The sequence below is a fragment of the Urocitellus parryii genome, chromosome 11 (genome assembly GCF_045843805.1).
Source record: "Urocitellus parryii isolate mUroPar1 chromosome 11, mUroPar1.hap1, whole genome shotgun sequence".
In the NCBI taxonomy this organism is placed as follows: Eukaryota; Metazoa; Chordata; class Mammalia; order Rodentia; family Sciuridae; genus Urocitellus; species Urocitellus parryii.
The window spans coordinates 28548127-29096770 of record NC_135541.1 but is presented as its reverse complement, the minus strand read 5'-3'; the positions used below and the strand labels follow the sequence as shown (position 1 = coordinate 29096770).

The 548644-nt window shown below is 44.6% G+C and overlaps 9 protein-coding genes, 1 long non-coding RNA gene, 6 other non-coding genes and 1 pseudogene across 31 annotated transcripts; 5 read left to right on the top strand and 12 right to left on the bottom strand.

Moving 5' to 3' along the window:
* Window positions 1–10498: 10498 nt before the first annotated feature.
* Best4 (bestrophin 4) lies at window positions 10499–14035 on the top strand. Its single transcript, XM_026397804.2, has 9 exons — window positions 10499–10650; window positions 10738–10832; window positions 11366–11599; window positions 11845–11999; window positions 12397–12474; window positions 12941–13132; window positions 13246–13326; window positions 13448–13602; window positions 13762–14035. The coding sequence occupies exons 1-9, from the start codon at window positions 10499–10501 to the stop codon at window positions 14033–14035; spliced, it is 1416 nt and encodes a 471-aa protein (XP_026253589.1).
* Window positions 14036–18735: 4700 nt separating this feature from the next.
* Rps8 (ribosomal protein S8) lies at window positions 18736–21333 on the bottom strand. Its single transcript, XM_026397762.2, has 6 exons — window positions 21256–21333; window positions 20749–20855; window positions 20180–20279; window positions 19637–19812; window positions 19316–19445; window positions 18736–18896 (listed from the first exon to the last, which is right to left on the bottom strand). Exons 1-6 carry the CDS (start codon window positions 21257–21259, stop codon window positions 18787–18789), a joined length of 627 nt encoding a protein of 208 aa, XP_026253547.1. The 5' UTR covers window positions 21260–21333; the 3' UTR covers window positions 18736–18786.
* Window positions 19011–19079, bottom strand: LOC113189168 (small nucleolar RNA SNORD38). The gene has a single exon (XR_003301615.1). It is a non-coding gene; the product is annotated as a small nucleolar RNA SNORD38 (small nucleolar RNA).
* Window positions 19514–19584, bottom strand: LOC113189169 (small nucleolar RNA SNORD38). Its single transcript, XR_003301616.1, has one exon. It is a non-coding gene; the product is annotated as a small nucleolar RNA SNORD38 (small nucleolar RNA).
* LOC113189170 (small nucleolar RNA SNORD46) lies at window positions 20361–20465 on the bottom strand. Its single transcript, XR_003301617.1, has one exon. It is a non-coding gene; the product is annotated as a small nucleolar RNA SNORD46 (small nucleolar RNA).
* LOC113189167 (small nucleolar RNA SNORD55/SNORD39) lies at window positions 20944–21023 on the bottom strand. The gene has a single exon (XR_003301614.1). It is a non-coding gene; the product is annotated as a small nucleolar RNA SNORD55/SNORD39 (small nucleolar RNA).
* Window positions 21334–27842: 6509 nt separating the features above from the next.
* Window positions 27843–50300, bottom strand: Kif2c (kinesin family member 2C). Of its 2 annotated transcripts, XM_026397764.1 has the most exons (21): window positions 50231–50300; window positions 49191–49285; window positions 46169–46270; window positions 45951–45999; window positions 41792–41911; window positions 39613–39735; window positions 39031–39131; window positions 38237–38332; window positions 37644–37698; window positions 37398–37560; window positions 35361–35451; window positions 35038–35101; window positions 34869–34960; window positions 34003–34145; window positions 32967–33171; window positions 32748–32858; window positions 30695–30762; window positions 30301–30409; window positions 30085–30198; window positions 28126–28249; window positions 27843–27982 (listed from the first exon to the last, which is right to left on the bottom strand). In XM_026397764.1, the coding sequence occupies exons 1-21, from the start codon at window positions 50298–50300 to the stop codon at window positions 27900–27902; spliced, it is 2178 nt and encodes a 725-aa protein (XP_026253549.1). In that variant the 3' UTR covers window positions 27843–27899. The 2 variants fall into 2 exon arrangements, with proteins under 2 accessions (XP_026253549.1, XP_026253550.1); XM_026397765.1 differs by lacking the exon at window positions 39613–39735.
* Window positions 50301–60469: 10169 nt separating this feature from the next.
* LOC113189092 (calponin-2 pseudogene) lies at window positions 60470–61145 on the bottom strand (annotated as a pseudogene).
* Window positions 61146–63369: 2224 nt separating this feature from the next.
* On the top strand, window positions 63370–63485 carry LOC113189172 (U5 spliceosomal RNA). Its single transcript, XR_003301619.2, has one exon. It is a non-coding gene; the product is annotated as a U5 spliceosomal RNA (small nuclear RNA).
* A 2797-nt stretch (window positions 63486–66282) lies between these two features.
* On the bottom strand, window positions 66283–97710 carry Armh1 (armadillo like helical domain containing 1). The gene is made up of 11 exons (XM_026397726.2): window positions 97505–97710; window positions 91277–91345; window positions 89916–90082; window positions 87569–87765; window positions 85496–85580; window positions 67382–67504; window positions 67236–67308; window positions 66993–67122; window positions 66816–66893; window positions 66494–66575; window positions 66283–66419 (listed from the first exon to the last, which is right to left on the bottom strand). The coding sequence occupies exons 1-11, from the start codon at window positions 97708–97710 to the stop codon at window positions 66283–66285; spliced, it is 1347 nt and encodes a 448-aa protein (XP_026253511.1).
* Window positions 97711–112807: 15097 nt separating this feature from the next.
* Tmem53 (transmembrane protein 53) lies at window positions 112808–132205 on the top strand. Of its 2 annotated transcripts, XM_026397783.2 has the most exons (3): window positions 112808–112951; window positions 126575–126696; window positions 130543–132198. In XM_026397783.2, the coding sequence occupies exons 1-3, from the start codon at window positions 112891–112893 to the stop codon at window positions 131221–131223; spliced, it is 864 nt and encodes a 287-aa protein (XP_026253568.1). In that variant the 5' UTR covers window positions 112808–112890; the 3' UTR covers window positions 131224–132198. The 2 variants fall into 2 exon arrangements, with proteins under 2 accessions (XP_026253568.1, XP_026253569.1); XM_026397784.2 differs by lacking the exon at window positions 126575–126696 and having other exon boundaries at window positions 112864–112951; window positions 130543–132205.
* A 1773-nt stretch (window positions 132206–133978) lies between these two features.
* LOC113189117 (E3 ubiquitin-protein ligase RNF220) lies at window positions 133979–153177 on the bottom strand. Of its 3 annotated transcripts, none has more exons than XM_026397754.2 (11): window positions 152973–153177; window positions 152777–152819; window positions 149372–149493; window positions 148882–149014; window positions 140663–140759; window positions 140378–140464; window positions 140185–140240; window positions 139974–140052; window positions 135948–136056; window positions 135732–135806; window positions 133979–134977 (listed from the first exon to the last, which is right to left on the bottom strand). In XM_026397754.2, the coding sequence occupies exons 1-11, from the start codon at window positions 153024–153026 to the stop codon at window positions 134906–134908; spliced, it is 927 nt and encodes a 308-aa protein (XP_026253539.1). In that variant the 5' UTR covers window positions 153027–153177; the 3' UTR covers window positions 133979–134905. The 3 variants fall into 3 exon arrangements, with proteins under 3 accessions (XP_026253539.1, XP_026253541.1, XP_026253540.1); XM_026397756.2 differs by having other exon boundaries at window positions 152969–153175; XM_026397755.2 differs by having other exon boundaries at window positions 149450–149493; window positions 152973–153175.
* On the bottom strand, window positions 153043–346849 carry LOC113189118 (E3 ubiquitin-protein ligase RNF220-like). Its single transcript, XM_077791543.1, has 6 exons — window positions 346114–346849; window positions 171016–171148; window positions 161983–162028; window positions 158559–158660; window positions 158467–158470; window positions 153043–153239 (listed from the first exon to the last, which is right to left on the bottom strand). The coding sequence occupies exons 1-6, from the start codon at window positions 346736–346738 to the stop codon at window positions 153043–153045; spliced, it is 1107 nt and encodes a 368-aa protein (XP_077647669.1). The 5' UTR covers window positions 346739–346849.
* On the bottom strand, window positions 202682–202754 carry Trnav-uac (transfer RNA valine (anticodon UAC)). The gene has a single exon. It is a non-coding gene; the product is annotated as a tRNA-Val (tRNA).
* A 49513-nt stretch (window positions 346850–396362) lies between the features above and the next one.
* Window positions 396363–529442, top strand: Eri3 (ERI1 exoribonuclease family member 3). 11 transcript variants are annotated; one of them, XM_026397710.2, is made up of 9 exons: window positions 396363–396380; window positions 398971–399046; window positions 411580–411857; window positions 430308–430424; window positions 436735–436794; window positions 441009–441100; window positions 468351–468423; window positions 504460–504592; window positions 528910–529442. In XM_026397710.2, exons 3-9 carry the CDS (start codon window positions 411603–411605, stop codon window positions 528990–528992), a joined length of 813 nt encoding a protein of 270 aa, XP_026253495.1. In that variant the 5' UTR covers window positions 396363–396380; window positions 398971–399046; window positions 411580–411602; the 3' UTR covers window positions 528993–529442. The 11 variants fall into 11 exon arrangements, with proteins under 11 accessions (XP_026253495.1, XP_077647164.1, XP_026253494.1 ...); XM_026397709.2 differs by lacking the exon at window positions 396363–396380 and adding an exon at window positions 396399–396748 and having other exon boundaries at window positions 411586–411857; window positions 504460–504559; XM_026397706.1 differs by lacking the exon at window positions 396363–396380 and adding an exon at window positions 396399–396748 and having other exon boundaries at window positions 411586–411857.
* Window positions 529443–529519: 77 nt separating this feature from the next.
* Dmap1 (DNA methyltransferase 1 associated protein 1) lies at window positions 529520–539464 on the bottom strand. 2 transcript variants are annotated; one of them, XM_026397703.2, is made up of 11 exons: window positions 539392–539458; window positions 539075–539184; window positions 538464–538555; window positions 538021–538216; window positions 531911–532069; window positions 531652–531819; window positions 531208–531393; window positions 530975–531046; window positions 530612–530684; window positions 530196–530491; window positions 529520–530060 (listed from the first exon to the last, which is right to left on the bottom strand). In XM_026397703.2, exons 2-11 carry the CDS (start codon window positions 539177–539179, stop codon window positions 529941–529943), a joined length of 1467 nt encoding a protein of 488 aa, XP_026253488.1. In that variant the 5' UTR covers window positions 539180–539184; window positions 539392–539458; the 3' UTR covers window positions 529520–529940. The 2 variants fall into 2 exon arrangements, with proteins under 2 accessions (XP_026253488.1, XP_026253489.1); XM_026397704.2 differs by having other exon boundaries at window positions 529520–530000; window positions 539075–539464.
* Window positions 539465–541634: 2170 nt separating this feature from the next.
* On the top strand, window positions 541635–547178 carry LOC113189078 (uncharacterized). Its single transcript, XR_003301609.2, has 4 exons — window positions 541635–541801; window positions 542124–542224; window positions 542838–542989; window positions 546684–547178. It is a non-coding gene; the product is annotated as an uncharacterized LOC113189078 (long non-coding RNA).
* Window positions 547179–548644: the final 1466 nt, after the last annotated feature.

Below are 548644 nucleotides of genomic sequence, written 5' to 3'. Positions count from 1 at the left end.
TCAGGCACTTGACCAGACCCGATAGACCCAGCCCAGTGCTGCCCCCTTTGGGGACTGAAGAATAGCCCACTTTGGAGCCTGGCTTGCCTAGTTTGGGGACTGCCATGATAGTTTCTGGGGTCAAAACAGCCCGGTGCTAGTCGGGCGTGTGGTGGCACACCCCTGTAATCCCAGCTACTGGGGAAGCTGAGGCAGGAGGATCGCAAATTCAAAGCTAGCGCTTGCAACTTAGCAAGGCCCTAAGGAACTTAGCGAGACCCTGTCTCAAAATAAGAAATTTAAAAAGGGCTGGGAATGTGGCTCAGTGGTTAAGCGCCCCTGGATTCAATCCCTGGTACCCAATAAATAAATAAATAAATGCAAAACGGGCTTGGCAGGGCTAGGGTTGTGGCTCAGTGGTAGAGCACTTGCCTAGCACGTGTGAGGCACTGGGTTGGATCCTCAGCACCACATTAAAATAAATAAGTAAAATAAAGGTATTGTGTCCATCAACAACTAAAAACAATATTTTAAACAAAGAGGGAAGGCTTGGCAATGTAGCTCAGTGGTAAATCGCTCCTATGTTAGATTCCTGGTTAAACAAAAACAAAACAAACAAACAAACAAAAAAAAAACCCAGCCTGGTATTGAAGGCTTATGTTCCAGGCCCCATCTTCCACTACCCACTTATAACCTCTGGAGTGATGGATCTTGAGTCCTGTATTTCCTTCTCCTGAAAATATTCACTACCCTGGGTCAGCATCCAGAAGGCCAGAAAGTGAAGAATAGGTACTGGATATTCTCAAGTGCTGGGGATGGGAATTAGGCAGCTTTTCTGGGGCCATCTGGAACCCTAGATTCCTCTTTAATCCCCACCCTTCAATGCCCAGGTCCAGAGGTTGAAGTGTGATCTTAACACCTCTGGAATGTTGGTCCCAGGATCACAAACTTCCTGGCCTTGTGGTCGTTCTCAACTCTTTTCATTCTGGATGATCCTATCAATTACTGAACCAAACTTCAGATTTATTGTCTCAAATAAGATTGATAAAGGTTTGCAGCCCTCATTTAGTTTGCTTGATTCTGTTTCATGGAAACACAATAGATAAATACATAAACAAAGTAATTGCAGGCTGTGAAAAGTGCTATGAAGGAAATAAACAAGAGTAAACCAATAGCTTACTTTAGAAAGAGTAACCTGGAAAATCAACAATTCCTGCCAAGATTGTCTCCCAAATATCTCTGATATATATGTATCATTTTGGATCCATCTTGCCCTCATACTCTGGTCTGGGTCACAGTTTCTCTTGTCTGATTGCTGCCACAGCAGCTTGCTGGTCTCCCGGCTTTTGGTGTTACCTTCATTTTATGGCACCAGCATATGCTGTCAGAGAGATCTCAGTCCTTCATCAGGCCCAAAAGGACCTACTTCAAGCACAATTGTCCTTCATGGCCACTGAAGGGAGACCCAAACCAGTCAGAGATGAATGAGGGGAAGGGGAAATGGGCAGGAAGCCTTGAGTACCACTCAGAAGTTGGCCTTCATTCTCACAGGTTAGCAATTTTCCAGGGGGAGATGATAGTGACCACAAAGGATGAATCCCCAGGGTAAATGGGCCTGAGGCATGTACAGCTTTAAAAGGCATATTCAATACTGCAATTTTATATTTGGAAAACGAAGTAAAATGTCTCTGTATTAGTTTGCTACAGTTGCCATAGCAAAATACCACAGACTGGATGCCTTAAGTGACACAATTGTTTTCACAGTTCTAGAGGCTGGAAGTCCAAGAGATGGACATGTCAGCATGCTTGATTCTTTGGAGGCTTCCCTCTTTAGCATGTAGATGGTCTTTTTTTTCCTTCTGACTTCACATACATGATCTGTTTTTCTTTTTTCTTTCTCATACATGATCTGTTTTTCTCTCTATATTTTTTTCTTTGTTTTTTTTTTTTTCTTTTTTTTTTTCAGGGTCAAGGACCAAACCTGGGCCCTTGGACATGCTAAGCAAGTGCTTTGCCACTAGGCTGCTAAATCCCCAAATCATACCCAGCCACACTTTTTTGTTCAAGTACTGAGGATTGAACCCAGGAGTGCTATACTAGTGAACAACACACTCAGTCCACTTTTTTTTTTTTTTCCCAAATGTATAGCCCTGTAGGTCTTCCCTTGAAAAGTTAACAAGTTGTTGTTGTTGGTGGTGGTGGTTTCTTTCTTTCTTTCTTTCTTTCTTTCTTTCTTTCTTTCTTTCTTTTCTTTTCTTTTTTTTTTTTTTTTGGAACAGGAGAATGAACCTAGGGGTGTTCAAGTCCTGAGCCACATCCCCAGACCTATTTTATATTTTATTTAGAGACAGGGTCTCACTGAGTTACTTAATGCCTTGCTTTTGCTGAGGCTTTGAATTTGCGATCCTCCTCCTGCCTCAGCCTCCCAAGCCACTGGGATTACAAGTGTGCACTACCATAGCTGGCCTTCACAACTGGTTCTTGATATCCAGGAGCTGGGATATCAGGAGATCCTCCTGACTACAGTTTTGTTTTGTTTTGTGGTTCTTGGGGATCAAACCAAGGGCTTCAACTGAGCATGGTGGCACACACCTATAATCCCTGGTAATTGGGAGGCTGAGGCAGGATGATTATAATTTGTAGCCTAATTTGAGAAACTAAACAAGACCCAGTCTCAAAATTTAAAAATTAAAAAAAGGAGGTGGCTGGGGTTGTGGCTCAGTGGTAGAGCACTCGCCTAGCACCGGCAAGGCCCTGGGTTCGATCCCTAACACCACATAAAAATAAATAAATAAAGATATTGTGTCCAACTACAACTAAAAAATAAATATTAAAAAAAAAAAAAAGGCCAGGAGATGTAGCTCAGAAGTAGTGCAGCTGTCAAGAATGTGCAAGTCTCTGAGGTCAATTCCCAGTACCAAAAACAACAACAACAACAATAAAGCAAACCAGGGGCTGGGGATGTGGCTCAAGCGGTAGCGCGCTCCCCTGGCATGCGTGCGGCCCGGGTTCGATCCTCAGCACCACATACCAACAAAGATGTTGTGCCCAGGAAAATTAAAAAATAAATATTAAAAAGTTCTCTCTCTCTCTCTTTATTTATTTATTTAAAGAGAGAGGGGAGACGGGAGGGGGGGGAGAGAGAGAGAGAGAGAGAGAGAATTTTCAATATTTATTTTCTAGTTCTCAGCGGACACAACATCTTTGTTGGTATGTGGTGCTGAGGATCGAACCCGGGCCGCACGCATGCCAGGCGAGCGCGCTACCGCTTGAGCCACATCCCCAGCCCCCCCCTTTAAAATAAAAAAAAAAAAAACAATAAAGCAAACCAAACCAAAGCAAAGCAAAACCATACCAAGAGCCTCACACATGTTAAGTAAGTGCTGCACCACTGAGTAACACTCCTTTCTCTGTGTAACCTCCTCCCCTTTCACACATTTCTTTATACAGTCCAGGGGTCTTTTTAAAATTATTTTTCTCGTATCTATCATGCCATAAGTTCTTGGGGAACAGGTTGCAGCAGCAGCTCAGACTTCTTTCCATTGGAAAGAAGAGCACCAACAAAGTGCTCCTCTGAAATTGGGCGCAATGGGGCATGTCTGTAATCCTGGCAGCTGGGTGGCCGAGTGCCCCTGAGATCAATCCTGGGTACCAAAAAAAAAAAAAAAAAGAAGAGGAAGAAGAAGATAAAAACCCACAACAAAGTTCTCTTCTCTGGGCGGAGCAGGCTGGTGCTTCAGCTGAACCCAGGTACCTTTCTCTTTGGCTTCCTTCTTTTCTAATCGTTTTCCTTCACACATTTCAGGAAACTGCCTTGGCTCTGACAGTGCTAATATTCTCAATATGCACCTTAAGTCTCCTGCCAAGAATCTTGCCCTTAAAAACAAAAATATCTTGCCCTTAACTTGCTTATTTACAGTACCAACAGCATGCTGGGTACATTGCCAACTCTTCCAGTTCTGCCATGGTAACATATGTGGGAAATTCTTTTTTTTCTTTTTTTTGTACTGGAGATTGAACCCACTAAGCTATATCTCTGATCCTTTTTATTTTATTTTTGGGGGTGCAGGGATGGAACTCAGGGGCACTTGACCACTGAGCCACATCCCCAGCCCTATTTTGTATTTTATTTAGAGACAGACTCTCACTGAGTTGCTTAGTGCCTTGCTTTTGCTGAGGCTGGCTTTGAACTCATGATCCTCCTCCCTCAGTCTCCTGAGCCACTGCGATTACAGGCCTGCACCACAGCATCCAGCCCCTTTTTATTTTTTGAGACAGAGTCTTGCTAAATTGCTGGAACTGGCCTTGAATTTGTGATCCTTTCACCTCAGCTTTCTGAGTTGCTGGAATTATAGGGGAGATCCACTGTTGCCCCTATAATTCTTTTTTTTTTAATATTTATTTTTTAGTTGTAGTTGGACACAACACCTTTATTTCACTTTTTTTTTTTTTTTAATGTGGTGCTGAGGATCGAACCCAGGGTCTTGCACTTGTGAGGCGAGTGCTCTACCGCTGAGCCACAACCCCAGCCCCCTTTTAATTCTTGTATATGCTCATATCTGTGAGCAAGAGTGGCTCCATGCTTTCTAAAGGAGAAACCCAGAGCAACATGCATGGGGGGTCTCTCTTCTTTCCAGAGAATTCCTGGAAGATAGCTAAAAGGCACCATTTGTGGAATGGTATTTATCTTATTTATTTATTGCTCACTGTAAATTTATGGGAGATTTCATAAACAGTTTTCCCAAGGTCATCTATAGCTTCCCAAGGGCAGAAATAAGTTCTGAACCCAAGTCTGTCTGACTCCACTATTCAGTTACCTTTTTTTCTGGAGTCACTCATTCCCTCTCCTCCACCCTCACTGTCCATGTTCCTCTTGCTAGTACTCTTTCTCCTCCCCCAAGATTCTCATAACCTAAGGATGTGTCAAAACTGACAGGTTTGTTTGTTTTTCACTGATGGGGGCTGAACTCAAACTCAGGACCTTGTTCTTGCTAGGAAAGGACTCTACCACTGAGCTACTTCCCTAGCCCCCAAACTGACCTTTTCCTAAGCTCTGGGTGTCTCCTGTCAGGCCTGCTGCCCTGCTGGGCACATGTCCTACACTCCCTGTCCCCTTGGTCACTTAGAGTCTCTTGATATTGTTAGGTCAGAGGTCAAGAAAGGACAGTCTTCCAAGAATGAAAGATACCAAGTGAAATTAGGACTCCAGAGGGACAACTGGATTCAATAATAAGGAGATTTCAGGAGTCCTTGGAGAGTGCTGCAGTCCACCAGAAATAAAGCCTGTGCTGATAGCCAGAGTACACTTCGTGCTTACCTTGAGCTATTCTGAGCAGTTTATACAATTAACTCACTTAATATTCACAACAACTCTATGAGATAACTCTATATTATCATGCCTATTTCACCACAGAAATTCAGTGGCTCACTCAATGTCATGATGTTTGGTAACCTTGGTGACCATGGTGAAACCTGGCTGCAGACACTGCGGTGTTCTGTGCTATGGCATACATCCAACTCAGCTGTGAGGAAGGGGGTGCGCTGGAGGGCAGGAACCTAGGAAGGAGACAGACTGAAGGAAGACAAGCAGGGTGGGGCAAAGTGATTTACAGGTTAAATGGTTCTCTCTCCTGGACCATAAACCAGAGGAAGGGGACCTGGGCAGTGGGAAGGGAGATAAGTGATTCAGGAGGGAGGGGCAGGGTAGGTCTGGAGACAGCCCCTTCCTGGGGCAGAGGCTTCAGGTCATGCACCTTCATCCTAGTTCTGTGGGAAATTCACAGACCAGAGTGCAGAAGTGTGAGGGCCAAGGATGGGGGCAGGTGTTGTCTTGGGGAAAGCTGTCAGGGAGACCCAATACTTGGCCTCCCAAGTATTAGAACTTCTTTGAGTGGTGAGCAGTCCAGAATGCTTGCTTTCTTATGTGACTTCTCTCTCTTTTCTTTTCCCTTCCTTCCTTCCTTCCTTCCTTTTTTTTTTTTTTTTTTTTTATGCTGGATGGAGATCAACCCACAGCCTCGCACATGCTAGGCAAGCACTCTACAACTGAGCTCTATCCCTATATCCCTAGCCTATGGGGAAGCCACAGATCAGAGCTTGGGAATGGGGTCCGTGGCCGTGATGGATGAGATCCTGGTCTTTCATCTGGAACTGTTTTTTACTCAGTGACTTCTCACCTAGCACCTGGAGGGAGGGCACAACTCCAGTCAGGCTATGAGCAGGTTTTCAGACCTTGGCTCACCTGAGAAATCTCACCAAAAAAAAAAAAAAAAAAAAGGGAAGGGCTGGGAATTAGATCTGTTGGTTGATTGCTTATCAAAAGCTTCGGCTTTGTCCCTGATGCCAATCCAATAAATAGGACATGGTTTTGAGAAAAAGGAAGCAGTTTTACTGCTTTGCTAGCAAAGGAAAAGCACAGGGGATTCCTCTCCCAGAGGATATGATTCTGCCCATTAAGGAGTAAAGGGGGGTTTTATTTTTTTATTATTTATTTATTTATTTTGGTACAAGGGATTGAACCCAGGGGTGCTTAACCACTGAGCTACATCCCCAGCACTTTTTATTTTTTGAGACAGGGTTTCACTGTTGCTGAGGCTGGCTTTTTTTTTTTTTAATTTAATTTTTTTTAAGAGAGAGAGAGAGAGAGAATTTTAATACTTATTTTTTAGTTTTCAGCAGACACAACATCTTTGTTTGTATGTGGTGCTGAGGATCGAACCTGGGCCGCACGCATGCCAGGCGAGCACGCTACCGCTTGAGCCTCATCCCCAGCCCCTGAGGCTGGCTTTTAACTTGTGATCCTCCTGTCTCAGCCTCCCCAGCCACTGGAATTACAGATCAGTGTCACTGCCTATGAATAGGGAGTTTTTAAAAAGTTGATTCAAAGGTTACATTCCAGGTATTCTCTGTCCAGACTTGTAATTCACTTGTTAATTTAGGAGATAGTCAATTTTTTAGATCTCCTTTTTAATTTTTTTTTTTTGTATTTGTAGATGAACAGAATGCCTTTGTTTATTTTTATGTGGTGCTAAGGATTGAACCCAGCACCTCACATGTGCTAGACCAGCACTCTGCCACTGAGCTACAGCCCCAGCCCTTCTGGTGCCATCTTGAAGTCAGAATTACTTCATTCTTGTGATGGGTGTGTGCCAAGGACCAATAACTCTGCCTAGAATGGGGAAGAGAGGTAATCCTGTTGCCCCCTAGATTAGTGAGGGGGAGGGAAAGAGAAAGAAACATGTCCATTAAAAAAATAAATCACCCCTGGGCCTGGTGGTGCATGCCTGTGATCCCAGCAATTCAGGAGGCTGAGACAGGAGGATTGCAAGTTCAAGGTCAGCCTCAGCAATTTAGCAAGGTCTTGTCTCAAAAAATTAAAAGGGCTGGGAATGTGACTCAGTGATTAGCACCACTGGGTTTAATCCCTGCTACTAAAAAAAAAAAAAAAAAAATCAGTGCATTATTTAAAGCATGAAGCAGACCACTGCTACAAAGGGAGAAAAGAAAAAGAAAAAGAATCCTGTTGGGCTTCACCTCTTCCCTACCTTTCTGAGATGAAGCACATCCAATCCTGTCTGTAGGCCCTGGAGGGAAGTTGACATAAACTAGCGTGATTGCTGCAAGAGGGGAAACCTAGAGGGCTTTGAGAAGTGACCCGGGAGAAGAGCAAGGCTGGTTTTCCAGAGCCTTCTTAGAACTGGATCTTTTTCATTTGGTTTTATTGAAAGCAAAGGTAACACTGAGAAACCAGAGGTGTCTGAGCTGCAAGTATCTCAAGGCCTGGATCTTTTATTTATCTTTATTTTATTTTTGTTTTTATGTTTTTGCAGTGCCAAGGACTGAACCCAGGGGTGCTCTACTTCTGAGCTCTATCCTCAGCCCTTTTTGTTTGTTTGTTTTTCTGGTGCTGGGGATTGAATCCAGGGCCTTGTGCATGTGAGGCAAGCACTCTACCAACTGATTTATATCCCCAGCCCTCCTCAGCCTTTTTTTTTTTTTTTTTTTTTGAGAAAATTTTCACTAAATTGCTAAGGCTGACCTCAAACTTGTGATCTTCCTGCCTCAGCCTGCTGAACAGCTAGGATTAGGGCATGTATCACCACGCCTGGCAGTATAATGTTTAAATAGTAAATTAACAGCTGGGCATGGTGACACACCTGTAATCCCAGTGGCTCAGAGGCTGAGGTCGGAGGATTTCAAGTTCAAGACCAGCCTCAGCAGTTTAGCAAGGCCCTAAGCAATTTAGTTGAGACCTTGTCTATAAATAAAATATAAAACAGGGCTGGGAATGTGGCTTAGTGGTTACGTGCCCTTGGGTTCAATGCCCAGTACCCATCATCATCATCATCATCATCGTCGTCATCTTAGAAGAACAGCTCAGAAGACAACATGTACTTAAAATGTGTAGAACAACTCAGAAAAGTATAGTGAATGGATGGAATCTGTGATTTAAAATGCTATAAATACCCATTTAGTTGCCTTCAATAAGATGATGATAATGGGGATGACAATGATGATGATTTTTGTGGTACTGGGGATTAAATCCAGGGATGCTGTACCACTGAGCTGCATCCCTAGTCCTTCTCTTCATTTTGAGGGTGTTGCTAAGTTAGTTGCTCAGGTTGGCCTCAAGCTTACTATCCTGCCTTAGCCTCCCTAGTAGCTGAGATTATAGGGATGCATGGGGCAATAAATTTGGTTTTTAAAAATCTAAATGCTGGCTGGGCACAGTGGTGCCCATCTGTAATCCCAGCTACTCAGGAGTCTGAGACAGGGGGATTGCAAGTTTGAGCCTTCCTGGGCAATTTAGCAACACCCTGTCTCAAAATATAAAAAGGGGGGAAATGAAGAATAGGAGTTCAGTGAATTAGACAAAGAAGAATGAAGGGAAGAGAGGGGGATGAGAATGGGAAAGACAGTGGAATTAATCTAATATGACTTTCCTATGTACATCTATGAATATAACAGTGAATCTCACCATGTGTACATCCACAAGATTGAGATCCTAATTGGAATGATATTCCAAGCTTGTATAAATATGTCAAAATGGTTTCTACTGTCGTGTATAACATGAAAATGAAAAATAAAAATAAATAAATAAAAGGATTGTGGATGGACCTTAGTGATAGAGCACCTCTGGGTTCAACTCCCAATTCTGAAAAAAAAAATCATATGAAAATAGGAAAATTACCAACTGGATAGGTCTCTTTGCCTCTTGCAAAGCACCAATAGCTGTGCTCTAGAAGTGGTCACTCAAGATCCTGGATATCCCTAGGAGTCAAGATGTGGGATACAGGACTTAAGGGGGTCTGCATTCTTGGACTGAGTTCTTAGGTTTGTGACCTTGTCAGCTCTGTGGCATCAGAATAGGGAAAGTCCTGGCCAGGACCCTCAGAACCCTAGCAGAGGACACTAGTTTGGAGTTTAAGTCCTTGTCTAGGCCCAGTTAGGCTACTTCTAGTCTTTGAAGTCCATCAGTTCTAGCTTTGAATTCTGTCTTCATCATAAGCTTGCTGTTGAACATGGACAAGTCATTTACCTCTCTGACCTCCTCTATGAAATGGGGATGGTTCCTACCTTGTTTGTAGGGTTGTGATGAGAGTTCCATGAGAGGATGACATGGTAGTGTGCCCTTGGCATTAAGTACCTGTCCCTTAGTCAGTGCTCCACGATTAGCAGTTGGTATTATAATAGTTTATTCTGCTCCTGTCTTCTCACCTGAAGCATGGGACAGTGATCCCTGTCATCCTGGCATGAAGGACATGGTGTCATTTTTGTGAGCTGTGGGGTCAGTGCAAATGGTACTTCTGCTTCTCAAAGGCGAGCCCAGCCCTGCAGAGGTAGGGAGATTTACCCAGTTCCCAGGACTAGGGGAAGCTAGATGACAGCTTCAATCCATCAATGATAGCCTCAGTGCAGCCTAACTTTATGGACCTAGCAGGTACTTAAGTTTGGGCAGAGTGAAAGCTGGCCATTCTTCCTCAACATAGGCTGCTGCTCAGAGCAGGTAGGCAGGTATGTGTTGGGGTGAAGTGCCCTGGGCCTTGGGAGACCAGATAATGAAAATTCATAGCAAAAGTGGTGGTTCTGGGTTGGAGTTGGAGATTTTGTCTTCAGAAGCCCAAAATCCGGTTACCAAGCTTTGCAGGTAAAAGAAGAGCTTGGAAAAGGGCTGGGGATGTAACTCAGAGGTTGAGCACTTGCCCAGCACATTCCAAGCCCTGGGTTCAATTTCCAGAACCTAAAAAAAAGGAGCTTAGGAAAGCCTCATGCACAAGGGGGCGCAGAGATCAGCCCTGCTTTGCTCTATCCCATTCTGGCTTCCCCTACGTACTATAGGTTCTGCAGAGCATGGGTTGTTGTGCTTTGTGCTTTGTCTGCTCTGTGGCTTTCCGGCTAGAGGCCTAGGTGTGTATGACCAGAGGTGAGGGGAGTTTCCTCCAGTACTAAAGCTTATTGATGGAAATGCAAGTTAAGGAGAGGGACACCTCTGTGACCTCCTGCCTCAGGCCCCAGCACCATGACGGTTTCATACACCCTCAAAGTGGCAGAGGCGCGCTTTGGTGGCTTCTCCAGCCTGCTCCTTCGCTGGAGGGGAAGCATCTACAAGCTCCTCTACAAGGAGTTCCTACTCTTCATCGCTCTCTATGCTATGCTCAGCATGGCCTACAGGTGAGGATGGGTCTCAGGGCTGGCCTATGGGGGTGGAGGCTGTCTGTCCACCTCCCTCCATCCCAGGCCTACACTTGACCATCCCAGGTTGCTGCTGACCCAGGAGCAGAGGCATGTATATGCACAGGTGGCCCGATACTGCAACCGCTCTGCAGATCTCATCCCTTTGTCCTTTGTACTGGGTGAGGCCCCATTAGTTTTCCCTGGCTGTGTTCCCTAACCTTGGGTTGAGCTGACAGCTCTGAGTAGCACAGCTTAGAGTCAGCCTGAGCAGGTACAAGCTAGGTGCTGAGGGCTGGGTCCAGGGTTTCTCCAGAGCAAGGCCCTGCCTATCACCTGCTGAACCCTCACTCCTCAAAGGCACAAGACACCTGTTGCCTCACAACTCCACTCTTGGTACTGGAAGGGAGCTGGAGAGAGGTGACAGCCCTTTCCCCACCCTCATGGGAAGCAGGTCTTGGAGTCTGGTCTTAAACTCCCACTTCCCCAATTCCTTGGAAGTTTGCATTTCTTCTTTCTCCGGGCCTGGCCTGGCCTGGCCCAGCCCGGTGGTGGGACCAGAGGAAGAGGCAGGGCTCACTGTCCTAGCCTGCCTGCCCCAGCCAGGCTGTGGTTCAGAGCCTGCTGGGAGCCCTCTGGCTTGGGAGGGAGGGCTCTGTGACTCCCAGCCCCTCCATGTTCCCTCTTTTCCCCACTACTCATGGTGGCCCACCAGGTTTCTACGTGACTCTGGTGGTGAACCGCTGGTGGTCCCAGTACACAAGCATTCCTCTGCCGGACCAGCTGATGTGCGTCATTTCAGCCAGTGTGCATGGCGTGGACCAGCGCGGCCGGCTGCTCCGCCGCACTCTTATACGTTATGCCAACCTGGCATCTGTTCTGGTGCTGCGCTCAGTGAGCACGCGCGTGCTCAAGCGCTTCCCCACTATGGAGCATGTGGTGGATGCAGGTGCGTGGTCTGTGGACCTCTGTGTGGGCCTGGCGCACGGGCTGGTTGCAGGTGTCAGGCTCGGGGACTCTCAGGTCAGGGCTTTCCCAAGAAGGCGAGATCTGATCTTCAGAAGGTGCTTCAGGATGCTGGTTTGGCCGAGTTGAAATCGCTGGGTACACAAGGGAGGGCAGCCACATAGTGGAACAGTAGCCTCCCCTGGCGGTCGAGAATGTGTCTTGCACCCACCCACTTCATCTCCACAGGTTTCATGTCCCAGGAAGAGAGGAAAAAGTTTGAGAGTCTGAAATCTGACTTCAACAAGTATTGGATCCCTTGCGTCTGGTTCACCAACCTGGCAGCCCAGGCCCGCAGGGATGGGCGAATCCATGATGACATTGCTTTCTGTCTCCTTCTGGAAGTGAGTTAGCCTAGGTCCAGGTCCCTTGGCCCTCCTCTAATTTTGGTACTTAACACTTAAATGTCTCCAACTAAGTACCACATGCTTTTGGAAGCACATACCTAGTAGCTCATTTAGCCTCATTCACAAATCAGGGAACAGATACTAAGTGGAAAAGCTCAAATCTCGCAGCTAGTTAGCATAAGTGGAATTCATTCTAAGACCTTTTACCTTCAGGGCCTGTGGTTTCCAGGACTTTGAAAGATTGCTTTCCATCATAGGCACCCCAGCCAAATAACACTAGAGAGTAGGTCCAGTCTCAGGCCTATTCAGGCCTGCTTTGTTCTGGGTTCCCCTATTCTCTTCCTAGTTTTTCTCCTTCTCCTCTGCTGACCTCCTCTTCCTGCTTTTCCACCAGGAGCTGAACAAATACCGTGCCAAGTGCAGCATGCTGTTTCATTATGACTGGATCAGCATCCCCCTCGTCTACACCCAAGTAACTGCCTTTCACCTCCCCAGTCCCAGTGCCTATTGCATGTTCTGTGCTGGGTGTGAGATACTGAAGAAAATTAAGAGATGGTCCTTGCCTGGGCCAATTCTGTTCAGTGAAGCTCTGAATAGCCAAGAGCTCATCTTCAAAGCCTCCTTCCAACCTACCAAGATGACCTTATCCTGCTGGTGCTGCTACCCCATTGCATGTTTAATTACTTATCAGACTCCTCCTAGATTCTCAGGGGCAGGGATGGCATTTCTTTTCCTCTTCTTCTTCTTCTTTTATATATATATATTCTTTTAGTTGTAGATGGACACAATATCTTTATTTATTTTTATGTGGTGCTGAGGATCGAACCCAGCACCTCACATGTGCGAGGCAGGGGCCACAGAGCCACAGCCACAGCCCAGGGATGGCATTTCTCTGTGTGCCACTGCACCATACTCGGCCTGGATTTTCCCTTCTCCAGGTGGTGACCATAGCTGTATACTCCTTCTTTGCCCTCTCCCTGGTTGGTCGCCAGTTTGTGGAGCCAGAGGCAGGGGCTGCCAAAGAGCCTCTGGAGCCAGGCCAGAAGCCAGCACCAGCACTGGGAGACCTGGACATGTATGTGCCTCTCACCACACTGCTGCAGTTCTTCTTCTATGCTGGCTGGCTCAAGGTGGGCACTACAGATGGTCATACCAGTCTGTCATACCAGCCCTGGGTCTACTTCAATGTTGGGGGTAGAGTGGGGGCTCTAACTCCAAAAAACACTATCTCTGTATCCTACAGGTGGCTGAACAGATCATCAACCCCTTTGGTGAAGATGATGATGATTTTGAGACCAACCAGCTCATAGACCGAAACTTGCAGGTGAGGTGGGAGTAGATCCAGGGGTCAGTTCTTTGACTTCCTCTCCTAGTCAGCTCTCAGCCTGGATGTGGAGAGGAGAGGAAGGTCCTTGTGACCTGCTGCCACCCTTCTTCTGGTCCAGGTGTCCCTGCTATCCGTGGATGATATGTACCAAAACCTGCCCCCTATGGAGAAGGATCCATACTGGGATGAGGAGCAGCCACAGCCACCCTATACTGTGGCCACAGCGGCAGAGACGCTGAGACCTTCTTTCCTGGGTTCCACCTTCAATCTTCGGTGAGTGGCAGCTGCTGGTCAAGGCTGGACTTGCTTGACCTAGCAGGCTGGTGCCAGGTCCGTGGTCACCCTCTGGGGCACTAATATATCCCAGCCTTCGACTCTGCCCCTGACCTAGTCTGGCCTCAAGTTTCACCCGGTTCACCTTCATGTCCACAGTATGAGCGATGACCCTGAACAGAGCCTGCAGGTGGAAGCATCCCCGGGGTCAGCCCGGCCAGCGCCCGCAGCACAAACGCCGCTGCTCAGTCGCTTCCTGGGAGCAGGAGCGCCCTCCCCAGCCATAAGTCTCCGGAACTTTGGCAGGGTGCGTGGCGCCCCGAGGACCCCACATCTGCTGCGCGTCCGGACCGAGGAGGGAGCAGACCCAGAAGCCGCTGGCTGCATTGAAGAGGAGGCCATGGAGTCTGGGGAAGAGGCCCTGGGGCACTGAGACCTTTCGGCCTGTCCCGCCCCCACCTCCAGCCACTCTCACCTTCCATAGTGCAGGCTGCAGCCGCGCCCCGCCCCCTCCCCCACTTAGAGCAATTTTTCCTGTGGTCCTTGAGCAGAATTCAGGCGCCATCTTTGAGAAATGATGGTGGGAAGCGCCAGGTGTGGAGAACTAGAGCCCAGGTGCAAAGATTAGATTCCTCCTTGCCTGGCAATGGACCTAAGCCAGTGGTCTTTAAGTCAAGCATCACCATCACTGTCTTGTGAGACTGTTAGGCACCGCACCTACCTCTTTAGATACATTGGATTTGGTATGGGGCTCAAAAAGTGACACAAGTCGGTAATCTCAGCACCTGGGGAGACTGAAGTAGGAGGACCCCAAGTTCAAACCCAGCCTCAGTGATTTAGGGAGGTCATAACAACTTAGTGATAGTCTCAAAAATAAACTGCTGGTAATGTAGCTCAATGGTAAAGCCCCACTGAGTTTAATCCCCTAGTAGCCTCCTCCCACCCCCACCCCCCAAAAAATAAGGAGGGCATTTCTAACAAGTTTTTAGATGATGCTGTGCTGCTGGTCTGGGGGTGACAGTGAATCATGCATGAAAGAATGTTTGGAAAGATTATAACTTCCTCACCCTGACAACCTAACTCATTGGGAAGGGGTGGTCAGTATGTGTGCCAGGGAATTTTGCTCTAACTGTAAAGTTGTTAAAAATGAGAATATATTAATTACTTGTGCAGATTGAATTGGTATGTGCACAGTAGATGTAGTTCATGAAATGAGTTTGGGAGGGCTGAGGATATAGCTCAGGTGGTAGAGTGCTTGCCTTGCATGCACAAAGGCCCTGGGTTAGATACCCAGCACCCCCCCCAAAAAAGGGTTTGGGAATATGCCCTGGAGACTGATTGAAACAGCCATATGCCACCCACCCCCAGACCTTTTTTTTTAATCAAATGACTTTTTTTTTCTTTTTTTTGAGAAAGAGTTTTTTTTTTTTTTTTTAAAGAGAGAATTTTTTTGAGGATTGAACCTGGGCCGCACGCATGCTAGGTGAGTGTGCTACCACTTGAGCCACATCCCCAGCTAGGCAGGCACAACATCTTTGTTTTTATGTAGTGCTGAGGATCAGGGCCGGCTGCCAGCATGCCAGGCAAGCATGCTACCGCTTGAGCCACATCCCCAGCCCAACCACCCCCAGACCTTAAGCTCCCTGTGGTATTCCCAACCAAACAGGAGAGAACCCTTCTAAAGGGTAGAATCATGAGACCATCTCCATGGTGTGCCTGCAATGCTGGGAGTATTCAGTTGAGGGGAACATAAAGGCCTTGTGGAAAAGGCCCATAGAGGTTGTAATTATAAAATGGGGCTCCTTCTAAGCTCTAGTCACTACATAAAGAATATAGTGAAGGGGCTGGGGATGTGGCTCAAGCGGTAGTGAGCTCGCCTGGCATGCGCGGGACACTGGGTTAGATCCTCAGCACCACATACAAAAAAAGTCGTGTCCCCCGAAAACTAAAGAATATTAAAAAAAAAATTCTCTTAAAAAAAAAAAAACATAGTGAACAACAAAACTGTTATGTTATGGCTTTAGAATTACTACCAGAAAGCTGGGAATATAGCTCAGTTGGTAGAGTGCTTGCCTCGCATGCACAAGGTCATGGGGTTCAATCCCCAGCACCACCAAAACAAAAGGGAAGATGATTACTGAATGCATTTTCTCTTTTTTGAGGCTCTAGAGATTGAACCCTGGAGAGCTCCGCCACTGAGTTATATCCCCAACCATTTTTTGAGACAATGTCTTGCTAATTTGCCCAGGCTGCTCTTGAACTTGCCAGCCTCCTGTCTCAGCCTCCCTAATGGTCAGAACTATAGATGTGTGCTGAGGGCCATTACCAAGTAGGTATGACGCATCATAATCCTTGCCAGTGTACCCCATGTTAAATGGACTTGCCTTGGAAATTTGCTGCGACCTTGCTTGTGTGCTTTAGTAAGATGACCCTGCTCAAGGTGATCGAGGGTGGATCCAGGTTTGAGGAAGTATCCTGCAGGTTTGAGGAAGTATCCCGGTCTTTGGGTTTAAGGCGTTTCCCGGTTTAAGAATATGGGTTTTAGGGAAGTTGAGGTTGAAGATTATTGCTGCTGGGATTAGGGTGTTCCTGCGGCTTGTTGAGTTCTCGTGAGATTAAAATGGGATTTGGAAAAAGCCTCGTGGAGTAGGATTTGGGATCGGACATATTGGGATTGCCCCTGAACATGTGTGGAGGCTGGTGTGAGATCGGGAATAAAGAATTGCTGTTTGAACCTACAAAGCTGTGGTGCCTCCTGATTCTGGTGCCCCCCAAGACATCGGCAGATGTGTGCCATTAGGCTTTGCAATACTGAACACCTGTTTCCAAATCCATTTTTTAAATTTTTAGGCGTTGAGGTTGGACCCAGAGTCTCTTTACAAGCCTAGTTCTTTTCCTTTTTATAAGACAAGGTTTCTCTAAATTGCTGAGGCTGGCATTAAAACTTGTGATTCTCTCACCTTGGCTTCAGATTACAAGCATGTTTTCCAAATCTATAATGTGGAGACATAAAGAACATATTTGTTCAGAAGGCATTTAAGGTTTTTGCAGGTTTCATGGAGGGAGATATTCTTGCTCCACGGTGACAATCATCATCATGGAGGACATAGAGATGGTGAGCAGGTACATTCAAGACCCATCAAAAGAACATAGTGATATTTTTGTTGGATTATAGATAGAAGAGGGGAGGAGTAAGTTGAATACTGGCTACTTGGGAGGCCGATAGAATTCCAAATTCCAGGGCAGCCTGGGCACTTTAGCTAGATAGTCTCAAAGCAGGTCTGGGAATACTGATCAGGAGAGGGTTTGCCTAATGTGTGGGAGGACCTGTGTTAAATCTCCACTACCCTGCAAAAGGAAAAAGGCGCGGGAAATGCTGAATGTTCCTTTGCTATGCTTGAAACACAACTCAGTAAACTTTAGTTAATATTAAGGTAGTGAATTAAGATGAAATATTAGGTGGGAAAGCAGGGCCTTGTTTCACCAGAGCCAATAGTAAGGTTTTAAACAGTTCTTAGGTTTTTGTTTAGACCTCAAGAGCAGTTTTTGTGCCCAGAAGAGGTTTTTCTCCTGATCCACCTTCCAATCATCTTTCTTGGATTTTACGCTTCTTTATCTATTAAAATATGTACTTTAGGGGACTGGGGTTGTGGCTCAGTGGCAGAGCGCTCCCTTAGCTCATTTGAGGCCCTGGGTTCGATCCTCAGCACCACACAAAAATAAAGGTATTTTGTCAAACAACTAAAAAATAAACATTGAAGAAAAAAATATGTATTTTAGCCAGGTGTGGTGACACACGCACACCTGGAATTCCAGTGGCTTGGAAGACTGAGAAGGAGAATCACAAGTTCAAGGCCAGCCTCAGCCAACTCATCAAGACCTTGTCTCAAAAAATAAATAGGGGGCTTGGGTTTGTGGCTCAGTGGTAGAACGCTTGCCTAGCCATGTGTGAAGCACTAGGTTTGATTCTCAGCACAGCATATAAATAAATATAAGGGCTGGGGATGTGGCTCAGTGGTTGAGCACCCCTGGATTCACTCCCCGGTACCAAAAATAAATTAATTTTAAGGAGGGAGGGGCAGCTGGGTTGGGGATATAGCTCAGGGGCTAAACACCACTGGGTTAGATCCCAGAACCAAAATAAGTCTTTTAGCTGGTGCCTATAATCTCCACAAAGGGATGCAGAGGCAGGAGGATCACAGGGTTTGAGACCCTCTCTCAAAATAAATGGTTTCAGGGGCTGGGATTGTGGCTCAGCGGTAAAGCGCTAGCTTAGCATGTGCAGGGCCCTGAATTCGATCCTCAGCACCACATAAACGGAACAGAATAAAGGTATTGTGTCCAACTACAACTAAAAAAAAAAGTTTCAACTTATGACCCCGCCTTAGCTTTCTGAGTTCCAGGAATGTTCCACCATGCTGAGCAAAATGCTAACATGGTAGGCTGAGGAGAAAGAAATCTCCAGCAATGCAGAAATTACATGGAATCAAAATCTTAAAATTTTGCAAAGGGGGTAAGCGATTATTACAGTTCAAAAGATGACAGACATATTAACTGATTATATGTATTTCTGAAATTTTTTAGTTGTTAATGGACTTTTGTTTATATGTGGTGCTGAGAATTGAACCCAGTGCCTCACACGTTAGGCAAGTGCTCTACCACTGAGCCACAACCCCAGCCCACTAACCTATTCTTATATAATCTGCTCCCAGAAACCTCTATGAATACAACTTTAAGGTTTCTAGATCATCCATTTGTCCAAGTTGTAAACCTGGCTGTAAGTAAACTCAGCATGCATAAGGGACTAACTATGATCCTCAGCATGATCATAATCAAACCCTTACAACACAGGTCCAAACAGGAAAGGGTACAGTATCTTTAAAATTCCCCAACACAGCTTCCATTGGGCCTGCACATGATATCTCTATGTCCACTGAGACCCAGTAAGAAACAATAGCCCTACTATAGAAATGTACAGTCCACACAGCTTAATAGGCTGGGCCTTCAGGGAGATATGAGGCCAAAGGGAACTCCACAGTGGAATGAACCTGGGTCAGGATAGAAGGTGAGATGAGGGGCTCCACATTATCAATAGGAAAAAAGCCAAATTTCAGACAACATGAACACAGGACATAGAACAATAAACACCTTTATTACACCAGCTAAGACAGAAGGGAGAAGGACTTATTTGCCCTTCCGAGCTTTGATTTTCCTCAGATAGAACTCCAACTCCTTGCCTTCTAGAACATAGCCATCTGCTCGGCCACACTGTCCTGGTCTTGATGCAATGCAAGCTGTAAGAGATTATGTGGCCCTTAGTGAATGACAAGAAGCCCCACCCACCTACATATATCCTCTGAAAAGATCCACGTTGTCTGGAATCCTGGGGGCAGGCATGAAGCCCACTGTCTCTTCAGATACATTTTATCATCACTTCAAGTCAGTAGCAGAACTGGACAAAGTTTTCATCACTGAGACAGCCCCCTCAATGCCTGGGCTTCCCAAAATACTCCTGAAACTAGAAGCCAAGCTGCAAGGATATGTGGATATACCCTTCCTACCCACAATTTTACATTTCACCTTCACACTAAGGTCCAATTATCATTAAACTCCCCTGATGAACCTTTCAGATAAACATGCCTGGCAGTCAAATCAACAGAGGGCACAATGCATCTTTGTGACTCCCATTTCCCCAATACAACAGCCATCTCACCAAGAAGCTTGCCCTGCTGGAACTGCTCCTCAAGAAGAGTGCTGATTTTTGCATTCTTCTTCCTTTCATCATACTTCTTTTGAATTTTCTTAGACCGCTTTTTGTTTAATATTTCTTCCTCCTCAGGAGTCTGAATAAAAGGACACATATGGATTAGCTCAGGAAAGTCATCAGAACCTTCTTCAGCCCAATACCTGCCCTCCTCAGCATTAAAGGCATTCATCTCTTTCCCTTCAGCAGCAGAACTGGACAGAGTTTTCATCACAAGAAGGCTCAAGTCAGGCAGCCCTCCCCCTAACCCACACAGGGAGTGGCACGTACCAGCTTGGCCCCCTTCTTGCGGCCCAGGGGCAATGCATAGTGGGACTCGTACCACTGTCGGTATGGTGTGCTATCAATGAGCACAATGCAGTTCTTCACCAGGGTCTTGGTGCGGACTAGCTCATTATTGGATGCATTGTAGACAACATCAATGATCCTTGTTTTCCGAGTACAACCTGCTCACAAGAGAAATTCAGAATCAAGCCATATAAACCAAGGGCCAATTGGCCTTCCCTTCCCAAGTAGGCACAGAAGGAGGGAACTCTACTTCACTCAGCCATGTTCATCAGCTCCTTTTCCACAATCCCATCTTTTCCTAGAGATGTTTGACAACCACCCTCTAAAGATCAGCTCCAATCCCTCAGGATATAGGCAGAATAATCGAGATAGAAAAAACTCTCTTGCTACCTCAAGGTCTTTCAGCAAAGAGGAACTTCCAAGTGCTTTGCTCCAGAGTATGCAGTTCTCTTCTAAAAACACTTACAAAAGCTTAGCCAGGCTTAGGTGTTAAGTTTCCACCCACTTCTGAAGGGCCCCACTCACACTCAGAGCCCCAGGAGAAGTTCCCCACATCCAGCCTCAAAGCACGATACTTCTTGTTGCCTCCTCGAACTCTGACAGTGTGTATCCGACGCGGTCCAATCTGCAGAATACAAGGAGACAAGAACTAGGTTATCAAGGAAAGCAAGACAAGCAAGGGAGGGGAACCTGGGCTCAAAGGAGGTAACTGTCAGTGTAACTATGACAAGTCCTTCCACTGGCAAGTGGCACACAGGTGACCAATACGGCCACAACCACGCCTAAGGATACTTTTTTCATCATTCTAGTTACCTCCTAAGAAAAAAACCTGAGACCCAACAACACAAGAAATGCCCACCCTTCCCGGAACTGATCAAGTCGCTGCAGGCAACTGTCTCTATCAGACAGTAAACTCGGGGGACCAAGTCCATAGACCATGCGTTAATTTAGCATTTATTCAACATATAAAGGTAGGGAGGCCGCGCAGTCCCTAACATCAGAACCCAAGAAAACCCACCACCACACAGACCCGAGTACATAACACAGTAGAGAGAAGCGACCTTTCAGGCAATAAGGCCCAAGCACGCACCTACCTTAGTGTTGGCAGCAGGGCGTCCCAACTCATACTTCCGCTTCTTGTGGTAGGGCTTTCTCTTGCCCCCAGTCTTGCGGCGCTTGTGCCAGTTATCCCGAGAGATGCCTGTATGTGGAAACGGGGACGGAAGCTTGAACGGCTGGGGCTCGGTGCCGGTGACTCGCACGCTCCAGACCTCCCGCGCCCGGCGGGCCGCACGCTCAGCTCTCCAAGGTTGGCTTCCCCACTGCTTAGTCGGCAATATGCAGCATTACCAAAGTGTCATCATACACGTGCGGCCCAGCCATTGCTCTTTCCCGCGGCAGCCATTTGATGCCGCTTGTACTCTGGCTCCTCCGTAGTACCCCCACCAAGCCCCCGGGACTCTAAAACCAACAGGCCACCCCCTTCACGGCTGATTGTGACCGGAGATTGGGGCGCCTCCAGTTCCAAACTCGCCGTGGGGCAGGATGGCGCTGGATTGAGATCACCCCGGTCCTCAGCCCCAACTCAGAGAAACACTCACCCATGGCTCGGCGCCGGCTGGAAAGAGGAAACGCAAAGCTTCACGGTCCAGTTTGTGAGACCCTGCCCCGCCTCCTTTACGTCGCTTCCGGGCGACGTGACTTACGCCTGTGCGAGTCTAGCCAATGCCTTAACTCCGTCGACCCAGTGCTCTTGGCCGCCTGTAGGCAGACTCGGGGAACGTTCCCCGGGCAGTTTCGGTAGATATGGAGGAGTTTAGGGCACTACTGAGCATGATTCTAATTCTGTTTTATTTTCTTTGGTGCCAGGGATTTAATTTAGAACCACTGAACCACTCCTCAGCCCTTTTCACATTTTATTTTTAAAAACGTAAGACAGATCGTTAAGTTGCTTAGGGCCTAGCTCAGTTGCTGAGGCTGATGGCTTTGAACTCGCGATCCCCCTGCCTTAGCTTTCCGAGCCGCTGGGATTACAGGCGGACGCTGTATTTACGTTTTTGAAAGATTAGTTTCAGAAGGTACTCCAGTGGTCTAGAATGGATGGTACTGATGAGGCGGCGTTGGAAAAGGCTGGAAGGCAGTGGAGACGGTAGACTTCGGTTTTGTTTCCAAGGGTTTGGTGATAGGTACATGGGGGTGAAGGAGAGGGAGTCAGCAAAAAATTCTTTTAGTATCTCTTTTGTTCAATTTGATGAATATTGGTGTCATTTAACAACACAGGGTAGGCTAAGTTAGCTGTTCTGGACGTGTTCATTTTTGAGATCTGAATGAATCATAAATGGCAATGACAGGTAAGCTGAATATTCATGTCTGGTCATCCTTATAGAAGAGATATAGATAGAAGGTGTTATTTCTGGTGCCACTTAATTACACTAAAATTCTAAATCACCAATTGAATCTAATCTGACCTCCAGAGACATAGGAAGATAGATAATAGCCAAGTTTCCCTAACAGGCCAGTTTCAAATAGGCCCAGTGAAGTTCCCTTTGGTTTAATCCTTACCAAAAAATAACCTGGTGTTAACCAATCAATTATTTTTCTATGATTCTGTCAGTCCTTTTCTGCCTATAGCACCAACTTCTTCTGCTCAGCTCATTGGAACACATTCTATTTTAGAGAATGAAGTGTTGCTCAATTCTAGAACTTCAAATAGAGCTAATTAAGGTCTTTACATTTGCTATTATTTTGTCTTTTGACACATGAAATACTGTGCTTTTGGGTTTTTTTTTTTTTTTGAAACGTTTAAAAATATAAAAGCCATTCTTAGCTCATGGGCCTTGTCAATGAAAAGTGGTTTGCCAACCCCTAGCATTAAGAAATTGACAGCTTGGGCTGGGGATGTGGCTCAAGCGGTAGTGCGCTCGCCTGGCATGCGTGCGGCCCGGGTTCGATCCTCAGCACCACATACCAACAAAGATGTTGTGTCCGCCGAGAACTAAAAAATAAATATTAAAAATTCTCTCTCTCTCTCTCTCTCTCTCTCTCTCTCTCTCTCTCTCTCTCCTCTCTCACTAAAAAAAAAAAAAAAAAAAATTGACAGCTGGGTATGGTGGCACACACCTGTAATCCCAGGACTCAGGAGGCTGAGCCAGAAGAATCATAAGTTTCAAGCCAGCCTCAGCATTTTAGTAAATCCCTAAGTAATTTGGCAAGACAAAGATGTGGTGTCTGCTGAGAACTAAAAAATAAATATTAAAAAAAAATTTTAAAAAAGAAAAAGGGTTTGAGATTGAACCCAGTGGTCAAGTGCCCTGGGTTTAATCCCCAATACTGAAAGAAAAAAAAAAAAAGGTGACTGCCAGGCACAGAGGCTCTCACCTGTAATCCCAGCTATTCAGGAGGCTGAGTCAGGAGGATCAAAAGTTTGAGGACAGCTGGACAACATAGCAAAACTCTGTCTCAAACTTAAAAAGGTCTTGGGGTCGGGGATGTAGCTCAGTAGTAGAGAAGTGCCTCATGCGTGCTGGACAAGCACTCTGCCACGGAGTTGCAGCTCTAGCCCCTTGATTGATTTTTATCAAAAACTATAAAGAGAATGGGAAGTTGAGAAATAAACAGTATGTAGACAATTATTTGAGAAGAATAACTTCAGAGGGGAAGATAAATTATATAGTGACTACAGAGGAAGAATGCAGAGGGGACGTTTATTTTTTATTTTATTTTTTTTTAGTTGTTGATGGACCTTTATTTGCTTATTTATATGTGGTGCTGGGAATTGAACACATTGCCTCACATTTACAAGACAAGCATTCTACCACTGAGCTACAACTCCAGCTGCAGAGGGGAAGTTTTTTAAGGGAGTAAACTGATGTATAGGTCCAACTACACTAAACTCCAGATTCTATCTCATTCCTCGGCAAGCACTCTACCACTGAGCCACATCCCCAGCCCTATCTCTCTCTTTTGGAAGAGATTCAACATTATCCCTTCTTTATCTTCAGTTTCCACTAGGTTTACAGTATATTCAGAATAAGATCAATATTTCTTACCATGGCCTAGAAAACTCTGGGAGTATCAGGCCTCTGCTTATCTCTTCAACTGGTCATTTCCTACCATTCCTCTTACTCCAGGCATACTTACCTTGCTGCTCCTGTTTTCAGGCCTTAATGCTCTGACAGGAAAAGCTCTTCTCCCAAAGGAGGAATTTCTTTCTTTCTTTCTTTCTTTTTTAAAGAGAGAGAATTTTATTTATTTATTTATTTATTTATTTATAGTTCTCGACGGACACAACATCTTTGTATGTGGTGCTGAGGATTGAACCTGGGCCGCATGCATGCCAGGCGAGCGCGCTACATTCCCAGCCCGAGAGAGAATTTTTTAATATTTATTTTTTAGTTTTCGGTGGACACAACGTCCTTATTTTACTTTTATGTGGTGCTTAGGATCGAACCTGGCGCCCTGCGCATGCCAGAGGAGTGCGCTACCGCTTCAGCCACATCCCCAGCCCCCTGGGAGGAATTTCTGAGCCTGCTTCCCCCTCCTTAGTACTGGGGATTGAACCCAGGGGACTCTACCATAGAGCTACATCTTTTATTTATTTATTAATTAATTTATTAATAATTTCCATTATTTAAGTTTTTTTCACAATACCTTTATTCTATTTATTTTATTTTTATGTGGTGCTGAGGATCAAACCCAGGGCCTCACACGTGCTATGCAAGCACTCTACCACTGAGCTATAGCCCCAGCCTTCCTTTTATTTTTTGAGACAGGGTCTTGCTAAACTGTTGAGGTTGGCCTTGAACTCGCAGTCTTCCTGCCTTAGCCTCTCAGGAAGCTGAGATTACAGGTGTGCATCAACCTGCATTCCTGTGACTGGCCTGAGTCTGATTCCAAAAGTAGCAACACTCATCTTTCTCTACCCATTTAATACTGCCTCTAACATTTTTCATGCTTATTATCTGTCTTCACCAAAATACACATGAGGGTAGAAACTAAATTCTAAAACATAGAATAGTGTCTATCATTTAGTAAACACTCAATATTAATATCTAAATGACACAAATATTTGAGCAATCTGTTGTTCTACTTACACTGTGTTCACCCAGTTTTCCTATTAGATTTTGAAATACACCTTATTAATGCAATAAGTGGAAAAAACAATCACTTTGAAACAGAAAAAACACTTAACAAAATCCAGTACACTGCTGGGTGCAGTGGTTTATCCCTATAATCCCAGTAGTTCAGAAGAAAGGTGGGAAAATTGCAAGTTATAGGCCAGCCTTGGGATTTTAATGAGACCCTGTCTTAAATTAAAAAAGGGTGGTGGTGGCTGGAAATGTAGTTCAGCAGCAAAGCATCACTGGGTCCAATCCACAGTACTGCCAAAAAAAGAAAAAGAAATGCAATATGCTTTAGTTATAAAAACATTCAATAAACTAGAAATAGAAATTTTGGATGGGGCAAAGGGGAGGGGGATAGGAAAGATTGTGAAATGAGATGGATATCATACCTAGGTACATGTATGATTGCATGAATGGTGTGACCCTACTTTGGGTGCAACCAGAGAAGTAAAAAATTGTGCTCCATTTGTGTTCAATGAATAGAAGAGTATTCTGCTTTTATGTATAACTAATTAGAATAAACAAAAAAAGGGAAAAAAAGACATAGTGTATTATTTTGGTTAGGAAATAAAGTATTGAAAACAATGTAAAAACAACTAGAAATAGAATTGAACTTCCTTGACCTGATAGACTGTCTACAGGTGGGTGTGGTGGTGCACGCCTGTAATCCTAGTACCCTAGGAGGTTGAGGCAGGAGGATCATGAGTTCAAAGCTAATCTCAGCAACCTAATGAGACCTTGTCTCAAAATAAAAAGGTCTGGGATTGTGGCTCAGTGGTTAAAGTGTCCCTGGGTTCAATCCCTGGTACCCCTGGCCCCAAAAAAGTATATAGTGATTCCCCAACTCTCAATACTAAAAACTACTGAATTGTACATTTTACATATTATGGTATATAAATTGTATCACAATAAAGTCATTTCTTTCACCCAGGATTCAACCCAGGAGCATTTTTACCAAACTAAGTTGCCAGCCCTTTTAATAGTTTGAGACAAGGTCTTGCTAAAATTGCTGATGCTGGCCATGCACTTGTGATTTTCCTGCCATGGCCTCCCAAGTCATTGGATTACAGGTGTGTGCCACAGCATCTGGCTAGCTTTTTTCAAGGCCACAGAGTGCCATTTCTGTTAAGCTTGTGATTAGCCAAATTTTTAAATCCAGAAAGCCAGAATGTGACACTTCAAATGTATAGGATTCTCTTACTACAAAGTAGAAAATGCCCCTATTTTTCAATCAAAGGGAGGGATTGAGAATACAGCTTAGTGGTAGAGTACTTGTCTTGCAACATGAAGCTCTGGGTTGGATCCTTGGCACTGCAAAAACAAACAAAAAACCCAGGTTGAGGGCTAAGACCAGGTCCAGCCAACCTTATCATTCTCTGCTTTTTGTAGCAGCCTGCATAGCAATTGCTGCTTGCCATTCTCATACTGAGAGAATCCTAACCACATAAATGTGGTTCCTGGGTTTAAAACCCTTCTTTGTGGATACCTCATTATTATTTAGTTAGTTCATACTCCATGACACAGAATCTGGTCCTTCATTTTGCAAACTACTCATGGCCTATGCTTGGACTCTCAGTCCAACTTCTCAATTTTCCAGGACCAAACTGGTGTTGCCTTTCAGATCTTTTTCTGTCTAGTAAGTTTTTTTTTTTTTTTTTTTTTTTTTTTAACCAGGGATTGAACCAGAGGCTCTTAATCCCTGAGCCCTTTTTCAAACAGGGTATTGCTAAATTGTTATGGCTTTAACATGTTGTTGAATGGCTTTGAACTTGCAGTCCTCCTGCATCAGCTTCCCAGAGCTGCTGGGATTATAGGTGTGCATCACTATGCCAAGCTCAAGTGTTTTCTTGTGAGGGTTCCCAGACTCTTAAAGTGACTTGAGCAGACCATAGCAGAATACTATCTCCTGGGCTGGGGATGTGGCTCAAGCGGTAGCGCGCTCGCCAGGCATGCGTGCGGCCCGGGTTCGATCCTCAGCACCACATACCAACAAAGATGTTGTGTCCGCCGAGAACTAAAAAATAAATATTAAAAATTCTCTTTCTCTCTCTCCTCTCTCTTTAAAAAAAAAAAAAAAAAAAAAGAATACTATCTCCTTTCTACTTATAATTCCTGTCCCTTATAGTATACTGGAGCCTACTATAAATAGGCTACAAATAAGGTAGAGGTTGGAATCTTCCACATGTTACTGATACTAGATGTGGATTGACCTTTTTTTTGGGTACCAAGGATTGAACTCAGTGGCACTCGACCACTGAGCCCCATCCCCAGCCCTATTTTTATTTTGTATTTTATTTAGAGACAGGATCTCACTGAGTTGCTTAGCGATTCGCTTTTTGTTGAGGGTGGCTTTGAATTCATGATACTCCTCCTGCCTCAGCCTCCTGAGCCACTGGGATTACAAGCGTGTGCCACCACGCCTGGCTGGGTTGACCTCTTAAGAAAAGTACAGAATCAGCACTACCCAGAAGCCAAAGTTTGTGTGAAGTACTTGTTCCCAGAAGGCTCAGACATATCCCAGTCTTTTCCCACAAACTACTCAAGAGGCTGATTTAATTTCTTTTGCTTTATTTGCTTTATTGTTAGACACGATGTACAAACATAAAACAGAAAGAACAGCGATACTCTTGGGCCTAAAAAACTGCAAGGAAAGCAGAGATCCCTCCCAGAAACTTTTCTTAAAGTACAAGACATTTAAGTGCTCGGGCCAAGGGTGTGGAAGGCAGGCCAGAGCCAAGAAAGAAATGGACTAAGGCTCCTTTTCTCTCTCCTCAGAGCCAGAACAACCATGGGAAGCCTCCACCGGCAGCCAGTCCATGCAAGCAGGATGCTACCTCAGGAAAAACTACCAAGAAAGCACTTGATCTTGAGGGAGAGAAGGGCAATTTTACATGGTAACTAAAAGCACCTTTCTCCTGCTCCCAAATGAGGAAAAAGGAAAGTATAGTGCTTCCCACCCCAGCTGCCCTGGGCTGAATGCCCTCACACTTGGCATTGACCAAAACCTGCCCCAGCTCAGATCCTGACCAATTCACCAGGTGCTCAAAGTTGACTGGGGAGGGACAGGGAGGGGCAGAGTGGAGGCTGGGTGTGAAGACCAAACAGATCTTTATTTGCAGTTGTCACTGGGGCCGTTTCTTGCTGTTCATTTGTTTGCTAGCCTGCTCTTCCAGCTGCATGGCCAGGCGCAAAGCCTTGATGACATCTGGAAGGAAGGGGCAGTGGTGTATGAGGAATTAATGAGAATCTAAGAGGCCCCCATTCACTCAGGGCAGAGTTGACATCCCCTGCATTGCCCAGAAGCCAGCAGGTCACCACTGCCCAATGCACAGAAGGAGCTACACCCACCTTGAAAGGCTGAGAGGTGCTTGGCTTGCTGGGCCACAGCATATTCTGCTTTGTTCACAAAGGTCTCCAGATCATAGTCTGGTTGCTCAGATATCTCAGAGAGCTCAAGCCAGCCTGGTCCTTGCTGTAAAAACACAGGGAAGACCTTGTAGATTCAATAATGACCAAATACTTCAGCAAATTATTCCTGGGCCCCAAACATCTGCAATGCAGATGCCTGTGTAAGATGCCATACCTCTATCCATGGTCTATACACTGTCTCCTGACCCTTTTCCCTGGGAAAACCTTTCTTTAATAATAATTATATATATATATATATTTAGTTGTAGATGGGGACAATACCCTTATTTATTTACTTATTTATTTATGGTGCTAAGGATCAAACCCAGTGCCTCACACATGTTAGGCATGTGTTCTACTATTGAGCCAAACCCCAGCCCTGGAAAACCTTTTTTGAAGGAAGAGTGTGGAGGATTTGACCTAGAGGTGTTTTACCATTAAGCTACATCCCTCTGACCCTTTTTATTTTGAGACAGGGTCTAAATTGCTTAGGGCGTTGCTAAGTTGCTGAGGCTGGCTTTGAACTTGTGATTCTCCTGACTCAGCCTCCTGAATCACTGGGATTACAGGCATGTGCCAATAATACTCAGCCTTTAAAAAAAAACAAAAAAAAAACAGTCTTGGGATGAACCCAAGGCCTTGCACATGCTAGGCAAGCGCTATACCCTTGGCCACAGTGATATATCGAGAACTCTATGAGCAGCTAGATGTGGTGATACATGCCTATAATCCCAGTAATTTGGGAGGCTAATGGCAGGAGGATCACAAGTTTGAGGCCAGCCTGGGCAACTTAGTAAGACCCCCATCTCAGAATTTTAAAAAAAGTGTTGGGTATGTAGTTCAGTGGCAAAGCATCCTGGGTTCAATTCCTAATACCATATAAAATAGAGCAAAACTCTAGGACCACATCACCACTCTATTTAAATCCCTTCTAAAACCTCCACTGCCTTCATAATGAAGTACATGCCCAGGGTCCTGCTCACCTGTTCATAGCCTCAATCTCCCTCTATCATTTTTATTTTTTTAAGAGAGAGAATTTTTTAAAATATTTATTTTTTAGTTTTCAGTGGACACAACATCTTTATTTTATTTTTTTGTGGTGCTGAGGATCGAACCCATTGCCCTGCGCAAGCGTGCTACCACTTGAGCCACATCCCCAGCCCCCTCTATCATGTTTTGTTCTGACCACATTATTGTTAAAAGTGCTATGTCCTTTCAAACCTCAGTACCCCTGAACACTCTAGGAAGGTAGGACCTGCCTAAACCTTATCTTTCACAGTCCAGCCTCACAAGTGCTTCAAATTCTTGTTTCCACTCTGTATTCCTCAGAGAGACCCACTGTTAAGATACACTTTTGTGCCTTTCCCCAATAGCAGGGATCAGAACAGCAGTATCATCTGCCAGTTAACTCAATTCAATGTTAGGCACTATGCTGATGCCTTATAAGCATGTCACATAATCCTTAATGACACCATCCTGTCTTATCCATTTTAGGAATGAAGAAACTGAGGCTCAAGTAAGCAAGTGAGGCTAAATGACTTTCACAAAGAAATATCACTTTAGGGCATACTACCTGTATCTGATGTTTTAGGTCATGGTTTTAGTATAGGAACTGGAACATTCACTGAATAAGTAAGATCTCTGCATAAATGACTCTTTAAACCCTCATTCAGGAACATGGAGGAAGGAGACTAGCTGCAGCTAGGATAATGCAGGAAATTCTATAGTGTCAGGCTGGAAAAGAGGGTGGTGTGGTAATTAGCTACCCCAGGAGAACACTAGATAGGTAGAGATTTAGGAATGCCTCTTATAATCCCAACCTAAATTCCTGTGGGAACAGAACTCCAGTCACATTCCAGATGGATATGCGGTCTCTTCCTGTTCAGGGCCTGTTCCCACCTGAATAATCTCCTTGAGCTCTTCCATGGCCCTCTCCTCCAGCTCCCTGATCTGTGTCATGGCTTCATTAAAGCTGGACATCTGGGAAGATAGTTCCTCCTCTTCTTTGGAGAACTAATGAACCAAAATGAGAGAGACAACAGTATGCAGAGTGTGGCCAGTTTCCACTTCAGCAAGTCATGCTTCCCTCTTGCCTGGTCCCACCAGCCCCCTTACATTATTGCCTGTGATCAGCGGCCCATTAGAGCTGGCTTCCATCTCTTCTGTTTCCATTTGAGTTGGCTGCTCTCCACTGGGCCCACTGTGGGGACTCAGCTCCTTGACTCTGAGGAAATAAGAAGGTCTCAAATCCCATGGCAGTCCCTTACACTCATCACAGGAGTGCAGCACCACTTAGGCTGCAAACTGCCTTCAGTCAAGAAGAGGTGGCATAATCTGAAGCTGGACTGGACAAGACTCACACACTGCAGGGGATTGGGATGGATCTAGCACCTCCCACCTCCCACTAAGTCAGAGACAGGTATAGAGTAGACACTGGGAGCCCCCAGTCTCCTCCTTTCTCATCAATGTTATTCCTTTCCCCATCCCACCTGGCTGTAGGTCCTCATACCTGTCAGCATATCTTAGTGTATTTAAAGTATATTCACAGGAGCTTATGCCTGGTGAGATCATAGCAATCTACAAAAGAGGAAAGGGTGGTTTAGAGATTCAGAATCACAGGGTGAAGGTGCAAGACAGCTTACTCCTGGAGTAAATGCCAGGAGACCTACGTGGTAAGGTAGGAGGACTCATTTAGCATCCATGCTGTGCTAGGCAACTTGCCCCATTGGGCAAGTTAAACACTTGCAAATTAAGTTGCTTTAAAAATTGGTACCTGAGGGCTGGGGTTGTGGCTCAGTGATAGACTGCTTGCCTAGCATGTGTGAGGCACTGGGTTCGATTCTCAGCACCACATACAAATAAATGAATAAAATAAAGGTTCAACATCTTAAAAAAAAAAAAATGGCACCCTGCCTTTTTTTTTTTTGGTAGCAGGGATTGAACCCAGTGCGCTTAACCACTGAGCCACATCCCTAGCCTTTTTACTTTTTATTTTGAGACAGGGCCTCATAGAGTTGCTTAGGACCTTGCTAAATTGCTGAGGCTAGATTTGAACTCGGAATCTTCCTGCCTCAGCCTCCATAGCCGCTGGGATTACAGATGTGTGCCACTCTGCCCAGGTCCAGGCTGGATCCTTTTGGGCTCAAGTGATTCTTGGCCACACTAGTAGCTGAGTAGCTGTGACTATAGGTTATTACCATGCTTGGCTTGGTTCTCTACTTTTAAAGGCACACCTAATTATCTTTTTTTTTTTTTGGTACCAGGGATTAAACCCAGGGTTGCTTAACCACTGAGTCACATTCCCAACCCTTTTTATTTTGAGACAGGGTCTTGCTAAATTGCTGAGGCTGGCTTTCAACTTGTGATCCTCCTGTCTCAGTCTCTTTAAGAGTTGCTGGAATTACAGACATGTACCACCACACCCAACTAACTATCTTTTGCTTTATTTATCCCCTCTACCAAGGTTACATTCCAAAGTGCTGTAGCTCCTATTGGAAATTTCAGCTCACCCAGGTTGTGGGATAATGCCTCAGGGAAGAGAGTTTAGAGCTTAGTCAAAGGGGTTGAGGGGTGGGTCAGTGATAGGCATGCTTGCCTAGCATGTCCAAGGCACTGGGGTATTGGGGGTTAAAAAAAAAGAGCTTAGTCAAAAAAGCCCTCCTTCCTCATGAAAAGGCAGGAGTGAGGATATTCCTTGGAGAGGAGAGATGACAGGCCTCACTTAGAAGGACTTGGGAGATAAAATAGGGAAGGGGATAACAAGTTAATAGAGACAATAGCTTCATGCTCCAGTCTATTTCCTAGACTGGGAGTCAATAAACTTGAAGGAAGCCCAGAAAGAGATGAGGGCTTCCCTCTCGTGCTTCCCCTTTAGTCTATCTTCTGAATTCTGGGCCTCTTTTCTCACTAGGTAAGGTAGGAATGACCTCTCCCAAAATCAAGACCTGTGTCTTTACACAGTAAAGGGAGTAGATCCTTTCTTCTCTGCCTGGGTGGGCAGTGAAGCTGTTGCTGAAAAGCAGGGTGTAGAAGCCCAGTGAAGAACATAGTGATGATCTGGGTTCAGAGGCACATATGTATTCAGGAGGTGGAGGCAGTATTGCAAATATGAGAATGGTCTCTCCTCAACTCAGTGATGACCTGCCTCAGATAAAAAAATAAACAAAATAAAGGCACTGAGTCCATCTACAACTAAAAATATTAAAAATAATAACAACAATAAAAATAAGGGGGGCTCAGTTGGTAGAGTGCTTGCCTTGCATGCATAAGGCCCTGGGTTCAATCCCCAGCACTGCAAAAAAAAAAAAAAAAAAAAATTTAAAAATAAAAAAAATAAAAAAATAAAAATAAGGGCTGGGGATATAGATCACTGGTGGAACATTTGCTTAGAATGTGAGGCCCTGGGTGGTTCAATTGCCAGCACCACACTTGAACACAAACACAAAGGGCCTAGGAACACAGGCAGCCTGAGGTGCTGAGTAGGAAGCTCAGGGACAGTATTAAATGTTTCCTTGGAAAGCAACTGTCCTCTGCACCATCATGTCCAAAGTGGCATTACTCACCATGCAAGTCCTTGAATTCTCCCCGATAAAGGAGTCCCTCAGGACCTGTGTCAGCTTGCTCTCACGGAATGGGGTATGAGCCTTATTTTGTCCCAGGGCTCTGATGCACTCCTGTGGGACAGCAGGAACAACTGAGGCTCCTTCTTTCCTTTTGTGCTGCCCATTCCCTCCCATCCCAGCTGCACACCAGGTGAACCCCCTCTAGCTAGCCTCTGCTACCTTCAGGGCCAGGAGACTCTTGTTGATTTCAGCGCCTTCCATGCGGGTCTGCCGGTCAGCACTGGAAGTGTCTGCACCTCGCTCGTTTCCTGCCAGATCCACCAAAGAGAATTTGCCATGCACTCTCCCTTTGGCTCGAAGAATAATCTGGAAGCAGGCATGGGAGCGGGAGGAGTTGGAGTTGGCAAATGTCTGCCCAGAAGTCCTGTGGCAGAGGAGGGCAAAGAAAGGACATGAGCTTCTAGGGTCACAAGCTCCCAGGGCACCCCAGTCCACAACAGGAGAGATTCTAAGAAGTCCTGTGTCTGCCTGTTCTATACTTCCATTCTGCCCTCCCTAGACAGTAGTTCTCTCTCCATCTCTGAACCTGGGGATAAGAACCCAGGGAAGAATGAGCTGCCTCTGCTACAGGGCACACAAAGTGATGTCATGAACTACTTGTCTGAACTTGAGGGCCCTGCATAGGGCAACCCCTCCTTGGCCCTCCATAGCTACCCAGCAACCACTGCACCATGCCAGCACTTCTTTCCTTTTTGGGTATTGGGGCCTGAACAGGCACATTACCTCTGAGCTCCATCCTGTTTTTATTTTTTATTTTGAGACAAGGTCTCAATGAACTGCCCAGGCTGGCCTCAAACTTGCAATCCTCCCACCTCATTCTCATCCTCCGGAGTTGGTGGGATTACAGGATACAACACCACACCTAGCAGTGCTTCTCTATTTCTGTATGGAGGAGCTATGGGCCTTATTACTTCTAGCCCATAATAGATCCAGAGCTCCTTCCTGACTTCCACCAGAAAGGAAGGGAAAACAAGAATTTCATAGACGCCAGGAAGCTTGACTTGATTAAATTTAAGTTGTTTTGAACTGTTTTTGCTGAGTCTGTGGCCCTAAGTCATTTGTCCCATGGAGATCCTTTAAAATAGAGGCCTTCACAGCCCTTATCATGCTGGGGGAAAAAGTGCTATATGTGCTAAATGGCCTCACTCGAATCAGGCTTCAGAAGGTGGCCCTCTCCCCTTTCCAGAACTCTAACCTGCAGGCACTGCCTATGTCGATCATCTTGATAACATCTTCGGCTGAGTTAACCAGGTGCTCCTGTAGCCCCACCACCTGCACCTGTTGCTTGCCATCTTCCAGCACACGCAGCTTGGCCTTCTTATTGAGCAGGTCGAACAGCTGTGCCAGGCAGGGGAAATAAGGGTAAAGTCACAGGCACCAAATGCCCTGCCCAACTCTTTCCTAAAGTGTCTGCTCCAGCTTAGACAAGGGTTGGCAGCAGGAAAGGCAGAGAGCATACTAGCTGATAGGGTATCAGGCCAGCAGAGGGTAGTATGCTTGAGATCTGAACCAGTGTGCCTCAGTTTAATCCAACTCTGCTACTTTAGTAGCTGCATGAGGCTGGGCAAGTTAATGAATCATTCTACTGTCTCTACAGATGGAAGACAAGCTAGAGTGCATAGAATAGTGCTTAGCACATAATATCCTGTTAATGGTAAATAATAGCTATGTTTATTATCTAGGCACTGCTCTAGGGAAGGAAACTCTGCAAAAACAGGGGATGTAGAGAGGCAGAAAGAGATACATAGGGAGTGGGGAAATGAACATAAAAATGCAGTCAGGGGAAAAGGTTATAAAGGAAGTGTGTCAAGGGAAGAAAGGGCATATATAAGGCAAACCTTCCATCTAGAGGGAGCCCTGAGGAGTATTTCTGCTATAATTGTTGAGCTTGGCTACTATCTCATGATCAAATGAAACTTCCTACACAAGTCAAGCCAGAATGGCCCAAAGATATGACAGTTAACTAGTTTGTTTGTTGGCTTCTACCACTTCTAGCCAACTTCAAGGTTTTAGAAAATCAGGGACCCCAGCAGCATAAAAAGAGGGCTCCCTGCCAGCTACCTTCCCATTGTAGATCTCGAAGAATGTCACATAGACTTCCAGGCCCAGGTTCCGGTAGCGGGACTGATTCTTCAGGAGGAAGACGTCCCGGGCTGAGGGAGAGAGCCTGGATAAGTGAGCAACTTGCCTTTCTATACCCAACCCCGATGCAGCAGAACACACTACTTACAGGCCATGGCGTAGATCCCCTTGGATGCATTCTGAGCTTTACCAGACAGGTCTCCACCCATAGTCTGCAAAAAGAAGAGGTAGATGACTATGGTAAAGGCCTTTGGCCTTGGCCAGAGCAATACTGGCTCTATTGCCAAAAGAGGCCACACCAAAAACAGGAACTGGACCTGCTAAGGTACTACCTATATCTGGAATGGTGTGTGTGTGGTGCAGTGAGCATCTGCACTGAGGGGACTTTCTGCAAGAAACTAATTGTTTTCGTTTTCAGAGACTCAGTGCTGTACCATAGGAAGGCTCTCCCTTCTAGACCTGAATACTCACATGAGTCTTGCCACTTCCTGTCTGCCCATATGCAAAACAAGTTGCTTTTCCTCCTTCAAAAATTGTCTGTACCAGTGGCCTTGCTGTGAACCTAGGAGAAAGTATGGAGTAGAGGGAAGTGTTTGTATAATCACCTTGGTATCCAAGGGGGACTGGTTCCAAGACCTCCCTGCACCCACACAAATCAGCAGATACAAGTCCCTTACATAAAAATGATAGCATTTGCTTATAACTTACACACACCTTATGCTATACTTTAAATCATCTGTAGATTACTTATAATACCTAATATAAGGTTTTTTTTTTTTAAAGAGAGAGTGAGAGAGGGAGAGCGAGAGAGAGAATTTTAATATTCATTTTTTTAGTTATTGGCGGACACAACATCTTTGTTTTGTATGTGGTGCTGAGGATTGAACCCGGGCCGCATGCATGTCAGGCAAGCGCGCTACCGCTTGAGCCACATCCCCAGCCCCTAATATAAGGTTTTTACTACATCGTTTAGGAAAGAATGACAAGAAAAAATTCTGTCTAGTAAAGACAATTTTGTTTCTCTAATATTTTCAATCTATAGTTGATTAAATCCACAGATGCAGAAACCAAGGTTATAGAGGGTTCTCAAAATGTGCTCTCTAAAAAAAAAAAAAATCAGACAACAAACAAAAAAAATGTGCTCCCTAGAATACAGTCCTTCTTGTGCTCCCTAGAATACAGTCCTTCTACTGCAGAGCTCTGGGGTTCCTCAATTGCTTCTAAGCATTGTACTTCTCTCTTGCTTCAGTGGTCCAACCTGATCTCAATGCTACTACCAAATCTGTAATACTACCAACTAACTGGGAGGATAGGGTGACTATTAGACTGACCTGCCAGGAGCAAGCTGATGGCCCAACTCTAAGCCATCCAGCCTCTCCTATGACTCTAGACACCTAAGATAAAAACATGAGCTTAGCTGACAACCTGCAGCAAAAGACATAATACAAAGAGGAGAACACAGTGCATGTTTATAATCCCAGCTTCTCTGGAGGCTGAGACAGGAGGATCACAAATTCGAAGCCAGCAACTTAGCAAGACCCTGTCTCAAAATAAGCTGGGTGCAGTGGCACATGCCTGTAACCTCAGCAGCTCAGGAGGCTGGGACAGGAGGACTGAGGCCAATCTTGGAATTTAGTGAGGCCCCAAGCAACTTAGGAAGACTCTGTCTCAAAATAAAAAATATAAAGGATGTGGCTCAGTGGTTAAGTGTCTCTGGTACCTGGGTTTTGGTACCAAAAACAACCACAAAATAAAATAAAAAGGAGGCTGGAGCTATAGCTAAGTGGTAGAATGCATGCACGAGGCCCTATTTCAATCCTCAGTACTACCTCAATCCTCAGTACAACCCCCCAAAAAAAGTAAATAAATAAATAGGGCTTTGTGGTAGAGCACCCCTGGGGTCAATCTCCAGTACCCTCCCCAAAAAGGTGGAGTCATTAGTCAGATTTAGCCTATGGAACAAATGATTACTCTTTGCTCTAGAATGGTGCTGTCTCCAATGGAACTTCCTGTAATGATGGATATGTTCCCTATTTGTGCCATATAGCCTCTGCCACATGTGGCTACTGATCACATGAAATATGGATAGTGTAATTATACAACTAAATTTCTTATTTGGCTTTCATTAGATTTAATTGAGGCTACTGGATGTGTACTATACAGAGAATATCTGGAGTTATCTGAATCTGCTAAGCCCAGTGGGTAAAAAAGCAGCAGCCCTGGAGCCTGCCCAACCTAACCCCATTGTGTAATGGGTAATATCCCACTCATGATCTACTCAAGAATGGGCCACTCAAGTTGCAAAAGGGGATGTGGCAGACCCAAAATAGGGCCTTCCTATTGCCAGGAACCAGAGTTTGGAGGGCTGAACCAAAGAAAATACAGGAGGCCAGGTAGGGTCTCAGAAGTAACATGTCTGTGAGCATGTTACCACAATGTCCCACATCAAAAAGATTAAGTGGTGGGGGAAGAAGGGGTATAAGGATAAAAAAAGAGGCAAGGACTAACCTGTAGACAACTTCATTTGAAGCTGTTTCATCAAATGCAAAATCAAAGCAAAATGCTTGGTTCTCTAGATATTTTGTTAAGTCCACTTTTAATTTGGGTTCATGTACCAGGAGGAGACACTTGCTAGGAACGGAAATCACATCAATTTCTTTCTTGGCCAATTCTGTGGAAGGAAGAATATTTCAGGGGATAATCCCTGGATGCAAGAGACCCTCAGTCATTGAATCCTCTGACTTAGTAGTTTACCTTGTTTATTCAGAGGGCGTTTCCTCACACACACACAAATCCTGTGCTCTTCAATCTACAAGAAGATGAGGAGACAACCAAAGGGAAAAGGATCAGAGCAATATCAAAAGAAAGCTTGTCTACACTCTCTCCCCAGGTCCCAGCAGTAGACAATATCTAACATTAGGACATTAGCCTCTCCCATTAACCACTCTAGAGCACAAGGAGGTTGCACTGAATTTTATCAGTTTTCTTACTCTGCTGCCTGAAACAGGAGATTTCAACATTACTTTCATGAATGTTAGTAAGAGTCTAGCTATCTACAGTGTGGGGGTTGTGGCATAGTTTGTAAGATCAGGACCTCCCACCTAGGCCCCATTCCTCCAACATACCAAAGGGCATTTAAAAAACCAAAATGGGTTGGGGGTATGACACAGAGGTAGATTTTGTGCTTAGCATATGAGGCCTTGGGTATAATCCTTTGCATCAACAACAAAGAATAAAGGGTGAGTGAAGACTCCAGCATACTTTCAATTCTATAAAATCAAGTTTTCTGTCCCTTAATTGTATATCTACTCAGGAAAGAGAGGTAGGAGCTCTTTTGATTAACTTACAGGATCAGTCACATTAAGTGGATTACATTCCATAGTAGTCCGAAATTCTTTAATCATCCGGGCAAATTCCCAGTTTGGAAAGCTGTTGTCATACTCCTGTTTGAGATGAGGGTAAAAACAGATTGTTTTTTTTTTCCCCTCGCCCGCCCTCCCTCCCTCCCTCTGGCCCGCACTGCGTGCTGCGCGCTCCGTGCTTTGAAAAAACAGATTGTTAAGTGCTCTCAAACGTGGTCCTAAGGGGCAGCAACAATGGCTCTCTGTATCAACTTCACAGTTGGCAAAGACCCACCCTGGCTCTAAGCTGAGAAGTCAGGTACAGATGAATTAAGCAGAAATTGGCAGGGGAGCCTAGACCCATACCACCCTAGGAAGTAGGACAACGGCCACTATTCCACATCTTGGGAGACACAGCAGCAGATTAGGCTTCCCCAGAGCAATTAACCCAACTAAAGGGAATCCACTGCAGTCGTTCCCGCCTTGCAATACATTAAATTAGGGGGAGTGAAAAAAAGCCAGCAACTGTGCCCAGACACAACACCGCACTGGGTGAGCATTTCATGTGTTTCCCTATGGACAACTAGCATCAAGCACTGCTCATCTGAGAGCCTGAAGATAAACTTCTGAATTATGTATTTGTTCTCTGAATCCTGACGAGAAATCAATTAGATTCCTATGTATCAGGATTGGAGTTCATGAAACGTTGGAGCCACTCACTCTCTCTCTCTCTCGTCTATAGGGCTTCAGTAAAGGGTGCCTGTCCCAAAATTTGCCCAAGCCTCCCAAAAGAAAGGTACCTGGGCTCGCCTTATTCTCATTTCAGTGTTCTGCGCTCTCTTCTCTTCTCGCTTGTTCTTCATTTTTTCCATTTCCTTCACAAGACATGATTTTCTCCGAACTAGAGGGAGAAAAGGAACCCAATCTTTTACCTGTGTGGTCAGTCTGCTGAGACTTGTATCTTTCCCAGAAACAGGCCTTCTCTAGATCCTCACCCTTAAATCACTATATGCAAGAAGCAGTAACGGGTCTGACTCCTGAGATACAGAGCAGTGATAATAGCACTCAGTCTGATCCAAGCTCTCTCTATGACTCTGGTTATTTTCTCAACAATTAAAGAGGTAAGACAGCTCTGATTGGTCTTGAGTCACTCGGAGTGTTCAGGTTTTGGTCAACACCTTAGCTGTTAACACATCAATTACATCAGAAGGCTGCTGCCCAATCTTTCACCTCTAGTGAAAGAGTTCATAGCCACAGAAAAACATGCTTTCAAGATGACAAAAGGGTTTGAACTCAGGTGTCCAGGTAGGCCAGATTTGGGATAGATATTAATGATTTGTTCCACAATAGGAACAGAAGAGCAGACAGCTTAGCGTGTCTACCTGAGTTCACAGGGTTTGTAGAAGAGCTGCCTCGGATGGAGTGAACTTGCTCTTCCACCTCCTCGCTGACCATCGTCAATGGTATTTCCGCCACTGCAGGGCAGGAGGGCCTAGGGGGGCCCGCTGTGGGGGAACAAGAGTCACTGGAGAAGTAAGCAGGTACATGAAAGCTGTCTTCATTTGGACCCTAGTGGGTCATAGGCCAGGAGGAAGGATACTATACTGCCTGCCAGGTCAGCAAGGGCCCAAGCCTTTCCAGCATAAGCAGAACTTGGGCTTTTCCCTTCACCTTAGCTAACACCCTTATCCCAAGTCCCCTTTCTGCAGGGGCAGGACTCCGAGATCAAAATACCCTGAGGGTGCTGGGGATGTGGCTCAAGCAGTAGCGCGCTCACCTGCCATGCGTGCGGCCCGAGTTTGATCCTCAGCACCACATACCAACAAAGATATTGTATCCGCCAAAAACTAAAAAATAAATATTAAAAATTCTCTCTTAAAAAAAAAAAAATACCCTGAGGTATACGGACTTTCCCATGAAGGGAAATACCTGGAGGCATGAACTCTGTAGACTTGCCCTAAGCATGTCTTCTCAGGCCAGGTTTTTCTACCCATTTGGGGTAGCAGGGAACTTGGGCAACAACTAAACACATGGATTCAATAAGGAAGGTTCAATCCATAATGCCCCATTACCTCCCCATATGTGGTCATGACCCTTTCACTTACCTTTATCCTATTAGCTAACTTCGATACATGTCAAGTGTAAGGATTATGTAGTTTAGAAAATCTGCATCTACTTTGCTTATCTATTAAAGGTTGATAAATACTTCACTTAAAAAATTATTTTAAAAATTCCACTTATGGGGGCTGGGATTGTGGCTCAGTGGTAAAGCGCTTGCCTAGCTTGGGCGGGACCCGGGTTCGATCCTCAGCACCACATAAAAATAAAAGGCATTGTGTTGTGTCCATCTACACCTAAAAAAAAATAAATATTAAAAAAAATTCCACTTATATAAAGTAAAAAAAAGAGAAAAGCTAATTTATGCTATTAGAAGTCAGGACTGTAGGTATCTGGGGGTTAGGAATTGAAGTCTGAAGATTTTTGGAGGGCTAGTAAATGCTCTGGTCTGGTGTTGAGTATGTTCAGTTTGAGAAAATTCATTGAAAATATATATATATATATACACACACACACACACACACCATACTTTATACACTGCATTGTGTGTACATACATATATATTTGTGCTTATGTATATGTATAGAAACACACACACACACACACACACACACATATTTTTTTTGTGTTGTTTTAACCGAGTTTTTTGTTTGTACTGGGGATTAAGCCCAGGGATGCCGAGTCATATTTCTAGCCCTTCTTAGTTTTTATTTTGAGACAGTATCTTGCTAAATTGCTTAGGGCCTTTCTAAATTGCTGAGTCTAACCTCAAACTTGCGATCCTCTTGCCTCATCCCCCTGATCCCCTAGGATTATAGGTGTGCGTCACCATGCCTGGCTTAACTGCATTTTTGTTTGTTTAGTATTTTTTGTGTTGTTGTCAATGGACTTTATTTTATTTATTCATATGTAGTGCTAAGAATCAAACACAGTGTCTCACACATGCTAGGCAAGTGCTCTACCACTGAGCCACAACCCCAGCCCTTAACTGTGTTTTTTAAAAAAGAGGTCATGCCAGGTATGGTGGCACATGCCTGTAGTCCCAGCAGCTTGGGAGGCTGAGGCAGGAGGATTGCAAGTTCAAAGCCAGCCTCGGCAACTTAGTGAGACCCTGCTCTAAATAAAAAATAAAAAGGGCTGGAGATGGGCTGGGGCTGGGGCTCAGCAGTAGAGCGCTTGCCTAGCACATGCGAGGTGCTGGGTTCAATCCTCAGCATCATATAAAAATAAATAAAATAAAGATACTGTGTTCCACTACAACTAAAAAAAGGGGGGGGGGCTGGGGATTCGACTCAGTGGTTAAGTACACCTGGGTTTAATCCCTAGTACCAAAAATAAAAAATAAAAGGGATCATGTCCAGATAAGGAAACAGTGTTAGTAAGGCTGAGGCAGAAGAGTACTGAATCCAGAATGGAAGAATTCTAGGATCTTCTAGCACAGGCACAATGTGTGCAGTCTGCTTCAGGGGTTCAAATGGGGATTTTTCTTTTTTTTTTACTCACTGGGAACTGAAAACTTGCGGGAGTTGGTAGATGCAGGTAGTTCAATCTCCATATCATTCTCCTGAGCGGTGATTCGAACCTCTGAGACAGTGGACATACGAGTAGAGTGGCTTCGAAGACCTAAAGACCCCAAGGTAACAGCCAATCAGTTCTGCAAGATCCAGAGGGCCAAAGGGGGCAAGAAGAGAGCAGATGGGCAAAGCTCCAAGATTCTACACTGGTGAGCTAAAACATACCTAGCAGAAAAGAAGCCCAGCTATTTCATATTCCTTCAACCCAAAGAAAGGAAATGTTAGATCAAAGTACCAGTGACCCCAAAACTTTACATTCTTGAAAATCTTGTAGTTCTGGAAGGCAAAAATCTCTTTCTTTTTTTTCTTTTTTTTTAAAGAGAGAGTGAGAGAGAGAGGGGGACAGAGAGAGAGAGAGAGGGAGAGAATTTTAATATTTATTTATTTTTTCTTAGTTCTTGGTGGACACAACATCTTTGTTTGTATGTGGTGCTGAGGATCGAACCCAGGCCTCACGCATGCTAGGCGAGCACGCTACCTTGAGCCACATCCCCAGCCCCCAAAAATCTCTTTCATAAGAGCATCTACCTTGGGTAAATGGATGAACTTATAGCAAATCTGAAATCATTCTGAAGAGACAGACCTTTTTCAATTCTTGAGAAAAAGGCAGACCTTTTTCAATTCTTATTAATTTTAGCAGCAGCAGTACCTACCAGTGTTCAATTTTCCTATATCTTCTAATATTCTCACATTATAAGTTAAGGCTGGGATACAGCTCAAGGCACAGTGTCTGTTTAGCATGCACAGGCCCTGGGTTCAATCCCCAACACCAACACCATGACTACAAAACACTATAAGGTAAATATTAAGATATCCATATCATGGGAGAGAATATTCAGGTTTAGAGACATTAAGTAACTTATAAACAAATCCATATAGTTCCCTCTGTAAGAAATACTTTATTACCTACAAAATTTATCAGGTTTGTCATAAATATAGTCATAAATTTGGAAAAAGAACACATGGGCTCATGTAAAAACTTATACTGAATTTCTGAGTGTCACAGGTTTAGACTGAAGGCTTTATGTATAAATGATTCCCAACTTATGATATTTGTTTTTGTTTTGTTTTGTTTTTGATTTTTTTGGTACTGGGGACTGAACCCAGGGGCGCTAAGCCACTGAGACATGTTCACAGACTTTTCTTATAGAGGGATTACAAGGCATGTGCTACTGCATCTGGCACAGATGTTGTTCTGAAATAATTTTTCAACTTTATAATGGTGTGAAAGTGATATACATTCATTAGAAACTGACTTTGAGGGGCTGGGGATGTGGCTCAAGCGGTAGCGCGCTCGCCTGGCATGCGTGCGGCCCGGGTTCGATCCTCAGCACCACATACAAAACAAAGATGTTGTGTCCGCCGAAGATTAAAGAATAAATATTAAAGTTTCTCTCTCTCTCTCTCTCTCTAAAAAAAAAAAAAGAAACTGACTTTGAGCCAGGCTGGTGCTCACACCTGTAATCCCAGGGACCTTGAAGGCTGAGGCAAGAAGATCCCAAGTTCAAGGTCAGCCTCAGCAGTTTAACAATACCCTAAGCAATTTAGTGAGACCCTATCTCAAAATTTGAAAGGGCTTGGGAATATAGCTAAGTGGTAAAGCACCCCTTGGTTCAATCTCCAATACAAAAAAAAAAAAAAAAAAAATTAAAAAAACTTTGAATTTTGATCTTTTCCCATGCTAGCCAAATTCTGTAAAATATGCTTTCCAGCAACAAGATGCTGATCCAAAGTAGCCATGAGATCACGAAGGCAATGTACTATATTCTACAATGTACTATGCTGCCAAGCTATGATGTTCTGTAGGTTAAGTGAATTAAATGCAATTTTTTTTTTCAATACTAGGGGTTGAACCCAGAGCCTAGTGCATCCTAGGCAAGCAACTGACCTCTGAGCTATCTCCCTATCCCTTATTTTTAAGACAGAGTCTTGTGAAATCGCCCAGGCTGTTTAATCTTCCTGCCTCAGCTTCCTGAGTAGCTGGATCACGCTCAGTTTAAATACATATTTGTCTTAACTATAATATTATAAATATATAGCTAGGGATTGAACTCAGGGTCTCACATATGCTAAGACAAGCACCCCACAGCTGAGTACTTACAATATTTTCAGTTTACAATGGATGTATTAGGACATAACTCATTATATAAGTTTGTAAGTCAAGGAACATCTATACCCCATTTCTTTCAAAAAGAGCATGAACTATTAAAAGTTCCCTATTTCATAAATAATTTCCTTTTTCTTTTTTTCTTTCTTTATATTTTGGTACCAGGGATAGAACCTATAGACGCTTAACCACTGAGCAACATCTCTAGCTCTTTTTTATTTTTTGAGATAGGGCCTTGCTAAGTTGCTGAGGCTCACTTTGAACTTGTGATCCTCCTTCCTCACCCTCCTGAACCACCAGGATTACAAGTGCGTGCCACCATGTCTGGTCTCACAAATGATTTCTAATCTTATGTTTAATTTCTACTATTGACTAACATGCCTATTTATAAAGCTCTTAGTTTGTTTTTAAAGGAGGTGTGGGGTTGGAGGCATGTAGCTCAGTGGTAAAAAATATGTGCTTAGCATCTATAAAGTTCTGGGTTCAGCACCAAAACAAAAAAGGAGCTGTGCCAATAGCACTTGAGGACACACACATGGAATAGGACCACTGATTGCCATTCTCATCTCCCCTGCAGGCCCTATGGTACAATAGCAAGAGGGCCAGCACCATTGGATCCAGGCCCTGTCCAAAATTACAATGGCATCATCTTCCATTTTGGCCCTCATGCATCTGAAGCTTCAGCCAAGCATTCTCTGGGTCTTAAGATAGTTGGGGGGGCTGGGGTTGTGGCTCAGTGGTAGAACACTCGCCTAGCATGCATGAGGCACTAGATTCGGTCCTCAGAACCATATAAATATAAAGACATTGTGCCAACCTAAAACTAAAAAATAAATACTTAAAAAATAAAATGATAGTTGGATCATATCAGGGCAGTGATAATCTCTGTAGGACAGTTGTGCAGGTTCAATGACCTGCAAGGTACAGCTGGCTCTGAGTTAATGAGCTATATTTCTTAGGCAACTTGTGCCTAGATCAATCCCCTATAATCAGTTTACTGTTGCCAAAGTAGGGTTATGCTGACTATTTCTACAGAGAAAGTCCAACCTTTTCCAAAAATATGAGGCATTGCTATTTTCCCTTCTGGCCCCAATCTCTCATCTCCATAGCACTTTTTTTGTTTTTGGTACTAGGGATTGAACCATGGGGCACTTTATCACTTAGTTATATCCCTGACCTTTGCCTGACTCCATAGCACTGTTTCCTTTACCCCTCACCCACCCCCAGGCACAGTAAGAATTTATTCCTATCTCCTCCATAGCATTATTGACTGCACTTCCTTTTTTTCTTCTTCAGTACTGGGGCCCCTCATATGCTAGGCAAGCAGAATCACATCCTTAGCCTTTTTATTTTTTAATTTATTTATTATTATCATCACTTTTTTACAGTACTAGAGATTAAATCCAGGGCCATGAATGCACTAGGCAAGTGCTCTATTGAGCTATATCCTCAGCCCTTTTATTTTGAGACAGGTCTTGCTAAGTTGCCAAGGCTGACTTGGAACTTGCAGTTTCCTGAGTAGCTGGAATTATAGATGTGAGCCACTATATCTGGCTTAACTGCACTTCCAAACAACCCAGACCTTTTCTCAGAGCCTCATTCCAAGACACACTATTCCCCAGAGGAAGATGAGCCCTAACCCTAACCTTAACCCTTCCAGTGGCTGATTCCTACCATCCCCAGCACCAGGCTCTGGATTCTACAGAAAAGATATCTAAGCCAGTAAGTCTCGCCAGTTACCTGCACTGACGAGATGAACAAGTAAGTAAATTTTTCAGTTGCACCAGTCATTTACGGTTGGCTATAGATGGAAATCTTCCTCACTGAGAAAGACGTATGAAACACAGGGCAGGACTCAGCCTACACATAAAGCCATCTGCTAAACTAAAGCAATGAATCTACTTTACAATTTCTACTAGTCTGTGCCCCAGGCACATTAATCTTAACACAAATTCCATTAAAATATTAGAAATCAATTTACCTTCTTTTGGAGCAGGAATTTTGGAGTTGACTGATCTGCGTTTTTGTTTCTGAAAAACAAATGACCACAATATATTGCTTTTAACAATTCTCAAGGACATATCCTGGGCCCACATGCTGTTGAAGTCCCAGGCAGTCCTAGAAAACAAATGAGCCAAGAGCTACTAAATGAAGTGACTTCTCTATGACATTAGCTACAGTAAGATGATAGGCACCTACCTGGACTGTTACATTTTCCTGCAAGGGCAGGTTGTCCTTTAGGTGTAAGGGGAAAAGCTGTAAGAGTTCTGGGTTTATTGCAGCCACATCATCAAAATCAATCTGAAAGGAATAAGAAAGAGTTTCAGTAAAACAACATAATGTTCAATCCAAATACATCTTTGGGGGTTGGAGTTGTGTCTCAGTAGTAGAGCACTTGCCTAGCATGGGTGAGGCGCTGGGTTCAATTCTCAGCAAAACATAAAAATAAATAAATAAAATAAAGATATTGTGTCCATCTACAACTAAAAATATTAAAAAAAAATACATCTCTGCAACCAAATTACCCCTAGATTTAGATTTTTACCAACCTTAAGTTCCACTAAGTACTTATAGCTATAAAACAAATATTTATTCCTTAATAATGGTTTACCATCTAGATGGATATGGGTTTCTGATTTCCAAGCCAATGATATATATCAGTGATGTGAGGTGAGGAGGAAGGCAGATAGGCAGGCATACAGGTAGTCCACAGTAGACCTAGCCTACTTGACTCCCCTATTGTTCTGCTGGGCAGTGAGGTCCCATTGGACACTGTCCCCTAAGCACCTCTTGCTAGCTGACACAGAGGAAGAAACAAGTTTGAACTGTCTGGTGATAGTTAAAATGAAGGGCCCTTCAGGATCTCATTGGCAGGAACAAGTTTCTGACAGCTACAACCTAACCCTAAGTCTACCTACATTTTCTACTGAGCCCAGAAACTTCTTTCCTAGTCACAGCTTCCTGCTCATGCCTCCCCTAGTACCTGCTCATGCCTGCAATGAGGTCACAATTCTAGGTTTACATCAGGGTCCTGCAACACTTTAGAAACAACTCAAACTTTACCAGCATAATTTCACAGCAGATTCAAACACACAAGATTGGGCTGGGGGTGTAGCTCGATGGTAGAGTGTTTGCCTAGCATTTACAAGGCCCTGGGTGCAATCCCTAGCATCATAAAAGAAGAAAAAAGAAGTCTGGACTTTATTCTAATGGCAACATTTGAGCTGGAGTGAGATCCAACAAGAGATATATTCCTAAATGAACAAGAGACCACAAGGAACTTCTTATCACTGATTAAAAGGTATTTTAGGAGCCGGGAGTGGTGGTCACACCTGTAATCCCAGTGACTTGGGAGGCTGAGGCAGGAGGATCTCAAGATGGAGGCCAGCCTCAGCAACTTAGCAAGACCCTCAGCAACTTAATGTGGTGATACATGCTTGTAATCCCAACGACTCAGGAGGCTGAAGCAGGAGGATAGCAAGTTCGAGGCCAACCTTGGCAATTTAGCAAGACCCTGTCTCAAAATAAAAAGTAAAAAAGACAGGGGATATAGCTCAGTGGTAGAGCACCCCTGGGTTCGATCTCCAGGATTATTAAAAAAAAAAAAAAAAGAAGAAAGAAAGAAAGAAAGGAATTTTAGGACCCTTTTGCTCCCTTAGATATAGATACTAGGAATCCTTGTTCTCAAATAGACCAACTAAATATCTGCATACCTAGTGCATACCTATGCACTATTGCAAGCAAGCCTTTTCATTAAGCTCCACGAGCAATAGCCCAGAGATGTCTTATTTGTTTCTGTATTCCCAGCAACCAACACATGGTCTAGAATTTTGGAACTAGTCCAAAAGCATTTGCTTTATAAGTCCTCACAAGAACTCTGAAATACTCTCACTGCCTGCATTTTATGGATAAGGAAATTAAATTCCTTTTTTGGGGGGGATACTAGGGATTGAACTCAGGGATGCTCTACCACTAAGCTACATCCCCAGACATTTTTTTTTTTTGAGACAGGTCTTGCTAAAATGCTGAGGTTGGCCTTGAACTTGCAATCCTCATGCTTCAGCCTACTAAGTCACTTGGATTACAGTTGTGTGCCACCATGCCCAGAAGGAAATTAAATTTCTAAGAAAGACAGAAATATGCTTGAGAACACACAAAGCAGAGGCAGATTAGAATCCAGGTTTTTTATATTCACAGTCCAGTGAGCTTTTTACAGCACCAAATGCCTCTAGAGCATAAATGCCCAAGGTATATCTCTTTTCTCAAAATCATTTCAAGGCTTCTTGCTGCCTGCAGAATACCTAAACATCTTAGGTCCCAAAGATAAAGACCCTCCAGTCTCTCTAGCATTTTTTGCCGCTACCAAAGCATCCCTCAGCCCTACACTGTCTGTGACCAACTTTTCACTAAACCCTATGTGTGCTGCCTGGCTATTTTAGCTAAGCCTCATGCTCCACTCAAGCCAGCCCATTCTCAAGAGTCTCTACCTAAGCTGCTCCAGCACTACCAGCCTGTGCTAGGCATTAAAGTTGCCTTGTTAGTTAACATTTCAGAAACATACTTTTGTTTCTTTAAGATGGTTTTTCACCCAAACCAATACTATAGGTAGTGTGTACTCAGAACCTGGCTTAGGTTAGTTAGCAAGGTTTGGGATTAGCTATAGTTTGATTTCTACAAACACAACCCATGCTGTGGATTTCTTCAATTGAGAACATGTTTGACTAAATAAAATTCCAATTTGATGGGCACAGTAGTGCATGCTGGCCAGCCCAGGCAACTGAGTGAGACCCTGTCTCAAAATAAAAAGGCTGAGGATGTAGCTCAGTGGTATAATGCTTACCTGGCATGCATACATCCCTGGGTTTGATACCCAGTACTAGAACACCTTTTTATATCCCAATGCATCCCAAGAGGGATTTTTTTTTTTTTTTTTTTTTTTAAAGAGTGAGGAGGATGGGGCTGGGGATGTGGCTCAAGCGGTAGCGCGCTCGCCTGGCATGCATGCGGCCCGGGTTCGATCCTCAGCACCACATACCAACAAAGATGTTGTGTCCGCCGAGAACTAAAAAAAAATAAATGTTAAAAAAAAATTCTCTAAAAAAAAGAGTGAGGAGGATAGCACAACACCAGAAACTAGGGTCTCACGGGTCCCATTTCCACACTGATCCTTTGCATATAAAGGTATTAAATGTGGTAGAAGAACCTACCACATAGAACCTACCTCTTTGCCTTTTGTGGTACTTCCTTCTGTCCATTCCACTGAAACACAGGATTTCTCCAGGTTCACAGTCCTTACTGTGGCACTGTGAATTAAGCCTACAGTATGAAAAGACCAGAGTTACTTGTCTTCTGAGAACTTCATTTTTCGGCTCCCACAGAGACTCCTAGTGTGGAGTTTACCTGGTAAAAGCAGATGAGTTTTTTTTTCTTTTTTAAAACCAGACACTAAGAGAGACACTATGGGGCTTCACCCTTAGAACATTCCACAGTGTGGTGAGCAGAGAATAGATCTTAAATCCAGCTGTGGGGCTGAGCCCTAGGTTTGATTACCAGCACCACAAAACAAACAAAACAAAACAAATAAAAACACTCCAGCTGAATGGGATAAGGATTCACACCTACGCCAAAAATTAAAAAGAGCCTGCGATGGAATGAAGGTATGTTTAAGTAAGAGTCATATAGTCCTTAGTTGCGCTGTTCTTAATCACAACACTGAGAATCTGGAACTTGGAGGTGTCCATAACTCATTTCTGACGATCACGTCTGGCCATTCTCCTAACATTAGTGTTAGATCTGCCAGAGCTGTAGTACCTGCTTAACCAAAACAAAGGAACGGATTACCAGCTCCTCAAGAGCAGGGATCTTGTCTCGTTTACCTTGAATCACATACTGCAACTACACAATATTTATTGAAAAATCGGAGGGGCTAGGAAGCAGAGGTTCCCACAAAGGCAGGGCAGTTTCATAAGAGAATTTTGGAAGGGAAGTTATTCTAGCAGCCCTAACTTCCCTGGGAGGTCCGAAGACCACTAAGAAACTCCGCCCACTCTCAGAAAGAAGGAAAGGGTTCCACAACCAGTGTAGAAGCTCTATCCCTGGATAGGAACGGCCGACTGGCAGCCTGGGGATACGGACTGTGGGTGTAGCGGGTCTAAGGATCACCGGCCGAGTCTGGGATCTGTCGTTTGGGGGCGGGGCAGTAACCTCAGCCCTCACATCGCTCACTGGTCCCTTTAGCCTCCGCACCCCCCACCCCCTTACCATTGCTGCGTTGGATATTGATGGAAAGACCGGGAAACAAGCGGCCCTGATATGATGAGTCCATGGGCATTCGGAGGTCGGCGGCGAAGAAAAAGCAGATTCCCAAAAGTACACAACTCTGCGACGTAAACCGCCGCAGTTTAAATCCCGCGCGCCAGCGTCCCTGGTAACGTCATCACGCTGTCGCCGTTCTCGCTTCCGCCAATAAGCGGCGCCCTGTGGAGTAGCCTTGTGGAATAGTCGGACGCACAGGACCGCCCATTCGTCTGGCCACACCCCGCGCGCTGTGCCTGCTGGGAACTTCGCCAGGCCAGCGAATTGGAAGCTCTGTGTTCCCGGTTTAATTCCGGGTTCCGTTCTTCGTTGTTAGGGTTCCCCAAACGGGGAAACTTCTGTATGTGTTTGACTGAGGGTTCTGGGGTTTTACAGACCTGGGTTCAAATCTTAGTTTCTTCAGTTACAAGTTCGGTGATCCGAGAAGTTAGAAGTTTGACTCTTGACTTCCTGTTTTGCACAAGGGGCATGTATGCTTTCCCCAGTGGAGAAGTTAGATGTAAATTTTCGAAAACAATGACTTACATATTTATTGAGTGCCTACCATGTGGTATGCTTGATTCTAGACTAGAGATAGTAGTAGTGAACAAGGTACATAGTTCCTATCCTTGATCTAATGATTTTGATAAGAACGGAGGGCAGAAAGAAGTAACAAGTGTTAAATAAAATTAATAAGAATCCTTTGGTTTGGACTGAGCTCTAGCACCGGCCCCGCTGGCCAAACTAAAATTCCCTGGGGTGTTAGGGTGGTAAAACGCTGGCCTAGCTTGTCTGAGGCCTTAGGTTCAGTCCCCAGCAACACACACAATCTCTTGGAGAAATCAGAAGTGAGAGATAATAGCAAAATTCTCAAACAAGCGAGTTTTAGCGGAAGGAGTTTCCTTCTCTTTAACCTTTACAAGGGAAAGTGAGATTGAAACAATGCAATTCTTGTTCTTTCTGATTTCCTCAGTTTTCTCTGCCTAGCCCCTCTACTTAGCTCAAACATATTACGGGGTGAGGTGTTGCTTGACTCTAGAATAAAAAGTAAAAGCCAATTAAGATTAGTTTTGTTTAATTACTTTTGAGTCTGGATCTTACCTATGTTTTGCCCAGGCAGGTCTCTGTCCTCTAACTTAAGCCCAAATAACTGGGATCATAGGTGTGCCACACTGCACCCAGCCCAAGTAATATCTTTAAATTAAATCTTTTTTTCTTTCTTGTGTGTGTGTGTGTGTGTGTGTGTGTTTGGTGTGAGTGTGACAGAGAGAGAGAGACAGAGAGAGAGAGAGATACTGGGGATTGGATTTAGGCCTGATTACTTGGGAGACTGAGGCAGGAGAATCACAAGTTGTAGGCCAGCTGGGCAACTTAGAATCTGTCTCAAAATAAAGGATTGGGGGGGCTGGGGATGTGGCTCAAGCGGTAGTGCGCTCGCCTGGCATGCATGCGGCCGGGTTCAATCCTCAGCACCACATATAAACAAAGATGTTGTGTCCGCCGAAAATTAAAAAATAAATATTAAAAAAAAATTAAGGATTGGTGATATAACTCAGTGGTATCTTTCTTGGATAGCATGCAGGAGACCCTGGGTTCAATTCCTAGTGCCTCACACAAATTTTTGCAGTGATATTTAACCTAAGCCTAGAGACACCCATGCCAAAATGGACAGGAAGGAATAGAGAGCCCTCCAGGCTAAGAACTGAGAATAAATAATATATGCAAAATCGGGCTGGGGATGTGGCTCAAGAGGTAGCGCGCTCGCCTGGCATGCGTGCGACCCGGGTTCGATCCTCAGCACCACATACCAACAAAGATGTTGTGTCCGCCGAGAACTAAAAAAATAAATAAATAAATTTCTCTCTCTCTCTCTCTCTCTCTCTCCTCTCTCACTCTCTCTTTTAAAAAAAAATATATGCAAAATCCATGAAATATGAAAGAACTTGGTGTTTGAAGAATTAAAATAAGCCAGTGTGGCTGGAAGGTAATGGGTAAAGGAGGAAGGAGCATGAGATGAAGTCTAAGGGGTGAGTTGGGTGAGACCATTTAGCATCTTGTAACTTAATATAATAATTTTGGCTTTTATTCTAAAGAGAAATTATTAAGGAATTTTAGACAGGAAAGTGACAAGATCTCTGACTTCCCAAATTGACTTCCATTAAGATTTATCTCCCAAGTCAGATTTTACTGTATGTCGATCAGGCTTGCTGCTGTGTGGGTAGCAGATTTGAAGGAAACAAGACTGGAAGTGAGAAGACCATTTTGTAGGCAAGAGATTATGTTGGCTTAGCCTAGGTCAGTGACAATGGCAATGTAGCTACAAGGATGGATGGATTCAAGGTGCATTTTTGTGAGTTGGGCACAGTGGCACATGCCTATAATCCTAAATACTTGGGAGTTTAACTTCTGAGGGGCAGGAGAATTGCAAATTCAAGGGCCAGCCTGGGCAATTTATTTATTATAACTTTTCTTTTTTTGGTACTGGAGATTGAACCCAGAGGCACTTTGCCAGTGACCTACATACCCAGCCATTTTTAATTTTAACTTTGATACTTGATACTTTCTAGTTGCTGAGGCGCCATCCTCTTGCCTCAGTCTCCTGAGCCACTGGGATTATAGACATGTGCCACCATACCCAGCTCAGCCTGGGTAATTTAGTGAGACCCTATTTCAAAATAAAAACTAAAAAGGGCTGGGGATGTAACTCACCACTACCAGAACAAAGAAATTGGGTATTTGGGAGGTGGAGTGATGAGTCTTGTGTTGGATGTGACGAATGAGGAATAGAGCTGGGGTTGTGGCTCAGTGATAGAGCACTTGTGGAGCATGTGGGAGGCACTGGGTTGATCCTGGTACCACATGAAAACAAACAAAGGTATTTTGTCCATCTACAACTAAAAAATAATTAAGAAAAAAAAAGAATGACGGATAATCATGACTTCTGGTTTCTGGCTAGAGAAACTGTGTGGATGATGAGCCATTTATGAAATAGTGGAGTGGGGTTATAAAAGAAAGAAGTAAATCAAGGGTTTTATTTTGTACATGTTAAGTCTGTGATGTCTGAGTCATTTGAGTGGAGGACTCAAGTCAGCAATTGAATATACAAACTAGAAGCCCAGGGAGAGGTTAGAGACAGATTTGGCAGTCAGCATTTTGTAGATGTTGGAGTCATTAAACTGAATGAGATCTCTTAGGAAGAGGGTTTAGATAGAGATGAGAAGAACAAAATTGAACCATGGGACATGTTGACATTTTGAGATAGGACAAGGGAGGAGAAGCCAGCAAAGGAGATTAGATTAGGGTGGTTTAAAGGAATGAGGAAAATCAGGGGGTGGGGGATCTTGGAAGCCAATGGGGGGAATAAAGGAGGAAGCAACTGTAGAGCTGCTCTGAAGTCAACTTAGAAGAGGACACAAAAGTGTCCTTTGAATTTGCTAGCATCTGAGTCAATGGTGACTTTGAACAGCCCTGGTGAAGTGTTGAAGATGAGAGCCAGATGACAGAGAAAAATTAATGGATAATTATGTAATAAAGGAATAAAGATATGTGTAAACATTTAAGATTCAGGAGTTAGACTTAGTGTCATATGCCTATAATCCTAGCAATTTAGGAGGCTAAGGCAAGAGGATCACAAGTTCAAGACCCGCCTCAACAATTTGCTGAGCCCCTCAGCAACTTAACAAGACCCTGTCTCAAAAAAAAAAAAAGTGTGGGGGAGGGGCTGCTGGGGATATAAATCAATGGTTCAAAAGATTCAGAAGAGTGGTTGACTTTTGGCAGATAGGTTAGTGTGATCGGAAAGGAGAATTCTGACTAATAGATATTTTAATTTATTTTTAGTGCTTTAACCAAGAACCTCATGCATGCTAAGCACATACTCTAGTACTAAGCTACACCCCGAGCCCTGATATTTTGTTTTATTTTTGTAGTGTTAAAGAACAGACCCAGCCGGGCATGGTGACAGTCACCTGTAATCCCAGTGGCTCAGGAGGCTGAGGCAGGAGGATCGTAAATTCAAAGCCAGCCTTAGCAACTTAGAGAATCCCTAAGCAACTGAGTGAGACCCTATCTCTATGTAAAATACAAAATAGGGCTGGGGATGTGGCTCAATGTGAGTTCAATCCCTGGTACCCAAAAAAAACCAAACCAAAACAAAACAAAAAAAACCTCAGGGCCTCACACATGCTAGACAAGCACTGTACCATTCAGCTACATCCCCAGTCCTCAAACTAAATTCCACTCAGCTCATTGGAATACTTATTCTATTTTATGAAGTGATATGTTGTCCAATTCCAGAATTATAACTGACATCATTTTTTAAAAATTTTTTTTGTAGTTGGACACAATACCTATTTTTTATTCATTTATTATTAAGTGGTACTGAGGATTGAACCCCAGGGCCTCACATGTGCTAGGCGAGCACTCTAATGCTGAGCCACAACCCAAGCATCCAGTTGACATCTTTTCTTCCTGAGTTTCAGCAATCCCCCTGCCTCAGCCCCAAGTATCTGGAACTGCAGGCATGGGCCATGATGTCTGGCTTGCAATTGACTTTTTTTTTATACAATAGATATTTTATTTTTTATTAAATTATTTAATTATTCTTATTTGCTATACATGATGGCAGAATGCAGTTCATTTCATGTTACACATATAAAGCACCATTTTTCAAGTCACTGATTGTACACAAAATATTTTCACACCTTTTGTGTCTTCCTTCATGTACTCAGGGTATTGATGTATAACTCATTTCACCATCATTCCTACCCACTTACCCCCTATCTTCCCCTCCCTCCCCTTTTCCCTATCTAAAGTTCCTTCATTCCTCCCATGCTCCCCCTCCATCACCATTATGAGTCAGCATCCTCATATCAAAGAAAAATTTGGCCTTTGGTTTTGGGGGATTGGCTTGCTTCACTTAGCATTATATTCTCCATCTCCATCCATTTACCTGCAAATGCCATGATTTTATTCTCTTTTAATGCTGAGTAATGTTCCATTGTGTATATATAACGAATTTTCCCTATCCATTCATCTACTGAAGGGTATCTAGGTTGGTTCCACAGTTTAGCTATTGTGAATTGTGCTGCTATAAACATTGATATAGCTGTGTCCCTGTAGCATGCCATTTTTAAGTCCTTTGGATATAAACCAAGGAGTGGGATAGATGGGTAAAATGGTGGTTCCATTCCAAGTTTTCCAAGGAATTTCCATACTGCTTTCCATATTGACTGCACCAATTTGCAGTCCCATCAGCAATGTGTGAGTGTGCCTTTTCCCCCACATCCTCGCCAACACTTATTTGTGTTTGTATTTTTGATGGCTGCCATTCTGACTGGAATGAGATGAAATCTTAGAGAGTGGTTTTGATTTGCATTTCTCTAATTGCTAGTGATACTGAACTTTTATTCATGTTTATTGATTAATTGTGTATCCTCTTCTGAGAAGTGTCTGTTCAGTACCCCATTTATTGATTGGCTTTGTGTGTGTGTGTGTGTGTTAAGGTTTTTGAGTGCTTTATATACCTTAGAGATTAGTGCTCTGTCTGATGTGCTTGTGGTAACGATTTGCTTCCATTCTGTAGGCTCTCTATTCACCTCACAGATTCATTTGCTGAGAAGCTTTAGTTTGAATCCATCCCATTTATTGATTCTTTGTTTTAATTCTTGTGCTATAGGAGTCTTATTAAGAAATTTGGGGACTAATCTGACATGATGGAGATTTGGGCCTACTTTTTCTTCCATTAGGTGCAAGGTCTCTGGTTTAATTCCTAGGTCCTTGATCACTTTGAGTTTTGTGCATGGTGATAGATAGAGGTTTAATTTCATTTTGTTATATGTGGATTTCCAGTTATCACAGCACTATTTGTTGAAGAGGCTATCACCAACGTACATTTTTGGCACCTTTGTCTAATATAACTGTAGTTATGTGGGTTAGACTTTGTTTCCTCTATTCTGTACCATTGTTCTACAGGTCTATTTTGGTGCCAATACCATGCTGTTTTGTTACTGTTGCTTGGTAGTATAGTTTAAGGTCTGGAATAGTAATGGCACCAGCTTCATTCTTCTTGCTAAAGATTGCTTTGGCTATTCTGGGTCTCTTATTTTTCCAGATGAATTTCATGATTGCTTTTTCTGTTCTATAAGGAATGTCATTGGAACTTTGATTGGGATTGCATTGAATCTGTATAGTGCTTTTGGTAGTATGGTCACTTAGACAATACTAATTCTGCCTATCTAAGAACAAGGGAGATCTTTCCATCTTCTAAGGTCTTCTTTAATTTCTTTCTTTAGTGTGTTGCAGATTTCATTGTAGAGGTCTTTCATCTCTTTCATTAAGTTTATTCCGAATTTTTTTTTGAGGCTCTTGTAAATGGGGTAGTTTTCCTAGTTTCTCTTTTAGTGGATTTGTCACTGATGTATAGAAATGCCTTTGGTTTATGGATGTTGATTTTATATCCAGCTATTTTGCTGAATTCATTTATTAGTTCTGGGAGATTTCTGGTGGAATGTTTTGGGTCTTCTAGGTATAGAATCATATTGTCTGCAAATAGTGATAATTTGAGTTCTTCTTTTCCTATCCATATCCCTTTAATTTCTTTCGTCTGATTGCTCTGGCTATTGTTTCAAGAACTATGTTAAATAGAAGTGGTGAAAGAGGACATGCCTGTCTTGTTCCAGTTTTTAGAGGGAATGCTTTCAGTTTTTCTCCATTTAGAATGATATTGGCCTGGGGCTTAGCATAGATAGCCTTTACAATGTTGAGGTATATTCTTTTTTATCACTAGTTTTTCTAATGTTTTGAACATGAAGGGATGTTGTATTTTATCAAGAGCTTTCTCAGCATCTATTGAGAGGATCATGTGATTTTTATCTTTGAGTCTATTGATGTGATGAATTACATTTAATGATTGAACTAACCTTGTATCCCTGCAATTGACTTTTTTTAAAAAAAATTTATGGTGCTAGGTGTAGAGAACCCAGGGACTCACACATTAGGTAGGCACTTCACCACCGAGCTACATCCTCAGCCACAATTGACATCTTTAAAACTAAATTTGTACCAATTTTGACTTTGACAATCATTACCTGCCCTATTACCACAGTAGGGCAGAAAAACAGCAGCACCATCCCAGTACCATAGCCTGGCCAGGTAGAGCCAGACCAGTGGACCTTAAACTTTACTTCTTCATCTCCTGCATGCATACCTTAGGGTCTGGGCTTTACCTTTCCACTGCAACTTCACTGACATATCTGAGGTTATATAAACTTAAAGGGGAACATTTACAACAATGGGAAAACAACACACTGAGAAACTAATATTAGATGAGGTAGAATTAATAGATCTGGGCTGGGGATATATCTCAGTTGGTAGAGTGCTTGCCTCACATGCATAAGGTCATGTGTTCCATCCCCAGCACACACACAAAAAAATAGATCTGACAGAATTTTAAATAAGCATAACAAATTTCTTCAAAAGACAAGGGAAGATATATTATTATTTTGGGGGGTACAGGGGATTGAACTCAGGGGCACTAGACCACTGAGCTACATCCTCAGCCCTATTTTGTATTTTATTTAGAGACAGGGTCTCACTGAGTTGCTTAGTGCCTCATTTTTTGCTGAGGATGGCTTTGAAATCACAATCCTCCTGCCTCAGCCTCCCAAGCCACTGGGATTACAGGCATGAACCACTATGCCTGGCCAAGGAAGGATATTGTTAATATAAGGCAGGAACAAACAAGAACCAAAAAAAAAAAAAATAGAATTGGAATTGGAATTGCTGGGTTTGAAAATTTCAATTGTTGAAATCCATACATGGATTGAATTACAGAATGGATACAGCCCAAATGAAATTGTGAGCAAAGAGATCAGGGTGAAGATTCATCCAAAAGGCATCAGGATGAAGATTCCTTCCAAAAGGAAGATAGAAAACAAATGATCCAATTGTTTGTGACACATGGTTGGTGGCTAACCCAGCAAGCCATTCCCAACTTCCCTTCCTTCCTTTTTCATCTTCAGATTAGGCACAGAGAAGGCTTTATACTTGCTTTCCCAGAATCCTGTGCAATTAGAATTGGACACATGACACACTTCTGGTCAATGAGATGGAAGCAGGAGTGTTCTGGGGGTTTGTGGGCAAGAGGTTTTTCTCTAATAGAAGGGAATGACATAGAGGTATCTTTACTTGTGTCATCCTTTTATTCTTGCCTTGGATATGGAATGGATGTTCTTTCTGGAGTTGTGACACCCAACTCGTCATCATGAGGCAAGAGTCATCAGGTTAAAAAGTCCACACACTCAGGACAGCAAATCAGAAAGGTCCCAGGAGGGTTCTTGATGATTGAGCAATAGAACCAATGCTAGCAACCACCTAAATCCATACTTAAAAAAAATTTTTTTTCCCTAAGGGGACACTCCCCAATCCCACTGTTCTTTTTTTTTTTTTTAAATATTTATTTATTAGTTATTGGCAGACACAACATCTTTGTTGGTATGTGGTGCTGGAGGATCGAACCCGGGCCGCATGCATGCCAGGCGAGCGCTCTACCGCTTGAGCCACATCCCCAGCCCCATTTAAAAATTTTTTTTCAACATTTTTACTTCTTGTGTGAAAACCAAAACAAAAACCTGGTGTAGCAAAACAAATATTCACCTATTTCTTCTCTGTTTGTGGGGCTGGGGATTGAATCCAGGGCCTTAGGCATGCAAGACAAGCACTCTACCAACTGAGCTATATCCCCAGCCCACAAGAATCCACCTATTTTTTTTTTTTTGAGAGAGAATTTTTAATATTTATTTTTTAGTTCTCGGCGGACACAACATCTTTGTTGGTATGTGGTGCTGAGGATCGAACCCGGGCCGCACGCATGCCAGGCGAGCGCGCTACCGCTTGAGCCACATCCCCAGCCCCCACCTATTTCTTTAAGTTACATTTTTTCATGTTTTTCTTTAGTTGAAAACATTTCTAGCTGATACTCTTCATAATTTGGGAAAGAGCTACAAATTGAGATTCTAATAAAAAGGAAAGGGGGGGGGGAAATAAAGAAAGGCATCATTGAGAGATTTTAAAGACTTTAAAAAGAGTTTTGAGGTGGAGAGCGGTGGTGCAGGCTCGGGAGGCTGAGGCATGAGGATAGCAAGTTCAAAGCCAGCCTCAGCAAAAGCTGGGCTAGGGTTGTGGTTCAGTGGCAGAACCCTTGCCTCGCACATGTGGGGCGCTGGGTTTGATCCTCAGCACCACATAAAAATAAATAAACAAAAATATTGTGTCCATGTATAACTAAAAAAAGCTTTAAAAAAAGTGAGGCATTAAACAACTCAGTGAGACCCTGTCTCTAAATAAAATGCAAAATAGGGCTGGGGAGGTGGCTCAATGGTCTAGTGCCCCTGAGTTCAATCCTTGGTACCAAAAAAAAAAAAGAAAAAAAAAAAAAAAAAAAGGAGTTTGAGCCAGGCATGCCAAAACAAAAATCCACTGAGAGCCCTGAAGTGGAGAGGCGGGTAGTATAAGGAAGGGGCCTAAGTTTACCTCAACTACTGGAAAATCCATTGTCTTGCCTGGGTCTCAGTTTCCCCATTGGGCCCCAGAAGGAGTCAGGATTGTCTGTCTGAGGATCCTGGGGAAATTCAGTCCTAAAACATTTTATGATTGTGGCCTGGCTCTCTCTCAAGGATTGATGTTCCAGCATCCCCACTCCATTATCACCCCATTTCTCTGAAAAATGAAGTTTATTTTTTCCTTTGTTAAGCTTGCCTATAATTTCTGTGGGTTCAGAAACCACAACCTGATTGCAAGGAAAGGAAACTGAAAACCATTTGGGACCAGTTGTCTCCCTATTCCACTCTCCCCAACACAGCTGGGAAATTCAGTGCTTACATGTGCCCTGATAGGGCTCCCACTCCTTATATACCTAGATATGGCCTTCCCCCATTATTTTCAGCCTGGCTCAGTCCTGTGAAGGAACCAAGACAGGATTGGGGAGAAATATCCCCTATTGGCCTGATCCCACACAGCTGTCATAGACTCTCTGTGTGCAGCACTGAAAATGTGAAAAAAAAACAAAAACCAGCCACAGACCCTCCCCCCACACCCAGCCCCAAATCCACACAGGGCAACGATGTAAAGAGACAGCAGATAGCACACCCATGTACCTCAATAGAGCAGGGGAGTTACTCTGGAGTCTCCCTTAGGCTCCGGTAATTGCTAATGCCCAATGGAGCCCAGATGCTGTTGGCCTTGTGGGCAGTACTTGGAGTAATATATGGGCTACCCCAAGCCAAAGATCTGGCCACTTTGACCATCATTATGTACAAATGTAATGCACCAATTCTAAAAAAAATATGTGGGGGGAAAAAGATCTTGCCACTCTGGTTGGCACATGAGTGTCTAGCCCATCTGCAGGGACATGAGGAGTTGCCACACTTGTGGTAGATGAGCTTCTTGGTCCCCAAAGTCATCATACCTACCTGGCTAGCACATTTTTGTGTTCATCTGATGGTGGAGATGATGGTGGAGTGGTCTGTGGGTGGCAGGATACACTTTTTGGGGTTGTAGAGATGCCTCCTGTACCATATGCCATCATGCCCAACTGGTTGACCCACTTGTTGGGGGCCATCTGCAGCCCTATGACACTAACCAGCCTTTGTGATGACATCATTGAAGTTCCACTCCTGCTTCTCTGAGAACTTGACACCAATGTCCATGCCTCCTCTGTAACCCCTCTGTCTTGGTTTTCCCTGACAGCTCAAGAAGAGACACCTGTAAGTGCATCATGTTCTCACTCTCAAGTAGATCACTGGCCTCAAACAGGTAAACAAGGTTCATGCTGAACACAGTCTTGATGAAATTAGAGGTTTTCTAGCTAGTGCCAATTCTGCATGAAAGTAGTTGTTCTTGAGAACTGATCAACTACTACAACTTGGCTATAATGTCTTCATGAATATGTATAAAACAGTCCTTCAGCCCCTTATAGAAGTGGGGGCTGTCAGAGAGGCCCTTGAATCCCTGGATTTAGATACAGAGCTCTGGGGCTGGGGATGTGGCTCAAGCGGTAGCGCGCTTGCCTGGCATGCGTGCGGCCCGGGTTCGATCCTCAGCACCACATACAAACAAAGATGTTGTGTCCACCGAGAACTAAAAAATAAATAATAAAAATTCTCTCTCTCTCTCTCCTCTCTCACTCTCTCTTTAAAAAAAATAAATAAAAATAAAAAAAAAAAAGATACAGAGCTCAGCCTCCTTCTGAGGATCTTATTTGGACAATAAGATCCTTAATAGAAAGAGCCCCTATTGAGCTGCTGGTGGGAATGGCTGGCAGGAATGGCTGGTGTAGCTAGCAGACCCAAAGAGCCAGTAGTTGTTTAAAAGAATTAATCAGTTAGATGCTGAGCTCACACCTGTAAATCCTAGCACCTCAGGAAGCTAAGACAGGAGGATTGCAAGTTTGAGGCCAGCCTGGGCAATTTAGCAAGATCCTGTCACAAAATTAAAAAATAAAATAAATGCTAGGATAGTGGTTCAGTGGTTGAGCACTTGCCTAATATGTGTGAGGCACTGGGTTTGATCCTTAGCACCTTTAAAAATCAATAAACAAAATAAAGTTATTGTGTCCATCTACAATTTTTAAAATAATATTTAAAAAATAAATAAAAAAAAGCAGAGGATGTAGTTCAGTGGTAGAGTGCCCCTGGGTTCAATCCCCAGACCCTGTCTCAAATTAAAAATTAAAAATGTAGTTTAGTAGCCACACACACAAGATTGTGGTTCCTGGATGGGTAAGGTGTCACATATCTCCTGTACTATATGCCATCATGCCCAACTGGTTGACCCACTTGTTGTAAACCCAGCTACAGGGGGAGGCACACGGAGGCAGGAGGATCATAAATTTAAGGCCATCTTGGGCAATTTACCAAGACCCTGCCTAAACAACCAACCAACCAAAAACACTAGGTCCCTGTCATTTAGCCACTTGCCTTCCCATAACTGGGTTCACACTGTTTTGGTTCCTTTCTGCTAAGAATGTCCTCCCAACTTTACTTTCTTTGGATCCTGTGTCTTTGAATTGTCTGTTAATCCTCATCATGTTATCAAAAGCTCAGTCCCTGTCCCTGATGCTAATCCAATAACCAGGGCATGGTTTTGAGAAAAAGAAAAAAGAAGTTTTACTTTTTGCTAGCAAAGGAGATACACTGGAGACTCCTGTCCAAGAGGCTGTGATTTTGCCCATAAGGAAAAATCATAGGGCTTTCAAAGAAGCTATTAAAAGGCTACACTCCAGGTGTGCCTTGATGGTGTGTTGAAAATTCACTTGCTAATTTAGGAGACAGTCACTTCCTAATTCTTCTGGTGATATCTCCTTCCTGTGGAGAACAGATAACTCAAGGTAATCTTGTTACCTGTCCCCAAGTTTTTTTTTTTTTTTTTTTTGGGGGGGGGGGCGGTGAGAGGGAGAAGTGCAAAAGAAAAAAATATATATCCTTTAAAAATAAGCAGCAAGGGCTAATTCAAAAGGTAAAGTGGACCACCATTACAATCACAGATACCTGTCTCCTAGGGCAAGCACAGCTAGTGCTCAATACATTTTTGTTAAATGAATGTACAATCATTTTTGAGCTTTAAATTTTTTATTATTTTTTATTTTTTGCGGTGCCATAAATCGATTCCAGAGTCTCCCCAGTGCTAGGCAAACACCCTATCATTGAACTACACCTCCAGAATTTTTACTTCGAGTGTTAATTATAAAAGTCAGACTTTAGTTGGACAGAGGGGGTCTACATTACCATAAATCTGGCTACTGCTCTGCCCCCTGATGGTGGCCCAACACCTAGCAAGACAACTTATCAACTACGGTGTTTCCAGAAACCAGAGGTTGGCGACTCAATCATTTACATACCCACAATGCTTTGCACATAGGACATTTCCTAAATTAAAACGGGGAGACTTTTCTTTTTCTATTTCTTTATTTCCTCTCTTGTAAATACGTTTTTTTTCTCCAGAATTGTCCAAGATAACAACAGAAATCATCAGCTCTCTTGTGTAGATAGTTACCATTGCTGTTCTAGTAGTTACAGTTACTGGAGGACTGTACGCCGGAGAATAGAGGTATACTCTGGTTTCTCTTCAGATCGTATAAATCTTTCGCCTTTTACTAAAGATTTCCGTGGAGAGGAACAATTCTGAGTCTTAACCCAATTTTTTGAGGCCCTGCACTTGTAGGGCTAATAATTGTCTATAAAGATAGACTTCAACAGTTGCAGAAAGGTTTTGTTGGTTTTCAGCTAAACACAAGCCATCCAACAAACCTCTTACCCTATTGAATGTCTAGTTAGCCCCTTCACTTCCCAGGTATGCTTTACTTGAGTTCTGAGACTCTTTAAGTTAGATAGTAATACGTTTGTTAGTATAATTTTTGTCGTTTTCTCAATTTGCTGACGATCCAATCCAGTGCTTCACGCATGGTAAGGGAGAGCACCAGCACGGCGCCACAACCCCAGCCCCAGTTTTTTTGTTTTCTGAGACAGGGTTTTCTTTAATTGTTCATGTTGTCCTTGAATTTGAGATCCTCAGCATCCCAGCATCCCAGCATTGGATACTATTTTTTAAAAAGGGCCTTCTGCACTTCTTAACGCTTTGTCAGAGAAGTGTTTGCACACCTCACACAAGCCCATAGACACCTCTTGGAATCCGGCTCTCAGTGTTACACTCCTGTGAATTAGATTCCTTAAATGACCCCTGCAGCCGTGCTTGGTGGCGTAGGGCAGCTCAGGAGGATCACGAGTACAAAGCCAGCCTCAGCAAAAATGTGGCACTAAGCAACTCAGTGAGACCCTGTCTCTAAATAAAATACAAAAATAGGCTGGGGATGTAGTTCAGTGGTCCAGTGCCCCCGAGTTCAATCCCTCAGTATCCCCCTGCCAGTAATCATGATGATGATGATGATACCCCTGCCCCCTTTAGAGTATAATTGATTGCTTTGTGTGTGACATACATTTATATAGGCAAGTACTTTACTGTTATACATGTAATGTACATACATACACACACATGCATCAATAGGCAAGTTCTCTAGACTAAGCTGCATCCCCAGAATGACACTTTAAAATAGGAAACCCATTTAGCTTGATGGAAAACGCAACTGTATTTTAACTTTTCTCTCCTCCGTATTTAGGTCCAGATGGAGAAAAGCTGGGCTGCTTTAGATCAACAATATCAGCCCCTATGATGCCCTCTCGTGGCAACCTGTAAAATTACTGCTATCTAACTTCATTTCCTTTGACTTGGAAGGACAATTGCTTCAAATACTTTGATTATTCATTCATGCATACCAAGCATTGTCCTAATGTTTGGGATGTATGAGTAAACAAAACAAATATCCCTGTCCGAATGGAGCTTACAGTCCGGTGATGAGATAGAGAATAAGCCAACAATGATGCTTCAAAAATAGAGCAATAGGGGCTGTGAATATAGAGTGTAGTAGGGTACATTGTAATTTTTTTTTTTAAAGAGAGAGAGAGAGGGAGAGAGAGAATTTTTTTAGTATTATTTTTTAGTTATCGGCGGACACAACATCTTTGTATGAGGTGCTGAGAATCGAACCCTGCCGCACGCATGCCAGGCGAGCGCGCTACCGCTTGAGCCACATCCCCAGCCCAGGTACATTGTAATTAAAAAAAAAAAAGACTAGCCCTAGGTGTGGTGGCACATGCCTGTAATCATGCTGTTTGGGAGGCTAAGGCAGGAAGATCTCGAGTTCAAAGCCAGTCTCAGCAATTTAAAAGCTCCAAGCAACTCAGTGAGACCCTATCTATAAATAATATATAAAAAAGGGTTGGGGATGTGGTTCAGTGGGAAATGCTCCTGGGTTCAATCCCTGGTACAAAAAAAATTGAGGCCAGCCTGTTACCATGTGGGGGTCTGAGGAGGTCTAGAGGATACCTGTATTTCAAACTTTCAGGTCTTTGACTTCATTGCGGAAAAGATGTTAAAGATGAGTCTGGTTTTAGTAAAAAGAGAAAGGGTTATTATATTAGAAAGTAAATGGTGAAGATACACTCTCAAGAGCAGGATACAGGCAATCTTGAGTGTGAGATGTACTGCCAGCTTGAGGCCAAGCTTTTATTAGGGTACATAATTAGGTGGGATATGTATGATCCAAAGGGACTGTTTCCCCATTAGGGGTCTGGTTAGTATGTAGGTTTCAGCTCACATCAACATCTCTAGCTGTGGTCTATTTGGTGATTGAGCCAAAGAGTCATGGTCCAATTGAATGTTAGCCCACAAAATTAGACTCATGGAGTTAATGATCTCTTCTATTGAAGTCTTGTTGCTTCAGAAACTTATAGGAAACTGGAAAGTTAAAAAGTAATTGATGAAATGTTCAGTGTATCCTTATATTTTGGCCCCTTTTCTCTCTCTTAGGCTCCTTTGTCTGGCTTATGAGTTGCTTACCAATTTTTTGTTCTATATTTTTTAACAGGGATATTTTTCCTTTAGAGGCTCAATTTCTATCTCAAGCCTAAGCAATTAAGTGAGACTCTGCCTTAAAATAAAATAATAAGGGCTGGGTGGGGGTGCAGGTACATATGATGTCTTGGAGGAGGGCGTAGGACTCTATTCAGGCTAGGCCCTTAACTTTTCAGGCTGTTGGTGGCCCTTCTCTCATGGACCTACTATTTGGAATCCTCCTGCATCAGCCTCCTGACTGAGATTACAGGCCTAAGTGGAGTTACCTAACAGGGACCTGATTTTTAACTAGGTAAGCAGAGGTGCTCCAAGCCATCACCATAGCTCTTGCTGATCTCCTCCCCCTTCCACAAGCACACAGAACAGGCAGATATCAAGACTTTTTATTAGACCCTTTCCAGCCAGCAACCTTCCTTCTTTCCCACTGCATGCATAAACCCCAGCCTCCTCTGGAGCCAAGTAGAGTCACCCTGCACTTGACCCCAGATTCCTGCCATCTGTCAGGCTTCCCTGCCACACAACCTTGGCCTTCCTGGTTTGCCACAGCGGGTTTGTTACTCCTTTGATTCCGCCTCCTCATCCTCCTGTGCCTTTGCCTCCGTGAAGTGTGTGATGTAAGTCATCTGATTCAGATCACCAGGGTCAAGTACAACGCTCGAGCTGCTGTTGGGGACTCCATAAAGTTCTAACACTGTGGGCAGCAAAGGTGAGCATGAGCTTGGGTGCCGGCTGTGCCTGCACTCCAGGTCCCTGGCTGTTGCTCACCTTTGGCAACATTGACTTCATTGGCTGTCAAGATGTCTGCCTGAATGCTATCTATTTTCATGTACAAATCCTCACGGTGGATCTGAGGACAGCAATGAGATGGACACAGCTACCTTACCAGGGCAGAGTGTTCTTGAATTGGGCTTGAGCAGAGTGGTGCTGCAGGTGGGGTCAGCTCCCAGCCGGACTGGAAGGGTACTAGGGGAAGGGGAGAAGAGGAAGGAGAGCCCAACCGGAGGCAACCTAGCCCACTCTGTGTGGGGGGCTGGTCGGGGTACCATCACATTCCTACCAACCTGCCAGGCAGGATGGGAGCACTTACAAGGAAGAGCTGGTAGAGTTCCTCCCCCATGGACTTGCGCACGTGCTCCTCCACCACCGGGAACGTCTGCACGAAGAACTGCAGCCGGCGGGTGGGAGGGGCGGCGTGACCGTGACCTTGACCGTGACCGCCAGCGCCCGCACCTCCGCCCCGCAGTCCCCACCGCCGCGGGCTCACCTCCAGCGTGAGGCTGGCCAGCCTCTGGCTGTTGCTGTGGTCCGTGTTGCCCATGGCGGCCATCAGGCTGTGCACCACGCGCATGTGCAGCATCTCCTCAGCCGTGCTCAGGTCTCTGCGCGCCAGAACCCTGGGCAGGGTTATCAGGTTGCTCCGCGAGGCTCTGACTCTCAGGTGCCGCCAGGCATGCAGGTCATCCGCAGCGACCCTTGCTACAGCCACCCCCACCCACTGCCCGCTTACCCAATGGTCTTGGCGGCCGCGGCCTGCTGCAAGAACACTGGCAGGTGGGTGGTGAGCTGGAGAATCGGGGAGACTGGGAGAGCAAGGGGCTGTGAGGAAGGAGCCCCCCTCCCTCCACCAGGCAGCCTCTTCCGAGGGGGTCCTACCAGTGAGGATCTTGGGCTGCAGTTTGGACATCTCCTTGACTGATGGTATTAGCAGTGCCACGAGGCCCCTGAGCAGCGACTGGCGTACGTCGTAGTTGACCAGGTCCTTTATCAGCTCAATGGCTGGGGAAGGGCAGAAACAATGGAGAGGCAGGAGGCTACACCCCATCAAAGAGGCTGAGTCCTTTGAATCATCTCACTTCCCTTTACCCTGTCCTCTCTGTCAACACTTTCTAGTGCCTTTTACTGCCCAGCACGTCCAGACCTCTGGGGAGCCAGAAAGGTGCCACCTCATTCCTGTCCTCCTGGTTAAAGAGGGGGTTGGGGAGGTCTCACAACTCACAGAGCAACCCAAGGAGGTTGCAAGGATTAGATAGTGAGCTCACTCAGCAAGGAGGCCATAGAGGCTGAGGTTCCACAAAACTGAGCTGCCTTAGGCTTGGAGGAATCCATGGGAAGAGGGCCTGGGTTTTTTTGTTTATTTTTGAGGAACTGGAGCTTGAACCCTGGGGAACTATGCTACTGAGCTATATCCCCAACCCTTTTTAGTTTTTGTTAAGTTGCCCAGGCTGATCTGGAATTAATCCTCCTGTTTTAGCTTCCCAAGTCTGCCTCCAGAATAGCTAGGACTACAGGTAAGTACCATGCAGCCTGGCTGTGCTGGGTAACAGGACAAGGGGTGAGAGAGAGCAAACAAATGTGTATGGGTGTGAGGCATCAAAAGAGAAGGGGGAGGAATCAAGATAGACAGCATGTAGAGACTCTCATCATGAGCCCTTTGCCTGGCTCATGCCATACAGCATTCCACTGATAGACACCATAATCACTTACCACCATGACTATCATCTCCATTTTACATTTAAGGAAAAAAGGCATAGAGAGGTAAAGCACTTTGCCTAAGTGCACAAAGAGAGATGGAAGCAAATGGAACAAAAAATTTGGTTAGAAAGAAGGAGGGGACTAGAATTTATTGAGGGGAATTTCCTGCCAGCCTTTTCTGGAGACTTCCTAGTCATTCACTCTTTCCAGCACTCGCTTGGCCTTTGACACAACTGCATCTGCACGCCTGTCCTGGCAGGAGCTGCACAAGAGTGAATTCGTTTACTCAACCAACCTTCCTTGAGCCTGTACAGGCAAGCCGTTAACAGTATGGTGACAAATGCTATAAAAGGGGTCAGCAGAGGGCTATGGGAACATCTGGGAAGATGGGAGAAGACTGAATATTTTTGTAAGGAAGAGAAAGGAGCCATAATGAAGCAGAGCTTCTTTTGGTACCAGGGTGCTTAACCCCTTAGGCACATCCCCAGCTCTTTTTATTTTTAATTTTTTATCTTGAGACAAGGCCTCAGTAAGTTGCTGAGGCAGACTTTGAACTTGAGATCCTTCTGCCTCAGTCTCCTGAACCACTGGATGACAGGCATGTGCCACCATGCCTGACTTTGCCTATTCATGTGGCTTCATTTCTTTCTTTTTTTTTAAAAAAAATATTTATTTATGTATGTATGTATGTATGTATGTTCTTGGCGGACACAACATCTTTGTTGGTATGTAGTGTTGAGGATCGAACCCGGGCCGCACGCATGCCAGGCGAGCACGCTACCGCTTGAGCCACATCCCCAGCCCAATGGCTTCATTTCTCTGAATCAGCAAATAGCCTCATTTTGTGTGTGTGTGTTTGCGCGCGCGCGCGCGTTCGCGCTTATTTACATTATTTACATATTTATCTTTTATAATTTTTAAATTTAAATGTCTTTTTTATTTCAGTGCTATAGATTGAACCTCAGGCCTTGCACATGCTAGGCAAGTGCTCTATCCCAGAGGTACACCCCAGCCCAAGGGCCAATTTTAAGAGAGCTCTTTAAAGTCGGGACCTCATACTTCTTTGCCAGCTGAGAAATAAACAACACTCTATGAACACTCGCTTTCTATGAGCCAGGCACAACAGAAAGGTGAAGGGATATGACCCTCCCTCCACAGTGGAAGGCACAAGGCACCTGGTGAAGTGACCAGTGAAAGGGACTGCATAGATTGGGTCTCCAAAAGAACTGCTTTCAGCACTCGGTGACTTTATTTGCTTAACTCAAACAAACATATGGTGCCTAATAATGAACATGTGCTGGCAATTTATCACTGTGTCAGGACACCATTATTGCCTGTTATTATCAAAGCAGTGGTCGCTGAGATGGAGGCTCTGAGACTGAGGCAGTCAACAACCCCATCCTGTGATTTGCGCTCTGCACACTCAACTCTCCTATGTGGCTGCTGAACACTTGACAGCAGCAAATGTCACAAGAGGGGAAGCCTCCTGGTAGACTCTGGCGGGAAGGAGGAGCCACTTTGGACTGCAGCATGCGGCTAAGGAAAGTCACAGAAATGCTGCCAATAGAACCAGCCTGCTTCCACAAACCTGCCCTTGTGACGGACCCTGGGAGCCCCCATCCATCCTCAGGCCCCAGAGCTGTGGGGTACACCAGCTCAATTCCTGAAGCCCCACACAAAGCCCATCTTTTTTTTTGTCCTCCCAGGTGGAAAATTCACTCCCAGGTGGAAAATCCTCAAGGATATCCTGTACTACTCCTTCCAGTGTTTGGGGATAATCTGGGAAAGAGTTTTCCGGGGCAGCCCCTTCTCTCTGTGGACTTCCTTGATTCAGAAACAGCTGCTTCATTCAGAAACACTTCTATGTCCTTCCTGCCACTGCTCAGGGCTGCCCCTTTCATCTAGGCCTTCCAGGGTAGCCCCTGCAATCCCAGGTACTCATCTGGTTGCTCAGATATGGTTATAATTTGGAATCACAGATCCAGCAACATTGATGAGGAAAAGGGACCAGCCCTGGGAAGGTACAAAGCACACCTAACCTCCCTGGCTTTCCCCAAATGATCTCTCCTCTGGACAGAACTGCAGCCTGGCTGCTTGGTGGCCCCAGCTTGTACTGGCTGGTGCTTGAAACTTCCAGATCCTTCTCATTAGTTTTGCTGTAGTTTGGTTACAAAATCTTGTCTTTCCTCTTGAATTAGTGCAGCTCATATTTTGGGTTGGTTTCTCCTTGTATTTGAATATACTTGATTGTCATCTGCAGTATATCTCTCATTAGCAGCTGGGCTCTATCCAGGCAAAGCTGGTAGCACCTTGTGCCAGGGCACCCTGGGAAAAATGTCTGCTTGTGCTTAATAGAGATCTTCCTGCAGCAAGAAATGACTTGGTGGACATTCAGGGTAGAAATGAATGGATGAGCCAGGCAAGGTGGCACATGCCTGTAATTCCAGGGACTCAGGAGGCTGAGGCAGGATGATCACAAGTTCAAGGACAGCCTTGCCAACTTAATGAGATCCTCAGCAACTTAGCAAGACCCTGTCTCAAAACAAAAAATAAAAAAGGCTAGGGATGTAGCTCAGTGGTAAGCTTCCCCTGGGTTCAACCTTTGGTGCCAGGGGGAAAAAAAAGAAAGAAAAAAGAATGGATGAGAGGGCTGGGCATGTAGCTCAGTGGTAAAGCACTTTTTTAGCATATGTGAGGCCCTGGGTCTGATCTCCAGTACCACAAAAGAAAAAAGAAAAAGATCTAGAAATGAATGGACAAAGATATTTTTATGGAATTTCCTTGTTCACAAAGCATTTTCTGGCCACGCAGGCCCAAGTACTTCAGAAGACAAATATCTACTTCTGCCTATTCAGTTTATACTATGTACCATTTGGAGCTCCTTGGAAAAAATGAAGATTTACTCACTGAATCATTTCTGATTGAGTTTTTAAATTCACAGCTGTCACAGTTTACCCCCACAGTGAAAGTGCTAGTCCCTGTCCAATGCTCTACAAGAACCACAGTCATGGGGCTGGGGATGTGGCTCAAGCGGTAGTGCGCTTGCCTGGCATGCGTGCGGCCCAGGTTCGATCCTTAGCACCACATACAAACAAAGATGTTGTGTCCACTAAAAAATAAATATTGAAATTCTCTCTCTCTCTTAAAAAAAAAAAAAGAACCACAGTCATTATAACTCTTCAGATGTGCTAGTGGCTAAGCATAGCAGATTCATTCAGAAAGCAAGGGTACAAAAGACTACCATCTTTGAGAGGTTTGCTTAAAGCCTATGGTGCTGATTATACCCAACTGTCCTAAACTTAAGTTGTCACTGACTTATTCATTGATTCATTCATTTAACCACTGAAATACTTATTGAGGATCTCCTCTATGCTAGGGATGTGAAGAAGACCAAGATACAATCCCTGCTCTTAGGGCATCTCATAGTAATTTGGGTACCAGTAAGGAAACTGACATTTGTGATACAGTGTTATAAGAAGCCCGGTTGGTTGGTAGGGATGTGGGGAGGGGAGTGGAGAATCAGGAGGTTTTCTTGTAGAAGGTGATGCTTGAGTTGAGAAAGTCATGAGGAGAAGGGAGGGGATGGAATGTGGTAAGTACATGTGGGATAGTTTGTCACATTTGTGACCAGGCAAGGAAGGGAGGTCTGGCTGGGATACAAGGTGTCCAGTCATGGGATAAGAGTTAAGCCCGTGGAGGTAGGCCAGCCCCAGCTTCTGAAGGGCTTTGCATGTGCCAATAACTCTATAGGGCAGACATTTTTTTTTCCATTTAAAAGGAAACAAAAAGTTGAACAGCTTGCCACATCAAACAGCTAAGTAGCTCAATGATAGAGCACTTACCTAGCATGCACGAGGCCCTGGGTGTAATCCTCAGCATCACAAACACACACACACACACACACACACACACACACACACACAAACCAGATTCTGATTCTAAAGTCCATATTTACCACCACTATTATGCTCTACTGGTCTACTGTGTTGGTAGACTAGGAGTAGACTGTGTGTGGGAACCATGCTGGAAAGATGGTCATCAGGTTAGAGGCCAGTGCAGGTGAGCAATGCAAAGATCTGAATTGCAGCAGTAGAGACCGAACGGACAGGAGGACCAGATTTGAATGACCCTGAGTTGACAGGTGCTGCTGGGCAGTGGTGGTGCGCACCTTTAAGCCCAGCAACTCAGGAAGTGAGGCAGGAGGATTGCAAGTTCCAGGCCACCCTCAGCAATTTAGTGAGGCCTGGTCTCAAAATAATAAAAAGATGTGGATGTAGTTGGACACTGGTAATGTCCCTGATACCAGTACCACAAAAAAAAAAAAAAAAAAAAATCGACTGGTGCTATGGTTTGAACATGGTTTGTTTCTACTAAAACTCACATGGAGATTTAATTTCTCAAAGTAACAGTACTGAAAGGTGCTGGTATTTTTTTTTTTGGTACAGAGGATTGAACTGGGGTGCTTAACTACTGAGCCATCCCCAGCCCTTTTATATTTTATTTAGAGACAGGGTCTCACTGAGTTGCTGAGGGCCTCTCTAAGTTGCTGAGGCTGGCCTGGAACTTGCAATCCCTCTGCGTCAGCCTCCTGAGCCACTGGGATTTTTAAGGGGTGGTGCCTAAGTGGGAGGTGACTGGGTTGTTATGGAATTAATGCTGTGGTCTCATGGAGTGGTTTAGTCCCCACAAGAGCAGTTGTTATGAATGAGTGAGCCTGGCTTCTGTCAGCATTTTTGCTTCCTTTCTCCATGTGACATCTCTCTCTCACACACTCTCCCACCACATGATGCTATCTGCTATGAGGTGTTTATCAGAAGCTGACGTTGACACCATGCTGCTCTTGGACCTCCAAAACTGTGAGTTAAACAGACCACTTTTTCTTTAGAAATTACCCATCCTCAGTATTTTGTTACAGCAACATGAAATGAACTAAGACAACTAACTGATCTTGTTAGAAGTTGGTTGAAGGTGAGAAGCAGGAAGAGATGGCAATTATACACATCTTAAGCCTGGGTGGCTTAAAATCTCAGTGCTTTGCACTGAGATTGGGACCTTGAGGGAAAGGAATGCTTTGGAGCTGGAATATCAGGAGTCAGGTTCGAAATATGGTTGGTGACATCCAAGGGCAGATAATCAGAAGGCAAGTGGCAACATAGGTATGGAATTTTGTAGAGTAGTCTGACATGCAGAGAAGTCATTCAGTCACTGTGTTCTTTGTCCACAAAATGAGTAAAAATGAGAGTCAACAAGCTATGTGATCAGCTTGCTTTGAGGATTAAATGAGTAAGGAGCAAGAACAATACCTAGCACATAATGCACAGTTTATAAATGCTGGCTACCATTGTTTCTATCATTATAGGTGGTAATAAAACTGTGGGCATGAAGAAGAGGTCATAGATAGCAAACAAAGAGAAGGAAGGACCTGGGATTGAAAGCTGAGAGAGAAAAAATATCGACACCTAAGGAGCTGGTAGAGAGATAGGAATGTAAAGACTGAGAAGCAGTTTCCAGATGTAGGAGGAAGCCAGGAGAGTGCAGTGCTGTGAAGGAAGAGATGACAGTTTTTGAGGAGGAGAGTGTGATCAGAAGGGTTTGAGCATTTGAGAGTTCATGTCTGGTGAAGCTAAGAATTCATTCACCAACACTGATTGAGAATGTGCTGGTACAGTGCTAGTGCCGAGGAAGCAGTGGTTCACAATCCAGATGCAGGGCACTTGCCACTCATACTCCATGGAAACTTGAGTGCAAGAGGAAAAACTTATTGCTTCAATTCAAAGAGGGACTATGGAGTCCATTGTCTGTCAGCACCAGAAGAAACTTCGATGCTCACCGTGCAATCCCTCAGTGAATAGATGAAGAAATCAACAAATGACTTGCTCAGAGGATCACAGTGAACAGGAGACAGAGCTGTATTAGCTGGCTTAGTATTCCTTTGGCAGAGGGGCCTTAAAATGGCACAGCATCTGGGGACTATGGGTATTCCTTTTGTTTTGGATTGAACCCAAGGTCACTTAACCACTGAGCCACATTTCCAGCCCTTTTTTACTTAGATGTTGAGACACAATCTTGCTAAGTTGCTAAGTCTGGCCTCAAACTGCCTCAGCCTCCGGAACTGCTGGACCAGTGCCACAAGACCCAGCACTTGATACCTCTCTTTTTGATTATGAAAGATATTTTCACAAGAAAAAGAGGTTGGAAGTCTGACACCTGGTCAGACAGAAAACATCACAGGTGGCTCTTGCCTGGGGGACTTTTTCTGCATAAACAGAAAACCCTTGCTTTCTATCTGCCTCCTCCCTTCAATGTTCCATAACTTGCTATCATTCCCTTCCCCTCATAGCCATGGGCCACGCCACTCTTCCTTTCTTTAGTTCTATATAAGGTTCAGCCATCTTGTGCATGGCTCCGGTGTTTAGGCATTTAATAAGATTCATGGGTTTTCCCTGTTAATCTGTGTATTGTCATTTCATTTTATAAACTGAGATTATTGAACATCTAGAGAGAAAGGAGTAAATTGAGAAGTTGGCTACACATGCAGCCATTTCCAAGATGCTCCCAGTGCTGTTGAGATTTGTTCTATACTAATTCTTTTCTACTAGAGCCTTGGAAAACTAGTGTCCTGTTTCTTACTGTGCATTTCCAGACAAGACTGTCACCTACTGGTGACATGTGAGAAGTGCACCTCCACAGAGGTTTGCCTTCTTTTCTAGCAGGACACCAGTAAGAATGTTTGGTATGTTGCACTTCCAGACCAACTATATTCTATATCTGATTCCTGTGTGTTCTGCTTTGTCTTTCACCACATCCTGTCTAGAGCCCAATCTTGAAACATGAAAAGTATTTTTTAAAGCTAGGGTGGTGGTATGTGCTTGTATTTCTGGTTACTCTGGAGGCTGAGGCAAGTTCAAAGCCAGCCTCAGTAACTTAGCAAGACCCTCAGCAACTTATCAGGACCTTGTCTCAACATACAAAAAATAAAATTAAATTAAAATGGGATGGGGATTGAACACCCCTGGGTTCAATGCCCAGTATTTAAATCAGCAAATAAACAAATATTAAAAATTTTTAAAACTCTCTGTTGGTGTTATAGCTTTGTGACTGTGATTCAGTGGAGTTACACAGGATAGGTGGCCTCTTACATAGCAGGAAGGGATGAAACTGCTGTCATGTCAGCTCAGAGGAGCAAAGCAAAGGTCCAAGGTTCTTTGAGGCCAAAGCTCCTATGGTTCATGCTTAATCCGAGAAAGGCACAAAGCAAGAAACATAATTGTTAAAAAATGTTTTACTGTAATATTAATGCAGTTGTCTGTCCTTAGGATTTTTTTTATTTTTTATTTTTGCAGTGCTGGGGATTGAACTTAGGGCATGCTAGGCAAGCACTCTGCCACTGAGCTACTTCCCCGGCTATCTTTAGGTTTTGTCTGCTTCTCAAAATTGGTAAAAATGAAGAAAGCCCTGTTCTGCTAACACTGGAGGGGAAGGATGCTGTGGTGGTAAGGAGGTGGCCCAGGAGCCAGATTGCCTGGGTGTGACTTACAACTCATACACTTATAGTTTTGAGACTTTGGACAGGCCATTTAATTGCTCTGTGCTTCAGTTTCCTCATCTGTAAATTGGGGATGAAAACAGTACCTACTTCATTCAGTTGTTCTGAGGATTGTATGAGATGATTAAAGAGCTTAGAACAGTGCTTGGCCTATGGTCATCTGGGTCATCTTATTGGCAATTACTAATTATGACTATTATTTCTAACGTATCAAATCTCCATGAGAGAAGGGGCCATGTTTCCTTTGTTACTAGACATTTCAGTGCTCATCTTTGCGTCAACTCCTGTGGAATAGATAAATGAATATATGAGAAACTTAAATCATTCAAAAACCAACCAGTGGAGTACGTTATCAAGTCAGTGAAAAAATGGGGCTGGGGTGTGGCTCAGTGGGAGGGCACTTGCCAAGCATGTGTGAAGCCCCAGGTTCAATCCTGGAAAAAAACCCTGCAAAGTCAACTTGCATAATGAGAGGAACCATATATTTGTTAAGTAACTCTCACAACTCAACAACAAAAGGACAAACAACCCAATTTCAAAAAATCGAAAAGGGACTTGACTAGACATTTCTCTAAAGAAGAAATTCAAAAAGAAGAAAACAGGCAGATGAAAAGATGTTCAGCATTCCTATTCATAAGGGAAATGCAATTTTTATCAACTAGGATGCTATAATTTAAAAATCCCCAGATAATAACAAGCATTAGTGAGGATATGGAGAAAGGGGAACCCTCAGGTACCTGTAGTCCCAGCTACTCAGGAGGCAAAGGCAAGAGGATCTCCTGAACCCAGGAATTTGGGGCCAGCCTGAGCAACATAGGAAGACTTTGTCTCAAACAACAACAAACAAATTGGCATCCTCATATATTGCTGGTTGGAATACAAAATGGTTCAGCCATTGTGGAAAATGGTTTGGCAGATTCCTCAACAAGTTAAAATTTCTGTATTAGCCAGAAATTATACTCATAGGTATACACCCAGAAGGAAAATAGGTATTCAAATACATATACATGCATGTTCATAGCAGCATTATTTACAATAGCTAGAAGGTGAAAAGAGCCCAATTTTCATCATGAATGAAGGAATAAACCAAGTGTGGTATAGCCGTACAGTGGAATATTATTCAACCACAGAAAGGAATGAGGTACTGACAGGAGCTAAAATGTGGAAGTACTTGGAAAACATGCTTAGTGAAAGAAGCCAGACACAAAGTCATGTATTATATGATTCCATTTATATGAAATGTCCAGAATAGATAAACCCATTGACACAGAACAAAGATTGGTGATTCCCAGGGGATGAGTAGAGGAGAAGGAGAGTAACTACTTAATGGGTACAGGGTTTCCTTTTGGGGGAATGAAAATGTTTTTGAACTAGATAGAATTTGTAGTTGTACAACATTGTGATTGTACTAAATACCACTTAATTTTTCATTTTAAAATGGTTAATATATATTTTTTTGTACTGGAGATTGAGCCCAGGGGTGCTTTACCATTGAGCTACATCCTTAGCCCCACCTTTTTTTAACCTTTATTTTATTTTTATGTGGCGCCAAGGATCAAAACCAGTGCCTCGCAAGTGCTAGGAAAGCACTCTACCACTGAACCACAACCCCAGCACCCTCAGCCATTTTATTTTTATTTTGAGATAGGCTTGCTAAGCTGCTGAGGCTGGCCTTGAACTTGCAATCCTCCTGCCTCAGCCTTCTGAGTTGCTGGGATTATAGTGTGCACCACCATACTCAGCTAAAATGATTAATTTTATGTTATGTGAATCTCACCTCAATTTTAAGGGTGCTTTTATGAAGAGGTAAACCAAATCTGTGGTTAATTTCAGAACCAAAGCAACTTCCAAAACCAATAACCTAAGGAAAATGAATAATGGGTTTTTTGTCTATTGCCAGAGTTTCCCCAGGCCTTTAAAGGGCAGGAGAATGACATGTCACACATTCTTGCCCATATCTGTCCTGTTTGGTCACCGACGTCTCTAGAGGGTTCTACTATGTGAATGCAGTAGCTTGCTTAGCCATTGACCCCACTGCTGTACTTTGGGGTTGATGTATAAAACATAATCATTTCATTAGTAAGTCAAATGAATTCCAAGTTCTAGGTCAATTAGACAAATTTAAAATTCTCTAAATGATCATTTTCCAATTTCACAAACAGTTCCTTTTTACCACAAACTTATTTCTTATACATAGTTGTTAAACTTTTAGCAAATTTTATTAGATGGTATGATGGTTTTCAAATGTGTCCAAGTTTTTCGTATGATTCCTTTTAAGAAGTGGAGTCTAATTTTCCTGGACTAGGAGCTGGATTTAGTGACTATCTTCTGGTTGACAGAATACAACATAAGTGACAGTGTGCAACTTCTTTCTATTTTTAATTAATGATTTCTTTTTGTACCAGGGATTGAACCCAGGGGTGCTTAACCACTGAGCTACATCCCCAGCCTTTTTTAATTTTTGTTTTAAAATAAGGGAGACGAGAGGCCAACAAAGTGCAAAGAGCGGGTGCTAGGGCCAGAGGAGTCTGAAGCCCCTAAGAATCCTGAAAATCTGGCTTCTCCCAGATCTTTTTTTTTTTTTTTTTTTTTTTTTAAGAGAGAGTGAGAGAGGAGAGAGAGAATTTTTAATATTTATTTTTTAGTTATCGGCGGACAACATCTTTGTTGGTATGTGGTGCTGAGGATCGAACCCGGGTCGCACGCATGCCAGGCGAGCGCGCTACCGCTTGAGCCACATCCCCAGCCCCATTTTTTTTTTTTTTTAAAGAGAGAGGAGAGAGAGAGAGAGAGAGGAGAGAGAGAGAGATTTTTCAATATTTATTTTCTAGTTCTCGGCAGACACAACATTCTTGTTGGTATGTGGTGCTGAGGATCGAACCCGGGCCGCACGCATGGCAGGCGAGCGCGCTATCGCTTGAGCCACATCCCCAGCCCTCTCCCAGATCTTTTAGGACCCATTAGACAACCAATACAGGCTGCAATAAACTTTATAAATATTTAAAGAAGACTTTATCTTCAGTAATTTGGTAAATTGGCCACTCAGCAAATTGATCATTTGGCCAACTGATTTTTGGTAAGTATGCATTTGGCAAACTAATTTACAGTAAATTATTCTGCTTCTAATTAAGTCATACATAGTAATTTTTATGTTCCTTAGGTAATAATTGATTTGTAAAAGATATCAATAGATTTACACACACACACACACACACACACACACACACACACACACGCGCTTACTTTAAATTCCCAAAATAATTCACTAATTTCTTTTTCCAAAATACTTTCAATGCATGAAATTTCTCTTCTCTAGACAGGGAGGCCAATGAATGGTGACTTCTGCTGTTTGGGCTGCTAGTTCTGATTAAGTCCCCACCCACCACTAATTCCTGAAACAGAAATTCTCCTTGAGAGCATTTTTCACTTTAAAACCATTACAAAATGGAGATAAATTCTAGACAGGACTGCTTTGGAGAAGTCTACCCTTATTTTTGATTTTGGCTCACTTTATGTTCAATGGGATCATTATTAAAAGAATTTCTAAAATTTTAATACTATGCTTAGACATCAGGTGATGTGGGAGCCAGCACACTTTCCCTAGTTATTTCCACTTCAAAGTGAAGAATATGACAAGAATGACAATCAGAATCCTCTGCAGGGAGACCGGAGAGCAGGGTGCCTCTCCTGGATGTGACCCAGTGCTTCTTTCCCTGCCCTTTCTCCTACACAGGTGTGATGGAGATCTCATTTTTAAGAACCTTGCTCTAGCAAACAAAAATGTTTCAGGAAATTGCATTAAGATATTGAGAAGGGGAAGGAAAAGGAAGCGAGAGAAGCCTACCGCAGGGACAGACATACAGCCATCACCACATGTCTCTCTCAGGTCTGACGTATCCTACCACAGTGGTTTTAAAACTTGGCCACAAAATTATTTAACCTTCTTCCCATTGAAGTGTTGAGTCTACCTGTTTCCCTAGAATCTGAGCCGGAAGTGATGCTATGGGACTGAGAAGCTAGGTCAAAAAAGGCCCCCTAGGAGCTGGGTTGTGGCTCAGTGGTAGAGCGCTCGCCTAGCACGTGCGAGGCCCTGGGTTTGATCCTCAGCACCACATAAAAATGAATATATAAAATAAAGGCATTGTGTTCATCTACACCTAAAAAATAAATATTAAAAAAAGGCCTCCCAGCTTCACACTAGAACATCTTGGTTGCTCCCTTTTCAAATTTAGCCACCAAGCTATGAGAAGCCAAGGCTACTGAAAGAGGCCACATGCAGGTGCTACCTCCAAGCCCCCAAATGATTCCAGTCTCCTTATACTACCCAAGGCCAGGATTTACCTTAGTTGCAGAATTTGGGGCAGGGGGTGCAAAAAGTCAGAAATCAAAATAAATTATATAATAATAAGGTCCTCATAAAAATAAAAAATTGATGAACAACATCTCCTAATGTGAAGTGAAGGTAGGATCAGTACGAGTGTGATGTGCAGCCATATTGAATCCTGAGACAAAAGGGAAAATCAATGATCCTGATCTTGCTAGCCTCACTCTAGTCCCAGCTATGGCCCCTGCTATCTTCTGAGATGAGGCTCCACACACTGAGGAGGGGAGACATTCCATCTCTGCTGTACCCTGTACAAATCCCTGAATTACAGAATATGTAAGTGTAATAAAATAGTGGTAGTTTTATTGCACTAAATTTGGAGTGGTTTGCTATAAGCAATAGGTCACCAGAAGACCCATCCTCTGCTATAGAGGAATTACCATCTCCTTCCTTCTTCCAAGAAACTTTTCCTTCTTCTCCATGTCTTCTTCCTTAGCACTAAGAACTCTTCAGAAATGAAGGGCTGCGTTCAAATCCCCAACATCACAAAAAAGAAATGCAGAGTCACTTTAGACATACAGTCTTCCCTTAACTACTAGCACTGGGCTGAAAAAACTGGGTAAATAATGTTACATGCTGGAGACACCGAGGTGGGGGGTAAGAGGAAAAGGGAAACTTTAGAGAGAGATGTCAGGGAAAGCCTGTCTCAAAGGTGACATCTGAGCTTATATTTGTCCATCAGTCTAAGGTCTTAGAGAAGAATCTTCCTTGCCAGGGCCCTACACATGTGAAGCATGCACTATCCCACTGATTGTTATCCCCAGTCCCTAATTTGTATCTTTAAAATAGTCATTCTGGTTGCAGAAGGAGATCAGATTATAGGGGTCAGAAGTGAGTGGAACCAGGAAGATTGATTAAGAGAGAGGATGGTGGCTTAGATGAAGGCAATCACAGTGGGGAAAGAGAAACAAAGTGGAAATACTGCCTATAAGACTTGGTAAGGATGGCCTGGGGTGGGAGGTAAGAGAAAGAAGGTGATTTGGTAGTAGTCTTAAAGTTTTTACCTGAGCAATTGGGTTGATGGGTACTGTTTAATGAGATAGAGAATAATAGGAAGAAGAACAGGTTGAGGGAAGAAAATTAATAGCCATTAATTTGAGATCTCTATTAGAGATATATGGAGACTTCAGGCCAGAGATACAGATCTATATTGTTATTTTTGTGGTATTTATTGGCATTTATATACTATTCAAAGCCCTTACATTAGACAAAATCACTCAGGGAGCAAGATAAAAAAAATGTAGATAAAGAGCCAGGCATGATGGTGCATGCCTATAATCCCAGCTACTTGGAAGTCTGAAGTAGGAGCATCACAAGTTCAAGGTCAGCCTGGGCAATTTATCAAGAGCCTGTCTTAAAATAAAAAGTGCTGGGCCAGGCACAGTGGCACACATCTATAATCCCAGTGGCTCAGGAGGCTGAGTCAGGAAGATGGCGAGTCCAAAGTCAGTTTAGCAAGGCCCTAAGCAACTCAGTGAGACCCTGTCTCAAAATAAAAAATAAAAAGGGCTGAAAATGTGTCTCAGTGGTTAAGCATACTGGGTTCAATCCCTGCTACCAAAAATAAATAAACAGATAGATAGATAGATGAATACAAATAAAAATAAAATGCTGGGGATATAGCTCAGTGGTAGAGCACTTTCTTAACAAGTGTGAGGCCCTGAGGGTGGTGGGTGGGGAGTGTAGATAGAGAGATGATAAGTAGGTTGACCCAACAGTCTGGTGGAGAAGTAGGAGAAACTAGTGGGCAGGAGGAAAACAGGGAGAGAGAGCACCACAGAAGCCAACAAGTGGCCAAAAGTGTCTATTAGATCAAGGAGAAAGAAAATGGAAAAATGAAGAGCGGGAGGGGAGGCTGGGGTCAAGGAAGGGTGTACATCTTCAAACACTATAATTGTGCCTGTCTTGGGACCTATGTTTTAAATATTCCTTAGTCCACAGGTTCCCAAGGAGGACTTTGGATCAGCCCCAGGGGTTCTTTTTTAAGATGGGGGATGCAGATCACATTTGCACACCAGCGGAGTGCTCTGCCAGAGGAAAAGGGGGAGCTAATGACAGGAGGGAAAGTCCTGGAGGAAATGGGCTTCAAGAGTCTAAGCAAAAGAGGTAGCTGCAAGAGCAACAGGGAAGACACAGGAGCGGGTCAGGGAGGTTGGTAGACCTGGGGGTGGGAAGATGGAGTTCTTGATGCACAGGGGGCGAGGCCATCGGCTGGCCCCTCCATGGCTGACATGCACTGAAGGGTTAACAGACCAGGCCCCTCAGCCTTCCCACCACCTGTTTTCACCTCCACCCTTCCCTGGGGATTAATTCTACTTTCTGTTGCATTCTCAGAGGCAGCAGGCCTCCCCCATGCCCTTCCAGCATAGGAGGTAGAATGGACACCCTCCTTCTGTCATCCTTCTAAACCAGTTATTTTTTTCCTTCTCAAAAGAAACACAAACAAAACCCCAGTGCCTGGCAGTCTTTGGCACACCACGGATATTTAATATGTTATTTAGTCAAAAACCAAAACAAACCCTACCTTACCCTTTTAAGGCCAGTCCACTCACCTATACCATCCACTGCCTTCTCATCACTGCCATCCAGACTCTTCTTGGTCACAGGTTTCTCCTCTACTCTGTTACCATCATCCTGGGGACTTCCCCAAGGTTTTGAAATTTGGTGTCCTGAGAAATTCACCTCGGCTTCTCTCACCCTCTGTTAGAACCACATCTAAGGCCTGTCAGACCCTCCTTCCCTGCCTTTGAAGGAAACGACCTGGTCTCTCCCTAACTTCAGCTCTCACTGATGGGGTGAAATAGTTCCCCCTGGTGGACAGTGACTACACACACATTCTCTATATTTGGGTTAAACTATTTTGAAGTATTTGATTAAAAAAAAAAAAGATTAACTCATTCAATCAGCAGACATTTTTTTCTTTTCTGGCGCCCAGGGCTCTTTAACCACTGAGCCACATCCCCAGAACTTTTTTTTTTTTTTTTTGGAGACAGGGTCTAAGTTGCTTAGAATCTTGCTAAGTTGCTGAAACTGGTGATCCTCCCACTTCAGCCTCTGAGGCCCTGGGATTACAGGCATGTGCCACTGCACCCAGCTCAACCAACATTTCTTTATTTTATTTTTTTATATTTATTTTTTAGTTTTAGGTGGACACAATATCTTTATTTTTATTTTTATGCGGTGTTGAGGATCGAACCCAGCGCCCTGCATGTGCCAGGCGAGCACGCTAACACTTGAGCCACATCCCCAGCCCCTTTACCTTTTTTTAAGGTTTTTAATCTCATCTTTTATACTTTTATTTATTTATTTATTTTTATGTGGTGCTGAGGATCAACTCCAGTGCCTCACATGTGCTAGGCAAGTGCTCTACCACTGAACTACAACCCCAGCCCCTCAACTGACATTTCTTGAGCACCTGTTATGAGTCTGGGAACATGAAATTATTTTGAGGTGCACAGTTTCACTGTTATCACATGAGGTGACATTCAATCCAAAAGGAAGTGACGAAGCTTCATGCTTCTACTGCTTCTATATTTGGGTTATATATACAGTGTTAGTACTTACTGAATAAATGCAGAGGGGCTCTAAACTGAGCCAATAGTTGAAGAGGTCAGAGCCAGTTCCAAATCTGGAGGAGTTCATCAGCATAACTGAAGTTAGACCATTTCTTCATAAATTTATTTAACAAACCTCTACTTGAGTACCCACTGTGTTCTAGACCTTAGCTGAAAAAGAGATGCATTGGTCCTCATTTTTACCCGGAAGTTGCTCAGAGGTCTGGTCAGAAGGGTACTCAGCAGGGAGCACTAATGCAGTGTGGACGTGCAGCATTCCCTCACCTGCTCAACAAGTATGGGATGGAGGCCAAACACATGCTTGGATGCAAAGATAAAAACCATGGCAGTCCCACTGAAATTGTGCATATCTATGTAAAGGGCAGTTACGGTTTTGGAGATAACTGCTCCAATAGAGGGAGGAACTACTGGTGAGGCTAGGGTGGCAGAGTGGTTTGAAGGGAGGAGTGGGGGTAAAAGGCAGGGTCCAGGAAGGACTTAGAGAAGAAAATGCTTCCCCTGGGAAATAATGGGATGGCTGTGTTGCCAGGTGGAGGTGGTGTGGTAAGCTCTCAGTGCCACCCAGTCTTGTCTTCTTGGGTTTGTTGGATTAAGCTTCCTAACGTGATTCCACTGCCAGGTCACCCTTGGGCTCTAGTGCCAGCAACTCTGCCTCCTGCTGGCTCTGACCTTTACTTAGGTCCCTCTACCACTCTACCCGCTCACTGGCAGCTTCTAGGGTGCTCTGCTCCAGTTGGTTATCAGTGAATTTTGACACAGCATTACTTCTCAGCATACAAGGCCTACACCCATACATAGCTGCAGTGGTCAAACACACACAAAATGGATAACACGACTGAAAGGAAAATGACTGACATTCAATTTCAACACTGCCTCTAAAAAAATACTCCAAGTGGGATGTCATTCCCTAACCACATCTTGCACTTCCCTGTTTTTATGCCTTTATTTCTACCATTCCCCTTCCCAGAATGCCCTGCTCTGCTCCTTTCTACCTTCCAAAATCCTTTCCGATCTTCAAGGCTTAGTCTAAACACCACCTTCTCAGTGAACTCTTCCTTGACCCTTCTTGTTAAAAACAGAATCCCTTCTCTGAACCATGACAGGAAAAGGAAAGGAAATGAGATTCTTTGAATGCCTTGCATGAATTCTGTGTCAAAAGCATAAGCTTTAGGGTCAGATGGATCTAGTCTGAATCCAGATCTGTGTAATCTTGGGACGCATACTTTACCTCTCTGTGCTTGTATGTGTTATTTTGGAAAACATACAATTATTGATTGATTCAAACATTTGAAAAACTGTTTCATATCAGGCTTTGTATTCTTATGGTTATTTTAAGAATTCAATGAAATGATGTATGGAAAGTGGCTGGAACATAGAGGCATTCAATACATGAAAACTTATTAATACCATCATTAGTCAATGTAGTTTCTTAGAAGAAGGACATTCCCCAGGTGATTTCTTTTTTTCTTTTTGTGTTGCTGGGGATGGAGGCTCTATACCTCCAGTCCAGGGAAACTTCTGTTCAGAGGGGAAATGCCACATGAGACTGGGAACAAAGGCCAACTCTGGACCCAGGCACATTAAGGCACCATATGGCTGATTTGAAGCATGGAGTACGACTATCATTTTCTAGGTAACTTGCTGATTGGTACTCAACCAGGGTCTTCCATCTGTCAAGGCTATCCAGGATGCTCAGCAACAAGGCTCTTTGTGACTAAGAGATATTGTTCCAGAGGTATTTTACCTAGCTCTCATGCCCACCTTGGGCCACCCAGAGGAGTCCTCCTTACCTTCATACTGGACTTCCAGGTGCATCGTGCCTAGCACCTTCAGCACACAGTCCACGATGCTGGGGTGTGTGGTTCCAATGATGGACTGACAAGACAGACAACAGGAAAGTGCGTATATGTTAGGTCTTATACACCCAGAAGAAACAAAACTCAGACTTCCTTATAGGCAGGTACCTGGGTGAAAGGGGCGGCAAGGGAGACAGCAGTGGTGAATCACTGGGCCTAGGCCCTCCTAGGAGCATAGAGAAGAGAGGCAGAGATGGGCAGCCAGGAACATACTGAGGATCTGCCCGGGTTACCTTTGAACCCTCAAGCTCAGGATGCATGAAGTCGAAGATAGCTGGCCACCTGATAGAGGTGTAGGAACAAGGTCTGTGCTCTTGACTGGGGAAGGGAGGACACAAGGGAGAGTGGGACTCAACCACGATCTTCTCTTTTACAGGAACCTCACCCATTACATAATATGAGCAGAATTAATAAATTGCTTCTTTTCTACCTTTTAAAACTTGTCCCATGTTGCCTCTATCAGTTACTGTGAAGACTGAAAGAGACATGGTAAATCAGCTCCTAAAAGTACCTGGTGTGTAGGAGGCACTTATTGGGAGCTGGGAATACTAATGACAACCAGAGACATGTTGCTGCCTCTCCCCCCTCAGCTCATCTTAAGTCTTGGGGATTGGTGTCCCTTCTGTTCTCTTTTGACTTGGTACATTCTGCCTGGGGATCTTATTTACATCTGTTTCAGTTATCACTTCTCTGCTCATGAAATTTAAACTGACATCTTCATCTTGGGTCTTGCTCTGGAGCTTCAGACCGTTATTTTTCACTGTCCGGTGGGTATTTCTCCCAGCTGTTCTGGGCAGTGATTCTTCAATTGAGCTAGGAATCAGAATCACTTGGGGCATTTAAGAGGAAGAAGCATTACACCAAGGGTCACCTGAGAGCTGTCAAATTCTGTGGGAGAGAGGCTGTGGTTCAGTATTCTTTGAAAAAGTGACCCAATTCTGTCTTCTGCAGCCAGCTTGGCCTGCTCCTCAAATGGGGCACTTGGAAACTACCAAGCCCATCAAATTTATTGGGTCAAAACCTAATTCTTCCAAGTCAAACTGATCTCTCCTTTTCACTCCAGCTCTCTTGGGGCTGTAGAACTCACTCTGCTGTCTTAGCTCAAAGCCAGGAGTCATTTTTTATTAAACTGGTGATTGAGCTCAGAGGCTCTTTACCTCTGAGCTACATCCCCAGCCCTTTTTGGTTTGAGACTGGGTCTCGATAAGTTGCTTAGGGCGTCACTAAGTTGCTGAGGCTGGCCACGAACACACAATCCTCCTGCCTCAGTCTCCCGAGTCACTGGGATTACAGGCATGCACCACTGCACCTAGCTGGGAGTCATCTTTGACTCCTTTTCTTTTCACTGCCCTTAGTCCCACACCCTCTACCTCAGAAATGTCTATCCAACCTGGTCATCTCTATTCCCACTGCCACTGCCACCATTCAGGCCCTGTTTTCTCTGCCATTGCTCCTTTTGTTTCTCTGCCTCCAACCCATCATCTGAAGCAGTTTTGACAGCTTTTGATGACTCAAATCAAAACCATGTCCCCCTCCCTACTAGGCACAGTGTCTTCCCACGGTCACCATGCCCTACATAGGACTTCACTTGCATTCTAGGGCACTGAGGGAGGGGCAGAAGTCATAAGAAAGGAGCTTTTCCAAACAGTGGAGATCTGGCCTCTTCACTTACATGCTTTCTACAAATGCACCATGATTCTCTCCCTATCAAATCGACGCCTTTAATCTTTTCTCCAGTCCTTTCATCATCCTTGTTGCTTGTCTCAACCATTTTTAAGTCTGCCAGCATCTTTCTGATCCTTAAGTAAACAGGACAAATCACTCTGCTGGGAGACATGAACTCTCTGCCCTGGCTTGGCCTTTTGGAAGTGATGCTGATTGAACAGCAGACATGCTGTGGGAGGCTGAGCTCTGTTTCTCATGCCCATGGGAAGTGCAACTGCGGAAGGTAATTATAAGACCACTGCATTTGAATCAGAACCACAGGAGCGTGCAGCTTTGGCTCACCTGGGCAGTCTTGAGTGTCTGCAGGGACAGCTGCTGAGCTTTAGGGGACGCACAGGGCAGCAAAGCTATTAGACCTTTATACACTTGATTCTGGTACTTGGGATTACCATGGACCAAAGAATCCAACAGAACTTGCACTTCCTCCTGGGTCTCTTCTGACTTAGATATTGCCAAAAATTCTGCTATGGATCGTACACCTGGGCAAAGAAGAGAAAATGCTAAATTGTAAGGGTCTATGACAACAATCTCTGTTCAAGATTATATAATATGAGCAGAATTAAGACTTTTTCAACCAAGCCTGTTCAATCAAATCAAAATGGAGACTGGTTTTTCATGTTGAATCACTCTTTTGTTTACCTCTAGCTGTGTGGGGGCAGAGGATTTGTTTCAGCATAGGTGTATTAAAATCTGTGTTTTATGGCAAGGCACAGTGGTGCACACCTATAATCCCAGGGAAGCTGAGACAGGAGGATCATAAGTTCAAAGTCAGCCTCAGCAACTTATCAAAGCTCTAAGCAATTCAGTGAGATCCTGTCTCTAAATAAAAATACACAAAACAGCTGGGGATGTGGCTCAGTGGTTAAGCACCACTGGGTTCAATCCCTGGTACAAAAAAAAAAATCTGTTTTATTTTGTTTTTGAGATGAGGTCTTAATATGTTACCCGGGCTGGTCTCCAATCTTGGGCTCAAGTGATCCTCCTGCCTCAGCCTCCCAAATGCAGGGACTATAGGTGTGTAGCACCACCACACTCAGCTAAAATTCATGTTTTAACTTTTAATATGGCTATATTCCCAGAAACTTGGGAGACTAAAGAAGGAGGATCACAAGTTCAAGGCTGGTCTCAGCACCTTAGAAAGGCCCTAAGCAACTTAGTGAGACCCTGTCACAAAATAAAAAATAATAAAAAGGGCTGGGGATGTGGCTCTGTGGCAAGGGTTCATTCCCTAGTACCAAAAACTAAACCAAACAAAAACCCAATGAGACAAATAAAAACAGCAAAAAACCCAAATAAACCAAATAAATCAGTAAATAAGCACATATTTTTACAGCTAGATGATAACACTTGTAGACTGCTCAACAGTTTGCAACATATTTTGACTACTTCATTTAACTCCAGAAACTACAGTGAGAGTAATCCCATTTTTTAATATTTATTTTTTAGTTATAGGTGGACACAATATCTTTTATTTTTATGTGATGCTGAGGATTGAACACAGTGCCTCAACGTGCTAGGCGAGCGCTCTACCTCTGAGCCACAACCTCAGCCCCAAGAGAGTAATCCCAGTTTATAGGTGAAGACACTGAGGCACAGAAAGGCCATGGAGGAGACCGAGAAAAGAACCCTGATGAGAGCACAGGGTGGGAAGTGCTTTGAAACAGGGATGTGTGGGTGATGGCATCCTCTTTACATTTCTCAAACATGGTACTTGATAGATCATTGGAATTACTGAATGGTTACCTTTCTCACCAGACTGCTCTTTAAGGATGGAGACTGTATTTTGTTCATCTTTATATCCCCAGCACCCTTGTATGTCTCTGGCACATAATAATCTTTTAATCTTTTGATAATTTAATTTTATTTCTAAAGTCATTCATAATTCAATTTCAACAGGATTTTAGGCAGTGGCTAATAAGTCTTTGGTGAATGAATGTGTGAAAGATGTAGAATTTGTTTTGATTTTTTTTTCTTTATTTAGTACTGGGGATTGAATCCAAGGGACACTTTGCCACTGAGCTACACCCTCAACCCTTCTTCTTCTTCTTTTTCTTTTCTTTTTTTTTTTTTTTTTGAGTCAGGGTCTTACTAAATTGTTGAAACTGGTCTTGAACTATCTATCCTTCTGCCTCAGCCTCCTGAGATACTAGGATTACAGGTGTGTGCCATTGGTGAAAGGGGGTATATTTAAAATTACCATTAAATTTTTGAGTAAATAACAAATATATATTTTTTTAAGTATCAGGGATTGAATCCAGGAGGCACTCACCCATGGAGCTCTATCCCCAGCCTGTGTTTTGTATTTTTATTTATAGACAGGATCTCACTGAATTTCTTAGGGCCTTGGTAAGTTGCTGAGGCTGGCATTGAACTCATGATTCTCCTGTCTCAGCCTCCCGAGTCCCTGGGATGGTAGGCATGCACCACCAAGCCCAGCCAGAAAAAAATCTTTAGTCTGGCCTTCTGATGGTGATATGGATAGAAACTAATTGAACCACTGTATGAGATGTTTGCTTGTGCGTCAGTTCTATGATGAATCTGTCCCATAGCAGTTGTGAGTACTGCCACCATTTCACCCAGGGTCCCAGGGAGCGCTGGGAATCAGCATTGCATCACACACAGTACCCACCATAGCTTTCACAAATGAGCTCCTTGTACTTCCTGCCAGAGTTTGCAATAAGCTGAAGTAGCTTGATGGATTCCTTCTTGTCCTCTTCTTTAATTTTCTCCAGTCCAAGTATTTCCAAGAGTGTTAGGACACCTCCGACCTCCAGAAATTCTATCAGGTATCGATTACTGTTCAGGGAATAGAAGAGTTGATATAAAACACTTGACAAGTTTCTTGACACTGATCCAAGGGATTCTAAGGTCCTTTCCTCACATATTTTGCCTCCTATCTAGGAAATGTCCACAGGTAAAGTGGTATAATAGTTTGGAAATTCTTCCTCCTAGCAGGAAATGCTGGGATTAAACAAAGTGGACATTTCCTATTTGGTACTTTCCAGCCTCTGTTTCCCCTTCTTCTTGTAAAGACAGCTTAATTGTCCCTTTGGGAATTGTGCCTATTCCATTCATGAGTCATGTGATTTTGGTGAGGTAAACAGGTGACAGGTACGTCATCCTCCTGAATGCAGAAATTAGTTTGAGGCCAGGCATGTGAACTAAGCCAATCCAATGAGGGTCAAAAGTCAAAATGTTCTTGGGACTCCATGGGAAAGATTGGTTTCTTGTTGGTGTAGCTGAGCTATAAGGATGCAAGTCTGAGTTGGGACATGCGCATGTCTGAGCTGAGCATGTCTGTAATCCCAGCAGCTTGGGAGGCTGAGGCAGGAGGATTGTGAGTTCAAAGCTAGCCTCAGCAACTTGGCGTGGCACTAAGCAACTCAGTGAGACTCTGTCTCTAATAAAATGTAAAAAAGGGCTGAGGATGTGGCTTGGGGGTTAAGTGCCCATGAATTTGACCCTAGTACCAAAAAAAAAAAAAAAAAGAAAGAAAAAAGAAAGGTTGCCTATCTGGAGCTCCTGGGAACCCCAGCACACAGAGGCCTCTGAATACAGAGAACAAATGGAGACACTGAGGGGAGAGAGGGAGGGAGGGAGGAACCAAATACTGATGACAGTGTTTGAACCCCTAGGTCCAATCAGGCCTGAAATATGTACTTTTACCTCTGGGCTCTTCAGTTAAACAAGCCAATAAATCCTCTTTATGAATTAGTTCCCCATAATTCTCAATCAAAAGGGTACTGACAGGCTGGGGATATAGCTCAGTTGGTAGAGTGCTTGCCTCGCATGCACAGGGCCCAGGGTTCAATCCCCAGCACCAATTAAAAAAAAAAGTTACTGACTAATAAAGTGCTAATGGGGAACATGGGATGAAGGAGCAATTGGAGCAGACTGCAGGGGGACATGACCTCTGGGCCCACCCTGAAGGTTATGGGGCACCTACAGATACCTAGAATCCCAGGTGGTGTGAATGCCAAGGGTACTCACCTGCCCACAGCTGATAAGAAGATGCCAATGGACTTCAGAAGCTTTTCTAAACATGAGCCAGTCATATAGCTGGACAACAAGTCAAAGAGTGCATTTCAGGATGGTTTTTCCTAGATCCTGTGCCTCATCCTGGGTAGAGAGGTCCAGGAAAACCAAGCAGTTGGAGTGCACCCTTTAGCCTGAGAGGAACCACTAGCTGAAAGGGAAGGGGCAACACACAGAGGATGGGTGCTGTGTTGTTCCTTGTTCTCCAGGAAGTTCCTCCAGGGTAGTTTAGCCACCTTGGCTCTGACAGGCTCTCTAGGGAGCAAGGATGCTTGTATAAATCAAAGGTGCATAGAGAAAAAGCTGAGGGTCAGTTTCCCAAATCTCTTTAAGCCATGATCCTTGCACTGTTGTATCTCAGTATAGTTCACTATTTGGGCCCCATTCCTAGACTTCTCTAAAAACAATCAGCTTCATCATTAATTCTCAATTGTATACTTGCTCAAAGTTTTACACTGGAGGTCACTATCCTTATGAAGAATTGCATAGCTTTCTAATAAGAATAACAGGAAATGGAAGAAAAATTAAACTCTGATTTAAAACTACCTCAGTATTTAATGTTATTTTTTAATGTGAGTCTTTGCAAAAAGCCTCATTGTAATAAAGCACCCAGAGCACGAATCAGCTCGGATACAAGGTATGAAATCAAGCCACAACAGAAAGGGAACCAGTCAACAATTACTAGGCTCATAACACATCACAGGCTCTTAGAACACTTAAGAAATTAGCTGAAATTATTGCAGCTCATGGAGGATGACTGAGAGCTTCCAAGACTGATAAAGGCTAATGTAATGGGTTGGAGGTAATGGTGCTTTGTTGGGGGGAGGGTGGGGGCATGAGGCAAATTATCTCTGCTGCACCCTGGTTCCCAGGATGCCAATAGAAGTAGAGACAGATTGGCTCATTAGGAAAGGCTCTTTACTGCAAAAACAGTGTTTGCTCTGGAGCCAGGCTCTCCTGCCTGTTGCCGCCATAGCTGGGGGCCAGGATATCGGCCACATGGCAGTCTCTTTATTCCTACATTATCCCCTCCCTGTTCCCCCATTCTCTACCCTGTTACTAACTCAGTGGATTCTCCTCCTTTTTTTCAGTAACCAACAAAGCTGACCAACTTTTGTCACCATCTTTTCTCTTTGTCCCAGGCTAGTCTTATTTTCATAGTTACTTGCTATACATATTTCTGGTCTATTATTTCCATGATTTAATTCTAGAAGGTTGCCACATTATCAGCAGTAGCTGATAACTAGTACATTATCAGCAGTAGCTGATAACTAGTACCAGGTACTGTGCTGACTGCATTGCTTGCATTGTCTCATACAATCCTCACTACAGCCCTCCAGTGGGCACTATCAGTATTTCCATTTAGTCCATAAGTAACATGAAGTAATCAAAGGGAACTGATGGAAATGGGATTTGAACCTCAGAAGGCTGATTGAGAGCCTGAGCTCTTCCTGCCCTGCCTTTGTGCCTGTAGACACAGGGAGTGGGGTAGGGCTGCTGGTGTGGGTGATCTCCCTGTATGGTGTTGCAGGTAGAGCTCTGGGTCTGTACCATCCACCAAGTGGGAGATCCTTTGGGCCAGACAGACCCGTTCTAAGCCTAGTCTCTGCCATTTACTAGTAAATTACTCAATCTTTTCAAGGTCATTTTTTTTCTTATCTATAATAACTGTCACCTACTAGGATGATGTTATGTTCAAATGAGATAATATTTGTATTCAGTGTCTAGAAAATGAAAAAAGACTCAATAAATGGTAACTAATAATTTTGCCATTATTATAATTTTTGGCAGTACCATGGATTGAACTCAATGGTTCTTTACCACTGAGATACACCACTAGTCCTTTTTATTTATTTATTTATCTCCTTAAGTTGCTGAGAGTCTAACTAAGTTGCTGAACTGGGCTTGAATTTTGGATTCTCTTGCCTCAGCCTCCTGAGTTGTTAAGATTATAGGCATATGCCATTATGCCCAGCTTAATTTTGTTATTATAATATATAAATCCGTAGTTGTAGCTGATCTATTCTGGAAGTTTGAGATTATCAAAAAAGGTTTAGGCTTATGTGGTAGTCAGTTTTACAAAAAGATAATGATTCTATATTCATTTGTTTTTCTCCAAAATGTACTATAACTGCAGGGTTGGGGAGGAGACATGGGATCTCTAATTTTCAAAATGCTTTAATCATTTCAGCTGGTCTATTCTTTCTGTTATATTACAGGATCACAAATGTTAGGAAATTATGAGTTGGGCATAGTGACTTATGTATGTAATCCCAGAAGCCTGGGAGGTTGAGGCAGGAGGATTACAAGTTCAAAGCCAGCTTCAGCAACTTAGGAGGCCTTAAGCAACTTAGTGAGACCCTGTCTAAAAATAATAAATAAATAATAAAGTAGTTAAACACCTCCAGGTTCAATCCCCAGTACCCCCTCCCAAAAAAGTTAGGAAATTATAAATAATTCTAGGTATAGAAACTGAATTTACATCTGTACATTTAAATGATGGTTCCTCCAGTCATTCCACAAGCATTAGCTGAATGTCCACTAAATGTTAGGCACTGTGACTGGCACCTGAGATGTGAAGAATGACAATGCCTAGCCCAGGTGCAATGACTGAGTAAGAAAGGAAGTAGGCTGAACCCAGAATCTTTGGAAATACTAACATTTAAGAAGTGGGAGGAAATTCTGCAGCTGAGACGAAGAAACAGCAATAGAAGAAGGACAAGGAGAAGAGAGTTTAAAAGGGGGCAGTGGCAGATCAGGCTAGACTAGGTGAGGTGAGGGAGGCCCAGCGCTTACTTTGGATCTCAAATTTAAGGGGGCATAAAAGTTGGGTGCAGTGGCACACACCTATAATCCTAGAAACTCGGGCAGTTGAGGCTGGAGAACTGTAAAATTGAGGCCAACTTTGGCATCTTAGCAAGATTCTGTCTCAAAATAAAAAAAATAACAAGGGATGGGAATATAGTTCGGTGTTAAATCATCCCTGGGTTCAATCCCCAGTAACCCCCCACCAAGGAACCAAAAATAAACAAAAACCTCAGTAATAAAATCATATTTCAATGCAACATTTAAAATAGTCAAATTAATATAAAATTCATAATGAATCAAATATCAACGTTTTACATAAAAACAAGATCTGACCCTGCACCTGAGATCCTGCCTCACTCACCTCACCCTGTGGTCAAATGGAAAATGTTAAGTAATGGGCTGGGGATGTGGCTCAAGTGGTAACTTGCTTGCCTAGCATGCGTGAGGCACAGGTTCAATTCTCAGTACCACATAAAAATAAAATAAAGATATTGTGCCCACCTAAAACTAAAAAATACTAAAAAAAAAAAAAGAAAATGTTAAGACAAGGAAGGAAAATTAGAAGTCTGGATTTGGCTGCACAGAGGTTGCTGATAACCATGGTGAGGTGTTATGACTTGTGGGTTGAGAAGCCAGATTATAGGTACTGACCTTTCTCAAGGCATGATATATAAACCATAGCATCAGAGTCACTCAGGGCACTTGTTAGAAATAAAGGTCAGAGGACTAGGGTTGTAGCTCAGCGGTAGAGTGCTTGCCTAGCATGTGCAAGGCCCTGGATTTGATCTTCAGCACCACATATAAATAAATAAAATTAAGATATTGTGTTCAACTACAACTAAAAAAATAAAAATTAAAAAAAGAAAGAAATAAAGGTCAGGGTCCTATACTTAATATGTTAAGTCAGAACCCTGGAGTAGGGAGGTAGCCTAGTAAATTTGTATTTGTTATTATTTTTAATTTTTTGCTGGGCTGACTGTGGAACCCAGTCATGATATTAGATTAGCACTCTATCACTGATCTATGTTCCCAGCCTTAATTTTTGTTTTAAACCTCTTTTATGCACACCAAAATGAGGACATGAGAGTCAACTTAGAGACATATTCAGAGGTATTCCTTTTGGTCTGTGTTCTAGGCCTGAATCTGATTAATAATTAAAAAGTAAACAAACCAAGCTAGGTGTATTTTCTCACTGAGTTATATCCCCAGTCCTTTTTACTTTTTTAAAAAAGTTTATTTTGGTGAAGCTGAGTGTCAAATTCAGGGCCTTATGCAATGATAAGCAAGCATTCTACCACTGAGTTACATCCCTAGCCCTACTTTTATTTTGAGACAAGATCTTGTTAAGTTGGCCAGGTGGCCTTGAACTTGTGATCCTCCTGCCTTGGCATACCTGTAGCTGGGATTACAGGTGTGTGCTACCATGTTAGGCTGACTAATAATTTTATCAGTGACTTAAATGTAAGAAAAAGACAGCTGCATTGAATTAAGCCTTCAGTTCTGCCTAGCTGCAGGCTCTCTGATTCATTCATTCCTTTATTCAGCAGACATGTGCCAGCTGTCCTAGATAACAGATATGCAGAGATGAGTAGATGAAGAAGATAGATGTGACTCCTTTCTCATAGAGCTTACAGTCCAGTGGGGGCAAAAGAGATATTTAGCAAGTAATAACAATCAAATGCTATGACCATCAGACCAGAGGGAGTGCTGTGAATACTTGTAAGGGGAACCTCCAGTTCTCAGGTAGTCTGGGGCTCAGCAAAGGGCTTTCTAAAAAGTGACGTTTAAATTGGGGTCTGAATAAGGGAGGAGGACTTAGTCAAATAAGGAGGGGGTGTTCAGAAGGGGAAAGGGTTCAGGCAAGGAAAAAAATATATAGTAAAAGGGTCTGAGGGCTGGGGTTGTGACTCAGCGGTAGAGCGCTCACCTAGCATTTATGAAGCCCTGGGTTCAATCCTCAACACCTCATATAAATAAATAAAATAAAGGTATTGTGTCCACCTACAACTAAAAAACAAATTTAAAAAAGGAAGGGGTTTGGGTTGGGTGTAGTGGTATACACCTGTAAACCCAGTTACTTGAGAGACTGAGGCAGGAGGATTACGAGTTTGAGGGCCAGCCTGGGCAATTTAGTGAGACCCTATCTCAAAATAAAAAATAAAAAGGACTTGGGTTATATTTCAGTAGTACAGTCTTGCTGGGTTCAATCCCTGGTCCTTCCAAACCAAACCAAACAAAACAAACAAAATGGTCTGAGATGAATCCACAGGCAGACAGAAGAAAAATATTCTCAGATCCTCCCATAATGCAAACAGTCACCTCAGTGATGTCCAAATCTGCTTTCAGTCCTGATATGCCTCCAGGGCTCCTGAACACAATAACCTCAAACTCAGCATGACCCAAACCAAACTAAACTACACCCAAACTTGCTCCTCTTTGATATTCTCTTCCTATAAATCTAGTTTCCCAAGCGAGAAATATGAGAGTCATCCTGAGGCATGAGTGGAGGTGGTAGCTGGACATATAAATATGGAGCCCAGATTCCAGAGGGAAATTATCATGAAAATGGAGGAGACCACTCAGGGAGAATTTGACAGTGTGAGCAGAGAAGAGGGATGTAGACAGAGTCTCAAGGAACAACAACATTTAAGAGAAGGTGTTCCCTTAAAGAAGAAAGAAGGGAAGAAAGAAACCAAGAGAAGAGTGTTTTTGAGAAGTGGGAAAGATTGGTTGAAAAATGCCACGCAGAGGTCATGTATAAGGAATGAGGATGTATAATTACTGGGCTCTGTAATTAGAAAACCATTGGTAACCTTGACAAGACCTGAGTCAGTGAGGTCGGGGGAATAGAGTCAGACTGTAGTAGGCACAGGAGTAACCAGGAGAGGATGTGGAGACAGGGAGAGTGAACAGCCTTTTCAACAAGCTTCACCAGGAGGGGCAGGATCTGGGTGCAACTTATGTTTGAGGCAGGGGTTGAATTTTATTTTTAAGGCAAAAGAGATTCCAGCATATAAAATACTGATGAAAAAAGCTGATAATGAGGCAAAGGGGTAAACTACAGGAAAGAAAAAATTAAAGTCCCTAAGGAGCTGGGAAGGGAATGTTGAACAAATGCAAATTAGCCCTAGACAGAAGGAATATCTGCTTCAACTCTGATGGGAGAAAAAAGGGATAGAGGTGAGAATGGAGACACACTTACAGGTTGGGAAGATAGGAAGTTAATGGAGTTCTTGACTTTGGGGATATTTTTATCACCAAATGTCCTGTTCTAAAATATTAGAGAAAATCAAGAGAAAAGCTCCCTTAATAATCCTCTCTCTCTCTTTCCTCTTTTGAAATTTCCTATTGTTTCCCCAGTTCAGTAAAGGATACGTGATTCTAAGGCAGGTGATCAAGCGTACAAGGAACAAGCTGGCTCCTTGGGAAAACTCCTGCTCCAATTCAGGGGAAGTCTTGCCTTGGTTGGTTTGAATGAAATTGTTGAGGATGTGATTCCTTGCAACTTTGCCAGCATTGTCCCACTCTTGTAAAAAGCTTAAGAGCCTGCTAATTGCTGCCTGTTCTTTTATAGAAGTCATGATCAATCAGTTCTGAGGTTGGCTACAAAGGGAAGGAAAACAGACAGGTTATCAGAATGTTGAGAACCATGCAAATCTATAACCTTGTGGGTTTTGCTTTTCCTTTGCCTGCTGAGTCTGAGAGTAACAACATGGGTATTGTTACATGCAAAATCCACTCTAGAACTGGTCATCTGCCCCTTGAACAGGATTAAGAATATCAAGGTAGTAAGCATCAGTTCTTTAAGAGCTAAAGGCTCCCTGTCAGGCACATAATCCCATCAACTCAGGAGGCTGAGGCAGGATAATTGCAAGCTTGAACCTTAGCAATTTAAACAACTTATCCAGACCTGTCTCAAAATAAAAACTAAAAATGGCTGTGAATGTAGCTCAATGGCAAAGTGACCCTGGGTTCAATCCCCAGTACCAAAGCTAAAGACTTCCCTGCTGCTGATGCCCATAACCGAAAGAGCACAGGATGCCACATAAATGAAAGCACTTGCTAAAAACTTGGGCCTCTCTCCTGGCTGACTTCACACAGGGTCAGAGATGTGGGGTATTTAGAGATGCAGCTCCCCCTCTTATGCCAAGTGGCTAAGGTAAAGTGCTCTTTAACCTTGTACCTAGGACTTTTATATTAACTCTTCAAAACAACTTTTAAAAAAGTTAGTGGGAAGAAAAAGTTCCTATCCCATAGTTGGATTAATGAGCTGTGGTTTGTAGGAGTCTGTGTCCTTGGGAGAGTGTTTTCAGTGGGGGAGGGAGGGTTTAAAATAAACCCGTTTTCCAAAAATAGTTGTGATTGAAAGTGTTATTATCCATAACAAATGTTAGTGCTGATGGGAGAGAGGCATGTGCGATTCTTTTGTCTAACAGACAAGTGAAAGTCATATTTCACATTATCATGGGGTTTTCTGTGATTTACAGAATATTTGTGAAACATTACGTGCAGAGGCCATGATTGATATGGAGAGAACAGCTTGTGTGTAGGGGAGATGTGTATTTCACAAAGACTGTTCAACATGAAATTTACAGTCCCATAAAGTGCTTCTACATCTTCGCCAGAGATCTAGTTAAAAGGACTTTACAGTCTGAAACATCCTAAAATTGATTCTAAATTAACGTTTCCTCACATGTATTTGAGATATTGATGGAGCCCAGCTATCAGAATTTTATTAGCAAGCAATAACCTGAGGCATGCTGAGACAGACATACATACATACCAACCTCCACTACCCCCAGAGGACACTGGATGTGTGTTCATGTTGGGAGGGTTGTCTATGTAGCCTAGGCGAGGAAGACCACCAGATAGACAACTGTGGATTAGTCTAAACACAAAAATGACCAAAACCTCTCAGATGATGCCATCATCATTGTGAATGCCAATACAGTCTCAAGCCTGAGAATAACTTTCAGAGGCTGTCACCACCTTCAACAGCCACAATGGCTTCAAGAAAATGGGTATGAGTGGCTCTTCTAGACCCCAGGCAGGAGGGTTAAACACCAGCATTAGCTTTCTCAGGATGACTCTCCCTGCAATCAAAGCTCCACGTGCTAACAGAGATGCATCCAGAAATTCCAGGACACAGGGCAGGACACTCTAGGCAGGATGCTACACATTATGGCCCTTCAAGGATTGTCTGGATCTCAGTCTTCCTCCATCATGTGTGTGTGCGCGCGCGTGTGTATGATGTATATATTATATGTGTGTGTATATATGTATATAAATATATATGTATAATACACATATAATATGTACAATAATACACATGCACTATATATATGTGTGTGTATTTTATATATATATATATATATATATTTTGTGTGTGTGTGTGTGTGTGTGTGTGTACTGAGGATTGAACCCAGGGATGTTCTATTACTGAGCTATGTTCCCAGACCTTTCCATTTTTCAAAAATTTTGAGTCAGATATGGTGGCACACACCCTTAATCCCAGCAGGCTTGGGAGGCTGAGGCAGGAAGATCACAAGTTCAAAGTCAGCCTCAGCAATTTAGTGAGATCTTGTCTTAAAATTAAAAAAATAAAAAAATTAAAAAGGCTGTGGATGTGGCTCAGGGGTTAAGTGCCCCTACATACAATTCCTGGTACAAAAAAAAATTGAGACAGACTAAATTGCTGAGGTGGACTTGAATTTTCAATCCTCCTGCACCAACCTCCCAGGTAGCTGGGATTATAGGTGTGCGCCACCATACCTGGCTGGAGACAAGGTTTTTAAAGAGGTGATGAAGGTAAAAAATACTAGTGTCCTTAAGAAGAGATTAGAATACAGATACACACTGAGGGAAGACTATGTGAAGACAAGGTAAAAGATGGCCATCTAGCTGGGCACAATGGTGCATACCTGTAATCCCAGTGGTTTAGGAGGCTGAGGCAGGAGGATCTCGTGTTCAAAGCCAGCCTCAGCAAAAGCAAGGCATTTAGCAACTCAGTGAGACTCTGTATCTAAACAAAATACAAAATAGAGCTGGGGATATGGCTCACTGGTCAAGTGCCCCTGAGTTTAATCCTCAATATCCCTCCACAACAAAAAAGAGGGCCATCTACCAGCCAATGAAGCTTCAGATGCAATCAGCCTGGCAATGCCTGAGGTCAGCCTTTCAGCCTCCAGAACTAGGAGAAAAAAAGTTTCTGCTGTAGAAGTCAACCAGTCTGTAGTACATTGTTATGGCAGCTTTAGTAAATGAATATGCTGTACTTGATTTAGATAATACATATTTACTTATCTTCTGGCAGTTGAGGAATTCATTTTTTTTGTATCACTCTAACCCCCATCTTCACTCCCCCATCCTCACAATATAGTTTCTAACAATTTACAGTTAAATCAATGGTGTTTACATTATTGACCAAGTAAATAAACTCTTCACTCAATTAGTAAACTATATTGCATTCTCTTCTTACAACTTGGTTTTACTTGGAGTTAATCATTGTTGTGGTTGGTTTTTAATCATTTAGTTCTAAGAACCTAGAGCTTTTTTTTTCTAAATGTTTAAAACATTAGCAGTAATTATTCCAAATGTTCAATCTGTTACTGACCAGTTCCATCTTTTCCCTAGAGACCTCTGACCTCAGACCTGTCTTTCTCCTTTAGTGTACCAGGCTGCTCAATAAGCCTAGTACACAAATGCCTAAACTTTCCTTTTGCAATTCTTCTCTGTTACATCCACACCTTCCTCCTTGGTTTAACTCCCTTGTTTTGTTGAAGTACTGTTTCTAGTAGCTTCAGGGTTGTGTGTGTGTTTGTATGTGTGTGTATGTGTGTGTGTGTGTGTGTGTGTGTGTGTGTGTGTATCCCAGAAGGTCTAAAAATATCTTTTTTTTACTTCAAGCTGGACTGGCTAATGTATAACTCTATGTGAGAAATAAACTTGCCTTAGATTGAGTCTGCTAGCTGCTTTTGATGATGAAAAGTCTGATGTCATCTGATTCCTGTACCTTTATGGCCTTTCACTCCAAATGATTTTAAAACCTTTTTTGAAATTGTGTGATGGTATACCTTGGGGAAGGTCTTTTTTCATTTACTACACTAGGCACTTGCTGGGCTATCTATCTATTTATTTAGTTTTTGGTACCAGGTATTGAACCCAGGGGTGCTTTAATGAGGATCTCACCAATGACTTTGACATATATCTTCCTGTTATCCCAAGATTTGCTAGTATAGTCAATTGTGAGGTAGCATGGTCTCTGGCATATGATGCATCCTCAGTAAACATTAACAAACTGACATATGACATACTGGGCTCATAATGAGCACTTTAATTTCCTTGACTCTACACATTAATTAAACAGATGTTCTGGGTGCCAACTCTGAGCCAGGCATTGAAATTGGTACTGGTTAACATAGAAGCATAGATCTTACCTTAAACGTGCTTACAGACTGGCAGGCAGAGAGGCAAGCAACCAGAGGATTATACTGAAAAGGGAAAAGCCCTCTGAGGAGATATATCTCAGGTTCTGCTGAAACACAGAGGAGAGGTATGAATCCAGATTCGAGTTCCAACCCAGCATTCATACTCAGGAGCTAAATCCTAAATTCTGGCAGGGCATGGTGGCCCATGCCCATAATCCCAGTGGCTCAGGAGGCTGAAGCAGGAGGATTGCAAAATCAAAGTCAAATTCAAAGCCAGCCTTAGCAACTTAGTGAGGCCTTAAGCAACTCAGCAAGACCCTGTCTCTAAATAAAATACAAAATAAATTTTAAAAAAAGGGTAGGGATATGGCTCAGTGGTTAAGTGCCCCTGGGTTCAATCCCTGGCACAAAAAACAACACAAAACAAAAAATCCTAAATTCTGTGACTAGATAGAAACAATCCCCCTGCCATGTCTATAGTTTTAAGCTCTTCACCCTTCCCACCTGCTCCTCTATCTGTTCTCAGAAGATCTAGTTTTGGGTGGGGCATGATAGTGCACACAAGTAATCCCAGTAGCTCATGAGGCTGAGGCAGGAGGATCACAAGTTCAAGGCTAGATTCAGCAATTTAGCAAGAGACCATCAGCAATATAGCAAGACCCTGGGGATGTAGCTCAGTGGTAAAGTGCCCCTAGGTTCAATAACCAGTATAAAAAAAAAAAAGACTACTCTTGGGCTTAGTAAAAGAAAACTTATAGGCCATTAGGCAAGAATGTCCTCATTTTCCTCTTCCTGCTTCCTATATTATCACCATCCATATCTATTCTTCTACCCTCCACACCTCAGGGACCTTTCTCCTCTCTTTTCTCCTCAATCATTCCATTTATTTAGGCATATTTTTCTTGTTAGCCTACTCAATGTTTGCTTATCTTTAAACAAAAATAAGCAAAAGTCAATACAAAAACCTCAATCCTACATCTCAGATTATTTTTACTTTACAGCAAAGCTTCTGAAAAACATTCTACACACTGTTTTCCCATTGACCTACAGGGCTGGAGGGTGTAACTCAATGGTAAGAACTTTGCCTAGTATGCTTGAGGCCTGGGGTTCCATTCCTGCACTAAAAAACAAAACAACCTTGCCCTCAAGGGATACAAAATTTGAAGAAAAGGTGGCATAGAACCTTGTAAAAAAGTGATTTCAGCCGGTCTTGGTGGTGCATGCCTGTAATTCCAGCAGCTCAGGAAGCTGAGGCAGGAGAATCTCCAGTTTGAGACCAGCCTCAGCAGTTTAGTGAGGCCCTAAACAAAGTAGTGAGACTCTGTCTCAAGATAAAAAATAGGGCTGGGGTTGTGGCTCAGTGGTAGAGTACTTGCCTAGTATGTGTGAGGCACTGGGTTCAATTCTCAGAACCATATATAAATAAAATAAAGGTTTATCAACAATTAAAAGAAAATTTTAAAAGACAAAAAATAAAAAAGGTTGGAATATGACTCAGCACCCCTGGGGTTAATCCCCAGCACCAAAAGAAGAAAAAAAAAAGTGATTTCAATTCCAGTAGTGTGATAAGGGCTATGATGGGGTGAGTACAGGACACTCTGGGAAGGAGAGAGGGGGACACCTAACCTGGCCTTGGCTTGGATGCTGACTCTTATGGAAGGTTTTTCAGAGAAGATGCCTTCTAGGCAGTCTGTAGCCAGGAGAGAGGCCAAGAAATGTGTTCTAGGTGGAGGGCATAAAAGATGCAATGGCTCAGAGGTGAGAGAGTACAGCTATAAAGAATTCCAAGTGGAAGACAGTAAAATACAATGGTTAGGGCCATGGACTCTGGAATTGATCTTCCACTTCCCTGCTGTATGATCTTAGGCAAGTTACTTAACCTCTCAAGGTTCCCTTACCTGTGAAAAGGGGATAATAAAATCCCATAAGGCTCAATGAACTACCTAACAGAAAACCCTCAATAGTGCTTACTCTACGTTTATTGGGGAGATTGTTCTGAGAGGCTGGAGCACAGTATGAGAATGAGGAGGTGAGGGATGAGGCAGGAAGAACAGGTGGAGCCAGAGAATGAAGCACTGCTCTGCTGCAGAGTTCCCACTCTCTCCTGAGAGCAAGGTGAGGGCATTGAAGGGTTTTAAATAGTGACAAGAAACAATTTTTAGAAATCCCCCTATTGCAGCATAGAAAGAGAACTGGAAGAGGGCAAGATGAGGTGGGACACCAATTAGAAAGCCAACTGAAATCCTAATAAAAGATGCTGAAGTTACCAGGGGTAGAGAGAAATAGAAAAGCCACATAGGTAGATGCAACAGGATATGGTACCTGATCTTCTGTGGTAGATGAAAGAAGAGGAGGAATCATGCAGTATACATGGATAACCTTGTTTCCTACTTGGGTCTCTCAAGGAGGACCCCCTCTTGTACCCTCCGTTTTTTATTTTTCAGTGCTGGGGATTGCACCTAGGGCCTCCTTCCACAAGCTAGTTCAAGCACTTTACCACTGAGTTACATCTCTAGCCCATCTTTTCTTTCTTTGCTTTTTTTTGGAGACAGGGTCTCACTATGTTTCCCAGGCTGGTTTTGAATTCCTTGATTTAAGCCATCCTCCAGCCTCACCCTCCCAAGTAACTTGGACTATAGGCATGCACCTCTGTACCTCTTGATATTGGGGATTGAACCTAGAGCCTCATGCATCTGACCATTGAGGCTACATCTCCAAACCTTCCCTTCCATTCTTAACATTACCATAATGGCACTGGATTCTACCCTTCCATCTTCAGTCTTTCCATCTCCTCTAACTTTTTCACTCTTTCTTTTTTTTTTTTTTTTTTTTTGGTGAGGGGAGGGAGAAGGTTGTGCAGGGTTTGAACCCAGGGATGCTTAACCACTGAGCTATATCCCCAACCCTTTTTGAGACAAAGTCTCGTTAAGGCTCCTGCCTCAGCCTCCAGAGCTGCTGGGATCACAGGCATGTACCACCATTCTCTCAAATCCACGCTTAATCCCCACTAACCCAAATATATTTGGAAACAAAGTCTTTTCTTGACTATTCACTCCCCAAATTTCTACACCTCCTCTCTTCTTCACCTCCAGATTTCTCCAATAGCTCTCTGTGGTCTACACAATAAAGTCTATACTAAATATGGCATTTAAGGCCCCTCAAAATTTGGTGGCAACCTACCCTCATCTCCAGTCACTTCTGCATTAGAACTGACCTCAACTGCTCACCATTCCCAGCTGTCTGTATCTCAAGGCTGCTCTGCCATGAGGAATGGCCAGCTCTTCCTTGCCCTTTGGCAAATTCCCTGAGAAAGCTAGACTCTCATTTCCGTGGTCCCATCTATATAACCTCTTCCTTTAATATGCTCTACAGTTTAACCTTCCTTCCCACTAGAGTGTGAGTTCCTCAAGGGCAGGGGTTGATCTTCCCTATCTCTGTGTCCCCAGGCCTGGCATAAAAGAGATGTTTAATAAATGCCCACAGAGTGAATGAGTAAAGAAACCAGCCAGCTCCTGTTTACATGGTTATATCCGAATGTCCATGATATGTAGTTCCATAAAACTACCAACTTCCCAAAGCTGCCATGTGCAGAGTGGTGGAATCTTCATCCAAGAAGGCCAGAGCAAAGTCTATGAGGCATTTTACAGCTTTAACAGGAAATAGCAATGTCAGCAGTGGTGTCATCTTTGGACACTGAGGACAGGGATTCAGTGCCATGAATGGTCAGTTAAATTGTAATTGGAGTGAACTGTTCTTCTGCAAACCATAATGTTCTTTAGCTGCAGCCAAATGGCATTCAAGAAGGGGAGAAAATTTTTTGAAATGTCAAGGAAATTATTTCCAATTTGGTGCTCATGACCAGAGACTCTAATGATCAGTGGAAATGAGAAGCAAACAAATTAGCACTAATGGAAAATGGCTTTTGGAAAAGAGGGTTTAATTTATAGTCAACTGATCATGGCATGCAGCATGCAGTAAAAGTCAGCTTCACCAGCTTGATCATAAGAACTGGAGCACACATGGAATGCCAGAGAAAAATGTACGGATGCCATCGTGCTTATTGGAATCTCTCTGTAAGTGGCAGCCAATTAAAATAGTCATTATTTTACCTTGGAGAGAAAATGGTGTGAAAAATCAAAGCACATGAAATTAAAATTCAGATTAGAAACCTTGGTCCAAATTGGTTGTTTGTGGCCTTTGACCTTGGCAAGGTCTTCTGCAAGGACGACCAACCTACATTGTCTTTAGCCCAGAGTGGACTCCCTGTTTTTAATTTCCTCTCCATCTTCAGAGGTGATTAATAAATCTGGACCCATCCATAAATCATTTCTATAGCAACCAAATGGCTCTTCTTTATGAAGGGAAACTAAAATCACAAAATCTCTAAAAACCCCAGCTCTCATGCTAAGTCAAAGGTCCTTAGCAACAAGTGAGGGGAGGTATTAAAAATCAAGAAATCAAGCTGGGCACAGTGATGCATGCTTGTAATCCCAGCTATTCGGGAAGTTGAGACAGGAGGATCACATGTTCAAGGCCAGCTTCAGTAACTTAGGGAGGCCCTTAAGCAACTTAGCAAGATCTTGTCTCAAAATAAAATGTTAGAACAGGGATGTAGCTCGGTGGTAAAATGCCCCTGGGTTCAATCCCCAGTACAACAAAACAAAAAACAAAACAAAACCAAGAGGCCAATGGGTCTTGTTTTTAAATAAAATTTCCCAAAGGACGCCCCCAGCCCAAATTAAAAAAAAAAAAAAAAGAAGCACATTTAGGGCTGGGGATGTGGCTCAAGCGGTAGCGCGCTCGCCTGGCATGCGTGCGGCCCGGGTTCGATCCTCAGCATCACATACAAACAAAGATGTTGTGTCCGCCAATAACTAAAAAATAAATAAAATAAAAATATTAAAATTCAAAAAAAAGCACATTTGTAAATACAAGAAGCCTCCAAAGCATGGGTTGTCAGTCTGAATCCTGTCCCCAGATGGCCTCAAAGACAAGAAAGCAAACTCATCTCCTGTTCCTGAAGGTTTCACATGCAGAATGAGGTAGAGGCCTTCTCCTTCAGTTCCATTTCTGATTCCTCATTCTCAATTTTCATTCATGGACAGACAGATGCAATCACCACCTCCAGTCCAGCCCCTGATATAGCCCTTCTGTAAATACAGGACTCTCGGCCCAAGTCAGGGCTGCTTTTCTTTCTCAACAGCCCACATTCTCCCTTGCATGTTTATCTCCTTCCTAAATAAACCTGTTTATGTCTTTGGGGAAAAAAGTGACTTAAAGATAGAGATCTGCTTTGAGAAATCCATCATTAGACACTTATGTCACTGTGTGGACATCATAGAGGAAACTTATGTAAACCTAGCAGGTCTAGTTTCTTGCATGCCGGGGTTATATGATGCAGCCTACTACTCCTAGGCTACAAGCCTACACAGCATGCTACTGTATTGAATACTGTAGGCAACTGCAACTCAATGGCAAGTATCATACTTAAATACAGAATAGGCATAGTAAAAAATAATGGCACAGGGGCATAGCTCAGTGGTAGAGGGCTTACCTTGGCATGCATGTGGCCCTGGGTTTGATCCCTAATGCTATTTAAAAAAAGGTATGAGATTAAAAAAAATGATATACCTGTATAGGGCACTTATCATGAGTGGAGCTTGTAGGACTGGAATTTGCTTTGTGTGAGTCAGGGAGTGAGTGGTGAAGGAACATGAAGGCTTTGGACATTATAGTACTATAAAACTAGGCCACACTAAACTAAACACATTTTTCTTTCTTTAGTAATAAATTAACCTTAGTGCTAGGGTTTGGATAAGTGACCCTCAAAGATCCATGTATTAAAGACTTAGTCTACGTACTCTACTCCTGACAGCCTGTGCTGCTATTAGGAGATGGGGCTTAATGAAGTTAGGTCTTTGAGGGAGTGATCTTGAAAGGGATATTGGGATACTGGTTCCTTCCTCTCTCTCCTCTCTCTCTGTTTCCCAGCTTCCAATGAGGTGAGCAGCTTTTATACCACTTGCCACAGGCCCTAAAGCAATGGGGCCTACCAACCATGGGGCCTACCAACTATGGAATAATGAGCCAAAATAAACTTTTAAGTTGATTATCTCAAGTATTTAAAAAAAATGTTTTTTTAATTGTTGATGGACCTTTATTTTATTCATTTATTTACATGCAATGCTAAGAATTGAACCCAGTGCCTCACACATGTGAGGCAAGTGCTCTACCACTGAGCCACAAACCCAGCCACTATCTCAGGTATTTTGTGAAGGAAAGTAGGCTAACACACTTTGCCTACTCTTTCCTTTATAAACTTTTTAATTTTAAAACACTTTTAACTCTTATAGTGACACTTAGCTTAAGACACAATATACAGCTGGACATTCTCTCTTTATAGCCTTATCCTATAAGCTTTTCCTACTTAAAAACTTTAAATTTTTTGCTTTTTAAAGTTTGTTGCTGTTTTTAAAAACTAAGACATGAACATACACATTAGCCTTGCCCACACAGGGGCAGGATCAGTATCACTGTATCATTGTCTCTACTTCTACATCTTGTCCCACTGGAAGGTCTTCAGGGCAATAACATGCACAGAGCTGTCACCTCTTCTGATAACAATGCTTTCTTCTGAAATCCCTCCTGAAGGACCTGTCTGAGGCTTTGCTTGAGCAGTCCATGGTGGTTTGCTTGGTTTGTTTTTCTTTTCTTTTCCTTTCCCCTCCCTCCCTCCCTTCTTTTTTTTTTTTTTGGTACAGGGGATTGAACTCAAGGGCACTCAACCACTAAGCTACATTCCCAAGCCCCATTTTGTATTTTATTCAGAGACAGGGTCTTCTCACTGACTTGCTTAGCACCTTGCTTTTGCTGAGGCTGGTTTTGAACTCGTGATCCTCCTGCCTCAGCCTCCTGAGCTACTGGGATTACAGGCATGTGCCACTGCACCCAGTGCTTGTTTTTTTTTTTTTCTTTTTCTTTTTTAATTATAGATTTGCTTGTAAGCAGATGATGCACCATGAACATTTCCTCTTAATTAACGAAAACCTTATGTGTTGGGGTCCATGTTTTCAAATCTTTATTTTTTTGTGGTGCTGGGGACTGAACCCAGGATTTCACCCATTTTAAGCAAGTGCTCTGCTACTGAATAACATCCTCAGACCTTCTCTGTTCTTGTTAACCTAGCACACTATATCCAATCATACTCTCGCTGGCTGATAAGTCTCTATTTCACAGAGAAAATAGAACAGGAATTCCTTCACTGAGCCTACCAATGTACTCATCTCAACACACATGCTTCCCTTTTGACACACTGCAGGTGTCCTTCCAAATTTTATACTTTTATTTTATTTTATATGTGGTGCTGAGAATCGAACACAGGAGAGCGCTCTACTGCTAAGCCACAACCCCAGCCCATCCTTCCACGTTTTATTTTTTTTTAATATTTTAGTTGTTGACAGACATTTATTTATTTATATGTGGTGCTTAGAATCAAACCTAGTGCTTATACATGCCAGGCAAGTGTGCTACTCCTGAGCCCCAGCCCAGCCCATCCTTCCACATTTTAAAGTGAACTTCTCCACCAATCCTTTGGAATCTTTCTTATTCTTTTTTTTTTTTTTTTTCAGAATCATTTTCTTGGTTATCTTCTTTCTTCTATAATTTTATCTTTTTCCTCTTTGCTGAAACTGTGTCAACAGCATCTCACCCATCTGAATAAAAACTCATGTCTCTTAGCAACTGCTTTCTCTATTTCCTACTCAGCATGGCCAAATTTCTTTTATTTTTATTTTTTGCAGTACTAAGGATTGAACCTAGGGGTGCTTTACCACTGAACTATATCCCCAATCCTTTTTATTTTTTATGTATTATTATGATGATTATTTGGTACCAGGGATTGAACGTACAAGTGCTTTACTGAGCTTCATCCAGTTCCTTTTTGAGACAGGTCTCATTAAATTGCAGAGCCCAGCCTCCAACTTATGATCTTCCTGTCTCAGCCTCCTAAATTGCTGGGATTACAGGCAACTATGACCCACTAAATGGCCAAATTTTTTGCATGCTAGGTGAGTGCTCTACCACTGGGATACCTCAGCCCAAACTTCTTGAAAAAATGCTACAAATGCAATCTTCACTTCCTCATCATCCTGTCTACTTCTCAAGTCATTGTTGTTTGACCTCTGTTCTCATCATTCCACAGAAACTGCACTTGCAAAGATCACCAACTTCCCTGTTTCTAAATCCAGTGGATTCTTTCCAACCTTATTTTGCTTGATTCATTACTACTGGCCTTCGAGATTTTTCTTCCATGGATTCTGAGACACCAGATTCTATTATTGTTATGGTCTGGATGTGAGGTGTCCCCAAGTAGCTCATGTGTGAGACAATGCAAGAAGGTTCAGAGAAGAAATGTTTGGGTTGTGAGAGTCTTAACCCAATCAGTGATTAATCTCCTGACAGGGACTGAGTAGTAACTAAAGTGGTAGGGTATGGATAGAGGAGATGGGAATTGGGGACATGGCCTTGGGGTATATATTTGTATCTGGCAAGTGGAGACCTCTCTCTCTGCTTCCTGATCGTCATATGAGCTGCTTCCCTCCACCACATTCTTCTGCCATGATGTCCTGCCTTACCTGGAGACTTGAGGGATAGAGCCTGTTGTCTATGGAAACCATGAGCTCTCAAATAAATTCTACAATTGTGCTGGTTGGGTCTTTTAGTCACAGCAGTGAAAAATGCTGACTACAATTATCCTTTATATGTTTACCATTTTGAACACTTCATCTCAATGACCTGTGCAGGTTTATCCTTCTTTGCCAGACCTTCAATTTTAGGTTCTTCTCAGAATTTTGTCCTAGGCCTTCTTCTTTTCTTACTCCACATATACCTCCTGGGCAAGCTCAACAAATCTACTGTTGTGGCTGCCATGTACAAGGTCCTACCTACCTTTGCATTCCTACTTCCAGTTTATACTTATCTTGTGAATTCCAGTCAGGAATGTTTAGCTGCCTCCTAGATGTTCCACTGGCACCTTAAACTCACAGTGCCCAGAATGAACTCCCTCCTAAAAGCCTTGTTTCCTCTACTTCATGTTTTCCCAGACTAGGGATTCAGAAGTCATCCATTATTTCTCCTACTTCCCCACACCCAAGTATTCACCAAGCCCTGGTCCTTCTGGCTATAAATGTCTAAGGAATCCATCCCCTTCTCTCCATGCTTCATGCCACCATAATCCCCACCATTCAAACAACTCTTAACTGATCTCTTCCTTATCCCAATCCTCAATCCATTCTCTGCACAGTTCTAAAACACATACTATTTATGTTAATACACAGCCAGTGTAACTCCATATCATGTACAACCACAAGAATGGGAAGTTAGCTGGGCATGGTGGCACGTGCCTGTAATCCCAGTGGCTCCAGAGGCTAAGGCAGAAGGATCAGAAGTTCAAAGCCGGCCTCATCAAAAGCGAAGCACTAAGCAACTCAGTGAGACCCTGTCTCTAAATAAAATACAAAATGGGGCTGGGGATGTGGCTCAGTGGTCGAGTGCCCTTGAGTTCAATCCCCAGTACCCCCCAAAAAACAAAACAAAACATGGGAATAGTCCAGGTATGTATGTCAAAATATTCTCTATTAAAAAATACACTCTAGGGCTGGGGATGTGGCTCAAGCGGTAGCGCGCTCCCCTGGCATGCGTGTGGCCCGGGTTCGATCCTCAGCACCACATACCAACAAAGATGTTGTGTCCACCGAGAACTAAAAAAAAAATATTAAAAATTCTCTCTCTCTCTCTTTCTTCTCTCTCACTCTCTCTTAAAAAAAACAAAACTAAAAAATACACTCTATTATCACATATAACTAAAATGAATAAAAAATTAAAAAATAAATAAAACACACACTGGATCATTACCCCACAGCTTAAAGCCCTACAATGACTCCCTACTGCCCTCATGATAAATCTAAGCCTTTGCACTCTTAGATATTAAATTCATAGGAAAATTTTTACCATCAACAAGATCTACTTAAAGTTCACACTGATCTTGGCATCAAATCCGGGGCCTGTTCTTCCAAAGTTTCTCTCACATTAGTCTCTCTTCTGGCCTGAAGATGCTTCATGGAATTTCTGGCACTCACCTAGCACTTTCCCTTCTTTGAGCTTCTCCAAGGAGGCCTTTCCCCTCTTCATCTCCATGGGTCTTTCAAAACCCATCTTAAGAACCATTTCCACTGCCATAAATGCCCCCTTTCTGGCTCTGAACTTATAAAAATCTGACTCTTCTGTAGTATTTATCCCCTGCATAGAATTAGAGTTGGTTCATAAGTGGTTTCTCTCCCTCTCTCGATAAGAATTATATAAATTTTGGAGTCAGGAGCAGTGGTTCAATCCTGTAATCTTAGCTACTTGGGGGACTGAGGCAGGAGGATAGAAGCCAGCCCGGGTAATTTGGGGAGACCCTGTCTCAAAATATATAAATTAAAAGGGGAGGTTGATCAGTGATAAAGTGCTTGCTTAGCATGTGCAAGGCCCTGGAGATTCAATCCCAGTACTGCAAACAAAACAAAACAAACAAAAGATTTATGTAAGTTAAAACCTCGGTCCTCATTAGGGCCCAAGGAACCTTATAGCCCAGTCTCTGGCACATATTAAGTGTTCAGTAAATATTTGGTAAATGCGTGGATAAATCCAAGAAAGCTAGTCCCTCGGTGTTCCCCACCAACAGGACATTTTCTCAAGTCATTAACTTTAAACCGCCTCTCACCCACCCAGCCAGACGCAATTCCCCTCGACCCCACTGCATGGAGAATGGGTTAGCACGCGCCGCCAAGGCGGTTTTGTAGGGTTTTCTACCTCCAGCCCCGGAGCTGTGGCTGGTAGTGGATAGTGGAGGTAGCCAGACGATGAAAATCAAAGGGCACTGTCTTCGCCGAATACTGACAGACGCTATCGGGAGAGGAGAAACCCTGGAGGTTCGCAGACTACGACTCTCCTGCGGCTTCTTACCTACTAGGCGGCGAGAGGTGGGGGGGACTTTTCCTGACCGGCGTCCTGACTGACCAATACCTGGAACAGATCAAGAGAGTCAGCCAATGGATGAGGGCCAGAGAAAGGGAGGGGTGGGGCATGGTTGCTACAGGGGTGAGGCGCGAGACTCCGAGTGACTCGGGGGTTGCTAGGGAGGGAGGTCACAGAGCGCGGCTCAGGGATTGGGCAGTGTCGGGGGAGGAGGTGGAGACTGGGCGGTGCCCAGGAGGCGCCCCGGCGAGGCGCGGGTGCGCGGGTGCGCGCCAGAGGTCCGGCTGTAGGCCCGTGCTGAGGGCCGGCACCTTCATCATGGCCTGGGCTGACCTGGACTACACCATCGAGATCCCGGATCAGCCCTGCTGGAGCCAGAGTATGGATCGAGGGTTGGGTCCTGTCGTGGGGAGGTGACCTAACAAGTCTGAGGGTCGCGAGCGCAGCTGTAGCTCTGCCGGTCTCGCGGCCCCGCCCTCTCGCGTCCCGCCCCCTTGCAGGGTCCTGCAGGTCCTCGACTTTGTGGGGCGCAGAGAGCCCCGCCCTTTTGTGGGCCCCACCCAGAACGCTCCTCCTCCCAGAGCGTCGCCCCTTCCTGCGTCAGCGTCTGCTGTATCGGGGTCTCTTTTTCTGCTTTTGTAATCCGTAGTTCTCCGGCCCGTGCCATTTTTGTTCTCGTAGTAGTTGGAGAATGCCTGGGGTAGGGTTCCTTCTGATTCCTTTGTTTGGGATCGTGCTTCCCTCTTCTCGCCTCTTCTCCACTTGTGGCTAGGGGCCCTAGTGTTCCCGAAGGAACAGGGTTCCAGGGGTCTCTGGTCCTCGAAGAAGCCAGGAATGCAGAAGGGCTAGTCTTCCCTCTCCCCTTTTCTTGGCAGTGGTTAATAAACTAGGTAGAACTCTGTTGAAATCCTTGACTCCTCCTTTTTAGTAATTGGATGATTTTTGGTAAGCTACCCACTATGAACTTCAGTTTATTCCTCCTCAAAATGAAGGTAACTGTAGCAAACACCCCCACTGAGTTGTTGGTCACACAATTAGGATTATTTGTGTGACAAGCCTGGCATAGGGCCTTGCCTGCAATGAATTTAAAAATTGGCATTTAGGATTGGCATTATCTCCTCCTTCTCCAGTCATAATATTGAAGAAAGATGTGTGGGAGACTCCACAAAATTGATAGTTTTTAAAACTGTCCTGAGTCCATGGCAGTGTATGTTGGGTGGCCTGTAGAATGGAAGGAAAGTTGTCCCTGCTGGGAATTATGGTAGTGGAGTCTCGGTGTACAGGTCAGCCTGGGCCCAGCCTATCTGGCCTGCATTTCTCCAGCATTGCATTCAGGCCTCCAGTCTCACTGCCAGCAGCTCAACCTCTTATATTGCTACCACAGTGATCTTCCAAATGCAAAGGTTTGAGCTCATCACCACTTTTCATAAAACCCTTCGGTGGCTCCTTATTGCCCTTGGAATAAATCAAGTCTAGATTCCTTAGTATGGCATTCAAAGTCCTTCATAATTTAGCAGCCCTTGCTTACCTCTTTGATCACTGTCCTTCCATTGTTTAGTAGGAATTTTATGTTCTGGCAACACCAAATGGCTGTGATTCTCCACTCATTTCTTGCTTCTCTGCCTTTGCTTCTGCTCTTTCTTCTGTCTGGAATGCCCTTTCCCCTCTGCTGGCCTGCTCTGCCTCCACTTGCATCCAGCTCACCATGTAAGGCTTAGCTCAGATGTTGCCTCCTTCAGGAGAGTCTTCCCAGACCCCTCCTGTAGAATTTTGTTGTTGTTGTTGATCTCTCTTTTTTATTGTGGCATACATCCTATGGCATCTTGTGTTCTTTGGTTAAAGTCTGAGAGGTCAGCTCCTAGACTTTCAAAGGTAACATGGCTCTGACTACCTGTTTTTCCCTAGAACTCAATCTGTTGGTTTAGGGCTGTTGAGCTTATAGATGTAAAAATACTTTTGAAAAGTTAAGTCAGTTAATAGTTTTATCCTTCGAAAGCCTTCAGCTACAAAGGCTCTGGATCTGCCTTCTGTGTGGTGAGGAGGACAGAAATTCTCTTTCTCCCCAGGTGGGCAGCCAGACAATCTTGTTTCTCATTTCTGCTTTACCTCTTACTAGCTCTATGGCTTTGGCAAACTATTGGACCTCTCTGAGCTTCAGATTCCTCCTTAATAATAAGGACTATTAGGGCAGTGACTGAATATATGTGCCTGGCATAGTGCAAGTGCCGAGTGCATTTCCTCTCTTAGGCCTCCCCTTATGGCCTCCAGAGACTCAAGCTTAGAATTTTGTCCTGTACCCCTTTGCCAGCATGAGTGCATTCTGTTGCTAGCAGCCCCGCTTCCCCCCCCCCAAACATCCTGGTCTGTTGGAGGCAACTGGGATTATTAGAAAGCACTTCCCTTTCTGGAACCACAATAGGCCTTCCTGTCATTTCCATTCTCAATTCAGCATTTGCTGTGTCCTGGCCTTTGGTTAGTTGGTGCCACCTCAGAAATGATTCATAGACAGGCAGCCTTCAGGAAGCTGTGGTTTTGGGGAGGGAATGAAGATTCTTAAGCAGGTGGTTTCAAAATGATATGGTCACTATAGGGCTAGAGATTGTTGTGGTGGTAACAACACAGAGCAAGAAATACATATTCCTCTTTTCAAGAGACAGTGTCTCTTGAAGAAATACCTCCAGAGCTTTTGGTTGTTCCTCCACCACCTGATTGTGCTGACCTACTGCTTTATTTCTTCCTGTCCTTCCCTCTCACAGTGCATGTCCCACAACTGAGCCTTAGATTGCAGAACCCCTCAGACGGATATCAGGACACTGTGATCCCCTGGAATCTATTTGTTCCCTCTGCAGAATGTTCCCCTCCAGGCCGACATGGCTGCACAGAATGACAGTCTTCAGGGACCCTAGAGATTATTTCTCTTCTGCCGTGGTGAAGTGTGCAGGATGGTCATATTTAGTTTTGGAATTGCTTTCCCCCAATATTTGAAACCCAAACTCCAGAGCCGGCACTGCTGTTAGTTGACAGAGAGGTGAGCAGCTGATGCTGGCTCATCCCTTAACTGGAAGGCAGCTGCAGATTGGAGTCATTCGGAGCCCTGGGTTTTGTGGGCCAGGTTGGGCAGCAGAGGATCCTCCGCTGGGAATTTCACCAGCCAGTATGTGTGGTTGCCTGTGCCCAGGATAGTCCACCTGGCCTTTGATCTGGAATCTGTCCTTCCTTTCATTTTCTTGGGCCAGGGACCCCCTTGTTCTCCTAATCCCCAGCTCCCTTTCATTTCTTTGGGTGAAGATTGTGTCCTGGGGGGCTCCCACAGCACTGTATTGCCATATGTAGTGCCTTTGACAGTTTTACTCATTGTTGCCAGGGCCTGGCAGTGATGAGATGCCAAGCTAGCTGATTGGAGTCACTTGGAAGCACTGTGGGTCCAAGTCAGAGCTGCTCTGACATCCCAGCTGGGCTGTGCCACCCCTCCTCCCATTTCCCATCAGAGAATGATCAGCTGAGTCCCACTCAGGTCCCCTCTTTTTTTTTAGGGTTGAGGTTGGAACCCAGGCCCTCTCACATGCTAGGCAAATGTTCTACCACTGAGCTACAACCGAGCTCATGCTGCCTTCTTCTTTTTTTTTTTAAATATTTATTTGTGTTTTTTAGTTGTAGTTAGACACAGTACCTTTATTTTATTTTTATGTGGTGCTGAGGATCAAACCCAAGGATTTGCACGTGCCAGGCGAGCGCTCTACCACTCTACCCCACCCCCATGCAGCTTTCTTAAAGGCACTTTGTGCTACTTTCATGTTCAATGAACATTTAAAAAAAGTTATTTATTTATAGATTTAATAGGGCTGGGGTCCTGGGCTGGAGACAGTGGTCTTGCTCTTAAACAGAGGCCTCAAGGAGATCACAGAGAAGGGAGGTGAGGGGCTTTAGATCCCTAGACTTTATTATGAATCTGCTCTTTTTTAGTCACTGGCCATGGTCAAAGAGCTGTACCATCTTTTTAACCCTCAGAGGAAGCTTTCACTGGTGCCAGGGAAACTGCTGAGGACCACTGTGGGGGTCATTGTGGGAGATGAAGCTTGGGGAGACTGATTGACCTGTGGTGAGCAGAGAAAGTATAGAAGGGCTCTGAGGGAGGACTTGGAGTGAAGTGGCTGGAGGGGGGCAGGCCCTGGCAGGAGGCTGAGGTGTACTTTGGGTAGAGGAAGGTGAGTGGAAACCCTCAAGAGCTGTTAGGTCTAAAAGATCCAGGAGAAGACTCGGTCCTCATCTTGTCTTTGGATCTTCAAAGGCTGTTGCAGCCTCCTTCTTCTCCCTCTTCCAGAGGAGTTTCATTTTTTTTTTTTTTTAATCCTAATGCCTTTTCTTTCAACCATTAATAAAAGACCCTTTCCAAGTGCCCACTCTATGCCAGGTGCTATATTAGGCCCTGCATTCGAGGTCCAAGCTGATGTACCCTTTGCAGGCCTTTTTCTCTGCCGGTTGTACTGACACGATTGACTGTGCCCATGCCCTATCCACATGCTGACCTGCCTTTCATTATTTTATTAATCCTCACAACCATCTTGTGAAGTAGGGGTTCTCTTAATTCCAGTTTACAATGAGGAACAGATGAATGGGGGAGGTGAAGTATTTTGTCCAAAGTAATTCCAGATTTCAGCTTAAGAGCCTTACTCTACATCTTGTGCATGCAGATTTCAGCTGCCATTTGAAAGAGCTGCCTGAGTACAATGCCATTTCTAGGAAACAGTAAGAGGCATGCACAAAGAAAGGGGTGTCTATTCAAGTATTTTTTATTACAGCCCCAGATTGGAAACAACATCATGTCTAATAATAGGAGATTGGTCCCCATAAATTATGAAACATTCTATAGCTGCTCTGCAGCCACTAAAAATAATGGTGTAGAAATATATAAACTGACAGGGAAAGATGTTCACAATATATTGCTAAACAGAAGAAAGCAGATTACAAACAGTATGATTCCAATTTTATTAGGCATTCATTTTCTGCTTTTTCTATAGTGAACATGCATTACTGGTGAAGTAATAATAATTTTGACTTATTGAACTCTTTCTTTGTGCCCGGTACCTTGCTAAGCCCTCCATAGTCATATCTTATTGAATTCTTTGTATTATTGTCCCCATTTCACAGATATGGAAATTAAAACTTAGAGAATTTGCTAAAGGTCTCTTGCATAGTTATCAGATGGCAGAGCCAGAGATTGGAATCCAGGTATAGTTTTGTGTGGTATGTACTCTTAGATGCTACACTATTCTCTTACGCTGTTATTTTGAAAATTAAATGTAAAATAATTTGGTTTAAATATAGGAGCAGCAAGACTTTGGAAAGTTTTCTGGGGAGTAGAAAAAATTAAGGATCCTTTTATTCTTCTTTTTTGATCCTTTTATTCTTTACATTTAAAAATTACATAGATATAGATTCTTTGTATTTTGCATCTGGCTTACAAATAAAAAGCATATATTGTACCACTGACCCTTATGCCTTGTCAGGCCTCTCCTTTGTCATCCCCACTTGCCCCTGGGACATCCACAATCTAATTCATGCCTTAGTTTTATGACTGCAATTGTTGTACAGTATACTTAGTTATAATTCTTGTATTCTTTTTTATTTATTTATTTATTTTTAAAGAGAGAGTGAGAGAGGAGAGAGAGAGAGAGAGAGAGAGAGAGAATTTTTAATATTTATTTTTTAGTTCTCGGCGGACACAACATCTTTGTTGGTATGTGGTGCTGAGGATCGAACCCGGGCCGCACGCATGCCAGGCGAGCGCGCTACCGCTTGAGCCACATCCCCAACCCCATAATTCTTGTATTCTTGGTGTCAGTGCTATTTGTTGAGAAATTCTAGATGACAGGGATCCTGGGAGAATAAATTGTTATGTGGAGTGCTGAAGAAGTGCCAGGGAAGAGCTGGGTGTGGTGGTGCATGCCTGTAATCCCAGCAAATTGGGAGGCTGAGGTAGGAAAATCCAAGTTTGAGATCAGCCTTTCCAATTTAGTGAGACCCTTTCTTAAAAATTAAAAAAAAAAAAAAAAAAAAAGGGGCTGGGGATGTGGCTCAAGCAGTAGCGCGCTCACCTGGCATGCGTGCGGCCCGGGTTCTATCCTCAGCACCACATACCAACAAAGATGTTGTGTCCGCCGAGAACTAAAAATTAAATATTAAAAATTCTCTCTCTCTCTCTCTCCTCTCTCTCTCTCTCTTTAAGAAAAAAAAGAAACTCAAAAAAAAAAATTAAAAAAAAAAAATAAAAAGGTCTAGGGATGTGGAGCACCCCTGGGTTCAATAATGAGTACCACCATCAAAAAAAAAAAAAAAAGAAAAGAAAAAAAAGAAGAAGAGTTCCAGGATAGAAAAGAAAGTTCCCCATTGCCAAGGGGCTTCTGGGTATCCTTGACCTCTTTGGACTTGAACTGCTTTGATTAGACCACCTCCCCTATTGTTGTTTTGAAATAACATTTTGACTCTCATTGCAAAAGTGATACATATTGACTTTAAATCTTTTTTTTTTTTTGGCAGTGCTGGGATCAAACCCAGAACTCCACCACTGAGCTACATTCATAGCCTCAATATTTATTTTAGAAAATGGGCTTAAAATAAAGTCATGAAAAATAATTTTTTTCTGATCTCAGAAATACTTGCTATTTATATTTTCAATGCATAACTTGTGTGTGTATTTTTTTTTTAGAGAGAGAGAGAGAGAGAGAGAGAGAGAGAGAATTTTTTAGTATTTATTTTTTAGTTTTCGGTGGACACAACATCTTTGTTTGTATGTGGTGCTGAGGATCGAACCTGGGCCACACGTATGCCAGGCGAGTGTGCTACCACTTGAGCCACATCCCCAGCCCCATGTGTGTATGTTTTAAAGGGATATTCTGTAGTGATTCTACTTTGAAATTTGCTTTTTCACTTAATGTATTACTATTTAAAAATAATAACACAGATATAATTCACATGACACAAAATTTACCCTTTTAACAAATCCAGTTTAGACTGTGGATATAACTCAATGGTAGAAGACTTGCCTAGCATGCGTAAAGCCATGGGTTCAATTCCCAGTAATACACACACACACACACACACACACACACTCAAAAAAAAAAAGGGCATGCTGGTACACACCTGTAATCCCAGTGACTCAGGAGGCTGTGGGAAAAGAATCACAAGTTTGAAGCCAGCCTCAGCAATTTAGTGAGGCCCCAAGCAACTTAGTGAGACCCTGTTTCAAAATACAAATTAAAAAAGGGATGGGGATGTGACTCAGTTGTTAAGACTTCTGGGTTCAATCCTAGTTCAAAAAAAAAAAAAAGTGCAGTCCATTAGCTTTTAGTATATTCTCAGAATTGTGAGACCATCACCACTATCTAATTCCAGAACACTTTCATCACAGAAAAAGAAATCTCATACCCATTAGTAGTCACTCCCCATTCCCTCGTCTAGCTACTTTCTGTTTCTATGAATTTGCCTATTCTGGATTTCTCCCTTCCCTCAGTACTGGGAATTAATCTATCACTGAGCTATACCCCTAACCCTTCTTATTCTCTCTTGCTAAATTGCAGAGGCTGACCTTAAATTTGTGATTCTTCTCCCAGCCTCTGTCATTGGGATTATAGCCATGTGCCACTGTGCCCAGCTCAGCTTGAATATTTTATATAAATGGAACCATATGATATGTGGCTCTTATTTAGCATAATGTTTTCAAGGTTCATTCATGTTGGAGCATGGGTAGTACTTTATTCCTTTTTATGACTGAATAGTATTCCATTGAATGGATATATCACATTTTGTTTTATCCATTCACAGGTGATGAGATTGTTTCTACTTTGTGACTGTTATCAAGTGCTACAATGAAAATTCATGTACAGGTTTTTTTATTTTTAGTTATACATGACAGTAGAGTGTATTTTGGCAGAATATACATACATAAAGTATAACTTATTCTATTAGGTTCCCAGTCTTGTAGTCATACATGATGTGGAGTTACCCTGGTTGTGTATACAAATACAAAGCTAGGAAAGTTATGACTAATATGTACAAGTTTTTTGTGTGGACATGTTGTTTTCAGTTCTGTTAGGTACATATCTAGGAGTGGAATTGCTGGGTCATATAGTAACTCTATTTAATTTTTTTGAGGAACTGCCAAACTATTTTCCAAAGTGGCTCTATTTTACATTCCCACCAACAGTTTATGAAAGTTTTTATTTCTCCACATCCTCGTTACTTACTATTATCTGACTTTTTACAGCCATGCTAATGGGCACAAAGTGATACCTCATTGTGGGTTAGACTTTAATTTCTCTAATCTTTTCATGTACTTATTGGCCACTTGTATATCTTCTTTGGAGAAATGTCTATTCAAATCATTTGCTCATTTTAAAGTTGGGTTATTCATTGTAAGAGATTTTTTAAAAAATATATCCTGGGCACAAGCCCCATATTATGCATATGATTTGCAAATATTTTATCCACATTTTTTCACTCTTTAAATGGTGCCCTTTTAAGTGCAAAATCTAATTTTGTTGAAATCCCAATTTATCTATTTTGTTTGTTGTTCTAGAAACTATTGCCTAATTCCAGTGGACAAGTATTTAGCCCAGTGCTTTTTCTATGAGACTTATAATTTTAGATCTTCCATTTTTGTCTATGATCTGCTTAACATATTACTGAATATTTCTGTATTATTCAACATTTTTCTTAGAAGTGGAATTACCAAGTCAGAAGTTGCATATTTTAGAGACTTTTGATAATATGTCTTAAAATTGTTGTGACTCTGGCTTCTCCCTATCAGTTGCCTGCCCTTCCTTCCTGTCTCCCCATTGCTCTCCTTCTGGCTTCACATTCTCTCCCTCTATTCTCTTTTTAAATTTCTTTTTTTGTAGTTGTAGATGGACAGCATGCCTTTATTTTATTTGTTTATTTTTATATGGTGCTAAGGGTTGAACTCAGTGCCTCACACGTGCTAGGCAAGCGCTCTGCCACCAAGCAACAGCCCTGGCCTCCTTCACCATTTCTTGCTACTAGCTTCCTCCCTTTCCTAAGGAACACCGTCAAGGCAGTGTGCTAAGAGGAGTGCTGTGGTGTTGGTGGGTGCTGGGACTGTTCAGAGAAGGAGTAACCTAATCTACCCTGATAACGGGAGAGGGCATTGAGGAGGACTTCTGGAAATGAAAAGCAAGCTGATTTTGTAAGTGGAAAGGGCATTCCAAAGTTGGGGTTTTTTTTTTTTTAATCTTTATTTTATTTATTTATTTTTATGTGGTGTTGAGGATTGAAACCAATGCCTCACACGTGCTAGGCAAGTGCTCTACTGCTGAGCCACAACCCCAGCCCACATTCGCAAAGTATTACACGAAGCATTTGTATCCTGGGCTGGGAATAAAAGGCATGTGCAAGGTCCTGGAGGTAGTGTCAGTATAATATGGTGGTAAGAGAGTGGACGTTGTCTCTGTCACTTCCTGGCTGTATGTTCTTGAAGGGAAAAGGACTTACCCTCTCTATTAGTTTTCTCATCTGCAAAATGGAAATAGTAGCTAACACCTAGGGTGGTTGCAGGAAACAGCATATGTTGACATTCTGGCCAAGTGGCCAGTCCCCTAAGGGGGAGCAAGTGGATGAGGACATGTTGGATCTTTTGATATATAGGAGGCATCTTTGTGTACAGTTTTGGAGCTGAAGCAGTCTAGACCATCTAGGATAGTGAGTACAAGCTGATCTTTACAGATTCCAGTTTTATTTTTATTTTTTTTTAAAGAGAGAGAGAGGAGAGAGAGAGAGAGAGAGAGAGAGAGAGAGAGAGAGAGAATTTTTTAATTTTTTTTTTTTTTTTTTTTTTAGTTTTTCGGCGGACACAACATCTTTGTTTGCATGTGGTGCTGAGGATCGAACCCAGGCCGCACGCGTGCCAGGCGAACGTGCGCTACCGCTTGAGCCACATCCCCAGCCCCAAGATTCCAGTTTTAGTACTTATTAATTATGTAACCTTGAGTGTGTAATTTACCATTTCTGTGTCTCAGGTTTTCATTTGCAAAAGGAGAATAACAGTTCCTTGTTTCTAGGGTTGTCATGATTAAACAGTTAAATGTTGATGATTAAATGAATTGATAAGTACAAATGCCAAATTCGTAGAATAGCACCTGGTGCATAATATTCTCTGTGTTAGCTCTTTTCATTGAGAGAGTTTTGTGATGATTTTGGCACAAAGTGGACTTGTACTTGATTGCTTGTGCAAAGTCATGGAAAGTCTTTGAATAAAGTAGGAGACCAAGCCAGAGACCAAAGTCTTTAGTCCTTACAGATTAGTTGCCAGAGATCAGGAGAGTCTGTAGCAAGAGGGGAAAAGAGTGATATGACTGTGGGGTGAGCAGGAGAGGAGTAGGGGATGGCATGAGAGGGTGGAGGAGTGGTGGTCTGGGTGTGGCAATAAACAACAATAGCTGTAACAGTTATTTTTATTACTCTGGAAAGGACAATGGGGAACGAGAATGCCAGCTCTTTCTACTGGGATCCATCCTTCGATTTGCACCCATGTGTTCATTCACTCAGCACTTAACTTTTGAGTTATGGGCCAGCCACCATGCTGACCATTGGGAGCATGGCCATAAAGAGTTTCCTGCCTCCATAGAACCTACTGGTTAAGGGCAGAGAGAGACAGACATTAAACAACATTAGTTTTGGGCTGGGGATGTGGCTCAAGCGGTAGCGCGCTTGCCTGGCATGCGTGCGACCCGGGTTCGATCCTCAGCACCACATACCAACAAAGATGTTGTGTCCGCCGAGAACTAAAAAATAAATATTAAAAAAAAATTATCTCTCTCTCTCTCTCCTCTCTCACTCTCTCTTTAAAAAAAAAAAAAACAACAACATTAGTTTTGTAAGTCTTAATTCATACAGATTGGGTCATACCACTTTCCCCATTTCATAATCTTTTATTTGCTCTCCACTGCTGTGGAGACAACCCTGGCTCCTATGCAGGATCAGGCCCCAGTCCTGTTCTTGGCAGCTCTTACAATTACTGCTACTCCCTCCCCTGGGATTCTAGCGCCCCAGGACTACATACTGTGCCATAGGTGACCTATAATATCTCCACAACTCCCTGGCTCTGCTCATGTCCCCTGTCCACCCAGCACATTCCTACTGGGCCTTCAAGGCTACTGTAGCAAATGGGTCTTCCTTTGGGAGACCTTTACTGGTCACCATCACTCTCCCAGACATGTTTCCAAGGCATATTTTTGGATTTTCTGAGACTGTAACACCTTATTTATAGAATCAGAAGGGGCAAATGTGGCTCCAGCAGGGAGAAGGTCATGACAAGCCTTTGAGTCGGGAATGGGCATGGAGAGCATGTGTCAGGGAGCAGGAGCTGTCCCTGGTAGGATGAGCCCCTTAGGACAATCCCCAGGGCCTGGTTCCACCCCTTTAAGAACATCAGGGAAATCTTTGGATATGGAAATAGTCAGAATGTCCAGGATGCCAGTTTCTTGAGGGAGAGAGTCATTCTTGCCAAGGGTGCCAGGAAAACCTGCACTGGAGCAAAGCAAAGTTACACATCTCAGAATGGGAAGGGGCAGGCCCAGCAGAACCTGCTCAAACCTTCTCTGAATGTAGAATGCCCCTCTCTGCTTATGGGGGCTGGCCCTATCTTCCTTTAGCCACCAGTGAATGTGACCTCCCTTAGCTGCCTTCTCTGTTCTTGAGATGAATCTCAAAGCCCTTTGCTGGTATCTTGGGGGAACTTCTATAGGCTGAGGAAGGGGAGACTATTCTGAGGCGGCTACACAGAGAGGTAAGTGAGCCTCTCAAGGCAGGCTCTCGGAAATCTAGTAGTGTGGCCTCGGAGATTCAGCAGTTCCAAACAGTAGCTGTTGATTACTATTCAGGAGGCCACCTCAGTCTGAGCTTCATGGCCCCACTTTACGTATCTCCACCAGAAAGGCCAGGGCAGGCGAAGGGCTGTCCTGGCAAAAGACAGGGGAACGTCAGGCTGAGAAAGGCAGTGAGAATATTTAGATAGTTAGAGCAGGGCCAAGGCCAATGTTGGTGGCGGCTGGGAGGGTTGGCAGGTGTCAGCAGTGGACTGAGACACTGGCAATTTCTGCTCCAGCCTGAATTGCAATGGGCCCAGGATCCCTGTGGGTGCGGGCAGTTAATCTCCGAAGGCCAGAGTCACCACTACTAGAGAGCAGGAACATTGAACTTTTCAATCACATTAATTTCCACAGGAAATTGTTGTCTTCCTTTTGTCTAAAGGTTAGTGATTTATATTTACCATCCTCTTAACTAGCCTTGAAATTTACTGTTGCCAGGTCACCACCAGCATCCATAAATTTCAGGATGGCAGCTGAGCATAGCCAAGTGACTTGGTCCTTGCAAAAGTACATCCCACCCTTTCAGGGGGTGACTATCTAGCTACAGACAGTCCTTGCACAGATGTCCTTCTGGGGGGTGGGCATTCACTTTGCAAGGAAATGAGGTGAGTTCTGTTAGACAAAGTTGCAGGAGGCCCTTCAGCAGCCATCAGAGACAGCTGGCTCATGCCTGCCAGCACATCACCCAAGGAAGGTCTAGCTATGGGCAGTGGCACAAGAGCTGTTCTAGGAGTTCAGTAGGAGCCAGATGCCTAGCTCTATGCTCCCTGTGACACAGGCAAGACACTTAATCTCATTCTGCTTTTATGTTAGAATATAGGTGTGTGTTTTCCTGGCCGGACAGGGTGGGAGGTTTGCTAAAACCTGGAGTCATTCTGCCTCATGTTCCTGTTTACACTGTCCTATCCATTGCTCCTCTTAAGACCTTGGAATTAGAGCAGAGACTGAGGCTGGCAAACTTTTTTTTTTTTTTTGGTACCAGAGATTGAACTCGGGCACTCAACCATATCCCCAGTCCAATTTTGTATTTTATTAGAAGAAGGGTCTCACTTTTTGCTGAGGCTAGCTTTGAACTTGTGATCCTCCTGTCTCAGCCTCCTGAGGCACTGTAATTACAGGTGTGCGCCACTGCATCCAGCTTGGCAAACTTTAAAGTTTATTTAAAATTTTAAATATTTTATTTAAAATTAAAATTTATTTAAAATTAAAAATTTATTTAATTTTTTAGTTGTAGATGAACACAGTATCATTATTTTATGTGTATATACATATTAAATATATATATTTTGTGGTGCTAGGGATTGAATCCATGGCCTTATGCGTGCAAAGCAAGCACTATGCCAACTGAGCTATATTCCCAGCCCCTGGCAAACATTTTCTGTGAAGGCCATTAATATTTTAGACTCTGTGAGCCATACACTCTCTGTTGTAATTACGTTTTAGTATGAAAGTAGCCATAGAGAGTAAAATAAATTGGATGATATGGCTATATTCCTATTAAAGTTTATATGTGGACACACAAATTTAAATTTTTTAAAAAATATTTTTTAGTCATTGATGGACCTTTATTTTATTCATTTATTCATATGTGGTGCTGAGAATTGAACCTAGGGCCTCACACGTGCCAGGCACACACTCTACCGCTGAGCCACCACCCCAGGCCCACACAAATTTAAATTTTATATAATTGTCATATGTCACAAAAATATTATTATTTTGATTTTTTAACCATTTAAAAATTTAAAAGTCATTTTAGCTTATAGACTGTACAAAGGTGGTGGGTCTGATTGGGCTAATGTTTGCTGATCGCTGGTTGGAAAGGGAAGTTACCTGGAGAAGGTGTTCACTTTCCCCTCCTGGGCTGTCTTTGAATCACTAAAGAAAGGTGCCCTCAAGAGAGCTTTCTAGTGATGTCACAGTTCTTCCTGAGAGATCTGTAGAAAGGCAGTCAGGGCAGGACTGGGGCAGGAGCCCCATGGGAGCCTGAAGCAGAGAGGCTGGTGGGATGCCTGGGCCTGGCACCTGTTGATTTCCTGCCTTCAGCCACAGTGGTGTTGGCTTTGGGTCAGTCAGAACCCCCATCCTACCTCCCGTGTTGACAGTCCACATCTGTGTTTCAGAGAACAACGCCAGACAAGGTGGGAAGGAGGCAGGGCCACGACTGCCTGTGGTGATTCTCTTGGGCTGGGGTGGCTGCAGGGACAAGAACCTTGCCAAGTACAGCGCCATCTACCATGAAAGGGTGAGTACTGCAGGCATGTGGATACTCAGATGTTGGGATTCTGCCACCTCTGGGTACTCTATGGGGAACTCCAAGCCTCTGGCTGCCTCACCTCTGGGCTGCAGTGAAAGCTGACCCGTTCTGTGACAGGCCTAGGAATAGTGTTAAGAACAGCCTGTGAGGAAGATGATGGGGTCATGGGGACTTTGGCAGGATTATCCCCCGCTTTGCTGTCAGCTTTGTGTCCTAGTCTAGCTCCTTCAGTCCCCTGACCTGCTTCTCTCCTTGAATCCTGCGGTGGGCAGCCTTAATGTTGTCCACACTGATGGAATCAGCCCAGGCCTTAACTCCTGTTGACTGGTGTGCCAGGCATAGTTCCTGCTCCCAGGACTTTCTCCTTTTTTGCCCATAGTACCTTTTCACATTCCCAGAGTCACAGGGCCTCTTGGAGGAGTCATGAGACTTCTCAGGATGCACTAAGAGTTGACTGTAGAGGTGGTAACTGGAGAGGGCCCTAGGAGAGCCTGGTTATATTTTGGAAGCCCTTTAAAAAAAAAATTAGTTGTAGATGGACTCAATACCTTTCTTTTTTTATTATTTATTTTATTGGTGCTGAGAATCGAACTCAGTGCCTCATATGTCCTAGGCAAGCACTCTACTACTTAGCCACAACCCTGGCCCTGGAAGCCCTTTTATGTCTTTGGTCTCTGACTCTTCTCTGCCCTCCTCAGGGCAGGTCTCCCCAAAGCAACCTTTGGCAGGGGTATTGGTTTAGACAGCTCCAGATGCCAGCTGGAAGGCCCAGGCAAAGAAGTAGGAGTCACCTGGGAGAAGGGCCAGCTGGTGCCCCTTTTCTTGGTTTCCTTCCACTGACCAACGTCTATGCCATGCCTGAGCAGCATGGAAGCCCTGGAACAGGAGAAGGATTGGGGGAGAAAAGTAGTTTTGAGTTTGAAGCCTCCTCTCAGCCAATAAGCCTGGCCCACCTTTTGCAGGCTGCCTCACTCCTCAGGTTATCTTAGCTCCTGAGCTCCACTCACTGGCTAGGCTTGGTCTAGCTTCTTCATTAGAATAAGAACTTTGAGGGCGGCTGGGGTTGTGGCTCAGTGGTAGAGTACTTGTCTAGCATGCATAAGGCACTGGGTTTGATCCTCAGCACCACATAAGAAACTAAATAAACAAAATAAAGGTATTGTGTCCACCTACAACTAAAAATATTTAAAAAATAAAAAAAAAAAGATCCTTGAGGGCAGGCAGAAGAATAGGAATGATTGAGTGTGCTCAGTACAGAGAATGAAAGTGCAAATGTCTACAGGTGAGGCTTGGTCGGGGGAGGGTTTTCAAGGTGATTTAAACAGGGGCACAATGTTAGATTTGCCATTCAGAAAGCACCTAACTGCAGAGTAGGGGAAAGATTGGAGGTGCTGGGGCTAGAAGCCAGGAGAAACTTTGGAAAGGGTGCAGTGACCCAGGACAGGGTGGTCAGGATCTTAGGGCTAGTGGTGTAGGTAGAAGGAAGGTGATGGGTGGAGGAGCTTGTCACGAGATAGGAAGGTAGCTCATAAGAGATTAGGAGTGGGCACAGGGATGGAGAGGAGGGAGCATGTTCTGGGTAGAGGGAGGTGTGTTTTTGAGACAGGAACACTAGAAGAGAATCCACAGTTTCTGGGGTAGACGAGATCCCTCAGGAGTGTAGAGAGGGAAAGAAGAGGGCTGGGATAGCCCTAAGGAAACCAGACTTAAAGAAGTAGAAGATGAAGAGAATTCTATGAGGAAAGGAGGAATGGAGCCAAGGGAGGACAAGAAAGCCCAGGAGGACATGACAGAATCAACAGAGAAACAGACCATTGTAGGTGAGGGAAGGAAGATGTTATGTGGGCAGAAAGTGTGAGGGAGAAAGTGTGAGGCAAGATTCCAGGACAGGCAGAGGGGCTGAAGGTACAAGGCTGGTGGAGTGGCAGCCTTGACAAGGAGGGGACTGACTTTATTCCCTGGTAGGAGGAGAACAGGATGGGTGCCGAGAAAAACTTCTCCAATCCCAAACTCCAATATTTAATTTCTTTTTAAAGACACAGACAAAGGTTTACTATGGAAAGCAGAGGAACATTCAAGGGAGAATGCAGGGCCATCTCCAGAGGGAGACAACCTTCATTATTTAAAAGAAAATAAAAACATCATATTCCACCGCCTGGAGATGACCTCGGTTTATACCATAGGGTAGCTCTTTCCAGGTTTTTTCTGGATCTTCTCTTTGCCTGGATGAGATCTATCAAGTGTACCATTTTGAAGGCTGCTTTTTAAAGATCATGCTTTCCACCTTCTCATGTTAATTAATTTTCATCACTTCTAGTTTCCAATCCATGTTCAGATGCCCAAATTGTCTTCAAAGTGTTCTTTACAACTGATTTGCCCAAACCAAGATTCAATCCAGGATTACACATTGTATATAGTTTGTTGTTGTTGTTGTTGTGTTCCTTAGGCCTCTATATCCAGACCAGCCCCTTTTTTCATGATTAAAAATGTTCCTTTTTTTTTTTTTAACCAACTGAAGGGACTGGGTTGCAAGGAAATATTTCTAGGAGTGTGTAATCCTCAGGTGCTGCCAGGAGAAAAGTGTGATGAGGATGGACAGGCCTCTATTAGATTTGACCATTTGGGAGTATGGGTGGCCTTAAGTAACTCCCCAAGCCCTAGAGTGTTGGGAGCCTCCAGACCTAGCAGGTCTGGGTGATAGGAGGCAACCTGGCTGACCATCCATTTGGCTGTGGGTCCACATAATTTTCTCCTGGTTATTGTAATGATCACTGATGATTGTTACAGCTGTTGGTTGAGAGTTTACTGTGTGCCATGTGTTGTTTTGGTCACTTAACATACTTTTTTTTCTCATTTAATTTCCATCATAACCTTAGGAGATGGGTGTTATCCCAATAATAGATGGGGACACAGACACAGAAAGAAGTAAATTGTTCTTTATTCATACTGTTGTTAAGTGCTAGGACCAGGAATTAAATTCAGACCTGTCTGACCCCAGAGCCTGCCTAACTCAGATCCCCATGACAAAGGGTACTTTGTCTCTAGAATAGGTTTAGGAGGGGGATTAGGTCCCAGGCAGGGCCTTTTTCAACAGGCCTAGAAGGGGACCTGTCTGGAGGTTTTGAGGTACACTTGGCTCAGGCAGTGAGGTGTCCAGAAGCCTAAAGGGAGTTTGGGCCCAGATTTTAGAATTTGAGGAATAGTATTTACTGTATTTGGAATTTCAGGGGGAGTCTGAGGAGTGATCCTAGGCTTGGGAACCAGACAGATTTGGGGGTCAGGCTCCTGAAACCAGACAGTATGGATTTTGTTTTCCGGTCCTTGGTGTGGGAAGAGGGAGATGACAGTGACTAGAGATGGATGCCATGAGGGTCTGGCTCAGAAGTGGCCTCTGGTAGTCGAGGCTGGGGGCTTGTAGGCTGTCTTAGGTGTTGTGTCTGGGAGGTAGGGAGAATGGAGAGAAGTCGCTGCAACAAAATATAGGCAAGCAGTGAGACTTTAAATGTACAAGGTCTGGGGTAGGCTTGCGGTATGAGAAGAGATGTTCTGGTCACTTTCAAAACGTTCTCATCTCCAGGCCTCATATACCATCCCAGAGGCGTAGTCACCATGAAGCCATGAGTCCAAAAATGGACCTTGAGTATACTTTCCACTCCTGCAAAGTACCTGTGTCTGTGAGTAGTGAGCTGGTGCTCAGGCTGAAGCAGGGCCTAGAGCTTTGCTGGATTCCATGGCTCTATGGAAGTTGGGGTTACTGGGCCTTTCGGATGTATCTTGTGCTCACCACCCCCACTGCATCCCTGGGGATTGATCAGGCTTCTCTTCTCTCCCCAGGGCTGCATCGTGATCCGATACACAGCCCCATGGCACATGGTCTTCTTCTCCGAGTCCCTGGGCATCCCTTCACTTCGTTTGTTGGCCCAGAAGCTGCTTGAGCTACTCTTTGATTATGAGATTGAGAGGGAGCCCCTGCTCTTCCACGTCTTCAGCAATGCTGGCGTCATGCTTTACCGCTATGTGTTGGAGCTCCTGCAAACCCATCGGCGCTTCTGCCACCTGCGTGTGGTGGGCACCATTTTTGACAGTGGTCCTGGTGATAACAACTTGGTAGGGGCCCTGCGGGCCCTGGCAGTAATCCTAGAACATCAGCATGCTTTGATGCGCCTATTGCTCCTGGTGGCTTTTACCCTGGTGGCAGTCCTGTTCCATATCCTGCTTGCTCCACTCACTGGCCTCTTCCACACCCGCTTCTATGATAAGCTACGGAATGCAGAATCCCACTGGCCTGAGCTCTACCTCTACTCGAAGGCAGATGAGATTGTCCTGGCCAGGGATGTGGAACGCATGGTGGAGGCACGCCTGGCCCACCGGGTCCTGGTACGCTCTGTGGACTTTGTGTCATCTGCACATGTCAGCCACCTACGAGACTACCCTACTTACTACACAAGCCTTTGTGTTGACTTCATGCGCAGTTGTGTCCAGTACTCAGGTCCTACTCCAGAAATAAATGCCTGACCTCCCACAACCTATGTCTGTCCTGGGGGACTTCTAGTGGTCCTAGCGGGCAGGAATGCCTGGGTAGGTTTCTGTGGAACCTTGTAGTTGATTATTCAAACAAGTGCACCAGTCAGGCAGCTGATTCCTGTGGCATTCAGCATGTAAAGGGTTAAAAAAGCAGGGGAGGAGGGGGTTGAGGATGAACCTCAGAGTTGATTTAAAAAAAAAAGTTGTGGGGCTGGGGAGTGGCTCAAGTGGTAGCGTGCTCGCCTAGCATGCGTGAGGCACTGGGATCGATTCTCAACACCACATAAAAATAAAATAAATGTGTCCACCTAAAACTAAAAAATAAATATTTAAAAAAAATTGTGATAAGAACCCTTAACATGGGATCTACTCTCTTAATATAAAGTTCCAAGTATATGTAATACACTTATTAATAACACCTATTGTTAATTATAGGTGCAGTGTTATATAGATCTCTAGAACTTAATCACCTTGCACAATGGAAACTTTATACTTGTTGCCAGAGTTGAGTTGATTTTCTGACAGGAAGGTGAGCTTTATTGGGGAGGTGCCAGAGGGTAGGGTCAGACTATGAAGGCGGCCCCTTTGATCTCTGCTCCAGAAGGGCAAAGTCCCACAACATAAAGCATGAATCCCACTTGCCCATTCATTCAGAGAAGCTTCTCTGACCTCATAGCCCAGGAGTCTGAGGTAGATGCCGGATTAGCTGAGGATACAGGGGTGTGTGCTGCCCAGCTCCTCCACATTTTGCTAGGAAGCCACTGCGTCTGGGAAAGTTGTGAGCTGTCTGTAAGGGGCAGCTGGAGTGGGAAGCAGTGAGACAGCAGTGCTACAGTAGGAGCTGTGGCAAGTTAACTCTGGAGTCCTAAAAACCAGAACCAGGGTAAAGGGAGTTTTGGCTAAAATGATACCATCTCCTTGAAAGGAGACTCATTTGATACTCCTTTCAAGGAGATGGTATCATTGCAGCCTGCAAGGTGAAGTGCCTTCAGCCTTACAATTCTGTTCCATCTATCATTCTGAGAGTCACTGCTACACAGTGCTGGCACATAGGTATTCAATAAATATTAGTTGATCGAATGAATTTGTTGTGATAATCAAGAGGCCTGGGGGTCAGGGATAGGCTTTCAAAGTTTAGCAGGCAGTGAAGCAATGGCTGGAAAACTCTGGGTTGGAGCTGATCCCTGATATTCTTAGGGGTGATGGATTCCCTCTCCCTGGGGCCAAGTTCTGCCTGCAGGACATCAGTCCTCTGGGAGTCCCTACTACTGTTGCTGATTCCTAGGCTGTGTGGCTGCATTCCTAGCCATGGCCAACAGGTGGCAGTGCCGCCTGTGCCATGAGACAGCTCGAAGATCCAACAGCATGGCTGGCTTCAGCAGAATGCCCTTCCCGTGGGTTAATGTGCCTATTAGAGAGCACATGGCCTCTAGGGTGGGGGTAACCAGCTATCATGGACCTACTGAGTCCCAGGTAGAGGAGAGAGGGAATAGAGATAGAAAAGAAGTTAGCCTGACTGGAATCTGTTCTTGCCATCACCCTTACCTCCAGAAGGTAGCCACTCTTTCAAGCCTGCTTCTTTTACAGACCCTCAGCCATCAGTGGGGCTGCTCCACTTCCCGGGGGACTATATACATTCCCTGTGACCTTGGGCCCAGGATCTATGTTCAGGATATTTGGAGCCAACAAGCAGGCATGGGGCAGTGAGGCCTTTGATGGGCTCCAACCAAGGGTGGCCTGTCATCCGCATTTCCTCTGGGTGTAGGAGGAGGCAAGAGCTGCCAAGACCTGATGATTCTCTGTGGGCATTCTAGAGGTGGGTGTCTAATGGGATTTGGGGAGATGGGAGGTAGGCCTGGCTGTAAGAATGTGTCAAGGAGTTTAGAGTCATGGAAAGACTCTGGGCCCTTGAATTTTAACAGAATTTATCAATTTATTTTTTTAATTACAATGACTATGACTATTTTTTAAAATACCTTCATTTATTTGTTTTTATGTAGTACTGAGGATCAAACCCAGTGCCTCCCATGTGCCATGCAAGCACTCTACCACAGCCCCTGCTCCCAGAATCTACTTTTCTTAAGACATCTTTCTGTTGTGGGCAAGGACTGGTCTGCACTTGCCTGAGAGGCATCCAGGATGCTGGTCTACCTAAGCAGCAGTGGGGAGTTGAGGGAGTGACCAACAAAGTGCTCTGTAGCCAGTGCTAGAGGCCTAGCTCTAGTTCCTTAAGAGTCCATCTTGGATAGCAGGAGTTTCTACTGTTTAATTTGGGGCTCTAGGCAGTTACCTACACCAGGCTTGTGGGCACTAGGATGAATAGTATAAAAGCCCAGAAGCCCTGAGATTGTGAGCCTGGGGGCACCTTTCAGGGGACTAGAAAGGAACAGAAACCTGGGGCTTGGGTTTTTAACCCAAGCCTGCAGTTGCTCCTGCCCTAGGTTGGGGGATAGAGCTTGCATCCCCTCTGTACCCCCAAGCTCTGACCTCTTCTATGATTAATGAGCTGACGATTCTGCATCAATAAGGAATTAACCTAGAGCCCCTACCCATCAATAGCCAGGAGCCCAGATCTCTAGCCCCACCCCCACTCATGCTGGAATGCTCCAGGGCCCCTCAGCAGACCAACACTGTATGGCTCTACACACACCTACATCTAAGTCCTCTCCCCAATACTGCTGCCTAGAATTAACCCCTGAACTGCCTCAGTCCAACCCCTAGTATCAACTTCCTATCCCCCATACATATACACAGGCAACAGCTGTTTATATTGGTTTAATCCATGTCAAATGTAGTTTACAAAGGGAAAGGACAAGTACCTTTGTATAGAATATACAGACACAGCATCACACCATGGGGCCCACAGGAGGGGCAAGGAGACAACTTTTCCCTGGGAACAGCATCTCTACTCCCAGGAATGGTTCTTAGCAGAAGGCTGTGCAGCCAGGGGCGCCTTCAGTCAGCCCCAACCTCAGCTTCTGCTTCAGCTCGGGACCTACTTCCTGCCCCACCCTCAACTCCTTATGAAGAGCCCTATGAGCTAAGACTAAGGAGAGGGTCATGTCCCTCAGGGCATGTACCCCATGTCTGGGAGAAGAAATATACACCACTGAACACCGAGCACATGGGAGAGGAAAGGGACGCCACGGGAGAGGGAGAGGCAGATACCCTAAGAGGTGGTTGGGCCGAGCCCCCAGCCAGCCCTGAAGGAGGCACTGCTTCCAGAGTTCTTAAAAAAACAGAAGAAAATAATACAACCAAAGGTGGGGGCATGGAGGGCAAAGGAGTTGTCCCATTTATACACAACATTGTAAACATACATGGTCTATATTACATGTGCTTCAGTCTGGTGTTTGCATGTCTGTCTGTCCATCTGGGAGCTGTATCTCAGGAGCCTTGCCCCTCTACTCCCCACCCCTACCTCCCTGCTCCACCCTGGGAACAGAGGCCCGGATGGGTATGGTTCTCAGGCTTGGTGGGAGCCAGCAGGCAAGTCCTGGGCCTCAGCCTCCACTCTGGCTCCAGAGTCCTGTGTGTGTGTATGCTTGTGTGCGCATGTGAATATATGTACACGGGGAACCTGTGTGCAAGTATGTACAAGGGGAGAGGGTCACTGTCACAGAGGCTGGGGGCAGATGAGGCTGCTCGAGGCAAGGCCTGCTGGGTGGCTAGCTCACAAGTAGATCCTCCGAAGGTCTCCAGGCGCTGTGATGGTGTTGCACTGAGGGCAGAGCTTCTTGGCACCCTGCAGGGGGAAGAGGGCTATGATCAGACACGTGCCACATTTATCCATGTGAGCACTTGGGCCTACAGCCACATCTCTCTGCACTAGTGTGTGCTGGGATTCTGGTTGTGTCAGCCAGGCTGGGGATGCACGGACGGCCTCTGAGCAGGCAGGCACGCTCCTGTGTTGGGGGGACGCCAGGATCAAACCGCCTGGCCAGCCCCGCAGCGGGAGCCCCGGTAATGAGAACAAGGCTGGGTCCAGCTGTGGCTGCCGCGGCCCTAACGAGATTACATGCGGCCTTTGATCAGGACACAGAGCCCACGTCCGGGCCTTTTATTGCTGTCTCCGGGCGACATTTTAATGGCTGCTCCTGAGCGAAGAACAGGGCCAGGAGCAGAAGGAGCTTAGTAATGGGAGGGGGAGGGGCTGAGGCCCTGGTCCTGCTTACCCACCACAAGCCTCCTCCTGACCTGGGGTCTCACCAATATGTATGATGTGGTGGGCCTTCTAGGGGCGTGGGTGGTGGAAAGGAGAATGTAGTGAGCTCATGGAGGGGAGAATTTAATAAACCTGGGGGGGGGGGGGCAAAGAATACAGTGATTTTTGGGGTGGAGGGTACGGTAGATATGCTGGCCCTGGCTCTGTTCTATGCTCCTGTTCTTCCTTATCCCTCACTGCCCACCTCCCCTAAGCAGGTACAAGCAAAGGCATGAACACCCGGGCAGTGCCCCCCCAAACAGCACCCCACTCCCCAACTTCCACACCACCTCACCAGGGTCCGCAGCCAGCATTCCTCGCAGTGCACATGCCAACACTGGATTGACGTTAGGGGCATTGAATATGAGTCCTAGGGAAAAGGTGGGCAGAGAAGGAATCACTGAGGCAGGAACACCCTTCAAAGAGCCTAGATCATAGTTGCAGTGACCCTTTCCAACACTCCAGAGCACTAAAGCCTGACCAAGGGCACCCCAAATTCCCTCTTACTTACCATGCAGATGAGGCATTTGTATCGGTCCCCCCGAGATAGCTGCCGTTCAAGCTCCCTAACCCGAGCCTTCAGGGCCTCAAATGTGGTCACAGCTGAATCTTCAGTGATTCTATAAAGAAGATGTACAGTTGGGTAGTAGGCTGATATCCCCAATCTGAACCTCCAGCCTGAACCTCCCTTAATCTAGAACCACATGTGTTTCCTAGACATCCCACATGCTCTTTCTCCAATGCCCCACAGCTGCAAACCCCACTTCAAAACTAAACCCACTCTTTGTTCCTCCATCTCCACCTGATGAATTTCCGAACCAGATACCTGAGAACCATTCTCAATCATTCTGAGTCATTTTCAACTTCAAAAATCTCTCACTTCTCTCCTAATACCTCTGGAATCACTCCCTTCCTTCCACCTTTACCATTTCTGGTTGGGCCTCCTGGACTATTCTATGGATAACTCCACTAACCTGAGCAGCAAATAACTTCCCAGCTCTAGTCCTTTATCTCCATACCACCCTTCCAGCACCTAGAACTTACATAGTGAAAGCAAATCTGACCATTTTTACTCCAACATTTCAATGTCTCTCAGACTAAAGCTCTAAAACATTTCTTCTCACTCTGGCCCTGTCAGCCTATACTCCTCATCACCCTGCCTATCCACACAAACTGGGCAGTGTCTCCAAGTGTACCACCCTTTCCCAGTCTCTTGGCCTCTTTGCACTTTGTTTCCTCTGGGTTCTCCCAACCCCCTCGCCCAAACTCACCGTTCTGCTTCATCACCAGTACCACTACTGGGGAATTTCGGGGCATCCTTTATCCAACTCGACCCCAACAGTCTAACTGCAAAGATCTTTGTGTCCTCCACTAGACTGAGTTCCCTGAGGGCAGGCTACTCACTTGGCCAGTATTTACTCTGGACATAAGCCCCACTTCTGGCATCTGAGCATGAGTAAACATTTGCAAAATGAAGAGCTAGTCCAACCTCTAGGGAAAGAGAGATGTGGGGCTGGACAGATCCCATATAATCTAGGTCCCTTTGCCATAAGCCTGGCTTCCCTCGAGGGCTCCTTGTTTTTTCTTCCTAGGCCCATTTGATACCCTGGTAAGCCTCAGCCTGTTGTCCAAGCCCTGTACCACAAGGTCCCTATGACTTTTCCAAGACCGGTCATACTGCTGAACAGGGAATAGTTAGGACTCTTCAAGGATCCCTCCTGCCCCTCCTAAAACACTAGTGAATAGGGGGGCTACTCACAGAGGGAGAAAAATACCTGCTGGAAGAGTAGAAAAACTGTACTGGGGATGGCCTTAGGGAATAAGTATGATGATAATACAAAGAAAATAGCTAAAATTTATTAAGCACTTACTAAATGCCAGGGATTATACTGAGGAACTATAATTATTATCCTATTTACACCTCATAAAAACCTTGTAAGAAGGTTCTAATATTCCCATTTCTATACATGAAGAAACTAAAGCACTGAAAAATTAAATAGCAACCCAATGTTCACAAAGATTTGGGGAGATGGGATTCCAAGGTGGCAGACTGATCCTGTGGTCAACTGTGTGACTGTTACTCTATACTGGTTTATAAGGAGATGGACCTTCAGGCTAAGGGAACAGTAGAAATAAAGACCAAGAGGCCCAAGAGTTCAGTTGGGCTGGAAGGCTCACTTGTAGGTAGGCAAAAGTTGCTAAAGTGACAGAGCACACTTGTCTGGCAACTCAATTCCACAGTCAGAAACTGAACTATCTCATGGGTGATGGGAATTGTGAGGATATTAGAAGAAGGGTGTGATAAAACAGCTAAGGTTCCACAGGCATTTAATAAGAATGGGAAAAGTAGGACTGAACAGTAGGGAGGCCACAGGTAGAAACACAGTGAAGTGTGGCGTGGGCATGGACAATATCCTGGGGGTGCCTGTTCTGCCAGCTTGGGCGAGACAATGGTCCAGAAAGCTTGAAGTGGCTTATTACTGTTAGATACAAGTAGTCCTGGGGGATGTAAGAAGGGAAGTGGAAACATTTGATGGGCAACAACAAACTTCAATCTCTGATTTTTTTCTTTTAGGGTGCTAGAAGCAACACAGACTATAACTCCCTAGTGGTCTATGTTCCTGCACTGGGAGTGCTCTAGATCCACCAGCTCATGGATCCATGATTCTTTAGGCCTTGCTTCTCCAGGGATGCTGGGAAAGGCTGTCTCCAGCATACTGATTCCCACTCAGTCTCCTGGCTCTGGAAAGTCTTCACCCCACCCTCACAAGTACCTGCATAGCTGGCTCCTTCCCTGGCATTCTGCCTGATGCCATATGTACCATCTCCATCTCGATTGCTGTTAATAAACTCCTGATAAGGATGGGGAGTTGTGCTCCCTTCTCCTCCAAGACCCATGCTAGGAATTTCAAAGATGGGAAACAAATGCCTAAGAATTCCAAGGCCACATCATAGGCCAAGATACAGCTCCAAAGCCCACCTGTCCTAGATTTGCTCAGCACACACCTGGCCTCTTAATCTTTGCTCTGGTGAAATACCCAGTCCTCCAGCCCCGGACCCAGCTTGGTTGTGAGCTATTCCTGAACCCCTCCAGGACATGAGGAGGTCAGATTCCCAGAGGAAGCCATAGCATCCTGCCTTTCCCCTTCCCTGGAACATGAAACAGATCTAGGGCAGGATTCCATACTTTGTGGATGAGGAAGACAGAAGTCATGGGGACGGAAGGGCTCTAATCTTGGCTAATCCAGACCTCCTGGTGATCTTTGCACAGGAGCAAGCCAATCCCCAACTCATCCCGAGAGCCCTACCTACTGGAGCCTGTGCTCACACAGGTGGGACTTTCCCCAGCCTTGGGTGGGTAGCACCTTCATGGATGGCCACTGGCTCTGGCCCCCCATCTCCCCCTCAAGCGCCATCCCTGATTAATGATCTTGTCTTTCTGATTTATGAGCAGCCCCTCCAGACGAGGGTGGGTGCCCCTTACAGCCCCGCCCGCCCTGCTCAGCTGGAGTAGGAGAGAATTATTAAATAAACATCCATACGTCATTCCTCCCCCCCAAAGCTGGTTGCGCCGAACCTGTACGGCCCGCTCCGGCGCTGACACGGAGCAGCTGCAGTGATTCATGGGCAGCCGGGCCCTGCGCTGCGGCCCATACATCATGCCAGCAGCACTCGCGGCCCCGGCCGAGATAAACTGATCAACCACAACGGGCTGGAATGAATTTATGACAACACAAAATGGAGGGAAACAAATGGGAGGTGACCCTGGGCCACCGACCCAGCCCTGCACTGGCCTGCAATCCACTCTCCTGGCAGGAGGCAAGATGGAACACTGGTCCTAGAATCAAGAGGCTGCCTTTTAACCCCAGGGAACCTACCCTGCAACTGGAGGGAGTGGGGTGGGTGCAGGGAGATAAGCAACGGCCAATGGCTGCAGCTCTAGGCAGCCCATACTGGACAATACCACCTCCTAGGGCCAGAACTGGTGTTGCTTGGGCTTCTGGAAAGGCAGTGAGATGCCCAGCTGATATCAAATCCTTGTGGCTCCCAGGGATAGAGGCCAGAGAGGCTGCCCAGCCCTAGGTAAAGTACTAATGATTCTCTTTTTCCTCTGCTAGAAAATCCTGGCCAAAAATTCCTACCAGAAGTGATGAGACCCAATGCTCCTGCCTAAAACCCACTGCGAGCGCCACCCGGGACAAGAAAAATGAAACCAATTTAGCTCCCGATTAAGAAACAGAAACTGGAGATGAATCAAGTGCGCCGGCTGGGCTGGGCGGCCATACATCACATTCCCCGGGCGGAGGCCGGCGCAGCGGGCAGGCAAGCAGGCGGACTGCACCTCCCTCCACCAAGGCTCCCAGGGATGTGGCCCAGCAATCAATTCACAGAGTCACGCTTAGCACCAGCTGGGCTCCAATGCCGGCCGTGTGCCCAGGGCAGCAGGACTCAGCTACACTTGGGAGGGCCAGAAGCCCTGGCAGCAGCCTTCCTTCCAGCAACCCCCGCCACCCTGCTCCTGCACAGCCGCACTCACTTCTCGATGTCACTGTTCTTGCAAGTCTTCTGCATGGCCTCCTGCTTGCTGCTTTCACCATTGCTGGTGGATGGCATCTCTGCAGGGACACAGGGACAACTCATACTTTGGACAGAATGGATAGCACAGGTGAGGGCTTGGGCTTGAGTCAGTCACCACTATCTAGGAATCCCTCTCATACCCATTACTGCTAACCTGGGTCAGGACTTACCATCACTGGCCCATTTAGAGAACTCAGGTGTGATGCGGGTGCTGGGAGGGCCACCACTAGAGAAGAAGAAGAAAAAAGAACACAGTGAGGCCTGAAGGAATACAGACAACCCTGCAGGTGGGTACTGGGTTGAGCCCTGCCTTGGGCTTTCTATCCCATCACCCCATCATGCTACGCCTGTGCCCACACTTGCTTTAGGACTGCGCCCCGCAGTGCCTCTCTCTCCTTGGCTTCACCAGGTTCCTCGCCTGTGCAGGGGATGACGTCAGCCTCCGTGTATCTGGCATGGTGGTCAAGGACAATGGATCCTAGTTTTGTTGTAAGCCACGAGGGCAAAATGCTCAGGATTCCCCGCGGCCAAAGTTGAGCCTCTGACCCTGGAGGTGGTGTGGGCAAGTACCAGAGGTACTAGCTACTTTTCCTATTCCCAACGGCCTTCTGTGCCAGCCCCACCTTGCCCATAGACACCCAAGGATACTGTGGCTTCCCATACTCCAGAGTGTCATCCCCATCCACATCCAAGTCAGCATCACTGTCCGGGTTCTCTTTGCCGCTGCACATGACGAAGCCAGAGCCTGTGGGAAGCAGGGTATGAGGAGGGCCATGGACCAAAAAGACTAGGCCAAGTGTGCTTTATATGCTGCCTCTAAGTAGGGATCAGGTAGGAGGGCGAGATGAGGCACAAATAGAAACTTGGGCTTGGGATATATCGAATCAGATACTTAAATGCTCCTGACTGATATTTCAGTCCTTTTACAATGCATACCTCTTTCTCTTTGTGGTCTCTGTTCATAAATTGGCCCATTCATATGCTATGTCAAGTCCTCAGGCAACACCCTGCCCTAGGCCTGTTATCCATCTGCCTTCCAGTTCCAGGAAGAGCAAAAAGAAAGTAGGGAAATCCAAGTGCAAAAGATCGGCCCAGCCCCAACCAGGACCTGGGCTTCCTTATGTCCCATTGTCCAGTGTGACAAGTCCATCAAAGAGAACAGGCTGATTAAGGCCAATCAGAGCCATAGAGCGGGACCCCAAGCCAACATCCTGATTTTGGCCGCTAGGTCCTTGCCAGCAAAAACTCCAGGCAGCTGTTCAAATATTTGGTGTCTGAAGCGCCTGACATTAATTATTCATCTCTACCTCACGCAGCCCAGATTCCTGGACAAGTGTAGTTATAAAGGGATTAGGAATGGACAGACAAGGGAGAACAGGCATGCACACCTGCCTCTCAAAGCAGTCTATGAAGGCAACCAGACTCGGCTGGGGCAGGCCAAGGGCCAGGATGAACCCCAAGCGGCTGACCACTTGAGGTTCATTTGACAAAGCCACAGGCAGACTCTTGGCTAATGGGGAAGGGTGAGTTAATGAGACCATACCAAGCCAGTTCACCTGCTGGATGGTGTCCGACTCCCAGAACCACCCTTCTTGAAAGCCCATGGTCAGGGACCATAGAGCTGCCCCCCAGCCATTGCCCTACTTCTCTATGGGTCTCAGACCATAGCTACTAGCCAGCATGGCAGCTCTGCCAGGGATGGTGGGGTGGGGGGGACGGGACTCTATGGTTAGTAGGATCTGTAAATAAATCTTTAAAGAAGCAAGGAAGCCTTTAGAACTCTGCCCAATGATCTCAGAAATGTCTTGTCCATTCTTAGGTGCCTACACTCTCATCAGAGAAATAGGTAATAGTCCTGTAATAGGTCCTTAAGCCTCTTGTGTATTCCTTCATCCTGCCTACCTTTTAGTTTTAATCCTTTGTTTTCCTTATCCAAAACCATGTATGACTCAGTCAAGTTCAGACTCGTCAATTAAACCTGTGAAGATCTATATGCATCTACTTCTCTACACTCAATCTCTTCTCATTTCACTGCAGAAGCCCTGTGCACATGGACATGGAGACTGCTTGCTGTGTTCCAGCCATACATCGAGACCTTTGTTTATGCTATTTATTCCATCTGGAATATTCTCCTTCTACCAAGCCCTGAAAAGCACTTTCTTCCTGATCCTCCTCCAGTCTGTTCTCAAAGATTCTATTCATCCCAGAGGTAAGCAGCACAGAGAAAGAAAGAAAGAGGCTGGGCATTCCCTAGGCTCCACCCTCACTGACAGTCCTCATTTGCCCTCGACCTGGAGGCACTGACACACTTGAATAGCAGGCAGGTCAGCAGCGGGGCCATTAAGCTGAGAAAACACCAAGTTACAGCTCTGTCTCCTGTTCAGGGCCAGGTGTCCTGACAAGCAATTCCCGCCTTGTGGGTGAGTGGCACCTCTATAAACCCTCTGACAGTTTGGGAGACAAACTCCGCCATCAATCAGAATGTAGCTATCAGGTTCACTTATAGCCTGTGCCCCCCGAGCCTGCCAACCCCCCTCTTCCAAGTACACGCAGCTCAGCAGCCAGCCTCATATCCTCTGCTCAGTCTCTCCCTGCCTTGTGGGTGGGCAAAAAAGCAGAGAACCCTGGCACTACTCCCAAGCCCACTATGGCTCCCTTGGCAAATCAGGAAAGACAGGGTGCCCATACCTGTCAGAAGTCCCAGCATATAAAGCAGTCCTGTGGCTTGAAGTCCTTTCCTCTGTAGTATAACTGCCTGCCCTGCTTAGACCAGGACCCATCCTCCATGGGAACAGAGATACTGTGGTCTCCCAAATCCTATATGCTTTACGCTTCATGTCTGGGTACTTCCTATCCCATGTGCCTATAACTTTCTTCCTACGGGTCTACAAAACAAATACCTACTCAGTTGGCAAGTCTGACTTAGCTCAACCTTCTATCATTGACTGGTAGTGCCTACAAAGAGTAGTTGCAGAAGGAAGGACTTTCCACCTCTAATATTCTTTCAATCTTTATGGAGCACATCCTGTCTGGCTCAGTGTGGAGAATACACAAGATATGGCTCCCCAACCTCCAGGTACTCAGTGGGGGATGTGACTTGCTCAGGTACTTATACATCTTACATGAATGTGTCCCTTCCTTGCTGTCCACCCAAACTACTGCGTTACTCACCTTTATTACCATGTATTGTCATTCTCCCTCCCCAGACCAAAAAGTGCAAGGGTCTCAAGTGTGACTCACTGCTGTGATCTCTGCATTGTCCAGCAGGACTGGCTAGGCCCAGAGCAGGTGCCATATAACATACCAGAGCAGTACTGGCAACACTGCTCTATGAGGCACTGGGGCCCTGTGCCAGAAGTAAGGCTGGGCCTAGAAAAACCTTATGACACAGCCTTCCCTATTCTATTGCAGCTCCCAGCCAGGTGGCAACCTTCTGTTCCTCTGACCAGTGAGACAGGAGGGAAAGTGTGACATCTTATTTGCCAAGGAAAAGTCCTCTCTGCCTTTGGTCTGAGTAGTCTTCTCTGACCCTTACTCCATGCCCCAGCTGAGACAGATGTTGGGAACCTCTCCCTACCCCCACAGGTGTTCAGAACAGGCTGCCACTGCGAATTTCACTCTGGTGTTGCCCTAGTCTGCTCCATCCTCCTTCCCAGCACATTAAACTTTATTTTCTTAATGAAATGTCACTTGCTGACTTCTGGCAGAATCATAATAAAAAGAAACGGCCATAAAGCCGTTTTATGCAGACAGCACCCCCGCCAGTTTACCCCCTCCTGCTTAGAGAGGAAGGCTCCACAGTCGTTTTATGTTCTCAGCTGCTGGAATATCCCAAGCCAGTACTCAGAGGCAAGATGGCACAGATAGCTCCTTTCCAAGTCTCTGGCTCCTCTTCCCTGAAGCTCAGGGGATACTAGGCAAGCTGCCACTTTTTCTTTTCTTTTCTTTTTTTTTTTTAGTACCAGGGATTGAACCCAGGAATGCTCAACACCACTGAGCCACATCCCCAGGCCTTTTCATATTTTATTTTGAGACAGGGAATCGCTAAGTTGCTAAGGCTGGCTTTGAACTTGTGATCCTCCTGCCTCAGCTTCCTGAGCTGCTGGCATGAGGCATGTGCCACTGGTGCAAGTTGCTCCTTCTGGTGCTGCTTTCCAGGGAAGGAACTTGGTCCCTAGGACTTCCAAAATGACTCAGAGTATCCCTCAATCACTAGGAGGGGCCCCTTACTAGGGTTCTACCCCACCTGAAAGCAGCAAAAAAAGGCTAGAAAGCAAACTAAGTCTAATGGTGAGCAATGCCCAGTAGAGTGGGAGCCAGGCTTGCCCGGTCCTGGGCAGCTGGGCAGTACAAAAATCCCTCTTCCCAGTGAACACTCAGCAATACAGAGGGAGAGGGTTAAGTGCAAACTGATATATAAGTCTAAATTTTATAAAAACAACCCTTTTCCCATAAACTCATTTCTTCCTGGGTCATTGAGAAGGGAGAGAAAAAAAATCAGTGTTAATTTAATCAATTGATCAAATGATCGATTGAGAAACTGGAGATGCCTGTTTACTGGGGGTAGTTACGTCCTGAAACCTGAAACCACAAAAAAGGAGCCATCGATTTCCTCACCTGCTACTCTCAACCAAACCAGAACCCAGAGAGAAAGAAGTCTGGGGGTCCTCTAGAGCCTAATGTTCACCTAAGGGGAGGGCAGGGACAGCGCTTCCGGGGAGTTTTACACTGGAATTAGTTACAGATGCAGTTACGGTGTCTTGTGTAAACGCCATCGATTGGGGAGCTGACAGTCTGGGGAGCTGCGATGCGGGACAATCAATCGGCCTGCAGTGTCACCTGCCACCTCGCTGAACAGTTGACAATGCAATTATCCAGTGTGGAGGCAGGGAGTTGGCGTGTGTCAAACGCACTTAGCCACTTTCCGGGCCTCCTCGATAACGCGTTTCACTGCCTCACGTCAGGAAAGACGCTCAGAGACAGACGCCGTTTAAAACCATTGATACTTACTCCTTCTGCCTGGATTCCCTCTGTCCCAGCTTAACAATTGTGTTCCAAAAGGTGATTAAATCCCATCCGTTGCCACAGGGGACAGAAAGTGCCTTGCTCCTTGCCACCTCTCCTAACCCCTCCCAACAGGCGACAGTCATAACTAAAGGTGGTGGGGAGTTAGAAGCCTCTCTGCATTTCCAGCCAGCCTCCAGTTGTGTGCTGTTTCAACACCTGCCAGTGACTAGACCAAGCAGAACAGCTGTAGTTGGAGACATTTTTAGTATTCAAGACCCATTTGCCCGTGCCCTTGGATTCACAACACCTCTCAGCCCTTTGTCCCATAATCTGATGCTGAAGTTTTAGTAACAAATGGTTGAAAGAACTGCACCAAAGCTACCTTGCCTGTAGTTCTCTCTCTGATTTCTCATTCCAGGCTGCTTGAAACCAGTCTACATCTAAGACAGGAACTCAAGAAAAATGTAAGCTATAACCAGAATCTGGCAGGGCAGAAACGATGAATATCAAAATGTTTTATTCCCTCTCCCTACTCCACCTGTTTGATTCAAATGAGCTTCCTGCTCAATGCTTTCACCTAGGGCTCAATGACACAGCTGGAGACACCTTCCATTTCTTGTGTAGCCTCCTGGGAAATTCCTCCATCCCAACACACTTATTTGAAACCAATCATTCCCATGTCCTTTCTTTTGCCTGTCTCTTCCAGATGTGAGGGACTATAGGTTCCCCAAATCCAAACAGGTGAACTCACTGGCAACTCACTCACTACCACCATAGGTCTCTTCTCTAGGACCTAAGAGTAGCTGGAGTTAGGAAACAAGAAGAAAGGGGTACCATGACTAATCTGTCACATACCTCTTTTGACTAAGGGTAAGGGCAGGTTTGTCTGTAGGGCTATATAATTAGCTTATTTTCTACGGTTTGCATCTCTTTCATAGAAGGCCCCTGTTTTGCACAGGTTTTGTAGGGTACCCCAGAAAAGCATCTTTTTCTAACTACTTATCTCTTATAGGAGAAGCATTGGGCTTTGTGTGTGGCTCTCTATAAAAACAGCACCAGCAGGTTTGAAAACCTCAGGCTCTAAGACAGTAAGCAGCAGCTGAGCAGTCTGAGGACCTCCTTTAGAACTGCAAAGGTTAGAGTATTTCCTAGATACCAAAAATTTCTTCTGACTTCCTCTCTTGAAGTTTTTACCTATTTTCTTGGGTCTTTTAAACAGCTGTTTCCAGCTGGGCCTATCTTGATGCTCTTCTATTCTGTCTGGTTCTTCATTCTCTCCTAAAATACCAATTTCAAGCACTCCCAGGCCTCAAACATCTGGGCCTTCCCCTTAGAAACCAAAGGGGTCCCATCCTGAAGACCATTCCCTCTAGCAAGCATTTCCTCCAAAACTCTTGTCTGCTGCGTCCCACAGATGATTTCACTCAAGGTAACTGATCTGACCCATCAGCCCAATTACTGGTGGGCCTGGTGGGAAGGTTTGCTGAGAATGACGAGGAAGCCCTAGTCTGGGAGGAGGGACAGGGGATGATCGGATACGGAAACTTATCTGCAATTCTTCAATTCTTTCATATCTAACAAGGACAGCAATCTCTGTTCTGTCAGCACGCACAGCACAGCTTAAATGGGCCTCGCTGCTCGCCTGCTCATCCTGCCTCTGCCTCCCTCTCTCTGAAGTCGGCTGGGCAGCTTCTTCAGCTGGCGTTATCACTCCCTCTAACCGGTCTTGGCAGGCAATCTAATTCCTCCTGAAAAGGTCACCGCCATTTTAACTGCCTTTCAATCACATTAAGCACGCGCTGCCCGGCTTGCGGCCCAGCCCGCCCGGCGGGCGATCAATGTGCTGCACTGACACCAGCCCGCCTGGCGGGGCCACACCCAACCCCCCAAGAATTGGGCCTATTGGTTCTGGCCAGGAAGGGCAGGCTGACAGATGGCCAGCTTTTGCAGACAGGGTTCAGGAGCAGAGGCAGTCAGATCAGCCAGGGCCTCCCTTTGATAGCTCCCCCCACGGAGGAGGCCCAGCCTCCTCCGCTCTGCTCTCTCTGCCTCATGGCCCCCGTTGATCTCCCTGTAAAACAGCCTTTCAAGTCGGCCTGTCTTTTGACTGCACTAAGCTGTTTAAGAGGCAGCAGCAGCTTCTATCAGGAAAGCTGGAGCAATTCTCTGCAGATAAAGGCACCTCTGGCCGTTCCCTCTTCAAGTCTCACTCTCATTCTCGCTCTCCAAATCGCTCAAAGAAAAGCCCCCTTTGAACTCTCCTCAGGAATTCTTGAAAGAAACAACCACGCAGTGTAAACACTTAGGGAAAACTGATACCCACCCAGGGTCTGAGAGCCCCTCACACTGCTTGGCAAGTATGTCCCAGCACTGGGGAAAGACTTCACAGAAACAGCAAGCCCTGTGCAGCTTTACCCCCCGCAAACCCTGAGTGCCCAGGAGCCATCAGGTCCAGTTTTGTGCCAAGAAACCTAAGAAGCTGCCACAGTAATGGAAGATATGAATAGTTACAGCTGCCAACAAAGCTAACCCAGAGCATTCTGGAACTGACTCTGTACAGACTGCCACTACATACCTGTCTGCACAATTTCTGGGCTCATAGGCTCTGCTATTCATTTTTTCAGGGCCTGAGACACACCAGAGATCCAACATAAGACCAGAATGCAATGGCAACTAATGCAACCAGCTCAGGCTCAGGGAAATAGTTTGGTCTAACCCTCCTGATTTATGTTTTGGCTTGTCTCAGACACATGGGTAATGTAAGAGAAGCCCACAGGCATAATGTCCCATCTGGGCTCTCAGCCTCTTCACACAGCCAGTCTATGATGCATGGCACTGGAGGTTTCTTAGCGTGAGCCCAGGTAGCATGGCCCCAAGGAGGCATGACCTTCTTCCCAGATGCTGTAAGATTCCCCATGGACCATATGCAGTAGTACTCCCAAGGATGTTTCCAGAAAATAGGAAGCAGACGGGAAGCAGACTGGCTCCCTTTATGATCTCAAGCTGCAATGCCAGCTGTGCTTGTGCAGAGAAAGAGAGAAGAGCTGGAGGCCAGGAGGCAGGCAGCTCCCTTTTTCCCCTGCCCAAGATGGGAGTTTGACAAGGACAATGACTTTGGCCACCCCACCAATTCTGCTGTCTGAACTGATATTCGGGGGTCCTACAAGTCATGTCCCTCCAAGTAGTTAGGAGGACATGGAGATGGGTAGGGCCCTGCAGACTCCTCTGCAGCAACTGGGGAGAGCCCAAGGGAAACAGGGAGCAGCTGGGCCCAGGCCCCTCTTGCTTCAGGGCAGAGGGCGCCCAGGGAGAAGGGATAGGATCAGAGTTAAAATTAGATTCACCAATGAAGCTCATGGGAGGTCAAATTTTGCCATAACTCACTCTCTCCTCTGTAACTGATTTCCCTGACACAGGGCTGAGGAGGAGGAGGAAAATCCAATGTGTTTGCCTGGAAGCCCTCAGGGCCCCCAGTGCTGGAGGTGTACAGCAGGTTGCTGGATTCTCATTTATCAGCCTTAAGAGGGATGGAGTGATAAATGCATAACCGTCCCTTTAATATTTTATGCAGGTGCTAACGCGGCTTGGCTGTCACCTTCAATGCATCACCCGAGGCTGAGAGCCCCCCTCGTCACTCCTAGCTTGCAGTCTCACAATTCCATTTCCCCACCCAAATACATCCATTTTAATATGCACATCACAGGCAAGCAGCACGGTCACAAAGGAGCCCCGCCAGAAGCAGTTCCCACGTGGTGGAATGGATGACCAGCCACCAGCCCTGGCCTTGCAATTCCCAACAGATGGATACCCAGCAGAGGCCTGTCTACCAGTGTCAATGCCTATGTGTCAGCTGCTTGTACCTCGGAAGCCACCTTCCAGGAGAGTGGTGGCCCGTATCCGCTTCTGCCCACACCACTCATACTCCTCAAAGCGGTTGCTGTTTTCATGCTCGATGTCCACGGCATCATCCTCAGCCATGCAGGAGCCTTCCCTCTGTGAAGAGCAGAGCAGGATCATGCAGGGTCCAAGCCATCTCCCCCTGCTCCCCAGGGCTTGCAAGGAAGGCACAGCCCAAGCCCCTGCTTATATACCATATAGGCTCCAGCTCTAGGGCTCCTCTGAATTAAAACCAATTTAGAGGTCAAAGACCTGGACCTCTTCCCAATAACTTTCCATGGGAGCCCAAGTGGGGAGTGAGAAAGAGTGAAAGCAAAGGGAAAGAGCAAACGAAAGGGAAAAGCTATTAAGATCACATGAAGACCCCAAGAGCCCACAGATTTGGGGGCAGTCAGCAGCTAGTGTCAAGGGCAGGGAGGGGAGAATGAAGGTGGGTGGTGACGGTCCCTCTACCTTAGAAAGGCAATGCTCCACATGCCTACTCATCTCCTGTTCCGATCCTGCCAGGGGGCGGTTGCACAGGGGACATACCTGCCCTTCATCTTGCTTCCTCCGTTTCATTTTCCCAATCCGAGCTGCATGGAGAAATCAGAAACAAGGCACAGAATAAGCAATCACTATAACTAGAGTCCCAGTGGAGCTAACACATTCTGACCTGCTGTCAGCCATTAGCCCTTTAGTTCAGTGCCTGATCTGGCCCTCATTTTACAATGCTTCCTCCTGCTCCTTTGGGGAAGAGAACTTCCCAAGAGCACCAGAGAGGAGATGGGTGCTAGGCCAGGAAGTGTCCACTCTTTGGCTATAGTTGGCTCAAGCTCAACGGATACCTTTCTATCTGCTGTCTTCAATGAGTCCAGTGGGCAAAGACACTCCAATTATTGCTAGATATCTCTTCAGAAGGTCAAGACCACAGGCTCTTTGGTGTCAGGAAATACAACTTTAGAGAACATTTCTTGGTTAGAACTCAAGGTCACCCCAGGGGCCAGATTTGGCATACTGTTTTCTCATCAATTAAACTACCCTTTTATTCCAGGGCTAAGAGCCCTGAAGTACAATCCCTGGAGTCCTACCTAGAATTATCCTAGGAGGAATTGGAATTTCTCTGATATCCACTGGTCCCATTTTATAGGAAAGGAAACTGAGGCCCAGTTATAAATAGAGAGTATCTGGGTCAGACCATGGATGGCCAGGTCAGGGTACCCAAGATACCTTGAAATGGAAACCCTTGATGTGCCTACCCCAAACCTGTTCCATCATTTCTAATCAGTACAGAGGGGCTAGCAGGCCCCAGAGTCAGAGGACCGCCTGCCATGCTATCCCGCAGGGGGCTCAGTTCCAAAGTGCACACTGCAAGCCCACAGCACTGCTAATTAATGCTGAGAGATGCAATCATTTCTAATTAGCTCACTAATCCCTCTCTGCAGTCCTCCTGTCACTGAAGCAGGGAGGGGTCAAAACAAGGGACTCTGTTCTCTCTAGTCCCTCCTAGGATACAATAGAAGGATCAGAGATGACCACTATAATACCAGACACTGAAAGGAGAGAAGGAGAGGTGCCTGTCAAGGAGAGGAAGATTCTCCACTGCAGAGCCAGGAAGAACAACTTACATACTATTTTGCTTTCTTTTTCTTTTCTTTCTTTCTTTCTTTTTTTTTTTTTTTTTGGTAGTACAAGGCATTAAATCAGGGTGCACTACCACTGAGCTACATCCCCAGCCCTTTTTATTATTTTGAGACAGGTCTCACTAAGTTGTTAGAGCTGGTCTCAAACTTGTGATCCTCCTGCCTCAGTCTCCCGAGTTGCTTGGATTACAAACATGTACCATCATACCAGGCCAGGAAGAACTTTCTTATGTATGCTGACTCTGATGGGAAGCTTATGAATGCAATAAAGGAAGGAACACAGATGACAGTTATGGTGTAAATCAGAACTTCTACTCTTAAGTCAGGCTCAATGTCAGGCACCTTCACAATGAGGCTCATCTACATCTATAATGAAGCTAAGGTTGTTTTCCCCCAAGCGCTTAATGATCAATGCGCTTGCCCAAGAGGCTGACATGTGGCAAAGGTAACATAAGAAACCAGGCCTGACTCTGTGGTTAGAATGCTCTCCTGTCCCAATGGTTCCCCATACTTAGCATTATCAACAAAATTGATCCTAGAGTGTGTGCTAGGCTCCAGCTCCTGCCCGTTGAAGGTTTAAGGAGAAAGCTTCTTCAACTGCAGAGCAGTCTGACCCTAGATAAAGACCCAAACCAAAGGGAAAATCACTGGCCCACCAAACTGAGCATGGAGTTTGAGAAACCTTGGTCTACAGCCCAGCCCATCTCAATTACCTGTGTTTCCACTATAGAGATGTGACTATGTTCTGGAGCTCCTGGGACTTTGTGGACAAAGATCCAGATCACATTGCTTTGGCTTACTTAACTAGAATCTCAAATTCAGGCAACCTTGACATTCCACGGCTGGGATGGAGAAGGGATGTAATACATCAGAAAGGCATTGAGCAAAGGCCCCCTGAGAATTCTAGAAGTCTAGTCTGAAGCAGTGTGCCAACACAAAAGGTCCTCACCGTCCAATGACTGAATAAAGAAATGAATCTCAGAACCACCAAAGAGGGCATGATACTGGATGCTCTCCTTGTCCAGGACACCCTAGGAGAGCAGATGATGCCTTATAGTCTCAGAAAGCTATGACAATGTACTGGGCTTCTTTTTAAAATCCTCAGGTAAGCAAGGCAGACTTAGTTTTCCCCTGCTATTCATCTTCTAAGACCTGAACTAACTTACCACAGTGTTGTACAGAGTCTTGTTCTCTACATGAGGCTACCTCTGAGTTAGAGGAGCCAAAGTATTTGCCAAGGAGTAACATGGTATGGTAGAAGCTCAGACTTTGGAAATAAACAAACTTCAGTTCCATAGTGGCTCAGTTACATCCCAGCCTGTGTGATTTTAAACAAATCACTTTCATGTCTCAGAGCCTCAGCTTCCTTATTTACCAAACGTGTGTAACATTTTCCTCTCAGAAGTGTTTTAAGAATGGTGCTTAACATGGTGCTAGCCCATAATGAATGCTCTCCCTTTTTCAGACAAGAGAGCCTGGCAATAGCAAACAAGTGATAAGAGCTGGGGATCTTGAACGTCCATGGCCTCACTCACTTACTCCAGAGACCCTAAGCAGCTTATAGCCAACCCACATATACACCACACCCCAGTCAGCACAAAAAGCGAGGATCATTCAATTGTGTTCCCAAACAAGAATGCTCCAGAGGTTTGAATCCAAAAGGGGGGCCGCCAGGTAGTGCATACATGGCCTGCTTTCAGAGAAGGCCTCTAAGAGCTGTCGAGCCCACGCTGATCACTTTTGTGAAATGTGGGCCGACTGATAACTCAAAGAGCCCTGGGATGAGTTAGTTCCTGTTGCCGTGGGAACTCCAGATCTCACTGCATTGTCAAGTCTCAGCAGAGAGGCTGTATTCACACTACTGGGCACTGATTAAAAACTGGAAGAAAAACATTCTCAGCGCCCTGCCGGCTTGTATAGTGAGGTCCCAGCAGTTTGCAAATTCAAAGCTGAGCTCCCGAGTGGAATTATGTAGCTTGTTCCTCATTCTCCGGCACTTATTGCCCCCCAGGGTTCTTCAGGGCCTTTAGAGAGAAATGGGCAAGAGCTGGGAACCATAACCTCCATTAGACGGACGGGGAAACTGAGGGCGGCAGCGGTGGTTTGGTAATACTCATGCGCTGTGACTGTGAAGTGAGTGGGCCCCAAAGTGGAAGAGACCCAAGCAAGCCAGGAGCAGCGGGCAGTGAAGGAGGTGGCCGGGGGTGGGGCGGAGGGAGGGGCCGGCAGGACTCACCATTCAGTCGGGTCTGCCTGTTGGCTCGCACTCGCAGGAAGGTCTGGGAGAGGATCCCGGACAGATGCAAAAAAAAAAAAAAAAAAAAAAAAAAGAGGACAGAGCGTCAGACACAACCTGGAGTCCTGGCCCCCGCCCCAGCCCCCGACCCCAGTCCAGGCCTGCCCCGCCCCAAACAACCCGTAAACAAACCTACTTCCTCCCTCCCGCCGGCCCCCCTGCTTCGCCGGCCGCTCCGGGCCCTCGGCATAGCCGCCGGGGCTGCTCTAACGGGACCCCGTGGCCGCCACGCGGTGCCGCCCCAGCCCCGGCGTCCGGTGCTCCGGGCCCCGCAGCCGCCCGGCTGGCGAGGGCGGCGATGCGGGCGGATTCCCCCCGGCTGCCCGGCGGCGGCGGCACCTCAGCTCCCAGCAGCGGCGGCGGCCATGTTGGCCATGATCACGTGACCCTCCGCCGTAGCGCGCTGGGGGTGAAAGTTCACAATGGGGGGGCGGCCGGACTGGGACCAGGAAATAGCCGCTCAGAACTCTGGTAGCCACTAGCTGGGGCCGCCCGCAGGGTCCCTCCCACTGCCCCTAGAGCCTGCCAGCCCCAGCTTTAGTGCCTGCAAGGTCCTTGCCCCCGCCCCACGGCCCCTCCCTGTGCGAGGGTTCCTTCCTCCCCAGAGCCTGGCCCCAACTCGCTCCTCCCGCACGGCCTCCCTAGGGCATCCGCTCTAAAGAGGCGCGTTGCTGCGGAGGAGGCGTCGGAATTGATCGTCCGCTGGCCATCCCATCGCAAGCTCCCAACATTTTCCTACTTAGCCCAATGCATCCCGTTCCTGCTAGTAGAAGATTTCCCATATTTCACTGTTGCTGGACATCCCCTGAAGCTCCTCAAGAGGACCTCATGGCCAACACTGAGCTCAGCATTCCCCAAACAGGCACTTGCTTCCTGGGTTCTCAGTTCATAAGGGAATGCCGCCATCACTCAGGTGTGCCCACAGTTAATTTGAGAGTCGCTCTTGCCCCCACATTCTTCACCCCTCAATCATTCCTGTAGAATCCATCCTGAGAATCTCCCTTTAAAGATTTCTTGAATTTTCTCATCTCCACCTCCTGTGTTATCTCCTACTCATCCTTCCAGGCCTAATCGAAAAAGCTTTCCCTCCCTCCCTTCCATCTCTGTATCCTCATTATAGTTAGTACAAGTTTTTATCAGTGAGCTGACGACTCCAGGTTGAGGCCATGTATGAGTCATTTGGGTGAACCCAGAGCCCAGCATGGTGCTTGGCATAGGCAAGACATCCCTGAGAGTTTCTTTAATGGCTCTACCTACTTTGGTTGTTACTGCTCTAGTTCATAATCTTATTAGCTTTCTCAATTTGCACCTGTCTCTCAGCTCATCTTTTAGTCTCCAGTTTGTCTTCTTGCAACCCCTCCTCCACACAATTCACTCAGTATGATCTCTCTTTTGTTCAAAATTAACCCTATTTCCCCTTCTTTAAATCCTTCAGTAGATTTCCACCTAGAAGATCTACACAGTGACAGAGGCCTGCCCTGCTCTACCCTATCTCTAGACATTTCTTCCATACCTAATCCCTCCTTTTGCCCTCCTGACACTGTAGCTTTTTGAGCATCCATGCTCTGCACTCAGGGATAGATACTCCATGCCCCATGTCCCCCAGTTCCCTTCTTTAACTTGTTAAGGACTGGCAAGCCTTCATTTTTCCTTCCAAGTCATTCTTCCTCCCCATCTCCTAGAGTCTTGAGTTTGTTGCCTCCTCTGAGTTTTCAATAGTTCACTGGCTTCCCTCTGATCACATGTATTTTTATTGTTTGGTGAGGCATCTCTATTCAGTCACCCAGCATAAGGAAATACCAGTAAAGGAGAAGGACATTGTGAGGGAAGCCTTAAGCCCAGTACAGGGTTGGGAAACTTCTATAGTTTGGATCTGGAATGCCCCCCAGAGGCCCAGGTGTTAGTCTTGGTGTTATTGGGAGGTGGTAGAATCTTTAGAAATTGAGGCCTAGTGGGAGATCCTCCATCACTGGGGGTGTGCCCTGAAGGGGATTTGGGGACTCCAGTCTATCTTTTTTTCTTTTTTCTTTGGCTTTTTGGGCATGAAGTGAACTGGTGAACTCCTCCTTCTCCCATACTCCTCCTCCTTCTCCACCCCACCCCCCGCCCTTTTGTGTGTGTGTGTGTGTGTGTTGCTGGGGATTTAAACCAGAGGTGATCTACCACTAAGCTACATCTCCAGTTCTTATTATTTATGTTATTATTTTGTTTTTTATTTTGAGACAGGGTCATGCTACTTACTGACCTTGAACTTAAAGCCCTCTTGCCTTATCCTCACAAGTAGCTGGGATTGTAGGCATGCCCTACCATAAACAAATTATGTTTGTCATAATTTGTATGTTCTCAGAAAAGTCACTTCCATTCTCTACACCTGTTTCCTTAATAATAAATTGGGGGCAATGAGTCCTAGTTTATGAGGTTGCCAGGAGGGTTAAGGGGGGTAATGGTTAAGAGGGTTAGGCACCTAGCAGGAGCTAAGTAAATGGGAATCCAAATTGGAAACCAGTACCCCCTGCTTTTAAGGACTAGTTCAACAATTTTTTAAAACTTTATTTTTGGTACTGGGGATCTAGGGATGCTGAACTACATCCTCCATCCTTTTTTATTTTGAATTTTGAGACAGGATCTTGCTAAATTGCTGAGGCTGGCCTTGAACCTGCATGCCTCCTGGCTCAGCCTCTGGAGTCACTGGGATTACAGGCATGCACCACCATGCCTGGCTCACTTTAACAATTTTTAAAATCTAGCAAAACTGTAACTACTACTTGCCAGGCATTGTATAAAGAGTAGGGGATGCCTAGCTAGTTCCTGGGTTACTTTCTGCTTCATTTCCTACCAGTTCCCCTTTCCAACAGCACATCCAGGGCGTAGTTAGTATTCAGTTAGCATTGTACTTTCTAAAAATAAATAAATAAATAAATAAAAGAACTACTTACAGGTCCTCGGACATATCATTCTGTGTTGTACTTCTCTGTCTTTCCTACATAGTACTGCATACCCTGCATAGTACTGAATACCCTTTCTTCCTTGTTCATCAAGTGAAATTTGCTGTTTTTCCTTCCTTTCACTGTGTTATTTTAAAAATTTATTTATACCCATGTCATAGCACTGGGCCATAATTATCTATTTGCAAGTCTAACCCCTTGAAGGCAAGGACACTGGGCTGAATATGAGTGGTACTAGATAAACCTTTGAGTAAAGGAAGGATAAGACAAGGTCTTTGCCTTGGAGGAACTCCAAGTGGAGTGAAGAGTCAGATTCATGATAGATTAAAAGTGGCCACAGTCCTTTGTAGCTTTTCCTCTTGAGAGCTGGATTTCCTCATCCCTTGATTAAGGGCTAGCTTTGTGACTTGCCTAATAGAAACTGGTGGAAATCATGTTGTGTGAGTTCCAGATCTAGCTTTGGACTTGCAACTTTGGCCTTTACCCTCTTGGTGGGACATTTCCAGGAGGCTGCTAAGAAGCCAAGAGGCTACCCGGAAGAGGACCAGGGCACTCCAATTTCCCAGACATGTCATGGGACCATTTTGGACCTTCTAGCCCAGCCAGTCCTTAGCTGAATGAGCTGCATAAGTGAGGAAATGCCCAGTAAACCCACAGAACATAAGAAATAATAAGTGGCCAATGGGTTTTGGGATAGTTTGTTAGGCGTCAATAGATAAAACATACCTAAACAGTTGATCACAACATAGGGTGACAGGGGCAATAACAAGGACACAGGGGTCATGAGAAAAGACCACCAAGTCTTTTGGAGATGGTATTTGGGCAGGATGTTGAAGGATAATTAGAAATTTGATATGGTGGGGTAAAATAGCACTGTTAGAAGAAGCAGCTGTGTAAAGATAAGGAGGCAAGAAAGGAAAGGCACAGGGTGGGTGGGTAGCATTGATTCAATGAACATAGGCCACGGGACTCATGGAGGGGAGTAGCAGAAATGGAAGCTGGAAATACAGGTTGAATTTAAATCACTGAAGGTCTTGTTATGCAGAGGATCTTGAACTTTATCTTATAGGAAGTCACTTAATTTGATTTGCCCTTTAAGAGGTAAACTTAGACAGGGTCTTGGGTTTTAACCTGAGAAGCATCCAGATAGGCTCTAGAGGTTTCCTCACTTCCTGAGTTACTTGCATGTACAATGCTGTGTATGAATGTGTGTGTGATCATATATGTATTTTTTAGGCAAGAAACTTTTCTCATATTCTGTTGAGAATAAAAGAAACACCAACATTTTGGGGGTAGGAACAGGGTGTGTGTGTCAAGGAATTGAGGTGATTTTTGCCTGATGGCTATTCTTTTCCTAGTTCAGCAGGTGGTGAGACTGATGCTGTGAGAGAAGTAGGGCCTCTAAAAGCAGGGGTTCTGCTTAGCCTTTGCAGTGAAACTCTCCAGGACAGAGCCTCGTCTTCCTCTCAGACAAGGATGCCCAAGAGGTCATTTCTCTACCTCACATCAGGGTTTTCTGGATCAGGGCAACATCTCCTTGGGGGCTGACTGGGCTGCTGCTCTCAAATCAGGATTCATGAGGGTGGGGCTTCCTCTCCAGCACTGGCACTTTGGGCTACTCAGTTCAAGCTCTACACAAAGGCATTTATTGGAGGAGGTGCCGGTGGAGGCTGGTGTCAAGCCCACACTTGGCACTCCACTCTCCAAGCTCTGCACCCTGATTCCACACTGTGTCAGCTGGGAGGACAGAGTGCCTGAGAGGACATGTTTCTCTAGTTCCCACCAAGGCTTGGTGTGAGCCAGCAGGGACCCTGGCTCTCCACTGCAGCTTATCACTCCCTACTGTTTTGCCTCTCCACCAAGGCAGGGCTGTGTTTCCCTGTTCTTATTGGGGATCCCTCAGATGCTCTCCTGCCATTTAGATAAATTTCCTGGAGCAGGCCTTGTTTTCTTCTTTCTGACAGGGGTGCCCAAAGGCAGGGCTCTACCTCTTAGGTAAAAACTTCTGAGGGAAGTTCTTTCTCCTTCCTACACAAAGAAGTGTCATCTATAGCTAAGCTGTTATCCTTAGGCTCCCTTCGCTTTTTGCTCTGATCTTTTAGGACTGTGTGATGACTCCCTTCCTGTTTGCCCACAGGCAATATCTACCTTTTTCTCTACATGGGCCTGATACCAAGTTTTGGCAGGATTGACTGTTGATTTGCTGAAGAGTTCCCCACCCCCACTCCCCCAGCAGGGATTGAACCACTGAACCCAAATCCCCAGCCTTTTTAATTTTTATTATTACTTTTTATTTTGAGACAGCATCTTGCTAAGTTACTTAGGGCCTCACTAAGTTAGTGTGGCTGGTCTTAAATTTGTGATCCTCCTTCCTCAGCCTCTGGAGTTGTTTGGATTATAGGTGTGTGCCTCCATGCCTGGCTACACATCTTGCTTTCGAATACTAAAGTCTTCAGTGATTCTAGCCTATGTCTCTGGCTTTCTTATAAAGCAAAACTCCCTAGGATACTTCCTGGTGGATAGGACACTTAAGAGGTACTCTGAGCCCAGCAGAGCCCAGGGGACCTTGGCATCTTTCCTTAAGAACCATCCATCTTTAAGATCCATCCATCAGTGGCACCTGGGCCTTCTGAGTTTACTTAGACACAAGAGGGAACCAAACACAGTTCAGTCCTCTTCTCAGACCTCCCTAGGAGGGGAAAAGCTAGCAACAAGCCTGGTCTTGAAGCTCTCACCTAGATGAGCTAATCTCTCTCATGGCCACCTGCCCTCCTCACCTGGTATCTGTCTGAGTGGTGCAGATCATCAGTGGCAGATGAATGTGGTGATGCTGTTGGAGATTCTCCTTCCCTCTTGATGGAAGCAGACAACAGGAGGGACTGGAAGAAGAAAAAGGACAAGTGGCCTCAGACCAAATGGGACCTGTAGTCAGTCCCCTGGAGTTACCAGTCCTGTAGAGCTTTTGGGAGTGAAGCAGAAAGAAGTAGGGCAGAAGGTGACAGAAGGCCACCTTTGAGATTCTGAAGACATATGGTCAGGCACAGGAGTATGGTTATGGGAGAGAATGGTTGATTTTAGGTCTAGGTATAGACTCCCTCCCACCCCAGAGCATCCAAACCTCCATCCCTGCTGCAGTTAATCTCTGCCCCAGGGAACTGACACTCTCAGTCCACTCTCTGTGGGCTGAACAGTGGGCAGAACCTGCTTTATTATCCCTTAGAGAGCAGACACTCTGAAACCCCCATGAAAGGTTGGGGGTAAAACCACATATCCACCACCCTGCCTGCCCCTAATACAGGCTGATGGCAGCCCTCTATGGAGACAGTAAATTAAATAGTATGTATGAGTTTCCTGCGTGCAGCTAGGGATGTACGCTGGGTCCATTTATCCCTGTGCTGTGGCGATGACCCCAGCAAAAACCCCAGCAAAACTAATCCCCCCATGTCAATCCTGCACGGCCTCTTCTACATACGCCTGCAGTTTAGATTAATAAACTGTCTACTTTAAATTGTTTGCGAGCACCACAATTCTAAATACCACATGGCACATTCAGCCTGAGAGCCAGCTCTTGCCAAGGCCTGTTCAGCTGCAAACTGGGGGCCCAGAGGCCTAAAAGCAATCCATACTTCCTCCCCCCACCTTCTCCAGCCTGCACAGCTCTGAGCAGGAAGCACACAATTCCCTAGGAGTCCTCCCCAGCCTAGAAAGCCATGCCAAATCGCCAGTGACAGCCCAAAGAAAGCAATTTGGGAAAGATGGAGCAACCATTTATCCTTCATCTCCGACTGAGCCTTAGGATGTGACCCGCATGCGGTGGCCATGTTGCACATCCTCAGGCAAGGGCTCTGGGAAGGGAAGGGGCAGCTGCTGATCTGGCAGGGATCCCTGACTCGCCCACAGCCCAGAGAGGAGGCTGCAGAGAGCCTGGAGTGGGATTCCCTGCAACTGGCAGCTCCTTTTTCACCCACCCAAGCCCCAAAAGAGGCCTGTGGGCAACTCAGCCCCAGATCAGATAGAAGGTGATGTCAGGCAATGCCCTTCTCCTCTGGTCCCAACGCTGAGGAGGGTGAACAATGTGGGTCCCCCACCATGAAAAACTCATGCTTGTGTGCACTTTCTCTCTCTCCCTCCCTTCCTTCCTCTCTCTTTTTCTCTGGGTTAGAAGCCCTGAGAGGCCTCAGCATTACACCTGGGGCAAGCAGAATAAAAAAAGGTCACTGGTGCTTTTTAAACATGGACCAAAAAGCAGTAAAATGTGTTTTGAAAAAAAAATCTCAGCATTAAATCATGACTTTTTGCCTGGCTCTTCGCCTCATTAAAAGTGGCCTTTTGGAAGGTAAAATTATCATTGTAAGCGATAAGATCTTTAAGAAAATAATTCACGGCTTCTTCACCCTTTAATATGATAGCCGCCACCGGCTAATTTTTTTCTTAATGGCAACGAGGCCATCAATCTTGTCTAAGGCCTCCTCGCCCTCTCCTCCTCCTCCCTCCCGCCTTCTCCCTATCTTCCTAGTCTCTTGCTTCAACCTTCTGCCTCCTACCTCTTTCCCCCATGACCTGCTTCCCTAAAGCTGAGGTCAAGGCCAAGGATAGGTCAGGAACTGTTCAGCTGTGAGGATTAAGCGTATATCTGGAAGTGGGTGAGCAAGTGTCTCTTATCTCATCTGGTGGCCACTCTTCCTGTGTATGTGGTTGTGGGAATGTGCCCAAGTTTAAGACTTCCTGTGTGTGTATTCTGACCAGGCTTTGTGTATGGGTCTGCATATGTGGGAGGTAGGAATGGATGCAGATTTTTAGGATTTGGCCTTAGAATATTTGGCCTTTCTGGTGTCCAAGTTCCCAAAACTGCCAGCCATACTCAGATGTCAGATGTCACTGGTGTATTGGCCAATGTGCAAGTTTTGTCATGACCTTCCTTAACCACACCATTCAATGCTGCAGGCTGGGATGAGTTTGGCCAGTGTGGCTCCCTACCTCTGTGAGTCGCAGTTGCCTGGCTTTCCCACCTTTCTCTTTGGGGCTGGCAGGCCTTTGCCTCCTTGGCCAGGGCCTGCACCAGTCCAAAGCTGGGCTCAGTTCTCTGCTTCTCCTCTTCCAGCTGACTGCAGCTGAGAGACTTCTAAAATGAAGGTGCCAAGTTCACCTTTATCCTTTGTAAAGGCCTGCAGAATAGTGAGGCCAACCCTGCAGAAGTGATACCTATCACTTTGGCTCCTTTTCCCAAAACGACCCTCTCAGAGGTCACCAATGACTTTAAGTCTTCCAAATACAGTGGGTCCCTCACCAGCCTTTCCCTTTTGCATTGCTGAGTACCCATACATTCCAAAACATTTTTTTTCCTTAAGATCTCAGATACTATGTTATCCAGTGGTCCTCCTAACACACTAACTGTCCCTCCTCTGTCTCCTTCCCAGCCTTCTGGACCTCACCTTGACTGGAAGTGCAGGATTCCTGAGATTCCCTGAGCTTCAACACCCATGCCTCACTCCCTATAATATACACTAAGAGGGGGTTATTTTGAAAACTTATAAGAAGGGCAACCTTATGCTTTGGGTGGAGCAGGGGATACTTATCGGTAAGGGCTTAGTGTTCCTCTCCATGTCCTTATCCCTTCCAAATCATCATCTTTGGAGAAGAAGTACCATCTTCCTCTGTAGGGAGTTCTCAGCATAAATTATGTTATTATACTAAGTTTCTCTGGCCCCTCCTTTGAGACAGATACTCGCCCTTCATGTTTCCTTTCTCCATCTGATGCTTTCAAGGTTCTCTTCCATAATGTGTGTTTAGAGGGGCAGACTGTCTCCTTCGATCACCAACATCCTCTCTGGTTCCTTACTGCATTGCACATACACCCAATGGTCTGGCTTCTAAGGCCCTGCACTGTCTTGAACTCAATTTCTATATTTTTCTTCACCTGCTACAGCTCATCTTCCTCCTTTTAGTCTCCCAGCCTTAGTGTTTGGGTTGCCCATATCCCCAAGCCACTCTTGACTCTGATCCCTCTCCTTCCTCCTAGGAGGAAGTCAGATGAAACACCCCCACCCCCACCCCACACACACAGTAGCTCTAGGCCTTAGGTTGATGTTCAAACCCAGGAGACATTGGGTATCCAGGAGGAGCTCCTTTCTTTCAGGAAGAACCAGATCTGGGTAGAATTAGGTCAGGATGGACAGGAGGAAAACATAATTGACCACCTACCTTGGGGGTGCCTGGAGCCATGGCATCCTTCAGAAGGGAATTCTTGCTGCCAAGAAAAAAGAAAACAGGGTTGATCGTTATACCTGCTGCCCAGGGTATGTAAAACTAAAGTACCAAGAAGAACCTAAGAGAGATGGTATAGCCAGCCTTACCCAGCCAGCTTAGCCAAGTACCACGCAACCTATTCTACACAGTGGCCTGGCCTACCTTATCAGCCTTTATCCGGGGCCAAGGGCCATGCTGATCACTGGTAGAGAGATACGCATACAAGGCATGGGAGACTCCTCAGTGGATCTGAGGAAAGGAACTTTACCTGACTCCTGGGATTAGCCCTAAACATTCTGCCTGCCTAGGAGGCTTCCTTTCTTTCCCAACGCCCTGTCCCCAGCCTGTTCTTATCTCCTATGGGATTGGGGTGATGAAGCTGACATGGCTCTTGTCAATTCTCCCTCCAACACGCTGCAAACTGTGTTAGGCCAGGAATGATCTCCCCCTGATTCAATTTGTCAGCCCCAGGCCCTCCGGCATCGGGCGCGGCAGGCGGGCGGGAGCTGGGCCCTGAAATATGGTGGGCAGCTCAGAGAAGGCGGGGGCCGGGGCGGGAGGTGATGGATGGGCTGTGGGGGAGGCGAGGACTGTGTTTAATAACAAAATTGGTATGCAAGGCCACATCCCGCGCTAAGCATGAGTGATCCAGAGCCACAAAGTATTACAAATCCCCGCTAAACAGATGCTGACAATGGAACAAGACGTATCAAATCAGATCCACTTCAGAAACATTAATATCCCTGTTCCTGTCCCTCCCTGCCTGCTGCCCTCGCTATGCTCACCACATCTGTGCTCACACATTTGCTTGAGTGCACACACACACACACACACACAAATACATGTATACAGAGGTGCTGGCCAATACATGTACAAAGGCAGATGCAGCCCATTTTTATAGGGTCTCCACATATACATACATGTAGAGCACATCCATGGAAACATTCAGAAGGCGCAAAAGATATACACACATCCAATGCAGAATATGTGAGATGTATATGAATATACTAAGTCTGTTTACCTAGGGAATACCCACAAGAGCTTGGCTAGTATGCACAAGGCCCTGGGTTCAATCCCCAATACCCCAGGATGGCTTAAAGAACCCCAAAAAACAAAAAAACAAAAAAAATAGGACACTCCAACAGATGTGCTTAGACATCCACAGGGTCAGACTTAGACACACCCAATGTGCAAGTAAAACACAAGCAGATTTGGATAAAGTAGTGACTTCAATGGTGAGGAGGGCTGTTTGCCAGTCCAGGGAGTATTTCTGTGTGTTTGTGTATTGCAGTGCTGGGCATAAAATCTAGAGTCTTACATATGCCAGGCAAATGCTCTACTATTGAATTAAATCCCCAGTTCCTGGAGATAGTTTTGATTGTTGAAACTTGGGCGGGGAGGGGGGATTACTACTGGCATCTAGTGGGTAGAAGAAGCTAAACATCCTACAGTATCATGGACAGCTCCTCACGAATCAGACTTATCTGACCCAAAATGTCAATAGTGCTGAGGTTGGGACACACATATCCATAGACTATAATGCTGCCAATAGGCACATATACAAATGCAGTTACACCTAGAGAGTGCATACAACACAGGGTTGCAGGGTCATAATTCCAGAGATGTGGCCATAAAGACAAATTCAATGCGAGGAAAATCTGCTCATGCACACAGGTCCACATAAACTGCACAGGTAAGACATCCACAGGCACTGACACAAACCAAGATGCACAGTCATCTCCAGAGGTACACACATATGGGCATACATACAAACACACATACACCACAGTGCAGAGGCCCTTGGCTCAGCAATAGGGTAAAACCAAGGTCTGAGTGTAAGAAAGAGCTATTACCAGTCAGATCACACAGAAGGGGCATCGTAGACTAAGAAGGACAGACAGAAAAGGTCCCATTCAATTACCTTTCATTCCCATCCATTTTAGGCCTTGATCTAGGCATCGGAGATACAGAGGGGAAACTGAGCTACTCTCGAGGAGCAACTTGTTGGTGAGTTCATGACTTTTATCATTACTATACTCTTCAATTCACTCAGTAAGCAAGTACTAATATCACCTTTCTGCCTACATAGTAAGGCATCTAATGTATACAGTGTGTTTACCAGGCCCTATCCCCAACTGGGATATAAGTAGTATCTAGTTGGATCAAGTAAGAACAGAAAAGGAAAGAATGAACAATTATTGTACACCCACTATATATCATAGTTACAGGCTTTCCTGCACCTCCACAGATACTGGGGATTGAACTCAGGAGTGCTTTACCCCAGAGCTACATCACTCCTTTTTTGAGACAAGGCCTCACTAAGTTACCCAGACTGGCCTCAAACTTGTGGTCTTCCTACTTCAGTCTCCTGAGTTGCTGGATTTCAGGTGTGCAACACTGTGCCTGCCTAAGACACAGGCTTTAAATGTCTTATCTCACTGAATCTTCACAAAAACTTTACAAAGTTGACTAATGAGTTATGTGACAACTTTGTGTTCACAGTCTGTGAAGGGTTTGGGATTTGAGTTTGTATCTGACCAAATCTGAAGTGTTGGTTTTTATTTTATTTATTTTTTGAGACAGGGAAGGAGGAGTCTTGTTACATTGCCTAGGCTGGCCCTGAGTTCCTGAGCTCCTGAGATCCTGCTGCCTCAGCCTTCCAAGTAGCTGGGACTGTAGCCTCCATGCTCACACAAAGTAATCATTTATATATATTTAGTTGTTGATGGATCTTTATTATTATTTTTAAATTTGTTCACTTATATGCAGTGCTGAGAATCAAACCCAATGTCTCACACATGCTAGGCAAGTGCTCTACCACTGAGCTACAACCCTGGCCCAGAGTGCTTATATATATATATATATATATATATATATTAGTTGTAGTTGGACTCAATACCTTTATTTTATTTATTCATTTATTTTTATGTGGTGCTGAGGACCGAACGTAGTGCCTCTTGCGTCTAGGCGGGCGCTCTACTGCTGAGCCACAACCCCAGCACCCAGAGTGCTCATTTTTAAATTGCCCACATCATCTTTCTAAGGATATGCAGGGCTCAGGCTTATTTGCAGAACTCTGAGTTTTTTTCTCCTCTGCTTGCTGTGTCACTTTGGGGATGGTCTTACTGACCCTGGGCTTCACTTTGCTGATAAATAGATTTGGGCCATTCAGGGTCAGGATGTCCAGCCTCTTACTTGGTCAAGTTCATGTTCTGGATCTTTTCCTAGCAATGCTCTTTCCTTTCCTTGCATGGAGCTGATACCAGCTCCTATTCTTTCCCTTGCTCTGAGCAAGGGCCCCTCCCTACCTTTCCTCCATCAACCCCATCACCTCCAAGTTTGTTTGGTCTCCCAGAGACTGAGGAGTCTGGTGAGGGGCCTGCCTTGGAAAGAGAGGTCTGTGCTCTGGGAGCTGTTGGCAGCCCAGCTCCCGCCCAGTCCATCAGCTCTGCCTTCTGTCCCTCCCTGTTTCCACAGCCCGCCCTCAACGATTTCCTCCCTTGCTCAGCCACTCGCTGCCTAGTGATCCATGGGTTTTAAATTATAACTGGGACCCAGGAAATGCGTTCCTAAGTACAATATTCATGGGCTGGGCTGACACTTTTAATTAAGGTGATTTACACTGAATTATCCTTGGAAATAAAGAAATGGTGCACTGCCTGGGAATAAACCATCATCACCAGCCGCCTTTGTAAGTTACACTTCGTTTTAATCTATTTGGGGAATTGTTTATCTAGTTCATTACCCAACCAAACACCGAGGCCGGCCTTAAATAAGGCTTAAGTGGGGGTGAGGGCACTGCCATCTCTTTAGCCCGCCTCTCCTCCAGAGTCACCCAGCCTCCATTGGCTTATTTCAGTTCTCTTACAGCTCTGCCCAAAGAGGTAGTTCTCCAGCCCAGAGGCCAGCTCTCACAGTGATTCTAGAGGCCTCTGAGAGAAGATCTCTGAGCTCAGGCCCCAAGAAGCCAACCTGCACCTTCAGCTTGGTGCAATCTTGTCATGACTAAGGCTGTTTCTTTCCTCTGGGTGGAAACTCCTGCCTGAGGGCCACAGAGAGGTCTGGGACCTGCTCGTCCATCTTCAGCTCCCATCTATGTTCCCTGCTTGTCTCTGTACACATGCAGTTCCTACCCTATCACCACCCCAGAGGTGTCTTAAGCTCAGCTTGCCCAGAACCCTGCCTGTTGCTTCCTCCTCTCTTCAGTCACTTGTTTCTCTGCTACCACCACCCTCTCAATCAACCAGGTCAGAAAGTTTTCTCCAAGTAAGTACCCCAGTTAAGTCTTCTGACTTCTTCGTCCTCCAGGTGTCTCACCATCCCTTCTCCTGCATCCCCACCGCTACTGCCATTGTCCTAGGGCAGGCTCATCAAGCATCCTCTGCACCTGGCCCAACCTCCTCATTTGCCTCCCTGCTTCTGCCCCCAGTCCATACATGCCACTGGCTTCCAGAGCATTTCTTCTGCAGCCCATCTTGCTCTGAGAGAGCTTCCTCCTGGCTCACAAATATTCTCATTACTGCTACTACGTTTAGACTCCTTCCAGCATGGAATCTGTCCTCAACCTAACATTGCCCTTGTTCTGTCTGCTAAATCCTGGGGTCTAAAGGAGCCCTTGTGCAGGACTGAGGAAAGACGGGTGAGGACGGTGTGTGAGCATTGTCTCTGATCTCAGATGTGAAAATGTTTTGAAAAGTCTATGTGCTGTGCCAAAGGAAGTTCTGATTACTTTTTCTGGGAGGGTCTGGCTGGCCATGTACCCATGGGAATGTGCATCTTTGGGAAGGTGGTTCTTTCAAGGTTGTGTGAGCACACTTATGTATGTGGAAATGAGATTTATGTGCACACCTATGTGTTGTGCCTGTGTTTGTGAAGGGTAAGTTCCCTGATTTTCCTGTGGGCCCCTGGGTATGACCACAATAGCATCTGGTTGCCAAAGAAGCCTGCTTTGTGCTGTTGGGTTGACAGAACTGATGGCAGAACAGACCCACCTGGAGAGCCACTCAAGCAGAGCCACGTGGGAGAGAGGCACTCACCCAGGTTGATGCAGGGCACCCTGGCAGCAGCATCCAAAGATTCAGGAGTGGGCCAGTCTAAGGAAAGTTCCCAGAGGCAAAGGAGACAAGGCAGGGTGAGACAGGGAAGGGGTCAGTTGGAAAGCAGAAGGCAAGGGCTATCAGGGGTAAGAAGAGAGAGGAGCAGCTGGGAGAGGGAACAAGGGGAAAAACAAGAGAGAATTGGAGAGCTGGGGAGGAGGCCTTGGTCACAGGCTGTAGATGGCGAATGCCCGCGGTTGGGCTCTGCCCTCTTATGGGACTCAGTTTCTCCATCTGTGAAATGGCCACTCTAAGGTCCCTCTCTGCCAGATGCTGATGTTGGGAAGAAGAAAGGAGGGCACATGTGTCAGAGGCCTTGGTGTCTCATCTTTTCCCAGCCTCCTTTGCTCTCCTTCTGTCCTCTGGAGAGCTGGCAGGGGCGGGGCAAGGACAGCAGAGGCTGGGGCTCCCTCCGCACCACCCGCCCCGCCCCGCGCACGCACGCGGCCGGCCCGTCAGCCCGGAGGGAGCTGACACGCTCCTTGGGAATTTATCACGCACCCAATTACAATGTTAATTGGCAAGTTCCTGAAATCAATTAATTCGCAAATTTTTTCCAATTAAAAATCCAGATAAATCACGAGGGCGGCGGCGGGCCGGTCCAGCCTGCAGTCCAGTGGGCGCAGCGGCCGCAGGGAGGGGAGCGCGGGCGAGGAGAGGGGAGGGGGCGGCGGGCGCGGCTGCCCTTGAACGCCTTTGCCGGCCGGTCCGACTGTCAGCACGCCGGGCGCGGCGGGGCCGAGACAGATAAAACCATCGACCCGTCGCCGCCAGCGCTTCGGCTTTATCGATCCGACGGGAATTTCACTTGCTGTGCAGATCCCGCTGTCCGGCTGTCAGACACCCGCTGGTGGGGAGGGGGGCGTGCCGGGGGCACAGGGCGTGCACGTGTGGAGGGCGGCGTGGGCGAAGGGGGTGCTGGGCAAGACCCGGACGTGAGGGGACAGATGCTGGGGACGCAAGACACAGCCAGAGGGGCAGGAAGCAGATGCGGGGTGGGGTAAGGTATAGGGGTTAAGGGTGTGCAGAAAGGGGATGCTCCTGGGAAGACGTGGGGGATGAGGGATTGTGCAAGGTCCTGGATGGAAGTCGAACAAGGAAGGCTTTGGGCATTAAGGGATGGCCTGGGCAGTACAGGTGTGTGTGTGTGTGGGGTGTTCCCAATGAGGAGGCAGAAAGAGAGTTCCCATTCTCCAGACCCTCAAGGGTACACTGCCTTTACCAGACTCTGCAGGTCCCTCCATCTCTGCCTCTGTTTTCAGTTTCCTGAGACATCCTCCATTGGGAGCAAATTACACACAACTCTTCCTGGACATCGAGGTATGGCACTCAGCAGCAGGATGTTTCTTTCACTTTCTACCCCTGGCAGGTCAGTCTTGGATGTGTAAGTGTTTGGGGGAGGTGGCATTAAGAGCAGGGGCACAGGAGTCAGATTTCTTGAGTTTGAATTCTATCTTTACCACTTATTAACTGTGCAATGTTAGTGAAGTCACTTAACCTTTCTGTTTCCTCATCTGTAAAATGGGTAATAATTAGAGTTATGTACCACATAATGATGTTTTGGTCAATGACCCACTGCATGTGTGGCAGTGATCACATATTATGTCACCTAGTGATATTGTAGCCATCTTAGTCCTGTAAGTGCATTTTATGATGTTTGCATGACAAAAATAGCATAAGGACACATTTCTTAGAACATAGCCCTGTCATTAAGTAACATACAACTGTACCACTTACCCCAAAGGGTTGCTGTGAAGATTAAATAAATTAAGGCAATGTAAAGTAGTTGGCACATAGTGAATGTTCAATAAGGATTATTATTAGTAGTAGTCTTCTTTGGGGGTTTTAAAGTATGCCCACAAACTCTTTTGATACTCCTCCTTTCAAGAAGCAGAGCTTATAGAGCTTAATTTTCCTCCCTTGAGGGACTGGGCTTGGTGACCTGCTTCTATTGAATAGAATAGCATATAGGGGAAGCGATAGTGTGTGAATTCCTAGACTATGAAAGGCATTGTGGCTTCCCTTGGATCACATGTTTGTGGGAATTCAACTGCCATGTCAGAGGGAAACTCAAGCATCCCTCAGAGAGACCTACATGTCAAGGAACTGAGGTGTCCTGCCAACAACCATGTGAGTCCGCCATGTTAGAAACAGATCCTACCATCCCAGTCAGATTTTCAGATGACCACAGCCTTGATTAACATCTTGAGACTGTAGCCTCATGAGACACCTCATGAAACCAGTAGCCACAACTACCCACAACCACTCAGCTAAGCTGCACTAGAATTGATGATCTACAGAAACTGAGATTATAAATGTTTTAAGCCACTAGATTTGGGGATAATTTGTAACATAGAAATTGACAACTACTACTTCTTCCTTCAGTGTTCTTCCCTCAGAGCTGGGCACAGTGGCACATGCTTGTAATCCCAGCTACTAGGGAGACTCAGGCAAAAGGATTACAAGTTTGAGGCCAGCAAGGGTAACTTAGTGGGAGCTTGTCTCAATATAAAAAGGGCTGGGGATGTACTTCAGTGGTAGAACACCTCTGGATTCAATCCTTTGTACCTACACACACACACACACACACACACACACACACACACACAGCCTCCTCCTTCAGGAAGCCTCCTTTACTTTGTGCTGGGTTCGGTGCCTCCATGATACCCCCACAACTCCAGCTTTTCCCATATAGCAGCTTCTTTGCCTTGGGGTTTGTAGTGCCTGACTCTGTATTCTCATATTCTGAGCTTCCCAGGACAGGGACCATTTTGGATCTTTTGCACCCTGCATGGGAGGTTAGGTGGGAGAGTAGAAGGAAAGCAGATCATTCAGGTTTGATGACTTGAACTAAACAAAAAGTGGTGGGATAGGGAGAACCCCCTGTTCTCTTCTACGATATGACCTTGCCACTCCTCCCATCAAAAGGGGCACTTTTCCTTTTTCCTTGCATCTGGGTGGGCTAATACTGCCTTCATCAATAGAGTACAGTGGAAGTGACATTAAATGACTTCTGAGGCTAGGTTATAAAAGGTGATTTAGCTTCCATCTCATTGGCTGGGACATTTGCTTTTGGAGTCCTAAAAATCTACCTATCCCAAGGTTATTAAGCTGAGAAAGGCCAGGCCACATGGGAAAGTCATGTGCAGGTGCTTTGGTCCCAGTGCCATTTGAGGTCCCACCTGATAGCCAGCATCAACCTCCAGATGATCCCAGCTCCCAGCCACTGAATCTTTCCCAAGACCTCTGGAGCAGACACTATCCCTTCTGTGCCCTGTCTGAATTCCTGACTTCACAGATTACACAAGCATAATGGAATAGCTGCTTTATATTGCTAAGATTTGAGATAAGTTTTTATACCTCTCCTCTGCTCCCCTCAGGGTCCAGCTCCTCCTCAGGGTCCTTGAGGAGGTTCAGCCTCCTGTCTGTGGAGTGGGAACACACCTGAGCACATTCTCAAGATTGTTACCTCTCAGTCCTTGAGATTGATGGAGATGGTACTGCTCACTCGCCTGGAAGGCAGAACCAGGCTGAACTTCTGATGGGGCTGCCAGGTCTCATACCAGCTTCTTTATTCTGCCCCGAAGCCTTACATGGCAATAGTAAGCCTGGGGCAGTAACTATGGCAGTACTAGGCCTAGGGCAGTGACTCACTCCTTTCCAACTCCTCTTCTTATCTTTGAGGTTGGGGCCCAAGGGGTCACTCTCCTCCTACTCTCCAGTACCATTCTGCTGGAGGATCTGAGGATTGAAAGCTGAGTGGTGGAGAATGACAGCAGGATCCTGGCTTCTCCCTAGAGGCTGGGGTGTGGCCAGGTGGCTGCTCCTGAAACCTGGTAGCTGGAGCTTCAGTGAAATCCTCCATTGTGCAGGCCCCCCACAGGGGACTTACCTGGTGGGCAGCTGGGCCAGCTGCTCCAGTTCTTGTTCCATATGTTCTTGTAACTCGCTGGGCCTCAGCAGGACCTGGCAGATGGGGCAGATCGGGGCCTGGCTGTCAAACAATGCTGCTGCTTTCTTCTTACCTGGCAGGGGAAGGATAGACATGCATTAGCTGTTCCAGTCCCTGTAGGAAAACTCAGCCATATTGGCTAACACCCCCTAGGGCTTCTTCTTCTTCTTCTTTTTAAAGTATTTTTTATTAGTTATTGATGGATCTTTGCTTATTTATTTGCTTATATGTTGTGGTGCTACAAATCGAACCCAGTGCCTCACACATGCTAGACAAGCGCTGTACCACCGAGCCACAACCCCAGCTCCTCCTAGGCTTCTTGATCTAGAAGAATGGTGAGTCGGAGGGTCTGAGAGCCCACAAACATCACTCATTTTGGGGTTCCAGATGCTGTGGCCATAAATGGTGCCTCCTCAGCTAGCTGCCCCTCTTGGAAGTCTATTGGGACACAATGCTCTGTGCAATCAAACTTGATCACTCCATTTCACACATGTTTAATCATACCATCACCCAGAATATCTAGAGGTTCCCTGACTTTCTCCTTTCCTCATTGATTTCACAGTTATCAGATCTGGAGAAGAAAGACAAGAGAGGGAGAAAGGAGAATGGTTTCTGCAGTCATTCAACAACTATTCCCTCATACTCACTCCAAAATACACATGTGCAGAACAGTGTCATCCTAGAATGGAATCAGATCTAGTCCCTGCTCTTGAGGACCTTGCAGTCAAGTGGGAAAGACCAACAGAGTCTAGGTGATTTCCAGAGCAGCATTCTCTCATCTTTTTTTTTTACTTTTCCCCAAGATTCTGTCCTTAACTTCTGCTCTCCTCATTCTGCGTGCTGAATGATATAGTTTATTCTATAGCTATAATTCCTACCCATGTCCTATTGACTGCAGATTCTGTATTTCTACCCCAGATCCCTCCAGACCCCTATATCCAAATATATAATGAACATTAATGCCTGAATGTTCCAGAAATATCTGAAACTCAACAATTCAAATTGAGTTCTTCAACTTCTTAATTCCTTGCAAACCTACTCCTCCTTTAGCAGAGCCCATCACCGTAAATGATACCTTCATTAATCTACTCACCCAAGCCAGTAATAGCCTCACCATCCATTTCTTCTCTTGCCTTTCCACCTCTTGCACACTTAACTACCAAGTCCTGACCATTCTACTTTAATATTCCTGGAATCTATAGTCTCCCCATTCAGGTCTCACTATTTCTTCCTTGGACAACTTCATTGGCCTCTGTAGGTCTCACTGATTCTGAGTTTTCGTCTCCAAAATATCCTTTAAGTTGTGTATATCCCCAGTATAAGAGTATATTGGGAGCTACCTGGGAGCCTGAACTCTATTCCTGCTTGGTTACTAACGATATCCAGAATAAACTAAGCTAGGAAAGAGCCCTCTGTTTGCTTAGTTTACCCCTCTTGGGATGTCTTAACCCATCCAGTGTTTTCTCAGCCTCTGCTTACAAGCATGAGGATTGAGGAGCTAGAAACATCTCTAGCTATCCATGGATAGCTGTAGGAAGGACTTTTTTTTTCCCCTTTTAACATTGGGGAAGACACTCAGAGCCTTGTACATGCCAGGCAAGTATACTACCACTGAGCTACCTCCCCAGCCCTTTATTTTGAGACAGGGTCTTGATAATTTGCCTGGAATTTGTGATTCGCTTGCCTTAGCCTCTCAAGTAGCTGGGATTACAGGTACATATCACCTTGCCCAGTTTTAGAAGGATTTCTTTAGCTTGACCCCAGTTCTTCCTCCTTGCTGCTTCTTCCTATTGGTACCTGGAGAGGTTCAAAATCAGTTTGGGAAGATAAAAATCAAGCCAGTGATGACCAAGATGGTCACCTGGGTAGGGTTGGCAGGTTAAATACAGGATGCCCAGTGAAATTTGACTTCATATAAGCAACAAATGATTTTGTAGTATGAGGATGTCCCAAATATTGCATGGGACATATTTATACTAAAAACTATTTCTTGTTTTTCTAAAATCAAATGTACCTCTAGATTTCTTTCCAATATTTTTATTTGCAAAATCTAGCAATCTTATACTTGAGTATAAGTTCAGACTAAGTGCAAGAACCTACCTCCCTTTGACGCACTCTGAGCAGGATTATAACTTCTCTGGAGGCCCAGGGAGAGTCATATGAGGGCTCAAAGGAAGGAGCAATTCATTCTGAGTGTGTTTCGGGGAGTGGAAACAGAGAGAAGGCTTAACCAAAGAAATGAAATTTAAGTTGCAGCTTAGAAGTATACCAGGCAGGGAATGGGAGCAAATGAATGAATAAATAAGTAAGTTGTAATTTCCTTGTAGACAGGAACCATTTCATATCCATTTGTATACTTACAGACAATTTATAGCAGGCCATGCATAAACTAGATGTTCAGTGATGAAGCAAAAGAAAGGAAGAGGAAGGGAAGGAATAACCATCAGAGTGTCCTAGAAGTTAGATAATGTTTGCAGAGCTAGGATGTTAGCTGTGGAGGCTTTATGTATGTCAGGGTGGTATAGGTGTGGCCCAGCTTGCATGGCTAGGTCTCTGAGGAGGGGAACAGATCCTACTGTGCTGTGCTTTGGTGGCTGAGCCTCAAGTGTTCAGGGGACAGCTGGAGTGCAGCTCTGAGTAAAGGAAGTAGGTGGGCCCCGGTGAGAGGTGGGAAATGAGGATTCTAGTCTCAGTTCTGTTCCTTGTTTCATTCAGTCAGAGACTCTCAGAGATGAGTGAAGCCCTAGGAATTCTCTCAACTATTATCTTTATTCTACAGATGGGGAAATTGAGGCTTAGAACTGGACAGGGACTGCTGAACTTGGCTTTTGATTCCATGGCTTCATTTATTTATTAATTCAGCAAATGTTTATAAAATAACCATTTTATGTCAGGCATTGGGGAGACTGGAGTTCAGAGATAAGTAAAACACATTCTTAGCCTCTAGGAGATCACCTATTAGTGGGAAAGCAGGAACGATGAGGGATGCTGTGGAAGGGCAGGTGGGTTGGTAGGAATGAAGGCAAAGGTGATGCTTAAGGGGTGGCTTGAAGGATAAGTAAGGGAAAGTTGACCAGGTTGTTGGAACAGCTCATTGCAGCAGGGTCTGAGGTTTAAAAGGAGAAATGATGAGAGAGAAGGATGGTAAAAGGAGGATCCAGGATATATGGTCTGAGCTGAGGTGGAAACTTCAGGGGTTCAGGCCCTTTTTTCCTAGATACCAAGTTTGACTCTTAGGGCTTCCTGGGGCTCAGATTCCTCTTCCCATGTTTGGAGGCCAGGCATCAGCATTCCCAAATACCTGTTCTCATTTCATTTGCTTTGCTATCACTAGACAGTCTGCTTTTCTGAGCTTGGCCTCAGTTTTCCTATGGGGACAATGGGCCTTCTTGGCTTCCAGCTTCAGGAATAATACTGACAGGGATCAGCGGAAGAGTCCTATAGTCTGTGCCCTCCATCCCACCTCCATTTTCTCAGGGGTTAGAGTGGCAGGTGTCAGCATGGCCACGGCCCCCTGCTTCCCCTCCCCCGCTGTGTTCCCTATAATTTTATATTGAGACCTGTGGTCATGACGTGGATTTTACTGCATTAACGACATGGCCTGCCCAGGTTTAATGACAAAATCCATACTCTGGCCCTGGGCCTGCTCCTCGTTTGCATAATTCCCAGAATACAGCTCCCTGAAGCTTTTGACCTGGGCCATTACAGTGGCCATAAAATGGGCCATAAAACCGCTGGGGATGGCCAAGAGGAGGGGGCTGTGGTCTTGCTGGGGTGGGAATGAAGCCCTCAACCCTCTACTCTTCATAGGCTTGGGTGGAGGCATCCTCTGGCTCTTCCTTTCCACAGTTCCCAGAATCTGGAAGTCCATCGCAGACCAAAGATACACCCAGAAATCCTTAGTCCAGCTACCCACCCTGTCCAGAAATCCCTTCTCCAACTCTTTTGTCAGTATCACAGGTAGCTGCCAGAGCCTACAGGAGGCAGACTGTCAGCAAGCATCCTGTCCTTGAACATTCCTGGTGCTGCCCTTGACAACTCCCCCAACTGTTGGGCAAGGCCTTTTGCCACAGGTGGGTCTAGTTCACATAAGCCTAGGTTGAATCTTGTCTCTCTCCAGGAGGCCTAGTTCCCTGGAGAGGTCAGGAGCCAGGCTGAGCCGCACAGTAGGGAGCCGCGGAGGGGATGGGGACAGGGACTGGGTCGGGCTGTCAGTGCTAAAGATGATGAATGGGGGAGGTGAGGCGGGAGGCCCAGTGTTATCGGCGGTGGATGGCGGGCGCGGGCGCTTGCCGCTCCTGCTAATCCCCGGGCGCTGCCTCAGCCCTTGCACTGATAACGAGGAAATGGGACTGACAACAATTTTTAGCTGAGAGATTCTTCACCAAAATGCCAGGCGGCCGGAGGTCTGACAGCGCCTGATTGAGTGTGTGAGTGTGTGGGGGGAACGCCCGCAGCCCCCTCCCCTCCCATGCAAAGATGGATCGCTCATTCCGCCTCCCGTCCACATTCATTACCGCGCCTCCCTCCCACCACCCCTGCCGCTGTAGGGCCTGCCACCTCCACTTCCCTGCCGGCCTGCCTAGGTATCTCCAAAGCAGGAGGAGGGCGGGGAGGAGTCTGACCCTGTCCTCAGCCTTACACAGGGCACTGTCTCAGAGAGCAGGGAGGGAGCTCGGCCAGGGTGTCAGGACAGTCAGGTCCTGGTTGATGGCTCCCTAGTCAGAGTGACCTCCAGGGGAGGCTTGCGGAGCTGCTAGACTACCTATCCCACCAGGTCCCAATAAGGCTCCAACAGGAATCGGCTGTCAGTAAAAGGTGAAGGGGGACTGACTGAGTAGAGAGAAGAAGACAAGCCAGGGCAGCCCTCTAGCAGCCTGGGCCAGGCTCCAGTCTATCCATCTGTCCAAGTTTTGCAACAAGGCCTCAGGTATGTGGGGGTCTAGATTAGCCCTCTGCTGCCCCCCTCTGTTGGGAATTGCTGACCATTGGGAACAGGTAACTGGGCCCCACACATGCTGCTCCTTCCCTGCCATCTTCTTCAGTGAGTCCTGGACACCTGGAGGGTGAAGGTCTCATTCAAAGAAAAGCCTTCTCCTCCTAGATCAATCAATAACCCACATCCGGCCTTGCAGCTCCCCACCATGTGATTGCCTCTCTGGCTTGGCCTTTTGCTTTTGTCCCACTTCTGTTGCCTGGTGGTTCTATTCTTATGTCTCTGCTTGTCTAAGCAGTAATTTCCATCTCTACTATCTCTTCTCTGCAGGCCACAAAGGGCATGACTTGACTGCCTGGTGTCTGACTAGGTATGGGGACCATTAAAATGAAGGTGAATGTAATCCTAATGTTAGATGGCAATGGAGGCTAGGACTTTTAAGAGTATGCATATAGGTAGGTATATGTGCATCTTTGTGTGTATACATGTGTAGGTCCTGCCCTTCCCCTCCCTACCTCTAGTAGAAGGACTTTCATTTTTTAGTGACAAGTCAAAACAGAACTTCAAGCAGAATTCAACAGAGTTTCAGTAGCACAGATTTGTGGTTTATGCCTGCATCTGTCCCATCCTGACACCTGGCTGTGTCCTGTATCCAGCCTTCTTCCTGGCTATACTCAGGCTATAAATATATCTATATATAGATATATGGTAGATATATCTACCATTCAATAGATACTCTGGTCCTGGCTCCCTGGCCTCTGTGGAATTCCTTCTCGTATGCACTCATACCCATGAATCTGTTTATTGGTTTGTGAGTCCATGTATCCATCTGTACATTCACCCATCTATTTATATGTTTTTTGTTAAATAAAAATAATACTACTGAGTATCATTATATGTTAAGCTATAGTTTGGTACTGCACATACTTTATCTCATTTAAACCTCATGGCAGTCCTGTGAAGTAGGAATTATTATCTCACTAATAAGGAAATGGGGCTCAGAATAATACAGTAACAAAGGGAACTGCAGAGATTTAAATCTAGGTCTGTCTGATCCAAACCTGAGCAATACCCAACTACCTTCCTACCTATGGACCCATTCACCTAGCTCATGATTCAGTACTTTTCTATAGGTGTCTGCTCATACCCACTATGGGCCTGATCTAGTACAGATATCAGATAATAAGATAACCACAATAACTGTCTTCAGAGAATTTGGGACCTAACTTTGGATAGAGACAGTAAATGATTGTCCCAAGAGTGGTCTTAGGAAAAGGAAAATGCATGGAGCTAATGAGAGCATATCATCTGGTCTGAGAGATGAGGGAAGTTATATTTAAGCAAAGGCCTGAAGGATGAGTTGGAACCAGTCATGCACTACACTAGGAAAAGTAATGTTCTAGATAGAAATCAGCATGTTTGAAGGTATAGAGGAGGGAGATTCCAAGTAAGGAGTTTGGCTGGAGCAGAGTGAGTGACATATGATGATAGTGAGGCCACAACTTGAAGATTGTTTTTTTCTTTTTTTTGTGGTGTTGGGGATTGAACCCAGGGCCTTGCACATGCTAAACAAGTACTCTATCACTGAGTTACATCCCCAGACCTCTGGAGGACTTTTTATTTACATTAATGATTTTGGCTACTACTATTTTTTAATGTATAACCAGAAGCCTTTGTGAGAGTTTTAACAGGGGATCAACATATCAGACTTACATTTTATTTTTATTTTTTAAATGCTTTTATTAATGCATTATAGTTATACAAAATAGCTGGGTTCATTATGACGCAATCATACATGTATAGGATTTAATTTGCTCCCTTTCAGTCCCCAGTGCCTCCTTTTCCCCCTTTCCTGTTCCTTCCCCTTGTTGCCCTTCCTCTATTCAACTGGTCAGACTTGTATTTTAAAAGGATTATTCTAATTGCAAAGTAGTTGATTGTCTAAGGGGCAAAAGCAAACTCAGGAGGGTATTTCATTCACTCAGGTGAGAAATGATGGTGACATTGCTCTAGAGTGACGATGATGGGGACGGGCAGAAGCAGGTGGATTGGATGTTGGGGGTTAAAGGACAGAAAGTGGTTAAGGATGGCTGGGCACGGTGATACACAGCTTTAGTACCAGAGATTCAAGAGGCTGAAGTAGGAGGATTGCAAGTTTGAGGCCAACTTAGCAACTTAGTGAGACCATGTCTCAAAATGAAAAATAAAAAGGGCTGGAGATGCATGCAGTTTAGTGATAGAGCTTCCCTGGTCTTAATCCCCAGCACCAGAAAAGAAAAAAGAAAAGTTAAGGATGATTCTGACTGGAGGGACTACTAAGTGGTAGACCATTAACTGACTTATGAAACAAGAGAAGAAGCAGCAGGGTTAGTAAGGAAGAAAATGAGTTCAGTTTGGGGTCTGTTTCGTTTGAGGAACTATTAAGATATCTATGTGAAAATGCTGAGGTATGATTATGTGAGACAGAGCCAGATTATAGACTTGGGAGATACTTACATACATATAAGAACTAAAGTTTACCACTGTATCCTTTGTGATTAGAACAAGGTCTGACATATGGTAAATACTCAAGAAATATTTATTGAATGAGTAAATGAGTGAAGTTAAGAGAAGGTGAGATCAACTAGGGAAAGAGTATAGAGTAAGAAGAATCTGGAGCAGAACCTTGATTAACAGATGAAGGAAGTTTAAGTCACCAAGGACTAAGAAGGAACAGTCAAGGGGCAGATGATTACAAGGAAACAGTGATGTCACTGAAGCCAAGAAAGGAAGAGTTTCAAGGAGGCAGGGTTGGGGGGGTAATTGTCACCAAGAGTCAAATGCTGCTAAGAGGTCAACAACATCAGACATGAAAAGTGTCCGGTCCACTCATCCTATCTATAGTACAACCCTTCTACCCTTCACTTCATCCATCCATCATCCATCCAAACCACCTAATTACTCATCCATTCTCCCCTCTTACTCATTCCCTTCCTTCTCCTTTACTACCTAGAAAACCATGATTGGTGCCTCTGTTGAATATGGGGCAGGAAGAGTTAACATGCTGACAGACGGCATTTTTTACCTTCAGTCAATATGAACAAGGCCCCAAGACTATGATTCCAAACATCTGGATTTCATCAATATGTGATCTGTCATCGTATATTGGCATTCCCCAGTCCCCGCGCCAGAGCAATGCGGCTGGTTTTATTAATACGTCAAATACATTATCCGTGTAATACACTTGTCTGGCTGGGGCCTCCCGCTGGGGCGGGGCGGCGGATTTGAATGTATGATGAATCAGTTTGCATTACATGTTCGTAAGTCATCATTTGTCAGGATTAATAGGCATCCCTGGTCGAGGAGGTGGGGGTAGGGCAGGCAGGAGAGAGATGTGTATTTAGCTGTGGCCCATACTTATCTGCTGGTGCCCAGGCACACCCTGAAAGCAGCTGTGCTCCCTCTTGCCCACACCCAGGATGGCAGCTGGCATTCAAGGGACAGAGGTGACATTTTCATCAGTTCTAGAGGTCAACAATATCAAGCATGAAAAGTGTCCCATCCATTCGTCCTATTCATAGTACAAACAAATAGGCTTATTGGTTTCTGCTTTGGGCTTGCCAAACAACCAGAAAGGATAGACAGAGGCCCTTGTCACAAACTGGCTAACTCTTACTCATCCTTTAGGACTCAACCTAGAATTCCTTCTTCTAGCGAGCCTTCCTTGACTCCCCTTGACTTGGCACATAAGTGTTATTATTGCCTGTGTGTGTCTATTATCTTCTTTAAGATAGTAAATTTCTTGAGGGCAAAAATTAACTTGATCATGGCTGTAGCCTTGGCATCTAGCAGGGGACATAGCTCAAAGTAAGAGAAAAGTAATGGTAATAACATAAATCAATAAATATTCCTTGAGTTAATGAATTGTTAATGAATTGTTGACTTACTGAAACCCCAACAATGCCAACATTGCCTTGCTGACCAGGGGCTTTCTCTGATTCCTTGCCCCCACCCTGACTCTGGCCTAATCTGGTTGCATAGACCCCTTCACACAGCATCAGGTCCTTTATATGTGACATACATATCCAGATCCCATACACAGGAGTGACAGTTCATGCCCATAAGCCCTTGCCATTTTCCCTCTCCCTCCTCTCTGCCTACAGAAACTCAGATTGGTGCTGCCCATTCCACATGGCTTCCTCTCAGCTTCAGGTACAAGAGTCTGGCTGGTGCTCTGACTCCTACTTGGATGGATGCTTTTTTTTTTTTGTCTTTGGCAATAGAGGGGGCCAGACATGGTTCTTGGGTGGCCACTGGCAAACATCTGCAGGTCAGCCTCTGGGCAGGTTTAGACTCAGACTTAGGCTCAAGCTGAGGCCAAAGGTGCTGGACCAAAGCACAATCAAGCTCACTGAATCCTGGTCATGGAACCTAAATCCTTGGCTCCATGAGCCTTTGCTGCAGCCAAGTGCACCAGCCAACTGGTTCAGAGGCTGGTGGGGCTTCGGGACACAGTTGTTTCACACCCCTGACCTTGGCTCTCCTAAACATAACTACAGCTTCTCTTCTCTTGTGGAGCTACAATTTGTTCCCCTCCTCCTAGAGCTAATAACTTCCAGACAGTTCCTGGGCTGGGCGGGCCAGTGTTGGGTGGGGTAGGTGGGGCCTCCCAGCGTTTCCTGGGATTAGGCTTTACAAACTGCAATAAAGGGCTCCCTTCAGGAAAATATCCACATATGGACATGCACGGTTGTCATCCTAAATGTCTGGACGCACAGGTGCTCACGAAAGAGTGGGCGGCTTTTCACATCTACTGGTACACACCTGAGCTCCTATGCATATACTAATGTGAGGCCTGAGTATATGCCTACATATTCTCCCCAGCATGCTACCCACTTCCCTCTCCCCATCCCTTCCTCGCCATGGAGCCAAAAGGCTAAGACTGTACTGTTTAAAGTAAAGTAACTTCAAGTGTGCTTTACCCCCTGCTGGCTCTGACTATGGGCTTATAAAAATGAAGTGGGAACCTCTACAGCTGTGGGCAATAAATCCTGAATGGCCGAGGAGGGCAGGGTTACCTGCTTTCTAGGCAGATGGGTGGAGCCCGGGCACTGACAAGTGCCTGTGGGACTGGACTGGCAGTGGGCCAGCTGTCGAGCCTCAGGCACTGCCTGCTGGCCCAGCCCAGCTGCCTCCCACAGACCTGTGCAGTCAAAAGAGCCAGAGCTCTAGGGAAGGAGCAAGGACTGAGAGCGCAGTAGAGGGAGGTAGAGGAAGAGAAGGGCCGGGGTGGGGAGAGTGAGCAAGACAGCCACGTGCTGCTAAGGCTGAGGGGAGCCCTCGCATCTGGAGATCAATTAGCATCAATTACTGACTTCATTTAATTGTCGTCCAAGATGAATTTGTCATTTTTAGCTGGGAATTAATGGGAGACCTTCACCTCTCCCTGGCAGCAGCAGCAGAGCCAACAACGGTCACCTCAGCCTCCTAGGAGCTCTGCATCCTGCTTGGGGCAGGGGCAGGAAGCTAGTGGGGCTTCTGCTCCCTGGGCAAGCTCTGGCCTGGCCCTCTGGAGCCCAGGGCCAAGGTGGAGGCCGTGGGTCCTGGGTAGCAGTCCTTTACTGCCTCTGGCTTCAGTCAGAAATTAATTTGCTGGGCTGAGCATGTTTACCTTTTCCCAGCAAAGGCGAGACGGTAAACAGCGGCCCGGCGGCTGAAATTGAATTGATAACTGCATCAACGTGCCAGATAACGCCTAAAATAATACGCCGATAAGGAAATTCGATTTGATTTGCTGCTGCGCATCAGATTGGCCCCATCTGTAGCTGCCTGTAATCATTTTCAATTGCGTTGGGAAACCTTATTTGTCCTTAAATATTTCTGTCATTTTTCATTGCCGGCGACAGATCCTTGGGCAGGTGGCAGGGGTGCGCTGCCTCTGTGGGCGCGGGGCGGCGGCCCGAGGAGGAGGGGTGGTGCAGACTCTGAGGGAAGGAGGCAGGGAGCAGGCAGCCGGGCGGTGACAGCTGTTCCTCCAATCAATCACGCTGTCGACAGGGAGGGACGACTGGCTGGCAGAAATTGAGTTTGCCTCACAGGGGACGATTGAGCAAATTAATAGCCCATTAGCCAAGCAGTGACCTGAGAAATGAAGGTGCAGGGGTTCCTGCTCACTCAGGCCGGCTGGGGTGGGGCAGGGCAGGGGAAGGGTCCAGGGAGGGACAACTAGGGAGGGAGTGTGGGAGGAGGAGGGATGGATGGATGTATTAGATGGGGAATGTGCATATGGGGTGGAGTGGGGAGTAGCAGGAGAGACATCAAGTCAGGGAAGGAAGGCTAGAGATGTAGACAGTCCCCAGAGTGATGTTGTTGACATGAGGATTGGAGGTGGCTCCAGCTGATGTCTCTCTACCACCTTTCCATGAGTACCACGCCAGTAACCTCCTCTTCATCCTCAGTTCTGGAGACTCCCTTTACTTCCTCTCTTCATATTCCTTGAACCCTGACTTATCCCTGGAGATACCACTTCTTTCCTGTCCTTGGAGTTTTCTCCCAACTCCATGCTCTTCACACCAGGAAGTGAGGCCAGTATCTTGCAGTCTGTTGCTTCTCCACTCAGTGGTCTCTTGGAGGTCTCCACCCTGAATTCCATCTCTGTTTTCCACCTTTCTCTGCATTCCACAAGGACTTTGACACTCACCTTTCTCAGTCCTGTCATTTCCCGACCTTCTTAGCTCCTCCTATTTTCTCCTGCACTCTCCTTATTCCTGGAGGATCTTGTCAACAACCTAACTTGCTCTGTGGTAGAACTCCCTCTCTCCCCCAGCCCTCTCCCGGCTTTGTACTCTGTGCCCATTATATTTGTTCCTCCCTCTACCTGCCTCTCAACTCCCAAGCCTCCGTTTACTCATGGACGCCAGACTGGACCCCGCAGCACATCATTCCAACACCCTCTCATCAACACACTCAACCTTTTTTCTTCCTTTGGCTTTGCCATGCTCCAGCTATTCTTTTTGTCTCAGACACACAGGCGGCTAAGCGCAGCTGGGGAAAATCACAAAATCACGCAGATATATGCCAATAAAAAGTCACAGTTTCCAATCTCAGCACTACTAAGCAATCCCTTTACATGTTCTTAGTCGCCTCTGACTTTCCTTTCCCACAGAGACAATTCAACAATATTTTACCATCTTGGGGCACCTCCCCACCTTCTGTCCCCCTCTCTTTCTAGGTGGCCCTGCTTCTTATTTCACTCAGAAATGGTGAGTCCTTAAGCATGAGTTCCTCATCTCTCCTCAGCTCATCTCCTTCTCACTCCAGTCTCTGTGAAAGAGGTATTTGTATTTCTGTTTTAACCTACTTGCTTCTCCTGGGCTTAGAGTACCATTCCTGCCTGTGTTCCCTGGGGAAAATGTTGGTTCCCCCTCTCTGTTGCGTTCTCCCCTTTCTGCTTCTTGCTTCCCTCCATGAGTGCATAAACTCTGAGTCTCTCCCATAGTTCAGCCGTGTCAGCAAGCTTTCCATCCCTTCTGTAACAAACATCTTTTCCTTCTCATCTACGATGCTCCAAAGACTCTTTCTTGCTCTTCATGCTCTTTTATCTCCTAGCCTCTCCTTAACTCACTGCAGACTGATTTCCATCTCCACCATTCTATGGAAACTGCTCCCAATCAGGTCCTTGACGATCATCACTTGCTAACTATAATGGATACTCCAGTTAATCCATTATCTATTAATTCCATACATACGTGTTGCATGTCACTCGTGTTAAGCTCTATACCAGCCTCTAGGGAGATAACCAAATCTACATCCTAGTGGTGCTTCCAGTCTAGTGAGGGAACTGCAATAAAATACTTATACAAACAATTGTAAAATAGCAGTTGTGTTAAACAGTGCTAAAGAGGCCCATAATATGGAGATTTGCCCTGGTCAGGAAAATCCAGACAGACTTCCCCAAAGAAGAGACACAGGCTGAACTGATGGGTGGGTAGGAATTGAAGAGACACTGATCTCATGCTTACTCTATGACAAGCACTGCATTATTTATCTGCATTTTATAAATGTGGAAACAGGCATAGGGAAGTCCTATAACTTGCCCATGGTTATGCAGTGAGAGGATGTGTTGGACTTTCAACCCAGATAACCTAACATTAGCCTTCATGCTGTCAGCCACTCTGCTACTTCTGATGGTCACTATTATCCTTGCCATCCTTCACATCTCTGCACACTCTATATGGGATGTCTACTCAGGCTTCATTCCCTCAGTTCTTACCTCCAATGCTGACCCACATATGACACCTTGAGAAGATTCTCCACTTGGATGTCCCATGGGCTTTTCAAGCTCAACCTGTCTGAAATGGGACTTACCTTGTCCTCTCCTTGCTTTTCTGTTTTAGTGAGTGGCACCACCATCCACAGTCTTCCCTAAATCAACAATCTTGGCTCCTAACTCTTTACTCAGGCCCCTAAATTCAGTAAATCATCTTAGCTGTTTTTACCTCCTAGGTACCCATGGGAACTACTTTTCTCCATCACCCTGGTTCATCATCACTTTCAATCTTTACTGTTAAGTCTGCTAGCACATCTCTCTCCCCTCCAATCTATTTCCATCTCTACAGATAAAAAGTGCTTCCTAAAACACAAATCAGATCCTATCATTCAGCAACTAAGACCCTTCCCTGGCCCCCGAAGCCCAAAGTGTAAATCCTTATCTCCCAAGCCCCTCTTCAGTCTCACATGCCCTTCAAGAATACTGTGTGCTCTGGCTGGACAAGACCTAGATTCTCAGTGCCAATAATGCCCATGACATCTGTCTCCCATGGGTAACTTGTAACTACTCTTATTTATTCTTTAAGTCTATCATCAGACAATGCTTCCTCTTTGAAGCCTTCCCTGATAGTTATTATTCTCTGTTCTATATATGTCTGTACCTCTGGTATTACACACATATAATACTGCAATTATGTGTCTACTTTCCTGCTCTGAGCTCCTTGAGGGCAGGGAAATTACCTGATTCACCCTGGGATCTGGCAGAGAACTGGATGTTGTGTTAGTAACTGTTGAGTGATTCAGTGACCACGTGTTAATGGGACAAGGACTTGAAAGGCCTATAGGAGAATGTCTGGAAAGAGAGTGGGAGATTGGGGAGGGAGAGTGTCGGGGTGAGAGAGGCAGGAATAGGTGACAGAAGGCAATGGAGATAATGCTGAAAATCCCTTTTGCTTAAATGAAGACTTGCTCATGGTCAGTAAGAGTGAGATGTCCCAAGAGTTTCAAAAGATGGAAGCTCTCAAAAGAGAGAAGCTCCTTAATGGTTCCTCCCTGAAATAGCAAGGGTTCATTGACCTGGTGGAAAATGGGTGAGCAGTGACCACAGGAACATAGCCAGATAATAAATTCCATGCCTAAAAATATGGACAAACAGATGTATGCATCAAGACAGGCAGATGCCCACATGCTCTTAGAGGGGCCCTGGAAACCTCCCCCTTCAGAGAGACTTCTGCAGGCCTCCACCCTGGCCCACCACCAGACCCGGAACCCCTGGGCTGCACGCGCTCCCTCTCAGCAATTTCCCTACCCAAGAAAGCTCTAAGGGTTTCAATTACCGGCGCGTGGGATTTAGTGCCCTGGGCTTCTCTGACTGGAGGAGATTTATTTGAAGGTTTAGTGTCGTGGAGAATTCACGTCTTCACTCCCAGGAGCCCAGCTTCCGTCCCGAGCCCCTAAATCAGGAACCAAGATGGGCTATTGTCACTTACCGCATTAGCCTCGTTAGTGGACCAGGAGGGGTGATTAATAGCAAAGCACACACAGCCATCCTGCTCCTGCTGCTCCCGCTGCTGCTCCTGACCTGGGGAGGGGGTGGGGAGCGGCTGAGCCTGCTCCAGGATGACTGAGGACTCTGAGCTCAGCCCCCTCCCTAGTATCCTCTCCCCAGTTTCAGGCAGGGAAGTCCACTCAGCCCTTTGAGATTAGGGGGAGAGTTTAAAGGTTAGCAAGTCCAACTAGAGAGTGCACAGTGGAGGCCTCTGGGGCCTGCCTGACTCCTGGGGGAGGGGCAAGAAACAGGGATGCAGGACTGAGGATATAGCTCAGTTGGTAGAGTGCTTGCCTCCCATGCACAAGGCCCTGGGTTCAATCCCCAGCACCACAAAAAAAAAAAAAAAAAAAAAAAAGAAGAAGAAAACAAAACAAAAAAACACAGGGGTGCAGGAGGGCTGATTTTGAGAAAGGCCCAGAGTGCACACCTGTGTGTGGTGGTATGGGATGGAGTGTGGAAGGGAGAGGGTGGTCTGGGTTGGAGGTGGAGAGGTGTGTTTCCCTCATGTCCCAAACACTCTTTGAGCACTCTGGGCTGGTGATATTCTAAGAACTACAGGTACAGCACTGAGGGAGACAGACCAGGGCCCTGGAGAGGGCAGGTGTGTATGTGAGGGAGAGGGACACATCAGGATGTGAGAGAGAAGGAAGTGTGTTTCAGAGGGAGGTGGGTGTGTGAGTGTGAAAGGGAGAGGTGACTGAGTGTGAGTGGGAGGGAGGCAGGCTGGTGCAGGGGAGCCTGTGAGAGATGATTGTATGGGGGAGGGGGCAAGAACAAGGCTGTGTATGATAGGGATGCATTGTGTGTGAAGTGTGAGACACGTGGTGGGGGCAGGGCACACCACCAGGGAGGTGTGATGGAGGTTCCTGTGTGTATGAGGGGGTACAGTAGGAGAGAGAGGTGGGTTTGTGTGAGGAAAAGGGAGGGAGAGGAAAAGAGAGAGCGAGGGGTATGTGAGAGAGAGAGAAAAGAGAGGTGAGAAAGGGAGGAAGAGGGAAGGATATGTGTGTGAGAGAGACAGAGGTGTGTGTGAGGGAAAGAAAAACGTGTGTAAGAGAGAGAAGTGTGTGTGTGTGTGTGTATGAGAGAGAGAGAGAAAAGTACGATGAGTCTGAGAAGGGTATATGAGGCATGCCGCCCCATTCTCCTCTCCCTACCCATTAGGGTTAACCTGGGTTTGAATTTTGGTTCTGGCTATTTCATTCATTTATTTATCTATTCATTCAACAAATTGTTATTGAGCATCTAGTAGCTTTTATCTTCCCATACCTCATTTTTCTTAGCTATAGAATGAAGATAATAATAATATTGCCTAACAGGGTAGTTGTGATAACTCAATGATGTAATTTATGTAAAATGTCTTACAAAAAAGCACAGGATTCAGAGCTAGATGCACCCTGGTATTGTATTACTAGATGTGGGTCTAAAAATGGTAGCTACACAGCAAGGGCCCCTTGGTTAACCCTGTTTCTCTTTCAGTTTCATATTCCTCTCTCTCTCTCTCTCTCTCTCTCTCTCTCTCTCTCTCTCTCTCTCTCTCTCCTCCCCGCCTTCCTCCCTCCCTCCCTCCCTCTCTCAATCACCATTGAGCCATAGTATTAATTATTAGAACCAATTGACTGTTTAGACTCTGATGTTTTAACTAATCACCACTAATGGCAGGCACTGGTGGGCAATCACATTCATTTAGTTCTCAGGCAAACCCTTCTCACTGCTGAGAGCAGACTAGGGGGAGAGCATCCAGAAATAAATGGGATCCAGAATGATGCATGGTAGTGGGGGTGCAGATCACTACTGCACAGAAAGAAGCCTTTTTCTCCTCCTCACTGGTAGCCCTGGGCAAACCAGGTCCCTTGGGAGTCCATCAGCTGAGCCTTGCCCTGGAAGTGGATTGGCTTCCTTCCCTATCTTTTTACTACTCTTTGGATTCAGTCTTCACTTTTGACTTATAATTCAGTCATGAGAGTCTCTATCAACCACTGACCTATATCAGAAATATCCTACCTCCTACCCTCTTCTCTTCCCCGAGGTGCTTTTTAATGGTCCCTCCTAAAAATCCACTTAGAGGAAGAGGCATTAGGACATAGGTCCAAACCACACCCCCAAGGGGCCTCAGCCTGACGCTGGTTGGGATGGGAAGCCAGCTGTTCATCTGGCTGAGGGTTAAGTGAAAAGAGCAGACAAACATGTTCCCAGTGTTACTGAGTCTGGAGGAAAGGCCAGGGCTTGGGATGTGTCCCGAGCATTGTGCACTTGTGAAACACCTCCTTATTTCTCCTGCCTTTTTCCCACGGAGGCCTCAGGCTCCAGTCTGCACATCCCTGCTCCACACTGCGCCTGCTCTTCCTGTGCCTGCTCCAGTCCAGATGGGGAAGCCAGATCCCCAGAACTCAGGAATGTCTGCTTCAATTCAGGTTGCAGGCCAGGCAGGGCTGTACCATAGGGCCCAGATGTCCTAGAGGAAGTGGTCTAGGTGCCCATGGCCAGTAGGTGTCACTGTGGCTCCAGCACTGGGAGGGGGGTGTTAGGCAGGGGCCCTGGAGCAGGCTAAGGTACTGGGTGTCTCTTGGCTTCCTGTCAAGAAAGCCTTCACAGGGTTCCTCAAACTTTATGTGTACACGGAACACTTGGGGTTTCACATTTAGGTGTGGATTCTAAGTCAGCCATTCTGGAGTGGATCCCAAGACTGCGTTTCTTCCAAGCTCCTAGGTGGTACCCATGCTATCCTTTGAGTAGCAAGTTCCTAATGAAGCAGCTCTCCAGTGCAGGACACCAACTCTACTTTCTTTCAAAATCAACCCTCACCCTCTTTTCTATTTCTTTCAATAAACTTCAAAATTAGAGGTCAAGGGTTATTATGACAGATCCCCTCTTTTGGAGACAGACTTAGCTAGACCACATGAAGCATGTAGTTTCTAGAGAAGCTCTGAACCAAAATATAAACCCAGTTCCCTGAGCCTACCCAGCTCTGCCTCCTAGCCCAAGTCCTAAAATTAAATCTAAACCCCAATCCAATTCTAGTTCCCCAAATTAGCCCCAGTTCCCAAAGAGCCATCCATCGCATCAGTCCAAGACCGAAAGCCCCCTTGGCCTCTCTGATAATTCTTGGTCCTCTGCCATGTTTTCCTTTGGATGCCAGGTTTGGGCCAGGATGGTGAGGCAATAGGGTCTGGGCACAGATGCCTGGACAAAGTTCCTCCTGGACTCAGCTCTGAGGGCAGCCTCATGGAGAACAGGCATGTTCCAGGCCTCTAAGGTCCTTCACTGTTGTGAACAGAGAGCCTTGTCCTTGCCCAATCCTATGCTGTTCTGCTCTGTCCTAAGGGCTCCATTTCCCAGGACTTGGGGAAGGCAGAGAGGAAGTGTGACCATCAGCCCAGCCCTGACTGCAGGTTAGGAGGGAGGAGGTATGGCTCTGTGGGAGTTGGTAGGCAAGGCACTCTCCAGGGCTTTTCTTTCTGAGGGACCATCTTCCTTTCTATTCCCGCTACTGTCTGGCTCTTCTGGGCAGCAAAGAAAGAGATTCCTGCAGGGGCAATAGGTTATATGATTTGGTCTGTGAGAGTTTACCTTTTCCAAGTCTGACAGTCTGTGATTTTTAAGTCCAAGTCTGACAGTCTGTGATTTTTAAGTAGGAATGCAATTTTAGTAACAACAACAAATAAAATAAAATAAAATTTCAATGCTGGGGATCCAACCCGGGCCTCACACACACTAAGCATGCCACTCTACTACTGAGTCACACCCCAGCCCAGGAATGCAATTTATATTAAGAAGCAATTTGCCCTTGCCCTGGAGGGTAGTTCACTGTGACCCACTCCTCAGGTGTGGAGTGTCGGAGTCAGGGAAGAGCCATCTCTCACACTGTGAGGCACCACATAATTAAAAATACCTCTGCATGTACCAAACACTGCTGCCTTTCAGAAGCATGCACCTCCTGCCCGTTTATAAACACCTCTATAGGGAAAACTACCTCTGCATTTATAAAGTAACTCCACACTTACAAAATGTCTCTACAATTTTACACTTTCTCATCAACCATTGAAATAAAAAGATCCTTTTGAATACCTTGGAAAAGTTGTTTGACTTCCCTGTACCTCATCTATAAAATGGAAAGAATAAGTGTACCTGCTTTACAAGATTATGTATAAAGTCACTGGAATAGTGTTGGCACATATAAGCCCTTTATTTTAGGTGTTTGCTATTATTATTACTACTACTCCTACTCCTACTCCTACCAGTACTACTACTACTACTACTACTACTACTACTACTACTACTACTGCCCTGGGATATTTAGCACTTTAGGCAGGGAAAGTTTCTTGAGATAGTGAAAAGTGAAAACCATTGCCAAAGCCATGTTTTAACTTAAGAATAAAACTTTGAGCGAACTTTTTCTTATGCTGTGTCTCTCTACTACAGTGAAAACACCTCATCAGGAAGGAAAGGCCAACTGTGCAGGAGTCTAATCTTCCTCTGCCTTCTGCTGGGTCTAGGTCATGGGAGGAGGAAGGGAAGGGAGCCTTACCTTCCTATTGAATCCAAGCAAGTGCCAGGTCCCCATGGGCTGGCCTCAGCTTCCATGACCAAGAAAGAGTTGGAGAGAAACTATGGCAGCGCTGAGTCCAAGTCCTCACCAAATATGTTCTCCTCCTCCTTCCAGCTTGTATCTTCTTAAGTCTCTCCACATTGGCATTCCCTACTACTACTGGTCCCTGCTGCGCCCTGTCCCTGAATCTACACTGGTATCTCAGTCACAGGCAGAATCCCAGGGCCAGGATGGGGCTGAAGCAGGAAACAGGAGTGAGGCAAGGAGGCTGGGAGGATGGAACATGGGTTTTAGAGTCAGACGGACCTGGTGTTGAAACCAGCTTCAGCATTGCTAGCCATGGATGTCTGGGTCAGTGCCGTCCTCTACCCCAGTCTTCTTTTCTTATAGACACTGAAGATAGCACTGGCCTCCCTGTCACTTTAATAAATGAATGAGATGGGTGTGTGTCACCTGAAGTAGAGGGACTTGCATAGAGTGGGTCTTAGTGTGTCTTTGTATGTGCATGGTGGGGGCAGGGTGGTCATGGAGCTGCTATGAGCCTGGAAGTGCAAGAGGTTGGGGCTGACAACCTGGGGGCCTGGGGACTTTGCCCATGGCTCTCAAGATCCTCCTCCCATGGAGTCCTGGCCCTTCCTCAGTCATAGTCGTCAGTGATCAACACAGGCCTGTGTCATGAGGAGGCAGCTGTGTAGGGGGTTGGGCTGGAGTTTGTTGTAAAGAGGGCTTGAGACAGAGGGGCAGCTAGGAGGCCTGGCCAGGCACAGCCTGTTACCAGCTGCGCAATGAACCTCGCAGTCAGCAGCAGCTCCCCTGGCTGTGAAGTCCCAGCTCCAGGCTCCCTTGCTCTCCTAGTTCTTAGCTGTCATCACAGAGCAGGACTGTGAGAAGGAACCATGACTCAGGTTGGGGCCGCTCACAGGAAGGACTGCTCTCCTCCCTCTGCCTCTGTCTGTTGTTCTGTCTGTTCTCTCCTTTCATTTTTATCATAACTTGTTTTAAACTTAGAACTGGAACACCCTCAAAGTTTGGGAGCCAATTCTCTGGTGGTGTGGAGGAATGAGAGCCAGGCTCAGAAGCCAGGCCGGGCCCAATAAGATACCACTGCAAGGCTGATGAGAGAAGAATGAGGCCAAGGCTCCGGGAGAGGGCTTCCTGGAGGAGGCAGTGGCAGAAATCCAGAGGGTAGGGTGGCAAGAAAAGTAAGGGTTGGGGCTGGGGATATGGCTAAGTTGGTAGAGTGCTTGCCTCGCATTCACAAGGCCCTGGGTTCAATCCCCAGCACCACAAAAAAAAAAAAAAAAAAAAAAAAGAAAAGAAAAAAAAGTAAGAAAAGCAAAGGTGGAGCAATAACCAAGATAAAGGCTGAGAGGTGGCGAGTGGGGCCAGTGAGGTTGGAGTCGGGAATGTAGGAGTGAGGAGTCCCTGCCATAAGGGTCATTGGGCCTCCCCTGGGCCTTTGTTCTGCAGGCATTTTAGAGCTGGTGGGACATATGGACCATGTTATTGAACCCCCTCAGTATTTAGAGAGCGGGAATTAAGGCTTGTGACTGGAATTGCCCTTTTCAGAAGACATGCCCTGGCCCTGTTTCTAACCCTACCTAATAAGCCAGGCACTGGCCCAGCATGAAGCAGTTCAACACTTGGCGCAGGTACCGAGGTTGTCATGCCCGTTTGACTCAGAAGTCAAGTGAGACTCCCTAAGTCCCACCACCAGCACATACGCAGCTCGGACTGGAAAGGGCCTGAGTCCTTTAGCAAGTCCTGAGGGGCATTTAGTGTGGACTGTTGCTGAGCTGGACAGCCTCGGCCCTTACTGCTTCTCAGCCTGCTCACCACAGTTCTGGTGCCATTGATTTCTTTCAGTTTCTCTAATGGGCCATTTTCTCTCACTGTTGGGCTCCTAAACACACTGTTTCCTCAGCCTGGACAACTCTTTCGAGCTCAGCTTCCAGGTTTACTCTTGCAGAAGCAGTTTGTCTGAGCCTTTCAGGTCCACCACATGCCCTCTAACCCGGGCCTTCTCTGATTATAATTACATATTTACTTGCTCTTTCTTCAGCAGGGCTGGGCACAGCCAGTGATGTCATGTGAATGAGTGAGTGGAGGGACGAAGGAATGCCCTCCTATCCACACCTTTCTAGGCACCAGCTCTGGTGTCAGTGGTCTTGGAAGGGGGCAGTAGACAAAGCAGACACTCAATCAAGTTTAGATAAAGCCCGGGACTAAATCAGGAAGTATTCAAGGCCCCTGTTGGGCTTTGAGAGTTTGGAAGAAGAATGAGGTTTCTAAAGGCCAGGAAAGCACTTCCCTTGGAGACAGGAAATGCTGTTTCATGGAGAGTAGAAGATTATAAATTTGGGAGCAGGGGTATATAGTAATGGCAAAGATGGACCAAGAAAGGAACTCAGGCCCTTCTTGCACAGCAGGGCCTGGGCCTATAGGCTCCCTGTGGGCAACTGCCTGGTTCTGTGAGGAACATACCTATTCCAGCACCCCCATTGTCCCAGACCCAGAGTTACACACATAAGCCCCAGTGTGCCCTCCCAATCCCTGGCAGTGCTTCTGTTCTCATAGCTGGATTTGCCTTGAATTCATGACCTTTACCCAATTCTCCTACAACATTTTTCATTCTAGTTTGCACCAGGTCTCAGAGCCTTCTTGTTTCTCCTATGTAGCCTTAACTTAAACTAGTTTATGATGTGCATCCCTTTCCTCCCTTGTGCTCCTCCAGACCAAGAGAACCCTGCATACAGTGTGCTGGTCTTAGAATTATCTTATTTCCAGTGAGATGTTCCCTAGGTAGTCCCCAGCTTAGATGCTTATATATTAAATTTAACTTTAGAGAAAGAGAGAGAGACAGAGAGAAGACACAAGAATATCGGTTTTGCCTTCCCGAAGTCCAAGTTTTTACATGTAACATGAAGACAATGATTCTTGGCCTTGGACTCTTGTGATGTGAAAGATAAGATTGATGCTACTGCATCTTTAAAAGGTGGATATTCTTGTTATTCTTATTTTACAGAAAAGGACACTGGGGTTTGAGGAAGCTTGGGTATTTGCCTAAGGTCACATAGCATGGAAGTGGGATTCAAAGGAATGCTCCCTGAACTGTACCACTCTGCAGCTCCCTGGGGGAAGTGAAGTTGTGGGAAGGTGTAAACCTGCCCTGGAGATAGATAAGGCTTCTTCTCTGACTAAATGGGTTTAGAGGGGCTGGGGATGTGGCTCAAGCGGTAGCGCGCTCGCCTGGCATGCGTGTGGCCCGGGTTCGATCCTCAGCACCACATACAAAGATCTTGTGTCCGCTGAAAACTAAAAAATAAATATTGAAAAATTCTCTCTCTCTCTCTCTCTCTCTCTCTCTCCCCTCTCTCACTCTCTCTTTAAAAAAAAAATCTTGCCTATGATACACAACATAATTTGTATTAAAAAAAAATGGGTTTAGAGCTCAACCTGAGCTATACGGTGGAGTGGTGCAAGTTAGGAAGAACAGTGGGAGGAGGTGTGTCCAAAGCCAGGGGGCTCCTTAGGGAGAAGACACAACCTTGTCTTGGGAAGTTGGGTAAGTTCTGGGGAGGAGGCAGGCCTCCAACATTGGAAAGACAGCGCAAGCGCTGGTATAGAAGTGATTGCTGGGGACCATAGGGCCTGAAGGTAGGAGAGCCACGGGAGACTGACAGCAGGAAGGAGTTCACCCAGCCCCAATAGTGAGTAGTCCCATCCTGGTCACCCAGGTGGGGGTGGGGTTGGCCACCTGCCTCACACCTGGGCTTGGGCCCTGCTCATAGGCAGCCCTGGCTCTAGCCACCTCTGCCCCCTGGCCCAGCAGCAGGCCCAGCTGGCTCACCTTCTCAATCAATACTGTGCTCTTAATGGGCCCAGCCACCAGCACCAACCAGGGGCATTAAATGTTAATTATATCTATTTGGATTTGAAAAATTTTATTACTCAAGTTAATTATGGCTGGAGTCATAAAAAGGTTTCAGAGTGAAAGGGCTGCCTTATTGGGGCCACTTTCCCCAAGACAGATTGGAAAAGCAAGAAGAAATAAAAGCACTGGGCTTGGAGGGCAGCCGCTCCACATCCACCAGGCTGTGCGCTCTAGGCTCAGGACCCACATCCTTCAAGAGAAAGGCCTGAAGCACACAGCTCACCCACTGGTTGTGCTGGTGCCCTAGAGCACGGAGAGGCCTGTCAAGGCAGGGCCACAATTTCCAGGAGATGGGGATGGCAGGTTACACCCAGGGCTCCTCTCCAAGTGGTGGGAATCCCGGGGCCTCCTCCCACCCAGCTCCACCCAGCCCTGCCTGATTGCTTCCTGCCAGCCCCACTTATGATTCATGGGCCTGACCTTGGGCTATAAAGTGCTCACTCTAGCGGGCATAGAGGCAGGATTTACAGCTCTGGGGTCAGCTGTAGGCAATGACACACACAATAGCTGACTCACAGGGTGCCCCATCCCCAGCTCACACATAACTCTCTTGCACACACAGGTACAGACACAGACACACACACACACATCTTGAAAGACATAAGTGTACATTCATGCCCAGGAGCCATCCTCACGCACCCAGTAATGAGCGTTCCATTTGTGGGGCAAGTGCTGTGGATAAGGGGCTTTACAAGCATTTGTCTAATCCTTCACATAATCCTGAGGGCATTCTAAGTTAGTGTTACTTATTTTATAGAAGAGGAAGCGAACCAAGGCTAAGGCATTTTAAGTTGTTTGAACACATGTGCCCTTCAGGATGACCAGCTCTGCAGAGAACCCTGATGCTCCAGATGCTGGCTAAGGAAGGTTCCAGAGGCAGATCCCCCACACATGGAGAGAAGGGGTAATAAAAGGAGAGAAATAACCTTAAACCAGATATCAGATTAGAATTTCTGATATCTGTGCAAATCAGAAGTAACCAGAAGTGGAGGGGGGGTGGGATCTGCCTATTTTGTTAAGGGATCAACTACCCATCCAAGGAAAGGTATTTGACCAGGTGTAGAGATTGGAGGGGGAAAACAGTTCAGATTTGCATCTCCCAAACTGAGCTACCAAATAAACTTTTTATTGTCATTGTTGATATTTTTATTCTGTTACTGAGAATAACAGGCAAGTCCTCTCTTCAGTTCAGACACAGACTAGTTCCTTCCATTCTCAGTTTTCAGAATTTCTGCCTTTTCACCTAATCTAGTGCCTACTGTCTCCTAGGGCCATTTCCCTTGCTCCCTGGCAGGGACCTCATACTTGTTATTATTGCTCTCTTTCTTCCGTCTTCCAAGTTAAGTGTAAATTCTTTCTCTTTCCCTTTTTTTTTTTTTTTTTTTTTGGTGCTGGGGATTGAACCCAGGGCCTTGTGCACGCTAGATGAGTGCTCTACCACTGAGCTATACCCCCCTAACCTTGCTACTTCATGAACCCTTTACCCTACTTTTCTTCTGTCCTTTAATCTGCCTCCTGGAACAAGAGCCTGAGCTTGTTGTCCCATCTCCTGATTTTCTGGGATGCAGCTTTTGTCCTTTTGTTGTCATTCTCATGGTGTCATCCTCAGCAGCTCATGAAACCTGTGGAAACTGTGGCCTCCCTTATCACAGTGTCTGCTTCTCACTGGTGCTCCTGCATTTCCGTTTCACACCACGGTCTGCCCTCGCTCCTTTGCTCCTCCTCGGCTGTCCTGAAGTCAGCACTATCTCCATGTCCCAGTTCCTCTGACTCAAGGTCTACTCCTGAGCTCTTTGCTTTCAGAGAACATATTTTCTTCCCTCTTTAGCTATCAACTTTCCACAACTCTTCCCATGACTCCCAAACCTTCTTCCAACTGGTGTCTCTCCAGCACGTGCATCCTGATTTGTCCTCTGCCCAAAGGCCATAACCATTTGGATGTTTTATTGTTTCCCAAATGAAACAAGCTGAAATCAGATATAATTATCTTCTCTTCAAAATAGCTTTCTTTTCTCTGCCTCACTTCTATCCATGAGATAACTATTGTTCTTGATGCCTAGCTACCCCAAACACAGAGCCACTGATTAAATTAATATGTTGAACAAACACATTCCAGGTGATTACCACTGGGAAAGCCCAAAGAGTCCAGGACAGTGGGGTGGAGGTGAGAGGCAGAAAGAACAGGGAGTTAGCACAATGCCACTAGAGGGCGACAGTTTGGAGCAGGTAGATTTGGGGTTATAGCTGGGCCCTGCTCCTTGCCAGCTGTGTGATATTAGGCAGAGCACTTACTAGGCACCATGTACTGACTTAAAGACTTGGCCTTGATGATTTATTTCAACATCTCAGCAATCTAAACAATACTATGATTATCCCATTTAAAAGACAAACATGGTGAGACTCTTGCTCAAGGTCACAGAACTTAGTAAGCAGCAGAGTCAAGGTGAGCACCTAGGTGGGCCAGCATAGTCTGAGCCTATGAACTGTTGCTTATAACAGTTCAGCTTACGAAATGTCTCAGTTCTCTTCTGTTTTTCTTACTATTGTCACCAGCATCTAGGAACCCCTGAACATCCGTTGAGCAGAACACAGATAAATGACTAAAAATGCTGTTGCTGGATTTGGTACTTTGCAGCAGTTGTTGACCTTGGCAAAAGTAGGTCAAGGGAGAGGTGGGGATGTAGGTAAAGCTGCAGTGGCTTAAGGAGGGAGGGAGGGAGGGGTGTGGGCAGATGTCAAATGTGGACAGCCTATCCTAGAATGTGAAGGGAGGAGAGAGAGGCTTGAGTTTGCTGGGAGGGCACCGGGTCTGGAGGATGACTCTAGGGGTCTTGTGTGTCAGATATGGAAGAGAGCTGGAGCTCCAGGAGAGAGGATCACTGCTAGAGCCAGGCCTCAGACAGGACAGGAGGAAATGGATCCCAAGCCCAGGAGAGGGACAGTTCCTGGCCTCTGTTGAAGAGAGACAGGTCACATAGACAATGATAGCCTTCCTAGGATAAACCTCAGGGGCTGGGGGAGCAAGAAGGAAGGGTGATGCCATCTTGAGACCATTTTTGACAGGAGAGCCAGGTGAGCTGGAGGGCAGACCTTAGAGCCCCTCTCCTCTGCTTCTCCCCAGCATGCCCAGCTCCAGATCCAGAGACAGAAGCTCAGCCGCTGGTTTGGAAATGCTACTTCTGGCTGTGCCAACACAAGCCAGGGGGAGAAATTCTCAGGCTACGTAGACCTGGGCCCCAAGCCCTAGTCCTGCCTGTAATGCTACTAGGGGACAGCCAGCTGGGATTTCCCCAGCATCCAGACAAGCTTTGGGAGAGCCAACCTCTGTTTCCAGAGCTGGGGCCAGCTAGGCTTTCCTTGAGTGAAGCAATAAAAGGGGAAAATCAACATCCCAATGATCTTGTTTATGGTGCTAAGTAAGCTGTACAGCTTAATCCCTACGAGGTTAATGAATTTACGACTTGCTTTGGAATTTGACAAGGGCTGTAAAAGAGGAATGAACCACTCTCAGTTCCTTCCCTGGCGGTTGCTCCAGTTGGACAAGCCTGCTTAGGCTGCCCTGGTGAAGGAGGGGAGATTTAAGTGGTGGATTCATGGCCAATTGTCTGGGTTCTGCGTTGATTGGATCAAAAAGAAGGACAACCCAGGGGCCAAAGGACTCTTCTGGCTAGGTCAGAGTGAATAACCCTGGATTGGTGGAGCTGGAGCTTCTGACTTCAGGACCTCTGGAACTTTTGTTTTTGTGTCTTGGGCAAGTGACTTAACCTCTCTGGGCCTCTGTCTTCTCATCTGCAAGGTGATGCTCTCTACTTCCTAGAGGAGTGGTGTGAGAGATGTGAGATGACAAGTAGAGAAATTAGCATCAAGTTTTATACATAGTAAGTCCTCGATAAATGTTAGTGATGATAATTGTCATTTCATTTGGTCTTAAATCATAATTTGCTGTTTGCTTGTCTATGTCGCCCACCATTTATCCATCCATTCAGAAATCCAATAAATCTTTATTGAGAAATTAGAGTGCATGCCAGCCCCCTCATCAGACGCTATTTGGAGTGAGGCACGCACTTACAACACATTAAAAATAAAGGGAGATGAGTGCTGGGAAGGAGGGACGGACAAGTTACCCTGAAAGCACACAGAAAGGAGTGGCCACGCTGCCTCTTTAATCTAGATTAGTTTTGAATAATGACTTGTACTGATAGAGCACCTGCAGGTCACAGAAGACTTTTACGTGCACTGCTCCTAGCAATGACCACATTTTCTAGATCAAAAATTAGAATCCAGGGGCTGGGGTTGTAGTTCAGTGGTAGAGCACTTGCCTAGCATGTGTGAAGCACTGGGTTCAATTCTCAGCACCATATATAAAGAAATGAAGTAAAGATCCATTGACAACTAAAAAAAAATAAATTAAAAAAATATATATATATATTAAATTAGAACCCAGCATGACCACCTCATGGTATGATAATAGTTCAGAACATTTGGAACTGGCACAGTAAATTTGGGACATTTCTAAGTTCTGTAAACAGGGCAGAGTTTTCTAATAATGCTCTCTGAACAGTTAAGAAAATGAAGTTCAAGTCATGGGAGAACTAGGCTTATCTCATTTATCACTTTGCAAGATGCCAAGGGCAAGGACCAGGCTGCTTACTTCAGATACACAGTGCCTGGTGCAGAGATCCTCATGGAGATTAGGGCCTCAACAAGTGTTTCTCAAACAAATAAATGAATCTTTGTATAAATGTATGTATCTGCTCTTGGGAGCAACATGCCACAAGAGACATCAATACTCAGCATTTTCTCTTCTTTCCTTCCTATCCTCTCTTGAAAGTGCTCTTGTCAGGCTTGCCAATGGCTCCTATTTTTGCCAGTTCCAAAGGGTCAGTCTCAGAAATCCTCATCTTTTGCTACTGGCAGCAACTTTAGCACAATGGGCAGTTCTCTCCTTTGAAGCCTTATTTTACCTGGTTTCTGCTTCTGACACATCACACTCTCCTGCTTCTGCTTATTCTTATTATTTATTTACTTACTTATGTATTTATGTTTTTTTTTTTTTTTTTTTTTTTTTTTTGGTATAGGGGATTGACCCCAAGAGCACTCAATCACTGAGCCAGCCCTTTTTTTTTTTTTTTTTTTTGAGACAGGGTCTAAGTTGCTTAGGGTCTCAATAAGTAGCTGAGGCTGGCTTTGAACTCATGATCCTCCTGTCTCAGCCTCCCAAGTGGCTAGGATTACAGGCATGCACCACTGCGCTCAGCGCTCCTGCCTCTTTTGGTCTCACTGGATACTTCTTCTCCTTGCTAGAGACCCCTCCTTTTCCCATTGCAAGAACAGTCAAGTAAGACAGGTTGTGTGAGTGTGTGAGTAGATGGGCACCATAGCTCAGGAACTAGGCTGCACACATGGGCTTCTTACTTCTGAGGCTTTGTCTTAGGGTGTGTGTCTTCCCTGTTCCCCTCATCTGAGTGAACCTACTACCTTCCTTGTCTCCAGCTCTAGTTATTTATTTATTTATTTTTGTGTGTGGGGAATCCTAGAGATTGAATACATGAACATTCTACCTCTGAGCTGTACATCCCCAACCCTCTTTATATTATTTTATTTTGAGACAGGATCTTACTAAATTGCCCAGGCTGACCTTGAACTTGTGATCCTCCTGCCTCAGTCTCCTGAGTTGCTGAGATTACAAGTGTGCACCACCATGCCTGGCCTCATGTCTAATCTTTCCAGAGACTTTCCTTGCACTCTGACTATCCTCATTCTTGTTTTCTGAAACCAGAGTTCTTTTGTGACCTATTGGTGATTCTCATCTAACAAGCCAAGAGCAAATGATCTGTAGAAGCCACTCCTATTTAGCTGTTAAGGAGGTAACTTCCCAAGCTGGTAAGCTGGGCTTTTCACAGAGATGCCAATGCCAGCACAGGCCGACAAGTAAAATGTAGAAGGCGTGGATGTTGGTGTTGGATGGCCCATCCCTTGGTCATACCACCATCAACATTGACAGATAATGCCTGTTCCCAGGGGCCTGGGTGGAGGACATACCCACTTCATACCTAGAGATGAAATCCAAGCACATAAAGAACATAAGAGAGGAGCCAGAAGACCAGACATGGGTCCTAGCTTTGAAAGAAGAATGAACAGAATATAAGGAGAATGCAGGTTCTAGTCAGGTCCCTAAAGGCAGCCCAGGATCCTGCCACAATGGCCTCCCAGGCCTCTGTCTTCCCCATGTCCTTGATTTTCTCATAGAATCCACCCTAGTCATTCAATTCTCACTTCAAAGTCCCAGGTCTCCTATTCTCTGCCCAAAGTATGATACTCAGGAAACAGACTGAGGCTCTGTTTCTATCTTTCTTCTTCCTGTACCCCAGACCTCAAAATCATGATTGCCTGGTCAGGGGCTTCATTTTCTCTGGATACCATCCTTCCTTATTCCCCAGGCATGTTAGAGAAGGAGCTTGGCCAAAGTAAAGGCTCCCTGGTCATCACTCGGGGGAGGCCCTTTGCTCTCCAGGGAGGGTCCCTGTGGGCTCCACCTGTCCAGCTGCCCCCACTATAGGGGACAGGCAGCTGGGACCCGTCCTGCAGGCGTAGAGGCTGAAACAGGCTAATGAATCCTGATGGGAGAAGTGACCTTTTCCAAATGCCACATGTCATTGGATTTTATATCACACAAGGACAATGTGCCATGGGTATTAAAATCGTTTTTCCAATAGTTATATATGTGTGTGAGTGTGGTGCACCGTCCGAATGATGAGAGGAAAATCCTAATGAAGTTGTCATCAAATGAACCTTCGTGCTTCAGCACCAGACAGGTACTCACTCCTTCCGGATATTTCCTCCCTCACCCGGGGCTCATCCCTAGACTTCAGCTTGCCTTTCTCCCACAAAGTTCCCCTGGCCCAGACTCCATATCCTGCCCTAGGAAGGTCCACCTAACCTCAAGGGAAAAGTAAGACCTGGAGAAGGCCACCCAGCAACACAGGCCCCAGATATGCAGGTCTTCTCTCCTCAGCCTCCTGGGGAGGCTAGAGGACACTTTGGGAAGGAAGGACACAATCAGATAGAGCAGGCCAAGTCACAGGTGTGATGCTCAGAGACTTCCAGAGTTCTGAAGGCTGGGAGAGGCTGGCCTTGGAGCCTCAAACCCCAAACTACCCTGTTGAAAGTCTGCAAAGGTCTCGTGATTCGGCCCATCTCCACAATCTTCCAGGAAAGTGGCCTGACAAGTGTTTGCCTAAATTGCCCCATGGCCAGGAGGCTCCAGACATTCCTGAGCATTTCTGCTCAGGAGAGATTTGGCTATTTAGAAAACTCGCACACAGCTTCAGCTGTCTATTTCTCTGGAAGTTCCACCCCCTGGTCTGTGTTTAATCCCTTGGGCTCAAACAAAAAAGGTGTTCTCTCAATCCCACACAATAGCCTTTTGGGAATATGAAATCAGAGTGGTCCCTAGAGTCTCCTTTTCTCTTTGTTGACTATTTCTTTTCTTTTTTTTTTCTTAATTTTTTAGTTGTAGTTGGACACAATATCCTTATTTATTTTTATGTGGTACTGAGGATTGAACCCAGTGCCTCACATGTGCGAGGCAGGCGCTCTACCACTGAGCTACAGCCCCAGCCCCTTTGTTGACTATTTCTAGTCCATTCAGTGATTCCTAGTATGACCTGATTTTTAAGTATCCTGACCCCCAGGGACCCAGTTCTGTTCCACTGAGATGATGCCCATTTTCCGTTGTTGTGGTAGAAAAAAGGAGAAAAAAACCACAGCCTTCTTCAGTCAAAAGCCTAAGGTTCAGAATCCTAGCTGTGTAAAGAATTTAAATAATTTACTTCACCTTTTTGAGATTTATTTTCTTTATCTCAACACTAAATGAAGGAACAATTTTCTCCTTGGTATAACTTCAGATGTGATCCAAGGCCAGGCCAAGTAGAGACCTGCCTTTTGTTTTTGATGCTGGGAAATGAATTTAGGGCCTCATACATGATAGGCAAATGTTCTACCACTGAGCTACATCTTGAGCTTAGGGGAGACCTACTTAAGCGAGGAGGTCAGAAGAAGAAAGAAGCAGATAGAGTAAATGAAATCCCTAAATAGTGGGGTTCAGAGGTACACGCCTGTAATACCATTGGCTCAGGAGGCAGAGGCAGGAGCATCTTGAGTTCAAAACCAGCCTCAGAAATTTAGCAAGGCCCAAAGTAACTTAGCGAGATCCTGTTTCAAATAAAAAGGGCTGAGGATGTGTCTCAGTACTTAAGTACTACCGGGTTCAATACCAATTCTCCCTCCCCTCCACACATACAAAAGAAATCCATAAATAGTTGGTTGTCTGATGAGTGTCTAGAACCAACTAAAATATGCACATAGTTTGTCCCTATTCTTTTTTTTTGGTAGTGCTGGGGATTGAACCCAGGGCCTTGTACGTGTAAGGCAAGCACTCTACCAACTGAGCTATACCCCCAGCTTGTTCCCATTCTTGCCTTTACGTCCCAACAAATAAGCCCACATGTAAAAGGCTACCTCTCTCTTTTTATGCCTTATGGCACCAGAAGTCAAGCATTTAAGCCTAGCAGTCTCTTCAAGTCTAGAGTTGGATTAAGATCCAGCCTAACAGTACTTCCTGAAGCAACTAGTGCAGAGTCCTGTAGAGTCTCCATATCTGTTGCTTGCTTAGACTCCTCTGTAGCCCAGGGTCTGAATCTTGGTTCTACAGTTCAATAATTTTATTTAAGTTACTTAAGGTCCTGCACCTGTTTTTTTTTTTTTTTTTTTTTTAAACATTACTTTCGGCTTTAAGGCCATCCACTGCCTTTTTTTTTTTTAACTTAATTTTATTTATTTATTTTTTATGTGATGCTGAGGATTGAACCCAGTGCCTCATTTGTGCTTGGTAAGTTCTGTACCACTGAGCTACAGCCCCAGCCCCGCTGTTTTTTTTATTTGAAATATGCAGATAATTTACCTACCTCCAGGTTATTATGAGGATTATGTTATTTTATATATAGAGAACAAGGAAGTTGGGCACATAGTAAGCACTCAATAAATATTAGCTATTATTATTAGACCACCCCAAGGACATCTGTGAAGGTCATGGAAGCTAAGCGATAGGAATATGCCATTTTTGGCAAACTATTGAGGTCCATGTTTTATGGGAATGATTAGAGTTGTTGACCAGTGCCTTTCTCCCAAACAGGACATAGTCCTATAGGTGGACTGATCAGTAGTCTGACCAGTAGAGGATGGAGCAGAATTGTTTATCTCCTCAATCACTTGGGATCCAAATGATACCGGATATATAGGGGTGGCTATGGCACTTGCTGACTTCTCAATTTATGGTCAAATAATCCCCAGAGCTTTTCTTTAGCTTAGTTTCCCTCCCCTCTGCAGGCACTCAGATTCAAGCATTAATACCATTTGCCTGCATCTGGTTGGAAGATTCTACCCATTGTTTGAGCCAATCAAGACCATCTGACATTCTGTTTTGGTCCTTTTTCTTGCTAGCAGATGTCTTCTTTAGATCTCATCAACAAGATTGTAAGTTGTTTGTAAAAATTCTCTACTTCTGAGTCAGTAGACAGAAAACAAACCCTCTGCCTGGCAGCCAGCTCTCTCCGTCTTCTTTGTTCATCTGGCAAACTTATTTTCATCCTTCAAGACCTAATTCCAATGTCAATCTTCTTTGAGAGCTACTGGTTAATATTTTTAAAAAAATATTTTTTTAGGGCTAGGGATGTGGCTCAAGTGGTAGCACGCTCACCTGGCATGTGTGCGGCCCCGGTTCGATCCTCAGCACCACATACAAACAAAGATGTTGAGTCGGCTGAAAACTAAAAAAATAAATATTAAAAAAAAAACAAACGTTTTTTTAGTTGTAGATGGACAAAATACCTTTATTTATTTATTTATTTTTAAATGGTGCTGAGCATCGAACCCAGTGCCTCACACTTGCAGGGCAAGTGCTCTACCACTGAGCTGCACCCCCATCCCCTAATAATTAGTTTTTAAAAATTTGTCAAGACACTTCCTATCAACTAGGATGGCTATAATAAAAAAGACAATAACAAATGTTGGTGAGGATGTAGATAAACTGGAACCCCCATTGTTTTCTGGTGGGAATGTACAATGGTGCAGCCACTTTGGAAAACAGTTTGGACATTATTACAAATATTAAATATAGTTATTATATGACCTGAAATTGGATATATATTTAGATACATATCCAAGAGAACTGAAAACATACAGCCACACAGAAACCTTTGTGAATGCTCAGGGCAGCAACAGTCAGCAGAGCCACAAAGTGGAAACAACCCAAATGCCCTTTACCTAAGGAATGAATAACAATGTGGTAATCCATACAATGGAATATTCTTTGGTTATAAAAAGGAATTGTATTAATACATAATACATATTATGTAGTGATATATAATAAAGCATGGGCTGAGGAGGGAAAGGATGAGATTGACTGTTAATGGGCTTCTTTTAGGGGGACAAAAATGTTCTAAAATTAGAACATGGCAGTGACTATATAGCTGTGAGAATATACTTTAAAAAAATTAAGTTGTACAGTTTAAATTGTTTGGTGAATTGAATTGTTTGTGAATGACATCTCAATAATGCTATTATATTGTTTATATAAGCATTTACTACATGCTAGACCTTGGTAGCTGTGGGGTAGGGGTCTGGGGAAAAGATCAGGAAAGGTGGTAAGGGAATGTTCCCTGAGCTTAGTCTTTCTGAATGAGTAAAGATAAAGGATGAAATAGAAGAGCAAAATCATGAGCACCAGAGTCAGATGCCAAAATCTGATTCCAAACTCAACCATTTATTAGCTGTGTGCTGTGGAAAGTTACTTAGCCTCTCTGTGCCTCAGTTTCTTCATTTGTAAAATAGGAATAATTATGGAATAATATGTTTAGCATAGTATGTTATAGAATAGTGTTCCTTAATATGGGCTGTGTTTCTCATGAAATAAATTAATGCATGTGAAGTACTTAAAATAGAGAGATACATAATAAGGTCTCAATCAATGTTAGCTATGTTGGCTATTCGATACAGCCCGTGCTTTGGTGTTCATAAAGGTTAAGACACAGAATAAGGAGAGATGAGGGTGGAAAGACAGAGAGATCAAATTGTATGGGACATAAATGCTGGCAGAGAAGTTTAGCTCTGAACAAGAGGAGGTGACCTTCAGGAAAGAGAACAGGAAAAGAAAGGGTTCAAATGGAGTTGAAGGGAAGGTGCTCAGAATGGAGGGATGCCATATATCCTGGCCTTCTAGATGAGATAGGAAGTGAGAGTGAATGGATAGAAGAAGAAAACTCTGAGACCAGGTGAACAGGCATCTGCTGTGGGATTGGTCTGCAGAGTATTGCGATTTTGTTCAACAGCTCTCTGCCGTGGGCATTGAAGTGTGTTGTAGCAATGCTACAGAGTTAGGGCTTTGCTCAGTGTGAACAGGTACAGAGGAGGTGAGGAGTACTGATGAGAAAATAGTTCGTAAGATTGGTCCTGGCGGGGTTGGGGTTGTGACTCAGCAGTAAAGTGCTTGCCTGGTATGTGCAAGGTGCTGGGTTCAACCCTCAGTACCACATATAAATACATAAATAAAATAAAGGTATTGTGTCCAACTACAACTAAAAAAATATTTTAAAAAATAAAAAAGAATGGTCATGGGTTGAGTCTGGGTGAAGAAATGAGCAGGGTGATGTATATATGCTGGGGAAAATGTTAGAACTGGGCCCTGGAGGTCCTGATGAGGTCAAAGAGGAGGAGTAAACTATATATGAATTGATTTGATTATTCAATTCCCATGAAAACATATTGGAAACCAACCATTGTGAAACCTAACACATGCTGTCTTGCCCCTCTGCTGGCAGGGGACCTGGGTATGAGAGAGGAGTAAAAAATTTCAGGGGTAAGGCAGTTTCATCCAATGACTTAAAAAAACTTCTAAATCGCTTCCCATTGTACTTAGACTACATCTACACTTGTAGCCACTGGCTGTAAAGCCTTACAATCTCCTGGCTTTTCCCCTCCTTTCTGACTTCATCTTATGCCACCTTCCCCTTACTGAACTCTAATTACTCTGGCCTCCTTCCTTCTCAAGTTCTTCTTCTTTTTTGTTAAGTACTAGTGTTAAACCCAGGTGCATTCTACCACTGAGCTACATCTCTAGCCCTTTTTATTTTTTATTTTGAGACAGGTCTTGCTAAGTTGCTGAGGCTGGCCTTGAATTTGTGATCCTCCTGCCTAAGCCTCCTGAGTAGGCTTATCAGATTCTTTTTCACTCCCCAGTTTTTCCTGTTTAAGCACCTTTCTTTGTACGTTCGAGTCCATCTCATCTATGAGTTCTCCACTCAAATATGTCAGAGAGATTTTTTCCCTGATCATCCTGTATAGAGCAGTCCCTCCCTCCAGGACTCTCTATATCTTATTGTACTATTCCCTTCAAGTTCTTGTCATTTGGTTAGAACATTCATTTATCACTTCCTGTCTTTGTCATATTCTAGCTTCTTTGTTGTTCTCCAATGTGAATACCTGTATCAGATTTTCTACCCCTTTTTCTTCCATTTTCTTAGCAGATTTCAAGGCCCATGAGATGGAGATCCATCTTGACTCTTGACTATTTTATCCACTGTATCACACTTGCCCTATGTTCTCACAGCACCTTGGGTGTGTTTCTGTGTATGCTCAGAAGCTAGGCAAATGCCAAGGACCCAGTACTAACATTTTCTCCCAGTGCATCGGGACACCCTGGTCATTTATTTCTTTTCTTTTATATAAATTATATATATATATATATGTTGTAGATGGACACAATACCTTTATTTTGTTTATTTATTTTTATGTGGTGCTGAGGATGCAACCCAGGGCCTCACACATGCTAGGTGAACACCCTACAACTGAGCCACAAGCCCAGTCCATCATTTCTTCCTTTACCCAGAATCAACCCCATGATTGTCACCCTCCCCCACCAGCTCCTGAAGCCTGTCCTTACTTGTCAGCAGCCCCCACCTTGGCTCCTTCCCAGAGGGAGCCTAGAGTAGAGGTGAGGTGAGAAAAGGGGAGGTGGGGTAAGGAAGATCCTTGAGACTCCAGCCCCTCGGGTTTGACCAAGCTAGCCTTGCCCAGCCCAATGCAGCCCCACAGTCCGCCAGGCAAGTGTCCGGCTGAAATAACAAATCAGAGACTAAAATATTGGCCGTCCCTTTTGTTTACTCAGCTTTCCCCCCCTTTTTCTTTGGACAATGCCCTGCTGGGCTGGGGCTATCCTGCTGGGTTGTTGCTGGGGCTCCCCTGCCAAGATGGAGCCCAGCTGCTCAGCTGTTTACAAGGTGAATCCGGTTTACACTGGGGCCCATCCTGTCCTGGATGGGCTAGGGAGCTCCAGTCAGTCTCCAGCCAGTGGCCTCTCCTGGCCTAGGGTTCCCTAATCTTAGGCTGGGGCCATAAGGGTGGGAGGGTTCCAACATGTTCAAACGACAGGGAAATCACAAGTCTCAAGATGGAGTGAAAATGGTTTGAGACCTAGACCCAGGGCCAAATCTCCGCCCTTAGAAACCCCAGAGAAAGGAGAGCTGCTGGAATCCCATGGCTTCCATTTCTGCTTTTTTCAAGTGGTGAACTTGTGGTAACAAAGATGGTAGCCTCCCCACCCCCATTCTTCCTGGTAGCTAAGGTCTGGGAACTAATTTCTGCTTGATCTACCATCCCCCTCAAAACCACTAGGAAGATCAAAGGAAATTATGTATCTGTGAAGACTTAAAAAGCATTTGTTACTGTGTCAAAGTGATCTCTGGTAATATACTGAAGCCAAACAGCTGATCTCCAGGGATGAAGATCAGGTTCTTAGTATGGTCGTTGCTTATGAGCTGTGCCCATGTCAACTTGGTGGCCACAGGGCTCACCATAGAGCATGACACACAGTGGGGCACAATTATCTCATTTATTAAACAAGCATTTCTCCAGAAGCTTGCAGACTAGTGGCAAAGTGGGTAATAAAAACAGAGCAATGATCCTAGCAGGGGTCATCACTGGAGACCACAGCACAGGGGAGGCACCTCACCTCTCTCTCCAGGGGTGAAGGAGGGCTTCTTGGAGGCAGTTGCCATCTAAGATACAGCAAATGATACTCTTGTTCAAAGAAGGAAGTATAAATAAATGTGCAGAATCCCAATGTCAGTGCACGAGCAGTCTGACCTGGGGCTCTCTTATTCTCTTGTTCCCCATAGTACTGAAGGATCAGGCCTTTGACTCTTGAGCATGAGGGCCAGTGGACCATCCGGGTCCTGCTTCCCTAGTAAATGTAATAAGGAATTTTGGTGAAGCCCTGGGAGCTTTTTTCTATGCTTCTCAGCCTGTTAAATGGGAGCATGAAGAGGTGTGAGGGGATATACAAACATGTTGTAAGAAGTGCATCTTAGGGCTGGGGGATACAGCTCAGTTGGTAGAGTGCTTGCCTCATATGCACAAAGCTCTAGGTTCAATCCCAGGGGAAAAAGAAAAAAGAAAAAAAAAAGAAGTGCATTTCAGTAGTAAGCAAGTTAAAGTTTGATTTTTAAAATGTGACAGAGCTGGTGATATAGCTTAGTTGGTAGAGTGCTTACCTTGCATGCACAAGGCTGTGGGTTCAATCCCCAGCACCAATAAAATAAAATAAAATAAAATAAATATGACATGAAGGAGAGGTCAGCATCTGCTAAGTGAAGTGGGGCAGATTGGGTTCTAAATAAAAAGCAAAGACCTGCAGGAGGAAGAACATGGCCCAGCTGGGGAATCCAAGTATTACAGTAGAACCACAGTGGGGAGCAGTCAGAAGGGACACTGAAATGATTCTAGAGAGGTAAGCAAGGGTTAGATGATGAAGAGCTCAGGAAGCCCAGCTCTTTGTCTTGAATGGGAACACTTCCCCATGGAATCGACCATTGATTCTAGATTTTCTATCTTTACCATTGAACTCTCTTGGGAGTATCAGACCCTCATATACACTTTCAGTGGATGTAAACTCTTTAAACTCAAACTATCTAGTATGAACTCTCCAGACTTGCTCCTGATTCTGGTGCAGTTCAGCTTTTCATGATGTTCACCTTTAGCTTCCTTCTATGAATTCTGGTCTCTTCTCTTCCCTAGTCTGGTTTATCCATGGTCTGATAGCTCAGTAATGACCCCTCAGTTGTCCTGAGGCTGATACCTTTCTCTTCTGGGTGAAGTATTCCATGTGCAAACTTTAGGCAAATCTGACCATGCAGCTGTCCCCATTCCAAGTCTTAAGTGAATCCCGCTGAAAATGATGTTCAAATTCCTAGCTCCTGGGCTGGGGACATAGCTCAGTTGCCTTGCATGCACACCCTGGGTTCAATCCCCAGCATCACCACCACACACACACACACACACACACACACACAAAATTCCTAGCTCCTAACTCCTAGGATTCTAGTGTAGGGTAAATAAAACAATGCATGTAAAGCACTTGGAATGTTGCCTGGGCCATTTTAGGCATAGTGGTTATTATTACATATTGTAATAATTATTTGTATCATATCATATATTCCATTATATACTACCCCCATGCTGGAATCGGGTGTCTGCCTTTTTCCTCAGTCTTTGATCATGCCTTCTCTTATGTGCTTTCTTCCTCGAGAGTCTAGAGAATCCCGCCCCCCAACCCTATGTGTGTGTGGTGTGTGTATGGTCCTGGGGATTGAACCCAGAGCCTTGTGCATGCCAGGCAAGTGCTCTACCACTGAGCCACAACGTCAGCTCATGAACTCCCCTTTCAAGTCTTCATGTCCTTGTCTACTTCATCCAACATGATTTCCACCTGTAGATCCTTCCCTTCACGTCCCTTCTCTTGGGCATCTCTTCCCAAGCAGAGTGAAAGAGCAAGATTCTTTAGAGAAACATTTCTGTTAGAGAGCAATGTACTCGGTATTGAAGAGAAGGGTGGTGACTCAAATCCTTAGTGACAGTAGCTGATGGCAGAGATAGAAAGCTACCCTTGAAGCAGTGAGTCACAGACACCAAGAGAGTTGAGAAGTGGCTGGACCAGAGATCTGCCTGGGAGAGTGGCTGGTCTTGCTGACAGGTCAGCAGGAAGAAGGACCAGTGAATAGAATGCTGTAATATACCAGTGAGAGATTGAGTTTGTCACTTAACCGACATTACAGAGCACCTACTTTGTGCTAATGACGTAGCTGTGAAAGAGGGGCTCATCGTTTAGTTGGACAAACAGGAATCATAGCACAATATCAATAATAATCTAATAGCAGTGACGGGGTGCCAGTGAGCAGGGCTTTCAAAAACAGCCCCTTCCTTACTGTATGAATTTCAGGGTGAATAACATACAACAAACATTCATGAGCACCTGCTCTGTGCCAGGCACTGTGCTGGGTGTGGAGGACACAGAGGATGCAAAGATGAATGAGATGATTTCTGCCACCTAGTGGGAGGAGACAGCTATGTTTTAAAAAAATGCCACAAAAGGCAGTCAAATGTCACATGTCCCCAGACTGCCTCCTCTTCCATTTAATGTGGTAGGAGTCATTATCATCTAATTCCTCAAGCTAGAAGCTGGGATATTATCTCTGACTCCAAGATTTATGTTTTAGACAAACCATAAAACATCCTGAGGAAAAGGAGACTGGAGGCAGGGAGACCAGCTGGAGGCTGGGACAGTAATTTGGTGAGACATGATGACGGTGGCCTGGATTAGGTAGGAGCCTTGGAAGTGGATGGAAGTGGATTGATCTGAGAGCTATATAGGGTAGAATTAACAGAGTTTAGAGATTGATTAGATGTAGGGATGAGAAAGAAAGAGGAGTCAAAAATAATCCCAGCTTCTGGATTGGGCATCTAAGATTGCTATGCTGCCATTTAGTGAAATAGGAACCTAATTCAGTTTCCACTTTGGATGTTTTGCACTTTAGATTTCTTCATGGGGAGGTTCCAATAGGTGGTCCCAAAGTGGTTGGAAACTTAGGAACTTGATTTGGATTGAAGTTGAGATTTGTAAACCATTGGCATACTGAGGTACCATTTACCTGGGAGAGGATGAGATCACACAGATGCAGCATGTGCAGAGAAAAGCAGAGCAAAAATTAATCCATTCACTCAATACATTTATTGAGCACCTACTATGTTCCTGGTACTATTCCAGGTGCTGGAAATATCAGTGAATGTGGTACTACCTTCTACTTCTGGAGTCAGATAACCAACAGATAAAAGTTCTGTTGGATGTCATATAGGGACAAATGCAATGAAGAAAATTAAGCAGGGCAAGGAGATGCCATGAGGGACACCATCTGGTCAGGGAAATACTCCCTGAAGAGGTGACATTTGAGCAAATAGCTGAATGAAGTGAGGAAGAGGATGAAGGGAGAGTGTTCCAGGCACAGGAAACATGTTCAATGACCCTGTAGTCAAGAAGCAGCGAGGCTGATGAGGTCGCAGTGGAGTGGCAATAAATGGGGTCAGGGGGTAAGAAGTCAGGGGCCAGATCAGGGGTCCTGTAGGCCAAGATAAGGATACTGGATTTTATTCTAAGTGTAATAGGAAGGCCTTGAAAAGTTTGGAGCAAGGGGGGGTCATAGAGTCTGTTTTATGTTTTAAAGGATTATTCTGGCTGCTGGTTGGAGAACAGATTATAGGAGGGCAGAAAGAAAGTGGGGAGATTGTTGCAATGTAAATGTGAGGGATGCTGTCGCCTGCTTTACCATTGGCAATGAAGGTGTCGAGGAGTCTGAGTGCCTTCCCATCTGTTGACATATTGGGTCAGGAAGGCAAAAAGAGATGCTCAGACTCGGGATCAGTTAGAAAGCAGCTTTAGTCTCCATTCTGTATAACTCCACGGTTTCAGGCACATTGTCTGACCACTCTGTCCACTTCCACTGATCCAGATAATATATCTAGATTGCCTACCATCCTATTCAAGATGTTGGGCAACTATTTATCATTGAGTGGGACTGACAGAAAGCATCTATTCTAATAGAGGGGAACAGGCATTTTTTTTTTTTTTTGTGGTGCTGGGGATCGAACCCAGTGCCTTAAATAGGCAAGTGCTCTACCACAGCCACAACCCCAGCCCCTGAAACAGGCATTGTTAAGAAGTGATAAATGTTACAAAAAATCAAGCAGGGTACTGTCATAGAGAGTGACAAGAGGAGGAGATATCGCTAAGTGGGTATATAAGAAAAGGTGACATTTGAGGTGAGTCAGGATTAGGTCTACATCCTCGCTAGGTCTGCCCCAGGTTGCTGATGGAACAGTGCCTAGACTAAAACAGCGACAAATGACTGACTGTCTTAACTTTGCTCCACTGTCCTTCCCGCTACCCAGAACATATCCCGTCATTTTCCATTAAGATGTGGAAAAAATAGTAACTCTTTTTGTGCTAGGAAGGCCCATGGGGTACCACCTTTTCCAGTGCCTGTCTCTAGGGGTTCCACAGGATCTTCCATAGGATCCAGGTCTTCCAGGAGCTCTCAGTATCTAGAACCAATGCTGAGGCGAATTGCACAAACCATCATGGGTCTGCTGCCCCTTTTAGCTATGAATCCCCCCCGGGGCCCAGGACAATGCAGGCAGAAGGAGGCAACTGAAGTAAGTGAGGGCCAAAGAAGTAGTCTAGAAAGGAAAACACTTTTCTCTCCTTTTCTCATCTCCTCCTGGCCTTCCTTCTGCCTCTCAGCTGCTCCACACACCTTCCCAGGAGTCACAAACACCTTGTCAGGTAGCACAAAGATCCTGGGCCTGTGAGGTGGGCGCCAGGCCGGCCAGGGCCTAAGGCAGCAAGCTTCACCCACAGCCCCACCCCGACAGGCGGTGCCTCTGGCAGCAAAGTCATGGCCCTGAATCCTCTGTCTCCACGTTTAAGAACATCTCTAACTGCTCCTTGGATAGCTCAATTAGTAAAGTGAATATATTATATAAAGTCTAAAAGATTAAACTATCATCGTCAGCCCATAATTTCATGAAGAAGTCAGGGGACCGTATCCCTCTTATTAACTCTATAACAAATGTGATGAAAATGTTCAAATAGAATGTTAATGCAATGTTACGTGTAATTTTCCCAGGCGATTTTCTGCTGAAATATTTCTTTATTAATAGTAATTGAGGGTATAAATTATGAATGAGGCGATTTTCTCCTTTCAGTAGGAAAGACGTACTAATGGCAATAATTCTTTATAATAATTTTTGGGGATCGTGGGGCGGGGAGACAAGCTAGTCTAAAAACAGACAAAAGCCCCTTTCCGGAGCGTCCCAGGGGGAGACGATGCCTTTGCCATAACCAACCTCTCTTTAGCTCCACACACCTCAGACTGCCCGCAAATGAAGTCTTTGTTCTTCATCCATTTTCCTGAAGCCTCAAGGTCTGTGTAGAGGGCTAAGAGGAAGTTTCTGCCTCTAGTTCATAGACCAAGTTCTGAAGCCAAACTTTTCTGCCTAGAAACTGTGCTGCCAACAAGACCAAAGCCAGGCTCCTCTGCTGAGCTTCCAAACTCAGGCAATCTGGACCTAAGGAGTCTCTGTAGCACCCTAGAATATTCAAGTAGGAATGGTCCCCAGAAATCTTCCCATCTAACCTCTTATTTCTTAAAAAAAAAAAAAAAGGCAAAAGGTGATGAGTTATTCAGAGCCACATAGTGTGTCTGTGGGAGAGCTGGGGCACTGCCAGGTGGCCTTCTGCATGCCTCCAAGTTGGACTGCCTCCAGGCCTTTCCTCGACAGGCCACTGCTGTCCTGCCTTTACAACCCCATCCTTCCTGGCCCCACTCTGGGTATCCTCCTCATTTTTCAAACACAGCTCAAATGCTTGGGCATCTACAAGTGATGATCACCTTCTTCATTGGCCTTGGGCACACGGCCTTGGCTCCTTTCTGTCTAGGCTTGTCATAGGTCTGGACAGTGTTTTCGGAGGGCAATGGCTCCAGAAGAACACTTCTAAATCCTGCATGGGGGTTGGACTAGTGCGTTTCTCCAGGCAGGACACCTCTTTGGTATTTTCTCATTCATTTATTCACAAGACATTAAATAAAAATCCATCCACCTTGTGCCAGGCACTGTGCTAGGCACTGGGGTTACGAAGATTAATATATCTGACAAGAATGAAGGTAAATTCAGTATTCCTAAGACCACAAGTGGGAGGACAAGAACAGGTGCACAAACATCTACATTAAATAATAACAATGTATCTTTATCTCATAGTCTATGTTTGAGGAAATGCCAGGTGGCCAGTGTGGCTGGAGTAGAGTGAGGATGGGACAGGGATGGTGCATGTAAGAGCAGAGAGGGCCAGGCGCAGTGGCGCACATCTGTAATCCCAGTGACTCAGGAGGCTGAGGCAAGAGGATGGCAAATTCAAAGCCAGCCTCAGCAACTTTGTGAGGCTCTGTCTCAAAATAAAAAAAAAATAAAAATAAAAAGGGCTCAGAAGTAAAGTGCCTCTGGATTCAATCCTTGATAATATTAAAAAAAAAAAAAAGTAGAGAGGACAAAAGAAGGTGGTCCTACAGACTCTGTGGCCACTATAAAGAATTTTACCCTGGTGGAGAGGAATGATCAGTGGAGGATTCTCGGCAGAGGTGTAGAATGGTGTTGCCACCTATGTTGTTCAAAGGGACACTGATGGATCACTAGTGGGATGTGGGGGTTGAGGATGAACTGGAATTCTGGCTCTGATGACAGTGCCAGTTCTTAGTGGTGCCATTCACTGAGTTGGGGACACTGAAGGGGGAACAAACTTAGAGGTATGATGACAAAGTTGAGATGTGGACAGGTGGGATTTGTGGAGTTTGAGGATCAGACAAGTGGAAACGCCCAGAAGTGCAGGTGGATCCCGGGATCAGGGTGGGATTGAGTGCCTCATGCTAGTTTTCAGCAGTGACCTCTGGGTGCCTCACACTCTGGGTTTTGTCATCTCTTCAGAAAATTATTTCTCCCTCCCAGAGGTGAGCCCCTTGAGGGTGGGAACTGGACCTGGATATGCTCCCAGCTTCATTCACCAGCACCAGGCAGATTACACAGAGGATTATCCGACTGAAGGGAGAAATGAATGAAAGGAGGGAGGAAGGGTAGGGCAACTGCTCATGCTCTGTGAAGCTAGCCCTGGGTATTGGTGGCTGCCCCAGAGTCTCTCAGGATTGCTTCTAAACAAAAACTATTCCCCTCAAGTCACCCAGCCCAGAAAGGGTAGGTTCTCTTCAGGTCTCCTGAAAGATCACTTAAGAATTGATGACCTTAACAATCTCCATGGTGTTAGACATTCCTGATGTCATTCACAGGGCTTCTGTCATTGCTTAGACTCTTCCCTAGAGCAGGAGAAAAGGTCCCGGTCAGTTCCAAAACTCTGAGTAGGGCTATACGGCCAGCTCTTGTCCCTGCTCCCGGATCCCATACCTGGGAATCTCACCTTTTGATTTTCCCTTTACCCTCTTGTGAATTACCAAAGCTGGCCAGACATGGGGTCACTGTAATATAAAAATCTTGCTTTGTTCAAAATAACACTCTTCCGCGCCTTCTATTTGAACTTTTCCTGGCTCCCAACCAGAATCCACAAGCAGGAATATCTCACCTCCTGCATCCCAATAAAAAACACCACCCACTCACTAAATCCATTCCCAAGAACCCAGATTTCAGGAAAGAAGCCTGACAAGTGCTCTAAGGACACGCTCAAGGAATAATTCTCTATCAGCTCTTCTCTGCCCTCTCCATCTCTGTTTTTTCCTTCTCTTTAGATACAAGAACCTTAGTGGAATATTCTAGGAGTCTTTGGCAGGGGCAAGGGCCTAGGTCTATGTCACTGGGCTGGCTCAGCTCTCTGCCCTCTGAAAACAAAGGGGGAATGAGACAGGAAATAGAGCTATGTTAGCAATGATCTCTGAGTGACCATAGTGACCTCTTAACCAGAGGTCACTGGGGTGACCTCCAAGGGCATCTCCATGTCTCCCCAAGCAGGGCCCAACCTCCAGAGGCCTTTTGTCCATCCCTCAAGGGAATCTATCCATTAGTAGCTGCCCTCCAAATTAGGGTAATGTACTGGCTCCTGCATCAGATGCCCTATGTATAACAGCTGGCCCTGAGACTTGTCCAGCTTCTGTTTCAGATCCACACTGTTGTCTACAGGAATCCCATCCCAGTCTCCGACTCCTATCCCCCATTCAATACTAGGTCATTTGTAAAAAAGGAAAACTCAAGGCTAGCCCAAGGTCGCCCTCGTGGGGTAGGGGAGATGGACTCTGACAGCCAGGATAGAGATCCTCAACTCCAGAGCCTATCTCACAGTCCCTTCCATGCTCCTTAGGCTGGTGCCTTGGAAACAGGCAGGCTTAGCCAGAGAGGGTCTGAGGACTTCAGCCACCCCCTCCCTCCACACTTAGTGTTGGCTCCCCTGGGCACGCGCCTTCCACCTCACCCCTTCCTTGTTGAGCCAACAGCTCGATCCTGATCTCTTGAACTGGAAGGTCACTCCAGAGGGGCCTCCTCTGAAAGCCAATGCTAATCCAGTTAGAGGCTGTCCTGGCGCTGCACGCCCTCTGTAGGACCAAGTGCAAGTGAAAAAATGCCAATTACCAGATGACAAAAAGGGTCCCTGCCCCTGGGGAAGGGCAAGCTAGGGGGAGGGATGGGAGGGGGAGAGTAACTGAACACCTTGCCGGAAATAGCTCCTATCAGTCCACTTAGGGAGCCATCAGCTCCGGCAGATTTATGGGCAGCGTGCGCCCCTCTGATAGATCGGACTATTTAAAGGCAGCCTGAGCCTCCATTTATATCAATGTGGAGCAGAGAGGGAGGGGGAGAGGCTGTGAGGTGGGGAGTGAGAAGCAGCACTGGGGGCCAGCCCCAGGTGGAATGCCACACTAGCAAATTGGCCTCAGAGAAGAGGTAAGGCTGTTGGCCAGGTGAATGGGGTCACAGGGTGGGGAGGAGACTGTCTCAGATCTAGTCCCATTGGCATCCAGGAGGGCAGGGCACCGGGTTTCACAGAACTCCCAGCAGCATCTTTCCTGGCCCCAGCTCAGACTCTTTGCAAGCCCCTCCAGCTAAAATGGGGAGCTCAGGCTAATACCAAAGTGGATCTCCTCATTGGATTTCTAGCCGGGTCCCCACCTCCCGAGCTGCGGGGCATGCTTGCCCTCCATGCAACCTCCCCCTTGCCTGGGCTGAGGGAGAAGGAAGGGGTAATTGTGTTAGGCTGGGGGCATTAGCCGCTGAGGAATGGGCCTGCTGCCTCCTGCCTGCTTGTCCCCAGCCTGCACTTCCTGGGGGCAGAATAAGCAGCTCCCATTGCTCTCTCCAGTTCTGCCTGGGCCTTCCTCCCTAACTCCATTACTCCTGGGCTGAGGTGCTTGCCCGACCCATGGTGGTCCCTCTGATAATTCACCTCTCAGGAAACTCTGCCTTTCTGACCTCTCTCTGCCTCCTTTCTTGCTCCTCTCCTCCTGCCCTCCCTCCGTCCCTGCTTTCTCCCCAGGTTTCTAGATCTGTACCCAACTGGCCTTATTCTCTTGGTTCCATGGCAAACTGCTATAATCTACCAACATATGCCTCGGCACAGAACCAACATCTGCCAGTTTGTGGGTTACTGGTTGGTCGGTTTGTTCACTGGTTCATTCATTCATGGAATGCTGACTGAGCACTTTTTACAGGCCAGGCTTTATGCTAAGTGCTGGGGACACAATCAATTCCCAGAAGTTCTTGTTCTGGAGGAACCTATAATCCAAGGGGCTGGTAAGCAAGGGAACAACACAACTATCTTGTGTAAGGCTCACCCTGGCCACAGGTGGTGTACAGATCTGACAAGTGGGGATGGGAACAGAGACGGAAAGACGGAATAGAGGTTCTCAACCTTGGTCACACAATAGGGAGCTTTAGAAATGCCGATGTCCAGCCCGCATTGAGGTCAATTAAATCAGAATCCCTGGTCAGAGGTCAAGACATTAGGTTTTCTGGAAAGTCCTGCCCAACTAGGGGAGTTCAATGATTAGCCGCAGTTGAAACCCTGAGTGAGCTGCTATTGCAATAGTCCAGGCAAGAGATGATGGGAGCAGAACTAATAGAAAGAAGAGAGGAATTTGAGAAATATTCCTCATATTGCTATCTTTAATAGTTACCACTCTGGTCCCCCACTCATCCCCTATTCCCCAAAGTCCTCAGCAGATGACCTCAATTCTAACTTCACAGAATAAACAGGCCAGTGGGTAAAACTCTACGAGATGACAAGTCCCCAAAGAACAGGTACAAGTTCCGAATTCACAGGGCCCAGTGGAGCCCCACAGGATGAGAATCTAATAAATGCTGAACTAGACTGAACTAGTTCATTCTGTGGATGAGGGTTTCCAACCCAGGAAAGATGTTTCAGGGATATCAGCTCTAGGGACATTGAGGAGCTCCTGGAAGAAAAAGAGCCCTGTAAGGAACGACCAGAGGGGCTAGGGAGGTGGAGGTGGAGGAGGAAGTGAACTAAAGTAATTGGCTTCACATCAAGGCTGTCCCCACACTGCCCAGCTGTTTCATTTGGGCTGCATAACAACTTTCTGCAGTGGTTACTATTATTTCTGTTTTTTAGATGGAGAAATAGGTTCAGAGACTGAAACTTGCTTGAGGTATCATCAAGGGATTAAAATTTAGAAGCTCTGATTGGAAACCATGTCTGCTGAAGGCGAAGGTGTCTTGGCATTATGTCATCCTACAGGAAACAACTGTGCCAGAGAATTTCAAGAATGAGGGAGGAGTTAATAGTGTTGAATACAGCAGCCCCCCTCTTCCTGTTCTCCTGGCTCCAATTCCCTAGTGAACTTGAAACAGGAACCATTGGGAGAGGAAATAACAGCACCCCAAGTCCTCTGCTGTCTACCAGAATCACAGTGCCACTGCAGCCTGCTCTTGCAGCTAGGGCCCAATGTCTTGGGGGGCCCTACCTCAACCTCAGCCCAGCCTAGTTAGAGGAAACTCAACTTGCACAAGCCCACTTCCATCTTGCTTTTGAGGACATAGGACTTTGCCAGAAAAGAATGGGCTGCCTTTCTTCCATCCCAGCTCATAAAGGTTCTTATTCAACAAGATTCAGGCCTCTGTCTCCTTGGAGAAAGTCATCCAGCTTCTCCCTGTCCCCAGGCTCAAGAATGCTTCACTTGGTCCGCACCACAGCGCTTTGTGTATGCCTATGAGAACTTCCATCTCAGTGTGTTTTGGTCACTTGGTGGGTGTCTGTTGTTCTCAGTCCCATTCAGGTCACCAGCTCCCCAAGGACAGGGAGCAAGTAGGAATCTTCATTTGTGATGGCCCTGGATAAATACACACTGATCAAATGAATGAGAAAAGCAACTCTAGGACAAGGATGGAAGAGAACAGGTAGGGTGGAGGCAGGCAGGGAGGGAAAGACAGGAGAAATGAGGCCTCCTTTGATTTATAATGGCCCAGGCAGTGAAGCCGGTTCCAGGCTTCCCAGGGACAATTGCCAAAAAGCCCTTGGGGGCATACATGGGCTCTGCCAGCTTGTACTTTTTTGAGCTAAGCTGTTCCAGTCTCCTCTGGGTACCCTCCACTTAGCCCCTGTAGTTGTCTGGGACCTGCTAAGGCTGAAGTCGAGACTGACAGTGGCAGCAGCAACATGGCTGGGAGAGACTGAAGGCGCTCCTATATCTTTGCTCAGGAAATAGCCTCATAAAAGTGACAGGGAGACGCACCTATGGATGCTTGTTAAATTTTTATTACTAATCACCTCCAAAGTCAGCAAGGCAGAGGGAGGGGGCTGGGAAATGGAGTCATCAAGGCCTGGGAGCAGGTGTCAGCAGCCCCAGCATCAGAGGCAGGGACTGTCAACGTGGGTTTAAGCAGCCACAGTTTCCTACAGTGCCAAGGATCCCCACACAGCTCTGGTCCAGGGAGATGATATTCCTGTGCCCTCTCCCCCACTTGTAAAACGGATAGCTCCTTGTTTATTTCCTGTGGCTATCAGATCACCAAGCCATGTTCAGACCTCCTGCTGAGCCACCTGATCCATTCCTACTTTCTTCTCCCCAGCGTCACTGATCTAGTCAGATGGCTCCATCTTACTTAGACTGTTGTATTAGTTCACTTTCTGTTACTGAAACAAAATACCTCAGCTAGGTGCTTGGCTCATGATTCCTGTAATTAGAAGGTTGGAACAGCATGGCATTGACCCCCGGGCTATGTCACAACATGGTAGAGAAAGAGAAAGAGAAATGGCCATGTGCAGAAGGGGGCAAGTGCATGGGGTTGGTAGCTGAATAACAACTTGCTTTGGTTACAACTAATTCCACAAGACCAGAATTAATCCCTTCCTACTGGGATGCCCCAGTGAACTAGGCCCTACTTCTTAAACATTTCACTACTTCTTAATTTGCTACCTTGGGGAACCAAGCTTCTAGCACATGGGGACAAACTACATCCAAACCATAGCAGCCGCTGAGCTGGCCCCCAATTGAGTCAAGCATTTGGTCAGCCCATCTAGATAACTCCTCTTCTACACTGCTGCGAGGTCTTTCTCCTTCAGTGACCTCCAGTTGCCTTCAGGATGGGAATAACGCCTTAACATGCATGGAAATATCTTCAGGATTTGGGCCCTGCCTAACTCTTACACTCTTTTCCCCCATTCTCTTTCCAAGGCTGAACTATTTGAATTTCCCCTCAAATCTGTATCTCTCTGCCTAGAAATTCCTTCTCCCTGAATGCTGGATGAACACATGTTCTTTTTTAAAGACCCACTGGAACACCTTAGGGAAGGCTTCCCTCCCTCTAGGGTTGGGTAAGCTCAGTGCATTGATCACACTGTTCTACAATCTTCTCTTTCCTTGTACATGTACCTCATAGACTGTAAACTCCTCTAGGGCAGGATTCATGTCTGATTCATTTCTCCATCCCCAGGAGTCCAGTTTGGCATCATTGTTTGCTGAACAAAAGAATTAATGAAGAATTGTTATGATGTTTACATTCCACGAGGCTACAGCTACACAAGAGTAGGAATGGGGCAGTTCCTTTACCAGGGTGACCTGTGCTTGTACAGTGCCTGATAGGTAACAGGAGCCCAACCACTGAGATCACTGGGTGTGAAACAATCTGAAACCCTAAAGATAGGATCTTTATTGTTCTGTTCACACATGTTTCTCAAGCACTCTCTTTTTCCTTATCTATTTAGTCACCAGCACCTCTACCCTCCAGGAGCCAAATCAATGAAGCAGGAAAGAATCTGAAGATATTGGAAAATCTTGAGGCTGTTTTTCCTGTTTGAGAAACAGGACCTGCCCCTCCAGTCACATTATGATTCATCTGCCTTCCAACATCTGAATGCAGAGAGGGGAGAATCTTCATCCATTCAATCAGCAAGCAATTAAACCTCAGATAGAAGAGGTCCATTTTGGGGGGCTGGGTCCTGATAGTTCTGGGGACATGGGATGATTTAGCGCAAGTTCCTGCTCACTAGGAGTTCTCACCATCTCTCAGGAGGTGACATTGTCAAGTGGCTACAGCCTTTTTAAAGCACCCCCTCCCTGAAGCTCTGAGCTTTGCTGGGGCACATGGATAGGTGCTGAGAAGGTCAGAAGCCAGGGAGCCAGGAGGGTGCTGAAGGAGCCAGTCTCTGCCTGGGCCGAGGGGGACCCTCGGCAAGACTCAACTCCCAGCCCAGGAAATGCCCTCCCTGGAGGGTGCTCTGAGCTCATGGAGCTGGAGGTAGGGGATGGGGGCTGTGTCAGAGATGACTCCTCCAGAGAAGAAGTTGTGGGTGGCTTCATGATGCTTCTTTGTACAGGCCCTTTTTTCCTGGCAGATCACAGGTCACCCTCCTGCTTTCAAAGTGGACAAATGAACTGGGTCACAAAACTTCAGAAGTTATGTTCCTGGTATAAAGAGAACTACACTGACGCAGAGAAGTGGGTCTGCTCTAAAGGAGACCAGGATGCCCTGACCCCTTAGGGCCAAAGTCCTCCCCACCCACGGTCCCATGAAGCTGACAGCTTCTTCAACAAATCTCCCTTGAGGTCAGGCCAACCTCCTTCCTTTGGCTCCCCTTCCCACGAGTCAGAGCTGTGGCCCCTTCCCCACAGGCATTACCCACCTGCCCGGGTGGCACCCTTCCTCCTAGGCTAGTTTGAAATCTCCCCGGAGATGCCCCCTGCCTCGCCCGCTGGCGCTTGCCTGCTGGATCCTTGGTGCTGCCTGCCCTCCCTCCCTCCTTCTCATCTCTATATATCTGTCTAATGAACATTTCAATAAGCCGAGCACAGCTTTTTCCACTTAATAAGCAGAGTGCTGACTTCATTGCGGGTTTGCTCTTCACTTATCTGTTCAGGGCCTTAAATCATTCCCAGGAAAAAGCTTAGCAAAGGGAAACCTGGTATCCTAGTTATCGGCTGCTCCTGTCAGCACCTGCCCTGCTGGGACTAAGGGGAAGCCCTGCTTCCACAAAACAGCATGGAAGTGTGAATAAAACTCCCAGAATAGCCAAGAGTCTGGAAAGCTGACTCATGAAAGGAGGCGAGGGGATGTTGTCACTGAAGGAAGTGCTGGAGGCAAGGTGGAAGAGGCAGAGGAGGTTGGCCTGGGGTGTCCTGCTTCAAGGAGGGGAGTAGGGGAGGGATAAGGGAGACATCCTGAGAAAGACAGGTTTAATGAGCACATATGATATGTTAGCACTGGGCAAGGCACTAGGGACAAAACAAGGAACAAAAGTGTCACAGTCCCTGCCCTCATGAACTTTCTTTCTGGCAAGACAGGAAAACATTACATAAACAATTGCCTAGACAATGGCTGCAGGGGACAAGGACAGGTGTTATGGGAATGAGTGATGGGGACTAGGAAAAGTTTCCTTTAGAAGATGAGGTTTAAGCTAAGGTATGAAAAGATTAGGCTGTTACAAGTAACAGGTAACTCAGGAGAGACCAGAATAGTCCAATAACAAATCACTTTCACCAGGTTTATTACCTGTTGTTCTTTGTTGAGGCCATGTCATGTAGTGGTACAGGACACACAGGCTCTGGAGCAAGACATACTTGGGTCTGAATTCTAGCTCTTGAACTTACTGGCTGTGAGATCTTGGGGGAGGTTATTTAAACTGTGCCTTCACATCTTTATCTATAAAATGGGGTTAAATTACTTACCTTGCAGGGTCATTGTAGAGATTTAACTTGATACTCAGTATAAAGAATGTATGTCAAGTACCTGGCATATAGGACATGTTCAATAAATAGCAGACCTTACCACAAATAGTACCAAAATTGTGTGTCTGTTTTTGCCTCGAGCCTATTATGAGGTCCTTGAAGACTTTGACAAAGTCTTACACATTCTGATTAGACAGGGAGAATTGAAGAGGCTCTGATATTTCACAAGGTGTCAAAGAAAAACCCCAGGCACCCAACCCAAGGTATGGCCCTTGGCGGGCAGACATCTATGTGGCGGAGGATGGGCTGGGAAGGCTCTTCTCCAGCTTCCTTCTGGATTTAGTTGGCAGGAAGATTTCAGGGCAAAAGGCTACAGACTCAATTAAATGTGGACAAGTGCAAGGCAATGCCTTTTGTGATAAACACATCAAAATCCCCTCCCCAGTGCTCAACTCTGCATGGTCAGCCTCGGTTCTGGCAAAGGACCTGGAAATCCTTCTTCATTTAGACAGTTTCCCGAGGCTGTTGGCCAAGAGGCAAAGAGAATTGTGAATAAGATATCAAAGAAGAAGGAGCACATATTTCTCCAAGTGTCCAGCTAGACAGTCCTACCTGCAGGACTAAGATGTGTCATTGTGCCCTATCCTGGAGAAGATCCAGGGGGTGCAAAAACTCCTTAGCAGAAAAGACAGAATGACTCACTCTCAAGTCTAGACATGGGAAGGCTGCTGGGGGACAGAAAGAAAGTCCCAAAGGGTGTAGAGAAGGTGACTAGAGGTTCATTCACAAAATCCTGAAACTGTAGGCAAAGTGGGTTTGCTTTGAAATTTGAGCACATTTAAGATGGATAAAGGGGGTTGCTATTTTGTACAGTGGCCAGTGAAGTTAAAAATTTCATTATCCCAAGCAGAAAACATGAATGAATTGAAATGTATTTGGGGAAATCTCTGGAAGACAAAGTCATATGTATTCCTGAATCAGGGTTTGTTCAGTGAATGAATAAATGAATATGGATGATTCTGGTTTTCAAGGTATTTCAATCCAATCTAATAAATATTCATGGAGTGCCTACTGTGTGCAAAGCATTGTGCAGGATGTAAAGCTGAACAGTTTCTGTCTAGAAGCTTACACTTTTATAAGGGGATTAGAAAGGACACGGTCAACACAGGGTGGGCACAGAGAGTGCTGTAAGAAAAATGCAGGTGACTATAGGAACAATTCTGTGAGGTATGGAGAAGATGATGTTGGAAACCAGCCTTAAAGAATGAGATGGGTTTTAGCAGGTAAAAAAGGAAAGAAAGGCATCCTAGAAAGAGAGAATAAGTCCTAAGATTTGGGGGTGTGGGTGAAAAAAATGAAGGACATATTTGGGTATGGATAAGAGTACAGTGAGAGATTGTGTGAGAGAGAGAGAGAACAAAAGATACCCAAAGATTACAGAAGAGTGGCACTTGAGTGGCACAGGGAAATCTGGTCTACTCTATAGGGCAGACCAATATTCCCAAGGCAAATCCTCACAATCCAATGACAAGCAAGTCCTGAGAGGCAATGGAGCAGACAGTTTCTAGTAGCTCTCAAATTTAAGACACAAAGTAACTGGTAGATTCCAGAGCTAAGCAGAAAGCTCATTCAGCTCAGTCCCTAGGGAGATGCAGAATGAGCTGCTATGGATCCCCAAGAATACATGGATTGTGTTTGCCATTTCTGGCCTCCTGGGGTCTCAGTGGGCAAGTGCATTCAGCCCAGTCATGTGAACTCCTTGGGTATCTCCTCCAGGGATGTGTCATTTGAGCTTTTCTTAGAAGATGAACAGGAATTCAACAGGTGGATAAAGAGACTATGGACCCTCTAAGCAAAGGGAAGCAATTCAGGCAAAGGCACTGAGGTAAACATGGATGGGCACCTTCAAAGGAAGGAGTTCAGGATAGCTGGAAGTGAGGGTATGCAATGAGGAGACTTAGGGGCTGAGACTGGGGAGGTCCGTGAAGTCAGGTTATAAAGGACTTTGAATACTATACCAAGGAGTCCACGTTTGATCCTATAGACAAAAGAATAAAAAAGCCATTGAGAGAGGTAAGGAAGGTGTGAGACATGATTTGCTTTGCAGTTTAGAAGTATCACTCTCCAAACAGTGTAGAGGAGGAATTAATGAATTTAAATTGTTGCAGGGAGATTAGCTAAGAATGCTATTTTCAAAATCTAAAAGACAGGTCTGTGATAGAACAATGGAAACAGATATGATAAAGAGGAAGAGACCAAAAGGGAATGTGAACTTGGAAGGCCATTGCCATCTACCTGCTTGCTATGCAATTCCATCTGAGACCCAGACTGACTTCCCACCTGGCTGACTGCATACTCTGTCGCCAGAGCTTTGCCTGGGGAAAGGTAGATCTTCCTGCCTCTTTATTCTCTTCTCAGTTGATTTCAAGCCCTAGATCAATGGGGACCCCTTCAGCCCAACTGTTTCCTGTTCTTGGGTCTGACATTGGAGCTTTTTGCTCTATATACACCAAAGAAGCTATTGGCAGATTTTTGGGACAGACAGCTTTGTTGAGTATGAATAGATCAGAAAGTGTAATCTTCAAATACCTGCCAGGATTCCTCCTCTGACTTTGTTTGGGGATTGACACTAAGTTAGAAGAATGAGATAGCAAAGGATTAAGGGTAGGTGAGAAGAACACCCCTAAGCAGTTGCTTCAATTTTTGCCCAAGTCCCTCCTCGATGCTCACTGGGGTGCTAGCTCTCCACATTCTGGGCTTCGTTCTTCAGAGGCTCTTGCTCTTTGACCTGGGTGAAGCTCAAGTGGAGGAGTCCCAGCCCTTCTCATCTCCATCCTTCCTCTATTCTTAAAGGTAGGGGATGATTGAATGCCTCTCTTTGCCCTTCAACATCCACACATCACCTTCTCTGTCCTGCTTTGTGCCTTGGGAGCTAACTTCTGTGGACTGCCTCGATCAAGTTCCTTGCTTTTTTACCAACAGAAGCAATTGCCCCTCTGGTGCCAGGAAGGTGCCATCAAGCTTAGACAGCAGGTTATTGCTGAAGCAGGAATTATGGAGGGCTCATGGTTGCCTTGCCTTCAGGATTCTTGTTAGGTTTGACACATGGAAGACATTAGACAATAACTGGGGTAAATATTACCCTGGCTCCTTCTCTGCCAGCCATGGGTCAGCACTCCTTTACCCAAGGTCATAGCTCTGACTCGTCATGATCATATCCCTGTCCTTCCTGGCATCTGGTACATGTTCCTACAGCCCTATAGGGGGTGACATCCCCTGCTGTTGCGAGCCCTGGGATGTTTCACCTTCTCTCTGTAGTTTTTTATTTTTTGGAGTGGGGGGTACCAGGGATTGAACCCAAGGGCACTCCACTACTGAGCCACATCCCCAGCTCTATTTTGTATTTTACTTAGAGACTTCTCCAAGCCTAAATGAAGCCAGTTACATAACTGGTGTTCCTGCGTTCATGAGTTCTGAGCCTGCTACTGAAGCTCCTTTCTCTGAGCACCCTAGATAATCTGAGATGAGCTTTATCAGAACCAGCCATGCACTCTCCACTCTTCCTATCTCAGTAGACTCCTGTCTATGCTTGGATGGCACCTCCCCAGCACCACAGGGGCAATGGCTTCCACTGGCCCATTGATCAGATCAGTTCCGGTTCTGAGTCAGGCCCTGAAGGTAGGGTGGCTGCCAACCTCATCTCCCATGAACAGGTTAAAATAGAGTTATAGGTTAGGAGGAGGCACATATGAGGCTTGGCTTATTGGAATGTCAACCTGAGAAAATCTAGTTTGCCCCAAGCAAGTAGGGGAGCAGAAAAATAACATGGTAAAACTGGAATCTTAGGATGTATAACCTGGTGGCAAAGTGAATTGGAGGTAGGGAGGCCAATAGGGAGGTTGCTGTAATAATGCAGAAAGTTTTTTTTTTTTTTTTTTTGCTAATCACATTAGTAAAGATTTAAAAATAGATAATGTGGATGATGTTTTAGAAAATGGGCATAATCATTCACTGCTGATGAGACTGTGAATTGGTATAACCTCTCTGGAAGGCTATCAATATGTATCAACAGCTTTTGAAAAGTTCATACTTCTTGATTCAATCCTTTCCTTTCCGGGACTATAACCTCAAGAAATCCTCAAAAATATGCATGTTCAGAAATGTTCAACTGTGTGTTATTAATAAGAGCAAAAAAAGGAGAAAGAGAAAAATAAACCATCTCTATTGTCATCCAAGAAAGAATGGTTAAACATTTTAAAATACACATAGAAAAATGCTTTAACATCATTAGAAAATGGGTTTTGGAAGCCTATTTAATGGAATTAGAAAGTGCTCACAATAAAATGATAAATGGAAAAAAACAATACAAATGGATTATAGTATCCTGGGTTGGATTCTGAAAGAGAAAAATGGCATTAGTGGAAAAACTGAGGAAATATAAATATAGTCTACAGTTTAGTGAATAGTAGTTTAGTAAAATATTAACATGTCCTAATATTAATTTCCTTGTTTTGATGGAAGTGTTATAGTGACAAGATGCTCACAGTAGGGGAAGCTGTATGAGAGACAAGAGAATCTCTCTGTATGGCCTTCATAACTTCTGTAAATCTGTAGATAACATTTCTTGAGCCTTGCTACACATCAGGCATGGTGCTAAGCATCTTCCTTACCATAACCCCTGAATCCTTACTGCTGTCCCATGAAGTAGATTTTATGCCACCCCACTTCACAGATGAAAGAAAGAAGCTCAAAGTGATATAACTTGCAAGCAGGAGACCCAGAATTCAAATTCAAGTACTCCTGACATTAAGCCTTGTGGTTTTTTCAATTTTTGCATTGCAAAAAGAAATGCAGTTAAAAGGGTTAACTTAGGGAGGTAGGATCAAGGTTGATTCTCCCTGCCCCCGTGTGGGTAATTTTGAGAGGGTTTTCCCCTTTGATAGGGGAAAGAATGGATAGGACTTGCAACCTGATTATGAATGGGTGATAGATAAAGGCAAGAACTGAAGGTGACAATAAGTTTGGTTGTCACTTTCAAAAGCACAGAGGGTAGGAGAAGGAGCCAATTTTGGTGAGGGTTTTAGTTTCTGCTCTGCTGTGATGGGAATATCCACATGTCCTCAGTGACCTGAGTGATGTATCTGGGCTCTGGAGGGAGAGACCTCTTCAGAGTCTCCATGGCTTTGAGGACCATAGCTCAAGTGATACTAGGAAAGCTCACACATGGGGAGAAGGTACTGGAGGGGCAAAGATGAGATGAGCAGGGGTCCAGCCAGACCTCAGAGAAGCACAGCTTAAAGCAGCACAGGCCTCAGTACTCTGACTCACCACTGGAACCATCTATGGGCTTAGATCTAAGGCGGTAGGATGAGCCTGTCGTTCTTTACCTGGCTTTGTGAGACTTTGGTATACCTCTTAGGTCCCAACCTTAGGGTTGACACAAAGTACTGTATGAATCTGCAGTAAGTCCTGGGCTGCCAGGATGTTGTTGTCCGGGAAGATTCTTTCTCCTCTGGATGAATGGAATGCAAACTTTCTGCATTTCTTTGGAATATCCTGTTCTCCTGGTTTACCCATTTCTTACTCTCCCATCAGCCTGTTACTGATAAAAAAAAAAAAAAAAAAAAAAAAAAAAAAAAAACACCCTAAAAGTCTTCTATGCAGGGGAGGAGTTTTATCCTGTTATCTTCCAGAACTGTGCAAAACCATGGTCAACTGCATGGCACTCAATAACTTTCCAGCTAACATGCACCCAGAGAGACTGGAACACAGTGGGTTCCTCCAAGGGGCTGATTCCATGACCCCAACATCTCCACTCAATATCTGCCTCTTTTGGTGCAATAGGAGAATCAAGCCTGAGACCCCTGGGCTCCTCTGGAGCATGCTTGGTCTTTCCAAGACCTCCTAGATCTTTTGGCCTTGCCACGGGAACTGTGGAGGGACACCTGGCAGGAGTCAGGAGGGCTCAGGCCTGTGCCTGTGCTCTCCTCCTGGTCTATTTATTCTCCGTCTATCTCTGGACAATTGAACCATGTGGCCTGAGATTTTTACCCCACAGGGGATAAAATCCAAACTTAGCTTGGTTCCAGGTCCTTATACAGCTGCAGGCTGAGGACAGGACTCCTGTGGTGGTGGGGAGCCCTGACTACTTCTCTCTTTGGAGGTTGTACAGATGGTACCCAGGCACAGGATAAATAAACCAATGGAATCTGAAAAAACAACATCCCATCACTTCTCTTTGGGGCCACTGCCCACCCCCTCCTCAGGGCAAGAGGGGTCTGTCTGCCAGCTATAAGGCTGGGGTGAGGATTCTTCCCTCCCCCTCCTCAGGCACCCCTGCGGCTTGGCATGTTTGCCTAACGTGGGGAACACATGCTCTCTCTAGAGCATCACTGTTTTCCCTCTGAGGCCCTTCAGCCACACTGAGGAAGGATGGAACACTACAGTGGGGAGGCAGAACTTGGAGACAGGGAGTTCCACGACTTGAGGAAGGTGTAGCTGGTGAAAATCTCATACAACTCGAAACACTGGGACTCACCCTAGGAACAGTGAGGCAAGACAGAATCTACCCTTTTTGAGAGCCTCAGAAAAGGTGGAGAAAGAATCCCACTTGTAGAGAGGAAAGTTCCTTGTGTGTGTTGTACCTCCTTCACTTAAAAGTGATCTTCATTGAACAACTGTTCAGAGCCTCCTACCTGCAAGGCCCTGTGTTAGGTGTTGGGGACATGGAAGCCCCAAAACGTTGGGGAACATGCAGCGACATCCTATCTGTTCTGAAGTGGTATGAACAAATTTGGGAGAGGTTTAGTGGAATGAAGGGCTCACTTATGCCTGGAGGGGTTGGGAAGAACAAATTTGGGAGAGGTTTAGTGGAATGAAGGGCTCACTTATGCCTGGAGGGGTTGGGAAGAACATCATAGAGAATAGGATCGTTGAGTCTTAAAGAATAGGACCTTGGGTATTAAAGAATGATTGAAACTAGGTGCAGTGGCGCACACCAGTGATCCCAGCTACTGGGGAGGCTGAGGCAGGAGGGTTATAAGTTCAAGGCCAACCCAGGCAACTTAGCAAGATTCTGTCTCAAAATAAAAAGTAAAAAGTCTAGCTAGGACTGTAGCTCAGTCTAGTGCTCCCTGGGCTCAGTCCCTTGAACCAAAAAAAAAAAAAAAAAAAAAAAAAATCAGAGAATATCAAATGGAGGTGGATAAAGGGGTTAGGATGGAAGGTTTGAGGGGAGTAGAGCATTCCAGGTAAAGGGAATAGCATGTGCAAATGCTAAGAGGTAGTGGAGAGGCTTGGTTATCACGGTGGAAGCAGTGAGGAGCCATTGGAGGATTAAGCAGGTTTTAGAGTGGCATTTTAGCAAGATCATGCTAATAGCAGGATGAAGGATGAATGGAAAGGAGAGACCGGACGGTGAACACCAACTGGGAGGACTTTTAGACAACATAAGTGAGATAAACTGTATTGAGGACTCAAAGTAAGTACCAGGCACTGGAGACAGAGGGCCATAAATAAAGGATGATAATGAACCCATAGGATTTAGTGACTGATGGGACATGGGGATAGGAGGCCAAGAGAGAAGACTGAGGATGCTTAGGTTTTTGGCTTAGGTTCCTGGGAGGATAGTGGACCTCTTCATGCTAGCAAGGAAATAAAGGAAAGAGAACAAATTGTGTGTTCATGTGTGTGTGCTGGGGGTACTAATGGCTGTGTTAAGAGCTATTCAGTATGCAGTAGGTACGTGGGTCTAGGGCATCTATACCAAAGACCACTTCAAGATTTCATGATTGAGTAATTGAGAGAATGATAATGTCATCAACAGAAATAAGGCCTATTGAAGGTGCATTATCATGAGGGTGGGGGTGAGAGGATAGATTCAATTTTGAAATGTCTATGGGACATAGCACTGAGGACATTCACCAAGCAGTTGGAAAAATGGGAGCAGAGCAATAAGAGGTCAGATTTGGAGTTTTATATGCAGGAGTCCTCTAAATAAAGATGATAGCTGAGCGTAGGAACAGATGAGCTCATCAGATTAAAGTGCACACTGAGGGAGGAGGGTCAAAGACAGAACACTGGGAAACACCTCCTGTTATTTAGGATGGGAGGAGGGTGAAGAGTGAGAAGGAACTGTCAGCAAGGAGAACCAGGAGCGTGGTACAAGAGACACTGGGAGAGAAAAGGGTTTCAGGAAGGTGACCAGCAGGGTCAGAGATGCTGAGGGGTGAGGTCTAACATGGACTTGGGGATTCAGATTAATGACCTTCAAAAGAACAGATTCAATAAAGGGGAAGGGTGATGGCAGAAATGAGCCGGGGGGTGAGAAGTGGAGCTGGTTAAATATAAATAAACCTTTGAGCAATGAGGCAGTGAAGGGGATAGAAGCTCAAGGAGTGTGAGGGTTTAAAGGATGTGCTTTTTAACATAGGAAAACTTGGTCTGATTGCATTTTGTGGTACACACAAGAACATCTCCGCTTCGGCTCTCGAGGGGTATTGGTTATGCTATCCCCTGTCCTGGGACCTCTTGAGTCCACAGATTACAGCCTCTTATGACAGTGGGTCTAGAGGATTTCAGGAAGGTGACCAGCAGGGTCAGAGATGCTGAGGGGTGAGGTCTAACATGGATTTGGGGATTCAGATTAATGACCTTCAAAAGAACAGATTCAATAAAGGGGAAGGGTGATGGCAGAAATGTCTCAACCAGTGACACTCATGAACACCTCAGTTCCTTATTCCTTTCTTTCTACCTTGTCTCCTTCTTTTCCTTTGTTTATTGAACACCTGCTATATGTCATGTGCCCTGCGGGGTATGATGCAGGGCATAGGGCAGGTGAGAAAAGGCTGCAGGTAGGAGCAGAGCAGTGACTGCAGCGACGTCGATGTTGTAGTTTGAACTACAACAGCAGCAGGTGGGATGGGCAGGAGAGTGGACTTGGGAGAATTCGAGATGGTATCCCCAGGGTTTTTAGACTAACTGCAAGGGAATGGGAAATGGAGGGGCAGAGGTTGGTTCAGAAGTCCAAGCTTTGGGGTGTCAGGGAGGGGTCAGGTGTGATTTCTGAAGTCCCTCCTGCCTGCCCAGAGCCAGAGCTTGGTGCATGACGACTGTGAAGCAAGCACTCCATCTCAGGGTAACATGATCCTGTAACGCAGGGCTCCTCTGATGTGGGCTGCTTGCCTTTTACAGCATTAGGGGAGCAACATTTCATGGAAAATTCAATAAATCCCCCTGTACAGCCAGACGTCTGTAAACAATGGCTTCCAAATTCAATCAGGCTGGGGACCCGCAGCAGCATTTATGAGCTCTAACGTGGAATATTATATAGGGGAGTGAGTAGCAGGGGCTGGGGGAAGGGACTTCCTGGAAGAAGAAAGCTGTGTGGCTCCTGCTCAGATCCTTATGGTACAGGTGATTCTCCAGGTAGAAGCCCTGGCCATGGGAACTCTAGGCTGGACCTGGGCGCCACAGTCAAGTCTTTGGACTTGCTTGGGGAGGGTAGGATTTGGCTTTTTGGTACTAGCCATAAGGAGGCTGAATGGTCAGAGCAACCAAGGCTGAGAGTGACTCCCCAATTCCTTCCACAACCTGCCCCAGATGCCCAACCGGCGGTGAATGCAATTCCTCTTTGTCTCATGTGAAAGTCCTACACCTTTCAAACCTTTCTCTAAACCTTCCACCCCTTTGGTTCTAGGGTCTGGCGAGGCTCTTCAGAGGACTAGTTCCTGTCTGTCTCAGGTTCAGGTAGCCCCTCACTTCCTACAGTGGGATTTGCCACAAAGTAGGGGCCATAATGGAGCGTTCTAATGAAGAAGTGGCAGTATGCTGGTGTAGCAACCCTCCCTCGGCCTGATTTCTCTTCTCCTTTGCCCTTTAGACACTTCTTGCTCTGGCTAGCTCTCCCAGCGCCTGCCTCCTCTTTGAGCCCTCTGGCAGCCTCTCTCCAGCAAACCAGTATGGGGGATTATACGTGAAAGAACAAAGGCTCTGGATTCAAATCCAATTTCTGACATTTCCCAGCTAAAGAGCTTGGGTGAGTCCCTTCCTCCTCTGAATCTTAGTGTCCGGGGGGATAATATGAACTGCCTTGCAGAGTGCCTGCAAGGGTGAAATTAGACAACCTACGTAAAGTGCCTGGCAGTTCTGACATGGAATATGCATGAAATATATGGTGGCTTCATTCTGCACATTCCTCTTCCTCTCAAACTTCCCCCAGTGATGCTTCCAGGAATTATCAGCAGCTGCCCTCCCTCCCTAAGGTACCTATGCTGTGCAGGACAAGAGAAAGTTCTCCTCTCTTGTCCTGCACATCTTTCAGGTCCCCTCTCCTGGGAAGCCTGATTTGAATCCAACAGGAAGAGTAACAAAGAACATATGAGACCATCGACACGCTGAGGAGCCCATGGAAGGATGGAGACAACTCTGAGGGATCCATTTGCTGTCTTGGAGATCTGCAGTGTGAGCTCCTTGAGGGCAGGGGGTTTTCACCTGCTTTGTTTATGGCTCTATTCCCAAGACAGAGAGCTGTGTTGATATTTGGTACATGTTCAATAAGCATTTCTTAGATGAATTAATTAACTCAGCTTTTTCTCACTATTTTCCTGTGGTTTTTCTCTGGTCCCAGAGGGAGAATGGAGAGTTTGTTTTCAAGATGAACACTCAAACAAATGCTCTTGAAAGTCAGGAATCTTTTCTTCCCTCTGAACACCTTTGGTAATCTGGCCAGGCTTCCCTCATGGAGTGGGCATAAGGCAGAATCATTGCCAGCAAGGCTTCTCCTTGCAGCCACTGTCTTGGAAAGAGGAATGGAAGGAGGTGGTTCTTCCAGGCAGGGTTCCATGAGGGCTGTGGACTAATCCACGCTTTGCCTGGAGATGGTGGAGATGTAACTTCTATGAATTGAACTGACTGTGTGCTTCCCTCCCACGCCACAAGACAGTTCCATAGGGTCCTCCCATCAGTATTAAAGCACAAGGCAACATGGAGGAGGAAAAGGCTGGCTAACCCCAGAGCAGTACTAAGTGGCATTTATAAAGGATCTATCATACGCTGCACTCAGCACTCACATGCATTAACTCATTTAAACCTCACAGTGGCCTAGGTGGAAGGTATAGTATTATCCCATTTTACCTAAAGGAAACTGAGGCTTAGAGAGATTAAATAGCATGTCACAACTGGGGGGTCAAGAGGAACAGGATTCCATCTCAGGCCTATTGACTCCAGGCCACAAGCTATTGGCTGCCATAGTTTGCTGCCTTGGCAGAACACAATGGCCATTTGCCCTCGGCTTAACAGCTGCAGTTCCAGGTGCAGGTCCCTGGCAGAGATGAGCAGTCTCCCATCCCTCCTGTTTCCCACCTGAATTCAACTTGCAGTGGGCAACAGAGACCACTGTTCTGGAGGGGTTACTTCCTCTGCTCTTCCAGGCCTCTTGCTGGGAACTGCCTAAAGAAGAGAAAGGTGGTCCAGGGTCAGGGGAGAGCTGCTTCCTGACCCCAGCTACAGAGACAAGTGGGAGGTGCTGTTGTCCAGCCTGGACCAGTTCCAGTCAACTGAACCTGGTGCAAGAGACAGCCTCCTAATCAGGCTTGAGCGAGGCTGCTTGCTCCACCACCCACCTGGAGGGAAGGGATTCTTTAGAACTGGTGTCCACCTTTTGGTTTTGCATTTGGCAGAAGAGGTAAGGCATCCATGGTGACAGCTCCCGGGGCATCTCCCCCTACAGCCAGATATCCAGCTGCCAAGGCTCTGGGATTTACTCCGGAGGTAGCTTGTTTTGCTTTGTTTTTTTTTTTTTTTTAAGGTCCAAAATGTTGCCATGTTCCCTGTACACCCCAGTCACTCAGTCACGTATACAAGGCTTCAATGTGGACTTCTGTGATGAGCCTGTTCGTGCTCAGGCTCGCTTTCTCTCTAACTGCCATCTCTCTCTCTCTCTCTCTCTCTCTCTCTCTCTCTCTCTCTCTCTCTCCCTCCCTCCCTCCCTCCCTCCCTCCCTCTCTCTCTCTCTCTCCCTCCCTCCCTCCCTCCCTCCCTCCCTCCCTCTCTCTCTCTCTCATTCTCCCTGCTAGCTGCTGTAAGGATCAGTCCCCAAAGAAAAATGCCCAATTTGTCATGTCATGTCCAGCTGTTAACCTCCCGTTGGTAAGCCATGGGGAAGACTTACTTTCTCCTATTTATTTATTTGCCACTTGGACAATAGAAGGCCCCAGGCCTGCTGAGTTCTCCATAATAAAGCCACCAACGATCTCCCCCATCACCCCCTCCCCTCCCCCCACCCTCATGTCAACAACACTAGCCAACCTGCAGGTGTCACTGGGCATTAACCCCGGGCTTAACTCTGGCTCTGCTGAACTGGAGGGAAGGGGGAGGGGGCAGCCAGCGAAGGTGGGGGGTCTGATGGGGAGGTCTCTGCACAAAGAGGAAGGCCTGGGGATGGGCTGGCTCATAACCATCCCTCCGGAAAGCTCACTGTGCTGAGGCTGGGGGAGGGAGGGAGGGATCAACCAAATAATGCAGCTCCTTCTTCCCAGCCTCCCCAATGGTCTCCAGGCAGAGCCTTGGCCAGCCGGTGGCAGGCACCCGGCTCACCGCACCTAGCAACCCTGCCGAGAGACAGGCCCTCCAGGAATGAGGCCTAGTGGGCTGGCCCTGGAGCCCGCCTGGGAGGGGCTGAGGCAGGGTTGGGAGGCTTAGCCTCTCCAGGCTCCATGCCCACTCAGGGTGCCCACTCAGGGTGCCCACTCCTTTCTCCAGCTCTCCTTTGCTCCTCCTCCAGGTTCTTTGACCCAGCCCAATTTGCCAAAATTCTCAGGGGTTCAGGGGGAAATGCTGGCAATGTCCCAAGGCCGAGCTCCCAGTTGTCCTGTGAATTAAATTCAGGGTGGGGGGGTAGGGAGGATGGGCTGCTCCTTCCTCAGCTGCCCTTCCTTCTGTTCAGATGTCAAAGTGAGTTACGGGTCACAAAGAGGTACAGCCCCCATGGCCTGCATAAGGACCTCACCCCTTGTTGTCAGTAACACCATCCTCTCTTCCTGGGACCCTAGCTTCCCCTGGGGAAAAGCCGCAGAGAAGAAAGTGCAGATTAGGAATAGCTGGGATTGTGCCATGATTCCCAGGTCACCTCTGTCATAGTTTCCTGTTTCCTGGTGGCCATTCCGCTCAAGACACCTTCCCTCTCCCATAGGGCCACCTAAAGTACAGAGGCATTAGCAGGATGTTTTCTAAGGCTAGTCACTTGAGGCTCAGTTTGTAACTCTCCACTGATGTCCCCAGGAAGGCTATAACCTTGGAATTGTGGCACCTGTCTACATATGGAAGACCTGGTTAGCTCCTGTCACTGAGATGTCTTGTGTATCTTTATTAACTGTCTGATTAACAGTAGGAACCCACTGATGAATCAGAAGAGAAACAGGAACATGAAAAATGGTGGTTACTGTACACTGGGGCCTGCACTGGTGCCCACTCTGTTCCTGGCCAGTGCTGGCATCATAAGTATGAGAAGAAACTGGAGAGACTAGAGAGCCGAGAGGACAAGAGTATGGGGACAGAGGTCCATGACCACAGAGGCTGGATGGACAGGCCCAACCACAGTTTGCTGGGTAAAGCCCAGAACCCCTGTAGAGTGGGTCCTGATTATCACAGTGAGGATAGCAAGGGAAACATTCCTCCTGGGGGACTTCAGAAGTTAAATTTTTTTTCTCAAGAGAATCTCTAAGGGTTTGAGTTTATGAGCAAGGAGTGGTAGCACATGCCCGCAATCCCAGCAACTCTGGAGGCTGAGGCAAGAGGATTTCAAGTTCCAGGCCAGCCTTAGCAACTTAGTGAGACTCTGTCCCAAAATAAAATAAAAAATAAAAAGGTTTGATTTTATAAAATTAACTATACCCAGGAGATGCAAGGTAAGAGGGATGTACATAGCTTCAATGTTTCAGGGCAAGACAACTGGAATACAAATGCACCTGGCCAACCGGGAGATACCCAGATGTCATAAGGATCCCCAGGGCCCTCAGCTGCCTTGAGAAGCAGCACCTCCCATCAAAGATTTGATGATGACCTGTCCAGAAAATGGGACTATGAAATAGGTCTGACAAGTTTCGATTCTAGAGACATCATGCTCCAACTTGGGAGATGATTCAGAACACAGTAGAACATGAAAATATACACAGTTGTGTATTTATTATATCTGTGTGACTCTGGATAAGCTTCTTGACTTTTCTGAGGTTCAGTTTCCTCTTCTATAAAATGAACACAAGGATGCCTAACTCCTAGTTGTTAGGAAGACTAAGTGAAATAATTTAAGGGAAACACCTAATGTTTGCCATTTTGCAAACAACATGATAAGTGGTAATTTCCATCTCCTTTCCTTGTCTGAAACTTACTCCGTTCAATCTGTGGGTCTAGCCCCCACCCAAGGGCGATGTGTAGTCAGTGCTCCTGATCATGGCACCTGACGCGCCTTCTCCATAAGCTTGGTCTTTCTCTTCTCTTCCTTCTTCATCACCCTCAGTTCTAGACGGAGACACTGAATGGCTGGCTTGTGTGGGAGGCATATACACATTTCTTGTCTGGCCTGAATAGCAGGCATTAAAATGCATTTTGGTTCACCCAGGACAATAAAGAAAAAAAAGGAAGCTTTAAGTCACTAATAAAAATCAAATGTAGGCAGTTTGCAGGAGTGATCAGCCCAGAGCTTTGCTGTTCTCTTGTTAAGGGTCTGGAGCCATAAATAACTTCCCCATAAGAAGGCAGAGGCGAGGGGGAGTGAGTGAGAGGGAACGCAACCACACAAAATTTTTCATTTTTCTCCATAAATCATTTCAGCGTGCGATAATATTTGTTTTTTCTAATGAGTCTCTTGTGATCCATTCCAGGAGCTAACATCAGGGCCTGTCAGGGGGTGATGTGTGGTACAGTTCAACGCTTTACAAAAACTGCCTGCTACACAGATTTTTTTTCCCCCTCTCTTCCTTATGCTAAGTATTCATGAAGCCCATTATTCTGTGCTCATGCTTTACAGATTCTTCCTTTCTGATCTTCTCCTTTGGACAACAGCTGTCCTGTTCTCTGCTTATGCTGTGGGGCCTTGTTGCAGCCTGTGGTAGAGATGTGGGCAGTGGGAGAGGAAGACTGCTCAGAGCTGTATGGGAGGCCATCAGGTATGACTTTGAGCTCATATGGGTAAGAGGAGCGTTGTTCAAAGTTCAAGTGCAGCCAGTGTGGGAGAATGCCTTCTGTATGCTGGATTCCTCAAGGCCAACGGATAGACCCTATTACGGGGCACAAGACCACCTGCCAAGCATAGAGACAAACTGGCCAGAGGTCAGATTAGTAAAACAGATTGCATATCATGCTCCAGAGTTGGGAGTTCATCCAATAGGCAAAAGGAACCATCAAGAATTTTACAAAGAATCAGATTTGTACTTGTGGAAAGACTTCTGTATGCTCAGTGTGGAGAATAGTTTGGGAAGGGAAAAAGCAAGGAGGGAAATGAGAATGAGAAAATTTCAGAAGAATGTTGCAGTAATAGGAGATTTTTTGAGAAAGTTTAGTAAATTCCTACTCATCCTTTAAGGCTTTTTTTTTTTCCTTAGTGGATTACATCCCTACCCTTTTAAAATTTTCTTTGAAACTGGGTCTTGCGTAAGTTGCCTAGGCTGGCCTTGAACTTGCAATCCTGCCTCAGCCTCCTGGGTTGCTGGGATTACAGGTGTGCACCACTGCTGCCAGTTTAAGACTAATTTTAGTGTTATCCAAATCTTTCCACTCTCTGTAGGTGGCTCAGTCATTCCTCTTGGCTCCTTTAGCATCTTTTCCATACCTCTCCTCCCTTCAGAGGTGGAAGCTCTTACCAATTGTACTGTGACCTTTAGCCTGAACTTCTGAACATATGGGACTATGCTACATATCTACATAGATGGTATCTTACCATCTAATATTATTTGCATCTAATATAAGTAATAGAGTTGCTCAGTGTCACTTATTTTGAATAAGCAAACATGCAAATGAATGAATAAAAAGAAGGAAGATAGGACTACAGGTGGAAAGCTGAGGACTTTAGGGGCAGGTGCAAGAACAGGAGCCACCTAAAGAGACTGAGTAGGAATGCTCAGAGTTAGGAAAGATCTAGAAGAGTCACCTCCTGGGATTATGATATATCATGGGAATAGAGCTTTTACGGAAGGCGATGATGTCTGCTAAATGCAGAAATGAAATTAAATAAGACAAAGACAGAGAAGAATCCACAGATTTGGCAATTCTGAGGTTGTTACTGATGTTTGTGAGAACAGTTTTGTTGAAGGAGCCAAGGCAGAAGCCAGACTATCCAGTTCACTTTTGGATGATATGTGAGAATGTGCAGACTAGACTCTCAAGAAATGCAGCAAAGAAGCAAATGAGAAAATGGGGAAATACAGTATCAAGGGGAGATTCGAAAAAGGGTAAATAGAGTAAACTAGACCCAAAATAAAGGAGAGAGAAAGGTAGATCATGGCTGGATAACCAGTATTGGAAAGAGGTCTCCAGTGACATATGATGGGATTTTGTCCTTTCCACCGCTCAGCACTTTTTATCAACAACTTGAAGCCATAAACAATAGGGCAGACAAATTTACAGTGAGACAAGACTAGGGAGTACAGAACCAAGATTCAAAAATCACTTCTACTTGTTGGAATACAAGTGAAATTTAACAAAGAAAGTAACTGTTTTTATATGTTAGCTGAAAAACAAATTCTGCCAGTGTAGGTTGGATGCCTGGAGAAGAATTCATAGAAAATTCTGGGTGAATTTATATCAACCAGAAGAGTTCTGAAGACTTTGGCCACATTAGCAAAGGTACAGTGTGCAGAACAAAGGAGAATTGGTTACACTGTAAACATAGCGGGGACATTCTGCTCTACTTTGGACTTCCTATTGTTTAGGGGACAATGATAATAGGACAGATTTGGTCAAGATAGAAATATATCTTGAAACCATGACTTGTGATCATAGATAGAGGAATTTGGGGAAAGAATAATTTGGGAAGTGTGATGGGAATTCCTAAGTACTTACTTGTGCCAATGGTTAAGTGAATAGACTTTCTCTGAAGGAATTCAAAGGACAGAATTATAATCCCAGGGTATAAGAATTTTGGCTCAAAAAGGGGTAAGGAGTCTATGGCTCTCCTTCTATACATGAACACAGGATCCCCAAAACTGAACATAAATAACTGTGTACATGTAACTATGTAGGTTATTTTGATGAAGGGGGTTTATGATTTTCAACAAAGTGTTAAAGAGTCGTGGAACACACACTAGCACACATGCTCACACGTGTATACACACAAGAAGAACCACAGAAGAAGAATTTTCTTTCAGTTGTGGCGAGTAGAATGGAACCATGGCTTCCGGAAGGAGCAGGTGTCCCACCGCTGGAGATGCTCAGCTAGAAGGAGGAACCACCATCTAGTTTGGAGGTCTGATGCAGGAAGGGCTTGGTTGTAGCCCACGCAAAGGAAGAAGGTGTGTGTGAGTGTGTGTGCAGAGTCGTAGAGGGGGAGAGAGATAAAGGAGAAGGCAAGACAGAGGTAGTGAGATAAACACTGTCATGGGCCGTTTCCATCATGTACTCACAAGAGCATAATAAAGCCCTTGTAATATACTAGAACTTGTGTGGTCCCGGGGCCTAATTTGCATACTAATTACTGAGTGCAAATGGGACCGAGGGGTAGGGAGGGAGGGTGGGGGAGGCATGCAGGGAGCGAGGGGCCTGGACTGTTTGCTCTGCCATTTCATATCATGCTAACAAGCTAATCCGGCGTGCAGTTAGCTCCTGATATATAACTGCTCATTAGTATTATAATAAAGTACATGAAACAACCATAAAACGTTATATACTGCACAAGTGTTGTTTTCTTGCCAATTATCTGCAGGCGGATTTATCACCACAGTTGTTTCGAATTCCCCTTGGTGAGGTTTGGGCGGAATAAAGAAAGGTGTTGGTGGCGGCAGCAGCAGAGGGGGGCCTTTTCGAGGGGCAGACCATGTGTTTTCTTAAGTAGCACTTACTGATGCGCCATTTCATGAGAGTGAAGCAAGGAGCTCCATCCTTCCCCATCTCCGCAGCTCAGGAGGAAAGCAGGAGGGGACTGTGGAGGCAGGCTGCAGGCCCAACCCGGTTCACAGGCCTTGGGGACACAGGGCCGGCCCATGGGGTCTCCGGGGCAGCCCAGACCCCTAGTATAGAAGTCTGTGTCTATCCCAAGGGCGGTTGAGTGAAGTCCTGCAAATCTGTACCACTTGCTCCAACCTTCCCAGGTCTCTCCTCCAGGAACTTCATTCAAAGCAACCTTCACCCAAGGCCTCATCTTCAAAGGGATTCTTCCTGAGTGATTGCTAGGAAAGGCAGCCTGGCTCCAGTATCTCCTGCAGAGACTTGGTTTCTGCCTCTGAGCCCTCAGATTGTTCTTAGAATTCACCCACTCACTTGGAGCTTGGGAGAAGCTACCAGCAAGTGAGGGAAACCCTGGCTTTCCTGGCCAGTCTTTTGGACCCATACTGCACCTCCTAAGATCACCCTATTCCATGGTCACCAGTGGATACAGGACAGGTTGTGAGATGGGAAACAGAGAAGGCCCCTCTTGGTTTTTTGTGTTAGGCTCTAAGAGCGCCTCCCAGGTGGCAATGAATCAGGAAGAGGCTTCAGGGCTCTTCACACTCCTCCTCCCTGTCCCCCTCCTCCTGAAGAGAACTTGCAGAGTGCCCCTGCTCTCCTAGGAAGGCCTGTTTCCAGCTCACATCACCGCTCCTCACAGCCTTGCTGCCAGGAACGGGCAACAGGCTCCGAGAAGCCCATTTTAAAGAGGGAGCTCTCTGGCCAGAAGCCTCACCTGTGCCCCAAGGGTCCCCCCACACCTGTTGGTGGACATCCACTTTAGTAGTCCCCCAGCAGCGGCTGCAGGATGGTGTCAGTTCTACCTTGCTCTGTGCCCTGCTGGTGGACCCAGGATGCATCAGGAAATGAAGGTCAACTTTAAAGGCATAGGGCTGCATCTTACACAGGCTTTGGTGATCCAGACAGGATCTGCTAATTCAGAAATTAAACTTTGAATCCACCAATCCTGGATGGATTAGGGCTCCTTCCAAAGAACCCTAATGGCAAAGAGGGACAGACAACCCCAATAGAAGTTCCTACAAGCTTCCCACAGGAAGGTACATCTTAAGTGGGGGATGTACCGGAAGCCCCTCTTCACGTGGAAGGAAAGGTGACTAAACTGTTCCTCCATAACACCGCCTCCCCCAGGGGCCCGAAAGCACCACTCCTGACAGGAGAGGCAGGAACCGCCCCCTAGTCATGTACAATCTGGACAATCCAGTAGCTCACCTTTTTACCCCTTTGAATAACATCTTCCCTTGAAGAGTTTAAACATATTTGATGCAATTCTGTCCCTTATATGTTTTTTGTTTTGTTTTGTGTTTTTTTTTTGGTACCAGAGAATGAACCCAGGGGTGCTTACCCACTGAGTACCCACTTTTTTTTTTAATATTTCATTAGAGACAGGGTCCCACTAAATTGCTTAGGGCCTTGCTAAGTTGCTGAGGCTGGATTTGAACTCAAGATCCTCCTGCCTCAGCCTCCTGAGTCACTGGGATTACAAGCGTGTGCCACCACCCCAGGCAGGTATGTTCTTTGTTGTCTTAGTTCTCTACACCTTTTAAACGTCTGTCCATATCAGACAACAAATGGCCAGGGGGATGACCATGGGGCTGTTTTCTGATGCGGGGAGCATGATTTGATGGGCCACAGACTTGAGGCCAGCAATTGCATTTCTCTCCCACGTGCAATTCCACGCTTTACGATTAGGCTCTGGTGGTGGCACCAGGTGGTGGTAGCAGTGATGATGAAGGAATGACACTTCACTCTGACACTTGATGGTCCACAAATCTAAGGATAGGATAGTAGGCGGACGGTGGTTCACGTTTCTCAACCAGACTAGATACCAATGCTCTGGCTGAGTCCAACAGTGAACAGATGACAAACTCTTCGGCAGGCCTGCAGTGGGTCTTCCAGGGCCTGGCACCCCTTCCCTCTTCAGGGCCCTGGGTCCTGTCCCCCACTCTCTGCCCCTGTGATCCTGAATTGGGTCTAGTTCCCCTCACACGGATGCTCCTATGGCCCTCCACTTTTGCTCATTCCCATCCCTCTGTCTGGAGTGCCCCTCCACTTTTTCCACGGTCAGCTCTTAACCTGGCTCAGGCATCATCTCCTGTGGAGGCCTTTTCCACTACTCCTCCCCTAGGGGACCCTTTTTGTGCCCAAAGAACCCTGTACTTACCTCTATCTCAGCATCAATCAGTAGCTTTTGAACCTCTTCAGGGCAGGTGTCTTATTCTTTGTAGTCTTAGCTGCTCACAGAGAGCCTGACCCGGAGCAAGCACCAAATCATGTTTTTGCTTATTGCACAGTTTGGGGCAATCAACCTGGACTGAGGCTTTAAACTCACACCATTACGCTGACCTAGATCCTTCAGTGGACTTTAGTGTTCTCTTCTGATTAGGCGCTGCTATAGTTTGGACCTGAAATGTCCCCCAATGCTCATGTGTAAAATGTTTAGTCCCCAACTTGACATTATTAGAAGATGATGGAAACTCTTAAGAGGTGGACCTGGTAGGAGTTCTTGTAGGGTGTACCAGAGGGGGACTGTGGGACCCAGCCCTTTCTTCTTCTCTCTTTCTCCCTGATCATGCATTGAGTGGCTTTGCTCTGTCATGTATTCCCTTTGCCACAGGACAAAATGCAACTGGGCCAAACAGGTCATGGATTGAAACCTTTCAAATTATGAGCCAAAATAAACCTTTTTTTCTCGATAAGTTGATTATCTCAGGTGTTTGTTACAGTAACAGAAAGCTGCCTAACACAGGCCCCCTGCAGACGCTCAAAGCCTGGTAGTCCTCTCTAAGACCAAAAAGAAGGGGCAACCCCCAAGAGTGTGATATTAAAAGCCCTCTATTTTACTGTCATCTATTTTCCTCTTCTTTTTAGTATATCATGTGGAGGAGTAAGTAGAGATCAGGCTCAGGACTGCCAGCCATGGCCTGGTTTGACAGAGTCAGCAGCTGCACTCCTAACCCTCCAGGAAGCCGAGTTCTGCTCCTGCTCCCTTCTGCTCCCGAGGTCTTCTCGGGCCAGTCAGCAGAAAGTCTCAGTAGCCCTTTAGCTCTGGGTTATTCCCATCTGCAGGAGCCCTAGGTGGAGAGCAAGAAGTTTACTGATGGCTTTTAAAGGACTGTTAAGGGGAAGAACTGGGATAATGAGTGCAATGCTCCTCACACAGCCTCAGTCACACAACAAGCACTCAGTCAGACTCTTTTATTTCTTCTTCCCCTCTGAAAGGCACATTGTTATAATTAAAAAAAAAAAAAAAAAAGAACAAAAGAAAAAACACAGGCTTTGAAGTCAGAAAACAATTTGCTTCTTATAAGCTATTTAACTTCAGGAAAATTGCTTACTGTTTTTTAGCTTTGGCTTCCCTACCCATAAAATAAAAATAATAATGCCCACCCATAGTTTTAACAAGGAAGGAAATGGGTGATGAAAGATATCAGTATATACATACACCTGTGTCTACCTCCAGTCCATAGGAGGACTCCTCAAATATGAGTAGAGGAGAATAGCAGCAGATGCCTGAATTTGGATGTAAAAACCCAACAGCATAAGAAGGAGATGAAAGAGACATGTCTTCAGCTCCCTGGGAGTCAGCAGCTCAGGCCATGTTCAGCGACATTAGTGAAGCAAGGGCAGGCTCTCCCTGCTCTTCCCTGGGGTGGCCATCTGGAAAAGGTTAGATCTAGGCATCCTTCTTTGAGACTCCAAAATAATAATAATCCAAAATAATCATCTTTTTCCCCAAAGTGCTGGGAATCAAACCCAGGACCTCATGCATGCCAGGCAAGTGCTCTATAAGCTACACACTCAGATGGTCTTTAAAAGCCCTTCTGATGCTGAAATGTCACAGCTGTTGGGATTTTTTTTTCTCTCTCCTGTTCTCAGTCATCATGTGGGAAGGGAAGAGTCCGAAATCCTCAATTTCATCACTCATTAAACATGTTCATTAAACATCTGCTGCATGCCAGGCATTGGGCTAGATGCTGAGCAAATATGAGGAAAAGAGGAAGAGACTTTGGTTTCTGAGTTCGCACAGTCCAACAGGTTAACGACCATGATAGAGGTCTGCTTTGGGCCACATCGGAAAAAAAACTAAGTACTGACAACAGGGTGAGTCTCACAAGGGAAAGGACACTAGAGCTGAGTTTTGAAGAAATCATCCTACTAGACCAACGGGGAGGTCAAAGTACAACAGGTGGAAGGAAGGGATAAGATGGCAAAGCCCTGGAGTCATGGGGAAGCAGGGGAGGCTCAGGGGAGGTTTGGGGCTGGATTGTGAAGCACTTAGTGCAATTGATTGAGGACCCTGAATTTACCTTGAGGATTACAGGAAGCATGGGAGGAATCCAAGAAGAGGAGGGACATGGGCACATTTGTCTTTTCTTTTAAATATTTATTTATTTATTTAGTTTTCGGTGGACACAACATCTTTATTTTATTTTTATGTGGTGCTGAGGATCAAACCCAGCGCCCTGCACAGGCCAGGCAAGCATACTACTGCCTGAGCCACATCCCCAGCCCCACGTTTGTCTTTTCAACAGATCACTGGTGGGGAGTGTAAGAAAGGACTGGAGTGGAAAGAAACTAAGGAAAGCACAGCATAGAAGGATGAATGGGGACTCCATGATAAGTCTGTTTTTCTAAATAATACTTTCTTTTCTGATTTTAAAAGCAATACATACACATTGTAGATTATTTAGAAAATCAAGGACACTAAAGAAGGAAAATAACTGACTATAAATAATCCTAGTACCTACTGTTAATATATGAATGCAATTTATTTTCTTTTTGTCTTTTTCTTTTCTTTCTTTCTTTCTTTTTTTTTTTTTGTAGCTGTAGGTATAGTTTTATCTTAACATTGCTTTAGGATCTCTGCTAAAATATTCTTCAAAAGCATGATTTTTAACAGCCACACGGCATTTCACCATTTACTCATAATTTATTTAGCCATCCCCTTGTTGTTGAACATTTAGGCTGTTTTCAGATTTCCCCACTATAAATAATACAGCAATGATTATTCTTATGAAAAAAATTTGACCACATTTTTGATTATTTTTTAAAGAATATATTCCAAGAACGCAATTACTAAAATAAAGAACATGAATATTTTAAACCTTTTGCTACATATTACAAAATTGTTTCTAGAAAGGTTATACTAAATGCTTTTACCAATAGTACATAAGAATGCCTAACTCTATCCTAATTGGCACTGAAGTTTATAATTTTTAAGGTTGCCTATTGATAGAGACAAAAATATTATCTCATTTATGTAATTTGTTAGCTATATTGATTTGAAGATTTTTGTATTTCTTTTATGAACTGCTCGTTTATTACTTGGTCTATTTTATATTGCTATTAGTGATTTTAATTGATTTATAAGAGCTCTTTACATATTAAGGATCACAAATGTTCTACCATTTTGTTACAAATTTTTGTTTCTCAGGTGTCATTTGCCTTTCATTTTTGTTTATTTTAAGGCTTTCATTGTGGTTATATAGTAATTTAAAAATTCTGGTGACTTTTTTCATTGTGTTTATGCTTAGAAAAATCATTCCCCAACCAGATACTTAATAAGGATCTGGCTATGACTTTATCATTTACATTTAACTTTTTCATTCATCTAAAACTTATTTTTATATAAGTACAAGACAAGGGATGTTCTCTTCCCCCATATTCTAAGACTTTATATTGTTTTGTTTTATTTAGGTGAAAAAGTACAGACAAAGGGGAACAATCTAGACTGAATCCTGATACTGCTTATGCATTTGGTTGGATGATGTCTAGGGATCCTTTAAGATGAAGGCTTGGAAAAATACATTGGTATCAGTTTTGAATATGTTGAGTCTGAGATGCTTTGCAAGGACTCTAGCAAAGACAGTTGAAATATGGACATGAATCTCAGGTGACAGGTTGGGGCTCAAGCTATAGACATGACAGCCATCAGAATTTAGACGTCAAGTGGAACCACAGGCATGGATGGACGAGCTCACCTCTGGCAGAAGCACCAAAGGGAAATCAGGTTCTCTGGGCATTAGCAACATTGAAGGGAAAGTTAGGGAATGGGAATGGGAAGGGGAAAAGAAGAGGCAAAGAAATGAGTGGGAGAAGTTAAGGAAAAAAGAATCTGGAGAGAGGATCAAAATGTCAGGGGAGTGAGACGGAACCTGGTTGAGCCCGGCTGAGTGGATGGGAGGTGGGAGAGTGGAGGCAATCAGAGCACAATTGCTTTTGAACAGTTTATTAGTAAGAAGAAAGAAGATGGGGCAGTAATGGGCTTGCAAGTTGAGATTAAAAGAAGGTTTACAGGGGAGATCTGAGGGTATTTGAAGACAGAAGGAAAGACATCAGTGGGAGGAGGGAAATTTAAAACACAGGAGAAGAGATGATAGCACAAGTTCACAAGGAGTGGCAGGTACAGGTGGAAGGGTCAGGACTGTGCAGATCAGGAAGGAGCAAGGATGGCCACCACCAGAGTCAAGAGAGTAAGGTGAGGAGGGGGAATACGTTGAGCCTGCTGCCCTCTATTTACTGAAATATGCTAAATGAAATTGTCCTTGGACAATGAGATAAATAGAGACAGGAGAGAATTTTTTTTTTTTTTTTTTTTTGTACAGGGGATTGAGCCCAGGGGCGCTTAACCACTTAGCCACATTCCCAGCCCTTTTTTATAATTTATTTAGAGACAGGATTGCTTAGGGCTTTGTTAAATTACTGAGGCTGGCTTTGAACTTGAGATCCTCCTGCCTCAGCCCCCCAAGTCGCTGGGAACACAGGTGTGTATCACTGTGTCCAGCTAGGAAAAAAGAGTGTTTTTTTTTTTTTTTTTTTAAGAGAGGGAAAGATTTGAAACAGCTGTTATAGGAAATTATATAGAGAGTAGATTATGGGTCAACTGAAAAGCCTGGTAAGAAAGTCAGGACCTGGCTAGTGGTGACACCAGTTGGAGGGTCAATGTGATTTTCTCAGTCACAGGTCAGAGTAGAGGAGAAAGCAAATGTTTTCATGGGATTTGGGATCCCAGGCAGGCAAATAGGTGGGACAGAGGGCAAGAGGATAAGGAACTTGCATGAAGAAAGTCTTTAAAGAGATTGATCAGAGGGTCAGGTTTGGGTAGGAAAGAAAGTGAAGCTAGGAGGGGAATGATGGGCTTGTCAAGTTAGGAATGGTCCAGAGATTGAAGGTCAAAGAGCAGATTTGGTGGGAGTGAGGAAGCAGGACGAGTGAGGACCGAGGACTCTGATTAGACATTGAGGTTCTGAGTTCCTGAATTCCAAGCTGAAGAACTTCTGGGAGATGGTCAGTCCACGCTGGGGGCTGGGATGTGTTCCCAGGTGCTGGAGGAGGGGATCCCAGGATGCGAATGGCCCCTGTGGGTGTTGACTTTCCCAGGATGAAGGCAGGAACAGGGCTGGACAGAGAGATACGGAATCAAGTGCCAATGTCCAGTTGGTGCTGAGTGAACAGAGGGGAGATGTCATCAACAGAAGACAATGACAAGAACGTGAGAGGATCACATAGCCTCAGAAGGGCAGGGATGCTTGTGTGAGGATGAAGGGCACCTGTGAAGACAGAGAGGCGTGGGCAAGGGCAACTTCCTAAGACCCAGTGGGGTAAAAGGGTATGGGGTACACTGAGGCCAGCCAAAGTGTGGCAGAGGCCTTGAGACTGTTCATTTTTTCGTTTGTTTGTGGGTTGGTTCAATCAACCATTCATTCAAAGAGAATTGGATGAGATGCGAGTGCCCTGGGCGAGATGTGCAGGTTGCTGCCTTCCAGAGGAATGCACCGCTCTCTGCAGCCTCTCCCCCTTTTGCCAAAGGTGGCCCCACTCCCTCTCAGCAAGCCCCCTACACCAAAGTCCTGGCACCAAAGCCAGGCAGGCCCTGACACGGCTGATGACCAGTAGGGGATCTTCTTGTTACAGCTTTTTCCCCAGAGATAAATAGGCCACAGTCAAAAAGATTGCTACATCCTTTCAATAAAGATTTTTTTTTTTTTCTTTTCCAGACAGCTTGAGAAATGTTTTAAAAGCTTCTCACATTTCCAGTGAAACCCACAGAGAAGAATTTTGCTTGTTATCAGCCCTGGAAGCCTCTGATAGACGGGTGACATTTTTTTTTTCCCTTTTTCTTTCTCTTTTTCTCTTTTCCTTTTTTTCCCCAGCTGAAGAGAGAGTCACAGTGTGTTTTATAACTGGCTCTCTGCATTTCAAAAGCTCAACGAGGGCTCTCTGCTAACCCCGATAAGCCTTGGGCTCTTAGCGTCTTAAATACCTCTGACAAGCTATACATTACAGCGCTAATAATTTGCCAAATTTGCGCCCATAATATGATATCTGTAAAACGTCAAGGGCAGTAATGCGATTAGCGGTCTCAAATGAAATATCGAACATTCAGCGTTTAGGTCCTGAATAGGGGGAGAAAGGAAAGGAAATCAATTTCAAAAGCAGGAGGGAAAAAGGCGATAAGCGTGTAATAAAAATAGAGAGAGACAGAGGAGAGATGCGGAGGGAGAGACGCAGAGCAAGACGCGGGGAGAGATACGGCCGACCCGCATTCATTTTTTTTTTTTTTTTTTTAAGGCAGGTAAGAGATGTAAAAAAAACTTTTGCAAATGAGTCCGAATCCGAAGCTGGGGAAATAACATTCGGTCACCACAGCAACCGAGGTTGGGTGGCAGGAGATGGGGGGGGGTGCCACTGGGAGCTAAGGAAGGGGCTGGCTCAGCCTAGGGACCGGCCTTTCACTCTCTGCCCCCAACAGCCTGCTTCCATAAAACACAGGAAGTTGAATTACAAGGAGACTGAGGGTGGGCTCTCACCCTGCCCCCACCCACCCGAGGTGGGAGAGTCGTAATGGACTAATTATCTGGCCAGCAGAGGCAGCGGTGGCGGCAGTTCGCAGGAGAGAGGGCCCGGGTTGTCACATACCAGGCTCTAGACTAAATAACAACATCTCACACCTGCAGCTTTACGAGCCCTTGCCGTGAGCAGCCAGTGCAAGCCCTCCCCCCCCCCACCTCTCCACTTCTCCCCCATGCACTTTTGGGCCCCTGTTCTAGCCAGGCTGCTGCTGGGGCACCAGACCAGGGGGCTCTCACCCTCGCTGAAGTCACGGCCCAAGGCTCAGTCCTTACAACCTCCAAGTGTGTCCGCATGCAGTGCACCTTCTCCTGGGCCTCCCAGGTAATTCTCCAGGGCTGAGAGCAAGGTGAGGGGACAGTGCCATTAAAGTACCCCCTGCTAGAGTGCAATGGTGACAGGTTTGTCGGCACCTGCAGTTAACGAACTCAGGCTCAGGCTCAAGGACTGTCTAGGATGGGGTTACACAGGATTGTGAGGGCAGAAATTATGAGTGGCTCCTCTTGGACCTTGAGGGACACAGCAGTGGCAGAGCCCTGGACGTGTCTCTCTGCTTTCTCTTTCCACATCTCTCCAATATCATGCTTCATAGAGTAAAGCAGTTCTCTTGAAACGTGCTGTGTCTGCCCTTTCTGCACCACTTGGTCTTGGAAGTGACCCCATAACCCTGAGTCTCCTTCTTTTGCAAAGACATGAGACAGAGCTGCATGAGAAGAAGAAAGAAGAGTGGTGGACCCAGGAGCCAGGGCCTTGGGGTGGGGGGGTGGGGGGGGTGGGGATTACAGGCAGGAAGAACAGGGCCAGGTTTCTTCCCCATTCTGAACGCCAGCGCCCCCTAGTCCCATGACCTCCCCCCCTGCTGGAGTCTCCCAAACCCACAAGCCACTCACCTAGGCAAAGAGGGGTGAAAGGTGGTGCATGGCCTCAGGTGGGGGGAAAAGCAAACAGGCTGTCTGGGGCCTGTCCCAGACCCTTCCCCAGGGCAGCCTGGAATGGCCATTACAGGGCCACTTCTTGCGGCACCACGAGCCATTAAAGCAGGAGAGCTGAGGGAGCCATCAGACCAGCACAGATGACTTCCCCAGATGTGGCAGTGGGCAGGATGTGGAAGCCCCCAGCCCCAACTGTACAGACAAAACATTCCCGCACTAACCATCCTCGGAAACCCCACAGCCCAGAGCCCCTCTTACAGATGCTTTCTAGACCATTTAGCAGGAGGCAGTGTTTATTTTTGAACATGTGTTCTTCCCCATCGCCGGCCTTCCTGGTCCTTCCATACCCAAGGCTACCTTCTGGATGGGCCGCTATGGTTGTTAGTGCCAAGTTGCAAGGCCAGTGTGGGTAGCATGCTTTGTTTGGGCTTTGCTGAGTGCTTAAGTGTGTAATGCATGCATGTGCATGTATACACACACACACACACACACACTCCTACTTGCTCAAACTTCCATTAGTGGAGTGCATGTACACAAGCTTCCAAAGTGCTAGCTCTCAGAACTTACCTGTTTGGGAGCAAATTCCAAACTAAGCTGCAGGTGCCCTACTTTCCAAAAGGATTCACTAGTCAAGGATGGTTCCCAAACATTATATTTCTCTTGAAAATGTGTGATCAAGCATAGAAGGTCCCTGGAACTGGGACCAGGCTCTGCCTGCTTCTTTCTATCTATGCACAGAACCCAACACAGTGCTAAGATCAGTTAGTGCCCACCCTGCTCAATGAGGGCCTCTCTTTTCTTCAATAAAATAGAATTCCCAGGTGTCCCAGTGACCAGCTCAAATTTTACCTGCTTCAACAAGACTTCTGTAGCTCAAATAGCCCAGAGTTTTATGTTTTAAATAGATGTGGGGCCCACATTTACTGGGTTCCTATAGTGTACCTGGCACAATGTGAAGCATTTTGTATATTATTTCATTTAGCTTTTCTTTTTTTTTTTTTTTTTTTTAAAGAGAGAGTGAGAGAGGAGAGAGAGAGAGAGAGAGAGAGAATTTTTTTTTTAATATTTATTCTTTAGTTCTCGGCAGACACAACATCTTTGTTGGTATGTGGTGCTGAGGATCGAACCCGGGCCGCACGCAAGCCAGGCGAGCGCGCTACCGCTGAGCCACATCCCCAGCCCTTTTCTTTTTTTTTATATATATTTATTTTTTTTTTTAGTTTTTGGTGGACACAACATCTTTGTATGTGGTGCTGAGGATCGAACCTGGGCCGCACGAATGCCAGGCGATCGTGCTACCGCTTGAGCCACATTCCCAGTCCTAGCTTTTCAAACTCTGGATATTATTATTGTTTGTATTTTCTGAACAGGAAAAGTGGCTCTGACAAGTTAAGTGATTTGCCCAATTCAGTTACAAGTGGTAGAGCTGGAACTCCTGACTTAGATAAACTCATGTGTGACTCAGAAATCCCATGATCTTTCCATTAGGTGGTAGAGTTTCCCACATAGAAGTGTTCACCAACATTTGTCACAGTCCTTTCTAAAGCATGGGCCCTAGAAAAGAAGAAAAATACCTAGAATTATCTGGCCAGAGCAGGGGAAAGACAAAATTTTTCATAATAAAGCCTCAGGTCTCAGGCTTTGTTCTTTCATATATATCTGGTGGTCAACCAAATAGCCAGATTTTCTCAGACACTACATCTCCCCCTCACGGTGTTCCCAGACATATATGTCTTTGGTGCTTATTCTCACTATCTGGAATGTCCACCCCCTCATTCATTCACTTGCTAATTCATTCATTTATCCTTTCTTCTATTCAGTAGACATAAGTTGACGTAACAACATAAGTTGTTCTATGCCAGGTACTCACTAGGGACTGGGGATACACTGCTGAACAGACAGATGTCTTCCCTGTGCATGCAGTCTAGTTGGGGCAATGGGTACCAATCAACTAACAGCAGAAATAAACATGAATGTACCACACAACAGAATTCTGCAAAAGTAATCCAAGTTGCTACAGGAGGAGATGTGACCTCCTCAGGAAAGTCAAGGAAGGCTTATCTAGGAAACAATGACAGAACTGAGACTTGCTGCAGATACATCTCCCACCTCAATCTCTACCCTGACCCTTGACTTTGCTAGAAAACTCCAGCATTCTTCAGGTCTACTTATGTACCACTTCCTCTTCCTCAATGGTGCAGACCAGATTAGGTCTCCATTGTACTCTCTATTTTTCTCTGGAACATTTCCCTTTCATTTGGTTTCTTCTTAAAGTCTGTCATCCCAGTAGATTGTGAGTTCCACAAGGGCAAAGAATGTCTCTCCTTAGTTTCCTGCTTTATGTATCATGTGGAGAAGTGCCCGGCATGTGCTTAATACTCAAGAGATACTTTCTGAGAGGCTGGGGTTCTGGCTCAGTGGTAGAGGGCTCACCTAGCATGAGTAAGGCACTGGGTTCGATCCTTGGCACCACATAAAAATGAAATAAAGGTATTGTGTCCACCTACAACTAAAAAATAAATATTGGAAAATATATATATATATATATAAAGAGATATTTGCTGAATGGATCATCTTGATTTCCTTTGCTATACTGTTGCAGCCAAAGTTGTGGATCCAAGTGCAGGAATTTACATTTATTAAATTTCCCATCATTACATCATCCCAGTTTATTAGTTTTCTAAAAACTTCCAATCTATCTATTATCATTGAGAACCTACTGTTTACCATGTTAGCATAGTTGGCCATACCAAGAAACTTGTACAATATTAGATCTTGAGGAATATGGAGTCTAGTTTGGGAGTAGATGGACAAAATAGTAATCTAATGTAACTGTTATGTCCCAAGTGACCTGATAGCCCAGAGAACAGAACTGTTAAATCTGGGTGTAGCTCAATGGAAGAGCACTTGCCTAGCATGTGTGAGGCACTGGGTTTGATTCTCAGCACAGTGTATAAATAAATAAAATAAAGGTCCATTGACAACTAAAAAGTATTTTTTAAAAAAAATCATCTGGGTGAAGGAGTAGAACAGGCTTGAATTTAAAGTTTTACCTTAAGATAGGAAAGAGGCAGGAGGACTTTTTAATGTGTCAGGGCAAAGAAGCATGCAATCTTGAGGTAGGTGTTCAGCTGGCCCATGAAGGTCAGAATTGAGTCCTATGTAATAGTTTCTTAGACACACACACACACACACACAGTGTTAGGCTTTGGTATTTTCTGACTTTTCTCCAATCTGAAGTATACCCTCTCAGAAAACACGGTAGCCCCTGGTCATGTGCCCATAGTTCACCCTGACCATGAGTTATGTTTAATATATGGATCTGATCTTGTTACCACCAATTAAAACCTTCAGTGCTTACCAATCGCCCCCAGAAGTCGTACTCTATTCTGGTAAACAAGGTTCCTAACAAGTGGGCCCCAGGTTAGGATTCCACCTCCACTCTCTCCTCCCTTTCCTCTCTCCTCACTGCACACCTTTTGGGAGCCGCAGTGACTCGATGACCCCTGGTCTCTCTGGATGGAAAGACAGAGGGGAAGGGATGTCAAGGAGTTTCTCCACTTGGGTCTCTCACTACTGTCCCTGGAGCACCCTGTTCTCAACACTCTCTCTCCTGCCATGCTGATCTATTTATAGTTCTTTGAACACTTTACTTTCTTTTCCTGCTGGGATTTTGCACACATTCCTTCCTCTGCTTGGAAAGCTCTTTCTCTGACTTTTAGTCAGAGTAGCACCGACTTCCTCCATTCTGCAGGTTGTGATTGAGGTGTTGCTTACTCCAGGAAGCCCTGCTGCTCCTCTCCTAAAGCCCCACAATACCCTAGGCCTACTTTGATAATGGCACCAACCACTCTGCATTTTAATATCTGTTTTCTTATCCATTTCCCCTTCTTGCCTTTGTCTGATTTGTTTTCATATGCTCAGCGCCTAGCATAGTGTTTGACATATACTAAGCTTCAAATAGCTATTTGTTGATTAAATTAATGATTAAATAAATAAATGACTGAATGAACAGACTGCTCATTGTTTTCAAAACACAGCAGGCTTATTGATGACTGTGCCTTTCTCTGCATGTCATTCCCAAACTAAATCTTGCTTCATTTCTCCCACCCCTCCCCACACTGCCAACAAATCTGTTCTTCCTCTCCGCTATCCACCTCAGTAACTGGTGTCTTTGCCCATTGGCTTGCATTAGCAAGCCGAGAGTTTCTCATAGTTCATTTGTGCATTCATTCATTATTTATTGAGCACCTACCCTGTGCCAGGCACTTTACTAAACAATGAGGACATGGCCCCTAGCTTCAAAGAGTTCACTTTCTAAGCAGGATTAAGTTTTTTGAAGGCTCTTTATCCCTTCTCTGAAACAAACTGCAGGAAAACTGCAGGCTGCCTGGTGGCCTGGGGTTGATTTTACCCACTGGAAGTATTGTGGTGAAGAGGAAAGAACATGGGTTCTGACATTGGAAAGAAGTGGGTTTAAATCCAAACTCTTCTTTGTCTTGAAAGGTTTGTGAAATACTCCTTTTTAACAAAAGGTATATAATATACCAAAATATAACCTATGAATGTCTACACGATGCTTGGTGCTGTGCAAGGTGTTGGTGATTCAAGAGGGAACAAGAACCATATAGTAGTCCCTTGGTATCCTCAGGGGACAGGCTCCAAGATTCCCTGAAGATATAAAAATCCTCAGATGCTCAAGTTCTTTATACAAATGGCATAGGATTTGCATATAACCTACACACATCCTCCCATATACTTTAAATCATCTCTAGATTACTTATAATACAATGTAAATGCTATGTAAATAGTTGTTATACTTTATTGTTTAGGAATCATGACAAGGAAAAAAGTCTGTACATATTCAGAACAAATGCAATGTCTTCCCAAATATTTTTAGATGTGAGGTTGGTTGACTGTGCAGATGTGGATCCCAGAAAACTGGAGGGCTGACTATAGTACCGCCCTCACAGAGCTGAAGCTTAGCAGAGGGCACAGACGTTAAAAAAGGAAACATAAAAATAAATGTTCACTGCAATTTGTCATACATACTTTAAAGATAAAAGATAAGACGTAGGAAAACAGGTGAAATCTTTTTTAGACTTGCAAGAACTCTCTGAGGAAATGGCATTTAAGCTAAGATCTGCAGAATGAGAAGAAACCAATCATGTGAGGAGGCAGGGGAGCATGAGGGGACAGGATACAAAGACCCCGAGGTGAGGTGAGGCTCAGGGTAGAGAGGGAGCAAGATTAAGGATTATGGGTTTGCTCCAGAGGTCACACATCTTCTGCCAGGGGAAGAGTCTGGAATGGGAGGTGGTGAGAGCAGAAGAGAGAAAACAAATAGACTATTCTAGCGGCGATGGATGATGGGCAGATGATGATGTCTTCATTTTAGATGATGCCACAGAAATTGGGCAGAAGCGAATGCATATGAGATATACTGTGCTGCACTGAGTATGGGGCTAAGGAAGGAGGAAAGGCCAAAGACTGATTCCCAGCTTTCTGTCTGGAGCAAGTGGATGGAGAAGTGCCATGGAAAAGTGGAGAACAAGCAAGTTAAGTTGGGCAGGGCAAATTCACAACAGCATTTGAACTGTTAAGTCAGAAAATCTGTTGGCCATCCGAGGGGTGGTGGGAAATAAGCATTGGTGGCTTCAAAGAGATAGATATAGATAGGTAGAGTTAGAGTGGGAATGGAGGACAGGAGGAAAAGGTGAAGGGAGAGTGAAGAAACCCACTCATCTCTCTGAACCACATTTTCTTAATTCATAAAATGGAAATAATATCATTAAATAAGATCACTTGTCACATAATAGACCCCCAATAAATATTGGTGTCCTTTCCTTTCTATTCTTACTTTCCTGTATTTTCTTCCTATCTTCTTTTTTCTTAAGGGCTCCTCAATCCCCTCTTTTTTTTTTTGGGGGGGGGAGTGAAAGTAGGTATTGAATTCAGGGGCACTCAACCACTGAGACACATCCCCACCCCTATTTTGTATTTTATTTAGAGACAGGGTCTCACTGAGTTGCTTAGCGCCTCACTTTGAGGCTGGCTTTGAATTCACAATCTTCCTGCCTCAGTCTCCTGAGCTGCTGGAATTACAAGCATGTGCCACCATACCCAGCTCCTTAATCCCCTCTTTTTTTTTTCACTATCCTGTGCACAGTTGTCACAAAAGTGACAACACTTTTTTCAAAGCTGCTAAACATATTAAGGAACAAAGTGCTAGGATCAGTTGACTTAAAATCCATGCATTCAACAATCATGAGGTGCCTTTTGCTTGGAAGACCCTTCCCTGTGTTCTTTGGCTGGGTAGCAAACTTGTCCCTAAGGATTCTTTTTAAGCTTTCCCAGTAATGTGAATTTTTCCCTGAGGCCTCCAGCTGATTGAGAGGTATGCTTCTTTTCGGAAATGCTGTATCTAGGTCTGTCTTAGCACTTACCATAGTATATGAAATCATCCCTTTGGCTGGCCCATCTTCTCAGTGGATTATGAATTCCTTTACTGCAGGAACTGTTTTTAAACCTATGTATCTCCAGCACTTAGACAAAGCAGTCTATTGAAAAATATACCACATCACCTGTAAGGCTCTGAGATTCCATAATTTTAAGCAAAAAGTTTAGATTCTATAATTTTAAACAAACACCACTCATGGCTCTTTTGCTATCCTTTCAGGAAAGGTATGTGGAACAGCTAAGATGACATCCCAGGAAGGCAGTCCTGAGGGTTTTAGCATCTCATCAACATTGACTGGCAAGCTAAGTGATTGATACCCAGAGGCACCTGCAGCCAAGTCGTTATTTCAGATCACAGCAAAAGGATTGTATTTTAGGAAAATGCATGTAATTTACCATTTTAATATTCCCACACAGAGGTAATATATGAGGACAAGGTTACCATCAGTATGCCAAAGGAGGAAAATTCTGTAAGCTGCAGCTATTTCCCTAGACTCTTGGAGCATCTGGAGAGCTGGGAGAACCCTGAGGTGCCAAGAGAGCATTCTCATCTTATGTGATTTTCATGGATGGAATGTCAGCCACGTTCTTTTCTTTAGTCACACTTTCAACTCAGCATACAAAGGAAAAATAAAAGGGAAGTGTCTCAAATGGAATATTAGGTCTGAAGGGTCTTGACCCCAGAAGATACCTGGAGTAGAATAGGTGTTCCCTAAATGTTGGCACCAATAAATGGTTCCCAAACCCCAAATGCCATGGTTTTTCTTTAAGAACATGTATTCTGATGATAAGTGATGATTTCTTCCTCTCCACTCATAGAGTATGTCAGTCCTATAAATCACTTACAACTTTGTCTGCTATTACTGTATCTAACATGGTACTTAGAACATGAGCTATACTTGTATTATTCAAGAACCACCTACTGAGATGTATTGACCTTACCATCAGTTGATCTTAACAATTCCCACATTTCCAAGAGCATCATTTCCATATGATTCTAGATACCACTGTGCCTCTCTCATCCCCAGAATTATCCACTCAGTGTTCTGGACTCCATTAGTGGTCTTAGAACCACCTGGTTTGGCTTCGCTGAGCGTTTCTTCAAATACTGGCAAAATGGGAAGGACATAGATTGTTGGCTTGACCCACTGCTGGCTTCTGTGCATTCCCATTCATTGTACCAACCCGACGGATTTGCCTTTCGGAATTTCTTTCTGTGTTTCCCACAACTGACCCAGTTCCCAGTCCTTCATTTCTTGACTTTAAGCTCCACCTCTCTTGCTGGACCACTAATCTATGAAACTAGGGAGTGAGAGGTTATTGTAGAGGTTATGCATGCAGCTAGTACAGGATGGGCTTCAAACCTGCAACACTACTCCACAGTCTGAGTTTCTGTGACTCTGCTACTTCACCTTGGGCTCATGTAAAGAAAGCATTCAATTTAGTTTCATTTATGAGTCTTGTTATTATGTTAGTCAAAGAATATTCTTTTTTTAAAATCTGAAAAGTAGACTAATAGTTGGATAGTTCTCAGCTTAGTCCATTCATGATGCTAAAACCCTAGGTAGGAGAGGGAATGGCAGTACCTCTGGTGGATCCCCAGTGGAAATGATTGCTCCTTTTCATTATCATTGAAAAGATAATTGGGATGGTCCCTAGGGCCCCTAGTGACATTCACTATGGGAAAAGTATTCACCCCTCCCAACCAGGAGGAACCTCCAATATAGCTTCTCTACCACCTCTGAGACACACTTATCAGGTGACATTCCAGTAAGCTATGAAGAAATATTTATCTGGACAGACACAGTAGCACACACTTTTAATCTCAGCTACTTGGGAGGGTGAGGCAGAAGGATCAAAATTCATGGCCAACCTGAGCAACTTAGAGATATTCTGTCTCAAAATTTTAAGTGTTGGAAGTGTAACTTAGGGATAAAGTGAGGCCCTGGGTTGAACCCCCAACATCCACTACCCACAAGAGTCAATTATTTGAATATTCTAGTATCCCAGCATTTTATCCTCAGGAAGCCATGACCTTCTAACACAGCTGCTTTCCCAACATAACTCCTTATTTTGGGTCACTCATTTAACAAACATGGAGAGCATGCTGAGTGCTAGATCCTACCCGGCTAGGGGCTGGGATTATGGCGTGAGCAAGACGAACAGGGTCCTGCACTCAGTGGGCTCCAAGGCTGGAGAGGGAGTCAAGACACTAAGCAAATATAACTACCTAATCTGTTGCTTGTTCTATTTAGGACTAAGTGCTGCAAGGATAAATACACAACGCCATGCAGCTCACACTGAGTCCCAACAAGCTGCGCTGGGTCAAACTATGAAAGGTGGCCTAATATTGGACTCTGATGGTTCTTTATCTCCTCCTTCCACTAGGCTCTTTCTACTAAAGAGAGACTTGGGAAGCTAACCAGTGCCTCTATTTGAGGGAGGGAGAAAGTAGAAAGCATTCAAAGTGCAGGTGTAGAATGTACCTTGCAGACAGATGCATGGGGTGGGTGCATACACACGTACACAAACACACGCACGCACACACAAGCACACACACACACACACACACACAGAGCGTAAGATGACCCATGAAACATGCCCTAGGGGGAAGAAGAGGAAGAAAAAAAATGAAATCCAAACAGTCTTTTTCACCCCGAAAACATATAATTTTGTGTAAATTTTTACTTTAAACATCTCTCTTTTCCTGAGCTGTGATATGGGCCCTGTCAAAACCGGGGCCAATTACTGCCATTAGGTTCCCATCATGTCACCGCTTCTCCCCCCGTCTGGAAGGCCCTCGCCTCACAGGCCTATAATCTGCACTCACTTTCACTCCATCACTTTCAGAAGGAACAAAATTGTTTTGTGTGTTTTTTTTAAAAGGGCCTTTATTTGGCCCCTGTCAACTCTGAAAAGAAGAGAGAGAAAAAGAGAGAGGGGGAGAGAGAAAAGAGGAGAAAGAAAGATTGTTTAAGTGTTTAACCGTGAGATTGCCAAGAGGAAGTAGGAGGCAGACAGTCCAGCTCGCCCAAGGGACCAGGCTTGGGGACCATTGGGACACCAAACCCTGGGGCCTTGCCACTTGCTCCTTTTGGGGGGAAGTTCTTTCTGCTCCTAGCAGAGTTCTTGCAGATTCAGATCTCACAGCCTCGAAGGAATCTATCTGAAGACTTCATCAAAGAGCAGCCCGGCTGTGAACTGCCAAGCCAGCTACTGAGAATACCATAGGCCAAAAAGTGGGGTAACCTTTTTAGACTCCAAACTCCCTAAGGCACTGGCTGTGCTGGGGGCAGTGGGTCAGAGAAGACCTTCAGGAACACTGAAGATGCTATTAGCAGCAGAAGAAAGCTGGCCTGTAGGGACAGAGTCAGGTGGGTTGTATGGCCTGGCTAGGTCCCTCCCTGGGCTCAGCTAGGATATCCCCAGCCCTCACTTCTCCTCCTCAGCACCTGTCTGCTCCCTGAGCACCCTGCTGGGAAACTCTCCTGTTGTCTTGTCTTCCCACTGCTGAAGGCTGGGGCTCCTTGTACCAACTGAGACAGACAGGGCTCTTCCTGCTCTGTAGTCACACCTTTCTGAAATCTGCAGACACTTATCACACCCCTGGCTCAGCCAGGCAGGCCCAGCATGCCTCTCCACTCCCGTCGCCTCCATCGTCACTTAGCCAAGCTAAACAGATTTAGCTCCTTTAATCTTTCCTCATTAGCTGGCAATCTGGAAAGGAAACAAATGCTCACCCCATACAGGTTCAAGCTGTTGCTTTAACCTTGTAAAAGTGTGTAGGGTGCTGGGGCTGTGGAGCCAGCTAGGATTGTTACCATGAGAAGCCACTCACTCTGGGCAAGCCCCCTTAGGGTCCTTCCCCACACTTTTTGAAACCACTTCAGTATGTCACCTCCCTTCTAGCCCCAAAGACTCTGTACCTAAATTTTGTGCATGCAGCCCCCACACCAAGGCAGCTTCCAGGGCCTTCCCACAGCTCCCTCCAATGTGCAGGAGGGAAATCCCACTCCCTAAATATGTTTCTCTGTTCCAGCTCCCCCATCCCCCCCATAATTAGGTGCTTAGGTCTGTGACTTCTTTGGGTTCCTGTATTATTCCTTGGCCACACCTACCCATCAACTTCTTCAGTTACAAACTGTTCTCTCCTCATCCAAAAGGAGCCCTCGTTAAACATTTATCAGGAGGGCATCCCTCTCCCTGAATAGATTCCCTGCTATCGATTTTTCCTTTCTGTGCAGTTTTCATTTACATACCTACACCACGGTGAAAACCTGAACCTGTTTTAACAACAGCCACTTGTGGCACGCCCATTACAACACATCTGTTTTTCTGTTTCCAATTTGATCACTTAGTGTTATTCTGTTTGGTGTGGTTTGGCCCTTAGGCATACTTACACACACACATACACACACACACACACACACACACAGACTCACACACGGCTTGCAATTTTATTTTCCTCTCGGAGATGACAGACTGTCTCCCCCTTTCATTGTTATTTAGTTCCACACTGACTGGGTGAGGATTTTTAGGACTTTGTACCATTTTTTAGAAGACAGGCGTCACATCCGTTTCACTTCCCCAGGCTCCTGATGGCCCCTTTTACTTTCTATGATTTTCCAGACATAATTATAAGTGGTTCAATCAGCGCCCCGCTTAGCATGTTCCCAGAACACTAGCCTTAATACCTCATGATGGATGTCATCCTGGCTTGCTGATTTGTGAAACCTTTACATTTTCTCAGTATTCTCCTACCTGCTTTCTATCAGTAACGATTTTTGCACACTCTGCATTTACTTCCTAATTATCCAAATTCCTTTTTGTCATTTTTCTTCTTAAAGACTGATCTAAAAAATGAGCTGAGTATCTCTGCCCTGTAGGAGGCAAGATGAATCTCCCTGTGCTCGTCATTTATCAGTGGTCTCTATGCTCACTGGTCTTCCCCACCTTTTCCTTCATGTTACGTTCAAATCTATTGCTAAACATGTTTATTCCCATTAACTCTTCACAAGTTAAAAGTTTCTCTCCATTTCCTCTGGTTCTTCCTCTTGTCCACAAGCCCCAGCATCTACCCTGTCCTGGCTCCTAAAGTCTATCCTTTTTTTTTTTTTTTTTTTTTTTGCAGAAAACTAGGGTGTCCCAACTCAAAGCTATTCCAACAGGAAAGCCTTTTCTTTCCTCTTATCTTCATCAGAACTGTCTGTAGTTCTGAACATATTTCCTTTAGCCCTCTCCTTCTCATACAGCTTCTAAATGGACTGGCTTCTTTGCAATACAAGGATAAAGCTGAAGTTGGCTGCCACACTGAGAGGACCTCAACCATCACACTCTCTCATCCCCCAACCCTAAAAGTGTTCTCTGCACCATTCAAGCCTACTGACTTCCATTCTGGGGTCTAAAAGAAATTTCCTAGATGGCAAAGCAATAGCCAATCATCACCGTTACTTCTAGGAACTCTTGGTTTCCAGTTTGCTTTTTTTTTTTTTTTTTTAAATTTGGTGGTGAACCCAGGGGGTGCTCTCCATTGAGTTGCATCCCAGCCCTTTTTATTGTTTAAATTTTGAAACAGGATCTCTCTAAGCTGCCCAGGCTGGCCTTAAACTTGCCATTCTCCCACCTCAGCCTTCCCAGTAAGCTGGCATCACTGTGCCCGGTTGTTTTGCTCATTTTCTAGGTGAGTTGCTACTTTTTTCCTCTTCAGTTATTCTTTCAATTATTTATTTAGCAGGAGTTAAATCCCTGCGTGAATTCCAGAAGCACAGGGGACAGAAGAGTGAACCAAATAGCAAGATACCTGTCCTTGCGATGCTTAGGCCTAGCAGAGGAGAAACTTTTGCTCACAATTCTCCCAACTACAAGTGTTGTTACATTACATCAGGCAAGTAAGAGTGCTATGAGAAAGAATAACAGGAGAGGATTTACAGTGGGAGGTCAGAAAGGCTCTTTAAGCAGAACAACTTACAGAGACAGGAGGCTGGGGAAGAGGTGGATGAAGTATGTACAAAGGTCCTGAAAACCAAAGCTTGACATTTGATGAATGGAAGGAGAAATTTGGCTGACATGGCCAGGGAGGAGAGAGAGCCCCAGCTGAGGCTACAGCAGTGTCATTATGTGAGGATGAAACGGAAGACAAGGAGCAAGTTGGGAAGGAAGGGCATGTGCCACTGTGCCCTGGGGCAGCTGAGGAAGCAACTTGTTTCCATGAGTATTTTCTAATCCTCCCGGTTGCTTTAAGGAAACCAGGGAGGATTAGAAATACCTGGGCTGGTGAAAAATCAAATGACACTATTGGATTTATTTCCTCTTTTGCCTTAGTTGACTAGAGTGGCCTTCCTGATTTTCTCACCCATGAATGGATCAGTTTGTACTTAGCTAAAGGAAACTGCAAGATACCATTTCATGAAAGAGCCTTGCTCTGGGGTGAAAGTAGGAGTAAGAAGGGTGAGAACTGTGGAATCTCTGAGTAGGGATGGACAATTTGAAAAAGTCCCATAGGTGATGCTGATGGCCATTTGGTGGAGGCTCCATTTTGCAGAACCCAATTTCTTATAAAAGTGGGATTAATCCTCTCCATCTGTCCCCATGATTAAAAGAAGACTCAGAACTGTTCTAAAACTACAGAGAGTTCTTCAGGTTAGAGAAGTCTTCTACCACGGAGGATCTAGGAAGAGGCCAAGGCCCTGTAGTTGCTGTGTGGCATGAAGAAGAGACTGGAGAGGCATGAGGAAGGCCTGTCCCAGGCCCAGGGAAGGGGAGAAGGCCATGGGACACAACACTGGGGATATGAGAAGGGAACAAACTGGGCTCTTGGATTCTGATGTCCGGCCATGTTCTAGTCCATTTTATTCTACATTGCCAATGCAACAGAATTGGAAAGGCCTTTACAGTCAGCCCAGGTGGGTCAAGCACCACCTAAAACAGAATCCCTTTTACATGTGTTCAGCCATCTTTGGGGCACCCAGTCTAAGAGGGGAAACTAAAAAGCTGAATTTCTGGAGAAAAAAGAAGATGTGTAGGCAAAAATGGGTTGCCATTCAAGGGAGGGTAAAAACATTCTTACTGTTCAGCACTGAATCTTCACCCACCTGCCAACACCAAGCAACTCCACCGTCTCTCTCCTGTGGCAAACACTCTGGAGATGCAGGCACAGACCCAAGGGCTCCCCAGATGGCACCTAAGCTCAGGACACCAAGGAATATTCACCAGGAGAGGGTCCCCTGTCTAGCTCCAGGAAACAATTCCACTGTTCCCCACCCCCCACCCAGCCCTGCCTCAGGAAAGAAAGGTCATTCCCTCCTCCTCCTCTCCAAGGCAGCTTTTCAAAGGTTAAATTCAACCAGCCCGCCCCCCCACGCCCACCCCCAAACAAGAGAGGAAAAGTTAATTGAAAATGCTGTTTAATTTTTCAGCTCCAGTGGATCCTACCCCAGCACAGATGGCTCCCCCAGGACTGTCTGTCCCCAGCCCATCTCCACCACTCCATTGCCCCCCCCACCCCCAAGCATGAGGGCAGAGGCACAGCCAGCAGTGGCTCAAAGGGAGAAAAAAAGAAGGGGAATGGGTGTGGGGGGGCCACCTCCACACAAAAGAGCATTCTGAGCCCTTGGTTCCCTGGCCCAGAGAACAATGCTCCCGACTTGATCCTTTCATAAAGAGAGTTTCTGGTGTCAGGAGACAGCCGCCCAGCGCCCAAGCCGCCCACACCGGCCACTTCACTGCCCACCACCAACTGCTGCCTGGCTGGGCTTCATTCCGCGCCCCCCTCTGCGTCCAGCTGGAAGTGAGTGCAGTACCAGCCCCCACCCACTCCAAGCCTGCCCGCTACTTGTTGCCCCCTAAAGGCTCTGACAGGGCCCCAGAGAGGCCAGCCAGCTGAGATGAAAGGCTAGGACTCTAACTGGATTACCCCGACCAGCCCCAGGACTAAAGAGGCCAAGAAGCCCTAATTAAAGCCATCCCCCTTTCCCCCCATGCCCCACCCCAATCACCACCGCATTTCTGCTTTCATCCCAGGTTCTCCACTTTGTTCAAATTTCCGCTATTGATGAGTTACTAGGCTCTGGAGAGGTGGGGTAAGTGGAGACATACAAATCCTCAGGCTCCTAGAGCTTAGAGCCACTCCTTGTCAACTTGCTTGGACACTGTTGTCTCCTCTGTTGTAGCCAAGAGGGAAAAGCCCCTAGAGGAGGAAGGAAAGAAGTGGGGGAGAGAAGGGAGAAGAGAAAAGAGAACCAAGAAGAAGGAACGAGGCGGAGGGTAAGAGGAGGTCCTGCCCCGTGCCTACCTCCATGGAGAAGGGCAACGGGGACTCCCTTCCCAGAGAGCTGAGGGGGGCTGGTGCACCCCTGCCTCCCTCTTCTCCTTCTCCTTGTGCCATCCCAACTCTCCTCCCCACTCCCACCTTCTTTTACCTGGAAATAGCCACTTGCCTTTGGCTGGAGAGCATGATGGGACAGTGACTCTACCAGAAACCAACTACATTTGGTTCTGGAGTTTGTGTTCTCCCATTATCTCCTTTTGATGATCATAAAAGTCCCACAAGTCAGGTATTTTTGCCTTACCTTACAGATGAAACCAAGACGGAAAGTTTCCAAGAAACTTTTTTTCTACCATTTTACTATGTGGGGAAAGTTGAGGGAGAACAAAGACAAGAGCCTAGGGTTCCTGAGTCCTACCTCAGTGTTCTCATCTGGGCCAGCCTCCTGGAATGTCCAAGAACCCAGGTGATCCAGAGCACCTTTTCTGTGGGAAGGAACAGATTTCCTTTTCCTTGAATCATTTAGCCAGAGGGTACTGCTGGAGTCTGAAAGTGAGGGTCAGGGTGGGGGATAAGAGAAAGCCAGGAGAATCCACTTCTGGGAAAGCAATAAGCCCATGCATGCTGAGGGCGACCTTTGAGGACAGCCATCTTCCCTTGAGAAGGAAAAGTTGGGTATGGCACATGGTGGCCAGTGCCAGTGGTCTCCCACCTTGGTGTGATGGCACATAGAAAAGAGGAAGAGAGTTCCAGCCAGCGCTGGAGACCACTGCCCTCTCCCAGCATCAGGCAGGAGCCACAGACCAGGTCCTCCTCCACAACCAGCCCTTCCTGACCACAAAGAGGACTGTCAGGCTGTGTCCTAGCTGGTGCCAAGACACAGCCTCCTTGTGAGAAATGAAAGGGACCATAACCTCTGGACTGGGATGCCTGGGTCTTTTATGTGATTATTCTTTTGTTTTGTCTTGTTTGCTGCCCAGAGAAGAGGTAAGGAAAAGGAGTGCTCTATTAACCTAATTTTCAAAATAAGGGGGTAAGATGGGAAACCTTGGTGAGGTGTCAGGGTTGGGGGGAATGATTCTGCCAACCAGAGAGGGGGGAAGACTGGGGCAGGGCATGGGGGGAGGGGAGCGGAGAGGATTGGAGGGAGGTCAAGGGAGAAACGAAGAAAGAAGAAAAAAGAAAAACCCAGCAGTGCGCCATGTCGCATTGTTCATGCTCAGCCCTTCAATTTGCTCTCTGCATTCTCCTGCCGTGGGGAGAATGTTACGCTGGCTTAAGGGACAAATCAGACACAAAATAAAGACCAACACTCAGCAGTAAAGCAATTATCGCAACATTTTATGCCAGGACTGTTCCTTTTGAAGGCAGCCTGGTGCTACCCGCATGTACCTTAACCCGTTCCTAATAACCATAAAGTTACCATTATTTACGGTACAAGACATTAAATAAATAATGCAAACTCAGGCAAGCGAGCAGTCCCTGCAGAGCTAGGCAAGAAGGCTTCCCTGCTGTGGGCCAGCCGCAGGGGTTAACACTGGATGGAAGGGACACTCACAGCAACCTGTCCAGAGCCCTTGTGGCCTCCCTCTGCCCTTTCCCCTGGGAGCCTGTGCAGAGCCAGAAGGTGGGCAGTCCGGCTGTCTGGGAGAATTCAGGTAAGGCCTGACAGGGCAAGTGGAGGGGGAGTCCAGCCAGGACTGGTTAAGCCCATGAACTTGGCCAGAAGCCTGTTTCCTTGGGGTTGGCTGGGAAGAAGCCAGGACCTAGAGGAACTCTCCTGAGGCATAAGAAGGAACAAACATGTGCTCTGAAGTTGCTCAGATCTAGGTTCAAATCCTGCTGCCTATTTAAAAGCCATGCGAGTATGTGTGGTGCCAAACTCTCCCAACTCCAATTTCTTTATTGATATAGTGGGAGACATAACTGTGTGGGGCTGCCAGGAGGATGAAGGAGATGAATTATGTAAAGCAGCAAATACAGTGATTGACACTTAATACTTACTTAATATTAATTTTTCTTCCTCTCTGAAAGGAATTCTTAGCCTTACTTTTATAGCTCAAAACTAATAATTTGGTTACATCAATCTGAAACATCCTGCAGGATACCTGAAGTTTCTAGCTCAAGGTGAAAGGGAAAACTGGGAGGGATAGAGAGGTCAAAGAGACACATTTGGAAAAAAGATAGATGCCAACTTCTTGAGACATAAATGGTCACATGGCTTTGGCCAAGAGATTTTTGCAGAGAAACTCTCAATGCATGCCAAGAAAGACACAGGCACCAGGTATCCCTTGGGCCTTGTCCCCACAGTATCAGATATGGAAGAAGGGACTTTGCTCTCTCCCTCTTTGTCTTTCACAATTCTAATAAACTACTCATAATATGTGACCATCCAGAAATTCCAGAGAACCAGATCACGATCTGTGTTCTACAAGCCCAAATTCTTAAGAGGAATCTCAAACAGACAAGTTACACCAGATGTCACCTTGCATTTCCATTGGCTTCTCCACAGCTGGGGCCTTATTCTCCTCATGTGACCGCAGGGGGCAAGTGGAGATCAGAAGGTTCTAGGAAGCCCAAATAATAGGGGCACTAAAAGCTTCTGAGCATCATCCATTTGTGTGCACATTCCCAGGCAGATTGGCCCAAGAACTAGCCAAACACTTAGGTGCTGGGCTGGACTGTCTCCACTGGCCTGCCTTCTATCCAGAGCAAATTATTTCTGAGGAACATCAGGATCATCTAAGAATTGCAAGACTGATCTGGAACTTTAGGAAGCATCAAAATCACCTGGAGAGTTGGTTAAAACTCAGATTGCTGAGCCCACCTGGAGTTTTTGGTTCAGTAGCCTGGGTGGGACCTGAGGATTTATATTTCTAAATTCCCAGGTGATGCTTATGCTCTTGGTCCAGGGACCAGGCTTAGGAAACACCGGGCTAGGAATTTTTTTGCCATATTCTCTCTCCACCTAAGATCTGGCCCTGAAAGATAAACAGAAAGGCCTCGGGAGGAGGTGGAAGTGGTGGTGGAGTCTGGGATTATTTTTGGGCTACGAATCAGATGGAGAATACAATCAGCAGCATATTTTCAGGGTGACATTGGATGAAGGAAGCACAGTCATGGACATCTTCTAGCACGCTGACTCCTGAGCATGCAAAAATGGACACATGTCTCTTTTTTCCCTTATCCTGGATTTGGAATCCAAGCCCTTCTTGCTTGGTGAGACAAGTTTTCACCTCTACAAACAGACTCAGTAAACACTTCAAATGCATTAAGTTCTAAAGACAAAAACATGAATGTAATCTTATATTTTGGTAAGAAAATGTTTGTAGCCAAAAAAATATTCCCAGACCCACCACCAAATGAAGTCAGATGTGATGTATGTTAGGGTGTATTTTATGTCCTGGCAATAATATTATTATTATCGCACTGGATTATGCTGATTTGTGTTCTGTTTGTCTTTCTGATTTAGAATGAGCTCCTTGTGGTCAGGGACAGTTTTTATGCCTCCTATGTCTCCTAAGACCTGGCACAGTGTGTAAAATGCCTAACAAGGGCTGGGGTTGTGGCTCAGTGGTAGAGCTCTTGCCTAGCATGTGTGAAGCACTGGGTTTGATACTCAGCACCACATAAAAATAAATAAATAAAGATTGTGTCCATATACAACTAAAAAAAAAGAAAAAGAAAAAATAAATGCCTAACAAATATTTAATGAGCAATGGGTCTGGGGTGTGGCTTAGTGGTAGAGTACTTGCCTAGCAAGTACAAAGCCCTGGGTACATGAGGTACATCCTTAGTATCACCCCCCCCCCAAAAAAATTAATGAATGAAAATTTGCTCCATGGAGATGGGACCTAACATTGCATAGATGTTTATTAAATATAAAAATAAGAATAATTCCATGTTTCTCTCCAGGCAGAAGTTCAGAGATTGGTCCTAGAATTCTCATAGGCAGGTCCATAGTCTGTACATAGAATGATGCCATTTAGAGAACTGAAAACCCCAAAAGACTAGTTTTTTGTTTTATTTTGTTTTTTGGTACTGGGAATTGGACCCAGGGGTTTTAACCACTGAACCACATCCCCAGCCCTTTTTATCTTTTGAATTTTGAGACAGGGTCTCACTAGGTTGCTTACAGCCTCTCTAAGTTGCTGAGGCTGGCCTTGAACCTGCAATCCTCCCACCTTAGCCTCCTGAGCCTTTGAGATAACAGGTGTGTGCCACCAGGCCCAGAGCCCCTAATAGACTTCTTTACCAAGACTCCTAGGACACTGGGTCATGCTGCAGCCTCAGCCAGAAGCCAGATGAAGTGTGTATGTTTGTGTTTGTGACACATTCAGGAGAAGGAAAGAATCAAACATTTTGTAGAGCTGTGAGGCGACCTGAACTGGAGAATGCCAGGTCCCCACTCCTGGACTTGGAATTGCAGGTCTCTGGCCTGTTGCATGACTATGACCCCCTCCCCAACGCTCAAGAAAGGAATGTGTTGCCTGTTCCAAAAACTCCACGTTTTTCTGTTGTCTTTCTGGAGGAGGTAGGGGGCATGGAGTCAGGGGGCAGGGGGCGGGAGGGCAGTGTCAGCAGAAGTCAGAGCAGGGAAGACAGCTGATTCCTGAACACTGAGAGGTCCCAAGCCGCCCTAGCCTTCCTCATTTCCCTACAGTCCTCACCTACACTTGTCACAAAGTCAGTCCTGGCCAATGCCCTGCTGCTGTGATTGGGTGGATTACAGAGGAGGGGACAAGGGGAGGGAACTTCATTCTTTCCTGGCTTAAAAAGTCAAAGGCTCTGTAAGACATGCAACAGGAAGAAAGAAACTGCCTTGCTCCTGCCCATATGGCCTCTCCTTCCTCACTACTTTCCCTGCTCACTCCCAGGGACTCTGAATTTCTCTAACGGGTGCTCCTCAGCCTGGCCCTGTGCAGGGAGATAGGACCCCACTGCTCCTCTGCTCTCCCATCCCCAGACTTTCTGCCAGCCTGGGTGTCCCACAGCTGACCGCCTGCAAACAGGACTCTATCTCCAGAAGCCACCCCCTCCCCCTCAACGTTAGCATTAACCTTTCTCTTTCTTTCAACAAAAGCCAAACTCTTTCAAAGCCAACCTGATTGAAATTCAAAAACTTTCCAGGGCCTCTGCATCACTCTCTACTCCTCCCCATATTGACAGCCGCTTACCACCCCCCCCCACCACCCTCCAACCCCCCACCCTCCAGCAATGTATAAAATAGCGGGACAAAGGCCTCTGCCCACCCCCCTTCCCGGGAGCACAAGACTCTCCCTTTGTATCATTGTATCACTTCAGGCTGGTGCAAAAGGAGCGCTGGCTCCGAGCTGCCCATTGTCCCTGCCACCCCCACCCCCTGCCTTCTGCAGACGGGAGGCTGGTTGCTGGATCCTGCTAAGTTGGTCAAATCAAGAGAAGTTGGGGCCTCTGGGCCCATCCTCTGACAACAGAATTGAGAAGAGTCAAGAGCCAGTCTACTCGAAGGGTGCCAGGCCCCAAGGCTCCCTAACCTCCTCATATTGTGGACTCAAGGATGCAGGAGAACAGCAGACCCCAGGCTGCTCCCTTACCTTCCTGGACACCAGATGGAGCTCCTCCCTCCCTCCTCTCTCTCTTTAGAGACCAACTCCCTCCCTCTGCAGCAGGAGCAATTAGAAAGGTCTGGCAGGCTCTGGGGAGGGGAGGGGCCCAGGTGGTGACCAGGAGGCTATTAGAAAAATAGAGAGAGGCAGTTCGGGGGACATCTCCCCATACAGGGCTGCAGCCACTGGGGAGGGAAGACTGAAACACTTTTCAATTAACGGATTAATTCAACAAGTATTTATTGAGCATCTATCATATGCTCATTGGGAAAACAGTGGGGAATAAAATAAAGTCATCCTCATGGAGATCATATTCTAATGGTCAAAACTGAACCAACACATAAAACTTCAGGTGAAAGTCTATACAGCAAGAAATGGGCTAGAAAGAGCCAATGAGAGGTGTGTTAGATGGGGGTGGAGGTCACAGGAGGCCTCCAAAACAGTTGGAAACCCAGGGTGGGCCTGAGGGAACAGCAAAGGCCCGAGCAAGACAAAGAGACCCCCTTTGCCTTTATAAAGGGTTTAGAGTACTCTGTATGAGGAACAGGACAGAGGAATCACAGAATTTGATGAACATATTGAAAGATTGCAGAAAGAGAGTAGAAATGGGAAGAACTTAAGAGACTGTTGCAATTATTTAGGTGAGAAATAATGATGACTTGGACCAGGGTAATGCAATAGAGATGGAGAGAAGGGGTCAGATTTGGGGAATACTCTGATAGCAGAACATACAGGATTTGTAAATAAGTGGTATGGATGGTGTGAGAGAAAGGAGTCAAGGATGACTTCTTGTTTGGGGCCTAATCCAAAGGGAAGCCTGAAATAGCCATTTACTGATATGTCATTGATAAAGGAGTCACTGTTTGGGCCTGCTCAGTTAGAAGAACCAGGAGTTTGGTTTTGAACTTACAAATATGAGTTGTCAACTGGAGATGTCCAGTAAGCCACTGGGTTCATGAGTTTGAAGTTTGGGGAGAACTTTCTATCTCCTAGGTTGGAGATACAAGTTTGGAAGTCACCAGCATAGAGCTGGTGTTGAAGGCACAGGAGTGGATGAGATCACCTGGGAAGGGAGTGCAGACAGAGGAGAGAGGAATCTGAGGACCAAGTGCCAGGGCACTCTGAACTTAGAGATCAAAGGGAGCAAGCAGTGAGGTAGGGGAACCAGGAGGGTAAGCAACATCGCAGAAGCCAAGCGAAGAAAGTTTTTCTATATGGAGGGAATGACAGGTTGGGTCTGAAGAATGGCTACTGGATTTGGCAATGGGAAAATCACTAGTGACCTTGACAAAAAGTGATTTCCAGAGAAAGATGGGAAAAAAAAATCTGGCCAGTGAGGGTTCAAGTGAGAATGAGGAGAGGAGGGTGACAAAGTACAACAGAGAAATGGAGAAGTAGCAGGGGAAGTAAGACCCACAGAAGATTGTTTTAAAAGATGGTAAATATTATTATATGTTTGTGTGCAGACAGGAATGAACCAATAGGAAGAATTAATGATGAGATCAGAAGGAGATAATTCGTGGAACAGTGTCCTTAAGGAAGTGAGAGAGAATGAGATCCAGAGTGTCCAATCGCCCACAGGAAAGAAAGCCAAACAATGGTGGACAAAAATGGGTTGGCCCAGGAAATGGGGGCAGCAGGCAGAAGTGAACGAATACTCACTAAATTAAATGAGACACAAGATGCATGTGGTGGACTTAACTAGGGTTAGAGTTTTGTCAGGAGATTATAACAAAAGAAAAAGAGGCCAGAGAATTGGTTGAGGGTATCTGAGGGAACCAAATAATACTGGGCCATGGAACCTAAGCTGGGCTAAGAGAAAGAGAATGATGGGGCTGGGGGGGAACAGTGAAAAGCAGGTAGATCTAGTACAGAGGAGTCCCATTGAGCTTGGAATTGGGCAATACAAGGAATGAGGTAGAAATTGGAGGGCAGGATGCTTAACATGGATATTACAGAAGGGTATAATTATTATTTTTTTTTTAAAGAGAGAGTGAGAGAGGGAGGGAGGGAGGGAGGGAGAGAGAGAGAGAGAGAGAGAGAGAGAGAGAGAATCTTTTAATATTTATTTTTTAGTTCTCAGCGGACACAACATCTTTGTTTGTATGTGGTGCTGAGGATGGAACCCGGGCCGCACGCATGCCAGGCGAGCGTGCTACCACTTGAGCCACATCCCCAGCCCAGGTATAATTATTGGTAATGACAAGGCTTGGGGGATGAGCATCAGAATCCATAATGTTGGTAGAGGGACAAGTTCACTGAAGAAAGGAAGGCAAGGAGCAGACAGAGCAGGATATTGGAACTGATTCTCCACGTGTGGTCCTTGTTTGGACCAGCAGCATCAGTAATACATGAGAATTTGCTAGAAATGCAAATCCTCAAGGACACTCCAGACCTACAGAATCAAAAGCCCTGGGGGTCGGGGCCCAGTAAACTGTGTTTTAACAAGCCCTCTTGAATGATTTGATGATATTTAAGTTTGAGATTCACTAATGTAGGGGATTTTGATTGGACTGTTGGAGTTGAGGAGGTGGGAGAGATAGGGCCAGATCATAGTGGTGGTTCTCCATTGTGGTCACCCAACATCAGAATCAGAAGAACTTTTTGGATGTGACAATGTGGATCTTTGGGGCTATTACTTCACATCTGCCAGTGGACCTTTTTCTTCTAGGAAGGCAGTGTGGGGGGGAGTACTTTGGAAGGATGGATCCATCAATGGAAGAAACGGATATTTTCCACCCACCAAATATATTTCATGGTAAATATTGACATACATCTGGCATGCCTGGTTCTAGAGGAACAGTAACTGTCAGAGCCAAGTTAGGGCCAGGCCACTGCTGATCTCCTGCTCCCAGGTAGCACATTCCCTGGCCAGGCTGGGCTTTCCCCCAGCTCCTTTCTGTTTCACATGGAAGCACAAGCAGCTTTCCATGTTTCACACAGCTTGGCCTTAAAGGCCAGTCTAGACCCCTTGGCAGTACAGATAAGAAGGAACATCATTAACTTCATAGCAATATTTATATGAAGAATTTGGGAAGCGACTTCTAACAGAAAGAAGGGGGACATGAGAAAGGGATGTCCTAAGAGCAGGATGGTTCATGCTTAATAAATGTGGATAATAAATGAACCTAGTATTGAGGGGACTTATTGAATGTGGGGAAATAGAGTACTTATCTTGTACTAAGGAAAGAGAGTATAGAATCATAAACACATAAGGTCTGGCCTTTATGCAGGAAGACTTGATTGAGGAAGATTATTTCATATAATAAAATAATACTAAGGCCAATAACAAGGATCACCACATGGTGCTGATGAGAATATAATGGATTGTCACACACAAATTGTTATAGTTTGGATCTGGAGTGTCCCCTAAAAGCCCATGCACTGAGGGCTTGGTTCAGCAATGTCCAGAGGTGGGGCTTTTAGGAAGTGATTGGATCATGAGGGCTCTGACCTCTCAGTGGATGAATCCATTTGATAGATTAATAATTTGAGGGACTGGGGATATAGCTCAGTTGGTAGAGTGCTTGCCTTGCATGTGCAAGGGCTTGGGTTCAATCCTCAGCACCAAAACAAACAAACAAACAAATTTGGAGGTGGTGAAACTGCAGGCAGGTAGAGCATGGTTGGAGGAATTGGGTCAGTGGGGGGTGTACCCTGGGGACTATATCTTATCCCTAGCCCCTTCCTCACTCTATCCCCCTCCACCTGCTACTCTGCTTCATCAATATCATGAGCTGAGCAGCTTTCTTCCCTTCCACCCTTCCTCCATGATGTTCTGCCTCATCTCAGGCCCAAAGCAATTGAGATTGCCAACCATGAACTAAAACTGCTGAAACCGTGAGCCAAAATAAAATCTTCCTCCTTTAAATTATTTATGTTAGGTATTATGGTCAGAGGGACAAAAAGCTGGCTAACACACAGGTAGATAATAGAAATAGCTGTACACTAGAGTAAGATTACATTCTGAAAAGACCTGGTATTCACTCAAAACTGTAGGAGATGACTCCACATGAGTGATTAGGATCCGAGAGTATACAGGATATTTTTTTATATATAAGAGGAAGTTGGTCTCTAAGCATAGGTTGGAATACTTAGGTGTGTTGGTGGGGGATTAACATATTCATATGTGATCACTAATTTCAACCAGGAACCTACAAGACCCTTAAGAAAGAACCTAGACCATGAGTAGAATTGCAAAGGCTAAGATAGACACATCACATATGGCTGTGGTCACAGCACTGGGTGTTTGTGGTGCTGGATATTGAACCCAGGGCCTCATGCATGCCAGGCAAGTGCTCTACCACTGAACTACACCTCCAGCCCAACGGCTTTGTTTCAGTGGAAACTCCAGAGATGCCATAGGGATTTAGGGCTATTACTCCTAAGATTTATTTGAAAGGTGACACTATAACAATCTTTGCTCTTGCTTCCTGGGAAAAGGGCAATACTGGCCGGAAGAGAAATTGTCCCAGAGGTTCTGTCTCATCCTCAGGCCAATGTCACAGAGGAGACATTACCGGCCTGGACTCTTCGCCTTTGAGGCAGTAGCCAGGCTGGCAGGAGGCAGGCCCCACTGTCTTTCTGTCTATTGGGAGTTTGGAGGGGGACCACAGGAAAGTGGAGGCACCTCCTGCGGCTCTCATGCTGTAATTGTCTGCCCCAGCAGTTCCCTGCTCTCTGGGGCGGGCTGCAAAATTATTCAGCATCCCCAAGTGAACATGCTTGATTAAGTTTTAATTTTAGCAACTTGCTAGGTGAACGGTGTGTGTGAGGGGGGGTTCATTGCTGGGGGGAAGGGAAAGCACTAGAATAAGAGCTGTGCTCTGGACCATCACCCACATCACACAAATCTATTACCCAGCAGCACCACACTGGACCGGAAAGCCATGCTACTGTGGAGGTGGCAAAGGGCAGGGGTAAAAAGTAGTGGCGTGGGAAGTCACCCTTGCCTACCCAGGCACATAGCTTTCTTCCCTCAAGCTCAGCTCTGCAGTGAGGGATGGGGAGGAACACTGCTTGGTTACTTCAAGCCTTCCCTTTCCCCTCAGCATCCATCATCCCGCAGGTTTCTAACTAAAGCTATTTGGAGCAGCTTTTGCATTTCATCCATTCATTCATTCTCCTGCTCGTGCATCTCTCTTACAGAAATCTCTCATTTACTCCCATAGCTTCAGCAACCATATGAATAACACTGACCAAATCTCTATCACCATTTCCAACCCCTCTTCTGATTTTCATCCTGCTAGAATTGCCTGTATCCTAACTTCTTCACCAGGATTTCCCAAGGGCACCTAAAAATTCAATATGCTAAAAACAACTAATTCTTTCTCCCCTTCACATTGATTTGTTCTACCACGTCAGTGGATGGTCCCCTGACCAGGCTATTCCAGAGCTCCCTGTTCTCCACTTTGCAGCCTTCCTGCTCCTTGTAAAAGACAAACCTGACAATGTTCCTTCCCCTCTTTGATGGCTTCCCATTGCCATTAGGATTCAGCCCAAGCTTTTTAGCAAGACTTACAAAAGTCCCACATGAACCAATCCTTGCCTGCCTCTCTGCCATCATCTTTTGCCACTCTTCATTTGTTCATTTGTTCCTTTCTTCCTTCTTTCCCTCCAACCATCCATCTATCTTTCCACCCAATAAGCCCATCTGGTGCTTACTATATGCTTGATATACATATATCTATATATATGCTATATCTCAGCCTCTTTTTTTCATTTGTAAATGCATTGGTTTTGGTATTATTAAGAGAGCCTCATCTCTTACCACAGTGAATTTTAGGAGGTTTTCATCATTCCCTCTTCCCCAAATCCATACCTTTAAGCGGTAACCCCCAATTCTCATCTCCACAGCCTTAGACAACTACTAATCTAGTTTCAGTCTCTGTACATTTGTATATCCTGGATATTTCATATAAATGGAATGACATAATACTTGACCTTTCGTGTCTGATTTCTTTCTTTTTGCCAGTACTGGAGATTGAGCATAGGGTCTGCCCTATGATAGGCAAGGGCTGTACCCCTGAGCTATACCCTCAACCTTTTTTTGTTTTCATTTTGAGAAAGGGTCTCAATAAGTTGCCCAGGCTGGCCTTGAACTTGTGATCCTCCTGTCTCAGCCTTCCCCATAGCTGGGATTACAGGTATGTACCCTCACACCGGGTCAGTGGTTCCTCTTTATTTGGAGCTTTGCTTTTCCATTTCAGTTACCTCCATTAACAGGCATTGTCACGGCTCCGTGATCCTCCTTCTCAGGTCGGTAGTAGCCTAGAGCTATATCACCAGGCTGCCATCATGCACTTTACTTCATCTCATCCTGTAGGCACTGTCTCAGCTCGTGTTCACAAGAAGAAGGATTCTTACAGGACAATAAGATATTTTGAGAGAGAGTGAACACATTCACATAACTTTTATTATTGTTATGATTGTTCTGTTTGATTATGAACTATTGTTGTTAATCTCTTACTGTACCTAATTCACAAGTTAAACTTTATCATAGGTATATATGTACAGGAAAAAACATCATATATATAAACTCTCCCCACAGCTCCTAGCATTCACTAGGAGCCTTGGGATATATTCCCTATAAATTAGGGGAAACCACTGTACCCAAGAGTAATATTGTTCAAATGGTAACTATTTTTTTTGGGGGGGGTACTTGAGGTTGAACCCAGAGGCACTTGACCACTGAGTCACATCCCTAGCCCTTTTTATTTTTTATTTTGAGACATGTTCTTATTAAGTTGTTTAGGGACTCACTAAATTGCCCATGCTGGCTTTGAACTTTTGATCCTCCTTCCTTAGCCTCCTGAGTTGCTAGGATTACAGGCATGTGCCACAGTGCCCAGCTTTAAATGGTAACACTTTTTAACTTTCTGAGTCTTTTCCAACTTGGATGCACCTTTTACATTCCCACCAGCAGGATGTTAGTATTACAATTTCCTCGAATCCTTACCAATACTTTTATTATCTGGCTTTTTGATTATATCCATCCTTGTGAATGTAAAGTAGAATCTCACTGTGAATTTGATTTGCATTTCCCTGATGACTAATGATGTTGAGAAGCTCTTCATGTGCTTATTGAGCACTCATATATCTTCTTTAGAAAAACATCTATTCCGATCCTTTGCCATTTTAAAATTGGGTTATTTTTTTATTATTGAGTTTTCTTCTTTCTTTCCTAGCTGATGCCTTTTATTTCATTTCCTTACTTAATTACTTAAACCTCCAGTACAATGTTGAATAGAAATGGTAAGAATGGAAATCCTTGTCTTGTTCCTAATCTGAAAGGGAAAGCACCCAGTCTCTCACCATTAAGGAAGTCCCATTTTAGCTGAGCATCGTGGCACATGCCTGTAATCTCAGTATCATGGGAAGCTGAGGCAGGAGGATCACAAGTTGGAGGCCAGCCTTAGAAACTTAATGAGATCCTGTCTCAAAGTAAATAATAATAATAATAATGGCTTGGGGACATGGCTCAGTGCCACTGGGTTCAATTCATGGTACCAAAAAAAAAATATCTATATCTATATCTATATCTATATCTATCTATCTATCTATCTCCTTCTTCTTTTAAAATACAGGTGTTTATTTTAAAAATATGTTAGGCATACACAATGGAACTTTATTTAGCCATAAAGAAGAATGAAATTATGTCATTTGCAGGAAAATGGATGGAACTTGAGACCATTATGTTAAGTGAAATAAGCCAAACTCAGAAAGTCTTGGTAGTATGTTTGCTTTCCTATGTGGAATCTAGAGAGGAAAAAGGGAAAGAAAGTTGAGGAAGACCTCAAAAAATCATCGGGAGAACACTAGAGTAGAGGAAAGGCACCATGGTGTCGGGGGAGAGGGGGCAAATACTGGGGAGTGATATTGGCCAAATTATATTGTTGTATGTAAGAAGAAATCCCACCATTATTCACAACTATAATGCACAATAAAAATATGGAAAAAATAAAACTCAGGTGTTTATAGCCATAAATTTCCCTCAGAGCACTGCTTTAGCTACATCTCATAAGTTATGGTATAATGTTTTTATTTTTTATTCATTTAAAATTTCCCTAGTGATTTCATCTTTGATTCCTCATTTCTTCTGATTTTAAATATCCTTAGGAAACATATCCAGTATCTCCATTTCTAGTTGATAACACATTTTGTTGTACAATTAGTCTTATAAAGAATAGTCTTAGGGGCTGGGGATGTGGCTCAAGCGGTAGCGCGCTCGCCTGGCATGCGTGCGGCCTGGGTTCGATCCTCAGCACCACATACAAACAAAGATGTTGTGTTTAATATTGTTTTTTAAATATTAAAAAAATTCTCTCTCTCTCTCTCTCTCTCTCTTAAAAAAAAAAAAAAAGAAAGAAAAGAAAAGAATAGTTTAGCTTGGCACAGTGGCACATGCATGTAATCCCAGCTACTTGGGAGGCTGAGGCAGAACTGTTAAATTTGAAGCCAGCCTGGGCAATTTAAAGAGACCCCTGCCTCAAAATAAAAAATAAAAAAGTCCTGAGTGTGTCAGTGGTAGACTGCCCCTTGGTTCAATCCTCAGTACTAGGGGAAGAAAAGAGAATAGTTTAATAAACATTTGTTGAGTGCCTAATATGTTCAAACTTAAGTGCTGGAAATAAATATAAGACAATGTGTCTACTGTAGTAATTCACAGTACATTGGGGAAAGATAACCCAGACACAAGGAAATTGAAAGTATAGAATGATATATTCAAGCATACATTGTTTACATTCAAACACACAAATATACTGAATGCAAAGGTTGATGTATTAAAAGATTGATTTATGTTTAGAGTACAGAAGAAGACAGAAAAGGCCAGGCACAATGGCTTATGCCTGTAATCCCAGTGGCTCAGGAGGCTGAGGCAGAAGGATCACAAGTTTGAAGCCAGCCTCAGCAAATTAGCACAACCCTAAGCAAATTAGGGAAACCCTGTCTCAAAGTAAAAGATTTAAAAAGGCCAGGCATGTGGCTCAGTGGTTAAGTGCCCCTGGGTTTAAGCCCTGGTACAAAAAAAGAAAGAAAGAGAAAAGAAAGAATGAAAAAGAAAAGAAAGTCATTAGTTCTAATGCAGTAGATTTCACAATGGAGATCATTACTGAGCAAGATTTCTAAGGACAAATAAAAAAATAAAACCTATTGGTTAAGAAAAGTGATAAAAGACCACTTCCTGATCAGTGGAAACAGCATGTATAAAGACTTAAGAGATGTGAAACAAAATGGGTTATTCAAGACCACTCTTTCCCCGGTTCTCAGTCTATGAGATTCTGGTGAAGCAGACTGTACCCTTCACTCTAGGGTAATGGACGGGACACAGACATAAGACAATTAGAGCATTATGTTTCCCTGTCCTCCATGATTGGTTCAGAAATGGTCACAAATCAAAGCTAAAGGGATGCAGTGGGCCTTTGACTGGGATTTTAAGAAAAAGACTTGCTTTTTCATGCTGGAAAATGCCCAACAGGCAGATGAAAATCCAACTAATTTTCATGTAGTTGAAACCAAGGAGATGGATGAGAGCCAAGGACGAGTGCCTGGTACATAGTGGGAATTCAATAAATATTCATTGAGTAAATGAAAGAACGAACAATGTGCAGAACAGAATCCTGAGGAATACCAGGAGCTTCCAGCTGAACACCATCTCGCCTCATTCTGAACTCCCAGGACAACTGATCAGAATTCTTTTTATGGTGTTCACCACCTTCTATATTATGGTAGAGTCATCTATAATCTGCATTACCTTTTCTTTTAGTGTCTACTGCTTGTTTGATTCTACTTATTTGTATTATATGTAAAATTTTATATCAGTTGGCCCTTGCCAACCTCTTCAACATCAACTTTTATGGTGCCAGCAGTATTTGAGCACTCCCGTGCCCTGACCATGCCATGCTCACTTGTTCCTTTCTGTAGGCCATCCTCTCCTCCAGAAGATCAGAATACTTCCACTCAATTCACAGGCACTTAGGGAGAACTAACCAAGAGCCAATCAGTTGTGTCCATGGACTTCCTTCCCCATATCGCCTAAATCTTAAGACTTTGTCCCCAAATCCTAAACTGTGAGAAGGGTCACAAATCAGGTGATAGTCCTTATTTCTGTTGCAGCAACCATATTTAAAAAAAATATTTATTTAGTTGTAGATGAATACACAGTATCTTTATTTATTTTTATGTGGTGCTGAGGATCGAACCCATTGCCTCACATATGTGAGGCAAGTACTTTACCACTGAGCTACAGCCCCAGCCCAGCAACCACACTTTTTAAAACCCTCTTTTCAAGCCAGACCCACAGCCATTTGCTGCTGCTAATTACATTACTTATAATGATAACATTTATCTAGCACATGCTGTTTGCCAGGCATTGTTCTAAGCTCTTTATATGGCTCATCCTATTTATTCCTTATACTAACCCTAGAGGTAGGTAATATTATTGCCAGTTTTATTTTATAGATAGCAAAAACAGAAACAAGGAGATATTGACTTAACTTGTCCAAGACCACATGACGAGCAGGTGGTGGAGCTAAGATTTGAACCTAAGCAACCCATACTCTGTTAACCATAAATCCCTGTGGCTCCCAAGCTGGGCTTTACTGCTGAACAGACACATATCTGTCTCATGGACAGCTCTTTTGGAATGGCCCTGAGTAGCTGTCACTGAAGTTGTACTGTGGTTTCTCTTTCTTAATCAGTCCTTTTCCCTTGTTTTTCCAGTGCTAGAGAATGAACCTAGGGCCTTGTGCATGCTAGGCAAGTGCTGTACACTGAGCTACCACCCCAGCCTCTAACCATCCATTTTTGATCAAAACCAGCCTGATTTAGTTGGTACTCTGTAGTTTAATATTGATCTGCGTGTTGGTTGAAACTCTCACTAGTTCCCTTGGAGAGAGAAAAAGAAGAAGGAAAATCAGGCCAAGATTCATTTCCATTTTTTAAAGTTATTTTTAAAAAGAGAGATGATGGGGGCAGAGAGCATATGTCTGTCTCTTGAAAGGAATGATCCTCTGTCTCTTGCTCATGATTTTCTCTGACTTTGAAGCTCTGGCCCCCGCCGGAGCCTCTGAGCTCTCTCAGCCTATGTGCTCCTGTTGAAGGTGATGAGGACAAAATTGGGACAGGTCGCCCAGAAGACCCCTCTTGCTTTGTTCTGAGCAAAGGCTCTCTCTTTCTGAAAATCCTCAGCTTTAGCTAAGCAAGAGAAAGGGCAGCCCCTATTTCATAAGAAAGGGAGAGGGTCCGGGAGGCTGTTCTTTCCCCAAGTATTCAGGGAGTTGCTGAATAATAGGGAGAGAAGAGTCAGTGAAAGGACAAAAAAATAAAAAGAATAAAAAGAAATAAAAAATAAAATGACACAGCACAGCTCTAAGCTCCTCTCCTATCAGGTTTTACAGAGGGGCAATAGATTTTCTTCATTGCCAGTCCTGACTTACCACAGCCTTGTTTTTAATGAGGTATAATAAGGGGAACATTTTGTAACAACACGGTTCCCCTATTTTATCCCGCAAACAGCTGTGTCATGCTTGTGGCTGGAAGAATGAATCATATCTCTGCCTGCATATGCTAACTCCCATGTAATTACCCCAGCATCTTAAATAAAGCAGGCCCTAAACCTGTCGCTCACATTACAAGCAAACGGTGCAGACCTCATAACTGGGGCCTCTATCATTACAATTAATTTATCACAGAAGCGACTGAGATTAGAGGCTAGAATTAAAACCCAGAGCATGGCGAGTCACTGCGGTGACACTGAAAAACAGGCTCTTGAGAGGTGGCTGGCTCCAGCAGCTGCCTGACTAATGCCTTTCCTGGGGAAAGCAGCCCGAGTTAGATTTTGTTTTCTTTACATTTTTCCCACTCAAAGATTTTACTAAAGTGATTTCACTGCCTCTCTTGATTCAAAATGATGTTGGAAAAATTCTACCTGATCCTTAACCAGAACTCTGAGCAGGAGTCACCATTTTCTCATTCTTACAAGACCACTGTCTCTCCATAGGAACAATCCCCTGAGACCTCCCATTTGTTTTTGTTATTAGAAAGGAATTTGTCATGACATCAGTTTGCTTCCTTTCAGGGGACAAGAGACTGGGGGGAGGGAGAAAACAGTCCAGAGCATTTGCCTCAAATGCACGATGCAATTTGCCTCTTTTCGGTGTTTCTCAGCCAGGGTTCCCAAACTGGACCACAAAGAAAAATGACTCAAGTAACTGTTTTCTTTGCTTTCCCAAGGATAGTACAATTAGATGGTGCATTCAAGGTACATAGGAGAGAACTTAATTCCTTACATTTGAGAATGCCTTGGAACATTTGTGCTGTAAGGTTAAAAAAGGCTGAAGAGAGACAATCAGATTGACTTAGCCACAGCAATACTAAGGAAGGACCCCAGAGAGCCCTCCTGCAGGTACCAGTCAGCTCCTCTCCTATGCAAAGGGTTCTCACCCATCCACTCAGGCATGGATTCCTTCCATTTATAGAGTAGACAGTGCCTCTCCCAGCCACTCTCCCTAAAACTCTAAGTAGAATATGCTAGATCTCCAGATTTGAATCCTGGGGATCCTGTTGTAGTACTCTACACTCTCAGCTAATGCCACCTACTGTGTGGCAGAGTCTCTGTGTGCTCATTGAAACCTACCTCCTCTTCTTCCTGGGAACACAACTAGTCTGAATTTCCCAGCCTACCTTGCTGATAAATAGACATGACTGAAGTCTGGTCACTGGATTAAAGATTCTGAATTCTAGAGGATGGCTAAACTTGAATTCTAAAACTAGCACTAGAAACACTTTCAAAGATTGTTTTTGTTGTTGTTGTTTGTTTGTTTTTGATAGAGTAACTAGCCTGCTTGGACTAAACCTTGAAAGTGAGAGGACCCAATACCAGAAGGACAACCCAGAGCCCAAGGCTGGGAAACAGTTATTGTTCCCAGATCTTGAAGCCATTTCACTGCTTGCAGAGGATGAGCAAAGGTTAGGGGCTTGGGAGAGCCATGGCTAGCTGTTGGCTCAGACTCATGGAAAAGGTCCTCATAGCTTTGAGGACTTCCTCATAAACCTGGACAAGTTTCACTCTGATGGGCTTTGGAAGTCTCAAGGCAGAAAAGGTAATAAGGGAAAGTCTATGAACATCTGACCCAAACAAAACAACAAATGTGTATGTGAAAGCAAACCAAAAATCATAATCTCAAAACAGACCATGTAGCACGACTGCCTACATTCTTTGGCCACTTCTGATCTGGTCCCTTCTCTACCCTGCCACCGCTGTGTTCTCATGGCTTCTTGGACACATCTACATTTTCAGGATAGAACCGTCTGCTGGCTCACTAGCTCTGGAGTTCTTCAATATCAGAAGAGCCTCATGTATCTCTAAACCCCTTCAGTCACCTCAGGACCTGGAACCCCACACCAGCTCAATATCCACTAAGTGACTGAGCACAAAGCATTGTTATGTGCTAGTATAACAGGTGTATTTATTTATTTATTTATTTTGGTTTGACTGGGGATTGAGCTCAGTGGTGCTTTACTACTGAGTTATATCCCCAACCCTTTTTAATTTTTATTTTGAAACAGGGTCTTTGCTAAGTTGTCCAGGCTGGACTCAAACTTGTGATCCTCCTGCCTTAGCCACCCAAGGTGGGATTACAGGCCTGTATCAGCACGCCCAACAATGTGTTTCCCAGGGTGTTCTACCACTAAGCTACATCTCCAGCCTTTTCGGGTTTTTTTGTTTGTTTGTTTGTTTGTTTTTTTAATTTTGAGACAGGGTCTCATTAAGTTTCTTAGGGCCTAGCTAAATTACTAAGGTTAGCCTTGAACTTTTGATCCTCCTGCCTCAACCTCCTGAGTCACTGGCATTATAGGCATGCACCACCACACCTGGCTCCAACAGTATATTTTCTGGTATGGGCACAATACCCTGCCTCTTCTTCCTCTACGGGTTGAGATTCTTTCTAAAATAGTGCTGTGGAGGATAGTTCCTCCACAGGTTTCCATTTAGACTTTTTTTTTCCCTGATCAAGAGCAGGTATTTGGAAGCTGGCTTTCTGGCAGGGAGCAGGGCAGAGTGAAGCCAACTGGCCACAAGGAGATGGAACTCATCCCCTAGAAAGGGGTGCATTTAACACTTTGCTTGAATCAGCCATAGGCTATGCCCATGGCAAATGCGAAGAATCCCATTTCAGATCCCTAGAACTCAAATACCTCATGACAATCAGAAAATAGCTCCTTTTCTTCCTGTAGAAAGATTTCTAGCTCCATTTAAGCTATTCATTACTCACTGAGAGAAGAACTGCAAAAATGCTTTGAAAAATATGCAGCACCATATATTAAAGGGGAACAGGTCAGTATTAGTATTAATCTTATTTTTCTCCCTCCTTTCACTATCATTACTGTAGCCCTCTCTCCCCACTCCTCCTAACCCAGTCCTGGCCAGCATGCACTGTATTCTTAGTTTTGTCTTTTATGGGGAAGGGGTGGGTATTCCTCCTCTATAGAGAAAGGAGTTGGGTTATTTTGGAATAGAAGTTAAAAGTATGGATTCAGGGTCTGACAGGTGGGGCTTAAATCCCAGTTCTGATCCTTATAAGTTGAGAAAACTTAGGAAAATTACTTAAACTCTTGAAGCCTCTGTTTTCTTATCTGTAAAACGGGGATAAAATAAAACCAAACTCAGAGGGCTGAAGTATTGAATGCAGAGTATTTGGGACAATGCTTGATACACAGTAGGCACCCTGGAGTGTTAGCTATCATTGTTTAGGTTTTCCTATCTCTCAATTAACATCCATCTTCTCTTTGTTCTTTCCTGTTAACAACTGAGAAAATGACCTTCTTGCTGTTGAAGTCTTACCCTCCATGTGTGTTCTGGATCCTACCTCTTCTTGTCTTTTAAAACCTGCTTCTTTAATCACTGTCTCTCTCTTTTGCTACAATCAGTCTTTCTCTCTGTCTGAATTGCTTCTGTCAGTGCACACACACACACCCTAGGGTCTTCCATTTAAAAAGAAAAAATCGGGCTGGGGATGTGGCTCAAGCAGTAGCGCGCCCACCTGGCATGCATGCGGCCCGGGTTCCATCCTCAGCACCACATACAAACAAAGATGTTGTGTCTGCCGAGAACTAAAGAATAAATATTAAAAATTCTCTCTCTCTCTCTCTCTCTCTCTCTCAAAAAAAAATCTCTCACTTGACTCCACTTCCTTTCCACCTGCCATCCAATTTTTTTTCTCTCCTTTTTTTTTTAAAGAGAGATTTTTAATATTTATTTTTTTAGTTTTCGGTGGACACAACGTCTTTATTTTATTTGTATGTGGTGCTGAGGATTGAACCCAGCACCCTGTGCATGTCAGGCCAGTGCGCTACTGCTTGAGCCACATCCCCAGCCCTTCTTCTCTCCTTATAGCCAAAACATCTCCAAGCCTTTGCCTATATTTGCTTTTTACCCTTTTCTCATTTTCCATTAAATTTTCGATTCATGAGAATTTGAATTTGCCCTGTCATTCCACTAAAATGGCTCTCAAGGTTATCAGTCCAGATAACCTCCAGATTATCTAACATCCTGAAGACCCTTCCCTGTCCTTTGTCTTCAATACCACTGGACGTGGTTCATCATTTGTTCTTTCTTAAAACACTCTTCTCTTCTGCTCTTTTTTTTCTTTTAAACCATCTGTCTTGTTGGACTCCTTTCTTCTTGTCCTCTACTAGATCTTAAATTTTAGAGTTCTCCAGGGCTTGGCTCTGTGCCCTTATAGTTTCTCTTTTTTATACAATCACCTTGGTGATTTCATCATTTGCAATCACTTTAAGTAGTGAGGTTCTGTTAAAACAAAAACAACACCTAAACTATGTGACATTGGCTTTGTGACTAGGCAGTGGGCAGGAAGGAAGCTGGCATAAAAGACTAGAATAATTGCAAACTGTATTATTTAGTGATACATTATTTGTTTAAGCTAGAATAATCTGGAAGGTGGTCAATGTACCTTATGAACTACTAGAGTTGGAGATCTAAAACTAAATAATGAAAGCACAAACTGGCTGCTTTTAGCTGTGTTTGATGTGGCACTAATAAGAAAGAGACGAACTTAGAAAAGAACTGGCTAGTTTGCAAGCAGGATTAGTGGGAATACAGAAGTCAGAATTTGCTGGGTTGAAAAATAACTTTTTCATTCCAGTAAAAGATTTTCAAATTAAGCTTGATCCTGGGGCTAAAGATCAAAAGCTGCCAGAAAGACATGGTAGTTTTAGGGTAACACAAGTCTTTGTGTTCTGAATGAAGAAGATGGAATCATCTTTCAGCTGGAGAAGTTCCTAAAAAGCTTAAGAGCATGGCTTTACAGAAGCCTGACATGCCCAGAGTATCAGGAGTTAAGTCTAGGTGGATCCTATCTTGTAAAATATTGTGGATATAGCTTGTGACACATAGAATCGATTAGTATTGATGCATGAAAACCCACAATGTTTGTAAGAGAGCTGTATTGGCAAAAGCACTGCCAGTTCTAACTAAAAGAGATTGAGACCATTCAAGATGTAAAAGGATTTCTGGGTCCCCAAATTTCTACAAGCAGATAGTGGGTTGAAAAACCTGCTCAACTACAGAAAGGTGAGTTATCTAATGTCCTCTTCAGAAGTGGCTATGGAGGATGAAAAAGGAAGGACTCCCAGAGAACTGAACCAAGAGCATCAGAATAATGATGGATATCCACTCCCCAGAAGCGGAAGCAGAATCAGAGCTTAATCGGAGATTATTCCTACCACCTAGGTGAAACCTGTCAACATTCCCACCCTTAGAATGGTGGGCCCTGTCAACCTTTGCTCTGCGGAATTTTAAAATTTCTATGGATTGGATGATTCCATGTGCCACCAATTCTTCCTCCATTTGAATGGAGTAGTTTATTGCTGTTATCCTGTACCTATTCCATCACTGTATGTTGAGGGAGGTACACAACGATTTTTTTTTTTAAGTTCTTAGGTCTTCAGATCAAGAGAAACCACACCAAGATCCACACAGAGATTATAAGACCTTGGGCTTTAAATGGGTACCATGGTTGGATAATATCTGAAGGAGTCTTGGGATTGTGGGTGAGTATATTTTACAGGTAGGAGGAATATGTGTATTCAGGAAGAAGAGGTGGACAGTGACAGATTAATTATTGTCCAAAAATATTTATTTCTCAGGCTACTTTCATGGAAAAGTGTACACCCCTTGACTTTTAGCTCAATTATATCATTATTGTGGTCAATGGTACATTAGCATATGTGACCCAACCATGGCCTTGAAATGTGCTTGTGTGGCAGGCCCTCCTGGAGAAAAGAGCTCTCCCTAGGCAGCTCAAGCTGCAGAATGAATTTGCATGGATCAGACTTGAGCTCAACCTATTACAAGGACAGAGATGCCTGGCCAAGCTAGACTAAGAACAGTCCGCTTACAGAGATGTGCGAGAAGTAAAGCCACTGTTATATGCAATGTAGATTTATGTGTTTGTTACGTAGCAATATCTGGCAGTTGTTTTTTTCTTATTCTTCAAATGCAATAAGCACTTTATTGTCTTGGGCTTGTTAAAATAACCTGCTCCTTCTTTTTGAACATTCCCTTGTTCATTGCAGGTTTTAACCTCAGATTTTAATTTAAATGAATTTCTTCAGAGACCACCTTATTATTCTAGATAGTTGTGCCATTTATTTCATAGCACTGGTCCCCATTTGCAACAGTAAATAGTTTTTGTTGACTTGTTTTCCCAATTGAACTAAACCTTGTAAGAAAAGGACCATGTTCATTTATTCACCAATGCATTCCTAAAATCTAGGTTTAAGACTAATGCATAGTAGATGGTCAGTAAATATTTGCTGAATAGAGGAATTTTAAAGTGAGCGAATAAGCCGAGATATTGGGCAATACTTGCTTATGCCATGCCTGGTTGCATCTGGACCAACATATGACTGGGTCAAAGATGCAGCTCAGGTCATTCGCCAAGGCCAGAGCAAACTTCTTAATGAAGTTGGTTGGCATATTCTATCTACCCCCAAAACACAAGCATACTCACAAAACACATGCATACACACAGAGCTTGAATCAAGGCTATGGCAGAAACGTGAGGCCCAATGATATCATCAACCTGTTGGTTCCAAGCCCATAGACATCTTTTTCAAGTTACACCTAGCTTCCTTCCTGGAGCATTTGCAGCTACAAGGTCCCAGTGTCAGACTTTGCAATGTGTCTGAAGCCTCAAATTAAACACTGTGAGGAAAAGGGGGATTCAAGGGCATGGCGATCCTCTCATAGGTGAAGGGTAGAAAGAAAAACCAGGGCATGGATCCTGGAACAAGCCACCAAGCTCACCTACTTGTTTCGGGAGATTTGGCTTTTCCCAGCCCCCAGCAAGTTTCTTTAAATTAAGATCTTTGACTTTAAACTCTATACTTTGCTATTTTATTTCCTTCTTCAAGACATTAAGCTTTTATTAAATGTTATATTTGAGTTACAGAAAGTTATGAAGCATAGAAAAGAGATGGACTTTTGTGAACCACCATCCAACTTAAGAACCAGAACAGGACCCACTCACAGTTGGCACTTCTTAGGTCCTCCTTCTAGATCTGGGAACCTGAGCTTCCCACCCCACGCACCTAACCATTGTCTCAGACTCTTCCCCCAGGACCTTTCTTTCCTCCATAACTCGCCCAATTTGTATGTCCTTCCACAATATGTTGCTTAGTTTTGCTTCTTTTGGAACTTTATAAATGTATATATCTAAGTCTGTAGGTATTCTTCTGCAACTGGCTTTTTTCATTCAACATTATATTTCTAAGAGGATTTTTTGCGTATATGGTTATAGTGCTTTCATTTTCACTGCCTTAAAGTATTCAATTATATTACTATGCTGCCATCTCTTTATCCATCCCCCGTTAGTGGAACTTTGGATCATCTACATGCTTTGTTTTATTGCCATGATGAACAACACTGATGGGAACATTCGTGTATACTCATACCTTGGAGTACATGACCAAGAAATCCTTTAGGGGATATTTGTAAGGATGGAACTGCTAAGTCATAGAATATATACATGATCAGGTTACAAGAAGGTAAGCTACGATGCATGAGGCCAGAGAGTTTTATCTATCTTGTTCATTGCTTTATCCCCAGAGTAGATGACCTGATAGTTAATTGGTTGAATAAATGAAGATAATGCTACATTTCCCCAAAGTGATGATATCAATTTATAGTCTCAGTAGCCCTATCAGGTCCTACTTATTATAACTTTTCATATCAAACATAAATACCTCTTCCCCTATATCATTTGCTCATGTATACCACATTAAGCTTTTCCTTTTTCTGGGATGGCCATAGTGTCTGTGTGAACTAGGACAACTAAGCCTCAATCTCCTTACTTGTAAAATGGGGATAGCAATACTTTTTTTTTCCATAAAGATTTAATACATTTAATAATGACACCCAATAAATGATAAATCCTATTACAGAGAAACCATATTGTTCAATGAATTGGTTAGTTAATCCGAAAAGTCCCATAAAGAAGAATATCATTAAAAAGAGATATATACTTACCTTGAACATTTTATTTTAACTTAAAATACATGAATATAGATTCATTCTCCAGCTTTTTGATGTAAAGCCAAGGCATGTGTCTGCTGACTGGCTTTCCAGATCTTTCCTGCATAAATCACACCCATAATACATTGTCTAGAATTTTAGTTTTTAGTGGGGCAAGAACTTAAAGCAATCGCACTTAGATTCCTAAATTGTCCTGATATTTTCTCCTCCATCAGTCTTACAGTTCTTCCAAGTAGTGTTTAGACATTCACTCTTAATTTTCAACTTGGCTTTCACAGGAAAAAAAAATCTTTACAATTTTATATTGCTGAAGTTATAAAATATGTAATGAAATTAAACAATTACAACAATTACTCCTGACATAATGAGGCTTAGAAACAAGTATGGTCAAGTTCTGGTGCACATTCAAGATACCTGGTGAGGGTAGCTGCGAGAGGCCATTCTGTATAACAGGAAAATCGAGAGCCAAGAGTACATTGTGGGCATCGGTTGACACGTTTTACACAGGACAGAGGGAGTGTTAGTTAACCTGGCAAATAAGCTAAGTGGAAGTTGGTTAAGATAACCATGACATCATCATTCTCCATTGACATAGTCCCAGGGGTCACACTCTCTGCTAATCTCCCTGAAAGAAATTATCTTCCAGGTGGGCTTGATTCATTGTTTTAAGTTTGCCCCTGGCCAGTAACAGACAGAGGAAGATAAAAACTCCCCAAGAAACAAAGTTGGAAGAGATTCTAAAATGTTTATCTATTTAAGGGTTTCTCTTGATTTCTGAGAGCGGCTTGTCCCTGATAAGCTGAGACAGGAACGCAAACGGGGAGGAAAGTTCCACCTTAGACACTGTCCTCTGATGGGGCATAGCACTATGGAGAGGAAGAAGGTCTGACTTTAATTAGTCAGCCCATCACCCTCCTAAACTCCACTGCAACCAAAACAAACCAGGCAGTCCCATATGTCATAAGAATTAAAGGCATGGTTCCCACTTCCTAACGATGCTTTTACAGAAACCGTTCCACTGTAAAACTTTATGATTTGAATCTTTATAGCCGCCAGCAGAGCACATGTTCACTGCCTTAAATTATAACTTAATCACAATAGAAGCTGACTTTTCAGCCCTTTGCCGTCAAGAAGGGAGAGGGAAGGGGCCCAAGAGCAAACTGCCTCTATCCCTCCACCCTCTGGCCTCCTCCCCGGTTGGAAGCTCTGCCTACTGTAGTCCCAGGAGAGCGAAGGGGACAGGAGCCAGCACAAGGCTCACAGCCAGGAAGCCTAAAAGCAAGTGCTTTTCAGTAAGATCTGGAGCCATGAACACAGACCTGTTCAGGCCTGATGAGTGACACTTAGGATAGCGTGAATGCTGCCGAGAAGCAAGGCAAGAAAGACCAGAGAAAGGAAGAGCAGAAGGCATTTGAAGCCCGCTCATCACTCCATTGGTCGAATGACGCATTTCCCTAACTTGGGTTGAGCATCCTCTATGGTTGGAGCCTGGGGTGACAAAAAGGGAACAAAAGGAAAACCGCCTACTCCCCTCAGTTCAAAAATGACAAACGCATAGAAGGTAGGGAGCGGAGTGACAGAAGATGTCAAACAGGAGTGCTGAGACCAGATCCCCAAGTGCCTCCTGTGTCACACTAGGACATTAAAAAAAAATTATATATATATATATATATAATATATTATATATATATATATATATAATTATATGATTATATATATATATAGCTGGACACAATACCTTTATTTATTAATTTATTTTTATGTGGTGCTGAGGATCAAACCCAGCGCCTCGCACGTACTCGGCCAGCACTCTACCACTGAGTCACAACCCCAGCCACACACTAAGACATGTTTATTTTATTACTTAGGAAATAGGGTAAACTTTTGAGCACCGGAACAACATGAGAAGATAGTTTTTTAAAGACTCTGCATCCAAAGAAGATACACAAATGGTGAAAAATTGAAAGGACTCTCAACATCAATAGTCCCCAGGGAATGGAAATCAAAACCACAATGAGGGGCTGGGGCAATAGCTCAGTGGTAGAGTGCTTGCCTAGCACATGTGAGGCCCTGGGTTCGATCCTCAGCACCACATACAAATGAATTAATAGAATAAAGGTATTTTTAAAAATTCCTTCCTTAAAAAAAAAACCCACAAGGAGATGCCACTTTGTATTTACTAGAATGGCTACATAAAAAAACAAAACAAAAACAGGAAAAACAAGAATGTGGGGAAATTGGAACCTCGTACATGGCTTATGGGAATGAAAAATAATTTGACTACTCCTCTTCAAAATATTAAATTTAGTTTCAATATGACCTAGCAACTCACTTCTAGGTGTACCCAAGAGACTTGAAAACATAAGTCCACACAAAGACTTGTACAGTTATGTGAACAGCAGCATTATTCATAATAGTTGAAAAGTGGAAACAACTATTTATCAACTGATGAATGGATAAAGAAAGTGTGGTATATTTGTATAATGGAATATTATTTAGCTATAAAAAAGAAAGTACTAAAACATGCTTCAATAGTGGTAAAACTTAAAAACATGCCAAGTGAAAGAAAGACGATTTATTTGTATGCAATAATCAGAATAGGCAAATCCATGAAGAGGGGTTGCCAGGCAATGGGGATGCAGGGAGAATTCAGAAATATAGGGTTTGTTTCTGGGTGGGGGGTGTGGAAACATTCTGGAATTAGAGAATTGAGAGGGCTGAACCATAAGCATTGTAAATATACTAAAAAAAATCAGTGATATGTACACTTCAAAATGATTGAAATGGTGAATTGAATGGGGTTTTTGCAAATACATATATATGATCTCTAACAAGAGAGGAGCAAGATTAACGGTCAGGGAGATGAGTTTAGAAACCTACTGAAATGATCAAGGCAAGCTATAATAAAAATGAGAAAGGGAAATCCAACAAATATCTGGTAAGTGCCTGAATTAAAATAGTAGTAGAGGAGACAATGAGGAAGAGAAAGATTCAAACATATTTAAGGAAAAAAAATCATATCTGGATGTTTGACATGGGTGATCAGATAGGCGATGTAACCATTAATCAGAACAGGGAACAGAAAATGAGAAGTGGGCTAGAAGAAAAGCAGGACAAGTCTTTGGGGGCCATGATAACTGTAAGGTGCTTGTAGAATTTTCACTCATTTGTTCAACAAATAATCAAGGAATCAATACCTACTATGTGCCTGGTAGAAATGTTCAGCAGGCAGTTGGAAACACATTTTTGGAGTTTGGTAGAGAGTTCTAAGCAGGACATAGATAATTAGAGATTCACAACATAGAGAGAGGATGGGGTTGTTTAGGAAAATGGGTAGAGGAATAAAGAAAGCTGACCACGATCCTCGAGGATGATGGTCCTTTGAAAAAAAAATAAGAGAAAGTAGATGTAATGACAGAAAAAAAAAAGCATAATTCAAGGAAATATAGAGTTTGAAAAGGAAGAAATAGGCAAACAATGTGAGCAATATTGAAGAGAGATTTGGTGAGATAGCTGAGATTTGATAATTAGAAGCCAGGCAGCTGGCCTCAGGTGAAGTGGGGGAGGTCAACCTGGGCTGCACTGGGTCCGGGGATTCATGGGAGATAAGGAAGTGGAAGTGTTATTCTGTCAACTAATATTACTGAGTGTCTGCTGTGTGTTAGATCATGATAGGGAGGAAATCCTTCCAGAGGGGTCTGGAAATAATGAAAGAACTAGAAGAGTAAACAGGAGGATACAAGCCATGGCAGGAGTTGGAAGGATACGAAGGCACAGCCAAAAGGTGAAAAGTTTGAGGTTAATGTGTTTTTAGTGAGAAGGTACATGACGTGGTCATGGGACAGGCTGGTGGAGTGGCAATAAAGTTTCTAGAAATTAATAGGCCAAGTGACTATAAATGGAAAGTATGGGATCATCCCATCGACCCAACAAGAGATGGAATCAGAAAATAGATAAATGAATGGTGGGACAGTAAGAGCCTCAAAGAGGGGGAATTGTGTTTATCTTTGTTTATTTTCTTTTTCTTTTTTGCCAATAAATACGCCTATATATTCCCCTGCCAGTGGTATAGTAGACGCTCCATAAATAAACACTGCCAACTGACTGATGTTCTCAAAAGCATCTCAGATCTGGCATGTTGTAAACTGTACTCTGCTATTTCCTTCCAAATTTAGTTCTCTTGCACTGTTACCTGACTTGGTGAACGGTACCATCATCTACCCAGCTGTGCACGCCAAAAGCTTAAGACACGTTATTGACATATTCCTTCTTCTCTTGTCACTGGGGGTCAAATCCATCATCGAGTCTTGTCTATTGCACTTTCCTCAACATCTCTCACTTGTGTCCAGATTGCTTGACCTTCGCTACCCTGATCTAAGCAACCATCGTCTTCTGTCTGTCAAGTCTGCTTTCTGACTCACCTGCACATGGCTCGCACCTCCCTGCAATCCATTCTCCACCCTGTCTTTGTCAGATGTCTCCTCCACCCTCCACCTATCACACTTTCATCCATGTTCCCAATCTTTTCCATCCTGGTCCTTGTCATGGTTCCTGACATATAATTTTTCTAAGACTAGCATCATTTCGTAGATTCAACCTGCTTGTGGCCAGTAAACTTTTTATGACTTCTAGACCTTTTTATTATAGAAGAATTAGGATTAATAAAGATTATTGTGGTTATAGGAGAATAAATCTTTAGTTGATGTAGATCAGGCCTCTGCTGTTGCCTCCGCCTACTATGTATTTCCTTCCCTGGTTTAGCTAACTCCTACTCATTCTCCTCAACTCAGCATTCCTAAAATTCCTGATTAGATCATATCGTACTCTTAGATGTCCATCGCATAATCTGCATAATTCTCCTTCATAGTTGCAATTTTACATTTGTTTGAAAAAAAAATTGATTAATATCTGTTTCCCTGAGAAAGGGCTGTGCCTGACACACAGAAGGGACTCATAAATATTGATTGACTGAATGAATGCTATATTAATAAACTTGCTCCATGTTGATAAGTGACAGATCAGAAACCGTATCCCAAGAGGAGATGTATTAGGTGGGAGGTTTTGAAAAGTGAGCTCCAGGTTCCCTTTCATTTTTGAGGTCTCTGGCTTTTCTGGGTGAATTTCCATTCTTCTCCATTCCCTTCTTTCTTTAAGCTGGCCTGCTTGGCCTTATCAACACAACTCCATTTGGTTCCTAAATTGGAAGGAATTAGTTCCTTCAGACACAGTACTTTCCTTTACCGGACAATTGAAAGAAGCATCTCATCAACCTTAATAATCAGACATTTATTCTATACTTAAACACATCTAATAATAGAGTCCAACTCATCTCCAAAGGATTCTTTCTGTTTTTCCTTTTCTTTAATAACATAAAAATTTAACATTTTTTTCCACATGACCATTGGCCATGTGTATTTATTTCTGAAACTAGTGCTTCTATTCCTTTTTTTTCTCTCTCTCTCTTAATTTTTAAAAACTGGTTTATAAACTCTTGGCAGATTAAAGAAATTACCTTTTGTCAAATTATGTGGCAAATGTTCTCCAGTTTGTTGTTGATCTTTTGATATTGGTTTTGGCATCTAAAGAATTCCATTCTATATAGAACAAAATGTTAAAAATACGAAAAGAATGTATAATGAACTACAAAGTTTCCTTTCATCCTTGTTCTCCAGGTCAGTCCTCCTCAAAAGCAAGGGCTATTCAGTGTCTTGTATAGGTTTCCAGAGCTTGTCTAAGCAGTAACAACAGACATGTGTAGCTTGTTTTCCTCTCCAACGCCCACAAAAGGTAGCACTGTACTCTGCTTCTGCACCTTGCCTTTTCACTTACAACACAGGTATATTGGAGACCTTTCTGTCAGTACATAAAGAGCTGATAGATACTGCCAAATTGCCCTCCATGGAGGTTGAACCAATTTACACTCAGATCAGCAGTGTATGTGAATGTCTCATTCCACAGCTTTCACTAGTACAATGTTAAAACCCTTTTTGATCTCTACCAACGGTAAAAGCAAAAAAAAAAAAAAAAAAAGAAGAAAGAAAGAAAAGCATGGTTTTCTCTAAGAATACAATTGAGCATCATATCATAGATTTAATGTGTTATGGCCATTCAAAATTTTTTATGGCTTCTAAACTTTTCCATTTGGGCAGAATTAGGATTAAGAAGGATTATTGCAATTATGGTAGAAAAAAAATCCTAAGTTAATCTAGATTTAGTCACCTGCTTGCCCACTGGTATAGCAGTGGAGGGTTTGAGCTTTATCCTTCTTTTTATCAGTCACACATCTGTGACTCAGGATATACAAAAGTAATGTAGAAAGAGTATGGGCTTTAATGTTATGGACTTAAATTGGAATGCCATCTTCCTCCTTTGCCTTTTCTTTTCATATTAACTTATTGAAGTTTTACTATGTGTCAGACCCAGTATAGGATGCTGGAGATTCAAAGACCAAAAAAAAAAAACAAACACCTACCACAGTTCCTGCCATCCAGGAGCTCTCATATAATGAAGGAGCCAGCGCATAAACCAGAAAGTGTAATGCAAAATAGATAACAATAATGATGATGTGGATGCTGATGAGATACTGATAATAGTTGGCAGCTCTGTGGATGATGAATTGGGAAATGACGAGACCAGAGACAAGGAGAGCAGTTAGCAGACTGTAGCAGCCATCTCAGCAAGCAGTTCAGTGAGAATGAAGAAGAGGAATCAGATTCTAGATATAATGAGGCAAAAGAAGTAAGACAGTGGTTTTGATAAGAGCAGGGAACAAGGACAGACTGCAGGGAGTTGAGGATGTGACTGAGAAGTGAGGAAAGCTGCTGCTTGTTTTATATGGCAGCTCTTGTGGCATATTAGATATTTGTTCATGAATCACCCACTCCCTCCATTCTTCCACTGCTGTCTTCCCTGCCCCCACTGATGTGCCTGGCCCATAAGAATTGCTTTGTCTTCAAAGCAGAATAGAGTGACTTTTCTACTGCTTGACTTTAGACTTAGCCAGTGACCTTCTTTAACCAATGGAATGTTAGCAGACATAAGGCAAGTAGAGGCTCAAAATGTGCATGCAAAGTTGATCTTGGTCTATTGGGTTCCCACCTTCCACCAGGAGAAGAGTATGCTTCTGGTAGCTGCTGGTTCAAAACAATAAAGGACACAGAGCAGACCTGGACCTAACCCACAGTTTGGAGCCAAGCCCAACTGAGCCTGGCCTAGATCAGCTGCATCTCAGCTGATTCACATACCTCTGCACTACAGAAGTAGATACCCACCACCTAATGGTATGGAGTTTTGAGTAGGTTTGTTATACAATGTTGTTGGAGCACGAGCTGCTGATATAGATCTCCAACAGCAATATCTCTTCTCTAGGCTAAATTCCTCCACTTCTTTCAACTGTTCATCATGACTTCTCCTTTCTTAGTTCTGCCAGATTGCTCTGCAAGATATCCCAACTGGAACCAATTAGGAAGCACTCCCCCAAAGAGTCATCAAATTAGAATTCTGCACACATATGACCCTCTTCCCTTCAACTCTGCCTCTATTCTAGAGGCAGCCATATGGCAAAGGAAGAAGGAATCTGTCCCTGGGGTTTGGACTCTAGAATTAAAAGACTTAGTGAGATTAAAACTCAAGCCCCCTGCCCCAACCAATAAGTGAATCAGAAGGGAGTGGTCCTCAGCATCTTGTGTATTCTGGAAACTCAACTTATTCTATAACCAAAAAAAAGGATCTCAGGAAACATCAAAAATGTCATTATGGATGCCAATCATGCACCAAGTGTCTATAGCTGATACTCGAAAGAAAATACTGCTGCTTTATATTCAAGACCACATAAAGCCTTTAGGAAGGTAAAGGCAAGATATGGGGCTGATCCATATTTTGTGGAATCTGAAATTGAGCATTTATAACTTTGAGGATTCTCTTTTTTAAAAAAAAAAGAAACAAACAAAATTACAAATGTAAAATTAGGTTCAAAGCAAATATTTATTAGAATGACAAATGATGTCATAACAAATTAACAGAATTTTAAAGTTGAGGAACATCATAAAAACTTTTTAATAACATTTTTAAAATTAATTGTCTGATATGCCTCTAAATGTTTATTTACTCCATTTGGGGGGCTGCAGATTCTGACTCTTCATATGAACAACAATTTTGAAGTATCATTTTCTACAAAGAAAATAGATAATTCAATCTTTTTTGTACCACTATTGACCACAATGTGTTTATTATTTGTAGTTTAGAGATGTTTCTTTCAACTTCAAATATCCTTACTCCTTAGGATTAAATGTAATTTGGGGAAATCTCTATCAAGTTTTCTTCATATGGGAGTTGTAATATTTCAGGGCATTTCAAGTTCCTAAATACTCTTGAACTTCACTGATACTTTTACTGATTTATTACTGGTGTCCTAATTAGAGCAACATATTATAAGTTTTATGTGATTTTTGGCAATGTCAGTAATTAGATATGCACAAAATGCATTTGTTACTAGAAGTAAAAGCTATAGGTTTGTGCCCTATATACACAGAAATTTTTTAAAATTCTATCTCATGTGAGTCCCTTTAAAAAAGAAAAAAATATATGCTACATTTATAGTTCTATACACTGCATAAAAAACATCTTCCAGATAGGTGAGGTTTCATTTTGACCAGGCATTAGTAAGAACCAAAATTTCCACTGACAATTTTACATGTATGATGACAAGTTTCTGAAACCAACCATTTTTAAGCCTTGTTTCTGTTCCATTGCCAGGTGTCACAGGACACATGTGTGACCACGTAAAAATATTGTTAAGGCCCCTCCCAAGGTCTTGAATGGAGTCCATGTAAGTAAAAGACCCTTAAGCTTAGATCAGTTTCAGAGATGGTCCACTTCCAGGTGGATAAAAATCCCAGCTTTAGGGCTGAGGATGTAGCTCCGTGGTAGAGCATTTGCCTGGAATGTGTGAGGTCCTGGGTTCAAGCCCCAAGACCACCACCACCAAAAAAAAAAAAAATCAGCTTTACTTTTTCTTGGTTTAAGCACCATCAATAGACAACATTACTTGTTTTGTTTTTCCTATATTTCACAAACATTTAGTGAATACTGACTAGGTACTAGGCACTAGGGATAGTGCTAAAATGAATATAGTCTCTATCCTCATGAGCTTATGCTTTAGCCAATAGATGAATATCAATCAAATAAAGAGCCACACTTTAGTGGAAGGTGACAAGAAGATTTCTTTGGGGTTGTTCCTGTTGTGCCCAAACCAAACCCATTCTTGAGATTTGCTGACATGAGAGGGACAAGCTGGGAATTCGAGGAACCACTAGAGGAAGACCCCGTAGAAGCAGGTCTCTTCTGACCTATGGCTCCCCTGGGGTTCAGCATCTAGAACTGAGCTCCATGCCCGCCCCAGTCTGCTCTGGACCTCTGCCTCTGCCCCTTCAGACTTGGAATTGCTGGTGTGTGAGGCTGGCAATGGCCAACTGAGCATCAGCTGGGGAACCCAGGACCCAAAGTCTGGCAAAGGAAGCCCCAGATGCTGGTCCAAGGAGGCTGAAGTAAGACTACTTCTCACCCTAACAAAAAATTGGGAATTGGACCGGGATTATATCTCAGTGGTAGAGCACTTGCCAAGCATGCGTGAGGTACTAGGTTCGATCCCAGCACCACATAAAAAAAAATAACAATAATAAATAAGAAAACAAATAAAATAAAGGTATTGTGTCCATCTACAACTAAAAAAATATTTTTTTAAAGAGAGAGAGAGAGAGAGAGAGAGAGAGAGAGAGAGAGAGAATTTTAATATTTATTTTTTAGTTTTCGGCGGACACAACATCTTTGTTGGTATGTGGTGCTGAGGATCGAACCCGGGCCGCACGCATGCCAGGCGAGCGCGCTACCGCTGAGCCACATCCCCAGCCCTTTTTCTAAAAAAAATTGGGAATTGTGAATTCCCTCAATGAACACCACTGAGAGGCTGTGATCCCCCATCACACCCTGCCCTTCTTTCCCACCTTATACAAAGTTAGCCTATTGACATTTCTCTAATCCTCTTTTCAACCAAGCATCTTGAGAGAGTCGTCTACACTCATTTCCTCCCACTTCCTATTTCCAATTTACTATCAATCCATAGCCCTCCAGCCTTTGCTGTTGAAACTGGGACTACTAAGTGTTATGGGTGCTGTCGCCGCCCTGCCCTTACTACTTCAGTGAACACCAGACTTCCAGCCATTAGTACCTGCATCCATTTGCCCGAGGGCTTTCTCTTACAGCCAGGATCATCTTTGCTGCCCAAGCAGGCGACGGGAAATGTCAGTGAATTAACAACTTTTCTCAGCAGCCCTCAACCAATGACCTGAAAAAAACTGTTATATAAATAACCCACCTCCCTCAGCCCTCCAGAGAGTAACCATAAGGTGAGTGCTCTGCATAGAACACTCCAGAACTCTTCCAGTGGGATTAAGCTCAATTGTCCACAGTGGCTGGTGACTGGATTCACCCTTGATTGGCTGTTCCATCTCTCCTTGCTTCATATCCCTTACCCACAAATCACTCCCCACTATTCTTTTATCTACCCAATAACGCAATCCTTGTCTCAGCTTCTGCTTCTAGGAAACCCCAAAGTAAGCACCAAGCTCACCAATGATTTGATTTTTTCAGTCCTAATCAACCAGTCAGTTAACAAATGTGCATTGAGCATCTACTAGGTGCCAGGCATTGCCTCACCTTGCCTCCCTCTTTGTTACACTGGGTACCAGTACCCACTCCTTCTTGCAGCTCTCCTTCTTTGGGCTTAGGCCTCCTTGCATGTGGATGTTCCCTCTTTCATCCGCAGCTCCCACTCCATGACCCTCACACAGTGGTGCCATGTTCTCAGCTCAGCCATTGCTCCTCCCTCTCTATGAGACTTTCTTTGGAGATGTGACTTACTTGCAAAGGATCAAATCCAGCTTACTCATTGAAGATTTCTAAGTCTCTTTACCTATTTTTACTTTGTCTCCTGAGTCTCAGATTTTGTTTCCAACTACCTATTGGTCACCTATACCTGGAATTTGCAAAGTTTCCTTGAATTTAATACATGCCATGTTTGGGGGTTTATCCGACAGGTTCTGTGTAAGGACAAGTCTGTAAAGAAATGGTGTAGAAGACATTAACAAGAGATAAGTTCAAAGTGATGGATCATGAGATGTAGGTTCACCAGGGAAGGAGGTGCTTCTGGGAGTAGGCTGAGAAGATGGCAAAAACATACAAGAGTCTAAGGTGGTGCTGGATTATTCAACAGGTAAACACATACTTGGGGCATCGGCAAAGCAAAGTGAACTCCCATTAACATCTCCTTAGAAAATTCCTGAAACAAATTTAAAAAGCACCAAAATAGACACTGTGGGAAAAATCAGAAGTTTATTGAACTTCCTTATACTTATTTTATTATTATTAAGTTACCTAAGGGAACATTCTCTTTTTTGGTGCTCAGGGAGATTGGAGGGACACAGGTTGTCATCCAGGGGTGAATGCTGTCCTCTTTCTGTACTAACCTACTGGGCTAGCTGGAATTTATTCCTACAGTAACACATACTCATCAGGGGCCACAGCACCCAGAATGTTCCTGGCTGTAGGCCACTCTGTTGCATGGCCACATACTTCTACCCAACTAGTGTAAGTCATTGTCATGATTCCAAAATGTTTGTATTTCCATGGCAGTAGTTACTGTGTTTACATAATTTAATTAAATATGATGTAAGCCAATAGTACAAAAAGAAGGAGAACTATTGTTCTTACAAACACCAAATGCTCTGGGAAAACTTAGTAAAGGTAAGTATCTTTTTATAATGCTGTTGATTGGGTGGGGATAGCTGGAAACCAGCTAGCATTTATTGAAGGTTTAGTATGTGTCAGTCACTGCATTAAACCTTTACATAAAATACTTATTTGATCCTCACAGTAACTCTCTGACATGGGTACTGAGGAAATTGAGGCCCAGAGACACTAAGCACCTTGCTCATGTTAGATGGTGCATGCTCGATTTGAACCAGGGCAGTTTGGCTCAAGAGATTGTTGTTTTTTTGTTTTTGTTTTTGTTTTTGTTTTGTAGTGGGGATTGAACCCAGGGACACTTAACCACTGAGCCAAATCCCCAGTCCTTCTCACTGAGTTGCTTAAGGACTCACTAAGTTGCTGAGGCTGGCTTTGAACACATGATCCCCCTGTCTCAGCTTCCCAAGCCGCCGGGATTACAGGCATGTGCAGCTGCAGCCAGCAAGACTGTACTAGCTCTTAATTGTTACGCTATCATGTGAAAAAATAGGAAAAAAAAAACTAACAATGAAGTCTATGCTGAAGTTTCCCGTTCTATTTTAAAAGAAGTTGAATCTGAAATCCATAGACCTTGGATATGGATGCAGTTTTTCAAGAATCCAGGACTCCACCCTTAAGGAAAGACCCCCAACCTCTACTCAAAAATTAGTAAGTAGCTGGGCATTTAGAATAAAATGTTCCAAGTATATATGTAGCACTTTCTGTATTTCTTACTTTAACAAAGTGACTTTGATTAACTTAGTGGCAAATCTGAATGAATAAGTTAAGGCTTCTCTACTTGACAATTTAGAAGTTTAGACATGACATAGCCAAAGCTATAGACAAAGAAACAATTATCTTTCTAAAGCGTAATCTGAATATAACACTCACACTCCCTTGATTTTAAACCTTTGATTTCCACACCTACCCCCACTCCCAACTAGGAAGAAATCCAAGGTTGCGAATGGGATCCTTCCTACAGTTTCAATCTTATTGGGAGGAGGCCAGTCCCTCTTTGCCTTTATTTCTAGTCATTTGACAATTACCCATTGTCCTGTCATGCTTCTGTAGCTTTGCATGTATCATTTTTTTTTCTAGAATTCTCTTTACTTTCTCCTCCAACTGGGGAAAACTTACTCATAATTTTTCTTCATTAATTTATTCAGCAAACAATTCCAGGCACTTATTTGTATGAACAGTGAGACACACACACACACACACACTCACACAATGTCCTCATTGAAATGTTGTGATAAACTATATTTTTTTCTTCAAAGCATTTATCACAATTTACTATTTTATGTTTGGTTTTGTGTTCATTTGCTTAATGTTTGAGGAAAAAGGGAAGAGAGTATAGGTACATGTTGCTATGAGAGTACATGTTGCTTGCAGGGAGAAGGAAATGGTCAGGAACATGGAGGAATTCATACTGGGGCTGAGATCTGAGGGTATGTGGGCTTACCTGGGCAAAGCAAGTTGGAGGTGGGGATGCTTAGAGGAAAATGGTTCTGGTGGGAGGACATGTGTTACAGACCAGGGGAATAGCAAGTACCAAGATGCTAAAGCCAGAGGAGGGGAGACAGGTTTAAGAAATTCAAAGAAGGCCACTCTGGATTGCAGAGTGTCTTGCTTTGACTAGAGGATGAGGTCAGATCCTGCAGGGCTCCAGAGGTCATGTGAATTCAATTTTATCTTTATCAGAAAAGCAAAAGGAAGCCATGGGTGAGACTTAAGCAAGGAAATAATGTTTTCAGGTGTATGATTTTTAAAACTCCTTCCAAGCCATTCATGGTGGTGCATGCCTATAACCACAACGACTTCGGAGGCTAAGGCAGGAGAATCTCAAATTCAACCCCAGCTCGAGCAACTTAGCAAGATCCTATCTCCCAGCCTCAGCAACTTAGCAAGACCCTGTCTCAAAATAAAAAAATAAAAAGAACTGGGGATGTAGCTCAGTGGTAGAGCACCCGTGGGTTCAATGCCCAGTACAAAAACACAAATACAAATAAACAAAAATCTTTCTATTCCCATGTGGGGAACAAAGGGTGAGTGTGACAATCGTCACTCCTCTCTTAAGCCTTCCTTGTTCCCAGTGGCAGTGGATCCATTTTGGGATAGAACTTTCTCCCACAGGCTCCTACCAAATTTAGGAAGCTCCTTGAGGGCAGGGACTTGGTCTGTTCAATTCACATCCCCAATGTCTAATAGCTTCCAGCCCTTAGTAGGTTCCTAATAAATGTTACTTAAACAGTGCACCTGTATTATGTCATTTCTCACACTACCCCATTTTCTTATGAAGTATCTCAACTCCGTGGTTTCCCAGGACTGTGAGAGATGATCTTTCTCGTGTGGGAAGGACTGAAGTCATAGTTAACGCAATGTTAAGGTTGTGGACAAAATTCATATTGTCTAAAAGGAGGAGACATTTGTCTAGGTAACAGATTGTTTTTTTCTTGTCCTACACCATCTAACAACCTTACTTCATTATAAGGCTATTGGATCCTTGGCAACCAAATAATTCCACAAGTTCTGTAGTGGAAAGGAATTCCATTCTCTCCTAAACTAAACACCTCCAGAGTCTATTGTCTGGACTTGGATTACCTAACAGTCTTTGTGTTCTTTCCCATTGAAGATGTTAGGATATTTCTCCAAATTAAAAGGAAACTTATTTTGGAAATATGACACTCCACCCATATGTACACTAGAATGACCAGATCTCAAGGCTGGAAAAGTTCTTCAGAGTCATTTAATCAACCTTTCATCATCCCCATTCAAAATTTAAATTCTGGGCTGGGGTTGTGGCTCAGTGTTAAAGCACTTGCCCAGCATGTGTGAGGCACTGGGTTCGAGTCTCAGCACCGCATATAAATAAATGAATAAAATAAAGCCCATCAACAACTAAAAATACATATAAAAATTTTTAAAAAACTAAATTCCCTCAGGAACTTCCCTTGCTTATCATTTAGCTGTCTAATCTCAGGGTTCCTGAGACAAGCTCAGGTATCAACCAGGCAGACAGCAGGTGCTAGAACTGGAGAACTCAGAAGGTTGTCCTTGCTCTTCGCTAGTTTCCATGCTTATTCCCCAAACAATTTCTGTATTAGGTTTATATAGTCATGTATAGAGTTTTATGACGAGTCAATTGTCGATCCCCTTGCCAAGTCCTCTCCTTACTCCAGACTCCCACCTCAGTCTCACCGCCAGCTCTATCTCCAGCCTGTCTCCTTTCCCCAAACCCTTCCACCATAACAGTCACCTTTTTCTGAAGCTGACAATGGCTCACCTTTCTAATTCAAACTAAATCATGTGGCCACAGACTTTCAGGATCAGCATTAGAGGTTCCAGGCCCACCTCTCTCTACCTACTGTCCTCAAGGTCCCATGCTCTTTCTAGGCCACCATTACATCATGGTGTTCCAGGGTAGCACTCACCACGCCCCATTTATGCAACATTATGTTTTCATGTCTTTTCTTCCCCTTCTTTTACTCTCCTTTCTTATGTTTTCCGTTTTTCTCCTCTGTCTCCTATGACCCCTTTGGGGTCTTACTTAGGAAAACTTTTTAGTATCATCTTGATCACTCATCTCCCAAGTCCTGTCACTGAGGTGTCCTTCCTGGCACTTGGGGCCTGCAGCATTGTGGTGTGCCCTAGGCCCTCACTAGGATGAACTGCAATGAGGAGACCAAACTCACATCCTCGAGAAAGCAATTTGACTGAAGCAAAAGAAAGAACAGAAATAGAAATCTAGGAAACATAGAATAAGCAAACAATATGGAAGTTGCTTAGAAAGTCAACATACTTACCATGTGACCCAGCACTTCCCTCCTAGATCTTCACTTGAAAACAATGAAAACTTATGTTTGCACAAAAACTTGTTCACAGATGTTTATAGTAGCTTTATTCATAATCATCCCAAACTAGAAACAACCCAAATGTTCAACTGGTGGATGAATAAATAAACTCTAGTGCATCCATACAATGGAATACTACTTAGAGATAAAAGTAATAAACTACTAAAATAGAAAGCAAGATGCCAGGAGTTAAGGACAAAAGGAAATGAGGAGCCAGGTACGGTGGCACATGCCTGTAATCCCAGTGGCTCAGGAGGCTGAGGCAGGAGGATAGAGAGTTCAAAGTCAGCCTCAACAAAAGTGAGGTGCTAAGCAACTCAGTGAGACCCTGTCTCTAAATAAAATACAAAATAGAGCTGAGGATGTGGCTCAGTGGTTGAGTGCCCCGGAGTTCAATCCCTGGTACCAAATAAATAAATAATTTTTAAAAGGAAATGAGGAAATTTTTTAGGGAGTCTATATCCTGATTGTGGTGGTGCTGACATGATTATATGCATTTGTCAAAACTTATAGACATGAGATCTGGGGATATAGCTCAGTTGGTAAAGTGCTTGCCTCATATGCACAAAGCCCTGGGTTCAATCCCAGCACCAGACACACACACACACACATACACACACACACAAAAGTACACCGTCAAGAGTAAGTGTTACTATAGTAGTTATACCCTGATAAATTTGAATTTAAAATATACCTCCTAAAATTAAAAAATAGTAATAAAGACAAATTTAGAAACAAGCAAAAAACAAGACGCTAAAAATGTCCTTTAAAATACACCAACAACAGCAGTAAAAAAGACAAATCTTTGGCAAATTCAAATGAGAATAAAAGAAAACACAAGGGTAGACAATTTAGAAATTAAAAAGGGGATTTAATTCTTGATATAAATAAAATGTAAAAAAAATAATACAACTTTATACTTTATTTTTTTTCTTAATTTTATCTGTTTTTTTAATATTTATTTTTTAGTTGTAGTTGGACACAATACCTTTATTTTTACTTATTTATTTTTATGTGGTGCTGAGGATCGAACCCAGGGTCTCGAACATGCGAGGCGAGCACTCTACCGCTGAGCCACAACCCCAGCCCTACAACTTTATACTTTAAAAATGAAAATGTATATGAAACTGCACAAATTTGTAGGTAATTATAATTTACAAATTGACTAAGGCTGGGAATGGTGACGCTCACCTGTGGTCTCTGAGGTAGGAGGATCACTTGAGCCTATAAGCTCAAGACCAGCCTAGGCAACATAGTGTGACTCTCATTCAACAAAACAAAACAAAGCAAAACAAATTGACCTAATAAGAGATATAAAACCTGAGTAAACCAATAACCATAGGGAACATTGAATCAGTAGGCAAAGATATATACTCCAAAACCCATCAGTTCCAAATGATTTCCAAAGGAGTTCTACCTTCAAGACATATGTAAAATCTGTTATTACTACATAGAAAAAAAATGGGAAATTTACAACTCATTTTGCTAGATCAGCACTTCTCAAAGTGCATTCTAGAGATCCTTAAAGATCCCCAACACTTTTCTGGAAGTCTACAAGGTCCAAATTATTTTGATAACAATACTAAGATACTTTGATCTTTTTACTCTCTTTCTCTCACACTGCACGGTGGAATTTTCCAGAGGTTAACAGGATGCTCCCTGATGAGTCATTGCTCTGTCAACTAAAGAAATGCATGCTTGTGTTTTAAAGTTTTCTTCATTTTAGTTTCTAATATGAATAGGTAACTCACATAAAGTTCTTTGAAGATCCTAAATAAATTTTAGGAAGGCAAATGGGACCTAAGACCAAAAAGGTCTGAGAACCAATGTACTGAACGAATATTGCTCCAATATGAAAAATAGAGAAAAACAGCTGCTAAAGTTTGAGCATGTCCCCACAAAGTTCCCACCTGTTAGAAATGTAATCCCTCAAAGCCTGCTGGGAAGCGGGGCCTAGTGAGATGTGACTGGGATGGAGCCCTCAGGAATGGATTAATGCCTTTCTCCTGTAAATGAGTTCTTGATTTTATAGAACTGGGTTAGTTACCAGGAGAGCAGATTGTTGTAAAGCAAGTCAACTCTTCACTTTTTTCACTTTTTCTTTCACCTGCTTCCCTTCTGCTTTCTACCATCAACGGAAGCAGCATCTCATCAGTAGTAGCTAAACAGAAGTTGGCACCACGTCTTTAGACTTCTCAGCCTCCAGAACCATAAGCCAAAATACACCTTTTTTTCTTTAATAAATTACTCAGTCTCAAGTACTCTGTTATAGCAACAGAAAATGAACTAAGATAATAGCACAAATAAAATTATCAGCTTATTTAAGAACATAAATACACATATCTTAGACTGAATTGTTCTTAAAATAACAATGTTTGTGACCAGACAAGATTTAATCCAGAAATGTAAGGGCTGTTCTATATTTGGAAATCTATTAATATAACTAATTGGTAGATAGGCATTAATAGGCACCAGGATCACAAGTTAGAGGCCAGTCTCAGCAACTTAGTGAGGCCCTAAGCAACTTAATGAGACTCTATCTCAAAATAAAAAATAAAAAGGGTTGGGCATATGGCTCAGTGGTTTAAGTGTCCCTGGGTTCATTCCCTGGTACCTAGTACCATAAATACATACATACATACATACATACATACATACACACATACAAATTTAAAAGCCAAAACAAAAAATTAAAAATTCTTAGCAAACAAAAAATTGAAGAAAGTTTATTTCATTTGAGGAAGAGCAGTCATCATTCCTATTAAAGTTAGGAACAAGACAAAGATGTCTGTTTTCATGGTTATCATTGCAACTACTAAATATGGCACTGGAGGTCCTACCTAATGCAATAAGACAAGAAAAAGAAATGGAAGTATTACAAAGGAAGACATAAGGCTATCTCTACAAGTAATTTGATTTTCAATTTAGACAATCTAAGAAACTGTAAAAATCTAAGAACTGTAAAAATTCAAAACTAATACTAAATTTTATTAAAGACTTGATAAAAGATCAACAATAAAAAAATCAATCCTATTCTTGTTCACCAACTACAACCAAATGGAAAAAATGCAATGGAAAGCATCTCATTGATAATAGAAACTATAAAATACATGTGGCTAAACTCATCAGTACGTCCAAGATTTATACTAAGAAACTGTAAATTTTATTGAGAGACATTAAAAGAAGAAAAGAAATGAAGAATATGTCGTGTTCCTGGATGAGACTCAAATTAAACAATAAATTTAATGAAATTCTAATCAAAATAGTTTTAGGTCTTTTATAGAACAGGGAAAAATTATTCTGAAGTTCACCTGCAAGAAGAAATGTACAAAAGGAATCCATAAAAATCAGAAGAACAAAAAATAGTGTGACAAAGAAAAAAAGAAAAAAGTTCAACTATTCAGATTTTTGGCTCCATAAAGTATAAAAGTCTCCTATAATGCTATACTAATTGCAACAGCCTTGTGTTTGCACAAAAATGACCCCAAGCCCTCCCCCAAAAAAGTCAAAGGAGCAGAATTGAGAAGCAGCCCCATATATAATCTGGCATTTCAAACCACTAGAAATTGTGTTGGGATAGTTGGAAATTCTCTTGGGAAAAAAATAGTAATTCAGATTATAGATAAAAATACATTTTATTTGTATAAAAGATCAGTCTCAGAAAATAAAGCAATCAAAGAATGGAGAGGAAGAAATTAATATAAAAAATCTAGGCAATAAGCATACTCTTCCTAAGCAAAACACAAAACTCCAAAAGCCATAGTAGAAGATTAGCAGATTTACTAGATAAGAATCAAAATCTTCCGGATTATGTAAAATAATGTAAATAAAGAAAAGCAATAGGCTAAGAAAAAATATTTTCAACATATTTAAAATTTTACATTATGATTAATGTAACAGAGAATGCTTGAAAATCAAAAATAAAAAGATGGGCTAGGGCTATAGCTCAGTGGCAGAGCGCTTGCCTCATACCTGTGAGGCACTGGGTTCGATCTTCAGCACCACATAAAAATTAACAAATAAAGGCATGCTGTCCATCTACACCTACAAAATAAAAGACAATCTAATAGAGAAATATAATCTGTAACAGAACAAATAATATAAATAGGCAATTGGCATAAACATATAAATGATCAATAAATATATAAAAGCATGTTCAATTTCACTAGTAATCACAGATATATGTTTATGAAAGAATAATACAGCATTTTTTTTTTACTCATTAGAGTTGCAAAAACTAGAGGACTGATAATATTCAGTGTTGGTGAGATAAGTAACAATTATTCTCATTACATAAGTTAATATTCTCATTTATTGTTGGGTGGGACTGTAAATGTATACAGTCTTTTTGAAGAATAATGTAGCACAATCTAAAAAAAATTAAGTTCTCACAGCCTTTAACTAAGTACTTTCACTTCTAGAAATTTGCTTGCAGAATGAATTGCATGTCTATAAAAAGAGATGTATAAAAAGTTGAGCATTGATTGCAACAGGGAAAAGGGGGAAGTGGAACCAAAAGGCTTCCAACAGAGAAACTACTAAACAAATTGTGGTAAGTTACAAAATAGGGAATACTATTTAGGAGTTAAAAAGAATAAGGTAATTTTATTTTGTATTGATGCAGAAAAAATTTAAAAGGCATGTTGTTAAATGGAAAAAAAGCAAGCTGTATGCTTAAGGGATAGATCTTTTTTCATAAAAACTGTGTTTATAATCTACATAAGTGTACACAAGGTACACATGTATATAGAGAAAAAAATTGGAAGGGTACATACTGAACAGTAAACATGTTTTACCTTCATGGAGGGGAGGAGGATTAAAGAAGTAGAGTAGAAAATACTTTTTAATTATTTTGATAATTTAATTTTTTGGGGGGCGGGCAAGGAGCATGTATTTGTTTTACCTATACATTTTTAAGGACAATAGAGAAAGAAAAAATCTGCAGTAGCAGCTTCTGTTAGAGGTGATGCAGGCTTGGGTGAGGGCATTGATTTTGAAAAGAGGAAGGGATAGCTCTTTCAGGCTCTTTTAAAGGTACTTTGCATATTTCTATTATTTGGATCACCTGAAGACTGCAGTTTTCTGTCTGCTTCCACAGACACGCAGACTGATAAGCATTCATCTCTGTGTCTGCAGTCCCTGGCAAGGTGTTTGGCATTCATGAGATGCTACACACGTGTATATATGTTGAATGAATTATAACTGGAGAGGTATGTGAAAAGGTAGAACATTACAGTTTTTAGTAGCTAATTAAATGAGATGAGGTGAAGGAGAAGGCTAGAGTAAGTAGTGGTATCATTACCAAGTAAGGAAAGATAGAACATTTGGAGGAAATTATGGATGATAATGGGTAATATTTAGTGATTGACCACAAGCAAATATTCTGTTGAATGTTGTTGTTGTTTGTTTGTTTTTGTTTTTTAGTACCAGGGATTGAACTCAGGGACACTCGAACACTGAGCCACATCCCCAGCTCTATTTTGTACTTTATTTAGAGGCAGGGTCTCACTGAGCTGCTTAGTGCCTCGCTTTTCCTGAGGCTGCCTTTGAAATTGCAATCCTCTTGCCTCAGCCTCCTGAGCTACTGGGATTACAGGCGTGCGCCACTGCACCCAGCTCTGTGGAATATTTTGAATATGCTATTTCCATTGAGTCCTAAGAACACTCTCATATTCCATCACACAAAGAAAGCCCAGGTAAGAGACTGTCCCTGTGTCATTCAACTCGAGCTGTGATTCACACCATCATCCCAGACTCCATGCTCTTAACTGGAAGGTATTCTGCCTTTCCAAAGAAAGTCCATCAAATCTACTTTGATATATTGAGTTTCAAGTTCTGATGGGAGATTCAATGAGGTGGAGCTGTCCAGTGGGTACCTTGATAACACAAGTCTGCAGCTTCTTAGAGTGGTCAGAGTTAGGTATATGGACAGGAAGTTGTCTGTGAGAAGGTGGCATCTGGGAGCCCAACCTCTAATAATCATCCATTAAATACTTAATCAAGTTCTTACACAAAAGCCGGGCACATGTTGTATACAAGCCCGTGTGACTCATAGGTTGCTAACTTTGTAAAAACAGGGTCATCTGATATTTTGAATAGTTGGCTCTTTCCTTTTTGGGTCTAATGTTCTCAGTTACACCGTAGGCATCTTGAGGGCAATGGCAAAATAATGAATTTCTTTGTATAGTCTCCTTGTTTAGGGCTCAAAACATTTTGTTGACTGAACGCCTGAGAAAACATCAAGAAATGGGCAGCCATTCACAGAGACTAGCCCAAGTCTCAGGAAACCAGTGTAGACAAATTCTGCCACTATCTTAAAAAGTTCACAAAAACAGCCAGGATTCACACCAAATAAGAGATTTTTCATCACTGTCATCAAGGTTAGTTGCAGGCATCAGAAAGTTGTAGTTCGGAGTAGCACACTGCTGCCAGAGGCTTACTGCAGGTGGCATTTCCTTTAACGAATTTGTCAAAAGTCCACAGAGTCTGGCCCTTGACCCTCTGGTCCAGAAACAAATCCCATCAGAGCTGAGCCCAGGGAGGTTCACGTGTGCTTACAAAGCCCTACAAACCCAAGGATGAAACTAGAGTATCGGTTGGTTGATAAATGCACAAAAAGAAATGTGACCGTCGGGCAGAGCATATATCCACATCCGCCCTTATCACCTTGTAGCCCAGTGATCCACAAAACAAAATGATTAGGAGACAGTATGGTGGGCTCAAATTAGCACACAGGTGGTTAACAATAGGATTACTATGTTGAAGAGCAGCAGGCTCTGATAACTGGGTGCACAGGGCAGCAGGAGACAGGAGCAGAGCATGGGCTTCAGAACCAGACAGATCCAGACACACACAGCCCATGTCCTCGCAGACTGGCTGTGGGCAAGTCCCTCAACCTCTTCAAGCTCCGGTACTGAAATTTAAAAGGTCAATGGTGGCAGTCACTCACAGGCTTACTGTAAGGATTAAATGAGGTAACACACAGAATGCTAAGTCAGTCCCTGACAAATCATGGGCACTCCATGAATGGCAGCTATGTATCCATCTCCCCACCAGTGACATAGCTGTTAAGGGCTTAAGTCAGTGTTTCAGAACATCCTTTTCTCTCAACAAAACTGGGTGAGCAAGATGGAAAGCAAAAGATCAGTCAGAAGTTTGCTAAAGAATCCAAAGCACAGACACAAGTGGCTAAAAATAGGGCTGCAGCAGTGGGGAACACAGGTGTGTGTACAGATATGAAAGATATTTAGGAGGTATGTATCATGCTGGAAGTTTTACATAAGTAATTTAAAAAGATAGTCTGTTTTCAAATCAAGGTCAGAGAAGGTAAGTAACTAGCTCAGAATCACAGAGCAATGATTAAAGTGTAATATGAATCATAACTGGCATGACTCCAAAGCCTTTCTTCTATCTACAGACAAAACCTACCACTGTATTTATCTTGGTTCCCAACAAAGATGTCAATTGTGAGGAATATAGTAATTTATTACCACTAATACAGTATTGAAGTTTAGAGAAATGATTTGCTTTTTAGAAAATAGAACATGGAGCAGACCAAGGTTATCACTATAATAAACAATGTCACTGCTGTTCACTTCCATTAGGATATGCTTTCTGGAGGGGGAGAGAAAGAGGTGGAGGTAGACCTGAAATTACACGTCACTGTAGGTTTGTCTATGCGAACACATCATGCATGTGAACTTCATCCATTTTAAGTACGGTTACTCCAATGAACCAGCCTTGCTTTTGTTTTCTTTGGGTGGGGTGGGGTGAGGTGGGGTTACCAGGGATTGAACTCAGGGGCACTTCCCCAACCCTATTTTGTATTTTATTTAAAGACAGGGTCTCACTGAGTTGCTTAATGCTTGGCTTTTGCTGAAGGCTGGCTTTGGACTTGGGATCCTCCTGCCTCAGCCTCCCAAGCCACTGGGATTACAGGTGTGCACCACTGCGCTCCGCCGGGCCTCCCTTTTTGAGCAATGAAAGCCTTAGTTGGGCCATCTACAGATTTCACCACGACAGTGACAATATCTTCAGACAGCCGATATTGGTGCTTCCAAAGGATAATCTTCTAGCACTATGTTCCTTAGGTGTTCATCTTCCTAGTCACACTCATGTCAAATCACCCACTACAAAAAACTAATTTTTTTTTAGATGAAGAAAAATATCATATTTGAGCTTATTTTCCATATGAACTGACAAATCAGGTCTTTTCCATCTTTACTTTTAAACCTTACTGTTTAAGCCAACTGAAAACTTTACATCTGTTCTTTTAAATTTTCATTCCCTGTGAGATGGATATAAATCAATTTTGTTTTTCTTTAAACGTGATACTCAATGCCTCTATATTCCTACTCCAAATATTGCTTTAAAGCAGTTGTTCTTCTAAGTTATTAATTCACAAGACAAATGTTATTTCCCACCATCCAAGTGCCAGGCTCCTCAAGAAATTTACCATCTAAGAAGGAAAACAGACATGTACTCAATAATGGTATTAACATTGATAACAATTTCTACTATTTCCACAGCCCAGTGCTAGACACTATGCCCCTACCCTCAAAAGGCTTCCTATGCCTTAAAAAGACTCATGAATAATCTGATGGAAGATGCTAGCATATGAACCAATAAAGGTAACAGAGAATTCAGGTGCCCTGCAAGAAATAATACAGTGTGTCTAGTAGAGTGATGAAAGACAGAGGGTTAAAGAGGGATGAGAAGGAGAGTTTGGAAAAGGTTTATAGAAAAGGTGAACTTTGTGTTGAGTTTAAAAAGATGAGTAGATGTTCTCCAAATTAAGGGCAAAGGCTAGTATAAAACAATTTTGTGTTTGGGGAGCTATAAGCCTTTTGGTAGAGATGGAGTCTACAGTAAAAAGATGAGGAGGGGTTTGAGGAGGTCCAGCAAGTGATGAGGGTGTTAGGCCACAGTAGGTGATGGATGGCCTTGCATCCCGTGTAGTTTGAGAGGCAATGGGGAGTCATTAAAGGCTATTAGGCATGGGAATGCCAAGAATAGGGTTTTTCTTAGAAATAGGACTCAGGTAGCTGTGAAAAGATGAAATAACAGATTGGAGACCAGAGATACAGAAACCTGTTAATGCATAGTATATATTTATAGGATGTATATTCATAACAATAGTTGAACTAGAAGAAGAAATACTAAACCTGCATGAAGAAATCAAGGGAAGAGACAACTCAATAGAAAAATGAACAGGCAATTCATAAAAGAGAAATTTCAAATGGCTGATAAATATATGAAAAGGCATTCAACCTTATTGGTAACCAGGAAAATGTAAACAAAACTCAATTTAAATCATTATCTATTCATAAAGCGGACAAAAATAAGAAGGTCTGACAATATCAAGTCTTGGTGAGAATGTACAGCAACAAGAATTCTTGTATACTGCTGAAAGTAGGGCAAATTGGTAGAACCTCCTTGGAAAATGGTTCAATATTAGCTAGTAAAATTGAAGAATCTTACCCTGGGACCCAGCCTTAAAGAAACTGTGCCCTGAACATCAGGATACATACAAAAAGTGTTTATAGCAGCATTTTTCATAGGAACCAAACATCAAAAATAACCCAAATGTGTATCACCCTTAGAATGGATACACAAACTAGGGTATATTTGAAAAAAAAATGTACTATTACACAGCAAGAAATGTGAATGAATTCTAGCTACACAAAATACTATGGATGAATGCTATAAATTTTGTGAAGAACAGAAGAAATGAGACACTAGTTTGGTGTGGTGATGCACATCTGTAATTCCAGTGACTTGGGAGGCTGAGGCAAGAGGTGCAAGTTCAAAGCCAGCCTCAGGAACCTAACAAGGCCCCAAGCAATTTAGTGAGACCCTAACTCAAAAAAAGAAAAAGGGGCTGGGAATGAGGCTCAGTGATTAAGCACCTTTGGGTTCAATCCCTGGTTCCAAAAAAAAAGAAAGAACTGAGACACGAACTATTTGAAAACCATGATTTCATGCCTGAGTGTCTAAAACTGATGGGCTAAACTGTATTATTTAGGAATGCGTATATGGTTAATAAAATTATAAAGAAAATGATCATCATAAAAATCAAGATAGTGATAATCCAAGTAAGAGCAGGATGGGTTGTGATCAAGGAGAAATACACAGGTGCTTATCAGATGCTGAGACTGTTTTATTTTTTGAATAGTGTTCATGAGTGTTCATCATACAATTGCTTTTTAAAAATGTACATGTGTTTCATGTACCCTTATCTATGCATGTTGGGTTCCACGAAAAGTACAGTCATGTATTGCTAAATGTGTAGATAAATAGAAAGTTATTTTTAAATGATTTTTTTTTAGTTGTAGTTGGACACAACACCTTTATTTGATTTATTTATTTTTATGTGATCCTGAGGATTGAACCCAGGGCCTTACACATGCTAGGCGAGCGCTCTATCGCTGAGCCACAACCCCAGCCCTGGAAAGCTAGTTTTGTTGAAAATAATAAAGAAAGAAATCACAGAAGGCTTCACCTAAGAGAAGCACAGGGATTGAAATATAAAGGACTGGTTAGAACTTACCCAGCCAATACAGGAAAAAGGGAATTCTATATAGGGAGCATAGTGTGTCCACATTCATGGAAGTATGAGAGAACAGAGCATAATCCCAGAGCAGCAACTTATTTAGTGTGGCTAAGACAGAATTTAAGAAGAAAGAAAAGAACCTGGACCAGGACACTGAAGAATTTTTTAATGATAATTAAGAGGAATATTCGGGAGGAAAGTGACACAAATAGGTATGTATGCTAGAAAGACCCTTATCAATAATGTTTGGAAATAATAGAGATTAGACTAATGCTAATTAGAGATTAGACTAATGCTGTTGGCATAGTTTGGTACTAAAGCATGAGAACATGAAGTAGGGAGAAAGATTTGGGGACGGATGGTGGAGTTTAATAACTAGAGTAGTTAGGCCATGGAAATTGGTTAGTTATAAGGTAAGATAATGAAGGGATCTTGAGTTTCTAGTTTGAATAACTGTTATGATGATAAATCAAAATAGGTAATACAAGGGGAGAAGACGGTGTGTTCAGTTTTGGTCTTGTTGATTTGGAAGTGCTTTTAGGATACCCAAGAGTAAATGTCTAGAAGGCACCTGGATATACATGTATGAAGCTCAGCAGCATAGATATTTGGTCTGGATACCGTTTGCTAAATCTAGGTCTCAAAATTGTTAACTGGTTCAATGTGGTTTGGACCAATACCAACTTGAGAAGTCTCACTTCCACTTGGTGAAAGGGTGGGATAAGAGAGTAATTGGGTATGAGAAAACAGGGGTGATGCCTAACTTCTTGGCCAGAGCAAATGGGTAAGTTGTGGGTGCCATTAATCTGAGATGCAAGTTCAAGTAAAGAAGCAAAATTACTTATTTTGTTTTGTTTGCTTTTGATGAGAGGAAAAGAATCAAGATCTCCCTTTTTATACTCTTACAGATACTGTACATGAAATATCTTTAGACATTCAACTGGAATCATCACATAGGCAACTGTGTTCACCATTGGAGTTTGGAGAACAAGGACATGTTTGGAATTACAATTTTGGGTTCCATTAGTAAAAAAACAAAAACAAAAAACAAACAAACAAAAAACAGTACTATACTACTCTTAAAATATGTTGCTCAATATAATGTATTTTACTGCTTACATATCTATTCCCCACAAGAACTATGAGTTGCTTCAAGGTAGAAGTTGGGTCTTGTTTACATTGGATCCTTATGGCCTAATGATTCCTAGTATCATTGAATTTGTGAAATGAATGAATGAATGATGGGATGCTGCTGATTCTGATTCCTTTTAGAATCATCTTAATATTCCCTGCACTATATTCAACAGAATCACAGACCTCCACATACTAAGTTTCCTTTGCTCCCCAGTTCTCCACAAACTATCTTGCTTCCTATCTTGCTTCTTCAAACTTACATTGTTAGGATTTGGATCTTAAATGTTCCCTAAAGGCCATGTGGTAAAGGCTTGGTCACGGGCCAGAGTCACTACCGGCAGGTTGTAGAACCTTTAGGAGGTAGGGCCTAGTGGGAGGAAGTTAGGTTATTGGGAGAATACCCTTGGGATAATGGGAACCCTTGCCCCTTCCTCTCTCTTCCACTTTCCTGGCCACCATGAGGTGAACAGTTTCCTCTGAAATGCACTTTGACTGTGATGTCCTGCCTCACCACAGGCCCAAAAGTAATGGGGCCAAGCAACCACAGACAAAAACCTCTGAAACCATGAGCCAAAATAAATCTTTCCTCCTTTTAAGTTATTTTTCTCAGGTATTTTGTCACAGCAACAGAAAGCCAATTAACACAGGCATCCTTTATTATTCCTGTTCTGTATGATCACACATTTTGTTTTTCCCTCCACTCATTCATTCATGCCAGCTCAGATAATGCAAAGGCACCATATTCATCCTAGAAAATATGAGATCTTGGACTCAGAGAAACTGACTAATCCAGAATTCACATTCTGATGGTAATGTTCTTTTTAATATCCTGCCAGGCATGACTTTAACTGGCTCAGAAAACGCCTGGAGCTGTGACAGCAAATTCAAAGCCTCCACTCCCAGTGGCTGCTTAGGGTTGGGGCAGGCATGGCCTGAAACAACTCTTTACTCCAATGCTGTACAAAATGGGAATGCCCTAGGGCAAGCAAGGGCTTCCTCTTTTAACTGGGAATCAGCACTCTCTTTCCAGTGACACTGTCTTGGAAGTGGCCATTATAATAGACTCTTGGTCAGGGGATGGATCAAAGCATACATTATGATACCAATGAATCCCCCTGATAGGCTTCGAGTGAATGCCCTCAAGCCAGCTTTGGCAAAGCTGTCCTAGTTCTAACGTCAGTATATGCACGGGGTCTCCCTTGAATCTGGCCTTTAGAGCTGCTCTTTGCAACTCAGGGAATGAGGCCAACAGCTCCAAAGAAAACTCTGCCTGCAAGCTCTCGCTTGCACACCCAGGCTGAGTCAAGCTCCCCCATGATCAATACTCCCTTCACAGAAAAAAGTGTCAAGTTGAGGAGACTGTTCTAAAAGTCAGGATTCTTCCATCCTGATCTAAGAGATCAGTAGGCAGAGCTTTCTGGATTCTATTGGAGCGATACAAAGGGAAGAACACAGGTTTTTGGCATCAGCAGGTCAGACTTTGAATCCAGCTCTGCCACTAACTAGCTGTATGTTGTTTTACAGGTCTGGAATTCTCTGAGTCTCAAATGCATTATCTGTAAAATGGAGATAACGTCTACCTACAGGGATGTTAGGTAAATCTTAAATTTATTTCCCTTCTACTTCCTCTGTAAGGCAACTGGCTAGGAACATCAGCCCCAATAGCAAGGTCAGCTTTGACTAAGTCCCTCCATGCTGTGCTACAGTCCTCTTCATCTTCTGCCGCTCTCACTCCTGCACACTACATACCTGCTGAAGTGAAGCCTTTTCAGTCCCCTAAACACATCAAGTTCTTCCAGGACAGCACTGTCCCACAGAACTTTCTGTAGTAGTGAAGTCATATACCTGTGCTGTCCAATGTCACCACCACTAGTCTCACGTGGGTAGATAGCACTTGAACTGTGGCTAGTGGAACTGGGGAAATAAAAAAAATCTCAGGGGGCTGGGGTTGTGGCTCAGCGGTAGAGCGCTCGCCTAGCATGAGCAGGACTGGGGTTCGATTCTCAGCACCACATAAAAATAAAGGCATTGTGTTGTGTCCATTTATACCTAAAAATAAATATTTTTTTAAAAAAATCTCAGTTTTATTTAATTTTAATTAATTTACATTTGAATATACTCACAAGGCCAGTAGCTTCCATAACCTATGGTTCTAGACAGTACATCTTTGCATATGCTACTTCCCTGTGTGAAGTGTATTTCCACACTCTTCACCTAGTTAACTTCTACTCATCTTGAACATCTATCTACTCATCCAGGAGTGGTTAGGTTTTCCCCCTGGCTTTCCGGCATCCTCTATACCACTCCTATTATATCACTCATCACATTTATGCGAATTACTTGTCTGCCTATATTTTCCATTGGGTTGTAAATTTCATCAGGTAGCTTGGGTCCCTATGGACTTCTCCAGGTCTGGGTGCCTCTCATCTTCCCTCTGAGTATACATCGACAGGAGCTTAAGATTTAGACTTGTTCTCAATTGGGGACTAGCTCTGAGATAACTACAGTATGTTTAAACAGCTTCAGCGACTGATTAAGAAGGGCCTTATACCTTTCTACGAATATACCAAAAGTCAGAAACTGTGGGGGAAATATGCACAACATGTATTACAGACAAAAAAGGATGAATATCCTTCTTATTTTTTCAAAAAGCTCTAAACATCAGTAAGAGAAAGACAGGCACTCATAGATAAACAGCACAAATAAGAAATTCAAAAAAGGAGATAAACTAATCCCGATGAGTATTTTAAAAAATGGTTAACTTCACTAGTAACTAAAGAAATGGAGATTAAATAAACAAGATATCACATTTTGCCTATTAAATCAGTGAATATAAGAAGATTTATCATTATGTGTTAAGATCAAAAGGCAACAGGTAATCCGGCAGGAAGCATAAAAATTTTAATATGCCTACCTTTTTATCCAGCAATTCTACTTTGGGGACTATATCTTAAGAAAATGATAAGACACTTGATAAAGGTGAATTTACAAAGATGTCCTCTGCAGTGTTGTTTACAATACTGAAGAGCTAGAAACATCCTAATTAGGCCAGAGACTGGTTAAATAAAACATGATACATTCCTGCAATGGAATACTAAGTAGCTATTAAGAGTGGTGATGTAGATCTATATTTATTGATGTAGAGTTGTATCTATAATAAATGAATAAGAGAAAAAGAAAGTCACAAACTAGCATATTAGTATGTTCCTGCTTATATAAAAATGCATTGATCTACTTACCTATCCCCTCCTAATAAGGAATCTAGAAGGATATATACCAAAATAGTAATAATTCTCTCTGTGTAGGTGTTTCATTTTCTTTCTCCACTTAAAAGCATGGCATATAGCCATGGGAGGTCCTCCACAGGATTCTCTGATGTAGGATTTTTATCCCCTCAAATGGGCCCCAGGGGACATAAGAAACATCCAATACCAGGCTCCCTGATAATGTAGCTGTAAGCTTACTAGAAGCCCAGACCACATCTATCTTATTTGCTACTGTATCTCTAGCACCTAGAATTGCCTGGCACATAGTAGGCATTCAATAAATATTTTTACTTAATGATAAACATATTTTAACATTATTTTGATCAAGTGAATATCAAGTGAAAAATTCACACAAAAAAATTAGGATAACAGCAGACTTCCAAATATTTTAAATAGAATGCAGAAGTTTCTTCTTTTTTTCTATTTGTGTACCTTCCCAGAAGAGTTTGAGCGGCAGTGAATAGAGTCTTTGTGGAAGGACTTTCCCACCCCCTCCTGGGGCTAGGTATTACAATCTTTAACTCACAGATGAGGAAAAAAAGGTTCAGTGGTCGCTCAAGGTCATGCGGTTACACAGGAAGGGAATCAGGATTCAAATCCAAGCCTGTGTATCTCCAAAACTCAAGTGAGGCTTTAAGAGTTTCAAAGCAAAACAGGACACTGCAGGGCGATGACAGCTTACGTCCCTGCTTCCTAACAAGTCACCATTCCTTGGCCCTGAGCTCCCAGGTCTATGAGGTGCTTTTTCTTAACCCTTGGAGAATCCAGAGGACGATTTGTCACCAGGGTTATTAGCATTTCTCCCTGGATATCGACAGCTTGTCTTTCCTCCCTCCAACCAGTGACTGATTTCTTCAAATGCTCGCCAAATACGGCCCAAGTCACCATGGTAAACGTATTGACAGAATCATATTAACAGCTACTGAGCATTTACAAGGTTGTAAGTTATGCAAGGGGAAAAAAGATAAGAAAAAACACAGGGAAATAAAACAGGTTCAATCAGCAGCAACAATTCTTTATTTAGAAGCTGCTGGTTAGAATGAATATATATATATATGGCTAATTACGGTTTCCGACAGGAGAGGAACCTCAATCAGAGTTGCTTCTCCTTAAAGCTCATCATTAATATTTTACCTGCTTGGCTCAGACACTGCACTGGTACAGCTGGCCACTCACGGCTCTGTCTATGCTGTCGACTTTAGCTTTAGCTACTGGCTTAGTAACAGAAATTCTACCACATGGGCTGGTTTGCTTTACCAATCCCCAAGTCAGCTCTTCCATTTGCCATAAAGCAGTAGTCCTAAGTCCTTTCTTGTAAAGACTGAGGTTGGTTCAATAAGCAAAATTGTGCTCCAAGCCACCCAAACAACTGATAATTTTTCAAGGGAATGGCCTATCTTTTCTAAGTTAATTTACACCTTTTATTGGGGGACATAAGTGTTGCCTTAGGCAAGATAGAAAATACAGAAGAGTTTTAGTTTCTAATTCCCTGGGTACTTCTATGTGAACCTTCTGATAAATAAGGTCTGCCTCCAGGCCCCAGGAGGTACAGAGGGCACAACAGGCACTAGGGTGCTCTGAGGTCCTGAGTGTGAGTATGCATTGGCGTAGTCCCATCTTTCGTGTTGCCAACTTCACATGCTTCTTAAGGAGAATCTAATCCTCACGGGAGAATTTAATCTGTTCATTTGCCCGCATCTCATCAGCACCCTGCTTTGTTAAGGACTGTTTGATGTCCCAAGGAAAAGACCTCCAAGTCTTTTAAAGCCTTTTTGATGTGAACCAGAAAATCACGTTTTGTCAAGAGTGCACTCAACTTGAACCTCAAAAGGTTTAGGACTCAAACCACATGGTTCAAGTGGGATTTAAACTAGGCAAAATCACTTCCTTGTCTTCTGCAAGTTCTTCCCCCAGGCTTTTGTGCTAATAGTTTCTGTTCATTGGTGGTCCCATTTTTTTTTTGTATTCTCTCTCTTTTTTGCACTCTCTTACATACGCGCACGTGTGCGTGCGCGTGCGCGCACACACACACACACACACACACACACACACACATCTTGTCAAGAAACTTAAGGAAAAAGAAAAATATATCACCCCCAACTAGTGGCTATCTCCCTACAACGGATAATAGCCGACTTCAACTCCACCCACCCTCGCAGCTAAAGAATGGTCATCACTGGGGCCCCCAGAGACCCTGACTGCACGAGGCAAGGGTCAAATGATTTACAGAGCCAAACAACTATGATTGCATCCTTAATCAAGGCATTTAACTCTGTATAAGACGACAGCTCCCTGGGCTCTGGGGAGCATCTACTTTGTGTATCAAGAAAGCACGTACCTTAGGGTGCTACCCTTCAACTTGGAAATGAAGGAAGAGGAGTTGACTCCTCTGAAAATCAGGGGCAAGAGCTGAGCTGAGATGGAAGACTCTTAACTTTGTATTTCCAAAAGCTCTCTTCCTATGGTTTTCCCTCTTTAGGAAAAATAAATAAATAAATAAATAAAAATCCAGTTATTCAAAGGCCAGCAAAAGTTTTGATTCAGGACAGAATCCCAATTATGAAAAAGGTCCAAAGGGTTCCTCCTCACCAAAAGAAGTGGGATACCTGTGTTTGTGGCTGGAATCACAATGAAGTTTCACTGACCGCTCTCTCAAGGTATTCTCATGTCCGGCTAAACAAAATAGTCACCATTTCCTGGGTGGCTACCATGGGATAAATATATTCTCTTATTTAATTTGTTCAATAAATCAAAAATTATCTGTCATTTCATTCCTATTGTGCAGACAAGGAAACCAAAGTTCACCAGGTTTAAATCACTTGCCCCATTGCAAGATAGCTAAGGAGTGCTAGGACCGCAATTAAAACCCTATTCTGGGAACCCTGGAGGTAGTACTCTTGTTCAGTGCTTGGTCTGTTGCAGATTTATGGTTGTCTTTCTGTTTTTTTGTTTTGTTTTGGTGGGGGGTGGGACACTTACTGTTTTGTAAATGTACTTATTTAGTATTTATTGAGTGCCTTCTATGGGAAAGGCACTGTGAATATTTCAAAAAAGTATAAGGCATTACTCCAACCTCAGATCCCACTGAATACTGCAATGGCCTTTTTACAAGTCTTCTATTACCAACTTTCCCTATTTCAATCCCTATTTGACAGCAGCCAGAGTAGTCTTTCTAAGTGATAAATCACAACACGGTACTTCTGCCTGTTTAAAACACTCTGTGGCTTCCTGTGCACCTAGAATAAAATCCAAACTCTCTGTGGCCTAAAAGATTTATGGAGGTCTGGCCCCTCTCCACCTCATCTGCTACCACCATCCTACAAACACACTATCCTGGCTCTCAGGCCTTCCTGCTCCTAAATGAGCCAAGATTTCCTATTCCCAAGCCCTTATATAGTTGTCTCCTGCTTCTTGTTCTTCACATTACAATCCAAAGGTCATTTCCAAGGGTGTACTGAGCATATTTGATAGAGTAGCCGTTTTGTTGTTGTTGTTTTAGTTCTCGGCGGACACAACATCTTTGTTGGTATGTGGTGCTGAGGATCGAACCCGGGTCACACGCATACAAGGTGAGCGCGCTACTGCTTGAGCCACATCCCCAGCCCTTGTTGTTGTTTTAAACAACAAATAAGTAACCGTGTTATAATCAGTCATACTAATTACTTTCCTGATTAATTCTTGGTTTTAATATAAGCAATTCTAAAAGGATAAGTTTTTTTTAAAAGATATTCAAATGTAGTAAACTATTTACTAGGCAAATTAAAGTTTGCACATACCAAACAAAATTATTACACCCAGTTCACAATTTATTTTACTGTTTTAAAATTTAAGCCCAGGGTTGGGGTTGTGGCTCAGTGGTAGAGTGCTTGCCTAGCATGCATGAGGCATGAGGTTTGATCCCCAGCACCACATAAAATAAAAACAAAATAAAGGTATTGTGTCCATCTACAACTAAAAAAAAAAAAAATTAAGCCAAATAAACAATTCCAAGTGGTCACAAAGGATGGCAAGATTGAAGTAACTCAATTTTTGGTTTTTATTCTCTATGATTAAAGTGCTCTCGGTGTTAATTTTGAATCTACTGCGTGAGACTGCAGGAATATGTAGTGCCACAGGAGTTGGAGACACAACTGGGTCCTAATGGAGCCGAACAAATTCTGAACTGATCCATACTCACCTATGAATCAAATTGAGTCTGCAGATGTCAGGGATATACAATATAAATGGAAGATCTCCAAATTCTTCCTTACAGATGGCAATGTTTATTAGAGAATAATTTTTTAAATGTGCTAATTCAAAAGTTCTAAACACATCAAAACCCAAGAGAAACCACAGCAGTTTTTTCAAACTAAAATTTAAAAAAAGATTACTATTTTTTTTACATTAAAGATACTTTACAATTGACATTCTTCAAAGTTGCCAGGGCATGATGATATTAAAAAGCAAACCAACTTTTAGTTGACTATTTTTTTAAAATTCCTCTGCAAACTAACAGCATTCCTCTTCCCAGTGCATGCTTCTATCACAGTAAAAAAAAAATGTGTAAGTGCTGTAATATGGGGATATAGGATATCATGGGAGCAAAAGTAGGGTCCAAGAAGTAGGACAAGAACAATGACAGTAAAATGTTCCAGAAGCCAAGAGAGGGGAATTCAAAGACAATGTAGTTGATTGTAATCAATACTACAGAAGATCCTCCCTTTCAAACTGGGTGCCAGAGCCAATCAGGAGCAGGGCCCAGAGATCTCCCTTTGCTACCCTCTACAAGGTAAAACTAAGCATCTTCCTCTGGTGGGAAGTAAATTAATTCAAAGGGAAAATGTCTTCTATTTGGGCCTTAATCATATCTTACTTTCAGAGGAAAGAATGTAAATAAGCACCATCATTTTGAGCCAGTAGAAAGTCAGTGATCTCCAGACCCAGATCCTGCAAAGAACTCAGTCAGTGGCTACCATCACTCCTGCTGGTGCACAGGAGGGAAAAGACCCCACTCAGAAGATGGCAAGAGCTAGAGTCTTCCGGTCTGCTCCTACTTGGCTGGAGCACCAATTTGAGGGGGAAAAAAAATCTCATAGAAATGGCAGTATGTAGAGTTGGTTAAATGGGATTCCATTTATCCTTCATATTTGCTCTCTCTCCACACTAACTTGCTCACTTGAAGAAAGCAATAAGCATTTGACCACCTTGAAGTTTCTTCATTTTAAAATTCCCTTCACTGTATAGCTCCCCGACCAGTCTGTGGTTTTTGGATGGAGAAACTGAAACAACCATGGGTTAACTGTTTTACAAACTAATTCAGAAAGAAAGTTAATTTTGTAAATAAACAAAGAAATCAGACACTGCTCCAGCTACTGTGACTATAATCCCATCTACTTGACCATTTGGAAGAAACAGAACCAATTAGTAATTACTTCTATAATTAGAGGAATCATTTAACTTTATCAATTCATCATTTCAAGGTTCAATCTTTAAATGTTAGGTTATGGACCTTTCCCATAATATAGTCTCTCAGATTATCTTTTAAAAATAAACTTTAATTTCCCATGCATAGTGGTGCACACCTGTAATCCCAGTGACTCAGGAGCCTGAGGCGGGAGGATCATAAGTTCAAAACTAGCCTCAGCAACTTAGCAAAGCCCTAAACAAATTAGTGAGAACCTGTCTCAAAATAAAAGAGGTGGTGGGGGCGCTGAGGATGTGGTTCAGTGGCTAAGCTCCTTTGGGTTCAATCTCCAGTACCAAAAAATAAAACAAAAAATTTTTATTTTAGATTTTATTTTACAGAAAAATCACAAAGGTAGTACAGAGTTTTCATATACCCCATGCCCAGTTTACCCTACTATTAACACTTAATATCAATAGGGTATATTTGTCACAACTAATGAACCAATACTGATAACAACGTTATGATCAGTATCATTCCTTTCTTTCTGTCCCTGTCATATTTCCCAGAGGAAACCATTAAGAGTATCTTGTGTATCCTTCTGAAAGTTTTATATTCACAAATAAAGCTAAATATGATATATATATATTTCTATACAAAGAAATATTTTTCCTCTGTTCCTTGTTTTACATATAGGTATTTAGTACCTTAACGCATTTAAAAAAAAAATACTACATAGTATTATATGGATGTATCAAAACTTACTTTACCAATTCCCTATCTATACATATTTAGGTTGTTTCTGGTTTTGTTTTGTTCACATTACAAACAATATTGTAAAGACACATTTTTATGTATTTGGCCAAATATATGTAGGATAAACTCCTATAGTTGAATCCTGTCAAAGGACATTTGCATTTTAATTTTTCTGTGGATAGACACTGTTAAATTGTCCCCCAAATACCTTCATCAATCAGGGTATGTTATCAAACAAATTATTCATAATCCCTTTTTTAGTGTGTGTGTGTGTGGTTTGTTTGTTTGTTTCAATACTGGAGATTGAATCCAGAGCCTTCGGCCGGCAAGGCAAGCACTCTACCATGGAGCTACTGCCCCAACCTTCGTAATTCCTTGGAGTGCTTCAAATTTTCTATGTTCTTCCCACCTCCAGCTTCAAGTTTTCTTTCCTTCTTTTTAGTTCCCTGACTACTTCTGGCCTTCTTCCTGCCTTCCCGGTGAAGACTGGCTTCTTATTTTCCCCCCCTACACTTACATTCTTGATTCTCTTGCTTCACTTTTCCAACAACCTCATTTTTCCTGTTTCACAAATTTCCCTTCTAGTTTCTCTGCAGCTCAGCATGATTAAATAAAACCAGACACGGTTTCCCAGCTCTCCCAACCTGCTGCTCCCCTGAACCAAGAGAGAATATTAATAGGGAGACCTGAAAATCCTTAATCTGGGTCAAAATATCAGAAGGAATACATTCATCTTGGTGTAACTCTTAGGAAAAAAAAATGCGTTGGAAAATTCTGCATTGTTTCCTTTGTTAAACTTGAATCTTGTTATTTTTTCCTACATTTCACACTTAGGATAGCAATCAATAGTTCATAATTTTTATTCATCACTTCTAGACAGATCCACAGAGTTGGAGTGGAGGCAAAAGTGGGAGTGGAAGGAAAACCCAGAAGTGGCAGATTGAGGAGTAGGAACAAATGGGCAGGAAGGGTAGAGGTGAGGCAGCAAAAGGCAGCATTGGAAAAAAGGCCAACTTCCTAAATCCTGTAAGGAAAGTTCTTAGTTCCATCGCCACTCCCTTCATTCCCAAGCTCTAAAAACAGCATCATCCGGCAAGAATGGGCTGGAGGGAGGGGTAGGCACAAGGGGGAGTGAAAGTTTTTTTATTACTCTTACTGCAACCTCCCCCGACCCCAACTTCTTATTCAGCAAAGCTCTATCCACCACCAAGCAGCAGCTTAATAGAATAAACCACTTAGGGCTAAGGCTCAGGGAGAGTCAAAGACCCCACAATCTCCTTGCCTATTAAGCCTCTTAGAAGTTAGAATGCTGCTAAAGAAAGTGATATTATGGCCAAGCTACTTAGAAAGAACACAAGGGTGTGACTTGGGGAAGAGGGAGGCCCATTTGAGGGTTTATGAGCATCTATCATGAGCTAAAGATGAGGGGGTGGGGCTGGATGCTGGAGGGTAGCAAGACACCAGCCATGAAAATGGATGCTCTTGTAAATCTTCAGGATGAGATTTAGCAGAAGGGTATTTCTAGAATGTAAAAATGAGATGAGATCTGGATAGGCAAAATGCAACTTTTTTTTTTCCCTTAAGATAAAGGGAAGGGCTGGGGTTGTGGCTCAGCGGTAGAGCGCTTGCCTAGCACGTGTGAGGCCCTGGGTTCAATCCTCAGCACCACATACAAATAAATAAAATAAAGATATTATGTCCAACTACAACTAAAAAATAAATATTAAAAAAAAAGATGGAAGGAAAAGAGAAAAAAAAGTCCTAAGCATTATGTAAATATAGTAATTTGAAAATGAAGACAATAAAGCAACCTGTAACAGATCCTTCTTGGCTCAAATTTCCCAATGACTTTAGGCATTCTGTCACTTCCTTGTCCTTTCCCCCAGATAGTTGGGAAAGAGTAAATGGCCACAGCCTTGCTATCTGAGTAGCTGGCAGGCAGAGGTAAAGCACAAGACTAATCAAGTCCTTTTGCCAGAGAAAAAGTCCCTGTGGCTTACTGTCCTTCCCAGGTAGGAGTTTAATGTAGAATTCTAGTTATTGCCACTTTCAGCCTTTTAGAGAAGCTCAAAAAGAGGGTCATGAGGTGAGCTCTAAAGTCATCCTTGCTCCAGGCCCCGTGTAACTGGAGTCAGGAAGGAAAGACAACATTACAGGTACCAGCTCCTTAATATCAAATTGGGATATTTTTTATGGCTATCAAAAGACTGTCACAATAAACCCATAAGTGCCAGAGTCACTGTCCCTGTATGTGATCAAGAGTGGAGGTGAATGGTGAGGAGGGACTATTCAAGAGATTTCAAATCTAACTAAGCACAACAAAAACCCTGACTGTAATTCCAGCAATTGGGGCAGCTGAGGCAGGAGAATCGCAAGTTCAAGATCAGCCTCAGCAATTTACTAAGACTCTCAGCAACGCAGCAAAACAAACAAACAAACAAAAAATTGTCTCAGAATTAAAAAATAAAATTTAAAAAGGACTGAGGATGTAGCTCAGTGGTAAAGCACCCCTGAGTTTTTAATCCCTGAAACCAAGAAATAAAAATTAATTAATTAGGGGCTGGGGATGTGGCTCAAGCGGTAGCGCGCTCGCCTGGCATGCGTGCGGCCCGGGTTTGATCCTCAGCACCACATATCAACAAAGATGTTGTGTCCGCTGAGAACTAAAAAATAAATATTTAAAAAAAAATAATTAATTAAAAATTTAAAAGAGACTTCAAACCCAGATCAAGCCCCTGTAATATTAGAGCTAACATTTAATGAAGGCTTTCTTTGCACCAGGCACTATTCCTAGGATTTTATTTGTATCTTAACCCCCTTAATCCTTGTAGCTCTAGAGATGGTAACCATAACCAATATTTGTCGCTCTTTACCCTAAGGAAACAGAGGCACAGAAAAAAATATTCCTTAAACACATCTGTCCCATCTCAGAGGTGGCTCTTCCTAAACTACATCTGAACAGTACTTTAAGTATCCCAGAGGCAGGCAGGAGCACTAAGCATGAGGAGTTAGCAGATTCCACATTATTTTCCTCCATCCCTGTCAGGGGATTCATCTGACCAACTTTTCTTTTTAGATAACAACTAGTAAGTCTCAGGCAATGCATTAGGGACTGGGAAGAGCGATAAATACAGTCCCTACCTCAAGAAGTTCACAGTGTAGCAAGGTGACAAAGATTTTTGAATGGATCAAAATGTTTAAGGAACATCTCCCCACAAAAGACTCCTACAATTTCTCCAAGTGTGGACACAGCCTGACATGCATTCATGAAGAGTTCAGAGCAAGCTGCATCTGGCACACAGTACACAGCTTCAGATATTTTTCTTTGTGTTTGTGGTGGGGTGAGTTACTGGGGATTGAACCTGGGACTCAAGCTGTTAGGCCGGCACTCTATTACTATATCCCCAGCCCTCTTATGCTTAATATCATGAATCTGACCCACAGGTCTCCGTCTCCTGGGTTTTTTTTCCCTTCCCATTGACTCTGGAACCAGACTGCCTTGGTTTGAATCTCATCTCTACCACTTTTCATTGTGTGACAAGGAGTACATTGCTTAAATGTTCTATGCCTCAGTTTCCTCATCTGTAAATAGGGGGAAACAACACCTATCTCCTAGAGATATTTGAGGATTAAATGATTACTACCTGAAAAGTACTCCATACAGTGCCTGACATATAAAAGCCCTCAAAGAGGTTAGCTAATGGGCTAGGGAAGTATCTCAGTGGTATGGCAGTTGCCCATATGCAAGGCCCTAGGTTCAGTGGCCAGCACAGAAAAAAAAAAAGGTGGGGGTGGTTAGCTATTATTGTTAGGAGAGTTCTATGTTCCTCTCTTCGCCTGCAGTCATTTCACTTGCAATAAAAAGACTGAATTTAAATGCATCTGGTTCGGTTAGTTTAAGGAGGATAGGAAGTCTCTAGGACTAAATAGGAGAAGAACAGTTCCCCTGGGAAGTAGGAGGAATAACCCTGGAACTTGTTAATTAAGATCTTGTTAATGAATCTGCTTGTTAATGGTCTATTAAATAATCACACAATGAAGTTTACCGCACAAGTAAAGTCTTTTTCAAATGCAGGCTCTTTCCAGTCTTCCTAGCCCAGCTCTGACTTCGAAAGATCTTGCCTAAGGAGCCAGCCCTTCCAAATCCTTCCAAATCTGATGCAGCCTTCTTCATCTTATCACACCAGCTTGGCTATTCCTGCAGCCTGGGAAGTTTCTCTAGGGCAGAAAGCCCTCTTTGCCTTGATTCTGTCCATCATTTCTCAGGCCAGGGAATTATGTCTCTAAGCTAAAACATTTCCCTCCAAAAAATAGGAAGAGAGCCTTGGAAGTAAAAAAAATAAATAAATGAAGGCAGTCCACTTTGTTGAGAAGAAAGGCAAAGGATAAATTCCTTTCAGTGGGTGATCTGGCAAAATGGCATCTCAGTTGTCACAAATCTGTACAGAAAGTGGCCTGCCAGCCTACCTTCAAAAAAACCAACAAAAGTTGAGCAACTCTGGTCTCAAACTACTGAGGAAAATAATGCTGCAGCCAGTGCCCATAAATAGACTCTCTTCTTAGCCCAACCAGTATGGCACGATTTTAGGTTACAGAGTAGACTTGTGTTATCATTTCTGATGCAGCAACTCTATAAGGGAGGGTAGGGATTATTCACACACACACCCCCCCCCGCCCCATTTCATAAGTGAGGAACTAGGGCTCAGAGAAATGAAGTGGTTGACCCAGGGTCACATAGCTAGTCACTGAGCAGCCAGAGCTTCAGATTCTGTGCTCTTGTCCCATCACTGAACTGTTCCTTCATTTGCAGTCATCAATTTTAACATGTCATTGTGCTAAAGGTGCCCAGCCCTGTGCAGGATCCTGTGTGGTCCTTCAGTCTATGTCAAAGTGTGGAAAGCCAGCTGGCAGTCTCAGCAGAACTCGGCAGAGGAAACTGTAATCTTGGGTTCATTTATTCTCATACCCATATTGATCAAGCCAGGCATTACATGAGGAGACACATTGTATGGAGTCATACAAGGGCATAGACATAGGCCCGTGGGAGAAGGACAGTAAAGCAAATATTTACAATATAATGTAATGAATGTTTTTAAAAGGTAGAATTATGCTGGGGAAAAAACAAGCACCTCCAGCTCTAGAAGCAAAGTTGATGAGGGCATCCCTCATGCACAAGTATCTGAAAGCACCTGAGCCTCAGCCCAAGCCCAGTCTGTTTAACCCAGTCTGTTTAACCTTCCACCCACTGGCAGCTACTCCCAGAAAACTTAAAACTTGAAGCAGAAAACCAGCCTGCAGGTGGTGGGGACTAATTCTGCCTCTGAGATGCCCCTACCCCTTCAACCTGTATTTATTTACAAATGAGCATCTGAATGCTTAAGGGCTGGGGAAGCTAAGAGGAGGCTAGCGGAGACAAGAAAACAGAAACAAACCCACCACCACCACAACCCCTCCACAGTCCCTTCAGGCAGCACAAACACATGAGAAGACCAGCTGCTGGCCAGAGCCCAAGGAGCACCAGGCATGCTCTGGCCTTCTCACATCTGGCTAAGCACCTCCAGCCCCTCCGCTGGGCTGCCACATAATGACAATATTGCTGCAAGAAGGCGAGGTCTAAGCATACACAGTCAGCTGATCTGCAATAAGGGAGGCAGAGAAAGAGCCCAAGGAGGAGCCGAGGCAGAGAGGGAGGACTCGAGGCAGCTGGACAGATGCTTCCAGCAGCAGGATGCTGGGAAAGAAAGGTACTATTTGTGCCCAGAGCCTGTGTTTCCTCAATGGAATGCCATCCTGTTCCCTGTACTCACCTAGTCCTAACTCCCCTTCCTTCAAGGCCAAACTCCTCTGCAAAAACTTTCCTCCAATCCTTTCACCCTGGATGAGTGTTTCATACATCTTAAGGAACATAAGACTCGTGTGGGGAAGCTGCTTCCAAAATTCAGTATTCCCAGGGATTCTGCCAGGACAGTCTAGTGTGGGCCCTGGGACTCTGGGTTATCCACAGCATTCTCCCCCCAACCCCCACCCACCACAGGTGATCTGAAGCAGACAGTCCTTAGATAACATGTGAGGAACCCAGCCTTGGAGCTGACTCCCTCTCTTGAAATCCTTAAGCCCTTACCATCTGTGATTTCACATTATCATTCCTTTCTCGTGTATACATCCTAACTACTCACCTTAACCATGAAGTCCTCAAGAAGAGGAAGCATGATCTCCTGTTTCTCTGATTCCCCTGCAAGCAGCACTGCGCACAAGGCTCTGCACACAGGAGCTCAGGAAATGCTCGTGGATGGAGAGAGATGATGAAGATAAGAGACCGGGGAAGGGAAACCACAACAAGGATGGCAGTGTGCAGAGGCCCCGCTGGAGGGAACTGTTTTTAGTATGCCGATGTGTGCCAGACTGGAACAACCGTTTGGTTTGCCACTTTTTTCCCTTCTTCAATACTTTTGGCACTATTTATGAAAGTCAAGCCTGAGCAATGCACCTCCTGTAGGAAACTTTGCCAAGAAACCCTGCCAGGAATCCCCTGTGCTATGTAGCTTAGTTTAATGGCCAAGTGAGCACTCTTAAGTCCTGAGACCTATCACGTCTCTGTACAGGGCAAAGAATAGAGCTGACCATGAACTTCAGTAAAAAGACGAAGACATTTTACCTACCTCACTAAACATCAGCAAGGGGGTGCCCTCCTTCATTCGGCAAATGGGTCTTCTGGTGGTTAAGATATCACATGTCATAAGAGAGTATTTTATAAGCAGGGCACAATGGTGCATATCTGTAATGCTAGCAGCTCAGAAGGCTGAGGCAGGAGGATCTCAAGTTCCAAATCAGACTCAGCAACTTAGTGAGGCCCTAAGCAACTTAGTGAGACCCGGTCTCAAAATACAATATAAAACAGGCTGGGGAGGTGGCTCATGGTTAATTGCCCCTGGGTTCCACCCCCTGTACCAAAAAAAAGAAAGTACTTTATAGTGACTTATCCTTAGAACATTACTTTAAAAGCGGGACCCTCTAATGATATTGGGCCTCAGAACCACACAAGCACCAAATGGACATTCTCAAGAATATCTGGCTATAGAATGATGTGCCTTAGAGATCCAAGGTCAGGTTTCAGATCCCAGCAGAAAAATTTCTATTCTACTTTATCACGAGCAATCCTTGGCAGTTCTGGAGTCTTTTCTTCCACTCTTGGATGTAATACTTTATCCAAAAAAGGCAAACTGCCAAGCCTAGCTCCTTTGAATAAACAATTCCTTGTTGATTTTCAGATATCAGCTTAAAGGTTGCTTGCTCCAGAAAACAACCCCTCTTAGGTAAGATCAAATGCTTCTATTTCTAATCCTGTGGCATTTGCCACTTCCCCCAAGACAGCACTTCTTACCACATTCTGCTGTTGCTAACCAAACTTTCACCTCCAGTAAGGCAGAGGCTATAATCTATCTTGCTCATTGTTCCATCCCCAACACTAAGCATGGTGCCTGGAACAATGTCGGTACCCAGTAAGGGCAGCTGAATGACTAACTGGATTAATGAGCACATCAGACCCTCTACCAGTGATGGCAGCTGAATCATGCCTCATGTACTTCACCATGGTTTTATCCACTGCCACCAATAAACAGCTGAGATGAAACAGTACCATTCTTTCTGCAATACCAATATGTTCCAGAGATACATCTGGAGCTTACAGGATCACCCCAATACAGACTCCAGGAAACACTTTCCATTATCAAAGATGGATGTAATGCTCCAAAGTCAACATAATGTCACCAAGGACCTGTGAGCTATACTGGCCAAGAGTCCCAATACCAACTCTGTACTAGACTTGAAGGTATTCAAGTCACTCAACTTCTCATAAACTCAGCTTTTTCATGATGAGGGTAGTAGGCACTTCCACAACGGGCACTCTTTTTCAGTCAAGAGGAAATGATTGTATTAACCCACCCACACCATGATGCGGAGCTGGAAGGAGGAGGCAATATTTGCAACGAATCATCCTTGTGGCTAGGAAAGGGTTAAGCTCACATGTCTGGGCTCTTGTACCCGTAAATCAGCCTTGACTGCTGCTCAGTCTGAATGAAGCCCCACCAGGTTGGCTTGTCAGGAAGGAAGCCCATGAGTCCAGACTTTTGTTGTTCTAAGGATTTTTTTTTTTTTTTTAATTTTACTGCTCAGGAAGGAAGCTGAAGCCTAGGCCCTAACTGCAGTCCTGCTGGTTCCTTCCCCTAGCTTGTGCCACTGCCCTTACCTCTCCAGCCACCTTAGACTCCTGACTCCCATCTTTCCTCTTCTAGAATTTCTTCTTCTTTTTTTTAAAGTTTTTTATAAGATTTATTTAATTAATTATTATTTTTTTATAGAGAGAGAATTTATATATATATATATATATATATATATATATATATATATATATATATATATATTAGTTTTTGGCAGACACAACATCTCTGTTTGTATGTGGTGCTGAGGATCGAACCGGGGCCGCACGCATGTTAGGCGAGCGCGCTACCGCTTGAGCCACATAGATTTCTTCTTAATTATGATTTTGACATTGAGTCTAAATCCCAGAATTTTGCCCCCCCCCGCCCCCCACCCCACTGTTCTGGGGATTGAACCCAGGGCCTCACATGTTCCAGGCAAGTGCTCTACCACTGAGTTATATCCCCAGCTCTTTTATCTTTTATTTTGAAACAAAGTCTTGCTAAGTTGCCCAGTGGCCTTAAATTTGTTATCCTCCTGCCTCAGCCTTCCAAGTGGTGGGCATTATAGGTGGACACTACCACTCCCAGCTATTGCCCCTTCTTTAAACACCACAAATTAAGAACATTTAGCATTTCCCATACATCTCTGTGCCTATCTGTGGGAAGGGACCGGGAATAGGGAGAGAGCAGAATTGCCTGCTCCACAATCTGTAGGGACATTCTGTTTGCAGCAGTGAGCTGAGCTGAAGCCCTTTCCTTCAAGGGCATTAAGGAGCTGGTAGAGAAGAAGGTAGCAGTTGACTGGCTTCCAATGCCCATTTTTGCTACATACCTATGTGAACATAAGACTTTCTAAACATGAGCCACTCTACTGAAATACAAACTAAAACCAAGATCCTCAGGCAGAGGGTAGGTCTTTCCCACTCCCATCCTCCACTCCCCACCTCTCCCACTGACATGCAGAGTCATTCTCTGGTATTCCAAACCCCATGGGGCTTTCTTTCTACAAAGAGAAAAACACTGAGTTTATTTGTGCGCTCAGGGTAATGGACAGCCCTCTTTTACTCCTAGGAGAATGCACACAGACACTATGTGAGAGGCCTGTCCCCGCCCAACCCTGCCCTCCCTTTCCCCCAGCTAATCCTTCCCCAGGACCCCCCCCCCCCCCGCCCTCAACCATCACAGCCCTGCTGCTGTATTTCTCTCCTGACCTGCAAGGCCCCTTCAAGCCTGGTCCTAAGCCTCCCCCAAGCAGAGACAATCCATCATGCTGTGGGACTGTGACACACACAGATGGGGGAAGGTTCACAGATTTGTCTTACATAGGCAAGAGGGTAAAAGTGTCTGTATAACTTAAAATCTAAGGACATTTTAGAAACTCTGAGACTTCGAATTCTAATACCAGTCAAATACCATTATAGCAAATCTGACTATAGATAGCCCAAATCTCTACACTCACAAATTCTAATAACCCATTTATTTCAAACCATATCTGATAAGACAAAATTTCAGAAAAAGAAAATAACATGAGCTTGGGATTCTCTGACCTGGGGCACTGCCTAGATATCTAACTCAGTCAAGTCCCTTTCAGACTCAGAGACAATGAGTCCGTAACTATAATATTAACTTTTTCTAAATAAAACTAAGGGAGAAGGAGGTCAGAGGGACACCAGGGCTAATCCTGGTGGATGGATGATAATGAAGGGAGGCGAAGCAGCTGGCCATCACGAAAAGGGCTTTCCAGCCTCCTTCCCTTCCTCTTTCCACATTGCCATAAGGCATGAGTGTATGTGAAAGGATCCTACATCCATGCTAGCTGTTAATGGCCCTGCATTTGACTATGTTGGTACTTCTAACAAGGAAGATTAGGCCATCAGATTGTCCTGGAAATAATAATAGTCATTATATATTGATTAGTTGATGTGTGTGAGGAACCATTCTAAACATTATCTGTGTGTTTAACCTCATTCAGCTCTTTGTGAACGGCCCTTTAAGGTTATATAATTCCCATTTTACAGATGAGAATACTGAGGCATGAAGACAATAAGTAAATAGCCTGGTTTCACAGAGAAAGTAAGCTAAATGGTCAAGATTAAACTACAAAGACTATACTCATAACTACTATGTTATATTGCCTTAACACCTTCAAGTTGAGGCTCAAAGGGACAAACACAGCTTTTATTCTCTTAACAGGTATTTATTATGCTAGGCCACTGACTTAGTTTAAATCAAACCCCAAAAAGAAAGGTCAAATGAGAGCAATATAGGATTAACTGGCACCTAAATGGGAATCATAAGCTGAAAATAAAGTGAAGGCCTTTCCAGAGCTGGCCCTTGTCCCCTCCCTGTGGCTTTTGGACTGTTTCTGCTGCTCTAAGATGGATGCAAAGCCATAAGTCTCAGCCTGCAAATGAATTTCAGTGGAAAAAGACAACCCTCATCTGGTGAGTCACACTCAGGCTTACTGGGCTTGATTTCTCATGAGACCGAACCCAAAGGTTCCTTCTTCACCCTTGTAGCTCCAGACTTTCCTAAGCCCTGGATCTGCTAAAGAGAATGCACTGGGCGCAGCACCACATCTCCCCTTAAAAACACAACTTTCATTTCCTCTAGGTCATCTGCAATCAGAACACATTCCACAGAGAAATTTGACGGTCAAATATCTGAATTGCCAGATGGTTATATGTGTCTACAAGCCCCCATATCACTTGACTGTTTCCAGCTTCAACCAGGATATAGGCAGAAACTTTTTTTTTTTTTTTTTAAATATACACCAAAAGCAGATTTGTATTTATGGACTCCATGATAGGGGATGCAGGAAAACTTTTGGAAAGGGGATAGACTCCAGTCTCAGATTTCTAGAAGGTAAGGGAAACAAAAGCAAATTTTATATTACTTTTTCAGTTATGAAAGATTTTTTAGTATTTTAACAACAAAAGTCTATATTTGAGAAGGGGATTTCACATATATTTTGAAAAAAAGAACAACCATACCTTTGTCATTATCAAAACTCAAGGCTAAATCAATTCTTCCTTTTGTTCCTCAAATCTCCACACCTTTGGGATAGCAGAGACTTACAGATTCTGTTCTGGGTGATGCCAAAGAGTGGCAAATTGGTGAAAACTTACAATAAAAACTAGATTATAACCACACCATCAATGTATTCAATACTCCAACTAAAATTTATTAAACCATTTTATATGATTTTCACTAATGCAAAAAAAAAAAAATTTTAACACTAAAACTAAACTGTGATTAAGATAATAGAAAAGTCTGATCCACTGGGTAATGCTGGGAAAGGATGAATTACTTCTGTTTGCTTGGCTGGCATCCACCACCAGGTTTCCTGGTTCATACCACAGTCTGTCATTTCTCTAGGTCTAAAAACGTAGTCCCAATTCAGGCCCTTTTCTTGGAAAAAAGCATAAAAAAGTTCTTTTGCAGAAAATTCTCCTCTGTGACCCAAAGAGAGACAGATCTACAAATCCTCACCCTGTAGTACACACTTTGAGGATAAAAACAGATTCTGTTCAACCACAAATGCCACAACTGAAATGATACTTTTTAAAAATTTCAAGGCATTTTAGCTGTCATATAGCAATAAATTATTCTTTAGTCTGCAGTTCTTCTTTCTTTAAGAGGGATAAAATGGCGCTGAGAAATGCAGTTATAAAGTGTTAGAAGAGAATGTTCAAGTCCAAAAATTATTATTTGGGTGTTAGAGTCATGAGGATTTTACAATGAAATGTACCATCACTCCAAATCTCAAGTATTTATATAGAGTACGTTCCAACATGTGCTCGGATATTCATTAACCAGATGGAGGTGGCAAATGAGTTAAAAACAAGAAAAAAATCATCATAAAAATATAACACCATTAAACGTATTGTCACTCCAAAACCCGAGTATTTACAAAGAATACATTTCAACGTGTGCTAATATCTATTAACCAGATGGCGGTAGTTAAGAAGGGTTAAAAAATAAGAAAAACCAATATAAAAATATAATTCTATTTTTCAGTTTCCTCTTCCCTGCCTAATGAGGAAAGGGGGTGGGGGAGGAGAGCAACTTTTGTTATTGGGATACAATGTGTGTTTTTTTGTTTTCAAACAAAAAAGGGCCACCAAATAATCAACCTGGGGCCGCTGACCGGAAGGCAGCCCCGGAAAACTTCCCGTGGGAAGAGTTCCAGAAATTGCCCGGGACTTTAACGAGCCCCGCTGTGCTGGCTGCGAGCCTCCGACCCTCAGAGGCGACCGCGGCTCGCCTCGCCCGAATACCAGCAATCGTGCCGGCTCGCCCAGCCCTGGACTTGGGAAACGTTCCCCGGAACGTTTTACAGATCTGAAAAGCTAGACGGGAAAAACATTTTGAACAGAAAGGAGAAAACCTCAAAGTCCCCGAGTACAGAGGAAAAGCCAGGTCCAGATGCGCGTGTACGCACGTCCAGCCCCCGAGTCCGCGTGCCCTGGCGCCCCCTCCCTCCTCTCGCTCGCCCCCCTCCCCAGCCTCGTCTCTCTAGGCCCCCGCCCCGCGGTCTCCCCGCGCCCACGCCGTGCCCCCTTCACCCTCCCCACGCACCCACCTGCACCTCCCGCAGGGTCCCCCATCACCCAGGACGTCTGCATTGGGCGTGCCCCCCCTCCAGTCACACTCCCTCCCCGACCCCTCGCCCCAGTCCCCCACTCCTCTGCTCGGATGACGTCCAGGAAAACCACCCGGGGCTGGGTTCCTAGTGTGCGACTTGGGGGCGTGGGGACATGGATGGAGGACAGGGCGGGGGACACGGCTGGCCCTGGCCCTCGATCTCCGCGCCGCAGGAGGGCGGCGGCGCGGGCTCTCCGGAGACCCTCGGGACAGCGCGAGGAGTTCTCGCGCAGCCTTCAAGTACGGCAGAGCGACGGCGAGGTCACCAACATTTCTGAAACCACTTGCGAGCCGCCTCGGTGGCGGCGGCTGGGGGGGTCCTTTTGCAAGTGAGCGAGGCGCCCACAGTGTGGCCTTGCCTCCCCTGGCCGGTCCTCACGCCTCTCCGCGCCCCCTCCCCCCAACGATCAATTACCAGCCACCCTTCTGCCGGGAGCGGCGAGGGGCTGGCTGGCGGCCGCGAGGAAACGGCAGCCCGGATCACTTCTGCATGACAATTGATGGGAGGGAGGGCGCGAGGCGAGGAGGGAGGACGGCCGCGGGTGTCCGTTTTCTCACCATGGTGATTAGGCATTCCGGCCGTGCGAGGAGGCAGCCGCCGAACAGCGGCGCGCTGTGGAGCGAGGGCAGGGGAAGAGAGCGGGAGCGAGAGCGAGAGCGAGCCCAGGCGCCCGGCGAGCGGCGCGCCGAGCTGAGCCAAGCCAGGCCAGATGGCTCTGCAGCCATCAGGGACCGCTCCGGTCCAGCCCGGCCCCACTTTAGCTGTGCAAACATTTCTTTATCCCAACAAGACAATTAAACCCAGCAGCATGAAAAGGAGTCTCCATGACTGTGTTGGGAGTGAACAACCAGAAACCACACACATCACAGGAGTTCTTGCCCCCGGGGAGAAAGGGGGGAGAGCAGGGGAGCAGCTGAGCTGGGCTAGGTCTGGGCAGTCAGGACAGAGGGAACCATCTGACCCCTCTCCTCTGATGATTTGCTGACCCTTTCACACTGTTCATCTGCTTCAGCTGCAATCCAGAGGTGGCGCCTGGTGACCTTGGAACTGCCTCCAAACATTCTCCACACCCCAGACTAACATCTCTGCCCACCCAGTCCCATAGCCCTTGGAAGGTAGTCCACTAACATCATCCCCATGATGTCAGCCAGCCCTCCTCATTTCAGGCTGTCCTTGGCCTGAGAGCTCAGTGTATTCTCAGGACATAGGGTCTTCAATGACAACACGCCTTTATAAAGATACATCTCAGAGTACAAGATACCATCTCCTACTACTCAGGGCTTTTGGGACCTGAGAATAGTTTTTCAAATATATCAAAGATGAGAGCAAAGCAAAATATCCAGGAATTGTTTGGAGCCATCAGCTTTCCTGCCTACCTGTGAATCTGCCTGACCAGAGGAAGGGCCAAGGAAGAGGGCCAAGTAAAGCCACTTATGGTCAGTGCCCAGTGCCCCTCCCTGAGGTGAGCCAGAAGGCAGGCCAGTCCCTGCTCCATGGGGACAGTTCTGGGCCTTCTCAGCCCTGAGGTGAGCACACATACTAGCCAACTCCAATTTGGGCTGAATGGATAGCGGGCTGGCCAAAGACTTGTGTCACCCAGCAGGAGTCTGGGCACAGGGGAGATCTAAAGAGAACCATCAGGAGATGCACATGACAAAGCCAGAGTGTTGAGGGGGTAATAAGTGTATGTATTACAGCACAAGGCAGCAGACAGTACTTACCTTCTCTTTTGTTGTAAAGTTTCCTTAATGAGGAATGTTTATTTTAAAGGCCCTGGGAAACATATCTGTAGACGCTTCATATGTAAGACACAATAAGGACTATCTGTAATTGGTCCATAAATTTCAGCATCCTTTCCCTGGACAAGAAACCTTGGGGACTGGTTCAGGGAGTGACAATAAACTGGAGTTACCTCAGTCCTCTTCCTGGGGAATTATGTATCCTCCATGAAGGGCTCCTCACAAAACACTTCTCCCCTTTTCCAGGGCAAATAAGTCAGTCCTGTAGAGCAAAGGCTTCCTGTTCCTTAGAGCCCAACACCTACCTCAGGATCACCTGTGATGCCAGGTAGATGGAAAGGCAAACAAACTGGAATCATCTACTGGACAGAGGATATTTTACCCAAATAGCTATATTTCCATCTTCAAAAAATGCATGTTTGATCACAAAAGAAATTCTGCCTATCAGTACCCAGAATTAAGTAATCAGTGCTTGTGTATTACACCATGCCTGCAGGACCCTCTTAAAAGGCGTTCATTCACATATCTGCATATGGATGTAGTGTGTGAGCAGAGGGTGGCTGCAACAGTAAAAGCTGTCAGTGTTTCCATTATAAAACTGATTTTGCAGTGACCTAAAACTCAAGTCATAAAACTTGTACTCTGAGGAAGGACGTACACACCCCCATTTTCACATCCCCCCATTCCCAACAAAGCTCTAAAACTAAACACTTACTTAGAGTTTTACTGTTGTTTTTTAATTAAAACATTTCTTACATTTTATGAAAACACTTTATTTATATAAAAAGAACTGAAAAATAAATCAACCATCAGAAATTAATTCTAGATTTTAATAATAAAAAACCTAAATTATACATGATTCATTTTGGCAATCCTGGGAAAAGCACTGTATCCTCCCCGGTTTCTCCTCTCTTCCCCCCTCCCCCATCCCCCATCACTGTCCCATCTGCCCCTGAAGCTCCTTTCTCCCTTTGGAAGCAGTCTTGTATACTGTCACTCGATTATCTGAGAAATATTACTTATTTCAAAACGGTTCTGTAGGGAGGACCTGAAAGGCATCTAGTGGGAATAATCAGCCCTTCTAAAGGCCCTTAAATATGTATTTACATAAAAGAGACCATAAATATTCCAACACACGTTGGCATATGACAAGAGCCAAGAAGGTTGCTACTGACTTTGTCATAGTGCTTCTTCAACCCTTCCTTGCAGGAAATGTTTCTCTTGCCTTCCACAAACTCAAAAATCAAAAGCACAGATGTTGCCTAGTCCAACCCTTCAAAGGCTGCTATCCAATCTAAGGCAAAGAAATGAAAAAGGAGGATGAATCTAGGACTAGCACAGGGTGACAGTCTCCTCTTCACTTGGCACCTTTGTGTCTGGTTAAAGATTAGTCACAAATGCAACTCTAGCTAATAATGTGGGTGTGTACAAACAGCCTGCACTCATAGATACTCCCATAGGTATAATGTCTGCACCCAAGAAAAGGAGAACACAAAGTACTCCATAAGGGAAGCATATTTTAAACAAATAAAAAGGGAAGGAACTCCAATTTATATAACATGACAATTTGAAATAAAGAAGTTTCCCCACCCTTCCGATCAGAATCTCATTAATTTCAAGGTCAGAATTCCATTTCACTTTGGGAGACAGATTCATTTAATTTTTCTCCACCCAGGCGTATTCCTGTGTGAGGGATCCATCTCCATGGGGGAATGGCACCACCACACAATGCAAACCAGGCAAACAGAAGAGTTATGGCTTTGACACTCGGAGGGGAATGGATATCCACAGCTATGAGTTCTGACTTGACTAACAAGCTTCCGCCTGCTCTGATGTCTGACACGGGTTTGGGCTTAAAAGACAGCAAATGGAGACAAGCTGGATCTGTTAGGTGAGAAGAAAGGAATCATGATCTCTAGATGTTACTCTGTAGCACATTCGTTTTGAGAAGATTTCATTTTCAACTTGGACTTGGAGGAAAAAAGGGTCAGAACCCTGACCCAGGGCACTTTTAGCCAGAGGTCAGATTACAGCTAGCTTTGATCACTTACATATCCCATTAACAAATAAAAAGTAAAAGAAAATAAAACAAAAACAGATCAACATAATACCAACACCTGTCCAGCAGGTATATTCAGAAGCAGGATCAAAATACACAGGAGTCGACAGAAAGTCAACAGAAAGGCTGGAAAGCCCAAGTGTGAGAACCACACTAGCAGTTGTGCTGTCATGTAGCAGCCTTCTCCCTTAAGTGGGGAGGTCTCCGGCTTACAGACGCTGACATAAAAGACACACTAGCAACATATTTCAAAACCAAAGAGCGATGGATTTACAAGGCAGGTTGATTTTATGATGACTTTTATTGAAAAGGTACGCTGGGTTTAGGCAGATGCCTTTTAGCGCAGGAAAGTTAACACAGTGCCTAATTCAAGGAGACAGCCTGAGGAAGCAGTGCCGACAGGGGAGAGAGCTGCAATGTCTCTATTACTCTCCTCGGCATCATAAAGAGAAGAGAAAAAAATGGTATTCGTGTTGGTGGTTATAGAGAGGACAGGAGTACAAAAAAAATAGAGAAGAGGGGAAAGCAAACCTCAGATGTAGTTTTCTTAAGAAAATAAAATGAAGCAAATCTCAGAACAAAGGGTTGGGTGGGAAAACACCCTCAGTTCATAAATTCTCACCAGGCTTGAAGAAAACTGCTCTGTCTACCCACAACCCAAAAGCTTCAAAACACAATTATTTTCTGATTATATCAGAGCAGAAGATTGCAAGGTTCAGCACTCTAGTCTACAAGTTCCAAATAAAGCTGTAGTTTCAACAATATGAGTGTAGCCAGAGCCCAACAAGGTTCTTGGAGAACATGAGAAAAGCCATTTTCTAAGCAGAAATTAATAATAGCTGTGAACATCAACTATGGAGCAGTCACACAGGTCAACCGTGTCTAGTCCTAAAAGTGAGCCCCAGGATAAGCGTCCAGCAAACCTGTCAAATCCCAAGAGAGGTCGGCTTTCCAGCCTTGCGAGCGCAAGGAAAACACAGCTGTTTGAAATGCTTTATGGTGATTGACGACACCTTTGTCCTTCTCTGAAAAATAGCCTGATGTGGACAAGGGCTGAGAGTTGTGAAAATAAAATCACGTGGAGTCTGCTGGCTGTGATACAATGGAAAAGCTAAAAAATAATACTGCAATCAGAGAGCCATAATGAGACCAGCAAAAAAGAGGAAGGATGGACAAGTTTTTCAGGCCTCCCAAATTCCCTGGGAACCTACACTTTCTAATGAAATGACCTTCACTCCAGTGCATATATGGCACCCTCTTCATTCCACAATCCCCAGAAGAAGCAAGCCAGATCCAGGAGATAAAGCAGTGCTGAGGCCAATCTGCCTCTGGCTACTTTCATAAAAACACTTTCTATAAGAACTATCAGTGCTCATTGGTGAGAGACAAATAAATGTTAGCACTCCATAGCTATCGCAAGGGAAGTGGTTGACCCTTCCCGTCACTAGGAGCATGCACAATGCCGCCGACCTGTTGAACACTACTGGGAGGCAGGGCTAACTGGGGGCGAGGGAGGGCTCCAACCAAAGTACTTACATCTGTCATTCCGATCCTCTGGGCTAGATGAGGCTTCCCGATCAGAAATGAGGCCAGAGACCGCAAAAATCTTCTTCCCAGTGTCATCAACCTTAAGTGAACCGGGGGAACTAGATGGCAGCTGTGTTCCAAAGTCATATTCCTTGCCATCTGCATCTGAGAAGCGCAGGTGGGGAGACTCTGTGTCATGGCAGTTCTTAAGTCGCTTGGCCGGTGTAAAGGCTGACTGATAGCTCTCCCGGTCCTCAGTGGAAGCAAAGGGACGGAAAGCCCCCACACCACTATGATTCAGCATACTGATTGGGGTGCAATCTAGATTTGGGGGAGCAAACTGGGGGTGCAGATGTAGTAAGGAAGGGGGGAAATCACGATTGGCAAAAGTGCCTGGCACTCCACCTTGCCGATGGTACATAGAGGCAAAGGTGTAGGAACCATTGGTGAACGGAATATGCACATCCTTGTCTACTGAGACAGGTACACCAAAGGGTCGTGGCTGCTGACAAGGAATGGAAGCATCCCGGCTGGCCTCAGCCGTGGACGCAAGGACCATCAATGCTGGGGATGCCAGAGGGTTGGGAAGGTAGGATGAGTTCTCCATCTTGAAGGCTGCCCGGTGTAAGTCCATCGGAGTCTCTTTCAATGGCTGGTGTCACACAAGAAGCAGTCTTCCCTGGGAGGGAGGCCAAGCGGCACCTTGGATCAGGGCAGGGAATATTACTGGGGAATCATGCCCTTCTAAGACCTGCAGAAACAGCAAAGAGAAAAAAAGAGGGAGGAGGAAAGTCAGGGGGAGGAAAAAAAGGGAAACCCCAAGTGATCGAAACACCATCCTTCTGGCTTACAGATGCTCGGGCAAGAGACACCACAGGCTTTAGGAGCCAGTGGGCAGCAGCAGCAGACCATTTTCATTCAGGAAAATCAATAGACAACTTACTGTGATGTACGCGTAGCTGACTTTGGTCCCTACACGTTCCGGGTGAAATGCGCCTGAGCCCAGGAAAGAAAAAAAATCATAAAACCTCTCAATACAATATTCCCTGAGCAAATGAGCTTTGGAAGGCCAAGTCACCCAGTAGATTGGGGGGGGGGTGTCTATATTTTAAAGGGCTTCCACCACATACCCTAGTCATGGCAGGCCTGATGTTCAGAGGCTAGGTTCTGCTTATGATTTCTCACATCTCCATCCTCTCTTTATCTTCCCTAACAACGCCCAGATACTGAAAAAACCCTTATAACAAGCACACCTAGACCAGGAACATCTGTACAGATTAGTGGGTACAAACTGTACATGTGGCTTGATCATACCCTTTGGCATGTACATAAACATATATCTCTGTGTATCATCTAAGACTGTTTCCAGAAAGAAGTAGCAACATCATAGCAGCAACATCATTTTTGATGCACACCCCTCTCAAATCACACAGCCTTCCTATTCCTCTTTTCTGAGAAGGAACAAAACCTTCATCAATAAAATGCCTGGCGTCTCTAATAATATTTAAAAACATAATGGGTGCCTTTGGCATATGCTCTCCACAAGCGTTTGTCTTCCAGGGGCAGCAAAGAACGGATTGGTAATTTTTTTAGTTATTAATGCACTCACTCCTAAGTAGATTTGTAAACTGCCTTGGATTTGCCATTAACATTTAGAGTAAAATGTTAACAAAATTTCTGACTTATTTTGCTCTGCTTATTGGCCTGGTCAGAGTTGATGTCCAATAAAGGCCCCCCAGAACAAACTGGAGTTCAGACAGACTTCTTTTGGTTTACCTTGTAAATTTAGGTTGTAGTTTTCATAGCCACTGATTGGGTTTCAGAATTTATATTGAATGGGGGTTGGGGGAAAGGGCTATATATCAAAAGCCAGGAAAAGATAGACTTATTAGCTTCAAAAATATATACACTAAGTAGAAACTGAAGGAAACTCAAAGTGTAACCCCAAATCACCACCTGCTACAAAGAATAACCTTTAAATTGAGAGACAGAAATAAAACTGACACCCCCCCTCTTTAAAAACCCACTTCCATAATGGAGTCTCTTTGGTATTCCCTCAAATAGAGAATCCTCAGTTAAACTGCAGATGAATCCTCTCCGCTTAATGCAGTGCAAAGAGAGTATTTCCTTCTCCCATCCTGTAGCAGACGTGTCAATGACTGTTATTAATTGGGAAGATGAGTGGACACCATCAGACTGCTTCCTCATTTGGCATCTTTCCTTATAGACATCATTGCTAAATTACCAGATTATGTATCTCACATTAACGGATTTTTCTCTCTTCCAAATTTTAAATAACTTTCCTGTCAAGTTATAGCAGTGCAGGGAATGATCTGCCAAGGACAGCCAGTTAGCCTGACAAGTCTGGGAATCCGGTTCTTGGCTGTTTTCAAGTCAGATTAATGGTCATACAACATGAATGCTCTGAAAGTGGATCTAGGGGGTTTCCAAGGGTTCTAAGCAGCTCTTCACAACCGAAATAAATAACTACAAGTCTATCCACAAACCATAGTATGTGAGGCTGGCTGGAGAAAAGAACAAACTTAATACACTGGGGGTCTGGCAAAAATGTTTCTTCCCCAAAATAACTACCCCCAGGATTCACTTTCTATTTTTGCTTCCTGGATCACCTCATTATAATAAATGAGTTTCATAAATTAATAATCTGGTGACAGCACCGGACACTCCAATAGAACACAGTGAATCACTCAAACCTGCTTATTCATTTGAAAACTTCATTATACCGAAAATAAATCAACAATATTTTTCCAGGCCACATCTCTTTTACTCCACTGTGTGGGCGTTGGTCTCTGAGGGGGAGGAGGGGTGTTTTTTCTTTTCTCTTTTCTTTCTCCCCCCTCCTCACATTAACAACTTGTATAGATGAGGCTTCAGCAGACCACAGTCATTATGAAAATCTATAGTTAATACACTCCCAATGTCAAAATGTCATGGGTTTAAACACAGAACCCAAAATAAGAAAACTAACTGACCCTCTTAATTAAAAAAATATGGATTGTAAGATAATCAGCTTGATGGAGCATTTGGGTGACTGTAAAGAACCGGGCAGAGGGAAAGTAAGTAACTGTTACTTTTCTGCCTCTATGCTGATTTTTTTTAATTTAGCACTTCGTGCAAATCCAGATTAAAATAACTCCAGCTATTGATCCGAGCAGTGGAATTGACATTAATTTTAGTTCACTTCTCACTTTGCAAAGGGATCAATAGGAAGTAATAACAGCTGACATCCCCGCTGAAAGGAGGAGAAAGAAGGGCTGAAGACAGAAATCGAAAAGCAACCAAATAAATCATCAGCTACTTTTCCACGGCATCAGACAAACTCCAAACAGATTGCAAAAAGTCTTTGTTGAATTAACTAAACAAGGAGGAGGGATCAATCCACGAAGCTAAATAAATTGTCTGGCAGGCAGTGAGGTTGGACAGAGGGACCAACAAATATTGAGTTTTAAAAATCTCAAATCCTTGACGTGATGGGTTTTGGTTCAGTTCTGTGTGTGTGGGAGTTTGTTTCTTAAATCACACACCCGACCCTGGTTTAAAGTGATTACAAGACGCCAGCTAACTGAATAATTAGTGAGATTACTAATTGCGTGGTTAAACATGCCAGAACCAAGACAAATGAAACGAAGAAACCGGCATTTGGAACGTGAAAATGTCTGAGACTGGGCTGATGCGCAGCGCTCCGCGCTCTCCGGCGCGAACTAACCACTTTAGCACAGAAAAACCGAAAGCCAGAAAGTCCCAGAGAGTGGGCTATCTCCCACCCTTGTCCAGGGTCTGGGCTTCCTGACCCTTGCCCAGGATCGGAGTAGGAAGAAGCCGTGTTGCTGCTGTTGCTGTTGCTGCTACTGCTGCTGCTGCTGTTGCTGTTGCTGCTGCTGCTGCTGCTGCTGCTGTTAGGAGCCAAACCCACTTGCAAATGACTGCCACAAAGCAAGCTGCAAAGGGCTCTCTCCTGGAGCCGAGCTCAGGGCGCCCACCAAACTACCGACTCTGCTGGCAATTAAAATGCACACACAACACTCCTCTGCTTATAACAACAGGTGACATTTTTGTGGTCTCTGAACCGTTTCCAAAAGCCAGGACTTAAAATATAGAACAAATTAAACGATATTTTTTCCTTTGCATAAATAAACTTTTAAAAAATTAACAGGCAACTTAAAAAGCAAAGAACAATGGAAAGTGAGGCCAGAGTAGTTGGGGGTTGTGAAGAACGCAGGAAAGATTTTTTTTTTTAAGTTCACAGACTTCGCTTAAAGAGAATCCCCCCCCCCCCGCCCCAACCCCGCACACCAAATGCCCAGGGGGTATTTGGAAACACCGCCCTAACAGAAATTTTACCACCACACGCGAAAACTCTGGGAGCATAAGGCTAATACGGTTCTCAGGCTATGGCCGACGCCTAAGGTTCAGACAAGGCTGGGTATCAGCCCCACATTTGGATCAGAACCCAGGCCCTGCTTGGCTAAGGGTTGCGAATCCGAGACAACCGGACCGGTCGGATTGTGCGGAGCCGCGGGGATGCCCGCTGAGATAGCGGGTGCACAATTCAGCCGGGAAGAGTCATGACCCGGAAAAACCATCTCTTTGGGGGAAAACGGGGAAAGACGAGATGAAGGCGAAGCCTACATAAACTTGGGGCCATCGTTCAGCCGAGCCCACCCACCACTCGTTGGCCTGACTTCTCTCTCCAGCTCTTGGTTGCCTTTGTACAAAGAATACTTTACAGCCCAACAACCTCCGCATGGAAACAATTTGCTTTAACTTTGGGGAACCAAGGTGCCGGTTTCGCAAAAGCAAAGAAGCCCAAGGGGCTCTGGTCCACAGCCGCGCAAGGCCTCGGGGCAAGGTCTCCAAGCACTCTGCCTTCGAGCAAAGTCCAAGGACCTGGAGCTCCGAAACAGCCCCGCCCCGAGGGTCACCCGGGTCTCGTCGCCGCTTCAGCGGGCAGCAACGGGCTCCTCCACTCTACTTTGGTGCAAATGCGGGCGAGTGTGGGCTGCCGCGTTCCGGGACAGCGGGCATGGGGAGCCGAAGGGAGGGTTTTGCCCTCTGCGCCACCGCCGCCGAGCCGCCGCACCCGGCGCGGTTAGCAGAACAGGTGTGTGTCCCGGCTCGCTCCGCTCCCAGCCCGGGTCCCGTCGGGCACCGGCGGAGGGGCGCCGCCCTGTCCTCGGCCTTCCCCCACCTTTCCCCAGAGCGTAGCGAGCTAACTCACGCCACTTTTGCCGGGTCTTCGCAAGCCAGGAAGAGATCCGAACCGGAGATGCCCGGAGCGCTTTTCCTCGACGCTCTTTCAGTCTTTCCCTCTTTGCTCATTTTCCCTTTGCGGGAAGAGCTGGAGAGACGGAAAGAGGAGGAGGCCCGGCAAGGCACAGGGCCCCTGCCCGCTCTACTCCCCCAGTCCCACTCGGTGCTTCCTCACTGCCCGCCCTTTTTTCTTTATTTTTCTTTACTTTGCGCATTGCCCCTCAAACCGAGTCTGGCGCGGGGGCGAGAGGCAAGACGTGGTTGCTGGGCAGCGTGGGCAAAGAGCGCCGGTGTTTTCCCTCTCTGCTGCTCCCGGGACAAGGAGGCGGCGCAGGCATGAGACCTCGGACAAGCCCGGCCCTCCAGGCAGGCCTGCTCCCCATCCCGATGGCCCTGGCCCTATGCACCCACCCGGTGTGACACGCACTGAATCCGCGGCCCAAGCCACGGTCTTCGGCTAGAGCTGCGGCCAGGGCCTGAGAAAGCAGTACGTTCTTAAAGGGAAGCGGGGGCTTGTCCTTTGCCTCTGGGCAGCCCGAGACCCTGCTACCTCGGGGCTTCCGCATGCCCTCGCCGGCCACAGTCACCCAGGCATCGAGCTCTAGAGCCAGGGATAAACTGGACATCTCCTTGAATGGCCTCACCACTGTGGGCGGCCTCGCCCAGGGGGCCACACGGAAGCTCTCCGCCCAAGTTTGTTGTGCCCTGGAAGAAAAGGCTTTCTCTTACAAAGCACAAAGGCGAAACGCCCAGGCCGAGCCCTGAAAAGCCCCGGGTTGCGGGGGGGCGGGAGGGGACGCCGGAGGCTCCGGAGCGCGGTGGCGGGCCGGACTCCGGGCGGGGAAGGTCGCTCTGCCCAGGCTGAAGAGCGCGGCGGCGGTGGCCGCAGGACTGCAGCGACCGGCGTGCTCTCTGAAAAGTTTTGTTCTCAAGTCGGAAGAAGAGAAATTGTTACTCAGTTTAAGGCAGGTCTAAGATAAAAATAACACTACAAAAAGAGCAACGGCGCCTGAGTCTGCACCATCATCCTCCCTTCTCCACTCCTTACAGCTGCTGGGTGAGGGGTCCTGATCCCCAAAATCCCGGGGGACCCCACGGATTGGGCTGCTCTAAGGCCAGGCAGGTCCACCCCAGCGCAGCCGGGAGTTTACCGGTTGCATTTAGAACAGTCCACCTCTGTGCCAGCACCTGCCTCCTACCATCGGCAGAGGATTCCCCTCACCCCACCCCCCTCCTTCCACACCTTCCACACCCGCCTCCGCTAGAAAAAAAAGTAAGCCAAGCCTCCGGGGACCCCTAGAATCCCCAGCTTCTCCTTGGATACCCCACTCGGCAGGCGGTGTGTTGTGTGGGAGCGGCCAGGATAGTGTCTCAACGGATCTCCCCTTCCTTAACCCTCCCGAAGCCTCCGGCTCCCCACTGAGTACCACCCAGCCCCAGCCCCGGACCCGCCGGAAATCACCGCGGGATACACCGGAGAGCCCAGCAAGAGGGCATTCTTGCGATCGACCCAAACAAAGTGGAAATGGGGCTTATTAGAACATGGAGAAAAGGAGTCCTGCTCCTTTCTCTTGGCTGTCCCCTCACCCACCCTACTAGTCCAATTCCCGCGTCTGGTCCCTCCCCCTTGCACCCCCCAAATAAAACACATTAAGGAAAACTCAAGACGGAAAGTTTGAGTGAGGCAGCGCACAGAGCGCGCCGGGCACCGACGCCGGGAGGCTTCGTCGCGAGGATCTAAGACGCGCCAGTGCAGGTCCCAGCCTCTGCCCCTATCGTGGGGGAGCCGCCCGAATCCCTAGGAGACCGACCCGGAAAGTTAGCCAGGTTCCTGAGCAACCCGGCCGCCCTCGCACCCACCCCTCTTATGTACGCACACACATCCACACCTCCTTCTGATCTCCATACTTGCCGTGGAAATTCCTGGGGAGAACGATCGCACTTTTCAGGACACTGAGGGAAGAAGGCGGAGAGTGTGGTGCATGAAAAGTCCCGGGTGCGCAGAGCCGGCGGAGGCAGCGGCGGCGGCGGCGGCGGCAGCGGCAGCAGCAGCAGCAGCAGGCGGCTGGCCCCGGGTTTGTGCTCGCGAGCTGCCTGGGATTGCATGTACAGATCAAGAGACTCGGTTGGTGTGAGAGAAGGAGCAGTGCTGCCTCTCAGCGCTGGCTCTAATCAGTGAATGAGCCTCCACTCTCTCAGGGACTCGGAGGCGCACACATACACACGCGCGCGCGCACACACACACACACACACACACACACATACACGCACATTCTCTCACACTCACACACATACAGGCACTCTGAGCACTGAATACATTAGGGCACTAAGGGACTCTGGGAAATGGAGTCCAGACCCAGGGAACTCCTGAAGAACAGATCTGCTGGCCCTTAAGAAAGGGCTCAGATAGTCTTGGGGTCGCTAGATGTAGTGGAAACTACAGAGAGCCTCTGCTATTGTTTACATTTCCTCGTTACCAACGCCCCCCCCCCCTTCCCCACAGTCTCAATAAATGGTTTGCTGTTGTCCATTCTTTCTTGAACCAAAAGTGACTAAGAGTAAATGGTAAATCTTTAAGACTGACACCCAAGGCTGCAAACTGATTCCCAAAGCCTGGTTCTCTCATAAACTGACTTTTTTTTTTTTGCCAGAAAGCTCTTACCCACGGTTTCATTCTTAGAATACTTCTCTGGGTCTTTGCCTACAAAAATAAAATAATCATTGAATATGAATAAACTATAATTTTCAGAGGAAGTAAAGAGGGCCTAGTTTAACACAGAGATTTGAGAATACGGTTTTTCATTGGTGTTTTATTGATGTTCATATTCTGGTTCTTTCTCTTCAACTCATTTAAATCATCAAGCACAGAATGACAAATGGGAAAAGAACTAATATTCCTAAGAGCCTTCTAGAAGCCAGGTTATGGAACTACAATGCCTTTAAATAATATAATTGTATCCTTTGATTAATTCTGGAGTTATATTATCACTAGTATAAAAGAGGAAATTGAGGTTGAAAGGGTTTTGTAATTGGCCCAGGGAAACTCAGTTAACAAGTCTAGGATAGCATGTAGTCCTAGATCTGAAAGTAAAGCCCAACCAAAATCTAAGCCTGGTTTAAAAAATCATTCCTTTGTTTAGTGGCTTGATTTCTAAACCTCAGATTTCTCATCTGGAAAGAAAGTAAATCCCCTAGGAGTACCATAACAATAATCCATCCTGCAAAGGATAACATGTTGCCTAAAACAGAATGAGATCCAAAGTTTCATTTTTTATATTATTTCATCATTCTTATGTTTAACATTAAGGTAACATCTTAATATTACTCATGCTTAAGTATGTGTGTTGTTTATATTTAAAATTTTTAATTTACAACTCTTTAAATTAATGGTTGATCGCTTAGTTTATGACTATTTCTGTCTCTATAATTCATGGGATTAGGGTAGTTCATTTAGGAACTTCTAAATCTCTAAATCCATGGTTTAGTCATTCATTCATACACCAGCATTTATTATGTTAGGCACTATTCTTTTCATTAGATTGTTCTTTTCTGCTGAATTGTAAACTCTATGTGGGCAAGAACTATGTTTGTTTTAGTCAACATTATCTCCTCAGTACCTACCAATGTCAATCTGTTATTTGAATAAATAAACGTGGATATAAAAATGGACAAAATTCCTGTCCCTGAAGAGCTCACCATCTACTTGAAAGACAAAGAAAGGGTCAGAAATCAATTTGATGACTCCTGTAATTAGGGTGGCCATATAATTTATTGTCTGAGACAAGTTTGATCATAAAAAGGAACAAAGTTGATAATTATGCTAAGATGACAGGTATGAACAGGGATCATCTTGGGTCAAGCAAGTCATCTTGGGTCAAATGGTCATCCTAGGTACCTAAGGTATTTCATTAATTAATTTTTTAAAAATAGGTGTAGATGGACACAACACAATGCCTTTATTTTTATGTGGTTCTGAGGTTCCAACCTGGGTCCCACCCGTGCTAGGAGAGCGCTCTACTGCTGAGCCACAATCCCAGCCCCTCATTAATTAATTTAACAAGCATTTATTGAACACTCTCAGGTGATATGTTGAAAGAACTACAAGCCACTTGATTCCCTAAAAATTGAAGTAACGAGGCACCAAACATCAATAAACAAGCAGAAGTGGGCCAAATCATAAAAGGCTCTGTATACTAAGCTAGGAAAGTGGATTTTATCCTAGAGATAATAAGAAACCCCTAGAGGGGCTTTTAGGGGTGTAATGTGGTAGGATTTCTGTTTTTAAATAAACACCAGTTGTGGGCAGGCTGGCAGGGAGACAAGAAGCAGGGAGACTAATTAAAAGTCTGTTATAACTAACTCAGTAGAGAAATAGTAGGTCCTGAACCAAGATACTACAGCAGTAGAAATAGGGAAGAGGGGCACATTACAGTGATATCTAAAAGGTTGAATCAAGTAGATTTAGACATTTTACTATGGTGGATGAAGGCAGAAGACCTGTATAAATCCTAAGTAGGATTTTATCATTTGTAGCTCAATACATTATCTTATTTTAATGTTCATCAGTAGTAAAAGGTGTCTTCAAATCAAATTATAGAGTTCCCATAAGTCTAGTGCATACTCTCACAGGTAGATCACAGAGATAAGAATCCCTGTGTCTGGGCTGGGGATGTGGCTCAAGTGGTAGCGCGCTCGCCTGGCATGCGTGAGATCCGGGTTCGATCCTCAGCACCACGTACAAACAAAGATGTTGTGTCCGCCAAAAAGTAAAAAATAAATATTAAAATATTAAAAAAAAAAAAAAGAATCCCTGTGTCAGTCATCAAGCCAGGCATTTTTAATTGCTACCATATGAAATGGTCCTCACTAAGACTCAAGTACTTAGAAACCAGAAGAAATAATCACTGTCTATAAGAACAAAAAATGAAAAAAAATGAAATGTGAGATTCCTGAAAATTATAGCAAAATTATATCATGCAAAACAAATGTGTAATACCTCACTAATTCTCAAATCACATGTTCAGCAACCTCAGCTATACAAAATACAATGAAGCAGGAAATAAGCAAAAAGAGACCCAGAATAGCCAAAATAAACATTACAAAGTCCATGCACTAAAGTTAACACATTTTACTCCTAGGAGAATTCCACAAGCCTTCACTCAGAGCCGATTTACTCTTTCTTAGGTACAATTCTAATAAGCTTGATTATTTGGCTTTCCCATTTACAGCTGATTAAGATTGTCAAATTAAAAGGGGGCAGCCATTAAAAAGAATGAGATAGACTTGAATGTACTGACATGGAAGGATGCCTTTTATATACTGTCAATTGTGAAGAAAAGCAAGTCATAGAACATTATGCATATATGATTTAATATGTGTGTGTGTGTGTGTGTGTGTGTGTGTGTGTGTACACACACATTGACAGAAAAAGGCCTGCAGAGAAACACATTAAACTGTTAACAATGAATATGCCTAAGGAATGGGAGTGTGGGTATGGGTGAGTGACACTAATGAAGGGAGGATTTGGATTTTTTTACTTCATACATTTTTGTTTGTTTCCAATTAAGATGTATTTGTTTTATAATTTTTAATATCCATTACAAAGTATATAAAAGAAGCAAAGGGAACCAGTCACAATGGCACATGCCTGTAATCCCAGTGACTCAGGAGGAAGGCTGAGGCAGGAGAATCACAAGCTCGAGGACACCCTCAGCAATTTAGTAAGGCCCTGTCTCAAAATAAAATATAAAAAAGTCTTGGGATGTATCTCAGTGATAAAGTGCCCCTGGGTTCAACCCCTCCATCCCCCAAAATAAAAGATAAATAAAAAAGGAAAAAGGGTAATGTTAGAGCAAGCACACTGACCAAACTATAAGAAACAGGCACAAGAATTCAAAAGCCAGGCTGGGGTTGTAGCCCAGTGGTGGAGTGGATGCCTGGCATGTATGAAGTCCTGAGTTTGATCCCCAGCACCACCACCACCACCACCACCACCACAAAACCCAGAGAAGAATAGTGTTATTTAGTGTGAAGACACATACACACACACACACACACACACCCACACACACACACACACAAAAAGCCTATCCTATCAGTGGCCCCAAAGGACATCACAAATTCCAACCAGCATAACCCTGATATTTTTAGGGTCAAGTCACCAAAGAACACATTATGCTAAAGTATTTTTTACTTATGAGAACAAGCAAGTGTGTAAAAAGAAATTCCCACCAAAATGATGATTTTTTTCCAATTTTTTATTGGTGCATTATGATTAAATATAATAGTGGAATTCATTGCTACATATTCATACATATGCACGATACAACAATATAATTTGGTCAATATCTTTCCCTGGTATCTCCCCTTGGCCCTCCCCCGTCCCTTTCCTCTACTTTATTGGTCCCCCTTCTGTTTTGATAAGAACCCTGCCAACACACTTTTTTCCCAAAATGAAGATTTATAAACAGCAGATTTGGATACTTTGGGAAGTCAATTACAGTTGTCTGGAAAAGATGTTTTTGCGGAACACCTGAAGGTGAGAAATAAAGGAGATGTTACTTTATATAAGAGCAGGAGTGTTACATAGTAAGAAATGGTCCTGAGTTCAACATCCAGCTTATTGAGTGTCTACCAACTGTCAAGAATACAAAGAATACAAAGATAAATTTTTTAAAATTGTCCTTGCCCTAGAGGACTTTACATCCCAGAAACAGAAATGGATAGAAAAGCAAGTAGCTGTTGTATAATGTGAGCAATGTTATCATGGGGATTCTGAGTAGAGGATGGTGGAAACACAAGAGAGGACTGCTAACTCCGCCTAGAGCTATGAGGAGAAAGAGGCCACAGACAGAGCAGATGTTCAAAAACACAACTACTACATGGGACAACATCTGTGCTTGGTTAAAAGTGACCACTGCATAGGATGACACTTAAATTGGGCTTTGAAGGATAAGAAGCGTTTACCTGGGCTGTTGGGTGTAGCTCCGTGGTAGAGCACTTGCATAGCATGTGTGAGGCCCTGAGTTCAATCCCCAGTGCTACCAAAAGGGCAGAAATGGAAAGAACACTCCAGGATTTCAGGATGAGCAATAGCATATGCAAAAGCCAAAGGCATGTAATTTCTTGGCACATTTAGATAGTACATCTCAAATTTTTCTCCTGGAAAGGGTGATGGTGGATGGTGGTACCTAAGCCATTTCAGACATGCCAATAGTTTGAAATTGATTTATCCTGTTTTATCTTGACAAATGATTGGAAATTTTGCCTTTGACTCCACAAATACATTGTGATTTGATATAAAACCATGTTTTAAATTATTTATCACTTGGTAACACCACTGTTCCAGAAAGATGCACTACATTTTTTCTGGTACTTTCTCATACCCCATGTGCAACTTTACTAAATAATCCAGGGACACTTGTTCCTAATTTGAAAAACAAAGATATGCAGGTAGACTGGAAAATTAAGTCAATGGATTGTGAAGGATCTTGTCACATTGAGGAACTGGGCACTCCCATTATCTAGCGGCTCCCTAGTCATACTTCAAGGCTCTGCTTAGGCAAAATCTATTCCAGGAAGCCACCCTACCCAGCAGTCCTCTCTTCCCTACAACCTTGTTATCATAGCAGCCAATAAGTTATCTATCCACTTACCACATGGGGTTGGAATGATGAATTAAGCTTTCACGTTCCTCCATTAGGCTTGGATCTGCTTAAAAGCAAAATTCTGTCTTAATTGTTTTGCATGAAACAAACTTAGCCTGCAGATTCCAGTATTTATTGGAATGAATTGATTTACATAAGAGGACAAGATTCAGGAAGAATTACTTGGTTAGATTCTAAGCTCCTTGAAGGGAGACACTGCTTGCTCACCACTTTTTCCCAAACACTAAACACTCACCTGAAACAGCACAGTAGGTGACTGATAAGTACATAAAATGAATGAATGAGCAGCCATTAAAATTTTTCAAGACAGGAATGACCTGATCAGATCAGGGTTTAGAAAAATAACATTGGAGGCAATGTTAAATGCAAACTATAGAGATAAAACACTGGGAACAAAGAAATTATGGGAAAAGGTGGTGAATGCCTTCAATTATAGTTATTCAGGAGGCTGAGGCAAGAGGATCACAAGTTGGAGACCAGCCCGAACAATTAATTGAGACCCTGTCTTAAAATAAAATGACAAAAAGGCTGAGGATATAGCTCAGAGGTAGAAAATTCCTGGGTTCAAATACCCAGTACAAAAAAAAATTATAAAAGAAGTATGGGACATACGGGTAAAAGAGTATCCTTTCTTAATAAGTGTCTAATTGGCTAATTTGATTAGGTGTTTATATTTATTTTACAAGCCTGATCTTTTTATCCTCTTTAACAAAATCCCTGATGTAGGGTATTCAGTTACCTCATTCAAAAGCCTTCTCTGACCCCAGCCCCCACCAGGCTGGTGCCTCAGCGCACATCTGGAGGTCATTGAGGGCAGTGACTACGTCTTATTCATCTTAGTATCTTCAATGCCTAGGACATGCCTGCTCAATAAATGTTTGCTGAATGAATGAACACATAAATTGATCTATTAGTATACTGTACTCAAGCTCTGACCAAGACACAGAGGACCTAATGATCCCCAGTGTGCAGCTTTCTAGATACAGGAAACAGAACAAATAAAGCAAGACTGGATCTGGAGATACACCTATTCCACAGGTAACACAGGGTAAATTTCTCTCTCTGACCCCTCCATCCTCATTCTGAAGAATAACTCTCATTGAGTGAAAATCAATAAAAGTCATTTTAAGGGAAGTAGGTTTAGAAAAAGACTCTGAAGGAAGAGAAAGGAGGAGGGGAACTTCAAGTTCGACCAATTTGGACTTTTTTTTTATGAGAACTTGTAAGCTTCAAAAAAAACCTTTAACAAAATAAAGTCTGCTTTTTAACACTCTCTTTCAAAAGGAACACACACACACACACACACACACACACACACACACACACTTCTAAGGTCTTTTTGAGATTTCCAGTTTAGGAACCCAAAAAGAAAAAGAAAAAAGAAATTAACAGTGAAAATAATAAATCCTCCATTGTCCAGATTGATATCAACAAGAAACTTTCTCAAATACTTGAAGACAGTTCTCAGAGACATTCTACTACTATAAATGCTGAAATTGACTATCCAGTAACAAATATTTACTGACAGCATACTATGAGTAAGACAGTGAGACAATGCATAGGATGCCCACCCCAGCCCCCTAAAAAGGGTACCAGATACACTTCCTGTCCTCTAAAAAGCTTTCAAATTTGTGGAGTCAACTCATAGTCAAAAGAGAAGTTTAGTAAGACCCAGCTCAATTATAATGCAGATAAAATGTGTATAGAAACTAAGAGACAAATTGTTGAAGGATTTCAAAGGCCAGAGAGACCAACATGGTTTGAGGGAAGCCAATTTTTTAAAATTCTAATTTGTTATGTATGACAGCAGAATTTGACTCAATTCATATTACACATACAAAGCACAATGTTTCATGTCTCTGGTTGTACCCGAAGTAGAGTCACACCATTCATGCCTTCATACATGTACTTAGGGTAATGATGTCCATCTCATTCCACCGTCTTTGACCCCAATTGTTTTGAGACAAAGTGAGATTTAAGTGGATCATTAAAGGAGATGAGATTTTAATATTGGAGGATGGAAAGTTATCACAAGAATAATGCCCATACTGTGTCAGGGAACAATTTACTCAAGGATAGCATCATGAATAGTTTTGTGATGATTAGAGTTATTAAAATTTCTGCAATTAAGAACAACTAAAGGCAGATTTGGGTTGGAGTCCTGTTTCTACCACTTATTGGTTGGATGACCTTGACACACTTATCTTCTGTGAAGCTCAGTTTCCACAATCTTAAAAAGAGACAGTGTTAATATGTCTACTCTTTACAGATGATATGAGAACTAAATGAAAGGCACTCACCACAGTTCTTGGCAAATAATAAGCATTCCATAGGTGATAGCTCTGTATTCTCCCTTCCATGTATAAGTCTGTGGCTGGAAACTTCTAGGGATTGAAATAGAATTGTTTTTACTTTAAAAGTGTAGAATAAAATAGACCTGTAAGGAATAGCCACTCCATCCAACAAAGCAATGATTTCCCTGTTGATTTCCAACTGGAGCAAGAGTTTAGCATCTTTATTATTTGGTTTTGAAGCATCCTTCTTCCTTTTCCTAAAAAATACTCTAAATCCATTCACCTCCACTACCATCATCAAGCTTTTTCTGAGCAATAGAATGTTTCCAGGGGGAAATAGGAAACTGCGGATTTCATATTTGTGTTACTTACACTTATTCATTCATGGGTTCAATAAATATTTATTGAGCACCTGTTTTTGAAAAAGTCAAACCCATCAAGTGGAAATGACTTCAACTTCCTAACCCCTTACTAGACCTCTTTTTCCCTGTTCTCTCCTAATGCAGAAAAGAAACCCTTCTCCTAGTGAGGCTGAATCCTCCACCTGTGCTTTGGAGTTCTGGTCTTCTTTGGGGGATTTTGCATTCAATCTGTTCCTGTTTTCAACTTCTTCTCTTTAATGATTTCTTAAGCATATTTGGGTATCTCTGGGTGGGGTAGGGGGAGAAAGAAAACAAATCTTTCATAGTCCTTCATCCACATCCTTCTCTCATGCTCTCTCTCTGCCCTCTTTCTTTCCCCAGCCAAATGTGTGGAAAGTGTTTCTTGTAGACTCTGCCTCTACTCTCACCTCTCACTTCTCAGCCACATCAAGCTATATTTTGTGCCTGCCATTCCTCAAAAACTGCTATAAGTTTTTTTTATTTCTTATTTTACTTGACCATTCCCTTTTTTTTTTTTAATTTTATTTTTTAGTTTTTGGCAGACACAACATCTTTGTTTGTATGTGGTGCTGAGAATCGAACCCTGGCCACACGCATGCCAGGCGAGCTCGATACTGCTTGAGCCACATCCCCAGCCCTCTTGCCCATCATTGACAGGGTTTCCTTTATGCAACCACTAAATGTTTTTAGGGTTCTGTTCTAATGCACACTTCTTTTCCAATTTTGCCCTTTTTCCTAGGTAAATTATTCACTCCCATGGCTTTATTATCACTGATGCACCTACAACTCTTAAATCCATAGTTCCATATGGGCAAACTGCTTTCATGGGCTCTCCACCAGAAGATTACACTGGAACCTCAAACTTTGCATATCCAAATCTGGATCCATCATCTTCATTCTCAAACCTGTTTCTCCTCTGGTGTTTCCAAACTGACTAAATAATAGCACCAGCTAACCAGTGACTCAAGACAAAATTTACTTTAAATAATAATAATATAATTATAACATATAATTACATTATTATTATTATTATCAGTATTGGGGATTGGACCAGGGGTACTTAAACACTGAGCCACATCCCCAGCCCTTTTGCCCTTTTAAAAATTTTCAATTTTGAGACAGAATCTCACTGAGTTGATTAGGACCTCGCTAAGTTGCTATGGCTGGCTTTGAACTTGCAATTCTCCTGTTTCAGCCTCCTGAAGCTCTGGGATTACAGATGTGCACTACCATGCCCAGCCTCAAGGCAGAAATTTGAGAATTATCCTCAACCATTCCAACTTTATCACCCATGAAAAATTAACTACCATTTTGTCATATCTCCTTGATATTTCTTTTTCTCCATTTTTACCAATATCATTAACTAAGCAACTGCAACAGCCTCCCTTTAAAAAGAGTACCTCTGTTTACATCACTCTCAATGCTTACATTATGGTTATCCATTGATCTTGGGATGAAGTCCCAAATCCTTTATATGTCTACAAGATAATGTATGCTCTGACTCCTACTTACATTTCCAGCTTTGTTTCATGTCTCTTTCCCTGCTTCTCCAGCCACATTGGTCTCCTCTCAGTGCTTCAATATGGCTATTGAAGCATATGGCTCCAACTCTCTCCTAATCAAGATTTTTTTTTTTTTTTTAATACTAAGGATTGAACCCAGGGGCACTTAACCACTGAGCCATATCCACAGCCTTTTTTTTTTTTTTTTCTTTTTGGAGACAGGGTCTCACTAAATTGCTTAGGGCCTGGCTAAATTGCTGAGGGCTGGCTTTGAACTTACAATCTTCCTGCCTCAACCTCCTATGTTGCTGGGATTACAGGCATTTGCCACTGTGCCTGGCTCTCCTATCAATCTCTACCCATCACCTAGTAAGATATTTTTAAATTAATTCAAACTATCAGCTACAGGTCAGCTTAATTTTTATTTCTGCAAAACCTTTCTTGAACTACCTAACCAGAATTGACAATGCCCATGTTCCCATCACCACTATACTGAAATTTCTACCTCTATTTTGCATTTAATACCCTGCATTGTAATTGTTTACTTACATATTTAACTTCCCTTCTAAAATTTGAGCTTATTGTATATCAGGACAATATCTCTAATACTTCACCTGGTGTCTGGCATAATGCTAATGCTCAGTAAAGATTTATAGAATGAAATTGACAAGCTCCTATCAACTGACCATGTATGAGACCTGAAATAATATGGAAAGTCAAAAACAAACTCTGAGTTGGCCTAGCCTTTGACAGATATGAGAAGTTGATAAAGGAGGTGATTTAGGAAGTAAATACATGCAGTTCCAAACAGAAGTACTGATAGTTGTGGTGACATAGGGGAGAATTGATACCTACTGAGAAGATCAGTAATGCAATGGGGGTCCTGAAAGGGGAATCATAAAAGTAATTTCTAGGGTTGAAAGCAGTGTGCTATTGCCAGAAAAGACTAACTGATGGGATTCGATCTAATTTAACAGTCCCAGTTATCACCTGTTGTCCTAACATAATATTGATGGTTCCTGCCCCTTATACTCTCAAAAGTGTTCAAATAAGTCAGATGGTCGGCCTACCAGAAGACTGCATGAATTTGGAAAAAATGAGTGATTTAAGGGCAAGACTATTTGGGACAAGAGCATGACAAAGAATTAGAGTGACTTCAAGTTGAAGGGCTGTGCCAAACTGAGTTATATTTTATGAAAACCTAAACATGAAATGAAAAACAAGTATTCTGTTAACCCCTTATAAGTGGTATTGGTAATCCTTACCAAAACACCTAAGAGGTAGGCATTTGCATCCATACTTTACAAATATAAAAATTGAAACTCAGACCAAGTAACCAGCTCAAAAAGTTTAAAAAGTTAAATAAATAAAACCAAATATAAATAAATAATTGAAAAAAGAAGCCACGTGGGAGGATATCTGGAAGCCACTGACACATTCCTGCTCTGACATTTGCAAGCATTTTGAGAAGAGAAAATGAAACGTCAACATGACACCTTCCCTAGAACATGATCCTTCACTGTAGCTTGCAAAATCAGTGTCCACTATTTCCTGAAGCAATGAACTTCATCATAAGCTACCTTTCTTTTCCCAAGAGAGAAGTAATTTTAGGAAGTAACTTCAGTGAAATATAAAATACATACTTCTATACCAGGACTCATTTGACTTCAAAATGAGCTTATCGTAGAAAAAAATTAAAATATTCAGGGGCCAAAGAAAGTTAATCTTGGCTAAAATGGATGTCAGATAAGATATTATTGCCTTAAAAGAACAAGCAAGAAAAGGCTAACCTAAGGAAAGCCCCCAAATCTATGTGCAAGCTGGGAGCAGTGACAGGTGCCTATAATGTCGTTGACTTGGGAAGCTGAGGCAGAAGAATCTCAAGTTCAAAGCAAGCCTTAGCAACTTAGTGAGGCCCTAATCAACTTAGGGAGACCCTGTCTCAAAATAAAATATAAAAAAGGGCTGAGGATGTGGTTCAGTGGTTAAGTGACCCCGGGTTCAATCCCTGGTACCAAAAACAAACAAACAAAAATTGCCATGCAGCAGTGAAAATTACTTCCAAAGTTGAGTGAAAGCCAAGCAGTGGAGAGACAATGGGAAAATGTCAGAAAGACATGTGCAAGAAAAAGGAGTAGGAACGTTTGGCTGACAGGACTTACAGGTTTGAGGCTAGAAAACAGGTTGACTCTTGCAATGATTCCTTCAAAGTGAGTGAAAATTGCATTTTAGCAGTAAATATCCTTCAATTTTTCCCAAGAGCTGAATAAGTTCTCTTTACTATGCAATATTAGTAGTTTTGCTTTTTACTGCCTCCCTCATTGAACGAGGCCTAATAAGCAATTACACTTGAGCTCTGATGCATCCTTCTCTCCCTTTCTTTTGAAGACTAGTAAGAGGAACACAGCAGTTAGGATTGTACTCCATGGCATCAGTTTTAAGAAGCATTTTGCAAAAATGGATCACATTGAAGAATGATTTGAAACATCTGTCATTCCATGGGACAAGGTAGTAAAAAAGAATAATTTCCATAAGCAGTAAACCAAAACACGGAATAGTTGGAGACTTAGGTAGAACACATATTTCAATATTCTATAGCCATTTTTTTGTTGTTGTTGCTGTTTTGGACAACTTTACACAAACTTGAGGTAGGGGCAGCCAGGTATAATGGTACATGCATGTAATCCCAGTGACTCAGAAGGCTGAGGCAGGAAGATCACAAGTTTGAGACCAACCTCAGCAACATAGCAAGGCCATATTTCAAAATTAAAAAAAAAATTTTAAAGGGATAGTGATCTGGCTCAGTGATTAAGTGACCCTGGGTTCAATCCCTGACACAATTTTTTTAAAGTGAGGTAAATATTATTTAAAAATGCTTCTTTTAAAAATCATAAAAGTGGGTAAATAATTACATTTTCCTTAATCTTTCCTCCTTTTTTTTTTTTTAACCAGGTATTGAACCCAGGGGTGCTTTACCATTGAGCCACATCCCCAGCCCTTTTTCTTATATTTTGAGACAGGGTCTCCCTAATTTCAAAATTATTTTTCACAGGCAAAAATTGTGGGGGAAGGTACTGGGGATTGAACTCAGAGGCATGTGACCACTAAGCTACATCCCTAGCCCTATTTTGTATTTGATTAAAGACAGAGTCTCACTGAGTTGCTTAGCACCTTATTTTTGCTGAGACTGGCTTTGAACTTGAAATCCTCCTGTCTCAGCCTCCCAAGTTGCTGGGATTACAGGCGTGCATCACCACATCTAGCTCCTGAAGGTTAAAGTTTGAAGAAATGCAAGAAGTCTAATTAAAGTTTGTATTTTAAGTCATAATTCAAATTATGTGATCTCTTCTTAGTTTATCTATTAATCAATCAATAAATAAACATTTGTTCAGTGTTTGCTCTGTCAGAAATTAAACTAGACTGCATGAGGGAGTGAAACAAAGTACTATGACAAAGTACTATATTTCATTAAGTCAAAGACAGTTTTGGATTATAAGAAGCATTCCAAACTGGGTGCAGTGGCACATATCTGTAATCCCAACAACTGGAGAGGCTGAGGTAGGAGGAATGCAAATTTGAGGCCAAATGCAAGTTTGAGGCCAGTCTCAGCAATTTAGCAATTTAAGAAGTTCTAAACTATATCTGCACCTAGAGATCTAAGCTCAAGATTCCTGGGCCACTCTTAAGTCCTTCCTTTCACACACACACACACACACACCATCCTAAACTTCAAACACCAAGACCTCCACCTACCCCCAGAGTCTCTCCCAGGATCTTGTCATTGCCGCAGTCTTGGCTGGGCACAGAATCACAAGCCACTCACAGCTTTGTAGATTCAAAAGGAAATTCTTTATTCCCGAACTCACACCGGCCTCTACACACGTTCAGGGGAAATCCCAGTTCTCCCGCCGCCCAATTCACCTACTCCATGAGGCTTTTTTCCAAATACTTTTTGAATCTCACGAGAACTCAACGGGAACTCAAGCAGCAGGAACGCCCTATTCCCAGCAGCAATAATCTTCAACCTCGAACTTCCCTAAAACCCATATTGTCTTAAACCGGGAACGCCTTAAACCCAAGGAGCGGGGATACTTCCTCAAACCTGATCAGCTCTAAACCCGGATCCGCCCTGGTCCTTGAGCAAGGTCACCTTACTAAAGCATACATGCAATGTCCCAGCGAATGTCCTCTAAGCAACATGGGGTACGCTGGCAAGGAAATTTCGATGCGTCATTCCTACTTGGCAATGGCCCTCAGCATGTCATTATAACCTAAGACTCCTCTCTCTCTCTCTCTTTCTCTCTCTCTCTCTCTCTCTCTGTCTCTTTCTACTGGAGTTTGAACCCAGGGGCACTTCACCTCAAGCAATATCCTAAGTCTAAGTTTTCCCCATTTTTTATTTTGATACAGGGTCTCACTAAGTTCCTGAGGCTGGCCTTGAACTTGCAATCATCCTGCCTCAGTCTTCCAAATGGATGGCATTAAAGGCAAGCCCTGCCATACCCAACTATCTATTTTCTCTACTTCTAAAGTCACTAATTCAAATAGTTCATTCTCTGACCTCAGTCCTCTATCCTTCCAACTTGCTTATTAAGCTTATCTGACTGCATCTATTCTTCCCTCTCATTTGAATATCAGTTTATTGACCCCTTCACTTTCCTCTATTACTCTCTTCTTGTTTTCATTTCCCTATCTATTTAGTTTAGAGTTCATAGTCCATCATTTCATTCACTCTCTTAGAATTACTCTCAACTCTGCCCTTGACTAGACTCTTTCTCCATCTTCTAAAATACTATACTCTCCCAGTTCCTCTTACTTCTCTGGCAGCCCTTTTGCAGACATTTCTGCTAACTCCATCCTCCTCAACCACTGAACCTTTAAATATTGGGGTTTTCAGAGATTTGACCAAAGAACTCATCTCTTCATTCATTAGTCTTTCTTCAAGTGACTCAACTCTTCCCAGGACTTCAATCACTTATCAGTATGCATATACCCCTCAAATTACATTGTGTTGTTGGGTTTCCGGAGAGATAAACCTTATGCTTACCTGACATCTTCAAATGGTCATCTCCAAGGTGTCTTCAATTTAGCTTGTTCAAACGTATCACTTGCCCATTCCATTTAGAAATCTGAGCTATCATTGACATTTCCCTCTCTCATTTCTGTTTTTCAAGAAAGAAAAAAAAAAAACTGACCATGATATCTTCTTGTTAAGTTGTTCAACATTAGGGTGAGGAAGCAATTCCTAATCATCCAGGCAAAAAAATCAGATCACTTAAAAAATAGAAGAATAAGCTGGCCTCAAACTTCTTCATAGTGGCATTCAATGGCTGAATTTCTTAGTGAGACTAAGAAGGTTATATCTGCTCAAAGACAGACCTTCTCAAACAAACAAGAATTTGGAAGATAAAGAACATATGAACTGCCAGGTAAGATGGCTCACATCTGTAATCCCAGCAGCTCCGGAGGCTGAGATAGGAGAACCACTGCAAGTTTAAAGCTTCAGCAAGGGCAAGGTGCTAAGCAACTCAGTGAGACCCTGTCTCTAAATAAAAATACAAAATAGGGCTGGGGATGCGGCTCAGTGGTTGAGTGGGCCCCTGAGTTCAATCCCTGGTACCCCAAAATAAAGAACATATTGAACTCTTCCTGGGATGGGGGTGGGGATGGGATATACTTAAGATGAAATCAAACCAACCAAGAAATAAAGACATTGGAGTAAAAGAAATAAAGTAAAATTATTTTGGGGGGGAGGTAAGGTACTGGGGCCTGAACTCAGGGGCACTCAACCACTGAGTCACATCCCCAGCCCTATTTTGTATTTTATTTAGAGATAGGGTCTCACAAGTTGCTTAGTGCCTTGCTGTTGCTGAAGCTGGTTTTGAACTCGAGATCCTCCTGCCTCAGTTTCCCTTGCCACTGGGATTACAGGCATGAGCCACCATGCCCAGAGAAGCAAAATTTGAATTGAGAAAAACAGTGGAACAATGACTTCAAGGTTCTAAGGGGAAGCAAACAAAACTCATAAACTTTATTTTTGGCCAAGTTGTCCTTCAAGTATAATGGCAATGGCTATTATAATGGCTTTCCTCTATTCTATTCCAAATTGCACTGCAGATACTGAAGCTTTCTGTCCTTAGACATGTTAATACCACTGATTAGCAGTCAAACAGCAGCTCCCAAGGGCCTGGGAGAGAGTAGGTTCCTTTCATTACCTGTTGATTAAGTTCAGGACAATTTTATTATTGAGTTCTAAGTACAAACTACAACAGGTTCAGTTTGGAAGACAAGTCTAACTTGAAGAAAAAAAAATGCTGAACAATATAAGATAGTATATAGCAGAGGAAAAGTTGGTAGTACAAGATTTATTGAAGGCTTTTAGGCATGGAACGGAAAGGTGAAAGTGATAAGGAAGACTGGTTTGTCATTCAAAAGCAGTGGAAGTTGGAACCAGGGAACAGAAGGGGACAATGGAGCATGGGAGAAGGGGCAGGAAATTTACAGTAATTTAGATAAGGCCAACTCCAAATTCTAGATTGCAGGCCTCTCTCATGGCACATGCCTGTAATCCCAGCAGATCAGAGGCGGAGGGAGGAGGATCTGAGTTCAAAGCCAGCCTCAGCAACAGCAAGGCTCTAAACAACTTAGACCCTGTCTCTAAATAAAATACAAAAAAGGGCTGGGGATGTGGCTCAGTGGTTGAGTGCCCCTGAGTTTCATCCCTGGTACTACCCCCCAAAAAAAAATCACCTTTCTCTCCTTAGCACTTAGCCTACAGCTTGGCATGGAGGTATTGGGTGAATGTTTAAGTGGTTAATTCCAATCAGCATAGCAATTTTCAGGTGAATTGGCAATTTCAGGGATTTACAAATTTCTTGTACAAACTATCATTTATCCCATTAATTTATTAATCCTACTAATTTGTCTTAGTGTCTTTCTTTGTAATAACAACCACTTATTGAGAGCCGATGATGTGGCAGATATTTAAACATGTTTATATAATCCTTATAATAACCCTATAATGATCTGTAGACAAGCAAAGCAAGGTTCAGAGTTTTTTGTTCATTTGTTTTCAAATATGGTGTCTCACTATGTTGCCCAGACCAGTCTCAACCTCCCAGGTTCAAGGGATTCCCTTCATTCTCTCTAGTAGCTGGGACTACAGGTGCATGTCACCAGGTCCACTTCAGAGAGTTTTAAGAAATTTAAAAGCCTCCAGTTTTCATTGATAGAAAATGATAGCCCAGACACTAAATAACATCACAAATTAAGAGAAATGAAGTTTTATCTTATCATGAAAACAATAATTATGCTAATTTTATGATGATGAAACTCAAGCTAAAACTAAAATATTGATCATGCATACGCATCAGTAAAAAAAAATCACACATTCCCCCCATGTACATATGTTTATTTATCAATTATCATCATTGGTTAATAAGGTAAATTATATACTCAGGAATAATTTATTATAATGTTCATAAATCCATACTTTAAATACCCTTCTTAATAATTTAAAAAAGATTTTGCTGACTTCTTTTCAGATATAATTAGCTTGTAATTGTTTTTATCTGGTAATCTGACTAGGCGCTCCTGTTAGAAGTAAAAGTGATTGCCTACATTTACTTTTTTTGTCTTATTCTCAAGTAATGTTTTGTTGCAGGGATCTTTTCAAACCATCTGAAAAATGGATAGAGGATTTAAAAGTAGTTTTTAGTAGGGCACAGTGGTACATGCCTATGATCCCAGTGATTTGGGAAGCTGAGGCAAGAGGATCACAGGTTCAAAGCCAGCTTCAGCAGTTTAGCAAGACCCTAAGCAACTTAAAAACAGAACTGGGGATGTAGTTCAGTGGTAAAGCACCCTTGGGTTCAATTCCTAGTAACCCAAAACAATCGAAGAACAACAACAAAAACAACAACAAAAAATTCTACTAATATAATCAGCACATCACTTCTTTGGGCACATGTTAACTACAATGTGTCATAAGCACTGTCAACCCTTACATTGCTGAAATCTTTTGGGGGCTCAGAAACAATGACTCCAGGGGCTAGGGCTGTAGCTCAGCTTGTACTTACCTAGCATGCACAAGGCCCTGGGTTCAATTCCAAACATCACACAAATAAAAGGTAGAAAAAAAAAAAAGGACTCTAAAATATGCTACTTTGGGCCTCAAACCTAGAGATCATAGAGAGTAGCAAATGCAGGGATGCTCTTCCCTCTTACCTACCTAAAGACCAAATCCTCCAAGAGGAATACAACTGCATTCAAAACGTCTAACTGAAAGTCATTAACCAGTGAAGATTGAATTTATATCACAGAGGAGACTGAAAAGCAAACACCACACCTAGAGCTCAGAGGAACTTTGTCTCAGGCCACCATCTGTTCTCTGGGCTCTGTCTTTTCCCTAAAAAATCATTTGCCACCCCTCTAAAATTGCCTACAACCCCCTCACTTCACTCCCCACTGTGAAGAGAGCAATTAAGCCTAAACCATCTGGCAATTCTTCGAGTTTCATATTTTGTATGGCTCCTGTACATGCGTGTGTGTGTGTGTGTGTGTGTGTGTGTGTGTATACGTATGTACATAAATACATATATATATAATTTTTTGTTGTTTTTATGCAATTAATCTATTGCCAGTTTGTTTCAGTAGATCCAATTACTGAACCTTTAGTTGGAAAGTTTGGATTTACTTATATCCCAATCTCCCTTCAGGATGTATTACATGTCTCTTACATGACAGGTGACTGAATAAATTACCAAATAAGGGTGCTTGTTGCAAATGCATATTAAATGACAGTAAGTCCAATTTCTTCTTTTTTTACATTAGGAAACACATATAAATTTTATTTCTAGTATTTTGTTCTGACCCAAGGAATCATCTTTGAAGACCTCTAGATTGGAGGAGTGCCTCAAGTAACACGGTCAGAAGTCTTTTAGTTGGCTTCCTAATTCTTAATCCAGAGTCTTTCTAGAAGTGCTGTTCCAAGGAATAAGTATGTTCACTCTTGGCTGGGCACATCCTACACGTGCTCACTAGTATAATAAGTGAGCTGAGACTGGATATAGTGAGACTCTGTAATCCTGCTCCAGAGCTCTACTCTTAATCATGACACCCTGTGCCATGATAAACTTTTTATAGAAAATTGATGCTTCCTCAGTTGTCATAAAGTATGACTAAAAGCATGTTGGGAAATGTAATGGATCTGTATCATACAAGCTCTACAAATGTAACTTCAAGAAAAGCCTCCTCAGTGGGGGAATGGGAGTCTGGGGCTCTGAGTGATCATTCTTGGTTTTAAGGCCCTAAGACCTCATAGCAAAACCTTAGAACTCGGCTCTGCTCATTATTCTGGTGGCCACCATCACAAGAAGACACAGATCTCAAATGAACTTGTTGGTGGAAGAGGGTTTCAGGAAACTTTGGAAGAGCCCCTTTTTGTTCACTGCATTGGAAGCCTGTGGGCCTGGGGTTTACCAAAACCCAACCAGGGGTCAGTTTTTTTCGCATCTAACTCATTCTACTCCATTACCCCTTGCATCAGGGCCAGGAACCTGGATGTTCCCTCCCTTGGTGTGGGCTCTGTTTGGAGCTTCTTAGATGCTGAGAGCTTATAGAGAAGTAGGAGCAGGAGGAGGCTAGCCTCACCAGCCCAGGGCCAATTGATTTTTCCAGGGGATGGTGTCCTGACCCAAGTGAGTACTGCTGAAGCCTTTGAGTAAGTGCATGAGTACAGGGCTGCCCACCCACCATACTGACAGCCTAACCCTTCCCACTGGCCTCCTGGACCTTTTTCCAGGGGTGCCATAGACTGTGCCTAGAAAAGCATACTCCCCTCTACTCTCAGGCATAATATTTGGCCCAGTCCAAGGTGGTGTTGGAGGATTTCCATATCAGCTCAATGTATACCAAAAGGCTGAGGGTCTGTGATCACCTGCAACTCAACCCTTACTCCATGACCCCTTTGGAAATAGAATTCTCTGTACTGCACCAGGAATCTTAATACCACATCATATATACCACACTTAGCCTAAATTGTGAACTTCTCTCTCCATCTCCCTCACTTTGAATGATAGGAATTTACTCCCACATGTGCAATATGGTTTCCATAGGCAGTCCCAGACCCTTCCAGATTTCTCCCAATGAATAGTAATTAGCCCTTAATTAATACTTACTATATGCTAAATGCTTTATATGGGTTAATTTATTTAATTCTTCTAGCAAGTCTGTGAGTTAGATACTATAGCTATCTACATTTTTTTAATTGGTGCATTATAGTTGTATATATTGATGGGACTTTTTGTTACTTATTTGTCCAGGCACACTAGTTAATCCATATCTTTTTTGGGGGGTGGGTACTGAGGATTGAAGCCAGGAGTGTTAACTAGTGAGCAACATCCCCAGCTCTTTTTATTTTTATTTTTTAAATTTTGAGATAGTCTAATTAAATTACCTAGATCTTGCTAAGTTGCTAGGCCCTTTAAACTTACAATCCTCCTGCTTCAGCCTCCCAAGTGGCTGGGATTATAGGCATGCCCCGCCATGCCCAGCTCCTCTTTTTATAGATGAAGAAACTGAGTGATAGGGCTGGGTTGTAGCTAGGTGATGGAGCGCTTGCCTACCACGTGCAATACCCTGGATTCGATTCTCAGCACCACATAAAAATAAATAAATAAAATAAAAGGTATTGCGTCCATCTACAACTAAAAAAAATTTTTTTTTTAAAGAAAGAAACTGGATGATAGAGAAGCTAAAGTCCTTGCCTGAGGTTACCCAACTGGTTAATGGTGAAGCTGGCATTTGAACCCAAGTAATCCTGCTCTTAATTATTACACCCTGTGCCATGATAAACTTTTTATAGAAAATTGATGCTTTCTCAATTGTCATAAAGTATGACTAAATACATGTTGGGAAACGTTATGGATCTGTATCATACAAGCTATACAAATGTAGCTTCAAGGTAAGCCTCCTCAGCTGCCTTCCAACCAAATTGCTATGGCCCAGAGACCTTCCTACATAGAAATTCTGGAACTGCAGCAGCAAATGCCCTTCATTTTAATCCTCCTTGAGGCCTCTGGGATCCCCATGGACACCTTCATTGGTGGTCTTGTCTGCTTTCAATGATATTCCTTCACACTCCTTAAGGAACACCTGCAGTGCTTGCTAGCTGAATGTTTACTCCTCTTTCTGGAAGGAAGATGAAAGCAAGCAAGGAGAGCTGGGTATACAGACATCCATCAACTGAGCTTTTGATCTCTCTGCCCAGGAAGCAGATTTCACACCCAAGCCAACTGCAACACGTTTTTTACTAGTGAGGTTTCCTATGCTTTCGAATCCAGTCTGGAATGGACTCAGCACAAGGGTGACCCTCCTCAATGCCATGCTCCCCAGGGGGCCAAGCCTTGCTCTGATGTGAGCTCAGTGAACATTCTGCAAATGTTTCAACAGGACACGCAGTCAATTTCTGTGGACTCCGAGCAGCAGTAGGTCCCAAATCTGGAGCTCCTTCTATGTACAGAATTCATCATGTGTCCATACTTGGAGTCACATTGTGTCAAAGAAGGAAGAGCCTTCCTAGGAGCCAAGGCCTCCCCCACCCAGGGCTGCTGCCCTTGAACCCTGGAATTCTGTGGCAGTACTGAGTAGATAACCTGGGCCCATGGCTCTCTGAGGTAAAAAGACTTTAGTGAACAGATGAGGGAGCTTCCAGGAGGAGATGGCAGGTGGCAGCTGGAGCAGAAGAAAAGCAGTCAGTGTAGGCAAGAAGGGCAAGGGACCAGCTGTGGCAGGGGCCAGACAGCTGGCTGGCCAGAGGAGACCCTTTAGGATGTCATTCAGGGCTCGAAACGCACCCTCAGCAGGGTAAGTTATTGCAAAGCCCTTGCAAATATAAAGTGCTGTACAAACACTAAATCTAGAATGGCTAATAATTTTGTTATGTTAAAGCATTTGTGTCAGGTAATTAATGTACTCATTGTGATCATTTAATTTTATGGCAGGTAGTGTAGGGCTGGACAGAAATAGGGCTCTTTGGCCCAGTCCTCTCATTTCTCGTTAGATAAGCCAGCAACAGTCTCCCTGGTCTGCTGCACCTAGTCCTGTGCAGGGGACCTCAGCACCTGGACTGGGGCCTGGGAGCTGGGGGATTTCACTTTTCTTGGCCCCTGGTGCCTAGAGGCCCTAGTGCCCCCTGGCGGTGCCTGAGGCTCTACCAATTCTCCAAAGGAAATTCACAGCCTAATTAGGAAAGAAAAGATTGGTCTTCTGAATAAATACTTCTCTCTTGACAAGAGTGCCTCTAGCTACCAGGTGCTGTGCACAGTAAGGGAAGCTGGTGATGCCATTGGTGCTCCTTAGGCGCGGTAATCAGAGCAGGAGGCTTTGTGGTAGTGGAGCCACAGGCCCAGACATATTGTTCCAGAAAGCCCTGAAGGGAAGCTCTTCAGGCTCCTGCCCACCCAGCAGACTGTCATGGCACCTTTTTGTTCTTTGCCGGGTCTGCTGAGGGCTGCACTTGAAGCAGGGATACCATCTTCCCTCTGCTTCTGCTCTTCCTTCTCCTTTCCCATCGCCCCTCTGCCTCCTCAATATAACCCAAGCCAAAGCAGCCACTCTCATACCTTTTCTCAAATTGTCTCATCATGTCCTCCACCAGAAGCCCTTCTTGTTTAAGTAGGTCCTCCCCACCCAAAAAAAAGCCTCACCTCTGTCCTTGTTTCCATCTTTCTGCTAACCTGGAGAGGAGCTCAAGAGGGCCTAAGGATAGGTCTTGCCCTTGCACTGAAATAAGCTTCCAGCCTCATTTGTGTCTGCTTTCACACAAATGCACAGACACGTCTCCATCTTGACCTTTTTACTGATGCTTGTGTGCGTAGAGTTGGTGACCAAATGGCTTCTCCATACTGGATATATTAAGATATACATACTGCAGAATCCTTGACTATGGTCAATGAGTTTTCTCTGTCTCTGTCTCTGTCAGATACTCTGTCTGGAGATCCTCTCACTTCAGGAATTGGAGGATATGCTGCTTGCCCAACAACAAATATATTGATTTCTGACCTGGAAATGTTCCTAGGGTATACCCTTTATAGTGGCTTTCTTTGCTCAAGTCGACAATTATTACCTGGATGACCTATAAACTCCAGCTCAGGGAAGAAAGAGAGTCCAGCTAGTTGACCATGTTCCTGACTGTCTCAGAATCAGTGTGTACCTGGGAAGTTCTCTTGCACAGTAGGACCTTCCTTCACTCAGTCGAGGATGAGAAGTGACTTCTGTCTTCCAGAAAAATATTTGGCATAGAGCTGTACACCCATTTGCATGAGTGTCACAGAGGAAGATAACACCACTAACTATTGAGGCATCACCACGTGACAGGGACTGTAGAAAATTTCTTTATGTATATTGCTTCATTTAATGCACAAAAAACTCCTATGACATTGGGATCATTTCTGGCCTCATTTTACTGAAGCAAAAACTGAGTTTCTGATAGGTTAAGTAGCTTTATAAAGGTCATACAGTTGCTAGGTAGCAGAGCTGGATTTTGAACTCAAGCAGTCTATAGCCAGAGCCCATATGCATAACTACTACTCTATACTGCTTCCTTCAGTGCTATGCTGCTGAATACACTGACTTTCTATTCTAAAATAATTATTATTGTCTGTTCTGTGCCAGACACTATTCTGGATGCTTGGGAGGGGTGGACTTTTACAAGATTGATTGATCGATTAATATATTTCCTATTTGCCAATCACTGGACTAAGCTGTACTAAAGATGTAATCTACTATCCCCTGAATAACTGCCAAATCTATAGCTCACTGCCAAGATAAGGAACTCTTATGCATAGGAGAGCCATTACCACCCTTGATAACTGGGTCTGGGATGGATACCCCACCTAAAGGCAGCCAATCTATTGGCTTGGCCAGGAGTCCATGGAAGTGTTACATACTGTGGAAGCAAGAACAGAGTACTAAATGATTATAATGGTGAAACCTAAGAGTAGTGATCAATGAATGCCCAATTCAAAGACAGCAATGAAATAACCTAGTTTCTAGAACTGGCTGTATACTGAACAATATCCAGTTCCCAACATTTGTTTTGGTCTCTATGAAGTCTCACTGTGTGACTGTGTCTTAACTTCCTCATTCCTGTCTACATCCTCACTATGGTCCCCTGTTATCAAGACAATCTTGGTGTATGGAGTTCACAAAAAATTAAGTAGATAACAGAACAGGTAATATAGCAATTACAATAGAATATAATAAGTGCTACCATGGAGGGAGCCCAAGAAGCTATGAGGGCACAGAAGAGGCTCCCAATCTAACCAGAGAAAATTAGGGAGGGCTTCCTAGAGACAAGATATAGTTCCTATTTTACTCAAAGCAAAAGCCATCATCCTTAAAGTGACCCACAGTGGCTACATAATCTGACTCCTCCACCCCCACATTCCTTCTCCAATCTCTATTCTCATTACTGTATTTCCTTTTTGGTCACTCTGCTCTCACCTCACTGGCTTCCCAGGTGGTCCTGAAACACAATGGCTGGTGTCTTAGGGTTTGCATTCTTGCTATCCCCTTTACACATACTATCACCAGATATCCACTTCTTCAACCTTCTCACCTCAATTTTGTTCATATATCATCTTTGCAATGAGGCCTGATTTAATAGGAACTATGGATTGTCTTACCCTGATCTACCTTTTCTTTTTACATTAGGACTTACCACCGTCCAACATACTTAATGATTTACTTGTTTATTATGTTTATTGTTTTTGGCCTGTCTACCTGACTAGAATGTAAGCAAGTTCAACATGTATAGAAATCATCTTAGTCCATTTGGGCTACTATAACAAAATATCATAGATGGGTGGCCCACAAGCAACAGAAATTTTTCACAATTTTGGAGACTAAGAAACCCAGTATCAAGGCACTGGAAGATTCAGTATCTAATGAATAAGCATTTCTTGGTTCATAGATAGACAGGCATAATCTTGCTTTGTTCTCACACAATGAAAGGAGCAAGAGATCTCTCTAGGGCCTCTTTTATAGGACACTAATCCCATTCCTAGAGCCCTCATGACCTAATCACCTCCTAAAGACCCCATCTCCAATATTCTCACATTGGGAATTGTTTCAACATATGAATTTTGGTGGGGGTGGGGGGACAAACATCTAGACCATAGCAACGATTTTATTTTGTTTATCAACTGGCATAGATTGAGTTCCCCAGGAAGAAGTTTCTGAGGAAAAGATTAGCACATAGGATGATTATTAGAGAGTACTCTGGGGATCAACACTAATGGAAGGGGAGGGGGTAAAAAGGATTGGAGCAAAGGGAACAGCTGAGCTATGTGTGATACAGTCTTATCAAAGGCCTCAAATGATCCAAAAGAGAACTCTGCAGCTGGGAGCTCTGGAATCGGGGCAATTCCATTTATTTATTTATTTATTTTTAATATTCATTTTTTAGTTTTAGGTGGACACAATATCTTTTTTTTTTTTTTTTTTGAGAGAGAGAGAGAGAGAGGGAATTTTTTTTAATGTTTATTTTTTAGTTTTCGGCAGACACAACATCTTTGTTTGTATGTGGTGCTGAGGACCGAACCCTGGCCGCAAGCATGCCAGGTGAGTGCGCCCGCTTGAGCCACATCCCCAGCCCCATGGACACAATATCTTTATTTTTTATTTTTAGGTGGTGTTGAGGATCAAACCCAGCGCCCCGCGCATGCCAGGCAAGCGCGCTACCGCTCAAGCCACATCCCCAGCTCACAATTCCATTTTTGAAGGTGCATCTAGGCACCGGATCAAACATCCACTGCAATTTACACCAGGTACCACTTGCATTCACTTTTTCAAATGTTCTAAGAGAATTTTCTATAGGATTTTGGTGGGCCTCGCTTCCTGAAGGAAATTTAAAAGAGGAAGGTGGGCAAAATGAACTTCAGACTCCCACTATTGCAGCTGGTCTTGGGGCTACAACTTACACTCATTATATTCTTTTTCTACTAAGAATTCAAGATTCCTCTTATACTCAGCTAGTACATTTATTGGTCTTGGTAGTTTAACCTGTAACATGACCTAGACTTTCATCCTCAAGGGACCTCAGATTAGTCACCTTAGTTTCTCAGTCTGAGATTGTTATACTTGTCTGGATATCATCAGAATAGAAATGGTAGATGCCTAAGTATTAAGTGGATCACATCTGGGTGCCTCTATTGTGTAGAGGCAGCCCTACCACTTCCTGATGACCAGAGTCAATCACCTCTGCCAAGATATGGTGAGTTTTCTTCTTGCCTGTTTGTCCCTTGGCATGAAGAACCCATGCAGCAGCTATATCATGGATCAGGGTGACTCTGGATGTGTCTCCCAACAAAGTGTTTTCCCCTTGGAAACCAGATCCTCTAAATGTGTGAAGTCCAAAGTTTCACAACTTCTCAAAGTGGATCATCAGGACTAAAAGTAAATGGGGACATTCCCACATTCCCACATCTTTGTTCCATCTGGGGACACATGTCCATTACAAAGGTCTTTAATTTAAAGTGCATATTGTATCCCAGAGCATTTTCTCCACATTGGTACCAAAGACATTTTAGACTAAACAATTCCTTGTTGCAGAGGTGCTATCCTGCACCCCTGTAGGATGTACATTCCAAGCCTCTACTTACTATATGCCAATATTACTACCACTCCCCTCTGCCAACCAAGTCCCCACTTTCAGTAGACATTACCAGCCATCCCCTAGGATGTCCTCTGAAGGCAAAATTGCCTTCAGATGAGAGCCATTATTCAAGAAGAGGATACCCCATTCTTATAAAATATCATATCTTCGTTGTTATTTTGGTTGTGCCTTCAATAGGTTATTCCATTACTCCATCAGGCTAGCAGTTTCTGGTGCTGGAGTACATGATGCAACCAGTTGATCCCATATCATGGGCTCACTCTTGCATCTCCTTTCCTGCAAAGCCAGTCCCTTGGTCTGACATGATGGATGCTAGGAGATCCTGTGCTGGTGGATTATGCACTCTGTGTAAGCCTTCAGTTGGTGGTGCTAGCTAATGCCTTGTAGGCAGAAAAGGCAAACCCAGAACCAGAATGTACACCTATTCCTATCAAAATGAATTTCCACTCCTTCCAAAAGGAGTGGAAAAATTCATTTCCACTTGTATCCTCAGTGGACTGTGCCACTTTAGGGGATCAGCATTGGTCTGCGTTACTGGTCCGTTAGACATTCTGCAGTAGTAGTAGCTAGATCAACCTTAGTAAGTGGGCACCCATGCAGCTGGGCCTCTTCGTAATAACTGCCATCCATCTCTGCCATCAGAGTTACTTCATCTGTGCACTCATTGTGCCAAGATCATAGTAGCCAATGACAGAAGCTGACTGGCTTGAGTCATTTTGTTTATATGATGGTTTAGTACCTCTTCCACGGGAGATGCTTTCTGGTTGGAACTAACTTGTACTACTACAAAGATCTTCACACTTAGTGTCCAGAACCCAGACCTCTTGCCCATGACCTTCCTTTCAGGGACCTGGCTGGTCAACTCAGTCATTAACCACTGCCTGTGTGTCTACATATATTCTAACCTTGAAACTCTAGGTTGGTCTTATACATTCTCTTTTCACAAAAAGTGGACCATAAGTGTTCCACTCATTGGGAAGGTTTTCCTTCCCCATTGTCTTTCAGAACAGTCACTGTCTACTTATATCTTGATTCACATACTGAGCTAACTCTTCTCTTTGCTAGTCATAAGGAATTTCTTCATTCAACTTACATAAGTGATGGAGAGGCACTAGTATAACAGTGACAGATGACAGGGGTCTGAGATATGTGCCATGAGTTTGCTTTGCCTTCTAGTTCTGCCTATGCTCAAGCTTACCTATGTCTTTTTCATGTTAGGGTGGATGGTTAGTGGACCTGTCTGACCTTATGCTTTGGTATATTTCAGAACCTAGTTTTTAATTACTGAATAAAGTTAAAGAATCTGCCTTAAGAATCATGTAGGGGCAGGGAGGGAGTACAAGCCCACAGAGAAGGCTTGAAGGGATACAATGGAGGGAGAATTAAGATGCTTTCTATTTAAATTTTATTAAATCATTCTCAATCTGTATAACAGTTACTTTCTGTTCCAAGCACTGTTAAAAGCCTTTTATATGTATCATTAATTTAATCCACATGATCTATTACATGGGTATTATTACTGTGCCCATTTTGTAGAGGAGAAGACTGAGACTTCTTTAGGAGCATGAAGTTGTAAGTAATGGAATAATAAAGTCTGAATCCCAGAACTGTCAAAGGTCAAGGTCTTTTTTTTCTTTCCCTTCCTTCTTTCCCTCTCTTCCTTCCTTCCTTCATTCATTTTTCCTTTCTTTTCTCATACCAAGGATTGAACCTAGGGGCATTTAACCACTGAACCTCATCCCCAGCCCTTTTTAATTTTTTTTTAGGGTCTCACTAAGTTGCTTAGGGCCTCTCTGAGTTGCTAAGCCGGCTTTGAACTTGTGATCCTCTGAGATTTCAGGCAAGCGCCACTATGTCCAACTGGCCTATTCTTTAAGTAGCCACACTATTATTCATTTTCTTTAAGCCAGATGCCTTGAATTAGAAGGAGGAAAGAATGATGGGGAGTTGGGGAGACTTTTTTTGACTGTTACTCTGCTGTGCCATGCTAAATAACTTCAGGACTTTTATTAGTTCATTCAGTCCTTCATTCAACAAACATGTACTACGTACCTAAGTTGATACAGAATAAAAATGAGTACGTCTTGCCACTTTACCCTTGCCACTTCCCTTGGGGTAGGTTTTCCTATTAAGGAAGGGTTGCTGCTCAGATTCTGAGTAGAGAAGGGAAGGCTTCTATAGGGAAAGATATATTTGCCTGCTTAAGACAGCTCTGAGGAATGGAGGAAGGATAAAATGGCTTGACAATAGAGCCCTAAGATGCAAACTGATCTTTCCTGCTTTCAAGAGCTGCCCCTGTGGGGCCTGGGCAGAAGTGTGGATAGGCTGGTCCTTTGGTATAAGCCTATGTGTCAGTCTTCCCCTTCTCAGAGGTCACTGGTCCCTGGTATCTCAGCAGTACCCTGACCTACCTCGTTATTAGAGCTATTGATTATGTTCTGCTTCATGGGCCCAAGTTTCTACTTATTAAGTAGCCACCTGTCCACTCAATCTCTTGCCATTCCCAAGGTACATTTGGAGCTTCAGTCAGACTTCTAACCCAGTGTTAATGTTTCAATATGAGGTATCCCCCAAAAGCTGTAAATGCAGGAATATTCACAGGTGAAACGATTGGGTTATGAGAGCTGTGACCTAATCAATCCATTCCAGTTTGAATGGACTGACTAGGTGAAAATGGCAGACAGGTAGGGCATGGGCTGGAGGAGATGGGTCACTGGGGGTGTGCCCGGGAAGGATGCATCTTCCTTGGGGCCCCTTCCCCTCTTTCTCTGATCCTGCCATGGGCGGAGCAGCTTTCCTCTGTTGGGCCGTTCCACCACGATGTGCTGCCTCACTTTGGGTCCAGAGCAATGGAATTGGTCGTCTGTGGACGAAGACCTCTAAAACTGAGTCCCAAATAAACTAAAAATTGTTTTAGTAGCTTTTTCACAGCTGTGATCAAAAGACCTGACAAGAATAATTAAAGGAGGAAAAGTTTATTTGGGGGCTCATGATTTCAGAGGTCTCAGCCCATAGAAGGCCAGCTTCATTCCTCAGGGGCCCAGGTGTGGCAGAATATCTTGGTGGAAGAGTGTGGCAGAGGAAAACAGCTGGGGACATGACACCAGGAAGCAGAGAGAGAGAGAGAGAGAGAGAGAGAGAGAGAGAGAGCTTCTGTCAACAAGGACAAAATATATAATAAAAGGCACACACCCCTGGGATCACCTCCTCCAGCCACACCCTATCTGCCTCTAGTTACCATCCAGTTGATTCCTATCAGAGGATTAATGCATTGATTAGTTTAAAACACTCCTAACCCAATCATTTCAACGCTGAACTTTCTTGCAGTGTCTCACACATGAACTTTTTGGGGACACCTCACCTCCAAACCATAACAAACACCCAGAATTTTAGTTCATCCTGGGAAGATTAACAACCACAATAACAATAACTTATAATTAGTAAGCACTTACTGTGTGCCAGGCCTAAGCCAAACCCTACGCAGGGTTGACTTCCTTTCATCCTCATGCAAACTGCGTAATCGAGGTCCGAAGTCTACTGTTGGAGGTAGAGGATGCAGCCGGCATGCAGAAGAAGCTCTTTGGCGAGAATTCGGCTGCCTCCTTTTCCTGTTATGAACACCCTGTGCACCGTAGGACCTGCACCTGCCACTGTGGCTGGCCTCCAGCTTTTGGCTGGTTTCCCCTTGCCCTCCCCTGAACAGGCATCCCCACTGGGTCAGCTCCCTTTCCCTTGGCTTCCCTTGAGCTTTTCTTAGCCTTAGCTCATGCTGTTCCTTCTGCCCAGAAGCCCCACTTCCCCTTTTCTGCCTGGCTAAATCCTTATTTCTCAAGATTCGCTCTAATGTCATCCTGACCTCTCTGCCCTCCCCTGTCAGAATTAATTGCTCCCTCCTTTGTGTTGTTCAACAGCACTCATCACGGAGAACTGTAGTTACTTGTTTGGCCACTCAGTCTAGAAGAAGAGATGTAGAGGCCTGGGCTCATTCACCTCCTTGTCTGTGGGGCTCAAGGTTGCCCAGTGTTTGAGGAAGCTCCATTGGAACTGGGGAAGGGGTGCTGTGAAATTTGACTGAGGACATCCCTGATATGGGGCCTTGGTTCTCTGTGCATCTTTGCTGTCTGTCTAACCTCTTTCTCCCCTGGCTTGCCAAAATTGGATGCAGAGACTAAGGCAGGATTTCCCCTCAGCTGGAATATGTCGGTCCCCTCTCCAGATGAATCTCCTTCAGTGGCCAACCTGCCACCTGCCTCCTGCCTGGTATCCCCGCCAGCCCCCGTGCTCCCAGCTCTCCCCCATTTAGCAGCATCTGCGGATTTCATTAACTTGCTACTTAACCCCTCTCACTCAGATCAGCTCTGAAGATGATAAATCAGGCCCTGGGCTCATCCCTGCAGTGGCCATCCTCTCCACACACCCTCTAACGAGGTGCTGCTGCCCCTATTCATCACTGGCTGCCCTCTCCTTCTCCTGCAGTTTCATTGCCTGCACCCCTGTGCCCCCCATGCAGACAGTGTCAGTGTTATTAGAGCCCAGCCACTTTAGATTGCATCCTAAAACCTCTATCCCTGGGGAGCTATAGGCCTTTGCTTCCCTGAACAGTGGGCTAAGACAGCACCCAGGGGCTGCTGGTGATAGTGGGCCCTGGCCTGGAAAAGGATGGGGAGGGTGAAGGTTCCTTCCTAGACATAGAGTTGGGATCATTTGTACATAGGCAGGGGTGGGTAGATGGGACCTGAATTCTTCCTTCCTTCCCCAAAGCCTCTCTGAAGCTGTTCTGCTCCCTGGGTGGGTCACCTGGACCTCCAGGGATAGCACAGTTAGTCTAGCATGGCAGGCAGTGTGGCCTTTCCTGTACTTTGCATAATGACCCTTTTCTTCTCACCTTACACACCAGTTCCTTTCCTAAGCCCTTCCTAAACACTATTTAGTATATTTTCTTCTAGATTTTCCTTCTTCCTTGTTCTCTCCTCCTCTAGACTCCAGACCCTTCCTCTTGCTTTTGTTTTCTCTTTTCCTCCCATGTCTCCTCTCCTATTTGTTTCTTATTTTTTTTCTGGTTTAAACACCACAAAAGGGACTACCCCAAAAATGTCAGAGGCTAGGCTTTTTGTAGTTCTGAGCAGGGCCCTCTCTGCTGTTTCTCATCCCTCAGAGATCTCTCTTCTCTGTGCCCCCTTCTATCAATTCCATCTGCCCTCACCTGGTTTTCTTTTTATCCCCCATTCCTTTCCTTCATTCCCAACCTTCACAGGAGACAATACTGGAGAGGGTGGAGCATCCTGCCGGGCTTACGACAGGCTCTTGGAAAACATCCATTAGGCCCACATTGGAATCTCTCCATCCTTGTTCCTTTCCTATCCCTTCCAGGACCCTGGATGAGTCTCTACTCTCCCTGCTTATAAGCAAGAGTGCCCTCCACTGGCATCCTTCTTCTGTCTCTGGGGGCGAGGCTGGTCAAGGCCAAGGGATGTTCATTTAGTTCCCCCCACCCCCCGCCCCTGAGTTTTTGCCAGGTGCTATTTCTACAATGTCTTCATTACCTCCTAATTGGCCAAATCTCGTTTCTTTATTTTTCTTGTTAAAGACAGATTTAAAGAACGAGTTCAGTAGCTCAGCCATTTTCAGACCATCATTAATTTCCTACCTCCTTATTTATTAATGGGGCAACTTCCTTGCTGGTATTTCTTGTTCCCTGGATATCTGTGTAAAAGCCTGCCTTGCTCATGCAGCCCCTGGGACCAGTGCTAACTCACTTTGACTTTGTGCTGCCCTCAGCTGCTCTGGCACTCCCCCCACAGCCCCCGTGCTCTCACAGCCCTTCTTGGTCAAGGCCCCTCCACCCACCCACAGCCGTAGGAAGAAAAGTTGAGAATGCCCCTGCAGTCTAGGCCTGCAGGTGTCCTTCCCATGCATGAAATAGACTAATACTCCCAGTTCTCTTCTCCATTCCATCTCTCCTCCCCCTGGGTTCCAGGTTCTATAATAAGCTGACACACGAAGAACTCCTTCACTCCTTCAGACCTTGAGGAAACTGAAGCTCAGGAGGCAGCAATGACTTGCCCAGGGTCATGTTGCTTAGAAGGGGTAGAGCCAGGATATGAGCCCATTTGATCTGGCTCTGCAGCCTGAGTGTTTCCTCCATGACAGCTCCTCTCAGGGAAGCCCACATGCATTTGGTTATGGTTAGAATAAGTTGATATGGAGGGAAAGACAGGACCAGTGAGATGGCAGCAGTACAGAAGGAAACAGAAGCCAGTGACCTGAGAATCCTATGGGACTATGGTCATCAAACTTGTTGGGTGCCCTGTCCCTCCCTTCTGTATCTGTTCCTCTGTGTTTTCCACATCCTTATCCTCCTATGCCAGTGAAAGGACTAATATTCTGATGGTGACATTACTGACTTTTGGGAGCAATTCTCTTGGGACCTTTTCCATACCTTTGAAGGCAACCCTGTGCATATGGTTCCCTTTGAGTATTTCCAATGAGTTCCTGGTTGTTGCCTTTTGATTCTGGTTCTCCAGGAGCCTCAGTCCACAAACCTCACCAGATAGGGGTGCAGGTGAACATCCGTAAGCACTGGAAACCTTGAGCCAACAGCTACCACCCTAGATGTCAGGGCTGGGTCTAAGCACATGCTGACTTCTCTGATGGCCCGAGACTTCCCCTATTATGAATGATGGGGACTTGTGGTGTGCTTTTCTTAGTATTTCTCATTTACTCTTTCTACAATCAGAAAGAATCTTGTTACCCTGAGGCTCTGAGTAGATGCTGAGGCCTTCTGGAGCCCAAGCACAGTTGCCAAGGCTGTATCTGCCTCCACACTGTTGGGAAGAGGTATGTTGTAGTTTGGATGTGAGGTGTCCCCCAAAAGCTCATGTGTGAGACAATGCAAGAGGTTTAGAGGAGAAATGATTGAATCATAAGAGCTTAACCGAATGATCATCATGTGAGTGGCTTCCCTCCACCATACTCTCTCTTCTACCATGATGTTCAGTCTCACCTCGAGTTCCAAGGAATGAAACCAGCTGCTTATGGACTAAGACCTCTGAAGCTGTGAACCCCCAAATAAACTTTTCCTCCTCTACAATTGTTCTGGTCAGATTGTTTAATCACAGCAGTGGAAAAGCTGCCTAAAACAAGGTGAGATGGCCATGAGCAAGTCAGGGTGCTGGCCTAACACAAAGACAGTCCTGAGGTCCCTGTGGCTGCTGCTGCCAAATGCCAAGTCATTGCTCCTCTTGATGGAAATAAAAGGGAACAGGAAGGCCCTTAGAAGAATTGAGGGAAGGGAGAAGAGAGGGAGAACTCAGGGCAGCATCATCGCACCTGATCTGGAACCTCAGTCTCCTCTAGCAGCAGTAACCCTGAAGTAAGTAGCAGTGCTGAGGAGGAGTCCCCCAGGGCCCAGCCCTGGGAGCTGTGTTTTTACACTCAAAGACCTTGTTTCTTGTCTCCTCCTGGTCATAACCCTGTTTAATAGAGACATTAAGATGAATGATTGAGGCTGCCTCTCACTGCAGCTGGAAGATGGGGGGTGGGCAGCCTGGGTGACCCTGGACAGAGGGGACCCAGTGGGAATGGGGTTGAGGTGGGAGGGGATTTGCAAAGCATCTCCCTCCAACACTGAGCCTCAGCTTTGCTAGGTGGAAATCTCCTGCCCGCTCAGAGCTCCCGAAGGCTGCCTTATCCAGCAGTGCTTCTCAGTGTTGAGCATCTACAGCTTCCTTCCGCCTCCCCAACATCAGGGAGGGGATGATGCAAGCAGAAAAATCTGTAGGTGTATAAGGGATGGCAGTGACTTCTACTTATATGGGTTTTCAAAGGGCTCTGATAAGATTCGATATACATCGCTTTTCATATTTATAAAACTAATAGATAACAATCATTGGGTGTTCAGATGTTTCCAAGACTTTTGAACTGTATGCTTTGTCATGTCAGATTCTTACCACATCCCAAAGATACAGGCCAAGTTATTATCCCCAATTTACAGATGAAAAAGCTGAAGCTTGAAGAAGATAAACTACTTGCCCAAGGTCACCCAACTCCTAAGGGTGAACCCAGGCAGTGTGACTTCAAAGCCTGTGCTCCTAATGCTGTCATACAGAGTTCACTACCTCCAGTTTTACAAATTGACCTTGCCTGGAATTGGGAGAAGGGAAGGGGAGGACTTGAGTTTTGAATCAGATAGGGAATTGATTTAGAGGTCAGAGACAACAGTTAGGGATAAACAGGCTCATCTCTGGATGGGGCTGGAGTAGCAGTGGGGCCCCAGGGAACACCGCTGAGACAGGACTCATCTGGCATGTTTATGACAGGTCTGGCTGCAGGCAGCCCAGAGAAAGCTGTACCTAGTTAGATGACACCAAACACTTTGTCTTGTTTTTGACTAACCCAAGGTCCCCACCCTCAACTGTTCTTTATCTGGCACTTTGCTGAACAGGGAAAACATATGCAATAAACAGCTTCTAAAATGTAAGTACTAAATAAATGTGAAGAGCCACAGCAGCTGTGGGTCAGACTCAGCAAAGAAAAATGTTCTGCCCCTGCTGATGGGAGTGAACACATTCCATACATTGGATACCTTTGTCTCAAACCTTGTGATTCCAGGCGTGGTCTGAGAGGCAGTAGCACCAGCCTCACTAGGGAACTTTTTAACATGCAGAATCTGAAGATGTTTCCAGACCCAAGTAATCACAATTTGCATTTTAACAAGGTGATTGCATTGAACACACATTAAAGTTTGAGAAGCATACTCTAACACAGGAGTGACCTAGTCACTGCCTGGCTTTAAACCCTGAGAGGTTCTCTATCCCCACTCAAGGTCAAGTCCAAACAGTTTATAAGGTGACATGTGCAAGTTACCCAGGAGGCTGTGGCAGGAGGATCACTTGGGTTCAGAAGTTTGAGGCCAGCCTGGGCAACATAGGGAGACAGACTCCCATCTTTAGAAAAAGAAAAAAGCAAAAGAAAGCTTTTATGACCATGCATGATCAGTTCTTGCCCAAGTTTTCAATTCCCTTCATCACTCTCTTTGCCACACTACCTGGTCCAATCATAGTATGCTTTGCATCCCCTTTTTCTTTTTTGGCCTAGTGCCTTTGTTAGTGTTATTTTCTTTGCCCAGAATGCCCTCCCCTTGCCACCCTTTTCTTCTCCCTTTGTTAGCACGGAAAATTCCTAATCAACCTTTTTTTTAAATGTAATTTTTAAAATTTATATATGGCAGCAGAATGCATTACAATTCTTATTACATATATAGAGCATAATTTTTCATATCTCTGGTTGTATACATCATTTATTCACACCAATTGGTGTCTTCATACATGTACTTTGGATAGTAATGATCATCACATTCCACCATCATTAATTACCCCATGCCCCTTCCCTTCCCCTCCAACCCCTCTGCCCTATCTAGAGTTGGTCTATTCCTCTCATGTTCCCACTCCCTATCCCACTTAGCATTATCTTCTCTAACTCCATCCATTTACCTGCAAATGCCATGATTTTATTCTCTTTTATTGCTGAGTAACTGGACTTACACATTACCTGTTCTTGAAAGGTTTTTCCAGGCTGTGCTAGATACCTCATCTTCAATCCTTATTGCTCATGGTCTTTAGAATCACAGTTGTCACTCTGAATGACAAAAATTTCTTTACCATTAAGTCTTCATAATTAGAGTGTAAGCTCAGAGAGGGAAGGAAGTGTGTCTTTGTTCATGTCCTTGTTCTGTGCTTTCATGGAGCCCAACATTTCAAAGAATATTCAAAGAATATTTGTTGAATCTTAAAAAAAAAAAAGCAAAACAAAACACCACTCAGAGTATACATTTACTTATGACATGGGAAAAGTGAGGGCTGTGGATCCGGGAGATGTCCCGAAGTCTTGGGATGCCCTCCTAAAATCCATCCAGCACTCTTAGGTCTCAGGCATAATCTAAAAATAAGATTGCTAAGCAAGTCCTGGCTCTGTGGATTGGTGAGCGCTACATGGACAGGAAGGGCTTGGGGGAGTCAGAGGAGGGGAGGGAAGAGCCACTTGAGGAGCCAGGAAATGTTCCCTTAACAGGGAAAGTACTCCCAGTGGAGAGAACAGGATCAGCAAAGGCTTGGAGGCAAAAGAGTGCAAAGCACCTCAATGAGTAGTCATTAGTCTGTGGGCTGGAAGAAAGAGTTAAACGAATTGATGGAAAATAAGGCTGAAGGCGTGAGCTGGGGCTTAAGTGGAAAGGACTTCAATGCAAAATCAGGACCAAGAGGGAGGAGCTGAAGAAGTCTGGTGTAAGGGGGAAGCCCTCCTGTTGGGGAAGGCAGAGGAAGTAATTTGACAGGAAAGGAGCTGATTGGCTACATTCTGGGGGAAGTGTAGTATAATGAGTGTCATCGTGAATTTGGAGCTGATTCTCAGCTATATCAAGTCTGAGAAATTAGGCAACATCTCCTGATCCAGATATCTATTTTAATCTAATGATTATATGAGGGCCAAAAAAGAAAAATTCTCTCAGTGAAAAGCAAATTAAAAGCTGCATACTGAATTAGGTATGTACCAGCTTGATTTGAGTTGGGTTGTGTGACAACCCAGTGGATACCATATTGCTGGAAGGACCAACAGAGTTCCAGAGACAGACCTATAATAGAAGAGAAAGGTTCTGGTGGAGTGAACCAGTTTCCACAATAGGACTAGAGGTTGAAAAGAATGATAACTGGTTGAATATGATGGCTCTTAAGTAAACTCACCCTATCCTGGCTACTCTGATAGCAGTAGAGGTGCCCAATGAGAAGAATAAGTAGAAACAGCTTAAACAACACTGCTTCCTGTTCCCATAACAGAATGTCATATGGAGGGAGTCACCTTCTCACTTTGTAAGAGACAGCCATGTTCTTATGTTGTCACAATACAGTAGGAATTGGCCAGATCAGGCAGAGGCATTCAAGGCCAGCATCTACAATACACTTGGTGATAGAAGCCAGTGGACCACAGTGGCTTGGACTCATGGGCACAGTTTTGAGGCTTTTGTAGGGAACATTGTTAGGGATTGACATTTCTGCAAGAGCAGGTGGGAGCCCAGAATTAGCAAGACAGGTGTATCAATGTAAACTCATTTGTACCGCAAGCCGGTATAGATTGGGAACATTTGCCTTGCTGCAGAGGAACTACAAAGCAGCCCAGGGAATTGGACTTTGATTAGAAACAGAGCCACCAGAAGGCAGCAGTTTATGAATGGAGTTGGAAAGATGAGCCTGGCCTGAAGAAGAGAAGTCAGTACCTCTCCGAAGAGCCCAGGGTGAATGCCCAGCAGGCAACTTGAAACGAGATAGGAACAGGTAAAAAGTGGGAGTGCAGGTGACTAATGACCCAACCTCAAGGGAAAATTGATGAAGGGCACTTCACTCACCAAATACCTACATTATACTGGGTGGGCACGTGAGAGGTGCTTTCTTCATTATATTGGTGATGCAAGTGTTATCTCTACTGTATAGTTGGAGAAGCAGGCCTAGAGAAGGAGCGTTCATTTATTCATCAAATATATGCACAAGGAATGGGAAGGTGATAAGACAGTTCTTTTTCTTGAGGATCTCAGAATATCACAGGAGAGAGACTCAGAGGCAAATCATTTCATTACAGACTTGTGTTTAGATGAGAGTAGATGCAAGCACAAGATGCAGTGAAACCACAAAGTTCCCCAAATTACCGAGTCCATAAGTGCCAGCCAGCACACTTGGTCGAGACCTCAGCATTATCATTCTAGCTGCAGATACAGTTGTCAGAACCTTCAATCATAGTTTTGAGGAAGGGCAGTAGCCCTTGCTGCTGACACAACATGTTTAAGAGCAATAAAAGGCCACCAGGAATTGGAAAGTGGCATGGTGACCTAGCAGCACCTCTGACCAGGTAGAGATGATGGTGGCCTCCTAAGTAACCAGGCCATGGAGACCCTCCCCTGGAATAGAATGGATTCCAGAGTCTAGAGGTGGCCATGGGTGGTTCTAGATATTGGAGCCAATGGGACACTGAAGTTAGGAAACCAGCATGTCCTTAGAGGGACAGATTGAGGACAAACTGGGATTGAGAGAAGAGGCCACATTGGAAGTGGCAGTGAGGATATGAGAGTGAAATCACACAATTCTTGGGCCAGTAGAACTTGCCCACTCTCCAGGATCATCATCTCCTGTTTGCTGTTTTCGAGTCCAATGGATCCTGACAGGACTGCATGCCTTTTTGAAAGCAACTCCTTTGCTATTAATTTGGCTTTTACTTTTCTTCTGGGCACCAGGAAGAAGCTGATTCTCAGCTATATCAAGTCTGAGAAATTAGGCAACATCTATTTTTTTCTAGGGATGCTTTGCCTCTGACTAGTGGCAGGGTAGCCCAGGCAGGCTTTATACATCTTTGGGGCATGTGAATCACAATTCTCTCTGGGACAACAGGTAAAGCAGGGTGAAGCCAGAGGATCTGAGACAAGGAGACTAGGACTAGAGAGATGACAGAGGGTAGATGGAAAGCGGAACAGCTTGGGGAAGACAGCCTCCCTGGGCAGGTGGCTCCATTTGATTTCCGATTTAAAGGGAAGGCTTAGATAGCCAAGAAGAAAAAGGCTAATAAGAAAAATATTAAACTGCAGTGTGTGTGTCCCCAGGGACTTTCTGTTGCCATGACTGACCTCCCGGAGAGCGCCATTCGTTCCCGAGCATGGCAGCTTTATAGGCACTTGTAGGCCTGCAAAGAACACCAATTTGCTGCTGCAGTTTGTTTTGATAACTGAAACTTTCAATAAATCTATATTAAAATCAAAGGGAAAATTAACTAGGCCCCAGTGAGGGGCACGAAGATAAGGGAGCACATTACCACCCTGGCCTCAGCCACCCCACATTTGTCTCTTAGTTCAGATTCAGGTCACCAGGGAGATGAACGACCCAGGCTCAGGGGGAACAGCCCTGGGGAGAGCAGGGAGAAATAGGTATGGCCAGGTCCAACCCCACTGCTCCTCGAGCAGCAGAATAATGCCAGGGGGTAGGGATGGCAGGGAGGAACATAGTGAGGTGGAGGTCATGGTGGGAAGAGGCACTGGAGATAGAGGTAGGAAAGGGTGAGAATAATAGTAATACCACTATTTGCTGAACTCTATGCCAAGTATTGTGCTAAACACTTCTGTAATTTAATTCTAGTTAACGGGTAGGTACTAGCATTATCTCTACCTTAGAGATGAAGAAAACTGAATCTCAAAGAGGTGTGTGATGTGCCTAAGGTCACAGAAACAGAACTCAAACCTGAATAGGCTCTTTCTGAGCCCACGTTTACAACTTAACCATCCTGTCTTACATATAGAGACTATGAAGGCAACAGCAATTTTTTTTAGTTCCCAGATAAAATGATTTCAGACCCAGGATGGGTTTTCCTAACTGTGCCAAGTTTGGGGGCCCTGGTCCAAGTTTTGGGAACTACTACTCACTGCCCTTCAATTGCTAGTTAAGGTCCCGGTTTTGGTCGGCTTGCTGTTTTCCCTGGTGGCTTGAAGAGTAGTAGAAGCAACTTTTTCTCAGTGTTCACTTTAGTCAGTTACTTGATTCAGAAGCCAAGAGATTGCCTAGGGTGTACCTAAGTCTGGATACTGGACTTAGTTTACTATCTGTGTCTCCAAATTCACTTGCCCCATCCGCACCCTGACACAGAGTCTTGGCTACTTGCTTACTGAATAGTCCAGCTGCCACTATCACCTCATCTGGTTATCTTAGCCTCCCCTGGGAGTGAGGGTAAGGTTTTGACACAGTCTTCAATGTGTCCACTGTGGTGGTGGGACTGCAGCAGGCCCCATTTGGTCAAACCAGTCTTTGACTCCTCCCATCATTTCTAGTTTCAGATGAACCACTATGCTCCAGGGTGTGGAATCTGGCGCCCCCTGTGGCTACCAAAATGGTGGGGTAATATAGTCCTTTGTTTCTTGCTGAGGTGTGATTCTTTCTCTAGGTACATCTGGAATACAAAGAGTAACTAGCTGTATTCTTTGACGCTCTCATTAACTTGGTAATACACTGTCCTGTATTGTCATTCCATTTCTCCCTGCCTCACTTCTCTTTCCCCCTTACTCTTGCTGCCTTGGGCTTATACTTCCTATTTATTTATTTATTTATTTATTTTTTAAAAAATATTTATTTATTTATTTTTTATTTTTTGGCGGACACAACATCTTTGTTTGTATGTGGTGCTGAGGATCGAACGCGCTACCGCTTGAGCCACATCCCCAGCCCCTATACTTCCTATTTAAATCTAAGCACATAAGCTTTTTCTCAGGCTGTTGGAAACCAAATGGCATACTATAGAGCCAAGGTTTGAGAGACCCAAATGTGGCATTAAGTAGCAGTACAAGGAAACAAGTATATATTGAACTCTTCAACTGTTCTTAATAATAGAACAGTTATATGCAATAATGAATACACACACACACACACACACACACACACACACACACACACATGCAATAATGAATGCATTTGCCTTATCTTTGTCCAGAAAGGGTTTACAGCCTGGTGAGGTCCTAGATGTTGTACACTTGAGTCCTAGAGCATCAAAAAGAAAAGACCACATTCTAGGATGTTGGGCTGGGCCTTAAAGAAGGTCTCCAATCCAGATGGGTAAATGTACTTGATTCTCATAGTCGAGAAGTTTGCCTGTGTCATATTCTCAAGCCAAAAGTTAGGATATAACAAAGCCAGAGACCAAAGAAGCCAACTTATGGCCTCTTATTTTTATATTTACATGATTTACATTTTTATTTTTATATTTACATTCCATCTCCTGTCCCTATTGCTGTTTATTCCCTCCTTCATTCACAAACATTTATTGCATGCCTGCTTTGTGCCTGGCACCGTATTGGGTATAATTAATGCAACATGAACAACACTGAAATTACATCTATCCTAAAAGAGCTTAAAGTCCTGGAGGAGAGATGCAAGGAAATAGACAATTATATAACACTGATCCAATGGAGTTTTATTCAGCCATAAAGAAGAATGAAATTATGTCATTTGCAGGAAAATGGATCGAATTGAGAATGTTAGGATAAGCAAAATAGGCCAAACTTAGAAAGTCAAGGGTCCTATGTTTTCTTTCATATGTGGGAGCTAAAGAGGAAAAAGGAAAAGAAAGGTAGGAGGAGATTTCATGAAAATTGAAGGGAGATCAGTATTAGAGGAAAGAGACCAGGTGGAGGAAAGAGGGGAGGCAAAGAAGAAATATTGTGGGATGATATTGGCCAAATGATATTTTTTTAACTTTTTTTAATATTTATTTTTAAGTTGTAGTTGGATACAGTACTTTTATTTTATTTATTTATTTTTATGTGGTGCTGAGGTTGGAACCCAGGGCCTCGAACTTGCCAGGTGAGTGCTCTACTCCTGAGCCACAACCCCAGCCCAAATGATATTGTTATATTGTGTGCATATGTAACAATGAATCCCATCATTAAGTACAATTATAATGCACCAATGGAAAATATGGAGAAAGGAAAAAAAAACTAATACTGAAATACACAGTGGAATCATCGAACCCATTATGTGGATGAAATTAAGGAAGACATTCCCTGATATGGGGATTACCAGACATTTCCAGCATAGGTGACAACCTTATGTTAAGATCTTAGAGGTGGTCCAGAAATGACATCATCGTTTTAAGTGAAAATGTACACATGGAGACAGAGGAGCTTGGTAGATAAAGCTGGTTGAATGTGGTGGTGTTGGTGCTGGCTCATGGCTGGATCCCTGACTGATTGGGAAGCTGTCAACATCATCATTCGCTTATTTAAGACTGAGGTTTCCCAACTCATAAGCTGGAACCCCTAACTTCCGAGGCAACTGGCTTTGGTAAGAGTTCTCTCCAGGTGATTGGAGAGATTGTAGAAGCTTCCCACAGCTGCAGCCAGAAGCCTTTTCAACCCAGAAGCTTCCCTCTGAAGGGACATGAACAAGTCAGTTCCCATGCCCTTTAGAAATCTAAGCATTTTCTTCCTAATCTGTCTACCCTCCTCCCAGATCTCCCCTAGGCCCACATTCTAAAGTAGATGATAATAATTACTTGTTGAATGAATGAATCAGGAGAAAGTGTCACCTAAACAGAATGTCACTTTATGAGCCTATACTCACCTTATGGATATATTGAAAAGTGGGGAAAAAAGAGGTGTGGTACCTGAGTCGCTCTAGGGCTGAGGAAGTGTTCAGTTTTTAAAAAATCCCTTTCACTGCTCAGAAGTGACCCTCCCCTTCTCTTCTGAGTACGTGCAATTTCAAAACTACAAGTCCCATAAGGCCGCCACAGGCAGTCACCATCTTGACACACTTTAGCGCGCATGTCGGCGGGAGAGCGAGCGTTTGGGGAGAAGAAGCCCTGCCCCACTGCAGCCCATTGGTCAAAGGGGCCGACGGCGGGCTCAGCGGTTGGCCACTGCGCCCGCCCATCCGTCGCGTCGGTCGGGGTCAGAGTGCGCGGAGGTGAGTCGGTGTGTTGTGGACTCGTGGTGCTGGCTGCCGCTGTTGAGGCGGCCGGGAACGGGCGGTGGGGAGCAGGCGGAGCTGGCCCTGCCTCTGCCTGGCCGGCGCCGCAGTCGGCGCGGGCCGCGCCCGCCGCCGTCAACTACCCTGAGCGCCTGCTGAGGCCGAGGGAGACGTCGGGGCCTGCACCTGGAGCAAGCCTGCCGCGCTGGCCCCGAGGAGGGGGCGTTGCCATGGCGACAGCCTCTCCCGCAGCTGACGGGGGGCGGGGGCGGCCCTGGGAAGGAGGGCTGGTCTCCTGGCCCCCTGCCCCTCCCCTTACGCTCCCCTGGACTTGGATGGGTCCGAGTTGGGGGCAACACCCTGGGGTGGGTGATGCTGAGAGCCCCCTCCCCCAGCCTAGGCCCTGGTTAATGCATGCGGGTGGCGGGTCGTGGCTTGTATAGTTTCTGCAGTTTGGGGTGCTGGCCGGTGTGCTCACCCCCGATGCATGATCTACTGAGTAGCGTTCTGGTGTAGGGGGAGCGGGGCTGGGTTTTGCCAGACAGATTGGGTGAGTTGATTAAGGGGGCTGACTCCTTACTTGGAATTACTAGAGAGGTTTGACCAGAGAGGCTAGAAACAGCAAGGAGATAGTAGAGAGAGAATTTTCCCTCTCCCCCTCCCGACACATGCACACAAAATTAGCAGTTTACCTCTGTAAATTTGAAGCGATGGAGGGAGTGAATCGGGGCCTAACCTGGCTACCTTTCTGTTTGCCTTTCCTGCAAGTGGGCAGCAACAGGTGTTTTCTTAAGACAAAAAACCAAAAAACATTAATTTGGATTGAGGCAATGACTGTGAGTTCTTGCAAAAATGTAACTTCCTTTTAAAATTTATTTATTTTGTTGTTGTTGCTTCTTGTTGACTTGAAAGATGCTGGATATGGGGGTCCCTCACTAGGTATGTGGAGTTTGTTCTTACGGCTGAATTTGGCAACGAATAGTGGCCACTGTGTTTTTCTGCTAGAGGTCTCTGGCCACTTGTATGGCATTTGCTCTCTTTCATCAGTTTCCCAGCATTAGGGCAGCAAAACATGAATTTCATTGGCTAAAGACTATTCTCTGTTTTAATTATAGTAGGTTGTGATTGGATGTGGGTTTTTTTTTTTTTTTTTTTTTTGACTTGTAGTACTGGGGATTGAAACTAGGGCTTCCCACTTGGTAAGCAAGTGCTCTATCACTGAGGTACATCCCCAGCCCTTTTTAAATTTTATTTTGAGATAGGGTCTTGGTAAATTTTGTCCAATCTGACCTTGAGCTTGCCATTCTCCTGCCTCAGCTTTCCAAGTAGCTGGGATTACAGGTGTGGGCCTGACCTGGTTTTCAATTGTAGAGTTGCTACCAGAAATTGACTTCATCAAATTCTGCTTTATTCTGACTTTATCATGTACAGTATACCTTGTTTTAGTGGGTTCGTTCTTGGAGCCTAAGTATATTATACCTGAATCCCCTACCATTTAAAAGCCAATTTATAAACAGGGACTTGGAGTGTGACTCCTCTAATGTGTGTCTGTGATCTTAGTTAGAAACCTACTTGGCTGCCTTTCAGCAAGAGGTGCAGAATGGGGGAAGGGAGCTGCCAGTAAGTGATTGATAAGGTTTCCTTTATGGATTCTGTGTTGCTTCACTGGAGCTCAGAGCACTTTGGCAACTTAAGCACTCCAAATTAAAAGCTCATTAACAATTCCTGCCCAAAGATCCTGTAAATAATCAGCTAGCTAGGTCATAGAGCTTGCCTAAGAGTGCCTCCTCCAACTTGAAATTTCTAAATAAAAGTGCTTATATTCCCTTTCATTTTGAAAAGTGTTTTCTCTGTGGTGGGGTAAGTTAGTGAGGGGCTTTTTCCTGGAGGACCTGAGTAGAATGAAGTCTTAAATGTGTATAATGGTAGACAGGAATGTATTGGTTCCACTTGTGCTTCTTTGTGTAAAGGGCATCACTAGCTTATAGGATCATCATGCAACTTCTGGTTCTTTGGAAAATCTGAATTAGGTGATAAATAGGAAAGGTGTCCATTGATGGTTTGAGTTGGGGTTTGGTTACTTTGACTTTCTTAGAACTTGAAGCAGAATTGGAAATATCCTGAAAGTGTTTCCTGGTATTTGTGGCCATTTGCAATATGGCCTGTGGGTTTGTGGCAACTAACCCCTGCCTCAGTCCTGACCTAGCCTTAGTTCCTGAGTTTGGAATATTGTCAGCCTTACTAGTATCTCCTTGTCTAGATAGGATTCTGAAATTATCTAGTGAGCCACCACTTCATGGCCATCTTTCTCAACCCAGGCTCAGACATTGTAAATATTTGATGTTTCTAGGAAGTAAGTCTCCTTACCAAGAAAAGGATATTACTAGAGAACATGAAATCCATCATTCCAAAACCAAATATGGTACTAATAACTTCTGGAAGTTCTGTAGGAAACTGTTTTTCTACATAGATAGCTGTTATCCCAAAGTTTTGAGTTTAGGAATTTGAGGTGTAGAATGATCCTTAGTGGGGATTTGATCCTTTGTGTTGAAATAGACTTGTTGCAGAGATATGTGTTTGTCCACAGCATTGGGGCTTTCCAGCTCTCACAGAACCTTCAGCATCCCCAGCTGCCAGTCTTGGCATCTTCGAAGTAAGGAGAGGTGAGAATCCTGTTGCATGGTCAAGTTTGACTTGACTTCTTTATCAGTATTTGGGCTTGGTGGGGGTGGGGGTGGGACTGGTGCAGATTGATTTTCTGTAGCTTCTTTTATTAGGCAGCATATGCTCAAAACTATGGAAACTTCCCTAAGACTTTAAATTGAGAATTGGAATTGGGGATTCAGACTCTTGAGCTCTCTCATGATTTCTTTTAATGGGCATCTCATGAACACCCTTTACTTTCAGGATGGTTGAATAGAGCTAGAATAGTCCATTATCCTGAGAAATACATGTCTTAATACAAGAGGATGAAACACATACATTTGATTCTTTTATTTTAATATTTTTTTAGATGTTGGTTATTTTATTCATTTATTTATATGTGGTGCTGAGAATCGAACCCAGTGCCTCACACATGCTAGGCAAGTGCTCTACCACTGAGCCACAACTCCAGCCCAACTTTTGACTCTTAATGTATTTGACCAAAGCCTTTGTGATATTGGTTTAATTTGAGTTGTGTGAATAGCTTTAAGTGAATAGCTAGTCCCAACCTGTCTCCATTTTGCCAGGATCAGGGGCTTGCTAAAAAGGCAGACTCTGATGATTATTATCTAGGGTCTTGGAGGCAGTTTGTCTAATAACTAAGGGCCAAGCAATTTGCTAGTTCCTGGAATTGTAATGGTGAACAAGACAGCCACTGTCCCTGACACTAAAGAACTCAAAAATTTATGGGAGAGAAAGATAGTAAAGAGGCAGTTAGTTATACCTGAGAGTGCTCTAGTAAAGGAAGTGCAAGTTCTTTGGGAGTGCAGAAGTGTCCCTAACCCAGACTTATGTATGCAGGAACAGCTTCTCAGAGGAAGTAACCACTTCACCTAGATTTAGATGAAAACACAAGGAGCCAAGTGTCAGAGCTTTGTTGAGTTTGAGAAAGTCCAATGTGATTTAAACAGTGCTTAGTACGCAGGGGCAGGAGAGATAAGTTGATGGCAGAGCCTTATAAACTCTTAGAATTAGACCTGGAGTTATGTGGGTGGGTAGAAAAAGATTAGAAACTGGTAAATCTTTTCTGTAAAGGACAAGATAGTAAATATTGATCCTTTGTGGTGGCTGCTTTACACAACTTGGCAGTTATGTGTGAAAGCAGCCATAGACAGTTTGAAAATGAATGAACATGGCTGTATTTCAATAAAACTTTATTTATAAAAACAGGTGGCATCTGTATTTAATATATGGACTCTAGTTTGCTGTCCCTTAAGAATAGTAGGAAGCCATTAGAAGGATTTAGGTAATAGAGTGATGTTAGTTTTGTGTTATAGAAAGTTTGCTTTGATGTCAGTGTGAAGAATGGATTGAAGGGGACAGATAATACTTGAAACGGACCAATAAGGAAGCTGTGGCAGTTACATGGATAGCATTTTATATTTCCCCTTTTGTGGAAGTATTTTGGTCCTTACAATGAAGTATAACTGCATCTTTGTTTTCATGGTTATATTGGTTCTCTTCACTAACTTCTTGGTTATCCACTGTAGCTTAAAGTATGTCTGTCAAGGAATGTGTTGATAATATCAGCTCCTATTTCACAGACTAGAGTAGATAGAAGAAAGGAAAGTTGATATAGAATGAATTCAAAGATTTTGGGAACTATTTTCTTTTTCTAAATTTTTTTTTTAAGTTGTAGCTGAACACAATACCTTTATTTTATTTATTTGTTTCTATGTGGTGCTGAGGATTGAACCCAGCTCCTTGCACATGCTAGGCAAGTGTTCTACCACTGAGCCACAACCCCCAGCTCTGGGAACTATTTTCTATTGAAGGAAGTATGGAATAAATAAAGCCCTGGAAGGGATATTGGTTTTAGGGTTCATGGCTTAATGTCAGTTGCTTTAAACTTACTTGAACTATACATACAGAAACTGACCCATTTTCCTAAGCTTTCTAGGGAATTGTCCTCTTTCTGTCCTACTCAGTCTCTCCTTTCCTTGCTTGCAGCAGACTGATGACCTTTTCCCAATTTTAGAAATTGTTTCCTGGTTCGGATATGATGATTTGTCAGGCACAGGAACCAAATAAAGTATTTGTTGAGTGTCTAATGAGATTATAGCACAGAGCCCTGTGTTTGCTCTTGACTTTTGTCTTCCACATTGCTAGAGGGAAGCTTGTAGGTTCCACCCCAAACCTCTAGGTTTCTTTTCTTTTTCTTTTTTTTTTTTCGGGGGGGGGGTGTTACTGGGATTGAACCTATGGGTGTTTAACCACTGAGCCACATCCCCAGCCCCACCTTTTTCTTTTTTAAGTTTTGTGTTTTGAGACTGGACCTTGCTAAGTTGCTGAGGCTGACTTTGAACTTGCAATCCTCCAGCCTTAGCCTCCAGAGTTGCTAGGATTACAGGCATGTGCCACTGCATTTGGCTCAGCCTATAGCCTTCTGATAGTAGTGTTTATGTGACCTTGCACAAGTGACTTAGCTCTCTGAGCTTCACTTTCCTATCTGTAAAATGGAGATAGAGGACTTAATAGGTTGGTTAAAGGCTTTGGTAATGTATATAAAGCTGTTAGCACAGTGCCTAGATACATTTTTATTACTAATAGTATTTTACGCAATGATTTTTTTTTTTAAAGCAGGAAATAGTTGACAAGTACTTTTGAGTCAGCACAGTTGTCATTGTGTCCATATGATAGAAACAGCCCAGAGCCAGCACATAGGAGGAAGTTACAACAAAAGCAAGGCACTGTCCTGCCTAATGGAAAATTTGCACACAGCAGGAGTTCCATTCAGAATCCCAGAACTTTTGGAGGTATGGACCTTAGTCTCAACACCATCAGTAAAGTGAGTTGAATGAGCAGTTTCCCAGTAAATTTCACCTGTGACAATCATACCTCCTTGTTTGTCTGGGGCCATTTATTGGTATTGTCACCCTTGTGGCCCTACATCTTTGTAAAGTGCCTCTTGAATTTTTTAGATTGCTTTTACCACCACTGCAGGAAGTTGTTCAGATAGTATTCATTTCCTTGCTACCATGTGAGGAAACTGAGGCCCAACAAGGTTAAGTGAGTTGCCCAAAGTCATACTGTGAGTTACTGTCAAAGCTAGTGCACATTTGCCTCCAGATGAAATTGCGTTTGTTTATTACTGTGATTTCTCTTTCCTTGAGTGGGAGATGTGTAGTCATTGCAGAACTGCAGTCTGATACATGCCTTGTCCATATCTTTGAGGCTTCATTTGAGTCCTACTGTATCTCTTTGGTTCGTTTGGGTTTTAATGTTTGATGACTGCTAGGACCAGACCTGTTGGGAAGCAGATTCCCTTTGGGTTGTTGTTTTTAGCCTTTTCTCCTTTGGGGACATTCCTTGGGGAGCCTTGGGTTACAAGAGATTGCTTTGATATGTTCAAAATTGTGCCTTGTGCCCCACAGCTACAGGTAAAATCAAAAGGCAGATAATTTATGGGAGTGTCAAAGCTGGCCGCTGGCACCTCGGGAGGCCATTAGTATGCCTGTTCAGACCCTCTGTGTCCTTGCAATTGATTCCTCTTTGCATGAGCCTGATTTGGGAAGCTGTAGATCTGTGGGTAGTGATTGGATGTGACAGTCCAAACACCGGTCCCTAAATTAATCCTTTTAATAGTATTCTGGCACCAAGGCAATTTCTCTTTCTCTCTCTCAACTGGGGAGGACAGAATGGGGTGGACTGGGAGAAGAATAGAAAGGAAGGAAGGAAGGAAAGAAAGAAAGAAAGAAAGACCCTTTGTTTGGTGCCTGGGCTGTGCTCTGTTTTGGCATGTTCTAATTCCAGAGCAGTGGACTTTGGGCATATTAATTCATTCAGCAAACTCGTACTTAACTTTGTGCCTGACCCTGTGCTGGATACTGGGAATACAGAAATGAACAAAATGTAGTCCTTGCACCTAAGGGTCTAACTCAGTGTTTCTCAAGCTTTTAAAACTCTTTCACCATTTAGATCTAAAAAATAAATCTTGCTGGGCGCGGTGTACACATCTGTAATCCCAGCGGCTAAGGAGACTGAGACAGGAGGATCACGGATTCAAAGCCAGCCTCAGCAATTTAGTGAGGCGCTAAGCAAATCAGTGAGACCCTATTTCTAAATAAAATTCAAAATAGGGCTGGGGATGTGACTCAGTAGTCGAGTGCCCCTAAATTCAATCCCTGATACCATAAATAAACAAACAAGTAAATAAATAAATAAATATCATGCCCTTCTTTAATGCTGTATATGAAATTTTAAAGTACATGAAGGAGTCTCAAAAAAAGTCAAGGCATTAGCATATTTGATATGCTTTTTTTTACATAAACATGCACACATATGCCTATATATAGCTATTTTCTATTCTTTTCTCAACTCCTTGAAAATTATTACTAGAAGGAAAATGGATACCTAGCATAGAGAAAAGTTACAAAATAAGAATAAACTGCGTTACTGAATAATAAGCAATTAACTTTCTGATGGGTTATCAGAGCTATTAAAAGGGGGAGATTTGAGCTGGGTTTTGGAGAAGGGTTGATAATTTGCCTAGTGAAAAATAGAGGGGCATTCCAATATAGAGGGAGTAGCATTTGCAAAAGTTCAGATTTGGAAAAGGAAATGTCACATTTGGGGACCTGGGCAAGAGCTGATTGTAACCTTCCTCCTGCCAGTTTCTCACTCTGTAAGGTGGGAAGATTTGCACCTCTGGAATTGTATTTGAGAAGGAGCTTTAAGTTCTCCATTGTGTTTTAATTCAAGACATCCCTTCCTGTTCCTACTTTTGTGCTCAGGGCTGTAATTTGTTTTTCTTTTTAAAATTATTATGAAATCAAATTTGGTTGATTTAGGTTTAATCACTGCCTAAGTTTGAGTTACTTCTGGTTAAAATCACACCTTACTTAAAAAGAAAAATTGGGGCTGGGGCAGTGGTAGAGTGTTGCCTAGCATGCACAAAGCCCTGGGTTCAATTCCCAGCACCAAAAAAAAAAAAAAAAAAGTTAGATTTTTCTGGGCATGTTGGTGCACATCTGTAATCCCAGCAGCTTGGGAGTCTGAGGCAGAAGGATTGCAAATTCAAAGCCAGCCTCAGCAACTTAGTGAGGTCCTAAGAGACTTAGGGAGATCCTGTCTCATAATAAAAAGACCTGGGGATGTGGCTCAGTGGAAAAGTACCTTGGATTCAACCGCTGGTACAAAAAAAAAAGATAAAGAAAGAAAAATTAAAATTGATATGCATTGTTAGCCCTGTGACCGATGGAGAATCCATCAAGTGTGGAAATGTGGGCCATCAAACATGGTAGAGGAAACTAAGAGTACCCAAAGAGTTGGGTACCTTTTAGCCTTAGTTTCCTCAGGTGTAAAATGGAAATAGTGTTAACCATTTTGCTTGATATTTGGTAGTATTAAATGAGATTAAGATCTATAAATCACCAACACAGAAAATGGTGTTTCCCTTTCCTCTTTCTCATGTTTTAACTGTAGCTCCCTTTTATTGAGCACTTACTATCATGCAGAGCATTGTACGTACATTATTTGATTGAATTGAACCCAAGATATTGGTATTATTTTAGCTATTATTACAAAGAATATGCAGTCGAGTTAGGATTTGAACCTAGATTTTTCTGACTCAAGTGTTTTAACAACTAGATTGTATGGCTCTGCTTCAACACCAGTTCTCCATCTTGAAAGCAAGAGCCTAGAAGATATTTAAACAGTATGATCATCCCTTTAAGTACCTCCCATACTATAGACAATATCTACAGAACAGCAATATCTACTGTTCTGTAGATATTGTCTATAGTATGGGAGGTACTTAAAGGGATGATCATACTGCACCCTCCCTCCCTCCCTCCCTATCTTATTTTCTGTACCTTAGGAAACAAGACTTTATGTCCTCTTGTATGTAATGGACGGGCAGCTGACTTGTAGGACTTTACTAAGAGATGTCGTCCAACTTTGGTCCCTGGAAAGAGTTTGACCAAGTTGTAAGCATGCTGATGGTTTAGCAAACAGCAAGCAAATTATAAATAGTTGCCTCTTGATGTGTGCTGTTTTGAGCTGTTGAGATGGACCAGTTGAAGCTAGCCTGCTATGGCTTTGTTGTTGCCATGAGAATCTGGTGTTCTTGTAAGCCTTTAGTGAAAGTCCTTAGGTAATTTGGGATTAGCAATTGTTTCTGAAGTGGGAAGCACACCTTAGCCCTGCCTTGGAGCAGAAGTTATAGGATAAGGGCAGTGACAGGTTGCAAAGAGGAGTAGAGTGTTTTGTTGAGGTGAGGGTCCTCCTTTAGAGTTCTTCCTTCCTTATCACGTTGGGGTCATCAGAAAGTCGTATAGAGTTTGTGGGGTATATCATGCTTTCTTTTGTCTCCAGTTTGTAGCCTTGAGTGGAATAGACAGAGCCTTCAGATTCCTGTCTATTCTATGAGACTGTAGAGAAGATTGGGGGATGAGTGGAGAGCTCTACTCCTTGCACTGGAGCCACGGCCTAGTTCTAGAGACCTGGTTCTGTTCTTTCTCTTTCTTGCTGTGTGAACCTTGGGTGCTCCTTTTTCTTCCTGGGCTTCATTTCTACTGGCTGACTAGACTATGTTGCCTCTGAGGTTTTCTTTTCTTTTGACTGTTTGATTTTTGTGGAAAGATTTCTGGCAGTAAGGATACATTCTTTAATTGAAGATTATGATTCTAAAGGCATGCGGTCTATTTATGTCCTTACCAAGCAACTTTTTACTGCCTAAGACAAAGCTTGGGACTAGGTGAGTTACAAACAGATGGTACAGTGTTCTTTGTTGTTGCTTCTGTGACTCAGGGCCTGAGCACCTGTGATGCTATAGGTCAGACCTGGGCAGGGACTTGCCCTAGGACTGAAAACTGAAGAAGCTATAGTTCTAGTGGTTCAGGTATTTCTAGTTAGTTGAACACAGGAACCTCCTCTGGTACCTTGGAGTTTATCTGGAAGATACCCCTGCCTCCCAGTCTGGCTTTTAATGGCATGGATTGAATATAGGGATGCTATCAATCCCCATGTTCCCAAAGATTCTAAGTCTGTGTGGTTGGGGAGGTGGAGTGGAATAGACCACGTGTTTCCTGATGGACTCCTCTGCTTGTCCCATCCCTGAGGCTCCCCTGGCCTGTGTATGTGGAGTTGAAGAATGACCCCCTCCCTCTACTCTCCCTTCCCCCTTCTAGTAATGGAGGCTATAAAATGTCTATTTACCCAAGACACCAGAACGACTCCTCTGTGGTTCCACTAATCTGGTGATTTGGTGCTTCTTTGGTCTCTCAGGTAAATACAGATTGAGTCTTTTTATAAAGGCATATTATTTCCCTCATTAAATGTGTGTCTTGGCACATGTGTTATTTACCTGATAGACAGTAATGGCTGCAGAGGAGCCATTGGTGTCTGTTGTGTAAATATGCTGTACAGAGACCATCCTCCAGGGGCTATGGCGCAGGCCTGTTTCTCCAAATCAGGCTGGCCCCAGGGCAGTCCATATTTACCCCTCTTCTGTCCCCTTTGGAGGACCAATCCCTTCATTTTGAGGAGAGAATCATTCATATTCCCCCTTGCTGTAGGCTGCTTACTACCTTTAATTTGTTAGAAGTAAAAGGAGGTCTGAGAATAAATGTGTAAATCTTGTTCTCTGATTAAAGATAGTTTGCAGAAATACAGAGAATCATAAACTGTTTCTTTTTAAGTTCTGTCCCTTAACTAAATATTCAAAGATCCAGTTGAGGTTGTAAACTGCGAGACTTATATTCTTCAAACCTGTAACTAAAGTACAAAGACATCAATATGAAAGAGAAGCCCTTCAGCTGCCAGAAGGTACAAGAACAGGTGGAATGTCATGTAGGGAGTGCTGAGGTATTTCTTGATAGCCGTCTGGGGCCTCAGTGCCAGTGAGGGGATCATGGAATAGGGGCTCTTCTGATGAAGACTCAACTTGATAGAGACTGTTTGGGCTGAGGGGATGCTTTAGGGCTCGATTTTGCCAAATTTGCTGCCAGAGGGTACACGGTGGGGAGATCTCTCTCTCCCTCTCTCTCACCCTCCTTCTCTCTCCTCTCACCCTCCTTCTCTCTCCTCTCACCCTCCTTCTCTCTCCTTCCCTCCCTCTGTCTCTGTCTCTCTTTTTCACATACCACTTGTTCTGGTTTTTACTTTTTAGATCACATCATACACAGACTTTATTTATATTTAGTATTATTTTTTATTTTGCAGTGTTGGGGATTGAACCCAGGGCTTTATGCATGCTAGGCAAGTGCTCTTCCACTAAGCTACACCCCCAGGCCTGCATATGGATTTTTAAAAATAATTTTTTAAAAGTTTGAAACAGTCCTAATTTACATAAAAGTTGTAAGTACAGCACAAAGAATTTTTTCCTGAACTATTTCAGGGTTAAGTTCCCAAACTAGTGCCCTATCGTCCTGAACACTTTGTATTTCCTACAAGCAAGGACATTTCTTAACCACAATACAACCATCAAAATCAGGAAATTGACATTAGTATGTCGCCTCCATCTAACTCACAAATCCCATTCAAGTTTTACCAGTTGTCCCAGGAATGTTCTTTGTAGCAAAATGATATGGTTCAGAATCATGGGTTGTATTTAGTTATCAAGTATTATTAGTGTCTTTTTGACTTTCCTTGATGTTCATGACCTTGACACATTTGAAGATTACAGGATGGTTATTGTGTAGATTGGCTCTCAATTAGGGCTTATTTTTTTTTAATTTTCTCATGATTAAATTCAGGTTGTGCCTGTTCAACAAAATGTTGTAGAAATAATGCTTTGTTCCTATTGTATCTTTCAGATGGCATGTGATTTTAATTGATATTACAGATGATGTTTATTTTTGATCAGTTGATTAAGGTGATGTCTGTCAAGTTTCTGCATTATAAAATCATTTCCTTTTATAGTTAATAAGCATTTTATGGAGAGATACTTTGAAACTATGTAAATATCCCTCAATTAACTTTAGTTGTATTCATTTATATTTTTTTGGACTCATAGTTTCCCTAGTTTATTCAATGTATTTTAATCCATTACTATCATTAATTATTCAGGGTGATTTTTCTGGTACAACAGGATTTTCCAGGCCTATCTTGTTCTTTTTCTGCCATAGCCCTGGAACCAGCCATTTCTCCAAGGAACTCTGGTTCTTTTTTTTGGGGGGGGGGGCGCTACTGGGAATTGAACTCAGGGGCACTCAACCACTGAGCCATATCCCCAGCCCTATTTTGTATTTTATTTAAGAGACAGGGTCCCACTGAGGCACTTTGAACTTGCCTCAGTCTCCCAAGCCCCTGGAATTAACAGGCAAGCATCACCTTGCCCTGCAACTCAGGTTTTTTTTAATAGAGAATGGTATTTAGAAGCCAACCGAGTGGTGCTGCTTCCCAGCTCTTCTTTAGATGGAACTAGAAAATATTTATGTGTGTGTGAATATGTATATTTGTGTGTGTATGTGTATATATATGTAATTTGTATATATACATACACACATACATACCTACTCATACTAAATATATCTACACTTAAATATCCAGGTCTAAGGCAGAAACTATGAGTTTGTACTCTTACTGCCAATTCCAATCTGGCACCACCTATTTTCTCCTTTTTTTTTTTTTTTTTTTTTTTTGTACCAGGTATTGAACCTAGGGGCATTTAACCACTGAGCCATGTCCCCAGCCCTTTTTTGTGTATTATTGAGAGACAGGATCTCACTGAGTTGCTTAGCACCTTGCTAAGTTGCCGAGGCTGGCTTTGAACTCGTGATCCTCCTGCCTCAGCCTCCTGAGCCACTGGGATTACAGTTGTGTACCACCAAGCCTGGCACCCTTTTCATATTTTAACTACTTTCTTTAACAGTGAGAAACCTGGTTCCCATTATCTTTAGTGTATGTACTTCTTTGCTCAATCCCTCTGAGTGTAACCAGTCTCCCATTGCTGGCCGTTGCCCTGTTTCACTCACTCCTTAGTGCCTCTTTTGTCCTGCCCATGACTCCCCAGAGTAGACTGCCCTGGACATGAATGCCTCCTCACCTGTCTTTGGCTCTGACATGCTGCACACCTTCCCACATCTTCAAGGATGCCCTCTTAGCCCTGCTTGGGCTCTGACTCTTCCCCCACACCTCTGTATCTCCCCTCCAGCTGATGTAGGCAGTACCTTCTTCTGCTATAGGGTTAAATTTTTCAGGAAGGGAAGAGGAAGAGCTATCCTCTTTTCTTGATTTGAACTGAACTTAGTTTTTAGAAGAAAGGAAGTAAGGAACCAGTGACTGTTGACATGTGGAGGCCTAGCCTTCTAATGTCTATTTTTAAGACTTCCTATAAGAGATGCCTTTTGATGTGGGTGAAATCAGGTGAGAAAACAAGGCCTACAGGCCAGAGAACCTCTAGCCATCCATGTGTTGTTCATGGGAAGGGATAGGGTGTATATAATGTGCTTTATGGGCGGTCTGGAGCATTCTAGGGATGGAGGAAACACTGATGTAACTCCCCGAGGCTGCCTGATGCATTAATTAGACTTATAGGCTGGGGATATGGGGATCCAGGCTTGAACAGGTGGGCATAGCCTACTGTATGATAGTAGTAATAATAGTAAGCTAATATTTATTCACCCCTTATGTCCCATACATTGTTGTTAGTGCTTTACATGTGTTATTGCATTTCATTCTCACTTAAAGAGTGGGTAGTGGTGTTATTGTCATTTTACAGGTGAGGAATTGAAGAACAGAGCTTGCCCAAGGTGCCATGGCTATTAAGTGATAAAGTCTGAACTCAAACCTGGAAGTCCTCATTAATCATGATGCTTAATTGCCTGTATTTTGCAGATAAGAGTTTATCTATGCTGCATATACTATAGACATATTGGAGAAGGTTAAAGATTTCAAAAGTCCTTATATGTGGTCTGATTTCAAGGGGTTACAGAGGGACTTTTGATCCAAATTAGCAGATGGGTGTCTGCCATCTCAATAAGGTTTCCCAGTACTATTCAGGAGTAGGTGATGTGATAAGTTATTTTAGATTCTGGTTTTCAAAGGGATGTTGGCCCTTTTGCCTTTCCAAGAGATTCCATAATGAAACTCAATCTAGCCTTTGTCACCTGGGTTGAGGAGGTTTGGCCACATTTTGGGGGAGACTATAAGCAAGTGCTGTGCTTGTTCAGGATCCATGAAGAACTTAAAATCCTTTTGGTTTTCATTCATTTGGGGAAATTAAAGACCTACACTAGCACATATCCTAACACAGGCAAATGATTGTACTCATTTAGTGAATCAGGAGAGAAATGGAAAAAAGAAGTGATAATGTGACATAGTCCATTTTTTTTTGCCCAGGTAGTAGTGACCTCATTGCCTTTGAGTATGCTTGGGATTCACAGTGTGCTGTCCCCACTACCTGATATGGAGAGAGCCAGGTGTTCACAGCCATTCTGAGGCAATCGCATTTGGCTATGTTGAAATGGGGCCTCAAAAAGCATAAATTATGGTTATATCTGTATTGAGTGGTAGGATTTCTTGTTTGAAAAGTTGAAGGAAATTTGAGTGTTAGGTGTAAAAGGAAGAAAGACAAAATTGTTGCTTTGTTCCTTATTTATATTTTTTTGAAACTTGAGTTATTTGTGAGTAAAACTTAGGCTTTGATTTTTATATTTAGTTAGCCCTCTGAGGAGCAGACATACTGCAAATTTAAAGGAAAAATGTAAAGGAAAAATGATTTTTTTTTTTCCTGCACATGTTCACTCAGAAAACTTTACTAGACTTTTAGCAAAGCTCCCATTACTGCCACATCTGGGTTTTCTCTTTTTCCTTCCCTATTTAAAAAGTCCCACAGTCGTTCAGAGCCTTTAGGAGAGAGTGAGTCTGAATGGCAGCAAATGAGGAGGCCTGAGGCTGTTGCCAGCTGTGCTCTCCAGGCCCTGTTCATTCCCCCAGGGTGCTGCTTACCACTGTGGGGGTTGGGAAGTCACCAGAATGTTGGGAGCAAATTCCCCTGGGATTTGCTTTGTTTGCTTTCACACTTTCACATTGGTGTGCAGAGATGTCAAGACACAGGACAACCCAGGTCAAATGGCATGTAACAGAGCTAAGGAGAGAGCCTTGGACATTTCTGGCTGTTTGTCGGGGTCTACTTAACTCCCAGGACTGATTGTGCAACTGGGTCACCTCATGTTAACTTTGGGACACTTAGCTTTAAAGTTAACTGTTGCCACCTGGGAAGTGACCACAGAATTTTTCTTTCTACTCCCTTTTGAACTAGAGCTCAGTTTAAAGATGAAGGCCAGTGCTGCATGTTGTTTTGAGAATGATCTGGGAGACTCAGAGCTGTAATAATGCTGCAGGTGCTGGTTTTAGGGTCCTGAACTTTAGTAATGGATACCGTGATTTAGAAAGGGGCCTAGAAACCCTGAGGAGTGGCTCATGTTGCATGGACATTTCCTGAAGACTAGATGGAACAAGGCCACAGTGGGAGGGGAGTAACCCAGGCTCTCTGTGTTTTTTGTTTGTTTGTTTGTTTTGTTTGTTTTTTTAACTTTCCTCCCCTAAGTTTTAGATGCTTCTGGATGTTCAATGCTAGCACCTTTACAGACTGGAGCAGCTCGATTTTCTTCGTATTTACTTTCAAGAGCGAGAAAAGTGCTGGGCTCCCAATTATTTTCTCCTTGTGGTGTTCCGGAGTTCTGCTCCATATCCACCAGAAAGCTGGCGGCCCACGGCTTTGGCGCATCCATGGCGGCAATGGTGTCCTTTCCTCCCCAGAGGTATCACTACTTTTTAGTGCTGGACTTTGAGGCCACGTGTGACAAGCCACAGATTCATCCTCAGGTAACTGTTGCAATCATTGCTTTAGAAGAGGTGGGGTGGGCAAGAAGGGAGGGAGGAGCATCTTGCTACCAGAGCTATTTTCTCATGTCTTCCTGGGTTTTAGCTGTTCATCTGGAGTTTCTGCCTAGGAAGCAGGGCTTGGTCCAGGTATGCTAGGGCAAGGTAGACCTGAGAAGTCTCTGGGGAAAACTGGGCACATTGTTTTTTTCTGGTCTCAGCTTTTGGGAATCAAAATATTTCCTTCTCTTCCGTTCTCCTCTTTTCCTTTCCTTTCCTTTCCTTCCTCCCTTCTTCTGCCACTGTCACTTGTTCTTTTAGGGGGTACTGTGGTAGTCAGCCTCCATATTGACCCCCAGTGATCCTTACCTCTTGGGATTCACACCCTTGGAAGTTCTCCCACACTGAACCAAGGATAGCCCTGTCTAAGCAATAGATTATAGCAGAAGAGACAACGTGTGACTTCTGAGACTAAGTTAAAAAAAAAAATTGCAGTCCACTTTGTTCTTTTGGACCACTTGCCCTGGTGAAAGCCTGCCACTCTGCTACACAGATACTCAAGCAATCCTGTGAACAGGCACATTAGAACTGAGGCTCTAATCCAAAAGTTACTACCAGTTTGGCAGCCATGTGAGTGAGGCATCTTGGAAGTGAATTCACTAGCTCCAGTCAAGACTTCAGATGACTGCAGCCCCAGTGAACATTTGACTTCAACCTCAGGAGAGATCTTCAGCAGGCCAAGCCACTTCCAAATTCCTGACTCATAGGAACTGTAAGAAGTAACAAATGATTGTTGATGCTTTAAGCCACAAGTTTTGGTGTATTTGTTATGTAGCATTAGATAACCTGAACAAGTACTATTGTTGATCTTTTGGAAAAGAAAATTTCTTTTGCTTGCTTTTTTTTCCCCCCTTAGTCACCAGCTGGGTAAAAAGACCTTTTACCTTTAAAAGTTATGCTGCTAGGAAGCTTGGATTAATAGCAGAGAGACAACTATGCTGAATTATGTTTAAGGGCTTGGTGGTTGCTTTGAGGGAAGTGGTCAGGAGCCTATGTGGCAGTTCATTGCAATGAGCCTCGGATATGCCTGGCTCTAGGACTGTAACTCTTCTCTACAGGGCTAGGTTATATAGTATGTAATTTGGGGATGCATAGATTTGTTGGTCTGGGAGCAGGTTACAGTAGGAGTAAGCAGGAAGAGGAGAAGAGGACCTTCAGCATTGGGTACTTTGGGGGTCCATTCAGAGATAAACTGGCTTTATTTCTCATGCCCCCTTCCCCCAGAAATGGGTCTGTCTTTAGAATGATAAATTATTTCTCCTAAAGCAGACATCACAACCCTTTTTTCCTTTCTCCTCTCCTCTTTCCTGTTCTCTGTTAAAATAATGGTGTACCTCAGAGGCATTGGAATCATGCCTATGGAGGCCTTGGAAGACAAGCTGGATATGGATAATACCCTAAGAGAAGGAACTTTGGATAAAAGGGAATACAGCCTGGGAGTAAGCCACACTTAACTTTCTCTGACTTTTGCTCCTGCCTGTGCTGTAAAGTCTGATCTTTGCCTTCTCAAACAATTAGGGTTTCTCTGACATGGTGGGTGTGCCTGTGTGGTAGGTTGGGAGTTTTGGTTAAGTAGAGTCTTCTAAGTTGAGAATCAGAGAACCATGTCCTAACACTCCATTTCCCTTACAGATTAGGTTTCAGTCATTGAATAAGCCTTAATGGGACAGGAATCTAAAATTCAAGACATCTCTCTTACATGTGATTCATCCCTCTTCTGACCCTTCATAATTGTTTGGCTCCTCTGTTATGGTATTCGCTGCTTACTGCTTCCTCTAGGATGTGCTTATGGATGTGTGTTCCTTTATCTTTTCAGATAGATTATAAACTCATAATTATCTAGCTCTGTCCTGATGTCCTGCAGAGGGTCTTGCCAGTGTTCCTGAAGATAGAGTCTAATTTGTTTCTCATTTGTTTTTTTTGTTTGTTCAGGTTTTTGGGTTTTTTGGGGTACCAGGGATTGAACTCATGGGCACTCGACCACTGACCCACATCCCCAGACCTATTTTGTACTTTATTTAGAGACAGTGTCTCACTGAGTTGCTTAGCACCTTACTGTTGCTGAGGCTGGCTTTGAACTTGAAATCTTCCTGCCTCAGCCTCCTGAGCCACTGGGATCACAGGTGTGTACCACCATGCCTAGCTCAAATTTTTTTTTTTCTTTTTAAATACATTTTTTAGTTGTAGATGGACCCAGTACCTTTATTTTATTTGTTTATGTGGTGCTGAGGTTCAAACTCAGTGTATCACACATGCTAGGCAAGCACTCTACCACTGAGTCACAGCCCCAGCCCCTCATTTGGGTTTTTAAGTGTCACCTTTTAATCTCTCTGTCAAACTCTTTTTCTTTTAATGTATCTATATATCTATCTATTACAATGCTGAAGATATAGTATAGATTTAAATCACTGTATCACAAACTTTCTTCTCTTAGACACCAGGTCTTTCCAGATTCAGGCTAAGTTAGAACCTCATGCTGTTTACCAGGATCTGAGCCTGATTAAAGATTACCTCCAGAATCAATGAACCCTGATGATGTGATTCCAAGGGCACTTAAGGAATTGGCTGCCCTGGTTCATTATTAGCAAAGCATTAGCTGTTGCTTTAGAGAACTCAGGAAGAAGCATTTGCTGTCTTATCTTTAAAAGGGGAATACGAATGATCTTGGAAATTATAGACCTGTTAGTTTACTGTGATTCCAGAGAAGATACTTGACCTGATCGTCAGATAATCAATCAGCAAACAGCTAGAAGAGCGTGGGGTACTGAGTAATAACTTACATGGGTTTGTGAAGAAGAGCAAATCTTGTCAGATCAATCTAACTTCTTGCTGTGACATAGTGATGGATTTGAGTGCATCTAGGGCAAGTGATAAATGTAATGTATCTCAACTTCATTAAGCCTCTACAATGCTCTGATCAACAGGTAGGAAGGTGAGTTTAGGGCCACACATCTATGTTGGACTACTCTTTGGATCACCCTCAGAAAAGGGATAGGCAGCTTAAGACCTGTTGTTATTAATAACTTAAAGCCTCCCCCCTCTTTTTTGGTGTATTTGTGTGGGGGTCTTCTTTAGGGATTGCAAGTAGCAGGCTCATCATAGGATTCAGGGAAAGCTAAGAAAATAGATTACTGAAATTTTTAGTTTCAGGTAGAACAGCATCCTTCTAGTGAGTTCATTATAGGTCAGGTTCTCATTAGAGCCTCTGTGCTGTTTCTTTAGGTCTTATAGTCAGCATGGGAAATGGGGGAAAAGGATAAAGTGTGGTGAGGGGAACAAAAATCATTTCAGGCAAAAAAATGATATTTAGTAAGAAAGAAGAGGAATGGACTACATTTTGGGCAACTGATTTCTCATCCATACTAAATAACTTCATCATGTGGGAGTAGTTGTTCCAAGGAGTATGATAATAACTTGCTCTTCATTTTAATCAGGACAAAAATAAATTTAAATGGAAATAGGAAAGTTTGAAATTTGAGATGAGAAGGAACTTCCAAAGAGAATAAAAGGCTAGAATGTTCTATGCAAGTCAGTTAGAAGGTCAGCTTTCTATAGTGCTCTCTCAGAATGGAGTGATGTCTCTCCTCTTGACAGATTCTTTATGGGTAAAGTTTGCCTGCCTCCTGTGGGTGGAACTGGGATCACGAATGAAAACCATCACAGCTCCTCTCTTGACCAGCTCCTAAGAGCTTTCAATACCCATGATCTCTGCCTAGTATACTTTTGATTCTTCTAGAGTACATCATGACTCTGGGTGCATAGGAGGCAGAAACAGGTTTTGGGCCAAGGCCCTTTGGAGGCTTGCATGGGCTCATCTGTCTCTGGTTTTCAGAAATCCCTGAGTCAGCTTATTGGGACTATCCTCAAGGAATGCCATCATGAAAATCTAACAGGTGTAAGCTCTGTCGTACTTGGGTGAGTAACAATATTGGTTATAAATATAGTAAAACATCTGGTATTTTCCATTTGTCATCATTTTTGTTGTTTATTTTTGTACTTTGTTCAACTAGGTGAAACTGCAGTGGTTGGTTTGCCAATAATAGGCTTTTGTGTTCTGGTTGTTGCACTCATTTTATTTGTTTTACATGTTTTGCTTCAGATTAACATGATAGGTGTTCCTCAAATATGAAACTATTGTTCATTGGAAAACATTTTTTTCACTTAAATGTTAATTTAGATAATTTATAATGTATTAAAGCCTCTAAGTTTCAGGAACATAGCTCCTTTCTTGTTTTAGGAATTGTTTCCTGATATAGAAGTAGATTTTTATCTGGTTTAGGAGAATAGTGGCTTCTTTGTCCTTACTAGCAGGGGTTCACTTTGCTCATTTTGGTGTGGATGTGCATCGAATGATAGTTGTTCTGACCCTGAGGCCCAGAGAGCAGCCTGAAAGCTTTGGTGGGATCTTTAATTGTGCATCTTTAACCTCAGGGCAAGTTCTCTCACCACCTCAGTGTTCAGAAGAGACAAAAGTAAATGTAAGTGAGGAAAATGAGGTATAGGCCACGGCTCATGGGGAGGAGGAAGTAACCTCATCTGTCTGGACAGCTAGTAAGGGAGGGGCAACGCAGCTCTCCCCATTTGGGGAGCTGACATCCTGGCTGCTGCCTCCCTGAGTCCTCTCTGGCTGTTCCATCAGGCTCCTGGGTACTGCTTTTCTCAATGCTCTACAGCAGCCCTGCCTACTGTTTTCCTTCTCATCTGTATTCAAGTGCCCTTAACTTTGGAGAAAAATGACCTTTGGGGTTGAAGTTTTCTAGTGTTTGGTCTTTGTCCACAGGGGCTTTTTTTTCCCCCTTTTTATAGAAACCTTAAAGAGACTCCATCTGCATTTCGAGTTAGAACTACTGAGTAAAAGAGTTTCTTTTTTATAGAAAATTGTCCAGATGCTAGGTTATTTTTGGAGGGCAGGATGGGGGAAGGGTTGATGGTGATAGAGTAGAAGGAATAATATAAAGAGGCATTTGGAGGATTTCAATATGACCTAGAGCTGAAACATTATTACAGTCTTTTGTGAAAGAGGTATTTTGGAAAACTTTACAGGAAATTGATTAAGATCCCTACAAACCAAACTTTATCAATTCCCTTTCTGCTCCATTCAGAGCTGAAAGTCAGGAATCCCCTAACCCACCCCTTCACCTCCAAAGACAAACATTGTTCTTTGCTGCATGGGTAGCTTTTCCCCTTCTCTCTATTCTTGGTTCCTTCAGTCTTCAAGTAAACAGAAAGGCAGTGCCCTAGAGAAAGAACCCACCTTTTCCTTCCATTAAGCTTATCCCAGTAATAGCTCTTCCAAGTGGGACAGGTTGGGCCAGGCCTTTGAGCGGGAGTGCCCAGCTGTTGAATTCTGGTCCTTCTGCCTGTGGCCCAGTCAGCCTGCACTTTTTTCTATACAAACAGGCGAAGACGCTGACGCTATTCTTCTAAACTGGGAAATGAAATGCAAAACCGACGTTAATGTAACATTATGGTTGAGATTAAATGCACCAAAATCAGGAAATTCAAAGTTATGCTTCCCACAGCAACTATAATTCAGCCTCATCTGGCGTGTGTAGTATTTTGTGTTACTGTGGATGGTGTTATATGTTAAGACATTAAAGTTAACACCATAAGCAGAGCACAAAATGCTTGAGGGGGCTGAGTTATGACGACTGTGTGAGCCGTAAGTGTTCTTGCACAGGCTTCCGACTCCTGGAATAATTTCTCCCCTGCCCATCAGACCAATTATTGCCTTTCTTTTTAGTTATATCTCTGTTTTAACACATCTTTTCTTCCAGGGTCACTATAAATGAATTCTGCTGTTGGGTGTTAGTGCTGATGGTGGGAATGGGATGGCCCACTAGGCCCTTTTGTCCTTTTTGTCACTGCCTCCATAAATGTGGTGCTTCCCCCTCCCCTTCCACAGGCTGCTGTTTTCTGGTGGTCCCCCACAGGGATGGGCCTCCCCATAACACCCACCCTCCAACTCTTCCTACCAGCTCCTCACTAGCACACTCTGAATGGGAACAAGCATTTGCTGGGTCCAGGCCTTGGAAGTGTTGTAATTCCTTGTGAAAGCTAAAGGACTCTTCTTTATTTGGAGCAGACACAGTATAGAGGTAAAACATACATCTCAGGACATGGAGTACCGATACATGGTGGTGCTGCTTTCTGTGTTTGCCATAGCAAGGCACCATGGAAGTGGGTTTATTTGCTTTATTCAGACTGTTTCTTCACCTTCTCCAGGGTTTATACCTTTAAGCTGCCATGGTGTATAGTTAGGCCATGGAGTTGCCTGGGGGTGGGACCAAGAATTTTCCTTGGGGAGCACTGGGTCACTGGTAATAAAATCACCACATAATTTAGTGTAAATCAAGAAACATCCCCCATAGCTTCTTATTATCCTCTGGCCTCCCCTGGGCTGAGACAGCTGTTGGAATGCAGATTTTGTTAGGCACTAGGCTTAGTTTGGTGTGATGAACAGCTCTAAAGAATAGGACCATTGATAAATGGTGAATGAAATCAGGGACTGTAAAATAACAGTGACACTGAGCTGCTTTTTAAAGTTTTTATTGGACCTGACAAAATCAACTAAAAGAATGGGGAGGACTTCATTGTCATCACCTTAGAGATAATGAAAAGACCTATTTTTGCTCTTGGGATAGCACCTATAGTGGTATAAAGACAAAAAATAGTCTTACCTTCAAGAAGCTCAGAGTCCAGGAACCTGTGACCATCATCAGGCAATATAATAATTATTATTACACAGGCAAGTATTGGTATAGTGGGGACACAAAGAATGAGAGTAATCAGCCCCATTCTTATTGTGTCTGTGTGTGTGGGATGTGTGATAGGTTTTATATTATAAGAAGTTTAGGAGACCCAGGAGGGCTGTGTAGGCCGGAGGCCTCATACTGTTATAGCAGGGATAAAAGAAGGGGCTCACAGAGTAAAAGTCGGATGAATTGACCTAAGTCTGAGAAAATTGACCTTGCTTATAAGCTTGTTTTCAGGACAGTTGAAAATTAAGGAGAGGGAGAATGAAGACTTTGAACTTAGTGAATATTTCACTGTTGAGTTGGTTGGATTATCTATATCAGTTATATGGTATTTTTCATTTTCAAGATAGAAGTTCTTACTGGGATGTTGTGGGAATATGAACGCTATAAGTGGCTTGAGAGAATTTGAGCCTGTAAAGTCTGGGCAAAATGGGCGAGGGTCAAAGTGGAAATATGTGAGCTGAGGCTCTGAGGCATTGTCAGGGAAGCAATCAGATATCTCAGCTGTCATTGAAGTTAGCATTTAGGTGGACTGGTAAGTCTCTAGGGAGAGACAGTAACTTCTCTGTTACTGTCTCCCTTCCCTTATACTGGGAATTTGGATTTGGATCTGCTAGGACCCATCTTCAGTAGACCAAAGAGGTTTAAATCCTTCAAACAGTTAAACAGCTGGCTGGCTGACATTAAGAGCTGTGTGGAATGAAGAATTAATGAAGAGGCAGGAGGGTCTGGGTTGCAAGAAAAGATTGGAAAATGTAGAGGTGACTGGAGGGTGTGAATTGAGTGCTACCTCTGAGCTCCAGCAACAGGTGCTCAGCCATAGAAAGCAAGCCAGCAAGTCAGAAAGGGGTGGGTGGGGGAATGAAGTCCAAAGGATTTCCTGTCTCCATCCTGTCTTGTCTTTTCTCTTCCCTCAATTGATTACACTTTTTTTTTTTTTTTTTGTAGACCAAGCTCAGTTGTTTGATGTGAGGAAACTGATATTTGAGATGCTTTCTCCATCTCTGTCTCATTGGAAGAAAGGATCCTGCATCATTTTTATTAAGATGCCATTGGGATGATTATTTTTTATCCTCTTATCCTGGGTGTTCACAGTACTTAAAAAGCCCCCACAGCCTTTCATTTATGTGATGAGTTTTGAGCCCCAGAATTGAGAATTGAGAGAACTGAGCCATAGCCTTAAAAGTCAGAGACAAGAGTCTTCCCAGATTGATACCCCGACCTCCCCACCCCCCAGTCTGCAGCAGAAGGATGAGCAGGCTGGCCCAGGCAGAGGGGGTTTGTCTGAAGTACATCCATAGACAAAGCCCTAATAGATAGATGCTGAGAGAATAAGAAAGGAGACAGATCAGGAAGGAGACCTTGGAGGAAGAGACAAACATCAGGGAAGCTTTTATTCTGAAGTAGAGGAGCCTTGAAGTAGGCTACTGTTTGGGTCCTGTTCTGTATGTAGTGGGCCAGTGAGAGATGTGGAAGGTCTGTGAATAGCAGAACAGTTCTGTTACATGAGAGGCTCTACTTCTCTTCTAGTGTGGTGGTCAGTGTCTAGTTCCTGGGGAGCCATTCCAGTTAAGGGCTGATCTGAGGGCTAAATGCTGGCAGAGGCTCTTATTTGGAGATGCTAGTATTGCTCAAGGTAAAGACTTCACAGTGCAGAGTCCATGGTAAGGTTGGGGGCAAAGTTAGTGAGCCAGAAAGGAAGTTTAAATGTGTTGTTGAATGGAAGGGAAAAAATAGAAATAGCAACAGGAATTCATGGGAACAAAGAGGAAGATGTTCCAAGGGTTAAAAATGGGTGTAGAGAAACTTGTTTGAATGTATTACTTGAGAGAGATGTTAGAGGGCTGGACTAGGGCAGTGATGATGGAAATAGAAGTTATGTGTCATAGCCCTTAGGTGTGCTGGGAAAGAAAGAAAAGCATGAGAGCCATGCTCTTATCTAGCTCTTAACTTCCTTGGATTGTAGTGGGCTATTGGGAAGTAACAGGCACTGTTATTTCAAGAGATTGATAGGGAGTGGACCTTGTTGTAAATGGGAGCTCAGAGTTTAAGATCCACATCAAAGAGAACTTACAGGGGGGCAACTGTTTCAGGTGAGATCCTTAGTGGTAGTATAGGCAGTAACCCCTCTAAGATCTGTTTGAGACACTTTTTGGCCATTAGACTAGAAGAGGTAGGTAGTTGTGGTTAGATAAGATAAAAATTAGCTAGAAAACTTGGAATTGTTTTTGGCCTGGGGGGTACCAGGGATTGAATTCAGGGGTAGTCAACCACTGAGCCACACCCCCAGCCCTATTTTGTATTTTATTTAGAGACAGGGTCTCACTGAGTTACTTAGTGCTTTGCTCTTGCTGAGGCTGGCTTTGAACTCTTAATCCTCATGTCTCAGACTCCAGAGCTGCTGGGATTACAGGTGTGCGCCACCATGCCCAGCAAAACTTGAAATCTTGCTCTCCAAAATTATGATAAAGCAGAAAGCCCTGATTTGAGATTGTGGTCCAGGGACAATGTCTTCTTGTTCATAGGTACTTTTCCTGGCACCAGTAGAATTAAAAGGCAAACTGATAAACTGAAAGGGATTGGTAGTTAGTTGGGGCTGGGAAAGATAAGAGCTCATGAATGGGCTGAACCACGCAATTTTGAAAAAGTCTACTTTGAATGGAAAGGAAACATGACTAGAGTACCATTGTCAGGGGAAGCCCCCAAAGGAAGCTCATGGTGATGATGTAGAATTGGGTGTTGGTAACAATGGCAAAGAGTCCCCAGGTTGGTGCCTCATGATCTGCAGGAATTTCTGTGATCCTGTTCCAGATTTGTGGTCAGTGTTAGAGAAGCATTTCTTAGAACTAGAAGTGGCAAGACAGACTTGATAAGCTCCTGACTTGTGTCTGAGAGTTCTTCATAGAAGAGGTATCCAAACCTTCTTTATGGTCCATTTGGACAGAAACAAGGTGTTCTTCTGGAAGTTTCAAAGAATAGTATGCTGAGCACTGTGAAGGTAGTTGATGTCCAGGTCTGCCTAAGGTGGCAGGCATCACCACAATGAAGAAATCTCTTGATAGCTCCCTAACAGAGATGTACAGCTTGCTCTATTAAGTTCTGGATGTGACATGCCAGTTTTTCTCCCTAAGCTCTTGGCATCAAGGAAGATGAAATTTGATGGCAAGAGCCAGGGATGGTTGGCAGATCTAAAGGACTTTCCCCAGGGGGGCTTAAAAGTGGCCAGAGTAAAGGTTTATTCTGAGAGAAAATGAGAGCCTTGAGTTCTGATTCTAACTTGGTCACTGTCTCTGTGGCAAGGAATGTAACATAGATTTTCTAGACTGTTGCACCTTTGCTATTCAAAGTATAATCTGTGAACCAGCAGCGACCACTTTACCTTATTAGAAGTAGAATATCAGGCCCTATGCCAGAGCTAAATAGAATTTGCAGTTTAACAAGATCTTCAGTAGTCTGAAGACTGAGAAATGCTATTCTAGTCTGATCCAATACTTCTGAAACTTCAGTGAGCATCAGAATGACCTGGAGGGTGGATTAAAACAAAGATTGCCCCCCTTTGCCTCAGCTTCTGAGTTAGAGGCCAGAATTTGCATTTCTAACAAGTTCCTAAGTGATGAGATGCTGCCTATGAGGAACTGTGGTTTGAGAACCTCTGACTGCCTTAACTTTCTCATCCATAAAATAGGGGAGTAATTCCTGCCAGCTAATGGAGATGTGGGATCCCAGGAGCTAATGTGTGAGAAAAGGGTTCAGTGCACAGTGGGCAGGATGACAGACTGTATATTCTTGCTTAGTAGTTTGATTTTTTAAATCTGTCATGTCAGCCCATTTTCTGTACTGACTTTTGGCCATCAGATGTGGACAGAAAAACAGGGAATCTGTGAGCTACCCTATGGGGAAATATCAGCAGTTTCTATGGATGGGAATTACTGAGCAGGCCTTCCTGAATCCCAGCCAGCTTCTCTGGGCTCCTAGCCAAGTTGCCTGACCAGAACTCTCTGTGTGCCTGAGTGAACCTGGTTCTGTCTTGATCACCTGTTACCCCCAACTCTTCAACCACAGCCAGTGAATTGTTAGGACAGTATTTGGATTGACTAGAAAAATGGTAATTCTCTAATCAAGCCTCTGATGCATCTTGTGATTCTGAGCAAATTACATGACTTTCCCCCAGCTCTTTAGGGGGAAAATAATTGAATAGGCATTGAATGCATGTGCCCAATTCCCAGAGTGGAGACTTTGGGCCTCCAGAGTGAGAGGAACTGAGGAAGAGGCTATTTAATCTAACATGTTGGTTAAACGTGGACTCTAGAACTGGACTGTGTAGATGTGAGTCTTATCTTCATCATCTGCTAGCAGTGTGACCAAGGGCAAGTTACTTTGACTCTTTACTGCCTCGGTTGCCTTATTGTAAAAGGCAATTAATAATAATACCAATATTATAGAACCAATATTATAGAAGGATAAAATTAACTAATACGTGTAAGTGCTCAGAGCAGTGCCTGGCATATAGTAGTTATACGTGTTGATACTTATTGGTGGGATTAGTACTTAATATTATTTTGACCCATACATCCTCTGCTACCAATATTATTTTGACCCATGGCATTGTGGGAAGCTATTGGTGTACAGCAGGAGGCTGGAAGGCAGACCCTACTTTTATGGAAGCATATTGAGAGCCATCTAGCCCTCTATCAACATAGTGGATAGAGTCAGGGCACTGCCCAGAGAGATTTGTTTGTCTTCCATTGGAATGGTAGGTTGGGCTTAGTACCCTATTCCATTTCCATGCTTGCCCTTAGTGCTGCCTTCAGGGGACCTCTCCTGCACACAACTAAGATTCGTTTAAATTAATTACATGACAAATATATGCAAGTAGCTACAAAGAAATCATTTGGTTGTTTATTGTCCTGAAGGGTCAGCTTCACAAAGGCCACTGATATCTGAAGTTATGTATTATCAGGTATGTAAAAATGTTTGAACTGAAGCTGTTTCAGTGTCACCTGCATATAGAGGGAGACACAGGTGTGCACACCTCTAGGTGAGGATATGGTTTGTAAGGCTTTTGCTTCCCTTCACTTATTGATATTGTGTTGTTTTGAAAAATTCTGATTTTAGTAAAGGTAAATTATAGTTCACTCTGTATCCTCACCCTCTCCAATAAAGAATAGCAGTGTCTGTTTTCACCCTTGTTTCTATATTTTAACTGCTTTGGGGTCTTGGAGGATGGGTGGAGTGGAACATACAGGTGAAAAATCAGGCCTTTAAAGCTCTGATTTTGTACCATTCCTTGTTCTGAAACTTTGAGCATCAGCTCTCATCTGTCAAAGTGTAAATCAGCAATTAAAACCCAAACAGCCAAATGCCAAAGATGACCCGAAGCACAAAGCAACTGACAAACAAGTCCGGACAAATCGACGGGTAATTTATAAGCTTTGCCCTAAAATCTAATTATTTGGCAATTCGAATTTGCAGCCAGCCAGGGCTCGGCAATAAATTTAACCCGCCATAAATTATTTAGGAGCAGGCTGTGGTGTAAATCAAAACCACGAGTGTTTGTTTAAGAAATAAGCTCCTTGTGCATAAAATGTCTTTTTTTTTTTCCTCCAAGAGAGAAACTGTTAAGCAAACCATGCCCCATTGCCCAGTGCAGCCCTTATTTCCACTGTCCAAAATCACCTTTTCCCTATGGTCCAGAGACCCCCCTTGTTCCTTTGGAGAAAGGGCAAGCCTTTGCATGGGATTTTTATTCAAAACCACTCATTTGAATAAAACTCATCTTGTGCCAGGTGCTCCTTTTTCTGTCTTGAGGTGTGATGTTGCTTTTGGATTTTATCAGAACTTTTCAGTATAGGAGCAGGTGCGTTTTGGAATTTTTTTCAAACGGGAAGGAATAGATTAACTGTTTCTGTCTTCAAATCGAGGAAATGCCAGTTCCTTTTTAGATTAAGAGGGAAAAGCCATGAAAAATGATCCACTCATTCCCTTATTTCAGATAGGACCATGGAAACATCAGCTCAGACAGAGGAGAATCTATGCTTTGGAAAAAAGGGCTAGAATGCTCCACTATTAACCATTGTCATGAATTCCAGCAGTCTAATCTTAGTTCTTTCTGCTTAGAATCAGTTTTTTTTTTTTGTTGTTGTTGTTGTTCTATGTATGTATGTATGTGTGTGTGTGTGTGTGTGTGTATATATATATATATATATATATATATATATATATATATATTTTTTTTTTTTTTTTTTTTGTACCAAGAATTGAACTCAGGGACACTTGACCACTGTGAACCACATTCCCAGCCCTCTTTAATTTTTTTTTTTTTTTTTTTTTTTTTTTTTAGAGACAGGGCCTCGTTAAGTTGCTAAGGCTGATTTTGAACTGGTGATTCTCCTGCCTCAGCCTCCTGAGTTGCTGGGATTGCAGGCATGCATCACTGTACCCAGCTCCAAATATAATCTTATTGCTGCAGACAGTTCAGTGAAAGGGAATTTGAATACCCCAAAACAACCTACACATTTATTTCTTATAATCTACTGAAGGTGAGGTGAAATTTCTTGTGAAATGCTGTTTCAGTTTTGTCCTCAGTTTATCAGTGGAATCTGAGGTTCCTAGTTGAGCAATTTTAAAGCACCTGGGTTTAAAACCTCTGTTTCAACTCACTTAAAAAGGTAAAGGTGAATGAATACTTGCCTGGTTTTTCTCTTTTATTTCTCTGTCTTCTCTCCCCTTTAGAGGATTTGTAGTTGGCATTTTATTGAGAGAGACAATAGTTCCAATAGGTTTGAAACCTTGGATACTTGACAAATTGAAATTCTGAGGATTTTTCCTCAATTGTCAACTTGTAGCCAGTTCCCCATCCACTATCAGCAGACCAACATTTTGGATATTTTGCTCTGCCCTTGGACAACCTAATAGTGTAGGTAGTTTGTAGGTGCTTAGCTATCCCTATTTTAGCACCAAAAGTCCTCTGTTCCCTGAAACCCTTGGCTGCGGACAAACTTGGTAGCTGGTTAAAGGTGAAACTGTAACTTAGTGGTTTGTAGCAGTTGAGGGAAGAAACCACTTAGGGATGAGAGAGTGGTTGATCTAGGAGAAAGGACTTTAGAGTGTTATATATCTCTATATTGAATCCTAGCTCTGCCACTCAGGTAGATCACCCCTGTGACCTGTGGAAGGTCCCCTGAAAGCAGAATGTTTTCTGTTAGAGCTAGAAAATCATGGAAACATCAGCTCAGGCAGAGAAGAATTTATGCTTTGGAAAAACAAGCTGTCTTCCTCCGTCTTCTACTTGTTAGCTTCTTTGTATGTATGCTCAACAACATTGAGAGTGAGGATTGTGGACCAGAACAGATAGATCTAGGATATAAACTGAAGGCTCAAGGTTCTTGCCCTCCCTCAACTCATAACCTAGAGTCATCCATGCAGCTCCAACTATTTTGGAGACTTTTCAGTGGCAATTCTCTGGAACTTTCTGCCTGGGAATCCTCATACATTGTTGTTATAATTTGAGAACAGCCTCTCTTTCCAGGAGACAGTAAGACTGAGTGTAGCCCTTCATATTAAGAGAATCAGACTTTGTTGACTCTGAAAGCTTGCTAGCCCTACTTTTTCCCATTTGGAATCTCACCTTCACCCCTTACTGGCAATATAGACATAAGTAAGTGACTTACCTCCTTTGGGCCATAGTTATGAAAATAAGGATAGTAATGATTCCATTCCCACCTTGTGAGTTGTTCCCTTTTGGCACCTAGCACAGCATCTGCCACAGAGTACATAGTAAATGGAAGGATATAAGATGCTTTTGTTTTTCACATGTCCTGGAGATTGACTACTCTGCATCCTTTTCACAGACTTTGAGCTTCTCAGGGAGAGGTACCACATCTCATTGTGTTTATCTCTATGTTTTCATCTAGTCCCTGCTTGGTAAATAGTAGGTGCTAAATAGTATTGGTTTATGACCTACTGATGGTGTGGATGTCACGAGAAAATGTATGTGGAAGCACACTTTTGTAAGTAGAAAAGCATAACACTTTGTATGTCCCTCCACTAAGGTATTTATCACAATGTACTGTTCATTATTTGCTCACTTATCTTTTATATTCACTAGTTCATGTACTTCTCTAAAGCAGAGACTATGTCTTATCTCTAAATCACACTCCAACACTTCATGATGTCAGTAGGTACTCAGGTAGTTTAATTGAGTGCAAATGGCATATGAAGATAAGGAATTGTGAAGCTGTTATTAGGGGCAGGAAAGAGGGCTTGTAAATACAAACTGGCTCCTTTTTCCTTTCTGGTGCTGCCATTGCCCAAGTATTCAACTGTTCCTGAAAAGAATTCTTCCTCGGGGAATGATGAAATTGGATGTGGGGAAAAGAGAGGGACAGGGATAATAGTTTCATTATCCGAGCAACTGAACTTAGAAGCTGGGACCTGGGCGCATCTTCACAAATCCTTGGTTGGAAACGATGCTATCAACCTGTAGTATTGGGATTATGTCTCTAATCATTATCAGCTAAAAACTGTCAAGGAAGTGTTTGGCATGACTTAGGTACACTTGCTATAGTGACCTCAGTTTGGTGCAAGGTAGGCCTCCTCTTCCGTGATTGGGATGTTGGGCCCAATATTTTCAAGTCTGTACTTGCTGAATGGTATGGGAAGATAAGAAATACATAAGTGAGGTTCTTTCTGCTCTGACTTCTCTGAAGGCTTTTTATCAAGAGCTCTTCTTTTGCATCTTCAGTGGCTTAAATGAATATGCCAATGTGCAGGCTCATTGTTAACAATTCCTGTGCAGCCAAAGGGCTCCTGCAGTCATGTTTTGAGACTGGCTCTTGAAAGGTCCCTCTTGTTACTGGGGAATACTCCTGACTGATGGGCTAGCAACATCAGAAAGGTATGTTTATGATAGGCCCAGTCTGATGTGTCCTGGTCGGTGGGTCCAGGCATCAAAGGGGTCCATGCCTTTTTCCCCACATGGAGCTGAGGTGGCTTGTTTTTTTGTCTCAGGGAGGGTGGCATTGAGTTCAAGCACATCGATCAGCTCCATTTCCCTATAGGTAAGGAAGCCAGCAGGAGGGACGTTTGAATACTAACCCGCAGTGGGGAAACCCGAAGGCCAAGTTTTTAGGGAGTCGGTTGGGCATGCTGACTTAGGGCTGGTCAGAGCAGGAGCTGGAGTATGTACAATTTTATAATAAATACTAATGAAATTCCAGGTCTATAATAGCATTTCAGATATCTAAAACAAACCATGTGCTTGTAAAAAAGTGGAAAGAGATCAACTTTAAGCCATAAATTCTTGGTAATAGAGGAGTTTTTTTTTCTATTTATGTTTGATAGATATTTTTGTTTCCAGAGGAATGTCAACTCCTAATTTCATAATGTATCATGGGCTTAAGAAAATTGAATTTAATAAAAGCCAAAGATGAATGGCATCCTTAAAGGTCCCAACACTTGTCTTTATTAGCAGGACAAACTGCAGGTCTCCAAACACTGCTTCTCTCAAATGAAAGTTTAAATGAAAAGTACAGTTGTGTCACAGGTTAAATTTCATTGTGGGCCCAGCTAACATTGTTAGTGAGGAGCTGGCTGTATTTGTTTCCTTAGATACCAGGGCAGCCAAACTCACTAGGCTATGGGGCTCTTTCTATTGGGGGAAGTGTTTCTCCTACTTAGTGGAAGGGAAGAATTTGTGGAAGGAAATTCAGGAGTCAAATGAGCCCAACTCAGATGGGATGCACTTCAGAGTTGGCTCTTGGAAATCTAAATATCTTATTTTTCAGGGGGACCAGTGTGTATGTTGTGTATGTGTGTGTTCACGTTTGTTTTTCAGAGTAAATTCCTTTTCTCTCTGGGCTGCTTTGTAATGCTTTGTGGGGAACAAAAGGCCTAGGGAATTGAGGAATGAGTTTTCTTTTCTCTTTGCATTAGGAGGAGAGAGCTATCACTAAGTCTTAAGCAGCATCCCAGGCCTCCTCCTCTGTCTCCCCTCTGCCTCCGCCTTGCAGCTATTTTGCCCTTCCTATGCTTGGCAATAAGCTCCTGTCAACTTCCCCATCTTTGGGGATCAGCCCAGAGAGATCAGGCAACCAGAACCTTTGAATTTCTCTGGCATGAAATCTGACTGCCCTGATTTGGTTTTTCAGTCCTGCTGTTATGTGTTGGATTGAAATCAGTGCTTTAAAAATAAGCCCAATATTAGCGGGTATGTTTTCAGGGGAGGATACGTGGTTTCCCTGGGACATCAGGAGATGACTATTTCTCCTTTTGTTTTCCCACCCATCCATTTCCCCAGTGCTGTCAGGTGTCATCAGCCCCTCTGTCGCTTCCCTAGGCTGTCTCTGAAGAGAACCAATTGGCCTTGATTTCAGAGATACTGAAAAAGTGCCCTCTAGAATGGAGGTTCAGAGGCAGGGATGCTGACTGTTGGGGCCACTGAGTGAGCAAAGCCCCCCTTTTCTCTCTGCAGTGGAGGCCTTTTCCACATGCTAATTTGACTTGGAAGATTTTGCTTTTATTTATTTTTTTTATTATTTCCTATTTGTCTCTTCCAGATGTTTTCAGGGCAGTTTTTTTGGTGTGTATGTGTGTGTGTGTTGTAAACTAATTCCATTCATGTTTTAAAAATTTATGAAAGCGCTAATAAAAATGTCAAAGTGGTAAAAATGTTAGCTTTTCCTCTGCTTTGATTAAATTTTGCAAACTGTTTTTGAATATTAAAAAGCAATATTTTTTTTTATTCTCTCTTCTTGTTTTCCCTCTTCTCTCTGGCGCGCGTGTGCTCTCCTGCCCTCTCCCCCCTCTGGTGTGTCCCTCCCTTCCCAGGAGCGATGTATGAGACATGCTGCACAGCCAGCGTTCTGCAAGCCTGTTTGCACACCAGGACCTTGATGCTGTGCATCTCTATTAAATAACAGAGACAAATTAATCTTAGAGACACCAAACAAATTGTCACTCCTCCTCCTTCTCTTCCATTACGTTCCAGTGGACTGGGAAGGGCTGGCTAAGCAATTGGGCGAGGGCCGGTTGGGGGTGGATATAAGAGGGGGAGCATGTACTGCCTGAAAGAAAGGTGGGAGGCACTAGCTCCTATTACTTGTCTTCAGTTTTCTGCTTCTCTTGATATCTCCTTTGGCTTTGCTTTATTTATTATTTATCTTTCTTTTTTTTCCCCTCATAAAAACTAAAGAAACTCACAGCTCTGTTTAAACTTCATGCAAGGAAATCTATGAACTGGTCTGATGGCTGATTGTCTATATGGCAAGAGATCCAGACACATTCCTGGACAGGGAACTTGGAAAAAGGAAGGAGGGTCTCTTTTTAGGGGCTCAAATGAGCAGGCCTCTGCTAGAGAATCTGTTGGAGAAACTGTGGCGGATTATACCACTGTCTTTCTTCCCCTTTCCAGAAACAATGGGGAGGAAGCAGGTATTTGTCTAGTCCAAGGAGCCTGTGAGGCTATTAGCAGTGGGAGGGTTAGGACTATAACCATGCTGGTGCCATCTTGTTCAGCCTTGGGATTGGCCTGGAAGGAGTCATGAGCCCCAAACATTCATTCTTTCTTGAAGAGTTATCATTTGAAATGGTTGATTAAAATAACTTAACTTCCTTTTCTGTGTTTTTGGCATTGCAGGAAATCATCGAGTTCCCCATCCTGAAACTAAATGGCCGGACCATGGAGATTGAGTCCACCTTTCACATGTATGTCCAGCCTGTAGTTCATCCACAGCTTACCCCCTTCTGTACAGAGGTAAGGGCCCTGGAGTTGAGTAGCAAGGGCTGCTGGGAGAACTTTGGGATTATTAGTATTCAATATAGGCCATTTAGGGAAAACTTAGGTCTGGTTAGTAGTTAACGCAAGCACATCTTTTGGGCCTGGTAATTAGCTTTTCATTAAGTTGTGACTCCACTTGTGCCTGGAATTCTAGGGAGAGCAGTAGCACAACCTAATCCAGCTTCCCCAACATTTTCCCTTCCTTATCATTCCTGTTTTTCCTGGCGACTGGGCAGTTGGTGTCTGAGATGGTATTCCTGGGTCACAGATTCTTTCTAGTTCTATTTTCTTTAGGGTCAGTTGGCAAGAGGTGAAGATTTCAGCCACTTGGAAGGAAATGTTATGTTCAGGTTTTCTTAGCTTTCTATCCTTCTGTAAAATGATCCTGTATGGAACATTGGTTGAATTTGTGGGAAGCACACACTATTACCAAGGAAAGAGAAGACAGGCTGGCCAAGGCTGAAAGATCCTTACCCTGGCTAGTACTGTACTAGCCACCTTGTCAGCAGATTATACTGACCCTGTTTTACAGATTATAAAACTGGGACTGACTGAGATTTTGAGGTTTGCTGAAAGCTCAGAAGAGCCATTGGCAGAGAGAAGGAGCCCCTGAAAGTTCTGACCTCCAGTACAGTGAGGAAAAGCCTTCTGTGGATGCTTTCCCCTATGACATGTCATGTTTTGCATCCTGCGGTGGAATCATGAGTCAGATACATGTAGTAACAGAGGTGATGGGAAAATGTGAATGTTCTGGGATCTTTTAGGAGTTTGGCACTGAGGTATTAGAGGTTGTGTGCCTTCATTTAGAGACCTACGTCCTACCTGTGAATGGAACAGGAAGAGAGAAGTTCTTGAGTAATCCCAAACATCTCTGGAGTGGAGTAGGCTGCAGGGGGGCCTGCTTGATAGATAGAGTTGGGCATCTCATTGACCTCTAGATGACAGCCAAGGTGCAAGGTCACCTGGACTTTTGCTCAGAATTTGCCATCCGTGGCAGGTGTCTGGTCTCTTAAGCTTTTTGTTCTAACTAATGATGTTGAGGTTTTTCCTTATTTTTATCTCCTGGTTTCCCTGCTTTCTCCTGGAACTTACCAGAGGTAAGTTCCAGGAGAAACTAATGTTTCCTTTTGGCTCCTTTTGAAAAAAAAAAAAAAAAATCTCCATTTTAATATGGTGAAAATTCTCTTCCTTTTGGGAAGGGAGGGAAGCCAGTCACCTGAGCCCTCCATTGGCTCAAAAGTCTAAAGTCTTCTCGTCCTATTCTTCATCCTCTGTGTGAGGCCTATACCTTTTGGGCTCCAGGCAGACTCTGGTTTTGGAAAGGTTACTGCTTGTTTGGGACTGTTTACCACCATTGTTCCAGAGTATCCAGAGTGCTCAATATAGGCCACTTAAGGAAAACTTAGGTCTGGTTAGTAGTTAACGCAAGCACATCTTTTGGGCCTGGCAATTAGCTTTTCATAGAACATATGGGGACCAGAGAGATTTTCACCAGAGCAGGGCTGCTGCTGCTGCTATTAGGAGGAGGGGAAGAAGCATTGTGAGAATGTGAGGAAAGCCATGTTTCTTCTTTCTAGACAGTTTCACCCGAGGACATACATGCATAATTTGAGGGGGAGTAGGAGTATGGTTGGGATATTGCTATGAAGCCTGTGAAATAAGACTATGGTTGTGTTGCTGGCACTGGGTCATTTTGTCTCGGGCTTCAGAGCTCAAAACTCTCCATGACCTGGCCCCTGCTTTGTTGTCCAGCCTCATATCTCCTTGCTTCATCTTCCACCTGGCTCCTCTCACCCAAAGGCTGTCCTTCCATAGTTCATGTTTGCACGTGGTGGTTCCTCTGCCTGTACACCACTGCCGCTCTCCTCCCTCTACCTCCTGTTGTCTTCTAGAAGTCTGTTAACGGTCACCTTCCCTGGGAAGCTTTCCCTGATCCCAGCCTGGGTTGTGCTTGCCCCAGCTTTGCGCTGATCCAACACATTATACTTTTAACTATCTGTCTCCCCACTAGACTGTGAGTTCCTTGAGGACAGAACTAGACCTGATTCATCTCTACCTCATCATTAGGGTCTGATACTGAATAGACAACACTTGAAGTGTCTTCTGTAGATAGACAAATGTTGTCAAGGAGTTGTTCCCATCTCCCCCAAAAGCAACTGTACTCCTGACTTGCTCTTTTGAGTAAGTAAAGTCTTTTTGGAGAACTTCAGATTATCTAAATATCGCTTTGTCTCCATACCAGGTAGAGCTGTATCACAGAGAGAAGCATAGACATAGGATGGAGGCTGTTCTGGAATTTCACCCACCCTGGCAGTAGCTGCCTTTATGGGAAGGGGTGGAGGTCATTTTTTATTAGGAAGTGTAACAACCCCAAGCCCTTTCAGATGGTATCCAAGCTGCTATTCTGGTGGGATTTTCTCTTGTGCCCAACAAGTTCTTATGAACCTGAGCTTGTGCATGTGTGTACATACATGTGTGCACACGTGCATGTGGCAAGTACACAGGTGAACACAATCTTGTGTGAAGAGAGACAACAGGAAAAAGAATTCTCCCTTGGGTGCTTAGCCCACATACAGACACTTTTACTTCTGAGGCTCCATGTAAGCCTTCTTGAGATCCTTTCTTAGTTCCAATTGGTAGTCTGCCTGGAGACCCGGTTCTGACAGAGATAGGATGAGCTGTGTTTCATTCCCTCCCAAGGCCTTTCCTTACCTTGAGAATCTGCTCCAGCACATCAGCACATCTCTGTCGCTAGCAGCTGAGCTGCTTCATAGTCCTTGACCATGTGCAGTCTTTGTTGTTGTTGTTGTTGCATGAAAAACTAGAAAAATACTCATTTTGCTAAATGCCAGTGAAGGGCTTTTGTCTTGCACCTGTACTTAAAAAGGGTGAGATTTATTGGTCTCTTTGTCTGAGGAGAAAGAGTAGGTTTTATTATCAGATTGTACACCAGAGACAAGTGCTTATGTAATCAACAAACTGTCTTGGTGTCAGAATACGATTGTGTTGGAGATAAACTGTGAAAGGAGAAAGCACTGGATGCTGACATGCTATTGGCAGCGAGTTTCCTGGGCTGCTTCCTGTAGTTGCTAGTATTTAAGAAGAAGCCAGATCATCCCTAGACAAAGCCCTTGTGTGGGTAGGGGATCTCGGTAACCAGCCATGTTATCAGTCAGGGTCAAAAGCCCCTCGCTTGTGGTTTCCGAGTCTGGAGAAGTGGGAGTTAATCTGTAATCCCTCAGTGAAAGGAGCCACAGAACACACATTAATTCTTTCTCTCACCTCTCCTGCTTTAAGTGGTTAAGGTCTCTGAGCTCTGTTTAGCCTGTGAGCCCTGGTTCTCAGCTTAATAATACTTGGCTTTGCTCTAGTACCTTTCATTGTGAGGATGTGAAAGCTTATTACAAACATATATTAATCTAAGTAGGAATGGGCTTAAACTGCAGCAGGAAGGATTTAAGTTAGGCCTAAGATAGAACTGCCCAATATTTATTTTATAAACTTGTCTCTCTCCCTCACAGTTTTTTTTTAACATAATTTTTTTTTTAGTTGTAGATAGACACAAGATATTTATTTATTTATTTTTATGTGGTGCTGAGGATTGTACCCAGTGCCTCACATGTGCTAGGCAAGTGCTGTACCACTGAGCCACAGCCGCAGCTCCCACAGTTTCTTATATAAGTGTTACAGTTTGTCAGTATTAAGTAGGGGACTAATTCTCTTAATTTTACCTCTTCTACATCCAGTGCCTTTGCAGCACTGACAGAGATAGGATGAGCTGTGTTTCATTCCCTCCCAAGGCCTTTCCTTACCTTGAGAATCTGCTCCTGACAGATAAGCAATGGGGCATTAGGCCTTCTCCTAGAAGACTATGTCTGATTGAACCAGTATATAAGCCCCTGTTTTTCTGAGGGTCAAGTTCAGATCCTTTAGGAACTCAGCTGTGAGCATGCCTGGCTGCGTCACAGTGAAAATGCTTATTCTATGGGAAGCATGGGCAGAGAGAAGCTGACCTCACCAGGCTTCTCCTAGGCTGGGATTACTGATCATGGGAGTAGAGTTCGTGAAACCCCTGGATGCCAGAGCCCTCCCCCAGCCCAAGATGGGAAGAGGTGGGCCTTGTCTATAGTAAGGAATCTTGGAACAGGACATCTGAGTAGATCCCCAGTTTTCCTTTTTGGTATAGTGTGTTTCTTACCCATCTATAATTTTCCTGAAGTCCAGGGCAGGTACTTGTGGGGTACATGGGTGGGGACCTTAGTCCTGTCTGCAAAGGAGGGTCATGGAAAAGAAGGTTCACAGCTACTCCCACTTCTGAGAAAGCTCTGGGTGCAAATGTCACCCTTGTGTCTAGTCCGAATTTCCTGGGGCAAGGTCAGAGTCACTCCTCTTGGCTCCCACCAAGGGTAACTCAGATGAGCTGTACCTTGAAGGGCTTCAATTCTCACTCACACAGGGAGCCAATGGAAGTGGTGCCAAGAACATTCCAAAGTCCCAGCCAAGGCCATGGAAGAATTTGGCAGGAGAGAAGTTGGGTCAGAACTGGCAACGATGGTGCCTGGGTGTCATTTACTAATCTGGAGAGTGGACCTGGAGTTGAGATCAGGCCTACTCCTGATTCTCTTTGGCCCCTACACGCCTGAGACAAAATAGGACCTGCCTGCTTACTGTGTAGCTCTGGAAGGTGGACAGGCTTAGGGTACCACTGGGTGGAAGAGGGGGCACCAAGAAGAATGCAGATTCCCCTAAGGAAGGGTTGTTTTCTTCACTGCTAGATCCCTGATTCCTAGGATAGGGCCTAGCACATAGTAGGTGCTTGGGGAATAGTTATTGGCAAAATAAAAGGAAAAGTCCTTTGTACTCCCAAGATTAAAGTGGCTGACCCAGGGCCGCCTTCCCTGCCCCCCACAGTTCTCTGAAGACCCGTCTTTTCTTTTCCTTGACTCAGGCCCTCCCTCTGCTGGGCAGTTCTTTGCTCTCCCAAGCAAGGAAAGGGTGTGGAGGTGCCAGCCGGGTGGGCATGCTGTGGGTTAAAGCCTTGTGAAACAACAGCGTAGTTAATCTTTCTAATTTATTTTCCTTTTAGACCATGGGAAGTCTGTAGGCAGCAGCTGTTACCCAATTAAAATACAGATTAATATAAAAACAGTTTCTGGAATATAAAATAGAGTGGCTGTGTCCTTACACTTCCTTAAAATACCACCTAATAATGACTTGATGAACTACAGAATCCCACCTAGAGGAACTCAGCATTCTTAAAATGAAAATTTCTTCCCTAAAAGGTGTGTATTACCATTCCATGTAAGTCACTATGAGAAAATAACCTTCCCTCTTAGAGCTGGTGGTTTCTATGAGTTGGGTATTTTGAATTCATTAAATGAAATTAAAGTTTAATTGGAGTTTTAAACCCCTTCCCCCATTGGAAAAAAAAAAAGTTATTTCCAAGTAAGCCTGAGATACTACTCTTTCTGGAAGTAGCCAGGGGCACGTTGGGCCCATGATTTTTGGCTGATTTCTAACCAATGTCCAGGAGAGGGGTCCTCATGCCTCAGATTCTTGTAGGCAGTCTCTTCCTAGTCTGTGCTTGAGGGATATTTTTACTTAAAAACAAAACAAAACAAAGTAGAAGAAGAAGCTTGTTTGACCTAGGAGGAGCAGGGGCCTGTGAGCCAGATATTTTCTAGGCCAGATTCTGTACATCAGGCTTTTGGTTTTAGTTTCCTCATTGGTTATAGGCGCTTCTTTTCTCTTTGGCTCGTCAGTATTGAGGACCCAGGTGTGCAGGGTGAAGGGTAGATGCCTGTGGGGCTTCACTGGTATGATGGAGAGTGTGGCAGGGGTGAGTTCTGGACATGGAGGCTCAGAGGAGGGGGACTTGAAACCAATTGTGCCTATCCTGTGCTAGTACCCCCCAAGTTTTACAGGAACTTCAGTGAAGCTTGGAGTTGAATTTACTTCAGGCTGTATTTTGGGGGAAGTTATTGAGCCTTTTGAATACAATAGAAATTTAAAATCTTTTTTTTTTTTTTTTTTCCAAAATGAAAGCTGAGATGGGTACGAGATACACCCTGTGTTTAGAATATGTTTGTGTGCCCCCATCTTGTGGGGAAAGCTTACCCAGTGTCCTGGGACTTTTTATTTTTAAGGCTCCTAGTGGATTCTGAGCTGGAGACAGTGCTGGGTCGGAGACCTTTACAATAGAAGGAGAAAGAAAGGGAAGGAGCTGGTCCAGCTTTGAGTCTGTGTCCTGGTTTTCCACCCAAAGGCTGTTTCTCTTTCTTTTCAGCTCACCGGGATTATTCAAGCCATGGTGGATGGTCAGCCAAGCCTGGAGCAAGTGCTGGAGGTAGGTTGAATGACCTTTAATTCCTGACCTCTGACCCCTTCCTGCTTCCTTTCTCTCCCTCCCCTCCTGAGAATGTAGCCGTGTAATTTGACTATGATTATGGCTTGATTAGAATAACATTTGCTGTCACATCAGTGACATGCTGTTGAGAGTATTGAACCATTGATCTGTCATCTCCAGCTGTTCCCGTCAGGGTTACTGACAAGATGTCCGAGTGCTGCCAGGAGTCAGGAGAAGGGCCCCCACCCTGCCTGTCCTTTGGCCCTGCCCTGGTGGCTCTGGGGCATCCTGCACTGCACCCAGGCAGGCGCATAGGGGAGCTGAGCTGTGTCACTGGGGAACTAGCCCCCGGGACTAGAGGTGTTTTTGTTTAGCTTTAGCGTTGGCTTCTTGTGGCATGTGAGCACTTCATTAACTCACCCAGAACTCCCCATTGATGGCTTTTGTTTGCTGTCAGCTCCTCCAGGAGCTGCGGCTGGGCCCGCCTACCCCACTGCAGCTTGCTGCTGGATGCCTTGTGCCTGTCAGGGGTGCAGAGGCTGTGCTGGGTAATGATTCCTAATCAGAATAATTACAACAATTGCCTATGTGAGGAAATCAAATTAAAGACTTTAGAACCCTTGGCAGAGACCACACTTCTAGGATATTTTCCTCAGGGAGCTGGAAAAGGTTAAGACACTGTTTTTTGTACCCTAGCCCAAGGGAATAAGGAAGGGTGGTGCTTGGTCTTAGGTTGCCTATCCCCTCCTCCTGTCTCGGGGTTTTCTGAGGGGGAGAAGTTTCTAGGGGGAGGGGAGAGGAGAAAAGGCCTCATTAGGTGCTTTATTCATTTTTAAGACCAATAAACCCAAAGCTCCGACATAATCAATGCTCGGGAAGAAGCCACATATTTGGAGGCATAGCAAACTAGCAGGGCATATCTGCCTGGGAGGTGGACAGCCTTGAGGAAGGAGGGTAGTGGCAGGGCAGGGGCACCAGATTCCTCCCATTAGCAGAGAATCCTGTCCCATGGGAAGAGAGAATTTCCTGGGGGCTCCTCAGGATGCAACAGACTCCAAGAGGAAGGTTTAGGCTCCCCTCAGTGGTGGCTTGTACTCTTGTCCTCTGATTGGGCCAGGGTTTGGGCACCTGCAGTAGATTGGGAGAAGGTACTCTGGGAAGCGTTCTGACCCCATTGACTTATTTTATTTTATTTAATTTTGAGGGGAGATCCACTGCTGTAACTGAGGGAGCTCCTCAGCATGGGCCACTCCCTGTAAGACCAGACTCAAGGAGAAAGAGGCCGATCCTTCCCTGTGTCCTAGCCAGCAGCATCTCCAGTCAGGGCCTGGCCCCTGTGGGAGGCCAGGCCAGACAGCTTTTCCTAGGAATGTCTGTGGCTGGGATTCTGTCAGGAGAATGCTTGCTGTGAGCCAGCACCAAACCAGGGCTGTTGAGATGCAGGGTGTTTTATCCATGCCCCCAGTTGATGGGGAGATGTAGTCTTCAGAAGGCAACCCTCTGCTAACCCCAAGCTAGACCCAGAGCAGGGTGCTTAGAGGATTTCTCAGTCTTGCCCAGAAAGCTATTTTCTGACACTTCAGCATACTTTGTGGGTAAGAAGGGAAGATTCCTGGCATCAGCTTGAATAGAAAGTTTCTGGCAGGACAAAGAAACTAGATGGGTCCCATTAACCCTGAGTCGGTTATAGAGCTAAAGCTAATTTCTTGTCCCAACCAATGTCCTGAGCAGGCAGCCAGCAAGAGGCTTACCTGGCTTGTTTATTCTAAGTGGAGCTCAGGCTAGGCCCTACCAGGCTGTCAGTAACTGAGAAGCCAGAGCCAGCTGATTGGGGTTGTCTTGGTGGTTCCTATAATCCTTTTTTCATTCAGGCATAGCAGGCAAGAAGGACAGGCCTGATTCCAAATGTAGTATTACTTCTTTGGACTTATACAAAAGGTGCTCACTAAGTGCAGCATAAGTGAGTATTAAGGGCTTCTGTCTCATGGTGGTCTTGCTAGGCATGGCCTCCCGACAGTCCTGTTCTATCCTGCTGTGTAGGAGTTGGGGCATTGGGAGCCCTTGTAGCACATGGGACACCTACCTTGGGAATGTAGTCCAGCAGGTTCACCTTACCTGTTTTCCTGTGGAAAGTCTGCCTTATTTTCTTTAGATAGCCCCAGGGAAAGGATGCACTGGTGTGTCCACAGGTACATGTGCATGTATGCAGGGGGTTGGGCTGATGACTGGGGAGATGATTATTCAGAAGACCCAGACACACTGCTGAGGAGTTTTCTCTGGCATACAGACTATGAAGAGGGTTTAGAGATGAGATGGTCTATATAGTCTGACACTAGGGAGCAGCTCTGACATTCTGGGTGTCGTCCTGCTACAGCCAAGAAACTAAATAGGATCTTTGGCCTTGCTCAAGGACTTCTTTGGCATGGGCCACGCCTCCAGTATCTCAGGGGTGTTTGTGGAGTCAGCATACACCTCCTAGAAGTAATCTTACTTAAAGGTACCCATGGGTTTTCCATTACCTGGTTGTCACCCAAGGCTTTTTGCAGTCTGGCCTAACTAGTCCCGCAGCCTCATTCTTATCCCTCCTGTGAATTTCATGTACAACTAAACTTGTACCTGCTTGTGTTTTAGTCAGTTCAGGAAATATCTTTTGAATAGACACTGCGCTGGATTAGGGTCAGTGAACAGTTAAGTCAGTGAGTGCCTCTGCATTTATGGTGCTTAGTCTGGTAGGGAAGACAGACATGAAACAAATAATGCCTCTCAAATACAAAATTATTATGCCTATATCTTTGCTTCTGCAGTAGTAGCCATTTCCTCCTCCTGGTCCTCTAGCACTTTGGTCACTTCTCCATTGCTGTATCTGTTGTGTTGTTTCATGATGATCTGCCATTCTCCCCTTCTCAGCCTACTGTCCTATTTTGTACTAGGCCCTTAACACATTATCCAACTTAATTCTCAGAACAACTCTGTAAGGTTAGTCATTCTACCCTGTTTTATAGATGAAGGAAACTGAGGTTCAGAGGGGTTAAATGACTTTTAAATGACTGCCCATCAATGACACAGCCAGGATATGGAAGAGCCAACGTTTGGAACCCAGATGTGTCTGACTTTTAATCCTGCATTTTTAACAACTATATGATACAGTCTTAAAAAATAATCCTCCTGTGTGCATAGAAGCAGTGGTGTGATCTGCTGCACTCCCTCCTCATGCCTAGAATCTTCTAAAAAATAGGCAGTGCTTCATGAATTCTTCATGATAATTCTCTCGTTATATACTGATTTTAGTATTTGTACTTCCAGTGTGAGTGCAAACAGTAAAATCATTCAGAGGGAAAGAAAGATGTAAAGTATGTTTAGGAACAGTTTCTTCCCTTGTGTAGGATTTGAGCTAGCCTTCAAAATATTCTGCTAAATTTGAATCCTCAACTGGGAAAAGGAGAAAGACATGGTTGATTTATGAGCTTTTAGCAATAGGAATAGGCAGTGCTACCCAGATGCCAGGATGGGGCTTCAGCCCAGCAAAAGAGCCTCCTCTGAAGATGCAATTTTTTTCACATTCATTTGAAAAATTACCAAATTCATAAATTTGGGTTTTTTTTGTTTTGTTTTGTTTTTTGGTGTGTGTGTGTGTGTGTGTGTGTGTGTGTGTGTGTGTGTGAGAGAGAGAGAGAGAGAGAGAGAGAGAGAATGTGAGTTGCTGGGGATTGAACCCATAGCCTTGTGCAAGCACTCTACCAACAGAGCTAAATCCCCAGCCCCCAAATTTATGAATTTGGTCAGTAAACATTGGGTGGAAGAGTGAAATGAATAAGTGAATGAACAAAGCTGTGGATTGGAGTACCTGCTTGGGGCCTCCTTCTGGACTATTCTCATGGCCCAGGATAGTCTATGCTGGGCTATGCCTTTGTCGGAGGACCAATGAGAGGAACAACTAAGTTAGAGCAGGCTGTTGGACTGACCTGCTGGATTAGGGGCCAACTGCCAGGCAGTGGGAATTGGAGGGTCCAGCCCTCCCACACACTTAGGCTTGTAGATCTTCCTGAAGGGATCATCCTCCAGGTGCCTCCATAGTTCTGAGCTAAGGCGAATAAGATTACGATTTGCTCTGATTACAAGCAGCTTATCTGTGTTTCATTGTTGTGACTCTTCATAGACTCGGGGGGTGGGGAGGGAATAAAGGAAAATCTCATCTGTTTTTGTGTACTTTTCAGAGGGTCCATGAGTGGATGGCGAAGGAAGGCCTTTTAGATCCAAACGTCAAGTCAATTTTTGTCACCTGTGGAGACTGGGACTTAAAAGTCATGTGAGTACGAGAAGGGCTCCTTTGCTGCCAGGGCTTGGAATCTGTGGGACCAGGCTTACCTTTTAGAGGCACATGTGTTTAAGCCTGCAGGCAGCTTGGGCAAGGATGCCTGGGTCTTTGGGGCTACCAGGGATGAAGGAGGGCTGGGAGTCCTGCCTTCCACCTTTCTGGAGCAGGGTGAGATTAAGTTGAGGGCCCTGCCTAGACTGCTGTTGTTGGGACCTTCCTGCCTTTGCCAAGATTCATTCCTCATGACATCCCTACTAATTGCTGGGCTGCATATGATCTCTCGAAGGAAGGTGTTAAAAGAGGGTGTTGCCTGGCATGGTAGTAAGCATCTGTAATCCTAGCTACCGAGGCTAGAGGATCATAAGTTCAAGACCAGCCTCAACAACTTAGTGAGACCCTGTGTCAAAGTAAAATCAAAAGGACTAGGGATGTAGCTCAGTGGTAGTGTGCTTGCCTAGCATATGCAGGCCCTGCGTTCAATCCCTAATACTACAAACATGCAAAAAGAGGGTCTTGAAAAAAATATTTAACCAAATACATATATTTACTATTCTGAGAGTTCTAGAAGTAATAATGCATTTACCAATTTTATAAAGTAGGTACTATTCTTATTTCTGTTTTATAACTGAGAACATTAAGCACAGAGAGGTTAAGTAACTTGCCAAGGATACACAGAGCCAGGATTCAAATCCCGTCAACTTAGCTCTAGTGTCCTTGTCCTTAACTATTACACTATGCCACCCTTTTATCTTCCATGTAAGACCCCGGTGATCTAATTGAGAGCCTCGTGGTCAGATAAGAGAGAGCTGCTTCTAGGAAGCTGCCCAAGTCACCAGCCTCCTCTTTTCTCCTTTGTCGCCACTGCTTTTTCTCCTTTGTCTCCTGATCATGCCCCAGTTACAGATGACAACTGGTTTCTTTGCTGGGTTGACACTTCTGCATCTTGTCTGTCCTCATGGATACCTGGCTTCAGACAGCCCCCAGGGAACTAACGGAGGGGTGGAGGTGGTGGGGGCACTGTTTGCTGAGGATTGATAGAATCGATATCTCTATGTTCTTTGTCACTGAAGACAGCAGCAAGCATTCTGTGTGTGTGTGTGTGTGTGTGTGTGTGTGAGAGAGAGAGAGAGAGAGAGAGAGAGCGAGCGAGCGTTGAGAGAGAGAGCACTCTTGAACATAAGGTGGGTATTGGTGGGGGGTGGGCAGTAATGGCTCTGGTGTGACATTTTCTACTAAAACAGGCACCTTTTCTCACCAAGGTCCTTTTGGACACTGGAAATTGAGGTCGAGTTATGCACCCTGGTGGGTGTCATGCCTGTATTGAACCCCAACTCTACAGTGGGGTCAGGAGGAAGAACAAACCCTAGAACACATCAGCACACACACACACACATTTCACCTGCCAAACCCTTTAGGGTGTGTGTACACAGTGAGTGCACATCTGTATATGTGCTCCAGGGGTCTCCACTCTTCTACATGGCACTCATCAGAAGAATTACACAGGCTGGGATTGAAGCAGATATGAATCAGAGAAGTCATGGAGAAGAGGTGGAAGGGAAGACTTGTTCTTGTTGGTGGTGTGCTGAGTAGCTCTGAGCCCTTGAAGCTGGGACAGGAGTTATGTAGGGCTCTGCAGCCCAGGAGATGTTATACAGAGCAGGGCAGGGCAGAATCAGGCTGCTACCCAGCCTTCTAGAGCTTATGTGGGACAGGAGGAAAGCACTTTGGCCCAGTCCAGAGATCCAGTTCCTCCAGGTAGCTTTACTAGAACTCCCACCCTACCACTGTTTTTCTCTTTGGCATTCATCTTCAAAGACCCACATTTCAGAATCTTCTGCAATAGCGAATGGTGTATATATGAAAACACTTATGCATAAGGCTGGAGACCATCTGGCTGGGCTTCCTAAGCTTGGACTTGGTCTCCCCATGAGATAGACAGTTTCAGAGGGGTTGTCATTTTGGGTCTAGAATGTTCTGGCCTAGAGCTCTAGTGTAGCCTTCTGGTTCTGCATGTACTGCAACACAGTGTGTTTAGGACAGATGTTGGTGACTCAGGACACTGCCCTGTATCTTCACAAGAAATTAGGTAATTGGAAACATGGATTGTGTTGTGGAATCCAAGCATATATGAAGGGAAACCAAATTATTAAGAACACATAACCTTGCCTCATTTGGTCTTCCTAACCACTGCCTCTGGTCATGTCTCCCTTTTATTCATGAAGCAAACAAAACAAAACCCTCCTAAGGTTATGAGAGTTAAAGATTTGTAGCTAAACAGAATTGAATTCTAAGATGGCACAGTTTCTAAAAGAGACGGGTAGGGTGGACTTTGATGCTGATTTGGGTTTATTTGGAGAAGGCCTGTGAGGCCCTGGGGAAGCGGATGCAGGAGGAAGCAGGTGGCAGTGGTGGGAGGAAGGCTCTGTGACTGCCTTTTAGAAGCAGGACTCCGCACAACTGCTGGGAAGGTTCTTAATTAAATGTGTAACAAAATAAAAACAGCCAGAGAGGAAACTTAAGTAGTGCAGCGTGACAGTGCACAGCTTATCGGTGTTCCTGGAACCTCTCGTCAGTCGCTCTCTGCAGAGCCATCACCTTTTTGTTCACCTGGTAAAGGCTGCTGATGAGCCTGACAAGGGTGGTGTTAAATTGACACTCACAAGTTGTTAGTCTGTGGCTTACTTCTTATTTTGACATCCATTTCCAGATTTAACTAAGTCCAAGGAATTCAACAAATATTTTCATTTCACACTCTAGTATTCTGGAAGCATGCCTCCTTCTCATCGCTGCCCTTACCCCCATCCCCCCAAAGCAGCTTCACATCACTTTTGTTGGAAAGAGGCTGATTAGTGCAGAACTGAGAAATGGGAACTGAAGTGGCAGCAGAAAATCCCACTGGAGAAAAGAAATCTGCTCCCATCCTGACAAAATCATTTTGTGTCCATCTTTTGTCAGAGCCCGATGAGTTGATACTCCAGGTTTATAGGGCTTTGATGCGATAGCCACAGATCCTGCTAGGCAGGTTTAAATTTAGCGAGTGCAGATTAATTTTCCTTTAACTTTTTAAAGAAATGATACTTGATATGGATTTGGCGCTTGATCACCTTCTGTACCTGTCCCACTTTTCCTTTGCCTTCTCTGGTTTCTTAAAGCTCCCATGAAGTTTAGGGTTGTTTCTCTGCTTACCAAGGTCAAGGATCACCTGCTGAAAAGCACTGCATGACTTAGTAGCTTGTTCAGAGGCTTTCTGGGTGGGTTGTTGGTCTGAAGAAGAGGGCAAGACCGGAAGAGGTGAGGCTGGCTAGAGGGAGGCCCTCACCTGGATGCAGCCTCTGGAGAGGTTCAGGATAATCTGATGCTGTACTCTGATGGGGGAGGGGCGGAGCTTGCTCAGAGTTCAGAGGCCCCTTTTCTAGGCTCAGCTAAGCTTTAGAACAGGAAGTTCTCCCTTAACATGTAGGTGCTGGGCTGGCCTGGTCTTCAGTTTTTTGCCTGCCTTTGTGGTCTGGTGTGCATACTTCACCCCTCTACCTGTGCTCTGCTGAGGTAGGCCTAGAGCACTTCAGATTTTAGAAAGTTCTAGAGATGGAAAGATACTTGCCCAGAGTCTACTGCTTGCTACTGGTGTGGGGAGCATGTGCTTGGCAGGTATGACCAAGGGTTCCCAAGCTGTGGTCAAGTGGCCCAGATCATTGAAGAGCCAGACACAGGGATAGAACCACACACTGGAGACCTCTGTGGAGTGGTGACTGTCCTGGGAATGGCAGAAGATGGCTGAAACAGTGGCCCAGGAGCATGCTGACTATGGGGTCAGTTTGGATCCTCTTGACATCATTTAACAAAGTTAAATTTAATCTTCTTGAATATATTTTAAAAAATCTTTTCTTTGTGTCTTCTGATTCTCTGGCTTCTCTTTCTCAGTGGGAGAAGGAGAAGAGCTAACTCTTTCCTTACCTTTTTTCTTAGGTGTTGGTGTTCCTTAAATATTGGTGATGCTTTTATCTCTGTCTTAGCTATCTTTTCCTTTTATTCTACACACCCGCACTTACCAAAATGGTCTTATCTTTTGCCATAGCTTCAGCTGTCTTCTGTATGCTGAAGTTGTCTAATTTTTTTCCTCAAGTGAGAGATATGAGAACGACAAAGCAGCTGAGATCCTGTTGGAAAAAAGAAATCTGTTGCATCTTCCACTTCAACTCCAAGCCTGCATATCCAGCTGCTTCTCTTACATCTTTACCTCAATGGCCACAGGATCCTTAAAGCTCTCCTGCTACCTTTTTTCCCCAGAGAGTGTCCTCCAGCATTCTCTCAAATAATGACTGGTACCGTCTACTCGGCTGTCCTGTCAGATACCTGAGAATCATCTTTTCTCTAGTCAGAATCAGTTAATTGCCAAATCCTGTTGATTGTGCCTCCTAGAGGTTACTGAATCCATTCCCTTCTTTCTATCCCCACTGCCACCACCCTAGTTAACATGATTATATTCGTGAATTACTACCAAGCCTTCTAACTAATCTCTTTGACTCCAGTCTTGCTGCTTCTATTCCCTTCCCCCAATTGCTGCAGATTGTATCATACCTCTGCTTAACCCTTGTCCAGGCTCAGGCTCACCTTTGCCCTCAAGCTCAAGTTCGCACTGTTGAGACCATCAAGGCTCCTGCTAGCCTCCTCATCCTTCAGTACTTTCTATGCATCCCCCCATCCCATTAAGACACTGTAGCTGACCACTTCTTAATAGCTTTCGTCAGGTGCCTTCCTTTGTGTTCTTAGAGCCCATGTATTTATTCATGCATAAAATTTATTGTAGCTGCCTCCACTTGTCTGTCTGTCTCACTAGACTGTGAGCACTGTTATAATGCTAGGACAAGGCTTGACTAGTTGTTCAATAAATATTTGTTAAATGATTTATTTTTTTTTTTGGTGGTGCTGGGGAGTGTACACAGAGCCTTGCATATGCTAAACAACATTCTACTACTGAGCTACACTCTGAGCCCCAGTATTTTTGAATGAAGATCAATTAAGTAATAAAGTGGTCCTATGGAATCGTGTTCAGAAATAATGACTGAGAATTGATAGTGGGTAGATTCAGGGAGCATTTGTTGCTAGTGTATAGGAAAGATGGAAAAGAAGGAGACAACATGGGCCTTGCTGCCTAGCCTGTATGTGAGTTAGAGAACTAAGCTGTTAATGTCAGGAAGCCCCTGGATTTTTCACTGCCAGTGCTGTTGAACCCTTCATGGTGGGTGCTGGGTGGGTGAGGTAAGCTTAGGCAAGAGAAGAGGAACTGATCCTGGGCACAATGTGAAGTGCTTTCTTTGAGAGATTTGTGCCTTTGGGGTTAGAATTCCCTGAAAGATTTAACCTCTAGAGTATAAAGATCGTATTTATTGAGCACTTATTATACACCTAGAGCCCTGTTGTGCTATTTGTACATATTATGTCATTTTATATCATATTATGTCCTTACTACAGTTCTATGAAATAAGTTTTTATAACACTTTTTTAACAAAGGTAGAAACAAAGACCCAGAAAGGTAAATAATTTGACAAGGGCACACAATCTGTCTGTGGCATAGCAGGGATTTGAGCCTAAGCATTCTGACTCCAGAACTGTGTTGAACTATGTGTGCTGTCTGGGATCTGCTTCTGTCCTTCTTGGCTCATGACTGTGTGATCTGGCAAGAATGCCCTTCCTCCACTCCTTTGCACTGAGTGGTAGAACCCTGGGTGCTCTGTGACGCCTGAGACTGGATTCCTGGTATGATGTTAGAGGAGATTTTGATATGAGGGCATGATTGGCCAGGAGATATGGTGGGGATTATTTGGGCCTACCTGGGCTACAAATTAATAAACCTTCAGATCTATTTTAAGGAAACTACAGCTAACATCACTTTGGTTACTTCTATCTTATATTTATGTTTGGAAGCACCCAGGGCATCTCATGGTGCCACTAATCTTATGAGATCCTTGCCCTTTACCCATGAGAGTGCCAATTGGTCCCAGCACTGAGCTGCATCATCTTTGATTAGCAGCCTGCTGGGGGAAGGGGCTGGTGTAAGAACTCCCTGCCAGTCCTGACTTGTCTCATTTCTCGTTACTTTTATCTGTCACTGCAAGCGCTTGGGCTCCCCTCCTGAACTAATTAAGTTTGCATGTGTTTAGACACATTGCCAAATAGGGCTTAGCAAAGCGGAACTGAGCTACATCTCTTTCTGAGTAGAGAAGGAAGGGTATATGAATGCTCCTCCACAAGGGCCAGGGAGAAGCGGGGGTGACATGCAGTGAGTACACATGTAGATGATAGACACCTGCCTGACCCTCCGAGGGATACAGCAGTCATGCAAAGCAACCTTCTGATTGACTGACAGGGATTACCCCCCCCCCCCAGTGCTCTTAGTGAATTGGGCATTCTGAGGGGCTGAAAATGGAAAGGGGACAGGTTCTGAAGTGCATTTTTTTCCTCCCCTGTACAAGTAAAAGTGAAAGGTTTAGAGGGATCTGTATAAGGAGTGTGTATGGCTGTGTCCAGTTTGTTGTGACCTCAACCCACCTAGCTTCTAGACTTACAGCCAGCTACATGGTGAGCAAGAGTGCAGGGTGGTCTTCTTTCTGAGTCTGTGGGAAGTACACTGGAAAGTGGGACAAATGAAGGCCCAATTCCCACTGTTCAGTCTCCTATAATCCTGTGAGAAGGGACCAGGGAGAGGTGGAGGGAAGGAGGGCAGTGTTGCCCAGATTCTCCCCCACCCTGGAGGTGGCATTCAGCCTGATGGATCACCATAGTGAGGTGACTACTGACAGCATGTTTTTGTGGAAGGCCGATGCCTATCTTTACCCTAGTGCCTGCTGGTCCAAGGTCTGGGATGCCTGTGGCAGAACTTACTCAGATCCTATCCAGACAGCAGTTATGATGATTATTGTGGATTACCTTCTCTGAGTAAGAGGGGTGAGGGTATTGCTTGCTACAGAAGGCAGAAGAGCCAGCTGGAGATCATGGTCAAGTCCTAGGTCCTTTAGAAATGAGGCCACTGGGTCAGCTTCCTGGCCACAAAAAGACTCTCCTTGGGCAAGATCTCTCAGAGTCAGCCCAGGCTTCCAATGCAAATGAAGTGTGTGGGGGCAGGGGGAGGACATTCTGGAAGTTGTATAGGAATTCTGGGTGTTAGCATTGAAGTCTAAGCTCAGAGAGAATGGGAACCAGACCTTCTGCCCTCCCTTCAGTTTCCCTAGAGCCCTCTAGTCAGCAGAGGTGCATTGGGTTAGGCCCAAGAAGGCGGCTGGAGTTGATGGGGTCATGTTTCAGCTGCAGCTAATCCAAGTCCCTTGATATAAATCTCTCCCCGCTGCCTCTTCCTCCCTCCCATCCCCAACCCACAGACAGGGAAATGAATCCTGGCCCTCACCCTGAATACATCATGGCAGGCTTGCCTCTAATGAGAGAGGGCCATTCATTGTGGGGTGAAGCTCCCTGCAGAGCCTGGGATGCCATTAATTAAAGAAGAGCCACCTGAAGCCAGTCGTGCGGTGCAGCCTGCCACGCTCAGATGGAGTGGTGGTGGGGTAGCCTCGTTAGCCTGACAGCTCCTTGGGCTGAGAGTTCCTGGGCTTGGGGGAGCCAGGGGTGCCCCCACCTCTGCCTAAGAGCTCAGATGCCCCTGGGGCCAGCCTTCTGACAAACATCCAAAAGCCCCTCCTGTATGTCCTGGGGCCTAGAACTGGCAGTAAAGGGGCTCCTGATTGTGGGCTTGGTGGGGGTCATCCATTTCCCATAAGTGAGCCTTAGAGCAGGAGAGAAGGTTTCTGTGGAACCAGAGCAGGCTCCTAGTTCTCAGCTGATGCTCCTTCCTAGTCCTGGCACTGTAAGTCCACAGGCATCTCAACTATGACCTTCCCTCAGAGCATTTGTTTGGGATACTTGGTCTGTCCTGAGAGGACTTGGTGCCTGGAGGGGGCCTGGGGGAGAAGCTTTTGTCTGGTCAACAAGCACCCTTTCCCCAGCAGAAAGAGTCTCTGGTATTTCACTTTCTGGCTTAAGGGTAGGACTCCAGTGGCAGCCTCATCTCACCCTGCACCCCCTTGGAACATGTAGAGGGTTTAAATCGTTGAAGTTGCCCAGTTAAAACTGTTTAAAGATAAAGATATTTGCTCAATGACTGGTCAGGCTGAGGTGTTTAGGGCAGTGACAGCCTCACCCTTTGACTTGCTACAGAGCCAGTGACCGAGTGGTTCTTTACTATTTAATTCATCCAAAAGTAAGTGCTTCTGCCTAGGTTCTCGCTCTAGGATTTGATCCATGGAGCTCCCCTTGACCATCTGTGAGGGTCTTATCACTTCTTCCTTGCTGGCAGGAAGGGCTGGATGCACTGAGAACTTTGCCTTAGCCCAGAGTTGGATAAGCTCAGCCAATAAGTTGGATAAGGTGGATAAGCTCAGCCAATCTCTGCCTGGCTTGTCAGGAAGACATATTGGATCCTATGTATGTGGCTCTTCAGGGCAGTCTCTAGAAATCTGGCTGTATGCTCTGTGGCAGAATCTGATAGACAGGTTGCATCAGAGGGCCTTTGAACAACTGGGAGCATGGCTGGACTGTATGATCCATCTCTGTCTCCCTAGAGCTTACTTGGTGAGCAGTAGCATGCATGCCAAGCCACCACCACTTAGGCCCAAGACTCGGACTGAACTTCTTGCTCTTTGTTTGTTTGTTTTTGAGATAGGGTCTCACTATGTTGCTCAGGTAGGTCTCGAACTTGTAGGCCCAAGTGAATTCCCCTGCCTCTGGAGTAGCTGACTGGGACTACAGGCATGTGCCACCATGCTCAGCTGTCTCCTCAGTATTTTGAACATTTTTTATCTTTCTGCATCTCAGCTGTTTGCTTGGGTCCATCTGTTCTCTGTCAAATAAAGAGGGAAAGCTGGATGGTCTTGTCTCCTAAACTCTAAGGAAAGAAACCTCTGGTGCTCCTAGGAAACATTTTTTTCTATGTGAGATACTTTTTAGATCAGTTTTTTTAAACTCTTTTTATAACTCTTTTTTTTTAAACTTTTTTTTTTTAATTCTTGAGCATCAACTTCTGTTTTTGTTTTATTTTGTTCTTCTAAACATGGTTTGAAATGTATGTAGTATGGTACATTTTTTATATAAAGTGAATGGTGTGATAAATTTGTATACAGGTATACACCTGAATCACTACCACCCAGATCAAGATCAAGAACCTTTACCAAGGGGGGAATGAAGGGAAGAGAGGAGGGATGGGAATAAGAAAGAAAACAGAATTATTCAGATATAACTTTCCTATGTTCATATATGAATACACGATCAGTGTAACTCCACATCATGTACAACCGCATGGGAATGGGAAAGTATAGTCCATGTGTATAATACGACAAAATACATTCTACTGTCATGTGTATCTAAAAAGAAGAATTAAAAAAATTATTAAAAAGAGCCTTTATCATCATCTCAGGAGGTTTTCTTGTGTCCCTTCCCAGTTGGATTGTCTTCCCTTGCCAGGTAGCCATTAGGTCTGATTTCTTTTATTTCTGGTTAGTTTTGCCTGTTCTTAACTTTAATAGGAATGGAATCATACAAGGTGTTCTCTCTTTTGTGTTTGTCTTCTTTACACAAAATAAGGTATGAGAGGTCAACCCGTGTGGTTATACGTATCTGTAGGTTAGCCTTTTTATTGCTATATAGTATAATAGCATAGTTGAATAATACATAATCCATTGCATTATTATAGTGTACTTTATTTACCTTTTGAAACACCTGCCTTCTTTAGTTTTTTTTTTTCAGTGCATGATTATAGAATGAGCATGTGAATGTTCAGTTTGACATGGGAATCTCCCTAAGCCTATCAGTTTTTCCCAGCACCACTCATTCTTTAGTAAATCCCAATTCCAATCCTCAGTCTTATGATCTTCCCTATCTATTTTGGAACCTATCCTTGCCTTCCTCTTCTCTGAGGTCCTGTGATGGGGAAAGGCTGGTCCTAGACCTGTGGCAGTGAGTGGCCTTTGAGCCATACTGGCTCATTTATTTTTCTCAGCAGTGTGTTGATTACATACTACCACACTGTGGTAGGTATTGAGGATACAGCAGTGAACAGAGAGGGAAAACCTCTCCAACATCCTGCCTTCATGGAGCTTGCATTCCACTGCACGCAACAGGCACTGTTCTCTGCCGTGGGGACCCTCGTACCAGAAAAATGGTGATATTGTCTAGGCTCTTCTGTCAGTGGTGGCGGGTCAGAGCTGGGTGGCAGTGATCCTTCCAAGGTGGCAAGGGTCTTCTGTAGGTTTGTGGGCTTTCATCTTTCTTTTCTTTCCTGTGGTGGTGTAGCTGTTGCTCCTGCAGTAGCTGCTACTTCTGTTTGGCAGTGAAAGGGTTTCTTAGTATTGGTGCTTCCCTTCCACTATCCTGGAGTCTTGATTCCCTCTGTGAGAGGAGGGAATTAATCTTCAACTTTCCATGCCTGTAAGGTGAGTGACCTCTGTTTTGTCAGTGCTTGCCAATCTGTCCTCTAATTCCCAGCCAGGGTAATGAAGACATTACTTTGTACTAAAGCAAACCACCAGTTCTCCTGTGCAGATCCTGGGCGGATCCAGGCCCTGGGAAAGACAGGTCAGCTGTGAGGGTTGTTCCTTACAGATGCTTGGGCACATGGAGGCTAGAATGGTGTTGACACCTGAGCCACTTGCTCCTGAAACAGTGGTTGGTGTATTCAAAGGGAAGATGCTCACCCATCATAATCTCCCTAATGCCTCATGCCAAAAGGACAGCTGCTTCAGTTTGGTCTGAATTAGGTTTCTTTTGCCAGGTTCCTAAGAGCACATGAGGGCCACAAATATCCCAGTGAGGAAGAAGAGTCAGAGAGCAGGGGTCCTGGGAGTTAAAGGCCAAGGAGTACATGGCTTCAACTGGCATGGTAGCCCTTGCATGAGTGATATTTGGACTCAGGGGCTTAGCTTCCTAGGGCTTTGGGAAGAATGGCTGTGAGTGGATAGGATAAATTCTTAGTGTCCCTGGCTAAAGGGTGACACGACTCAGACTTGATAGTTCTGTAAAACTGTTTCTTCCAAAGCCTGTGAGGATGTTGGTTTGGGGAAGAAAGCCAGCCAGCCCAGAGAATCCCGGGAGCCTGACAGGCCTTTTTCTCTGCAATTCTTTCTTGCAGGCAGCCTGAGGCAGCCTGTCTCTTTGTTAACAGAGTGACAGCAATGTGACACCATGGAAATAATTACTAACAAATCACGGTGCTGACTGCAAACAGCTCTCTGTCTTCAGAGGCATGTCAGGGTGCATTAGAGCAGGACTGGAAGAGTGGCACATGCGGGGGGCTGAAGCAAAGCCTGCACTCACACATGCTCCTCTCTTCCCCTGCCTGACCCCTTTCTGTGATGTCTGACTTTGTTGCTTTTGGCCTTCTCCTATTAGGTCACCTAAGGGTCAACTGGAGTCATCAAGTGGTGTGTGGCTGGTGTGACTTCCTCTGGGCAGGTAGCCAGGGCTCTCATTTTTCTAAGGAGGACCTGGGTAGTGATGAGATCCAGGAGTTTTTCCACTGGGGGGCCCCCCAAAGATTGGAAGGATGCTCTTATTTCTCTGATTTACTCTCTGACAGTTGAGACCAGCTTTACCTGCCAGTAGTTTGGGGTTTGAGGATGACAGCTTCTGCTTTTAGCTGGACCCAGAGTGTGAGGGAAGCCTTGTGTCTATAGTGGCTCATGTCTGTGGGGTCTCCCTCCCCCTACCAGCCCTGGTTTCGTCGTCAGTTGCCATAGTCAATTTTTGGTAAGCCGACTTTGTCCATTCCCTCTTGGTTAGCAGAGTGATTGCTCTGTCTGTCAGGGCTGTAAATAATGTTTCTGGTATGTGTGGCTGGAGGCCGCGGCGTGGGGTAGGGAAAGGAGGAGCTGTGCTGAGATGGCTCCCTTGCCCACCCCCTCCCCTCTCATACAATATTTATCCAGGGATGGGAGTCAGATGCAGCGACCTCAGGGGTCACCCAGTTAAATAGCTTCTGAACCTCCCTGCATTCTAATTGCTGCAGTTGTCCTTTGCTCTGGAGACTTCTCCTCCCCATTGTCTGCTGAGGCACACACTAATGGCTGTCCTCCCTGGCCCTGCTGGGAGGCATTGGCGGGGGGGAGTGGGGAGGAGAGCACTCATTGCTACCTTCCTTTCCCCAGGGATAAAGGAATCTAGGGCCTATTAACAAGTGGCTTTAGCTAGAAGGAGAGCAGTCTCCTACCCCCAAAACTCCTACCCCAAAACTGGAGAAGGAAGCCCAGGCAGTGGGTCTGGTTGTTGGGACCAAGGGGCTTCACCTATTCCAGTCCTATAACCAGAATTGTGGAAATTGTGACTCCTCTATAGGCTGCCCGAGCCAGAGGATAGAACCTTGAGTATTCAGCTGATGAACATCATCCTGTGCTCCCTTGGTCCCACATTTAGGGTCTGGAAACTTCTAAGTGATATTTCCTGTTGGAAAATGCTACATTTTGCCAAAGATTAGTCGAATGCAAAATTTTTTTGGTTCCTTGGAGGTTGATTTAAATGATTGATTATGGTGGCAGGTGTGCCCTGTTTGTTGATTTAAGAGTGGCATGTTGTCAGACATCTTCACTAGGACCTTCTTGTAAATGTCAGTTACTTTCCACTGCAGCTCTTTTCTCCTAAGGAATACTGTTGGAAACTGCCATTGAAGGTGCAGACGGTGTGTATTCTGGAGGGACTGGTATTCAGCACTGGCCTAAAGTTAGCCTCTTTGAGAGCTGCTTTGAGTCCAGTAAGTTTGCTGAGGACTGTAGGGACCCAAGTGATCAGGACAGAAAGACCAGCACATGCATAACTAAAGGATAAGGCAGACTGTGAAAACACTATAAAGAAGACAGAAGAATGCTGTTAGAACCATAGGAGCACCATAGACAGACTGGGTAGTAGATTTTAGCCAGTGAACTTTTTTTTTTTTAAACAAAATATTGAAGATTGCCCAATATGAGCCATTCCAGTTGGAGCCAAGTTAAAGTCCTGCCTCTTCTTTCCCAGTCTATGAAGCATCCTGATATCCCTCCTGAGAATCCTAGAGCTCCATGGAGCACAGTTTTAAAACTACTGGACTGATCCAATAATGTTAGTGCCAAGAGGGTGACTCTGTACAGGCTGAGTACTTAAATATATCTTGATGGAGTCAGGGGTCCTGGAATCAGGGCAGAAGAGACCAGCCAGATGGTTAAGGGCAACAGCTGTGTCCTTGAGCATCTATATTGGAGCAGAGGTCAGACTGCATCCCAGAGTGTGAGCACTAGGAGGGTGCCTCTCTATGGCGCCTCCAGAGGGCATTGTAGGCCACACAAAGGCAGCCTAGCATAGGACCAAGATGGCCACAGGCCAGATGGAGGCTGAAGTAGGAAAAGCAAGATATCTTAGAGACAACTCAAATTACTAAGGAGTTCTTGGTTTCCCTGGCCAAAAAGAGAATAGCCAAAGTGTCCTTGAAATTTCCCATCACCCTCTCAGCATCCTTCCCCTACTTCCACTCTCTGCTGGGGCTTTTGCCATTCTATCTAGGAAAGAGCTCTAGCCTGGTGGCAGTTCTAGCACTTTCTCTCTCTCTCTCTTTCTTTTTAAAATATATATTTTTTAGATATTGATGAACATTTATTTTATTCATTTATTTATATGTGGTGCTGAGACTCGAACCCAGTGCCTCACACATGCTAGGTAAGCACTCTACCACTGAGCCACAACTCTAGCCCAGCTTTAGCACTTTTCTTTTTTCTTTTTTTTTTTTAAAGAGAGAATTTTTTAATATTTATTATTTAGTTATCGGCGGGTACAGCATCTTTGTTTGTATGTGGTGCTGAGGATCGAACCCGGGCCGCACGCATGCCAGGCAAGCGCGCTACCGCTTGAGCCACATCTCCAGCCCAGCTTTAGCACTTTTCACATAACAAGTGGACACTGTGCCCTGCCTTGGAACAATTGCCATGGGAAAGATATGGAGAGGTGCTTGTCTTATTGTTTTCCTAGAGAGGGGCTGCAAGATATAAATTACAGGGTTTCATGGGTATTTGTGGCACTGGGGAGATACAAGGGGGGGACACCACAGGGTGTTTGTGGCACTTGTATGCTTCATATGTTCTCTAGAGGAGAATGGGAGTAGAGATGGCTGGCAGGTAGACTAAAAGCCCTGAAGTACTACACACGCTCATGCGCGCGCGCGCACACACACACACACACACACACACACACACACACACACACAGTACCTTTTAGAGACTTTGAGCAACTGTTTGGCACTAGGGATTTGAGGTTGGTTTTCCATGGGAGGACCAGCAATCTAGCCTAAGGGGCATCCCTCTGCACCCGCCTACATTCTGGTTTCTTTTGGGAACTCTCCAGAGCAGCGTGTCTGGGAACATTTCCAGCTGTGCCACCAGACCCAGACGCAGGTGACAGCCTTTTGTCTGTACCTTAGGGAAACCAAGAGGAAATTAAATGTCATTTGCCCCCTGCACAGCAGGTCGCTGCCAGATCAGACATTGCTGATCAGAGTTGTACAGTGGGTACCCAAGGGAGGGTTTATGCTACATCCGTGTCCTATGAGCTGTGGAGACTCCCAGGTGATGGCCTGGCTCACTCCCAGGGCTTTGCCCGACTGAGTTCACCCTGGCCTGGAGCCCAGCCCAGTGCTACATGGCAGCTGTGGCCCATGCCAGGCGAGAGAGGCATGTGTACCAGTGTAAGAGTGGAGAGGCAGGGTAGGGCATGGCACTAGAGGACACACAGGAGACTGTGAGATAACTAGCCCTTCTTCAGAGAAGCTGCATGGTATCATGGAAAGAGCAGAACCTTTCTTTTTTTTTTTTTTTTTAAATTTTATTTTTTTTATTGGTTGTTCAGAACCTTTCGAAGTAAAAGAAATCTGAGTTCAAGTCCTGGCTCCACTACCGACTAACTGTAGGATCTTGGAAAAGTCACATTACCACTCTTAACCTCCATCAGTAAACTTACAAGCATCTTCGTCTCCTTACATCTGTGGGGAAATAACTTCCTGTTGGGATTAGTGCTAGAGTCTTCCTTGTGCCACCTCCCCTAGGTCCAGAGGATGGCCTGCAACCCTTTGCCATGGGGCCTCCTGTGGAGTAACTAAAGTTGCTGTCAAGTGGGGATGAGTGGTAAGTCTGGCTAGAAAGCCACAGCTGGTCACCTCTCACTTCCTAGGACTTCTTATTCTTATCCTCTTAATCATCCCAAGGCCTTCATGAGATAAGTGCAGGTGGTGGTAGTTAGGCAGAATGGAAAACTTGCCAGAGATCACCCATTCTAACCTGGGACTCAGCCAGCTCCCTCCAGCCTCGCCTTCCTATGTGGGAGGACAAGGGGGCTTGCCCCAACCTCCCTTTCTCTTGAAGTCCTGGGTGGGCCATATTTCTCAGTTCCACAATGACATATATTAAAAGGGAAAAGATGTTTTAATACTTTGAGAGTTCTCCCTAGAAACCCCCCACCCCCACCTCACTCCCCATCTGAAGCATGGCTGCTGGTGGTGAAATTCATTAGTGTTCCCTGACAGGCAGTGGCGACAGAGGCGCTCGCTGTCTGCTTCCTGCTCCCTCGCTCTCGTGCTTCTGCTTCACGCACACTGATATTTAAAGCTGATGGGCTGCTTATAGACTTCTTGTACCATGACAAGTTTGGGGAGGGGAGTGGGGGAGGAAGAGACAGACAAGGAGCCAGCTGTCATGCTGGTATTTCAAACAGTACTCTCTCCTGACCCTTTGCAGGCTCCAGCAAGTGTATCATCTTTCTGAAGCCTGTGGTTGGAATTGTAACCTGCAGCTGTCCCAGAGGATGAGGGCAAGCATGGGGGCAAAGTAGGCTGAGAAGTCAGCAGTGCATTCTCTCAGGGCTGTGGTCAGGCAGAGAAGAGTGGAGGGACAGAGTGCTCATACATGCACGTGCACTTGTTTGAGCAGAAGGGATCGAAGCTGAGTCTTTGTAAGTGCTCTAAGATATTGCCCTCCCATCACCAGAAATGAGATGGCCCTTTCACAGAAGTATCTCCTAGAGTAATCATTATGTTTATGCTGTGATTATCTTCTGAATGGGCCTTGAAGCCTCTGAACACAGGAATCAGGTTTGATTAGCCTCTACTTTGAGGTTCTGGGTCTTGAAGGTAATCATAAAAATGTGTGTGGTCAATTGAGGTAGAATGTTATCCCATTTTGTCTCTAGAATGGGGTCCTGACTTTTGTTCCTTGGTATTTATGTGCTGATTCTTTGAATTTGGATAATGATTCCCAAGGTACCCCCATGTTCATAACTCTTTCCCTCAACCCAAGCTTCTAGGAATTCATTTTTGTAGTTATTGAGTGATTCTGGAACTTTCCCTTTGCCTTTTATTTCTAATAATGCTTCTCCAATACCCTTTTTCTGACTAAGGCAATGTCTTCTCAAAGCAAGTATCCTGGAAGCATTTCCAAAGACTGTTGCAGTTTTGGTCTCAGATGATCTCCTTCTAAGCAGAACCCATCCCATTAACACCCCCCCCCCCCAACTAATAAAGCATGTTTCCCTTGGCTGGCCTCTTTAACTCTGACAGAGCAGGGCATAGATGTTACTTATTCAAGGACACATGATCATTGATCAAGTTGTCTCTTGGTTCATGGAGCCATGGTCCTAGATGGGAGTTGAGTTGCATTCCCCACTGTTCCTACTCTCGGTAAAGTCACTGGGGAACAGGGTGATCTCTGGCAAGTTTTCCCTTCTGCCTAACTACCACCACCTCTCCTCCCTGCTCTTTTAGCCTCATCAATGCCATCAGTGCTACTATTCAAGCATAGCAGGGTGTGTATATGTCTGTCAGGAGAAGTTAGTCATATAATATCCTGGAGACCTTCTGTTGGAGGGTGAAGTGAGAATGACTCTTTGAACCATAGATTCTAAGTGCATTTTTCCTCCCAGTAATGGGAACTGAAGCCAGGGCCTTGGGCTTGCTGGGCTGGGCAAGTTCTCTACCACTGAGCTATACCCCAACCCTTCTTATTATTTATTTTGAGACTCAGTCTCACTAAGTTGCCCAGGCTGGTCTCGAACTTGGAATCCTCCTGCCTCAGCCTCCTGAGTTGCTGGAATTATAGGCATGAGCCACCATGCCTAGCAACTCAAGTGTATTCTTGACTACTTTTGATGCAATCAGCACCTATAACCCATCTGCTACTCCCACCCTTCCCTCCATCCAGTGCTACCTCACACCCTGTCCTATAGCAAGGAGTTTCTGACTTGGGGTTGGTGTCTTTGGGAAACGCCTTTTTCTCTCTCCCTGATTCTACATTGGCTAAAATGACAGAGTGCCCAGGCAGGCCCATGCTATGTCTTCTGACATGGTGCATCTCACAGGTGAAGTGGATACTAACCAGCTTTGATAAGTAGGAGGCTTGAGCATGAATTTTTTATATATCAGCAGCAGCCAAGTGAATGAATTCAATTATGAATCTTCTTTCTCTCTACCCTCCTCCCTACAATGTGGTGGTTCAGAGCCAAGACTAAGGAACCTGTTGAAATGAGAAACCCCTATTTCCTAGCTTGACCCCCTCACTAATTCGGGTTAAATTGCTGCGCTATTGCAGTGGTGACACATTGTGTCTGCCTCTGTTTGTATAAGAGGATGCAGTGGGGGAGGAAGGACCAATTTGTGCAGAGATAAAAGGTGTCACGGGCAGATAACTAACGTCCCAGCCTCGTGCCTGCTCTCATTGTTGCTCAATTTGCTCTGTGTGTAAGCCTAGCCTTCCCTCTTTCTTCCTTCCCTCCCCTTGGTCATATTTTACTTCGATGCCACAGTGTAATGATGCCCTGCGTAGTGGGGGAGGAGATAGGTACCTCTGGCTGACAGCCCTTCCTGATAACCAAATTCCAACCCATCCATCACCAGCTACTCTCCTCAACTTGAGGAAAAGTGATCATGAAAGGCGGGCCGTTCATCACCCAGGTCTGTTTATCTCCTTTGGGTGGGGAACGGAAACAGGAGAGACAAAGAGCTGTGTTTCGAGCTAAGTGCTGCTCAGACTCGGGTAGCTTGCACATGCCAGACACAGACTCACGCCACTCAGACTATGGAACTCTGGCTTGATGGACTCCCATACTGGGGTCTAGGAGGAATGAGACCTTTTTTGAGGCTTAGCCATAGCACTTAAAGGGGAGCATAGAAAATTGTGGCAATTCTTGAAATGCAGGACAGCTGGCAACATTCTTTGGAAGTGTTTATATTGCAATAAGCAAATATGAATCTTCTTTCTCTCTACCCTCCTCCCTACAATGTGGTGGTTCAATGCCTCAGGCGCCTCATTGGTGTCCTCCTTGCAAGATCTTTCCTCTGGCTTCTCTCAGTCCTCTCCTTCTTAAGGAGTGGCCTTTTGTGACTCCATGGTCCACTCCTTACTTTGAGGAAGACAGAGCCTTTTTCTCACTCTTTGCTCTTCAACACCCCTTATCTGTATATCATTGGCACACAATAATTTGCTCCTGCAGGTGAGCAGTGGGTGTACGTCCTAAAGCTGTTGAGCACCAGTATTGACAGGCCACATCATTCCAAGGTCCAGGTTCCACAACCTTTCCTGAGAGGCCAAAGGGGTTGAAGGTGGCTTCAGAGTCTGCTTGGCCCCTCCTCTTTAAGAGTTCGAGTCTGCTAAAAGTGAGACTAACATGCATCTCCCTGAGTCGGTTGACTCTTAAGACTTGAAGAGATAAAAGCATATAAGGAGTAATGTCCATGACCTTTTCCAGCATGAGTTCCTGCTCTCTTCTGGACTTAGCTGTTGGGATCTGTCTGCCACTGTCTGTCAGACCTGCATAGATGCTGCTGGTCTCCTCTACTCAAGCTGAGCAGCTCTCCCTCTCGCTCTGTTCACCTAATCTTCAAAGCTGAGCTCTTGCTCTCACAATGGCTCCACCTTGGCCATACCCGTTAAGGGGGTGGGGGTGTGCCTTAATGAGCTTCTCCCCTGCCTTGGCTGGCGCCAAGCTAGCCACACCTGTTTGCCATCAGGACTGTCTGGGCCCAGCCAGAGCAGCTTGGTTGCAGGTGGTAGGGCTGAGTGAGGGGTGGGGTGGGGAAGGCTGGGTTCCTTTTGCTTTGTGCCATATGCTTGTGAAGAGGGAACTTTCTCACACCCTGTTCCCTTCATATTGTTCTCTTCTTTCTAAGCAGGGGAGGGCTTTCTGCTTTTATGTTATACAAAAGTAATAAAAAGGGAACTTGGTGAATACCCCATCTTTTTAAACTTTCTCTTGAAGCAGAAGTGAAGAGCCAATCAGGTGTCTAATGGTAGGGTTTGATTTTCTGTTCTGATGACACTGAGGGGCTAGCACGATAAAAACAGGGCCATATGGTAAATGCCAAGGACAGAGCCCCTTTCTGGCCCTAGGCCCCACAGTATTTGAAAAACAATCAGGTTCCTTGGTTTAGAGCCCACAGGCAGGACTGGGGAGCCCTTCCTTAAAGGGGGCCCCTTGCATTCATGAATCTGAAGGAAGTTTTGATTTTGTGGAAAAAAATCCTGTTCCTTTTTATGGCCTGGACATAATTGGGTCTTTTCTATTGGCCATCAGTGATGTCATTCCGACCCTCGTAAAGAAGGGGAAATCACACCTGTGGACTTGGTGCATAAAATTTCATTGGGCAACCGTAATAAGCATGACCAGATGATGTTTGGGCAGTTGAGGAGCTTTGTGCCCAGTGAATCCAGCTGCATGGAGACCTGGGCACCATAAACTCGCCTGCATGTTCATGCCCGAAGGCTAGTCCAGGGCCCACTGCCATTGGCTCTTTCCTTGGGATCACTATCTGGTAGGAACTTATAACATTTAGACCCTTTGTGCTGGAGGGACGACTTTTGCCCTTTTCCTTTCCAAATTTGGTGGATCCATGTATCCATTTGGTACCCATGACTCTGACCTTAGGCTGCTAAGAACTTCAGTAAAGGCATGACCTTCATCAGTGACCACCTTACCTGCTTCTCTTGAGCCCCAGATTTCACACCCCCAGGGACTATCAGGAATTTTGAATGAATCTGTAAAATGGGTACCTGTGCATTTAGAAGCCTTAGATTTCATCTCTAGTTCTACCCTTGGCTTGTTGTATGCTTGAGCAAATCCTTTTCTTCTCCAATCCTCAGTTTCCTCTTATGTAGGAGACAACAACCACTGTAACCCACTTTGTTCACAGAGTTAATCTTTTGGTGCTAAACTGGATTAGGTTTGTTTGATAGAAGTGTGTAACTTTCTTAGGGAAGTTCAAGTTCTGCTATTAGGCTTTGTGTGTCTCATGAAGATGGGGTGGGTCTTGCTACATTTATAGTGTCTGTGTCTTGGAGTCACAGGGCTGGGACCATTCAGAGGACCATTCAACAACCTGAATGCCTATCAGTAAATCTGCAAACTGCATGCATACCTGCAGGTGACAAAAACCCCTGAATGGGATTGATAATCGCAAATCTTCCTGTGCTCCAGTCAGACATGGGGTACATAATGGTACTCAGGATTGCTGCTGAGCCCGTATTCAGAGATGACTGAGTAGCCAGCATGACAGTCTGGTTTGTCTTCCATGTAGCCCATCTGGTATAGGTACGCCTCTCAGAGGAATAGGAAGGATCCTACTGAGCAAGACCCTCCCTAAGTGGAAATATCTACAACTGATGTCTTCCCTTAAAATCCCACTGAAGGGAAAGTCCCTTTCGCACCCATAGGGCTAATCAGAGCCAATAGGACTCCTCGTTTGTGTCAACAATTGGGATGTGCTGGGATTGGCTAAAGAAAAATAAGGTCGGGGCTCTCTGCCTCTTGCTTGCAGTGCCTCTGTACTATTTCTGTTTCTGGTGGCCCCCTTCATTCCCAGATCTTAATGTGATTTATCTAAAATAGCCGAGTTCTACATTTAACATGGAAAAAGCAATTAAGCCTATTAATAAATAGACAAATGAACTATATAGACACGTCTCAAAAGAAGAAATATAAGTGGCCGGGGCTGGGGCTGTAGCTCAGAGGCAGAGCACTTGCCTGGAATGTGTGAGGCACTGGGTTTGATCCTTAGCACCACATAAAAATGAAACAAATAAAATAAAGGCATGCTGTCTTTATACAACTACCAAAAAAAGAAAGAAAGAAAGATACAAGTGGCCAATAAGTATATGAAAAAAAATGTTTAATATCATTAGCAATTAGGAAATATAAATCAAAACTATTCTGAGATTTCATCTTATTCCAGAGTGGCAGCCATCAAGAATACAAACAAGAATAAATGCTGGGGAGGATATGGAGAAAAAGTTCTACATTTAACATGGAAAAAGCAACACTTTTATACTGTTGATGGGATTGTAAATTAGTATAGCCTCCATGGAAATCAGTTTGGAGGTTCCTCAAAAAGTCGAGGAATAGAGCCACCATATGACCAAGCTATACCACTCCTGGGTATTTATCCTAAAAATTTAAAGTCATCATACTGTAGCAATATATGCATACCCATGTTTATAGCAGCACAATTCATAATAGCAAAACTATGGAACCATCTTGGGTGTCCATTAACAGATGAATGGATAAAGAAATATGGTGATATATATACCATATTTTATTTATGGAGTTTTATTCAACCAAAAGAAAAATGAAATGGTCATTTGGAGGAAAATGGGTGCAACTTGAGACCATTGTGTTAAACAAAATAAGCCAAACTCAGAAGGCCAAGGGTCATGTGGTTTTGGTTATATGTAGAAGGTAGGGATGATAAAGGAATAGAAAGGTGTTAAGGAGGAACTGAACAGACACTTCACAAAAGAAATCCAAATGGCCAACAAATATATGAAAAAATGTTCAACATCACTAGCAATTAGAGAAATGCAAATTAAAACTACACTAAGATTTCATCTCACTCTAATCAGAATGGCAGTTATCAAGAATACAAGTAACAATAAATGTTGATGAGGATGTGGGGAAAAAGGTACTACTCATATATCACTGGTGGGACTGCAAATTGTTGTGACCACTCTGGAAAGCTGTATGGAGAGTCCTCAGAAAACTTGGAATGGATCCACTGTTTGAGCCAATTATCCCACTCCTCGATATATACTCAAAGGTCTTAAAACCAGCATACTATAGTGATGTGGCCACATCAATATTTATAGCAGGTCAATTAACAATAGATAAGCTATGGAACCAATCTAGGTGCCCTTAAATAGATGAAGAAAATGTGGTACATATAATCAATGGAATATTACTCAGGCATAAAGAAGAATGAAATTATGGCATTTGCCAGTAAATGGATAGAACTAGAGGCTATCATGCTAAGAAATAAGCCAATCCCCAAAACCCAAAAGCTGAATGTTCTCTGATATGTGGATACTGACTCACAGTAGGCTGGGGGTTGGGGGGTAGAGTGGAGGTTCACTGGATTGGATGGGGGGAATGGGTGCAAGGGAGGGGGGAATTGGGGGAAGGGAAGGGAGATTGGATTGGGAAAGTCAATAGAATGAATTGGACATAACTTTTGTGTAATTCCATATCATGTACAACCACAAGAATGAGGGTTATAGTCCATGTATGTATGATATGTCAAAATACATTCTCTGGCATGTATAAGTACAAAGAAAAAATTTTAAAAATGAGAAAGAAAGGTGTCATGAGACACCTAAGGGAGATCAGTTGACGAAAAGGACCAGGGGGAGGTGGGAAGGAAGGAAAAGGGGAGATACTGTGGAATGATATTGGCCAAATTATACTGTGTACATGTACAAATATGTAACAACAACTGTTATACCAATAAAAAGTATGAGAGAAAAATAAAATAACTGAGCTTAGCAAACATTTTTCAAACCAAGGACAAGGAACATAAGAGAAGGTTGGGGGCTGGGGTTGTGGCTCAGAGGTAGGGAGTGCTCACCTAGCATGTGCCGGGTGCCGGGTTCAACTACAACTATAAAACCAAATATTGGAGAGAGAGAGAGAGAGAGAGAGAGAGAGAGAGAGAGAGAGAGAGAGAGAGAGAGAGGTTGGTTGGTTGGTTGGTTGAAGGAAATTGAGACATCAGATTACAGTTTTGCTTCTTAGGCAACCACATTCTAGCTCTAAGGCTACTTCTTATCCTTAAAAACCTTACCTAATTTTCTCTTATCCTTGATCCTTGGTCCCGTATGGGCACATCCTCTCTGGATATCCCCCTTTATCCGCTTGGCCTTAGCCAGAACTTCTCTTCCAGAAAACTGACTGGTTATAAATTAATATCACTGTGCCACCTGGATGTTTGAGAGGACCCTGTTCCTCACAGGAGATATCTTGGATCATATGAAAGTAAATCTTTACTTTATATTGCCTAAAATATGGAAGTCAATTTCCTGTTAGCATCTGTTGTTGAGGTATCTGTAGAATAATGGAGGGAAGGCTAGATTGCTCTTAAAGTTTCTGGATCAAACTTGTCTTATAACTAAATTATCATAGCCAAACCTAAAAAAAAAAAAAAAAAGTTTACATTCTTGTCTCTTGCTCACTCTTTAACACTTTGCAAGCTGTCTCTGCCCACCCCCACCTGGCCCACTAACACTCTTCTCACCAAGATTGCCTGTAACCTCCTATTACCAAATCAATTGGGGTTTTCTCAGCTCTCTTCCTGCTTGCCCACTCCATGACACTTGACATGAATGACCTGTATTTTAAGCTCAAGAAATAGTTATAAATATTACAGAAAAGGGAAACATACTTCCTCGGTTTAGATTGGCCATAGATGATGTGAAATGGGGTCAAAAGAGAATGTGTGACCTCAGTGTCTGATAACCTGAAAAAGGTCTGGGGCCCTGCTTTCTGGGAATGGGGTGAATTGGTTGAGTCCTGACTCATGACACATTGTTTCCTGAGGAACTCTGAAAGGAGATGAGGGTTTGGGGCCTGGAGAAGGGAATTCTAAAGGAAGCTTTCTGGTCTCTCAGATCTTGAAGGGTTCTGCAAGGAAGAAATAGAAGTCTCTGTAGTTTCTGAAGACATACCTCTGGCTTATGAATAGAGTTGTGGGAACACCAGGGTTTAGTTAAGTGTTTAAGGAAAGATGTTCTAAAATTGAGTTCAAAATTAGAGCTGTCTGCTCTGTGAAGTATGAGTTCTTTGTGTGTAGTGACCATCTGCTAGAGGTGGTTTCATTTTAGCTCAATAAACTTTATAAGACATTAGCCTGGGCCCTCTGCTCACTCTCATTCTGTGTTCTTCCCAGGTGAGTATAGTAATATCTACTCTTAATTTTCCTTACATTAAATTAATGATTCAATGATCTATATTCCTAGGCCAGATATCTCTGCAGAACTAGTATGTAGCTGCCTCATAGATGACATTCTACTGTCAGATGTCTCCTAGGATCCTCAAATTCAGCAGACATTGAGTGTTTACCTTGTGTCAGACATATATCTGAAATTTGCATTCCCAAACTTCTGCCTTCTTTTAGTGATATACTAAAATAACTGAGCTTAGCAAGCATTTTTAGTGATATACTAAAATAACTGAGCTTAGCAAGCATTTTTAGTGATATACTAAAAGGAGGCAGAGGTGGGGTAGTAGGGGCAGTCTACCCCAGTTTAAGCAGTAAAGGGGTACTCTATATGCAGAAAACTTAAAGACCATGATAAAATTGACCAAATCCTGGCCTCAAATATGCTTTCTTTGTTACCACCTCCTCTATCTTAGTGTGTAGTGTGAAGCTAGTTGTTTTAGTCTGTTTTGTGTTGCTGTAACAGGATTCCTGTGACTGGTTAATTTATTACCCAGAGATTCATTTCTCAATTCTGGAGTCTGGAAAGTCCAAGGTTGAGAGCTTCACATCTGGTGAGGGGTTTCTTCCTGTGTCATCCCATAATAGAAGGCAGAAGGGCAAAAGAGCATGTGTGTGAAAGACAGACAAAGGAAAGGTGCCAAACTCATCCTTTTATCAGAAACCCACTTCTATAACTAGCATTAATCCTAATCACTTCGTAAAGGTCCTACCTCTTAACATGTCGCATTGGAGATTAAGTTTCCAACACATTAGCTTTGAGGGATGTACTCAAACTGTACCTCTACCCAAGCCACAAACTTTTGGCTTGGGCTGCCTTATTTTCTTTTTTTGAGCCGTGTGTTAGTCAGCTTTTTGTTACTATGACAAGATACCTGAAATAATAAACTTAAAAAGAGGAAAGATATATTTGGGCTCATTGTTTCAGAGGTTTCAGTCTGTGGTCATCTGGCCCTGTTGCTTTGGATCTGTGGCAAGACAGAACATTGTGGCGGAAGCGTGTGATAGAGGTTTGTTCACCTCACAGAAGCCAGGAAGCAGGGAGAAGAAGGGGCACAAATCCAAATTATCCTTTTACATGGCATTCCCCCCAATAACCTAATTTCCTCTGAGTAGGCCCTGCCTCCTAAAAGTTCTGCCACCTCCCAGTAGCGCCACAGGCTGGGTATTTGGCTAACACAAAGTCAGCCTGAGAAAGAGTGTTATTGGATACTAGAATTTGAATTTTGACCTTTAAAGCCAGAATCTGTAGTTGTGGGTTGGCAGCTGTCAGTGATATTGGTAGTTTTTTCCTGAAGGAATGAATGTGTTTGTGTTAAAAATATATAGGGATATTTGCCTCTAAGTACCTATTCAAGCTCTAAAGAATAGTAAACCCCATATCTCATGTGGTTACCAGGTTCTTATTTAAATCTCCTATGTCTGTTGCTTGATCTCTGTCTCTGCCACTACTGTCTCTGGTATCCTGGCTACCACCTGGCTTTTTTAATCTATTGTTTTTGTTGCCCCAGGACAATTGTCTGTAAATTAGAACTCCTCAGAGGCTCTTTATTGCCTGTGGCCACTTTTCTTAGAAAGAAAACACTGTATCTTTTCTGGTTTATGTTTCTAGTGAGTGAATTTTCTCTGTCCTTCCACATGCCTTTATGTTCCAGTTCAAGGCACCTTTTTTACTTTTACTGTCAATTCCTCTGAACAAACTGAGGCATTTACAGAGTTAACATTTTCAGAGTTATTTGGATCCTTATTTCTTGATTCTCATCAGGTATCATACATGTTTGGTTGAAATTGATTTGTGTGGATAAAATGGCATCATCAGCTAGAGCGGGAGATGGTAGATTATATTTGAAAAAAACAAAACAAGAACAGACCCTTGGTTTTAATTCTGACGTCCTCTTATTTTTATACCTTTATTTATTTATTTATTTAGTTAGTTTTATGTAATGCTGAGGATCAAACCCAGTGCCTCACATATGCTAGACAGGCACTCTATCACTGGGCCATAACCCCAGCCCATGACCTCCTCTTACTCTAATGCATGGTTCCTTCTCTATCTGAAATAAGCCTACAGGTAGAGGTTTAAAAGTGAAGTGAGTCCCTGCCTATCTATCTCTACATCATGTGCTCATTCCCTCTCTTTCCTCCTATCTTGTATCTCTGCCTCTTTGCTATAACTAAACAAGAGACTGGGTCATTGGAAAGAACATAGGCTTTAGAGTCTGACAGAACTGAATTCAGTCTTGGCATTATCATTTTTTAGCTGTGGGACCTTGAATAACCCCCTCTGAATTTCATTTTTTTTTCTCTCTTTTTACACAACAATAATTTATTTTATTTTTCCAGAAAACCATTTGACAGAATCATATACCTATTTATGGTTTAAAAAACAAACAAACAAGAATTGAGGGTGTAGCTTAGTATCAGAGTGTTACCTAATATGGGTGAGGCCCTGGGTTCAAAAGATTACTGTTTCAAAAAAACAAAAGGAAAAAAAACTCTCATATTCCAATAAGACAAGAAAAGGAAATGAAAGGAATACAGTTATGTCAGTCTGCTTTTTGTTGCTTGAGTATCATTTTTTTGTGTGTGTGTGTGGAAACTGTAAATAACACTATCTCACAGCAATCCATTGGAGGTTAGATGTGAAAAGTGTAAGCAAGATATTTAGCATACTGTAGGCCATTAGGGAAGAGTAGTTGCTGGTATTATTTTGAATAGCTTTTTCAGGCACTCACACTTGGATCTGAGGGTTGATTCTAGAGCCCAGAGTGTATGGTGCTAGAGGTCGGGGTCCTTTTCTTGAGTGGGGTGGGATCCATGGCTAATGGGTTAGCCTTTGGAGTCTATTTGTCCTGTAGACTTTATTGGGACTTCCTAGCTTAAGACTCCATGCCTGGGGCATGTGTGTGTCCAACTTGTTCTCTCTTCGCTTTCTTGTAGGCTTCCAGGCCAGTGCCAGTACTTGGGTTTGCCAGTGGCGGATTACTTCAAGCAGTGGATTAATCTGAAAAAGGTACTATCTGAGCCCTACCCAAGGTCTTCCTCGGGTTCTCCTATGCCTCAGAGCTCCCCTCCCATTTCTGTTGTCTTTTTCTTTTTGTTCTCTTTTCTTTTTTCCCAACATCTCTTCTTCCTCTTCCCTAGCTAATGTGTACTGAAATGTTATAGTTATTTCTGGGAGTGGGAATCTGCTGAGGACTAGGTAAAATATACTGTTATAGTTGGTTTTACGCAGATATGCATAGAGGTCCCAGATAAAGGAATTTTCCAGGGTTCTCAGTCAGAGCCAAATTTCTGGGCTGAGCCACATTATTAGTAAGAGATGGGGTGCTAGCTGAGTCTCTGGGAAAGTATTCTTTGGTAACCTCAAGAGTGTAGCCTCTGAGCCTCTTGATTGGCCTTGGTATCTCCCTGTGGTTGGGAGGAGAGTCCATACATGCTGGTTTTGGTCCCACCTAGCCTTAGCAGTGCCTCATTCATGTGTACAGGAGGGAGGAGACTGGCACTAATGCAGCCCTGAGGACCTCGAGAGTTGGTACTAAAGCTCTGGGCTGTTAAGGATCCTGTGTAGCTAAGACAATGACTGTGGTAGAGAATTAATCATCCAGAAAACTGTACTTTCTCTGTGTTTGTTGTGTTTTCTAGGTAAGCAGTAGGAAGGATATATAGGTTTAGACTCCCCACATCTCTGTCTAGAGGAATCCTTATTACAGAAGGCCCAATCCACTAGGAGACTAACCCCCATAAATCATTCTGATATAGGACAAGAGCCTTAGAGCACTCTCAGGAACCTCATGCTTCTGGTCAGTTTAGCAACTCCCAGGAAGCCAAAAGAAGGAAGAGCACACTAGGGATCAGGGTGGTAGCTCAGAAAAAAGAAGCCTTTGCAGGGGTGCAGGGTGCTCAGGCTAGGTATTGGGAAGATTTGGATCTTAAACTGGGCAATATGGATACAAGGAGGAAATAATATTTCTAGGCAGCGAGAGCATCATGCTTTTGGTGTGTGTGGCTAGAGCTAAGCAAACATGTGGGAAAACAGTAGAAGAGAAAGTTTGTGGCAACTGCTGCCACAAAGCATGGAACCAAGTCCAAGGGATGTGGAACAAATACTTACAGATGTCCTTTGCACTCTGACTTCTTTGTACTTTTACCCCTGTCCACTTCTCCTGCTGATCTCCCCTGCAGCTGAGCCAATGCCATCTACTACTTCTCATCTTTGAGAAGACTAGGCTCTGTCCTACCTTTGGGACCTGGCCTCTGGCCTTCCCTCTGCCTGAAATCATCTCCCCCAGTTATTTTCATTGTACACATTCCCTCTCCCTGAAAATCCACCTAGGTATCATTTCTGCTGAGCCTCTCTTGCCCTGAGGCTCTTTGGCACTTAGGATTAGTTAACTCAGTTGAAACTGAGTTCATGTATTTTCCTCCCAGACATGTACACCTGGAGTACAGAGACTGAGTCTCTTCTGTGTCCCCAGTGGTTAGACCAGGGCTGGGTACAGAATATGTTCTCGGTGAATAATTGCTAGCTGACTGGATCATCTTTGAGAACTAACTCCACAGAGGCTTCCTAGGCAGGGCTTGGTGCGCTGAGCATGCCTGTGTGGCTGGGCATACACTCCTGAAAGACAGCATGCTAGCTGTCAGAGCTCATCTGAGGCTGCTCTCTAGCCTCAGCAAATGCAATGTGAAGACCCGTCCAGGCGCAGCAGGCGCTGACCATGAACAATTACTCTGTGAAGTTCACTTGACTTTTTGGTGTGTGGACAGCTCCACGCCTCTAGGTTCCTTGGCAGAAAGGCAGGAAAGCAGCTGACCCATGTGGTAACATTGCCACTCAGGGCCACCTTGGTGCTATTGGGCCCAAAGGGTGGGGGAGGAAGTCCTGAGCCTCATCAGCTTGGTTCTCCACCAACTGTCAAGATAGAGGGAGGAAATGAGCACAAGGGGAAACTTAGGACTCTATTTCCAGTTGGCCTTGTGATTTCCTCTTGTGAGGTAAACCAAGCAGATCTGGGAAAAACAAAGGATCTAACCCCTAGTGCCTTCTGGTCACATCATTCGAAATGTACCCTTAAGTGAGCAACTGGGACTGAACTCACCATCCCCATTTCCTAAAAGCTCCTAATCTAAGAAAAGCAAAGTGCCATCTCTCAGCTGTCCTATCTTGTCCAGAAATGGTATGGGCTGGGTCAGGAAAGAGCAGCTTTTCAACAGCCAGGTTTCTACATCTCCCGCCCCATCTACTTCCCCTGTAGCAGAGTAGAGCAAGCCAGTGCTTGCTGACATTTGGAATGTCATTGAATGATCTTAGACTTTTATTGAGCTGTCAGCTTAGAGAATACTTGGGGCCCTGCTCCCAGCTCCCTCCAGGAGGGCAAAGCTGTCACTGAAGGGCCAGAAAAAATACACATGCGCACCCGTGCATACACACACACACACACACACACACACGCCTAAGGACACACAAGTTCTCGTGTGAATAAATACACCCAAGTAAGTATACTCGAAATTATACATATCCTTATGTGCATGCCCATCTATTTACATATCCACATAAATAATCACCTGCAGAAATATGTGAAAATATGAACAGACATGAATGTTTCTATGTGTTCATAAAGTCTAAAGACGTGCATATATATAAGTGTATACATTTTCATCAAGAAATAAATTTTGAGGGCCTTCTGTGTGCCAGGTACTATGCTAGGCTCTGGGAATGTAACAGAAAAAATGGATGTTGACCAAACAATTTCAGCTGAATTGAGAACGCTGTACAGTTCAAAGTTTCGGATCATATAATAAGGAACATGACTTAGTTGGGTGGAATCAAAGAATAGTTTTCTGGGAAAGGTTGTCTAAACTGAAGAGTGAAGGAGGAATGACTAAGCACAGAGAACAGCTTGCAGTAAGGCCCTTAGATGAAGAGAAACCTGGCAGCTTCATAGAAACCAGGAGGATGCAGAACTTTTGTCTCTTGTTTACTGTTTTATTTCCATTACTTCGAATGGTTCATGGCCCATAGACAATTTAATCATTATATGTTGAGTGAATGACTACCTAAAGCATAGTGAATGTGGGAAGAAGAGACTGTTATGATGAAACTGAAGAGGAAAGCAGGACCATATTTTGATTTTGATCTTTATCTTTAGGGTAAGGGGAAGCTTTAAAGGGTAATAAGAGGCATTATTTGGCTGGGTACAATGGCATATGCCTGGAATCCCAACTGGGGAGGCTGAAGCAGGAGGATCACAAGTTTGAAGCCAGCCTCAGCAACTTCATGAGGCTTTAAGAAACTTAGGGAGACACTGTCTCAAAATAAAAAATTAAAAAGCCTAGAGATGTGGCTCAGTGGTTAAGTGCCTCTGGGTTCAATCCTTGGTACCAAAAAAGGGTGGGGGGGCATCTGATTTGTGTTTTTAAAAAGTCTCTCTAAGTGCAATACAGAGAAAGCCAAGAGCAGATACGAAAACCCAGTTACTTTTTCCTTTTCTTTCTTTCTTTCTTTTTTTTTTTTGTACTGGAGATTGAACCCAGGGTTGCTTCACCACTGAGCTACATCCCTAACTCTTTATTTTGTGACTGAGTCTCGCTAAGTTGCTTAGGGTCTCACTAAATTGCTGAGGCTGGCTTTGAACTTGCAGTACTTTTGCCTCAGCCTCTGGAGTCACTGGGATTAAACTAGTTACTTTTTCTTAATGGGGCAGTAGTTGGCCTTTTTGAGTGGCACTACTGAACTTGTGACATTCTAGGTTCTTGCTCATTGAACCAATAGTGACCCTCTAATAATCACTAGGCAACCAGAACTGCCTCCTTCTGCCATCCACACATATATTTCCAGGACCTGGACAGGGGTGGGAGTGAAGAAGTACTGTCCCTGATTGAGTATTGCAGAATTAGACCATTGCTGTTAAGTCTAGGTAGAAGATGATAGTTACTTAGATTAAACTGATGGCAGTGGTGAGGTAGAGAAATGGACTGATTCCAGAATGTTAATATTCATTCTATAAAGCAACATATAGGCTTCTAAAAGTTTGCATGCTATGAAAAGTCATACAATAAACATTCAGTTAGGAGTATGACACTCAAAACTTCATCAGTGATACATTAAAAAAAAAGATTGAGTCTAATAAAAATAACATAGTTTTACACATTAAATGGTTAATATATAAATTAAAGGTATAAACATACATATCTTTATACATAAATATATTTATGTATAAATATGAAATATAGATTAATGGTGATATATAAATATATCACTATTAAATGGTAATATATAAATACTGCAATAAATATCGCACTTTACCTTGAAAGGGACCCAAAGTTTGCTTTTAGGTGTAGAAGGATCACAGCTTTATGTGGGGCACTGTGGCACATGCCTGTAATCCTAGCAACTGGGAAGACTGAGGCAGGATGATCACAATTTCAAGGCCAGCCTCGGCAATTTGGTGAGTCTGTCTCCAAAAAAAAAAAAAAAAAAAAGACTGGGGGGATTGGGTGTATAGCTCAGTGTTGGAGTACCTCAACCTGTTCAATCCTGAGTATTACCAAAAGTGGGTTCACAGCTTTGAGTTACTGAAGTGGTAGAAGAAGATTGTCTGAAATCTGATGGAAAGTTGTAACCAGACAGGTGTGGCTGTAACATATGTGATCTCTGTGGCTGGTAGATGTTTCAGGTGTGGGAAGGTGTGCATTTTGTATACTCTAACAAATGCAAAGTTTGCAATATGCTAAATAATTCTCTAATACATCAATTACATTGGAACGAATTTGCTCTTTCAAAACAGATGTTATAGTAGCACTGACTCTATAACAAACAGAAAATGGTGATTGATTTATAAGGGTTGGGGGTGAAGGATGAGACCATGATGTTCCTGGGGTTTATGATTTGAGCAACTAGGTGACTTGGAATGAATTTACTTAAGATAGTGGAAGGAGAAGCTTTAGGATTGGAAGAGAAGATGAATTCAATGTGGAACATGTTAAGTTTACATGCCTTTGAGACAGTCTTGTGAAGCTAGTGAGAGGGCAGTTGAATGTTTAGGTATAGGGAATTAATGGTGTACAAATGAATGAAAGGATGGAAGCAAATGAGACTGCCAAAAACAAGTATATAGGATGAGAAAAAAAAGAAAGCCTAGGACCGAACACGGAAAACACCCACATCTGATAGAGGAAGAAGGGTTTGAAATAGAAAAGGAGTGGTCACTGATAGTAGTAATAATAGTTCATATTAATTGCATATTGTGCATTAGACCTACTGTTTTAATTCACTTTCTGCTTCTTTAACAAGATACCACAGATTGGGTAAATTAACTCTTTTTTGCCCTCCCCTCCCCTCCCCTTTCCTTCTCTCCTCTCTCTCCCCCTCTCTCTCTCCTTCCTATTTTCTTTCTCCATTTTCTCTTTCTTTTTGCACTGCTGAGAATTGAATCCAGGGCCTTGTGCATGCTAGGCAAGCACTCTACCACTGAACTACATCTTCAGCCCTTTTTAAATTTTTATTTTGAAATAGGGTATGGTTAAGTTGCTGAGGCTAGCCTCAAACTTATGGTCCTGCTGCCTCAGCCTTCTTAATAGCTGGGATTATAGGTATGTATCAGTACACCTAACTTCTCATAATTATATTGATTACAGGTTAAAATAATGTCTGGTATATTGATTGAATAAAATATTATTAAAATAACATCATCTGTTTCATTTTTCTTTTTAATGTGGCCACTGCAAAATTTCAAATCTCATATGTAGCTTACCTTATATTTGTACTGGACAGCACTGTGCTAGGTAGGCGCTGTGCTCAGTATTTGTACATTATCCAACCCTCACAATGACCCTGTGCAGTGGTTGCTATTATTTTCCACATGTTAAGGTTGAGAAACCAAGGCATATAGGATGATGAGGAAACTTGCTCAGTGTTTTCACACTAGTATGTGGCCGGACTAGACCTAAATTGAGTTTTGGCTGATTCTGCAAGGTGAAGAAACAGAAAAGAGAGTAACAGGATGGTAGAAGAGGAGAGACTGTGAGACTATGGTGTCCTAAAAACCAAGGAAAGAAAACATTTTCAGAAGAAGAATGGTCAGTTCGGAAATGGCCACAGTCATGAGGACCTCAGCAGCCTTAGTGAAAGCTTTTTGTGTGCTTAACAAGGACAGGAGCCAAATGGGAGTAAATTGGGAAGAATATGAGAAAATGAGATGGAGAAATTTTAATTTTTTCAGAAATGTTACTCTGAAAGGGAGAGAAAATGCAGGAGCTGAAGTAGGGCCAAGTATGGAGTTAAGACTTTGTTTTGTTTTGTGTTGGTTCTGAAATCGAATCCAGGAGCTTTCTACCTCTGAGCTACATCCCCAGTCCTTTTTATTTTTATTTTGAGACGTCTTGCTAAATTACCCAGACTGACCTTGAACTTATGACCCTCCTATCTCAGCCTCCCAAGTAACTGGCATTACAGGCATGTACTGCCATGCCTGGCTGCGTTTTTTTTTTTTTTTTTTTTTTTTTTTAAGATAGAAAACATATGTGTTAGGTTTTTTTTTGTTGTTGTTGTTATTGTTTTTAACAAACAATTGGAGAAGTAAAGTGTGAAGATACAGGAGTGAGAGGGAATCAGTAAATGAGGCCTCTGAGGAGATGGAAGGAGAAAATGCATTCTTAATTTTTATTTTTGTTTTGGTAATAGGGATTGAACCCCAGGGTACTTTACTAATGAGCTACATACACCCCCAGTCCTTTTTATTTTTATTTTGAGGTAGGGTCTTGTAATTGCTGAGGTTGGCCTCAAACTTGAGATTCTCCTGCCTCAGCCTCCTGAATAGCCAGGATTACAGGCATGTACCAGCATGCCCAGGAGAAGCTACATTCTTTTTTTTGTTGCTGTTTTATTTTTGGTACCAGGGATTGAACCCAGGCATGCTTAACCACTGCGCTATATTCCCAATCCTTTTTATTTTTTGTTTTGAGGCAGCGTCTCACTAAGTTGCTTAGGGCCTTACTAAATTGCCAAGGCTGGCTTTGAATTTTGATTCTCTTGCCCAGCCTCCTCAGCAGCTAGGATTATAGGCATGCATCACCACACCTGGCAGAACCTACATTCTTGAAATCCACTCTCTTCAAGAGGGAAAAACTCTCTTCCGTTGTGGCAGGAAGAAAGAAGATGGCTGCAGATGGATGTAGACAGGCTTGTAGATTTGGTGATGGCAAGTTGAAATAGTTCCCATCTGATGGCTTTAATTTTTCTCTATGAAACAGAAGGTGAGTCATTTGCTGATAACTATCAGGGGAGAGCTGGGAGTGTTTGCAGGAAGTAAAAGAGAATTACTGTAGCTTTAGTCAAGAATAGATTTGTGAGCTAACTTGAAAACACAGGCAATGTTGAGGATCCAGTTAAATTGATGACATTAATTCATAGTGGAGCCACTCTGCTCAGTTATATGACTTCTTTGGCAGAGCTCAGCTGACTGGTTGTGGGCATGAAGAAAGATATTTAGATTCATCCAGGGTGAAGATTCTCTTCCAGTAATTGTGATGAAAGGAAGAGGGAGTTGAAGGTGTTGTCAAGACGACAGTTGAAAAAATGGACTGTGGGATCTAAACTGAATTTGAGGGGAAGGGAAGATAACAGGGGTCTGTTAGATAGGGAAAAAGTACATAGGCCTCAATAAGATGAGGAATAGGTATGTTGGGTAGAGCTGAGCAGGCAAGATGAAAGGATTAGAGATTTTGGTTAAAGAATAGGGTTACTGAGTTAGTTATTTCATATTGGCAGGTTCCAAGGTACAGCCATGGAAGTGGATAGATAAGGTTGTATGGAAAAGAATATTGTCTTAAATGAGGAATCAAGAAACAGAAAGGTGGAATGAGGCCTCCATAAGAATGTGAGCATGTGGATAAACACATGCACACATAAGATGATGTTCTACCTACCACATATGCATGGATGGATACATATAAATGTATGTAAAAACGCATGCCTACACATGTACAATTCATATATCTTTAGACCCTGCCATGTAATTATGTGTATATATACTCACAAATTCTCAGTATTCCCCTCTGATCCCTCAGCCTGATTGAGTGGACTTTTGGGGAAGCAAGCTGCCTTAGGAGGATTCTAAGTCAGTCCTAGCAGATAGGGCTCAGCCAGTCATGCCCAGCAATTGTAGGGATGGGGCTGCTTAGAATTTAACAGGCCCAAATGTACCAGAATATAAAGTTTGCTGTGTCACTTTTTCTTTGCCATCTGTACTCTATGCCCTTCTCTTCTCTGAAAGGAGTGAGATTGGGACCAGATGTTAGAGAGTAAGGAGGAAGCCTTTTGGGTTCCTCCAAGAAACATTCTATCTCCTGCCCTCCCCTGGGAGGGGACAGCAGGAAAAACTGCTAAAGGGAGCATTGGTGTCTACAATTGAATATGACTTTTCTTGACCTTGGAGCATTCAGAGTCCCAATCAGCACAGTAATAAATTAAGGGCTTATGGAGGAATAAATTCTCAGCCTTAATGAAGTTCTTTGCTGGGGGCCATAGGCAGGTCAGCAGGTCGGGATGATGCAGATTGGTAGTTTCAGTGAGTGGGCTGAGCAAGCTGGGAAGCTGTCAAGCATGAGAAGATCCAAAACTCTGCTAGTCAGATCACTTTTTTTTGGATCTGTGAGGATAAAGCTGGTCCAGTGATAGGCAGCCAGATAGAAACTATGGTGACTATATGGTGCCAGCAACAGAGCCCTTCTTCTAGGGCTATTCAGAAGTAATTTGGAGAAAACAAGAACACAACAAAAAACAAAGTCAAAAGAGGCATGAATATTTAGAAGTGCTAAAGGATATTTTGGAGGGGGATAGTTTGCATTGGGGGCAGATACTTCTGGGCTACTTAGTGGTCAGAACCAGTCAGGGCTGGGGTCCAGGTTTTTGGCATCATCCAAAGAATAGCATTATTCATGGGCAGTTGTGGGCTGGAATTGTAATGGGAGCCAGCTAGATCAGGGCCTCTAGCTGTGTTTGAGAAGAAAGACAAGCACATAGTGCAGGACACAGAGCACTAAGTATATGTGAAGGAGAGGTGGGGGCACAGGCATAGGCATTGTATAAGGAGCGGGTGAGTGTAGAGCAGCCCAGGGTACTTGCTGCTGAGTTTGATGCTGAAACCCTGGGTAGGACCATTCTTGGGAGCTGGAGGCTACTGAATTGTACGCAGAAACCTGGAACTCATGCCTCAAGACTCAGATGCTGAGTTCTTCCCCTTTCATCCCACCCTCTGCAACATCTGCCTTTGGGGGTAAGCTCTTGAGGTGTAGTCCAAAGGTGAAGGAGGGGACAGTGCCGTGTTTGGAGTCAGAGCTGCTGGAGCTAGAAGGAATGTCTCCTTTTTTCTTGTTTCCCTGCCCCCATGGTGTAGTGCCCAGCCTGGGCTTTTTCCTTTAAATATGTCTTACAGCTGTCTGAACTCTGAAATTTCTTTCACTTCTTCCCTCGCCTTGTTAACATGTGTTGCCTTTGGGGTAATCAGGGAAAAAATATTATGTCCTTTTACAATTACCGGGTTTTGGAATATTAAAATGTCTCGCTGCATCGGCACTGTTATTTTGATTGGTATTCTAACCTTTGACTAGCCCATAAAGCGCGCCGCTCCTGAAGCCAATATTGCAGGACTGAAATTTAATTCCGAAATGATTCCAGATAATAGGGAGACAGATAATATATGCATGAAGGATATTATGTTTGGACTAACTGCAGCAGGGCCAGGGCTGGGGAGCTGAATAATAGCCCAGAGTGAGTTATAATCTGTGGGACAGAAATGCCTTACTGTCAGGGCCAGGAGAAGAACTCTTAAATCAAAGGCACAGAAAAGGGTGCGATTGCAGGGTGCTTGTTTTGACAGGAAGAGCACTGGAGCCAAGAGGGTAGATATTCAAAGACTATGCCCCTTTCTTGCTCGTGAGCAAGATACCAAGGCCCTAGATGATCTAGCTCATTGCAGCATCCCTATCACTGTATCTTCTGTCCCCTCATAACATTTCAGCTGTGTTGAACTTCTTTCTGCTTTTCAAATAAACACGACAATTTCACCTTCCTTTTCTTATGCTGTTTCCTTTGCTTACATTGCATTTACCCTTTTGGTGTGAAGGAAGTGTGTTGAGGAAGCTCCTGTTCATCCTTCAAAACCCTTTTGTGTGAAGCCTTCTGTAATGTTTCCCCACCTCTGGTAGGAAGTGTCAGCTTCCTTTATATGGTTTCAGAACTTTGTACTGAGCATGTCACATGCTGGTATGTTTGTGTTTCCTGCTAGACTGTGAGCTCCTTGAGTCTGTGTACCACTCATCTCTGTGTTTCCAGCGCCCCCTGGACCTGGCATACACTAGGCATCAACAAGCACTAATTGAATCCATGCTGAATCTAGGGCTAGACTAATGAGCGTCAGAGCCCAGGTGCCCATTTCTCTGCCACATTTCCCAGACAAATGGACTTAGGGAAGTTAAATAACTTGCCAAAAGCACATAACCAGGAAGAAGTGAAGCTAGAAACCAAATTTGAGTGTTCTCTTGTCCCCAGACCGTGTATCTTAGGTGGGCAGGGAAGGCATTAGAGGTGAGGAGTGGGAAAGACAGAAATGCACCTCCCAGGCTTCTTCCTTCCATAGTGCAGGACTTGAATCCTCTTTGATAAAGATTGCATTGGTCCTTAGTATTCATGGGATTCAAGTCCTGGAAGGGCTTGTGCCTCCTGTTGCTGTCTTTGACTTCTGGACAATTTTTTCTCACAAAAGACACTTCTCTGTAGTGAGTTTCTAGCCGAGGATCAGGAAAATACCTTGGAAAAGGTGCCTTATGTGCTTATGGAGAGCTCTTAGGTAGGCAGAGAGAGCACAAGGAGCTTTTTAGTAATGTCAGAAAATTTCATAGACAGCCCTTTCCCCCTTCAGGATTAGTGGGAATATAGTGATGGAGGAGTACACAATGAAAACAAAACTGAAGTGACTCTGATTGGTTTTTAAATGGATTTGTGTTTCATTAATTACTGTCTTCATAAACCTGGAAAGTAGTGTGGCTGTATGTAAGACTTGTCCTTCATTTAGTGTTTGGGTGGTGCATGATAAATACTGGACCGCAGGGATATGGCTCATAGGCCATAGACCACTGGGGCAAGAAAGAGAGCTTTGGAGCCAGATGAATCAGGCTCATACTCTAGTGTTACTACCAAACAGCTGTGTGAACTGGAGCAAATCTCTCTGTGAACCTATAGCAGACGACTAATATCTAACACACAAATAGGCCTTGAAGTCCAGGAAGCCTGATTTAGAAACTTGGCTTTACATTACTAATTGTAGGGTTTTTAGGAGTCACTTAACTTCTTTGAGCCATGGTATCCTCCACTGTAAAACAAGAAAAATAATTCCCATCTCCTAGAGTTCCCACCTCAGGATTCAGTAATAGTACTGTGCCCCTGCCTTTCTCTTGTCCTGGTGTTGACTGCCAGAGATGAAATACCAGGCCTCAAAGAGAAGGGAGGTCAAGGATCCAAGAGCTCAAGGCAAGCACATAGGACTCTGCAGACAGGAGTTCCCCCAGCAGAGCACATGTGAGCCTCATGGACAATGAATTTAATGCTGTCCTTGGACTGTCTCACCTTGGTGCACACTAAAGAACAGAGTTGATGGTCTCATGCCCCTTTTACATGCTGTCAGCATCCCTGGCTATCCAGCAGAGTACAGTTACAATCACCTAGGTCAGTTCCTGGCTCTGTCACCTACGTATTATGACCTTAGGCAAGATACTTACCTTTTCTGAACCCTACTTTCTTCATTTGGAAAGCGGAGATAATGTAAATACTGCTCTAAATGCTTTCTGTGGATTAACTCTTAATCCTCAAACTGTAAGCACTATCATTAGCTATCATCCAGATGAGGAAACTGAAGCACAAAGAGTTGATGTACCATCCACAAAACCCAGCAATCAATAGTGAGTGATGAAGTAAGTATTGGAATCTAGGCAGTAGACTTTGGAATCTGTGCTCTTAACTGCTTCACCTTATTGCCTCCAGAGCAGAGGAAGGTGGAGTCATTTTTAATTGAGGTGTATTAAAGAAAGTTAAGAAAAGTTTCAGTGAAGAGATACTTGCATTGCATTGTGAAAGATGAGTAAGCTTTCAGGAGGTAAGGTGGAAGGGACATGTAGGCAGAGTCAGTCTTGTGAAAAAGGGCTGTAGCTTCCAGACTTTTTGTTGATGGGCCTTTATTTTATTCATGGATTTATATGCAGTGTTGAGAATTGAACCCAGTGCCTCATACACACTAGGCAAGCACTCTACCACTGAGCCACAGTGCCAGCCCAGCTTCCAGGCATTTTAAACTATTGATGTGGACCATCCATTACCATCTCACTACCAGAAGAAAACAGAATGAGAGCAAGTGAAGAGAGAAGGAACCATTGCCTAGTGTCTAGAGTGGAGCCAGCCTAAGCTTCCTCCCAAGAGGGGTGCTATAACTCTAGAAAACTGACATGTGTGTATCCATGCAAGGGGAGACAGAATCTAGGGATCAGTGATGGCAGCCAGGGGAGTGGCCACCCCACCTTTTAGGCTATTAGCTATGGACAGCCCAAGACTGCTAGGCAGAAGACCTCTGTGTCTCTATGGCAGAATACGGGAATTGCAGTGGGAGGAATCCTTAGAGCATGTTTGTAAAGCTCTTAGAAGAGTGCTAGTACTCTCCCAGCTAGGGAGCTAGCCTGTCGTGGTCTGCATCCCTAGGTGATACAACCATGGAAGAGAAGAGCAGGTAAGGGAATCAACTCAGGGCAATAGGGATTATTTCTTCTTCCAAGGTTTCCTGCAGCCACTGCAGGTGGCTCTCACCTTGGATTTCTTGCAGTGCCCTCTGTGGCAGGGCTTTACACCCAGGCCTGCCTTGGGCCTGTCTGCCTTTCATGGGCTGCTGCTCAATCTGCATCCTCTTAGGTGAGACAGCCTCTTAATTCTGCTCCTACTTTGAGCCTCCTCTCTTCCTTGAAGAATATTCTGGGCTTGCTCTGGAGCGCATAAGAGTGGGGAGCTCTCCTGGGTTTATTTGGGGCCTAGATTTAAACCTAAGCATTCTGACCATAGATCCTGTACTCTTGTCTTGGGGCCAATTACTAGGACTCAGCATAGCCCAGAGTCCATACCTTTTGCTTATTTGTGTGTGGCCTGGTCTGTTCCTGCGCCAGGACCATAAGACAATTGAGGAAAAAGACTAGATCTGCATCTTCTCTGAATCAACAAAGCTGGGGTGGGAGGCAGAAGGAACCTCAGTAGCTACTAGAGGCAGCTTCTAGAGGAACAGCTGAGGACAGGGGAAAAGGTGGAGTATGGCAGAAGGGGAGAGGCAGAAGCATCAATGTTCTGTTAATTTTGGGAGAGCCAAGATTGTGTTAATTACTTTGCCTTTTCCCCAGGGTTTGTTTTTGGTTTTCCTTCTTTTTTCTTTCTTTTCTTTCTTTTTTTTTTTTTTTTTTTTTTTTTGGTACTAGGGATTGAACTCAGGGGCTGTCGAACACTGAGCCACATCCCCAGCACTATTTTGTATTTTATTTAGAGACATGGTCTCACTGAGTTACTTAGTGCCTTGCCATTGCTGAGGCTGGCTTTGAACTCAAGATCCTCCTGTCTCAGCCTCCCAAGCTGTTGGGATTACAGGTTTGTGCCACCATGCCCAGTGGTTTTCCTTCTTTTGATTTTGTCATGGCTATTGTAAATTGTGGAAACTAGAGGAATTACAGAAAAGGAGAGGACAGGATGTGGAGACTTCCTTGAAGGCCAGAAGTACAGCCCTGCCTCCTGTTTCTCACACTATCCTGCAAGCCACCCTGTAAAAGCAGGCTTGAGCGTGTTTACCAGTAGCAATGATAATAGAGCAGTGGTGCATTTAGCCCCAGTTGGTGCCAGCTGCAGTGCTGGATGCTTTACACCTTCCTCATGCTACTCAGCCAGGAAAGGGCTTGTCCCTATTTTTTGAGAGCTGAAAAAGAAACTCAGAGGTTAAGAAGCCTGCCCAAGGCTGCATGACCAAGAGAATATAAATCCATATTCTTTTCATTCACAATTTCCCTTCTGTCCCTTGTCCTATAGCAGATTCTATCTGAAGGCAACTCCTCTGGTCTGATTTCATTTGAGCTGGAGGCAAACACATCACAGCCTTTGCAAATTGTATGGTCAGAGAAAGTGAAAGTCAGTGACTAGAAAAAGTTAGGGATTAGCCTCATATTCCAGGACTATAGAGAGTAACATTTGCTTAATGGGAAGTAATGTGTGAGCAAGAAAGTATTCCCATGTATGCCTGCATGTGTTTAAAGTATCTGCCCCTATGTGCATCTGGTGTGGGCATGTGCCCACACTATACAATATAGGAGAAGTTGAGGGTATGGGATTTATAGCCTGACTCTAGGAACTGGAGATGGTGGGGATGAGGCCCTTGTCTCTAGAGAGAAACTTGGTGCAACACAAAGAATCCTGGACCAAACTTACAGCTAGAAAATAAAGAAAAGGGCTCTATTTTGGGTCTGTTGCCCTTTCTGGGAACCTCAGTTTCCTTATCCATGGAGTAAAGGAGTTCAATGAAGCAATTTCTTCTTGCGACTTATCTTCTTTTGTCCTTAGGTAATTATTAATCATATCTTAGTTTTCCCCTTTTTGCTTCCAGCTAAAAATGAAACTGATGCAAGGAAGGTAAGAGAAGTCCCTCTGTTTACTGTTGCCTACTTTGATCTCTATCCTTTGGAAATGTTGAAGGTCCAGAGGAGGCAGGGCATCAGGTCAGGAGAGCTGGGGACACAGGTGCCATGGAGGAGTTTGGATAGCTGGCATCTTGTCACCATGAGGTGACTTGGACTGAAGTCAGAATCCATTAGGCTTTGGGCTTCACCATGAGACTATGGGGTGAGAAGAAGCTTTTTGTCTCCCTACTGCTTTGGGGAATGGATGAAAAGGGGCTCTCACTACCCTACAGACAGGGAGTGGCCCAGGCCCTTCCTCTGACTTTTGATCCCCTCTGTTGGTTATCTTGGTAGATGCTGAGGGGCAGCTAGGTAGAGATTAGGAAAAGTACCTGGCTGTTTGTTCACATTAAAATGGGACTGTGCTGATACAACTTATGGCCCTTCTGTGAGCTGACCAGGCCTGCCATCAGCTGTCTTGGGGAAAAAGTGGTTTGAACTTTTGTGCCATAATTTTCCCTGGCTAACTCCTCAGAGCTGATCTGGATGATTTCTAGAGATGGAACCTTTTGCTTTCTCAGTCTTAAAGTGAGACTTTGCCAGGTTTTGCCTCTTCCGTCCCATTAGTTAGCCTTTAGCTCCCTATAATTTTTCAATTTGACTCGCTGGGCAATGTCTCGTGAGGATTTTTCTTTTTCTCTCTCAGTTGGACTTACATCAGCCTAGATCTAAGCCTCAGGTAGCAAGTGGCCTATGCTCTGCCTGGGCTAGGACATCTATGTTTGCATCCAGCTGCTAGCCACTCCCTGAAGCCCTCTGTGTTAGGGCATCTGGGCTTAGTGAATCAGACCTGGTTACCACCTGTACAGAGCTCCTGGTCTGTTGGGAATGGTCAACAGATGAATATGGGAAGATGCAATAGAAGCAGTAAAATACATTGATGGGAATATATATATATATAGAATAGGCATACATCATCTCCATTTTTAAAAACTAATTTATTTTTAATTCAGCTCTGTACTGGGTCAAAATTTATGAGACAGCAGGTCCATGTAAGCCTGAATACATGCTCATGTGCCCTTGGTAAGCTGAGAGCTTCCCTAATGAGACATTCCCTGCTAGTGCCTGCTGTGACTTCTTCAAAGGCCTTTAAAGTAGGGCCCTGATGAGACCCTAGGTTGCCCTACTTGGAAAGAGGAGAGGCCCTTATGGGAAGAAGAAGTCCCACTGGCTATTCAGGAAGGGCCAGTGTGGGTATGAACAGGTTTTCTTATGAGTATATGCAGGCAGGACCCTTAGTGTTCATATGGCAGCTGTCAGTGGTCTGTCCCTAACACCGTGACCAGGTCTTATGGTGTTAGGCCTGGGCTTGGCACCTACTTGGTTGCAAGCAGGCGGGCAGGCTGCAGGCAGATCCCAGGACAGGCCTGAGGCCTCCCCAGTGGTGTGTTTGCTGTGCCTAATTACCCGGCAGTTGTTTAACTATGCAAGCTGCATGCCTGCCTTTATTGCGCTGTGATTGCCGAGCTGCCTATGGGGAGTGTCATAAAAAGATATAAAATGCCCATTATCTGTCTGACGCCCTCCTCCCGGACTGTGGGTGTTTGTGTTTTATTTTATTTTTATGGCTTGAGGGAAGCTCTGCAAGAAGAAAAGGGAGGGAAGAGAAGAGGGAGGAGGAAGCCCTATAGGAATTGGGGGCTGGGAGACTGAGGAGCACCTTCATGCTATGGTCAGAAGGGCTCTCCTAACCAGAGGGGACAAATGGAAAATGGCAGCTCTCCAGGGTCAAAACAGAGTGCTCAGGAATTAAGTTGCAGCTCTTCCCCTCCCCATCCACCTGAAAGCCTTGCAGCTTATGTTTTTACCTTACCTACACTAGCTTCCTCCCTGTGTGTAGGCCCACTGCCTGGCAAGTAGGACATTTTGCAATGGGTTTTTCCCTACCCAGCCTTATGACTTGCATTGCCTACTGGCTTCTTAGAGGACCATGGCTTGTCTTGGGTCAAATACTTTGGGCACTGCTGCCTGCTCCTGTTGCTCTATTGAAAGCTTCCATCCCTGCAGCTTCAGCTTCCCTTCTCTTGCCTGCCACAGTGGTGTATTTAGGCCAGTCTATCCAAAAATTCACTGGGTCTTAAGGAAATTTCCTAGACTGGAAGAAAGGAATTACTACAGATTGAGCACCAGCCTTGTGCCTAGTAGAACCTGTGTGAGACCAGATATCAGAGATCAGACAGGGCCTCTACCCTTGAAGAGCTTGCACTATGCACCCAGAGTGCCAAAGTTCATGGAAGATGTTCAATAAATGTTTGTCAAGTAGGATTGAATTCAACATAGTCATTCATTCATTCAATTGAGCACCTTCTGGGTCAAGCACTCTGCCAAGCTCTGAGGATAAAATAGTGAGCAAAATAGGCAAAATTCTAGTCCCCACTGGTTATTAGAGTTAATTGAGAAAAGGATTTAAGGTTTTAAACTCTTTCTGTTATGACTTGAAAAACCATGCTTTTTCAACTATGACATCTTGTTTTCTAAGCTTGAACCATCAAACCCCAGACTATCCTGTACTGACCTTCTCTACTTAAGAAATCTTGATGGCTACCAAAGTATAAATTCTCTAGCCTGACCTTTGAGGTCCCCAAAGTCCTTTTCCAATTATGCCATGATGGTCCATATGATATGCTTCCAAGCCTTATTTACATTCATTTTGTTTGTCTGGCAGGTCCCTGGCTGCATTCCTGCCTAGTGAACTCCTACTTACCCTTTAGGACAATGAAATTTACTCGCTCTTTGAGCACCTATCTTGAGTGCCTTCCCAGTGCAAAGCACTATGCCTGACTTTCATTTTTCATGAACCTGCTGAGGGCTCCTTGTACTTCTTTAATCATAGTGTACATTTTTTAAAAGTAGTTTTACTGAGATATAATCCATATATCATGTAATTTATCCATTTAAGGTATACGTTTTTTAGTATATTCACAGGGTTATATAGCCATAATTACCATCTTGGTTTAGAATATTTTTTTTCCCCTTAAAAGAAAGTCCCTTAGGGCTGGGGATGTGGCTCAAGCGGTAGCGTGCCCGTCTGGCATGCGTGCGGCCCGGGTTCGATCCTCAGCACCACATACAAACAAAGATGTTGTGTCCGCTGAAAACTTAAAAAATAAATATTAAAAAATTCTCTCTCTCTCTCTCCCTCTCTCACTCTGTCTTAAAAAAAAAAAAAAGAAAGTCCCTTAGCTGTTGCTTCCTATTTCTTCCCTAAACACCCCAGCTCTAAGCAACCACTAGTCAACTTTCCATCTCTACAGATTTACGGGAATTTATTATATGTGACCTTTTATGACTAACTTCTTTCACTTAGCATAATATTCAGGGGTCATCCATGTTGTACAATGTATTAATCAGTACTTCATTTCTTTTTATTGTTGAGTAATATTCTACTGCATAGCTATACCACATTTTCTTTATTCACTCACTGATGGACATTTGGATTGTTTCCACTTTGGGGGATATTATGAATAATGAATGCTGGGAACATTCAAGTACAAGTTCACTTTATTGCTTTTGCTTTTTTTTTAAAAAAATACTTTGCTCTTTTTCTTAGTAGATGGTAAACTCCATGAAATTAGGAGTTACTTGTATGTTGTTCACTGCCTTATCCCCATCAGTTAGCTCATGTAAATGTCAGTGAATAAAAACGTGTGTGCTTTCTAATACTCTCCCCCCCTCAGGATGTAATAGCAATTTATTGGTACATGTTTTAATCCCATGGCCCACCCTGTCATGAGTACAACTGTGTACCCATGCTGGAGCTTAAGTTCATTTATCAACATCCTGAACCAAACTCTTTTCATTCCACTGTTGGCTTCCTTAGATTAAGTCCTTTCCCAACAACAGGTGATTTAAGAAACTTCTGAGTTGCTCCCAGTGTGGAAGATATGGCCTCTAGCTAACTGAACCCTGATTCCACTATTCCCTCTTCCTCCCTCTTCTCCTAAGGGACTCTGGATTTTTTTTCTTTTTTCTTTTTCAGTGCTGGGGATTGAACCCAGGGCCTTGTGCATGTGAGGCAGGCACTCAACCAACTGAGCTATATCTCCAGCCCTCTGGATTGTCTTTTGGCACAGAGGGCTGATCTGTGGGAGGACCCTGAAGGAAAAAGGAGTGTTGGACTGGGTAGCCTCCTGTTCAAGGCCAGGCTAGCTTTATGATAGCTCCAGATGTATCAGAAGAGGCAAAAGAAGCTGCCTCTGCTATCCCATTCAGTAGCTGATATGAACCAGGTCCAAGAAGAAAACGATTCTAGGAGCAATAGCTTCTGAGAGATTAGTAAAACCAGTATTTCTATTTTCTTTGTACTTCCTTACCCTAATAATTTGAGCTCATGATTAGAATTGGGCTTTATGAGGCTAATGAGGAGGTGGGAATGATGGCAGGAGGGCATGTGGAGATGCATCAGGGTGTGGGTAGTAAATCTAGTCTTTTTAATAGGTTTGCTCCACAGGCAGGTGGTTGGAAGGCTGACTGGGTGGTTGGACCCCCTCCCCTTTCTTCTACTCCCACCACTCCTTGAAGTGGCCTTCACACTTTGCCGTCCTTGTCCTCGATGCTGGCAGCGGTGCTGGAATATGGGGGCTCAAGGAGGGAGGAGACCCTACCCGGAGCTTCATTGCCTATGCACGCGCCGTCCAGCCTGGCGGCATGATTACCTTGCTGAGAAATCCGTCCAGGCGCGGGGCTGCTGATAGCAATCATTGATTAAGAGGGTAATTGTCCTGAAAATTCAGATTGATCAGAAGGCAGAAATGATAACTTGTGTAACTGTGTTTAAAGCCACGTCCTGTCAATAGAAGAGACTGAGATGTATCACGCCGAGAGGGGGGCAGAACGGATGGGTGTGTGTGGGCAGGCGGGTGCTGCCATCCTTCTCTCAGGGCGAGCAGGATGTTTCTTGTCAGTAACCTGGACTATTGGAGATTCAATCACTTTTATCTCCCCCTCTCTCTCAATCCAAATGCCTTTTCATATTAGGAAATTAGAATCGGCCCTGCTCATGCAAGATTTATTAGCTCTGCTGAGCAGTTGCACCGAAGAGTAAATGATTTTGCTTTGCTGGAGTTTTTTACACATTAGGACCCAACTTCTCCTTCCCTTCTCTGTGCCAGTGGCTGCCTGGAGGAGTGAGCTCTAGAGCCAGGTACTCAGGGAATAAGGGAAAAGCATCACTTGGATCTAACTTCTTGATCTGTGAGAGACCCTTTTCTGTCAGACTAATTTCCTTCTATCTGATCCTTACCCCCAACAGGTTCCTTACTGGGGTCTAGGGGTATCTCTCTAACTGAAGGGCAAGTCCCCCGAGGAGATGAGGTTTATCCCTTAGACTTGTGTGATCTGGTACTGGCTTGCCTTGAAATGAAAGGCTCAGAGAGACCTCAAAAGAATTGTGGGAAGCAAATGGAGGAAGAATAGTGTGTTGGACAGGATTGGCAATAGAGGCAGAGGACAGAGGTACTGATAAGATTTTTCTTCTCAGAACCTAGGCCTCTTCACCTATCAGGGCTGATCCATCTTTCCAAGCTTCCTGGGGAGGCTGTGGAGAAAGTCAACTGGTTACTTATCATGGAACGTTTTGCATCCAAGCAAGCAGCAGGATTGACCCTGGCTGAAGCTATCTCTTAGGGAAAGAAGGTCTGGCATCTATGTTTGTGGCCAGTTGGACCTAGCCTGCCCTGAAGGCCAGGATACCAGTAGACTAGGTTGGTTTTAAGTAGGACTAGTACCCAACACTGAAACTATATTGTTCTTTCTCCTTTTTGCCCTTTCTCTTTAGCCTCCCATCTCTTTGGGTCACTTGGGCCCAAGGAGGAACATCAGTCACTATCATTCTTCCACCCTCCCTATTGCAGGTGTCTGATGCTGGAGATCTGGTAGAAGAGAAAAAAGTGTGGAGAGTCCTCCTGATTTGGGGTTGAGGAAATGTTAATAGAATGTCTAGATTTTTGTGAAAGAGATCCCAAGGACTACCCTCCATCTTCTTTAACATTCTTTCCCCTTGTGATTTACTCCTTTACTGGGCCCCTTGAAGCCTTCTTTTCTCTGAGTTTTTATATTTTGGAGATGAAACTGGGCAAACTTAAGAACTGGGCTGGAAGTGATGGGGTCCCCAGGAATGAATGATGGGTGTGGGTAGCAGCCATTTGAGCCCAAAAGGAGAGCTGTGTTTTGGGAAAGGGGACAGAGGGAAGGAAGAAGAAGCTTTATGGAAGAAAGAATCTAGGAAGTATCTGCAAAAGATTCTCTAGAGAGGACCCACCTCTAAACAGCCCACCAGGCCACCAGCTTTCTATCAGCGGTCTGCATCTGGCCATTCCTATCCAACACAAGGCTCTGTCCTTGGGACACTCCTCTACTTTCCTAGAAGGCTCATCCCACTAGGTTGGGTTGGGCAGGGCAGGGCAGAATTCCCTTCTCCATGCACATCCTCACCCCACAACCTGTCATGAGTGTGCCAAGAGATGAAGCAGTCCTGGGCACTTGGTGCAGCCCTCTTCCCCGATTCTGATACACGGTGAAAGGAGCAGATGCATAGGGCGATCTGAGTTTCTTGGTATGGTATGCTCCTGCTACTACTCCCTCTGAGCAAGGCCAGCCTGCAGCTTAAGAATGCTTTGCAGTCCAGAAGGAGGGTCGAGCCATGATCAGCCCTAGCTAGTTTGGGCGAAGTCAAGAAAGAATGGAAGTGCCTTGGACAATCGGGATCTGAAAAGAAAGAAATCAGGAGACAGAGTCCTCGAGGAGTGAGGGAAACACATAATCACTACAGGGCAATATAAATGGTGTTGCTTTCCAGAGCCCAGAAGAGGGAGGGATTGAATTCCCCTGGAAGAGCTCAGGTGGCAGAAGAGGGTCCTTGAACTGGCTCTATGCAGAGCATGGGGAGTGGGCTGTGGAGACAAGTGTTGATGAGCTTCTGGAAAGAGAACTAAAAGTGCCAGAGATCAGTTGTTGTGGTAGGCTTGGAGCCCAGTGGGTTTGAGCTCACTGTGGAGGTGTGACCCATACCTCTGCTTTCTCAAACCTGAGTGGTATTTACTTTCACCATCAGGCTGGACTGCTAAGTGTTAGGGACTCTAAATTGGATCATCTAGAGCCTTATGGTAACAAAATGTGTAGGACAGAGCCTTAAGGGTTGGACCCCATGTCTCCCCTCATCTTTATTCCCTTTCCCATTCTACTGAAAGAGCAGGGAAGGGGTGGGGATTCAAACTAGGATTGCCTGAAGTTTGTTCCACCCTTGCTGAACCCATCCCCAGCCCAGCTTGTACCCAGATCCAGGCCTCTGCCGAGGGCCAGGTTGGTCTTCTGGGCCTGGTCCAGAGGCTGGGAGGAGATGGGGAAGCCAGGAGACTCATTTTCACTGGAATTTGACCTAAAGCAGGATTGGAAGGGAAGAAAAGAATTTGAACAAAAGTGCAGGCAGGAAGGAACTGTTAACGAGCCTTTCTTTCTCTTTGGGGACAGAGCAGAGCGCATAGCGGGGCGCAGCCGCCAGCTCTCCTCAGAGCGGCTCTCTGAGGTAGCTGCAGTCTCTGGCCGCTGCCCGCTCTCGCTCGCTCTCCTTTTTTCCCTCTCCTCTTTCTCGGCTCTCTCTATTATGGGGACTTGCTCCAGCTCTTTCTCTCTCTTCTGTCTCTCCTTTTGTTCTCTCTTTGTCTATTTATCACACTGTGAAGGTTGAAAGAGATGTTATTAATCTGGGAGAATGAAGGCAGGATTAGTGGTATGAATCGGATTTTGAGAGGTGTAATGATAGAAAGACTCGCTCGGCTGGCGGCCTGCGTGAGCTTGATAAATGGGGAGCACTCCAGACTGACTCGCGCCTTCCTCCGCGCTGTGCGCCCTGCCCGCTGGGGCGTGCCGCGCTCTCAGATCTGCCAGCCAGCCCACCCCGCTCCTACCTGAACCGGAGCAAAAAGCCAAGGGTAAAGCAGACACAAATATCTCCCATCACACTTGGAGACATCATTGCTTTTAGCACCCTTTTCAAGTGGAGGCCTGTCGAGTTCTCAAAGGACTGTGGGCAGAGGAAAGGGGACCTAGACTTCAGGCTGGAACAGCATCTGCCTGCTTCTGGGGCCTGTGGAGTAGAGCTTCCCTCCTGCCTCTGAAATGGAAGTGAGAGGTCAGAGAGTGATAAGATAGTCCCTAGACCAACCAAGCAAGAGTACCAAACCATGTGTGCTATGCAATTTAAGCAAAGTGCTGTTGGTGTGGTGGTCAGGTTGAGACATGGGAGATGGGGAAGAAGCAGAAGGCAGAGTTTTGGAAAGGGTAGAAGATGGGTGTTCTGGGAAAGGAACAACATAAGCAAAGTGGAACAAAAATAAGCCTGACTCTTGGGAGGTTGAAGTGCCTCAGATCTGTGAGTTTCTGATCAGGAAGGAAATTAAGAAATCCAGTAACTAAGCCCCTTGTTTTCAGTGAGGATACTGAGGCCTGGAAACTGGTATTGCCATTTCCTGAAGTGATTTTTCTAGTCAGGTCCTGTTGCTTGTTCATTTTTATTTTTTATTACAATTTTTTTTTTTTTTGGAAGCAAAATCTTGCTAAGTTGCCCAAGCTATCCTCAAACTCACAATCCTCCTCCCTCAGCCTCCCAAGCAGCTGAGATTGCAGGCTTGCACCACTGTCCCCAACTCTATTGCTTATTCTTAAGGTGCCCTCTCCAGTTATCCTGAGACAATACAGTCTCTCTTTCTCTTTGCCTCCATCTCCCTTTTTCCCCTCTCTTTCTCTCCCTCACCCCCCACTCCTCTATGGTCAAATCTTTTTAGTCTTCAGCTTTGTAACCAGAGGATCCTGGCTTAGGTTCACTGCTACTTGCTCTCCAGCCCCTACCCAGGAGCCATGGCTCAGGTCCTCATCATACTCTTGCCCCTGTTCAGTATGCAGTCCTTATGGAGTGTGTTATCCCAGACCATCAACTGCTGCTTGTGTGGCAGGGCAAGGACCAGGAAACAGCACACCCCACTCAAGGCTCATCTGAGCCTGGGCACTTCCCTCCTTTGTATACTTACTATGATTTTCTCTACTCACTGGTTACCACAGTTACTGGGCAGCTCTTGGTTCTGAGTCTGATTTCCTCAAAAGACTATGAGTTTTATGAAGGTAGGATACACATGGGATTTTTTTTTTTAAGTTGCTAGGGTCTGGCAGGCCTTCATTGAGAGTAGAATGTTCAGTAAATTAATGCCTCCTCTTCTACATAGAAAATGGTTTTGTTCTTGATTCGTTTTTTTTTCCAGGACTGGCTACCTTTGGCAATGGGAAGGGATAGATGTACAAAGCAACAGACTTTTATCCTATTAGAGCACCCCAAGATCACATAGCACGATAGCAAGAAGGCCTTAGGGAAAGAGTATAAAGCCCTCACTGAGGCCCTGCTGGGGCTATATTTCTTGCCTCCTTATCAGCCACATTTCACACTTGCTCTCTGTGCTTCAGGAGCACTGGCCTTGATTTGATTTTTTTCTCAGTGCTGGGGCACAGTTCACCTAAAGGTCTTAGCATGCCCCCAAACACCAGTCCCTCTCAGTTTCTGTTTACCTGTCTCTAGGGAAGCATCTCAAATAAGTCAGTTCCCCCTCTTCTATCAAAACAATTTAAATAATTCTTTGAGACCTTATTATAGCTGCAACTTCATAATGATTTATGTTGCTATTTATTTAACGTCTTCTTTCTCCAGCAAACTGTAAGCCCTCTGAGGACAGTACTGTGTCTCTGTTGCTAAATGCATGCAGATAGACTGGCAGGTAATAGGCTCTGAGTAAATGTTGTGAATGAGTCAATGTGATTCCTAAGCCTGAATTCTTCCATCCTGTCCCACCTGGGTAGCATGAAGACTGATCTGACAAAGGGAAATGCAGGAGCCAGAATCTTAGGTATGCCCCAGAACGAAGGTTCTTTGGGCCTTACGTGTGGAGGCTCCAGTGTTCGGTGTTCTCATCTCTCAGACTTCATTTTCTCGAACATCAGAGAAGGGTTTCTCTGACTCTAAAGGCTTTTACTTTTCCTGGGTGTTCTTATCCACCCTCAATTTCAAGCACCCATCTGCTTTTTTAGGAATTTCTTGTCTCAGCTCAGACCTCTGAACTGAGCTCCTCATCTCTCTGACATCTCACCTAGTGAGTCCCTGAGGGCCATCCCTGTCCTCAGTGTTTTCTCTCCAGGCCTCCTCCCCCCCCCCATTGTTTTTGCATGTTTTGACCCTTGCTGCATTGTTTTACAAGTGTGTTTATGTGGCTCCTCTACCTTGAGGGTATTGGTCTGGTCTCCTTGATCTATGGCTCTCTAGCACAGGGTTTGGCACAAGTTAGCTTTAAAAAATTTTTTTAAAGTGCTATGTGAGCAATCCTATCAAAAGGGTGGAGGATCTGATGTGAATGTTTTGAGCATCTCTTTTTTTCCCAGGGAGAAAGAAAGTGAAGGTGTATGTGCTGTGGTCAAGTGTGCACATACCGTCGTCGTCAAGTGTGAGGGGTGGACAGATGGTGGCGTCGCACACTCAATAAAGGATTAGATTTTAATTTGGAAAGCACTTTAGAAACTTAAAGTGCTTTGCCTAAGTGCTGACTGCTATTAGTGTCTCCTTTTTATTAGGAAAAAGGACATGATTTTTCTCTTTTATCTTCAGGCCTGTCCAACTTCTGAGAGTCAAACTTAGCAAAATGCCTGCCCCTCACTGAGGACTAGTTACATGCCAGGTTCAAAGCTTTGGACTTGAAACACAGAATTCTGCTTTGCAGACTGGTTCTAACACCCCAGAGGGGATTAGCCCTAACAGCTCAGTATCAGGAAGGGGGGTGGGAAAGACAGGTCATTTGACACAGTTCAAGCTACAGTCCTTGGCCCCTCCTCTCTCCATCTAGGCCTGGGTGGGAGGACATAAGAACTCAGACTGTTTGGGGTATAGGGGAACACCCGGTGGTTATCAAAAAACCACTTGTTATGTAATATGAAGGACCAGACTTCAGAGAGAGAGAGAGCTGGGGAGGAATGGCCCTAGGAAAAGTTGTATGTTCAGCTGTCATCAGGGCTGGAGAGAGCAAGAGACAGAGACATCACAGCTGCTGGACTTGGTGATTTAAGAGTGGTCAGAAGGCTAGGTCAGAGGGAGGGAGAATGTGGAACAGTAGCAGGAAGAATTCTGGGGCAGGAGGCAGGAACTTGCCCTGTGCTTCACAAGCACCTTTGAAGGCCTTGTTGGTTGAAGGAAAGGTAAGACTCTTTTCCATGGAGATGATTTGGTGCTGCAGTGGCAGAAGGTCTAGAAGGCCCAGCTGGGCTTTGTGATTGCACCTCTCTGTGTGACCTCTGCCCCAGGCTCTTTCCTGAGCAGCCACAAAATAGACAGGCATCTTGGTCTTAGTCTGGACTATCTCTGTCAGCCCTGGATACTGAAGGGTCTGCCTGTGGCTGAGGGCGGCTCTGGGAGGTGAGGGCTTTGGCCTAGCTTGCTAGTGCCCTGAAGTCTCCATCTCCTAATCTGATCCTAATCTGAAGGAGCTAAAACGGGGGTGGGGGGACTATCTTGAGCTTACTGCCTTAACCGAATTTCCATACCTCCTGTTGTTAATTATAGAGATGTAATAATGCGATTAGTGCACGATTAAAAAAAATCCCTGATATGATTACCATGGATTTAATATCACATGATATATCATTATATCGTTATGCAGTGACAGATGTAATTGAAATACACTTATTGGAGCCGGGGGTGGTGTTTCATTCAATCCCCAGCACCCCGGGGAGGAAAGGACTGGCTAAAAAGAAGCAGTGGGAGAGGAAATTGTAATGAAAACAAAGAAAACTCACAATATAGCTTTCACCCTGGGCAGCTGGCTTAGACTGACTTGCTGCCTTAGACTCTGACAATACACTTGGAACCTCAGACAGGCCATCCTCCTCTGTGGGAACTCAGGCAGCATGGCTCAGGAACTTCTTATCTGGTTCTCTTCCGTATAACTTCAGTGTGCCCACATCTCCCCTGACTCAGAAGTGAAGCCAGGAGATCTGGGAACTATAAGGAAATTATTCTACCTAAAAATACTTAGGACCCTAATGGGATCAAACAGAGCTGGCAGCCGTCCTCTCATCCTGGGGCCCCTAGTACCAAATGCTGTGGAACGTGAACCTGTAGCACAACCCTTGCCTTTGCTATGGTGGTGGCCCACACTAGAGGCAGCTGTCCTGTTGTAGGCAGTGGATAGTAAGGTTAAGTACTCAGAAAACATAATTATCCCACTCAAGTTCTGTTGATGGACAGAAGCAGCAGAAGCTCTGGGGTTCCAGAAGTCTGTTGGTAGCCAGAGAACACTATGCATATAACAGAACCGCCCAGCTGGATTCGTGAAGATGAGCTTCTGTCACATGATGCAAGGGCCCACCCTTTTGTTTCTTTTGCTCAGCTGGCCAAGCCCCTGTTGGGCCTGAGGAATGCAGTGAAGGCTGCCCATAGGCTAATGAGTTCAAAAATGAAGGGGAGCAAGAGTTCTTTCTTATGCAGTTCCAAAAATGGCTATGGAGGATTGCTGTTCTGCTAGGCAAGAACAGTGTTGGTTCCTGAAGGTCACTGGGTGGTATTGACAGGAATCACAGCTCTTGAAACCAGGCCTTCATACTTAGCAGAAGTGTACCCACAGAGATGTCTTTTCCTCTTTTCTTCTTCTTCCCTCCCTTCCCTTTCCTCCATGGAGAGCATCCAGAGACAGCAAATACAACTCCTGCCCTTAGGAATCTTCCAGCAAAATGGGAAACAAGTCTCATATTACAGGTTCTCTTCACAATATAGGTAGACTTAAAGGCAAGATGAGCCAGGAAAGATTGTAAAGAAAAGGTGCTTTCTTTCTTTCTTTTTCTTTTTTTTTTTTTTTTTTTTTTTTTTTTTGGTATTGGGGAGTGAATCTAGGGACTCTTAACCGCTGAGCCACATCCTCAGCCCTTTTTTGTATTTTATTTAGAGACAGGGTCTCACTGAGTTACTTAGGGCTTCACTAAGTTCCTGAAGATGGCTTTGAACTCGAGATCCTCCTGCCTCAGCCTCCCGAGCCACTGGGATTACAGGCATGCGCCACCAAGCCTGGCTAAGAGAATGTACTTTTTTTTTTTTTTCATATTTTTTTTTTAATTTTAGCATTTTGTTACCACTTTGTTTCTTTGTTATCTTATATTTCTCTATTTTTATTTTTTTAATTTTATTTTTTTATTGGTTGTTCACAACATTACAAAGCTCTTGACATATCATATTTCATACATTAGATTGAAGTGGGTTATGAACTCCCAATTTTACCCCAAATGCAGATTGCAGAATCACGTCGGTTACACATCCACAATTTTACATAATGCCCAATTAGTAATTGTTGTATTCTGCTACCTTTCCTATCCCCTACTATCCCCCCTCTCCTCCCCTCCCTAAGAGAATGTACTTTTGATTTGAGTGTTAAAAGAGGAACATGTGGGGCTAGGGATGTGGCTCAAGCAGTAGTGCGCTCGCCTGGCATGCGTGCGGCCCGGGTTCGATCCTCAGCACCACATACCAACAAAGATGTTGTGTCCGCCGAAAACTAAAATAAATAAATAAATATTTAAAAATTCTCTCTCTCTCTCTCTCTCTTAAAAAAAAAAAAAGAGGAACATGTGTTCAACTAGGATGAAAAGTGGGAGAAGGCAGAAGACATTCCAGGCAGGCTGAAAGGGTTGCTTGGCTATGCTTGGGCATGAAACAGCAATCCTAGGACTTGGTGGAAGAAAGGAGGAGCACAGAGTCAAAATTGGCCCACATTTCTGGCTTAGTAATACAGGTTGATGAAAGTGGCACACACTGGAATTTGGAAACCTAGGAGAAGAATAGATATTGAGGTGGGAATCCAGGTGGAAATGCCAGGTAGGCAATACACTCAAGTAGCAGTAAGAAATACAGATTTGGAAGTTAGGCCAAAAACAGGGGAGTCAAAAAAAAATAACCCAAGGCGAGTGATTGAGTGTAGGAAACATTAGAAAGAAAGAGCACAGCCTGTGTGAGTCACATATGAGGTGACCAAATGCAGAGGAGACCATATAGGAGCTTGTGAGAAACATGGCAGAGAACTAGGAAATGTCAAGAAAACCAAAAGAAGAAGGGTTTCAAAGCTGGGTAGGCTGAAGAGTGGTGAAGACGGGTAAGAACCTAAAACTGTCCATGGATGGAGGCCACATCACAAATTGACCATAGCAGGAGCCAAGTGACATGAAATGGATGTAAACTAGCTGCAGTTTCTTAAGGAATGATGGGGAAGGTAAATGGAGTTGTATGGAGACAATTTTGAGAAGTCTTGTTAAAAGGAGAACTAGGCAGTAGAATTAATGGAGGACTTTAAAAATTGTAATCTAATACTCAGAGCTTTAAGAGCCAGGCATTATTTTAAGCACTATACATACAACAATTTATTTAATCTTCACATCAACTCTACAAGATTGGGACTAATATTATATAATTTTTCAAAGAGAAAATTGAGACAGAAGTTCTGTAAAGATGGTAGAGAGTGAAGCATTTGCTTCAATGTTAAGTTAGGGAAGGAGCCAGCAGAGAAGGTAAGGCTAAGAATTTAGAAAGAAAGGAGCAAAGGTCTGAGGAGGTGAAAAGGGATGACGATGTAAAGCACAGGTATGTGCCTTACATGAGAAGTGAGAGATCTCCCATGAAAACAGGAGAGGTGAATCAGCAGGTGGGGAAGGATACAGATACATTTATAGATGCAGGACATGCAATTGTAAGAGTTTTGCCTAGTAGCTTTTAGTGTCTTTTTGAAAATAGCAGAGGAGTAGGATTGTTGGGCACCATTGAGGGTTACCAAGGTTGTGATCGTGGATCTCTAGTGACTAGTTCCTATCTAAGTGTAACTTTTTCTGGCATCACTTAGCTCAAGTGCAAATGTGGCAAAATTGAGTCATGGTTGAGTTTTTCAAGGAAGGTATGCAGGATAAGTGGGTAGGGAAGTTGAGATTGGGAAGTGGGTAGTTTAAGTAATAGATAAAAGGGTGCAGGCTTATTAGAAAAGGGATTGAGGCCAGAAGGGATGGATAGACTAGGGGGAAAAGCAAGAACAGAGGGAAAGAGCATACAAAACCTGGAAGAATAAAAGGCTGGGGTCAGAGTGGAAAGTGTCATTGGGAGATTTCAGAGGAAAAGCAGTTCTGGGTGATAACAAGGCCCAGGGAGTGGTCCAGGGAAAAATAGCTAAAGTAGGTAATAGAAGGTCATTAATGAGCAGCAGCAGGAATTGAGAAATTTAGAGACAAATTTCCTAAATTGGGTTTTTCTCTAGACACTAAAGTTACCAAGAGTGATGTGATTTGAAATGAAGTTCTGAAAGGAGAGGAATAATCTAAAAGCAATAGTAAAGAAGAATTTGAAGATATCTGTAGAGTATATCTAGAAGTGAGTAGGTACTGGTTTTCTAGTTAGTACTGCTGTATCACTAATTGCCCCCAAAACTTAGTAATTTGAACAACAAATACTTCATTATTTCTCATGGTTTCTGTGAGTCAGGAATTCAGGAAGAGCTCAGTTATATGGGTTCTTGTTCAGGCTCTCTCAAGTGATAATAGTCAGGCAATAACTAGACCTAGTTTCACCTGATTGGAGCGACTAGGGGCTGACTGCCCCTCTCCTCACTGAGTCTCATAGCTTCTCTGTGTGGTCTCTCTGCTTTGGTACTTTGAGTTTCCTCACATATTGTTGCCTCCGATATTTAACACAGCAGCCCAGGGCTCTAGGGCAAGTATTCTAGCAATTAAGGTGGAAGCCACCTAAGCATTTCTGCAATAGCCTGGATGTCACATTATTTCAGTGTTATTCTGTCTGTTGAAATAGCCACAAAAGCTCACCCTGTTTCCAGGGGACATCAACTTCTCCTCTTGATGACAAGTATATCAGTCACAGCATCAGAGCCTATGGGATAGGAGATGGTATTGCAGCTATCACTGGAAAATACAGTCTGCCACAACTGGTATTAGGCTGAACCTGGAAAAGAGAGAGAGAGAGATCAGTGTTTTCAGAGGCAACATGCATTTTGAGTGATGGCAAAATGTCCCTGGGTGCACCTGGGGACATTACTGTCATCCCATTGTGCAGTACTAAAAACTGAGACTCAGGTTTAATAACTCATCTAAGGTTATAAGGCCAATAACTGACAGAATTAGGAATCAAATACAGGTTTGTCTGATTTCTGAGCTCTGAAAGTACTATCTTTCTGTGAGACATGGGCTGCTGGGTATTCCCTGAGTACATGTGGCATGCCCCATCCCGATGTTTACCTGTGGCCTTGTTTCTTCAGCTAGAGAAGTGTTGGTTGATTGGGTGAAAAGCTAGGTACCCTTGATCGTCAGACTTTCTCTAGAGCAACACCTTCACAGGCTTCCTCTGGTGGATGTTAAGGGAATGGCAGGTGGTTGGATTGGGCTCCTACATTTCCTCTTGGGAAATGTCCCATCAGTTTTAGGTCCACAGGCTGACAAGTTATCCGGAGGTGTGTGGTTAAAGGCCTGCTCCTCTATACCTCCTGAGGAGGCTGAATAGGCTGGATATTCTGGGCTGGCTTGGGAGCTCAGGTTTTTCTGGAAGTTGCAGAGCAGTCTGCTTCATCTGCAGTCTGAGCTGGGTTCTGGTCCTTTACCCAACCATCACCCTGCCCACTTGTTGTCCACCCCACTCTCAGGGCCCTCATAGGTAGGATATTGGTGGGCAGAGGCACCAGAGCAGCTGTGGATGCCTCTTCTTTCCTCTTTGAAGAATCTGGTGCTGCTGCCGATGAGGGCTACTTCATCTATTAAACCCAATACACTTGTCGCAGCTGCTAAGCCCCCGTAAGCCGCCGGGCGCCGTGTTTGTGATGGGACTGACAGTGCATGGAGGAGGCTGATTATACACGATTCCATTTCGCGGGCCCAGCAATGTAATTTCACAGGGCGATCAGCGTTTGCATGTAATAGCAGGCTGTGCTGAGGTGTCAGAATATTAAAGGCGCTAATGGCAAAGCTCCCTGTTACACAGGGGGCCACCCGCCGCGCCTACGGCAAGGCTGTGCGGCAGGCCCGTCGCAGATGGCTGGCCACTAAGCTAATGGGGCAGCAGCCAAGGCAGGCAGAGCCACGAGAGGGGAAAGCCAACCGGGAGCAGCTCGGCACCTGCTTCCCTGTGCGTGGAAATTACAACAGCCCAAGGGAAGCAAGATGTGTGTGCCTGCCTGGTACAGGGTAGGGGTGGGCTGGTTTGGTAGACCCAGCATCTTTCACCAACTCCACCTATCCTCATGGCTCATCATTGGTGCCTGCTGTGGAAGGACTTGGAAACTCCTCAGTCATCCTTCCACCCTCCCCATCCTCTGGTCAGGAACACCAGGAGTGAGGTGCTGACTGCACAGCTGCACTGCTGAGAGAGGTGCAGCTGGAGAAGTGACACCCAGGGAATTTGGAACCAACACTGAGAAAGAGGCTCAGGACAAGGTTTTGGAGAGAGCTCTTAAAACAGATTTCTGGCATACCCTCCTCCCCAGTCAAGGTCAGGAAGCTCTGGGCCCCTTCTCCCCAACTCCCCGTAGGCTAGCAGAAGAGAAGGAGAGAGTGGGAAAGGAAGCAGGCATAAGTGAAAATGAGGACTGAGACCCCTTGGCACTGCCTGCTGCTGGCACACAGACTTGGGTGGCACAACCTCAAAATGTGCTTCCTTCTGACTGCGTTGACTGCCCTAGCCACACCCTTCTCCTTTGTCTTTTTTTTTGCCTAGAATGTTGTCCTCTCCTGTCATCTGTACTGTGGCCTTTCAGTTTCATTCCCTCCCTCCAGGAAGCTTTCCTAACCGCCTCCTACCCCACATGGACCTGCTTGTCTTCATTGTCCCCTGTGGACACCTCCATAGAGTTTGGCCTCCCTGGTCCTCCTGTTCTGAGGAGTCGATGGGTGCCAGCCTTGACTCCCTAGCCAGAATCCCTGAGCTAGTGATAGCCCATGTCACTCTGCCTTGAGCGTTACTCCTAGAAGGGCTCTGCTAAGGTTTATAAACAGGTGTAATCTCTAAAGGGGGCCATCCAGAGGGATGGGCAGAGTCATCTGAGGGAGGGTCTGGGGCATGCATGGGTGTGTAAACAGAGTGGTTAGGGTACTCCGTGGTGTGTATGTATCTGGGGGGGAGGAGGTGGGCATGTGGGTACAGATGTGGAAGGGCAGCAGGTGCAATAGTCCAGATCATACAGTGGCAGGAGAACCCTCTGGGTTCTCTGGGTGACTGTCTGACTGGTGACTGTGCCCAAGGGGTACCCAAGATGTCAGGAGCTGTGAGGGGGATTGAGGTACTAGGACCTGGTAATGGGCCGAGGATGGGTCTGTGAGGCAGGTGATCATATCCAAAGGAGGAGCTTACTCTGCAGGGGTGTCAGTACCCCCACACACACACACTCAGACATGCCGGGGTTCTCAGCAGGGGCAATAGGAGGAGAGCCCAGGCTGAAAGAGAGCAGTTTTAATTAACCGTTTTTAATATCATTTTGGACTTTGGCTGGTATGTGAAGGCCCCGCTGGAAGCAGCATTTGTAAAAATTAAATCCCTCTTATTAGGAGCTTGGCAGACCCATGTGCACATGCCACCCCCTCTCCCCGCCCCGTGCCCCCCCCCCCCCAGGAAGTGCTGGAGGAGGCCGTGTCACGGCAGCAATTGGTAATCATGCCTTATCTGGGAATATGAAACTGTGCGGCATAACACCACGCAGTGGAGACGCCAATTCATCTCGCCCTCGCTGTGACAAGCTAGACTGCCCTTCCTGAAAGGCATCCCTCAGGCGGGACCGCCTGCCACCTTGCCTGGTACCTCTGCTCTCTTGCCAAAGGCTCCAGGCTTGCCCTAGTCCAGCCTGGCCTTCCTGGGCTCTGCTTCCTTCCATCCCCCTTTCACACATCCCAGTCTGTGGAAGATCTTGGGGAGTCATAATTATAATAATAACCTAATCATGGTGACGCGTCAGGGCAAGCGTCTAATGTTATCTGAAGTGGTCTTCCCGCTTAGCTGCGATAAGACTCGGGATGACGTGCAGATAACGCTGAGCTGCCCTGTCCCTGAGCCGAGAGCAGAGCAGAGGGGCCTCAGCAGCCCTGACGCCCGCCCGCCGCTTTAAGCTGGAAAGCGGCAGCACCTGCTAATGCAAGTGTTTAATATTTGATGGGCTGGGATAAAGCAGGATCACCTTCGAATTGAATTGAGTGTCAGCCGAGAATCTATTACTGAAATTCGGGTGTGATTTGACAGCAAAGTAGACGATGTTATTCTTCACTAGTTACTGCAATCTTCTCCCCGACATCACTTAAATATTTTTTTCTTTGCTTGAGTAAACACACATTATCCTTCTTTTTTCCCCCTTCCTTCCCTTTTTCCTTTTTAGAGGGGGAAAAAAACCTATCCAGCTCGCCTTCTCCAGGCTGATAGAGTAGATTGTTATTTCTTTATTTGTCCTATTAAATGGAATTTCTGATCGTTTAATCCGGCTTTTGTAAGTGATTTTAAAGTACTTGAAAGGCAGCCGCCACTGCTCTCTGGCCCACTGAGCTCCAGCCTCAGCCTGGCCATGCTCAGCAGCTCTTCCAGCTGTGCCCCTCCCACTGGCTGTGTCCCCTTGCTTTCCGTGTCTACCCTGGCTCTAGGCCAGCATCCTAGGGCTGTCCTTGAGTCCCACTCTCAGCCCCTGATTTGTGGATACAGCTGTGGCCTGGGAGATGGTTGGGAAGGGTTGATTGGAAAGTTGGGCTATGGCTGGCACTTCTGTGGTCAAAGAAAATGACTTTAGAAGGTTCTGAGGTGTAAGTGCAGTGGCTGCTAGTACCTTTGGGGTGGGAAGGTTGGTCCCTACAGCTGGGAAGGAAGGGAACTAGCCCTCTGCCCAGCCTTGGGCCCTGACACAGACAGTGTCCAGCCGCCTGTCTCTTGTTCTGATCCCATGTTGAACCCTTAGAGGGGAAAAAAAAAACTATCCAGCTCGCCTCTATTTGTAATCGAACGGGGACCTCCAGACCCAGCAGCGGTCAGGGATACTACAGGGCCTGTCTGAGCATGCCTGAAAGTCACTGTGGTTCCATCACTAGACCCACCATCCAACTTCTGGGATCTCATCCAAGCTTGTTTCTCATTGCTACTGTCCCTCATGTTATTACATTCCTGCCATGGGGAGAAGGGCAGCTTAGTGTTTGGGAACTTCGGAAGTTCTCAAATGAAGGAATGGGTATTGTTTGAGGGGGGTCAACCAGCTACCAGGCTCATTGACAGAAGCCCAGGATTTTGTTGGCAGGCTGAGCAAGAATTAAATTCCGCCTGGCCACATCATTGCATTCTAACCCATGTGAGTTTCTTCTTTCTGGGCCTTAGTTTCCTCGTCTGTGACATCAGGTAGTCGTGCCTGTAAGGACAGTCATGCTGTTCCCATCCTGCCTTGTGTTCCCCCCAGATGGAGGTTGCTGGCTGCCAGGTGGCGCGGTAGGGAATGGAGGGGGCAATGGAGTGCTAGGGGCCTGAGCAGATCGATGCCCCCAGCACTTCCTTCCCCAACCCCAGGAAAACAATTAAGTACAGATCGATGGGTGGCCGCTTTGAATATGCATAAGTGAGCACTTGACCTTCAGCAAAGCATCTGCTCCCCCCACCCCCACCACACACACACACACACACACACACACACATACACACACACACACACACACGAAACGCCCCTCACAGCTGCCTGAGTCAACCAGGTGCCCTCACTCCACTCCTCATTTGAGTCCCCACATGGCACTCAGCCCTTCACAGCTTCACCTGGTTAGAGTCAGAAGCACCTTGACCATGGGCAAGTTGTTGGCCAGCTCTTGCTTCAGTTCCTATCTGTGGAGTGAAGTGGTCTCTAAGGTCCTTCCTGGGACCAGTCTGTGTGACCCATAGGAAGTCCACAGAGTTCTGGGGAATCTGAGGAGAGGTGCATGGTGTAAGGGGTACCCTGGTAAAAGGAGAGTTTCTGATAAGAAGATCTTAATAAATGGGAGCTTTCTAGAGAGGAGCCCTGGTAGGAATACCCAGTGAGGGCTGATGGAGAGAAGCCCAGAAGAAAGAGGATTCTGGAGAAGGAAGGGGTTTTCTGGTGGAGGGGCCTTGATTAAAAGGGTACTCAGTGAGGGGGCTCTCACAAAATGGCATTATAAGATTACGCCCTTGGTGGGAAAATTTGGGGGCTGGGGGAGACTTGGTGAGTTGGGCTGGTTCAGGGGTCAGGGACTCTGTTAACCACTCTCGCCTCCTGTCTTCCAGGCTTACAGCTTCGCCATGGGCTGCTGGCCCAAGAATGGACTTCTAGACATGAACAAGGGTCTCAGCCTGCAACACATAGGCCGGCCCCACAGCGGCATTGGTCAGTCCCTCCGCAAATCCCCCTGGCAGCTCGGTCAGTCCCCTGCCCACATGCCCCAGTCCCCTGGCACACAGAGGGTTTCCATGGCTCATTCAGTGCCCCCACAGGGTTCTCTCCATAGCTGGGGAAAGGAGGAAAGGGAGGATGGAATGAGGACCATTGGAAAGAACATCTCCAAACAACATTTCAGAGGAGACTGGGGTCTGGGTTTTGGGTGAGTCACAAGTGGCCTTGGATTCAGGCCAACATTCATTCCCCAACCCCCTTGCCCACATCTCTAGTGGGCAATGTCCTCAGGGAGGTGGGCACATGTCAGCTTACCCGTGGAGCTGGAGGAAGCTGTTTAATATTGTTTCAAGTCTGTGGCCACTAAACTGGACGATCAATGGGAGTTAAGGAGATGAATTATTTAAACCTCACCAGCTTTTAATTAGTCGGGGTCCTTCTGACCGATGGCTTCGTCCACAGGGTATTGACTCCCCTGTAGGAGCAGCAGCCTCCATTGAGTGGTGCCTGGGTTGGGAGGGGCCACTTGGGGTACCAGAAGAGGATACACTTTCAGGAGATTCCCACTTGGGAGGAGACTAGAGTAGCTGTGATTCCCAGCACTTGGAGGCTCTGTGAGCTTCTGATAAATCAGCATGAATATGTGTCTGTGAGTATCACTGTGTCTGCCCATGCCGGACACTTTTAGCTGTGTGTCTGTGTAAGAGTATAATGTGTCCATGATTGTGTATAGCTGTTTGAAGGATGTGTATTCATAACAACACATCTGTATTTTTCTGAGTGCATGAGTTTGTACATGGAAGCAGCTACCAGCCTGTGTACCTATCTGTCAGAAAGAGTGTCTGTTCATTTCTCTATCTCTCATTTTGTGTGTACATGCATGTGTGTGCATGCAAATGCTTCCAAGTGACATAGACTTTGTTCCAGAGGAGGAGCCAGGGTGTTCCTGGGTGGTGCTGTGACCTTATCACAACTGGATTACTTTGGGGAAGGTATCCTTGGTGGGGACTGGAAAGATACATCAGGAGGTACCTGCTACAGACTAACCCCTTTATCCATTCCACATTCACTGGTGCCTACTGGGCACTGAGCACGCTCAGTAGAAATTCCTGTCCTCCGGGAGCTCACATCCTGGGAGAAAATAGAGACTGAGGGCTGTGATAACCACATCTGGATTGCCCCAAGGGAGATTTTCCCTGTTCTCAGTTGCCAAAGTAGGTTCTACTTCTTCACTTACATCTTGCTGACTCCTGGGATGTCCCATATCATTTTTGTTGGGATATCCCCAGGCTCCCCAAGAGACTAGGGGAAAGAACAACAGGCCTGGGTAGGGGAGAATACCACCATAACAGCCACTCCCTCCCATCGCAGGTTTTCCATGCATCCTAGAGAAGACATTCAACCCAGCTAGGTGATATACTTGGAAGGTCAGCAGGAAGTTTTCTAGAGAAGAGGTCACTTGAATTGGGATGCTTGACAGATGAATAGGAGTTGCCAGGCAGAAAACAGAAGTAGAGAGACTGTGTGCATAAAGGCCTATAGCCATGAGAAGCCCAACATATTGAGAGAACAAGTTCAGAAATAAACAAGTAGTTTCTCCAGACTGAAGTAGAAAATTTAGGTTAGGGATCAGCTAGAAAATGGAAAAATAAGCAATATCTTGAATGCATGGTTAAAGGATGGATCCCCCTTCAACCCCACCCAAGGTTTAGAGGAGACATAGAATAGTCATGAGTGAACAGAGTTGTGATTCAGAACCAATGAGGCAGTTTGTGCTACACAAAATTAGTTCTTACTAGGTGCTCAATAAATGCTTATAGATGGATGGACAAAAACCTGGGTGAGTAAATGAATCACTTTGGAAGAGTGGTGAGAGGGGAGAGAGCAGAGAAAGAAGACCCAGGAGAAAATCAGCACTGATCCAGGGGAGGAGGAGCTACCCATATTGGAGTCTAGCAGGGGGAAGAGCAGCAGAACTGAGTGAACACAGGCTACGTGGCCTTAAGTTAGGTATACTGCTTCTGTGTGTATGTTCCCAGGATGTTTGAGAGGGGAAACAGCTCCCTCTGCCCATTCCTTGTTGTCTCTTGACAACCTTCTTGTATTTTCACCCTTGATATCCTGTGACATAATACCTCTTTTAGAGAAAAAGGTTTCTCCATCTGGGTTGGTTCCTGGGGTAGCCCAGGGATCTGAATGCTAATACAGTATGGGCTTTGAAACCAGAAGTAGATCTGGCTCTACCATGCTAAACCCTGGGCTCTTAGATAAGAGGCAGTGCTACCTGCCTCTCAGGGCTGCTGGGAGGCCCTGTGCGTAACCTTGTAAAGGACTTGTGTAATGCCCGGCCTGCAGCAGGTGCCCAGAGAGCTCCCTCTTTGTGGCCCTGCCAACACCAGGTCTCTCCAGGGCACTGGCAGCTCTTGGCACTAGGTCTTTGTAGTCTTTGAATGAAGAGGGCTGCCCTGCTGGCTCCTGGCTGGCTCTGAGGTGTGGGTGAGGGTGCTTGGAAGGGAGGGAGGATGCAGGGCATTAATTGGGCTGGGAGAGGCAGGGAGGGGAGGCGTGGGTTTTGAGCAGTGAGGTTAATGGCCCTCGCGCCAAAGAGACAGCTTTAATGAGCTTCAGCTGGCGGTGCCCCGAGTTACTGTGCGTGCTAAAAGGGTCGCGCTGTAAGAGTTTGATGTGGACTGCTTCCCAGCCCTGGGGTCAGGGGTCAGCTCCTGTCACTGGCCACTCAGGCTGGTCCTCAGTGACATGGTGCTAATTAACTGTGTGAGGAGCTGCCAGCCTGGAGTAGGGAGTGGTATGTACATTGGTGGTGGTAGGGCGGGTGAGACAGAATTGGGTGATGCTGGGCAAGGGTTCTGCAGAGCCCACTGCTTAGCCATCTCTAGAGTCTGCTTGGTTCTTCCTCAGTGCCACGGGGATATAGCATTGATGGTACAAAAGTGCTGAGAGAGCAAGGAGGAGGGCTTGCTGGAGCAGTGGGGTGACAGGTGTGGGGCTAAGAGATAAGGCTGAAGGAAGCAAGAGGGCCAGCTTGCATCCTGAGGTGTTTGAAGGGGAGCCATGGGAGTATTGGGGACAGGAGAGCAACCAGCAGGAGTTGTGCTTCAGCCAGAGCAGTCCTGTAGTTTGTATAGGAAGAACTGGTGAAGAGTCTGCGGACAGGGAGGCCAGTGGGAAGGTACAATAAGGTAAGCAAGAGGTGATGGGCAATTGAGAGCCAGGGCAGTGATTATGGGAATGAAGACAGGGAACAGGTAAAACTTCTGTTTATTCATTAAATGTTGCACTTACTATGTGTCGGAGCTAGAGATAAATAGGTAACAATGACATACACTGTGCCCTGTCCCCACTGAGTTCAGAGGTAGAATTGTGACCTTGCCTGTGGGCACCAACTGAGAAAGAAGGCAGGTTTAGGCATAGCTAAGGAAGGTCCTGAGGTGGTGGAGTATGGGCTGTGACATCTTAGCAGAGGTGGGACACTTTCTCCAGGGGTGGTGGACTTAGCCTTGAGATCGAAATGAATAGGATGGTGCTGGAGTGGGATGTGCATGAGGAGGAGCTGCACACGTGTGTGTGTAGAGCCACTGGCTTCTGAGGCCATAGCAGCTCTGTCAGAATCTGCGGTTTGGGCCAAACGCTCTGAGGCAGGGCAGCCTCCACAGAGGACTGCTGACTGTTCCTCTTTCTTTCATTTCAGCAAAGGGTCAGTAAAGTACTCACGTTATTTGGGGACATTTTCACACCAGTTCCATGAAAGCAAGCATCATCACTCCCATCCTATCGAAGAGGAAAACTGAGGCTCAGTTGAGAGACTCTCTAAAGTCACACAAATTTAGAAAGGAGCCAGGATTCAAACGCAGGTGCACTCAAGTGCAAAGACTGTGTCCCTACCACTGTGCTAACCTAGCTTTTTGGTGTTGGGCTTTTTGCTGCCGATAAGATGATACAGAAGATGACAAGCTCACTTCCTTTATTTACCTTTGTGCCATGCAAAATATTTGGGTCTTGACAAAACTTTGGTGGCAACAGCTGAGGAAGAAAGAAAAGGAGGCATAGCCTTCCATCAGCCCTGCTGGAGTTACCCTGAAAGCCAGGTCCCTGCACCTACTGGCCTCTGTCCTCCTCTGGCCCTAACAGTTCTCCCTCTGAGATTGCAGTTTACTCTTTACCTCTTGGCCCAGGAAAATCCTGCCCATCTTTTAAGGACCACTTTCTTGGGGCCTCTTGCCTGGCCTTCCTAAGTATGAGTGTACGGAAGATAGGCTTGTTGGCCCATTATAATCTGTCAGAGGCAATAACCTGGCCCGTCATATTTGGGCTTTTTGAGACTGGGTCTGGGCTCCTTCCTTTCCTTTTTTTTTGGGAAATCTTCACAGGAAGTATCGTAAAATCTCACCTGCTATTGTGATAGGGAGGCCCCACAGACTGCTGGTTTCAGCTGGCAGGAAGCATAACTGGAACCTTCCTGATGCCCAGCTAGGTGGTCCTGCCCTGGGAGCTTAGCCCCTCTGCAGTTCATGGCCAGAGACCCAATGGACTCTCAGGAGCTTGCTGCCCAGTACCGTCCAGCAAAAGAGCTGGACTGACAGGTGGCAGGGTGGGGACTTGGCCCCCAGGGGGGCAGTACTGGCCTGTGGTCTCCCCTGAAGGAGTGGGGTGTCTATCAGAGTCCAGTCAGAATGCATTAGCTCTGTGACACGGATCTCATTAGTGCCCGTGAGAGGTGTCACTGCGGGAGAATCGTCGGCTCAGGGAGACGCTTGTACCAAAAGGAAGAAAGGACAGTGACAGCCTTTTCTCTGCCGCCTCTGCCGCCACGCTCACTGGGCCGCCCGCCCCCCTCCTGGTGGGGGGGTGGGGGGTGCTAGCTAATGAGCTCGTCTACAGTACAGCTCTTTGCCTTCCCCTCCTTGAAGTTTCCCAGGTCCCTCTGAAGACCTCAGGCCCTGGATTAGCACACACCAAACGCCAGCCCCCTCTGGCCCAGCAGGGAGTTCCTTCTGATCACCCTGCTCTTGCACCATGGGCAGGGGAAGGAGGTGGTGCCAAGACAGGCCAGGGGAGGGGGCCTCGCACCCCTAGGAATATTTGAGCCCCTCTGCATCTCTTGAGAGTAACATGTCCCCCTCACTGCAGAGGGTTCTTCTTGCTTCTGAGAGTTGCAGTTTTCTCCCCTCCTCTTGCCCCATGACTCTTAGCCTGGCAGTGTCCCTGTCCCTAGGGTGAGCCCCTCCCAAGGCAGGGAATAATGGAGGGACTCCAGCTGACGGTTCAGTAGATAGCATTTTGGCCTGATATGATGTGGGACTTTCTACTCTGAATCAGCAAGAGCCCAATGTCTGAGATTTGGATGACCTGAGGATGATGAAGTGTTGATATGAGGACCCTATTGTCCCTTTCTCCATCTGTCCCAGAGAGCTGCCCGCCCCCCCACCATCACCACCACCCCAGCTTTTTCACCTTCAGGGCTAGGACAGGAGGAATCAGTCTGGCTGCTTTATGGGAAGGTACAAGGCAACACCTCTGCAGTTAGGGTGTCTTCCCCCAAACTGCCTACTCCCATCTCATTCTTTCTGGTATGACCCTGAGAAAGTGAGAAGCCTGGGGATGGATGACCAAGAGAAGGGGTAATGATCCAGGTGTCCACAGGGTCTCCGCTGGATATTGCCTGGGGAGAGAGGTACTCGCTCCTTCTTCCCTGAACTGACCCCCTGGGATGTCTGGGTTCTTGCCAGACATCGGGCTCTAGTCTTCAGTAGCAACCACAGATGGAATAAAAGGATAGATGGAGGGGTGAGTTGACAGATGGATGGAGGAAGGTTCTGGTCTGTGTCTGTATGTATGTGTTCCATGTGGGTGGTGCTTTGGGAAGTACAATCTTTGTTTCCCTACCTTCCTAGCCCCGGGTCAGCCTGGCCTCCCCTTGTCTCTCTGTGTATCTCCTGTCAAACCATCGCAGACGTAAATGACAAAGAAATCAGAAAGACAGATCAATGCTGGCCAAATTAGCACTTGCAGATAGACTGTGCAGGGATGTCAGCGCCCTGACCCCTGGTGATCTTGCAGCCTCGGCTGCTGATATTATGCAAATTGCATCCATCTGGCAGGACCTGCGTGCTGGCTGCTCCTACTCAGAGGAGTAATGGGCTGGGGGTGGGCGGGAATGTTGGAGCAAGAGTCAGTGTAGTGAGTGTGCATGTGTGTGGGTGTGTGGTGCCCACTGAGCACTGGGCGGTGATTGAGTGATTGACAGGGCAGATAAGGGGCTGCATTGGATTCCTTTGGGCAGGAGGATTAGGAGCAGCCACAGATGGGAGATAACTGGACTTCATTTCAGTTTATTTTCCTCCTTATCCCCTCTCCCCACCTTCACTCCCCGAAAAACACAATCTCTGTAGTTTGCGTTTTCATCAATATTTGCAAGTCATTACCACTGGTTTAAGGTGAGAGACAATGTCAGGGCCCAGACCAAGCCAGCCCCTCCCCCAATCCTGAACAGGCCTGGTACCCTGAGAATTAATCCCTAGAGCAGCCTTCTCTCCATTGGTATCCACGCAGCCCCTACACTACTCAGGGGACGACCCATACCTCATGGGCCAGCCCTGCTGACCTGTCTCATCTGACCTAATGCCATCTGGCATTCCTTAGGCTGGGCCGCTGCCCCCCCCCCCCCACTTGAGGCTGCTGTGTAACATCCCTGCCCCCATGTTTAGACTCCAGCAGATGTGCTTTTGGCCCTGGTATTAGCAGGGGAGTTGCCAGGACTGCTCTGCTACAGAGTTTCGGACCCTTCTTCACAAAGCCTCCCATTCTGGATACTACTGACCAGGGCCCAGGCCCTGACTGAGCAAAATAGGACTCAGGGCCTATGGAGAGGAGAATCTGGGTGGTGTGTTTGAATCCCCAGGGTCATTCCACACCATTTGCTGAGTGCCAGGTGGGGTACAGAGGCTTCATATCTGTCTCACTAAGTTTTTAAGCCCAGTGATAATGACTGGCATCTCTACTTATGAGGAAACTGAGGCTTAAGAAGGTTACGTATCAAGGAAGTGGGAGAGCCAGGATTCAAACACAGATCTCCCCTAGTCTAGGGTTTGAATACTTCACCACCAGGACTTTCCACTTCACTGCTGTGCCACCCACCCCAAAATGTCACCATGCCTGGATCCACTAAAGTGAACCATCCCAGACAGTAGGCAGACAAGTTCCTTCAGGTCCCAGCCTATAGACCCAGACCTTCACCCAGACCTCCTGCCAACCTGAAAGGGGACAACAACAGAGTCCTGACTGCAGGGGCCTGTGTCTGAGACAGTTGGGCTGTAGCAAGAAGGATACACACAGGACAGAATGTATTCAGCAGCTGAACCAGCCTAGGAATATGTCACAGCATGTATCACCGGGCCATGCAACTCAAGGAGAGGAGCTAATGCAGTTCAGGCAGCCAGCTATGGCTGGTGGAGGGCATAGCTGTCCTGGGGCTCCCTCCAAAACTGGGTCCCCACCATACTCTTCCCACCAGGCAGGGTTGGGAGCTGGGAGTGCTGGGGACATGTCCGGGGACACGTGTGCAAGGGGAGCTTGTCCTAATGAGGAGAACATGGCTGCTAGTTAGGCAAGGGGCGGGCGGGAGCTGCAGAGCTGATTGAAGGCGGGGGCAGGGGTCAGACAATTAGGCCCAGATCCGGCCGTTTGATGTGAGTTCTGAGGCCTCAAAGCCTCCCTTCAGCTGGCTCCCTCTACTCCCTCCTCTCCCTCCTCTTTCCTTTCTTCTTCTGCCCAAAGGCAGGAAGGATGGAAACGCTCACACTCACTGTTACTATTATTAAACCCTGTGGCAGGCCAGTCAGACCCCAGGACTCTGCCCACAGGGGGCACTCCAAGTCCCCAGGAGGTTCCTTGGACCCCAGAGGGGGCATCTGGCCAGATCATCTGGCCAGAGACCCAGGCCAGGTCAGCTGGACCCCAGGGCAAAGTAACCCTGCCTCTCTCGCTTCTGAAGCAGAGAGTGAATGGACCGCCCAGCAGGAATTTGAGCTCTGAGTTGCTAAGACCACGTCCCAGGCCTGCTTTGACTGTCACCTCCTCCAGCCGCTACTTAGTTCTTTTCTATCCTGTCCTGGGGGTGGCAGGGAGGGCGTGGTTCATTCACGCTCAAGCCCTGTCACACAAATAGTCACCTGCAGCAGTCATAGCAAAACCTTGCTGGTAAGATAAAGATGCATAGAGCCACATAGCCCTACAGCATTGTTGTTCCCCAAAGCAGACCCCTCCCCCCCACACACACACAGACAAGTCATAGCCTCACATACCATCACAGGGCCTTGCACACAAACCCTGCTTATCCCCTGTCAAAGGGCCCTGGGAGCTAGGCTCCGCCCCCCAGAATAGTTGGGAATAGCAGTGGGATCTTGGGTGAGGGGTAGGGAGTACCCAGTCCTTCCAGCCCCTATTCTAGGAAATAGGTGAAAAGAGCTGGTACTGACCACAGAGTGAGAGGAGACCAGATTGGGGGTGGGGGGGAGTGGGAAGAGGGAGGGTGGGAGCAGAGATAAATGTTAGCTCATTTCTTCCGTAATTAGTTACTCCCTCATCCCCGCGTTGTAATTGTGAACAAGCTGTAATGTTTAATTAGTCTGTAAATGAAACCCCAATTTCATAATGGCCTAGCTGACAGGGCTAAGTGAGCACGGGAGGAGGCGGAGGGGAGGTGACAGGAAGGGCCTGCAGTGGTGGGACAGGCAGTGGGATCACCTGTTTTTCTCTTCAGCCCCAGCCTGGCCCATGTAGGGAGGCTGTGTGACTGGGTCCAGTCCTATACTCCTGCTTCCAATATCCTCTCCCTCCCTGGCGCTTCTTACTGAGGAATGGGAGGAAGGCTCCCAGGCATCATCCTCCATGCCTCCCCTCAATTATTGGGTTGGGTTTCACACTCCCAGCCCAACCCCCGTCCTTCTGGTTAGACAAACAGACTCAGGGTGACCCTGACAAGGATGATGCTCCCTACCACCACCTAAGTCTAGCCTTCCCACTCCCCAAGCAATCCTATTTAGAGACCTTGCTTGGCAGCTGGGACCTCAAACTCTGACCCTTCACACCAAAGAAGGCAGTGACTGGCTTGGGCCCCTCCCGCTCCGTTCCACCTCCAAGTGAAATCCAGAATCCGTGCTACGCAGAAACCCAGGCCAGACTTCACTCTCCTGAGGTGTCATCACCGCGGCCTGTGATGAACGGGAGCTGCCGCAGGGGGGAGCCCCTGGCCCCACAGCTGCCTCATTGGTCTCCCTCTTTCCCCCACGACATCCTCACCGCCCGCGCACGCCCCCCACCCCGCCTGCCGCAGCCATAAATCTCAATTTACGAGGGCGGCTCTGGTGGGGGAGGAAGGCAGCACCACTAATGATGGCTCCTCAGCCGGATTTTTCATGTTGCACAGTCATAAATTTTTAAGAACAGCATGGGCAGCACGTTAGCAAGTTATCGAGGCTGCCTCCATGCTGGCTGCCAAACTCCAAGAGAGGGGCAGAGACCAGGAAGGCACAGGAGGCATGTGGGGCGGGGCCGGGAGCCGGCCAGGCCAGTCGAAGGCAGCCAGGGAAGGCTGGCCAGCCCCAAGGGTCAGGGCTTGAGTGAGCCTGCAGCAGGCAGGGCAGTGTTACCACAGCTGTGGGAGCCAGGGATGAGCACGCGGGTGGGATCCGTGGTGTGGGCATACCGACCATGGCGTTTGGGAGCTGCTGATGGATGCCTCTGCTCCAGGACTTGACACCATGATGTACGGGGAGCCCGGAGACATATGGATTTTCAAAGTGGCCACTTTGAATAGAATTACAAACCCTGAGCATGTGCACAGTGAGGCCTCTGCCCTGGCAGAGCTGCACTTGCTTCATAAACCATGGGCCTTTTAGTGTCGTTCTCAAAAGCTTGGATTCCTGGAGTCACTGAGGAAGAACTCTGGGGAAATGATCACAAAGGGAACATATGGCACATGCCAGAGCCAGGCTAACCTTATTCTGTTGAGGCTTGTCCCTTCAAAGTCAAGTGCTCCTGGGTAAGTCACTCTGCATCTGGGCCTCTTTCTTAAACTCTTTAAAGGTGGGGTTGACTATGGCTTCTAACTCCCAGGCTTACTAAAGTAAGTTCTATAAAACCCTGAGTACCTGTTAGCTCCTTTATCTGTTAAAATCTCCAAAAAGGCTTCTGAGGGAAGCATCTGGAGAACAGATCTTTGTGGGAAATGGTGGGACCTTCGCTTTGTTCATTCATTCATTCACAAGACGTCTGCTGAGGTCTTGTGAATTTCCAGACCAGACAGCCTCAGAGGCAAGGAAAGTTCCTTCCTGGAAGGTGAAGTGAGGAGGTTCCCAGCTCTGTCTTCCCCTAGTGATGCCTAAGCCTTCAGGGTGCTGAGAAGCCCACACTTGACCCCAGGTGTTCCCCTGAGTTCCCTGACATGGGCAGTTGGGATTAATTACCATCCGACTATGCATAAGAGCAAGTAGGAACCTAGCAATCCTTGGAGGAGGTGGGCCTACCACCAGGGACAGCCTTAGAAGGCCACAACACAGGGTCAAGAAATCAGAAGTTGCTCAAGTCAAGTGTGCATGTGTGTTTATTTCAGTGTCAGGAGTGGCCATCTGTGCTGAGGATGGCTCCATGGTAACCCACAAGGTCAAAGACTGGTCATTGAGGCAGAAGAACCCCCAGGCTGAGCCTGGCTGTCTTAGGGGCAGTCCCTGTCCACCTGGCCTGAGAGTCACAACCTCCATCTCTGCTCACCTTTCCTGCTCCTTCTCAAGCCACTCTACTCCTGCTTCCTGGGCCACAGGCTCTGCCCTAATCTCTCCTAGGTCCTGCCCCTGCCTCAGGTCCTTTCCTCTGGCTTTATTTCCCCTGGTTCCAGGCTCATATTCCCACCCTGGACCTGCTTAACTCCTGCTCATGGTTAGAGCTCAGTTTCAGAGTTTGCTTCCTCAGGAAGCCTTCCTTGACTCCTAGCCTTGGCCAGCCACCCTACCCCACCTCCATTTCACAGCACCCCGCACTCACCCTTTACAGCACTTAATCAGTTGTAATTAAGAAATTACTTTCTTGAAAGTTGTCTAATGCCTCTCTCCCCACTAGATTGTAAGTTCCCTGAGGGCCAGAACTTCTGTCTGCTTTGTTCACCTTGTATCCCTGAAGCGTAGCATAGTGTCTGACAAGTGTAGGCAGATAATAAATAAAATGTGCTGTTTTGAATTGAGTTAAATTGAGTTGAGATGGCCCTGGCCCACCCCTGGGTGCCAGGGCAGGGGGAGGGAGCTAGGGAAGTGCCTGGAGCTGAGGTGGTTCCCATTAGTCCTCATGATTAATTCACAGCCACACTGTGATGGAGTGGGCTTGTCCCCAGTCAGCGCCTCCGCTGGGGCCCACCTGTTAGCGACAAACAAACAAAGGGGATAAATAATGCATTGGGAGCTGAGCCAGGCAAGGCGGCGGTATTGAAATTAATAGGGATTAGCTGAGCAGCTTGAGGATGAAATATTTACCAGGTGGGACTGGGCTTAGGAAGGGCAGCCACCCCCCTTCCCAGCATCCCTAAGGTCCTTCTCCAGGGCATCATTGGCTAGGACTGGCCAGCACCTCCACTCCCACTCCTGCTACCTCCGTTTGCAGAACAGGCTGAGCAGACCACCGAGAGCTTAGGTCAGGCAGTCTCCTGGCACAGTGAGATGCTAGGAGAGAATGGAGGGGAAACAGACGAAGCCTTGGGCACTTATGCTAGAGACAAGGACTGGGTTTGATTTTCAGAGCCTGGGTGTGTGGCAGCTGCGAGCAACAAATGACAGGGCTGGAGGTGATGCACTTGCGATCTTGCCTCTCTGTCCTCTGTCTCTTCCTGCAAGCCTTCCTTTCCTTGACTCTACATACTTCCCGAGAGCCTTTGTATAGATAACCTCTCAGGGGGACTGTGGTCTAGCAGGAGGTGACAGAGTAGTGATGACGGGGGGCTCTCTGGGTTCTCAGGGAACACAGGGAACAGAGGCCAAGGTAAAAAAAAACAGGGTCAAGAGTAGCGCCAGGGGTACAGTGGGGGAGTGTCCCAGGCAGAAGGAAGAGCATGTGAAAGTCAAGAGGCAGAGGAGCCTGAACTTGGCTGTAGGACAGGAGAGTGGAAAAGATGAAGCCCGAGCCGTCAACAGGGCCAGGTCCCCGGACCTCATCAGGGATCTTGGGTGCTGTCCTGGGAGCAGTAAGGAGCCATGGAAGGTGGTGGTTGTTTCCATTCTTAATTCTTAAGCTCTTTGCAGAGAAGTGTCTGTATACCCCTAACATCACCTTCCCTGAAGTTAACATCTTGCATCATCAAAGTGCAACTGTCAGCACCAGGAGATAACACTGGCTCTATGTTATTGATGACACTGAAGGCCTTGTTTAAATTTTACCATGGTTTCCATTAATGTCCCTTTTCCGCTCTAGGATCATATAAGAGTTTTAAGACAGGGAGTTAAATGACTAGATTCATAGTTTAAAGGACACCATTTTGGAGAGAGTGGCAGTAGCACTGTTGTCACTTGGATGAGAGAGGATGTGGCCTGCGCCATGATGATGTAATGGGAATCTAGGTTTCGAAATTATTAGAAATTTTATGGTCACTAAAGCCTCAGGATGGATGAGGTTATTATCCAGGGAGAGTAGAGATGGAAAAGGGGTGAGGGCCTGTGTCCTCTGAACATCACCACACCTGGGGAATGACCTGAAAGGGAGGAGTGTTCACAGGAACCTGGAGGATTGGGATGGAAAGGGAGGTTGTTGTCTCTGAAGCCAAGGGAGTGTGAGCTTCAAGGAGGGAGCAGTCCCCGTGTCAGAGCTGAAGAGCACCAGCCCGGGGGAGCAGTAAGGCTCATGAGAGAAGGTGGCTTTGGTAAAGCCAAGATTACCGGGAGAGTGGGGGGTGGGACCTGGAGTGTGATGGCTCCGAGATTTGACACCAAGAGGGAGGAGAGGCTGGGTGACTAGCCCAGATGGAGTTAAAGGAGACTTCCCAGCTCCCAGTCAGGAGAGTTCATATATTCAGCTGCTTGAGTGACAGATCAAGGCAGATGAGAGCAGAGGCTGCATTAGAGAGAAAGTACTAAACAGTGCCAAGTCCTGGAAAGCCTGGGTGCTAGGCTGGACTTCAGAGCCCAGGTGAAGTGGATGTACCAGCTTTGGAAGTGACAGCAGGGTTGGTCCCCTCTTGTGACAAGGTGCAAGGAGAGGACTGGTGCAGATGCAGGCAGTGGCTTGTGTGGCCCCTGTGTAGCAGGAGACAAGGCTGACTGGCTATGGGCGAGGGGCTGCAGTGCTGACTGGAGTGTAGACTTGAGCTCTGTGGAAAGGAACTTCAACTTGTCCCAAGGGATGAAAGGAGAACACACACCTCAGGACCTCTAGGGCTTTCTTGGCAGCGGTACACCCAGCAGAGGGTGATGCGCGGATGTGTAGGGTGGGACTTTCTCTAACCACTTTTGCCCTGATGTAGGCCTAGAAAAGACAGAGTTTGGTTTTTCCAGGCAAGGGTGACTGAAGGAAAAGTGAATAAGAAAGCTGAGATACTGGCAAGGAAAAGTTTGAAATGATGGCCCATGGGAATCCATTATGTTGCCAGGACAGAAACTGCTTGGTACATAACTCAATGCTCATTTCCCCTCTTCCTCACTAAATAGAATTCTCAGTAATTAGGGGCATCAGTGTGTACCTGGTTAAAAGATTGCTTTTTTTTTAGTTTGTCATTTAACTAGGTGTGGCCATGTCTTTAGTATATGCCAGTAAGAAAAGAGTAAATGTGGAATGTGGGACCTCTGGGAACAATACTTAAAGGGAAACAATTCAGCAGAGGAGTCACTGGTCTTGCCTTTCCTATCCTCCTCCTTTCTTTTTCTTGGTACATAGATGTGATAGTTGGAGCTCTAGCAGCTATTTTGGACGCTGGCAGCAGAGGCAGTGTGGTAGACATGCTGAGAATGTTAGGGCAGAAAGAAGGAGGAAGCCTGAATCTGATGATTATGTGGAGCCATGGGTCTTTTAGTTAACTAACATTGCAAGCCAAGATATAAAACTCTTTTGTTTTCTTGCATCACAGTTTTTATTTTTACATGGGTTCCATGACTCCTTTTAGTCTTCTTAGTAACACTGCCTGTGTCCTGAGATACAGCAAGAAACAATGTGGTCAAATGTTTCAAGGGAGCATAAGGTCACCAACTGTCCAGCCTTAAGTAGTAGTGTCCTCTTTTCCCTTTGCCCTGCCTCCTCCATTTGGTCAATTCTACATTGTGTAGAACAGATTCCATTCCTGTATCATTCTCCTTTCTGCCTTTACATGCTCTATCAATCAGTTAGTGTACTTTCAGCTGCAAGAAAAGGACAGGTCATAGGTTATCCAGTTTAAAATAACTTAAATAGTAAAGGGTTTTATTATTTCACAGAAGAAATTTGGAGTTAAGATGATCTAGGGCTGACTAACTCAGCACCTCGGCAACATACCCAAATTTCTCCATTTCTCTGCTCTCTTATCTTCAGCATATTCTTCACAGGCTAACTCTCCTCCCAGGTTGGAAGATGGCTTCTGCAGTCCCCGACAGTCAGAGCAGGTATGGAAACATCCAGCACAATGTAGAGGAGGCCGGGTTCTGAAGGGAGGTGCCTGTTTTATTACTTGGACAGAAACTACTTGATTCATATTCAATATCCCTTTTTCCTTCTTCCTCACTAAGTAGAACCCTCTGTAATTAAGGTCATCAGTGTGTACCCGGTTAAGAGGCTGCTTTTTTCGTTTCTTATTCTATTTTCTCCTTGTGCTTCTTTTCACAAGAGGAAAGACAACTCCTTGAAGTGCTTCCAGCAAACTTACTGTCATGCCCAGGTAGCCAGAACACTTACCCACCCCCCTGACCCAGTGACTGGCAAGGGGGGCTGTGGGAGCACCAGAAATGGCTCTGACCTTGGGGGAATAACCCAGGCCACATGAGGGAGTGGCGGGCTCTGCCAGCACAGTGTGTCATCAGTCAGAAGTGGATGCAGGAAAAAGTGAAGACAGGAAGGATGATGTGTGGGGAAGAATAGAAGTGTAAATGGCTTCAAGGTTCCCATGAGCAAAAGAAAAATTAGTAATTGTTAGAGTCGGGCTATTTGAACTTCGTGTATCCAGGGAAGAACAGGATGTTTAAGTAGTTGAGGGTGCTATAATAGAAATGGGCAGAAAAAGACAAGGGAGGAGTGATAATGGTGAGATCAAAGAAAAAAGAGACTGGCAACACAGTTTCTCAGAGGTTGGGGACATGGAAGCTGGGCAGAGGGCCCTTAGGAAGGAAGAGCCAGGGCTGGCCTGAGAGCACATGCTCATAAGAAAGCCTCCAGCAGGCTGTTGGCACAGGGTCTGGTCCCTGGCTCTTAGAGCAGGACGGGCTAGCAGACCAACTGCTCTGTCTCTCAGTGTCCTCATTGTGGATAGAGTCCGTGTTCTGGGTGTTCAGGCCATTCTGGAAGTGGGTGAGGCCCTGATACCTTCTATTGGAACCACTGAAGACTAGATAAGACTGATCCATGGGACAACCTTGGGGATAAGGTCAAGTAGAAGCTTGGTTGGGACAGATGTGACTGCCAGGTGTGGCAGATCTGTTCAGCTATTCTCAATAGCCACTTCTTTCCCTTACCTCTCAGCTAGGTCCCCTCACTTGGCCGTGGGATATCTGGCTCTCCTCCAGTACTCCTGGCTGTGGCGTCCCAGAGCTAGGAGGCAGGTGGGGCCTCCTGACCCCTCCACCTGGATGGGGCTGGCTGGGAATGGGATGGGGGAGATGGGTATCTGTTGTAATGGCCAGAGCAGCCGCCCTGTTACTACGGCGTATTTCACTTTTAATTCTGACATATAATGTAATGATCTTTTTTAAGGCCCGATGATATTATCTGCCTGACTAGATTATTGAGTCTTCATCATCTCCAGATAAATTTATGGCCACGACGAGGCTCAGGATTTATCATCAGTCAATAGAGCTCGATACTCTAACAAGGCGTGTAATAAGATATACATATTTAATGATCCAAGGGGAGGAGCGCTAATGGGAGCCCAGAGTGAGTGGTCCAGGGGGCTGGGGCTCTGCCCCAGGGCTGCCATGACTGTGGGACATGGATGTGGTCTTTGCCCCGTGGTCCCCAACTCTGATCCTTCTTAGAGCTGCCTCTCTCTTCCTTCCCAGACACCCTAGGGGAAGCAGGCAGGGCGAGGGGGAGCAGCATGCAGGCCAGTGCCTGAGCTGGTGTCTAGGCCTCTAAAGCCCAAAGGGCGTACATACCCCGGTGGGACTCCTTGTTCACTTCCAGGTCTTGGGAGGGTTGGGGTGTCCTTAGACCCTTAGCCTAGGCCCCTGAGCATTAGGGCGGGCCCACAAGAGAAGGAGTGCCGGGGCTGCGTACCCAGGCCACATTGATGGTGACGGATGGTTTTTCATTATAGCCTCTCAGGTCCTGCCCGTGCCCTGTGTGGAAATTCTATTTATTCCTTAATTTGTAAAAATTCCCTCTTTATCTGATCCCAATCAGGGCGGGGTAATTGGCTCTCTGGGGCAGCGGCTGGGGTCCTTGATGAAGAGCTATGTGGATGTACCCAGCCCGGCCCCCACCCAGCCTGCCACTAGGGCCCACAATTAATAATGATTTGCAAATGGCAGACAAGCAATAACACAGAAAGATGTGGCGTCCGCGCTGCCTCTTCATTTCCTCCCCTCGTAGATATAAATGGCCACAGAACAAAAACCCAGCACTATAAATTCTGAAATTAGTTATTCACCGGGATAAATGGGGCCTAGAGCCACCAGACATCTCCCTGCTACTCTTCCTGCCTGCTTTTCCTGATCCAGGTTTTGTCCTAGGCCTTTTCCCAAGCCTAGGTCCTGGCTCTTCTGCCTCTTTGGCTCCCAGTTCATTCCTCAGCTTCTTCCCACCACTTTTATGACCCCTTCTTATGTGGCACAAACTTAGCAGTGGTCACCTGGTTTGTGTCTGTAGCTTCCTCCACCTGAGCTAGCAGGTAGGATTCACCCTCCAACTCCTCACACTGACCTACCAGGCTGCCTGACCTGTCTCTGTCCCCATTCTGCATTGGGGTTTGATTGGAGTTGACATCAACTCCAATCCTGCCAGCCCTGGGAGTCTGGATCAGGATTGATCTTGGGTATCTGTTTTGGCACTTGGGACCAATCCAGTCACTTGCCTGGCCAAGTCTGAGTTGGGTTCCTGGTAGCCAAATGTGGTATAAGTGACTTAAGGGTTTTGCTGTTGTGCTTACTGGTCAGGCAGCTCTGGGGGGGATATTGGCATAGGCATTTCCGGGCACTATGCCCTCTCGGCCAGGCACATCCTCCCCCCGCCCCCCAAGTGGCTGTGAGCTGGCGGGTAATGGGCGTGTAATGGCCTCATTTCCATGCCCGGCCTCCAGGAGCAGCGGTAAGTGTTTGATTGCCTTAATTTCCAAACACATCATTATCCCAGCTTTACCAGCGCTTAATAAACACTTTATGAGGATTTTTTTTAAAAAACATCTTCGGTCCGCATACTTCTCTGAAGTGATAAACTCTAATTAAGTCTAATATTTAAAAATATGGTAATGGTGAGTTGTTTGAATAAGTGGACTGCATTTCTGTAATTTCATTATTACGTAAAACACGCTAATTATTTGGAGCGCTCTTATTACGGAGAGAGAAATCGCCTGCTAATCAAGATGAAATTGCCTTTTCCCCTTATTGTGGAACCACCGTCATCCTTCACCATCAGCCCTGTGGCACCTCCAGGCACCTCGGGTGGGGCGGAGGGGGGGAGGGCGCTGAGGGGAAGGATGGAAAGAGGGGGTCAGTTCAGAGTCAAGACTGTGAGGACCCTGGCCCCAGGAGGGATAGGAAACTATGGGAACTGTGTCTGTTGGAAGAGGGAGTTTATGTCTGGAAAATGTATCCAGAGGGTGAAGGTGGCTGTGAATGGGGTCCCAGGGATCTGTGTGGGCCAAGTCTGGAACAAACGACAGGGTGATGGGGGATATCAGGATATTGTTGTTGGCATAATAATATTATTGGATGTTATTAGCGTAACAACATTGACAATAACTAAGACACTATTTTTAAGCACTTTACAAATAAAAATCATCTTTTGATTTGGGGGGGACATAGATGCTCTAATTGTCACTGTTATTCCCATTATAGTGTAAAAACCAAAACACAGAAAAGTTGAAGATTAGAAACTTGCTCAAGTTCACAGTTACTAATAAGTGGAGTTTGTGTTCAAAGTCATCGAATCAGGATAGAATGGGGGGGGGGCTCTCTGCTGTTACAGTTCTAAATTCATTGCCTTGGCCCCCATCTTCCTTTCAAACTAACATTTGAGGATAAACCCTGAATCCCAGCCAGCTGGAGCTTGGTATCCCAGTCCCCATCAAAGAGTTGCCAGATTTAGTGAATAAAAATATAGGATACTGGTTAAATTCGAATTTCAGTTTTAGCAATTTTTTAGTGTGTGTCCCAAGTGAGATCAGGACAGCATTTAATCAAATCTGCCCAGGGTAGATCCACAGCATTTTGCTCTGAGGGTATTGTTGCTTCCAGAATGTGCAGACAGGCAGGCAGATGAAGTCCTAGAACACTGACACACCCAGGGTTCTTGCTATCTCATCCTTACCATGCCTGGCTCCGGGTCCTCGCATGTTTCCCACCCCCGTTCTTTCCCACCTTGGTCCCATCTTTGCTGTTCTTGTTTGGCTCTGGCCCCATCCCTCACCACTTCTTGGAGATCACTAATAAGATGTATTTCCTGGCAAAGACTTGGAGACAGGAGAGCCTCAGGTTGTATCTGCATGTTCCTTTAGGCCACACTGCCTCTTAAGACCCACCGTCAGCAGCAAGCCACCTGGCTGCCCTCTGGTCTCCCCCTTTGATTATTTCATGTTCATTCTATTTCCTGCTCTAACAGACCCATGTATGAGAATTGTATATGTGATTTCAAAAGGCTGCAGAAAGTATGGACAGTTTAGTCAGTGGGGATAGGACAATCAGCTTATCCATCAGAAAAATAATAAGAGCTTCTATCTTACTACACATTAAAATAAATTCTAGACAGATTTCAAAAGTTAAATATAAAATATAGATGAAACTGTTAGAAGAAAATATAGGATTTTTTTCTTAGAACACTGGGAGAGAGAAGGCGTTCTGAAGTAACATTCTAAGTCATAAAGAAATCCCTGATAAACTCAGATGTCGCATACGAATATTACTTCATTCATCCAAAGCTAAGTTCATCACTACCCCAAACTTGCACCTAATCTGGAATTCCTTATCTCATCGAGTAGCACTAAAATCTTGAACTCATTCCTCTCCCAGCTCACCAAATCCCCTCATTAAGGCTTACTTATTTCTCTTTCCCAAAAACTCTTTTGCCTCCATCCACACTCCACTCTGTAAGTATATCTCCACCTCCATCTCCACTGCCACTGGCCTCATTCTGAGTCAACCTTTCTGGCCTGGGCCAAAGTATAGTCTGCCAAGTGATCTCTCTGCCTTCAGGATTAGCCTCTCCAATCCCATCTTCACATCCTGAAACACAGATCTGGTCCTGTCATTCCCCTCCTTAAAATGTCTCTGCAGTCTTGCCAGAACATTAAAACCTTGCGTTCCTTAGCTTAGCATTTGGGTTCCTCAGGGTTTCTACTCTAGTCAGTTGCTGCTGATTTCACCAGCTTCATATCTTGTCACTTTCTTGCTGCTGCTACAACAACACTGTTACTCTCACCCACCCACCCACTTTCTAAACCTAATTTTTTGGACACCTGATATTTCACCTCCAGAAATGTGCCTGTACTGTGCATTATGCTGAGAATACCTTTCTCACATTAACCCCAACTTGCCCAGGTAGCTCCTCCCACATCCCCTAAGACCTCTTCTTAGCTTTGTTCTTCCAGGAATCCATTTCTGAGGATCAAGGAGAACTAAATGACTTTTCTATGTCATCTAGTTTTTCAAGATGACTTTTCTCCTTTTCTTGCAACACCTGAAAGCCTGTCTCTGAGCTTCAGGAGGACAGAGAGCTGCAGAATCTTGCACATCCCTCAGACCACACAGCCCACCTGTGCTGGGTACACATGTCAGTGCATGTTTGCTGAATGAATTCAGTATGTGAATGGATGGCTCCCCAAGAGTTTCTCAAACCCCTTTCCTCCTGAGGGTCTTCCTGGCCCAGGCTGCTTCTTGTGCTCTTCAGTTCCCAGGCAAGTGCAGCCAACTAGAGCATGCCAGCCTCAGGTTGTTAGCTCTATGTGAACTCCCACTAGGTGTTCTAAGTGGTCTGAGCCACCCTTCCACTATATCAGCTCCTTTGCCAAGCAGGTATTTGACTATTCTTGGGGCCTAGCCAAAAAGCTTATCCCTTGTTAGATTCTAGCCCTCTTCATCTCCTCTCTGAGGGATTTGTGCAGTGATAAATGGTCTTGGCAATATAAGAATACTTCTAACATTAAGAATATTTTATGTCTTAGCTGGGTGTGATATAGCACACACCTGTAATCCCAGGAAGTCAGGAATCTGAGACAGGAGGATCACAAGTTTAAGGCCAGCCTGGGCAACTTAACAAGACCCTGTTTCAAAACCTAAAAAAAGATTGGGGATATAGCTCAATAGTAAAGCACCTGAGTTCATTCCCCAGTGTGAGTGTGCATGCATCCCCAGAAAGAAAAAGTCATCGTATCTCAAACTGATGACCCTGCAGGGACATAAACAGGCTAGTCTTCTAGAATGTGAAGATGCAAAGAAGGCCTACTCTATTATAGTCTCCATTGTGGGCACAAGGCTGTGCCCCCACCATCCCATGCCACAGCAGCATCAGGTGGGCCTCCTTAGCTAAGTGAGAGGTGCTAGAAGGCACAAGGCTGTCCACATGGCCCAGGAGCTTCAAGCAGAGGAAGGACTCCAAGAGGTGATGCTGTCACTAGGCTGGCACTGCTGCTGTTTCTCTCTGCACTTTTAGCCTATTAAAAGCCCCAGATCTGTGTCTGGTACGTCTTCTGCCATGTTATCTTCCAATTGTGCCAGTTGACTTCTATTTTTTTAACCGACAAGTAGTTTGCATTGACTCTTATTACACTCCTAGGAAAGAAGAGCCCTGGGCTGAATCCTGTAACTGCCATTCCACTAATTTGAGAAGTGAATTGGTGCAAGCTCCTTCCTCTTTCTGGGCCTATATCATAGTGAACAAGTTGCAACACATTAGAATCCAGAATCCCCTGTAAACAGAATAAGTAGTCAGTCAGCCCGTGGCATGTGACAATTGATTTCATCAATGTACCAACCCAGTTTTCCATCTATGCCACGGATTGTACAGCGTACACTTTCTCATACTGGGTCATCCAGAAAGCTAGCATCCTCCAGGAAGAGACAAGGCTGAGTGTAAACAGTGGCTTATACAAAAATGCAGGATGGAGCACCTGTTCCTTGCTCACAGTGATGCTAAGGCCATTGGAGTTTAGAGAAATGAATGAAGCCCTTGCCACATGTCATGCAACTGGTGGGAGAAATTAAAGCTGGAACAGCTTTGTCTAATTCCACAGTGCACTTTGTCATTTTCAGCAAATAGTAAGTGGTTCCTTGAGATTGGAGTACAGGGATTAGGAGTCAAGGGTGACAGAGGTATAACAGGGATCAGGTTTTGCTGAAGCTTTGAGTCACATTAAAGAACAGTCACATTTGAACAGAGGGCAGGGAGAGCCACCAAAGGGATTTAAAGAAGGAAGGACCTGGCCAGATTTGTGGAAGAAAGATTGCTTTGGCTACAATGGGATGAATTACAGGGAGGAGACAGAACAGGCTGTAGTAGTAATCCAAGTGAAAGGCGATGAGGTCTGGACTCAGGGGTGGCTGCTGCTCATGGGAATTAGGTGATTAGAGAATAAGGGGATCACATCTTCAGAGGTTCTTACTTGACTAGATTTGGGGAGCATGGAGAGGGCAGAGTGTGAAGCCTGCCTCAGGTTTCTTTGGGTATTTGAATGAATTATGATGCCCTTCTCTGGTGTGGAGAACACAAGGCAAACAGAAGCTTGGGAGAAAACATGTTCATTATGGGAGCATTTTGTGCCTTTATTTAGAAAGAAATGTTCAAAAGACATTGGAATTTATGGTGTGGAGCTCAGGGGGAAGTGAGGCTGGTGAGGGTTACCTTCAGGGCAGCCTAAGCCTAGGATTTGGGTGAAGTCATCCATTGTGCAGCATGGGACAGGTCAAGGGCAGAGACTGAGGCATGCGACCCTTTCCAACACAGGTAGGAGATCAGTGCTTGCCCACTGGATGACTGGTGGCCTGGGGGTCTGGGCCGGGACAGTCACTTGGGCCAAGGGAGGTAGATTGAGCGATTTGTCCAGTGATGAGGGAGGAGCTAGATGAAGTCAATAGAAAACTAATTTTCTTTTCTGCTGGAAGAAATGAGGTGTGTGGCCGCTGGGTAATTGCAGATAACGAGGGGACTTATTCTTAATATGCACAGCAGCCACAGTCCCCAGAGTGCAAGAGACAGGAAGGATTGGAGGTGCCCGACAGCAAGGCTTATTTGGGAAGAAAATCACCCTATCAACCCCTCCAACAGTGCCATCACAGACCCTAGACCCCATCGTAACCCCTCCTCCTCCCACGCCCCTTCTTGTCTTATTCCCCTGTCAACTGCCTGCTCCTCCTGTCACAGCTCCCTCCCTCCTCCACCCTGTACACCCAACAGCCCAGGCATACACACTAAGGGAGACAAATGACAGGGCCTCAGCTGAGCCGAGTGCGTGTCCGGCCCATAAACCACGGGGATGGGTCACGTCTGGAGTTGCCATGGCCGCCACTACCCACCCATCTGTCTTCCCACCATTCTGCCTTAGACCAGCCCTCATGGCTGCCTGAGCCCCTGGGGAACAAGGTATCACATCTCTACACCTGTATCTACCACAGGTACATGCATGTTGACCTCTGCAAGACAGGACTGTGATTTGCCTGCCCCAAGCAGGATCTGCTGAACTGGTGACTGGCCAGTGACAGGCCCTGGGCTGACCAGACACTCTTCTCCAACCCACAGCCTTTTCCTAGCTCTAAGACAGAGGGTTGCCTTTCCTAGGTTGAGGTTCCAGCAAGGAACAGTCTGGAGACCAGTGGAAGGGGACAGTCCTTGACAAATGCAGAGGCTTTCTGACCCTACCTTGACCTTACCACCCCCCCATACTTGATGATGACATCGATGTACAATATTTCTGCAATCACAGCATCGATCCCCTGAGGGCTGGTGGCGGCTGAGGCCCTGGTCATGGCCCAGGAGCATGGGAGATAGGAAAGGAGTGAGAGGAGAGGCAGGTGAGAGCATAGCAGCTGGTGACTGCTCTGGGCAGCTGCCCCTCCTGCTGGTGGTCGTGGAGTAAGTCCTGGCCTATGTCCATGATCCCAAGGCCCAGCATTCCTGCATATGACCTCCAGGGTGTCCAGAGCATCAAGTATTACACAAGAGACCCATAGTGGAGAAATTGTGATAGGGTCTGGCACAAGCAGACATTTAATCTGGGGTGTGGGCAGAGGCAGGGCCCAAGAAAGTGACCAGCACCCGGCTTTGATCCTACTAGGACAGGCGAGGCAATGGGCTGACATACATGTGTCTAGCAGATGGCCAGGACTGAAAGATGCCATAAATCTGGGCTCTCCCTAGCCTATCCAAGACCACACAGAGACAGGTATCCAGAGCAGGTGTGACTCCCAGGGCCCTGGCCCAGGAGTGCTGAGCCTTGTGTCTTGTCACCAGTGATTATGGCCTGGGACACGTCTCCCACATATGCAAGTGCCGGCAAAGTCACCCTGGCCATGGGCGTGATGAATGGCCACACAGTAATGAAATGGAGACATCAAGGCGGGTGGCGGGAAGACGGAGTGTGGCGGACGGGCCGTCCCCACGCGGCGGCAACAAGAAGGATCGCCCAGCGGCCGGGGGCCGTCAAGGGAGAAATTACACATTTACTCTGCCTTTTTCTTACTGCGACGGCGCCCATACATCACCGCCGGGGCCGGGACAGGACATGCCGGCCAATTTCCAGCATGAATTATGGGGCTGAAAAGCCTCAAGACCAGGCTTCCTGCTGGCCCAGTGTCATCCAGTCTAACCTGAAGCCAGAGACGCTGCCACCAAGGCCAGGGACCCCCCTCTCTAGAGCCCATGGCTCTTGAATTTAACCCTGCTTCTCATTCCCACCCTGCGCATGCACCTGTGGGCATGGAGAGGAAGGATGTAGGGCCCACTTAAATGCTTTCTGTTCCTCCCTACAGATGACTGCAAGAACATCGCCAACATCATGAAGACACTCGCATATCGAGGCTTCATCTTCAAGCAGACGTCGAAGCCGTTCTGATTGGCCGAGGACGGGATGGGGCAGGACAGGGTAGCTGCTTGGCCCAGCCCAGAATCATCCTCTCCCTCACCAGAGGGGAAAAGGGAGAGTGGCACAGTCCTGCGCCCAGAGTGTCCCCCAGCTGCCCTGTAGGCTTGTGCCCTGGGTAAGCGCTTGGCCTCTTGGCCTCTCTGGAGCAGACACTTTGTGCCCAACCCCACCCCCACCCCTCAGTCTCAGCCCAGTATTAGCCCTTCCCATTGTGGGCCTGGGCTGGGGGACCCAGGCATTCGCCGCGCCTCCTCCCTGGCATACAGGCTACTGCTGGGGCCACCAAGCTTCCCTGTCCCCCTTCCCATCCATAGTGCATGGTGTGTGGTGCCCCCAGGGCTCCAGGACAGATCAGGCCCCACCTTGTGTCTACCCCCATCCCCGCTGTGAACGTGCCACTGAATAAAGTTGGGGAAACAAGGCGTTGGGTGTGTGTGCAGCCATCTTTGTAAGGCTACGGCTATGCTAGTGCTGTCAGGATGGGAACCAGTTGGAGCATTCTCTGGGCTGCCTCTACACAAGGCCACTGGTATACAGCCAGCAGTCACTGCAGCACCTGTAATACCCTCACTGAAGATAAATAGGCCTTGGGGTGTGAAGACTGTCCGAGCATAAGGCTGTGTTCAAAGCTGCTGGTATTTGAAGCCACTGCTGTGTGATGTCATCTTGAGTGTAAGACCACAGGTGTTCAAGGTGCAGGGGTATGGGGCAGTTGTCAGGGGTTAGAGGCCAAGGAAGCCACCAAAGATCTGAGCTCAGGCAAACACTACTAACTTTGGGAATGGCAGTGCTGAGCCCCTGCCTGGCTAACCCTCCCAGCCAGGGGTATCAGAAATGCAGGAAAGGAGGCAGAGGCAGCCCAGTCTAAGTTAGCAGCTCTATTTACACCACAGCACCACCCACACTCCGGGTGGCCTCTCACGGCTTCTTGGCTTTCTTCACAGAAGATGAGCTGGAGGCCGATTCCCGTCGCTTCCTCTGAGGAGACACAGGAGGTGCTGAGGTCAGTCGTCCCCAAGGCCTGGTGTGTGTTTCACTCTCAGGGAAGATAATGCCCACTGGTCAACCCACTCCTGCCCTCCGCCACAGACCCTCAAAGAGGCAACAGTTCCCCTACAGGCGCTAGAGGGAATAGGGTCAGGGCATATTCCCCCTGCCCATCCAGGCTCTTACCGAATTGGGTGTGAGAGGTGCACCCACCACATCAATGATGGTGTCCTTAGTGGGGTCAGGGCCAAGTCCAGGTTCAGACACTGCTGACTCAGCAGAGGCTGGGACTGGCCCCACTGCTGGTGTGGTGGGGCCCCCCAGCACGCCTGCCCGGGCCAGTGCCTCGTGCCGGTGTCGCAGCATCTGTAGCTCATACTCGCAGTTGGCGCAGGCCTGCTTGAGCTCATAGAGCAACACTAGGTCACTGCGCAGCTCATTGAACATATGTACCAGCTCCTCCGTGGGGGTGGGGCTCAGCTCTGCAGGCAAAGCAGAGCCAGACTGTAGCTAAAGGCCTGTAACAAACTGCTCATCCCCTGTCCAGCCTTCATCCACAGCCCCCAGTGGGTAGGTCCTGTGGGGCTCAGTACCACACTCACCCACACCAAGCTCCAGCAACATCTGTTCCAGGGCCTTGATCTTCTTCTGACCCACAGAGCTGGGCAGCTTCATCTGCAATGAACCAGGCAGCTAAGCCCTCTGCCCAACAAAAGGTTTAGGGGTTGAAAGGACCCAAAGATAGTGGGGTTGGGAGAAAGGTGCCTCCTGGAGGTAGCTATGGGCCAGAGAAGGAAATAGCCAAGAAGTGGAATATAGTGAAAGCTCTGACCTTAGACTGCCTACATTCCCTCTGTGATCCTGATGAGGCCATCTCTCTCTACAGCCACCCTTCTTACTGGCTGCAGCATTCAGGCCAACGGGAACCCAGAGCCCAAACAAACTAAAGGAGATAACTCACATACCCTCTGGCTTCGCAGTGTGACCCCTGCAGACTTGAAGTCTGGAAACTTGATCCCTGCAGTCTCAGGAACAGCCTGGGGAAGGAGTTATGAAGACCAAGGTGTCACGGGGGGAATGAGCCCAGAGTCAGTCCCAGCACCCCGCCAGCTCTGTGTGCTCTCAGAGCTCCCCACTTGAGTGGGGCCACTTGGCGCAGGACCCCTCCACCCCAAGCTGGGCTGTTCAGGCTCCACACCGGCTTCTCGGCCTCCTTTTTCTGGGGTAGCTTCTTCTTGGGGGCCTTGCGTTCAGTGCGCCGCTGTTCTGCAGTGGTGTCAGCTGCTGTGATCAGCTTCTGTAGGTCTTGGCTGCGTTTCTCCCGTTCCTTCTTCCGGGCCTCAATCTTGCGCAGCTCCTGTAGCAGATACTCCTCCTCTGCCACCTAGAAAAGGGAGAAGAGATGCTGAAAAGCGTGTGAGGGCAATCTGGAGAATGAGTGGACATGGAGGCGAAGGGTGCCAGATTATCTCAGAGGGAAGGGACTAGATGGAAGTGAAGGAGAGCAGGGGGATGTCCAGGAAGCAGCAGGAATGGGCTGGAGGTGGAAAACTGGGGGTGAGGGTGATAAGAGTTTACAGGATGGAGGCAATGAGCAAGGGGTGTAGGGCTTAGAGGAAAGGCAGTGGGGCTCACAGCTGACCTGCTCTGGGGTCCGGTTGTAGAGACGCTCCAGCTGCTCCTTCCGCCGTCGTTCATGCCCAGCATCAAATACTGGTATCTTGAGGTCTGTGCCTGGCACAGCCCGTACATTGGCAAGCTTAGCACAGATGTGGTAGTACCGCTCCTTCAGGTCCTCCACAGAACGCTTCTGAAAACCAAGATACGCAGGGGGATAACTGAGCATGAAGGAAGGGTAGGCCCAGGGGTGGGCACACAAGCACATGCATATACCAACTCACCTTGAACTGCTGGTGGTCATACCGGTCGTGGATAACTACAAAACGCAGGTCAAAACGGCGGCTTAGGTCAAAGAGGTGGTCAGTTTCTGCCTTAGTCCAAGCATCATCATGGAGATAGAGCTGGTACTCCTGCTCTGAATACACTGGCACCTGCACAGTCTACTGACAGAGAGGGACAGTGGAAGAATACCCACATCAGGTCGTATCCAGCAGGCTCCAGCCCCTCATCAGAGCCCTTCCTGTTTACTGATAGTCTCTGAGGGGGACCAGGGCAAATCCTCTGTCTGTGCCCCTGGCAGAGGCCAGCCTAGAGTGAGGAAAGCACCTATCTGCTTGACTATAACCATAGCAACCTCTGGGCTGTGGCCTGTTGATATACTCTAAAAGCAACTTCACCGTCTTCAGCTTCAGAGCCTGGTAACAGGATACTGCTCCTGCCCCCATAGTAAAGGTGAGGGGACCACTTGTAAGCACTTCCGTGGAGTCCAAAGGTCAACTCTGGAGCCAGGCAGATGGCTAAATACACCCATCAGACTGAGAAATGGCCATGCAACTTTGTCTGAAGCACTATTGCCACCAAGTGGTGATAGTGGGATCTGCCACTCCCCTGAGTTCTCCAAAGTCAAGCATCTACAGACAGGGCCTGAACCTAGTCCCAATATATACAACTCTGCCACTGCCCCTTGGTCCACTATCCCACACCCCACTCCTCATGTCTCCTCTAGAGACAAATAGTACCAGCACAAGCTGAGTTTCTCAGTCAGAGACCCAAGGACTGACTCAATGCTAGACTGGACTGGGGAAGTTTTTCTTTTGCTTAATTAACACCACAGTTGTCTCCAATTGCCTCTGGGACACTTCCTATTGGAGGTCTCATGCTGTTCCTCTGGATTCAACTTAATATGCTCAGTACTAACTCATCACCCTCTCTCAAACTGACATCACTAATCCAGGCCTAAGTCAGTGTCACCCTCATCCAATCCAGTTGCCCAAGCCAGAAACCTGGCCGGCATCTTTAAATTTCTACCTCTTAATAAATCTGTGGCTTTGCCTCCAAAATCCCTCTCTATCTCCACTGCCACATCCTGGGACGCGCCAGCACCATCACTTGCCTGGCTCAGAAAAATAGCTTTCCATTGGTCTTTCTTTATCTCTGTTTAAACCTCTGCCAATCAACTCTCCCTCTGCAGTCAAAATTGACTTTTGTGAACAGTGCTACTGAAAGGGCAGTATAGTCCTCTCTAGTCTACGGTGAAAATAGCAACTAAGCAGAAACACGGAAACCTAACTGTGCTGGTTAATTTAATATGAAGAAACTTGTATTATCTTTTTTTATTATTTTGTTATCTTTATCAGTCTTTGATGGATTGAAAATAAAACAGAAATATGTCCTTCACCACAGATAATTTGAGATGCATGGTTCTAGAACAATGGATCTTACCACATTACCCACTAAGCCTCCCACCTTCAAAATAAAGTGCCTTCAGCTGAGCACAGTGGCACATGCCTGTAATCCCAGTGGCTGGGGAGGCTGAGGCAGGAGGATCACAAGTTCAAAGCCAGCCTCAGCAACTTAGCAAGGTCCTAAGCATCTCAGTGAAACACTGTCTCAAAAACAAAAAAGGGCTGGATGTAGTGGCACATGCCTATAATCCCAGCAGCTCAGAAGACTGAGGCTGGGAGATCACAAGTTCAAAGTCAGCCTCAACAAAAGTGAAGTGCTGAGCAACTCAGTGAGACCCTGTATCTAAATAAAACACAAAACAGGACTGGGGATGTGGCTCAGTGGTTGACTGCTCCTGAGTTCAATCCCTAGTACTCCCCACCTCAAAAAAATAAAAAAGGGTTGAGGATGTGGCTCAGTAGTTAAGCACCCCTGGATAAATCCCTGGTACCAAAAAATACAGATAAAAAAGGGCTAGGCACAGTGGCAACACGCCTATAACCCCAAGAGCTTGGGAGACTGAGGCAGGAGGATTACAAGTCCAAAACTAGCCTCAGCAAAACTGAGGTGCTTATAGTAAAAAAGAAAGTGTCTTCTAGATAATTTACAAAACCCTCAAGAGCAAGGATTATTTAATATCCACCATTAGGTACCAGTGAATATCTACTGAATCAATCAATGAACACATAAGTGAATGACCTGTCCTTCACAGACCCTAAATTCCAGCCAAATGACCAGCAGTTTCTGGAACACAGCAGATCCTTCCCCTCTGCCTTTGTTATTGGCTGCTATGCCTTTTCACTTCCACATTTCTTCTGCCTGTAACATTTTCATCCTTTTAATCTCCTCCAGGCATTATCTTCTCTGGAGTCTCTCTGGTTTCCCAGGCTTGGTTAGGTATCCCTTCTGTGCATTTGATTTAAAAAGCCTAAAAACATAGTAACAGCATAGCCAATCCTGTTCTTGAGGCACTCACAGTCAAGTAAGGTATACCATTTATCTATTCATTCAACAAATATCATGGGCCTATCTCACCTATGTCAGAAACATAGTGTTAAATAAGAATACGAGGTGAAGTGGTCTTCACCTCTCAGAGCTCAGAGTTCAGCTGGAAAAAAAATTATTATTTTAGTAGTGGTGAATCTGATGACAAAGGAATGCCTACTGTGCTAATAAGGGACACTGGGTCCAGCATGGGAACAAGAGTTGGACAGAGAAGAGATAAATTAGGGCTCGTTTAAGGTTAAGTAAAAGTGTGCCAGGAATAATGGTGCACACCTGTTCATATCAGCAATTCAGGAGGCTGAGGCAGGAGGACTGCAAATGCAAGGTCAGCTTGGGCAACTTAGCAAGACCCTGCCTTGAAATTTTTTAAAAAAGGTTGGGGGTGGGGCTGGGGATGTGGCTCAAGCGGTAGCGCGCTCGCCTGGCATGCGTGCGGCCCGGGTTCGATACTCAGCACCACATACAAAGATGTTGTGTCCGCGGAAAACTAAAAATAAATAAATAAATATTAAAAAAAAAAAAAAAAAGGTTGGGGGTACTGGGAATGTGGTTCAGTGGTTGTTCCCCTGGGTATAATCCCCAGTACTGTAAGAAAAAAAAAAAAAAAAGATGTTAATTAGAGCTGAGCTTAGTGGCACATGCCTATAATCCCAATGACTTGGGAGGCTAAGGCAGGAGGATCACCAGTTTGAGGATAGCCTTGGCATCTTAGTGAAACCTTGTCTTAAAATAAAAAATAAAAAGGGCTGGGGATTGGGCTGGGATTGGGCTCAGTGGTAGAGCTCTTGCCTTGCAGATGTGAGGCCCTGGGTTCAATTCTCAGCACCACATAAATAAATAAATACACACACACACATGGCTGGGATATTTATCTAAAAAAAAAAAAAAAAAAGGATGAAGATGTAGCTCAACGGCTGAGTGCTGCTGGGCTCAATCACTAGTACCACCCCCCGAAAAAAAAGTTAAAAAGAAGTGAACTAGTAAGGGGAAATGGGAAAAGAATCCTAAGTAGAGTAGGTAATACAGAGAAAAACAGCATAATGTGCATGGGCCTGACAGAGAGAACATGTTGGGAAACAAATGCTGAAATGGAGAGATGCAAAAAGAGCCTGGCAAATTAGCAGAAGCCAGCTACAAGCCCTGCTACAGAGTCTAAAATTGTCCTGAAGGTGATAGGAACCAGCAGAGTTAGTTTTAAGGAAAACAAAAGGTCACAGTTTTTCTATCAAAGATCATCCAAGCAGCAGTGAGGACAGAGAGGATAAACAAGAGTCTAGGGACCAGCTGTAATGCAGGTGGGAGGTAGAAAGGCCTGAGCTGCTTCAGGAAAGCAGTGAGAAGGGCACAGATCAAGAGGCTTCAGGAGATAGAAACCACAGGGCTTGAGCGTGTATGGCCAGGGAGATGCCACCCAGGTTTCTGGCCTAAGCAAGGGAGTAGATAGGGAGCCATTGAGTGAGATGGGATCCATGGTAAGAAGGATTACTGGAGAAGATCATTAATTCATTTAACTCTGGCTTCATTCTCTGGCCCTGTAGTCACCCAAAACTCAAATCTGATCTTGACACTGTTCTGCTTAAAATCTGTCCATGTTTACCCAATGACACCAGAGTAAAACCAAATTCTTGAGCCTGGATGCCAAGGCCTTACCTGACCTGGATGCTATTCACTGCTTGGGTGGCATCTCCCACCATGCCCCACCTTGGGTTTTTGGCATCTCCCAAAATGCCCACCTTGGGTTTTAGGATTCATCAGCATGGAAATGCCCACAGTATCCCATACACATGACCCTTTAAAATTATCATTTTATGGGGCTGGAGTTGTGGCTCAGTGGTAGAGTGCTTGACTCACATGTGTGGGCACTGGGTTCAATTCTCAACACTGCATATAAACAAATAAATCAATAAAATAAAGACCATTGACAATTTTTTTAATTAATCTTTTATGGTTTTGCTCATGCTATTCCCTTTGCCCAAAAAAAATTATTGCATGCCTTTCCTAATACCACCTGGTGACATCCTTCATGAAAACTCAGACTCTTTAATAACTCCAGAAAACTTCCATGATCATCAGGCCCTCCCAATATTGCATGTATCCCACCAGATTGTGATTGCCTCTACCCCTACCCCCACCATCCTAACAATATGAGGTTTTTTGTTTGTTTGTTTGGTACCAGGGATTGAACTCAGGAGCTCTTGACCACTGAGCCACATCCCCAGCCCTATTTTGTATTTTATTTAGAGACAGGGTCTCACTGAGTTGATTTAGTGCCTTACCATTGCTGAGGCTGGCCTTAAACTCTTGATTCTCCTGTCGCAGCCTCCCGGAGCCGTTGGGATTACGGGCTTATACCACTGCATTTTTGTGCCCTCAATTGTTAGACCTCAACTTTGCATGGTGCAGTAGTTACTAAATACAAAGTGAATATTATTTTGTCTTCACCTCAACCTGTCTCATCCCACCTCCTTCCCACTCTGTCAGAGGCCTTGCCTTATGGCTGTTCCTCCCCAGCCTTATATCTCCTGTCTCTCCTTCACTGGCTTAGGGATGATGATGAAATGGAGGAAAACCTGGTTTGGGATGTGGGGAGTGATGGATTCACATGTGGCCATGCTCAGTCTGAGAAATCTGTGAGCCATCCAGGGAAAGGTGTCCAAGTACAGTTGGATATACTGGACTGAGAGGAAAGGGTGTTCCAAGCAAGAACACCTGTGAGGCCTCATTGTACAGTGGCTAAGTCTTGGACAGGAATTCCAATCTAGTCTAGCTCTACCTCTTACTGGCTGGGTAAGTCTGGGTAAGGTCCTGTTCTGGCTGAATCTTAATTATTCAAACCAGAGATAATTCAATTTGGATTAGAGTGCTGGCAGAGAGGATGGAGAATATAGGCAGAAATATGATTTACTGTGGAAACAACCAGCAGGACTCGATGATGTATCACAATAGTCTAGTTCAAATGTTACCTTCCCAGAGAGGCCCTCCATGACCACCCTATCTAAAAGTAGACCTCCCCTACACCTAGATGTTCATTCTTCATCTCATTTCATATTCATTTATATCCTGGTTTCATTTTATTGATGTGATATAAAATAAGTTGGATTCTAAAAGAATCCAACTTATTTTATTTCCTTAGATGATTGTTAACTGCCTTCTCCTGCTATCTCTTTGTCCTGCTGTTGAGACCTAAGGGAGAAGGCTGTCAAGTATGATTCCCAAGTGGGTGGATACTAGTGCCATTCAGTGAGATGGGGAACGGATTTGGGGGCAGAAAATGGAATGAGTTTTGCTCAGGGGTACCAATTTGATGTGATGTACCTATGGGGCATTCTGAAAGATCCATCAGTAAGTGACATCTATAGACACACTAGAAAGAAAACACAGAGTGAAAAAACATGTAGGCTACAGCTCTGAGAAACAGAAGGATTTGAAAGGCTAAGAGAAGTCACCAAGAACCAAAGTTGTTTCAGGGAAGGATAGGATCTCATGGGCAGAAAAGACCTATAGAATCCCATTTAGCATTTATTTGACATGAGGACTGAGTGGGTAACCATGGCTGGACCCAAGCATACATCTAGAGCCAACCCTAGGAGACAAGAGAGCTCATACATATGGCTCAGAGTAGGTGGGCAGCATCGGCCTATGTCCAAATGGTGTAGCTCACCTTATTGAACCTGGCGAAAGGGTAGTCCTTGCCTTCCTCTGCTGCCCGTCGCCAGTGGAAAAACATAGCTCCATCCTTTCGGGCTGGGTTAGTGAATGGCATCCACTTCCAGGGTCGCACCTTCTTGGAGCCCAACTTGGCTTTCACTGTGCGGTAGCCCTGACCAGTGTCACTGGGTAACAGTGGGGGTGCATCCCTGGCAGTAGGATTTAGGGAGGTGTAAGGTTAGAATCAGAAGGGCTCTAGGAGCTGATTTACCCTTGAGCAAGGAAGTCATGTCCTAGAGCAAGACATCTGAGGTCCTCTCATTCCTGCTCAGCAAGCAGGAGCCCTGGCTGAAGAGGGAAGGTAAGGAGAGAACTGGAAGAAAAAAATCAGGAGTCAGGGACATGGTGGTTAGGTCAGGGGCCAGAGAATGGGAATTTGGGATTCCAAATACTTGCTTCTTATCAGAGTAGAGCAGGGCATAAACTTCCCGGTGCATGCCCTCAGGCCTCTTGAAGGTTAGTGTCTCAGAGGACTTCTTGGACTTTTTCTGAAGAAGAAAACAAGGAAGGAACCACAACCTAGACCTCCTTTCCCTAAATTCTTTAGCTCAGCACAATTCCTGAACATACCATCACAAGAACAGTTACATATATACTAACATTATGATGACACACTTTAAAGGCACAGAAATCCACTTTCTGGAGTATACCCAGTCTGAGCAGATCATTCCCCTTTCCTCCCTCATCTAATAGAGCCTTGATATGTGAAAATTGAAGATCCTCTCCCCATCTCTCAGACTAATAACACAACATCTTGGTCTCCACTCCCAATAATTTTCTCTCTTTTGTCCTCTCATCTCTTGGAGGTGCCCCACTCTCTCGGTCCCCTCCACTCCCACAGTGTCCCACCTCTCCATCATCCATCTTACGGAGGATGATACTTTCTCTGTACCACAATGTCACACCTTTCTATCGTGCATCTCACTAGAAGTGTACCACTCCACCACCTCTCTCGTCGTCACCCCCTCACTCCTCATTACCCCCTTGCTTTCTGATACACCTGTTACCTTGTCCGGGTTGATAATGTCTTTCTTGCTGATGGTCCCGGAGGCTGCATCACCCTCTGGACCCCCGAGTTCTAGAATATCCCGTACATCAGCGCCCGTAGCCATCACGCCTGAGAGATTGGGGGAGCACCCCCTACGTCAAGGGTCAGTGCCTGAAAGACCACGTTCAGGCCAGGGGGCGGGTCCACTCCTGACCCGAGTGGGGGCGGGGTGAAGAGGAGGGCGGCAAGGAAAGCGGTCCCAGTCAGGTCGGGGTTCTGCGTATGTCCCGTTGCTTGGGTGTCCGTAACAGCCTCATTCACCTCCTTGTTTCTCACCCTGCTCCTCCACACCTGGATCTGCCAGCTGCGTTTCCCTGCGCCGCTCCCCTAACACCGCAAAGCCTCGGGCAGAAACTTCCGGTTGTGCACGTTTGAAACACAGCCGACAGAAACACTTCCGGTCTGTGCTTGGAGGAAACAGAGCCGGCTAGCAATCCAGTGTGAAAGCTACTAACCGCGCGGAGTTTATCATAGTCCTGTCCTCCCGCGACTCCACTCAAGATGGTACGCCGCCTGCTTTCCGGCGTTTGCCTTCTGTGTTGCTCCATTGCATCTCGCGGAGTGGGAAAAAAAGAAAAAGAAAAGCTCACAGCCTTGTGACATTAGGAAGTCAATTTATCTTAACCTGTTTCCTTTTTTTTTTTCTTTTCTATTTTTCCTTTTTTTTTGGGGGGGGGGCGGGGGGCGGTAACCAGGGATTGAACTCAAGGGCACTCGACCTCTGAGCCACATCTCCAGCCCTATTTTGTATTTTATTTAGAGGCAGGGTTTCACTGAGTTGCTTAGCCCCTCGCCATTGCTGAAATTGGCTTTGAACTCGCTATCCTCCTGCCTCAGCCTCCCAGCCACTGGGATTACAGGCGTTCGCTACTGCGCCTGGTTTAACCTGTTTCTTAATTTACAAAATGAAAATTGTAGTAATACCCGCCTAAGTGAAATACTAATAATCCATGTAAAACATCAGCTCAGTGCCTGGGACATTTTTAATTAAATGAATTAGTGATAGTAATTACCTTTGTTTATTAAATATTAACGTGTACCTGTGTTATTAAATATTAACGTGTACCTGTGTTAAATTTGGCATCGAAGAGATAAACTAGACAGGCCAAGCAGCCCTGGGTGGCTACCAAGATGGAGTCTGGACCTTTTCTTGCACCTCCTATGATGGAATTGGCTTTGAATTTGGGACCTCTGGGGCTTTTCTTGAACCCAGATTCCTGGAACTTCCCCAGTCCGGGAGCTAGCTGCACTATTTTGAGTTTCAAAGAGGCTCAAAACGCAGCTTAAAGTAGGGAGCTACTGGAAGAAATCTGCTGACATCCCCATCCCTGGAGAAAGAAACAGGAGGTCCTGAGGAAGAGCAGAAGTGACAGAGGAAGCAGCTCCCAGCTTCAACCTCTGCAAATCACCTGCCAACATGGAGGATACATGGGCAATTAGTGTGGGGCATAAATTGGGGCTTGTTAAGGCATTGAGGATGATTAAGGACAGACCATAAGCTAAGACCTGCCAAAGATCCCCACAAGAACTAGAGAATCTATACAAGTTAGATATAAATGTTGCATCCTATCATCTGAACAGGAGAAGGGGATACAACCACTGCAGCTCAAGCCCAAAACTCTGGAGAACTATGCCTGGAAGTACAAACCTTGTCCTGTTCCTGACTGATTCCTGGCTGGATCTACTGAATTCCAGTTTCTGGGGGGAACCTAGGTCTTGCAGCAAAAATTGCCCTCAGGGTAAAAGAATGGTCCTTGGAGCCAGAAGTAAAGCACTGGGAATGAGACCTGTGCCTCTGCCTTAAGCACTTGGCCTTACTTATAGTTAATTAATTGTGTCAGTATTTGTTTAATTAATTATGTAAGACAGTGATGCTAATATGTAAATTAGTATGTGTGCCAGGCACATTTCTTGGACTTGGGGATGCAATAGGTGAATGAGATAGAAATATTTCCTGTGGAGGTTTTATTTTGTGGGCAAAGAGAAACACTGAGCATATAAACAATAAAATCCATTATGTAACTTTTGATCGTGACAAGAGCTGTGAAGGAAATAAAAGAGTAATAGCATGGAATAGTGTGGTCAGGGAATGTTTCTCCAGGGAGTCAAAAATCTGAACTAGGATTGAAACAATAGAAATAGCCATGATATCTGGAGAAGGAATGTTTCAGGCAGGAAGAAAAGCAAGTGCAAATTTCCTAAAACAGAAGGTGCCCTATTTTTTTAAGGGAAATAGATAAAGAAGGTGTTATGGTTTGGATCTTAAATGTCCCCACAAAGGCCCATATGGTAAAGTCTTTGTCCCTAGCCTTATTGGAAGGTGATAGAAACTTCAGGAGGTGGGACCTACTGGAAGGAAATTAGGTCATTGGGAACATGCCCTTGAAGGAAATATTTGGATCCTAGCCCCTTTCCGCACCCTGTCTCTCCCTGCTCCTCCTCTCTGCTTTCTGTTGTCATGAAATAAAAGGCCTCCTCCATCACCCATTCCTACCACGATGTTCTACCACAGGCTCAAAATCAATAAGGCAAATCAACCAGGGGCTGAAACTGTGATCCAAAATGAACTTTTCCTCCTTTAAGTTGTTTATCTCAGGATTTTGTCACATCAATGGAAACCTGACTAACACCCAATATGGTGCGTCTTTCGAGAGAAGGAGGAGCACAGGAAGAGCTGAGATCAGAGGTAGGCATTGTGGGCCATGGCAGGGAGTTAAGTTTTACTGTAAGGACCATATGGCAGCCTCCCTTCTCTTCACCAAGACTACAAGCTCCTTAAGGATGGCACTGGGTCTCATCTTCTGAACCTGAACTATTTCTCAGAGCTTGTTTCTTCATTTGAAAAATGGAAAGTGTGTGGGCTGGGGTTGTGGCTCAGTGGCAGAGCACTTGCCTAGCACATGTGAGGCACTGGGTTCCATCCTCAGCACCACATAAAAAAAATAAGTAAATAAAATAAAGTTTAAAAAGAATTCTGTTTTTTTTTTTTTTTTTTTTTTTTTTTAAAGTGAAAGTGTGCCCTATTCGGAGAAGCTCCTCAGAAAGACACTATGGGGAAAGGGAGGCAGTCATACATGGAGTAATGGAGATCTGATTTGAACTTTATCAGGTTAGTAATAGAGCACATTTCCACACTAATAAGATAAGGACAAATGTTCCAATTTTTTAAATGCGCCAAGAGCATTAGAGGAAGTTGTAGAAATAGTACAATAGCTAATGAATATATGGGTAAGTGTTCCGCCTCACTAGTAATCAAAGAAATTAAGATTTTAAAACCACAAAGGGGTACTATTTTGTTGTCTGTCAGATAGGTAAAACTTTCAAATAACTGCAATACCCATTCTTGTCCAAGATATAGATGAAATAGACATTAGCATATACTGTTGGTAGAAATGTGTTTTCATTTTTATTCATAAATTCATTCAACAAATATTTGTTTGGTACTTATTGTATGCTATTTACATATATACTCTCATATACCAGGCACTATACTAGGCCTTAGATATGTAGCAGTAAAGAAGGCAAACTTCATTGCTGCCTTCAGAGAGTTTATGTTCTCTCCCTTTTATAAGTGTGTCTATGTAGAGAAAAAAAATCGGAAAAGAGAAGCCAAAATTATACCATTGGTAGTTTCTATTTAGGCAATTTATATATTCTCCCTTTTGCCTATAGGTATTTTCTATATGTCTTATAATGAATATGTATTTCTTTTATAATAAAAGGAAAGAAGGAAGGAAAAGGGAGAAGGAAGACAGACCCCGCAGGGCTGTGGAGCATGGACTGGGCCGCAGTGAGGAGACCAGAACTCTCTGGAAGACATTTGGGAAACGACTAAGGCAAGGTGGATTCCATCATGTCATCTGCAAATACTAAAGTAAGCCTAAACACTTATTTCTTCTTCTTTTAACACTGGCCAGGGTCACAGAAATAGGTCAAACAGCAGCTGTGGTAGTGGGCATCCTTGTCTTATTCCTGATTTTAAAGGGAGTGTACTTAAAGTTTATCTTTCTTTTTGCTTTTTTTTTCCCTGCATCTTTTCTTTTTGACTGGAAATTGAACCCAGGGACACTCTACCACTGAGTCACATCGCCAGTCCTATCTATCTATCTATTTATTTATTTATTTATTTATGCCAGCGATTGAACTCAGGGACACTTGGCCACTGAACCACATCCCCAAGCCCTATTTTGTATTTTATTTAGAGAAAGGGTCTCACTGAGTTGCTTAGCTCCTCACCATTGCTGAGGCTGGCTTTGAACTCAGATCCTCCTGCCTCAGCCTCCTGAGCTGCTAGGATTATAGGCGTGTACCGCCACACCCAGCCCTTTTTATTTCTTTATTTCAAGATAGGGTCTCACTACATTGCCAAAGCTGGCCTCAAACTTGTGATCCTCCTGCCTGGGCCTCCAAAGCTTCTGGGATTACAGGTGTATGCTATCACAATCAACTCTCAGTTTTCTAATAATTGTTTATCCTCTAGTCATAAATAGGTGATAAGCTAGCAAAATTTTTTATTAATTGATATATTCATATGAATTATCTCCTTTAGTCTATTAATGAAGTGAGTTGACAGATTTTCTGATGTTACATTCACAGAATAAAATCCATCTGATCACAATGCATCTTGGCTTCAGGTAGCCAATATTTTATTTAGAATTTTTAAATAACCTATTCATAAGTGAAATGGACTTATACTTTCATTTACTTATAACTATCTTTATCTAATTTTAGATTCAAGATTATGCTATTTAGCCAAGCACAGTGGTACACTCTCTTCATCTAAAAAACCAAAACTTTTTTTGTTTTGGTTTTTTAGATGAAGAGAGTCTTTGTCACTTCAATTTCTTTAATATTTATTGTCCTAGTTCCTCTTCATTTCAATATTGGTAGTTTGCATTTTCCCCGAAAGTATGGCTAAAGTAAAAAAAAAAAAAAACTGACAATACCAAATTTTGGTGAAGATATGGTGCAGCATAACTCCTCTATATTAGTGATGGAAATTAAATTATTATGACCACATAGGAACATCATTTGACATTATTTACTAAAGTTAAATATACATAAACCTGCTGTCACAGCAGTTCTGCTCCTGGGTAAGTTCTCAAGAGAAATGCTCATGTTCACCAAAGACATAAACAAAACATCAGAATGGTATTATTCATAGTTGTTACAAGCTGAAAATATTCAAAAGTCTCTTGCCTGGTAAGGTGGTACAGGCCTGTAATCTCAGGTCCTTCAGAGGCTGAGGGTAGAGGATCACAATTCAAGGCCAGCCTCAGCAACTTAGAGAAACCCTGTCTCAAAAAACAAAAAGGGGAGCTGGGACTGTAGCTCATGTGAGGCACTGGGTTTGATCCTCAGCACACATATAAATAAATAAATAAATAAAATAAAGGTATTGTGTCTATCTACAACAAAAACAAAAACAAAACAAAAAGGGCTAGGATGTGGTTCAGTGGTAGAGTGTCTCTGAGTTCAATCCCTGTACTCCCCAGCCCTTGAACCCAAAACCAAGTGCCATACTGACTCGTCCTAAATCCCAGATAATGAAAACTTAAGCCTTTCCAATTTGATTACTGACTCCCTAACAAAGACAACTTTATTCCTGACTTTTGCAGTGCTGACTTCTGACAACATATGATCTTTAGATAGGATAAGTATTCGAGAAAATTGCTGTTTCTCCACCACAAACAAATGGGTAACTTTGTCTGTCTTGTTCATCTTGTATTTTCACTTGATGAGCCAGTCCTTCTAGTCTGATTTCCCTTATAAACTTCTTTGTTAAAGGGAATGCTTTTGCTTTCCGAACTAACTTAATAAATATGTACTAAAGTAAGAGAGAGGGTGCTACACCTTGTACCACCCACCATGAAGAAAGAGTTGCAAAGGTTGGTGGGTATCTTTGGGCTTGGAGGCTGTACAGTACCTTTGTTCATGCTCTGCATTTTTATCCAGTGACTGGTAAGTTTTGAAAGGGACTTGGCTCCAAAGGAGCTCTATGGGAGGTCTAGGTTAGAATGTAAGCTGTGTTCCTAGTTGGGCCTGGTTATGGAACACATCCAATGATGCTGAAAGTATTTTGTCGCAAAGATATAATATTTGTCTTCTTCTGACCCAATAAGAGAATCATAGCACAGACACCCAGGGTTCTGGAAGAAGTCCTTAATCTCACCTGCAAACAATTGCCACCTTTGGAAAACCAGCTTCTGGCTGACAACTGGGCTCTGGTAGAAGCTGATCGCCTGACTATGAAACCCTAATGGGAACTGCCCAGCATGAACTGAAAATTATCCAATCCATTGAACCATAAAGTTGGAGATGCAAGTCAGCATTCCATTATAAAATTTAAGGAGTTTATTCTTTATTCTTTATAAATATTTAAAGCTGTAAATTTCACTGCTTTAGCTGCACCTTGCAAATTTTACATTTTGTTATCATTCTAATTTCCCTTATGATTGCTTTGGCCAATGATTATTTGGAAGTATGTTGCTTAATTTCCAAATATTTGAGTTTTCTAGATATCTTATGATTATTGGTATTTAATTTAATTCCACTATAGTCAGAGAATTTATTCCATATGATTTAAATCCTTTTAACTTTATTGAAACTTGTTTTATGGCCTAGCATATGGTCCATTAGTGAACATAGCACATGTACTTGGGGGGAAAAAAGCGTATCCTGCAATTGTTTGGCATGAGGTTCTATAAATGTCAATTAGGTCAATATGATTGACAGTAGTTCATATCATTTATGTCTTGATTATTTTTTTTCCTACTATTCCATTGATTGCTAAGAAGGGTGTTAAAATCTCCAACTATAATTGTAGAATTGTCTATGTCTTTTTAAAATTTTATCCATTTTTGCTTGACATATTTTGAAGCTCTATTACTAGGAAAATATACATTTATAATTGTTATGTTTTCCAGGTGAATGGACCTTTGTATCATTACAAAATATCCATATTTATCTCTGATAATAATCTTTATATTGACATGTACTTTATCTGATATTATAACCACTCCAGACTTTGTAAGCTTACTGTTTGCACAGTAGACCTTTTTTTCCTCCATTTTTCCCCAACTTACTTGTATGTCTATACTCAAAGTAGTTATTTGAGTTTGGCTCTTTTTGTTCATTTGAACCATCTCTGTCATTTAAGCCCATAGGGGTTGGTTGAGGGATAAGCAGGAAAGGAGAACATCGTGGTCCTGGTCTCATTTGTACCCTTTCTACTTGATGACAAATTGCTATAAGACACTAGAGACTTTGTGCCAGATCAAATAGTTTTCAGGTTATGACAGACAGGTTAAGTTTCAAGATCATGTGGTAGTCCCCTGGACATTTAGTCTATGTGAGGGCCCAGGAGCAAGATGAAGTTGTTTCTCAAAAGGAGTTCAGCAATTTGCTAAAGACGACATGGCTTTCTTCACATATTCTAGTGACTTCTTCTGCAGTCTTCCTATACTTCCCCCACACACATTAGGAATTGAACCCAGGGACGCTTTACCACTGAGCTACAACCCCAGTCCTTTTAATTAATTTATTTATTTTATTTTATTTTGAGACAGGATCTCCCTAAGTTACTGAAGACCTCGCTAAATAGCTGAGACTGGCCTGGAACTTGTGATCCTCCTGTCTCAGGCTCCCAAGTCTCTGGAATTACAAGTATGTGCCATCACACCCAGCTCCCTTGGGCTTGCTATATGTTCCATCAGAATAGTGACCTAAACATGATTGGAGTGTGGGTCATGGAAATCAGCTGGCATATCTGTTACATAGCAGCCTAGACCACTTGAGGACTTTTTTCTTGGATTTCCTCTTAAAACTGCAGCCTTTCAGGTAACTGAAATTATCTTTCAGGTAAATGGGCAGGTACAAGACACCCAAACATGGGGTATGTTGCCTCAGAATTCCAAGAAGGCAGCCAAATACTATATTTCAACTAATCTAAGATGTCTTCAGTTGTAAAGTACACTACTGATATTCCACTGTGAATAATTTTTTAAAATGCTGTCAATAAAACCATGATATGCCATTGATCGTGGGATACACTGGCATATTAAAACTGGGGGGATGATGACAACCTTATAAATGCACTAAATGCCACTGAATTTTTCACTTTAAAATGGTTAATTTTACATTGTATATATTTCATCTCAATAAATAACTTATGTCCTTTAGAATCAATGATATTTGATTATTCTTCTTTCATATACCTTTCAGAATGTAAAATGAATTAACTTGTGCTTAGAAGGGGACGTGGTGAAATGGCCTAGAACACTGGACCTCCAGAAATATCACTGAGATGTATTTTCATGGGATTTATTCACTTCATTGAATCTGAGATGCTTTGATCCTGGTGCATTTTTTTTGAGAGAGAGAGAATTTTTTAATATTTATTTTTTTAGTTTTCGGCAGATACAACATCTTTATTTGTATGTGGTGCTGAGGATCGAACTCAGCGCCGTGCGCATGCCAGGCGAGCACACTATCGCTTGAGCCACATCCCCAGCCCCAATCCTGGTGCATTCTTGATTTACCAGAAAATGTCAACAGAAAGCTTTCCCAGCTCCCCCACCCCAGTACTTCCTCCTGTTAACTACAATTGTAAGAAGTCACCCACCAGCCTCAGCAGGGGAAGAGGAGACATTTCTTCTGGCAAGAGGGGGCCAAGGGAGGTAGGGTCTGAGCTATCTAAAATGCTTCCTTTTCTGGTCAGTGCTCCAACATTCACATAAGAGACCTGAAATGTGAATTCAGCAGATATTTTACTGTAGCAATTCTCAGTATCAAACGTTGAACTTGATTTCCAGCTATAACCAGCCCCATGACTGCACAAGATAAATTATTTTTGTCATAGATATATAAAGTCAATGTCTGAGATTCATCTTGAGCTGAAGTTTCAGGGTACTGATCTTGTCACTCTTTTCTTCACTTTGTCCAGAATGGTTAAAAGAACCCCTGCTGCCCAGTCTGCAAATTACTTCTGCCTCCCATGGTTCCCCCAAAGCTTTGCCCTCAATGTATCTTTCATTCAGGTGATAATCAATTGCAGGTGATAATCTATTAGTTACAGGCCAAGAGCTGCCTTTAATTGTAGCTGAATTTCCACTGCCCAAACATAAACATCCAACTCATGCCTGTTCTAATACCAGTTTGTATTTCAGTTACAATTGGTAGTTCTTGGTTTTCTAGAAAACAAAAAGCAGTCAAAACTATTCCAAGAAAAATTGGAGAACCAAACTAGAGCAATAACTATAGAAAAACAAAAAAATATTATTAATAGCCAGTCATGGTGGCATATGCCTATAATCCCAGCACTAGGGAGGCTGAGGCAAGATAATAATTTGAGCCCAGTTTTCTTTTTTTCCCCCCACATGTTTTTATTGGTCCATTATAGTTGTACACAATGATGGGATTTGTTGTTATGCATTCATACAGGGACACAATATAACAATATAATTTGGCCAACATCACTCCCAAGACTTCCCTGCCTCCCACCTGTTGATCCCTTTCTTCTACAAATCTT

Bases quoted from the DNA above. Each gene is read 5' to 3' on its own strand.
- Best4 (XM_026397804.2), top strand. From the start codon at position 10,499: ATGACGGTTTCATACACCCTCAAAGTGGCAGAGGCGCGCTTTGGTGGC. The intron at 12,000-12,396 runs GTGAGTTAGCCT...CTTTTCCACCAG, and splicing joins CTTTCTGTCTCCTTCTGGAA to GAGCTGAACAAATACCGTGC. The intron at 13,133-13,245 runs GTGGGCACTACA...TGTATCCTACAG, and splicing joins TCTATGCTGGCTGGCTCAAG to GTGGCTGAACAGATCATCAA.
- Rps8 (XM_026397762.2), bottom strand. The intron at 19,813-20,179 runs GTGAGTGGGGCC...TCTTGTGAGCAG, and splicing joins CTTCTCCTGGGGCTCTGAGT to GTTGTACTCGGAAAACAAGG. The intron at 18,897-19,315 runs GTGAGATGGCTG...AATCTCTTACAG, and splicing joins CCAGCAGGGCAAGCTTCTTG to CTTGCATTGCATCAAGACCA.
- Kif2c (XM_026397764.1), bottom strand. From the start codon at position 50,300: ATGCCCATGGACTCATCATATCAGGGCCGCTTGTTTCCCGGTCTTTCC. The intron at 35,102-35,360 runs GTGAGTATTCAG...TTCTTTTTGCAG, and splicing joins CAGGAAGTGGCAAGACTCAT to ACTATGGGTGGAGACCTGTC. The intron at 30,199-30,300 runs GTAAGGGGGCTG...TTGGTTCATTAG, and splicing joins CGCTGATCACAGGCAATAAT to TTCTCCAAAGAAGAGGAGGA.
- Armh1 (XM_026397726.2), bottom strand. From the start codon at position 97,710: ATGACTTCTATAAAAGAACAGGCAGCAATTAGCAGGCTCTTAAGCTTT. The intron at 91,346-97,504 runs GTATCCTTTACT...CTTGTTGTCCAG, and splicing joins ATCACCTGCCTTAGAATCAC to CTATATGACTGGCTCATGTT. The intron at 90,083-91,276 runs GTGAGTACCCTT...TTCCCTGAACAG, and splicing joins TTCTTATCAGCTGTGGGCAG to TAATCGATACCTGATAGAAT.
- Tmem53 (XM_026397783.2), top strand. From the start codon at position 112,891: ATGGCCTGGGCTGACCTGGACTACACCATCGAGATCCCGGATCAGCCC. The intron at 112,952-126,574 runs GTATGGATCGAG...TCTGTGTTTCAG, and splicing joins TCAGCCCTGCTGGAGCCAGA to AGAACAACGCCAGACAAGGT. The intron at 126,697-130,542 runs GTGAGTACTGCA...TTCTCTCCCCAG, and splicing joins GCGCCATCTACCATGAAAGG to GGCTGCATCGTGATCCGATA.
- LOC113189117 (XM_026397754.2), bottom strand. From the start codon at position 153,026: ATGCCGAGGGCCCGGAGCGGCCGGCGAAGCAGGGGGGCCGGCGGGAGG. The intron at 140,241-140,377 runs GCAAGTGTGGGC...CTTCTTCTCTAG, and splicing joins CTGCGGGGCGCAGTCCTAAA to TGGTGGCCCTCCCAGCACCC. The intron at 140,053-140,184 runs GTAAGTCCTGAC...GTGTCCCTGCAG, and splicing joins CTCTAAATGGGCCAGTGATG to AGATGCCATCCACCAGCAAT.
- LOC113189118 (XM_077791543.1), bottom strand. From the start codon at position 346,738: ATGGACTTACACCGGGCAGCCTTCAAGATGGAGAACTCATCCTACCTT. The intron at 171,149-346,113 runs GTAAGTACTTTG...TTCCCCTGCCAG, and splicing joins AGAGGATCGGAATGACAGAT to GTAAGAAGAAAGCAGCAGCA. The intron at 162,029-171,015 runs GTAAGTCCCCTG...TTTTCTTGGCAG, and splicing joins CTGGCCCAGCTGCCCACCAG to CAAGAATTCCCTTCTGAAGG.
- Eri3 (XM_026397705.1), top strand. From the start codon at position 396,614: ATGGCGACAGCCTCTCCCGCAGCTGACGGGGGGCGGGGGCGGCCCTGG. The intron at 411,858-430,307 runs GTAACTGTTGCA...TTGGCATTGCAG, and splicing joins AGCCACAGATTCATCCTCAG to GAAATCATCGAGTTCCCCAT. The intron at 441,101-468,350 runs GTGAGTACGAGA...GCTTTCTTGTAG, and splicing joins GACTGGGACTTAAAAGTCAT to GCTTCCAGGCCAGTGCCAGT.
- Dmap1 (XM_026397703.2), bottom strand. From the start codon at position 539,179: ATGGCTACGGGCGCTGATGTACGGGATATTCTAGAACTCGGGGGTCCA. The intron at 538,556-539,074 runs GTAACAGGTGTA...TTTCTTCTTCAG, and splicing joins ACATTATCAACCCGGACAAG to AAAAAGTCCAAGAAGTCCTC. The intron at 530,061-530,195 runs GTAAGAGCCTGG...ATCTTCCCTGAG, and splicing joins CACCTCTCACACCCAATTCG to AGTGAAACACACACCAGGCC.